At 40.1% G+C, this 480818-nt stretch overlaps 38 protein-coding genes across 57 annotated transcripts; 19 read left to right on the top strand and 19 right to left on the bottom strand.

Moving 5' to 3' along the window:
• Positions 1-36211: 36211 nt before the first annotated feature.
• LOC106656045 (homeobox even-skipped homolog protein 2) lies at positions 36212-40172 on the top strand. The gene is made up of 3 exons (XM_014376676.2): positions 36212-36826; positions 36960-37959; positions 38026-40172. The coding sequence occupies exons 1-3, from the start codon at positions 36595-36597 to the stop codon at positions 38675-38677; spliced, it is 1884 nt and encodes a 627-aa protein (XP_014232162.1). The 5' UTR covers positions 36212-36594; the 3' UTR covers positions 38678-40172.
• Positions 40173-47818: 7646 nt separating this feature from the next.
• LOC106655923 (zinc finger protein 836-like) lies at positions 47819-49292 on the bottom strand. The gene is made up of 4 exons (XM_023459976.1): positions 49157-49292; positions 48962-49076; positions 47967-48891; positions 47819-47877 (listed from the first exon to the last, which is right to left on the bottom strand). Exons 1-4 carry the CDS (start codon positions 49183-49185, stop codon positions 47819-47821), a joined length of 1128 nt encoding a protein of 375 aa, XP_023315744.1. The 5' UTR covers positions 49186-49292.
• Positions 49293-62852: 13560 nt separating this feature from the next.
• On the top strand, positions 62853-65492 carry LOC106655922. 3 transcript variants are annotated; one of them, XM_023459941.1, is made up of 8 exons: positions 62853-63248; positions 63323-63586; positions 63675-63849; positions 63930-64210; positions 64287-64474; positions 64540-64765; positions 64844-64968; positions 65036-65492. In XM_023459941.1, exons 1-8 carry the CDS (start codon positions 63182-63184, stop codon positions 65390-65392), a joined length of 1683 nt encoding a protein of 560 aa, XP_023315709.1. In that variant the 5' UTR covers positions 62853-63181; the 3' UTR covers positions 65393-65492. The 3 variants fall into 3 exon arrangements, with proteins under 3 accessions (XP_023315709.1, XP_014232018.1, XP_023315710.1); XM_014376532.2 differs by having other exon boundaries at positions 64838-64968; XM_023459942.1 differs by lacking the exon at positions 63323-63586 and having other exon boundaries at positions 63761-63849; positions 64838-64968.
• A 16795-nt stretch (positions 65493-82287) lies between these two features.
• On the bottom strand, positions 82288-83569 carry LOC106656113 (coatomer subunit zeta-1). Of its 3 annotated transcripts, XM_014376791.2 has the most exons (6): positions 83484-83535; positions 83288-83405; positions 82968-83213; positions 82760-82893; positions 82535-82625; positions 82288-82464 (listed from the first exon to the last, which is right to left on the bottom strand). In XM_014376791.2, exons 2-6 carry the CDS (start codon positions 83318-83320, stop codon positions 82417-82419), a joined length of 552 nt encoding a protein of 183 aa, XP_014232277.1. In that variant the 5' UTR covers positions 83321-83405; positions 83484-83535; the 3' UTR covers positions 82288-82416. The 3 variants fall into 3 exon arrangements, with proteins under 3 accessions (XP_014232277.1, XP_023315719.1, XP_014232276.1); XM_023459951.1 differs by lacking the exon at positions 83288-83405 and having other exon boundaries at positions 83484-83569; XM_014376790.2 differs by lacking the exon at positions 83484-83535 and having other exon boundaries at positions 83288-83477.
• Positions 83570-83947: 378 nt separating this feature from the next.
• Positions 83948-84958, bottom strand: LOC106656164 (mitochondrial cardiolipin hydrolase-like). Its single transcript, XM_014376862.2, has 4 exons — positions 84931-84958; positions 84650-84864; positions 84397-84581; positions 83948-84306 (listed from the first exon to the last, which is right to left on the bottom strand). The coding sequence occupies exons 2-4, from the start codon at positions 84862-84864 to the stop codon at positions 84068-84070; spliced, it is 639 nt and encodes a 212-aa protein (XP_014232348.1). The 5' UTR covers positions 84931-84958; the 3' UTR covers positions 83948-84067.
• Positions 84959-85762: 804 nt separating this feature from the next.
• LOC106656154 lies at positions 85763-88137 on the bottom strand. The gene is made up of 3 exons (XM_014376847.2): positions 87991-88137; positions 87128-87346; positions 85763-87051 (listed from the first exon to the last, which is right to left on the bottom strand). The coding sequence occupies exons 2-3, from the start codon at positions 87337-87339 to the stop codon at positions 86103-86105; spliced, it is 1161 nt and encodes a 386-aa protein (XP_014232333.1). The 5' UTR covers positions 87340-87346; positions 87991-88137; the 3' UTR covers positions 85763-86102.
• Positions 88138-95790: 7653 nt separating this feature from the next.
• LOC106656429 lies at positions 95791-97791 on the top strand. The gene is made up of 2 exons (XM_014377389.2): positions 95791-97052; positions 97186-97791. The coding sequence occupies exons 1-2, from the start codon at positions 95942-95944 to the stop codon at positions 97692-97694; spliced, it is 1620 nt and encodes a 539-aa protein (XP_014232875.1). The 5' UTR covers positions 95791-95941; the 3' UTR covers positions 97695-97791.
• Positions 97792-98099: 308 nt separating this feature from the next.
• LOC106656458 (nucleoporin GLE1) lies at positions 98100-101561 on the top strand. The gene is made up of 6 exons (XM_014377455.2): positions 98100-98351; positions 98792-99082; positions 99153-99542; positions 99608-99698; positions 99755-100729; positions 100800-101561. Exons 1-6 carry the CDS (start codon positions 98178-98180, stop codon positions 101060-101062), a joined length of 2184 nt encoding a protein of 727 aa, XP_014232941.1. The 5' UTR covers positions 98100-98177; the 3' UTR covers positions 101063-101561.
• On the bottom strand, positions 101553-103975 carry LOC106656459. Its single transcript, XM_014377456.2, has 7 exons — positions 103788-103975; positions 102957-103377; positions 102623-102854; positions 102401-102543; positions 102190-102319; positions 101944-102126; positions 101553-101735 (listed from the first exon to the last, which is right to left on the bottom strand). The coding sequence occupies exons 2-7, from the start codon at positions 103329-103331 to the stop codon at positions 101569-101571; spliced, it is 1230 nt and encodes a 409-aa protein (XP_014232942.1). The 5' UTR covers positions 103332-103377; positions 103788-103975; the 3' UTR covers positions 101553-101568.
• Positions 103976-117231: 13256 nt separating this feature from the next.
• LOC106656408 (uncharacterized protein C713.09-like) lies at positions 117232-118748 on the bottom strand. The gene is made up of 7 exons (XM_014377360.2): positions 118729-118748; positions 118574-118653; positions 118425-118494; positions 117848-118360; positions 117696-117767; positions 117551-117619; positions 117232-117458 (listed from the first exon to the last, which is right to left on the bottom strand). Exons 3-7 carry the CDS (start codon positions 118470-118472, stop codon positions 117342-117344), a joined length of 819 nt encoding a protein of 272 aa, XP_014232846.2. The 5' UTR covers positions 118473-118494; positions 118574-118653; positions 118729-118748; the 3' UTR covers positions 117232-117341.
• Positions 118749-120516: 1768 nt separating this feature from the next.
• On the top strand, positions 120517-123535 carry LOC106656421 (ubiquitin carboxyl-terminal hydrolase 30 homolog). Of its 2 annotated transcripts, none has more exons than XM_014377376.2 (6): positions 120517-121108; positions 121202-121360; positions 121445-121608; positions 121729-122157; positions 122224-122562; positions 122632-123535. In XM_014377376.2, the coding sequence occupies exons 1-6, from the start codon at positions 121009-121011 to the stop codon at positions 122881-122883; spliced, it is 1443 nt and encodes a 480-aa protein (XP_014232862.1). In that variant the 5' UTR covers positions 120517-121008; the 3' UTR covers positions 122884-123535. The 2 variants fall into 2 exon arrangements, with proteins under 2 accessions (XP_014232862.1, XP_014232861.1); XM_014377375.2 differs by having other exon boundaries at positions 121726-122157.
• Positions 123536-125897: 2362 nt separating this feature from the next.
• Positions 125898-129160, top strand: LOC106656445 (cytochrome c oxidase assembly protein COX19). 3 transcript variants are annotated; one of them, XM_014377424.2, is made up of 3 exons: positions 125898-126029; positions 127958-128393; positions 128474-129160. In XM_014377424.2, the coding sequence occupies exon 2, from the start codon at positions 128038-128040 to the stop codon at positions 128302-128304; it is 267 nt and encodes an 88-aa protein (XP_014232910.1). In that variant the 5' UTR covers positions 125898-126029; positions 127958-128037; the 3' UTR covers positions 128305-128393; positions 128474-129160. The 3 variants fall into 3 exon arrangements, with proteins under 3 accessions (XP_014232910.1, XP_014232909.1, XP_014232908.1); XM_014377423.2 differs by lacking the exon at positions 125898-126029 and adding an exon at positions 126203-126636; XM_014377422.2 differs by lacking the exon at positions 125898-126029 and adding an exon at positions 126966-127456.
• A 107-nt stretch (positions 129161-129267) lies between these two features.
• LOC106656444 (phosphopantothenoylcysteine decarboxylase) lies at positions 129268-131145 on the top strand. Its single transcript, XM_014377421.2, has 2 exons — positions 129268-130642; positions 130897-131145. Exons 1-2 carry the CDS (start codon positions 129746-129748, stop codon positions 131071-131073), a joined length of 1074 nt encoding a protein of 357 aa, XP_014232907.1. The 5' UTR covers positions 129268-129745; the 3' UTR covers positions 131074-131145.
• Positions 131146-131250: 105 nt separating this feature from the next.
• Positions 131251-284702, bottom strand: LOC106656442 (matrix metalloproteinase-24). 2 transcript variants are annotated; one of them, XM_023460029.1, is made up of 10 exons: positions 283770-284702; positions 240193-240294; positions 235482-235669; positions 156112-156258; positions 155155-155297; positions 143884-144042; positions 133880-134391; positions 133247-133548; positions 133069-133172; positions 131251-132570 (listed from the first exon to the last, which is right to left on the bottom strand). In XM_023460029.1, exons 1-10 carry the CDS (start codon positions 283941-283943, stop codon positions 132323-132325), a joined length of 2079 nt encoding a protein of 692 aa, XP_023315797.1. In that variant the 5' UTR covers positions 283944-284702; the 3' UTR covers positions 131251-132322. The 2 variants fall into 2 exon arrangements, with proteins under 2 accessions (XP_023315797.1, XP_014232905.1); XM_014377419.2 differs by lacking the exon at positions 283770-284702 and adding an exon at positions 240395-240462.
• Positions 156550-158723, top strand: LOC106656443 (4-coumarate--CoA ligase 1-like). Its single transcript, XM_014377420.2, has 6 exons — positions 156550-156595; positions 156687-156818; positions 156890-157097; positions 157189-158076; positions 158147-158376; positions 158445-158723. Exons 1-6 carry the CDS (start codon positions 156578-156580, stop codon positions 158598-158600), a joined length of 1632 nt encoding a protein of 543 aa, XP_014232906.1. The 5' UTR covers positions 156550-156577; the 3' UTR covers positions 158601-158723.
• Positions 190163-190779, top strand: LOC111693902 (serine protease 41-like). The gene is made up of 3 exons (XM_023460032.1): positions 190163-190173; positions 190242-190397; positions 190476-190779. The coding sequence occupies exons 2-3, from the start codon at positions 190332-190334 to the stop codon at positions 190626-190628; spliced, it is 219 nt and encodes a 72-aa protein (XP_023315800.1). The 5' UTR covers positions 190163-190173; positions 190242-190331; the 3' UTR covers positions 190629-190779.
• LOC111693901 (chymotrypsin-2-like) lies at positions 192879-194342 on the top strand. The gene is made up of 6 exons (XM_023460031.1): positions 192879-192948; positions 193022-193232; positions 193305-193424; positions 193532-193682; positions 193756-193911; positions 194128-194342. The coding sequence occupies exons 1-6, from the start codon at positions 192888-192890 to the stop codon at positions 194278-194280; spliced, it is 852 nt and encodes a 283-aa protein (XP_023315799.1). The 5' UTR covers positions 192879-192887; the 3' UTR covers positions 194281-194342.
• Positions 284703-317167: 32465 nt separating the features above from the next.
• LOC106656422 (40S ribosomal protein S14) lies at positions 317168-318680 on the top strand. Of its 2 annotated transcripts, none has more exons than XM_014377377.1 (4): positions 317168-317234; positions 317714-317869; positions 317951-318038; positions 318151-318680. In XM_014377377.1, the coding sequence occupies exons 2-4, from the start codon at positions 317721-317723 to the stop codon at positions 318367-318369; spliced, it is 456 nt and encodes a 151-aa protein (XP_014232863.1). In that variant the 5' UTR covers positions 317168-317234; positions 317714-317720; the 3' UTR covers positions 318370-318680. The 2 variants fall into 2 exon arrangements, with proteins under 2 accessions (XP_014232863.1, XP_014232865.1); XM_014377379.2 differs by lacking the exon at positions 317168-317234 and adding an exon at positions 317413-317604.
• A 3902-nt stretch (positions 318681-322582) lies between these two features.
• On the bottom strand, positions 322583-325022 carry LOC106656406. Of its 2 annotated transcripts, none has more exons than XM_023460041.1 (4): positions 324293-325022; positions 323644-324225; positions 323415-323579; positions 322583-323349 (listed from the first exon to the last, which is right to left on the bottom strand). In XM_023460041.1, exons 1-4 carry the CDS (start codon positions 324859-324861, stop codon positions 322911-322913), a joined length of 1755 nt encoding a protein of 584 aa, XP_023315809.1. In that variant the 5' UTR covers positions 324862-325022; the 3' UTR covers positions 322583-322910. The 2 variants fall into 2 exon arrangements, with proteins under 2 accessions (XP_023315809.1, XP_023315810.1); XM_023460042.1 differs by having other exon boundaries at positions 323415-323576.
• Positions 325023-325897: 875 nt separating this feature from the next.
• On the top strand, positions 325898-328299 carry LOC111693895 (serine/threonine-protein phosphatase 6 regulatory ankyrin repeat subunit C-like). Its single transcript, XM_023459975.1, has 2 exons — positions 325898-325936; positions 326151-328299. The coding sequence occupies exon 2, from the start codon at positions 326371-326373 to the stop codon at positions 328297-328299; it is 1929 nt and encodes a 642-aa protein (XP_023315743.1). The 5' UTR covers positions 325898-325936; positions 326151-326370.
• Positions 328300-330714: 2415 nt separating this feature from the next.
• On the bottom strand, positions 330715-332929 carry LOC111693907. The gene is made up of 3 exons (XM_023460043.1): positions 332202-332929; positions 331547-332137; positions 330715-331482 (listed from the first exon to the last, which is right to left on the bottom strand). The coding sequence occupies exons 1-3, from the start codon at positions 332768-332770 to the stop codon at positions 331041-331043; spliced, it is 1602 nt and encodes a 533-aa protein (XP_023315811.1). The 5' UTR covers positions 332771-332929; the 3' UTR covers positions 330715-331040.
• Positions 332930-332981: 52 nt separating this feature from the next.
• Positions 332982-335607, top strand: LOC106656428 (ankyrin-3-like). 2 transcript variants are annotated; one of them, XM_023460040.1, is made up of 2 exons: positions 332982-333193; positions 333440-335607. In XM_023460040.1, the coding sequence occupies exon 2, from the start codon at positions 333630-333632 to the stop codon at positions 335559-335561; it is 1932 nt and encodes a 643-aa protein (XP_023315808.1). In that variant the 5' UTR covers positions 332982-333193; positions 333440-333629; the 3' UTR covers positions 335562-335607. The 2 variants fall into 2 exon arrangements, with proteins under 2 accessions (XP_023315808.1, XP_023315807.1); XM_023460039.1 differs by having other exon boundaries at positions 333408-335607.
• Positions 335608-338502: 2895 nt separating this feature from the next.
• Positions 338503-350221, top strand: LOC106656449 (beta-glucuronidase). 3 transcript variants are annotated; one of them, XM_014377435.2, is made up of 8 exons: positions 338503-338585; positions 347214-347554; positions 347624-347722; positions 347794-347970; positions 348051-349106; positions 349180-349368; positions 349441-349579; positions 349682-350221. In XM_014377435.2, exons 1-8 carry the CDS (start codon positions 338549-338551, stop codon positions 349858-349860), a joined length of 2217 nt encoding a protein of 738 aa, XP_014232921.1. In that variant the 5' UTR covers positions 338503-338548; the 3' UTR covers positions 349861-350221. The 3 variants fall into 3 exon arrangements, with proteins under 3 accessions (XP_014232921.1, XP_014232923.1, XP_014232922.1); XM_014377437.2 differs by lacking the exon at positions 338503-338585 and adding an exon at positions 338972-339132; XM_014377436.2 differs by lacking the exon at positions 338503-338585 and adding an exon at positions 343110-343308.
• Positions 350222-350284: 63 nt separating this feature from the next.
• LOC106656451 (beta-glucuronidase-like) lies at positions 350285-353162 on the top strand. Its single transcript, XM_014377438.2, has 10 exons — positions 350285-350552; positions 350680-350778; positions 350852-351028; positions 351106-351341; positions 351411-351696; positions 351767-352041; positions 352110-352371; positions 352465-352653; positions 352722-352860; positions 352927-353162. Exons 1-10 carry the CDS (start codon positions 350463-350465, stop codon positions 353091-353093), a joined length of 1920 nt encoding a protein of 639 aa, XP_014232924.1. The 5' UTR covers positions 350285-350462; the 3' UTR covers positions 353094-353162.
• LOC106656452 (zinc finger HIT domain-containing protein 3) lies at positions 353148-353958 on the bottom strand. The gene is made up of 2 exons (XM_014377440.2): positions 353665-353958; positions 353148-353585 (listed from the first exon to the last, which is right to left on the bottom strand). Exons 1-2 carry the CDS (start codon positions 353760-353762, stop codon positions 353234-353236), a joined length of 450 nt encoding a protein of 149 aa, XP_014232926.1. The 5' UTR covers positions 353763-353958; the 3' UTR covers positions 353148-353233.
• Positions 353959-354390: 432 nt separating this feature from the next.
• On the bottom strand, positions 354391-364559 carry LOC106656405 (protein yellow-like). 2 transcript variants are annotated; one of them, XM_014377357.2, is made up of 6 exons: positions 364390-364559; positions 361534-361884; positions 360882-361306; positions 358983-359160; positions 358685-358896; positions 354391-355662 (listed from the first exon to the last, which is right to left on the bottom strand). In XM_014377357.2, the coding sequence occupies exons 2-6, from the start codon at positions 361808-361810 to the stop codon at positions 355348-355350; spliced, it is 1407 nt and encodes a 468-aa protein (XP_014232843.1). In that variant the 5' UTR covers positions 361811-361884; positions 364390-364559; the 3' UTR covers positions 354391-355347. The 2 variants fall into 2 exon arrangements, with proteins under 2 accessions (XP_014232843.1, XP_023315818.1); XM_023460050.1 differs by having other exon boundaries at positions 364477-364529.
• Positions 356053-358411, top strand: LOC111693906 (zinc finger protein 616-like). The gene is made up of 3 exons (XM_023460037.1): positions 356053-356160; positions 356236-356347; positions 356437-358411. Exons 1-3 carry the CDS (start codon positions 356126-356128, stop codon positions 358264-358266), a joined length of 1977 nt encoding a protein of 658 aa, XP_023315805.1. The 5' UTR covers positions 356053-356125; the 3' UTR covers positions 358267-358411.
• Positions 364560-365962: 1403 nt separating the features above from the next.
• LOC106656404 (zinc finger protein 12-like) lies at positions 365963-367517 on the bottom strand. The gene is made up of 5 exons (XM_014377356.2): positions 367321-367517; positions 367124-367241; positions 366867-367053; positions 366328-366518; positions 365963-366013 (listed from the first exon to the last, which is right to left on the bottom strand). Exons 1-5 carry the CDS (start codon positions 367344-367346, stop codon positions 365963-365965), a joined length of 573 nt encoding a protein of 190 aa, XP_014232842.2. The 5' UTR covers positions 367347-367517.
• Positions 367518-370213: 2696 nt separating this feature from the next.
• LOC106656403 (lipase 3-like) lies at positions 370214-372312 on the bottom strand. Its single transcript, XM_014377354.2, has 8 exons — positions 372127-372312; positions 371865-372060; positions 371675-371792; positions 371372-371618; positions 371143-371307; positions 370716-370800; positions 370489-370631; positions 370214-370410 (listed from the first exon to the last, which is right to left on the bottom strand). Exons 1-8 carry the CDS (start codon positions 372274-372276, stop codon positions 370258-370260), a joined length of 1257 nt encoding a protein of 418 aa, XP_014232840.2. The 5' UTR covers positions 372277-372312; the 3' UTR covers positions 370214-370257.
• A 3017-nt stretch (positions 372313-375329) lies between these two features.
• On the bottom strand, positions 375330-377595 carry LOC106656402. Of its 2 annotated transcripts, XM_023460044.1 has the most exons (5): positions 377481-377595; positions 376758-377020; positions 376011-376683; positions 375660-375950; positions 375330-375588 (listed from the first exon to the last, which is right to left on the bottom strand). In XM_023460044.1, the coding sequence occupies exons 1-5, from the start codon at positions 377481-377483 to the stop codon at positions 375379-375381; spliced, it is 1440 nt and encodes a 479-aa protein (XP_023315812.1). In that variant the 5' UTR covers positions 377484-377595; the 3' UTR covers positions 375330-375378. The 2 variants fall into 2 exon arrangements, with proteins under 2 accessions (XP_023315812.1, XP_023315813.1); XM_023460045.1 differs by lacking the exon at positions 377481-377595 and having other exon boundaries at positions 376758-377046.
• Positions 377596-385769: 8174 nt separating this feature from the next.
• On the bottom strand, positions 385770-394870 carry LOC106656439 (BUB3-interacting and GLEBS motif-containing protein ZNF207). Its single transcript, XM_014377409.2, has 6 exons — positions 394830-394870; positions 393673-393799; positions 393283-393590; positions 392918-393206; positions 391685-392132; positions 385770-387308 (listed from the first exon to the last, which is right to left on the bottom strand). Exons 1-6 carry the CDS (start codon positions 394868-394870, stop codon positions 387184-387186), a joined length of 1338 nt encoding a protein of 445 aa, XP_014232895.1. The 3' UTR covers positions 385770-387183.
• Positions 394871-395915: 1045 nt separating this feature from the next.
• LOC106656436 (protein SERAC1) lies at positions 395916-399603 on the top strand. The gene is made up of 15 exons (XM_014377400.2): positions 395916-396281; positions 396380-396507; positions 396609-396809; positions 396877-397004; positions 397075-397185; positions 397252-397372; positions 397488-397631; positions 397710-397964; positions 398036-398228; positions 398296-398460; positions 398518-398645; positions 398718-398870; positions 398944-399090; positions 399170-399236; positions 399311-399603. The coding sequence occupies exons 1-15, from the start codon at positions 396211-396213 to the stop codon at positions 399426-399428; spliced, it is 2130 nt and encodes a 709-aa protein (XP_014232886.1). The 5' UTR covers positions 395916-396210; the 3' UTR covers positions 399429-399603.
• A 123-nt stretch (positions 399604-399726) lies between these two features.
• On the bottom strand, positions 399727-416760 carry LOC106656401 (flocculation protein FLO11-like). Its single transcript, XM_023459974.1, has 11 exons — positions 416636-416760; positions 405028-405569; positions 404697-404952; positions 403916-404315; positions 402317-403272; positions 402023-402242; positions 401601-401937; positions 401226-401296; positions 400954-401150; positions 400747-400874; positions 399727-400553 (listed from the first exon to the last, which is right to left on the bottom strand). The coding sequence occupies exons 1-11, from the start codon at positions 416721-416723 to the stop codon at positions 400068-400070; spliced, it is 3681 nt and encodes a 1226-aa protein (XP_023315742.1). The 5' UTR covers positions 416724-416760; the 3' UTR covers positions 399727-400067.
• Positions 401088-473804, top strand: LOC106656438 (sedoheptulokinase-like). Of its 5 annotated transcripts, XM_023460048.1 has the most exons (9): positions 401088-401156; positions 410998-411090; positions 466888-467160; positions 467585-467865; positions 469069-469343; positions 469443-469580; positions 472313-472450; positions 472583-472781; positions 473263-473804. In XM_023460048.1, exons 3-9 carry the CDS (start codon positions 466942-466944, stop codon positions 473447-473449), a joined length of 1437 nt encoding a protein of 478 aa, XP_023315816.1. In that variant the 5' UTR covers positions 401088-401156; positions 410998-411090; positions 466888-466941; the 3' UTR covers positions 473450-473804. The 5 variants fall into 5 exon arrangements, with proteins under 5 accessions (XP_023315816.1, XP_023315817.1, XP_014232893.1 ...); XM_023460049.1 differs by lacking the exon at positions 410998-411090 and having other exon boundaries at positions 401094-401156; XM_014377407.2 differs by lacking the exons at positions 401088-401156; positions 410998-411090 and adding an exon at positions 463807-464421.
• LOC106656399 (zinc finger protein 2-like) lies at positions 422613-424766 on the top strand. Its single transcript, XM_014377351.2, has 3 exons — positions 422613-422734; positions 422810-422897; positions 422973-424766. Exons 1-3 carry the CDS (start codon positions 422700-422702, stop codon positions 424764-424766), a joined length of 1917 nt encoding a protein of 638 aa, XP_014232837.2. The 5' UTR covers positions 422613-422699.
• LOC111693894 (zinc finger and BTB domain-containing protein 41-like) lies at positions 440691-444005 on the bottom strand. The gene is made up of 6 exons (XM_023459973.1): positions 444001-444005; positions 442577-442691; positions 441756-442506; positions 441060-441239; positions 440863-440978; positions 440691-440771 (listed from the first exon to the last, which is right to left on the bottom strand). Exons 1-6 carry the CDS (start codon positions 444003-444005, stop codon positions 440691-440693), a joined length of 1248 nt encoding a protein of 415 aa, XP_023315741.1.
• LOC111693893 (zinc finger protein 883-like) lies at positions 454927-456949 on the bottom strand. Its single transcript, XM_023459972.1, has one exon. It carries the CDS (start codon positions 456947-456949, stop codon positions 454967-454969), a length of 1983 nt encoding a protein of 660 aa, XP_023315740.1. The 3' UTR covers positions 454927-454966.
• A 785-nt stretch (positions 473805-474589) lies between the features above and the next one.
• On the bottom strand, positions 474590-476664 carry LOC106656398 (pickpocket protein 19-like). The gene is made up of 7 exons (XM_014377350.1): positions 476561-476664; positions 476298-476492; positions 476083-476233; positions 475783-476016; positions 475413-475682; positions 474778-475126; positions 474590-474681 (listed from the first exon to the last, which is right to left on the bottom strand). The coding sequence occupies exons 1-7, from the start codon at positions 476662-476664 to the stop codon at positions 474590-474592; spliced, it is 1395 nt and encodes a 464-aa protein (XP_014232836.1).
• Positions 476665-480818: the final 4154 nt, after the last annotated feature.

Raw genomic sequence — 480818 nt, 5'->3', positions numbered from 1 at the left:
AGGTTATGTATTTTGATGAAAAAAACAAGAAAAAATTTTTTCCAGATTTTTCGAGGCTCCGTATCGTCCTAAAAAAATTATTTTCGTCAAAAAAAGCGGTTTTTTGCTTCAAAACGTGCGTTAGGTCATCTGAAAAAATCTGAAAAAAATTGAGGTTATGTTTTTCAATGCAATAAAAAACTGAAAAAATTTCCGTTTACTATATCGGCTCACATCGCCGTATCTCGATTTTTAAAATTTTCAATGATTTTTTCTGAAGGCCTGAAGCACTTAAAAATTCTGAAAAAATTCAAGGTGGTTTGGATTATTGAAAAATATTTTTGTGAATTTTTTCAGATTTTTTAATTGCTTCATGTCCTCAGAAAAAATATAGATCGAAAATGGACGTTCATACCGGAAGTGGGGGGTAGGAGGGGGGAGGGGGTCTAAAAATTTTTTTTGGGACCTTTTTACCATGTACTATAACATACCAAAAGCGCGTCAAGATCGGTGACATACGTGCGCACGGTTTTGTAAAAAAGTATTATTTTGACCCATATATTTTTCAACAATTCAATAAAAATTGTGCCGAAATGATTGACGTTTTGGTGTTTTCAGATTTTACGCATCACTAATTATTATTCTGTGTTAATTTTTTGGCTACTTTATTTTTAGCTCTTTATTTAATAATCAGCCGAGATTTTTTGTCCATGAATAGTTTGGAGCTACAAACGGGAAAAGTATTTAAACGACTAATGAAACAGATAATTGTTGTTGTTTTTTAATCGTTGAGTTAACCATATCGCTATCCACAGTGCATAAAGTTGTCGTTTTCAATTTTACGATATAGAGGAGTTAACCCGCACATAGAGGCAAAAACGTACCCGAATCAATTGCAGCTACATGAAAACTTGACTGTACATAGCCGTAAATATTAAAATTCTATTTTAACGTTGAACATTTAACATTCAAATTATTTAGAATATTGTAAGGATAATGTATAAATAGATACATCGGGAACTTTATTGTAAACAATATGACCATAAACAGGTTTCACATCGTTCCTTGACACACTGATCGTGTTTATAACAAAAACAAATTAGTTTGAATGTTGTCTTTCCCAATGAAACAATACATGATACCAAAAGATCAATTTTATTCATTCAATAAATAAAGTAGAAAGATCCATCCTTTATTTTAGGCACCAAAATGGTTACAACTGAGAAGAAACCGGAGAATATCGTTTCAAAAGATAACTCAAGGGAAAACGAGATTATTGTTTCAGACGACAAAAAATACGTTTGTGATATTTGTCAGGAGGCATTTACACTAGAATCAAGTTTGTTAGCACACCGAGACACTAGTCACAATGATCAGAAAGATTATGCATGTGACAAGTGCGATCAGAAATTTGAGTTCCGAGGTCTTTTGAGTAGACACCAAATATCGGTACACAAAGGCCGAAATGAGTTTGATTGCGACAAATGTGTGAAGAAATTTGTGAAAAAATCGGGTTTGCTTAGGCACAAAAAATTAGTGCATAAAGATCGCGACGATTTCACATGTAACAAGTGTGAGAGGAAATTTGAAAATGAATCAACGTTACTCAAACACAAAAAAATATTCCACGAAGTTTTCAAAAATTACTTGTGTGAAGTGTGCGCGAAGAGATTCGATACGAAACATAGTTTGCTTTTGCATATAAAGACAGTACACGATAAGCGTGAGCAGAAAATTGGACAAACATTGATAGTGATTAGACACCAAAAGACAATCAACGATTGCAAAGATTTTGCATGTGACAAGTGCGATAAAAATTTTACCCAAAAATCAAGATTGCTTTTACACCAAAAGGCAGTACACGAAGGTCTCAAAGATTTCACGTGCGATAGTTGCAAGAAAAAATTTGGAAGTGAGTCAGATTTGTTGAAACACCAAAGGTTAGTCCACGAGGGTCGCAAAAATTACCCATGCAACAATTGCGAGCAGAAATTTGGAGAAAAATCAAAATTGTTTCGACACCAAAAGACAGTCCACGATGGTCGGAAAGATTTTACATGCGACGAGTGCGGGCAGAAATTTGGACAAAAAGTTCATTTGCTCAGACATCAAAAAACTGTCCATGAAAATCGCAAAGATTTTGCATGCGACAAGTGCGAGAAGAAATTTGGAGCAAAAAAGACTTTGCTTTCACACCAAAAGACAGTTCACGAAGGTCGCAAAGATTTCGCTTGTGACGTGTGCGAGAAGAAATTTGGACGAAAATCGGATTCGATCCAACACCAAACGACTGTCCACGAAGGTCGGAAAGATTTTACATGTGACGAGTGCGGGAAGAAATTTGGAATAAAATGTAATTTGACTAAGCACCAAAAATTAGTCCACGAAGATCGCAAAGATTTTGCTTGCGACCATTGCGAGCAAAAATTTGGAGAAAAATCAAAATTGTTTCGACACCAGAAGACAGTCCACGATGGTCGGAAAGATTTTACATGTGATGAGTGCTGGAAGAAATTTGGACAAAAATCTAATTTGATCAGACACCAAAAAATAGTCCATGAAGATCGCAAAGATTCCGCAAGCCATAAGTGCGAGAAGAAATTTGGATGAAAATCGACTATCGACTATGCTCATACACCGAAAAACTGTACCCACCAAAAGATAGTTCATGAAAGTCGCAAAGATTTTGTTTGAGATAAATATTAGAAGAAATTATGATTGACAATTGTAAATATTGTTTTCATTAACACCTTTGTACACTGGGGTTGGGGTGTTTTCAGATTTCGCGTACTACTAATTACTGTTCTCTGTTAATTTTTTGACTACATGGATTCTGTATATCTTCGTGCAACGATCAGCCCAGTGTTTTTTCACCTCTTGTTTGGAGGTTTGAATGGGGCGAGGATTTAATTGGCTGCTAAATTTTTGATAAACCTCACGAAATGATACGCGATTTCGAATTGATCAAACAAGTACTAGTGAAAGGTTTGGATGAATTTGCTGACAGATAGGTTATTTTTGCTGCAAGAGCCGTGATTGGTAATAACAATACATTCTATCTGAAAAAACTTTCGTGAAACGGACCACTCAAACGGTTTAATTTAAACCAAAAAATATTTACTAAATTTCTTCATAATTAGTAATAGCTCTCATAATTGTATTATAACTGCGTGAACAGCAAATGGAAGATTTCTGTGGAGTCATCACTTTTCGCGAGCTCCAACACCACTGCTTTAACATCTGCACTTGCAGGAACGTAGAGAAACAATAAGTAGTTTTTCGCGCGCGGGTTTTTGTGTGTGTATGAATAATGTTTGAATGCTGCGACTGTCGCTGTGGTTCATCGTTTTCTCATTACTTTCAAACTGCTCATCGTTCGTTAGCCAATTCGTTTGAATTCGTCTGTTAAAAAAAAATCGTTTTTACAAGTGCAAGTTCACGGAGGGAAAAATGTAGAGATATTCCGAACTGTGACCACGGGATTTTTGCAGCGCTGCGTTCGATGCGAATTCACTGTGGTATTCAAACGAACTTCGCAAAGTCAACACCAGAATTTCCAAGAGCAACACGGGATTTTCCCGTGTCACGATCCGAATTATGCTATTAAACCCACCTAAAATCCCATGCAACGCGTGTCTGTCATTTCCATGACGTATTCACTTGGGAATATCTCTACATTTTTCTCTCCGTGTTGAAATTTATCCATTAGCATGATGAGTCTCCCTGTCACAAGGAAAAATTGTATTTATCCAAGATGAACTCGTTTCTGCTATCTCAATAGAACGAGTCTCTTTGAGCTGGGGGTAAACTTTTTTCTCGTTGTATAATTGAAGTATTACAATAGTTTGATTGTATGTAAAAATATTGTTTGAACTTTCTTTTCTATGAAGATAACGTTGATTTTAATCTTTCTAGAATTAAAAAAAAACTTTTCCCCACTCTAACCTAAAATACGCAACTTTGCCGCTAATTTTAGGCTCTCGTAGGAAAAAATAGTATCTCAAACTGGTGCAGATATGGTTTTTTAACAAAACTCGTTACAGCACTCGCCTTCGGCTCGTGCTATAATCCCTCGTTTTGCTAAAAAACCATATGTGCACCCGTTGAGAAATATACTATTCTCCAACTAAGTGCAAATTTCATTTAAAAAATTCTAGTGTCTAAATCATTGAAATTGAATAAAATTGAAAACATTGAAAAAAACTTGAGTAAAAATATTTCAAATAATCAATTAACAGTGATCTAAGAACATCGGTTAGGAAAAATAAAAAATCAACCAAATCTTATTAAAAATTTATTAATAATAAGAGATTCACACGTATGTTAACTTTGTAACTATACATACAATTGTACTATTTTTACAGCAAAATTTTAGTTTTTTATTTTACAAAGTTACATTCTATATTATACGTAAGTAAGTAACTCTCTATATTGTTTTTTTCCACATTACCTCGAGCTTAAATATACACAGAAGTGTAAAATGTTTTTACAAATTAGTATCTCACAATTTTTCACATCTATTTCAAACTTAATTCTAACTATTAAAGACGGCTACTTGTAGTTTTGCACTAACCCAGCCTTACGTTACAATTGTGACTATCTTTACATTCGTTCGAACGTACCACGCGCATCGTTCACACACACACTCATCTCGCTCCTAATTAACGTACGCAACTATCGCGCGTAGAATTGACGGGTGGCAGCGCGGCCCAGCCTCGGCAAATCCGCGTCGTCCAGATGCTCGATGATTCTCTCGCAGGCGGGCATCGGCAACCACTGTTGCCACAGAAAGAGAAGGAACTCGGCCCATCGACGGCTGAATCGGCTCCTCGCGCGCTCGCACATCAGCTGGATGGCCACCGGGTCGCAGCCCTCGAGCGCGTGACTGCCGCGGAACTCGCGGAACAGTTGGCGCAGCCGCCGGGCCGGCAGCCTCAGACAGTCGTGGATCGTCAGGCCGTGACTGGGTACGCTGCGCAGCTGGCTCCAGCTGGCGTCGAGCGAGTCACGCGTGCTCGAGATCTTTCGGGCCAGGCTCGGCTCGAGCACGAGCATCGGCCGGCCGATGGAGTGCATGAGCGGCGCCGTGATCAGATGCACGACGTTCTCGTAGACGATGTCGCCCGTGCCGGGATCCACGAGCGGCCGCACGTGCTTCGCGAACACCTCCATCACGCAGAGGCTGTCGTTGGGCTCCAAGTCGTACTCCCTCGCGACCAGTCGATCGAGCACTTGCAGCGCGTCGTAGAGCGCCTTCAGGTGCTCGGTGACGTAGGGGCAGGCGCGACTCGACTCGACGTAATTCATCAAGAAGGCCTCGGTGGGAAAGACGAAGTGCGCGAGATCGGCGCCACGATCCACCAGCGCCTCGACCGTATTGGGCATGAAATGCGCCACGGCGTAGTGCAGCGCCGTGAAGCCCAAACTGTCCTCGGCATCGACTTCCACCGTCTTCTTCAGGTCGTCGACGACCTCGAAGAATCTCGCCATCAAGCTGCCGTCGCCCTCGACTTCTCTCTTGCAAATGACGTGCAGAGGCGTCAGTCCTCTCTCGTTGGCCAGATTCGGATCGGCGCCCTCCTCTCTCAGCAGCCGCTCGGCCTCGTCGGCGCGTCCCTCGTAGAGGGCCGAGTGCAGCGCCGGATACTCGGCTCTGTGATTGAAACGGGCCGACGGCGTGCGGCGAACCTTGCGAAACTCGAGAAATCTCGTCACGATCTCGTCGCAGTCGAACTCGTAGGCCACGAGGAAATGCGTGCGACCGAACTCGTCCCGGTAGTCCACGTCGAATCTGTCGTAGATCTTGAACAGGCGCAGGACCAGGTCCCGGGAAACTCGCCGCCTGGCCGCGTGATGAAGCGGTGTGGTGCGACGAGTGACTATAATCCTGCGGGTTTCATCGGCCGCTCTGGGCCGCTGCGCGTCCTTGTAGCCGATCTTGATCGCGAACTCGACGAGTTTGCCCCGCTTGTCCATGTTCCGGTTCTTCACGTCCTGCTGGAGAAACCAATCGATCTCTTTTCTGAGAAATACGTCTTGGAGCCGGGGAAGTTGGCCCCGCCAGTTCTCGATCAAGGAATAAATTCGATCGAGCAATCGGTATCGCTGATGCTTCCACTTCCAATTGACATTTTCTCGCAGGCCTCTCAATATTTCCAATGACATCGCGTAATATTCTTTTATATACTTTTATATACTTGGCGCGAATTATATGTACGGCCTGAACGACTCGATGCGCGACGCGACACTGAGCTCGCGCGCAGAGATCGGAGCTGCTAGCCGTTCGTTCGTTCAGCTGCGTGCCCAGCGCGAATTCTCCCGAGTGCCGAGTCGAGCCGAGCGCGCCAAAACGACGATGTAAACATGTCGATCGAGCAACGCCTAAGGCGAGACGAGTGTGTATAACAAGTCTGGCAACGACTCTTGGATATTGTATTTCGATGTAATATTTGATGCCGAACGCGGCACTGTGACCGACTATAGTACGAGTCCTCGTGGCCCGGTCATTGCCCCTTTTCTTTGTGCATGTTTTAATCGTTATATTATAACAACGCAGATGGATTTCTTATTAGCTTAACGCATACAGGTGTAATTAATCCCTACTGTACATGTGATCCTTCTCACAAATCGTTGCGTACGCAGAGTCTCGATCTAATGTTATATGTCGATCCAACTGACCGTAGAAAATTGAATTATAATACGTGGATATTTCAGTGATTAGATAGTTTTGTCCATGATTTTAGTCGATGTACTTAAGTTCTGTGATTGTTGTACCCGACGTTCAGGGTCGTTTCTTAAATTGGTAACTTTAAAATAATTTACACTCCTTTGTTGTACTATTTTAATGAAATCATCGGTCTTAAAATACCTATACGACGTTGTAATGGATTTAAAAATATTTATATTCTATTTCTATTTGTTTAGCACTACAATTTTTATAAACTCGCTATACAGAAATAAGCTCACTATTGTTCAAAAATCGTTTTGATTCTAAGCATATTCACGGCATTTTTTACAATAATTAAAACATTTCGTAATGTAATTATATACAGGGTGCGGCAAAAGTATGGTTACACCTGGAAATTTCGCGGAATAAGCGTAGGAACAAAATCAAAAACCTTGTATCAGACGTATTTTTTGACGAGGAATCCAATGGTGACCTTGAATTGACCTTTAACACAGCCTTCAAGCTCCAGCGACCCAAAATAGCGGAAAATTTCACGTTGAAACATGTACTATATTTTTTTTCAAGGTCATTTTAAGGGCGTTACAGACGTAAATGAAACTCCACTTGAATCTAAAATTAAGTTCGAGTAAGGGCTCGCTTTCTGACTGTACCGCCTACAAAATAACCTTAAAAAAATTTTTTTTACGCTAAAATATGTATTTTATTATTTTTTGCAAAGTCATTTTAGAGGCGGGACAATTAGAAAAAAGCCCTTACTTGAACTTAATTTTAGGTTGAATTGGGGTTTTATTTGTGCCTGTAACACCCTTAAAATGATCTTGAAAAAAAAAACCAAAGTACATATTTTAAAGTAAAATATTCCGCTCTTTTGGGTCGCTGGAGCTTGAAGGTTGTGTTGAAGCTCAAATTCAAGGTCACCATTGGATTCCTCGTCAAAAAATACGTTTGAAAAGAGGTTTTTCATTTTTTTCCTACACTTATTCCGCGAAATTTCCAGGTATATCCATACTTTTGCCGCACCCTGCAAATATAGTTATATATGAGTATCTATTTACTCAATGTTTTAGGTCTCGTTGACTCGATCTTTTCCGTCGGGAGATTTTTAGAGTACTTGATATTGTAGCGACCAAAAACTCCTCAAAGAAATCGTTATCAAGTTAGAATTTTAAATAATTTTGAATGTTGTGATAACATATTGTATACATAATTCAATAAGAAATTCAATTGTAAGCAAAACATTCTGACCTTGACATCGTTCCTTGGCAAACTGATCATGTTTATAATAAAAGCAAATTAATTGGAAAGTTGTTTTTGGAGATGAAACAAGCCTATCAAAAGATAAATTTTACTACTTTCATTTTCGTGGCTCTGAATAGACGGATCCATTATTTAATTTAGGTATTAAAATGGATCAAAGTGAGAAGAAAACTGAAGAAGTTGACTCGAAAGATAATTTGAGTGAAAAAGACATTGTTGTTTTAGACGAAAAAAAATACGTTTGTGATATTTGTCAGGAGGCATTTACATTAGAATCAAACATGATTACACATCGAGACACATTTCACAATGAACAAAAAGATTTCGCATGTAACGAATGCGATAAGAAATTTGAGTTCCGAAGTCATTTAAGTAGACACCAAATATCAGTACACAAAAGCCGCACAGATTTTTCATGCGACAATTGTGAGAAGAAATTTGTGAAAAAATCGAGTTTGATTACGCACCAAAAATTAGTACACAAGGATCGTGAAAATTTCACATGCAACAAATGTGAAAAGAAATTTGAAAATAAATCAACTTTACTCAAGCACAAAAGAATATTCCACGAAGTTTTTAAAGATTATTTGTGTGAAAGGTGCGCCAAAAGATTCGGAAATAAACAGAGTTTACTTTCGCACATAAAAACAGTCCATGGTGGTCGCAAAGATTTTGCAGATGACAAGTGCGGGAAAAAATTTAAAAAACAACCGCAAACAGTACACGACGTTTTCAAAGATTGCCGATGTGACCATTGCGGCAAGGAATTTGGATATAAAAGTAATTTGCTCTTGCACATAAAAACGATTCATGAGGGTCGGAAAGATTTTGCATGTGACGAGTGTAAGAAAAAATTTAAACAAAAACCACATTTGCTTTTACACCAAAAGACAGTTCATGAGGGTCGGAAAGATTTTGTATGCGATCAATGCGAGAAGAAGTTTGGACAAAAAGGTATTTTGCTTCAGCATCAAAAGACAGTACACGAAGGTCAAAAAGATTACGCATGCGACAAGTGCGAGAAGAAATTTGGATACAAAAGGATTTTGCTTATGCACCAAAAGACAGTTCACGAAGGACGCAAAGATTTCGTTTGTCACAAGTGCGAGAAGAAATTTTCATCGAAGTGGAATTGGCTTTTGCACCAAAATACAGTCCATGAGGGTCGGAAAGATTATGCGTGCGCCAATTGCGAGAAGAAATTTGGAAGGAAATCAGATTTGTGGAAGCACCAAAAATCAGTTCACGAAGGTCGTAAAGAGTACGTATGCGACAAATGCGAGAAGAAGTTTGGACAAAAATCGAGTTTGTTCGTACACCGAAAGACAGTTTATGAATGTCGCACAGATTATGCATGCAAACAGTGCATGAAAAGATTTAGCAAGAAATCGTATTTGCTGTTGCACGTAAGAACAGTCCATGAAGGTCGTAAAGATTTCGTTTGTGACATGTGTGATAAGAAATTTTCACAAAAATCGGGTTTGCTGTACCACCAAAAGACGATTCATGAAGGTCGAAAAGATTACGCATGTAACAAATGTGAGAAAAAATTTGTATTGAAATTGAATTTGCTTATCCACCAAAGGACAGTGCATGAAGGTCGGAAAGATTATGAATGTGACCATTGCGAGAAGAAATTTGGATTAAAATCGAATTTGCTTATCCACCAAAGGACAGTCCATGAAGCTCGCAAAGATTTTGCGTGTAATTATTGCGAGAAGAAATTTGGACAAAAATCGCATTTGCTCAAACATCAAAAGGGAATTCATGAAAGTAGCAAAGATTTTGCTTGAGGTAAATGCGAGAAGAAATATAAATGATTGACAATTTTAAATATGTATCGATTCTCATACATATGTTTTTCAAAAAATTCAATAAAAATTGTGCCGAAATGATTGACGTTTTTGTATTTTCAGATTTTGCGTATTACTAATTATTACTCTCTGTTAATTTTTTGGCTACTTTATCTTTAGCTCTTTATGCAACAATCAGCCGAGATTTTTTGTCCACGTCTAGTTTGGCGATACGAATGAGAATAGTATTTAAACGGCCAATGAATTTTTGATAAACCTTACGATATAAGCGATCCTGGCACTTTCAAACCGCCAAAGCTACCTTAAAAGGTGTAATAATCATCGGTCTTATAACACCTATATGATGTTGAAATTGATTTGAAAATATTTATATTCATTCTATTTTATTTTTATTTTTTCAGCTCTACAATTTTTATAAACTCGCTATAGGGAAATAAGCAGCTATTGTTCAAAAATCCTTTTAATTCTAAGCATATTCACGACATTTTTTACAATAATTACAACATTTATAGTAATGTAATTTTTATAATGAGAGTAGCCAATAAATTCGTTATAATTTCTGTCAACTCCCTATATGCTGAAGCGAGAGAAAAAAATTATATCCTGTGGCCGATTACGGAGTATGCCAATCACGTCATCACGTGGGTGGCAACTTTTAAATTGAACATCATAATTTTTGATTTTATGAGTGTATAAGCATCTATTTACTCGATGTTGTATGTGTTAACTTAATATTGTCAATTGGAAGTTTTTTTAAAGTTCTTGGTTTTGTGAGGCTTAAAAACTCCTCGAAGAAAACGTCACCAAATTAGAATTTAAAATAATTTTGAATGTTGAAACTACATAAAGTATAAATAAATCAACGGAAATTTAATCGTAAACAATATAATTATAAACGATTTTAACTTTGTTCCTCGGCAAACTGATCATGTTTATAGTAAAAACAAATTAGTTTGAATGTTAGCTTTCCCGATGAAACTTGAAGATAAATTTTACTTGTTCAATTTTCGTAGTACTAAATAGAGAAATTCATCGTTTGATTTCGGCTTCAAAATGGATATAATTGAGAAGAAATCCGGAGAAATCGTTTCAAAAGAAAACTCAAGCAGAAAAGAGATTAATGTTTCAGACGAAAAAAAATACGTTTGTGATATTTGTCAGGAGGCATTTACACTAGAATCGAGCATGACAACACACCGAGACACAATTCATAATGATCAGAAAAATTTTGCATGCGACAAGTGCGATCAGAAATTTGAGTTCCGAGGTCTTTTGAGTAGACACCAAATATCGGTACACAAAGGCCGAAATGAGTTTGATTGCGACAGATGTGTGAAGAAATTTGTGAAAAAATCGAGTTTGCTTAGGCACAAAAAATTAGTACACAAAGATCGCGACTATTTCACATGTAACAAATGTAAGAGGAAATTTGAAAATAAATCAACTTTACTCAAACACAAAAAAATATTCCACGAAGTTTTCAAGAATTACTTATGTGAAATGTGCGCGAAGAGATTCGATACGAAACCTAGTTTCCTTTTGCATATAAAGTCAGTACACGATAAGCGTGAGCAGAAAATTGGACAAACATTGAAAGTGATTAGACACCAAAAGACTATCGACGATTGCAAAGATTTTGCATGTGACAGCTGCGAGAAAAAATTTGTAAAAAAATCAAGTTTATTTACGCATCAAAAATTGGTACATAAAGATCGTGAAAATTACTCATGCAATAAATGCGAAAATAAATTTGAGAATATATCAACTTTACTCAAGCACAAAAAAATATTCCACGAAGTATTCAAGAATTATTTATGTGAAATGTGCGCGAAAAGATTTGGGAATAAAAGAAGTTTGCTCATACACATGAGGACAGTACACGATGGTCACAATGATTTCGCATGTGCCAATTGCGAGAAAACATTTCGTAATAAAAGAAATTTACTAGTGCACATAACAACAGTTCATGAGGGTTGCAGAAATTTTGCATGTGACAAGAGTAAAAAGAAATTTAAACAAAAACCACATCTGCTTTTACACCAAAAGACAGTCCACGAAGGTCAAAAAGATTATGCATGCGAAAAGTGCGAGAAAAAATTTGGAACAAAACAAGATTTGTCAAAGCACGAAAGGACAGTTCACGAAGGTCGCAAAGATTTTGCATGCGGCAAATGCGAGAAGATATATGGGTATAAACATCATTTACTCCAACACCAAAGTACAGTCCACGAGGGTCGCAAAGATTTCGCTTGTGACAAGTGTGAGAAGAAGTTTGGACAAAAATGGACTTTGCTTCAGCATCAAAAGACAGTCCACGAAGGTCGTAAGGATTACCCATGCGAAATTTGTCAGACGAAATTTGGACAAAAATCGACTTTACTTTTCCATCAAAAGACGGTCCATGAAGGTTGCAAAAAGTACATATGTGACAAGTGCGAGAAGAAATTTGCAAAAAAATCTAGTTTGCTCTACCATCAAAAGATAGTACACGACGTTCGCAAAGATTACGCATGTAACAAATGCGAGAAAAAATTTATACTAAAATCAGATTTGATAAGGCACCAAAGTACAGCTTATGAGGGTCGAAAAGATTATGCATGCGGCCATTGCGAGAAGAAGTTTGGACAAAAATGGACTTTGCTTATCCACCAAAGGACAGTCCATGAAGGTCGCAAAGATTACGGATGTGACAATTGCGAAAAGAACTTTGGGTATAAACATCATTTGCTTGTTCACCAAAGGACAGTTCACGAAGGTCGCAAAGATTTCGCATGTGACAAGTGCGACAAGAAATTTGGATTGCGATCGACTCTGCTCTTACACCAAAAAACAGTCCATGACGGTCGCAAAGATTTTGCATGCGATTATTGCGAGAAGAAATATGGGCAAAAATCCCATTTGCTCTGCCATCAAAAGATAGTCCATGAAAGTCGCAAAGATTTTGTTCGAGATAAAAGCGAGATGAAATGATCTTTGACAATTGTAAATATGGCCGATTCTCTGTGAAATCGAATGGCCAAAAAAATTTTTTTCCTGCAAATATGAAAAACTTGCTGTTCCCGATGTCAGAAATGTCCCCAAATTTTATTAGAATTTTGGGACCATCTATCACTCTTTTTCAGGGGCCCGAAGTTGGCCATTTTAGGGTTTTTTTGAAATTCATGAAAAATCACAAATATTCAAATAATCCCTGGATCAGGGTAGAATGATTCAAAAGTAAAAGTGCCCAGCAACTTTTTTGTTGGAAATTGTCCAAATTTTCAGAAAAAAAATATGCCAAAGTGATTGGAGCCACCCAAAGAGAGCATAGTGGGAAAACATAAAAAAAAACACAAAACAAGAAATCTACTCGAGTTCGAACCGGACTTTCATTTCCTAAACTATGTGAAAAGCTTCCTAAAGATGTCAACTAATGCCTGATAAAGTTTTGTAATGGGTCTTAAAGTTTAACGCAATGTAGACAACAATGTGTGGCGAAAAACATGCAAAAAAGGCCTGAAAATGGCTGTTTTTGGTGATATTAGGCATTTTGGGCCTATTTTTGACCTTTTTTGCACGTTTTTCACCCCACATTGTTGTCTACATTGAGTTAAACTTTAAGACCCATTACAAAACTTTATCAGGCATTAGTTGACATCTTTGGGAAGCTTTTTACATAGTTTAGGAAATGAAAGTCCGGTTCGAACTCGAGTAGATTTCTTGTTTTGTGTTTTTTTTTTATGTTTTCCCACTATGCTCTCTTTGGGTGGCTCCAATCCCTTTGGCATATTTTTTTTCTGAAAATTTGGACAATTTCCAACAAAAAAGTTGCTGGGCACTTTTACTTTTGAATCATTCTACCCTGATCCAGGAATTATTTGAATATTTGTGATTTTTCATGAATTTCAAAAAAACCCTAAAATGGCCAACTTCGGGCCCCTGAAAAAGAGTGATAGATGGTCCCAAAAATTCTAATAAAATTTGGGGACATTTCTGACATCGGGAACAGCAAGTTTTTCATATTTGCAGAAAAAAAATTTTTTTGGCCATTCGATTCAATAAAAATTGTGCCAATTTAAATTACACGTGCTTTGTGACTTTCCAGTTTTTCACTTCCTAGGTGCAAAATATATATTTATCCATATCATTTTTCGTTAATCGAATTTTGCGATTTTTATTTTGTTGCTAAAAATTAAAATTGTTTGCCAACAAAAAAAAACAATACAAATATTGTATTGTAATAATGCAAACTTCGCACACTGTTGCCGAAGGCTCAAGGCTGACATATGTTAGAAACGTATCCACGTGTAATCATACCTATTTCCACTTCTAACGAATCGTTACATATGCTGCGAATCTAATGTTTGGATTCTTCGACCTCGATTTAACTACTCTCAATTGAGAATTGAATTCTACGTTGATGCAATTCTGCTATCGGCAGCAGCAGTAGATCGACTTAACTCCAATGATCAATTCAATTTTTTTCCTAATTTTGCCTTGCTCGAGATTATAGCGAACTTTGAGTAACAATATTTTTCTCATACTCTTTCGACTTGCGGACAGTCAGAACAACAATTAGACGCAAAATTATAATTTTTGCGGGTCTTTCTTAGTACATTCACGGAACGAATGGTATATGACCGTCCTAGCACCTGGAAAAATTGAAAAGTCTCAGGGCATGTGTAAGTAGCAGTTGAGTCTAGGTAAGCCTAAATCTTAGCTAATTGCAAGATTCAAAAACGAGCTCGGTCAAGCTTTCATTTACTCATACTCTTCACTTAATATTTTGAGCTTCAAGATCGACTGGCAGGTGGCGCATCTCAAGGAAGTTACCCTCGCAAGTGATAAACCATTTTTTATAGCACTAATAGAGCTACTTCTTAGTGCTACTTCTTATGTTTCTTTTGATAAATAATCATCCTCTTGATGGTTATTTTGATGGTTGATCGCATATACGTTCCTATTATTAGTTTCAACTCGTTGTTCCTACTTCAGATTCTTGAACGTCTTACCTACCTGTAAATAAATTCGTAATAATTATTTTGACTCCCTTTACGCCGAGCGTGAGAGAAAAAAATATCTCCAATGGCCGATTACGGAGCACGCCAATCACACCATCGTGTGGGGGCGGAACATTTTTGAATGAACATCAACATTTTTTTATATATGTTTGTACATGCGTCTGTTTACTCGATGTTTTAGGCGTTAACTTGATATTGTCCGTCAGCAGTTTTTTTAGAGTACTTGGTTTTGAAGGCCTAAAAACTCCTCGAATAAATCGTCACTTAGTAAGAATTTTAAATTGTTTTGAATTTTGTAACAACATAGTGTATGAATAAACTAATCAGTAACTTGATTATAAACATTGTGATCACAAACGATTTTGACTTCGTTCCTCGGCAAACTGATCATGTTTATAATAAAAGCAAATTAGTTGAAATGTTGTCATTGGAGATGAAACAAGCCTATCAAAAGATAAATTTTACTACTTTTGTTTTCGTGGCACTAAAATAAAGGTATCCATCGTTTAATTTAGGTATTAAAATGGATCAAAGTGAGAAGAAAACCAAAGAGGTTGGCTCAAAATATAATTTAAGTGAAAACGACATTGTTGTTTAAGACGACAAAAAATATGTTTGTGATATTTTTCAGGAGGCGTTTGCATTAGAATCAAACATGATTATACACCGAGACACAATTCACAGTGAAAAAAAAGATTTCGCATGTAACAAATGTAAAAAGACATTTCAGTTCCGAAGTCATTTAAGTAGACACCAAATATCGGTACACAAAAGCGGCAAAGATCATCCATGCGACCGGTGCGAAAAGAAATTTGTGAAAAAATCAAGTTTGTTCACACATCAAAAATTCATACACAAATATCATGAAGATTTTACATGTAACAAGTGTGAGAAGAAATTTGAAAATAAATCAACTTTACTCAAACACAAAAAAATATTCCACGATGTTTTCAAAGATTATTTATGCGAAAAGTGCGCGAAGAGATTTGGAAATAAACGAAGTTTGCTCTTACACATAAAAACAGTCCATGATGGTCGGAAAGATTTCGCAGATAACAAGTACGGGAAAAAATTTAAAAAACAATCGCAAACAGTACACGACGTTTTCAAAGATTGTCGATGTGACCATTGCGGCAAGAAATTTGGATATAAAAAGAGTTTGCTCTGGCATATAAAAACAATTCATGAGGGTCGCAAAGATTTTGCATGCGATCAATGCGAGAAGAAGTTTGGACAAAAATGTATTTTGCTTCAGCATCAAAAGACAGTACACAAAGGTCAAAAAGATTACGCATGCGACCATTGCGAGAAGAAATTTGGACAAAAATGGATTTTGCTTCAGCATCAAAAGACAGTTCATGAAGGCCGCAGAGATTTCGCATGCGACAAGTGCGAGAAGAAATTTTCATCGAAATGGAATTGGCTTTTGCACCAAAAGACAGCCCATGAGGGTCGGAGAGATTACGCGTGCGCCAATTGCGAGAAGAAATTTGGAAGGAAATCAGATTTGTGCAAGCACCAAAAATCAGTTCACGAAGGTCGTAAAGAGTACGTATGCGACAAATGCGAAAAGAACTTTGGGTATAAACAGCATTTGCTTGTTCACCAAAGGACAGTTCACGAAGGTCGCAAAGATTTCGCATGCGATCAATGCGAGAAGAAGTTTGGACAAAAATGTATTTTGCTTCAGCATCAAAAGACAATCCACGAAGGTCGTAAAGATTTCGTATGTGACATGTGTGATAAGAAATTTTCTCAAAAATCGGGTTTGCTATACCACCAAAAGACGATTCATGAAGGTCCAAAAAATTACGCATGTAACAAATGCGAGAAAAAATTTACACTAAAATCAGATTCGTTGAAGCACCTATACGCAGAACATGAAGGTCAAAAATATTTTGAATGCGACCATTGCGAGAAGAAATTTGGATTGAAATCGAATTTGCGTATCCACCAAAGGACAGTCCATGAAGCTCGCAAAGATTACGAATGTGACAGGTGCAAAAAGAAGTTTGGAATTAAACAGCAAATGTTTGTTCACCAAAGGACAGTTCATGAAGGTCGCAAAGATTTCGCTTGTGACAAGTGCGACAAAAAATTTGGACAAAAATCGCATCTTCTCAAACATCAAAAGGTAGTTCATGAAAGTAGCAAAGATTTTGTTTGAGATAAATGCGAGAAGAATTATTCATAATTGACAATTTTAAATATGTATAGATACTCATATATATTTTTTTTAAATAACTGAATTTTCACATGAAAATCTTTTAAATCCTGTCGTCTTCGGTACAAATAAAGCGTCTATTGCTCCTTCTCTTAATGTTATGATGGTTCCAATTTGTGAAATATGATTTAAGTACAAAAAATGGCGACTGGAAAACGAAAATAAAAAGGAAATTTTTCGATGCTTTAACTCAAAAACGATGAATTCTTAGAATTCATCAAAAAACTCATAAATCAGCAAAAATTTTTCCTCAAATCCGTTTACTGGACCCCAATATTTTAAATAATTTTTAAATTTTGATGAGCCAAAGCCATGAATATTCAAAAAATCTGTTGCATAAATACTAATTCTTATTCTACATCCAAGCTCAAATAAAGTATTATTTCATCTCATTTAGATAGCCGTGCTTTGCAAAAAATGCACGTAGGACAATTGAAGTTAAACGGATTTAAAAGTCTTGTCAAAACCTATAAATTAATGGGCTCAGAATGTTTCTACATGACCTTATACTAAAGTGAGAAGTAAAATAGCAAATACAAGAAAAACTGATTTTTTCGATCCCTTATTTGTTGAAATTAATTAGTAAATTGATGATTAGATATCATAATTTATGTAACTGTAAAGCGCTTGTAGAGACCTTTCGAATGGTATTTTTAAAATTCTGATACGAACTTTATTGACTGAGCTATGAAACTTTGAAATTTACTCATTTTTTATTTATTTATGGCAAAAGTAATTGAACGGCAATGTATGTATATAAGTAGATAGTTATAAATAGATATTTACTCGATGTTTTAGGTGTTGTTAACTTAATATTGTCCGTCGGGAGATTTTTTGGATTAGATTGAAATCGTCACCAAGTTAAAATTTTAAATAGTTTTGAATGTTGTCACAACATAGTGTACGAATAAATCAATCAGAAATTTAAGTGTACACATTGTGACCAAAAACGATTTTGACATCGTACCTTGGCAAATTGATCATGTTTATAATAAAAGTAAATTAATTGGAATGTTGTCTTTGGAGATGAAACAAGCCTATCAAAAGATAAATTTTACTACTTTCATTTTCGTGGCACTAAATAAAAGTATCCATCGTTTAATTTAGATATTAAAATGGATCAAAGTGAGAAGAAAACTAAAGAAGTCAACTCGAAAGATAATTTAAGTGAAAAAGAATTTGTTGTTTCAGACAACAAAAAATACTTTTGTGATATTTGTAAGGAGACATTTACATTAGAATCAAACATGATTACACATCGAGACACATTTCACAATGAACAAAAAGATTTTGCATGTAACAAATGCGAAAAAAAATTCGATTTCCGAAGTCATTTAAGTAGACACCAAATATCGGAACATAAAAGCTGCAAAGATTATCCATGCGACCAGTGCGAGAAGAAATTTGTGAAAAAATCGAGTTTGATTACGCACCAAAAATTAGTACACAAGGATCGTGAAAATATCACATGCGACAAATGTGAAAAGAAATTTGAAAATAAATTAATTTTACTCAAGCACAAAAGAATATTCCACGAAGTTTTCAAAGATTATTTGTGTGAAAGGTGCGCTAAGAGATTCGGAAATAAACAGCGTTTACTTTTGCACATAAAAACAGTCCATGATGGTCGGAAAGATTTCGCAGATAACAAGTGCGGAAAAAAATTTAAAAAACAATCGCAAACAGTACACGATGTTTTCAAAGATTATCAATGTGACCATTGCGGCAAGGAATTTGGATATAAAAAGAGTTTGCTCTTGCACATAAAAACAGTTCATGAAGGTCGCAAAGATTTTGCATGCGATCAATGCGAGAAGAAGTTTGGACAAAAATGTATTTTGCTTCAGCATCAAAAGACAGTCCACGAAGGTCGCAGAGATTTTGCATGCGACCATTGCGAGAAGAAATTTGGATTGAAATCAAATTTGCTTACCCACCAAAGAACAGTCCATGAAGGTGGCAAAAATTTTACATGCGCCAATTGCGAGAAGAAATTTGGAAGTAAATATAATTGGTTCAAGCACCAAAAAACAGTTCACGAAGGTCGTAAAGATTACGCATGTGACAATTGCGAAAAAAAGTTTGGATATAAACATCATTTGCTTTACCATCGAAGGACAGTACACGAAGATCGTAGAGATTTCGCATGTGAAAATTGCGAGAGAAAATTTGGACAAAAATCGCGTTTGCTCAAGCATCAAAAGATAGTTCATGAAAAAAGCAAAGATTTTGCTTGAGATAAATGCGAGAAGATATAATGATTGACCATCATAAATATGGATAGATACTCATACCTATATTTTTCAAAAATTCAATAAAAATTGTTCCGAAATGATTGACGTTTTGGTGTTTTCAGATTTTACGCATCACTAATTATTATTCTCGGTTAATTTTTTGGCTACTCTATTTTTAGCTCTTTATCCAACAATCGGCCGAGATTTTTTGTCCACGTCTAGTTTGGAGCTACGGAAGAGACGACTAATGAATTTTTGATAAACCTTACGAAATAAGTGATCCCGGAATTCTCAAATCGCCGCAGAGCCACCTTAAAATTGCTATTATAATGAGAAAGAAAACTTCGATCAACGCGGTATTTTAGACAATTTGTTCTAAATGATTCGCAAAGCACTTCACGAAACTCAAGCGATATTTTTTTCTATCCGCTATATTACATATCGATCGCATACCCGGACGATAGCATTTTATTTCGTCAAACTTTACCATTATTTAATTGTTTTTGCGTGTACCCCTCGAGTACACCGTGGAAAATTTCATATTACAAGCGGAAGAGAGAAAAAGAACGAAAGAGAGCTCTCACTTATACAAACACGGAGAAAATGCGCAACACTATATACAGCTCCTACTGCTGTTGCTGCTGCTGCTGCTGCTCCGCGGCGATGATAGCGTTAGCTCAAGTACGCGCGCCGACACACCCACGCGCGGGCGTTTATAATACCTACGTATCTTCCTGCCTCTTTCTCTAAATATACTATAAGTTCGGTGCACGGCTGTACGTACGTTGTGCGCTCCGGAATATCTAATAAGCGCCCCCGGAGTTTATAACCGAGTTAGCGAAATCAGGAGCGAAGGAGACTGTCTGTATACGCGCCAGACGAAGCTTATACGATATAGTCTCGCGTATTAAGCTCGCAGCTATAGCCGAGCTTGCGTTGTAGAGGTATATACGGTACATAGCTCGGGCTGATTAAATTACAGAATGATCGGGCGGAATTAGAGATATTAAATTTTGGCCGTGCGAAAATGCGCGAGCATAATATCTCTTCGTTTTATTTTCCTTTCTTTCGATATAAAAAAACGTGCAATTATTGTCCATTCCGTATCAGCTATAATATGGTTCGAAATTGTTTTTCTCCTTCCGTAAGTGCGATCGTTGTAAAAAAAAATAAAAAATCACGAACGAAGTGTTACAGATCGATCTGTGCGCGCCGCGGTGTCGCGAGAGCCCGGCGCATAAGCGTTCCGAATTGGGGATATATATCAACGCCTATGTACGCAAAAGTACACAAGCCCCGACGATCGTCGCTTCCGACTCCGTTAAAGAGACATTATTAAAAATTTTCAAGTGCTCCATATAAACGCGGTATTTATCATACGTACGCGAGAAGTGAGGAAGCTTAAATCTCTCTCTCTCTCTGCCTGTGCATGAGTTTATGTTCGATGATACGCGCACAGCGAAACGAGCACTCGAGAGCTCGGCATGAGAGAGAGAGACACTTATGGCGTGCGCAGCATGCGAACTGCAGAGCGAGCTATACCCGATGTAAGTGCGTTATATCGTGCTTTCGAGCTTCTCTCTTTGATCGGGACGCGCAGAAAATTTCATCTTCGACATAGGAGTGTAATGAGTGAATGCTTTGTTCGTTAGTTTTTTTTATTCTATAGCTAAGAAGGTATATGCCCCTATTTTCGATCGTGTCCTTATTTTCGGTCAATAATTAATATTAACAACTTAATTGTACGTTATACACCGAAGGAAATTTTTCTCATGAGAAAGTTATATAAAGTCTATAAAAGTCTTGAAAGGTCTTAAAAATGTTCGAATTTCATACTTCTGATTAAAAGAGTTTTTAAAAATTCATAAAACCTTGAGGAGACTCAATTTCTTGTCAAAAATGTTAAATTTTTTTTTCATTTTTTTTATATTGTTTACATAGTTGCTCGTACAGTTTTTTCACCATGACTTTTGACGAGCGTGGACACCAATAAAATAAGTCTTTAAAAATATTTATCAACACTTAATAACTCTTAATAATTCACGACAATTATTGTCACTTGTAAACATTTTTTAAAATTAAATAAGCGATTTCTTACCCGTGTAAATAATTCGGAAACAAAATATCAGATTTCATATAAATTTATTTATATCCTTTAAAACTCTTATGAAGTTTTATTAACTCTTAAAAATCATGATACAAAATCCGAACATTTATAAGAATTTTTAAGACTTATTCAGATTTTTAAAGAGTTTTTAAGAATTAAAGGGTCGATGAAGTTTCCGTAGGAGTCAGAAAATTTTTTTTAATAATTGGCTGAATGAATCGAACATCTTCAACAAAAATACATTATTCAGATTCAGATATCAAGTTTCAATCCTATATAAAAAATTGATTCAAAGTTGACCGAAATTAGGGCCTAACTGATCGAAAATAGGGGCGTATATACCTTACATCGATTTTATATCATCGAGGTAATAACTATATCTTCTAATGTAATTAGCGTGCATGCACGTACTCAACTAGTTTTCAATTACGACGTGTGCACAACGTTAACAATTAATTTTATCCGGAAATCATTGCTCGGCTAAATGAGGTAAATAAAAAAAACATAAATCATCGAGAAGGCGATAAATTCAATTCTTAAGATATACGGCAATATTGGTGTCGTGTCCTATAAGATATAATAAATATACTATACAGCTAATTATCTTCAGCATCGGTTGCATCGATCGTCGCAATGTAGCTGCTCTAATCGATGCGGTGTCTGCAACTGCTCCGGAACTTATATACACACATTTCAAATGCCCTCTTGCTTTGCTTTTTTTCAAGCGACGAACGACATTAGTAAGTTTCCCTATCGTTGCGCAGGAAGTAAACTCGCGTGCATACTCACACATATCGACAGACACATCATTCGAAAACATGACACGGTACGATACCCTTGTAATACGGATTTTCCTTGGCGCCAGTCATTAACGAAATACATGTGTGTCAACGATGTAGGGTTCACGCCTACTCGAGTGTTGCTTCCTTTTTTTTCTCATTATGATGATGTATGGTAACGTTGCTAAAAGTGCACCTTATCTATATGTACTGGGCGTCCAAATGTCAATGATGTATAAAACGAAGGGCGCGTGGCGTTCGTATCTATACGCGTTTTTAAATTCTATTCACGATTCCCTGCAGTAGATTATCACTCGAGAGCGATACTTATAGCGCATGATGTATTCGAAACCACTTCCTAATCCACTTTTAATCGAACGAAAAAAAAAGTAGGTTGGATGAATTTTAAAAGACTCCACGATGCTTCCCCGTGAATTTTTTTTTATCTCGTGCGCGTCGAGATCTACGAACGACGGAAAAAAGAAGTACGAAAAAAAATAAATAAATAAAACCCCGAGGGAATCCGAATTCGCTAATGTATATACGTCGAGCGCGGAGAGGAAAAACAAAAAAGTAATGAAAATAAAAGCGTACATTGAATCATCATCGTTATGTGTACAGATCGTGTGTACCTGCTAAGAAGCCATCGGGGCAATAAAAACCGAGCAAATAGCGCGGAGACGAGTGAGTCGAAGAAGACAAAATAAAAAAAAAAAGCGAGATTCAAAAGCCGCGCCGCCGATCGTGCGTCGGCCGACAGCAGCAGCGTGCAAAGTCGTAAAAAGGTGACTCATTAATATATCCCATTAAACGTGCAAATATATACAAAGAAATGATCGGGTCGTGTCGCGCACGCTCGGAAATTGACATTATGCGGCGTATTATATTAATGTATGTTATTTAAAAATCTCATAAGGCTACCGTTCGACACGAGCGACGGATAAGGTGTAGCCCCGCGATTGTGGTCACGTTGACAGCTCCGATACTCGTGTATTTACGCGGGGAATTAACACGCGGTCACTAATATTATGATACACGAGTCTCGCGGCACTTGTCTATCGGCTATTATGGCTGTATTCCAAAACATTATGTCGTGTTATTAGCGCTAAATGTTTATTCGACTCGCGCTACGCTCCGTCTTCTTTTTTTTTTTTTTTTTTTCATTGCTGCGCGTTTGCAGTCGGTCGTCTCATATTATACATCGTACAAGCGTGAAGAAGCGGGACATAAAAAATATCATTTTTATTTGTTTTTCTTTATAATCATCATATTATACGTTGAAAATTAGATTGGAGATAGAAACCATATTGATTGATAACGTATACCACGTTGGTCATTACGATACAAGATACGCTGATCTATAGTTAATCGAAAAAACCACGCGATATAATTTTTTCATTTTCTCTGTTTTATTAAGTCAGAATTACTGGAAATTCTAACAATCAATAAACACCTATTTTTTCGTTTTTCAAATATCTAATTTAAAACTAATTTAAAACAATGAGCGTGACGTTACGGTCATAGTAAAAATAACAGGAGGAACTATAATTGTGACGTCACACTCTTTATGTTTAAGTGATCATATCTTCGTTAATAATTAGTTAATTGAAAAATGAAAAATTAGGTGTATAATAATTATTAGAAATCTATATTGCGGACCTAATAGATTTTTTCATGAGTTATGCGAATTTTACGATCGTCACGAGTCAAACGCGTACTGTCGAGTATCCTGAAAAATTAACGACTAAAAAGTACTATTGAGTAATCGGCTTCTACGTTGTAAATTTGCAGAAAGTCCTTCAACGGATTATGCGGAGAGCTTTTTCCTAATATATATTTTTATCGAGAACTTATTTTCAATCAATTCAACGTAATCTCAACGCTCTTTAACTGATGCATTGTTATTGCCTGCGTTGAAAGAGTTGAGCAAAAAATAATTTAACATTATACAAAACGACAACACAAAATAATAATTTTGAGAAGCTTCCTCGGTAAAAATGCTTATTCAATGTTTAATAATGAGCATTTAATTTAATGAGCATTTATTATGTTTTATCATACAATAATCAAAAGCTTATAAAATTGTAAATGTATAAAATTTATCGTCTCAGTCTTTATTGTCTAAATGTTGGCTACATTTCAGAGCAATCAGTATTATTTAGTTTTACCAATATCGTCAATTCTATAAAAATTGGAATAGCGCTTGTTAATATAAATATCGTAAAATGAAACGCAACATATTGCTTCATGATCAAGTCAATTGTTTTTGAGAAAATGATGCCAACAAAAGATTAACATGCCTAGGATTTCAGAAAAAAATTGAAAAATTTGAATATTGGGCTGTCCTGGCCAGGAAAGCTGTTAACAGAGCATTCATGACAAATGTCGATTTTGAACACATCCCGAAGCTTCCTCAAGACGGAAGTCGATGCCTCATGAGAAACCTTTTAATACACTTCACAGCAAATGCACGAGGCATGTTTAAAACCAAGCTGTACACATTTTTGTTACATATTCATATATGATCGTAGACACTCGAAATTTCGAGCATCTACGATTATAGAGCAAGGTACACCTACTATTAGGTAGATATGAGGAGGGGACGAGATAAAACTAGCCTACTAATCTAGTCCGATATACTTAAATCAAAAGTACGAGCCAGCAGTATAAGTTTTTTCTTCAGTGGGTCATAGTGGTATTTAAAAATCCGAAATTTTGTGACTCTGTTGTTTCAAAAACCAATTCCTCTATTTTATCCTGCACTTTATCCTTCCAAGCTGACTTTATTTCAAACTTAAAAAACAATAGTTTTATGGATGTTTCAATTGTAGACAATCAACTTTTTTGCTTTACTTAATTTAAATAAATACCCAAATATATTCTTAAATTTTTAGAAAATAAGGTAAAAAAAAATTTGTAATTAGTAAGCAATTATATTTTATAATTTGTAAATTTGTTAACAACGAAACGTTTTCACACAAAGTGCATTATATCAATGGAAATTTAGGAAATAGAACTCATATGATAGCATAGAAATTTTCCACATATTAGGTAGATAAACTGTATATTATAAGTATATAAGTATATAATTTTATAAATTAAGCTGAGCCCAGTCAACGAAGCTTCGGATTTATTCAGTTCAGTCATTTGTGCACACCTCGTAGTCATAAGTGTATCTCTATCGACACTTGATTTTTTTTCAAAGGCAAAGCGCAAACGCGCTACGTGTTTTGAGTGTGTCTGCATATTATTGACATGATTTTTTCCTGCTCTTGAAGAGAGTCAACAGTGCCACGTACTTTTTTTTTTTTGGTAAGAAATATTCATGGCTGTTGTTCTCATCTCCCTCGAAAAAAAGTTTATTGCTTCCGCTCAGGATTTTTATGAATCAATTCATGGTAAGCTCAAAACGATAATTACTATATAATGTGGACTGAGCATATAATATGAGTGAGAACTGAATTTTTTGTTATTTTGCAGTGCTCGAATAGTTATGGGGTTTTACTTATGGTACACTAGATTGAATTATCTGATCCTGTTATGCATTGGTGGCGGTGAACATTTTTTAACAAAAAAGGGATGGAGATGGTGAAGCCAACCGAAATTTTCAAAAAGTGTGATTGAGAATTTGATTTTTGGGTTGACTACGACATCTCCTTGACAAAAAGAGACTTAAAATTAACTATAAAGTTTCTGTTAAAACCATTAAGTATTTAATAAACCGTTTTGTGTTTTTCATTATATTGTAATAAAAATCATGAAATAGTATTTCAATGAAACATTAATTGTATAATATCACGTTCATAATTGCTACTTCTATTCTGAAGAGGGTAGGAATAGCTTACCGAAACAATGATATTAATAACATTAACCATTTTGTTCTTATAGAAATCGAAAAATCCCTTATTTTTATAAACTCACTTATATTTAACATAACTGTCATTAACTTCTTTCAATTATTTGGATGCCAAACAAGCGGGGTATTTTGAAATTTAGATGACAAGTTTATTTAGTTACTAATTATTATTTTTGATGCAATAAATTCTACAACTGATGAATTTATTATAGCACTTATCGTGAACTGATAAAAGAGCTTGACAAGCCTCCAAATTATTGATCGAAGGCTATTTAGAATTGTAAGCAACATTGTGATAATTAAACATTTTTATTGTACTTATAATTTCAGAAGAAAAAAAATAATTGTGTATTATGTTTACCCTATGAATGTCTATAATGATCAATTAACCAATACAAAGATTTCATTGTTAATAAATATACATAATGAAAAATAATCTCATATAACTATTTTATGATCAGGTCATGGGATTGAATGTGGGGATTTTTATTTCTAGAGAAAAAGGTTAAATAAATAATCGTATAATTGCCCGATCTTGTTAGTCATGATTTGACGTTGAGCGAAGACTTCAAAATACCTTCGTCGGTGAACTTGAACGTTTTGATAATGGTTAATATTTACTAATATACATATTTTAAGATAAACAATTTTAAAATTGTTTTAATTTATTTTCCACATTTTTTAAATATTGAACTTTCAATCAAATTTTATTGGAATTTTCTATATCATTCTTTAGCGAAAGTCTAAAGTTTACATTTTTCTAAAAGTTCTAGTTTCTGCAAATTTTACAAAAAATTCTTATATCGCCACCAAGTGATTTAAGAATAAAATTGCCACAAAAACTTGTTTATGGGAAATAGCTCAAATTTCCAGAAATACAAAAAGTACTCTTCAAGAATCCAAGCACTTGTGACTCTTATTACAATAAAGAGAAACATCAAAATCAAAGGAGGAGTCCAGTTTTAAAGGTCACAGGTATTAAAATTAAAATTTCGTAATTTTTTTGTCTTATTTGACATTACAAAATCGCAAGTATACTTCGTATCATGCAACCATTAGGGGAATTCCATCATATTTTTAAAACGTTCAAAATAGTATTCGTGCTTTTTATTATTTTAAAAACATCTTCCACATTTTAAATCATTGTTTGCTCGTGCTAATTTAAAAGTTATACATTTATTTAATTTTATTGGCCTCATTTTTACTCAATTAGTAAAATAAAATGGATAGCTACTATTTTCAGTTTCAATTTCTGTCGACGCGTGATTCAATAGGTATTAGTATTTCATTGAAACTCCAGGCTGCACAGGGACAATTTAATTGTCACAGCATCATCGAAGCTCTCATCTGGCCGCTCCAAAAGCCACTATTCGTAATTGAATGCAAATGTACCTATATGGCTTGGCATTATTGTCGCTTGTATTTCGATGCATTTCCCGAGCGTCTCATTTGACCATCTGCATCGGTCAATTGAAAAGATAGTAAATACATGGTAAATTGTAGCCGATGCTACCGCCAGTTGAATTGTTTCAGTTCGACTCTCTGAACGAAAGTTATTTGAATATGACCACGTTACAAAGTAAAATTATGCAACTTCAATTTATTCGATAATTTGGCATTCTTCTCTAAATTTTTCGAGTACTTAAACTACATCGATTATTAGTAGACGATCGACGCAAAAATGTCTTAAATATTTTAGTTTTAAATACTGTTATAAAATAATGAAACTTATTTATTTATTTTTTCAAAAACTTATTTTAGAACTAATTTTTGTCCAACTAAAAAATTTCTTGGGTATAAAAGGGCTATTAGAAGAAAAATATATTTACCAAAAATTTAAGTATTTTTAAAAAATAGTGCATGGTACATGGTTTATACAATGTAGTACAGAAACGTGTTTTTATGTGGTTATTGAATGTTCAGCCGGCGCGATGCGCGCATAAACCACGCTTCTTCTTCTTTCTCTGGCTATATTTCGCTAAAATCAAAAAATTGTCTTCTAGAAAATAGCTAGTTCAATTGAAAATTTCCTTCCGTTTCAATCTAGACTATTTTAAAAAATCTTGAAAATATATTTTTTGATATATTCAACTTTAAAGGTTTCCCGACAATTTGCTCGGGAAAAATGGAAAATTTTCAAAAATCTGACGCCCCCATCGGAAAGCTGAGGTGGTTTTTCATCGAAATAATAGGGTACATTTTTTTCTAGGTGCATTTAGGTACTTTTACAGTGAATTAGAAATTGTGAGATTTCGCCTAATAATGCCACGCGGGCGAGCCATTGGAGACTTGACGTGAAATGGCTTGAATTATTGTTGAATCGCGAGTCCGTCACGAATTAACTTCCTACCATACTGCTTCAGAATCAGTCCAAGGTTTTATTTCAATTCTAGGGGATATCAATAAAAAATTCTAGATACTACTTTGATTAATTTCAAATTTCATTGTCAAGTTCTGGCAAAAATCATCCAATTCTAGTCGCGTGTTTTTTTAATACGATCGAATTTTTTCATCAAAAGTATTTTTCTATATTTTGGAGCTGATCGTGTGAACGAAATTAGTGCTCGATGTTCAAGTCTGTGCATCACGACACCTAGCCTCGTGCGCATCGCTTTCTAATCGACATATAAATATAGAAATAAAAAAAAGATTACTTATTTCAATATAAAATGACTTTATTTAATTTTGACAAGACTGTCACGAGATCAGATCGATAACTAATCGTTGTCTCGTCGTCAAGCGTCGGTTTCGATGCAGCTTGGCTGAAATTGACTAAAAGCCTCGCTTGTTCGACACAATACCCCCCCCCCTTCTTTCCCCCCTCCCCTATATCTCTTATTCGCCACATAAATGTGAGTAATATAATCGCATTAAGGCCTCCACACTTAAAAAATAATAGCGAGCACAGGGGTCCAGTGACGCCACTGTTTCTGGCTGTGACCGCTGTACTCGCTATTTTTTTTTCAATTATAGAGACCTTTAGAGTGACACATTTGGTATTATCGTGAGATGAGTCACACATTGTTTTAACATCTACGTAGACTTCTTTTCTAGAGTCTATACAGTGATAGTCTTAGATGGCATATTTGAATCTGCATCCCGTATCTCCATACACTAACATTATTGTTTAATCACTTCTATGAATTTTCTAATTTTCCGATAGCTTGTGGCATTGCAGTTATATTTGTACATTAGCTGATACAAAATTGTACATGATCTGATACAAAATTGTCTTTTCATGAATGAAGCTCTGATTGTCATTGATAAGAGGTTTAAGAACAAATAAATTTCTAGATTTTTCTAGTCGATGAAATCGAAAAAAAAAAGAATATTAATAATTTTAGATGGCCACAACTTTTCATAATATAAAGTTCAAGTTATTTTAATACTACAGAAAAGAGTGCCATAAGTCGCACATTCTGGCACCGCTACGCTCGCATCACACTCGCATACGCTCGTGTGCTAACCTCACTTCGCGTTACCAGAAAGTGCGACTTATGCATCGGAAAAAGGGGCGTAAATGTGAACTTAGTGCAGTGCTATAATACTCGTGCCATGGGGACACTTTTCGGCCCAGCTATTAGGGCCCAAGCGCAGCGAGACTACGTCGTGCCAAAAAGTGTTACTTATGCCACTAGTATCATAAAGTACTATTTCGTATTATTGCATACCTCATCTTTTCGATTTTCGTGTACTGTACTTGGATGATTCAACAAATCTGATGTTCGTGTAAATTTCTTCTCACAATTGACACGTGTGTCTTTTGGTGTTAGGGCAAATTTTTCATTGTGAATTGTGTCTCGGTGTGTTATCATACTTGATTCTAACGTGAATACCTCCTGACAAATATCACAAACATATTTTTTGTCGTCTGAAACAACAATGTCATGTTCACTTAAATTATCTCTTGAGGCTACTTCGTTGGATTTCTTCTCACTTTTATTCATTTTGATGCCTAAATTAAATGACGGATCCTTCTGTTTAGTGCCACGGAAATTGAATAAGTAAAATTTATCTTTTGGTTTTATGTTTTGTTTCATTGGGAAAGACAACATTCAAACTAATTTTTTGTTATTATACACACGATCAGTGTGTCGGGGAACGATGTAAAAATTGTTTATGGTCATATTGTATACATTATCCTAAGAATGTTTTAAACAATTTAAAATTCTAATTAAGCTACAATTTCTTAAAGGAATTTTTGGGCCTTTTAAAACTTAGTACTTCCAAACGAACTCCCGATATCCCCCGACAACATTGAGTCAACGCAAAAAACAACAAATGTATAATGAATAATTGTTATATTCATTCCAAAATTTGCCACCCTCACGCCTGTCCCATAACAGGCCACTGCGAGTTGATACTTATCAAAATTCATAATTATCAAAACTACTTATTGGCAAGTAGAGACTCTCCCTGTCACAAGGAGAAATTTCACTTGTCCCAAGTGAAGTCATAACTGTCGTAACAGAGCCATTCCTCATTAGCCCGAGATAAAATTTTTTCTCATTGTAGAAATAAATCTATGCGTAACTTTAAATAGAATTTTAATATTTACGGCTATGTACAGTCAAGTTTTCTTGTAGCTGCAATTGATTCGGGTACGTTTTTGTCTCTATGTGCGGATTAACTCCTCTATATCGTAAAATTGAAAACGATACCTTTATGCACTGTGGATAGCGATATGGTTAACTCAACGATGCCCTTTTTCTCTAATAAAAAAAAAACAACAAAAATTATCTGTTTTATTAGTCGTTTAAATACTTTTCCCATTTGTAGCTCCAAACTATACATGGACAAAAAATCTCGGCTGATTGTTACATAAAGAGCTAAAGATAAAGTAGCCAAAAAATTAACAGAGAGTAGTAATTAGTGATACGCAAAATATGAAAACACAAACACATCGATCATTCCGGCACAATTTTTATTGAATTTTTGAAAAATATATGTATAAGTATCTATACATATTTATGATTGTCAATCATTATATCTTCTCGCATTTATCTCAAGCCAAATATTTGCTACTTTCATGAACTACGTTTTGATGTTTGAGAAGATGCGATTTTTGTCCAAATTTTTTTTCGCACTTGTCACATGCGAAATCTTTGCGACCTTCATGAACTGTCCTTTGGTGAACAAGCATTGTCTGTTTAACTCCAAACTTCTTTTTGCACCTGTCACATTCGTAATCTTTGCGACCCTCGTGGACTGTCCTTTGGTGGACAAGCAAAGACGATTTTAATTGAAATAACTTCTCGCAATGGTCGCATGCAAAATATTTTCGACCTTCGTGTTCTGCGTATAGGTGCTTCAACGAATCTGATTTTAGTGTAAATTTTTTCTCGCATTTGTTAAATGCGTAATATTTTCGACCTTCATGTATCGCCTTTTGGTGGTATAGCAAACCCGATTTTTGTGCAAATTTCTTCTCACACTTGCCACAAGCGAAATCTTGGCGACCTTCATGGACTGTCCTTTGATGGACAAGCAAATTCGATTTTACTCCAAATACCTTCTCGCAATTGGCGCATGCGAAATCTTTGCGACCTTCGTGGATAGTTTTTTGGTGCTGGAGCAAATCTGATTTATATGCAAATTTCTTCTCGCAATTGGCGCATGCGAAATCTTTGCGACCTTCATGGATAGTTTTTTGGTGGCGAAACAAATGCGATGTTTGTCCAAATTTCTTCTCACAATTATCGCATGCGAACTCTTTGCGACCCTTATGAATTGTTTTTATGTGCAAGAGCAAACTACTTTTACATCCGAATTTCTTGCCGCAATGGTCACATTGACAATTTTTGAAAACATCGTGTACTGTTTGTCTTTTAAACTTTTTCCCGCACTTGTTATCTCCAGAATCTTTCCGACCATCATGGACTGTTTTTATGTGTAAGAGCAAACTTCGTTTATTTCCAAATCTCTTCGCGCATCTTTCGCATAAATAATCTTTGAAAACTTCGTGGAATATTTTTTTGTGCTTGAGTAAAGTGAATTTATTTTCAAATTTCCTTTCGCAATTGTTGCATGCAAAATCTTTGCAGCTTTTGTGTACCGATATTTGGTGTCTACTTAAATGATTTCGGAACTCAAATTTCTTATGGCACTTGTCGCATGCAAAATCTTTGCGATTTTTGTGAGCTAATATTTGGTGTCTACTCAAATGACTTCGGAACTCAAATTTCTTATGGCACTTGCCGCATGCAAACATTTTTTTTTCATTGTGAATTGAGTCTCGATGTGTTATCATGCTTGGTTCTAGTGTAAATGCCTCCTGACAAATATCACAAACGTATTTTTTTTCGTCTAAAACAACAATGTCTTTTTCACTCAAATTATCTTTCGAGTTAACTTCTTCAGTTTTCTTCTCACTTTGATCCATTTTAATACCTAAATTAAACGATGGATCTTTCTAGTCAGAGCCACGAAAATGAAAGTAGTAAAATTTTTCTTTTGATAGGCTTGTTTCATCTCCAAAGACAACATCCCAACTAATTGGTTGTTATTATAAACATGATCAGTTTGCCGAGGAACGATGTCAAAATCGTTATGTCACAATGTTTTGTTTACAATTAAATTTCTGATTGAATTATTTATACACTATGTTGTCACAACATTTAAAACTATTTATCTGTAAGTAACATGCATAATTTCACGCTATCAAAATTATCGTATACCGAGGATACACTTAATTTTGTATTAATTTTGCTCGATTTTGGAAGTTTATACATTCAATCTGGTAATGGTAAGATTATATGGTTGAAGTTTATCCCAAAGCATAACCTTTCAAGCGTACTCAATTATGAGTACTATGACCTTGATAGGATCATTAGAAACAAACCATTCGACCTTTTTTCGAAATTTAAACAATTATGGAGGTAGTGACGTTGAGTTTTTTCGAATATTTTGATTTTTAACCGCTTGATGTCCATTTAAAATAAAAAATGCAAAAAAAAAAAAGAAAAATATGACATTTTACAACTTCAATAACGTCGATAAAAAGAAAATATTGCAAAAACTAAATATATCTCGGCGTCGCTACCTCGTGAAATGAGGTGAAAACATGTGTGAAGATTTTAGAACGATCAGTCCATTCGTTTTTTGAATTACGATATACACCGACTCGAAAAATGCAATCGTTCAAGAAACGCGTTTAAATATTTTGATGCCAAGAAACGTGAATTTCATCGTCTAAACATTACCTAAAGGGACATCATCTAATGCATCTAAATCGTGTTTTTGCTGTTTTTTTCGTGATGCTGGACCTTTTTCATTAAATCCATGTAGTCTCCCAATAGAGAAGAGATGTTATACGTGCCATAGAAGCCAAAAATACGTAAAAATAAGTACAAGGTACAAAGTAAATTAAAATAGCCACAGCTCCGTCAATTTTTCTCGGATTAACGTAATATTTCAACACAATATTCTCGAAGGTATGGACATTTGAATAAAATTGAGAAAATTGAAAAACTGCAATATATAACTAATTGCTAATGCCATCCAGCAGTACGATCAGCGTTGTAAAACGACTCGTTGAAATCTCACTCCATCGCACTTTCGGTCGTACAATACGATTAAAATCTCGCCTCTTTCATTCATTCGAAATAAAGAAAGAGAATCACCTTCGCGCGCTTAATGCCCGCGCCGTTTTAACAACCCCCCTCGCACGGAGCTGGCGCGTAAAGTCGCTCGACGATGCGCCCGTGTATATACAGCCCGACAACGACGCGATACAACGCGCCGGTCCATTTCCCTTCTTTTTTCCTTTCCACGCCCATAAACGCTCTTATTTTCTTTTAACGCAACGAAAAAAGAAAAGAGAAGGTAAATAAGAGAGAGAGAGGTAGGTTAGAACTTTTATACGGAAAGGGTGCGTGGCGGGTTTCTTATTAGAGTGGAAAGTATGTATATCGGTATATTTCAGTATTTTCCTAGATTATCGACTGATACTTGATATGACACCTGAAAAGAATTTTTTTATATTATATTACCAGCGTACGTGATAAGTCTTATATCGGTAAAAGAAATGACGAGAATCGCCCGAATAAATTATACAAAAATGTCGAATTATACAAACTCGTGTTAAATATTATTTACGACATCTATCGTTACACGTTTGTACGACGGTTATCATGATCCAATATCCGGATGTTGAAAACAATATTAAACCACATAATCACTCGAAATCAAAATGAAAATTGAAGGTGTGGCCGGTGTCATCCGGTCGGATCTAGTTGCACACGGACACACACTAAACCCCCTGCGCTTAATTAGAACCATCGAGTGATTCTGTGTAATGATGAGCGTGTGATTGACGCGTATTGTTCCATACTCATTGCGTGTCCACGCGAGTCGGCTTCGCTGCGGGGGAGAAGAGAGCAGGGAAGAGGAGTGTTAGTTTGTGGTCAAGATCAATTGATGCACGGACACGAGCTCAGTTGTTTTCTCGGGTACTTAGGAAACACAATGAGGGCAGGCGTTACGATACACACGCGGTGCTCGGTGTTTTACATATACGTGACGATTCAAACGTGTGAAACTGTAATTCATGAGAGACTGTGTGTGCGTGGGCACACTATTTAGTCTGCGGTTAGAGAACTGATCGATGCATTATCGAAAGCAATAATTTTTACGTAAAAAATGCTGGGCGGTAAACGTAATTTATATGCCCAATAGTTTATTTTTCTAAACGAGGAATTATAGCCGAAGACGTGTGCCGTGACTAGGTTTGTTAGCAGACCATGCCTGCCACAGTTGATAACAATTTTTTCCCCGCGAAAGCTTAAAATTGGCGGCAAAAGTTGCGTATATTATTTTAGAGCAAGAATAAGTTCATTGCCGTCTACCTTGACAGGTCAATTATACTTAATTAAATCGGATTCATTAGTAACTAAGCATTTTAGCTAACGTAATGATTTTACATTACGTTCATTACATCAATGTAATCGTAGTTGTTGCCTCAATTTTTAAACTCTTAACGCTAATTAGCCGACTTATCTCGATTCATCATATATCAAAGTCGATAACAAAGTATTCTATTCGTGTTTTTGCTGCAACTAACTTATTAATCGCCTTACTTTTATCAATAAAAATTGAATTTCTTTAGATACCATGTTCCAGATTTTTTCCTAATAATTTACAAAAAAATGATAATAATGACCTACCGGACAGTGTGAAGGATTCACGTGTTTCGGACATGCGCTTGATTATTTTTTTAATCGGCTCTAAGAAAGTTTTTTCTTATCATCGTTGACTCAACTTTTCCAAGTGGTCGAATTTTCATTCTGTGCATAGATACACAGTTTTTTCTTATCATCGTTAACTCAACTTTTCCAAGTGATAGAATTTTCACTCTGTGCATAGATATACAGTTATTCGTGCAGGAACTTTTTCTCGTACCTCGAAAATGAAAAATATTAACATTATTAATCCATTTACGAAAATGTTAAATAAACAGCAACGAATGATCTGTATAATTTTACTCAACTGCACTTATGGCTCGACTCTGAGAAATATTATTAATCTTTCAATTAGACGACGATTCCAATCTCGTTTACGCACCCTACGGAGCTCTAAATACGAATCGTTTCACGGCCGAGCAGGTAAGATTCTTACGTTCGTTCACACCTATGATACAATACGTGTAATAAGCCGAGATCAAATCCACACGAAAACGATGACTCATCGCGTATGAATAGCCTCTAATATGACACACGGTTACACATAATATGATTAATGAGGTATATATATATATATATAACGCGCTTGAGTGTTGAACGAGTCTTGACTCTTGTTCTCGAGTGGATATAATATGAAACGGAAGAAAAAGAAAATCAGCGCTGCCGTAAGGGATGAATTCTTATACACACTCCGTAATAATAGCGATGACGAAGCCTCGAGGATCTCGACGACTACGGATGTGTTTTAAATACATCTATACTATAATAATGTATACAGGCCTCGGTTCATTATTGTCGCATCCGCGCGGAAGATGAGTATCTGCGGTTATACCACACACACACACACACGAGCGAAGACGGAGAGACGCAGAGACTCACCATCTCCCCTTCCTATAGGCCATGCATTGGCTTGTGCAGTAAACGATGGGCGTGGTTCCAGAACACGTTTCTTGTGTCTCGAACACGCTTTTGGTCATGGCACGCGCTCGTGTGGAAAGAGGGAGGGATATAAACGGGTAGAAGGGGACCCACGAGATATTTCGTTTATATAGAATCTCGAAGCGAGACCGCGACAGTCTCAATCGAAGCTTCGAACTCGTACGACGACACAACACACACAGTATCATATCGCAACTCAGCTTACACACGTACAGCTTACAGTTATATCTCTCTTTCTCTGTTCTCTATGATTAAAGTGCAGTGCTTGTGACTCTTTGGTACATCTGAGATGCGGTCTATCAGTGCCTATTTACACGGTGATTGATCTCTATCGCGTGTTCAGTTTGTGTCGTAATAAAAACGTGTGTGGTGTCGTACGCGAACGACGATACGCGCCAAACGAAAAAATTGTGCGATTACTACAACTTGTGCTTAGTGCGTGTGTGAGCGCGTCTCGCCACCACCGCAAGCATCGATTCTCGAAGCTCTAAAAAGAAGGAAGAAAAAAAGCTCGAAGATAAAAGAGAGATAAGTAGCGATGCTGAGGAACGGTTTCGATCGGACGATGTCGCCCTACGAGTCCCAGCAAGCCAAGAGCCAGTCGGCCGCGAACGGAGTCGGGGCGACGACGAGCAGCAGCGATCCCGACGCTGCGGTCAACTCGGCCGGCGAGTCGCAGCCGGAGTCGCCGCCCACCAGTCCACCCCAGAGCGAGACCAACAACAACAACAACAATAATAACAATAACAACAACAACAACAACAACAAAAGTGAGTTTCGTCAATTATTTATTGCACTCAATTTTAAAGGAAAAAATCGCGATGAGTTGGAAATTATTCGAGCCGCGATAATCCTACCGTCAATTCGTCTGTTTACATTTCGCTAATCTCTCTCTGCGTATAGGTCCGAGCACCAGCCAACAAAGCTGCGGCAGCCAGAGCCAGAGCCAAAGCAACAACCCCATGGATCCGAATCTGCGCCGGTACCGCACGGCTTTTTCGCGCGAGCAGCTCGCCATGCTCGAGAAGGAGTTTCTGCGCGAGAACTACGTCAGTCGGCCTCGGCGCTGCGAGCTCGCCACCAGCCTCGGCCTGCCCGAGTCCACCATCAAGGTCTGGTTTCAGAATCGCCGCATGAAGGACAAGCGCCAGCGCGTCTCCATGGTCTGGCCCTACCCGATGTATCACGACTTCAACATGCTGCTCAACACGCAGCAGGGCCAGCAGCTGATGAGGGAAGCGGCGGCGGCCTACGGTCAGCATCCGGCCTATACGGGACTGCCCCCGGCGCCCCATCATCATCATCATCCGCATCATCACGGCTCTATGGCTCATCATCACCTGGCGCCGCAGCATCTCTATCCGTCCCACAGGGGTGGCCCCTATCCACCCGCGACCGTAGCGGCACTGGCCCACTCGCAGATACAGCGGGGCATGCAGCACCAGCAGCAGCACCAGCAGCCGCCCTATCCCCTGATCACGCCCCAGGCGGCCATGCAGGCCAACATGAGCTTCGCCTCGGCCTTCGCCCGGACCGGTGGCCTCGACAAGCTCAACATCGGCACGGCCTACGGCCTACCGCTGGCCGGTACGCCGGCGGCCGCTGCAGCGGCTGCTGCCGCAGCCGCCGCCGCCGCAGCTGCCATGCAGCATCATCCGAGCTTCGGACCGATCGTGTCGGCCGCCGCCGCCGCCACCTCCACCGTCGCGACGCCACCCTCGGCTGCGCCGACCCTCGCTTCCACCCAACAGCAGCAGCAGCATCACGACAGCTCGTCCAACGACAGCAGCGATTTCGCGCCCAAGCACGTGAGCAGTCCCGGATTACAAGTGAACAACGCGCCAGTTTCCTCATCGGTGACCCCGCTGAGCAGCAACGGCATCGTGACTCACCACCAGGACCTGTACGTACACGATTTCTATAGTCCCTTAAAGCTCGTGCCGAGTCTCACGGACCTGTCCATGTCCAGGACCAGCAGTCCGGTCGCGTCCACGATCGCGAGCCAACATCAGCAGCAGCAACAACTGGTAGGAAGCGGCTCACCACCACCCCTGCCGCAGGGTGGCCGTCGCCTGGTGCCCTCGCCCAACAGCGCCTTCGCCGGTGTGAGCCCCACTCATCATCATCGGGTATCGCCGGTCACTACCACACCCTCGCCGCCCCTGACCCCGCCGGAGTCCACGCCGTCTCGTAACCATCACAACTCGTCCTTCGGCAGCAGCTGCAGCAGCGGCTCCTCGGGACAGCTGGACACGAGCGGAGGCAGTGCCGGCCTCGGTGGCAGCGTCGTGGCCCCCCCACCGATCAGAAGCTCCGCCAGCAGCAGCAGCAGTAGCAGCAACGGCAGCAGCAACGGTATCGCGCCCGTCACCTCGATGTACCATCCCCATCATCATCATCATCTTCATCATCTGTCGCCGCCCGGCAACGAGTCGCAGCACTACGAAGCCAGTTTCCGATTCCCGACCTATCATCCGTTACTCTTGCAGCCGGTCGAGCATCAGGTCCAGCCTCAGACTGCGACGGCTACTTCGGGAACGCAGCAGCAGACACAGTCCCAGCCGAAGCTTTTCCAGCCCTACAAGACGTCGTCGACGTCGTCGTCCAACGACAAGGCATGAAAGAGCCGACGTCCGGCGTCGTGATCCTTAGTCAATAAGTAGAAACACGTCTCATTATGCAAATTATCATACATTCCAAATTGTACATATAACAGTAAGAGAAATTGTAAATATCATTTTTTTTAGCCGAAATTCAAGCGCGACCGAGACGAAATTCGTCGCGAACGCATCGACGATAAAAAAAAGCGTGAAAAACTGAAAAACTCGCGATCGCGTGGATTAAAATTTCTCGTCGAATCTTACCTTTTTTTTTCTTCGCGCAACAACGAAAGCCATATAGTTTTCAATTAAAAATTATTTGAAATATTTAGCTCTTCGTGTATTGCATGGAATAAGAAGAAACGAAATCGGCAAGGAACCTATTTTTCACGAGACGCGAATCTTCGATTTTCACGCTACGGGAATGCGAGGAATTTCTTTCGGTGCAGCAGCTCATCCCTCGTTCTGTATTATACGTCACGAAAAAAAAATCACGCACGAAGAAAAAGAAACAAACGACGATACGTTAACTGTTAATAAGATATTTATATGTGAATCGTGGTGGGACACATACAATATACTTACACAAGGCACACAGTTTCTTTTTCTCGCTTGTATGCATTTTCCATGTCACCCTCTCATTCGCCAAGTTTGTAAATATACTTTTTTTATGAAATACATAATAATGTAAGTCCACGATTTTCCGCTGATCATCCGTACATGTCCCGGCGCGTCGTCCTTTTGCGTCGAACGCGACCGTCGTCTGTGTTATTTAACGAAGTGCAATATTGCTATAGATAGTGTGAAAAAATTTCGTATGATTTTTTTTTGGATAGAAGCCAAATAATTAGTCTTTAGAGTAATAAAAGTTCGAGCCGCGGAGACACGCGGGGACATGTACGGGCGTAAAAACCAAAAACAAAGTTTATCCCTCCGCGGAGGAGGAAGAAATTTGAACGCTGATATCTTCTGTAAGATAGAGACTTCGTAAGTTGACGGGTTAAATTTGCTTCCACCGCATTAAGGAGAGGAGTTTTTACGGGAGGAAATGAATCGCAAAGATAATTTGTACATATTAATTAATTATTATGTAAGAAAAGAAAATTATATTACTTTAAATTAAAATAGATATACACGAAATCGAGTCGCCCTCTCGTTGACCGCGACGAAATTGTATTGTGATCGAGAACGAAAAAAAAAAAAGAGTCTCGCTGCCTCCCTTGTATATAAAAAAAAAAAAAAACGCGATCCATTGTGCGATGTACGACGAATCGATCGATATTAGTATCTATTGAGGCAGCGAAGCAAAAAAAAATATCGAATAAGTTAACGAGATAAAGTGTAAATGTTTTTAATTTGCGTTGTGTATCAGATGTAAACGAAGCTCACGATTATTTTATTCGTTCATAATTTCAAATTATGATCTCATTGTATTTGTACATATGTAACGCGGCCGAAACGAGCCAACAAACACACACACACACACACACACACACACACACACACACACACACAAGTATAGGCAAAACAATTACAAGAATTATATATAATATGGCTTGCGTTGGAGCTGATTAACAATAAAAAAAACAATTACGTGTACATGTACGTTTTCGCTTATTAATTTATTTCTCCTCTTATTTTCCCACTGTTAAAATTTGATGCTCGACGAGATCATACACATCTATCGAGACGCAATCCAGACACCTCCGATTATCGGTAAAAGATTGAAAAATTTTCTTTTCCATTGGACACACGAATTAAATATTATTTAAAAGCTTAACTCGATGGTTTCACACATGACGCAACATCCTCTGTGCAGCATTAAATTAAAATATAGAAAAGCGAGTAGAAAGGCATTTGGGATTTTTCACACATATGCGTGTATCCCGAAACCGGCAAAGAAAAAGATGACGAATTTACGATCGACAACTCGTTGTCCGCCCACAATTTCATTCAATAGCGTCCGTGATCATCAGCTCTACATTGACCAGTGATACGCGAGTACAGATAGGAATGTCGTGAACGCGTATTGGATCTTTTCGTTTTCCGTACATACTTATTCTCAAAATTTACAGTTCGTAATTACGGAACTAATTGTCCTACTGATGCCTCGAATCAGTAGCGGGGGGTGGAATAATTTTAAATTTTAATAAGCATTCGACGCTCGATGGAAGTCGGCTTGTTAAGGTCTCGTGTCGTATTATTGTATAATATTACGAGTCGATTATTTGGAATTGTTGTCGGAAAACAAAGAGATATACGTATGATTTTAATTGGTCATAAATCGTGCTATGTTGCAGCTTGACCAGCTCGGTGTCTGCGTTCGAGTAAATAGCAACTCCACCCTCTTGATATTTTCCTCAACATTTTCCTCGATACCGAGAAAATCGAAGGCTCGAGTACAACACTTTCGATACTCGAATTCGATAAGTAAAAAAAATTGACTACAGGAATTTGAATTTTGTGTACGCGCAGCGCGTCGATATCAATTCAGACCCGAGCAGCTCGTTTATACAACGCGTGATAAATAGATATTTGTCTCGGTTTACTTTACACCCCCGCTGGCTGCTGCTGCAAACTCGATGATTTTCAAGCGGGACAAGGGGTGGAGAGGGATGAAAAATACTCGACGTCGCGCTCGCGCACATATGGGTCGTATCAACTTTCGCGTGTATATAAACACACGCGCGAGCGATTGTCGGGCTTGAAAAGGGCGGCGTGCACATACGGACGATCCACACACACGCGATGCACATGTCGCTACTAGGTATAATACCCGCCAGCGACGATTAATTCGATCTCTTTTAGAGCAAGCGATACGGTACGATACGGGTGCAATTTTCCTGCGATTACCGAAAATAATGATAATAATACAATGGTATAAGCCTCGCCCCGAGTATAGAGAATATATATAAGGGAGGATTGACTTGTTATCGAGTTATCAATCGGGGCGCTTTTGTACATTAGCCGGGGCAAGCTTGTGGTCGTTTGCCTTGCCATTTTGCCGGTGCGCGAACAAGCTTGCGGCTGAGAACCGTATACAGTTGCGTTATATTTACGCGCGATTAATTCGGCCCAATGCGATCGATTCCGATATATAGCCCTATATCCAGCCGCAAATCCATGTGTGCGTGTGTGTGTGTGATGGGATAATTAGATGGGACTTTCTTTTAGTTTCTTTTTACTAGTTTAGGTACGACTATGAGGTAAACAGAGAGTTCAACGTCTCCAACTTGTCCGACTAAGAAGATAATCATGGGCGAATTAATGTATGCATTTCCGAAGAAAAATTTCTCACGCAAATCAATGTCTAGGGACAAAAAAATAGACTAATGAATCGATAAACTTTCTTTTGATCCATTAAGTTTGAGTTGTATCGAATGTGCCGATTTTGCCTCTGGAATTTAAATCCCTAGACGAATTTTTATCTCATTAGAATTCTTATCTATATGAAACCTTTTAAAGCCATCGAAGATTCGAATTTGTATTATGATGACTTTGGTCAGGTGTGATATTTATGTTTGCCCTCGCAAATGGGTTATAATACGATTGAAGAAAGAGAAATCTAGAGCCAATTATATATAAAGCTTAGAGACAGTCTGACCTTATACTTTTACGGAAATTTATAGAAAATATTAGACTGTCACAAAAATTAATTTGTCTCTCTTATTTTTCTTAACATTAGTTACGGATTTCGTTTCGAAATGTAAAAGTTATAAGGTACTTGACAAATTATCAAAAAAACCCATAAAAATTAAGTTAAAATCAATTTTACCGTGGTATAGTACTATGTTCAAGTAAATTTAGGGATTAAAATTAAAATAGCCGATAGTGAATTTATTAAAGATATCTTGACTTGCGTACAGGGAATCTTCGTTGAAAATGAATGAAATGGATTCAAATATCATACTCAAATTTAAACAATTAGATTAAAAATTAATGCTTTAAAACTGAATTATTTTTGCGTCGAATGCTCAAAACAGACATAACAATTCAGTCATTTTCGAAGCAATTAGCTGTCGCCGCTAGATGGCGAATGCCTTTATTCGCATATCCGCAAGTGATAAAGTACAAATAATGGTATATTGCAAACTTATTCACTTCGTGAGTCAGTCTCATGCAACGGTCAGATTTTTAATATAATTTTCATATGCACGAAATTATATTGTTAAAACCGCCATGGCACATACGAAATTGTAACATCTTGTCCTGGTTTTACCACGAGCTGGCATAAGCACATAGTATTCAAGTTGCTCACACAAATCATTCAATTTACAACCTGAATCGCACACGAGTTGTATATTTATATACTCATCATTACAGCTCATCATTACAAGCTTGTAAATCGGCATCACACCGATAATACGTTCGTAAAAAATACCATCGCGAATCGCGATGAAAACAAATCGTTAAAAAATCCCGAACGTATCCCCGCGGCCATCAATAATAAACAGCCGAATCGTATCGATACAAAAAAAAAGTATTTCGCGCGCATCGATATTTCCGAGTCGGGAAGTTAGCGCACCCGTAATAAATCCAAACTTCTCTCTCTCTTTCTCTTTCGCCGCGTGCGCGCGATGAACATGACAAAATCGTGATGGAACAACGAGCGCGAGAGAGAGAATATAAAGATGCGTATATACTCGATCGTCGAGTTTATGAAATATTAATATCCAATTTAAGCCCCTTGATACAAGAATCATTCACGCAACGTCCCCCCCAAGCTTGTATACGTATACATACACGGATAGACACGCCGCGAGCGTAACAGGGGAAAATTGTTGTTCTCTCTCGCAGCCCCCGAGAGCAGCTCTCCTATACGTACATCACGTCGTAACGGCTCGACGCTCATATTCCGCGCACTTTTAACGCTTCTTCCTATATACGCGTGCCAGCTCTATCGAGCCATTATTCCGCAGTACATTGGCAAATTGCGTCGAGGCTCGATATCCTGGCGTAGAGTAGCTCGCTCGCTCATAGCTGCGAATTATTTATCTTATCGAAAAAAACATTAAACGGCGAGTTTCGCTTATTCTCGCGTGGATATATAGCAGACAGAGAGCACATCGTGAAATTTATATATATTATATAGAGAAAGAGAGATTGTGAGAATAAAGATAAAATCTCGGACCATGGGTATCTCTATAGGCGCGGCTAACGTAAGGAGTAGGGATGTCAGATTGTGATTCAGGTTTTCTCGAATAAACGTCCACCGTACATCGATGATGCAAAAGCAATCATATTAGCCCGTGTATCATTGGTCGGTGAATTTTGCGATAAGAGCGATATTTTTCTAACGTCGACATACTGTTGTTACTTCTGTTTTGCCCGATGCATATCAAGAGTGACGCATTCGCGAGAAAAAATAGCTGAGAGGCGGGTGAACGTGACCCACCCGTACATGTACTCATTGCGTGTATAAGGAGAGTAATTTATGCGCTCATTAAAAATTAGTACGTCTTAGATAAAGCTTATTATATTTCCTTCAAAAATTATAATAAGCAGAATATGGGAAGATGCTTCGTTTATGAACGGCACAGCTGCGAGTTCGAGATGCTTCGAAACTTCATGTGACTTCGATGTTGAAGCATTTTTTCGATCGAGACTTGCTAGCTGCGAAGCATTTTTCGGACGAAAATATAACACTCGCGATTTTCGTGTTGGGGAAACAGTTTATTTTTTTTTCAATGTTTTAAATGAATATTCACACTTTTACAATGAAACGCAAGAGACGGGGTATTTTGAACCTACATAAAGACTAGTCTTTAAAATAATACTTTTTAGAGCCATGCACTTATACAATTATTTTGACTTTGGCGCTTGCAGATTTACAGATTGAGGTAATCGCCATCTAGCGGTGAAAGCTTAAAAAGATGATGTAGCATTGAAAGGGATTGAGAACAGGTCTACATTTGTTTCCGAAAATGAGCCTATTGCCAAACATGTTTTTTTCGTATTTTCATTTAATATTTTTTTAAAAGCAACAAAATGAAGACATTTACCTTAGCCTCGTAGAGAAAGTTTTAAATCTTAAAAAATGTGTTTTAAGATAATCATCTTTATTGCCTCATTATATTTTTATTTACTTATTGAATCTAATTACTTCATAGTACTCCAACAAAAAAAATTACAAATTTGCTGCTACTTTTAGACCCTTGCATTATAAAATGTATTGCATGAAACACAAATAAATATACTTTTTTTTACAAAGCGAGGAATTACAGAATGGGCTAATTGCGACTTTATCCCTATCGTATGTTAATTATATTTTTTAAGAACTGGAAGATGTGTGGCTAATTGTTCTTTTCAATCCTTCATAATCCTTAAACAAATAGCGAGGTAACGTTAAAAACAGATCATGTACTCAACGTCTCTGCGTGCTCCAGCTCACGCAGCACCGTAAATATCTCAAAATTGAACCTACAATGCGCATTAAGCTAAATAATCTATCGTAATTTTTTCGATTAAATCGTCGAGTAAATGCGTTATAGAGTTTGGTTTCTCTAAATTTGAATTTTTACCACCTGTATCACACAAGCTCGTTACAGGTCGCGTGTCTCCATTTACGAGTCTCTCTAATTCGAGCATTCAAAGATCCTAAATACAGTTTTCTTTTCTTGACATACTGAACTATAAGCGCCGATCATTTTGGAATTTTGAGGCCAATCAAGAATGTCAACCAAGCTTTCACACACACACACACAGACGACACCGCGATCGGATCGGATTTCGATTATGATAATAATCATATTCAAAAAAAGAGACGAGCTAGTTCGTGCTCGTGCATAATATTATCGCGTCTGTGCGCTCGAAAAAAAAACAAAACAACATCCAATTATTACGTCTGCGCGACGCCCTACATGCGCATGTAGAGGCATTCACGAATTATAAAACGCTTATTTGCGAACAATCGACCCACGTAATAATCCTTTGTATTGTGCGCGACTTGGACGCAATGAGCTGCACGTCTCCAATTTTTTTTTCTCGCTCATTATCAGCCTACTTAAAGTTCAATCATTTGTGCGCGGAATCATGAATGAAATCGTATACCGAGTCACGGTGTTCGTCAACTCTATCGCATATTTGTGCGTGGGCTATTTTTCTTCCTTCTTCTTCGTCTTCTCTTTGTTATCAATAAATTGGCCTATTTCGATATCGTTCGAAAAGCAACAAAATAAAAAACATTAGAATGTACAATCGTTACCTAATTATTGTGCAATCATCGTTGGTCCCGAGGTCGATAATTATTCTATTTTTTTTCCCCGTGAGATTCACAGGTGTTTCGTATGATTCTTATTCCCATTGTTTTTTTGTTTTCTCCTTGCTCGACAATGTTATCGATAATCAACCGAATTCGAAGATTAAGCCCGATCAAATACATATTAAATAGGAAAAAAAAGTATATAATCATGCAATTACATGATATATTGACCTTGACTCGCGGTGGAAATTACTATTTCTCTCTCACTCTTTTGTCTGGTACCGTGTGCAATCGATAAGCCGCGATGTCTCGCTAATGATTACGATACACATGATTCGATATTACCCGACGATAGTCGAGTTCGTGTACCTATCCGCTTTTTTTTCCTCGTTTCAAACTATCGTGCTTAATAATTATCCGAGCGATCATTGCTCCCTTTAAATTTTTCTCTTTTGTATATTTTTTATCGGGTAAATGACACTAATCTTCGTACACGAAGATTAGATATACAAAAAAAAAAGTCTTTTGCATCATTGCATGGCTATCATTACGGTATTATAGGCAAGACAAAAGCCTGAAAAAAAAGATGCTACATTGACCTTGCGCCTACAGGTGTTAAAATAAACATGCATACAATGGCGGAACATAATTTTCCATAATACGAGATCATTGTTTTCTGCCGCTACTCGATCTTTCTAGTTGCTTTCTCAACGCTTCATCCCAAAACCACACATATCCTCCTTTATTATACGTTGAAATCTCAACGGGTTGACGAAGGATCATCAATTGTGATCTGATACATATTATACGCATCGTAAAGTAGGCGCCTCGTATATTAATGATGCTTTTGACACCTCGAAGACACGAAAATTATGAAGCCTTTATGATGGAAACCGCTAATAGTTCAAGGTGTCGACAGCTCGTACGAGCATACATCATAATACACCATCGAGCCTTTTTTCTTTTTCATCCATCATAATTTAGTGACTCATCAAAAAATTTTGGATTGTATTTTTCCTTTTTTCCTCGCCGGAAGCCAAAAGTCCATAAGCGCCGTAATGGAAGTCGTATTGTTCGAAGATTGCGGAATGCGCGCGAGGAAATTAGCAAAACATCTGTATTATTGCCGATACATAAACAATTACAATTGAAATTTCATCGTTCTGCGCGTAAACACACGACGTATAATTCGGGCGATCCAAATTTCTAAATCGCAGACTGCCTTGGCGCGCAACAATGAGCGCGTTAATTTTGAAGCATGCGCGACGTCTGTCCACCGACTATTCAAAGTACACCTCGTTAATTAACACGTTGTTTGCGTATATAATGTGTTGTGTGTGTGTGGCGCGCGGCACAAAGCGCTAATTAATACACGCACCGCCGAAAGCCCGTAATGATTTTCCTCGTAATATATATGTATAGATTTCTAATTGTGCTTCTTGCTATACACTCACGCACTGGAGCAACGCGTATGTAAGTGTGAAAGTCGAATTCGGATTGTGTAATATGTATTATAGGTGAGTGCGACGACGCTCGAGCCAAGAGCCGTAGTAATATAGAGTTCGTAATCCGTATGCAGCTGTCTCTCTGCTTGCGCAGCCTCCGAAACGCACCGATGAGTTTATACTTTTCAACGTGATTATTAAGTAATCGTGATTACTACAATAATTTGTTCAAACTTACATTTTCGAAATAGCAATAAAGGCAATCAAAATGTTTTATGCTTTATAAACTAAAAATCTTTCTACGTAAGGTACATAATAAATATCATCAATATTGCAGTTAATGTTAGAACGATAAGAGGGAGGGGTATCGCAGTCATAACAAAGTTAATAATAGTAAAAAGTATTTTATTGTACTTCACAAAATCAAAGGATATTTATGAGAAAATTTTTTGAAATGGAGTGATATGAACGTAATTTAATTTCAAACGTCTTCATTGCGATGTCTACGGAAAAATCTCATCCTTTTACAGTTTGCCATGACTGTGTACTGCATTTGTGTGAGTCTTTAGCACATTCTGGTATCCAAATGATTTTTGACAGATCTCACACTCAAAGGGTTTCATACCAAATGATTTATGAAAAATGTCACATTCAAAGGATGTACTACGATGATATATTTTCATTATGTGTGATTTGAGGACAGATTTTTGTCCAAATGATTTGTGACAAATGTCACACTTGAAGGGTTTGCTCCGATTATGTACTGCAGTTATGTGTCTTTCAAGGTGTTTTTTGTATCCAAATGATTTGCGACAAATATCACATTCGAAGGATTTAATGCGTTTATGTACTACATTTATGTGAGAATTGAGATTACCTCGGAGTGAAAATGATTTGTAACAATTATCACATTTGAAGGGTTTGCTACGATCATGTACTGTACTTGTGTGAATTTCAAGATGTTCTTTTCGTCCGAAAGATTTGTGACAAATATGACATTCGAAGGGTTTGCGAAGATCATGTATTGTTTTTAAGTGCTTATTAAGATTACCTTGGTGTGAAAATGATTTCTGACAAGTTTGGCATTGAAAGAGTTTACTGCGATAATGCACTGCGTTGAGATGACGTTTGAGGTAGCTTTTATAATCAAATAATTTGTGGCAAATGCCACATTCGTGAGATCTAATACGCTTAACTGTCGAACTGATACGTGAATTTAACTTTGCTTCTCCTTGACAAAATTTTCCACACTTTATATACTTGCAAGATAAATTGGTGCCAGTCATATTTCTAAATATTTTCATCTTCTTAAATTCGTCAATTTTCAATCGGGAATCCGCTTGGAATTGACAATTATTATCATAATCGAAATCCTTTTTTATCAAAATCATCAGACTTTTTCCATTAGAGTAATTTTTCTGATTCAAGTTTTCTATTTTCAAAACGGATGGGTATCTTTGATACTCAGTTTTGCAGACTCTTGTCGAAAAAGATGTCGGTTCAAGTTTAACATATTGGCACTCATAATCTGCGAATATTTCATTACCTAAACTCTCCCGCGACGCTCCAGTCTCACTCGCCAATTGTGCCTAAAATGACAATTATCGATAAGTTTCTATGATTCAATCAAAGTAACATAATTCGAATCATTGAACTCACTGATGATTTATGAAACGGCAGTGTTTCACATTTAACGGCTTTGCATGAGTCCACCGAATCGAAAATATTATCGCCTGCCACCGGCCAAGTATCATTGATCGGCTCTTCCTTCACCCTGAAGAAAAACGAGTCAGATGAATCGATAATATGTAAAGCAAAAAGATCACGCCACGAATAAAAAAAGTTAATAAATACCTAACTGTATCCTCTGGGCTTTCCATCATTCGCTATTTTAAATGTAATCACTTTGAATTTTAAGGATGTACGCAGAGAAAAAATATTTGAGGTTAATCGACACGAGAAAACACTCATTCAGGAATTTAGCTCCTTGTTAGCGACTGAACGCACCGATCGTATATATTAGCTAGAAATACTCGCGTCTGTGATAATTCCTTGACGATATTTCGCCCCTCTACCGTCCACAAGTCGTACAGAGATATGTATTACCTTGGAGTTTCGCAGATAATATTAAAACTACACCAAAATAGCGTTGAAAATGCCATTCATCCAGGGGCAAAATTTTCTTACACCAACGTGCGATATGTGTGGAGAAACATTCGCACAACAGAGAAAAATATCTCTCAACGCCTGGGCAATGCGTGACAGTATTACCCGTGATATCAGGCATTGAATTCAGTTTAGTCATTGAACCATCAAGTAAGTAGTAAAATATCTAAGACAGTTAAACGAAACATGATTTTCATATATGAATTGCTTAAAAAATTCAAATCAATGAACGAGTTAGCGTTTGATAAATGGAAATAAGTCATACATTCGTTTGGTTTCTGCAAAATTACTTGTGGATAGATAGATAATAGATTTTAAAAATTCCATACTCGGTTCAGAACAACGAAATGTATAAAAGTACCTGAGAGCTTTTTGTGTTTTGTGCGCTCTGGAGCATTCTTTTTTCCCGGCTTACCCGGTGTTTCGAAAATCGCTCTTCGAAATTCCTTGCCCAGTGGCAGGGAAGTAGTCATCTTCGGGCCGCTGGTATATATGAAAATGCTTTTTTTTCATTCAATTTTTCAATTTTTTACGTTGATTGCAATTACTTTTTCTACTTTATAAAAATAATAGCCGAAAAAGGGTATCAAGCGCTCACCGAAAAACTAACAAAATTACGACATACGTATGGCACAAAAAGTTCGTTGTTTTCTGACCATTCTCGATTTCGCAGAAAATCGGTCGCACGTATACGCGCACAATGCCCAGAACTATTATAATACATCGAATTTCACGCCATCGCTGTCGCCAAAATCATAATCGAAGGCTGTGTGCGAGCTCCGTGTAGGATAGCGAGGGGCCTCGCGTTGCGTAACGAGCTATACAGAGAGAGAGACCATATAATAGCTATGTAATTTTTTGTGTGCAGCATTTTTGATACGTCCAAAGCGTTAGAGTGATTTACAAGCCGTCCGAGGCATGTGCATGTATTACATGGCATACAAAATATTAAAATTGAAAAAAAAAAAAATCGTAACCCGACTCCTCTCGTTGAATATAGATATTCTTAATAACTTATTAATATGCAATTATATATATATATTTGTGCCCAGCTGCGCGCGCGTGCCCGGGGGCCTCTAATTTTCCTCGGTTTGATATCACGTTATCTGAATAATTCAGAATTCCTGCTATAAATTGTTACCGTGTGTACTGCGTCTCGTCGTCGCACCGAGACGAATAACAATTATGATTCTTCATAAAATATATCCAATACGAGCGTCGTTATCGCGTTACACCATATAGACACCGATGAAATTCGTTCATTGGGCATTTCTTACTCTCGTTACCACACGCCCATGCAATTATCGCTGCGGGAGACTTACTTACAAGTTCTCGTGTGCGTGCATCGGTACGTATATACAATATGATTGAATTTCTGTGGGCGTCGTTGTCGGGCACGCGTATAAAATGATACGTAAATATTTAAGCTCATCTTCAACGAGCCTTGACCAGGGACATCACGAGCATATGTGCGTGCGCGCGAGAAAAAAAGACGCGACGGAAGCTGTATAAAGACGCGTTCGCACCTGTACCCCCGCGAGCGATCGGTGCTCTTCGTAATTTACAGGGGCGCAGAAACAGAGAGAGATATGGGTATAGGAATATTTTTCTGTACTCGAATGGAAAATTGAAATCGATGACCCCATCCGAGCTATTATATTATAAGTATAATAACGCGCGACGATTCACAAATATTATAATTTGCCGCCACCACCGCTGCCGCGAGCTATCACGAGCGGTGCGCGTGGGCTTATCGTGTACTTGTGCGTGTATTTGAGAATTTATAATTTTTTTTTACTTCTTCGTTTTTTTCTTCATCATCGTCGTAGCTGCGTCTGATCGAGACACGATTTATCTGAAAATTTATGTAGAATTAATCTTTTATTGTTAGCTTATCGATCGCGCGATTCGAGACTTCGAGTTGAATTATTACGAGTCTACGAATTGTAAGTTAAGGGGTCAAAATCGAAAAAAAGTTTTTCTTTCATCTCGAAGATTCATTCGAAATTCATCCGATCAACTGCATACTTTTCACCGATAGAGGTATGTAACTACGAACATTCAATGGGTACGACCGGTTACGAAAAAAGGCTGAATCATCAGAAAAACAACAAAAGGAGGAAAATTTTACAGGCGAATTACACGAAAATAACTCGCGGAAAAAGCTGAATCTAAATTCTTCAAATATGCACGGTTAAAAATGAACCTTGAATTTAATGCGATTTGATGTAAACTTGGGTACTAAAATTAAAGCAATCGATAATGAATTTTGTTCAGTATATTTTGACATGAACTTTTCATTCGAAATTAACTAAATAACTTTATTTTTCACATGAACTGTGTACTATTTAACTATACATTATTTTTTATCCGCTATCTGATTACAAACTGATGCTTTAATACTGATTATTTGCATCGTAATCATTGCAATTATTTGTAAACAGAATTGAAGTCAGCCTCAACCGCTAGATGGCGAGTATCTTCATCTATAAATCTGCAAAAGAAAAAGTAAAGAAAATGATATAAATCAAAGCATGGTTAGGAACAATTTATTAATCTATTTTCCAGTTTTTTATGGGCAAATGTACACATCGAAAAATTTGGCCTCTACCCGGACTCGAACCGAGAGCTCTCACCTAAAACTGGTTCATTGTATTCCGTGTAAATTCTATTTTCTTAGAAGAGAGCACATTTGAGCGAATAAAAATTATTACACAAAATAATTTTCACTCTTAGAGTACACGTACAACTCGAACAAGTAAAATGCATAAAAAATGCCCTCCTTAACTCTTTTTAAAAGTGTTATAAGCGCTGACTAAACTTTTCAAAACAACGTTAGTCTATAGAAAAGGTATTACAAAAATTGTATAATTATCAAAAATTATATCATGTGCAGATTGTACTTTATAACGTAACGCTTCGCCTTTTCGAGTTTAGCGTGTAACTCTACCCTCTCAACTGAAAAATGAATTTCAAACTTTGCTCGTCGCAGCTCAACCCCGAAGCATCTGACTTATTTTTCGTGACACATCGAACGTGCATATGAAGCATCGAAATTTTCACTCGCAGACGAGGTCGTCTCCCGCGACGATCTCGGCCTTCGAACGCGTCGATTAAAGGATGCGCGCGCGACCACCTGCAGAAAAAAATCGAGCCTTGCTCGTGTTTCAATCGCAATTCACAGAATCGAAACAGAGATTTTTTCGCGTCACATTTTTACGACAAAAAAAAAAAGAAAAAAAATGTTGCCCGCGCGCACGATCATTAATTTGTATCGGATCACAGATGCCCAGCGACAGTACACGAACTCTCCAGGGTAAAAAATCTCGAATTCAACCCTTGTATAGAGCGTACGTTAACGCTGATTATGAAAACCTCAAGTTGTCCGCAAGAAACACGTCCGTGTTCGGAAATCGTCCATGCTCGAGTCTCGCCGTTTCCATGATTGATACCAAGAAAATCAATATACGAGACGGTTCCATTTATACGAGTACCACAGGACAGCCGCATTATTGATTATGGTCAACCGTTGACATAATTTCTATAATCGTGTCTTTTAGACATAATCTCTTACGTGTGTTCTCGAGATCCGAGCAGTAAGATGGGAAAGGCGTTTGTTGCTGCCTCATTATTTGTTATTAATTAAAATCTCATTTCCGAATCCTCCCTGTCAGGAGAGCTCAACATTCATGATGGCTTTATAATCTTAAAACGACCATTTAAGATGTTTTAAAATACATTACAATTAATTAGCTCGTCTTTGGCAAATTTTGTTGAAAATATTAAATAAATTTTAAATGACCTCAAACAACATCTGGATTGTTTTCAAAAAAATCAGATCAGTTTTCAACCACTTTATATACGATAATACCACTTTAAACCTTAGCCGCTAGATGGCGAGTACCTTTATTTCTGAAAATCTGCAAGTAGCAAAGTAAATATGACTGCTTATAAGCCAATCATGGTTTCAATAGTTAGTGTCGTTTTAATAGTTGGTTTTTAATGTAGTCCATAGCAATTCCTCTTCTCCGATCATTTCTTACAAATATGTTGTTTAGAGAATAATTGCGACGCAATTAGATTCATTGCTAATTATAAGCATTGACGATCATGTTATCAAATTCAAATTAACAAATTCAATTTAAGTGACCCTTTACGTTTCAATCGTCAAAAAAATTAAAAATAACCATTTAAAGTGTGATTAAATAAGAATTTGCACTAATTTTATTTAATCTAAAAATGGTAATTAAATATTAAAAAAACAACTTTTGTCCAGGTCTAGACCCAGTTTACACCCAAGAAACTTTTTCGATCGCCATAAAAATGTCGTACTTTTGCCCGGGCTCTTGTTATAATAACTTTTATCTCTGAAGCGTCGATAGCGGGGATACATTTCGAGAAAGCTGAAAAAAACGAAGAAGTTGCGTAATCTAGTTCTAAGTGGAATGATCCAAATTTGCTAATCATCGTTCATTAATTTCGATAATTATATATTCACTTAAATATTTGCTCAGATGTTCATTTTTTCTTCTTCTTTGCTTCTTACTTTTGATAGTATAGTATACCTGTGCTCGCAGCCGTGAAACTCTCGCGGTCTCACGCGATAAGCTCGTAAACTTGACTAAACAAAAGATTATAATATATATTTCTAGATGATACGAAAAGAATTATAAACTCAATAATGATGATCAAACATGGAGTTCTTCTTGTCTCTCTCTCTCTCTCCCTTTCCTTCTCTCTACTCTTCCAAAATCTCTTGGGGGTAGTCGATGGCACATTTAATTTTCGAGTGTCTATATGTGTATCGAAGCTTTGATTGATCTTACATGACACTTTTTTGGTAATTATGGTGTTTAAACCACACTAATTAGGATCAAATAAATTCGGGCTACTCGAATCTAGTCCTCGACCATTACTCAACACTTTCGTCCGCTTACAATACATGCTTTTGTAGAAACATCGTCTCCGCTGACGGCGCAGTTTAAAAATATCATCAACGATGATAGCCGCGAGGCGACCAATCTCGAATGATTTACGCGGAATTTTGTGGCATAGATTTATTTCGGCCTTTTTTATTCAAGCAATCGTTCGGATAATCAATTAATTAACCCCCCATGACTTAACTGATTACTTTACGAGCCTATTCTAGACTGATAAATGAACATTATTTATATAATAAAAAAGCTAACATAACATATAATTTATTAAGTAGTATTAAGTAGATGGATAGATTGTGTAACTCAATCGGTGGGTCGTCTCGCGGTTTTGTCATTTACAAACCCATTTTATACAAGCGGTAAGTTCAAAAAAAAAATGAAACACACGATCGTTCGAACTTCCTATATCAAATTTGCGCTTCTAACGATTGCTAGAATCGAAAGATTTTTGTTTTCTTTACAGCTACTGCGCAGCTGCGCATTATTGACCGTCGTAAAGTCGTCTCAGCCATTAAAAATAAAAAAGGGACAATATTCAACCCTTTTCATTCGATAATACAGTCCTATCCCTCCTTTCCTCAACTCTTTTCGTTCGTATAAATGAACATAATGTACTTCATTGTTCCATTTACGACGGCGCATCAATGCCCATCATAAGGCCATCACTCTCTTCTCTCTAATATTCACTCCGGAATAACGAGGATAACGAGAAGCTGTTCGTGGTCTCAGTTCGCGGGCCATTACTCAAATTTTTTTTTACGATATTTCGGTCAGTTTTAATAGTTTTTCGGAATGTTCGCACAGTAATAGACCGCACACACATATAGACATCATATAAAAAAAGCCAATCAGATACCTATATATACGCATGGGAAACCGCGTGTATATTTTAATATTTACATAGCTCATAACTTTCTGACGCATTTTTTTCTTCTTCTTCTTTTGTCCACTCACGTAACGAGAACAAGTGTATTTATTATACGTCGTTTATTGAATTTTTTTTTAATTAAAAATCAATCGATCGGAAATCGTCGACAAAATTTGGAGAAAGCACGTTGACACTCGCGTGAAATAATCTCTCGTCGATGTACGCGCGGTTATAACGTCACGCCGCGCGAGTTGTGTAAATATATTAAATGCGTGATTATCGAACGCGAGCGTTTTATATTTAGCCCCCTTTTTACAGCTCGGATTAACACGCGTGATTAACACCGCGCGATTCATGACAAATGCAAATAATTGCATTGACACCGAACGTTGGCTCTCTTTTGCGACCGATACGATATAATAAACGAGCGTGGGTGTGCGAGCTCGTTTTCGCGCAAGTAATTAACGATAAGATAATTAACGCAATATAAATATTAATTTGGAATTAACGGAAAAAAGACGAAGAAACGGGGGTGATGCGTCGCGAGAGACATCGATTAAGAAGAAAGAAGGAGAAGAAGCTAAATATTGGCCGACTCGTGCGTTAAACGATCGCATGACTCCGAGTACGCGATTTGTAATTCCGACGGTGTACGATATTATGTTGTACGACACAACGCTCGATTTAAGCCGATTACAATTACAACGACGCGCCCCGCGTACTCGCAGGTATGCGCGCCGCGCGAAAGATTCTCTCGAAATAACCGTAGCTTTATAAGTGAATTATGGCCTATTATGTCACCCTGGATGTATATTAAATATATATGTATGGAGCCATAGCTCTATCCCTCATATAAATACATCGATGCGATAAATAATATCGGCGTGTAACGATTCCTGTGCCACGTGCCAATGTACACGACCTTCCCCCCTATTGTCCTGCGTATATATCGCAAATCGACGTATGTATAGGCGATTGGTTATGGGAATTAATTCGTGAATTAGCCCCGTAATCGTGTCCGGGGATCGGCCGATGGATATAGAGTATATGGAGGGGGTTCGCTGCTACTGATGCTGCTGCAGTATAGGCCGTATTATACGGCAGTATCGATGTGCCGTACTATGCATGCCGCGCCGTGGATAATGGTGGGAAAAGAGAGACCATTAATTATCCGAAAATTCGAGCTCGGAAATCAAAACAGTTATACACATCATCGACGCCCCGATGATTATAGCGCCGGATTCATATACACTTCGATGACATTATATCAATTTGAAATTTACGTCGTACGTTTTAGACCTCTCCACGCGCGTAATACACAGGCATATATTTGAGAGCTGCTTTTGTGTTGTACGTATACGCGTGAGTGTACGAGAGATGATTCATAATCAATTTTTTTTTCTTTTTGCTCGAGAGATCGCCATTACATCGATGATACATTGTGAGAACAAAGCCATACTCGCGTGGGTGTGATGGATTTCCTTTTCGGACGTACGCGCGGACACACGCTCCACGCTGTATTATTACGTATACGCATTTTTATAATTTATATGTGGTTTTTCTGCGGAAATTTTGAATTTGACTCATGCCCTGTGCCGATCGAGGCAGGCTAGTAACAGAGAGAGAGAGAGAGAAGAAAAAATATTTGGCGCACATTTCCAGGAAATTATAAGTGTCGTTGCAGTTCTTATACTCGCATTACAATGGGCAAAATATTTTGACTTGCCTTGACACACGAGGTTATGAAAAATGTATCGATTTTTTTTCTTCCTCCCTCTCTCTCAGGAGCCTAACGAAAAGGCGCGAATGGTCATCTTACAGGTACGAGACGTATTGTTGTACGGACGTGTGGCTAATGAGGGCATTGTTGAATCTATAGACACGATATTCTTCTGGAGTCAAGATCGAAGGAATGTCTGAAAGCAGAACAAGTGCGAAATTCCAATGGAGTATGCCCAAAATACGTATAAATATGAGTCACATTAAAAAGTCGTATTATTGTAATGCGGCTTTGAAAGGCCACATTTTTATATAATATTATATTTGTAGGAACTGTTCGCTGCATCCGTTTTTTACTTAAAAAAAGAAAAAAAGAGCGAAGCAGATGGTACTGGGCTGCGTCAATCAACGCGCCGATAACACGAATCCGGCACCCAAGACAATGGCGCGTATGAATGGAGGAATTAATATCGGGTACGATGAAGGAATGTATATGGGAAATTTTCCGAGAATACCTCCCGCGGTCAACAAGTATTTTCAGGACCGTACGTGTGACAAGATGACACTTTTATTGCACCTACGTATCGACCTATACGCTTATTAATAAAGCATGCGGGAATTATTATATAATTTCCTATAAGGGGGGAAGCTGCGCGCGACTGCATATTAAATATTTATTTCGATATAATTGACCTGCCAGTGGGATCCCGCAAGTTAGCCTATATCTTTCTCTTCTTCTTGCGCGCAGCGTTGCGTATACTATGGGAAAAAAGGCGTCGCGTATACGATTCGCGCGTATCGAATTTCATCGATTAGAGAAACGACGTTTTGTGGCTGCGACGAGCCATGGAAATTGTCAAAGCGGCTGCGCAGCACACTTCAGGCGAAGAAGCGTCGAGTGGATATGTTAAAAATAAAAAAGACGATTGCCGGAAGTTCGTGTTATTTATCGAGGAATGCAGCCCTGTAAATTTGAGCGATAGATATAAATTTAGGTCGTGGTAAAATGTGTAATAATTGAAGTGATGCAGCGGTGAAATTCACTGATTTAATAAATTAATGTATCAGTATTGATTTATTTCTCTTTTTTTTTTTACAAAAAATGCATGACAATCCAATCGCACGCTTAATGTTAAATGCATTATCTGATTACAAATGAATATTTCGATTCTGAATAATTTGCGTTTATCCTGTCAGCGGCTCGATCCTAGGCAGTCGTAGCACTCGGTCGGGCCTGCAATTTCAGTCCGGTCACTCGGTCGCATCCCTCGATCGAGTTGACTCGAGTCCGATCGAGCGTTCAAGTCCATACGCATCGCTCGAAAAATTGCAGGAAAATTGAAATAAAGTCGCAGCCTTCGCTACTAGATGGCGAGGTACTTTTATCTGCAAATCTGCAAGTGGCAAAGTCAATATAACTGGATAAGTTGAACATAGTGTTGGACATTCATGTCTGTTAACCTAATAACGTAGTTGTAAAAAGTACTCCAATTTACATCATAGCCACTACCGAGGTTAATACCGACAGACAGTGTTCATTATCATATTACATAGGGCTAGTGGTTACACGAGCGTTTGTAATTTCAGCTACATAATAAAGATACATATATAAAACTAAAACTAAAATATTAACATATTCCTCAATAGTATAAACTTTATTGATTATTGTTAATAATTTAGTACAAATAACATCAATTTTCATGCTCATACATAAAATCTAATTCCCTTGCACGGAGAAAAAAATTCCTCCACCATTACATTGACTTTGATGCGAATATTTTCAAACGGTGTACTACCACATCAAAAACAAAAAACTCGCGCGCGCGTGTCCGAAACAATCGAAAATTTCTCGGTAAAACCAGCACAAATGATATTACGACTCTTTTAATTATGTCTGTTAAAAAATAATTCAATGTACGCGTGAAAATATTTCGTTCGCTCTCTCTCTCTTTTCTCGGACGACACGCGATACGCGTCAACGGGTTAACGAGGCGTCGAAGCCAATGTATATAATTCGAAATCTGGAATGTGCGTCGCTATAGAGGCGACAAAAATTGACTCCGTATTCTCTCTCTTAAAAGTCGAAAACCCGTGTATTATAATGTACGAGACGCCACGGCAATTAAAAGCCAACAACAGCTGCTTTGGTACACACATAATACTATATTACGAGACCGTAAAGATCCTAAAAGCTCATTATACGCGTTAAACCGCGAATGCAATGGACCGCTAATGGCTTCCGACGTGCTCTGCATCGAATCACGTATTATGTCAAAAAATTGTTTGGTTCGATCATAAAGTAAAAATAATAAAACAGAAGGGAAACTCGTTTCCCATATAACGCGCGGCAAAAAAGGGATACACGCGTATGTGTATTTCCGATGTCCGAGAGCGACGAACGAATTCCAGCGAGAAATTTTTGACGTTTATTAATTCGATTTATTAATTATGACACGACAGACGTCGATAGATTGAGTTATGAGTTTACACGAGCGTGTACAACGAGAAAAAAAAAATTGGTTAAATATACGTTGCGCGCAACGTCGCGTAAAAACCACGCGCGACACACACGCGGCGAAACTTTCTTGAAACGAATTTCATTGGCATGAAAGTCGAGAAAAGTACCTTTCCACAGCGACCGTGGGATATAATTAAGTAATTTTTTTGCCATTACTCGTAGTAAACATTAACTCTTTCTAACGCTATGAAATTTTACGGATCAGCAGAAATAAATTAAAATTAAGAATCTAATAATATCGTCGGGATAAAAGGGGACACGACGTCGTTCGCGGCGCATCCGAGTCGTTCATTCTTTGGGGCTCGTGACTCCGCACGTCGATACCCCTACAACAATCAAAGCGCGTGTGTCTTATATAGAGCGGGGTTTATTTATAAAAGGTAAAACGCAGTCGTAAAAGCGTCGTCGTGGCGGTAGGCATTGCACTTATATATAAGCGGCGGAGCAGAAGCTAATAAAGGTGAGAATCTCGCACTGGTCTTAGGTTCTCCGTGTCATAGGTGGGTACCGGCTATATAATAATAGGTATAGTAGTCAGGCAGGGCAGGAGTCGACTGCCGTGTGTGTGTGGCTTTAATTTCATTAAAGCCGCGCGCCGCACACAGCAGCACCTGATTCATTATCCAATATCGCGCGTCGTAAATTCGCCGACTCGGTCAACGATGCGCTACCTGCGTATACGTATATATACGCGCGAGGTATGCTGCAAATAAATTACGCGTTGTCCCGCGCAGGTGCCCAAGAAGAGGAGATGCATCGAAAGGCGATACATAATTTTTATTTTTCTTGAATGTTGCAGAAATTAAACTGATTTGTTGATCTAACGAGATGTGCGTGTAGGCGAACTCGAAAAAACTGGGTAACGGTCTTTTGACGAGTCATCGTTCGTTTGCGACTTTTTTTCCCTCTGTCTTGATATTTCGCAAAGCTCGAAGATTTATAAGCTATAAATGTTTCTGCCACGAGTGATTATACTTTAAATCATCAGATTATACACGTGATGATGAATCTGCGCGATAAAGCTAGATTAGAAAAATAATTTTCTTTGCCATTCCGGGACGCAATGATATTAACAAAAGCGCGAGTCTTCTTTGCAAACCTACATATGTAGACCGAAATCATCGTGGTGAAAGAATTTCGCTGAAACAATAGATACGACTGTATCTATATGTAACTCGTATAGATTTCCCGCGTGTGTACATTAGCAACCGATTTTAAAAATTCCTTTATTCTTTACTCTTCTCTAATCATTGTGCTAATCGATACACATGTTAACCGATTAACATTTTATCGACGCGGCCAGGCTTTATATATACCCGCGCTATTATTAGGTACGAGATATATTGTAATATTTACACGAGATCGTGAGTAATGACGAGAATAAATTTTCCAAGTGTGTCGCGTTTACATGCGCGTGTGAAAAAAAATGATCGTACGAGCGTCGATCGGCATGGATTTTATTATAATTTACGTGCCAAAAATGTCTACGCCCGCAGGACTTTATTTTAATACAGTTACTTCATTTGTTTGTTATTTACTTGCAAAAAAGTGAAGCGAAATTTTCTTCGAAAACGAGTGAGTCGTGGGAAATGTGAGATTGCGATAAACAGTCGTATAAATATGAAAAAGTCAATTTGTCAATGATAATCATGAATTCAAGTAAGAAACTAAATGATCTGAATCGGAATAAACAAAGTCGATGATTTTAGACGCTAGGTGGCTAAGCCGAACTATATTGCAAACTCGTGATCAAAACATAATACATGTTACGATAAATTAGTACGAGTTAGCGTACAATATACATTATTCACCCGAAATTCGAAAGTATAATAAACGTGCGCAGCGCCCCGAAAAATTTCAACCCGACCAAGTTTTATCCCTCAATATTAACTTAACGTCAATTTTAGTCTTAAGACGTGCACCTATTATTTCTTTACAGATTCTTTCGCTTAGTGTAAAATGACAGTATACATTCAAGAGATTCCCTCGTACGAATTAGAATATAACTTCCAATCGATCTTATTTTGCAATAAATATTGGAAATGTGTCCGGAGCACAATGGAATAATATACGTAGACAGCTGTAAGACATAATTTCCTTTGATTCGGTTAAGTGAGAACAGAGCTGACAACATTATGACAAGATCAGTCACATAATTATGTTAATTCGTTAGCCTCGAAGCGTCTTAATGACGGGCGAACATAAACTTGTCGCACATACACAGCTCGTAAACACACACATTTACGTATGATAATTTGACCATTTTTTAAAATTAATTTCAATAATTCAATATAACTCAACGCGTTATCGCACTTTGCTCTCGTTAAGCAATGAGAAAATACCTTTTTTTGATCTGCTTTCTCAAACACCAATAGGGTAAGGCTTTGTATCGTACACAGCGAAATTGCAATAAAATTGAAGATTGAATTTTTCTTTCATCATCGTCGTCGTATAGAGGCGGCACAAGCGAGTTAAGTGGTTTTGCCGTCCATTATTGTGGCCATTTAATTCGTAGATTTCACCTTTGATCCGAATACGTCGTGTGCCTCGCGCCATCGTTATTACGTTAGATCGGACGTTTTTTCTTGGAAATAGAAAAAAAAGAAGTAATTAAGGTGGTCAGCGCGGTGGAGAGATTTTTTCTGTACTTCTTTACAGGTGTTTTCAGCTCATAAATTATATTTTATTGCTGTAACATTTTCAACCTTAGATGACGCAAAACGACATATCGAGTAAATTTATCGAAAATATAAGTACCAAATGTATCCAAGTAATCTCCTAGATACTTAAACAGTTTAAAAAATTGAAGTCTTTTTCAAATGGATTGTAATAAATTCTAGATTAGAAACTGAAAATGTTTTTCTTTATCGAAACAAAATAAATCTCAATTAGCGCATAAAATTAAATCCAGCCTAAATAAACAATAAGAAAATCATATAAGCAAATTTCCAATCTCGGATCGACGCACTGATTGATCCTGATTTCGAGCGCAGTGGCACACGCCTGTCTCACACATACTTAAGCTCACAGCTCACGGCAGAACAATGAATTGTAATTGTAGCATTGATCGTTCATTACAAACTTAATGAACTGCGTAATGGAGCCTTGGGCACAAAAGTATCATTCATTTGTATTTCAAAGTATAATGGTTAACCCCTGAGAAAATTTAGATCCGAAAAAACGCCAGTCACTCCGTTAATCGACATCAAATGTGTGAAGTAAATTCTGTACCTGTGAAACGATGATCTTTGGTATTAGTGGATCATTAAGTATGATCCTTTCATACTCGACAAAGAAGTTGAAAACATTTAGTCTCAAATACCCGTATTAATCCACACTGAGCGAACAGTTCACTATAAACCGCTGTGCGCGCCAACGGCGCCACATCGAAACACCATGCGCAAACTGATTTTCGCCATGCGTGCACTATCTTTGTTTCGGCCGAGTTCCCCTCTACAATTATCGTGCGGCTATCATGGTCATTCCTCGTGTACGCACTTGATTTTGCCGTGCAGAGACCGCGGATTTGGCGGGCATTACACCGTCGTCTCGTGGTATACGCAGCGTGCTTAACCTACGACGCAATTTTACTTGTGTTCTAGTATTATTGTGATTGTGATTGGACTTGTTTTATAGTATTGTTATGATAGTGATTGGATATTTATATTATTATGGATCCATCTATTAACTCATTACTAACAAGTTGGATGCTGGATGACTTGTCATATTATATGCTTCGTAAGTAAACTTTAACATTTTCAAAGTCATTTCATCTAATCATTGATTTTATCATGTTCGATCGTGTTTTACAGTTCATGAAATTACTTACGAGGAATTTATTAATTTAAGTAAAAGCAAAATAGACTTAATAGTACCTGATAGCCACAGTACATCTAGGAATAAACTTAATAATGTATTAGAACTGTATCGAAAAACTTTGAATTCTCAAAAACCGGTTCTCGCAGATGTATCAAATCTCAATCAAAATGCTTCTAGTAACGATTGCTATTACGAAACTTCTAAAGTCCCTACTGAAAGAGATAAATTTAAAGATTATCAAGATTTTTATACACAAAGTAATTTCTACTCAAAATTTCTATCTCTTTCACTTTTGAAATTTGCACATTATTTACTAATGATATTTTCTTATATACTCATTCATAGTACAAAAAAATAAAAGAATGTACAAATTATTACATCATGCTGATTGCTTATGGGGCAGTATTATTCTATATATGTATGCTTATCAGGGCAACATTTCATCATTGAGGGACGAGCTGAGTAAAATATTAGTGGATGCAGAGCTTGATAAAACAAAAGAGAGTACACTACCATTTCAGTAAGAATTTCAAAAATCCTTTTTATTCAAGTTATTTAGTTAAACGTTTATAACACCTGTGTTTATTTTAATTTCAACAGCATTCCCTCTAAGGTGTTCCAAAGTCTCAGTCAAGAAATAGTAGATTTTTTCCCATGTGAAGAAAAAAAAGTATATTATGATTGTAGCTATACTTTATCAAAAGAAAACAGATTAAGTAATAATACTAATACTAAAAATAAAAAAGGAAGAGTAAATGCTACAGGAAAACTACAAAATGCTTATTCAGCAAGGCGAGGTCACATCGAAAAAAAAACAAATTTATTGATAAATCTACACCCTCAAGTGACACAAGTAAAAACTGATACGCCTACTTTTACTGGTATTGAATTGAAAATTTTTAAACATTTTATGTGATCAATGTGGTATTAAATCTATATTTTTTATAATATTTATAGCATCTGAGACATTATTGGACATAAATTGTCTGCTGAATAAGCCGGAGGATTTAAGTGACAGTGAGAAATACCACATAATAGAGAATTGGATGACATCTTACAGCTACAGGAAACAAACATACACTGAAAAAGGACTAGATTTGATTAAAAAATTAAAAGTTTTAGAGACAGATCTTGCATATCAATTGGTGAGTAATTCATTTATTGTAATATTGATAATTTTATCCTAAGTCATGTGAATTATGAATTTCAGATTTCATATGATTTCAAAAAAACTTTTGATGAGGCAGAGAAATTTCATAAAAATCTTTTGACTGAATGGGCTCAAAGCGCTGAATTTCTTGTTCAGTACGCAAAAAGTTTAAGCGAAAACACTGTAAAGTTTGATGTCCCTGAATTAAATGGTAATTACATCAAAGTCGATTACTCAAACTTGGATGATGTTTTTCTCAAAATAAAAATTTCAACAGATGGGAATGGTGAGTTGTATTTTGTATGAGAGAGCACAAGCAAAACCGTTTGAAACATCTCATCAAATGTCATTCTTTTAGGAGTAGCTGATACATTGGCTTTTCTCATTTTACCTGCCCTCATCAAACACACTTTCCGATCCAACCAGAGCAGTGGTACATGGAAAATCACTAAAGAGAAAAGCACCGATTCATTTATGCAACACATAAAAGTAAATAAATATTTCGCTGATATACGTACATCATTTTCAACGGTCTCTAATGTAAATATTATTTCAGGACCACGAATTATTGGATACGATAAAAAATGACTATTCTAAGTTTCTACAATCACATTCAGTGCAGGAACCGCAACCATATGTAGTTTGCTGTGGCCCATTGGATGCTCTAACTTGCGTTCATGCAGTTGTAGGTGATATCGTGTATGATTTTACCACGGCGACCGAAGCAGTCGATTTTTTGTACAAAACGTTGCGCGTCTTGGATATTCAATACCCTGTTGGATGCCCTCATGTTTGGTCGTACTTCCAGCTCATTTTTAATCAAAAAGATCGCAGAGTCATTGCGAAAAACAAGTGCCTTGAATTAGATGCAGATATAAAAGAATTGAAGAATAAAAGGCAAAGAACCAAATAGGTTTTAAAATTAAGAAATTTTTAGTAACTTAATCGTTTTTCGACTTTTATGCACTGTAGTATAACTAAATTTTATTCATTAAGTTAGTAAAATGGATCTAGATTTAGAAGTAGGCCGATTAGTGAGTAAATTATACGAGAATCCTAGGTTCACTTTAAGCGACGTGGATTTCGTTATTAATACATTTCGAGATTATATAAAAAACGATTACAATCCGTCATTAATGAACAAAATAAATTCATCAATACATGAAGCTGTAAGTGACGAAGCACAAACGGAAATAAACCATGTTTTCAACAATCTAGAAGATACTTTTGAAAATGTCAGTTCTGAATATAATCGTGAAAAACTATTCAGAGACTTAGGTTTTAATATAGACGCAGACTTCGTTCCGATTGGAGAGACAGAAAATTTTGTAATAATTGATAATGGTACAGTTGTTAAGAAAAAAAAACCGGTAAAGATGGTTCACATTTCTTTAAGAAAATCATTAACCGACTTGCTGAATATCGACGGATTGTTTCCAGCAATATTAGCTTATATTTCTACTTTAAATGAGTCATCAGTTATGAGTAATTTTTTACAAGGAGAGTTATGGAAAGAGCAATTAAAGAATTTTAGTGAATCTAAAAGTGAATATGATTTGGCTCTTCCTTTATTCGGGTACCACGACGATGTAGAAATCGGCAACGCTCTAGGTCCGCACGCGGGCACTAATAAAATAGGAGTATTTTATGCAGTCCTACCTTTTCTACCACCAGGTCTTGCCTCTAAATTAATCAGTATTCTCATAGTTGATTTATTTTATGCAAATGATAGGAAAAAATATGGCAATGAAAAAATTTTCTGTACTACGATAGATGAATTGAATGATCTCAGGTTAAATCCAGTGACTATAATTGTAGGCAATATTAGCTACCGTGTTTATTTTATTACAAGTCTCATTATTGGAGACAACCTTGGCCTCAATGGCATTTTCGGCTTCACAGAATCTTTTGGAAATACTATTTGTTGTCGATGTTGCTTCGCAGATCCTTGTCGTATGCAAAAAATGATTCGAGAAGACAGACATTTGATTCGAAATCTATTAAATTATGAGGCACAATTGAAAGACAAACAGCTTAGCGTTTCAGGCATAAAAGACGAATGTATTTTCAATAGAATAATTCAGTTTCATGTGACTCAAAATCAATATTTAGACATCCTTCATGATGTTTTTGAGGGCGTAGTCAGTTATGTCATGGCATTTATTCTAACCGTTTTCATCACGGTTGACAAATTTTTTACTATAGATTATCTCAACTTCAAATTAAAAAATTGTCAGTTTGACTTCGAATCAAATAATCTCCCATCAGCGATAAGTTTAGATTATATAAATGCGAATGGAAAGCTAAAAATGTCTGGTGCTGAAGCGTTATTTTTTGTTCGTTATTTTAACATTATGGTTGGATCTAAAATACCTGAAGATAATGAAACTTGGAAGCTTTATTTAAAGCTAAGAGAAATCGTTTACATCATTACAGCCCCAGCGATAACAGAATCACATATACTGCAATTAGAGGATGCTATAGCTGAACATCATTCCTTGTACATTTTTTTAAATGGTAATCTAAAAAAGAAGTTTCATTTTATGGTTCACTATCCACGTCTTATACGTTCCGTCGGACCCTTGATGAATTGTTCAACAATGAGATGTGAATCAAAGCATCGGTTATTGAAAGATTTGTTGTCGGGTAATGCTTGTAAAATAAATACTTTGAAAAGTTTGGCTAATAGATATTTATTAGCCAATATGTCTATAAATTATATCAAATATCAAGACGTTGATATTTCCTTTGGAAAACAAAAAAAGGAAAATTTTTTTCAAAATGGGAGAAGTTGTACAAAATTCACTCTTACTTATGTAAAAGTAAATAATTTTAAATATAGCCCTGATTCTGTAATAATTACAAGCATTTCAGACGATTTTCCAGAATTTGGAAGAATAGAAACTATCTACTTATTACCAAATGACGAAGTAGAATTTTTATACAAGCCATTAAAAGCTATTGGGACAGACAGTCATTATGATGCGCATATAATATATGAATGCGAGGAATTGAAATGTATTTCATATAATAATTTACCGGTTAGAAGCCCTTGTATTACTTTTAAGCCTGACAATTATAAAAATTTACTTGTAGCAACAAGACATATATTTTAAAAATTATAATTTAAAATTGTTCAAATTTATAGAAAAAATAAAAAATAATAAAATAAGAATGTTTTTATTTATAATTAATCATTTCTAAATAACTATAGACTAAGCACATCTTGAGTTTGACTTTGCAACAACATTTGCGGCGTATTTCAACTCCCAGCATTTGGTCGAGCGCTTGCTATACAAGCGCATGCAGAATTGCTGTGCTCTGCACGGGAAAAAGCCGTGCGCCCTACGCACTATGATTCAATGGTTACGACGCGCGGGCGTTTACGAGTTGTGCATAATAAATTGTAGAGGGGGCACGGTGATTTTAAGTTTACACGGACCACTTGAATGAAGGTGGCGCTCTGCACGGTCAATAGTTGTGAACTGTTTTCTCAGTGCATTGTCATCGTTCCTTCATTAATTGTTCGAATAACTCCCCAGAAAAAAAATCAAATCAGAAACTTTTTTGATTTTCTCTCTATTTTCATCGAAAGGCATTCAGGATAGAAATTTTCCGCTCCACCGCGCAATCCTCTCTCTCTCTCTCTCTTTCTCTGCACGCTCCGAGTCGAGAGAAAATATTTATTCCCCGGCAAACGAGGCCAATTTATCCGTGCGATAGCGCGTGTATACGTATTCATGCCATTGCCGCCGCCGCTGCTGCTGTGGGTGTGGGTGGGTACGCGAGCAGGGCACGAGGCGGGGGGGAAGGGGGGGGGGCAGAGTCGGATAAAGGCGATGATATCGTTTGACGAGCGACGCCATACTGTCTTCCGCCCGACGCAATTGGTCGCGATAGCGATAAGATTACAAAAGGAGTAGTATAACAGAAGCAGCAGCGGCGGCGGCGGCGGGGAACAGACGCGGTGCGGGCGATATAGTGGAGGCGGCAGTGGCGGAGGGGGACATAATACACGGCGTACGCGCAAGCGCCACACGGCCAAGCCTTTGGCTATACATGAGAGTCTCGACGAAATATCCGCTCGCTCTTCGTGCCTAGGGAGGTCGCTCGGCTATTCATAGAATTCACGCGCGAAGGAGGAAGGGGAAAGAGGAGGAAGAGGAGAGAGAGAGAGAGAGAGAAAAAGAGAGCTGAAAAGGGGCTTTATCGACTTGGAAGGCAGGAGATAAGCTTCGTGCTTAGATACAGGCGAATAACAAGCGCGATGAACTGGACGCTTTATTTTTCGGCTTGTATTATATTGCATTATCGTGTATTATACATACACTTCTGCTTTTCTTCTTTCATTTTGTGCATCGATATCATTCGTCGAGACTCGAGCTGGATATTATAATCCATTATAGCAGTTTCTTAGTACGTAATAATCATATTAAAAGAGATAGAGAAAATTACGAGTGTCTCTCGAAATACCCTTTTTCATCCTCGAAATCCTAAAATCACGATTATTAGAAATCAGTCCTCGCGATGCAAACGATACCCTCAAACCATTTATCTAAAATTGCTCCGTACTTGATTTATACTTGTATCGCGCTTACACCGACATCATGTGCAGCGTTATAATGCGTGTGTAATAGCCGCGCGCGTCGATCTCGAAGTGGAAGCAGCTGAGTGTCTCGCGTCGACCGAATCATCAATCAATCGCAGCCCGACGAAAGATCGGACTCGTTCGCGTGTTTTTTTATTTTTTATCCATTCGCTTTGAAACGTAATCACGACGCTCGATTATGCGGTTACATAAAAAAACACTCGAGCAATTTATATGCGTGAACCCGTGAAATGTAAAAGATTTTTGGAATCCAGCGAGGACTCTGTAATTGAAAATTATGGTTTCGTGCGCGTATACGATTACTCGGAATTATGAGCGACATAAGAGTTCTCGCGTACGTTTAAAAAGTACAGTAAACCCGAACGAGTTCTCGCCGATTACAAGCACAATAACGCAACGCTCAACTAACTCATCGACGAGCTATACCCGATTTTACGCGTATGAAATCATGTTCCCTCTAATCCGTCGTGCATACAATACATCCGCGTACTTTTCTCCTATTATTTTATATATCCCGACACACATACAGTGTTTCTACATAATATCGCAGTGCATAAACACGAGGCATCCTTATCCCGAAATAAGGATAAAAATAAAAGCTCTCATTCGAGCGAGCTGGCTCTGACTGTGGCGCTTGCCAAAACTTATATACACGGGCGAGCGTGGCGTATATATAAGCACAGCGTATAAAGGATCCTACAGCTTGGGCCAAGCTCGCAGCACAGCACAGCAGCCTGATTTATGGATTCCACATTCATTCCCTTCGCGTAGCGCGATAACGCGAAATTGCCTTCTCGGTAATGGCTCCGGCGTATATATAACCGAGAAGAGAGAGAGAAGTATCTTGACTCGCGTCACGATTCTGCATCGCGATCGCTTTTCTTCCATCCCCGAGCGAGCGTCGAATTGGCCAAGTATATGATCTGAAAATTTTGGACTTATGTTTGGGATGGTGTATACAATTTTATTCTGCTGTTTTTTAAACTGTAATTATTTACAAAATTGAAAGTTGATTTAAATAAGGATAGTGTATTTTAGGATACTCGACTCAAAAAAATGTGCAAGCCTACCAACACTCAGACTCTTATTTATCAAAAATGTACACGGACAGAGGAAGAAGGAAGAAGGGCCAGAGTATCTATACTATGCAGAGAAGCCGAGGGCAAAAGGAGGAGGCTATATACAGCGTGATAATGGTACGTATGATGGGGTTGCTGTCGTGTTTCGCCCGTGCCAGCTATATGTACGCGTTTCCATGACGACCTACAGCGGCAGCAGCAGCAGCACGACCAAGAGAGCGCCAAGAACTTTGTACGAGGGAAGGAAGGAAAGGGAGGCTATACATACTATGCCAGAAGATGCCTCGCGACGCCAAGTCCTCCTCCCTTCTTCGGACTTTCGGCGGAGGGCGCTATACTTTTCGTATATATCTTCGCTGGAAGCTCGTATTTATATAAACGAGGCCGTGTGGCGCTTTTGCAAAGCGCGGGGAGGGGGAGGGAGGGTATGAATAAAGCGGCTACGCTTGCACAAAGATCGCCTGGTTACTGGCCAGCAGCTATCGATAATAGAAAAGATAAGGGCCCAGGCAGCGCCAGTCGCCCACGTATATACAGCTACAGAGAAAATTTGCTCGCTCGAGACTCTATCTCGCACATATGCTATGTAAGTACGAACGCGCGCGAATGTTTTATGGCATTACCAAAATGACACGCAATATAAGATAATGCGATTTCATTTTTTTTTTTCAGTCAAACGCCAAGAGAGAAAGAGAGAGAGAGAAGGAAAAGATAGTAAAGCTTTTTCGCTCTCATTGATTGGTATATATTTTTTTTTTATCTCGAACGCGGTGAGCGATTCTTTGATTGACTCGGAGATTTATATTAATTCATTGGAATACAATTCAGTCGGACGCAATGGAGGTTCTTTAAGCTCCAATACAGCTACATCGCGAATAAGGGATCGCCGCGCGATGGAAAACGATACGAGGGCTGTTTATCGAAGAATAAACACTGCCCGGGAAAGTTTGAATTATTAGCTCGATCAATCCATCTCGCTCGAATTTCGAATGCAAATAAAGATAAAGGCGTTTTAAGCATTTAGCTGCGATTCGCGCGTCTGTGTACACGGGATGCGCGTGTGCGGGGGCAACAATACTCGCGCGCTTTTCATTAAGTGAAATGAACGCGACTTAATTAAAGGGTGGAAGCGCGCAATTACAGGCCAATAAATCCGAGACCCGTTAATCCGTTATAGTGGAGACAAGTTAAACTTCTCGGGCTCTGTATGTGTGTGTATACTCTATTCTGTATGCAGGCTGTGCTGTAGGTGCATGTGTGTCTGTGTGTATTATAGGGAGGGATTTCGAGGCCACAGGGGCGGGGGCGTGAACGAGGCGATGTGTGTGTGTGTGAGTCTGTATACACTGCCCGGGCTAAAGCGCATAATTGGCTTTGAACGTCGCCACCTGAGCTCGGAAATAAAGCCGCAAGCCTTAGCACAATATTATATGCCGCAGATCCGATTTTATCTCTCACTCCTCTCTCTCTGTAGTTTGCGCCACACGCAAGCGGGACTACTGCACGCGCCGCTGGGGCGCCGACACGAAATATTTGTCTGCTGCAGGCTGTGTCCCTGTTGTTATCGCGGATGAATGCGCGCGATAAATATTGCGCTGGAAAGGGTATGAGTGTCGTTATATCGCATTGATCGACGCACGAGCTCTCTTTGATTCGGGTAAATTGAGATTTTAATTAAATATACTTTGCTTTCCGCAATGAGGGAGTTACGTGCGATGTTTTTCTTTTAACCAAACGTCAAAGGATAATTTGGTTCATATTATTTGTAAAATAATTTTCAACGAATGACTGCACTTTGTAAGCGCAAAGCAATATCGAAGTTATGAATAATAAAACCCTGCTTTCATTTATACAATTATATTTACCTTTTCACTTGTGAATTTACAGATAGAGTTACTCGCCATCTAGTGGTGGAGGTTTAAAGTGTTGCAATATCGTATTAGTAAAAGTAAAAGTAAAAGTAGTTGAAAACTGGTCTGCATTTTTTGCACTCTCTTTACGAAGTCCTAAAGTATACTAAAAAAAGCGTCAAATTTGGGCCTCTTGAATTAAGTGATAGACGGTCCCAAAAATTCTGAAAAAATTCAAGCAGATTCTTTGAAAAATTTTAAAACTTTTGATCGTCCCATTTTTTCATTTAAGTACTTCTATTTCGATATAGAAAATAACAAAGATTTTTTTATAATGTGGAAAATCCTCTACAAAATGGGCCCTAAGGCCCATTGGATCAAACTAAGCACAGGGAGCCTCAGTATTGGGTACCAGCAGACCGCAAAAAAATTTTGGAGCAAATCCATGACCCAAACCTGAAAAGCTCTTTTTGTTAAATTGGGAATTATCTGAAAATCCGTCGAAAATTATGTAGCCAACGACGAGGTAAAATTTTAAATACTCTCAAATTGCTTGTACAATGCAGATTTCTTAGTTTTGCGCATTCCTGTGTCGTTAAAGAGTGACGGTGGCACTGGGGCGAACTCGTAATTCAAGTAATTTTTCGTGTCTCCTTCTTTGTTTTTATTTATAGAAATTCTTTAAAAAATTGAAAGTGACTAAGTACACACTACATAATTATCTATGTTTTTTATTTTCGTATTTTGTCCAGCTAACGTGCTTACGACATGTTACCGTTAAAATTTCATTTGCGAAAAATCTTCGTCGATCATAGCTTGCACTAGTTTTCCTCCGATTTCAAATACGTTACAGCATTGACCGATGAGTCCCAAACGATACCAGATGCAATCCTTTTGGGCAATGTATTAGACGTATTGAAAAAATTATTTAATCTTTTTTCATACGAAAATTCATTGAGTAAGTACAATGTTTCATTTTATTAGCATTGATACATTATTATACAAATAATAACATTTTTAGGAGAAAACTTTTTTCACTGTACCGACATTTTTTTCTAAAGCGGGGTTTCTTGCGAGCTCCAATGCAATAATGATTACAAAATATAAATAAATAAAAAACCAATGGTCACTGAACTAGAAAATAGATTCGTTCTAACACTCGATCCTTCTGTTACAACGAGCTTTTGATGAAAATCATATGTATAATACATAACGGAAAAAAATGCAGAGTCAAGATTCACCCACGATGCAGAATAGAAACAAAGAGAAAACACATATACTTGCCGACGAGAGAAGAAAACATTAAAACTAATTAGTACTTCTGCGCGTGTGGTAAAAATTTTGGGTGATGTCTGAAAAACTGGCCCGATTAATGATGATTGACTCGTGGGAGACTTCCACAAGAAACTTCCAAACCACACACGTGTTCACGATTTAAAATGCATACGTGATTTTCGAAACGTATGTACAACGTGTGAGGCTCGACAAAATTCACTACAATAATATCACGATCAATACCCTCATAGATCGACATTTTATTTCAATGATTTTGATATGATAAAACCACACACAAAAGAATTCAGTTATTAATCAAGTGTAGTATCAATTTTGATAGTCCAACTTAAAAACCTAGTTTTAGGCTCTTGTACTAGGAAGTATTGATTGCAACTAGTGCGAATAAGCTTTTCCAGCAATACTTGTTGAAGCACTCGCGTTCGGCTCGAGTGCTGCAACCCCTCGTTTTTCAGAAAAAGCATATCCACACCGGTCGTTGCATGATATACTATTTACTGTCTTTTCTATGAACAAGATGTTTTTCAAGGTAAAAACTGGTAACAAACATTTTTAAAAAGAATAATTTTTTTACAAAAAAAATTTTTCATGCGCAAATTTAGAAACTAGTTGAAAAGAAACAAACCTAATCAAATATAAACATTTAAAACATATACTGAAACAAACGTTAAAATAAATATTTTCAAATACGTTATCTGTGATTCTCACCGGGATTTTTTCAAAAAAACTACATGAGTGTTTTGAAAATAATAAAATAAAGATAGATTTCCAATTTGAGTATCACTGAAATACTATTTAGTGTCAACCGTTTATGATACATACTTTGAGATTTTCTATTCGTCTCAGCTTGTACGTAATAGGGTAATTGGACCAGTGAATGACTATTCTCAAAAATGAACAATAAAAAATCATAAAAAATATATTTATATAGACCTTATAAAATTCAATAGTGAGCCATGCATCTTGTTTTTTATGTTCGATCAACATATAATAAGGAAAATAATTTTCTTCTATCCTAAAACTGGAGTAACAGGTCCATACGTATTCGGAGGAGCTCTTTCAACATACTTGATTTCGAAAGAAATTTACGTATTAGAACACGAATTTTACAGTGGATTATCACTCGCCGCAGTACTGATCGTTTTAGTTAAGAAACTTGGTCCCAGCGTAGCTGCATATTTAGATAAAGGTATTGATGAATACGAGAAGGGATGGGAGTCGTCAAGAACCGACCAAATCAAGAGTTTGGAGACAGCAGTTGAACATGAAAAGAAAGAACAATGGCGAACAGACGGACAGAAAATGATTATGGAAATCAAAAAGGAAAACATCAGTATGCAATTGGAGGCAGCATACAGAGAACGTCTCAGCCATGTGTATCAAGAAGTCAAGAAACGCTTAGACTATCAAGTTCATTTGCAAGACATTGAGAGGAAATTAGCTCAAAAGCACATGGCTACATGGATCGTTGATAATGTTAAGAAATCATTCACATCCTGACCATAACAAATAGGCATAGGCATTAGGGCATATCCAAAAGTGGTCATTTACCGGTCGAAAGTGGTCAATCATTGGTTGAAGTACCCTATACCATCTGGACATTTACACTTAGATACTTATTGAAATTATAAAAAAGGGATTGATTTCATTGAAATAGTATATTTCTCAACGGGTGCAATTGTGGTTTTTCAGCAAAACGAGGGATCATAGCACGAGCCGAAGGCGAGTTTGGTTAAAAAACCATATCTGCATCAGTTGATTATACTATTTTTTCCTACGGAAGCCTAAAGTTAGCGAAATAGTTGCGTATTGTAGGTTAGTGTGGGAAAATTCATAATATTTTTTGATAATTACAAGAAGAAAATTATTCATCGTTTAATAATAAATAAATGTTTAAATAATAATATAAGGTGTGCACTTACCACTTTGGGAGATCCTAAGTATTAGTGCAATTGATCTTCACATTACATTGTTTCTTCCTAGGTAATTTGAGCAATTTATCAATTAATTTACAGGACAATATAAGGGGAATCCTTCAGATAACTTCAACAAACCAACATAACAACATAACAACTAGAACACAGTTTTTTCACGACTCTTGGCATTTTATTAAAAATTGATCTCTCACTTTTTAATAAAAAATTATACCACAATCGACAATTCTTCGGACACGCGCTGACCTCCTCGGGATACAATTAAATATAGTTCAAAAAATAAAATTATTACATGTGGACTGGTTGAGTAGCCAATAGAGTAGTGAAAAGAGTGCAATCGATCTCTTCAGTTCAATCCTACCATTCTGAAACTGCCGTAAGTTTAATCGATTAATTCATTTTCGTTGACCAAATGCATCTACTTGTCAATCATTCGTGTCTAATGGTAATTAGTGGTAATAAATATAATGATAATTTTAACGACGATTTTATAGGTGTTAATTCAATGACCAGTGAAAATACTACTATCGATACGTAGAATTTTCCAGACAATACCATACTTCGCCGAAGCATCGCAGGTTGCTGATCAAATATTCGTAAAATGTTTAATTCTAAACATTAGTTTAACGCCATGCTTAACAATTATATTCACTTTTTCACTTGCAGATTTTGCAAATAAAGATACTCGCCATCTATGGGTAGATGCTTAGACTTCAATTATGATTAAATTTTCATGAATTAGAGTAATTAACTTAAAAATCTGTATAAAATTATTAATTTGTAATCAAAAGACGTACTAAAAATAATTTACGTGATTGTGTTTTCTAGATTTTATGTTAAAAAAATTAATCATTTCTAGAACATTAATTTTCAACGAAGATTCCGCATGTAAAATTTCTTTGAATAAAATCCTGCATAGGTTAATTAAGTATAGTGATTTTTAAGAATGATTTTACAGTAGATCTGCATCGAATTTAAGGTTTTTTTGACAGTGTTTATGTATTAATATTTTTTGTTTTCGCCCGAACCACCGAGACGTTAAAAACATCGTTATTGTTGTGAAAAACATTTTTCGCTAAGATTTTGTAAATATTGTTACAACTGCGATCATTGTCATACGCGACAACGTATTGTAACTGCTCGAACGTGCGTAAAATCGATGCCTCGGTTTCGAGACGAATTTCCAGTTAATAATAATGCGTCGTGGATAAGCGGGTCAACGAGCAATAATAATCATACACATTTATAGCTCGAGAGATCGATTATTCGTAAAAATGTCATTTATATCAAAAATCGGTTATATCGTCGAGATTCATCGACACGCGGAAACAACAAATGAGAAAAAAATCATCACTGCTCTTGATATTGAATTGTCAGAAAAGAGAAAGTGTCGGCTCGAGCTGGCAGCAACGGATACGCATTACATATACTACGTACGCGTGCACTGCATGCCACACACACACACACACACACACACACACACACACACACACACACACACACACACACACACACACACACACACACACACACACACACACACACACACACACACACACACACACACACACACACACACACACACACACACACACACACACACACACACACACACACACACACACACACACACACACACACACACACACACACACACACACACACACACACACACACACACACACACACACACACACACACACACACACACACACACACACACACACACACACACACACACACACACACACACACACAGCGCCACTCAGTGTACGCAGACGCGTCAAGTTGAAATCGTCTTGATTAATTGAGCCGAAGAACACGAGCCTGTCAATGGGTTTCGATTGTTCCAAAAAACCACATCTCATTATCGTGCCTCGAAATCGGGTATACACGAGTATCCTACATCAAATGTCACCAAACTATGTTTTTCTTCTCCTTTACTGCTCTCCCCTGGGGTGCAGTACGTAATAATTTACAGATGTATGTAAGAATATTAATTGCTTAAATTTTCAAAGAATTTTGCTCCCTCAGCATCGAATTCCAAAGTTAAAAGAGTATATATTGTTATTTGTAGATCAGTACAAATTATTTGTATATTTCAAGTATTAATTGACCTCAGTACCAGAACATTCAAGTATAGTCATACTTTAATGATCTTATGTACCATTTCGAATTTGCCTTAAAAATACTAAAGTCACTTTTAAAAATCACTGGTTTTTAAGCGAAAAATAAAGTACCGGTACTAAAAATTATGAAAATTCCTAATATTACAAATAATCGCATTGAAAATAACACAACATTTTTGAAACTTCAACAATGAGAACTATGGCATAGGCGATTTTCGGCTACACAAGAATTCACGAGTTACCGGTAGATGGTGTGTAACCGAATCTGTGAAAACCATAAGAGAAAAGGCAAAGTATTAGCATTAAATTGACGCAGGTACTAAAGAATTCTGATACTTTATCAGAATTTGTACGCAAAAAATCTCTACTTTCAAATTGATCGTAAATTGCGGTTAAACGATATTGAATTCGTATATAATTCTCAACGAAGCTACAATCCAAATCTTATACGCGTGTTTCCTGGTTTTACCGGTAGATTATAGAGTGTCAGGTTACATCCAGTGATAGAACAATTAGTATCCAATCAAGATACCTAAGTCGCGGGTGACTCGGGTCATTTGAGGTTTCATCAATGTAATATACTGATATCAGAAATAAGAAATTTAAGGCGACAACTAAATGCTCGTTATTCTTATTGCCGTGCTCGTATTCTAAATAATACGAGACGTGTCGATGTATAATATTGTCTAATTGTTTTACATCATAGTATTGCATACTAAAAATGTTAAAGTGGAAAAATTTTTATACGGAATTATTTCCGAAAAAAATTCCTTCTCGCAGGTATCGAATTAGATATCAACTTTCCAACGATACAAAGCAAGACACCCACGCTACGCATCGACTACAAATTGGCATTTTCACGGGCCATCGAGCTCCTTATATTCTCGCGTTAACTTGGGATATATTTATCAGGGACCGATCAACACACACACGCAGGCTCTAAAATCCCAGCGTCGATCAGCATAACTGTTTCAATTTAAATCGTGCGTTTTTGCGTACACATAAATCGTTGTCGCTGTACATAATAGGCAGAGCCGTGTCAGCACCCCCCAGCGTTGGCAGCTTCGAACGAGAGAAAAGTATATATAGCCCAGGTGGTGGCGCAGAGATAAACGAGCGAGTGAGAAAAAGGGAAAATTAGCCACAAGAAAAGGTTTACAACTCGAGCGAGTACAAAAGTCAATGCTCCATATGTCCCCGTTGCTGCTGCTGCTGCGTGGGTGTAGGGGGCTACTTCGATAATGTACCTGAAAAATCGAAATGGATCAATTTGTGTGAGATTTTCGCCGTTGTAGCTATTTAACGGGCCCGCGCGTGGGTGTCTCTTTTGTTCCCGCTTCTCTCTCTCTCTCGCTCTTTCGTCGTGTGCGGGTAATTTTTGCGCGTGTGTGGCTCTCTTCACACCACAATATAGGATATATGCTCCTTTAAACGGTGCGGCTATAAGAGCCACCGCTGCTGCTGCCGCAGAGCATACATACAGGATAATTTATGTTTTGACGCGCGCGCGTGCCACACGGCCTTATAGCGCATTGTTTAGAATATATAATAACAATCATAATAATGCCCCGGGACCCATTGAGTTTCCGGCCCGGGGAGTTGTGTCGTTTAACGCGCTCGCGAGTGACGCGCACTCATTTAAAAATTGTATATACGTTATAACGTAATATACTACGTGTATGTATATTTATCGATTATGGGCTATTTATTGTGCGCGGCGCGCTAAACGATTCACGAATTATTGCCGGGGCCTTATTTACAGATTTCGTGGTGGCGGGTTTTTACCTTTGAACGCGGCGTACATCGTGTTTCCGGGAAATTTTTCCGTTATGCGTACCTACTTGAACAAATATATAAGAGAAGAAAACGAAAAATTATACGGATCTAATATCTGCATCGCGCAGTATAGCGCAGAAAAAAAAATAGACGATGAATCGGGGATCGCGAAACGCCCCGAGACTCTTTCCAATCAGTTGAATATTTCACGTGATTTGTCGTTTCGCTCTAGAAGAGAAGAAAAAGGAGCATCGCAAGCAAGCGACAACACCGCACGACGGATCGGCCGTCGCGCGCTGCAAATTGTAAAGGCATGGCCTAGGCAGGCAGGCAGCAGGCTGGCCAATAATTAACGCCTTTTGCCCGTACATCGTGTTGTGTATACACACAGGAGAGGCAAGGCGACGAGTCGTAAATCGCCAAGAGAGAGAGACAAACTTCGACGCAGCTCCGGAGCTCTATGGGTATTGTTTGTATGTGTGTGTAGGTATATACCGTATAACGGCAGCAGTTTACCGTATATAAATTACCAAATAAACGAAACGAAAAAACATTGCGCCTGTATACGCGGGTACTTGAGCTTTTGTGTCGCACGCGTTGTTTTTCCTCTGTACCTTTTTTTTTTTTTGCGCTTCGCCGTTGCTTCATCTATTGCCGCCCGCGCAGCAGAAGCTTTACACACATCTCCTCCTCCTATATCCGCACGAAGTCAATAAATAAGCTCGGTCGACCAATAATTCCCGAACGCCCGAGATAGAGAGAGAGAGAGAGAGGTAATACACCACCGCGTACCTCTCGGAGTTTTCATTCTCTCTTTCTGTGTGCTTGTGTGTTGTGTGTTGTGTCGGTGTGCTCTCTCTCTCTGTGTGCTTGTGTGTTGTGTGTGTCCGTCCGCGCCGATGAAAATATCATGAGCAAATGAAAGAAAACCGAGGGAGAGTTTGATAACATCGGCGATCGACGACGACTCTTTTTCTGCGGAATGAAAAAAACCCCCCGCCGCGCGATTTATTGCTCGAAAACAGGTGCAAAACGACGAATATAAAATAATACACCCGCACCCGATTCCGCGCTCCTTTCTTTCCTTTTTTTTTGTTTGCCTTTTATTGCTGCGCGCTCGTCGTCGCGTTCGTCCTTCGTTCGTACCGAGGTACAAATCGAGGAAAAAATTTTTAATTTCTATATCGCCCGGATGCGCTTACTCAAACGAGAGCTTAGTTATTATTCAAACGCTTTAGGTATATATATTTCGCCGGAGAGGAAAGTTCCCCGGTGCGCGTCGTGCTCTTCGTTTATTTTATATTATTTCATAATATATACGCGAGTCGCTGCTAAAAATGGGGAAATACCGATGGTACAATTGTTTTTAGCCGACTAGATAAGCGCGCCGAGGGAAGAAACGTCAACAAACGAGCCGTGTGTTGCGCGATAACCGGTATTTAAATTTGCCAAATTCTTTCTTCTCTTCGATCGATGTTACGTAAACGACGAGAGAACAATGGCAATGATGTATACCTAACGTATTTAAAGAAAAAGAAGCTGCAGCGTAAGATATAGGAGAATAGGACACAGCTCATCGGCTGTATTTTCGCGTTCACTCGGGCGAACATTTACACACACACATACCGGCGAAGCTGCAGCACAGGAGAGTCAACCCTTGCTCGGGCGACGGATCTACTATATATGTATACTATATACGCTCATCGCGCATATAGGAGTCCAAGATTTCCCTCGGGACTTTTCGGGGCTCTGCGACTGTGCCGTGTATACGGAGCGACCTGGATACACATCCTTTCTGCAGAAACATTGTCCTCGCGACGCTTCTATCTCTCTCTCTCTCTTTTTTTTTTTTATACTCTCTCCCACGGGGGGACACTACGACGACTACCGTGCGCTCGTCCAGGGTGCGAGAGAACAAAAAAAAAAGGAGAAAAAGAAGGATGTCGACTGATTTGATGATGAAGACACTGAGAGCTCGGATTGATCGTTCTAAAGGGTCGAATTATTCTCGACTTTTTTATTGGCGCAGATTTTTTTTTTCTCCGCGTTTCCCAATTTTCACAGAGAGAAAATTATTCAAGGGTCTCGCGAGCCGGAATCAGGGTAGAAATGAAATTGAGTTAAAATTTATGTAAATTGTACGAGATTAATGTTTTATCATTTCTCTCGAGAAAGATTACTGAGTTGGTAATGATTTCGATTGGACGCGCATCAGACCAAAAGGATGTGTCGTGTTTTCAATGGGCCAAGTTTAATAATCTAAGCCACGCTTGACATACGTACAGTGACATCTGTGAAAGCTAAGTGAAACTTTGGAGGTCGATAAAAGCAGTTATCAACTGGATCAAGTTGGTTGGACTAATTATAAAATGAATTGACCGAAAAATGTGTCTGTGAATTTTGATATACTTATTATGGCAAAAATAAATTTCAATTAAAATCCAGATCGTCAAGAATGTTTTGTCAAAATTTACATTCGCTGTGTTTATCACCTCAGATCAATGCTCCACTTATGTACGTACGCTTATGTAAAGTTAAAATCAACAAGTTCATTCTCAAACACTTTAATATAAATATTCACAGCTTGTAACAATAAAAATCATTATTAAATAATAGGAAGGTGTGATTAAATATTTGCTTGCATACAAACTTCTCCCCTTTTGTCATACATCTTCAATAATTCTATTGTTTTACGTGGGAAACCTATTAGCTCGTAAGTTGTTTTTTTATCTTTGTTCTTTTACGTAGATCGAATGCTTTTGAGATTAACATTAAATTATTGGAATCCATTACGATCAAAATTGAATGTACGCGTTGATATTTAATTATATCGTCCCATCATTCAATTATCATTTATGTCACAATTCATTGAATTTTGAAGCTAATAGGTTTTAATTTTAAATAAATAAACATGTTTATTTTGCTCTCGATAAGTAGGACATGCGACTGTGTAATGATTTGGACTTGATGAGACCATCAGACGTAAACAACTATACAAGCACTTACATTACACATTTTTGTGATATCTCAAACTAATTCTATTGATTAAAGTATAATTGCACAGCTTTTAATATTCAATTACAAGGAATGTTCTTTTAGTTTGTATTTCATTATATTTCAGTGAAAAAAAATATGTACTTACTTTTGATAAAAAGATATTAACTCTATATTCTTAATAATTCATTTACAATAAAATACTGTATGCTAAAAATGCACAGAATATAAGGAAATTCATTGATTTTATACTTCATATGACATCAAGATATTTTATTTCAATAAAGACCATTTCAGCTGTTCTTTGGCTGATTGTAGAACCTATAAAAGAAAATTAAAATCATTCCATGTTTTGCTATACTTTTTATAACAAACATTTTACAATTCTTACTTGTGCGACTGTCTGTTCACCCAGAGGAATATCATCATTCCTTAGAGCAACTCTGTGGACTATACGATGAGCATCAGCATCAAGAATAACTCTGCAATATTATAGAAAAAGTTGTAAAAGTTTCATCATGCATAATAATATTAAATTCTATAGTCTTTGTAAGCTTTTAATTAGTTAATTTATTAAGTTATTATTTTGAAGAAAAAAAACAAATATTAAACATACCCTCCATCACAGATTTCATCAACTGCCAACATGACAATATCCAAACTATCAAGCACAGCCTTTTTCTCTACATTCTTCCTAAGAATGTGACTGACAGAATCATACAAACAGTTTAAGACGCTCATCAATAATAACTAAAAAACAATTAAAGAATACTTTAAACTAACATAAAAAATATAATGACTAATATTATGGAGCATAAACAAACCTCATTTTCGTGAGAGCTACCCATCACATAAAAGAACAAATCGACATTGCTCTTGTACACGCAAGTCATACCGTCCAACATAATGATTTCTGCATTTGCCCTGTGTGTTTTATTGAACAGATTCTTTTCGAAAGCTTTCTGTTCCTTTGCTGTAGGGAAAATATTTTTGTCATAGTACTTGGCGAGTATTCTTTCCCCATCATTGTCTAGGATGGCAATGCCTTTGACAGTGTATAAACTGGGCTCCTAAAAAGTAAATTATCATTGAAATTCATTGATTAACAATATAAAGATTAGTTAATTGTGCAAAAACCTCTTACATATGCTTTACTATTTTCACTGATATGATACATATTGGAAGGTTATAGTAAGCTCAAAAAGACTATGTCTTACAACAAGCAAGTGCTAAGTTCTGGCAGCCACTGAGATACACAAAAACTTAACGTGTTTATTGAGTGGGGATGAGGCAATCTAAGACACAGATTCAAAACAGGAGATGCAAAGATGAATACTCACGAATAGCTGACCGTCCATCGTTTGACGTGTCGCTTTGACTTTCCGAGCTGTGTATCTTAACTTAACCTGTCTGACTGACACTAGCAGCCGTACACGAACCGTCTGCTCATTCAATTAATGATTTGCCCCTTTAAAGGCAATTTATACTTTTCTAAAGCATTTTCTAATGTTTCTTCAAATTGAAAAACCATAAAAAATACTGTTATATTGTTTACAATAAAGTACAGTCAATTTTCTTACATTTTGAGAATGTAATATTTATTAAAACTTTTATTTGTAAAATAAGTACAAAAATATATTCAACTTCTTTGAGCTTTCATCATCAATTCCTACTAAATTTTTTGAATTTTTATATGAAAATAAACATCCTTTAGCTACAATATTTTTGAAAACGTGTTAATTTTCAATTAAAAGTTACAAAAATAAAATTTTTCATTTCAAATTCAAGTTGTAAAATTTTAAAAGTGATTCTAAACTTAATAATTAATTGTCACTTTTTATCTTTAAATTCAGATCTTACAAGTCTTGGCACGTTAGTAAATCGATCAAGATAGTTATTAACATTAGATCGCATTAGATATTGATTAAATTTTAATTGGTATTGGGTCGTATTTTACTTCCAACTTTGCCCAGTGATCGTTAAATTGTTTTACGAATGACTTTACAATATTTTTCTTTTCCGTTATAATTATATTCTCATAATTTCCTTCAAATGCCTGTGGTGTCCAGTTAGCGCTACCATTAAGAAGTATCTTTTTGTCAATAACTATAAATTTATGATGCATTAAGTAATGATCCATTGCTTTGGATCGAACTTCAATATCTAAAAAAGATATCAATTGTATAATATACTTGAAAATGAAATAGATTAGTTCGTCTTGAAATTACTAGACATAATTATTTGATTACGTACTGTTTTGAACTAAGTCATATATCGGGCTATATGCATTTTTCATGGTATCCTCATCTGTAATAACTCTAATTTTAAGTCTCCTCTTTCTGGCTCTGATAACAGCATTGACTAGTGGATTGTACGATAAAAAAAATACACAAATGTCCAATGACTTTTTTGCTTCATCTAGGTACTTCAAAATTAATCTGAAAAAATCAATTTAATTTAAATGAGCTCATTGATTACTTTCTGACTTTCATTAGAAACTACTAACTCTAAATTTTCTCCAAGAGCAGTTTTTGAGTATAGATCCGTTCTCTTCTTCAGTGATTTATCAGGAAAAAATAATACCATGGTCTTTTCAGATCCTATAGACGGTTGATAGAAGTACTTCTGTACAATTTTCCATACAATTTCTGATGCAACTGCAGAAACAATAGTATAAAACACTACTTTTGAGCACATGCCAAGTCCAAAAGAGAAGGACATCTGCAAAAGAATTTTCAAGCGGTACAGACATACACAACCATTTCAACACTTAATATTAGGACTTACTTTAAAATGAATTTTTCTTTTTATAAATGAGTATCAATTAAACTAATATTTATTAACACTACAGTCGAAACATGTGAAAATAATTTCATATCAATCTCAAGCCGGTAAAAGCCGGCAACATTTCACAACAGGTACAAACTGTAAATGAGCAGAACCGTTACTAGAACGCGTTGAAAATCGAATGATGATAACACAATATGAACGTCCTTGCGGACACTACACATCTATATTAAAGAACTTGACTTCTGTGTTTACAAAACAATATCAGTTGGCGGCATGACCGCCCGCGTGCTTCATAATTGCACACATAGTCTGCGGTAGCATAGACTATATCTTTTTGAGCGCCAAATAACTGGGCTTCTTCGGAGATAATTCTAAACACGTCGGACACCTACAGTTACAGGTATGCGACGGAACATTGATCTCGAAGTTGATCATAATTGATAAAAATACATTCTGTTTGACCTAATATCATTGTATTAGGTATTTGATTTAAGTTTTATTTAAAATGAATATATCATTTCGAGAGTTTAAAGCAATTTATGATCAATGGAAGGAAAGTGAATGTTTATAATGTTTCTTGTTCTTCAAAGGATTTAAATTATTCTTCACAGTACGAGGAAAATTTTTTTCAGGTAAAATAACACTAAGTTCATTTTTCACAGATATCTTTTATTAAAGCGGTATTAATAAATATTTTTTTTTACAATTCCTAAAAAATAATTTCGTAAAAGTTAAGTTACAAAATAAATTGGTCAAAAACTCGTCAAGATCTTTAAAAGACTCTCGATTGTAATGCATAATTGTCGACAATTATCTCACCCACGAGATAAATGTGAATCACAGACAGTTTTGTACTTCTAAAATGATTTATATCAATTTAAAAAGTAAATTGTTGACATTGTTCGCGAAATAATACGTATCGATCGTGTGCACAAATCAAAATTCGAAATACAAACTTATCGGTTTTCTCATTGATTAAGAAAATTACAGTAAAATACCTCTTATGTACAAATACTTGAGTAAAAGTCAGTTTATAAAATTCGCCGATTAATAAAATGGTAATATTTTAAATATTTCGATTAAAATATTTACACGAATACAATACATCAGACTTATCGCATACCATAAAGCTACCTCACAATCATTGAATGATAATTTTTTGAACTGATTCAATCGTAATTTTTGTCGAAACGATCGTCGTGACCCCAAGCCTTGCTATTGGTATTGGGAGCCGTATCTTTCTTTTCGCGCGGAGACTTTTTGGTATTGTTGCCGCGATTATCTCTCGCGTTGTCGCTGTTAGCGGCACCGGCGCCTCGAATCGCGCGCGGAGTCGGACGCTTGTAGTTGTTGGAGGGGCTGCTCTCTTCGTTTTCGCATTTTTCTTGGATTTTCGTCTCTGGTTTTTGCTGATCGGCTTTGGCTGAAGCGGACTTGACTTGTGGCGATGCCCCCGTTGGACGCTTATAGCTGTTGGGATAACTTCCCGGTTTTTCGACGGCTTTTTTAGGACGTACTTCTGCTTCCGAAGTATTGTTTTTGTTAACTTTTCTGATTTCTTCATAAACACTTCCTAATTCGGAAGCGTAAAACTCTTCTTTTTCGGCATTCAATGGCTCGTAATTGTTATTTTCTAATTCAAGAACCAGCAAAATCAAGGTCCTCGATTTTGCACTCAAATTTCGCTTGATTAAGGTCTCCTTAAATTTGAGAATAAGATTTTTCAATTCAGGCACGGCTTGCAAAGACAGACTCTTGCCGTTTATCGAGATTTCTCTTACGGCGAGCTCGATATCTTCTTCTTCAGCAGACTCCAAGAGCATTTCTATGTAGCTGATAAGCGGAGCAGCCAAATACTCAAAGGGTTTGCCTCCAACGATGTATCTGTAATACACCTCTCCCATAAGCGATATGGCATTTCTTAAGACATGTTCACTTTTTTTCTTTAATTCGCCCCTTTCTTCGTAATCTTTTTGGAGGGTTTGAAGCAGAAGTACCCTCAAACTGTTGGAGTTTTTGTCAGTCATCCCAATAATTTTTGGATCACATATCGTTGACAATTTGATAGTAAACGCCCGATCGTCGAGGGCCCTCTCGTGAAGTTCATTCATGATTTCTCTGTGGAATCAATTCAGTTTCGTTTATAATTTGCCAGGTAATTGTAATTTTCTAAAAAGTATATAAAACTACTTACGGCAGAGAAGATTTTGTCATTGCCTCTTCGATTACTGGTATTATGTCATCGACAGTTTTGGTGGGTAAATCTTTCGTAACCACATCCTTCAATTGCATATTCTCGATGCAAGTTACGAGTTCACTGTACTGTTTCATTCCAGGTCGTCTTAAAGGAGCAACTTGTACTGGAGGAGCAAAACCTCTTCCTCGGCCTTTCGCAATTCCTGCCATTGTAATTCTAAAATGAAATTATCAAATTGAGTTAAGAATTTCTTAGTAGGTATGAGTAACGGAAATTCGAGGCAATAAACGATTAAAGTGCACATTTTCGAAAATTTTACTTGCTTACATACATTAAAAAATGTTTAAAAACTCGCGCTCACGTGCTTTTTTATTATACAGGTCTAAAAGATCTAAATGTGTATGAATTTATTCCAGTTTTTATTAACTTACAATTTTAAATAATTATTATTTTAATATTAAATAAGTATTATTTTAATCTAAAAAACTGTTAATTAAATGAAATGAAATTTGTTTTATCGTCATCAAATATTATAAAAATTTTAAATCAAAAAATTTTTCCCTATTAAAGCTAGAGTTAGTATTCGTTATTATATAAAAAATCGTGTTGTTCTATCGGAATCAAAAAATAGTTCGTTGAACTACAATACAATTAATTGAAATAAAATTAAAGACTAAATATAAACACAACCCTATACTTTTTTACATTTTGAAGCGCATACATGATCTATCTAACCTCAAAATGGAATTGATAACGTTACTTCAAATCAAAGATTTACTAAAAATATTGGTATTGCAAAGATTGAAAACTATTGAATTAATAATTGGACGATTTAAAATTATTATTAAATTGATACTCACATTTATTTGATCAGTTAACTAACGATTTGACAAGTATTGTTTGAGGCTTGTAGCAAGTTTCACGATAGCTGTAAGTGAATATAGATGCTGCTACTGTGGTGAAAGAACTGTTACTACTTGAAATGTCGAGGAGAAAGTACTTGCTAAGCGTCGATGCCTATTCAATACTGGCGAGATACCGTTTTACGCATGGCATGTACACTTTTATACAGCGTTGTATGGACCCGAGCCCCCTTGCTCCGAATTTTTTATATCTAAACGAGCGCGAAATTCAAATTAAAAAAAAATTCAATTGAATAAATAGCAAAAATTTTAAAATATCTTAATCTCGTATTTACTTAACAAAAATTTTAAATATTTTTTTGAAATTTAGAAATTAATGAAATACAATATTGAATTATTTCTATTATTTCTTGAAAAATTGTCTGACAACAACATGTATTCCATTCTTAAGTTTTATTAAATTATAAGATATTTAAGCTTGTTTGCGGAATAAAAAATTAAATTCCCTAATTTTGCCATTCGAGTAAGAACACATTGCTTTTCATTGCTTAAAATAATTTTAGGGTGAATTCTTTGGATCTAGGCGTATGATTGAATATCCACATCCACGAAAATGAGTAAATCTAATGAAATTTGAATATTTTGCTATATTTTGAATACATGTGCTTATTATTGTAATCGTAGATCTTCATTTATATAAACGTTGCAAATACACTACTCAACAAAATTATCGCAACAAAAAATTTCATCGTAATTTTGTCCATTTTCAAATAAATGTTCAATAAAACTACGATAATTCAATTTTTTACGTAAATTCAATGTTAATTTACCTCGATAATTCGAACAATATCATAATTCGAAATTTTGATAATTCGAAATAAAATTTTGCATTTCGAGTCCAGATATCATATAACTTTACTTCGGTAATTCGAGATGATATTGAGTCCAATCAATTATGCGTAGAAAGTGGTAATGTGAACTATGAATCTGCCGAGGCTTGGATGACATCGCTCGATCCAATTTTAAAAAAATACAAGACAAGATATGTTTTTAATGCAAATGAAACAGGATTGTTTTACAAGTGCCTTCCATCAAAAACGTACGATTTCAAAGGTCAACAATGTTTTGATGGTAGACACAGTAAAGAGCGAGTATCAATTCTTATGGGCGCCAATATGAATGGAAGTGAAAAACTTCCGTTGCTAATGATTGGCAAAACAGCCGATCACCTCGAACAAAAAAACTAGAAACTTTATTACTGAAAAGAAATTGTGACGAAGAAGTTTCTGATGATTTATTTTTTGCAATTTCAAAAGTTGAATCCTTTTTTAAAGAAAAAAACAAAAACGAAAGCTGTTAGTTCAATCTAAAATGACTTTTTATTTTAATGAAAATTGTGTTTACATATTAAATAAATAAAAATACCGTTTTTCTGTAATTCAAAAGTTACTTGATTTGGCCTCTCTTTTACTTTGTTAATTCAAACTTCGTTAATTCGATTTGGTCGATTTTGATTGTATCGGGACGGTTCAAGTCAATATCGAGTTAGAAGTAGTGTTTGAGCGCAACTAGAAAAGGTAATGAAACAAATCGATTGTTTAAATTCGTATGCATGGACTAAAGTAATTATTTTATCAAAATCTAAGATACACCAACGCAAATATCTCTTTTCAACGAGTAATTTTCAAAAAAATAGAGCTCTCTACGATCATTCTTGCGTGTAGGTCGTTTTGAAAAAGATGACTAATTCTTTTCAAAGATTGAAAATATGAATGGTTTCTGAACAAATTCGTGCGTAAAAAAATAACTTTGCGATTTTCTAGCTCGGTAAGGAACGCCTAAAACGAAAAAATGCAAAGAACAAAATAGTCTTAGAATTAGTCAAAGAATACGTGTGAATTTTTTCAGATTTTTTTAAACAAATTTTTTTAGTTATAAACAATAAATTTGTTAATAACTTTTAAAATACCAATTTTAACGCTTGGTAACCAAGCTAAATCGATTCAGCACACCAAAAAACCTATAAAAAGCTTTGGTTACCTTATGGACCTGAAAATGTATACTCGACCCATAGCTGGCGCCCGGACTAAAAGATCATTGTACCCGTTCACTTGACTTATCTGTAATTATATACTTAAATAACTAACTTGTCTGCTTTTAATTCATAAACATTAATATCTTTTTCTTTTACATTACTTTAAGATAAATAATAATTTTCAAATGTACATTTTTTTCTTGGTCGAAAGTCTAGTTTGATATATTGTTTTCGAATATGGGGTAAATGAATTTTTATTAGAATCAACAAATAAAAGAAAGAAAAAGGTTATATTGAAAAAAGCCCTTTGGTCAGTAATATTAAAATTAATTCATAAACATTAATTGCTTTTTCGTTTACATTACTTTAAGATAAAGAATAATTTTCAAATGTACATTTTTTTCTTGTTCGAAAGTCTAGTTTGATATATTGTTTTCGAATATGGGAGTAATGAATTTTCTTTTAGAATCAACAAATAAAAGAAAGTTCAAGTTCTTCGCCGTAAACTCATCCGCGAGAACAGAAGAACAAAAAAATTCCCCGAAGAAGTTTCAACAGGGGCCAGAACGGGAACTCGGTGCACCAGGTCGACGCGTTCATGTTCTCCACCACAAACTCATCCGCGAGAACAAGAGAACAAAAAAATACCCCGAAGAAGTTTCAACAGCGGCCAGAACGGGCACTTGGTGCACGCCACAAAAGAAGAATGTGTAAAAAATGTAAAAAAAGGCTTAAAACGTGCGAAATCGTAAAAAACGACCAATTTTTTGTATATATATATATATTATATATATGTACATATATGTACATACATAATATATATGTACATATATATGTACATATATGTATAACATATCTGTACATATATAACATATATGTACATATATGTAAAACATATATGTACATATATATATATGTGTACATATATGTATATATATGCTTTTTTTTTTTTTAGAAATCGAAATCAGAAAAATTGGTGACGCAAAAACGTTTAAAAAGTTTTCAAGGAGTAATATATAGGATGTGACGACCTAGTCACGACGGTCTCAATGTCCTCGCGGCCACAAACAGGCGAAACACCGGGGCGACAAATAAGTCAAATCTAGGGCCGATAAGGGAATTTTCATATCGCTGCTCGGTATAAATTCGCCATTTTAGAAATATAGGGGCTAGATATAAATCGCGTTTTTTTTTATTAATTGCAAAATAAACGATGATAATGTTTATTTATCGCAAAAATAATACCGGATTCTGAAAGAGCATACCCAAAAACCCCTGGGTATGGATTTTCAAGAAAATATTTTAACTTTATTTATAATTTTTTTACAATGGAAAATTCATGCACAAAATTGCACTTTGCTGCACTGCGCGTTAATGGGTTAATAAGTAATAGATGGGCTAAAATCGCGTCATTACACTAACAATCGGTTCTTTTCAGGCCCGTCATTTGGTTAAAACTTGGAAAATCTTACGCACTAAATAGCTTGTAACACTGTTTAAGCTGTAAACAGTCTACTCAGCCACTAATACTTAAAAAGTTCAGGAATGAAAGAAGCTTTTGAAATTTGTTGTTGCAACAAGATTCGTTAGAACAAGACATAAAAGAAGATGGAAGCATTTTAAAATTTCAATGAAAATGTTTGTTGGGATGATTTTGTTGCGAAGCGTATATTGTTGTGAGACGAGCGAGTTTGATTTTGTTAATTCGTCGATTTTGCGCTCAGTCACAGTCTTCGATAATGAATTCGATATTCGGTGTATTAAAGGCTGGTGGGAAAGTAATGACGTAGGTTCAGGAAAGGAAAAAAATAATGATCAATTCAGAATTGGTTAAAATTATAATTTTTTATTGTTAAACAAAATTAATATATACAATAATATATACAATTACAATTATATATACAATTAATTTATACAATATACAATACAATTTTTCATGAAAACTCATAGACTAGTCAATATATGATCAATATAACATTTGAAGTTTCAACTATACGAAAAAAGCGTACAAAAAACGTTTTTGTTGGAATTACAAAAAAACAAGAAGAAGAAAAAACAAACGGAAAAGAATTATTATTTTTTCAATGGTAATTGCACACGTTCCAGTTGAAAATGCATGCAGTTAAAATGGATACGATTTTGAAATAATGCTTTGTGAACGTCATACAAGCAAACACACACACACTTATGTATCGACGTTTGTCAGCATTTGAGATATAATTGAGAAGTTTGTCATTTATCAAATTATTGTACGAAAGTTGTAGCAAAAAATCGCTTTTAAGCCTCACGCAAAGCTTATTTCTCATTGAGAAGTGACCAAATGTAGCTTGCAAAACTAAAAGACAATTCATTCACGCACACATTTAGAGCCAATGTCCCGTTTATAGGGAATAGCCCGTACAAGCAGGGCGTCACTCATTTATAGAGATACAGAGCCCATCATTCGAGGTGAAAACCGTTTATAGATTTTACCTTTCATTCATACATGTCTTTTAGTCGTTGCATAGCCACAATCGATAGTACCTCGTAAGCTTGAAAATACATTTTTCAATACACCAATCGTAAATAATTTGATCAACACACTTCTCAACTGTATCAAATATTCTACAAAATGCCGTATGTAAATGTGTAGTATGTAGCTAATTAAACGTTCAGTTTGTGTCGTATCATTTATTTTGCTATTTATATTGGACATTTTTAATTTCAATTTTTGTGCATTTTCTTCCATTTGTTTTTTTTCTTTTTGTTTTAATCGTATGTTTGAAGTACTTTTCTAGTATATTTGTCAACTAATATTTTTTATAGTACTTTGAATCACCGTCTTCTTGGATGTGTAAATTTGCACTTCATCTTCGTGCATGATGTACCAAATTTACAATTTGGATGATTGTAAGAACACTTGTCTTCAAATTTGCAATTAGGGAAAGACTTGCACAGTACCGATGGATGAACAAATAAACATTTCGAGCCCGATCTGCAATTTGGCCAGAATCTGCATCGTTTACTGGTTTTCGCTGTAGATACAGCTTTCATATTTGAGCCTGTGGAAGATCGTTTACCAAGTCGCAATTTCACAGGCATACGATTAGCAGGTTCGAGTGCAGGAGAAGTACGCGGGCCGCGACTGGAAATTTTCCGGTCTTTCGCTTGAGAGTTACTGAACGTAATAATATTAACATTTTTAATTTTTCTTTTGTAAGATTTCTTGAGGCTAGACTGATGATATTTGTTAGAATCTTGTGATTCAATGAATGGTTCATCTTCTAAAAGATTATCGTCACAAAAATCATTGTTTAAATCATTCAGTGTAACAACAAACTTTTGTTCGTCGTTAGTTCTTTTGAATAAAGATTTAATAAAACTCAAGCTTTCATTAGAACTATTTAGAGATTCATTTCTCATAGCGGATTTGAATATTTTCTTATTTTCGACTTTCACATTAGTTATTGATTTTTTTATGTTTCGATTAAATAAAATAATTTTTTCTCCACAGTTTTTATAATTAGTTATTTTGGATTTTTCTAAGGTTTTTTTTTCCTCAAGACAAAGATCTGTTTGTTCTTGTAATACTACTGGTTTATTAACTTCAGTTACAGCTCTAACAAGCAAGGGTTGAGTAGCCGTTTTTTGAGATGGTTGCAATGATTTTAAGGGATCAGAAATTACTGTGTCTTTACATGGAACTTCATTTTGTTCCTCGTCTTTTATTTTCAAAATAGATTCATCTTTGTCCGATATAATGTGCATTTCACTAAAACTTGATTTTTCTAAGGTTTTTTTTTTCTCAAGACAAAGATCTGTTTGTTCTTGTAATACTACTGGTTTATTAACTTCAGTTACAGCTCTAACAAGCAAGGGTTGAGTAGCCGTTTTTTGAGATGGTTGCAATGATTTTGAGGGATCAGAAATTACTGTGTCTTTACATGGAACTTCATTTTGTTCCTCGTCTTTTATTTTCAAAATAGATTCATCTTTGTCCGATATAATGTGCATTTCTCTTAAACTTGATATTATATTTGCAATGACTGTACTATCAATTGTTATTGTTCTTACTGGTTCATGACTATAATTTTTAGAACGTTTCAAAAGAGGGCCTACTTCATCAATTTCCCCATCGCCAAAAAATGCAGAACTTCTCGTTCTTTTTCTACAGACACTATCCTTTTTTTCAATTGCTAAATTAGTACTGACGTAATCATCAACGGTAGCCGGAGTACCTGATTTTTCTGCCGATTTATTTATAAAAATAGCTTTTGTTCCTGCTAAACTCATCGCTAAATTCTGATTCATGTTAAGGCCGAAAAAATCAATGATCACAAACAAACTTTATTGATATTACTTGTCGAGAGCTCACGTGCTAACGCGCACTTAAAGAACTTCTTTATTTTTCGAAGTGATTAATTAACAGTAGAATTAGTATTTTCGAATATTAATTAGTATATTCAAATTAGTAAATTCAAATTAGACAATTCAAATTAGACACTTCAAAATTAGACAATTCAAATTAGACTTTTCGAAATTAGACTATTCGAAATTAGATTTTTCGAAATTAGATTTTTCGAAATTAGACAATTCAAAATTAGACACTTCAAAATTAGACACTTCAAAATTAGACAATTCGAAATTAGATAATTCGAGATTAGACAATTCGAAATTAGTAAATTCAAGAGACAGAGGCGCACTCAGACACGAGAAGCTTTCTCTTTCGCTGGAAGGAGCCTATATTTAAAGACTTTACCGTAAAACTCATTTAAGGGCACGCATAAAGCACTCAAAAGCCACCTGGCGGTAAAAATTCCAAGTAGACAAAGAAAAGGCAGCGATCGACGGTTGCGGGAGCGTAGAGCTGGGGGGTACACTCTAGTGGCCTGAGCAGCAGCAGCAGCGGCAGCGGCAGTGGTCAAAATTCTTAGTAGATAAAGAAAAGCGGTGCTGCTGCATAACTCGCCAGCAGTCATAGCGATAAAAAGGCAGCGATCGACGGTTGCGGGAGCGTAGAGGCCAGAGGGGGGTACACTCTAGTGGCCTGAGCAGCAGCAGCAGACGCAGCGGCAGTGGTCAAAATTCTGAGTAGGCAAAGAAGACGCGTTTTTCTCAAAACTACTTTTTTTCAGCTCTCGCCAGCGATTGAGAAAAAACTACTAGTCCGATCTCTACCTTTAATATCTCGTTTCAATCGATACAACTTTCTCTAGAAGACAAACCTCTAAAAAGTTGAATAAATTATCTCCAATTTTTTAATAAGGGTGAATTCACCTCGAAAAGAGCATTTTTTTAGAAAAACTCCTGGCAAAATCGTAAAAATTGAAAAAATTAATTTTTGAGAGGTTTGTCTTCTAGAGAAAGTTGTAACGATTAAAGCGAGATTTTAAACGTAAAGAACATATAGAATACAGCGAACAAAATGGGTCTCAAGTCCCATAAAAAAATTGTTTTTGTAATTCAATATGTAAGGAACAATACCGAAAAGGTTTGGAATGAATAAAAATTATAGTTCTCAAAAAAAAAATATTCAAAAAATGATTTTTTTTTACAATTTGCAATGGGAATTTCCCCTTAAAAGAGAATATAATGATATAAAATTCGAAAAATTGATTCTCCGCTTTAAAACACGGCTGATAACGTGTAGAAACACGAAAACCCTAGCCAGCATCCTGACATAGACTTCAATATTGCTGGCTGGCTCTGACCGTCATGTGCTCTCTGCACCATATATGTAATTGTAGAGTCTACAGTTACTTATACTATACCGCCGGGCGCCGGCTGCTAGCGACGTCCGCCGCGCATGAGTTCGCCTGTCACTTCATTCGTTGTATCTTGAATCAGTAGCTAGACCGCCCGCACGTGAACGTGTTTTGAAGGTTATTCGAGTTTTAAAAAATCCTTTTGTTATTTGTTTTAAGAAAAAAAAATATGCGTTTCGCCCGAGCCAAAGGTTCCAAAGCGTCGAACGAGCGCGTGCCCGAAGACGCTACACCATGGCACGAGATGAAGGCCCAATTGGAGGAGGTCAAGGAGAAATCCAAAGAGCCGGCGGCGACCAAAACGAAAACTGCCAGACAATTGTTGAAGGAAAAGGACGATCCTAACTGCCCAGCGAGCAATAGCGGTGGTGATTGGGCCGAATTCGATGTGCCGAAGAAAAATAAAAAACTAATCGAGAATGGAAGTGTTGGTAAAAAAGAAAAGATCGACAAAAAAAAGTTGAAGAAGGCTGCTAAAAAGCACGTGGGAGCTGCAAACGACATGAAGAAGCCTGTGGAAGCTACAAACGATGTAAAGAAGCCTGTCGATGCTGCAAATAATATGAGTAAGCATGTGGAAGCTGCAAAAAATACAAAGAAGCCTGTGGAAGCTACAAAAAGTGCAAAGAAGCATGTGGAAGCTGCTAATGATACAAAGAAGCCTGTTGAAACTACAGAGTGTACAAAGAAGCACGTGGAAAATGTAAACGATACAAAAAAGCATTTGGAAGCTGTAAGTGATGTGAGCAAGTCTGTAGAAGCTAGAAATGAGAACAAAGAAGACGGTCAACAATTGAGTAAAAGACAAAAACGAAATAAAAAGAAGCAGATAGCTAAAAATGCAGTGAATGAAAACAATGAATCAAGCATGTTTGATAATGAATGGGGCTTGAAAGTTACTGATAATAAAGGTCCATCCTTAGAAGATTATGCTAATGCTCCTGATAGTAATACTGCTCCTCAAGTAAGTGAATCTCAAAGTCAAACAACTGAAAATGCAGCAGACCCAAAACCCAAAAAATTCAAGAGGAAATTTGGCTGTTTAGACGATAAAAACTTCTGGCGATTTGGTTCTTTAGATAATGTTCCAAAGAAATTCCAGAAAAAAGTAGCCAAACCTAGAGATGATGGTGAACATAAAAGAAGAAAACCAGATTTTCATTCTACAAAAGTAACAATTAATGGAGTAGATGTGGAAATATGCAAATATGATGGTTTTCCAGTTAAGAAAGAAGATGCAATAAGATTAACTGAACTGAGGAAAGAAATGGTTATGAAAGGTAATGATCAATTTTTAATCATTTTTCAGAATAACTTATACTGAGTTTTTGTCTGATAAATCCTAAAAACTTTAATGTACATATTACACATTCTCTAGAAATAAACAATTCATGAATTAAATTTTTTTTCTAGGTATTCCAAAAAGAGATATTGATGCTGCCATGAAATTAGAAAGAAGAAAAGCTGAAAAAGTACTGGCAAGAATAAGGAGACAAGTTTGTTTCCATTGTCGAAAAGCTGGGCATAATTTATCTGACTGTCCAGAACTTAATCACGAAGAAGGTGCTACAGGAATTTGCTTTAAATGCGGCTCAACTGAACATACACATTTTGAATGCAAAGTTAACAAAAAAGAGGGTGAATATTCATTCGCCAAATGCTTCATTTGTACTGAACGAGGACACATAGCAAAACAGTGCCCACAAAATAGCAGAGGTTTATACCCCGATGGTGGTAGTTGTAACACATGCGGTGACGTTACTCACTTGAAAAAAGATTGTCCAACTTTAATAAAGAAAAAAGAAGAGACTACCTTGACACTTGATAGATTAACTAATGATAACTTGGAGTCATTAGAAGGTGAAGGCATGGTTGTTGAAAAAGTAGAAGAAAAACCAAGTAAAAAAGTTATTAAATTTTAGATTAAATGCTAAAGCAATTGTATAAAAGTTGTGCGACATTGCTAATTACTTGAAAGGTCTATACATATTTTTTTGTAATATAGTAAATTAGACACGTAATAATGTTTGTTATAAATAAAATTCTTTATTTATATAACTTTATATAACTATATCTAAATTTTCATTTATATTCCCTTCTATCATACATGAACCGAAATCTATCATATAATTTCTTTGTATCATATCAAAATTTACCTTCTATACGCAGTCAAACGAATCGGAACGTTAAATTTGTACTTTTGCCGCTCGGAGTTCATAGATATTGCGTCCAATCACAGTATCGCAGTAAAATGCTCCAATCCAACTTGCAAATTCTCAAACCACCGAGCGCGCCACTTTGAGCACGCAACACAACTGTTTGTAGTAAACACACGCAGCTGACGACGCAGCAATGGGGCACATTTTCAATTGATGTATTACTGCATTTTCGGATGAAAAAATTGTATGTTAGTTAAATCTGTGCGTGTCGGTTTGTGCGTGCTCTTTTGTGCGTGCGTTGGTCAGACGTTGGTGGAGGTGACCAAGCACAGAATGTCTTTCTTAAGAAATAATTCTTTCGACTCGCCGAGGAGGGTAGTCTTGAAGAGCAATAACAATAGTTTTCATTCTAATAGTTCCGTAAGTGAAACAAATAGATTTTTTGTTATCTACTCGTGTCAAGTTTCATTGTTGACATAAATATTGAATTTTTTTTCGTCGAGAGACAACACAGATATGTCAAAAATTTGAATGATTTGTGTATTATTTTTTGTAATTTGTTACCTTATCCAATGGTGATCTTCAAATAATATACTGCATTATTAACTTTTACTGAGCTTTAAATAAAACATTATTAATCATCATAAATTATAAACATACTTTGATAAAATACATAACCTTGATAAAACAGCACTCACAGAATCTAAAAATAAACAACTTCTTAAAGTTTCTGAAAAATATAGATATGCTGTGCTTGTATGATTGTTTACAATAAAATATTGCACTTCATCTAATAAATTTACTAAGTAAATTTAATTTTATAAAAAATTGTGTTTCTACTTTTAATTTTTATTTTACAGATATTATCAAATGGAGCAGACATCACCCAAGAATTTGAAAGTCTCAAAATTTCCATTTTTAATAAAGCTGCTCGTGTTTCTGGTGAAATCAATCATGTCACCATAGGACCCAAGGCTGTTACTATCATTAATGAAAGCAATGTTCCAAAAAGTCCTGTGATTGATTCAGAATCAAAGGAAAACAAGAGGACAGTTGATAATACACCGCAAAAAGTGTTGAATAGTAAACTAAAATTTTCTATAAAAAAAATACTCTTGGAAAATGAAGTACAACGTCGGGATAAAGTTAAAGTATGCTGTAAATTTTAGAGGATTGAACTGCTGCTTCTCTACCAAATTTCAATAACATTTTTTATTTCAGAAAGCCATTGATCAAAAGAAAAAAGAAATGGAAAGTTTCCAAAGAAATATGCAAGATGAACTTTCTGTTCTTATGGAACAAATGGTTATTCAAAAAGAAAAAGAATTGGAAGAAAAGTTAGCTCGTTTGGAGGCAGAAGAAGAAGAGTATGCTCTACAAGAAAGATTAGAAAAACAAAAAGAACTTCAAAAGCAGAGATTGAAAGAAAATGAAGAAATATCCAAAAAAATGATTCCTTTCAGAGATCGTTTCAGTGAAAACTGCAGAGATATTGCTCAATTATGTCAAACCTGCAAGGACAGTCAATCAGCTACAGAATTATTTGCACCATATGCTGTACAACTGAAAGAACTTACTCAAGAAATGCAAAATTTAAATGAAAAAGCTAAGGTAGAGGCTCAAAACTATAATTCAATACTTTTCATACTTTTTTACTCAACTTAATTACATTTTAGGCAGGTGATTTAAGTGTATATGATCTTCAATTGGCAGACTCCTTATACCAATGTAGCAATGAAATATACAAAACATTCAAAGCTTCAATGGGTACGTTGTTATTGACTGTAATTATCAATGTGTTATTAATAAAATATCTTTTTCAGAAAAATTTGATGAATTGTATGAACTAGAAATTGCTAAAAGAGAGCAGGAAATGAAACAAGCAGAATTGAATGCACAAGCAGAAGCAGAAAAAATTTTACAAGAAACTCAAGCAGTCGCTGCATCTCAACCACAAGACTTAACTCACGATAATTTAGAGCAATTAGTTGCTCAAATTCATGAAAAAACAGAAGTAGATAATGTTGCTTCGTCTCAAACTTCTTTCTTACCACCACCATCAGAACAAGCAGCAGCTGCCAGTATAACAGCACCACTTCAACAAATTGTTGCAGAAGTTACGACTGGTTATCCTGATCCTGAAAGCTACAAATTATATGAAAACAGTAAACAGCATTTAGAAAAGTATATTGCATCTTTTGATGACTTTGCTACATCTACTGTTATGAAAAAGTTTAAATTTGAGTGCCAGAAATTGCTAAACATTACAGTCAATTCTATCTCGCAAGGAAGCCGAGAACAACTGGTTGAAAAGTATGATAAATTGAAGTCATTTTTATCTGGCAGATCTAGTCCGAATATACTAACGAACCCACAAGCCGAAGCTTTTTCAAAGCATCTGTTGGCGCAAAAAATAGTTGACCAGGGTGATACCACAGTATCAGTAAAACCAGAGCTGGCTTTTCCATTTGCAGCAATTGCAATAGCTCTGTGGAACGATTGGCCAGATTTTGGTGAACTGCTTATTGCGCGTTTTCATGTGAAAAGCCCATTCTTCGTTCCTGTATTTTTATCGCAATCTAGCGATCAATCCGAAACCGATTATTACAAATTACTGGGATGTAAGTTCAATGACAACGGTACCCCAGAAAAGCCTGACCAATTTTGGAAACGACTTGGCGGAGTGATGTACATGTATGCATCAATCATTGTTACGAAGCAGAGAAAAGGAATTGACAAACCTCATCCTCATGGTCTAGGTAATGCTTGGAGATGGCTTGCAGCAACAGTTAATATAGGTATATATTGTTTAATGATCATTTTAATCCATAATAAAGTATTTATTTTTATATTAAAATCATTTTACAGCTCCAAGAAGTGATAATGCTGACATATGCGCGACATTGATATTTGTGCTCTTGGAAGTAACTGGAAATGAGTTATGGAAAACATATCCCAAACAGTTTCCTAAACTTCTAATGGTTCTTAATAACGATTATTATGCTAAATTAAAAAGTTTTGACGCAGTCACAAGTGCTCCGATTGCAAGATTAGGTGATTTTCTGGAAACAGCCATTAAAAGTGGCACTATTCCACCGCCTAAAGGACAGTTACCAGTCAACTTTTGGTAAAATTACAATTTCGTTTACTTATACCATATCGATATTGGTGTATATATTTCCTTACAAATTAAACGCGATATAATAATTCATGTAACGATGGAAAATTTTGTAACGCTACGAAAGAGTAATCGAATTTATCGTTAACTCATATTGAGCTACGTGTGTTGCGTTATGACTATATGTGTGTTTTTTGATTGATATACACCTCGATTGTACATTGAAATGCTAATCACTCTGCAAAGTGATTTTAGAAAAGTTTGTTGCTTAAATGCAAAGTGTTCTTTGTCGATTTATACATATTGAAAAGAAATTTTTTTATATCTTACAATAAAAGATTCACTGCGTTCGTAGACAAACGATATTTACTTGTACAAAAAATTGTTCAGAGTTGCGATGAAAAAACGAAGCATTTCAACTCGACCGAAACTGTAGATTTTAAAATTAGAGATGCATGTGACATTAAATGCAGAGCCAAGGAGAGATAACAATAATGTATTTGTATTTTTTACAACATGTTAATAGTACGGAGCGCTGGTAGGCACAGATTTTATTTCTGGTATTTCACCGAGCTTGTTGCTGTACTCGGCAAAGCCGAGCACGCTGTATGGGGTAAACTTTTCCAACCACTCTGTATCTTGACGTATCTGCAGCAAATATTTTTCTATTTTGTTGACCGTCTCGGCTGTAAATGTAAAATAGAAATCGATTTACAATGCGTCAAAAATAATATGATTGTTCATCATCGGCAGCATTATTATTACTGTATATAAATTATCATTATATTTATCCTCTTTTGAGCGACGACGATAAGCGAATAAAGAAATTTTTTATCCTGCAACATTTATTACTCGCGCGTGTGTGTGCGTGTGTATTTTTTAGTAATCTCTTACGTGGCATTCTTTTATTCGCGAATATCTTGTAAGGCGGCAGCGGCCCCAGACTGCTCAGTATGTGCAGCGAGTAGACGCCCGGCAGAGTCTTGCGATGGAAGCGGATGACCGGCGACTCGAGCACGCACACCTCGACCTGCTTGCCGGCGACCATTTGAAGCGCCGACACGTGAGAACTGGCATCTGTATACGTACACGATATAAATCTTACCTATTTTCAGACTTCTACGTAATAAATATAATCACCCAAAGTATTTCCAAAAAAACTGGGTCCCTCGCCCTTGAGGCGCAGATAATTGAAGAGCAAGGCGCTGACTCCGCGACTGGACCTTCTGTCGGGCAGGGCGCATCTGTGACCCCTCAGATCTAATAATTCCTGCAAAATGCACACAATCCATCGTTACGTAATACTATCTCTCGGAGGAGGAGCACGAATACGACGAGAGATGAGGCGAACCTCGACGTGGGGCGCTCGATCCGTGGCGACGACGACGTCCGCGTAGACGGCCGGCGAAAAGTCTTTGTTGAGCCGATGCTCGAAAACGAAGCCGATCGGCAACAATCGGCCGTCCTCCCACGACGAGTCAGTGGGTAAAATAGCTATATAAGCAATTGCACAGTTACAACGATGCTTACAACGTAATGCTATAATATAATAATATGTATCGATTAAAATTACCGATATCGACGACCTCCTTGGCCACGGGCCGATCTCGTCTGGCCTCGTGCACGATCACGCAGGGCCTGTTGCAGGCGGCCTCGATCGCCTCGGCCACGACCTCGAACAGTCCGACGGGCAGCGACGGCACGAGATGCGTCGCCAGCACCAGCGGCCGCTCGGCGAAGGACGGCGCCGGTCGCGGCGCTCTCGTGCGGGGCACCGCCGGATCGACCATCGGTTTGCTCGGCGTCTGCGAGGAAAAATTTTTCGTCGATCAATCAACGTTATAATGTTTTATTATCGCTGCGCGACGAGAGACGACATCGAGAGAATGCAATATCGCATATAATACCGGTTCGATGACCGGCAATCTCTTCGGTTTTTCCGAGACGTTTTTCTGCTCAGCCGCTGCAGACTTCGTTTCGACGTCTTTAATCGGGGCGTCGTTATCGATGTCCTCCTTGGAGACGACGGATGATGCGACGCTCGCGCGAACGACCGGCGAGACGGCGGCGGCGGCGGCGGTGGTGCTGATTTTTACGTCGGGCTTCTCCGTGAGCGTCGGCAAGGCCGAGGAGCTGGCCGATACGGACTTTTTGGCGGTAGGCACCGACACCGCCTGCGCCATCAACTCCTTGATTTTTCTCGTTGATGGGAACGAAGACGGAAATTGGGTCGGACTTGGTTCTTTCGACTCGGATTTGACGGTTTGCGACTTCTTGTCCATGGCGGCGACGGGGATGGTTTTGAGATCGATAAAATTTTCTGTGCCTCTAGATTAACAGGGATTAAAACGAATGGTAAAAGCTCTCAAAATGTTACTTTAAAAAAAATTGAAGACAACACATTTTTAAAACTCTTTGTGAATTTTTTATTTTTTCAAAGTGTTTGTTAAATCCAAATAATCTATATGAATTACAAACTTATGAACGTTTATTATCTTCGATATTTTTTGTGTATTTTGATCATTAATCATGCTTGTTATAATTTGACAGAAAATTCTTTTAATTGTGCAACAGCATAGCAAACACATTTTCAATAAATGCAAATAAAACAAATTTTTTATCTCAATCTTCGTATTCGTACGCTACTTCGTTTGCCGTTGCATTTTGACGCGCTCGGAAACGATCGAATCATCGATTCCGAAGGTAAAATTAAACCCAGCAAAAATTGATCACTGTACCTGCAAAGAAACAAGCTCGCTCAGTTCCAAAAATGCGCCGCCGAGAGACCCTCGATTTTTCACGCCGAGCAGCAGCAGCAGCGCATCGTCCTCGAAAATCTATATTTACAAAGAAAAATCGGTACACGCGCACAAAGCTCAGCCTCTGTTTGCATTAGCAATATACGACGATGTTTTACTTTGCACGACTGGCGAGCGGCGACTGACACGGCGCATCGATGCAGTTTACTCTCAGGCAGCGGTCGCGTGGATGCGCGATAATGCATAAAAAGGGAGAGGCGCGCGCGCTCGAAAGTGGCGCCTTTTTCGTTATATAAAATGCATTTTTGAGACTCGTCGCCGACCTTTTCGATATAATACGCGTGTAACGCCACACGATCATCTCTGCCTTATCGTCGGCTGAGAGAACGCGTGAACATCGCGTGATCGCCGTCGTCGTGCGAATTATGTGTTTATATGTTATTGCAGAGAGTCCGGCGGCGACCGATACTTTCCCGACTTTGTTGAAGAAATTTTCGTGATTTGTGTGAACACTCATCCGTCGCGTTTCGGTGTCTGTTGGAATATTTATCGGCGCTCTTTTTCGTCGCGAAGCGTTGCTGCGCACATGACGTGTCTCGCACGCGCGCAATTAGATTATGATTTTTTTATTTTTTATTTTTTTATTCATCGCGTGACAAAAATCGTAACGATCCTTAACGTTTTGGAAATTGCGATTGCGTTATAACGCGGCACGTGTGAAAATATTATAACAGCGATAATAATAATGTACGGGATGCAGTTTCTCCATTGCCGTGTACCGATAACGCAGACTTGCGCGTACATTTCAAATGGTACACTTGTATATTATTATATTCGATAAACCACCTGTTGGAGCAAATCTCTGGATTGGAAACAAAAGAAGTATAATCGATTGCAAACGTCCAACATTTTTTTTGGCTCGCACCTAAATGAATAATGACGTTTCCCAACGTAAATACACATCACGATGTCACGTGCGTTCGATTCGGAATCAGCTGTCGCAACACAATCGACTCGTTATTATAAACATCTTAATCATTTTTTTTGTCTCTTCGCTGATACAAACCCGTCTATTTGATCGTTTGATCGAACGATCATACATATCGTTGCAGTAGATTGCTTTGCGTAGAAGGGCGAGTTTTACAAACGGACGAAAGTCCCACCGACCGATTATCAATCGATATTTATTTATTTTATTTTTTTTTTTATTCGACGACAAAATATCATTCACAGGCCGATGAAAACTTCGTCCGTACGCACAAGCTCGCCTCGTTTTATCCTCGGGTCTTGTACAGCTGCAGCAGCATCTATATTATACATTTACTATACGAGACATTCACTTACCTGTACATACACACGTGGTCGACGTAATTCGTCTACGTCTCTCTCTCTCTTTCTATGTATACCGCTGCTATACAGACACACATATATCGCGCGCACAGTCGCACACCGTGAGAGAGAGAGGAGAGAGAGAGAGTGAGAGACAAGTACAGGTATACTACTACACAAGCATCTCTCGCGGCTTTCGGAGTCTCGCGCGCGAGCTGCTCTAGCGCCTATAAGAGCACGACTCGAGCTAGCTCCTCGCGTCTCCTGCTCTCCTGTTACCTTTCTTTTTTTTTCTGCATCCCGCCGGCGTAGAGTCATTTTCGACATCGCGCGCGACTATCTACCACTACGACGACGTAGACGTAGACGACGACGTGCGCGCCACCGCGAGGCAATATTCAGCCGCGCATGCTAGAGAAAGAGAGAGACTTTGTATATACACGTATTACCTAGCGAGTATATCTATCTCTCGCTGTGCAGTTCAAAGTCTCTTTCTCTCAGATTAACTATACTATTGAAGCCCATCCGCGAGGACAATCAGTCAAAATCTCTCGTTTATCGATGTAGAAAGCGCCGCAGCTTTTCTATTATCGACTCGCACGTACACACACGGGATTATGAAAACGATCGTCTCTAATTAATGACGTTATTGTTTGCTTGTATAGAAACGATCAACGTGCGTGAATCGGCGAGAGGTGTGATTGATTCCGGACATTATGTTACAATAACTGAAAAGTAGCGCGCTGTATTTTATACGATATACATGCGGGCGTGATGATGATTTCTCGAAAGGAAAATTTAATGAAAAAAAAAAAAATACGGATACTTTTATATCGCTTGTATTCCATCATAGCCCCATAATGCTTTTATAATAGCTGTTGTGGGTGAGAATAATAATCGATGTACGGCGATGATGTATGACGATACATTTTTCGACTGTCGCGAAGAGCAGATATATAGAGAGGCAGAGACTAAGCGAGGTGTATACACAGCTGAGCTCCGACGTACCGACGACAGTGATACGTAATTACAACAAAAAAAAATCTGCACACAGGTAGATATGCGCGCGCGCACGTTCGTCGATCGTCCGTCGTTATTCGGCAGTTTGTGAATGACTTATCGCGAAACTGCATCGCGTGCGATGATTGTTACTGTATATAGCTTATATTTACAGGCTCGTTGATTCTCGCGCGAAGGAAAAAAAATCAAGGAGCCGTTTGAATCTCGACGGGGGGATCGATCATCGACTCGAGCGGCGAACGACTGAATCGCTGGACGAGCGAACACCTTTAACAATAAAATAGCGATATACTTGTCTAACACAGTTTAACGACTGGTGCAAATAGTATTATGTACACACACACAAACACACCTACACTCTCACACACAATACAAACGAGAAAGATTTAAAATAGCTCACGTGCAGATCTAGTCGAGCGCGTTAAAAACCCTCCTCGTATCGAATTAACGAAATCAGCTGAATCATCTGCCCGAGAGCATATAACAACTATAATAATATGATGCACTAAACCCGCGCGGAGTCGTTCGATTAATATAATCGAGATTTTCAATGCGGTTTATGTGTGCACGGTACAACACAACTACGAGCTTATGTACATCGTTAATATCGTATGCTAACACCGAGCGAAATTTTTTTTCGCTTTTCCACGCTCTCTCTCTCTCGCTCTCCCTCTCCTGGGTTGCTGCGCGAATGTATTATAATAGCTCGTGCGTACGCGGGGAAAACCCAATTTATTTTTTGGAGCCGTGCGCGTGACATCCGTGTGTTGGTGTAAAGTAGAGTCAAACGCACACGTAACGTAATGATTGACGCACGAAATATTATTCCCTGTGCAAATTCCTTCCACGAAAACCGAGAATGCATTTTGGAGTAATTGGCAAAAATATTCAATCATCACCCGTGAGAGAAATTTACAGAACGACTAACGATAACAAATACAATATTTCACACTGACAAAGCGTGATTTTGTAATTTTTATCGGATACATATGAAGCGATATACATGCACAGACGTTTTATTAATACCCCCCGCACATTGCACAATCGTCGCGCACATCTTGCAGCAGTCGCGCGCGCGAGTCATCATCATCGTCGTCGCGCAACTCGGTTCGTTTTTTTTTCTTCTTTTTTCATCCAAATAATCTACGTTATGTAAATATCGTTTGGCCAATAAGAATTCAGAGTTGGTTTTATTTACCTGCAACGATAAACACAAACGCATATTTTTTTTTGCAATATAAAATGTACTTGATACATGCTACACACATAACGAGCGAGAAATACGAATCGATGATAAAGAAAGTTTGCGTAGTCTGACAAAATTCGATCGGGCACGTGTCGCGTTATAATTCGCTTATAATATATATACCTTCGTGGTGATAAAGAGACTTTGTATAATGAAAAAAAGAGAGACAGAGAGGGAGAATAACGACATATATCGCTAGCCGAGACAGAATATATATATACATGTATTACTTTTTTTCGTAGACTTAAATGAACAATATATATCTCCCCGTTTGACTGTTTAAATTCTAAATTTAGAAATGCCGCGCGCGATGGTCGTGGCTGGAAAATGATATATAGTAATGGCATACTCTAACAGTTTTTTTATTTTTTATTTTTCTTTTCGTCGTCTACGATATACACTGAGAAAAAATTTTCATTGATTCAATGAAACGTTTTATTAAAGACATTCTATAAAATAATTTCATTGATATAATCTTTGTTTATTTCATCCAACAAAATATTTAATTGTTTTTATCAACGCTTCGTGAAAACATTTAAATATTTTGTTGGATGAAATAAACAAAGATTATATCAATGAAATTATTTTATAGAATGTCTTTAATAAAACGTTTCATTGAATCAATGAAATTTTTTTCCCGAATACCTTTTTTCCCGAATACTTTTTTTCCCCGAATAATACAATTTGGAGGCATTTTTTTTTTAAAGTTTTATTGAGGCAGGGATAGTGGTGTTATGATAGTTTTATGTTGCTGCTTATATCTGAGAGGTATTATATGATGTTCTTCTCCCGCTTGTATCTCGGGTATTCATTTGTGACGCTTCGCAACCGTTGTTGATGCTGCACCCACTTTGCCTCGGGTGCATTTTTCACCGCTTTACCAGAAGGTCCTTCCTTTTGCCTGCCGGGACCGGAGGTACACGTACCCATCTATGAGTAATTTTGTTGTGCCCGAGAACTTTGCCATTGCACAACACAACGCGCACTTTTAATTTTTACACTCGCACAATACAACGCGCACTTGTGAATTTTACACTAGCACAACGGTAAAATAGGCCGTTCGGGAAAAAAGTTTACCCACTAACGACCAAAACTGCCGCTACTGCTGCTGTTTAGGCTGCTGGCGAGTGTACCCCCCTTACACTCCCGCAACGCTCGATCGCTGCCTTTTTACCGCTGTCACTGCTGGCGAGTTATGCAGCAGAGCCGCTTTTCTTCGTCTACTAAGAATTTTGACCGCTGCCGCTGCCGCTGCGTCTGCTGCTGCTGCTCAGGCCACTAGAGTGTACCCCCTCTACGCTCCCGCAACGCTCGATCGCTGCCTTTTTACAGCTGTCACTACTGGCGAGTTATGAAGCAGCACCTCTCTTCTTTGTCTACTTGGAATTTTTACCGCCAGGTGGCTTTTGAGTGCTTTATGCGTGCCCTTAAATGAGTTTGACGGAAAAGTCTTTAAATATAGGCTCCTTCCAGCGAAAGAGAAAGCTTCTCGTGTCTGAGTGCGCCTCTGTCTCTTGAATTTACTAATTTCGAATTGTCTAATCTCGAATTATCTAATTTCGAATTGTCTAATTTTGAAGTGTCTAATTTTGAAGTGTCTAATTTTGAAGTGTCTAATTTGAATTGTCTAATTTGAATTGACTAATTTGAATTGACTAATTTGAATATACTAATTCCACTGTTAATTAATCACTTCGAAAAATAAAGAAGTTCTTTAAGTGCGCGTTAGCACGTGAGCTCTCGACAAGTAATATCAATAAAGTTTGTTTGTGATCATTGATTTTTTCGGCCTTAACATGAATCAGAATTTAGCGATGAGTTTAGCAGGAACAAAAGCTATTTTTATAAATAAATCGGCAGAAAAATCAGGTACTCCGGCTACCGTTGATGATTATGTCAGTACTAATTTAGCAATTGAAAAAAAGAATAGTGTCTGGAGAAAAAGAACGAGAAGTTCTGAATTATTTGGCGATGGGGAAATTGATGAAGTAGGCCCTCTTTTGAAACGTTCTAAAAATTATAGTCATGAACCAGTAAGAACAATAACAATTGATAGTACAGTCATTGCAAATATAATATCAAGTTTAAGAGAAATGCACATTATATCGGACAAAGATGAATCTATTTTGAAAATAAAAGACGAGGAACAAAATGAAGTTCCATGTAAAGACACAGTAATTTCTGATCCCTTAAAATCATTGCAACCATCTCAAAAAACGGCTACTCAACCCTTGCTTGTTAGAGCTGTAACTGAAGCTAATAAACCAGTAGTATTACAAGAACAAACAGATCTTTGTCTTGAGGAAAAAAAAACCTTAGAAAAATCAAGTTTAAGTGAAATGCACATTATATCGGACAAAGATGAATCTATTTTGAAAATAGAAGACGAGGAACAAAATGAAGTTCCATGTAAAGACACAGTAATTTCTGATACCTTAAAATCATTGCAACCATCTCAAAAAACGGCTACTCAACCCTTGCTTGTTAGAGCTGTAACTGAAGCTAATAAACCAGTAGTATTACAAGAACAAACAGATCTTTGTCTTGAGGAAAAAAAAACCTTAGAAAAATCCAAAATAACTAATTATAAAAACTGTGGAGAAAAAATTATTTTATTTAATGGAAACATAAAAAAATCAATAACTAATGTGAAAGTCGAAAATAAGAAAATATTCAAATCCGCTATAAGAAATGAATCTCTAAATGAATCTCTAAATAGTCCTAATGAAAGCTTGAGTTTTATTAAATCTTTATTCAAAAGAACTAACAACGAACAAAAGTTTGTTGTTACACTGAATGATTTAAACAATGATTTTTGTGACGATAATCTTTTAGAAGATGAACCATTCATTGAATCACAAGATTCTAACAAATATCATCAGTCTAGCCTCAAGAAATCTTACAAAAGAAAAATTAAAAATGTTAATATTATTACGTTCAGTAACTCTCAAGCGAAAGACCGGAAAATTTCCAGTCGCGGCCCGCGTACTTCTCCTGCACTCGAACCTGCTAATCGTATGCCTGTGAAATTGCGACTTGGTAAACGATCTTCCACAGGCTCAAATATGAAAGCTGTATCTACAGCGAAAACCAGTAAACGATGCAGATTCTGGCCAAATTGCAGATCGGGCTCGAAATGTTTATTTGTTCATCCATCGGTACTGTGCAAGTCTTTCCCTAATTGCAAATTTGAAGACAAGTGTTCTTACAAGCATCCAAATTGTAAATTTGGTACATCATGCACGAAGACGAAGTGCAAATTTACACATCCAAGAAGACGGTGATTCAAAGTACTATAAAAAATATTAGTTGACAAATATACTAGAAAAGTACTTCAAACATACGATTAAAACAAAAAGAAAAAAAACAAATGGAAGAAAACGCACAAAAATTGAAATTAAAAATGTCCAATATAGATAGCAAAATAAATGATACGACACAAACTGAACGTTTAATTAGCTACATACTACACATTTACATACGGCATTTTGTAGAATATTTGATACAGTTGAGAAGTGTGTTGATCAAATTATTTACGATTGGTATTGAAAAATGTATTTTCAAGCTTACGAGGTACTATCCATTGTGGCTATGCAACGACTAAAAGACATGTATGAATGAAAGGTAAAATCTATAAACGGTTTTCACCTCGAATGATGGGCTCTGTATCTCTATAAATGAGTGACGCCCTGCTTGTACGGGCTATTCCCTATAAACGGGACATTGGCTCTAAATGTGTGCGTGAATGAATTGTCCTTTAGTTTTGCAAGCTACATTTGGTCACTTCTCAATGAGAAATAAGCTTTGCGTGAGGCTTAAAAACGATTTTTTGCTACAACTTTCGTACAATAATTTGATAAATGACAAACTTCTCAATTATATCTCAAATGCTGACAAACGTCGATACATAAGTGTGTGTGTGTGTTTGCTTGTATGACGTTAACAAAGCATTATTTCAAAATCGTATCCATTTTAACTGCATGCATCGTCAACTGGAACGTGTGCAATTACCATTGAAAAAATAATAATTCTTTTCCGTTTGTTTTTTCTTCTTCTTGTTTTTTTGTAATTCCAACAAAAACGTTTTTTGTACGCTTTTTTCGTATAGTTGAAACTTCAAATGTTATATTGATCATATATTGACTAGTCTATGAGTTTTCATGAAAAATTGTATTGTATATTGTATAAATTAATTGTATATATAATTGTATATGTATATATAATTGTAATTGTATATATAATTGTATATATTAATTTTGTTTAACAATAAAAAATTATAATTTTAACCAATTCTGAATTGATCATTATTTTTTTCCTTTCCTGAACCTACGTCATTACTTTCCCTCCAGCCTTTAATACACCGAATATCGAATTCATTATCGAAGACTGTGACTGAGCGCAAAATCGACGAATTAACAAAATCAAACTCGCTCGTCTTACAACAATATACACTTCGCAACAAAATCATCCCAACAAACATTTTCATTGAAATTTTAAAATGCTTCCATCTTCTTTTATGTCTTGTTCTAACGAATCTTGTTGTAACAACAAATTTCAAAAGTTTCTTTCATTCCTGAACTTTTTAAGTGAAAAAAAAACAGTTAAATTAGGATACGAAAAAAAAAGGCGAGAGATAGACGAAACTGAGGTAGTATACATATGTTTACTCTATAAGAAAGAGAGAGAGATATAGAGAGAGAAAGAGAGAGAGAAGCAGCAGACCATGTGCCGGCTGTCACGCGCTGCACTCCCAGCGGCTACACTCGCGAAACTGCTTTTCTGCCAGATCTTCGCTCAACGCAGCCGCTTGGGTATATAGACTCACTTATTATTATATTGAACTTGCAGCGCACTACACACGCAGCAGCAGCAGCAGTAGCACTAATTCATAAAGGTGCCCGGCAAATACACACACCTATATATATTTTTACACATGTATGACTGGAGCGTGATCGCGTACACGTATGCCCGCATATATGCATGGAAAGTATTTATATACATTATAACGTTGTTATTTAGTCGGAACGGAATGCGAGTCGACACATGCCTGGCTGATGCTGCTGCTGCTGCTATATATGCGCGAGAAAACGGGCTAAAAGTGGGTCACTGTCAAGACGTTCTCCCCATTATAATGCCTATATGATATAAGTGTATGTAGAGAGAGAGAGAGAGAGAGAAAAGTTGGCACGCGCGCGAGCAAAGATCCAGTACGCGTACAGCGCAAGTCCATTCAACCTTGCGCCTCTCTTTTTTCCGCAAAGATTTTTTTCCGCGTACACACCCGCGCGCACAAACTCGCCCGTACACACCCGCGCGCACAAACTCGCCCGTACACACCCGCGCGTACAAACTCGCGCGCACACACTCGTCCTTACACACCCGCGCGCACACACTCGTTCGTACACACTCGTCCGTACGCACTGACGCACTCGCGGGGTATTTTTTGCTGCATCTTCGTCCTCTCCTTTTTATTATTGTTTTTTTTTTTACGCGCGCTCGTTAATACATCGACGCTCGTGCAACTAACGATGATTTTTGCAACTGCGTTTTTTTTTTTTTTTTATTATTTCACGCCGTGTGTCGCGGTGCGGCTGCTGCAGGAAATCTCGAGTATATCCAAATTATACGCGGTTCAATAATAACCTCTGGCCGAACGAGCGAACGAGATATACATGTATATATTTTTTTTTCGGGTGTTAATGTATACTTAACAACGTCCGGGATAAATTTCGCGATCGGAACTGCGTGAGAGAGAGAGAGAGCAGCAAAAACGTTATAGGGGGCATTGGACGCAGCGCGGCGAAGCGATGATCGTAGCAGTACGTATATACGTACGAAGCGCGTGTGCGACAAACTTTCTGGAAATCCCCGTGCTCGGGCCGGGACGGCGGCCTCGTGCTCCGGTCTCGCGCGCGCGCATGTGTGCAAGCATGTGATTGTACACACACACCCGTTTCTATACGTGTATGTATGTGTGTGTCTGCACGCGCATTCGAACACATGATGTCATCGAAATGCTCGGGAATGGAATGACGCGTCGTCGTCGTCGTCTCTTGCAAAAGTTGAAAGAGAGAGAGAGAAAGAGAAAAAGAGAAAGAAATTGAATGTGAAAAAAAAAAGGAAGGAAAAGAAATGACATTCATCTTGTCGAGTGTGAAATTTTCTCGGATCGAGAGAGCTTTGTGTGGATAGGATTTATTGAGATTCGCTCGAATTTCGAATTGTTCATTATACGTACTACTCGACGCGCGAAATGAAAAAGATGATGCAACTCGAGGGCGACTTGACGCATTTTTTTACCCCAACGTGCCGCCGCCGCTGTTCGTCATTCATGCATACGGATCGTCTCTCCGAATTATTAATTTTTTTTTCTGCTTCTCGACTCGCGACTTTATCGTATAGCGCGTATACAATGTAAGTACGACAATTATTTATTAAACAATTATATTATAATCGCACAGTCGCCTGTAATACGGCACTTGGCTGCTTCACTTTTACGTATGTAGCCCCGCAACGACTATTATTACGAAGAAGAGTGGAAAAATTGCATATCTTGCATAATCGACAATGCGGTGTGTGCACAAATATACGGACACTCGGGCGAAAAAAAAACCGTCTACACATCGTTTCATATTTATTGTAATACCCATGCGACGATTATCGACGAAACTTCTTCAATCTCTCTCGGAGGCACTGAACAACTGGCTTTTTTCTTCTTCGTGCGTTATCACACGTTCTCTCTCTCTGGTTGTTGTTTTCTTGTCTTCCTCGACACCAACTTTACATACTTTGTACGATGATTCTTTGTATTATACTTTGTTGCTGTTTTTTTCTATCGCACTCGATTCTTCTTCTTTTTCTTCTTCTTCTTTTTTTTCGGGTATATAAGCTGCCGATTTACGCGCGACCAACGTTGATATCCGCGCGCATATTATATGTATAATGTGCTGTGCAACGTGTGATACCAGCACGGCATTGCGCAACACATCGCGAGACGACGACGACGACGTCGAGTTGTCAACACGTTGCTCCGAAAAAATAGTTGTTGACCGATACACGATATGCAGCACAAAGTATAATATAGGCGAAAATCACTGAATCGAGGGGAGAAATAAAAAATGAGAAGAGGAGGAGGCAGCTTATCCTCGTATACTTATCGTACAGTAAACACTCAAAATACCGTACTGTAATGTAAAAACAGAAACAACAACGTGATCTCGACGCGCACTGTGTTCATATATATATACCTCACGCACGCACACGACGTATGTTATAACTTGGCACTTTAATAGACAAAACGTATGGAATTATATAGCGGCGGTGGTGGTCTCACTGTCAAGTTCATTACTCGACGACTCAACGCGTAAAAATGAAAAGAAAAAAAAAAATTTTTTTTTCTAATAAATCACGTACGCGTCGGCCTCTTATCAGTCGCGCGTGGGCGTTTAACGTATATCATATACGCGTTGCGAACGTTCGGCGCGCGCGCGCCTTTGTATAATTGCACTGTATTGCGATACATTAAAATTACACAAGCACAAACTCGCACAGCTTCCTCCGATAATAGCGATTTATATAAATCGATCGATACACTTTTATACAATGTAATCGCGACAGCGGCACACGCGATGAGGCGCGCGCGAGACACGAGTGACGATCGGCTCGCGACTCAATGAAGACGCGAACTCGCGCGCGGCGGATACGAGACGACGATCTCGCGATTATAACAGGCCGCGACGCGCGCACATACACACACAAGAAGAGCGGAGTGGCAAATATATATAATATCGAATGCCAGTCGGCGGCACTCTCGGCCCGGTATATAGCGCGCGTATATATGTATATAAAATATCGGAAGTGGGGGACCTGATGATCGCTGCCCGTTTTATTTTTTTTTTTGCTGCTACTTCTTCTTTCCTTCCTGTGTGCGTGTGCGTGCGTGTGTAATAAGTGCGTCTAATATAATATGATGTCAGCCTCGTTTTTAATAATTCGCATTACGCGCTGATTTATATATGACGAGATCCTGGGAGACTTCTAAGTTTGACATAACTATTAAAAAAAAAATGCATTCAGTTTTATGAACAAGAATAGCATGAAAAAAATTTAAAACTTAACTTCGGGCGAAGACAGCCCCGTAATAGTGCTTTTCATTATCGTTTTATGAATATTTCAGAAAACGGCTAAGGAAATGTTGAATTTTGAACAAGCTTTCAAAAAATTCCTCTGTCAAATATCAAACAATGTACGAAACTTGATGAGATATTAACTTTTATATAATGTTTTTTTCGCAAAATAAAATATCAGACGTCTGATATGTAAGGTAACTCCTTATTTGAAGGCACACTTCAGAAATATGATTTTTTTTAAACGTAAAAACCGCGTGTTATCACTGGTTTAAGGTATCTTTTACGTCATTCTATAAAAAAACTTCTCTTTAGATAGCCTTATTACAAGACTTAGAATATGTTATATACGTATTTTTTAAGTAATTACCCCAAAAATACATTGAGTAAACATTTCCATGTTAAAAAAAAACAAAATTTCAAACAAATTTGAATTTTCTGGATTTCGCCATATAGCCACACTCCGAAAACACAATGATTAGGTGATAAAATTTTTATTATTATCATGGCCTGCGATAATCCTACGCGGAGGTGGGCTAGCGTCAACATAGAATGTTGATGATAAAAAGAAACGATGTAGATTACTTATACACAAACCTCGGGGATATAGAGCGGCACACGGGCAATGAATCATTGTAATGTGCGTGTTTACACGGATATAATTTCGCAAAACTATATCGTATATATACACGGCTCGCCGTGATTCATACGATTAATTCGGAACGTGATCTTTGACTTCGTCATCATATTTTTTTCTTCTTCTTCTTTCTTTCTCTCTTTACTGGCATGGGCCGCACTTGGTGTATATAAACACGTGCCATTCGGTGTACGTATATCGATTATAAAAAAGGGAAAATATCTCTGCTTTTTTCGTCCGGTGCTTGAATGTTCACAAAAAGAAAATGAGCAGAGGTATTTTAATGTGGCGCGGAGATGAGCCAATTATCCTGGCCCTGTAGCTACTATTAGCACACGTGCAACACAGAATCAAGATCGAAACGAATCACGCGGTGCAGTTCTATTTGCGAAGGCGAATCGTTGCAAGTAATCTCTCTCAACGAGAATGTAAGCTAGAAAAGGGCAAATTTTCTAAAATTTCTCACGCATAGTTGTGTGAGTATATAAAACAAGGTATTCACCGAGGTATTTTTTTTATGTGCACATTGATACCAAAGCAGTATTATAATGGTGTAGAATACTTTTATTAATCGAATTAATCTTTTTCCCTTTTTTTTTCAACAAAAAAAAATTGTATTGACATTGTGGTATTGAGAGAATAAAATCGCTTAGACATTCCTTTTTTCTCTTTCGATTCGACATTTAAACAAAAAAATAAAATAAAACCGAGATATAGAACTTTTATAAGCGTCGGCAAGCGCTCGCGCGCTTTCACATTTTATCGCGCGCGCGAAAGGCTATTTTCTCGTTTCGTTACACGCGCGCATACTTGCACCGCGAGCGTTGTGCGTACATAGCAGCATTTATACGGCGTGTGTACATAAGTACGTATTCATCGCGCCAGAGAAAGAGAAGAGAAATGATAAAGAGAAAAATCGGGGAAAATCAACCGGATGTGCTCTCGCGCGCGCGCGCGTGCTCTCACCTGCGCGGGGAGCTCTTACGTATGCGAGAAAAGTTTAATAGGTGATTCACCCAATATCGAATGTTTGACGAGTCTCTGTTCCTTTTTTTTTCTTTACACTTTTTTTTTATATTGAAATCTCACCGAATCGGTTTGGAACAAAAGCTTCTCTCGTAATGTATGCATACTGCATACTGAAGTTACAAATTAGTGTGAACATTGGTGGAGCTTCAATTATTTTTTTTGCCTCTTCCCCTACCTCTAGGTGTAGCTTCTGGTTTACTTGTCACAGACTTTTGGGACGATTGGGACAAGGAACTGCTTTTGAAGAATTTTCGGCTTTTGTCCTAAAAACCAATTATTTTTATATTTAATTTGAGTAATTGGCATATGAGTTATAAACTAAGGCACAATTTTTAATTAAATTGAAAATTCTTACTGGAGATGAAGATGTAGATGATTGCGTCAACTGTGTTAACTGTTCTTCTATTGGTAATGAGTCAATGTCCTGTAATATCAAAACATAAGTTATTGTTGATCGAAAAAAATACATGTACAACAAAATATTTGCAGTCATAACGTACCAAATCGTCGTCTCCTAACGTTGGAGTGTATAATTTTTTTCTACTTTTTTGTTTATCTTGCTCATTTTCAGTCTAAAAAACGAAATGAATAATTTAATGATAAAAGTGACTTATATCATAATGCATAATATCCATAGTACGCATTCATTTACCCTAGATGGAAAAATATTAGGTAACGCTTGTTGCTTGAACTCTTGAGCTGTTGCAGCCAAACGTTCTTCAGCATCTTTTTTTGCTTTTAATTTTTCATTCAATTCCTCAATTTCTTTCTCTAACATTTTGAACTTGTCTTCTGATGCACTAATTATTTTCTCTACATCACTTATTTTATTTTTTACATTACTTATGTTTGTCTCAGTAATTTTCAATTTTTCATCAAATTCTTTTTTGGTATTCATAAAATTTTGAGAAAGCTTCTCTATTTTATCTTCCTCATCGTGCTTTTCTGCTTCTACTTTTTCTAATTTTTCCTCTATCCCTTCATTCTTCTTTATAGCATTCATAAGTTCAGCAATCTTTTTTTGTAAAACATTAGTAGCCTGACTTTCTTTATTTTTCATAGAAGATAATTTATTTTTAGAATCTTTCAAATTTTCTTGTAGTTTTGTTAGATTAATTGAATTATTTTGATCTTCTTGATAACAGTTATTATCCAAAGTTTCATTCTAAAAATATAAAAATCAGATTTTGTTAAATTTTTAACTTCAATTGAAAAATAAAAAATAATACCTCTTTAATCAGATTATCAATTTCTTTACTGATTTGCTTCAAGTCCATTTCAACTTTTTCTTCTTCTTGACTGTTGATTTTATATTTCAAAATTGTATCATAAATAAAATTAAAAATAAAATTACTTTTATGAAGAAAGTTGGAGTTACCTAATTGTTGTGACTTTACGATTCAATTCATTAATTATTGTACTTTGATTGACTAGTTTTTGTTTTTGAGCATCAAGTTCCTACAAATCAAATATCATCCTTAGTTGAAATTAAAAATAATTGGGTACGAATAAAATATAGAAATACGCATATACCTCCTTGAGCTTTAAATTTTGATTTTGCTTTTCTTTAACTTCTAAATCCACTTTTTCTTCTAATTTCTTTTTTTTGGCTTCAAAATCTGCAATTCTTTAAATAAACAACAAATATAAATATGTGTGAATGTAATGCTTCAATGGATAAATTTGTAATTTTACTTTTTATCAAGATCTTGCAGCTTTTGCTGTTTATCTTCTAATTGCTTTTTTTGTAATTGTAAATCAGACTCCAGTTGATTTATTTCTTTTTGATTTTGAAAAATTTGCTTTTCATTTTCAGTAATTTGAATTTCTAGGTTTTTTAATTGTTCAGAAACTAAAACATAATTTAGGCATTTAGTGAATCATTCAAATCTTTTTTTTTTAACTTTTAAAAATTAAATTATTACGCTTTGAGTCTGGAGAATTTTGCTGAAGATTCTCTTGTAGAATTCTTAAATCATTTTGTTGCACAATCATTGCAGAATCATAGTGATTAGCTAAGTTATCAGCAAGAAACTCATGTTTATTGAGAGTATTAGAAATATCATCAACTGTTTCAAAAATTATTTTCTGGCATTCGTACAGCTCTCGAACTCTGAAACATGATTCAGAATAAAAAAAAAAAAGGAAAATATAATTGTAAAGTGTAGAGTATACCACGCATACTTTTCTCCCAGAATTTTATTTTTCTGTTCTTTCATGTAAATTTGTTCGCTCTGATGACAAAGCAATTGATTTGCTTGCTTCAACTTATCCTGAATAAGAGCAGCTTTGCTTTTTGATGCCTCGACCTTAGACTTCAAAGTTCTGATAGTTTCCTACAGGAAAAAAGTGGCATAAACAACAACGTCGAAGCTACAGTCCTCCGTCATTATCATACCTTCATGGATAATTCAATGTCTTTTATTTCCTCCACCAATTGCTCTCTCAGTTTAGCGACATTGCACATCTTACTGTCGATCGACGACGACGACGTCGACGAACTCGCACCAGCATTGGTAAATCGATTCATGTCTTGGGTAGCCGCCGGTGTAGGAACGGACGACGATGACGAAGCTTGCTGGGTATTTCCCTCCATCGTTTGTTGACCTTTGTTGCGAGGCGTAGGATTGTGTCCCGGTGAAAAATTCAGCTGCACGGCGTTGCGTTTATTCGATTGATCCATGCTTTTTTTTTCCTTTACCTTTACTCGGATAACTTTTACGTAACTAGATTGATAGCGAGTCGCGGGAACCGACCCTTCTTCACTGCGAGCTACGACAACTGACAACGATTCGACAAGAAAATTCGAAAATGCATTCGAAGTGCGCGACGGTTGTTCGCAGAGGAACGTTGTCATTTCAAAATGTTCTGCACTTCACCCTAGAAGTGATGCTAGTGACAATTTTGGCACTAAGGAATCGATTCGCAGATATCAATCATGCATTCACTTCAATAAACCTTTAAAAATTTCGAAATTTTAGTTCGAAAATTAAATTCATTACAAACCGATACTTTGCATTGGATATTTTTGTGTGTTACCAGTGCATGAAAAAAACTGATATGAATGATTTTGGTAAATTTATAATTTATCATTCATATTTTATTCATTATGTATTTTTAACGAAAAAAACTAGATTTTTTGTCGTTGAATCTTTATACTTTTGGAATCTCATTTTCACGCGAATTCGATTCTCAAAAGTCGAAATTTCGTACGTCCAACGAGCAGACACGGAAGTTGAGCATTGCTGCGCTGCGCAGTCTGCTATCCTATCATATATAGATATACTAATAGCCATTATCTTTACCCAAAATCCGAACGAATACAACTTCGCGATAATACGTAACGATGCACGTCGCGTAACCTATGCCGAAGTCTGCGTGTCACTGTCAAAATTGTCAAGTTTTATAAACGTTAATTACTCGTGATAGAAACAACGCAATTGCGCACATTAGATACGTGCAGTTAGTTTTTTGACGCTGCAATCATCTGTGTAGAAGCGATTTTCGTTTATATATACGCTTTACAAACGCAAGAGGTCGACAACACCCTTTGTATTTGTGTGTGTGTGTGTGAGGTGCTGTGTAGTATTCAGTGTTTTGCACATCACCCCGGCCGCTGTAATAAGCTGCAAAACACTGCGTAATAAGTGTTTACAAGAGTGCATTGACAGAATAATCATTTCAATAATGGCCATTGTTATGCAGTGTACAATGTCTGAGGATTCAACAACATAATAATTGTTGACAAAAAAAAGGATAGAACTCATTCGGTTGGATTTGTTCAAAAAACAGATCAAGTTGATTTGAACAACAATGGATTTTGATAAGATTTCAGTAATCTCCGCTGTGGGATTTGCCGTAGCTATTGGAGCTTTTGTGTTTTGGGGTCCTTCACCCAAGCCTCGTCGAAAAGGTTTGTATACCATTTTCTATGTGTGTCTTTAGGTTGCTATGGCATTATGCTGTATGAATTGACTAAAACTATTGAAAATGTTTTACTTCTTAGGTCAAGTGGAAGGAATCAGAAACTTGGGTTATACATGTTTTTTAAACTCTCTGCTACAAAGTTTCGCTGCTTGTCCTAATTTCATAGAGTGGCTTAGGAAAAGACAAGAAGATAGCAAATCAGACTCTTTTACCAAGAATTTGAATTTAGTCATTGAACGTATGTTTTTAACATTAAAACTTTAGGTTTCCAATTGAAATTTTTTTTCAGCATTGCTAATCGAGTTTCAATTTTCTTATGTAGAAATCAATGGTTTTACTGATGATTTATATGGTGCTGTTCAGCCAGTTCAAGTAATAAAATCTTTGGGTCCCCTCTGGAATTTTGCACCAGGACATCAAGATGCTCATGAACTATTTCATGTATTTTTAAGTGCATTGCAAACTGAACTGCAGACTTCTTGCAAGGTAATAAAGTTCAATTATTAATGATCAATTTTATTAATTTTTTTTATTTGTATACAACTCATTATCATACTCAAGAACAACTCAAGAATGTATTTATTACTTTGAACATTTTTGTAGAAGGGATGCCTATCTGATGCTTTACCAGCAGCTCCTTTGGTTATACCAGATATAAAAGGATCTGGTGATCCAATAATTAATAATACTATAAGAAGCGTATCTTGTAATGATATTGCAGCTGCTCATTCAAAATGTAGCGTTCCTCCTGAAACCAACAAAAATATCAGCAACCATGTTGCTTCTTATGCTCAGTCAACAACAAATGTATCAGGATCCACTTTATCTTTGAAACCTGGAGTAATTCTAGCCAGATCCGCTGATATTCTTGCCAGTCTAGTCATGGAAAAAAATGGTGAAGGTGATGCTGCACCAAAACCATGGACATCTATGAATACTCTTCCAATGCAGACCACAGCTCCATTACCAAATCAAGTACATCCATTCTCTGGTCTATTAACCAGCCAGTTAATATGTACAGAGTGTCAATGGAGGGTAAGCAAACACATTACAAATTAATCAAACAGTTTTCAAAAATATAAAATGTTTATTTATTTACAGAGTCCAGTACGTTTTGATAAATTTGAAAGTATTTCATTGCCACTTCCACCAGTTACTGATATGTTAATGTGGAAAAAACTGACTCTTGTTAGTTTACTTTCTCGGCTTGTTACTAAAGAGGTCATTAATGATGTTCAATGTGATGGTTGTAACAAGCGTTGTGCAGCCTTTAAAACATTAACAATTGGTAAGTTACCAAAGTCTCTGTGTCTCCACATACCTAGAACAACTTGGAGTCCATGTGGTCAACCAATTAAAAGAGATGATCCAGTGGTATTCAATGAATTGCTTGTGTTAGATCCATACACCTATAATGAAAATAAACGAAAAGGCTTTCAGGTTTGTTTTATTCTCAATATCTTATTAGATACTATTGAAGAAAATTATATTAATTTTTTTGGTATTTAGGGTGCTCCTACTGCTGCAAGTATATTAAACAAACAGTCTCAATTAAAAGCAAAACACAAATACTATTTGTATGCTGTGATTGAACATAGAGGTCCCGTAGATGCTGGTCATTTTGTTTGCTACAGACGGGGAAATCGTCCAGGACAATGGCTTTACACTTCAGATAATGTTGTTCAGAAGACCACGTTAGAGGACGTTTTAAATGCTAGTCCTTATCTTTTATTTTATGAAAGGGCAACCGTTACTCGATGAAATCGTTAATGAAACGGTAAAAAAAGTAAATCAACCTTATTTTGCGCGTAAAATTATTTATGACTGATAATTTTATAGCTTGAAAGTGATAGCATGTGTTAACTAATTTAGGTTTATCTTCGAATTTCAGTCACGTCTTTTATAAGTTATTTTATACGTTCGCATAAGTTTGTTTGTAAGTTTTTGTACATTACTACGTCTATATTCAATTGAATCGATTTGAATTAATTTACAATAATGAAAGAGACGATAAAAACATAAAAGTAGTACGAATCAAGTAACTAGATGAACATTTCACAGTTACTTTAAAATTCTCCGGTCTCATGATGAAAATAGAACAAAATAGGGTGAACAAAACGAAACTGAATAATCATTGAAACATAGATCTGTGCCAGATATAAGCACTTTGAGAATACTCCATTTTAAAATTTATTACCATGCGAAGTAATTAAATTTCTTAGATAGTAGCATCAGAAACTCTTGACTGAAGTAAACTACAATAACAAAAGCTCCGTGCCAAATTTCATCTCGAACTACAAGCACACACACACATATCAATATCAACTCGAGCAAACGAAAATTCCCAAAATTCATTTTAGCCTGCATAACTTCGAAAATTTCACGTTTTTGACTTCTAACTCGTTGAAAAATTCTTTGAAAAAATCGGACCACCCGTGTGATTTCGTTTGTTTCGTGTTGATCGTGATGAACGAAGACGAAAACAGAATTCATCTAATCATCTAGTCGTAGTGTTAGCTGCGGGCAAGTCGGATAAAATCGATATCTCATCGCGTACATACACCGACCGCGGCGTCGTCGTGTATAGTGCCGCTGCAAGTAAGCAAGCAAGCAAGCACATGAGTTCTCTTCATCAAAGAAATGTGGCGCGCATACACACGTAGTATATATATCATGTACGGAATACATGTAAACACGTAGAAGATGCATTGTCATTATTATACAACACACACACATACTCGCACACACGAGAGACGAACGACTCGAGACTGAAAAGCAATAGGCCAGCACTCTCCTTTACCGAGTTGTGCATCCACCGCGCGAGATAGATACAGAGTGAGAGATGCACTTTTTAACGCAAAGAAAAAAGTCTTACGAACAAAAGACTCGTTTTGGTGCACACGAGCTTTTTGCGTCTAGATAGGCTTGTAAAAGGTACACTGCCGCCGCCGCCGCCGCCACCGATAGTAGCAAAGAAAGCGGCTCTGACTCTTTTTTCTTTTTGAGCCCTTTTTTTTTGATCCGATCTCTATACATACGATGTACCACGAGATACGTCATCGACTCGAATTTATAAATTGCATGTGCATTGTAAATCGATCGATGCTCTACACACACACAGTGATAATTTTGTACTTCTACTTTTAAAGGGACACAGCGTGCATCCTCGAGAGTTTCGCGATCCTCAACACGGCTCGCGCGTCCAAATCTTCGTTTATATACTGAAACTTTTTTCTACGCATTGTAATTCAAAAAAAAGTAAAAATGATAACAAAAAAAAAGGAATAGAAACGATTGTATCGCGACTGGTCATGATAATGGAGGGGAAAAAGAAAGGATCTATATGAATGAGAGATCGTGGCGTTTGTCTGTTGAAAATGAACTAATCGATCGATTATCGAAGTCGAAATGTGATCTATATCGACGTTGTTAACGCAATGATACTATTATTAATGATATATTTATTCGTAAACTAATTATTAACATGTTGTAGGCTGTTATTAAAAATCAGCTTGATAAACAGTCGATGTTTAGGCTGCATCAATACAAACAAACAAAAAAATACGATAATAAATTTGTAGTTGTACTGAGCAACGCGAAAAATGTGTGTACATATAATTAATCAACTATAATCGTTAAGCTTTATTTTTGTTATTTGCTGTTATTAATTTTTATTTTGTACTGAAAGTACCACCGCATCAGCCATATTCAAGTTTAATTTACACGGATTATCGACCTATTTATTTTTATAATTTATATCATAAATATAAACATTCTATATTTATTTTTTTCATATAAAAAACAACCTAAGGAAATCTTCCTATTTATTCATTATTTTTCAATTTCACTTCCGATGCTTCGTTCAAACCCAAGGCAAAATCCCTCTGCAAATCCACGGATATAACGCATATACGAAGAGAAAAAGAAGATAAGAGAAAGAGCGCATATAAGGGCTTCGTATTGCGCCAAAGAAAAATCATAAATTACAGACACGCTGCAGTCGAGGCACACATTAAGATCATTACGGCGACATTCGTACGTACGTATATATAATAAAATGCTCGTTACTTCATAAAGCATACATTATTATTATAAACGTACGTAAAATCGACAAACCAAACGACCGAAAAAGTAACGCAGTGGAGCTCGTGAATCATTTGTCACGCAACGTATATATATTAAAAAGCGAGCGCAATTCCAAGTATAGTGTATAATTTGTGCAGCGTGCACTTCGCGTCGTATAGAAGTAGTAGTTAAAGTACGTATGTGGGTAAATATCGAACGCACTTTACCCTAATGCTCCAATTTTGTAATCGTCGTCGTCGTCGTCGTCGCGCGCGAAAGTACCTCTCTATCTCGGTGTCTTATATATGGATTATATGCCATATCGCGCGCGCGAGGGGCTCTTTTCTGACCAACCAAACCATTAGCCCCGAAAAACGCGGAAAGTTTCCTCGATAGCCCACATGGCGGTCATAGACATCGGACGAGCAGCAGCGTCGTGTAGTGTACATATCCCCCAATACACACATAGCAGCAAAAGGTGCGCGTGCACTTGGAGTGCAGTAACAGCAGCACAGGCAGGGTTATTCGCCCTCTCGGCTAATGGCCGGGGGTGGATGATTCTTGCGCTGCGCGCGCAAGCGCCGGAGAGAGAGAGAGAGAACTTGCGAAACGAACGCAGAGCTTGGGATCGACTCGCGCGCAGCATCACCAGCAGCAGAAGCAGCAGCTCGGAGCGATCCTCCTTAAGGGCCGTCTACCTACCTACTACTACCACTATCTACCATGTACATAGTTCCGTCTTTTTCTATCCCCCTGCGGCACGACGAGAGCGAGAAAGAGAAAGAGGATGCCCCGAGGAGAGTAGGAAGGAAGCCAGCAGCAGCAAGAGGCAAGGACTATAGGTATTGTGTTAGCTTATTAGAGCAGTAGTAGTGGTAGTAGTAGCAGTAGTAGTATAGTCGAGAGAGAGAAGGCTAGAGCGAAGGAAATATCGGCCGAGAGCTGTCCTAGTGGGCAACAGACACACACTCACACATAACGGGCTGCAGGGGGGCGGCTCTGGGACCGACACCGATACAAATATACGCAGCGTACATACATACGTACATACGTGTGCGCAGTATTATAGGGTTGCAAGCACTAACTCCGCTACTGTGCCTGCTGCTGCTATACGTGCAGCTTTTATAAGTGCGAGCGCGCAGTCGAGCTGCTGCGACCGTTACGAAAATAGCGCGTATATATGTTGCATAGTCTAGCGTCGTCCTTTTTTTCTTCTTATTACTTTTTTTCTTTCTCTCCTTTTTTTTACATGTGTATAGGGTAGATACTTGTATAGACGAGAGAGAGAGAGAGAGAAAATTCCGCGCGTCGACAGGATTCCCGCGCGCGCGTTACATTTTACACGTACGTAGGACAAGAATCCGGGAAGTGGCCGAGCTTTTCTACTGCACCAGTGTAGGCACTAGTATATAGGATTGTTATTACAACGCGAGTCGACGAGCTTTTTTGGTAAGTTGTCTTCCTCTCGTTATTAAGAAATTTTTTGGAGCTTTCCTCGAAGGATTCGATCAGCTTCAGAGTGCAGCTTGCAATCGTGCTTTTGCCCATCTTTTAATTCGTAAATTAACTTTTCAGTTTCGCGATCGCGAACTCGGCAGAAAAGTGCGCGATATTTATTCGTATACACACAAAAAATAGTGAATCGCCCATACAAGGCATATATAAGGGCTGGGTTTTTTATTTGTCAGCCTCTCTCTCTCTCTCTGTATACACACACATCGCGGGCATACGTACTGCTTTGGGCGCGCGCTGCGGAGTATCAAGCGCGCGGACGAGAGAGAAGCTTTCCTTTCAATTCCGAGAGAGTTCACTGTGCTATTGCTGCGGGGACAGTCGTGTGTTTATATTACTGCCTTTTCGCGTAAACAGCTGTTTCTTATTTATCGTTATCCGAGCGTACCCGTAAACGTGTGTGTACTCTGAGCTGCTATATATATACTGCTGTTGGTGGTGGTGGTGGTCTCGCTTGCCAAACTGTCAGTGCGTGTGTGCGTGTGTGTGTGTACAACATTGCTATATAGATGTCTCCTTTGCGCGAGGAGACTAGCAGAAGGCTTATTACGTATTTTAATTCATCCGGTAACGTGAGCGCTTGAAGAGCCAAAATTTCGTACTCTTTTTGACTCTGTTCGGCTGTTGTTACATTTTCCAAACGTCAGTTTTTGCGCTGTTGTACAGAGGTTCGACCACTGGTTTACTGTCATCGTCTGCAACGTTTATACTATCGGTTTTTTGCTTGACTTTTTGACACGGTTGTCAAAATGAACTGGTAAGCCTCGAACGTTCACTCGAAAGAGTTACAAAGATATCCGAGAGTTTTATATAGGTTAGACAAAGTTTTGTAACCTTAAACTTTGACTGTTTTTTAAATTTAATTATCGGTGCATAAAGGCTGGAAGCTCCAATAGTGAAATAATTCTTTACGCTCTTGATTCTCGAATATATTGATTTTTATGAACTTCAAACTTAACTGATTGCTCGTGAGAGTCCAATATAATGTTACTTCAGATAGTGAAATAGTTCTCTGTTTTAAGTTTTGAATTTACTTTTTTAAGTTTAATTCATTCATTTACAACTTTTATTGCATATTTTCATGTAAGATTCAGCTTTGAACTTGGTTTTATTGTGTAGATTTCAAAATCTCTTGGAAGAAATTCACTATTCATAATAAAACATGTTTAATTTTCATTTCTCATCATGCATTATTATTTATCAAATTGTATGTATCATAATTTCGCATAACTAATCATTTGTTTCTTTTCTTTTACAGTATCTGAATTTTTCTAATGTCTCTTCATTGCCACCTTCTCAACCAAGCAAGGGCCAACAAAATCAGAATAGTTTCTCATAATGGCATCTTTTACTTTCTCTCAAAAGAAATTCATACCAATACCGCCTGAAAAGGGTAGCTTTCCATTGGACCACGAGGGTCTCTGTCGTGATCTTATGGTCAAGTACATGCGTTGTCTCTATGATAATAAGAACGTCGCAAGCAACTGCAAAGATATAAGTAAAGACTATTTGGGTTGTCGCATGAATAATGGATTGATGGCCAAAGAAGACTGGGCTCAATTGGGATTTAATGAAAACAATACAAGTGAGACAGAGAAGCAATGAGAAAGGTTCACCGTCTTCGTCGTCTAGTGGATTACCTGTTTGTTCTCACTGCCAAGTGATTACCACTGCCCAAATAAATAGTTACCTTGGTAAGCTTATTGAAAAATTACAGTCTCAATGTCTTCTCAAAGTAATTAAGAACCTCATTTTATTTTATGTTTATTTTCAGGGTGTTCACCCATACACACAAATCAACGACGAGACGAGTGCATGCGTTTCGTGCCTAACGAATCCCAAGTAGTTTAATAAAAATAACGTGACATCGTGTTTTATATTGATATATATTATATATTTACAAAACAAAAGTCTATCTATATACATTAGACAAAGATATGATATACAAAGATATCTCTATGTATACACACAGATGTTAATTGGATTGTTGCTGAATGAGAGAGATTGAGAAGTGTATAGCGTTTGAAGCTCAAAGCGCCGCACTAGAAAGTTTCAAGAAGTCGAAATAACGATCTTCGATGTAATTAACATATCAATAAGTCAGAGTTCTCTACAAAGCTTGAATATATCCATCTACACTTGACACAAATCATTTACACATCGCTTCATCCCAGCGCTTACTCCATAAGGACCGAAAAAGAAACACTACGAAAACATAAACAAAAAACATAAAGAAACAAAAAAAAACAGTACACACGGCTTGGAGCGAGGTCAGTCGTCCTATTTATTACTAACGTAAGAGAGAATAAATAATAATTCGCAAAGCTTTTTAGCCCACGCAAAAGATAAAAAATATACATATAAACTCGTTGTTCGTTGCTTTTGCATCCTGCTGTGTAAGTGATCATATTTGTACGAATCAATTATAAGCTTATATATTACATACAAAAAAAAAAAATAAGAAAAAGATAAACATAACGATTAAACATACTATACATTAAGAAAAAAGCATAAAGCCAAACTCAACAAGACTTGATCACTTGTACTATAATTATAAAACGCGTAGTACACGTAGAACTTTTTTTGTAGATTATTATACATCAATGATCAGTTTCTAGTGCCCGCAAAAAAAACGTGAAATGCAATTTTAGTCGCTTTACGTAGATCTCAGAAAAAAACGTGCATTGTAAAGAAAATAATAATAATAATAAAACGAGCAACTCGTTACATAGTACCCATCCCTCGCCTATTATAGAAGCTGCGATGCTCAGTAGCGTCAGTTATCGGAGATAAGAAATAAAATAAAAATAAAAAATTACTTGTTACATTTGCTTTTTGTAAAAGCTCTTAGAGAGCGCCGAAACGAACGAAAGCTTTGAAAATTTTATTACTAGTTGCCATTGATACATACATGATTATATAAAAAATTTACGGTGGTTACGTACATACATACACACACACGCGCACGCATCGTGCGTATATATTATCAATTAATAAATAACGCATAATAAATCGTGTACACGAGCGCGCGCGCCGAAAGAACAAAATGAGTAGCCACTATCGTTACACGTCGCCGCGCCTGGATCGCGAGCGCAACAACGAGCGCGAGAGGGAGCGCGAGCGCGATCGCGCCAACTTCATCGCCAGCAAGTGCATGAGCTACTCGGAGACGAAGCTCCACTCGTCCGCCAGCTCGCGCTCCTGCTCGCCGCGCTATCGCGACAGCAATCGCCTGTACGAGTCCGCCTCGCCGCCGCTCCAGCTGCACTGCACGACGCCCCAGCCGATACTGTGCAGCGAGCGCCTCCTGCTCCAGGACCAGCAGCAGCAGCAGCATCATCATAGTCATCATCAGCCACAGTATCAGTATCAGCATCATCAAACGACGCAGCATCATCATCAGCCTCAGAGTCGATTGACGTCGTCGTCGTTGCAGCATCAGAGCAGCGTCGAGCGCAGCATGTCGCAGTATCCGCTGTCGAGCAGCGTCGCCTCGCAGCAGCACCACTCATCGGCGCCACCGATCTCGAAGACGCGCCGCGTGCTGCTCGGCTGCACGGGCAGCGTGGCCACGATCAAGCTGCCCCAGCTCGTCAAGGAGCTCGTCGGCTGGAACTGCGAGGTGCGCATCGTCGTCACGGAGCGCGCCAAGCACTTCCTCAAGGAGAAGGAGCTGCCGCCGGGCTGCCAGGTGCTCTCCGACACCGTCGAGTGGGCCGCCTGGCAGGATCGCGGCGACCCCGTGCTGCACATCGATCTGGCCAAGTGGGCCGACGTGTTCCTGATAGCGCCCCTCGACGCCAACTCCATGGGCAAGCTCGCCAGCGGCATCTGCGATAACCTGCTGACCTGCGTGGCTCGGGCCTGGGACACCAAGAAGCCGCTGCTCTTCTGCCCGGCCATGAACACGAGGATGTGGGAGCATCCGGTCACGGCGCCACAGGTGAGACAGATTCCCGAAACGTGAATATATTACGGTAGAGGTTTCGCATTAAATAGGTCAACGAGTTTTATTTTCACATAGATTTTATTCAGCTTAGATCTTATAATAATAAAAAATAGTTCAATTACAATCACATCCGTTTTTCAAATTCAAATGTATAAAAAAAAAAAATCATTCCTCATTTGCAACCCAAAGTACTCTACATCAACAACGAGACAATAATGCAAAAACGTTCGCTTTCTAATGTTTCGCAGGTATCGCTGCTGAAATCTTGGGGTTATAAGGAAGTGCCGTGTATATCCAAAACTCTAATGTGCGGCGACACGGGCATAGGCGGCATGGCCGAGATTGACACTATCGTACAGGCGACGCTGCGCCAGCTGAGCCCGTGGGATCCCTACTCGTCGACGGACTCGCATCATCATCGTTAGAGAGAAAAAAATTATAATATAAAACCATTATACATACTATACATATTATATATATAAATATATAAATATATAAATATATATAAATAAAACATAAACGAAGACAAAACGAAAAATGGATTGTGCGCGGCATGTTATTATATATATTACAATGTTATAGGAAAAAAAGAGAATAAAGCAGAGTTTTTTTGAAAGTCTCTGTCTACAATCCTTATTATTATCATCATCGTTATGTTTTTTTCTTCCTCAATTCCACGTGTTTTGTCACAATAAGTATTTTCTTTTTCTTAATAATAAATATACGTTTATAATCTTTCTTTATATACATATTGTATTTCGTTGAAAAGTGTACAAAAAATATATAATTAATTCAGTTTGAAAGTCGACGTAGTATTTATTAGTCTATAGTTAAATCATAAGCCGAGCTTTACTTTCTTTCCGTCGTTTATTTTTCTCTCCCTTAAGTTAAAAGACACTCGTTTATTCATAAAAAGAACACTTGTGTATATCATAACTTTTCAAAGTTTAATCGCAGACTAACAATGAGTTTGAGTATAAATATCACAGTTCAACAAAAAACTGACTGTACGCGCGATCATTCACAACACAATGTTCAAGTTGATACATTAATTGTTTTTTTTTTATTTGTATTCTTCACAAAATATCATTATCGTCATTAATAAATTTGCGATGCACAAGGCCATCACCTGTATTCATTATATAATTCGTTCAACTAAGTAAACGTAACAAAGTAATAATAACTAATTTAAAAGTAAAAAAATTCAAATTATGCCTTCGTTTTTAAGACGCCTCTACGTAAACAAAATTAAATTAAACTAACTTCTTACAGAGTATTGTAAAAATATTTGTCTCGAAGGAATGTAAATCGTTCCTCAAGAATAAGGCAATGAATTATGCTCTATTGTTCGTGTTTTCTTTTGTAAATACACAAAATTCGTTTAAAAAATGCTCTCTTCCGCTCTTTCTTTCTTGCTCTCTCTCTAGTATTGCACATAATTGTAAATCTCTTGATTAAACACGTCATTCCATCATTCAATATAAAAATCATAGAAACGCCGAAATAACAACGTTTCATCGGCATTATCGCAATACACGCACCATTTGAGGCAGTGACGAACAATTACGTTAACAATTAATTTTTCCTACAAACTCCACATAAACTTTGTCTCGATCTTTTCTTTTCTTCGTCGTTTTACAATTAACTTTTTTTCATCAAATTCTAAAAATAAGTTTAACGTCCAAACGCGAGGGCGATGGTGGCGACGATCAGCACCATCGGCAGCGTCGACGAAGAAGACGTCGCCGGAGTAGCAGCACCGTTGGGCTTTATCGGCTGCTCGAGGTCGACGTCGTTGGTGTCGACCCCGCGCGGGCATCCCATCCAGTAATGGGCCGACGATCTCGGCTTCTTGTGCGCCACCCTCATGCGCCTGTCGTCGAACTGCCAGAAATGCTTGCCCTCGAAGAAGTAAGTCGTGCCTAATGATCGAGGGAAAGAAAAAGAAAAACGGATTAAGCGATGAATGCAAAATTGAACTCGATCAAGAGTAAGTCATAATCGATCGTCGATGCAAAATTTCATCATTTTCCGAAAAGCCCCGATGTTCGTTCATTCGCCTATCAGATATGCATTAAGTTGGGAAAAAAAAAGGAGAGGAAGAATTCGATCGGTCGAACAGGTTGAGTAGAGTCGATAATGCGATTACAGAATTTTTTTCTCGAGGGATTTTAGTCGTACACGCGAATGATGAATCAAAGTAGGCTTTACTCTCATTTTTTTCCATATCTAATATCTATATTACGTTTTATATCACGAATAAAGTCGTCGTTAATCTTTCATTGGAATCTGGGCAAGCTTTCCTCTCTCTTTCTCTTTCTCCCTTTGCCTTTGGGGAAATTTTATTTTTCACAAATCCTCGGAATCGATAACGACGATAATTGAGAGCTAAGAATCGTATCGTTATACGCGACGCTTACCATTCTTCCACTGCAGCACGGCGTCCACGCGACGACCGATACCAGCGAACATGCTGATGTCCCTCGGATAGTCCAGTTCCACGTGATTCACGACGTCGTCAAATCTGGAAAAAAAACAAACGTAATTATAGTATCGACATCCAATTCCAAAATCCACGCGTAAAATAATCTCTCTTACCTCCAGTACATATCGCTACTGAAGAAGTACGTCTTCTGATTGTATCCCCAAACCACTGCGGCGTCGATCCTGTCCAGCTCCGCAGGCAATCCCAGATGCGTCAGGGGCTTGGGATAGCCGGGCTCGAGATAGAACGCGTTGAACACGTAGTACCACCTGCCTATGAAGAAGACGATGCGATTGTTGTCGGGTCGCTCGTACACCGCGTCCACGTGCTCCACCTCCATCGGGAACTTGAACAGCTGATTGATCTCCGCCGGGAAGCCGTCCACGAGGCCGTTGTCGTTCAATCGCCATACGTACTATGTAGTAGTAAAGTGAAACAGCATAAAATTAGAGAAGAAGAAATCGGCGCGAATAATTTTGGGTTATCCTAATGTGCTCGAACTGCGCCTCTCGTCCCTTATATGCATATCCTCTCATTAGCGCTCGGCAGCTCGAGTCTCGAGCGTAAAACTTTTCGTATTAATCTTTCGGTGCCCCCGCGCGTTGCCGAAGAAACGCCCTGAGAACTCGATATGAATTCTGATTTCTCTCTCTCTTCGGAGAGAAGTTTCCGTATTAGCGGAGGGACGAGAGTCTCGCGAGAGCTCCAAGTTTCGGTTATACTCTCTACTACTGCTATATACTAACCTTTCCTTTAAATATGAATAATTCCCTCCTAATTAGACTAATCGCGTCGTAGCTCGTGTCGCATTTGTCGGGCAGGTCCCTCCTCGGGGTCGGCGGCCTGTTGTGCCTGTGATGGGGCGTCGACGCAGGATGGTAATTGGGCCTCTGCGGAGTCGGAGGACGATGTCTCGTCGGAGGCGACGCGGTACTCGTACTCGTCGTTATCCAGCTGGGATAGTAGCGAGGCGCGTACTCGGTGGTGCTCGTCGTGCTCGAGCGATGTGGATGCCTGTGACGAGGTCGATCCTCGGGATAGTGATTCGGCCTGTAGGGTCTCTCGTCGCCGTCGTCCTTGGATGGTGGCGGTGGCGTCGGCTCGACCGGTCGAGGTCTCGTTCGCCATGGTCTTCGGGTAGTCGTGGTGGTAGTTGTCGTGGTGGTGGTCGTTGTCGTTGTGCTGGTCGAGGGACGAGGCGGCCTCGGTCGGTAGTTCTTGTAGTCCGGATTATTGCCCCACAAACGATCGGGTGCGCCTGTAAAAAAGAATTTTTTTATCATCTCTATCTCTCTCGTACCTTCGAATGTATATTGTACATATCATTATTATGCTGCAAGCGGCCCAACTTTTATCGTTTCTACCTATCTATTTGCGGCAATCATGCCAAACGTACATTTGTTACGGGGGGGCAAGAAACGTCACGTCGTTAAACTCCAAACGATACTCGTTCGAAGAAATCCGAATATAGTTTTGGAAGACCAAAAAAATATACGTATGCATCAACGTTGTATTATGCAACCGTACATCACGTAGATCTTCGGCTTATGTGTTTTTTCGCGTACTTTATGAAACAGCTACCGCGAAGAGGATATCCACACAGATATAACGTACATTCAAAGTTGTGCAGTGAGAACTAGTCCGACGCTTGTGCTATGCAGATTTTATAGCTTCTCCGCCATACGCCTATAATACAATATGCAGCCGCGGCAGCAGCTAGCCGCAAATACAGCTGTAAAACCTGGAAAGAAAAGTGTATATTGCAGAGACGTCGCGGTGCACGCGAGAAGTACCATTATTACGGCCTTTTAAATTTTTCGCTCCGAGATGTATGTGTGTTATTTACCCTGTATATATAAAGTGGAAAATAAAAACACCAACTTTATATTATTCCGCTTGGCATATAGCCCCGTGCACGCCTCCGAGTTAATAGTTTATCTAATCTCGCGATCGATATCATCGTTATAGTACACGGCCTACGTGTTTTAGATCCCGTACGTAACCATATATACTTATTTTTTTGAATGACGTTGATTTTTCTGGGCTTTCATTAGCATTTCTAAGTGCGTTCCAGTTTTCAAACGTAGACGCACGCGATCGTGAAATAATAATTATTATGATTATATTCGGCTACTTTACAATCGTGCACACGGACACGGAATACAGAAAGATGGCACAACGATTCCTTCAATTTTATGAGTAATTTAGATATCTACCATCGTTGTTTCATTATTATTCATATTTTTAGTAGTACTCGAACCCTCGATTTCTGTCGCAGCGCGATTGTTATCCATGCAATCGCTCTAAGGCGGTAAAAAAAAAATACGAATAAAATGCCAATGATTTTCATCGATCCTCGAGACAGACAGCAGCGACAGAGTCTCGTCGTACATGCTTATCTCTATTCAGAAAATTTTCTCCCTCTTTCTCGGTTGCAGTCCAGACGCAACGGCAACGAGGACGACGCAAATACGATTTTCTTGCAACGAGCAATAAGCACACACATCTCTCCGACGCCCCTGCGAGCTGCATCGCATCGAGAGCAGCGAGTGTCCCCGGTGTGTGTCGGGTGCTCTCTCTCTTTATCTTCCTTTTTTTCTCGCTTTTCTATTGCATTTCCAATGACGCCGGCCTTGCTTTTACAATTCAAATGTCGTTTTCTCGCTCTCACTGGCACGAAGAGTAGCATATTGTACGTACAGCACACCGACAACATTGTTTATACATTCGTTTTTCTATTGTGGACAAAAAAAATCTAACAAGGCAGAGGGAAGATAATAGACACTCTCCGCGTAATATGCAACGAGCACCGGAATATGGCGCATCGCGCGGAGCATACGTCGTAATAGTTATATAGCTGCGTGTGTCGCTAAATCGACTTCGCACGAGAGGCCGGGCGATTTGTCAGTCTGGGCATGACTAAAGCAGAGCAGCAGCATCAGCAGCTACATACAGGCATACGTACGCTGGAACTGTCAGACGTATAACGGGCTTGCGAGCTTGCGACGTACGTACCCACCGCAAGTCGCCTAATCGTTAGTGATGGACAAAACGAGCGGACAGCCCGTCAGTCCTGTAGGCGCGAGCGGAGGACGCCTAATGTTATACCACGTACACGCGGGGGTATCTCACTCTCTCTCTCTCTCTCTCTCGCCTCCTCGTGTATTAAAGCACTACATATAGTAGTAGCTAGTATGCGACATCGCCTGCAGAGTACTATGATATTTTGCACGGCGAGATGCGCGAGAGAAACTGTAATAATGGTCACGAGCTTGCGCGCGAATACGTACATATATTTTTTAACGCGTCGTGATTGACGTTGCGGTCGACTATTAAGCGCAGAGAGAGAGAGAACGAGGTCACACACGGGTTGATAATTGGCTGCGGGCTTTTCATTGCAGAGAGAGAGAGAGAGGAAATATAATTTATACTCGAATAAACTGAAATAAAAAAAAAAAAGCATAGAAAAAATCTCGGACTTTTATTGAGGGCGCGCGTTGTTACCGTGAGCTGCTGCTGCCGCTGTCGGTCAACCATCGCTCGGAACTGCTGCTGTATCATATCTATTAAGGAACACACAACTCCGGGCTAGCTGGGTAGTGGTAGTAAAAAAAAAAAAAAAAAGGGAAGTAACTTTTAAGCCACCACTGGAACGATGCACACGCGGATAAGCCAAACAAAATTTAATTAGAGACTACAGCGTATATACGTATGAAAAAAAAAAGAGAGGAAGAAGAAAAAAGGAGAAGGAAACAGGTAGCCCAGGATCTGGTACGCCAGTGGTAGTAATATAGAAGGGCCAGCTGTGTCTGTATACGCGCGCACCGAATAGCAAATAGCCGAACTTACACAGCAGCGCAGTGGTGAAGCAGTAGAAAAAACTTCTACTCGAAAATGAATTTCATTTGGACGTAGGTAGAATCGTAAGTCGGTTGGGTTTGCGGCCCGCGAGAACGCGAATCTGCTGCTCGCAAGCGAGCGAGTCGACTCTTATTTTTTACCTTCGTTTTTTTTTTTACCTCACTCTCTCTCTACCAACTCCTTAAAAAAAATGAGACTTTTAGTTGGTGCGCGCGAGAGCTTTTTTTTTTCTTATATATATCCGCAGCCAACTGCTATAACCACTACACTACCTACCCCCTGCTGCCGCTGTTACGAAGTTGCCGGCCAACGAACGAAACTCCTAAATCTGTATCGTTTCGTGAGAGAGACCAGTTTTGAAGATTAAAAAAAAAAAAAGGAAGAGTAAAGAACGAGGAAAAAAGTTGAGTACATAGCAACACGCTACGAAACAGTGAGTTAATCCGTTTTATAACGAGCTCTCCCAGCGAGCGAGCGAGCGAGCCCGAGCTTCTATTTTTGTTTTATCTCTTTTATGCGATATACACCACCGCCACCCCGGCGCGCGGTAGAGGCTTACCGAAAAATAGTTTATCTATCCCTTTCTTTCTTTCATCCCTTTTTTTTTGTCCCGTATTATCCGAGAGATTTGAGGAGAGAGAGAAAAAAAAAGGATTACAGTCTTGATATAACTAAAAGAAAAGGCTTTGCGCACGCACACGCCGGCACGCAAAAAGGGAGTAAAGAATATCGTGTTGCACTCGCTCTCGCCCTCTGTGCGTATATAGTAAAGCCGCCTTTGTGTAATATATAAAGGAAAGGCGCAGGAGTGCAACGAACTTTTTTCTGAATATTAATTTATAGTTTCGAGCATGCATGAAATTACGCTGTGAGCAAAGCTCTTTGAGAATCCAATGAAGCTTTCTTCGGCTCTTTATATAATATACGAGATTTCATTATGACTGGAAAACATCGAACACGAAGAGCAAAGTGATTTTATTTCGTACGAAAAATTTCCATCCCTCTTTCGCAGGCTGATATTCAATTTATTATACCGCGAGAGCGAGAGGAGCGAATTAATTTCGTTCGTTTCCGCGCTTTTAAAAACTAAGCATTCAAGAAGTCGCTATTACCCGCCGCCGCCTTCATAGGCGATTCCAAACACGCGCGCTCGAGCGCGCATTTTTCAACTTAGAAAATTAGCTGACCCGAGCCCGTAATGAGTATCCCCTTCAGACCGGTTCGATTTACTCCTCGGAATAATTTATTTTTCATCGCATGGAGCGGCCTCTGCTGCTGTGCACAACTCGTGCGGAAAAAAGACGCGTATAGCCGAGCGAGCGAACGCGTTGATTAGAAATTCATTCATCGGCCGGATCAGGGGGTGGCGGGAGGAGTAGGAGGAGAGCGCGAAACTCGAAAGATCAATTTCAACTTGCCCGAGCGCGGGTTAATCAAGAGACATCGGACTCGTCGCCACGGGCGTTCGCCAACTCGCGAACGAGCGAAAAAAAAAGAGATTTTTTTTTTATTTTCTTCACCCCCCGCATCACCGAGTCAATTTTCCCTTTCTCTCTCTCTATAACCAAATGATTTTAACCGCACTGCGAACAACATTATATGCATTTTGATGTTACACGAAAGAAACCTTCGCGCCGCGTAATTGAATATAAACGCAGCGGCATTAATTCAACGAAAAAAACTGCGACACGAGGCTTTTGCCAGTTGAATAATTAAACTGCCAGGGCGCAACTCGCTCGAGGTTAATGAAAACGAAGCACGTTCAGGGCTCGCGACTTTGCGCGCAACTAATTCTTTGGACGCTTATAGCGATGAGCTTTTCGGCTAAGACTTATAGTCCTGTGGACTCCCTCTTTAGTCTTTGCTCTTTGCCGTTGCAGCTTCAGCAGTGCAGCAGCGGAGTTATTGAGACAACGACCATTTGTTTTTGCGAACTTAACTCGTGTGTGGGTGGGTGTAGGCTAAAAATTAAAGCGGCACACTTGAAATAACATTTGATAACTGTATATACTATATATAGCTTCGAATGCAATAAGAAGTTTCCGCGTCCTAATTATCAATGCGAGTCACGAAAAGGGAGAGAGAGAGAGAAAAGTTCCGTGCAGCCTCGTGAAATAATAATAAAAAAATTACGCTGTGTCCGGTACGCGCGGCAACAATTCGCATAACGGAAAAGCTCAGGTACAGAGAAAAAATAAGCTTCTTATATATATATATACGTACATTTACATGGTCGACGCGAGGCGACGCGCAGCAGCGCCGAGGGAGCAAATGCGCAATAGTACAGTAACAAACACGCGGAGGTAGTAAGAGCCAAAGGTCCTATATATATATTCGTTTTTACACTGCGTATACGGTGCAAAGATCGAACCTCCGGAGACTCTGTCTTTTCCTCTGTCTATATATGTACGAGTTGCTTTGTCTCGCTGCTGTATACAAGCAGAGTTCACTACGTACACATACAAATACACACGCAAAGCGTTTTTCGATACATTTTAAGCGCGCTTCGCGTACGTCGTGCCCGCGTCGATTTCTCCGAGAATAAAAATATATGTAAGGAAAGAGCTAGTTAAATTCACTTTCCCAAGAGATGGTGTGTCTGTGTGTGTGTGCGAAAATGCCGAAGCTCGATAAATCGTGTCTGCATAAAGTTCGCTCTGCTTATGCTCGTTATTTATTCACGTGTCATTTGATTAACTTCGTTTTTCGATCGATTTTTGGCAAAATGACAAAAATTGTTGATACATTTGTGAATTGTTTACTTGATTTTTTTTTTTAATTTTGCAATTATTTGATTATCACCTGCTTCCGTCAGCTTCGACTTTGCAAAACGTGAGAATTAAAATCGCGCAAAAGATTACAGGTGTTTTCAGTGATAATCACGCCGCCCTGCAGTTATACTTCACAGAGAGGACCTTGATGAATTTTTCGTTGCAAGGCCGTAGCGATTTAAATATATTCAAAACAATTAAAGTCAAGTGTATGACGCGATAAGGTGCACTCGCGCATCGCGCGCCACCTGCAGAGTTATTACGTTAAATACGTTGATGATCGTACGCAAGATGTGGCTATAACGAGTGTGATAAGCGGAAATACATTACCTAATTATCGGAGCCGATCGTAATTAATCTACGAGTCCGAATCGATTTATTATCTCGGCGATGAGACTGATACGAAGAAAATTCTGTACGTCATCAAAATAGATGCTGTGTAGTACGTCTCCGCTTTCGAATAACAATGGCTTTTGAACCAATTGAGTGGAAAGGTACGATGTAAAAATAGTATACTGGGAATAGATTTTTGTAAAGTAATTAAAGGTGATATTATTTTTTACCAGTAAATTCACATTTAAGAGCTAATTTTTCAATTTTTTGTAAATTGTTGATACGCTACAATAAACTTTATTTAAATAACTAAATACACTTTGATTCAAGTTAGAAGTCAAAATAGCAATAAATAAGCCAAAAAGTTAAAAAATAAGAGAGATTTTTAATTATTGCCTGTTGGCTGCTCGTATACGCGAATAAAATATTTACATCGTAATAAATAAATAATGTTGATTACGCGAGTGCAGCTCTGCTATAGCACACCTGATAGAATTCTTAACTTTGTCCTTTGTCAAATAAATTCTGTATCGCACCAGCTTAACTTTAGTCAAGATCCCAATTCCACAACGCTCAGAAAAATCAATAATTATTATTAATTATTCATTGTTAATTAAATTGTTTAAAACTCATCTCTTCAAACTCAGTCAAAATTTTCCGTTTAATTATTAATTATATAAAATATGTCAACCTTTTCTCTTTACAATAGTTCAATGTATTTTAAAAAAGTATTATCAAAAAAAGCCAGGTCGAAAAACATTAATTTTGACCATTTGTTAAAAAAAAATTGTTTAAACAATTTTAGGCACATTTTTCGGCTTACAAACATATACATCGGATTCATCGGACAGTTTTAAATACGAATATGAAAAAAATCGAGTAAGAAAGTTTTTTTCGAACGCTGGTAAACTGGGATCTTTTATAAGTAATTAATAAATAATTTTTTTAGTTCACATCTATTTTTGATACGCTATTTCTTATAATCTATCAATTAACGAAAAAAGGCTTGAAGAGTAAATTTTTCGGTAGTCTGCCGATATCCAGAAAAATCTTACAACCTGCCGTCACCAATCTAAGTCATTACGTTTATCAGCTCATTAGATATTCTTCACGATGGTTCACTGGAACGTTTTGTAAGGTGCTTATTGCGTCATTAACAAAATGGGTGATTGATACGGACAATAGAGCGGGGGCTCGACTGAAGTCATAACGTTATCTTAAATGCTATTTTGATAATCTAATTAAATCCTTTAATTACTTTTCAATTAAGAGCACTAACGTGGGAAATTCTCAGGTAAAAGCCTTTTTTTACCTGCTCTTGTACGAGTACTTAAACAGCACTCGTAACTAGAAAAAATCATTCGTGAACACGATTTCGTGGAGTGAACGTTGACTTGGTGCAGTGGCTTTTTGAGTGTATTTAATTTTGTCGAGTATTATTGAATTTATTCCATAAACAATGGCTTTCACGTATTGCATTAAATTATTCCGAGCCTTAAAGGCCAAAATACTTCTTCGTAATCGGCCGAAGGTGTCCCAGCAAGAGCAACGGTTGATTATCAGACGAATAATCCAAGAGAAAAACAAAAGACTGGAAAAGTGCGTTGAAGAAAAAGTGTGTGTTTTGCAGCAACAAATCGACGAACTAAAAGTTCGGGTCGACAAATTCGAAAACATCGAAGAATCATCGTCTGCTTCGACGTCGGTGGTTTTCGACACGAGCGGATACAAGACCGATAGCAAGGCTGAATTTTACGCTAATTTCAAGCCTTTGAAGGGCGTCAAACCCGGAGCCGATGATTATTTCGTGATCGACGGAAACAATTTGCTGTACAAATTCTGCTGGGACAGAGAGATGCCCGTGAAGAAGATAATCCACATATACGTCGAGTACGTCAGACAGCACTTCACGCCGAACTGCCTGATAATATTCGACGATTACATCGACGATCTGGAGCACGAGGCGCAATTCGAGGAGGACAGCATCGTCTACACGAGCGACGCCATATTCTACAGCAGAGCCGCGGACAGGATTCGCATGACGCAACTGATCAGGGAGGAGCTGCACAGGCACAATTTCTGCACGAGATTCGTCGAGGGCGAGGGCGCCGCGGACATCGTCGAGGAGGCCTGCCAGAGAGCGAGCTCGGATCGCAAGACCTGGATAGTCGGCGAGGACGTCGACCTGCTGGTGGTGCTCGCCGCGAGGGCGCGACAGCTCGACAACGTCTACATGTTCAGACTGGGCCATCGCAAGAGCTTCCAGGCCTACGACGCGAGGAGCTTCCTTCATCCCGAGGCGCAGGAATTCTTGCTGTTCTTGCACGCTTTCTCGGGCTGCGACACGACCTTTTTCTTCAACGATCGCGAAAAGAATAGGATTCTGAGGAAATTGATGAAGAGCAACAACTTGACGACTTACGCGGAGAAATTTTACGACGAGGACTCGAGCGAGGAGGAGATCGGCGAGACCGGCATCAAGATCGTTCGGGAGCTGTTTTTCAAAAAGAAACTGTCCTCGTTGGATAAGTGGCGAGCGATGCAGCACGCGCATCGCACCTACGCTCAAGTACAGATCTGGCTTGGAAATTAATAGCAGTTGACTATACGTCGGTATATTGTAAATAGCACTTTTTATAGTTTTAATGGTAAGCTTAATGTTGAAAAATATAGATATAGCAGTAAAATATTGTATTATCTTGAGAAAATTGTAAGAAAAAAAACACATAATTAAGTTATTTTTATGTTAACTTTTAAGCCATTATTTATTACTTACAAGACGAAAATTTATAAATCTATTTTCGAATATTGTTCAAAATAAAAAATATATTCTAAGTATTGAAAAACATTCTTGTCATTTATTTTCGAATAATCAGAGTTTGAAAAAGTTATTACACCATAAATCTGAAAATTGCGAAAGGTCTCACAAAAATCATAATTTGATGTATTCTACTTTCTTATATATACAAAATGAAAGCGAATTTAACCGCTTAAAGGTTAGCGATGCGACATCTGTAGTCGATGAGCTAACTATAAAATGTATTTTCTCAGATATTATCGATCTTGACAAGCGCTACACGCTTAAGGTTCTTCAAGTCGCAATGTTTACATTTATTCCCGCGCGCTAATCTCCCTTTGTAAACTAGATTCAATCTAATTCTGTCCGGTCCACAGAGTTGTGGAACGTGTATAAGCATAGAAATTCCGGCGTTTCAGCGGACAGAATAAGATCGGGTCTAGTGTATAGTAGACCACATGCCAAACCAAAATTGAAACAGTACATCGGAAATTGAACTTCTTATAGTAATTAAATGTACTATATGCGCGCGTCGCATTGAATATTAAATTTTGCATTGCATAAAAAACTGCGATGGAATATACTTTGCTATGTAATATAACAAGTTTTATATACATATAAACATTTTTTGCGCAATAAGAGGATTTATCGCTTTTTTATTTAATATCGTAATTTATCATAGCTGCTTTTAGTCGTATTATTAGATGTCATCCATCTTTGATAGGCGAATCGATGTTGTAATAAAGGCAATTATAATTACAAATGTCTATTCAAAAGTGGTTATAAGTATAAAGCTAAGTTTCTTAAAAAAGGCGTCTATAATTCTTCTCACTCATCATCCCCCAAAGATCAATAATTTTCTTTCGACTCTTTTCGATAGCAGTTAAATCTAAATTTAATACTTGATTGACATAGATGTAAGCTCGGAACGATAAAAGTTGAACAGCAGCGATCTATATGCCATGTAAGGACTAGACTGGATACTCACCGTACATCTGCTGTATGCCGTGCTTATCGTCCTCGGGCAATTCGTAATCCTCGGTTATCCCTTGGTACCAGGGGTACATGAGGGCCCCGCGCACCGAGCTGTGAGCTAAGCCGAGCGAGTGGCCGAACTCGTGCGCCGCCACGGCGAATAAGCTCGTACCTGAAACATCAATTAACAAACTCGTGAGTGCGCAAGAGACGAAATATAATCACGACAGCGCGTGATAATAATTGTAATCGTGCAAATTCGATCGATAATTTTTTGGTAATAATTTAAGATGAAAAGTTCGGATCACGTGCTTTTGTGAACAGATGAAATAAAACTTGATTCACTGGTAACAATCCGATTAAAAAAATGCGCTTGTCGGTAAGCCGATGCTATAAGAAGGAAGAGTAACATGAAAACAACTGCGGATCAACCGGCACTAATGGGTACTAATAATAAATGCGCATTGGAGTATTTTTAAAAATAAATCTCATGTATGCAATCGATGCCAAAATATGCCTTTATTGCGGAACTTTTATAATTTACTTGTGGATATGACTGAAAGTTATCGTCGGCCACCTACCGGCGGAATCAGTAATAAACTACCGTCGATAACCTGCTGCCCTTATTATATAGACACGTAATTCCATTAAATATTTTGAGCACGCATTCCGAAAAGTACTTGAAAAGCAAGTCGTATTTTTTCAAAAAAAAAAAATAATTTTGAAACTAGAATAAATGCTTGATTTTTTTAAACAATTTAATTTTTAATCATTATAACTGCTGAGCTACGTAATATTGCACTTTACAACTACAGTACTACAATTATTTTATCTCAAACGAAAAAAACTCATTAAAAATATTTACAATATTCATTCATTTTAATGAAAAATTTCAAGCCGTAAATATCCGTTATATAATTTTAATAATAAATTTTTCAATTCTAAACAAAACTTTGTTTCCGCTTCATCGTCAGAGTAATACAATTTGAAGAGAATATGCACGATGTGACGAATTACCACGACTGCATACGCATGTATGTAAAAGAGTCACGAGTTAAATGTACAAAAACGAGCTCTCGAGGTAGAATATATTTTTTGCGAAAAAAAAACATCGAATAAGGGAATATTTTTAAATTTTTGCCTTCGGGCTGTTGCTTACTATACGTATATTGCGATGCACTGGTACACCCACGATTGCATCGAATCGAATGAGTTATTTTCCGATGCTACGCGGGGGCATACTCGGCCGAACGTTTCTTATCTCTCTCCCTCCTTCTCGCATGTAAGGAGCATACAAATATAAATATTGTCGCTATTACGAAACGCACTCGGAGCTTATCTGATTTCTCTCTGCCGTTCGCAATCAACAAAATTCCTCGGAATTTCGCTACAGGCCTCATCTCGATTGCGCCGTGTCGCGTCGATGAAGCGGCAAAAACATCTTGCCGATACATCAGTTGTAAATCTCGAGTACCTCGAGTTAATCTCGTACGCGTCGAAGATATACAGCGTAGGCGTTTAAATTTCCGTACACAGTCGATGCGCGAGTTTACGCGCGCGAGAGGAGAATATTAAAAAACCGTATCCAAATCGTCTTTATAATTGACGTTGAGCTGCGGCGTCGTCCACCTGCCACTATGACGCAGAGAGGATAATTTCATTCGAGTACACGTGCCTCTCATCAGAAACGAGCTTTAAGGGGGTATATATAGGACACGCATACGCTCTTTGCGCCGCTGCTGCTGTACACGCTTTTCGTGCGTCTTCGCTTTTTTTTTTCACCGCACACACGAGCTCGAATTAAATTTACTTCATTAATTTTTCAGACCAGCCTCGCCCTTTACATATATCTATACATCCTTTTCCCTCTGTACAACGCTCTCGAGCCTCGACCAGGTCCTTTTGTTCGACTTTTTTCTCGCACGCGCGCGCGCGGCTTATAATTGTTTCCGAGGGCTGCTCGGGCAATTCTCTTTTTCGACTTCTGTCGACGGGATATACTCTTTGAAACGTTTCAGGTTCTTTTTTCTTCCGACTCGGATAGTCAGTCGTGTGTGTCACGCACCCGCGTGACCGCAGTTTACATGCAAATTTTGCGTTTCGCTACGAATTCATTTCTGAAATTTAACTCACATCTAGTTCGGATTATCCCGCGATACGCTGCAGTTGCACATAGAGTAGAAAAACGGGAAAATTCAATTTATTGCTCGGAGAGATGAAAACTTCAAGCGCAATTCGAAGGAAAAAAGCTATTACTTGACAAAACGTAGTAAAGTAAAGTTATAAATTGGTAGTAACAAGCCACGTCCCTTGCACGACAAAATCAATACGAAGGATATAAAGAAAAAACAAAAATAACGAGCACCGAGGTAGATGTAAATATTTTTCTTCGTAGGAAAATCGGATACGATACGATTATATTCGATACACGTACTTTCTGGACAGTCGATATGAATTTGACTATACGATCTTCATTCTCGACTGCGTCGCAAAGCTGCTCGCGCATAATGGAAAAACGCTTCTTTGGCATTGGCTTGGATTTTTAAACTTTTCCGGTATACGAGAGCCGCCGAGTCACGCGCGCAGTCTGCGACGTTTCGCCCAAACTTGGACGAAAAATTGGCCCAGGCTCGCGAGCGTATAAAAATTTTTTTCGATCTTTGCTCGCACACACAGTAGCCAATCGCTGCATCTAGGCTCCCGACAATTGCCTCGGGGAGTTGACCAAGAACGTACTATATATTTACGTTGTTTTTTTTCCTCCCTCGTCCTCTCTATACGCCATTGGCCAGAAAGTATAAGAAGAAAGTGCAGCAGAGAGGTTTTATCGAATAATGACGAAAGCGAAGAGAAAGATGCGGCGCTGCGAGGGGCATTGTTTTTGAGACTTAGATATATAGGAGCGAGGAGAGTCTCTCGGGTTATACAGCAGAGGAAGCTAGCAGATAGTGAAAGAGCCCTGGCACCGACGGTGGCGCGAGGAAATTTCATTGTTTCTCATCGAAGGATGCTGCTACTGCTGCTGCGGGACGCGCTCGGAAAGCCGATGCGAGAGAGAGAGAACTCGAGAGACGAGGCCTTGAGTGGCATTGGCAAGGACAATAGCCGAAGGAAGAATAAAAGATATGGATTGTACGCGATGGGAAAGCGGCCGCACCACCGTCTGCCAGCCAGCCAGCCAATGAAACATCCGATTGGACTACTTTTTATACTCTTATACCGTGCGCGCGCGTGTTAGCACCATCACCACCAGCCTGAAAGAGAGAGAGAGAGAAAAAATATTGCACTTTCAGCATTTATCCCAGCGGAGTCGGGCTTGCTGCTGCTGCTGCGCTTATCATTTCCAAACGATTTATCATCGATAAAAGATGCGCGAAATGATATCGGAAGCTCAAAGCTGTATCATCGCGTGCGCAGCAGCAGTACCACCCTTTGTCCGCCGTTAATACCCCCCGAGATATTGCCTTCTTTTCAAATATCAAAAAAAAAAAAAAAACGACACCTTACCGCGTTGTTGTCGGAGCCAACGATAGATATATCGAGGCAGCCCATGAACTGTTTAATAGAATAAAGTGATACATGCCTTTCGTTACAACAACAACAACAACGAGGAGGCGAAAAAAAAGTACAAATACACACACACAAACATATGCCACGGTGACAAGCGAAATATTTATAGCTCGGGAAAACCTGTGGAAAAAAAACGTACATACACTTCTGTATATATCCGACTGTGTCCGGTGTGTGTATGTGTGTGTATACGGACGCGAGCGAGAAAAATATTCTTCCGAATGTATATTTATACGAGCGAAAAATGTAAACAAGACGCGAGTTTTTCTCCTGCATCTATTTTTTGTTTGTTGCATTCAATTACCCTGCAATAAATTGGGTTGCTTTTTGAACTCGAGAATCGAAAATGTTTCTACGGAAAATAGCGGCCGGAATTTCGACCGAAGGAAGAAGCGCCGCGCGCTTAATATCGACTTTTCGAGAGAACTTTGTCCGCGTTGATATTATACGATGAAAAATGTAAAAAGAAAAGGAAGAAGAAGTGAAAAAAATAAAATCGAGAGAGCGCTCGATCGTACTTGAAAAAGTATATAAAGTTTAAAAAATGGACACTGTAGCGCGCGCAAAGTAGCAAAAAAAAAAAAAAAAAGAGAGAATCACTTTTGTTCCGTCGTGACTTCTATGTCGTTGCCCGTCCTCGTGCATGCCGAGACTGCGCGCGACTGGCTAGAAACGTTCTAAGCTGGAAATTTAGCTAATCCTGTAAAATGTGCCCGAAGTTTCTTCAAAGTCGCAGTGCGGAGACGTGCGGCAGCAGTAGGATCGCAGTAAGAGAGAGAGAGAGAGACCCGCAAGGCGAGAGAGTAGAGACTATTCATTATTCGCTCGAGGTTCTTGCCACCGTGGTGGTTCTTATTCACCCTTGGCGCGCGCGCATATCGCCTAAACCGCTTCATCTTCATTGTTCGCGGGCGAGCTGCCTAGGGAAGGTGGGGCAAGGGAGTATCCGAATTTTACCCCCCCAGTTTAGTTTAAACTTTTGCAGCTATTATTATTATCATTATTATATTATATGTAAGAGCAAAGTGCAATTGTCCGTCGTATTTTCAACGCATGGCCGCGATATCAAACGAAGCTTGCACTGCAACTGCGCGGATAAAAACCCAAACGAATTAAAACAAAATAAAAATAGAAAGGAAATAAAATAATGATAAAAAAAAAAAAAAAAGGAAGAAGCGAAATTGGAAAGGAGGCGAATTGCTATTTCAGACTGCAGCGCGCGGGGCGCGGGTATAATGGCGAATTGAACCGCGCGCGCGTATTCAGAGCGAGCCAATAAGCTCAATAATCGTAACTCTTTCTCCTTGGGAAAATCCCTCGCTATTATATTCGCTTCGATGCAATAAAGCCTCTTCGCCGCCGCTTGCGAATAAGGAAAAGAGAGAGAGAGAGATGGAGATAGAAACGACGAAGACATTTGCATTTGGCCTCTCTCTCTCTCTAAGGCTTCTCTGCGCGCGTAATATATATATGTTCGCGAGAAAAATAAAAGAAAAGTCTTGGAGTATTGCATGGGTTTTGTGTATATATATGGGGGATCCGCGCCAAGAGGTATGTTAGATATATATATTGAGGAAAGACTATGCATGTATATTGAGAATCGAAGGCACGCACTGCACATTTATGGGTAAAGGATATGCCGCGAACGAAGGCAGGAGAGACGATCGAAGCAAGAGAGAAACGTCGAAAATGAGGAAATGAGCTTGCGGATCTGGAATCTTGATGGATGTGCCTCCTTCATACGGAACGCACATATATTCGTACATTATCTATGCACGCCGAGTCGAATTATGCAAAAAGAAATCCGAAAATATCTCATTAACGAGCTTCATAAATGTTACATTTGTATACGAGCAAAACTAAGAACCATTATAAAAGATTGTAAAATAAGTGAGCGAGTTAAAGTTCCATCGATTACCGGAGTTAAACCGAAGAAAAAGCACTCCGAATACGCGCTCGTACGAGCTCTACGCGTGTGCACACGCTGCTAGTGTGTAGCGCCAGGGAAATCGAGTATTAACAACGTTATACGCAAGTTGGCGCGCGGAGCTAATCGGGTTTTCTTCGTCGTGTCGTAGCAGTCTCGCAATCTCGCGCCCTTTTCTTCTTCCTGCTGCAGCGCGTATATGACTGTTCGCGCTACGCTCTGTGCTGTCCGGAGCTTTCTACTACTACTGCTGCTGCTGCTCGTCCCCGTCACGGCAGCACCAGCAACGGTGGCGGTGCAAGCTCTCATCAGCTACAGAAGAGCAGCTTGAATGAGAAAATAACTTTCTCGAGCAAAAACGACCTCGCGTATTCGCGCGCAATTTCGCCTGTCTCTCCGTTACACAGTGAATACAAGTTTTTCTCTCTTGCTTTTCTTTATTTTTTTCCCCTTTTCTTCCGTTCTTTTTTTTGTACCTTGGCGTCTTCGACAATGAGGTGGGTTATCCGCGTTTCTTCTGGCTATAAACACGTGTTTTGATATTTTTTTTGTTAATGCGTAACCTCGATCTTTTCATACTTGCGTGAATCGCGTCATTATTCGTAAAATCAGCGTGCGATTGCACTTATTTTTGACTATGAGAAGATTTGGAAGGAGTTTATAGCAAATCAAACCATTATAAAAGAATATTATAGACAAGCATGATTATTATACAGTTAGATTTTCCAATTATATGAAACAAAACAAACTTCATAAAAATTTTCTAAAATTCCTCCATAATAATGGGAGAGTCAATTTATTCTATGATTTATCATTAGTTTTTACGAATTAGGAACCTCAAATTTTTCTATAAGTTTGAGCTTGATATGGCTCCTCACTCACATTTTTCGGTTATAAAATCGTAATGATCTTCGTGTACAGTTTTTTGGTACTTGAACAGATCTGATTTACATCCAAATTTTTTTTCGCATTTATTGCATACCTAATCTTTGCGATCTTCGTGGACTGTACTTTGGTGGTTGACTAAATGATGTTTGTGTCCAAATTTTTTCTTGCAATTGTCACATGCGTAATCTTTGCGACCTTCGTGGATAGTTTTTTGGTGGCGATACAAATGCGATGTTTGTCCAAATTTCTTCTCGCACTTATCACATGCAAAATCTTTATGTCCTTCGTGAACAGTTTTTTGATGTTTGAGCAAATCGGATTTACATCCAAATTTTTTTTCGCATTGATTGCATGCAGAATCTTTGCGATATTCGTGTATCCTCTTTTTGTGTGTAACTAAACTTGATTTATGTCCAAATTTCTGCTCACACTCGTCACATGCAAAATCTTTGCGACTTTCATGGACTGTCCTTTGGTGGACAAGTAAATTCGATTTCATTCCGAATACCTTCTCGCAATTTGCGCATTCGTAATCTTTGCGACCTTCGTGTACTGTTTTTTGGTGTAAGAGCAGAGTCGATCTCACTCCAAATTTCTTGTCGCACTTATCACATGGGAAATCTTTGCGACCTTCGTGCACTGTTCTTTGGTGTTTGAGTAAATGATGTTTAAGTCCAAATTTTTTCTCACAATAGTCACATGCGTAATCTTTCCGACCTTCGTGTACCGTCTTTTGGTGCTTCAACAGATCGGAACTAATTCCAAATTTCTTCACGCATTTGTCACATGCGAAATCTTTCCGACCTTCGTGGACAGTCTTTTGATGGTAAACCAAAATCCATTTTTGTCCAAACTTCTTTTCGCACTTGTCGCATACGTGATCTTTGCGACTTTCATGTACTGTCTTTTGATGGAAGCGCAAATGCGATTTTTGTCCGAATTTCTTCTCGCACTTGTCGCATGCATAATCTTTGCGACCATCATGAACTGTCTTTTGATGCTGAAGCAAAATCCATTTTTGTCCAAACATCTTCTCGCATTTGTCGCAAGCGAAATGTTTGCGATGCTCATGGACTGTCGTCAATTTCTTTTCAGACTTGTCCCGCACGTTATCTTTGTGATCCCGATGGACTGTTTTTATGTGCAAAAGTAAACTCTGTTTATTTCCAAATCTCTTCGCGCATCTTTCACATAAGTAATCTTTGAAAACATCGTGAAATATTTTTTTGTGTTTGAGTAAAGTTGATTTATTTTCAAATTTCCTCTCACACTTGTTACATGTGAAATCTTCGCGATCTTTGTGTACTAATTTTTGGTGCGTAAATAAACTTGATTTTTTCATAAATTTCTTCTCACAATTGTCGCATGAAAAATCTGTGCGGCTTTTGTGTACTGATATTTGGTGTCTACTTAAATGACTTCGAAACTCAAATTTCTCTTCGCACTTGTCACATACGAAATCTTTTTTTTCTTTGTGAATTGTGTCTCGGTGTGTAATCATGTTTGATTCTAATGTAAACGCCTCCTGACAAATATCATGAACGTATTTTTTGTCGTCTGAAAGAACAATGTCATGTTCACTTAAATTATCCTCTGAGTCAACTTCCTCGAATTTTTCCTCATGTTTATCCATTTTGGTGCTTAAAATGAACGATGGATATTTCTTTTTAGTACCACAGAAATTGAATGAGTTAAATTAATCTTTTGGTGTTATGGATTGTTTCACCGGCAAAGTCAACATTCAAACTAATTTATTTTTACAGTAAACATAATAATTGTGTCGATGGATGATGTCAAAATCGTTTATAATCATATTGTTTACAATTAAGTTACGATTAATCTGTTTATACATTGTACTTTCAAAGTTGAACAATTTCAAAATTCTACGTTGGCGACGATTTCTTCGAGAAATTTTTTCGGCTTTCTAAGTACTTCAAATTACTCTCTGTAATATTTAATCAATAGATCCTTATACAACATATTAGAAATTATAACAAAATTTAATATTTATTTCAAAGTTTTAGACGTAATAGACGTGCTTCATAATACGTCAAGATCTTTGCCATTTGGCTGGCAGCGGTTTTTTTTCAAAGTGTGACTGCAAACGATTTCTGTCTTCGTGTACTAATAATTATGAAAAACTATATTCGACCCGCTTCATAAATGATGAGACTATCATTGGTACGTGTTTGAATGAACAAAATAATACCAGTCATTCCGCTTGAATTATACAACATGTCGTTACGTTTGTAGGAATACAAATCGTGAGAAATTGGAAAAATTGTTATATATCGGATCATATTCACCAATAAAATTGTTAAATGTGTGCGTTAAATTGCATGAATTTCGGAAGTTCCAATCGTAAAAATAAAATCGAATGACCAATCAGTGACAAAAGAAGATTTCCTCCTATCGCGAATATAAGCTTTTGATGTATTGCTTGACCATAAGCTTTTTGATGTATTGATGTACGCGAAATAGTGAGACGTGTCGCCGCTAGGTGGCCCGAAGCAAAAAACGTAACTTACGCAGAAAAGATTGTTAAGTACAATAGTTATCTAGTGAAGTAACTGTGCATAAGTAAATATTTCTCTTGAATCAAGTCCAGTACATCAGTGAAGGTTTGACATTCGAACACGCGGGAGATTTTCGCGCCTACATTTGTCGCGCGTAACTCGATTTTCTCGAATCGTATCCTACAGGAAAGCAGAGCAGAGGGGGCAGAGAGAGCTTTTTTGCATTCGATCGCCCGCTGGTGTGCGTGCCTGTGTCGCGATCGCGTCATCGTCGCGCCACAGCTCTGTCCTCAGCTGTATATGCTGCATATTATACACCCGCGCGACACAATGAAAAAGCAACGGCAGCTCGTGTTATATATACGCGCGTCAGCAGAGGGAGTGTCGAGCACCGAAAACGCGTATTGGATGCAAATTAGCTTTTTAATTAAGTCGGTAGCGGGGGCAGAGAGTCCGAAATTGCGAAGCGCAGTATTTTAATCGCTCGAGCTCGAGCGTATGTTGCATCGCGTTGGAGCTGCCGTCGAAAATCGATTCGAAATCGAAAATAAATAAATGAAGAATCAGCCGAGTACATCGTGCAGCTGCACGCTCCGGGGGTATATAACGAGGTTGATTTAAATGAGCGATTGGAATTCGAGGATCGGGAATTTGCGCTGCGCTGTCGAATTAGGTGTAAAAACGAAATTTTTGAGCTACGTTTGAATTACAACATAATTTTGAAAGGGTTTATAGTAGTACGTCGAGGTATTTTCAATTAGAGCCCGAAGTACATACGAAGAGCAAGGAGCGTGCGGAAGTCGGGGCAAAAAATTCGAGTTATGCGGATTGACTCGACGCGCGTACGCTGGAAAATGCCGCGCAGTTTTATTTATAGCAATGCAGCAGCAGTAGGATCGTGGTGAAATGCGCCGTGCGCGCGCGTATTATCATTTCGTCGTTGCTTCGAGCGAGTGTTTTTATCGTCGCGCGCTGACGAGTTTTCCGCGGGAATCGAGCTTTCGGTGATATTTCGTTTACGAGGCCAAATGACCAACCAAAAAATTTACCGATCGCGCATAGCAAGTGATTGCACAAAGTGAGAGGCTGTATCGATAAATAAATAGAGATTCCCCGCGCGCGAGAATCGTTCTATATATAGGTACTTCGAACCGAGTAAAAGGTTTTATATCATTGGGAATTTACGAGCTTTCGTGCGTTAGTTTTTCCGTACACACATATACACGAGCATCAATCCCACGCCAACCCCTTCAACATTCTGTTTTTTTTGTTTTTTTCTTCGCTCAAAAACTTATAGCAATTCGTTACGAAAGCACAACCCCATAAAGTATATAATATATCCCCACATACAGTATATAGGACGAATTTGCGGGCTGTTTGTTTGCCGCCGCTGAGCGTGAAACGTCCTTTTTTTTCCTTTTTTTTTATTCTCGCACCATTCGTACAGGTATATATAGAGCCGGATCGCTGCCTCCCTCTCTTATATACGGGGAGGCGCGCGCGCGATAAATCCATCTCAATGAAAGCCAAACATTTGTACGCGCGCGCAGAAACGCGGCAGAGCGAAAAAACGGGTTCGCGCGCGTTCGTCGCCTTCTCGTGCGCACACACAGGCGCACACCGTCCGGGCTTATTCGATTCTCGGCTCAAAAGAAATAGCGGGAGGTTTTATACACCCACACGTATAGACTCGTACACAGAGAGAGTCAGACACCGGAGAGAGAGGGAGGGAGGGAGAGAGAGGAAGCGACGTGTGACCAAAGTTGGCAAAGGATATAAAGTGAGATATCGAATTAAAGTTCGAGCTCCAGCGACTACGACTACGACTGCGACGACGACGAGATAAGTGAAATTTAGCTTATTTTCAGGCGCGATGAAGATCCAACTGCGCTCCACGTCGTATACACGCCTAATTTATAATAATGATATAATCGTCGATGGTGGTGTAGCGCCGTGGTGGCGCGTGATCGGAATACGCGAGAGCTCATTGATATGTACGTAGAATATATTAGTATATAGGTACGACGTTATGATAAAATTGCTGCTTCGGTCGAACGCGCGGGGGTCATTTCCCGATATTACACAGAGCTTCCCCCGAATTAAGAGGAATATTATGGATCAAGTTTTAACGATCTTAAGACACTTTACGCCGCGCACGCGATCATCACACGCGTGACTATAATTGAGCGCGCGAAAATCTCCCGCGCAGCTGTCACGCGCGTATAATAGAGACAGTTAAAAACTCGGAATGGGTCCGACGATATGTCGAATCCATAAACTGCTTTTATACGCAACGCTCGAATCAAAAATTAGAAACTGCATTTCATATATATCGTTGGTATATAAACATGGAAAATGTGTGACGTCGATCTCGGGTACTCACCGTCGTCGGTGCTGCTGCTGCCCAGCGTCCACTCCTCCTCCTCGTCGAAGTGAGCGTCGCCGCCGCGATCGTTGCCCGGAAAGAAGGCGTGCGCCAATATCTGTCCCCTGCCGTCGAAAGGATATCCGTCGCCGTGATAACCTCTGCAACATACAGCACACATATAAACGTTCGCACGCATGAGTAGTATAGAGAGTTTTGGTGTTGGGCTGCTTTTGCTGGGCTCTATTCTCGATTTTCTTTTTCTTTCGCCGCAGCAGTAGCAGCAGCCAGCCGCTACTCGCAATATATCAAACGAAAGGGTGCTACGGCGAATTCGTACACAGTAAGGCGCATTGCGAAAATTTGATTTCTTTCAGCTCGACCCCGCCGCCGCGCCAGCGACGTGTAATTTGCCCTGAAAGGCGAGCTCGAAGCCACGGCGCGGAGAAAATGCATCGACGCGCGAGAGGTATTTTTTTCCTTTTTTTTCTTTTTTTTGAAATGCTCCGGAAAAACTGTAGATTCTATTTTTCTAAAAGTATTTGTCGAAGAACTTAAATTCATGGTCTGAACTATACAGTGGCGAACGACAGTCCTTTCCCGCCCGCGCGCGCGTGAAAAGTCGTATAGCTGCGCGGCGTAAATGGAACTGTCAATTTTCATCTGCGCAACGGCTGGGGCTAGAAAAAAAAAAACTTTTTTTTATCTATTTTTTTTTTGCCTCGTTCGCATGAACACCGCGACGCACGCGATCGCAATGGCATATATACACCGAGTAGCAGCAGCAGCGGTAGCACAGCTAATGAACGGATAAATATTCGTTCCGCTGCTCTTTTTTTATTATCTCTCGTTTGCGTAACTCGTGCAAATACCATATATCGTACGATTTATCGACAACAATTATGTATATTCGAGTGTGCGTTGACTTACAAGAATAAAGAAGAAGATTAAAGTAAACGATGAAAAAAAACTCACCGATGAAAGGAGACGAGAATGTCGGCCGAGTCGCTGTTGATCTCTTGGAAGGTGAGCTTCGAATTTTTCGCCCACACGTCGAGGGCGCGGCTGAGCTCGCGCCTCACGCCGCCCGTCTCGAGGCCGCTCGGCCTGTCGGTCCTCAAACTGCAACAGAGTCATCGAAACACATTCGTCGAATTAATATTGTGTCTTTGATAAAAAAAAGTACGCGTTTCGTTGATCGATTGCACTCTCGATGCTATATAGCGCCGAGAGTATGTATCTTATCTCTTTCGCGCGCAGTGAAAATAAGGAACAATGACACGATCTTCTGTTAATTAATTAAACAATCAACAGAGAGAGAGAGAAAGAGTGGAGTGCCTAGATAACGGAACTGCTGCACTCCGGAGAGAAAGCGATAATAATTACGCGATCGCAGTGTTTCTTCGTTAGACGGGCAGAGAGCACGTACACGCACGGTATCATGGCTGAATCGAACAAAGTAATAACATTTTTTTATACAAAAAATCTACGTGTGGATTGTGATGGAAAAGTTTTGAATTAAAATACATAAATATTATGTGTGAACACAGAGCGGCAAGCGGAGGTTCCGGATCGAGAACAACGTCATCATCGGCGAGGACGCCGCGGAACTGCTGGTCGACCGGGGCGTCGGCAGGGTCATCCTCGACGCTTTCGACGCCCATCCCAATACCGTCGGACAGGTAAATAACGCAGCAAAATCGATCGTTCGACGCGTATGGGACATAAATCAATCTCTACTTCGTACATATAGCTCGACGTCGAGACCGGTGAGACGATGACGCACGCGGAAATGAAAGATCTGAGCGTGAGATGCGCCCTGTGGCTGCGGGAGCAGGGCATCGGCAAGGACGACATCGTCGCCTCGTCCACGCCGCTCATGATGCACGACTTCGTGCCGATGCTGAGCACGTTTTACGTCGGGGCCGTGTTCAATCCCTGGTACGATCAGTATTCAGCGGGTAAGTCGGGGAAAAAAAAAAAAAATGAGATGTTTTATACGGACGTGGGGAAAAACGAACGGTACTTTATATATACTCTTTGTATATATAGCCGAGTGCAGGGATCTGTGGGCGCTGATGGAGCCGAAAATCATGATCGCCACCGACAAGACCATCGATCTGCTGGCGAGCACGGCCAAGGAGGCCAAAGTCGACTGTAAATTCGTCGTCATCGGCGAGAGCTCTGAATACCCGACCCTGGCCCAGATCATGGCCGAGCAGAGCCAGCAGGAGGTCGACGGCTTCGCCCCGGTGGAGTATCCCATCGGCTCGCGTCAAACGGCCGTCGTGTTCTTCTCGTCGGGTACCACGGGCAAGCAGAAGGGCACGATGCTCACGTACGAGGCGATGGTCAACGCTCGCTTCAAGCACAAGTACATGCCGCGCGACGCCAACTATCTCTTCTACTCGGGCAAGACCTGGATCACGGGCACCCACTTTCATCTCTATACCATCAGGAACAACGCGACCCGACTGGTCACTCGGGAATTCGAGGCCGAGCGCACCTGCGAGCTCATCGAGAAGTATCGCGTGAGGTGGACCTTCCTCACGCCCACCTACCTCACCAAGATGTACAAGGCCGACGTTCTATCGCGCTACGATCTGTCGTCGCTCGACGCCCTGCTCGTAGGCGGCTCTCGATGCAACGCCGACGTGCTGGTGAAATTTCGCGAGGCTTTGATGCCCAACGGCACCGTCGTCTCCAACAGCTTCGGCATGACCGAGCTCGGTGGAGCAGGGGCCATGCAGACCCGCGACTCCAAGATCGTGCACTCGGTCGGCGACATCGTCGAGAGGGTGAGCATGAAGGTCTTGGACCCGGAGACCGATCGGCAGCTCGGGCCCGACGAGGAGGGCGAGTTGTGCTTCATGACGGAGAACAGAATGACGGCTTACTACAAGAATCCGGCGGCCACCAAGGAGGTCATCGACGACGACGGTACGAGATAGACGAGACGAGCTGAGGATCGGGCGATTTTATTTTTTTTATTTAATCATTGTTTTTTCAGGCTGGTGCCGCAGCGGAGACTTGGGCTACTTCACCGAGGACGGCGAGATAGTGATAACCAGCCGCCGCAAGGAGGTGATCATCTGCCAGAACGATCACGTGGCGCCGGGCATCGTCGAGGAGATACTGCTCAAGCATCCCGGGGTGGCGGACGCCGCAGTGGTCCCGGTGCCGCACAGCGTCGACGTCGAGCGGCCCATGGCCTTCGTCGTCAAGACCCCCGAATCCACGGTAAGATATGCGAGATTTCGAACTTTTACGAGGATATAAATCCGATCTGTCGTGTGTTTTTTACGCAGGTGACGGCCGAGGAGCTGATCGAGCTGTCGGCGAGCTACGCCACGTACTATCGCTTGATCGGCGGTGTCGTCTTCGTCGACAGTTTGCCGTACACGTCGACCGGCAAGATAGCTCTGAGGAAGCTCAAAGAGATGGCGCTCAAATACGCCCAATAATTGTGTCTTACGTTTAATAATTGTAATTTATAATCTGTAAAAATAAAATCTTTTGTAATATAACGATCGTCGTCGATCACAGCTGATTTCAATCCGATTAAAAAATTAGTTAATTTTTGATCAATCAACCGTACGAGAATCGCATCGATCAACGATTAATCGATGAACGCGATAACGACGTCATTTTTTTTTATCGCTAAACTGTATCATGCCGAACAGGTGTGTTTGGTACGTGCCGAGTACAGCTCGTTCGCGTGAGTTGCAAATTTTTACGATAATTTTACATACGAGTCTAGACGCGGCAGTCTAAGTCACGTTTGAGTGTCGTTCACTGCTGATAATTTTCGGAGTGCAAGATGAATTTCGAGGAGAACATGGAGGAGAGAATCAAGCACGATGAAGTATATCTTTATCATAGTCGTAAATAATTTTAAGCATCGATTTGCTATATCTGTCTATCTGCGTTGTGTCAGGAATTCCGTACTTTCACCATCGAGAACAACATCATCGTGGGAAAGACACCCAAACCCTTCGAGGACGGCATTTCCAAGTCTCTGCTCGACGCCATGGCCAAGGATCCTGACTTCGTCGCGCAGGTACGTGTATCTTAAAAACTCGATCACATAAAACTAAACAATCGTTGTCTCAGATCAACGCCGACACGGGCGAGCGCACGACCTTCGGCCAGATGCGCGAGCGCACGATCCGCTGCGCCCTGTGGCTGCGCAAGCGGGGCATCGTCCACGAGAACGACGTGGTGGCCGTGTCGACGCCCAACCAGAGCGACGACTACGTGCCGTTCTTCGCCGCGCTCTATCTCGGCGTCGTCTTCAATCCTTGGTATCACGATTTGACGCGCGACAAGGCCGAGCGTTTCTTCGAGCTGTTGAAGCCCAAGGTGATGTTCGCCTGCGAGAAATCCATCGAGATGCTGTCCCAGGCCGCCCGCGCGGTCGGCTCCGAGTGTCTGTTCGTCTGCTACAGTCGCAAGCCTGGCTATCCGTGTCTTCGCGACGTGCTGGCCGAGCAGAGGCACGAGGAGGTCGACGATTTCCGGCACTACGAGCCCGACGCGCCCAAGGAGCGAGTAGCCGTGATCTTCTTCTCGTCGGGCACCACCGGCGAGCAGAAGGGCATCGCGATCTCGTACGCGGCCGTGCCCAATCATCGCTTCGAGTACGAGTACTTCGAGCCGGGCTCCACCGTCCTCTGGTACTCGTATCTGTCCTGGATAACGGCGACGAGTTATCTTCTGCTCTGCATTAGGATGAGGTCGACGAGGATCATTCACGGGCCGGCCGACGCCGACGAGACCAGTCGCGTCGTCGAGCGGTACAAGGTGAGCTACGCGTTCTTCACGTCGCCGAAACTCACGCAGCTCTGCAAGGCCGACGCCTTCCGACGACACGATTACTCGTCGCTGCGCCGGCTGATGATAGGCGGCTCGAGGAGTCGCGGCAATACTCTGCAGGAGGTGCGCCGGGCCGTGCCCCAGTGCCACGTGTTCGTCGCTTACGGCACGACGGAGATGTCGGGCGTGACGACGACGCAGCTCAGGTGCTCGAGAGTCGCCAACTCCATCGGTCACGTGCTGCCGGGGGTCAGGGCGAAGATCGTCGACGTGGCGACTGGCCGGACCCTCGGGCCCAATAGACACGGCGAGCTATGCTTCGACTCCGAGCACAAGATGCTCGGCTACTGGAAGAATGCCGAGAAGACGAGAGCAGTTGTAGACGAGGAGGGTTGGCTTCACACCGAGGACTTTGGCTACTACGACGAGGACGGGGAGATCAGCGTGCTGGGCCGGATCAAGGAGGTGATGCGGCTGGCCGACGGCCGATACGTGTCGGCGGGACAGATCGAGGATAGGCTGGTGCGGCATCCGGACGTGGCGGAGGTCGCCGTCGTACCGACCGTTAAAGAGAACGACGTCCAGCTGGCATTGGCGTTTATTGTGACCAAGCCCGATGCCAAGGTATGATACGGAACTTTTTTTACCTTATGCGACTCGTTATAAAAGCTCGAAACTTTCGAAATGGTTGCTTCTTTCTTTATTTTTCGTTAATTCTTTGCAGGCGACGAGCGAGGAGTTGCGCCGAGTAGCGAATTCTCACGACGACACGCGCCAATTGTTGTCCGTCGACGTGACGATCGTCGACAGATTACCCTGCACGCCGACGGGAAAGAAAATCATACCGACCCTCATAGAGATGGCCCGAGAGTTGTAGCCCATGTACTTTTAATATAGTACATAAATTCATACACTTTATTAATAGAACTTTAAGACAATAAAACCATGTTTCAATTGAAACGTCCCATCCTCATTCTTATAATTGAATTACCAAGTCGATAATCGAAAAAAAAAATATAGAGTAAGATCCTTACCATTACAATTTCAGAGATAAACTCGGAACGAAAGATTAAATCCCGATTTCTATACGAAGTATGAAGCTCTCGTCTCGCGCAGCAGCCACGAAAGGGGCTCTATCTATATCTCTCGTTGACACGAGGGCACACAATTCGAGAGGCGAATTCGAGAGCGCGCGTGTACCTGACAGGGATGGACCGCGATCGAGCTCGATTCGCATAGCTGCTGCATACGTTATATATAACTGACGCGAACAAGCCGCAAATGTCTACCACTGAGCCGTCGGTGAATTCAAAACGTAAAAAAAAAATCGAAAATAAATACATATATTCGTACACGGAGAGACGTAGATGATGGAGGACTGTTTTGTGTAATTCCTGATTGACGCGCGACAGACAAGGACCTACTGGAATATCGCAGCCAATATGGATGTGTCGCGGGATATATTGTCAAGCTCATACGTGCATTATAAGAGCCTCTTGATCGGTCGATGGCGGGACGAAACGTCCTCGAGTTTCTCGATGCTTATACGTGCGTGGACAAATTTTGGGAAGGAGGAGCACGCGGCACGATGAATAATCCATTGGGATCACGGGTGTTGGCGTCAGCTCAGCGAATTGTTTTCCCGGCCGTCACGTGTCGATATAATTATGACGATGACGAGTCTCGAAAATTATGTCGGATCATTAATCGGCAGATCGTTGGTAGGCGGGTGAAAATGCGTTGGTATATTACCGCGGACTCAAATGTTGTGCGTATAAAATATGCTGTGGTAATTAACGCACGGTTAGTCTTAATACACGTTTAATTTTGTAAGTTTTACTCGTATATGATTTAGAACGCGATGAAATCAGTGTAGACACGCACTCAAGCTGCGATAATCCGCTTATTTCTCGCGATTTTTTCCGAATGATCATATTGTGAACGCGTACTAACGTTAAGGAGCTTTTCTCTCCATTCGTTACTTGTGTATACACACACACAGTCGGAGTTGCGCGGCGTAATCGCGTTTCGTTTTGTACCGTAGCTGCATCGCACACACACAGGCACATAGGGCGTCGAGCTGCGAGATTGAATCTTCGATACACACGATGTATATTCAGAGCTTGCGCGCTCTCGGGCGATGCCGTCCGTTTGACTGTACATTTATATGCACGCAGACACATACACACAGGACGTGAGAAGAGCACATCCGAAACGGCGAATCGAGTCAATAGAGGCCGTGCCGCGTACGTACGATGTACCCCCCATATTGTAAAGAGCGAGATCGGTACAGAGCACGTATGTGTGTACTAAACGTATTTATAAAGGGAGAGAAAACGAATTTCGGGTCCGTGTACACCATGCGCGTACACCAACGAGTATCCCCGGGCTGTATAGCTAGCTGTGTAGCTGGTATACTTATTGCAGCTCGATTCAATTATGCAACAAGCATTCGCAAGCGCGTATTATTATGCCCGCGCGTGCACGGCATGCATCAGGATTGGGAAATTAGGCGAGCTCTGGCGCATAGCACGCGTATATTTAAGAACGTTTCACAACGACTGCGACGATTGAAAGCTCGTGAGCCTCGAAGCTTTCTTTCGCGTGTCTGCTCGCGGCAACGAGAAGCTTATTGTACTTGATAATTCGACGATACGATTAAAAAAAAAAAAAAAAATCCAAAAAAAAGCACGAAAAAAGAAGCTGTCCTGGATTTTTGGCGAGCAAGCGAAATAAGTCGCTGCTGCGAAGCTTTTTATTGTGCCCCTTTTTTTTTTGCCTTCTTTATAAAAACGTGCATCGAATCGACTTGCGCCAGCAGAAAGCTCTCCCTCTCTCTCTCTTCTGGAAACGCGCGTGTAGACACGCCACGGCACACGAGGACGCGAGGATCGCTGTGTGTAGCGTATTATATATACGACGACTCTCGGGTGCAGTGCAGCGCCGCATTCCACACGTATATATACAGGGGTCGGACGACGACGACGACGACGCGCGGCACATCACAGATGAAAGGCATTACGGTATTATATATCTCCGTGCGAGCAGTTCACGGGATATGCTCGTGTGTGTATATACGTATACGTATACGAGACATAGGATATATATGATGCAAGGCTCGAGGTTAGAGAGCTACGCTGCGACTGCATCATCTGGCGTATGTAGCACGAGAGGAAGACGAGTAGTAGCAGTAGTAGTAGATGAGGTCGAGTTTGGTCAGACCATTGCGGATGACAGTGCAGCAGCACTGTAACGTACACACACGTATAACACACACACACACACACACGTACGGAGACGCAGATGCGAGGAGCTGCGACGTTTTCGTCTAATGTGAAATCTCCCTGACTTTTCTGCAAGCTCTGGATTTTCATCCACTCTTGTAATACGTATACTGCGCTGTAATACATCTCGAGAAACGACTTCTTGTTTCTTCTCTCTACTTCTACTTCTTCTTCTTTTTTTTTCATCTTACTTCTTGATATCAATATTTTGAACGGCTTCGTCCTCTGTTATTCCAGACGACTTTTCTAAGAATTTCAATTTACTCATTGTTTGCTCTCGTTGCATACACACACACATTCGTGCTTCATACGTTTCGATCATCTCTCTCGCTTAATTGTTCTCATTCAACGCGGGCAAAATGACTTCCGCCAAGTCCTATATACAATATATATACTATATATATGCACGACGACGCGTGTGCGACGCCTGATCGCGTTCCCGTACGTCACGGTTATTAGACTTCGTCGTCGCCGTCGTCGTCGTGCTTGCGACGTATTGCATTGCCTTTCGCAATATATTATTCGTTCGCTCCTCGCAAATTGAGCTCGTAGAAATTCGTTCGCTTTTTCTTTGCTGCCTTCGGATTGGAAATTGAAAAATAAATTATAAAAATAATAACGATTGGCGGCGTATACACGCGATCGTTAAGACTCTCGATTGATGCCTCCTCTTCGCTTCGTATTCACATCCGCAAAATCTTCAAAACGATCATGCTTAATTGCCTTCATCATTGGCTCCGCTAATAAACTACGTATCAGACGCATAAAGGAGGTCACGTATATTGCAATATACGCGTGGAGGAGTAGAAGGGAGAAAAATAGTCGTCGGCGGTCGCGAGAGCGCATCGCGTCTGATGGATGGCCGGCGTTAAATCTTTTTCAACTTCTGGCCCAGACTGTCTTTATACACACGCGAGCGCGGAAGAGGGATAAAAATGACTCTTTTACGATCGCGAGGCAAAGCCATAAAAGCTGCTGCAGCCCCCGCAAGGCAGTAGTATAGGTTGCAGTGGGTGTATAGGCGCTTGGAACGCGTCGCCTAAATACGCGTTAAATTTTTATACAAGAGCATCTCTCGAGTGGCCCGCGAGTATATATCGCAATAAAGACTATACGCAGTAGTACGGGTGTATATTACAGCGAGAGAGAAATAAAAATTGCATCGCGATCTATATATCTTGCGAGAGGGAGAAACAGGAGTGGAGCGAGCTATTATTTCCCGCGAGTGCGCCAAAGAGAGAGACCGAGAGAGGAATACGAATAGGATACGGTATAACGAAAGGAGCGCGCCGAGGTGCAGGCAGCGGATTTTTTTCGCGTGTATCGTCGCGCGGTAATCGACTGTTGCTCGTGCATCGATGTACATGAATCAGTATTACAAACGTGCGCATATGCCAGCGGACAAGCCCAATCGAGTTGGAATGCGAATCCCAACACCGTTAGAAATATTTTCATTCAACAGATTCCATACATACGTCAATAACATCAATTGATTTTGGGTTATTCTATGTTATACTATTATTTTTACTTTGCCACTTGCAGATTTACAAATGAGCATATTCGCCATCTAGCGGTAGAGGTTGACACTAACTATATTTAAATTTTCATGACTTTTTTGACCAATTAAGTGTGCTGGAGCATGACTACGTTCGATTTTGATAAGACATTTTTTCCTGCTTTGCTTATTAGTTCTAGCGCGCGAGAGAGAAGGAACGTTTATTTTATCGAGAGTTAGACGCAGATCTAATGTATTATAAGACGTCAAAATTGAAACGATTAAAGTACTGATTTATTTTTTTACGATGATTGCCCAAAATACTCATGAAAGGGCAGTTATATGCGTTATTTTCAATGCAAAAATAAACGATGAAGATTTACTTAGATAGTTAAATATGAATACTGATTTAGTTTTTTGCCTTAATTGGTCAAAAAAGTCATGAAAATTTAAGTATAGTTAGTGTCATCAACCTCTACCGCTAGATGGCGAGTTTGCTCATTTGTAAATCTGCAAGTGGCAAAGTAAAAATAATAGTATAACATTGAATAACACAAAATCAATTGGGTCTACAAATTGATGACATCTAAGTGGAGAAACAAAAGTTCCTCCGCATTCACATTGAATTTAATGAAAATATTTCTAACGGTGTAGGGATTGAATTTACTTTCAGTCGACGACAGGTGCTGAGCTGGGTAATTTTTTTCAAAGGCTTTGGGACGTGAACGAAACAACTGCTTCGACGCCACGCTCTCGCTGTAGCTGCATCCCCCCCCCCCCCCCCCNCCCCCCCCCCCCCTCCCTTCTTTTTTTTTCATCGAAAACTCGTGAGAGCAAATTTAATACAAGAACGTCGAGAGCGCGTGGCTTTAATATTCATACGCAATTTAAATTATAATTTGTGTGTACCGAGCGATATTGACGTACAAAAACAGTCGCGCGCGCGCGCTTATGCGCTCCGACGTTTTTCTCGTGCTTTGCTTGCGAATCAGTGGATAATAAAAACTGAATGAAAATCTCACAAAAAGAAAAAAAAAATAAAGAATGAAAGAAACAGCTGTGCGGCGCTCTGGACGCAGGAAAGAGAAAGAGAGAGAGAGAGAAAAGTCAAGAGATAACGCGGCGAGCAAAGAAAATAGACTTTTCTGGCAAATAAGACAATTTGCCGCTCGCGCTTATTATATAGAGAATAGTTCGAAGAAGTTGAAAGAAAAATAAAGAGTAAAAAGCGATGAGCGAAAATATATTTTTAACGAGGAAAAAACTTGTTGATTGCCGAGAGAGAGGGAGAAAAAGAAAGAATGAAAAAAAAGAAAAGAAGTGAAATAGCTCAAATTTCATAAACAGAAATGGGGAAAAAAAGGGTTTCAAGATAAATAATTAATTTTCGGCTCTCCCATATATACGCCAGAAATTATTAATTATAGCTCTGCGAGTGCGCGAGCACTTTGTCACTGCAACCTTCGCTCGCGCTCGCGGTATCAAAAGCCGAAGGGACATATAAAATTAAACGAACAATGGGGCATCTTGTAAAATTTAATAAAAGCCAATTTTCCGGGCGACGATAATAATGAAAATAAAGCCGCTAATTATTATTCATCAACTGTTGTGGCTCTCTCGCGCGTTCGCAGGCCCATAAACAACACCCGAGCAAAGACTGCAGCGCGGCCGAAAATAATAAAGCTCGGAAGAGCGTGAGGGGCTTTATTAAAACGCGACGGGCGCCTGCCATTGTTTCGGGCCAAAAATCATAGCGAAAAAATAATAACCGAGGCACAGCAGCAGCGCGAGGCAGCGAGCGAGAGAGAGAGAGAGAGAGCCAATGAAATACTTCGGAATGATGTATCGCGTGCTTGGCCCGTGAGCCAAATGAGCATTGCCGTGAATGCGCATAACATGCAGCGCGCGGCTTGAAAATTGTGCCAAAAAAAAGGGAGGAAATGTTGGGTATACGCGAGCGAGTACAGAGAGACGTAGAGAAATAAAATAAAAAAAGGGGATAATCGATAAAAAAAATGTGTATGTGTTCTATGGCGGGCCGATGCCGCGTCGTCGTCTTCTTCGCGTGTATGGATAATTGAAGGTCATTTATCGAAACGGCATCTGTGCGCAGCGATATTGCTGTGTGCAGTGCGCCGACTTTATTTCCAAACTTTCGCGCGCGATGCACTTTTTTCGATTCGTATCTATAGGTGTCTCTGCGTTATAACGCGCGTAAGACTTTTTCGAATGAACTTTTTTTATATCCAAGTATAAGCTTGCGAATTCTCGGAGGACGCTATGTTTGCTATTTCGAACTTTTTCAAAAGAGAGAGAGAAAGAGAAAAGCTTATGGCTTTTATACGCGTATACAGACACACATTCAAACATTCGGCACACACGGGGCGGCAAAAGTAAACTGTAAATAGGCGAAGTTTGGAAAGCTATTACACATACGCGTGAAAAATGACGACGAAAAAAAGGGCAACAGAACAAATAGTCCACCGCTCGATGTAATGAGTATATCGTAACGCGCGCGGCGGGATTTGGAAAAAAACAAATCCGAATCGATCGAACGGTGAAAAATTGTTACACCGTTATGCGTTTATATAAGTGTTTTATCGGTAAACATTCGGCCTCGTGAGTCGTGTTTGGATAACAAATTATGGCTTGACATTTTTCAACGACGAAGGATTGGCGCGCATATACAATTGGGCAAACAAGGGGCATGGCACGTCAACAATCGAGAATTTTTCAATGATAGCGATCGAATTTTTGCGATAGAATAATCGAGCGTATAAACCGTGAAAAATTTGATTAAAAAAATCATTTTATCTTCAATTTTTCCTTTCGACGATATACATCGTCGCGCCGATGTAGATGTAAGAGAGCCGGGTAAAAGGGGAAAAGCGCCGAAGTTATTTCGAGCTCGAGTCTCGAACGTCGAAGATCAGCGTGAGTCGCTCGCGACATAAAAGCGCAACTAGCCCAAGTTTTGATCGAGTTATCCTTGGGAAATTATTAAGTTTCATATTTGTCATTTAATTATAGGGATTTTATCCGGCGCGACGGCTGCAGTTTATCAGTTCGAGCGTATCGATAAACTTTCCATTCAGGGGAGAGTTGGAAATGCAACGTCGAGTAACCGAAGAAAGAGAGCTACTTGTGTACGCGTCGTAAGATTCGAACGAACGAAGTTAAGAAATCATCTGGATTATTTAGTAAAAGCTCGAATCTTTACGAGACATCTGCGATTGCAAAAGTATTTCTTTTTTTCCTGAAATTTTCCAGCTAACGTTAAGAATTCGTATAATATAACTCGCCGTTCGAGATATCGAATCAGAAAAAGAAAGGCTCGTTGGAAAAAAGGTAAAAAAGACGTATAATATAACGCGTTCGGGATCGTCCATGTGTGCCACTGCGCTAGTGTCGAGAAAATCGAACGTAAAAGAGCCACCACCGGCGCTATTCTATAACTACGTGTGGCTTATCTGAAACACAAGGAGAGAGAGAGAGAAAAAGGATGGGAAGCCAAAAGGAAAGTAGAGAGAAAATAGTGGAGAGAAAAAGATTACTACGTATGATTGTATATATATCGGAGATGCCGCGTCGAGATTGCGCGACGATTTTGTGTCTTGGGAGTTTCGGAGGGCTCTGAAATTTCATCAGGATCTCGATTCTTTTTTGCCGACCGCCGAAAGATCGAAATTGCATCGAAAAATCCGTAATCCGTAATTTCTCCCTTCCCTCCCGCCCCCTGAGATCAGCCCCCAATATTCGACGATAAAAAGCTCGTACTTTCCTTTATCTCTTTTGTTTTTTCCCCGTGCAAACTGCATAATCATCGAGTTTCCAGCACGCACAGCACAGCGCCGCTAGCTCGCAATATAGTCGAAAAGTAAAGAAAAAAGTTAAACGCGTGACATCGTCATAACCACCAGCAGCCTGCCCAAGTTTATATACGAAGCTTTTTGGTATTTTTTTTCCCTCCCGCCCGCTTACTTTCTCGTGTGTATCGCGAGATGCATGGTTCGCGTCGTCAACGTGCGCCACTACTGTACACACACCCACACACACACACACAGCCGCAAGAGTATATATACACTGCACAAAAGCTAACTATTCATCACGTAGTCGCTTGCACGTGTAAGTTCGATCAAAACTTTGCAACTTTAGCAACCTACCACCCGCGCGCGCGCACCAGCCATAATATAAGCCTGCCTTACGCAGGCTCGGGGGGCTAAGTTTTACGATTAGTTCCAAGTGTACGACGACGACGACGACGACGGGTATAGCAGCAAAACGCGCGCGCTCAACTCCTGTGTATTCACCCACGCGCGCGCGCGTCCTTTGAAAGCTCGCTGGTACAGAGCTTTTCCTTATACACGCGCGTTAGCTTATAAAACGCACGAAGATGCGATGTGCAGCGCGTCGTCGCACACACGACGAATTGGAGAAATATATATATTATATATACGTATATGCGGGTGTACTACTACACGGGGAGCGAAACGACACACGGCGGCAGGATCGTATAAAATATGCAACGTTATAAAATAAAGTGCATTTAGCGTCGTAGCTCTGTGTGTGCGCGCACAGTCTTAAGATGTTATAATCATCGAGCTTTCAGCCTCTGTATGCGTACTACGCGGCTAAGAATTTCTTCGGAAGAAGTATTACGGTTTTATTTTAAAAGCTCTCGAGTCCCTTATCTCTCTCTAGCTTCTTGTCCGTGTGTGCGTGTTTGTGTTGGTATATATAGGTAAGTTGCGTGCGCCGCTGCTGCGCGTGCCTCGCTCTTATAAACCAAAAAACTTTACGGCAACTTTATACCTCGCGCTCGGCGTTTGATTAAAGTACTTCGCATCAACATTTTCTTTTTAAACCTTTTTATACGCTTCCTTGCAGCGCGCAGAGGCCGAGTTCAGCTTATAAGTACTTTTTTTTTTGTATTACAATAAAGAGCCGCAAAAAAACAACAACAACAGTAACAACGACAAAGCTTGCGCGTTCGTTCTGTTCTTTGCTTTTGGAATTAATTATCCGATATAGTTCCAAGAGAAGCAGCAGCAGCAGCAGCTTGTGCTTGCGGCGGTGACAAACGCAGACCGCAGGCAGGCGGGGGAGGCATCATCGCACATATTATCGTATCCAAAGCCGCCGGTCGCAGGTCGAAAACATACACACAATGCTGAATCCTTTTTTCTCTTACTCTGCGATTCGCGTCGCGCATACTCCTCGCAGCTCCGATCCGGCGAAGCGTAAAAAGCGTCCTCTCGACTATCGCGGAGTAGAAGGAGGAGGAGGAGGAGGAGTAAGCTAGGAAGTCGAGAGCCGTAGACTGCAGCCGTGCGGTTGGTATTAAAAAGATGGTAAAAAAGGCTTCATATCTCGCTTATTTGTTCCACCTTCCTTACAAGCTCTGGCTCTCTTGTGCTCTCACTCTCTCGCTCTCTTTTCTTCTCGTCCTGCGAGATTTATTACCCAATTATATCTAGCGCCTCGTGTAAACTCTTAAATCACCTGCCTTTCTCGTAGCACGTATCCACTGCCGAGCTCTGGGCGGCCGAGAGAGAAGGAAAGAAATGATAATTAAACGAGAAAAAACCTCCGTGTCTTCTACTGATCGACCGATGCAGTGCACAAGCGTGTGAGTGTGTGAGTGCCAGCAGCACAGCTTGTATGTAGAATCGAACGTTCGATATAAAGCTCGGAGAAAACTTCAATTGGTTTTAACGCATTCGTTTGTCACGCGCGCCCCAAGACTCTTGAGAGAGAGAGAGAGCTAGCCGAGGCCATTCCGGACGAAGATAACTCGGAGCCGGTAATCCCCGATACAAAGTATACATTCTATACGTCTGTGCATGCGTGTGTGTAAATAAAAGTTAAACCGTGTGTGTACGTATGTGTGTGTGTACTATCGACAAAAGCCCGAGGCGAGCATCAACGACGAAAAAAAAAGCGACGAGGTTGTCTAGTCTAAAAGTTTAATACGGATTCTATGGCTCGAAAAAAGATACAAAAAAAAAAAAAAAATAAACGGATAGCTCGGTAATTGTTGGTCGGAGCTATACCAGAGGGGATGAACGTTTTAGATACTCCTTTTGGACTCTTTAGTCCCCCCGAACCAAGAGAGTGAGTGAAGGGGGGAGAACGAATGTTTTTTTGAACTTTCGAAACGCTTTTAAAAGCTCCGGCTATATAATCAATTTCGTCCCGAATTCATTCGACTTATGTGCGGTCGCGCCGACGCGCCTCGAACGAAACCAAATACAAAACAGAAACAAATCCTCAGCCGGATACGAAGAGAAAGAGGGAAAAGATAAGCTTCGTTGTGTACTCGAATTAATAGCCTCGAGATCACGGGTATATGAGTCGACAAAACAACAAAAAAAAAAGCAGCTCGTCTCTCGATTATCGGTCGCACGTACATCGACATAGCGGCAAGAATCGACTCGTTCGAGTTTCGAATCACTTTTCCGGGGCTCCGAAGTCGATATTAAACGCGCCGCGGCGCTCCATATACCCACGCCTCTCTCTCTCTATACAGTCGAGGCGTGATTCCGCAGTTTCGCAAAGTAACATAATAGAAGGCAGTCTCCTTTATATTATGTACACGTAGTTCCAAGTCCAATCATCCTGTCAAACTTGAGCTCCACAGCTGGTTATACCGTGTGTTGCAGCTTGTGCAGTGCACAGTGCGCAGTGCAGTACAGTAAGTTTCTCGACCACAATGAAAATTTAATACGACGAGAGAGGCGGGCTTTATGGCATTTAATACGAGGGTGGCCGGGGACCAGTAAACTGCGCACGGCAGGTTATTATCAAACGGTCGTGTCGGAGCGCGGTAGTTATGAAAATAAACTCAAACATTTGTCCGGGATTAAACGCGGAATGAAGAGCCAGAAGAGAGAAAGAGAGAGAGCCTCGTTGAAAATTGAGGGATTAAAAATCATTTTCGTGCCCGTAAAATATGTCGAGAATTTCATTGTATAATCTATATGATATATGCATTTGGGAGGATATATCCCTCTTCGCTCGCGATTCAATTAGTCTACTTTTGTACTTTAATATTTGTATTGCTTTCATCAATCAGGGAGTGTTTTTTGTGTTTTAATGAAAAAGCGCAACAGCCAATTCATTACATCCGTAATCTCGGGTTAAATAACATTACTTTTAATTATTCCGGGCTCTTTGCCACATTATCAGGCATGGAATAAATGTCCCGGCCAAGTAGTAGGGTACTAGTAGCTAGTTCTCTCTCTTTCTGCGGGGGCCGGCCGCGCATCTCATTATATATAATACGAGTGTGGCACCAGCAGTAGTAGCGGGGCTTTGGGCACCACCGGGCGAGCGCGCGGTAATTAGCTTCATTATCCCAAAGATCTTCTTTTAAAAGGCCAAGGCGCGCAAGTACGTACGGCGCAGGGGGCCAGGCCACGCGTGTAATTACGAGGTCTTCTTTTCTCTCTGCCTGACTCTTTGTTCTCCTTCTTTTTTTTTTTGCGCAGATTAAAAATGCAAAATTATACGCGCGAGAGGTACAGAGAGAACTAAGTACAATTTCGCGTTACGTTTGTAAGACCATGCGCCGTTTGTATGTGACTTTTTTACTTTGCTCGTATTACTTATACCCGAGTGCAGGCAAGAAGAAGAAGAAAAAATATATGCGCGCAGAAATTATATTGTAGTACACATGCGGCGTATCGTGTGCTATACGACGCCCGATTGGTCGTAAACTCTGGCGATATATGCGACACTGTGAAAGTTCAATTGAGGTCGCGAATATGATACACATGTAATAAAAGTTACGTCGAGAGCGATGATGAGAATAATGAATCGGCGCCACCGATGCGAGAATGACCGTGTCACGAGGCGCACAGAGACGCGCATCCATTTAAAGCTCGGAATTACCCATCGCGGATTATTTGCATATCGCATCGATATTTAAATTTTTTTCGATTTATTTTTTTTTACCCCATTTTCCATGGCAAATAGTAATATTATAAAAAGGATTTTTTGCTAGTATGAAAATAAATTGGCAACAAGAACAAACGGCATCGATCTTGGCCTCTCTCTCTCTCTCTTGCGAGTCGCTCGAGCCGAACGCGGAATAAAAAAAAATAAGGAAAATTCACTTTGCAAATAATTTACCATCGAGTCGATATTATACACGGGGGCCAGACGAATAAGAAAAAAAAAAAAGTGATAATAAAATAAAAAAAAAAAACAGTAATGAAATCGGGTCTTTGCAATCATGGCTCTTTTCACGAAAGCTAACGAATTCATTTTTCTGCTGCAGCCAACGTTCGCTCGCTCGCTCGCTCGTTCACCGATGTGGGCACACGCGGGTCTCGAAGTGAAAAAAAAAAGAGAAGAAGAGGAAGAAAAAAAAAAGAGTAGAAAGAGGGTAGAACGTAGAAGAGAGCGCGGCGTTGCACAAGAGAAGAAGGAGAGGAGGAAGCGGCGACGGTGGTGGTGGTGTATGCGCGCGTGGCGGCGCAAACCGCCCGGCTCCTCTTTTAGACCACTCGAGACAGCCTGAATTCGTGTCTAAGATGGATGAAAGGCAACATCACGAGTTAATTAAGGAATGTCGGATTGAACGAGAGCTGCAAATAAAAAAAGAGGAGAAAGAAGAAGAAGAAGAAGAAGGAAAAAGTAAGAAGAAATTGAAGAAAAAAGTAGAAAAATATCCTATGGCCCGTTTGTTTGCACGTGTACGTACATCTCTATATATGCGATTTAAGAGTCGATGATTTCGACCGAGCATACAGTAGTATAGTATGTATTTGAGAGCTGTAACCTACTTTTATCAGCGAGCCGGTCAGAATTCGTCGCTCGAGCTTATTCGACGTTATAATTGGAATTGTCACCCGAAGCGAAAAATATACTCTGTTAAAACATCAATCTCTCTCTCTCGCTACACATACATACATACGTATACTGCACGTGTGCGCGCGAGTGAATTTTTTCCTCCTCTTCTTCTTCTCGAGTGCAATCGAGCGCTGCAACCCGATCGCTGCCTCCTCGACTCGGTTCGAGCTTCGAGCTTCTGCTTCTCTCTCTCTATATGTGTGTAAGCTCGTGCTGCGCAGCGCACGAGACAACTTGTAATTGCCAACGTCGTCGTCGTACACGCCGACGTTATCGTGTCAAGCTCTCGTATTACACGCGAGCTTACGCAAGCACGTCTGCAGCGCGACTCTTGGCCAGCAGCAGCAGCAGCTCTCTGGGCGAGCTTTTAATTGTACCACGATGATGGTCGATCGTCGTCACGACCAACCAACGGCAAAAAGAGAAAAGAAAAAAATTTTCAAACTATCGTCACTCGATAAGGACGTACGGAATCGATAGTAAGTATATAGCCCATGCATGTATAGACAATGCCGTACTGTCAAAAACATTCGGCCGCGTCGAGTTTTACATCGTGTACATTGACAAACATTCGCGAGCACGCGCGTACGTGCGCACAGAGAGAGACACGATATATTGAACGTGTCACTCGTCGACGTACACAACGGCACATAGAGAGAGAGAGTCGCGAGCGCGTCAAACGCAAACTATGCTACAAAATTGAAAAGGTGAATTTTTCGAAATTCGTGCGCGCGCGAGTACAGCGAGCGAATTTACGTCTGCATAAAAGGGAGGGTATAGAGGATAAAGGATAAACTCAAGGATAAAGAGAGAGAGAGAGAACGCAAATTCATACACGTGGACGCAACGCCGACTATGTAGTGTTTAAAGGGAAAATCAGTTCAGGAGCTGTTAAAATAACGAGTCGTTGTTGCAGTTGTTTCTCTTGTTTCTTCTCTTTTGTTTTTTTTTTGTTTCGTTGCGACCACGACTCGCCCGCACGTAGAGAAGTGCAACAGCCCGTGAAATGACACGAGATATACACACACACGCACGCGCGCGCTTTGTACGAATGGCGGATGCTCCCGAGCACTTGCAGGACCTTAAGAGCTTCTTCCTATTACGCGCGATATCTGCAGCGCAGCTTTAGGGGGGTGGGAGTAGAAGGTCGAGTTAACACAGCTGTGAAGAGCAAGAGAGAGAGCGGAAAGCGTGTAAAAGGGGCAAAAAAGGAATAGAGACGAGTAATTCGAGTTGTTTCGATGGGCTGCGATGTTTTTATTTGCCATGCGTTTTGTATCTACGATACGTGAAGGGAAAAAGAGACGAAAGGTTTGCGCATTCGGTTGTTGCAATTATAAAGATGCAATCAAAGAGTATTTATATGCTCTGCTAAAAATGACTTATATACAATTATTCATACTTTGCCACTTGCAGATTTACGGATAAAGATACGTCGCCATCTAGCGGCAAAGCATTAAAATTATATTTTCGTACTTAAACCGTTTCAAACTGGTCTAAATGTTTCGAAACCGTCAGAATTGTCATTTTACAGTAATTTAAAAAGCGCCTCGTATTGTTCAAATAATTGCAATGAAAAAAATCTGAGATTTGTACAAGTACCAAAACAAATTTTGGAAAATGTCATCTCTCGGATCGTCGTGACCCACATCCAAACACGTCGCTCGCGCAGACACCTATATACACGTGTGTTGCACGCATAAAGTCACGAGCTGCGATGCGACGTCCGGCAAGTGCGATATACACATATATGCGACATACGAGAGATACGTAGTAGTAGTAGTCTCTAGCTGCTGGAGTAGTCGTTGCATGAGTGTATAGCAATTTATGCAACGACGACGTCGTCGTCTGGCGTTCGCTACAGCTCCGCACCGATGCGCACTCGTGCGAGCTCCCGGAGCTGTATACATGCTATATACGTGGTATATTGTGTGACGTGAGCGCGTTGAAACGTGCTCGCAGCTGCTCGTGGTACTACTACTACCTACTATACGTCGTCGTTGTTGGTGTGTGCTGTTGCTGCCAACGCTAGGCTGCATCAAGCTCGACGTCTGAGAGTCTCTCGCGCGCTCTTCTTTTCTCTCGCTTTTTTTTTGCAGCTTTTTCTTTTATATATGCGCGACAGAGCATCGCTTCAACCTACTGTCTAGGCACTAGAGTCTCAAATTGCAGTCGAAGCGTGTGTGTGTGTGTGTGTGTGCGCGCGCCAGTCCACGAGCGCACGTGCGTGAGCTTAAACCTTCTCCTTTTTTTTTTTACTTTATTATTATTTTTACATTTTTCACTCGAGCTTGCGGAGAGAGAGAGCTTGCGAGACGTAGCACGTGCGCCGCAGTGTCACGCGGTTAGAGGAGAGAAAAAAGAAAGAAGAGAGAGAAAAATGTATAATACGACGTTGTAATAATTTTATACGTACGGTCTAATAATTGCACGACCGGCATAATTTTATAACACGTACCCAGAGAGTATATGCCGGGCTTATATCTCGCGCGATGCATAATTCCAATGAAATTTCCATATACGCGATGATAATGAGATAAGAGGCTCTCTCGCGAGCTTTCATCGATTCGCGATTCGAAATACATTATTATAATTATTATTAGCCCTCGCATATAATTTCCATGATTTAACCTGCATTCAATTATACGGTGAATCTTCTTATGTATCATCGTATATCGCTTATATACAATACACGCGCAATCATCGTTAAACACTTTTGAAAAAATTAGTCGTCTCTCGAAGCCCCTTTCTGTGTCTGCTTGTGTAAACTCGACTCCCGAAAGCTCGCGCGCGCGCGTATTATATCCTGTACAGACGGGGTCCTTTTACAACTGCACGTGTGCCGCCGCTACTATTACTATATACAACGGGGTCGAAACGACGCTTTAATTGAAAATTCGCGCTCGGCTCACTCGGCTCGACGATGGCCCGAGGAATTACTCATTTGGTATTACAATATGCGCGCGTGTGTGTGTGTATGTAAACGCGCACACACACGGACCAGGGTCGAAAGTACGCGTGAAAGGTCGTTTTCGTTGAAATTAATTTTCTACAGCTCGAGACTCGGTGCGCGGTGCATCGCGCGTACATATATTGTGGGATAAATTCCAAGCGACCGCGCGCAGGATGGATTAAACGTGGCTTAGGTGTGTGGGTGGGTGTGTGTGCAACATGCATAGCCGCATGTACGCGAGTGGGTATATAATCAGGTCGCATAGTTATGGAGCCCAGAGAACACCGGGGAGGCGAAGAAGAAGACTGATGATGCGCGGAGGCGTTCGCAAATTCTTATTTGATGTTTCGTCCCGTGTTGAGTTCGCCTGCGTGGAATGATAATTTTTCACGGCTAGTGTTAACGCGCGTTTTTGTGGTCCCGATGCGGGCCAAACGATTTAAACGGAAAAATAGAGAAGGTAAAAATGATTGATGATGTCGAGTAACACTGCACGAGTAGATCGGATTCGACGGATTTTGATAAATGTTTATAAACCCGAATACGACGACAGACGGATAAATTAGAATTAATGCGAAATTCGTGTAATGCAATTCTTCGCTCTGACAAAAAAAAAGCTATGGGAAAAAATTACGTCTCTTTGTGCGTGCGCCGCGACAAAAAAGAACTTAGTTTCCGTCAAAACGTAAAAATATAACTAAATGTAACGACTCGGGGAGCTCTACGCGCGTATAAGCCGCGTCGGGGAAAAAATGAGAAATACGAAAGCAGAAAGGAGAGAAAGAGAGAGAATTGAGAGCGAGTCAGAGAGCAAAAAAAAAAAAAAAAATTGCTGCCCGCCCGATTGCGTGTAATTTTCTTTTCTGGACCATTCACTTGTTAAGCTCGTACATATCCGTATACATGGTATTTAAATGAACGCGTATGTATGTATATATACACACACGGAGCAGCAGCAGCTCGTGAACTATGTCAAAAGCGTCGACGCGTACTCGTTAACGCGCCGCGTCGCTATTTTACCCCCGTCTCCTCGTGCCGCTGCTTTTTTTTTTCTTTCAACTTTATTGTTTAGCATTAAGTAATTAGTTTTTTTTTAAATGGGAATTTTTTTTTATAATTTACGATTCATGGCGTAGTCGTCGACAGCGCGGCGATTGTTTATTTTTCGAAATTCTTTTTCCCTTTTTTATCATTTTTTTTTTTTTTTTAATCATCGTCAAAATTGACACGCTCGCTTTCAGCGCGCGGATTCTTTTATGAAATATCCATAGTATTATAGTCCGAGGAATTCGCCAACTTTTAATTGACTGGCGTTCGGAGGGGGGGAGGTAAAGTATAAAATATCGACAAGCGATAAATATCAACAACGCGCTGGCTGTTAGGGGGTAAAAAACCAGATGCAGTTGCCGCTGTGAATTTGCGTGTGCGCTTTTATAGTTTGTATGGAATAAATAAAAAAATTGAGAAAAAAAAAGGAAAGAAAAATGAAAAGAGAAGCTAGCTCGGCGAGATATATAAAGTTAAACAAAGTGCGGCTTGCGGATATATATCCTCGTTATTTATCACGGCGATATCAGCGCGCGCAGCAGCAGCAGCACACATAGACCCGCTCAAGAGTATATACTATATACTCTCTCTGCTGCTGCTGCTGCTGCTGCTGCTGCTGTGCGTTGCTCTTCATCGTTGACAAATAATACGCACGCAGGCGAGGAGAGCCGGCGAAATTGATCGTAAATACCGAAAAATGGGGTACTTTTGTCAGTTTTTTCTTCTTCCTTTTTTTTTCGTACATTATATACTGTACGAATGTGTGTGTTTGTGTCTGTGTGTGCGCTCCGTCGAGAACTCTGTATTATATACTTTATTTCCGCTGCGATACACGCGATATAAAACTGTCCTCACCCTCTGTGAAAAATTTGTCATCGCCTCTCGCGATTCGACGGGTGAACTTTTTAATTTTATTTCGAATTCAAAGTTGTTTGATTCTTCGATTTCCCTCCTATACCAGCAGATAGTAGTAGTGGTACCGTCGTGGTACATACGCGGCAGTGCACTGCGAGCTTCGAGAAAAGCTCATCCTATATCACGACATATCTGTAGACGTAAGCCGAAGCTTCTTTGCTCGATCGTCGCACGCTCCCCGATTCGTTTACGAAGGCGGCTGCTATATATCGAGGAGGAGGAGGAGGAGGAGGAAAGTGTACCGTTGAGTAACAGGAAGCTCGGCGCAGCAGAACTAAATACGATATAGGATGTGTCTATACACAAGACTTGCGGGGGATAGCCTGCCGCCGCCGCCTTTCATCCGACTAAATTCACTTAACTTTTCGCTTTCCAAGTTTCTATCTATATATAAGTCGGTCCCGCGTACAACCGTGTGTACCGGCTGTCTATACGTGTGTCAATAAAACGCATATAACTCCGACGCGTGCGGTAATCTTCGATACAAAGCTTCGTGCTTATGTCGACTCTTCGTCTGAATTCTCGTATTTTCTCGTTCTCGACGACGACGGTAATTCGTGAGTTTCGCACGTCGCGATTCGAATATTTTTAATGCGTAACAATGCGCGTTCGCACGCATCCGTGCACTCGGGTGCAGTAATGGATTAAAGCTCCGCAAGCTCAGCGAGCGCAATGCGCATTATGAGCACTACTACTACTGTGCGGTGCACTGCAGCGAAGGGGCATACGCATAAGCTACTTATCCGGATTTCGCGTAGAAATGTATTATACGCGTGTCTATTGTAGCTCCAGTGCGAGAGTGCGATGAATCGAGTTGAGAAGAGAGTGATGTACTTTTGTAATGCCGAATACAGTAATATATATAATAATATTGCTAGCAAATAATTGATAAAAATCAATCGTCGACGTAGTCTTGGCTGATTCTCGCCCTACATCTCAACGCAGATGGATGCACCATCGACGAAAAGTACGTAAATTATTCACATACGCGTTGCACACATACATACGAAAAGTCACAATATGAATCCACCCACACTCACGCGTGTATTATATACGTGCTGTGCCCGTATATACGTGTCACGCGCGCTCGCTCCGGTATTCATGCATGAATGTACCTCTCGAGAGTGCAGTAATGGCATTATACTCGACGTCTATAGTGCCTGCCTAGGGTACAAAGCTAACAAGCTCGGAATAGAGCGAGAGAGAGAGAGATGCGCTCTCTCTCTCTGCTGCACTAGTCGTGTATATGCATTTCTTTTATTCTTTATTTCCTTTTTTTTTCCTCCTTTTTTTTCATCTCTCTCTGTGCCTCCGTACGTACGGTGTCGGTATATAAGCGTATACGCGATATATATCAAAAGAAAATAATTACATTCGCAGACACACAGGCGGTGAAGTGCGTGCGTGCGTGTATTATATGCTTATTATTACAAAGAGAAACCGACGCCATCCCAAACTTATACGTATATACATCAATTGCAACGCGCGAGTTTACTTTTTTTTTCGAGTGTGTACACACACACACACACACACTGGCCCATACCCGATACAGTCTTGATCCAATTACCTCAGTTCCTTAACCTCATCCCTCCCAAACTCGACTCTCGTCTTTCTAGCGGGGATCTTCTTCTCCTCTCTCTCTCTCTTCCGCGCGCAAGTTTATTGCAGTAAAGTGCTTTTCTCGTCGTGCGGCTGCTGCTGCCAGCCAGCCAGCAGTAGTGCTCTCGCGAAGCGTCCTGCGCGCGCCCTTTGTATACGAGAGAGAAACTAGCTCCGTACCGTACTGTTAACCAAAGCGAAACCCGGTGAAAAGAGAGAGAGAGAGACGAGACGAGAGAAGGAGTCGCGGACGTGCCTCGCTTGGCGAAATCTCGAGTACACCGGTAAAGAGAGAGATAGAGAGAGAGAGAGAGAGAGAGAGTCTATACCGCTGCTACTGTCATCTTTTTCCCTTACTTTTACTCGGTCGGTCTCTCTTATTCTGTATCTTTCAACGGTGGGCTTGGCTGACTTGGCTGGCTTATAAATTGGAAAAGGGAACAAGCCACCGCCGTGCGCAATCGACGAGCGAGCGAGCCAAAGCCTCAAGACGAGAGTCGCGCGCGCGCGAGAAACTTCCGAGCGAGTCGTTTCTTGAGCCGCATGGGCGTGGACGTACGGCACACACACACACACACACACACACTAAATGTCTCTCGCCGAGCTATAACTACTGTTTGATTTTCGGCTTCGAGGTGCTGCGACCCGAAGACAAGGGATATATACGTATAATGAAGATAAAACCGACTCTATGTGCAGACAGACTCGCATCGTAATTTATAATGTGTAATATGTACTTCCTGAGTCATCTAAGCCAGAAATCCAAAAATTATTTAAACGCGTAATTCCGCTGAGAGGAAGTATAAATTCTATAATTTAAGCTCCTGGATCGGTTAAAGAGAGTACACGAAACGTGACGTTAAAGTTATCTCTGTCGGTCCTTTCCATCTCTTCTCGTGTCCCGGGATACGGCAACCGTTGTATATAACGCAGGTTTTTATTTAACTCGAGTAAAACGTGGAGAAAAAAAGGATCGATGAAAAATTAAACCGACCGCAGCGAAAGAGAGTGAGATACACAGAGAGAGAGAAAAAAAAAGGAAAAAGGACGAGGACGATGGGCGGTAGCTCGCTGCACAACTCTTTGAGCAGCAGCAGCAGCCAGCAGTGGTAGTCGAAGTTATCTTACAGAGGAATGCAATCAGGTCGCAAGTTAAGGGTGCTTGGCTCTTTATACGAGTAAAAGTAGTAGCGGTGTATAACGACAAAGTCTGGCGTTGTAAGAATATATATATACAGCTATATGCGCGCGCGTAAACGCAGAGAAAGTCTGCTGCGGCTATAAAGATATACACACGCACGCTGATGCTGCTGCTGCTGCACACGGGTTAGGAAAACGCGAGAGAGAGAGAGAGAGAGAGAGACGACGACCGCAGCAGAGAAAGAGAGAGGAATAGAGGAAGAAGAAGAAGGAAAAAAATAAAAGGAGTATAGCGGCTAGATGAGAGAATTAAAAAAAAAAAAGGGAAAGAAAAAAAGAAGGAAGAAAAAGATAGCTCCTCTTTGAGTAAAAAATGTTAAAACAGCGTGTACGTGTATCTGGGATATATTGTATACGTTGCTTAAAGAACAAAAAAGACAGTGCGTGCGCGCGTACCAAGAGCTTCAACGGTAAGAAAATAAGAGAAAAAAAATAAGACGCTGTAGACAGAGCGAGAGAAAAGAAAGAAAACGACAGGTTTTCGTTGTATCAAAGAAAAATATAAGTATTCGCGCGCTCGAATTTGTACGTGGGTGTGTGTATATGCACGTTATACAAGAAGCAATGAGAGACCGCGCCGAGAAAGAAATAAAGAGCTATAGTATAGAGCTGCTGTACGAGCGGGGGAATAATAAAAGTCGGGGCGCGTACGGTACACGACGAGCGAAAGAGAGAAGAAAATTTTGCACCACTCGTCACCTTGGAGCGAGGATAAAAGCGCGCGACGTCGTCCTTGTATATACACGAGCTTTTAATCGTTTCTCGCAGTCAGTCAGTCAGTCGAACGCACGTGAGTGTAAGTACGTATCATTATGATTATTATTACTATACATAAACGTTGTGTTGCGGTGAATGAATCGCAGCAGCTGTTGTTGTTTGCGTCGATGATTGCCAAAAAGCGTTCGCTCACTCAAAAAGGTTGTGATGACAGCTAAGCCCCTTTCGAACACCCTCGCGCACTGCAAGCAGAGCACGGTATGGTATACACGCACGGGCAAGCATCACACCCAGGTCGAGTGAGTCAATGCAATTCGGCGGCTGGCTCCGATCGTCGATCGTCTTCATTTTTTAGCTCCTTGACTTCTTCTTTTTTTCTTCTTCTTCTTCTTGGGCTGCCTATGATGAGTTCCATCTACACATTACGTATGCATGCTACGATCGAGAGCTCGCGAAAATATACTCACATGTAAATTCGTAACCAGAATATATATAAATCGATATATCGCACTTTGCGTCAAGAGTATCGTCTCTCGCTCGCTCGTTCGTCGTCTCGCGCGTGTACGCGCGGTCACACCGCGTACGTTCGTAAGCAGAGCCACTGTACATACACGTCTACGTGCGCCATGTATCGCGGGGCAAAATATCGATTTTTGTAACCCAAGAGTCGTATACGTAGGAACTATACATGTGTGTATACCATCGGAATATGATCCTTTCTATCATCGCGTATACGCGTGTACATAGGTATACGCCGGAGTCATGTAGAGGGCGAATCCATAAAAATAAAAAAAAAAGTAAAAAAGTCCGTATTACCGAACTACTGCTCTCGAGCGCGTAACACACCTCGCTGTAACTCGATACATTTTGGCACTGCCGCGGCGCTACGTACACATATAGACACACAAACACACACGCGCGAGTTCCACGTGCACCCACCTCCGAAAAGAAACTATGTGTGTGTGTGTTCGCGAATTCTCGATACAGTTTGGGTATACGGAGCGTATAGGTACTTCCATCGCCGTATATATGACGGTATTGCAAAGTGTTTCGCAGGCACTGTATACTACTTTCACCCGCGCGCAACCTATACCCATGACGATGCTCAAAGTGCACACACACACATGCGCGCGCGCGAAACTGATCTGTATATACCCGAGTATATCTTTTTCTGTCGAAAAATTTGCTGTATCTCCTTTCGTAAATACGGCTATTCGTTGTATTTGTGTTATTCGAAATATAGCACAACTGCGCGAGACGAACTCGAAGTTCCAAAAAGCTTACGCGTGAATACGGAATCGTTTGTTTATTTGCACTCATGTAAAAATACTTTTACATTTGATATTTGCTAAAACTTCAGGTATAAATACTGCTTTTTTTACATAAAACTGCAAATTACACTACTAATGATTCAAAAGAGAACCAAAAATATTTAATTCTACATTCCATTGCATACAATTTGATCGAAAATTAAAGTTTTGACACCGATTTATTTTTTCATGTCATTTTGTACAAAAAAGTATGAAAATTCAATGATATCTAATTTCAGTCGTCACCGCTAGATGGCGAATGCCTTCATTTGTAAATCTGCAAGTGGGAAAGGAAAAATAATACTATAAGTAACATCTCTTTTTTTTATTCGAACTCAGGGGTCAAACTTTCACTTTACTTCTAGATACCAATTGACGCTCCATTTGATAAGTTTTATAATGCAAATATCCACCTGCACGCATCGGTCGGAATATTTTTCCATCTTTCCTCTCTCTCTCTCAAGTGTATGAAAATGTTAATAGCCACGGCGTGATGTATCGTAGCACGTGCACACATTAATCGGGCAAAAGGGGTCGTTTCCCGTGCACGCTCTACACGTACAGGTACATAATATGTAATAATGTATACACGCGAGCTGAAACGATACGCGCGCGCGCTGCAAAAGGCTTCTACATATATCGTACACACATACGTGCGCAGCTCCGTTGAAACACTGCTCTACATATATCTATCTCTGTATACGATGATGTGCACTCTGAAAGGCGGCAGATGCACTACTGTACTCGGGCTATATGCGTGTGTGCGCGGAGTCAATAGCGACGAATTAACGTTAAAAGGCAGCGAAGGCTTCGAAGCGTTAATTAACGCGGAAGAGGGCGCATCGGCCGGTATGGATACGATGTATGTATTTTATTGATACGTATCATATATAGCTATATAGCATCTACTATGGGTACTGTATAATGTATAGTAGCTCAGGAATATAAGCGTATAAAGTGGAAATCACATAGTTCGCGTTCATATGGTTCGAAATGACCCATTGGTTCCGGTCAAGTTTCAGTCGAACGAATGTTTAAAAAAATCACAATTATTCGAGGTAAACGTTCCATAAATCGAATTTTCTTTAAAAGTTTTTTGATTTATGAATTATTCGACTATAAATTTAACACTCTTTCGAATTATGCCATCAAAAAATATTGAAATTTTGGATAAAAATAAATTTGAGTCCTAGAAATACTTTTGATTAGATATTGTTGCATTCTTTCCCGATAAGTTGTTAAACCTCGCTTTTATCGAGCATTTACACCGCTAGGCGGCGCGTGCCCGAATTCTTAAAAATCACAAGAGAAAAGGAAAAGTTTTAGGAATATATAAGACCCAATTCCTTATTAAATATAATTTCCCACCTATAATCCCTTATTCTATAAACGTGTATGTTTTGACCTATACTCCCAGAAGCAGCGGCAACAGCAGTAGCAACGGTAGAGCACGCGAGCTGCACGAGCGCAGGTATAAATGCTTTATATGTATACGCACGCACACACGCGTGATTAATAGCTAATTAAGTCAAGCTCGCGAGCAGCTGTTGCTGCTGCTACTTCAGAGCATCGTGGCGTCATAGGTATAGGCCACACGCAGCGGCGTATACAACACTACTACACGATTTATTCGAGAGTGCAGGAGGAGCTATATGTGTATATATAGCCCTCCTCGCTGCTATTTGTAATATAGCCTGTTGTGTTACACGTATAATAGCCCGACGAGGACGAGGACGACGACGCGTGCAAGACCTGGTCCGGGTTATATAATTATTAACGGTTACATTATACGTATTACAGGGTGGAGGCTTAACAGCGCTGGTACACGCGAAGCTGATACGACGCCGGCCGTGGTGGTCACACGCTGAGAGAGATGCATTACGCACACGTGCCTCGTGTAAGTAGAACAGATCGGAATTCGGTCAGGCGGTATAAGACGGTATACGTTTCAAATTATATACGTCCGTATCTTGTCTTCCTCTGTCTCTCTCGTATCGCCCGCGGCCGAGAAAAGTATCTCGATGCTTCGATTGGCTAAAAAGTATCGAGAGAACCGATGAAACAAAAAAAAAAAACAACAGAAAGTAAAAAGTAACAACCCTGCTATGCAGCAGCAGTAGTCGTACTTATGAACTTGAGCTTTTCTTTCTTACTGACTCTTCCCTTTTGGTTTTTCGACAGCAGCAGCAGCAGTTCTGCTGCGCTCGACGGCGCTGCTGCCACGAGCAAAGTTCGAACGCGTGACCTGTAGGCGGAATCTTTCCTTCTTTTTCTTTTTTTTTTCTATTTTTCAAGTCCGTATATAGCGCGCACACGCGACGCCACACGTACGTAACGACCTCATAAATCGACGGCACACGAGTATTGCATGCGCTATATCTATACACAAGTTTATATATCTATAGAAGCACCAATAAGTCTAAAGTACGCGCGCGATGTGGAGAAAAATCGCCCGGGCTCATATCAACGACGTTTACTATACAGTGTCGGTATATCTATGTGTTCGTTTGCGTGTATGTGTGCAAGTAGTGAGAGAGAGACAGGAGCCATGCACCCGAAGAAGTCGAGTATACGAGACTCATCTCGTTTAATATATAAAAGCTTAGGAGTTTGCCTCCGAGCATATACATACTCTTCCTCTCGCGTGCGCGCACTCCAAACCCCCGAAAACTTTTCCTATCGCGAGGAGAGGAGAGAGAGAGAGCAGCGCGTCTACTTTTCTTGGATGCACGCAAAGAGAGAGAGAGGAGCTTTTTACGTAACAGTTATGCTCCTGCGGCTACGTTTCAATCTCGCGAGGAGAAAAAAGGGAGAGATAGAGACCACAGAAGCAGCGCAGTGCTCGGCTTTTACGACGAGGAAACTATTCTCGCCCGCGTTGTTATGCATACACCGGTGCAGCTATGTGCCCCCCCTTTTTTCTTTTATGCGTATACCGCTGTACTGCAACGATGGGTGCCGACAAGAAGAGAGCTTAGAAAAAGAATTTTTTTCAGGCCCAAATCCTTTTTTTTTTGTTAACAAACGATTTTCGAGAAATACGCGAGTTTTCACGAACTATTATAACGCGCAGGAGTTGTAATACGAGAATATAATAGTCGAGCCGAGATTTCGCGTATGTAATCAAGTTTGAAATACCTTGGAACGTGTTTTGACGTCTCTGGTCTACGTTATAATGCGTGCGAGCAAACGTTTATGTAACGTCAAGAGCGAGAGAGAGAGATGAAACGGATCTCTCTCGACTCTTGCTCTCTTGCATGCGCGAGCTATATGGCAATTGAAAGCTGCCAAGAAGGAACTTCGCAGGAAATGGAAGAAGACAGCTCTACGCTGCGCGATGTATTATTTCTCGAGAATTGCGTAAGCACACCTATCTCGCTTGTAAAACTTTTGCGTTTGGGATTGGTGCGGCGCGGCTATACGAGCGAAATTCGATCGACATAATGCGAGGTTCGAGGCCGGGAGGGAAAAACACGACATTTAGTATAGATATATAACGGGACCGATGACGTACGTAAGAATACTCGATATATATTTTCAGTAGCTGGTTCGAGGTGGGTGAGTGGGTGGGCTTAAAACAGCTGATTTAGGAGTTATGTTATATATAGTGCGCAGTGCGCGAGAGCACAAATGAAGAAACTTTTGGCCGTTGAAGTTCAACTTTTACTCTGTGCGTGTCTGTGTGTGTGCGGCCGAGCAAAATTTCTCTAGCTGCAGCTCTATACGAGCGAGTTTTACATAATGTCCCTCTCATGGTGCGCGCCCGTCTTTCGAATTGTTTTTATACGAAAGCGCGGCGAGCCCGCGGAACTTTCAAAATTTAAATCCCTTGAAAATCAAACCGCCGGCCACTTAATGATGCAAAATGTTTTTTTTTCGAGGCAATTTTTTCCCACGAGTATATCGGCGAAAAAGAGATTGGTAAAAAAAGTAAGGGCAAACAGAGAGAGAGAGAGAGAGAGAGAGAAAGGAAAAATTAATTCGAAAGTTTTAGTCGCATTACGAATGAAATACGATTCTCCGGGTACGAAATTCCGGAGCTCGGCCAACGGGCTAACTTTTGCCGCGCACATACACATATCTGCACGCAGAAAGAGAGAGAAAACGAGAGACGCCAGCACATGTGCCACTCTCTCGCCTCTCTGCCTGTGCGAGTATATGTGCGTACGGACCATAGGGTTACTTTTGACGCGAGAGCTTGCGAGCTTGCGAGCGACTGAGAAATTTAACGCAGTAAAATATTTCCACGTGCGCAGCACAAGTTCTACTTCGGTGGTGACGCCTGGTGCGCCTGAGTTAAAAGGCTCACGAACGCATACGCATACATACGTACGAATGTACGCGTATACGTATATGTATACGAGCGAAAGAGAGAGAGAGAGAGAGGGTATAATATAGTGTTGCTTTATAAGCCAGCTCATGTACGCCACCGACGTAATATTCCAAAGTGCTTTAATGTGATTTAATACGCATACATACGTATAAGTGCATAGCACTACACTTTACACGCACTTATACTCACGCACGGATGTATTATATACGTATATATGGCGCGAAAATGAGCTCTCACTCACTCACTCACTCACGGGCGTCGAGAGCACCACGGCGCGTAGTCAGGCGAGCGCGCAACACTGAAAGTGATCAAAGCTCCATTCTATATATTATAATGTTCTCTCGTGGCTCGTGGCCTAGCGCACGGAGCTAATGTGCTCTTTTCTAAGCTCTCTCTCCCTTTGCCTTTTGTCCAATCGAAATTTCTCTTTACTTTTTTTTTTTTATTACTGCGTATACGTACAACTCGGGCGAATTAGGGAAATGAAAATGAATTCGCGTTTAATTAATTGAGAGGGCAAGAGGAAGAGAAAGAGTGAGAAATTTTCGACGGTTTGAAAAAAAACATGGATTTACTCGAAATGAACTTTAAATGACTGCCCGTTTGGCCCGAGAGAGAGAGAGAAAGAGAGAGAAAAACGATCCTCCTCGTACAGTTCGACCATAAGACATTTCTCTCGGTGTCTCGACGCTGGGTATAAAAACTACGAGTCGAGGAAAATTAAAAGAAAAGGCGGGGTACGGTGCGCCTCGACGATCGTTTACGTGCACACTCGCAGTCGTTGTTACGTGTTATTGCGGCAATTTACCGCGCGCAAGAGACGTCGTCGCTGCGCAGTAACGAGAGTTCGGAAAAATTTTCACCGTGACGAGCGCAGCAGCAGCAGAGGTCGTTGGTTGTGTCGCGCGAATCGTATTACGTACTGCGAAATCTCGTTGGAATTCGGTCGATCGATGTGCAAAAATGATGATGCGAATGTAAGCGCGAGGGCAGGTTAAACGATGGATATATATGCTGCTGCTGCTGCTGCACGTATTACGTTATGCATCATCCAAAACTCAATTACGCGACGCCGAAGGGCTTTTTTTCCAATTTCTGCGAAAAAATGTCCATTCCGATCACACGATCAAACGAGTTCGTTCGTCTGCAATTATTATGCAATTTATTCTGCGACTTTGTACATGTAAAAAATGGCGTGTGCGCGGGTCATAGACCGAGCGAAATCTTAAATAATTGAGAAAATGTATTAACGATAAAACGCGAACCTTTTCTGCTGCTGCTGCCGTTGCGAAGCCGTAAGTCCATCAAATGCTTCTGCATTTTAATTCGCACAAGTAAACGTTTACGATTGCCGGGTAAAATATTCATCAACTCGGGTGTGTGCGTGCGTAATTGAAATATTTTACTAATTAAAAATATTTTCAAAATATGCTATTGCACGCTTTATGAATTTTTGATGTACGCAGTAATTTTGTAACGCGCAGAAAGCTCGGTGACGCGAACGCGACATTTTTTTTTATTAAAAACTGTAACGAACGTCGTTGGAAGACATTGCGAAGTTTTATACTTTCGAGCGTAACTATGAAACGTTCAGAACGTGACTTCAATTTTTGCACTTGAAACGTGTGCGATCGTTAAATTATTACACGCGAATGTATTTTGGCGTTCGTTAAATGATCGCGTCAAAGCTTTCAAAGCTCTCAGTTCATTTTTTTTCTCTTTCTAGTAATGTACAATAACGAATATGAATAAGTTTTATACAATTTCGCGTTTTTTAGTTTATCTCTTTATCTCGGCTTATCACAGTAAATTGATTAACGATGCAAAACTCGAAAATCTAAGTAAAATAATACTCATAGTTTTTTTTACAATAATCCAGGTGTAAATGCAGAACCCATCGTCAACGGGGACATCGTACAAATCAAACACTATCCATATCAAGTTTACCTAAGTGCACTTCTACTCCCGACTTGTTTGAAGGATCTTTGGCTTATCAAACTTTTCCCATGCGTGCAGCGAAAGGGATTGTTTTGCGGCGGTTCGATCGTGAACAAGCGTTACGTACTAACGGCAGCTCACTGTCTTGAGAAGTAAGTTTACCCAGTGCATACCAAAATCTTTACCGAAATTCATCCAATATTACAGTAAGAAAGTACACAAGGTCGAAATTTACGCCGGCGCCAATCAGATCGGCGATCCGAACGCACAGAAACACGTGGCGCAGGAGTTCATAGTTCATCCTAGATTCGATAAATATGCAATGAAGTATAGGAAAACAAATCCCCTTACCGTATGTGACTATTAAAAATACTTTGAAAGTAAAAAAACAAATTAATTTAATTTCTGAGTGCAGGCGGATACCATGCTAAATGACATAGCTTTGATAAAACTAAAAGAAGACATTCTGTTCACCGAAGTTATAAGACCGGTAAAAATTCCCAAGTCTAGCTATCGTTTTTACGAGGGACATCCTGCACTTGTTACTGGCTGGGGTTATATGGAATATGATGTAAGTATGTACATGTAACTGAAACGTCGCATCGTCTCATGATTTTATATTTATGATGGATCTGGTTTTCAGACTGGGCCTCTGTCTAAATTTTTACGAGCTACGGAACAGAAAGTTGTTGGTTGGGAGACGTGCTCTCATCAATGGGCAACGAAATTAGGGATGTATCTCGACAGCGGCATGATGTGTGCCGTGACCAATCACGACTGGCCAAGTGGACCTTGCGCGGTAATCATCAACAGAAATTAGTGCGTGTATTGTATTACTGAGGGCATTGGCAAATATTTTTTGCCCTTAATTTTGCAGGCAGATTCTGGTGGTCCTTTCGTAGATGGCAGAGGTTATCAAATAGGCATCACGAGTTTCGGCTGGGAATGCGGAAAGACTCATGTGGTTCCGGACGTGTACATCAACGTCGTGATATACGCCAAGTGGATAAGAGAAAATGCGAAAATATAATTTTATTATTCCACAAATAGAAATATAGCTTCGGTTATGCATGTTCAAAATAAAGTTCTAAATATAAGGATAAGGATGAAAAAATAAATCGTATAACACGTAGGTAGTATTGATGGGTATTTCGCGCTTGCATCGCGCCCTGAAAATAGCACGAAGAATTTCGATATTTCGAACTTTAAATGGGATATACACAGCCCCGCGTTTTACCAACCTAGCAATAAAAAATGTGTATTTTTGTAACAGTTTTAAATAATATTAAAATATGGTTCTGCCTTTCGCTTTGTTGCTGGGAAAAATTTTAAAAAGGAAAATAAGATTAAAAATTGGGTGTTTGATTCCAACTTTACTGTTACACTCTGCATACTATTATTAAAATAAATTATGTTTGTGTAATAATTAAATGCATGTCCTTTATAAAGTAATATAGAAATTTTATCAGTGGTACGACAGCAATGGCAGCGGTAATACTCAGTAATGAAATGTAGCGGAAATAATCAGAAATATTTTCGAAAAGTTTTTGGTTAAAAGTTTTTGTGTCGTGACTTCAGCTTTTGTGCTCCGAACGCATGCAATCGTTAAATTATTACACATGTTATTACATTATTACACATAAAGTATGTATTTTGGCTTTCATGAAATAACAACGTCAAAGATTTACTTATTGCACTTACAGTTAATTTTTTACTTTCAATGAATGTACGCGAGTGACTATAACGAACATGAATAAGTTTTATAAAATATCCTGGTTCTTAGTTTACCTCTTATTCTTGGCTTTTTACAGTAAATTTATCAACAATAGAATGTTTTAATATTCAAGCATAATAATTTTTATCGACTTTTTAAATTCATGCAGATGTAAGTTCAGAACCCATCGTCAACGGAGATATTGTACAAATAAAACACTATCCATATCAAGTTTACTTGAGTGCACTTCTAATCCCAGCATGTTTTAAGGATAGTTGGCTTATTAAACTTTTCCCATGCGTGCAGCGAAAGGGATTGTTTTGCGGTGGCTCGATAGTGAACAAACGTTACATACTGACGGCAGCTCACTGTCTTGAAAAGTAAGATTGAAATCGCCAGAATTTGTCAAAATTCTTACAATAATTGAACTCATATTACAGAATGAAGGTAAACAAGGTCGAAATCTATGCCGGTGCCAATCAGATCGACGATCCAAAGGCACAGGTGCACACAGCGCAGGCATTTATCATTCATCCTGAGTACCATAGTTCTGCTTTAATGTTCAATAAAACAAATCCCAAATATGTATGTAACGAATCATTGTATATTAAAAGTACCAAAGGAGGAGTATACTGATAAAATTGCTTATCGAACGCAGGCAAACCTCATGGTGAACGACATCGCTTTGATTCGCCTAAAAGAAGACATTCAGTTCACCGAAGTCATAAGACCAGTTAAACTTCCAAGATCAAACTATCACTTAAACGAGGTGGCATTTGTTACTGGTTGGGGTAATATGGGCTATAGTGTAAGTACATAACTTGAACGTTCTACAGTCCAACAATTTTTATTTATGACGGATTTTTTTGAAGAAACCTATGTCCAAATTTTTACGAGCTACGCAGCAAAAAATAATCAGTTGGAAATCGTGCGATCGCCAGTGGCAATTAAAATATTTGAAGTATATCGACAAAGGCATGATGTGTGCCATAACTTATAATCATGAGCAGGCTAGTGGACCATGCCCGGTAATTATTAATAGAATTTGATGCGTGTACGAAGTAATTATGTGAATCGGTCCAAAATTTTTATGTTAATTTTGTAGGGGGATTCCGGCGGTCCTTTTGTAGATGGAAAGGGATTCCAAATCGGCATCATAAGTTTCGGTTATGAGTGCGGAACTACTCACCTGCTACCCGACGTGTACGTCAACGTCTGGGAATATGTCAAATGGATACGAAATAATGCGAAAATATAATTTTATCAGTCCAAAAATAAATAGACAGCCGCCGGCATGCATATTCAAAATAAAACTCTAAATATAAGGATAAGGATGAAAATAAACTATATAATTCGAATGCTAATATTTTTTCGTTAAAACATGTAATGAATGTTTAATATTGCGGATAAATTTTTTCGAAACGTGACTTTAATTTTTGCATTCCGAATGTATGTGATCGTTAAATCATTACACATGTAAGTAAATATTATTACTTTCGAGAAATAATCATGTCAAAAATTTACTCATAACACTGACAGTTTATCAAGTCATGTACGTAAGTGATTATTACGAATATGAATAAGTTTTATAAAATTTCGTGCTTTTTAGTTTACTTCTTAGTTTTGGGATATTACAGTAAATTACTGGAAAATATAATACTTGAATAACCAAGCAAAATCATTCTAATCAAGGTTTTACATTTATCCAGGCGTAAATGCAGAGCCTATTGTCAATGGAGAGATCGTACAAATCAAACACTATCCATATCAGGTTTACCTAAGTGCATTTTCAACCCCAACATGTTTTAAGGATAGTTGGCTTGTCAAACTTTTCCCGTGCATACTGAAAAAGGGTTTATTCTGCGGCGGTTCGATAATCAACAAGCGTTACATATTGACGGCAGCTCACTGCCTTGAAAAGTAAGATTAAATTTACCATTGAACGTTTACCAATATACTAAAAGCTATACAGCAATTGATCGATTATTCCAGTAAGAAATTACACAAGGTCGAGATTTACGCCGGTACTAATAAGATCGGCGACCCAAACGCACAAGTTCATACAGCGCAGGCGTTCGTCACTCATCCTCGTTACAATAAATATATGTTGAAGTTTATAAAAAAAGATCTGTTTAGTGTATGTAATAACTCTTAATATTAATAAGGAAAGATAATGAAAGAGTAAACTTAGAATAAATTAAATGTTGTGCGTAGGAAAGATTCATGATGAACGACATAGCTTTGATTCACTTAAACGAGGACATTCAGTTCACCGAACTCATAAGACCGGTAAAACTACCCAAGTCTGACTACGAGTTCAACGAAGGACATGTGGCAGTTGTAACTGGCTGGGGTGGTACCAACCATGATGTAAGTAGATCACTAGAATGCCGTGCATAGACTCTTGATTCATATTTAATAAATAAAATACTCATGCTTTTAGACTGTGACTCTGTCTAAATTCTTACAAGCATCACAGCAGAGAGTTATTAGTTGGGAGACGTGCGTTAAGGAATGGCATACGAAATTATTAACGGCCATTGACGCCGGTATGATGTGTGCCGTAACTAATCACGACTGGCCCAGCGGACCATGCATGGTAATTATTAATAGACACACAGAGATTCCATTAATTCAAGTCTCTACCAAGTATTTTTCCATTAAGGTACCATACAGCCTTTGAGAAAAATATTCACTAGAACGTTTCAGAGAAATATATAACAAATTTGATTTTTGAGATGATCTCATCACTTTCATAATGCATGTTCAAAGTAATTGTGTGAATCAGCACAACATTTTTACATTAATTTTGTAGGGAGATTCCGGCGGTCCTTTTGTAGATGGAAAGGGTTACCAAATCGGCATCACGAGTTTCGGTTACGAGTGCGGAAAGACTCACGAGTTGCCGGAGGTGTACGTCAACGTCATGGCTTACGCAAAGTGGATACGAGAAAATTCGATAATATAACTTTTTGCACACTACCGTACGAAAAACGATGCATAAATGCACGACAATATACTAATTTTGAAATTCAAACGTAAATATACAGTTTCATTCGTACACGTTCAAAAGAAAATTCTAAATGTACGAATAGGGATGCAAAAATGAAAAGTATAGCGTACGACGACACGTAAACGGTACCGGCGCCCGCATCGAGGGTCGCTTCGACGCGCACCCCGATAATAGCGCACGAGCAGTCTCGGCGCAGTGTGCAAAACTTTTAAGCGTAACTTTTGGCCAACAGACACACACACACACACACACACACATACACATACATTATAAACACACTGTTTATCAATGTCGCGCGCGAAAATGTCCCAAGAATGCGCACCGCGCCATTCGCTGTTATGTCGCTACTCCGCTGCTTCGATACGCACGAGCGATTCTCTTTTTACCATGTTTTATACAATACATATATACATTATATCGTATACATATATACTATATAAAACATGTACACGGGCGAGGGGCATGGCATCTTTGTGTTATAAGCTCGAGAGCTACTTCCTTTTGCTACTCTCTCGTGAATGCGCTTTTCTTTCCATTCTCTTCCTCTCTCTCTCTCTCTCTCTCTCTCTCTTTTCTCGATTCTTGCCGCTGCTTTCAGATATTTACGGGTTAAAGAGTATGTTTATATGCGCGCGCGCTCGGCGGGTAAACATGTATTTGCAAGCAGCTGCTTTTTTTCTGCAATGCTGCCACCCACACACACACACGCGCATACATACAAATGCAGTGTACTTATACGCGAGAGAGCTAGTTTTATTACTTTCTTTTTCTTTGTGTATATATCTCAGCACGCGCGCGTTTCCTAGTGATTGCCGATCGGTTATTGTCTTTTGTAAATGCGAATCGCTCTCTCTCTCTCTCTCTCTTTGCCTTTGGTACAGCTCTGTTTGTGTACAGACTTTTTATCCTTCCTCCTCTCCCCCCCTTCCCCTCGCGCCCTCCGTACAATGAATCGTTTCCTTTATGACTCTTTTTGCTCCCTCTCCTCCTTTTTTCTGCGGTTAAATAGCGCGCGATAAAAGTGCCTCAAAGTAATAAGTTTTTTCTCCTTTTCAATTACGTTGTTTTTTCCTTCTATTTTTTTTTTGTTTTGTTTCGGTGTTTGTTCGCTTGTTTACTTACGCTTAAAAAACACAATCGAATCGATTTGTGAACCTTCATAAGTTGGGTCGGGGTGAACGCTTACCTGAAACAAAAATAAAAGGTGGACGATTATTAACGAGATTTACATCGTATACACAAACGTGCGTGCGACAATATTTGCGAGTGTAATAATGTCAATAGTAGCAGAGCGACGGTGGTGGTGGCGGGGGGGCAGCCGACTCTCGAGGTGAAATTTATTTCCACGAGAGCGCGAGTTCGCCTCCATATATAGGTGTGCAGTGCAGGGAGGAGGGCTCTTATCGCATCAATGCGATGACAAGGTGTGCATACGCTCGAATAAATATAACGTCAACACACACAGCAGCGCTGCGCTGCGCCACGCCGCGCGCAAACTGCAAACTTTGCAAAATTATTGTGCGAAGCGTAACGTTCACAAATCATCGGCACGTAGGATGTGGCGTGCGAGGCTAGACCACACACACGCACACATACACACACGCTATCCTTCCTAAAAGACGCTGTTTTTGATCCTCGCAGGGAATCAATCCATGATTCAATTTTATAACTTTCCGCGCACCGCATGTGTTTGTGTATGTGTGTGCATAGAGGATTTGTGTGTGCCCCTCGACCGAAGTAATACTTGAAAATTTCCCCCGAGATCGACAAAAACTGCGTTTTTTTACCTCTATCTCTTTTTTTTTTCATTTCACCTCTCTCGAACGTTTACCGCCTCTCTATCTCTATCTATATAAAATTGGACGAGAACCAAGCCCAACGATGTATAGTAGTAAAAGTCCGAATTCGGTCATACACGAAGGGTTAAATATACAAAAATAATATACACTTGCTCATAGACGCGTATTAAAAAAAATCTGCGCCACGCAGCGAAGCAGAAATTTTTTTTCCCTCCTCCTGTACTCATTCGCACAGCAACGACTGTATAAAATAAAGTTTGCCGATATTGCTGTAACGATATATATACTCGTCCATTGACGCGCGAGCTCGCGCACAGCACCAGTCGAGGCAAGATTATCTTTTATTTTTCGACTGGGATTTTTCGATGTTTTTTCGGTGCTCTTCGTATAGAGGAGCAGAAGTAGAGTATGAGAAGGAGGCAGCAGCACGAAGAGCGCAGCTAGGCGGAAATGAAAAGCTCGCGAGCTCGGCTACATATACTTCTGTTTCGACGTTCGGGGAAAACTAATACACCGGAGCGAAGCGTAGCATAGCGCAGCACAGCTCCTCTCTCACTCTACTTTTACTTTGCTGCACGCTCAGGTATGTATACTCACACGCCATAGTAGCAGTATGATCTTTTTGACTGCCTCTCTCTCTCTCTCTCTCTCTCTCTCTCTCTCTCTGGTTTTTGTATTACATCTGTGTGTACATACAAGGAGGGGTGGATCGGGAGAGGGGAGTGTGTATTGACACGTGAAACGTACGTGAGCAACACTTTTTCCGCTCCTTTTTTTTCTGCGTTGCTTTTCTTTTTCTTTTCCTCGCGCTCGGAAAAGTCGGATTACAAACGGGCAAATATTTGTTTTTATGTATCTCCAGCAGCTTGTGTGCGCTCCATATACTGCTGCTCGCGCGTTGCTTGCGACGACGACGACGCGCGCGAGGCGGTGGACTCTTGATCCAATTTTCATGCTTCGGGTTACGTATAACTAGATATAAATGCCGACACAGGAGGAAGATGAGAGAGAGAGGCAGAGGTAGAAGGAGAGAGAGAAATTTGGCCATTTTAAATTCTCTTTGTGCGCTCTCCGAGTTTTTTTTCTACTCACTTTGACATTGAGATTTCACTTTGACGTGCGGGCGGTATATTATACGTACGGTCCCCGTCTCTCTCTCTCTCTCTCTCAGCGCAAGCTCTTCTACATAGCGTATACACACAGGAGAGCCAGAGAAAGAGTGAGAGAGAGAGCTTAAGCTACTTGTAGAGAAACGAGCTGCAAACTGGTTTAAGATATTCGTTATATACCGTAGGCGCGCGCGCGCGCGCACTTTAAGTATAATAAACACGGAAAGAAACAAAAAATGAATATTTAACGCGGGCGGCAATTATGCGCAAAAGAAAAACGAGCTCGTTTTTTCCATCAAGAGCACAGCTAGTAGCTGGTGCACAGCGAAAATAAGTTAAAACTGTATATCTGACTGTACGCTGCACAGCTCGATAACGGGGGCGCGCTGCGCAGCCGGTGTAACACAGCCCATATCGCTAAAAGCAGGAAATTTTCATTTCGTCGCGAGGCTCGTAACAGCTACTACTACGTTGAATGAATAATCAGAGTAAAAAAAAAAAAGAAAAAGAAAAAAAGCGAGCGAGTACTCGTCGAGTCCGAAGCGAGAGAGCGCATATATAAACGCTGTGTATCGCAAAAAACTTGATGAAAGACATTCGATCGTGCGCGACTGCGAACGCGATACGGATTGTGCTGCCTGTAATGGGGACGTTGTTTTCCACGAGAGAGAAATACGTGTATGGATCAAAAATAACGAAGCGCATTAATTATGCACTATCCATTGCGTGAAAAGGCAGCAGAAGCGATGCTCCAGGATTTGTTTTCCTTCATCGTTGAATTTCGAGAATTTCAGAGAACTTTTTTAGATTTTTTATGCGTTTAAAGTTTTAATTAAATTTACATCGATGTTAATTTTTCTTTCGTTTATATGATTGAGTAAAATGATAATCTTTCTTCTTGCTACCATAAGCCTCGACTTGTTATTTCGAAAAACCTATTTTCTTATTTTATCAAGCTTCTATTTAAGCCGCTAGATGGCCTATATGAGAGAGTCTATCCCACAATATAGTTGTCCCGGCTATACAATTTATACACCTAGATTTATACAAACATCAACTCTTGCGTCATGTTATAATTTCTACAAGTCAGAAATTGCCAATAAGTCGAGTATGTATACGGGGGCCAAAAATCAATAAATCGTAATGGATATATGAAAAGTTTTCCGAGCAAACGGAGAAAATATTTCGCGCGTGTTTACACATTCGGAATGCCGTTGAAAGAGTGGAGCGCGTTTTTCAGTTTTTATTTTTTTTTTGTACCTTCTTTATTTTCCGGGTACATCGTTTTCAATTTTCCCCTCGACTTTTGAGCGTAAAAATTACACGAGACGTATATCGATATCGATTATATACGTTTTTTGGAGTACATATAAGAAAAGAAGCACGTACAAGTGAGCGTATTATATTGACCGAGATTCTTGCTGGCGATGACAATTCGCAGCAAAAGTTCTCGATATGTGTGCGCTGCTGCTGCTGCTACTGCTCTTTTCACGAGCATTAAAGGAGCTATATACACAGCTACTCGAAAAGGGTCAACTGCAGGATATTTATCGGTTCTCGGTCATCATTTCTCATACATACAGCTCGAGTTGGTGGACCAACAGAGAGCGAGCGGATCTGGAAAAAAAATTCCAACCGAAACAGATGCCGATAAAACTTGTAAAGCCGCCGTTCGGCGCTTTTTTTCCGGCTAAATGCACTTTGCTCGACTATCTTTTTTTGCCCCGAATATAATTTAATCTAGATTATACGCGTACGGAGAAAAAAGAAGCTTAAAATTTGCCAAACAAAATTTCCAATTTCCATTCGTTCGCCTGTAGCGACCAAAAGATACAGGGGGAATTTTGGGACGATTTCTAGTTGCACACGCAAATATCCGTATATATACACGTTTTACTCCTCGCGGTTTACGAGATTACGCTAGCTCGATCGCTCGCACGTTTCTACCGATGACGTGGATTTATATATGAGCGCGTCCAGCATAAGTCGGCCACCCCGCGCGATTACGGCATTTTTGGCCGAAAGTGTCGTATGTTTAGCTCGCTCGGAAACGTTTAGCAAGAGTCAGAAAAAAAATCCAAACACATAGATCGATAGATTTTTTCCTCCTATTTCTAGTGGTGTAGCTTAAAAAATTCTTAAAAATTGATTTTGAGGTTAAAACTCGACTTGAATGTTTAAGTCCATTTTCCCAAAAAATGTATCCTCCGATTGCAATTTAAACTGCACCAATCGAAAGAGGAGGCAAAAATCTATCGAAAACGATGTTTTCCAGGATGGAGAAATGATAAGAACTATTAAAGATATCGAGATGAATAGCGCGGGACGGCGCGCGCGGACCTGTTTTCCGTGCGCCAGCGGCGGCACACGCGCGGCGCCGTGTCTTTGTCTTTTCGACTCGCTCGTAATCGCTTAAAAAAGGCTAGAAAAATGATGTGAACACGTAAATCGATAGATTTTTTCCTCCTCTTTCTGATGGCGTTGTTGAAAAAATTCCCAAAAATTTTTTTCATAGTCAAAACTTGACTTGAATTTTTAAGTCAATATTTCTTCTAGTATTTTAGTATTTTGACCTCAAAATTAACATTACCAATCGAAAGAAGAGGAAAAAATCTATCGATTTACGTGTTTAAATTATTTTTTCAGCATTTTTTTAGCGAGTCGAAAAGACATAGGCAGGAAAACAGGCCCGCGCGCGCCGTCCCGCGCTATTCATCTCGATATCTTTAATAGTTCTTATCATTTCTCCATCCTGGAAAACATCGTTTTCGATAGATTTTTGCCTCCTCTTTCGATTGGTGCAGTTTAAATTGCAATCGGAGGATACATTTTTTGGGAAAATGGACTTAAACATTCAAGTCGAGTTTTAACCTCAAAATCAATTTTTAAGAATTTTTTGAGTTACACCACTAGAAAGAGGAGAAAAAAATCTATCGATCCATGGGTTTGGATTTTTTTTCTGACCCTTGGTAAACGTTTCCGAGCGAGCTAAACATACGACACTTTCGGCCAAAAATGCCGTAATCGCGCGGGGTGGCCGACTTATGCTGGACGCGCTCATATATGTGTATAGGTACGTGTTTGCTGCGGTTCGCTCGTTGGGTTATTATCGACTGCCTTTACGCAGAGCGAGCGTGAAATCTGACGCTGGGGATGAAAAATGTGCTTATGCTCTCGTTTTAGATTGCGGACGCGGTCTCGGACGCGCTTTATACTGCTCTAGCCGACGAATGAATTTAATTTTTTGAAGAATACATGTTCGCAATGCTTAATCGTTAAAAAGAAGAACTGACATTTAATGCAGATTTGATTTAAAATCAGACATTCAAATAAAAGAGATTGATGGGGAATTTTATTGAGGTATTTATAATCGAAGTAACCTAAAATATGCATCAACTGTCCAGAAAATTCATGAAAATACAATTCATGCACAGACAATTAACCAAGAAATTTAGATTTCTACTAAATTTTAATTGAAAATTAATAGTACTAGCCCGACTTTCAGTGCGCTGCCCTCTTCTATCTTTTTCAACTTGGCTTTTTTTAAAATAAGTTAAATATAATTTTATTTTATATTAACTTGTCGCGATTTACTGATCCAAGTCTTATTGGCAAGTAATGTTGTGGCTTATAACGACAGTCCAGCTCCGCTGCTGCCGCTTAAGCGCGCCCAAAGAGGTTAGTAATGACACATTGCTCGGCGCCATTAATGCTTTCCGCTGGACGACCAATCACAGCGCGAATAAACTGCTATCGCTAAAACCCTCACCACCTTTCTAAAAGAGGATAAATAATAACGATTTGGTTATTGCGTTAGTTTTACAAAAAAATTTATTACAATTGAATCATAATTAAAAGCAGACTCCGACACCAGATGGCGAGTACTTTTATATGTGAATTAGTGATTTTTGCATCGTAGACGAAAGCGAGAGCGTCGTGGGTTAGTTATTCAAGAGAGATGTCGATTAATAAAAGGATCCACCTCTCGAGGTGCAAAAAAAATAAATAAATAAATCTCGGGATTAATTTATCAAAATTGTTTTTGTTTCCGTATACGTGCACGCTCGAGCTCTATTAAACTCAGGGATTCGCGCAATTAAGGTCCAACGAGCGAGAGAGAGACCCAGAGCACCGAGTCACAATTGTGCAGTTGTGCACCACGAGGTAGAGAGATGGAGAGATAGATACGTGTGTCCCTCGAGAGGGGTAATCCTGCGCGGCGAGCGAATAATAACGCGTATATTTAACGCGGCCCACAAAAGCAACGGTATATTACAACGAAATTGCATTAAAGGATTCATCAAGAGTCGCCGCGGACGCGTCGCAGTGTGCAGTGTGTCCCTGTAACACAGTTTTCGCGAAAGAGACGAGAAAATTAATTGCTTCGTTGCACCAGTGTGGATAATTATGTGTTTGGTGCGGGGGCCAGGGTAGAGGCTAAAGATGTTGGTTGTTGCTTCTGCTGATGTTCCTGCTGCTATCTCCGCTGCTGACTGGCCTCGGCCGATAGGTGGCCAAAGTTCCACACTCCTTTGGCCGATAATGTAATCACGTGTTTCAAACGCAGGGATAGGAAGAGATGAGGAAGATTAATTGTAACTCAACTGGCTAAATTTATTAGTCGGTTTATTGGTTGGATGTGTTCCTTTCGTTATGGCGTTGTAATTACTATTGTGTACGCGAAAATTCAAAATGACAACATCGTAAACGATAAAGTGAAGCCTTGGACACATTTTCATTTGGGTCGAATTATTTTTGTGGAATTCTTTCATCTCCGAATTTTTTATTTTTTTAGTTTTTTTTATTTACAATTGGATTTTTTAATTTTTAATTGAATTTTTAACATTTATTTAAAGAAGTGGTACAACTTGAGATCCTTTACTCAAGATGATGGTGGTGCTTATCAACAGAAAAATCGAAACTTATTATTCAAATTTATTTATTTAAATGACATGGAAAATTTACAAATTTTAATAACGCAAAATAGCGCCTATCGACATCATTGCTTTGAAACGGCGAACGATCTCCGACATCCGTATGTTCATAGAATTACGGCGGCAACCCAGCCTCCTCGCTCGATAAACTCTCTCAATCCGACATATCTCCTCGTACCCGCTTCGGGATCGGCCACCGGATTCGCATCCTCCGCCGTTTCGGTGTGGTCCTCTTCTCTAGCCGCCAAGCAAATATTGTACAAATCTTCGTTCTTCAGATGCTCGAGGACCCCCTCGCAGCACTCAATCGGCAATCGATTCTGTATCAGCTGCATGAAAGGCTCCAGCGCCCAGAACTCGAAAAATTTCCTGGCAAAGTTCTCGCACAGATTCACGGCCAGAATTACTCTCTCGTCGGAGAAGAGCTGCCACCATTTGATGTCGTGCGACGACTTGAAGAAGTCCATGAACGCGACTCGCTTCCTCGCCTCTTTGCGCGTCATTCGAGCCAAGTCGTAGAGCGACACGCTCGGATTTATCTTCAATGCTTTCAAATGCTCGATGTACAAACATTTTTGAAATTGCGCTGACCCCTCGAACAATCCGTTATCAGCGAACAATTTCATAATGGTCTCTACGGCGCTGCGTTCCAGCTCCCAGCCCGCTTTCTCGAGGCTATCGACTACGGCAAGTAGGCCGGCAGCCAGCCACAATTCGTAAATGATGAACCTTTCCCGGCATCGAGTTCTAAATTTCTCGCAGTCGAAATCTTTGACGTCGGGAAAAACGAAGCTCGAGACGTCGGCGCCATGAGCCAAGAGCACATCGACCGCCGCCGGGTAGACGTTGGCTACGGCCAGCTCCAGCGCTGTTCGGCCCTTTTTGTCCCTCTCGTCGACCAGTACCCCCTGCAGCAAGTAGTCGTTGATCTCGAAGAACGTCTCGAGCGAGTCGACGCCATCGTCGTAAACCTCGTCCTGACTGCAAAGGACGTGTAGAGGCGTCGAGCCGTTCTCGTTGACGAGGTTCGGATAAGCGCCGCAACCCAGCAGATAGACGACCAGCTTCGTGCGTCCGTGGCGCACGGCCAAGTGCAGCGGCGTATCGCCGAACCGGTCCCGGGCGTCGACCCACATGGGCCAGTAATCCTTGAAGAAGCTGATCCTGAGCAGCGAGCGCGCCCAGTACTCGTCGTATCGCGCGGCGATAATGTGCAGCGCCGTCCTGCCCTCGGCGTCGGCGTAGCGCGGATCCGCGCCGTTTTTCAGCAGGAACCGGAAGACCGCGCGCCGGCCGCGCGACATGGCCACGAGCAGAGGCGTACGACCCTGGCTGTCCTGATGATTGACGTTGATCGTGCGACGCTTCTTGTAGCAGGCCTCGAAGAACTCCGTCACTCTGGTGTAGGGATCGCTCCGTCTCTCACAAATGATATGCAGCGCCGTCGTGCCATTCTCGTCCGCGGCATTCGGGTCGGCTCCACTCCTCAGCAGGAACTTCGACAAGTCCCACAGTTCGTGGCTCACAGACAGCAGCAGCGGCGTACGGCCCCACCGATCAGCAACATCGACTTTCAACTCGCGATACTTGTCGTAACTCAGTTCCAAGAATATCTTCGTCAGATCGTCGTCGCGCGCTCGCTGGCAGATGATATGCAGCGGCGTCAGTCCCGCCTCGTTGCGCAGATTCGGGTCTGCGCCTCTCCGTAGCAGCAGCTCGGCCACTTCTTGCCCGTTTTCCATCAGAGCGATGTGGAGGGGAGTGTCGCCCGTGTCACGCACCCGGAAATTGAGTCGTTGGCTGGCCCCGAGGAATTTCTCCACCTCCCGACACAGGCCGTACTTGCAGGCCACATGGAAGTGGCTCAAACCGGTCTCGTCGCAGTAATTGGCGTCGTACGGGCTGTAAATCTTAAATAAGTCGCGAAGCGACACGGCCCTTTGAGGAGTCCACACGGACCTCGCTACGTGATGAATCGGGGTGGTGCGATTTAGCTGCGGCTTACCGTTCTCGTCGAATTTCGTGGGCTTGTCTCGGTAGCCGCAGTGCACTAAAAAGGCCGTGATCGTTTTCGTGCAGCCGTTGTCCATGCGCCAATACTTTACGCAATCGACGAGAATTTGTTCGATCTCTTCGCCAGAAAACAAGGCCCGAAGGTTCGGAAGTTCGCCCTCCCAAACTTTGATGAGACGACAAAAGTTACGGATAAAATCATACCGTTCCTCTTCTATGCTCCACTCGACGTTTTGTCGTAAGCCCTTCAAAACAGAAACCTCGTCGCTCTCGGTGGACATCTTTTTCGCGCACTTGTCCATGACACAGAATCGTTGATAATTTAGGATAATTGTTCACACTTTTTTGTGCACTGATATCACTGCAGCGAATGATTCGATATTTGGAATTATTACGGTTAGAAGAAGAACACGTGCTCGAAGTCGGAACTGTACTGTAAGTGTAGTTTGGAGCTACTTTCAGTTTCAGTGTGTACACGACGGAGTATTTCCATCGACTGCATGTAATTCGTTGCAATGACTACTAATTAAAATCTCCATGGTTAGAATAAGAAGGCGTGGTTATTCGGGAGCTATGCGCAGTGATGATTAGAAGAATAAAAGTCAAGTGATGTACACTAGACCTACTTTAATTCTGTCCAATTTTTCGGGTGGAATAGGAATTGGAACGTGTATAAGCATACAAAAATCCACGTTCCTCCGGACAGAATTAAAGTAGGTCTAGTGTAGGGGCCTGTCGCGCGCATAAAAGTCCTTTCACGACAAGTCTCCAAGCGCGGCGGCATTATTAATCGAAATTGTTCAATTTGTAACTCGCCAGAAAAGCACCTAAATGCATCCAGAAAAAATATGTGCCATATGATTTTGATAGGAAATTTTCTCAGCTTTCCGATGATGAGGTCAGATTTTCCAAAATTTTTCATTTTCCCTGGAAAAACTTGACATAAACTTTCAAACTCAAATTTCTCAAAAACGGCATTTTTAAGATTTTTTTAAATAGTGCCAATTGAAAGCTGAGGAAATTTCCTATCGATATGCAAGTTTTCAGAGAGTACTTTTGATAATTACTCAATGAAATACAGCGACGAAGGTGTAAAAACGTGACATTTCGGCCCGTGCGGGGTACTGCGCGCGGGAACAGCTGGAACAATTTCGATTGACGTGAAATGACTCTTATAAGCGTACGCCTGTACAGTGAAAGTATTATACGACTAGACATAGCTCGGTCCCGTTTTACGCTTGATTCAAGTTTCTTACTCTTCGTCCAAAATTTTCGAGAAACATGACACCGCACGATTGAATAGCTGTACATGCTCATGTAGCTCGTGTAGCCGTGCGTGCTCATCGATTTTATAAAATTATCGCGGTATAAACTTTTTAAGAATTTTATAAAAATTTCCTAAAAAGTTTCGAAAATTTTAAAAATTAGCATTTTAACGCATTTATGAGTAAAATATCGCCAAACTAATCTTTTCCATAATTTGATCTTTATACAATTTTTATATAGTTTTTATCGAAAGCAAAATTTTCAATTTTTTTATAAAGAATTTATAAAAATTGTATAAAGGTTTTATAAAGTTCATACCGCGATAATTTTATAAAATCGATTTTACAAGAACTTTATAAAATTTTTTTATTTGGGTTATATTGGGTTGAACACGCACGAAAATGTTAGAAAGTTCCTAAGTTTTAATAGGCGGTGGGCTCGATGACTAGCATTTTTTTTCGACGAAAACAGCTGTACATAAGCGACTTTAAACTTTCTTAGTAACTCTACTCTGAGATGTCTCATAATTTCCTTCTTTTAATGTTTCAAGATCTGAAAGTACTTGCATCAAGAAATATTTTTGAATTTACATCGCACGTGGTGCTGGCTCTATAGTAACGTGTAATTTCTCCAAACTTTTATTAATCGCAAATCTGTCCTCTCCCCCAATCCGCAGTGCAAACATAAATATCATATAAAGGAGGTGTCATCGTCGTGTATATCGCTGTTTGCTATTTTTGTTGTTGTTCTTGTTGTTGTCGTATAGTTATTGTTGCCTCCGCGCTGCTTTTCGGCTGTTGTTAGAGCCTATACCGAGAACTCGTAAATAGTCAGCGCCTCGCGATGCACCACCGCCGCCGCCACCACCACCTCGATTATAATTCAAAACTTACGCTCTCTCGTGCTCGAGCAATAGCAGCGGCAACGGCAGTGGCAACGAGGCACTCTCGAGAGTGAAGCAGTAGCAGCAGAAGCCGCTTTCCCGGTGTATTATGCATATTATATATAATTTCCGAACTATTTACTCGAGTTAGGCAACGCGAGAGAGAAAGTAGATGCTTCTCTCATACTTCTCCTTCTGTCTCTCTTTCTCCACGAGCTCATCCGCCTATGCACTTTTACCACGTGCGGCTGCTGCTGCTCGCACAAATACGTACTTGTACACGCGTGCCTCTATGCCCCTTAATAAATTACCAAAATGCATGCGTATAACGGATGAAGTTTGCTTATCGCAGCGCGTTCGAGCCTACGTACATATATAATATACAATGCGCACCTCTATACGTATACGTATATAATCGGCGGCAACGAATGAGAATTATCTATAAATGCAATTTCTGCTGGGCATTGAAATTTCACGTTGAATTATGCCGACGAGGAGATCTCTGCCCGCTAGGCTCGTGCTAATGTATAAAAAAAAATATATACATAATGCCGAGATGTGCTCTTTTTAGCTGAGAAATACACGAGTGGTACAAGTAGGTGCCAGTTCAATCGGTACGATATAAAAAGATGAGGCGAGAGAAAGAACTTCGAGATATAGACCGTCTATACTCCGACGCGCAGCTGCACATAATCAAATTGTCTTTCTACTCATTTGCATTCGAGATCGACCACCTGCTTTTTTTTCATCTTCTTTTCTTTGATCGTCGCCGTAATAACTCGAGCTGTGTCAGCATAAAATCAGAGAGAGAGAGAGAGAGAGAGAGGAAAAAGAAGATACGTAGGCACTCGTGAGAATCGATTCAATCGCTTGGAGTTTGACTTATATTTCTGTAAGCGATGATAAATACGTGGCATTTCACGTCAACTCTCCCAGTGCTTCGTGGCACGGCAGAATTAGGCCAAATCACTAAATTTGTAAATCGCTGTAAAAGTATTAAAATGCACCTAGGGAAAAAAACGAACCCATAATTTCGATGGGAAATCGCCTCAGCTTTCCGATGGTGAAGTCAGATTTTCCGAAATTTTTCGCTTTACCCGGGAAAATCGTTAAAGTCGATTATCTCGAAAACTTCATTTTTAAGATTTTTTTAAGTAGTCTAGATCGAAAGATCAGGAAATTTTCCATCGATATAGACATTTTCCAGAGAGGTGTTTTTTGATTTTAGCGAGATATAGCGAGAGAAAGAAGAAAGTGACGTCACCAACCAAAAAAAAAACCACGTTTTTTCTTCTTTCTCTCGCTATATCTCGCTAAAATCAAGAAACGCCTCTCTGGAAAATGTCTATATCGATGGAAAATTTCCTGATCTTTCGATCTAAACTATTTAAAAAAATCTTAAAAATGAAGTTTTTGAGATAATCGATTTTAAAGTTTTCCCAGCGATTTTCCCGGGTGAAGCGGAAAATTTCGGAAAATCTGACTTCACCATCGGAAAGCTGAGGCGATTTCCCTTCGAAATTAAGGGTTCGTTTTTTTCCCTAGGTGCATTTTAGTACTTTTACAGCGATTCACAAATTTAGTAATTCGGTTTAATTCTGCCGCGCTACGCGGCACTGGGAGAGTTGTCGTGAAATGTCACATATACGTCTTTCGTGGAGATTTCTCGGCACTGAGATAAGTTGCGTGCCGTTTAAAATTTGTACGCTAAGAAAAATCTTCAAGACGTTTTAAAATAATGTATAATCCAATTTACTGTATTCAATACTATAAGCAAAAAAACTATTTCTTGTGCGGAAAATCATTACATTAGCATTTAGCTCGAAAAACCGTCGATAGATGGCGAACGAGCATTTTTAGCAAAACTCGCAAGATTTTTTTTGAAACTTGCTCTATTTAAGATGCTCGATTTATTCGCAATTTCGTGCGTGTTACGTTCATATTTGATATTTCAGTGCACGAGAGATTAATAATAATTGAAGGTTGATGCTCTCGCACGATGAAGCGATGATTTTAATTGGTGGGCAGCGTACGAGACCCTTATTCAACGATGCCTCGATTGTTATGAAAGTAGGTTTGTTCATGCCGGTCCTTTTTTATCAGCCACATATTGTACGCGCACGAGAGAATATAGATATATGCAAATGAATTCGAGTCACGCGAACGAGATTCTAAGTGATCTGGTGCTCTCTTTATTTCTTTCTTTCTTGCTATTCGCTCGAGTTCGAATCGAGCTCGAGCGATATATATGTACGTATTACGCCATGACACAGTAAAACGAAAAAGTCTTTTTCTCCTCTTTTTTTTGCTGCCTTGGTATATAGCGGTGGCGGCAGCACATTGGCGCGGGAGAAAAAGAGGATATATAGAAGAAGAGAAGTAATTTCGAAGGTAATGACTCGCGTGATCAAGACATTGGATGTCAGATGGCCGAACCCGATCTCTTTCTCTGTGAGAAGTCACTAGAACGTGATGTATTATGCGAAAAGGAGAGAAAGAGGGCGAGCTAGAGAGAGAGAGAGAGAGAGAGAAGCAGAATCGATTGAGGAAACGCCGCAAGCGTAGTAGTGGTCGAGCGAGCGTAAACCGATCGTTTTGGCCAAGCTCAGATGAGAGAAAGAGAGAGAGAGAGAGAGAGAGAGAGAGAGAGAGAACTCGGACGCAGTACTTTGATCAATGACGGTATGTAGCTCACGTACGGCGCAATAGCATGTGTGTGTGTATGCTTTTGCCGTCAGCTGATACGTGTTTATAGAGCTTGACCGTTTTGACCTTCGGTCGAGTTCGAAATCCGGGGAGCTTAATTTTATGCGGGCAAAAAGACGGCGGAGGGTTTGTATACACAGTGTGTCGGGCGCAGTTAAGCTCGTATCAATCACAACAAAGGAGCGAACAAATTTTGATCGGGGTATATGGACGAAATGGTAAATCAACGGTCACGTCGCAAGCTGACGCTGCTGCCACTGCTGCTGCCACACATATATAGAACGCGCGCAATTGCGGAACTGTATTTTAAGATGCAGCTGCGCAGCGGCGAGCACAGTTCGAGCGAGAAAGATGCATACGTTGGTATATATGGTCGATTAATGTTGTATATATATAGAGAGCACACGTATAATATGTAAGCGCCTCATCAGTGCCCAAGAGTGAGAGTAAGGGAGAGAGAGAGCAAATAGTTGATATGTCGGCGGTGAGTATGTAAAAGCTCGAGTGTAGCTTGTGGAAACCGGTCGTGGTGGCTGCCTTCTACCTTCGCTTCAATATACGACCTTCATTAAGTCGACCAGCAGTAGCAGCAGCAGCAGCAGTAGTAGCACCTCCTCTCTACCTCGGCCTCACCGCTGCTGCTTTTACTCCGTGTGTGCCCGAGACTCCTGTGCTGTTTACCTCGTGTGTATATGCGTGCGCGAGTACTCTTGAGGCCAATAAAGACCAAAGAGCGAGGTACACTCGCGTACATATACGTATGCATCGCACGCGTCTCTCTCAATGCAGCTGGAGAAGGAGAAGGAGAGGAGATGGAATTTGCTGCAATGTGTAGTAGTAGCCGTGTCCTATGGAAATGCATTTATACCTTATATATAATACACGGGCACACACAAACACGTATACGTATAATCTTTGGGAGCGCTCGAGGGTATTTTCACGGAACGAATCGAAAAAACAAAATGGAAAGACGAGATATCGTAAGAGAATTAGTTCAATTGTCTCGTGCCCTATACTCTCTTGCAGAGACTCTCCATTGTTTGTTCGTATAAAAGTCCGCGCCCCAATACCGACGACAATCGAAGCAATAACGAAGAAAAACGAAGTGCAATTGATTGCTTCCAAATTACTCGCTGCAAGCTCTCTGCAAGCTCTATGCGCAAATATTGCGCATTAACTAGAATCCTGAAAGCTTCTATATAATAACGATTGAAGAGCTATATATGTAGTATGTATACTACTCTACATTTTGAATGATAAGCGCTCGAGGTTTCGATATATATTCAGAAAGTAAAATTTACCGTATGATTTTGCGTGCAGTATGAGCTTGCACGCCTATATGTATATATACACGAGTTCGCAATTCGGCTGAATAGAAAATCCTTTCGAATAACATCGTCCATTTCTCTGCGTATGATGTATACGTTATTTATTGACTGCCGAGAGCGAGTGTGCTACTGCGCAGAGGAAATCCCCCCTTTTACCAAAAATTATTTCACGAGTTATGAGCGCACCGCCGCCAACCGCCGCTGTTAACAATGATATTTAGCGTTAATCGCACAATGGACGTAAATATACGTGTGCGCACGATGAATTTTCGTATACAGTCGTTCGTCCAAACGATTGAAAAGCAAAAAAGACAGCGAATCGTCTATTGATATATACATGTACGTATAGCAGCGGCTTCGACTATTATAACGACGCGCGCGGAGACAAAAGCTATAAGAATCAGACAATTAAAACGACAAGCGTCACCGTTGCCGCCGCCGTCGCGTCGTTTGAATTCGACAAAACGATTGTAATTGCAGCTCCGACGATGCTGCGACGCCAGCCAGTCAGCCAAGCCAAGTCAGCCAACGCGTGCGCGCGACGGGATTAAAAACCATTAAAGTCTTTTGCGTCGATGAGCGCAGCCAGCAACCCATACGTATACCAGTTGCATATACGTAAAAAAGAAAGCTCCTTTGAAGATGCATCGTATCTCATTTATAGTACGTTTTGCTCTCGATGATTCTGAAAATGAGGCCACGCCGCGCGTGTGCGATATGGAGAGAGAGAGAGAGAGATACGATATGATATATACGAGCCATGAATGCGCTTAATGGCTCTGAAAATCCTTCCGTTTTCCTTATGTTTTTTGCTCGCGCAAAAGAGCTTCGTTTCGATTGCGGGGAAAAATATTATACACCACCATCGCTGCCGCGCGGCCAGGATAAAAAAGCTCAGCACAGCAGCAGCTGCACACGGATGATTCGCCTGCTTAATGGATCGCTTGGAAATTATCCAGCGAACGAGTTTTTTTAGCCACACACATACACACGTGATAAAAGGAAGGAAATGCGTTAATTCAGGGATAATTGCATTTATCATGCCACGGCGTTCGATTCCTTTTTTTTCTTGAGTAAAAAAAGCTCTTCAGCGCATACGCGGGTCCTTTGCCCAAATTGCGATGCGATGCAGCGTCGAGCGATATTTTCGTAGCTTTCGAGCGTGATTATTACGAGAGATCGAACGCTATATTACAAATACAAGAGAACAATGTGCCTGTACCACACCCCCATAGCGCGTCGTGTCTATCAACGGATATACGCGTACTCAGCGAAGCACGCGAATATAACGATCTCCTTTCATTTAATTACTTCTGATCGAGCTTTCGTGCTTTATTCGCCTTCCTTCTCTTTCTTCCTCTTCTTCTTCGTTTTTTTTCAACTTCTTCTCGCTTTTTTTCTCCTTTTTTATTTTCTTTTGCACACCTAGGCGTGTCTCCATCGCCGCGTCTCCCCTGTCGCCTTCTCGCCCTCTCTCCTTCTCTCTCGGGCCGATTCTAACGCTCTGGCGCGCGAGATTTCTAGCTAGCTCGCAGCAGCAGCAGCAGTAGCAGTAGCACCTATTTTCAAAAGGTGACACTCAAGATGCGGGATAGTACTACACCCAGTAGCGCACTAGCAATCAGATTATTCGCTTCGAAAATCGAATTCTCGGCTCGCTCGGCCTGGCCTGGCTGGCTGGTTTGTTGCCGTACAGAGCTGACTCTGTATACGTATATAGCTGCAGCACAAGTAGTAACAGCAGCAGCATCCCTCCCCGCAGTTCCTTCGCCCGGGTACTGCACCTTTATTTTTTTTTTTCCAATTTCTAGACTGCAGTCGGGGCACTGAAGTACCTGCACGAGCCAACGATCGTTTCTTTTTCTCTTCCTTTTTTTTTTTATTCTTTTTTTCATTGTCATTGTTGTTGGAGTTGTTGTTACAGTTGCATCGATTGGATGTCGTTGACGCGCCCGAACAGATGATGGAGGCATAAAGGAAGAACGGAAAAATAAATTCATACACGCGGGGTAGTATGTCTTTAATGACGCAAGAGTCGCGCAGGCATCGACGCATTGCTAATGGACACAAAAAAGTCGTCCTCGTACCAAGCACACGTATAACGCATGTACGAAGAAAGAAAGACAAAAAAGATAGCTCCATTATGCAACCTGGTTTCGGCAAATTTTCGCTATCTATACACGCATGCATGTACGCATGCATGAAAACGTTTTAAATTGAACCCAATAGCCATCTACTAGGATGCGCGGCGACATCAGCACGGAGCGACGATAGAAGCCCCGTATATAAGTGAAATTCGATAAAGTACCGCATCGCGCATACGTGATATACGTGTGCAGCAGACACATTACACGTATATACGTGTATGTACGTATACGTATAGCGAGAGGGACTCGCGCGCGACTAATTGCTAATTAACGACGTACTCAACGGGGGAGAGCTTGCGCACGCTACACCGTGTATCCTCTACATAGATGGAAAATATGCCGGGGCGCGCGGACACGCGCACAAGGGATGCCATTGCGCGCCCAGATCAAACGAGTCAAGGAGCAGCAGCGGCAGCAGGTAGTGCAGCAGCGATGGCATGCGTGTGTGTGCCCATCCCCGCGTTCAGCCACTCTCACTCCCTTTCGCGTACAACTAACTCAATCACGCGACGGCGCGCGAGAGTGGCCTAGTACATAAAATACACGTGTATGATGTACTTCGATGCTGATGCATATATGTGAATCATGCCTTTATGAGCGATGATGGGCTTGCGAGCTTGGAGATCGAAAAGTACTACGTAACTTCGCAGCTTCTATACGTGTAATTCGAGAAAAGAAAATGTTCACTCGAGTCGAAAGTTCGTATCGCGCGGAGAAGGGAGGAAAAATGTACTACCACGGCACGTTGTGCGATAATGAAATGCTCGAGATACCTTACTCAAGAAGAGTAAATGAAACTTTGTGCTTTCGCGCAGAGCGCGTGTGACAAGACACGCCGCGCGGCTAATCTAAAAAGACAATTTCTCCGCGCTTCCCTCCCGAAAGCTCGGATAGGAGTAATTAGAATTCGAAAGTGAATGAAGTTTTCGGATGAGCTATAACAAAGTCTCTCTCTCTCTCTCTCTCTCTCTCTCTGGGTTCTCTCTCCGGGTGATGTGGCCTATTTACACGTACACGTGGCGTACTATATATATATGTGTGTGTATGGATAGAGGCAGAGAGACATTGAAGTATGGGCTTTTCCATTTGGGCGAATTTATGGCGCGTCGATTCATCATTTCGTCGTCTGCTGTTGCTGGCGCTGTGCTGCCGGCCTCTCCAAACGAAGACCCATCGAAACTTCTTGTTATATCGCGCGATCGTCGTCGTTATATAACAATGCCCGCGATGATAAACTTTGAATTTTATTATTAACGCATCGATGGAAAATTTAGCCTCCTCCCCCACCACTCGAACCGTAGTTGAAGGAGTAATGGGGGAAAAAAAATAACGCAAACTAACGCTGCAAAAGTATTCCAAGTCTAACTAATTAGTAGAAGTTGCCTATCTCTATTCTATCTATATGTAATTTAAATACGCGGCGCGCGAAGTCGCCTAATTATTATCAGCGGCGCCGCCGCCGCGAGAGAGTTGAACTCGGCGATTAATTAAATATATTAGAAAATAAAAAAAAAAGTTTATTTTTCGCTGCTTTTCGCAATTAATTAGGCAAGCGATTCTCGCCTTAATTAAACGGAATTGGCCAGAATAAAAAAAAAACAAAAAAACAACAAACAACGAAACGCGTAAAACGAGGCAAATAAATACAAACGTGTCGAATAAACGCGCAAAGAGTATACAGTATATCGTCGAATGAAAAATCCAATTCTCCGGGCCCGCGGCGATGTTAACGCACAATAATAACAACGATACGAATATGAATATGCATACACAATCGCTGAGCAATAACGCAAACTACATAATAATTGCTCGGCTACGCAACTATATACTATATACGCAGATCGGCTAATTGAAAGGTCGGCCTCTCGGCAGCAGCAGCAGCAGTTTACAACCGCGCGAGCGTATATATATACTCGAGTCGTTGAGCCGCTGTAGCTGCTGCTGCTGTTCGGGTTTTGGCGTTGCAGCCGCGTCGCGTATACACGGTAATAGATAACTGTTATAAAGCTCGAAGCATTTACACATCGCGAAACTTTCATAATTGCTGATTATTTCGTAGGCTGCTGCTGCCGCTGTGCAGCTGCGGTACTAACGACTGCAACTACTACTACTACTATTACTACTGCTACGGCGACGAAACAAAATACGACGAATTCAACTCTGTCTCTCACTCTCTCGGAGCCTCGAGTTCGAATAATCCAATTGAACACGAGCGAGAAACTTTTAACGCAAAGTGCTGCGATATAATTTCCACGCGGTTTTACGTAAGACACCGCGCGCGGGCTGGGGGTTATAAACGTTCCTCGCGGCGCCGTCTTCTTTGATGTCGCCCATGCGCCGTATACAACGTGGTGAAAAAAAAAATGTATCGCACACAAAAAAGAAGGTGAAAAAAACCCCCGACCAAAAAATGTCACAGAGCCGCCGTCGTCGCGGCTGCTGCTGTTTTGCTGCAAGCGCTGCAGAGAAGAAGGGTTTAAAAGAGCGAGAGAGAAGACACATTCTAGACTCAACAGTTTTTGAATATTACCACTAAAAGGGGGAAGACGAAGAGGAAGAAGAAGAAGCCGCGCGGTGCGCAAGGGTAGAGCCAAAAACTATACACAGACGGTATACGGGTAGAAAGAGAGAGAAAAGCCTCGGCTAAAGAGGTTCTAGTAGTGACGGTACCTACGAGTAGAAGAGAGCAGCAGCTGCACGAGGAGAAAGAGAGAGAGAGAGAAAAAAATGAAATTTTCCCCGCGGTTCTTTTTTTTTGCAGCCGTAGCAGCGGTAGCAGCAATGTTTGCCCGCGCGTTTTTTTTCATATATATGTATACGTGCGAGGCAGCACAAGGTGTTTTCTTACACAAAGTGTGGCGGCGGCGGCGGTACTTTACAGGTAATTCCAATTCGTATAGTAACAGCATTAGGATCATATTATTGTATATATTTTTCTTCACAAAATTCATTTTCAGTCCTCGAATATAAGAAACCGCACGCGGAAAAATATAATACGGAAATTCAGGTCAACGAGAGGACGCGATTATTTACTCTCGAGCCCCACTTGACGCGTTCAATTGCGCTCTTTAATACACACACACACACACAGGGTAGTATCACATTCGATTCGATTCAGCTTAATTTCGTCGCGACTGCACATTTACACCGATATATTTCAATCAAAGTTAAGATCGCGATTCGAGAAACAATTCACATTGAAAGCGATACACAACGAGACATGTGTACTATACAGAGATAGATGTATATAAATTTGTCGCACCGCACAGCGGCAGCAGCAAAGTGCACAGCACGGCACATTTATATCATATAATCGAGCCTGGCAGATATGCGAAATGCAGTCGCCGTAACGATGCGGCAAAGCTCTGCTCTCTGCTTACTACTACCACTGTACACGTCGCGCCCGCGAGTCTGTGCCGCCGCCGCTGCTATATTTATATACACGAACGTACGTACGTACGTACGGTATACAAGCGCACGCGAGATTCAATTCTCTCGAGGCTGATACATAGTGATTAAGCTCAATCAGTATAGAATTTCGTGTCGCGCGCGTAAGCAAGCGAGCCCGAGCGAGCGAGAGTCGAACGATAAATCACACAAATAAAACTCGTCGTGTGACGTTGTATACCGACGCTGCTGGCTTGGCGTTTAAATATCGCCGTATATGAAGGGAAAAAGGCGTACATTTGTCTGTATATACTAACCAAGTCCGCGCCCAGCTCGAGCCAGCGCGAGAAATAACAATGAGTTTAATTTAGAAAGTTTTCCTTCATTATTGTATGTATATGTGTACAACGCCGACTAAACTTTGTGCTTTTCTAAAGGCGCGCGGCGCGGACTAACAATTCGAATGTTTATACGCACGTATATATATGAAAGCTGCGCGCGGATGCGTATACGCGTATTACAATGGCGAAGCAGCTTTTTTTTTCATAAGAAGATAAGTATATTATGTTATTTGCATCGGAATTTCGTATTTATGTTGAATGTATTTTTCTCGTATTTGCAGTGGGGCTCGCGTGTTTATTTTTTTCTCCGACTTTCAGCTTCTAATTACACTTTTTCTCTCTCTGTCGATGTGTGCGATTTTTTCGTCGGAGCTTTTTCGAGTTGAAAATTTTTAATTAAGCGGAGTACGAGTTGATTAAAATTTGTAAAAAAAAAAAAAAAATAATCGTTCGCGAATTTAATTTTGACATTTTCCTCTGTGCACGGAAAAAAATTGTCACGAAAATCGTAAAACAGAGAAGAACGAAGCAAAAGGACACTGTAATGATAAACAAAAACACTTGCCATTTTCAAAACGATATCCGCACGCTACGTCGGCTCGATCAAGTGAAACCTTCTTCCTCCTCCTCTTCTTCTTCTTCTTCTTTCCACAATTCGTCGTTATTCAAATCACCGCTCGCAACAATATCCAACTCGAGCTTGCAGCGATCCATACTCGCTCGGATATTTCCACGAGGAACGATGGAAAAAAAAATAATAATAATAAAAAGAAAGCGATGAACTGTATCGAGTGTACGATCGAGTTTCGACGTTGTGATATATATATACGGAAGCGTACCGAGCGCAGCGCAGCTGCGTTATTGACTGCTCGCAAGCTCGTGAGCAACTAACCGTTGGATTTTGCTCCGCTGCTTCTGCTACTACTGCTGCTGCTGCTGTTGCCAAGCGCATCCTTCTGTGCGGAAAGAGCGAGGGAGATGTGTGCGCGAATTTGTGTGTGTGTGTGTGCGAGTGCAAGTATATATACGTGTGTGGGTATACTAGTCAAACTCGCCCGCCGTCGCGCATGCGCCTTTTTGTTTATATTGAAATTCGTGTCATCGTGATTTAGGTAGGTTTAGTGTGCATAGAGACACACGGGACTTTGCTCTCTATATATATGTTACTTGCACTACTGCAGAAATAGAGAAAGAGCGAGAGAAAAGGAGGCGTGATCGCATGTTTGTTAAAAAAAAAGCTGCCTTTTGTAAACACGTGACGCTTTGGTGACGTGTAGTCATGAATATGGAAAGGCTCGCTGCAGTCGTCGAGATATAGACAATGGCTTGTAATTTTTTGTAGATAAATATTGTTTTCGTTGGGGGAAAAACCAAACCGATACTGGATTCAAATAAAAAATAACGATGACAAAAAATTGAAAATGTATCGCGTCATTGTTGAGTATTATCAGGGATAAAATAAAAGTACGAAGGGACAGTTCCGAGCGCGCGTATTCTCCGAAAAAATTAAAAACATCGACGTTTTCCAAAAAAAAATACGTGTCACTGCACTCGAAAAACGTTCAACTGGCTCGGGCAGTTGTCCATAATGCGACTCGTTAGTTCACTTCATCGTATACACACGAACTACATTTATCCCAAATTTCAGGTATTATGTAAAAGCACAACATTCGAAAATGCGCGAATACGTTTTCTGTCGATTTACAATCGAAAAGTATACCCAGCAAGTGCATTATAATACTCCTAAAAGGCCAATATTCATTAGGGGTTTACCCGGGGATGCGCGCGAGTATTACTCGAAATTCGATTTGAAAAATAAAAAAATGTTGAAAAAAAAAGAGGCCAGCTGGAATCTCATCAGAATCAGCAGCAGCAGCAGCAGCCACAGCGAGCTCGGACTTTCAAAGCTCTCTCTCTCTCCGATATATAGGGCGTTGCGTTATAATACAAACCAGTCGAATTCTCAAAGGGGCGTATTTATGCCTGCACGCACGTTTGCGCCGTACGTACCGTACGTGTGTTTATTGGCGATAATGCTTATATCAGCTTTCCGGGCGCGCCGTACATGCGTGTGTGTGTGTGTGTGTCTCTGTGTGCGTGTATCGGTATGCGTATATATACCAAATGATTCGTGCGGTTACAGCAGACCACCACTACCAACGGCGGCAGCAGAGTACCATAACTCTTTGCGCAGCGCAACGAGACGGGGAATAGATGGAAGAGAGAGAGAGAGAGAGAGAGAAAAAAGGAACGAAACTCGTATACCAGCACTGACGCGAGAGCAAGAGTAATTATGTTCGTTTTTTCTGTTGCCGCGCGCTACTGGCCTGCCTTTTATTTTGCTAATCGACAGGCAGCTTGGCATCGTTAATTAAAAGTAAATGAAAGCAACGCAAGATTAATTTTATTCGCCGCCGAGTAGAGAATTCCGTTCCGTTTCCAATGCTCCATTTTCTATATATAAGCTGTACGCGAATTCAAGCAGGGAAATTAACGCGGAAAATTCAAACGAAAATATCGAGATGTTTGCAGTTTGGAAAATACGCGCGCGCGCGGCATTGCGGCGACACGCGAATGTTTCGCGGCGCGGCATAACATAACGCGGGCATAGCCCTCCCGAAAGAGAGAAACAGAGAATTGGTCGTCTCGTGCTGTTTGGCGACTAGTTTTCGTTCACATATGTACGTATGTATAATAATACACACACGCACACGTGCGAGGGGGCGCATACGTGCTCGCGCGCGCCAAAAGGGAGGAGGACAGAACGGGGGTAGAGAAATATGCAAAAGCGCGGAAAAGTTGCCGTAATCGAGAAAAGCGACGATAGAGAGAGAGAGGAAGGTTAGTCAGGCTGAATGGGTTGAAATTTCGCGAGCAATTTTCCGTTTTGCGCGCGCGCGCGCCCCGATGCTATCGCTCTTCTACTCGGATAATTTTATCATTTCTATAGACGAAACTTCCTTCACGCGTGGGCGCGTGGGCGGGCGCCGCCTGTAGTCTGCGAGTATATATATGTGTGTGTGTGCTGTGCACGTATGTCTGTGCTATGTATACGTATAGAGGTAGAGAAGCAAACTCGATTTCGCTATTTTCAACTTTTCGTGCGCAGCTTTCCTTTTCGCGCAGCACAAACACGACCCCCCGTATACGTATAGCACGATCGAAAAGAGAGAATGAAAAGAAAGCTAAAAAAACGGAAGGAAAAAAAATGAGCAAAAGTAGAAACGACAGATTGGAGCTTCCACTGCGTATATATATTGGAATGGGCATTTTTCGACAATACGTTGGCTTTTGCGAGTTTATTTCGACTGCCCCGTATTTGTAAGCAGGGGTAAGTATATGTGTGTACTGCGGGGCCCTCGATCCCATCGCGTTATCCTAATGCGTATAATGAATCTAGCCCCGCAATACTACAACTACTACTCCGCTGCTGCTTACTGCGTCTACTCGCGTAAACTACTTGCGCAATCCGATCCCCGTATAAATCGACGAGGCCTGTATACGGTTATCAGACAACTACTGCTGCTACTACTACAACTACTGCCATTAAATGCCAAGCTCTTAATAACGAATTCGCGTGTAGCAGCGTGGCTATTCTCCTCTATATGTGTCTGTCCATATGCTGGACGAAGCAGCTCATGCTCTTTTTCTCTCGTCCAACTCTCTCTCCGTGTGTGTGTGTGTGTGTGTATGTATGTAAATAGACCTCTCTGTATGCTGAAAGACGTTTTACACACGCGGGCTGTGTGTGTGTGTGTAGGAATAACAAACGACTACATATATATAATGTATAGGAAAGCTTGCGCGCAGCACTGCGTATGTACCTACAGCGTAACGCGGAAAATTTCCTAGTGAGAGAGAGCGCGCGAAAGCTGAAATACAGTTTTTAATTACGCAAAAGCACGCGTCCCGAGCCTCTCGCACGAGTAGCTCTCTCTCTCTCTCTTTCTGGCTGGTACGTGTATAGGAATATATGTGTGCGTGTGCAGGGCCACGTACGTATATATAAGCAACCTACTCTCGAGCAAACAGCTGGCTCCACTTTTGTTTACATCCCTTAACGCGCTTATACAGAGCCGGCTGTTCTCTCTCGGCCTATAATATAGCGCGCGCAAGCTCACCTCGTGCATATACATACATATACGCGTAGACGAGCTGCGTACGTGTGCAGCGCGATGTACACCTGGATTAAAGTATTTGTCCTCGCGAGTTAGCTGCTGCTGCTGCTCCGCTTGCTGATGAAGCTACAATTTTACTCTCTCACGCGCGCGCGAACGTGTCTGCGAGCATGAGACGCGCGGAGAGCGGCTTCGTGCTTTAACCCATGATTGCCGGACTCTATTGTGCATTAGTCGTATAATATGAGCACGCGGAGGCGTATGTTCGTTCTATTTGAGTTTTTTTTTTCAAATTTTACATTAAACTATACGCGCTACACATGCAGTGTGCACACGTAATACATATCTGTTTATCTATCCTTTGTATGCGCGCGGAGGCCCCCGTGAGCGCGTGCTATTACACGGCGTTGCGCGGATCACGCGAAAACCAAAGTACAACCGAGTCGAGAGAGTGTGAGAGCAGAGTTTACTCTATGGAAGATGAGCGCGGGCAAAAAAAAACTCGCAAATTGCAGAGGTAGCGGCTCGTGTTATATTACACGTACACGAGATTCGGCTTCGCCCGGTTGTAGCAATTATAAACGCGGTATAAAATTTTCTCCTGCTTAGCTTTTAACGCAGTAGAGACTACTACGCGTGTGTTTTATCGCGATGCCCGTGTTTTATTCCCTCGTGAAAGTCGTGAATTTAGAAAAGGGGGTTACGCGCTGGTGTGCATTTTGAACGATTGAATATTTATGACTTTGTTTCGCGATATATATATATATATGCCAGGAGGGAAAATACAGAGTGTCGCTCGTCGATCCAACGAACGATCTTCGTGCGTGCAGTCGGGCGCACGGCGATCGACATCCAGCCCCAAAAACACACCTACACACACGCGCATTATAAATACTCTCTCGGGGGTGCGCGATTCGCACTTTTAAACTTTATATAAACGACACGGCATAAATACGTCGTTGATTGCGCTCTTTTCATGCTCGCACACACACACAAACACAAACACACACATACGCACGTATAATTCACACTTTTACCTGCACGGGGTCGCGCGGCAGCGGCGCGCGATAATGAGCGTCGCGACGGGTATTATATCGCTGCGCGGTGTTTTTAGTTTCGACGCCGCTGGCTGTGCAGCAGAGCGTCCCCGACCTCGGCCTGTAGTATACCTGTCCCAATTCATCGAAAATTTAACTCTCCTCTCTTTTTAAGCCCCACCCCGCGCGCGATCGAGCTTGTCCGATACGTATATATAGATGTGTAGGCGAGTTATTTTGTCGTCAGAAAGAGAGAGAGAGAGAGCTTTCATGCGGATCGCGCAAAAATAAGCGCAATTAAATCGAAAAGCTTCGGCTCGCGTTGGTTCGGGCGACGCATCCTCCCCGAATACAATGCGGCTATTTTCTTTCGCGAATTATAAGTCTGCATCGATATGCGCCAGCGGCTTTTATTGTCATAAAATACGTGTATGCTGTAGGATTTAATAATCGATGCTCTCGCTCACTTTTTCGTCGACGAATTATTGTATTCGTAAGGATTATATAAAGTGAAGGGTATATAATAATCGCGGAGAGGGAGAGTTTTAGCAATCACGCGTACGGAAATGTGTGCTATGTGCCGATTTTCAGTGGGCTCTCGAGCAGTTGATAAAGGTGACACATCGATTCCGAGTACTGTATTAATTTTATAACGAGACTCACAACGAGGCAGGCGTAATTTTTTATATTATAATCTTTTATATAAGCTCAACTGCAATGAACAAAAATTACAGAGGGCGATTAAGTGGCTATATACTGGTAAAAAAATGCTTGTTTAAAGTGAAATCAGACGTTAATAATAAAGGTACCGAAATTAATTGCTATTCAAGGTAATTCAGCATGAAACCTTCGTTGAAAATTAATGTATCAAAGCTTATTTCTTTTTTAAATAAACTGCTCTCAAAGTATGCGTAAGAATGCAATTACATACATTACTTTTTATATTTTAATATTTAAAAATTCTTATAGAAAGTCAATGTTTTAATATACTGATTTATTTCTTGCATCAAATTCTCGAAAAATTCATGAAAATTGAATAACCCATTATTTAAGTCAGAGTCGACCGCTAGATGGCGAGTACCTCTATCTGTAAATCTGCAAGCGTTACAGTAAGAATAATTGTATAAGTAGAAGAAGACGAAATTAAAAGGGGGTACAGTAGGGTAGAAGATCAATGCTTTTCGGTATGGCTATTGATTCACGCGAATGAATTGCTTCTGAAAGTACTCAACGTTTCGAATGACAAGTATAACCAGCCCTCACCGCTAGATGGCGAGTATCGTCGCGTGTAAATCTGCAAGTGGCGAATCGTAGATGACGATTTATAAGATTCATAACGCATTTTCTGTTCCCGAAGAATGTCGCCAATTATTCATCTACGTATAGCTAGATTACATCACATTCACTTATACCCCAAAAAAATGGTAAGGGGGCACCAGCGGGTTTTACGCAAAAAAAGTATGACACGCGTCGCTCGCAGCACGCGACACACGCGCGATAGGACGTGTATCGCCACTCGATCAAAGCTGCTGGCGGCGTATCGTGTGTAAGCTCACACGACTCTCGAACGGCTCGTGCATCGAAGTACCTATTAGACGTGTGCGATGGTGGGTGCAGTTTATACAACGGTCAGAAACAAGGCATATATACATATATGTATATACGTGTAATACGCGCGAGTTCTAGTGTATACGCTGACCACCACCAACACCACCTCATCCTCCTCGTCCCTCGCATGCATAAGTCATCCGCAATACAGCCACTACATATACACACAGAGCAGCAGCAGCAGCAGAGGCCACCGGAGCACCACCGTGAAGCTCGCGCGAGCGCGCGAGGCTTTCCTCATTGTTTCGGCAATTAAAGCTGACTCTCTCTCTCGCTCTATCTCTCGGCTGTATAATACGTGATCGAATACCCGGGCTGTGCCTGACCAAGAGAGGCACAGAGAGAGAGAGATTGACATACGAAAGCACAAGTAGCTGCGGCTCGTGAGAGAGAGATCTGGTTGCATCGGTGACGACGAGTTCGATCCGATTGGCAGGTTGCTCTCTCTCTCTCTCTCTGTCGTTGTATTGTTCGCTGGCTTTGTGCGTGTACGCGCGCGTGTAAGCCTTTGAAAGGGTCCGACGACGAGTACGCGTGCTACTGCTGCCGCTTCGTGCACATACCTATATATATACGTATATGTGAACGTGTGGTATACATACGCGCAGCATCGGTGTAACCGCACAAAAGAATTAGACAGCAGCCCAACGTATCTCGCTCTCTCGTATACGTACATGTAAATGTGGACGCGTCGACGACGACGATGCCACTTGGACTGTACCGGGTATGTTGTAACCCTTTTCTTTGTCTCGTCTCTCTCTGCCTCTCTTTCGACTGCACGACGAGCCCGGCCGTCACGTACAAACGCACACCTACATACCCTATCCCATTGCCAATGTACATACGAGTTTGCAAGCTCTTCCGAGCGCGCCGTACAGTAGCTCCTATTATATCCCGTCTCTTGCGGCTAATGATTCGGTTTTTTTTATTTTTTTTTTTATTTCGCCAGGCATTTGAGACACACACCACGCACAAACACATGACGCGTCAAAGTGCAACGCGCCAAAGTGGCTCGCTCGCGCGCGCCCACCCTCGTCGTTGTCTGCGACGTGCCACGACGCGTCATACACGCGCTGCTGCGACTGCACATATATGAGCAATTCCGGAATTTAGTTTCGAATTTTTCGACTAAAAACGGAAAAATTTTTTTTCGTTGGACGCATACTTTGAACATTGGGTATTGTTCTTGAAGGTCCAAGGAAGCTAAAAAAATGCGTGAACAATCGAAATTTTAATAGGTAATTTTTTTATAAGCATTTGTGTTCCGAGAAAAAATAATTAGTGCAGGCAAAACGCGCGCTCCATTATCCACCGATCGAAATTTTTCTAATTCGCTGGTAAAATTACTAGTGACCTTGAAAAAATAATCGACACATGAATTTTGACAGATTTTTACATGCCCTTTCCGATGGTGACCTTAGATTTTTCGAAAAACGCATTTTATGGCCAAAAAACGTCTTTAAAGTCAAACGTATTTATATACAAAAAAACACTTCTTCGAGTTAAAATAGTAAATAGTAAATATTCGATTTTTGTGAGCTTTCTCTGAAACTATTTGAAATTTATCTCTCACTTTTTCCGCTTTTTTTTTAACTTTTTGGCACAAAAAGCCCACCGAAAAAACGGGTACTATCACCATCGTTGACATTGAAATGTATGTAAAAATTAATTATGTTATGTAATTAATAAATAAAAAATATAAACGACATTTCTTTTCATTATGTGTACTAATTAACTTTTTATTTACATATAATGTGATGAAATTAAACTATATTTACAAGTGATTTTATTTAAACAATCTATACATGAGGCGCAACAAAAATGTAACTCTTTGGGATCAGTCTGTAGCCAAATTACTTGAAGAACGTCATTAGTATAACGAATAGGTCTCAAATCATCATTTCGATGTAAAATTTTCTCAGCTGTTCGATGGTGAGGTCAGATTTCCTGAAAAATTTCATTTGCCCCGGAAAATTTGATGGAAACGTTTGAAACCAATTTACTCAAAAGCCTAAATTTCAAGATTTTATAAAATAGTCTAAATCGAAAGAACGGGAAATCTCCTATCAGAATTGATACTTTGCGAAGTGTGCAAAAAAAAACTTCTCTCGAGTTATAGTGAGAGACAAAAGAAAATTCTTGGTTTTTTGTGGTTTTTGCCAGCCCTGCTGATGCATATTTCGAGCTTATAGCTCAAAAAAGTGTTTTTTTCTGTATAAATACACTTGACTTTTGAGCCGTTTTTGGTAAGAAAATGTGTTTCCTGACAAAAACTAAGGTCACCATAGGAAAGAGCATGCAAAAATATGTCGATATACATGTGTCGATTATTTTTTCAATGTCACTGGTAGTTATACAAGCGAGTTAGAAAATTTTCGATCGGTGTAAAATAGAGCGCGCGTAGTACCTGCATCATTTATCTTTCCTCGGATCATGAATACTTATAAAAAAATTACTTGATAAAATTTCGATTGATCACGCATTTTTTCAGCTTCCCAAAGCCTTCAAGCGTAATTACCAATATTCGCTTTTCGTAAAATGTCAACTTTTCGTATTTTTTTTATTAGGATTGATTTATTTTGAGCCGAGAACATTTTGGGACGATTGGCTGGAAAATATGCTCAACTTTAAAGACGTTTTTTGGCCATAAAATGCGTTTTTCGAAAAATCTAAGGTCGCCATCGGAAAGGGCATGTAAAAATTTGTCAAAATACATGTGTCGATTATTTTTTCAAGGTCACTAGTAGTTTTACCAGCGAATTAGAAAAGTTTCGATCGGTGGATAATGGAGCGCGCGTTTTGCCTGCACTAATTATTTTTTCTCGGAACACAAATGCTTATAAAAAAATTACCTATTAAAATTTCGATTGTTCACGCATTTTTTTAGCTTCCTTGGACCTTCAAGAACAATACCCAATGTTCAAAGTATGCGTCCAACGAAAAAAAATTTTTCCGTTTTTAGTCGAAAAATTCGAAACTAAATTCCGGAATTGCTCATATACATATATACCCGTCCCTCGTCGTAGTCGTAGTCGTAGTCGTCTTCAATGAGCGCAGCGCGACGCTAAAACGAACTTTCACAGCCGTATATATACTGATTTTCATGGTAGTGCTGCGGCGTTGGGTCGAGATATAAAGTACGTACAGACGTCACGAAGTATGAGCTTTTGGGTGCCGCTTTGCGCACACACACGCACACACACACATACATATAATACGTGCCTAGGGGATGCAGCACACGAGAACAGCTCACAGTGCATCGCACGTCGCATTTCTACGATTTAGCTCGACTGCTACTACTGCTGTATAGCTGCGACTACGACTGCAACTACTGCTACCACTGCTGCTACTATAAGCACCACCTCCATCACTATTACTGCTACTAGCTGGCATTGCTACTTGCAACTATCTGGTGTAATCATCATCGTCGTCGTCGTTTTCGTCGTTGCGAAACGACGAGCTTGAGCGTGAGCAGCAGCGGTAGCACGAAATTTCCTTGGCTATACATAATTTCCAGACACCTGCAGGCTACACGTACCCTTGCTCTTACTACTCCATCACACTCTCGTCGCTCGATCGTTATTCACGCGGTTATCCCGAAGCCGAGCGGCGATGCGCTGGCGAAGCTTTAACCCAGCTCTAATGACAGAGCAGCAGCAGCAGTCGGCGGCGTCGCAGCGGTCGAAAGATAATATCGGGCGCGTCCTTTAAAGCTTCGGCGGCATAATCAAGTTCCCGATTACAAGTTGGTTTTGCTGCTGTTGCTGCGAGATCGCCTTTACGACCAAGCCGGGCGGGTATATTATAACATCGCGTTGAGGTTGGAAGAACGTTTAAAGACGACGATGCGCTAGAGGTGACGAGGAAGGAGATGAATTTTGAGACATCCAAAAGTTATCATACGAAATAATAAAGGATAATTCGATTTAAGCTAGTTCAGAGCCAACTTGATTGCGGGAGCGACTCTCAGGCTGTACGCCCCCTGGCGGTCAGTTAATTCTTCACTATACTCCTCGAGAATATTTGCTTGGTTTTATTTACATTTATTTGTGTACAAACACGTATTCGATACTCCAGTGTCGAATTGTTTATTATTCGTGACACGCTTATCCTCATATATTACCCGCGTACATTAAATGTATCCTTTTGCTACGAGGATCGATTTAAGAATACAAAATTAGTCAACGATTTTTTTCTACATTTTTCACACCCTCGTAGGGGCATCGAGCAAAAAAAGGAAGATACACTCAGCCAGCTATTTAACACCTAATGTACTCGCGATTCGCGGGCGAAACACCGAGAGAGGGAGAGAGAGAAAAGCAACGAAAATTACTGCTTTTGCCGCGGCGGTACATAAATGCGCTATTTATACGCGAGCTACGGAGCCGGTAAAACGAAATATCGTACGCGTATGCTGCATGCATGTACGCGCGCACGAGCTGCTGCTGCTGCTATTATATATACACGTACGTATATATGAATGTTTGCAACGTTATAATTAAAAGAGCTTTCGGTTGATACGAGTTTGCACGCGAGAGATTGAAGGAGGAAAGGAGCCGAGTTTATAATAACTCTCGGCGCGGCGCATATAATAATATACGCGAGTTAATGTAAGCGCATTGTATATTTTCAATTCGAGGACCCGCTTCGAGCAATTAAATATTTAATAATGTACACTCGAACGAGAGTTTCGGATTCTCGCGTATACGACAGGGGGAAATTTTTTTTATTTTTATCAACGAAATGAAAATATCCATACGTACGATATACGCGTCGTTTTGAATATCAATGCGTTACGATCGTGTCGGCAAGAAAGATCGGTTGCATTAATACACACACGGACACGGACACGCGTACATCGCGCTGTAACGACGCAACGATATGGGAGTATGAAACTGTACCCCCGTCGCCCCGTTTCCTTCTCATCTTCACGGTGTGTGTGCGTGATGCCTTTTTGAAAAATGGATCGTACGCGCGCCAAACGACACATTTCAACGAGGAAAAATCTTTGTCATTTCATGCGTGCGCACACATATATATTTCACTGTATGCATACAGAAGAGCCATACAAACGCAATGGGAATGTATATGTACGCGCGTATAGCAAAGTATATTTCGCTTGACAAAAGTTCGCGTCTGACACTTTCGTCCGTCGTGCCAGCGGAAGAAGATGGAAAATCCGTATAGGTTCTTATATTATTCATACGTATTCTTCATATTCTTCAATTTCCATTGCCTTTAATGGACATTTTTACCTCTCGAAGACCAATGATTTTTCACGAGAAAAATAAAGTAGGCAATGCTATAATTAATGAAATAGCAATAATAATAAAACTAAAGTAAATACAGTGACTAATTTTTTCAGGCACATCGTAGGCAGTATAGTTCATTACATACCGTCAGATGGGGTGTGCCAGAATACTTGTAAACCACAAGAGATCAGACAAAGTTTTAGCATTAAAGTAAAATCGAATCAATAATCAACTCATATGTTGTTGGTGATTATTCATGTCGCTCTAATGAATGTCTTCGGCAGTAATTCGACAGGTGCATATTAGATACGAATAATTGAAAAAAAAACCCCAACGTTTATGTAAATTTTCCATCGTCGACAAGCGATTCTCTCTCTCTCTCTCTCTCGTTTCGCTCGACTGACTTTTCTTCTCCTCTCATCCACACTTTTCCTCGTGCACTTTCTTATATATCCCTTTGGTCTTATACGTTTTCTCGCAATTAAACTCTCTCTCTCTCTCTCGTCTATCGGGTCGCTTAATGAATCTTCGGTATATAGTTTCCACGGCGCTCCGGCTCCCTCTTATACACTCGGCTCTCTGCACACCTACATATATACATACAGCTATAGCGCAGCAGCACGTATACTCTTTCGTGGTATAATCGCTTTTAAGCGCCTCGCGCGTATACCGTTCGGTCGAAGCTATATCTACCTGCTATAAGCTACGTTGCCTATAGCTGATATACTCCTCTCTCTCTCTTGCTCTCTTACTCGATCTCTCCTCGTCGCGGTAATAGCAGGTATAGCGTAAAAAAGACCGCTGGGTTGAAAAAATGCGCCATCGAAGCCTTGTACTATTATACCGCCCTATAACCTAGGACCTCGTCGTCGTCGTCGTTGGGGCCGATAACGTAATAACGCGCGATTACTGCAGCGGCGCTTAAATGCAATTCAGCCGGCCGAAGAGAGCTGCTGCTACCTGCGATCTATTATACCTATAGACCGCGTGTGCGATCAGTGTTCCAGTCATTTTTTTCCCCATTCGCTCTCTCACTCTTCACTATTTCTCTCTCTTCTAGCTCGGTTCTCTCTCTATGGCACTTTATTTTCAGCACGTCGCGTCCGCCCGCTCGGTAGACTTGCAAATCGCTGGCGAACCTCGCCATAAATCGAGGGATCCCAAAGCACTATGTACGGTATAGTACGAGAGAAGAGCGAGAAGGCGAGGAGGTGCCGCACGCAAATGCATGTGCGCGTGTGAGAGAGAGCGTGCACCCAAGAGCTTGCAATTTGAATAATGCATGTACGTGTATACGCCCTCTCTCTGTGTCTCCTTATATATTATAATGTTGCGTGCCGCTTACATTAGCTTTGATAACTTTATTAAATTATCGTGGCGCGGCTACGAAGCTGTACGGGGTGTAGGTGTACATGTACGGCATGCCTCGTCGGTTAATGTAATACTCTCGCGGAGAAACTGCGAAACTCTAAATTCCGATACCCAAGGAGCACCGATAAAATTTGTCAACGAATTAGACTCTCGATCCAAATGTTAAAGTATACACGTATATAAATCGTGGTATTTCATGACCGACTCCACGCAGCAGCTAACCACGGGCAATGCGAGCTTGCGAGCTGCTCTTCTACGGGTCTCCACGAGGCGATGGATGTTGAAAAAAAATATACACACACAGCACCGTTCCAAGGCAAATACAGAGACGGGAAAGAGAAGAGGGAAATTGCGCGCGTGGTAAGTATACGAGCGAAGAAAAAGGAGCTCGGCACTTCTTCGCGGTGAGGAGAGAAAGCGAAAAAAAGAAAAAAAAATTGCCGCACGAAAAGCAAAGTGTCACATCTCTACACTGTAGCTGCCGAGGCTGTTGCTACTGCTGCCACGGAAAGCGGGCAAGAAAAAGCTCGAGAGTCGTTTAAAAGAGAAAGAGGTTTTATCTCGTGTCCTATTGTATGTCTCGTAATGATATATCTAATACCTATCCCGACGTAGGAGCGCGTCAAGGTTTCCGTAAAGATGGAATTTAATTATAATCGTTCGCCCGCAAAGAGCTTTGACCACTTTATCGCCGTACTTATTCTCTTTTTCTATTTTTTCTCCACTATTTTCTTAGAAAAGAAGAAGTTTGATAAATAACGCTCGCGGTATACGAGAATTAAAATTCAATCGGACGTCATCGGAATTTTTTAATTTCAGCGCGCGGCCGCCTCTCCAACTTTCGAGCTCGATACCGCGCCTCACGGAGATTTTGTTTTTTATCCTAATAGCTTTATTAACTTTGCAGGTTAAGCACCCTCGGGGTAGTAGACGCGCCACGGCACCCAAGCGAGACCGACGGGGGTAATTTTATTTGTCTCTTGTTTAATTATTCGAAGCCTATATAACAAGGTAAAACGAGGGCGGGAGCCGACGAACGGAGACGACGAACTTGAAAGTAGCATCTTCAGAAATGCGTTATTTAAAAGTTTTTACCAGCGTAAGGGGGGGGGGGCCTCTAAACGAACGCGAGACCGGTGTAGTAGAGCTCGCAGAAAGTTTTTCACTCGAGCTTCGGTCGCGCGTCATAATTAACACGCGGCGCGCTCGTTGAAAATATTTTTCCTTTATCAAACCCGACCGGTGGGCGAAAAAAGGAAGAAGTACTCTATTCTCCGGATACGATCGTGTTTTTATTTTTCATTTACTTTTTTTTTTGTTCAATTTCCTAGATACTTTTCTCAGGAGTACAATATCGATTCGCCGCGGCGTCTCTTTGAGCATTTTCTTAAGCTCCATATAGTCCGTATCGCGCAAATTAACCCGGCGCGCTTTTCTCGATCGTATCGAAAGAGGGCCGCCGTGGGGGGAGGAGGTGGACTATTTCGTTTTACGATGCTTCACCTACAGGCGCTCGAAGCTCGCTTCTTCCCAGCCCCCGGTATATAGAGTACACCTTGTCGAGAGTAATAAAATATAAAAATTACTCGCAGACGCTTAGAGCGCGCGCAGCAGGATTATACGGTGTATCGGGAAAGAGGGAGAGAGAGCACGGCGCAAGCACACAGGATAGGAGCTTTACACGCGATATCTTATAAACGTTATATACGGGAGAGGATATCGCCTTTGAGATGGCGCAAAAATAGCGAGATTTACTTAAGCTGTAAGCACTACTCTCGGGGCTGTGTGTACGGGCCCGCGCGGCTTGTTATATAGAGCGGAGGAACGATCGTTTGCGAGCAGTGGAAGAGAGAGAGAGAGGAATTTATCGCGCGAATTACTCGCAATCGGTGTAAGGTTATAATATATTACTTTGATTAATTCAAATGATCCAAGTCTAATTTCCGATTTAAGCTGGCCAGAAGTTTCTCTCTCTCTTACTCTCTTTGGGATAATACACGCGATTCGTGAAAAAGAGAAAGAGAGGAGAAAAAAAACTTTTCTGATAACTCGCTCTCGAAAAGCCAATAGCTATATACGTACCAGAGAGAGCTATATAGCAACGACGGGCCGAGAGATAAAAGTTCGGAAACTAAAGTGAAAATGTGCATTTTTGTGGCAAAACAAAAAAAAAAGGCGGGGAAGATAGAGAGAAGTGCAACTACAGAGAGCGAGAGTGAACGATATACAGAAAATTCGTGCAAGCGTTACTTTTGATTCAAGGAGTGGAAAGAATCGCAGCTCTATCCATCCATCTATCCATCTCTCTCCATCTCTATCCCTTTTTTTTCATACGTAACGATCTCGAAAACGGACATGACTCGTACCGTACAGAAAAAAAAGAGAGCAAAAAGAAGAGAGAGAGAGGAAAAAAAACAATAAGTTGATGGAAAATTTGCAGTTTTTCGCCGTACGCTCGTGTAATCATTCTCTGGCTCTCGTCCGTATAGTTCCTGAATTTTTTACCCGAGATTATGTATACCCACACACGCATTGTCTGTCTGCTTGTGCAAAAACGAGGTCGTCCGTTGGAACGCATGGCGTTCGAGCTTTTAACGGATGACGCTTGGGGTAATGAAATCAAGCTCTTCAATTGTTTTATATAGGATTCGATAAGTGCGTGTGTGCCTGTGTGAGGGCACGTACAAAAGTAGCGAGAATTACGTACGTAAATGCCGATTGAAATGGGTATTTTTTATTTTTTAAAACGAATTGGGACATTATAACGCCGTTGGCGAAATTATTGATGGTTACTGGTTTTGATTAGCTGACTCTGGCCAACCACTGTATACTTGATTAACTGCTGTCCTATCTGTAAATTGATCTTCATCGCATCTTGAGACAGTTTTCAAACTTTTGGCTCATCCTTGCCTGTATCATATTTAAGTGAGTTAAAACATTTTACACATTGAGTTGCAAGATAAATTATTCCTTTTTACGAAGACATTATTATATTTGCCACTGTTCTGTGTTTAAAAATATCCAATTTTGTTAATTAATTTCAGTAAAAACTCAGCAGTCCTAAATTACGAAAAATGTAGTATTTGACTTGACTTTGTGTAATGTAACTTTGTTGACTTATACAATTATTTTGACTTTGCCACTTGCTGATTTACAGATAAAAAGTACTCGCCATCTAGTGGTGGATGCTGAAAGTGGTATCTATTATCGTATTTTAAAGTGATTTAAAACTGGTTTGAATTTTTTGATACAATCAAATTATCATGTAAAGTGCGCTTGATATTTTTAACATAATTGTAATAAAAACATCCGAAAACACAAATCAGTCAATGACGATATATTTAAAAACATTCTAAATGGTCGTTATTAGATCATTGAACCATTATATTATAGTTGAGGATTTCTACCAGTATTCAAAGTCATTTGAAATGGGACTATTTGCATCGACCGAGAGTAATGCAAAATTTCGCGCTATTCGCGCATTTATTTCGTCTTCAGAAACTTTTACGCGCGCGCGTAATATACGCGACAGAGTATTTCTAACTAACCGACCGACTTGAAAACAGCTGCTTTTTCTCTCTCGCGCGTGTGCCCGCTATACCGCGGAGCATATAGCTCGCTGCGTTCCCTCTCAATAAAGAAGCTTTACACGAGAGCACGTCCAACGAATGCCGCTGTTATCGACTCGTTGCTGCAGTCGTCGTCTCGCGATACGCATTCATTGCGTTACTGATGACGGATATTCAAACGATAATATGAATTTTCATCGGTCAAAAAAATTAAATTTTTTCATTTATCTAGAGAAAAACAACCGATAATGCGACGAAAAAGTGTATCTCATTTTTTGTCCGTTTTCCTCGGGCACGTCGTATCGCCGGATATATGCCGATCGCGCGAGCAATTACTCAGCGAGAGAAGAAAAATACAAAAAAATTACAAGAACCGTTGAAAGAAAAATATATATCCGTAAAACAGCATAAGTTTCCACGAGGCTCCGACTGCTTCTTAGCGCGTGCTGTATATTTCACGCCATGCCAGATGCAAATGAAGAGAGAGAGAGAGAGAGAGAGAATTGCATTATATACGCTCCCGTGTGATGTACACAACGCGGGCCCATAAATCACTCTCCCGGTGTGTGTATATGTGTATACACGAGAGATTAAACGAGGATAGATTAGCTCGTATAATGTCGAAAAAATAGAGCTAGACGCGAGAAATTTGGATGTTAAACTCTCCTCTTTCCGGGCTTCTGCTGCCGGCACGAAAGATATCGGCTATGTTTACGCTGTAATATTATTATTATTATCATTACACTCGAGCTGCGTAACGTCCAATGACATCTAGGCGCGTAACGCTCGAACCCGCAGCTTAGCTCCTTCAACTCGCACATATACGATATATATACCGGGTGTACACAAAGCATCACGATCTTACAGACAACTCAATTACAGCTCGAGATTCTCTCGGATAAATTACGGTATAAGCGTCGTCGTGGCGCGTTGGCGCACGAAATTCCATCAAACGGAAGCCTACACGTAAAGCTCCACCCGATACTCGAGCGTACACTCGTATACTACCAAGGAAGTGCACCCGATATATATCTCGCTCGTGAGCTTTCCTACGAGCGAGATCCGTCCATTTCCATGTAATATACAACAAAGCACATCGGCAGCAGAGTAATCCGAGAGTTCGAGAGGCAATAATCAGGTTAAAAGGATTCGCTATATGTGTACGCGCGACGATGATAGGCTCTCAGTCGTGCCTCTCTGAGTGTATGGGATATATACTACTAGGCAGAGAGAGAGAGAGAGACGTGTCTAGGTCAAACAAAATGGAAAGGATGAAAGAAAGAGAGATAATGGTAGGAACGCAGAGGAAGGGGGAAAAAATAGACGAGCGACGCGATGTCGGGGCTAGGGGTGGCTGAGAAGAAAAAAAGTACGCACATATAGCATACGCTGCTGCTGCCGCCGCCATGTGTGTACGTGCAATGAACGAAAAGAGGTTTATATCGGCCGTGTGCGGAATATATTTTCTTATACACACACACACGAGCACGAGCACATGAGGGCAGTACTACTGTACAGCGGGTGAAACGCTTGATACAGTCCATACCTGCGCGTACGTGAGGAGATTTCGGGCTGCGCGTCCGACTAATATACGTAGCGCGTCTTTTTTTTTTTTTACTCTTTTTTTTTATATCGACGATTTACGAATTATTAACTTTGTCCGTGCGTCTCGTGTACGCCGAGGGGATGCATGATAACGATTTCTTTCTTTCTTTTTTTTTTTTTGGTGCTATAAAAGCGCGCGTGGCTGGACTCGAGCAATCGTTGAATTTGTGCGAGAGAGGCAGGCCGGTAAGAGCTTGTGGAGAAGACAAAAGGTCGTGGGCTCTTAAAGATCGTGATTCGGATCTTGATTGCAGCAAGATATATTCGGGATTTATGCACCGACGATAAAGTTTTTCCACCGGAACACTGGACTCTCTCCAGCTCTCGAAGCTTTTATTCCTCAGCAGCAGTCCGCGCAACCTCTCTCTCTGGGAACTTGGCGCGCGCGCAAGAGAGAGAAGTAGTTTAAAATCTTATATACAAAGTTTTGATCGAGTAAAACGCGTTTTTTCTCGCTCTTCTTTTACTCGTTCAACTTCATCTCCGTGTAATATTCGCGCTCTATGGAGAGGCTTATAAAGTAAAGCCGCTCTATCTCGAGAGTATAAGGATATCCCGGCCCAGCAGCTTATAAACTATCATTGAAAAATAAAAAAAAAATCACGCGCGGCATGCAGAAAGGATTAAAAATTGTTTTTGTTTTTCATTTCGACATTATAAGAGAGGAACAAACTTGCACTTACCTCCAGGTGAGATTGAGATGCTTCCAGGGCGTGCCGTGCAGGGTGTAGCGCTTGTAGCGCCTCAGCTGGCTGGGGTCGTGGTGCTGCTCCCTCGGATCCGGCTTGTCGGCGAGGCCGCAGCGACGACTTCGCATGAGCCTCTGCGTGGCTTCGTCGAGCTGGCCCGTCTCCGGTACGCCGCCGAATCGCTGTTGTCGTTGTTTTATCGAACGCCAATAAACCGGAAACACAGTAAGCAGGGATTTTCGGTTTGAGAAAAATATTTCTGTCGTCGCGCAAAATATATTCGTGCGCCATGCATAGGCCAGAGCAAGCACGTATACGTTTTACGCTAGAGAGATATTTACCACTTTTTTTTTTTTTTTTTTTTCGAATTCGTCGGAATGCGACAAAGCGGAAAAAAGTAAAAGTCATCGAAGTGAATATTTTTTCCCCGTGCCACGCGCGCTCTCTTTTGAACACGATTTATATGATATTTTGTTCGTAGGAAGACGAGCCGGGGGAAAGGGGAGGAAAAAAAAATCTCAATGCATAAAAATGAAAATGTCAGGAGTCGAAAAGAAGAAAAATCATCGTACGCATACTCTATGCACGGACGTCAGTATACAGCAGCAGCAGCGGCAGTAGCCCGCAGGACTACGAGAAAGGAAATTTATTCATGTATTAAATATTTTAATACACGGCGCGTTCGACAAACAATGTCTACATGCTCGCTACTCCGGCTCGCTTAAAACTCCCTCTCGCTCGCCGTTCAGTTTTTTACGATTATTATGCAGACGCGAGAGCGGGCGAGCGAGTGAAAAAGTTTCATAAATCTCTCTCTTTTTCTCGCGGAGATGTATAGCAAATTCCATTTGCGTGGGGGCGGCCTGGGTCTTGTGTCTTTATAAGTCTCTCTGTGTGTGTATAGTACTCGATGTTCAACGGAAGCTAATACACACATTCGAGCGCGAAAGATCAAACGCCAAAGGATATGAGAAGGAGAGAGAGAGAGAGAAGGGGTGAAAAAAAAGGAGTACGAAATAGCGCGCGCGCGCGGAAATCGAAAAAGCACCGGGCGTATAAAAGCAGCAGCTGCTGCAGCAGCAGCAGCCACGAAGCTCAAAGGCTAAAGATATGCGCTCGAACGCATACCAAAGCTCTCTCTCCTTTCTCCTTGACCTGTAATTCATTTTTCAAAAGCGAAGCTCTTTGTTTCTTCATTGATACGGCGATGCCGTTTGTGGCCCAACGCAAACTTGTTTGTTTATTTATATTTACTCTTGTTTTTTTTCTTTTCTGATTCGATGGAGGAGAATCAATATTAGCGACCTACAAAAACGTTAATTAATCCAATTGAAGCTTTAAAACGAGGAGACAGCCAATACAATTAAGATTTGGATTTGCTCAGGTCTCGAGCGGAATTGCTTTGCCCAGAGAGTGGGTACACACGGAGCAAGGCATTCCGTGTTTGAGCACCCGGTACACACACAGTGACTATTCTGCTGCTGCTGCTGCTGCTGCTGCTGCTGCTGCTGTTGCTGCCAAAGACAGATACAGAGGGTTTGCTCAATTGACTTTTTGTTTAGCTTTAGTATACCCAAAATCTGAGATAAATGGCATCGAGACAGATTTTCTAGGAATTGAAAATTTTCCACCCCCAAAATTATGACATACAATAGACTAGTTCGAAGAACAACATCGGTTACGGTGCATTACCGCGCGACTCGAGTATGATGAATTATTCGTGGATGAGTCGATGTAATACTCGTTCGAGCCGAAACATCTAAACTCTCGATACGTATATATTCGCGCAGCCATATTTTTCACGTTCCACGGCTACACATATTGTTTCATTTGTTTGCTCGCCTGCGCGCGGCTGGGTGGGGAGGCGCAGGATGAAAAAAAGCTGAGAGTGCTATTGCGATGAGTTGTAAGCAACGATTTTCTATTGAAACGGGGGGATGTGTCTGTGCGCCAGCATCGAGGATGAATATTTTTCAATAGTTCGCGTCTATATCTCTCGCTCTGCGGTTGGAATTTTTCGACGCCGATTAACTCTCGACGCCCCGCGTACATATCGCGCGGATATATCGCAAAGTTAAATATTTGCTCGATTGTGATTCATTCGATTTATACTTTTTTCGGTTCGCAGCGTATAGTGTATTTCGCCTCGATCGCATATGTAGGAAAGAGAGAGAAGGAGAGGGAGAGAAAAATCAAATATTATTCCGTGCACATCGAGCGAAATGATCGACATTTGACAATTCGCTATAAGGCCGCCGTCGGCACGTACGCGCGTATATTTTATAAATATATGAAACGTTTCGAAATAGATAATGCAACTTCTCATCAATCAATGCTTCGACTTTGGCTGCACGAGGAAAGCGTATAGTAGTTAGATATTAATTCAAGACCCATACGAAAAATCGAAAAAAGCATGATCTATCAAGTAGGCTCCTGTCATAGCAGTGGAAACGGATGCTATTTTTTTAGTTTTCATAGCAAATGATGTATGCTCTATGTGAAATGTCTCGATTGAAAAGTTCGTCGCAAGTAGTAGTACAAATAATATTTATTCTTTGATGCAATTTCTACTTCATATTATTATATTGTTTGACCGCTTCTAATTGAATGTAGCCCGAACAAAATATCATCGCTGAATTTCGACACCAGATGGCAATACAAAAACCTATTTCAAATTTTGGTGAGTTTTTGTTATAGTATACCCAGGAAAGGCTCCAATTTAAATAGAAATCATTGATATTAATTTGATTTATAAATTGATATTAAAATTTTAATTTTTCTTTCGAGATTAAATACTCACGGCTAATCTTTCTGTAATAATTCTACATAACTAGTATAATAATGCGCTCCTAATCCTTTTCGTAATGCCAAAATTCGTTTGACCACATTCAGGGCAAGTCAATCTTACTTGATTCGGGTGGTCAATTATATTGGTTAAAAATATCCTCGTGGGAGATTCACTTACAAGGAGACCACATGAGATGCGGGTCACCAAATGTCCTGAAAATTTTTTTCTGGTCTGCTGGTACCTAGTAATGAAGCACCCTATGCTTAATTTGATCCAATGGGCCTCAGGGCCTATTTTAAAAATCATTTTCTAATTTTTTGAAAAATATTTGTGATTTTCTAACTCGTAACAGGACATCTTTAAAAAAAAATTGCATAATGCACAAGTATTAGAATTAGTCAAAGAATACATTTGAATTTTTTCAGAATTTTTGAGACCTGCCATCACCTACTTTCGAAGGTCTCTGAAATTCTTAAGAAAATCGTAAAAGCGCGTCAAATTTGGGCCTTTGAAAATAAGTGATAGCAGGTCTCAAAAATTCTGAAAAAATTCAAATTCATTCTTTGACTAATTCTAAGACTTGTGCATTATGGAATTTTTCGTGTAAGATGTCCTTAGAAGTTTCCTTAGAGTTAGAAAATCACAAAGATTTTTCAATACATAAGAGAATGATTTTTAAAATGGGCCCTAAGGCCCATTGGATCAAACTAAGCATAGGGGGCTTCATTATTAGGTACCAGCAGACCAGAAAAAAATTTTTCAGGACATTTGGTGACCCGCATCTCATGTGGTCTCCTTGTTAGATGACATGGATAAGTAAAGCGGGATATTCCTCCGAAATAGTACCTTCTACTCTGTGTGATAATTTATACTGTGAAATTGTTTATTATATAGATAAGCCTTAGCTACAAGGCCTGCTTTCATTATTTTAACAGCTATAATAATCCACATCAAAAATCTATCTTATTGAATTACGATTGTGCATGAATATTCTTATTAATAGTAATTTTAAAAAACATCACTGCTTGCGAGTTTCGCGAAAAAATCATCTTCCGCCATCTATTGGCGAATTATCAACTTGAACGATATTATGAGTTTATCTATCCAACATTTTAACTTTCTGTAGAGAACACAGCTTTTTTGTAATGCGTACAGGATATTGTAAACTTGTACGGTAACGTTTATGAAATTATAGTACAAAGTTTTATAACTAGAGGCGACATTTAGACCGGTTTAAGCACGTCGGATCAGTGATTATCGCTTCAAAAACTAATAATTTATTCTCGTTTTAAAAAGAAACATGGTACATAATTAAATATATAATAAATGCTACAAAATACATGCGCATGATACGTAAGGCAATCCTCTGAGAGAGAAAATAAATATGGGCCAAACAAAAAGTAGAAAAGATAGCAATACGAAATAATATTGAAAACATAATAGCAGCTACGTAGTTTATACCATGTACATGAAACTTTTCGAAACAGATAATGCAAATCTCCAATCAATCACGCGCGCTCGAGACCGACGCTCGTTATCGTTGATCAAGCGTGCTTTTTTTATTATTAAAAAATATCGAATTCAGAACTCATCGCTTCGGTCGCTTTTTTTCCTCGCCCCCTTTTTTTTTTTTGTTACATCTCTCGCGCGTAACATAAAATTGATGCACTCGTGGCGCGTCAGCGCGATTTCGACGCCGCCGCATCTCCGCTGCATTATTATACAACAGATGCAGTTGCATAAATGCATGCACGGGGCACTGTCGATCGGAAGTCACGATCGGAGAGCTGTATCGCACATTCGATATGAATCATAGATCATCGAGCGAGTGGCACAAAAAAAAACGAAAGAGAGAGAGAGAGAGAGAGAGACAGACAGAGTAAAAATGTATATAGGATATTATGTATCTGGACTGACCTGTAAACTTCTGATGGCGTCTCGCAGCTGATCGTCCGTACGAAGATTTCCGGTCTCGAGGCCGCTTTGCGGCAGATAGCCGAATTTCATTAAGTAATTTTGCTGCAACAGAAAACAAGAGATCAATCATTATTATTCATCGTGAGCTGTATGATTCATTAATATAAAGTTCATTATTCATCGTAACGGATTACTACTATACTTTTAATGCAGTACGACTGTGACCCAAGCGTAATTAATAATGCCCGGGGTAAATTCGCAAAAACGCAATACCACACACCGTATATATATAATAAGCACGACCGACTCGAGCGAGTAGAGGTAATAATCGCGAGTACAGAACTTGCTGCCTGCGGAGAGTAGGGAAAATGAGATGCTTCGTTATCGTCGAGCTCTTATTTTGCGCCGCGATACGAACGGCGTCGCCGCTGCGTTTCCTCGCATCTCGCTCGCCGTACGTAGTTTTGTTTACACGCGGAAACGTTTCATTGTTTCGAGTTGAAAACTTTAGCCTTTAGCCGGCCTGTGCCTGTATTATATATATATGGCTAAATGCGCGTACGCGTTAGTATGCACGAACGATAAATCGATATATTCCGCGCGTATAAAAGTTACGCGCGTGTATATATGCGTGGCAGCGATATCAACGCGAATATATAGGTCGTATAGTCCTGGCGGTGCAGATATAAACAATCGCTCGACGCTGTTTGCGAGGTAAACACTCGTTTATATGAGAAATAGAGAGAGAGAGAGAACCAGAGCGAGAGGGCAAGTATTGACAATCTCGAAATACCAATGAAACTATGCGTCGAAGCTGCATATAGGTTTAATCGATCGTTAAGCCTCTCTCTCTCTCTCTCTCTCTCTCTCTGCAAGCTCTCGGTGTAAAATGGTAAAGAGCGAAGCTACTTTTCATCGCTGTAGCCCCGCATACGAAGGGAAATGAAAAGCTGTCTTATTTTACGATATCAACTCGAACACACACATTCGTTCAAAAAATACGCTGCCTAAAGAAAGCCTTAAGCGTTACTATAGAGAAGAAAATTCGAAAGAGGAGCTGCGAAGACACGCACAACGACGACGACGACGACGACGTGAGAACGTATTATATACGCAAACAAGATCCTTAAAAGCCAGATAACTCTTATCCAAGCTCCTATGCTCTATAGCTTCGTCTCTCGGTTGAAAAGTTTCGATGAGTAGGTTACAGTGGCTAGTGGCTATATACGCTTCGGACTCGCCACGCGTATCTATATACGTACACATGGGCAGAGAAAGAGGAGAGAGAGAGAGAGAGAACCTAGTCAATCTTCCCTCCCTTCTCTCTCTCTCACTCTATCTTTCTCTTTAAGGCAACTAGTCTTCCGTTTAATTATTCATTAGTCTCTCGCTACTACTACTACTACTACTACTACTACTACTACTACTACTACTACTACTACTACTACGGTGTACTACGGGTCAACGAGCAGACGAGCTATTTTCGTTCGGTTCTGCAACGAAAATACCTCACATTCACGCACACACATCACACACACACGCGCTGCACACGTAAACGCGTGGGTGCAGAAAGTTAGCTCTCACTGCTATACTACTGGAGCTGCGCGCCGAGCCCTCTGTACTCTGTCCTGCTACGCGCGTTGTAAAAGGAGCTTTCATTAGCACATAGTTTAGCTCGGCTCTTGGGTGCNATATATATATATATATATATATATATACATCCATAGAGTCGCGCGTATACGGTACTATAAGGCAGCAGCAGCAGCTCGACTCGTGCGAGCTCTACTATTGTACAAAGGTGAGAGATGTATCGGTATATACGGTCGTGTGTGTGTGTTGCACGCAGCGCGTGACACGGCAACTGCTGATACACGTTATATAGCAACTGCAGCAGCGCACACGACGGCACCGGAAACTCGTCGCGCGGAATAACAACGACTCGTGACTGTATTACGATATGCGGTAGGGGCTTCGGAACACGCGTCATTTTTTTTTTCATTCCTTATAGCGTTATAGAAATATGTCCCTCGGCCCGCGAACCCTTTTACCAGCTCGTGAGAGAGGGTACGATTTTTTTTATTAAATTTTTAATCGTTCGTTTTCTTCACTTTTTAATCATTACTTTCGTGTTTTCTTCGTTTCTTTTTCGCGCGCACGCACGGGTACGAACGCGTGCACTTTGAAAAATAATAATCTCGACTCCGGTGTCAAATTCGAGGAATCGAATAACGCGTGGCGACACAGCAGCAGTACGAGCAAATCTATAGATTCGAATACGATTTTTACGTATATATGAAAAGAAACTTTTTATAATTCGCAGTGCGCGATCGGAGCCTAACAATATATCGAGCATATACAGGGTATACCGATACGTTCGCGGCACGAGTATTAAATTCTTCAGCGCGTCTCGCGACGTACAGTTTTAATCTTTCTTTTGTTCCGATTCACGCGCGCCTGTTCGGCTTTCTTACGCGTTTGCGATTTCATAAGTGTAAATTGAAAAACGTTACGTTCGATGTTTCGAATCGACGAAGATTAAAAATGTTATCAAAGTGCAGAGCGATATCGATTGTTACGTTACCTGCGCTTCTTCGTCCGTTCGTTCGTTCGGATCAACGCGACGTTCGAATTTCGGGTACCATCGGTATTGAATTATTCATAGCGCATACCGATCCATACGTAATTTACACGTTTAAACGATATGTGCGCGGTGTGTGTGTGTGCACAACCGATGCGGCATTTTATGCTATTGTTTCTCGTCCGACTCCACAAATTCGGATTGTCCGCGTTGATGTTTGATGTTGCTGCTGCTGCGTATACATGTAATATATATTCGTTTCAGCTCGCTCGCCGAGTGCAAATTACCATCGTATATTTCACACTTATCAGCGGCGATACATAAATAGATTACACTATTTACCTCGTAACTTTGCTTCTTTCCCCGCCGTTCTTTCTCTTTTTCGCTCGTGGCCGCACACACACTCGCACACACTCGCACATACATGGATACATATATACGCACACGAATAAAAAGACATCGGAAAAAAGTAATGGCTCAAGTGCTGAAAAACTACCCTGCCGGCTAGCAGCGGAGGAGCTTTCGCCCGAGCTTTTACGATGTTTGTCCGGAAAACATTATTTTCCAGCCTTTTTCCTTTCTCTCGGCTCGCTCACTCACTCTATCTCTCTCTCGGGCGCACACACACACACGTACAGATAATACGTATTTAGCGCAAAATGCGTCATGTTTGTTTTTCAGGCTAATGCGCGATATATATAGCGAAGTGAGCCGTTCGCCACCCATATATATACACTCGCGAGCCTGCGTTTGTATACAAACATCCATATAGATATACGGTGCACGACGCAACAACCGCGTAATCTGCTTATCGACTCGAATAAACGTGAAATGTTATATGCGTAAATTATGCATAGATGTATTATGCAGAATAATAGCATAATTACATTTTGCACGCAAATATTATGAATATTTTGCTAATTATCCCGGTGCTAATGTCATTTGCCCCACGTGCATATATATTCGCGTCTCGAACTTTGGGATCGTCGATGAAGAAATAAATTTTGACTCTCCTCCCCGCCTCAATGGCAACCGTTAATCTTTGGAATTATACATAAATGATGTGGAAAAATGGAGCTACGTTATTCTCCATTCGATGATACAATGAATACAATACAAATGTACATATTATTACCGGTGTGAAATAATTTACACTCGTGGTTACAATAAAATCGAGATAGTCTAAATTTATCGACTTTAACATTGGTCGGTAAATTATAAATGAGTACAGTGGCTTTACTCAAGGTCAAACGAACTCTCGCAAAGTTTTACAAAAACGTCAAATTAACGATGATATTACGAAAAAAAAAGAAGAATAATGAAAAAACCATCAAGTGGCTTTGCGGGTCGATTGTTCCGACGTGCAATTTTAATCTCTCGGTCGAGAGACGCGTTGAAAGATTCTTAAAAAGACAGAAAAAGAGACCAGCGAGCAAAGCTTTTTCTCGCTCGGACGGTTCGAGGATGAAAGCCTACTCCCCCGGTCCGAACTACGAGGTATTTTACAGGACACGTAGCGAGAGAGATAAGTGTCACAACTGTCGCTGGCGTCAACGGGCTACTCTTCGCTTTTTTCCCGCTATTCGCTCTCGTTTTTTTTCTTTCTTTCTTTTATTATCGTTTTTGCTTTTTTCTGTACATTTATGGCTCGGACGTTAAACCGTACAGATTTTTATCGAAAAAAGAAGAGACAAATTAATTTCGAGCAGTTGTAGAACGAAAAACAAAAAAGCAGAAGCAAGTGGCAATTCCCCGGAGAACAATATCCACTAATAATGTATCGATGAATTAGCCACGATTGCGATTTATGCATGCATCGATATCGTCCTGTAGTAGAATATATATTGGGTCGCACTGCTGCTGCTGCTGCAGCTGCTCTTGTTGGCTTCCCAACTATCGGTCGAAAACGTAATTTCGCTTTCGAAGCTCTGGTCGCCGCCGCCGCCGCCTCTCGATCGTAATAATATCCTCGGAGCTCTACAACGGCGGCAGCAGCAGCTTTCACAGAAGCTGAGTGCCGTATATACCGCACGGTGATCGATTGAATTTTCCGATGCAACTGTGAGCGCGCACCGGGGCGGGAGAGGCGAGTGTCGGTGTACTTCGGAAAATTTGTACCCACTCTCTCTCTACCCCTTGTGCGCAGTTGTAGGGCTTAATCCAAGGCGACGTTGCCTGTTGTGTATACGCACGACGAGCTCGAGCTTCTGCTGCTGCTATTGTGTGGTTATACGAGACACGGCGTTGGCTTACGGGTATTTATAGGGAAACATTATATCGTGATTACGTAGACGTAAGTGTCGATGAATTTTTAATTCAAAAGCTTGACGATCAAATGTATTTTCAATTAATTTTAGTAAAAGATTATTTCTTCGATAGCAGTTCGCACTAGATTTAGTTTTTTAATTTATTCAAAGTTTTGAATTCAATTGATTGCTATTCTTATCAAGTATCATTTAATTCATTTTACGTACACCATGTGCGTGAATGATTCAAGCGCTGTCATGACAAAAGGACATATTTTTTGTACTTCCAACTTCGTCAAGAAATACCTAGATGGCGAGTATGTGAAAAGCTCGCAATCCGAATAAGAAGTATCGCTAAAAACGTATAAGAGTTGTAAAAAGCTAATTGTTTACTATCTAATTGATTTAGTAATCTCTAGAATTTGGCATTTGAAATTGCCACTACACAGACGGTACACGGCAAACGACTTCTTAGATGCCCTTTCTCGAACGGTGTACGGCACCATTCAGGCATGCTGCGACTATTGTGTGCAGTGGTGTTCCATCGTTCTTCACTTTTTTTGCTTTTCACTAAATAAGTCACTTATTTTGAATTTTATTCAAGGTGAATTAATATTTTAGCAAGCTTTTTTTTGGATCATTTCACGCAAATCTTTGCGCTCTTGTATTTTATATTAAGTCGGATAAAATTGTAACCACTTGCGAGTTTGCAAAGCGCCACCTGGATCTAAGTCTTGAGACTAAAATTCTAATTTAATATCGTCGTCTAATTTCGCTACTCAATCTTTATGGTTGATCTCTTTATTGAACTCAAATACCTATAGAACCAACTTGCATTGATTTCAATGATGTAAAACTTTGAACAAATCATTGTAAAAATAACGAAACGATGCCAGCTAGCACATAATTGAAGAAATCTCTTTTCTAATTATCGGTAAACATCACCAATGAAAAATTAATTAATACGTAGGCAAATTCTATAAACTATTTGTCACTTTTTGATAACGTAACAGTCTAATTTTCACTCGAGCTGTTTCATAAATCCCATAACTCACTTTACGTCTACGCTCGCACAATCAATTCACGCGCACTGCGGACCGAGAAAAGTCTCAGCCAGTTTGGTCTCGGCTCGGTACGTCGTCTCCTTGCCGAGGCAAATCGAGATCGCATCGGAACCGAGTAGGCGTTCGCCGACTTTGTATACTTATATAGCGCCAGTGACGCGCGGGTTCAACGCGTACGTACGGAAGCAGCAGCAGCGACGGCAAGTCAACGACGAGGGAGAAAAGAGCGGATGTCGCGAAACGACGACTAATGGAGTGTCAGGCCGCGCGCGGCGCTACGTATATATACACGAGTATACGAGGAATTTCTAAACGCACTGCACACACACAGCACAGAGAAACGCGTCGAACGCGCGGAGGAGGAACACATTTCGCGCGAGACGCCGCGCGTCGTGGAAGTGAGTGATTCCCTTTTATTTTATTTCCTCTCCTATTCGGCGAAACGTCACCTCTTCTCCGCCGCCACCGTCATCGTCGTCGGGATTTCAAAAGGACGCGAGTCTAGGATCCTATAAAAGCTTTAACGTCGAAGTGATTTCGCTTTTGCGGGTCACGAAGGCTATAAACGCGACTCGAATGTGTTTTTTTTTCCTCTTCTTCTCTCTTTCTTCTAGATGAGCGAGCTCGCTTATATAGAATGTGTAGAATTATAAGGACTTTCTAAGAACGCGCAACCGGTTAACTAACAGATTTTATTGTACGGATAAAAATCTATACGAGAGCTAGATGTCCCGTAAAAAAAAAAAAAAAAAAAGAGCGAACTACACTTGGAAAAGTGACGTTTTATCTGCTGCTGTTATTATATGCGTTACTAAGAGAGCGAGGCAGTAAACGGCGCGGTATTAGAGAGCTTCGCGTGCACCACCACCGCTGCAGTACAGACAGAGAGAAGTGCCGCAGTTTCCGTGCAGATATAACGGTGTCCCGTAAACGTACGTAGGTACCTAAGCCGCCTCCGCGATATCGTCAACGCGCGAGCGAGCACACGAGTGCCGCTGCGGACATTTGCTAAGAGACGTAAAAACGATCTCTCCTCTACGCTCGCGTAGTCGTCTCGTAAACGCGCTCGCTGCTCGCTGCTACGCTGCACACCTACCTGCAGATTTATCAAAAAAGAGAGAGAGGAAAGGTACTTGGAGAGATGCGTAAGTGAAAAAAAAAAGGAGAAACAACTCGAGGGCAACGCGTACGTGGATAATATGCACGTGGCATATTATTATATAAATTCGGCGCAAATAATGCAGCGACGAAAATTGAAAAATTCCGCACGCGTGTATGCTGCCGGAGAAAAGAACAAATCCACAATTGTCAAGGCAATAGACGTTGGCAAAATGAACAGCGCGGAAGGGAGTTATTTTTTGTCGGAAGACAGATAGACCCCCCCCCCCTGCGTTGCATTCGCGCACAAGCGCGGGACAGAAGCATACACGGCAACCTCCGTGACAGATATAAGCTCAAAGGACGACGTATACACGACGCGAGACAAGACAATAGCACGTGCTCGCGCGCGAGTACGCATGTAACTCGTGCCGCGCGTTGTGTTCTTGTAATCTTCCCGCTATGCATCTCGCGCTGCGCTACAATTCCAAGTGAAACTGGAGCGACGAAGATAAGACGGCTGAACGATGCGTCGACGCGCGTGTGTTGCGCGCGCGCAGAGGTACACACGACAGTCGCACGCGTCTTGGCCAGAGGTTGATGCTGAATTTTCAATATATCGACGAAAATGTTTGCATAAAATCGGTACGATCTTTTTTCTCTTTTTTTGAAAAACGCTCGACATTTATTTCGAATCAATTTGAAAGAATTTTACGAGCTTGTAACAATTTTTAAAAAATTGCGATTAATATCTCGAGATGCTTTAACGAGACAAGACGCGCGTGGGTATCAAGTGTCCTCTTGCTCTCCGGGTTTATGTAGATAAAAAAAAAAACAACTAGGCAAGAGATGCTCTCGTCTAATTGGCGCGCCTCTGAAAATTGTTCCACATTCGGATGATATAAACTTTCGCTCGCGCGTTATTATACACCATCTTCTTTCTCGCGCGTGTGTGTGCAATGCATATTACAACGTGCGCAATAAGCGCAAAAGTTTATTAAAACTGACGGGTCTCTCTCGAGCAACGACGACGCCGAGATGACGATGACCTAAGCTCACGAACTTCGAGTATATAACGGTGGCCGTGTGTTCGCGAGCGACACTGAAATCGACCCACACAAGGTCCGCGTCCGTCGAGTTGTTGTATATAGAATAGAATTACGCACAGCGGCGCTCGATACAATACACGCGCGGTTACGTGTCGAGTCGTTTCGTTTCATTTATATTTCGCGCGCTCGATAATCGACGCGTTATATTATTCGCGGAACGAGCGACGCGAAATATTCTATACAAAATAGCTCTCACCCGACGATGTATGTGTGTGTGTGTTTATGCGACAAAACAAATCGACCGAGCGAGCGCCTCTCCGTCTCTTTCGTACTACTGCCAATATAATGCATAATGCACGCACGACTTTGTACAACAGCGCGACAAGCGACCGTACACTTTTCGATCTGTCACTCGCGGGATTCGATGCGAAGGAAAAACTGCGAAGACCAGCATTTGTCCCATCATCATCATCGTCATCAAGGGACACGCATGGATAGATAAGATGAATGCGGGTCGCATCAATTGTGTCCGGGCTCCACGCTATACGCGTTCACTCGCGACATTAGCTTCGACAATCGTTCGTCATACAAATCGCGCGTACGTCTCTGAAAATTCGACGACACGGAAATATACGACGCGTCGATTGGACGCGTCGACGGTCGTTGGCGAAACAAAACGACGTTCGTACCCCCTCCCGAGCGGGCGTCAAATTTTAATAACAATATCCAAGTGCGTACGAATAATAGTAGAAGAGCAGACGTCAACACGGTTGCAGTGCCGAGCACGAGTAGCGCAATTTACGTTCGAGCTTAAACGTACTAATGCTATATATGTAACGTCGCTAAAGCGTCAGGCGGCGCCGCGGAAGTAGGACGACGAGCTTGCACGAGCTTTCATCCTCCGCGCGCGCGAGCTAAGTAAGTTCGGGGGAGCAGTCTTTGCGGGCGGCGAATCGACGCGATTTGCTCCGCGTCGCACAGCTAGACACGAATTAACGTGAGAAGTACGTTTAATTAAACGTCTGTATGTGTGTGTGTGTGTGTGTGTGTGTGGGAGAAGGAGTATGTGTGTGTGTGTGTGTGCGGCTTGTCTCTTCTGCCGCGCCAACATATAAGCCGAGTCGACGAAACTACTACCGCTGCTACAAGCTTCTCGTAAGTTCATATCCTCGCGTATAAATACTTATATAGTCATTTGCGTCGCTTAAAAGGACTAATGTACTATACGGTATTTTGCGAGTTCGAGATGTTGCGTACTCACGTTTTTTTTTTTTTTTATAAAAATATCAGAATAATGAAAAGTGGGTAGTAGACAAGCTCGAGAAAAAGTAGCTGCTTCCGAGAAGAGTGAAATTTGCTAGTGAGAAAAATTGAAATGAAAGAACGAGGAACAGCAACAGCAGCCGAGAGAGATAAAGTCTACGTCTGCACAGAGAGCACACCGCGCGCGAGTCTCGCAAAAGTGAATTAGACGCCTAGGCGGCAAAATGCGATTACGGGGCGCGCGCTGCAGAGACAGGGATTTCCTTTCGTGGCAAGAGCGCGCGCGAGACGTACAGATGAGACAGTCATTTCCGTGCGAGGCGTTGCTTCTCCTCCTTCTCCAAGAGTAAGAGAGAGGAAAAAATCTTTGTTTAAATATTAATTTTGTACTCAGGAAGCTTTGAGGAGAGGGAGAGAGTGAAAAAAAAATAAATAAAACGAGTAACCCAGAGTCGAAGTTCTATTTTTTGCCGCTTGACTTGAGAAAAACACTTAAAATACCCAGGCTCCATGGTCGATAATGAATCTTCGCAAAGATACTCTCGCTCACTTTATTTCCGGGGTTTCATCGCAATATCAACGACAACGGCAACAACAAAAAAGGAGAGAGAGATAGGAAGAAAAATTATGACGTTGCAGCAGCAGCAGAAGAAGAAAAAAAGCACAACCTTTTACTATCTCGATGAGGTAATTTTTTTACCTTCTTCATAGCATCATCATCTTGGCGCGTTGGTGGTGGCCGAGCTTTCTTTTAAGAAAATATAATAAGTACCGCACGCGAGTGCGTTTATAAGCAAAAAAAAACAGAAAATATAAATTATTCATCGCTTTGAGGGTATTAAAAAAAAAATGGCATTACAAGGAGAGGAGCGTAAAACTTTATGTTTTTGCTATTAGCCTGTTTTTCCACTTAACTCGATTCGTCAATTACAGGGTTTGGATTTCATGGCTCCACGAGTCTCGAGTGTTAATCTTCAGCGAGATACGAAACAAAAAGCTATTATCGCGCGTATTAGTATAGATAAAGGAAAGCCATCGTCGCAAGGATTAGCGATATACATCCACTTCACCTCGGCGTTTTCCTTTGGAACCGCGTCGTTTTTTCTTCTTCTGCTTCTTATAAGACAATGAAGATAACACGAGTATATAATCCTCTCGACTTTTCTTATTAAATATAATAATAATATCCTTGGAAAATACTGGACGACGAATCTTCTACGAGAGAGAGAGAGAGAAAAGAAAAAACGCGCGTACGTGCGCGCGCAAAGCTCGAGAGCAGAAATTGCGGAAGAATAAGAAAAAACAGGAGAAGAAGAAGAGGTACGCCGCTTATACTTGATATAAAAATGAGGAGGATAAGGAGAGAAAAAAAAATCAAGCATAGCGATAAGGATAATTATATAAATATAAGGAAGGAGCCAAGTGATGGAGTATAATAGGACAAGAGAAGTAGGTGCGCTCTCGGAGGAGGGCAAAGCAGCGAGAAAAAAAAAGCTCTCTATGCCGCACGCGAGTATTATGTACACGAGAGAAGACAGAAAGGGAGAAAGATAAAGATGGGAGAAAAAGGATGAAAGCAGGAAGAGAAAGAAAAGAAGCGAATGAGCAAGAGAGAGAGGAAGAGAAAAGCAGTCTAGAGGGTTTATAAAGAGCATTACTTAATGCGAGTAACGCAAGCGAGAAAGAGAGAGAGAGAGAGAGGGAGAAAGAAAGCTCCACTCGGCGGAATCCTGGCGGAAGGATAAGAAAGCGGGCCAGAAGCATATTTTTCCCTCGCTCTCTGGGGAAAAGATACGCATATATATGCGGCGCGGTAGCGAAGCAGCGAGGGGGAACTGCTGCTACTGGCCTGGAAAAAATGTAGGTGGATATATTTGTGGACTACTTCCGCTGGTAACAACCTACAGCGCGACGTCGACTTTATTACTTTTCATGCAAACTATATGTAGCCTCTCCTCTCGACGACGACGACGACGACGACGACGACACAAAGCGAGGAGGTAACTTTGCCGATTTCAAAGCCAAGAAGAGGGATATACGTACGTGAACTTTTAAGCTTGATTTTCGACGGGGAAAAAAAAATAAAATTAAATTACCGAAAGGGCTGAATTATGCGAGACGTGTGCGCGCACGTGTGTTCTCATCTCTCTCTCTCTCTCTCTTGTCGAACATTGAAGAGCTTCTGCCTCTCGTTTTTGACGCTGTCAGCGTCTTTCGCGCGCGATTGCGATTTTCAACGATTTTTTGCCTTCTTTCTTTTTTTTTTTTTTGCTCGTCGAGTGCACAACCGGGGACTTTGGCCTCGATCTTGACTGAGAGGGGCACATTTCCGGACGATTGATCGTAAAAAGCAACTATATACGCGGCGCGCACGGCTTTTTTATTATTTTTTCTCGTTCTCTTGCTTTAGAGAGAAAGGAAGAGGAAAAAAAAATATATATATATAGGAGAGCGGAGTCTCTGCGAAAAAAACGCGCGTGACTGAGCTCTCGTGGAAAGCACATATTTATCGAGTGGATTTACGCGAGCTGAAAGAAAAGTTGATACGAGTTTGACGCGGGGCCAACTTCGATATCGCTTGTATGCAAAGCGAGCGCGCCTATACATAGAGAGAGAGAGAAACGAAGAAACAATTTTTCCGCGTGCGCGCTTACACATAGTATTGAATCTTGTTTAACGATATTCTTTTTCTCTTGCTGGAGAGATATGCGACGACGACGACGAAAGCTCGAGTTCGTAAAAAGAAAAGCATGGAAAATATTTCGTTTGAAATACTAAAGCTCGCAAAAATTGTATAATCAAATTATAAAGGGGTATCCGTAGGAATTCATGGATGTTCGATATTAAAGGCCGATTTCAAAGGAACCGATGAATAATTCACGCTACCGGCTGTTGGGAGATTTTTCGAAACTTCGGGTAAACAATTTATTCCAACTTTGTCGTGCAATCTTTATTGTTATAAAAAAGTTTCCCGAATAAAAAAAAGAGAAAAAGAAGAACATCTCTACGATACGCTTCAAAAAAAAAAAAAAAGGTGCAACACGTGTGTATCCCTTGTGTCGCACGCGCGTTCGAATCCTGCATAATCAAATTTTGACGATTCACAGCAGCAGCAGCAGCAGCAGACGAGGCACACGTATACATACGTAACGCCGGTGACATTTTTTTTTTTTTTTTTACTTTTTCTACCACACTCTCGGTTCATTCGCGACGAGCTCTCTCAATGACGGCAGCTCGGCGAGAAGAATCTTAATGGCCAATTCAAATATCGCATAGTACGCGAAGTTGAAAAAAAAATAAATAAATATCGAACGAGACGAGACCTCGATGTAATCAGCACAGCCGGGAAGTGTTCGTTTTAAAATTCACACGCGAGATAATTGCGGAACGACGAAAAAAAAAAGATATCCATTGCCAGCTTATACCTATAGAATTTATAAATGACACGTATCGATATAACAATCCTGATCCACACAGAAACAGAGAGAAAGACGAAGCGTGAGAGATCACGTCATAATAATAGTAAATATCAATAATAATATATGAAATCGATGAGCTTGTATATATATGCAGAATTAATCCAAGTGTATATACGTGGGGTGTCGCAGTCGTGCGCACTCATTGGCATAATGGGCGCATACATATACATAAATACGTGCGCAGTATCAACCAACGCCTGCCCGCGAGCGAATGCCGCGAGCTATATAAGTACGACGTGTATATGCGTGCACGATTTATGCATATACGCGAGATCCAGCTCGGCATAGCAGCAGCAGCAGCAGCTTTGGCGCCGAGTTAGCACACACGCGCACATATATATCCATGCGCGGCGCGGCATAACTGAGCTGAGCTTGCGCGATTATACATTACAGCATTGAAAGCTCTCGACGAATGATAACTACTGCAGCTATAACTACTATAGTGTTGTTTGTGCCCCCCTCGCTCGTATGTGTTCGCATACGGATATATATTCTATTATAACGAGTTCGCGTAGCGGAGCGCGCAATAAGGTTCATCACCCCCTTTCCCTCCGCCCCCGCAGCCAACGACGTATATCTATATTATCGCAGCGTGCTTATGTATGCCCGTTATAAACAAGTGGACCATGTGTATGTCCGCAGCTTAAACCGTTACAAAGAATTAGTGCAGTTACGATAGAGTCCGCGATCGTTCGTATCGCTTAGTAATATTTTGTCAATTGTCACCAATGATAATAAATAATAAGTGCGGCGGCGCGTAGTTGTATTTAAGCTGCATAGCTGTAGTAAATAAGCCGCCCTCGCGAGCCAATCCGTATATCTACGCGCACACTTTTGTTCTTTTAATACGTAACGATACATTGTTTGCAATATGCTTAATACGTATTCTTCGCGCGTGTTGTACATTATGCCGATAAGTTATTTTCATTGACTCGATGTGGACGACGACGACGACGACAACGGCCTCGCGGTCATTATACACCGCCGGTGTCGTTGCACTGCGCCGCGTTATACGAGTGCGAAACGATATCGCGTATAGTGTACGACTCGATTTGGCTCTTTTCGTATATATCTCTACAACACAAAAGAATGGGGAGGGAAAAAGTGCAAGTAGACAAAAAACTTGCGTATAGAGATGTACGTAAAGCGCAATGGCCGTGTGTACAGTATACGAAAGCTACTGGAGCATCGGAGAGAGAGAAAGAAAAAACGGGGGCAAACGTAGATTGTGTATATGGTACAGAAGAAAATAAGCCGACGTTCACATCGAGGCAGAAAGAGCGAATGCAAGAAAAAAAGAGAGAGAACGCACACGCGCATAGACACACAATGTAAAAGATAAGAAAAGGGAATGAAGCGAGGCGACTTTATACGTATGCGTGCAATTTTTGTTCGCGCGCCACTTCCTCGGTGCGCAGCATCTGCGGGAGAAGCTGAGGTGTGTGTGTGTGCAGCAACACATACGTGAGACACGCATAGAGAACAGGCTCGCGATTCGAAAAAATGCCAAAGAGAACTGCGACTATACACATGCGTGTTAGTAGTGGCGAGAGATCCCGAAAGACGTCGCCGCCTCTCGTGATTGTTCTCTGACTCGTTCGCCTTTTTTATATATAGCTGTACATATATACGCTGCAGCCGTGAAAGCGAACATCGTACTATACACACTACGGGTGTGGAAGAGCAGTCGTTTCTCGCAACCCGTAAAAAGCCAAAAACTCGATTGCTTTTTCCCTCCTTTCTCGATTCATCTCTCTCTCTCTCTCTCTTCTACTGCTCCGGAGCTTTTTTCGTCGAACGTATAAAAGCTATTCCAATTTTTAACGTTTCTCAACGCAACAACTACTACTACTACTACTACAGCCGCTACCGCTGTTAAAGATTTCGAAGTTTCAAAAGAGGATACGCGTTACGCGCGTGCGAATCGCATGCAAGAGCCAACGAAAATTTTGACAAATTACATAGGAGCTATAATTCGCGCAATTTGCTCCTGTTTCTCCGAACGCTCGAGCCACGCATCGATCTATATATATTTATGTGCCTGCATAAAAATAGCCCGCAGACAGTCGTCGATTATGTACTACACACGTATGTAATATAATGTTTCTATGTGCATGCAGGCAGATCTTCTTCTTGGCGCTATAATTCCCACGGCGTAGTGACAACGTCTGTGTATGTGGATGTGTGCAGTGCAAGGACCGATTTATAGATTTTCTTTCTCCACGCCTCGCGTATAGCTGTCAAAGCGCAGCGCGCGTATTACACGCGCGATTCAACGCGCATGTACGGAGCTATTCGGAGACATATAGGTGAAATTGTATTTACCGCAAGAGTTCAATTAAGAGCCGAGACAATGTGGTTACTCAATAACGAGTCAAGAGCAGTATACATAACGGCTTGAATTAGCGCGAGGAAAACATAATTATATAGTCCTGTGTGTCGCGTTTAAATTGCAGGTAAATGTATGCGAGAGTGCAACGCTAGTACGAGATGTTTTGTATATTAAAAGAGGATAACTTCATTGGTATCTAGATACAATATATGATGCTAGACGTTTTAAACGCGCTTCGCGCGCGTCAATTTTTTCATTCGTGTTTTGAGTTAACAGCGCAGGCGCTCGTATCAAATCGGCTCCCGTCGAGTATCAGTGTCAGTGTCAGCCAATCAGAAGTCGTTTTACGCAGCTTCACTTTTCGACCGTTCTCTTTTTTATAAATAATAATAGAAATAGATGAAAATGAAGATATATTTAAATTTATATAACTGCTATCCTATTTTCGATATATATACTGATTGAAAATCGTTTTGCCACTTACAAGTATATAATACTCCATCTGTTGGTGGAATCAAAAAGCTCATGATTAAATGTCACACCTTTTTATTGCGTCGAATCTTGTTACAATAAAAAAGGAATTCCAGTGTATCATTCCTTCAATTTTCCAATACAAATATAAATAATTTTTTCAATGAACGAGTAGATGCGCAGGAACATCTGGCAAATGCGAAACTTCGATAAAATTTCACGAAAAAAATCGCATCATCGGTCGACTAATCAGCACAAACTCAGTTTCTAAGCAGTTGGTATATAACCAAGACTATCGTGAGCGATTTTCACGGGTTAACTAACCATATTCAGCGTGCCGAAAGAATTTTCACTTGAAAAAAAGGGAATAGTTCCTTACTTTCACGCATTTCTCTCGACTGAAAAGCTGCGAGAATTCAAACATCTCCAGAAGTCGTGAACGAGGCCAGTAGTACTGTCAGGATAGCTAGTGTCTCTCAAGCGAAATCGTGTGAATTTCGATCTCGACGATAACAAAGACATCCGTGCCGTATGTGTATATATCTAAATATACAAATTCAGTCCGTATACGCAGCGATCGGTCGCTTTCGATTTGCTTGATTAACCAAGCCAAACAATCGCTTTTGCTTGTGTGCATGGCCTATCGAAGCTCGCACACGTGCACACAAACACACATATAGACAGACAACACGCGTAGCGCCGAGCTTTCGGTCGACTCGGAGAGGCGCGCGTGCAGCGCGTGGATCCGCCAAATCGGAGAGGTACTACTGCTGCTGCTGGGGTTGACACGGTCCCGCGCGACGTGCAGCGCTGCACGGAGGCACACTGCCACCGCTGCCAATTCCCTCTGGGAATTTATGCGAGTAAGCGGACGAGAAATCACATACAACCGAGGTGGAAGCCGACGGGAGGGTTGCAGCAATAACAGCGGCAGATGCAGTGGAGCTTTCCTTGTTCTCGAAATTTTCCGCAATGACGGGAGAGTACGTTTGTGTCTGTGTGTTGTGTGTGCATTATACCATGTTCCAGTCGCTGCGCGCGTCGATATGCACACAAACACACACACACACAGGGCACAAACCTCGGGTGAAATGTGAATATATTCATGAAATCGTCGAATGACGCATGTATATTTAAGAGAGCGATGTAACGATGATTGTTCGTTTGTCGATTGTATTTTGATTAAAGCTGCTCCATCGTACGCATGTGTAATACGTGACATTTTTCCATCGAACTCGTCGAATTCGCCTCCCGCACTCGACCCGCGTAATAATATTTACATTCGATTTTACGAATGTATACTTCGATCCACGCGATAATGTAAGCGAAAAGAGAGAAAAACATTACATCGAATTGCAAGCTGCACTTCAGGCTCTGCGGTAAGCGGGGAGGGGGCTATGTAATCACTCGCATGCGCGCACCCTATACAGTAATATACATGCGGCCCAGTCGCGTCAGCTGCTGCTGCTGTTTTATATAGAAGCATTTTTTTTCTTTTCTTTTTTTTTATAACAAAGTGTATTTCGCGATAGTATAGTGAGAGACCCTTCAGTTGCAACTACGCGCACACACACACACTCACCGCAGCGGTAATACTTCTATTCTGGCGCCGCAGCACAGGAGAGCTATATTATAGCTATGTGGTGGTGCTCTCGGCGTTATTATCGCGGCAGCTCGTATTATAATAATGCTGTGTATATACCCATATATACTGAGTCGCCGCATGCATTCTTCAAAATATCGTAATGCTGTCACTCATTTTTACGACGCGCGGTCTCTTCCTTCCTTTTTCCTTCTTTCTTCTTCGTTTTTTTTTTTTTCGTTTGCCCTATATTACACGGGAAAATTTTTTACGATACACACACGTACGCGTCATGTTTATATAGCCCAGTGAGAGAGAGAGAGAGAGTTTTTTGCGTTAAATTTTTATCTTTTTCTCCAACTTTGTGCTGCGGGATGTTGTATTTTTTAAACTCTTCCTCCTTCCTCCCTCCTTCCCCTCTAGACTTTTTTTTCGAAAATCCGGATTGTAAAAGTTTCGTATGCTGCTGCCGCTGCTGTTGTACACGTGAGCCAACGTGTGCATGTGTGTATCATTCCTGGCCTCTGCTGCAGCAGTACTGTTTTTCGCGAAACCATACTCGGAGCATAAAGTATACCATAATACGTATATTCTCAATGATTTCGTTTTGTTGCTGCTGCTGCACATGGAGTATAACGCTGTGCTTTTCCATTACCAAAAAACAAAGAGCGCACACCTCGCCGTGTGCATTCGAGCCATAGAGAAAGGGAGGGTAGACGAGAAAAAAAAAATAGAAGAAAAAAGAACAAAAGAGAAAAGAAAGGAAAATTCAACGACTTGGCGTGCGCGGCGATAAAAACCAATGATATAAAGCACTAATAAAGATATCGTTTTCAACTTTGGCCCGCGCGCGCGCGTTACGTGCACGAGAGCTCTCTTCTCCCCGCCGTACCACCCACAGCCCCCAATATCCATCTGAAAAGTTTTTTTTTTCTCAACTCTATACTTCTGGTCTCTTGCTCTGCTGCTGTATATAACTCGTGGCCGCTTTCGCACCAGCAGCAGTATGTTACGCACTAGTAGCAGGATGATCCAATAAAAGAAAATTATTCGGCTGTATCAAGGCACGGCGAAACACAAAAAAAAAAAAATTGCGCGCACTAGCTCTATGGCGAACAAAAGCTCTAGCTCTCTCTCTGTATTTTTTCGCGCTCGAGAAAAGGAACGAATCGCCACGCTATGTACGCGCGCGATTGTCGAGGCTATATACGTAAAATTGAGAATTTCGCGCTCGCCCAGACAACGACCTTTATGCAGCCCGCCGCGCGCTTATGTGTGCATGTACTTTTTAATATTTTTTTTTTTTGTTTCTTTTTTTTTTACACGCTTTCGTGTGTGTATACGTAGAGATACGTTATAAACTCACACAAAACCGGAGGGCAGCAGCATATACGTACAAGGGGGTTTCGTACAAGGCACTTCTTTGTTTCCGAGGACGGATAAATACGGTACGGTACAGCAGCGGCGCACATAGTATATGTATAATACCGAGGCGGTGTGGCGGCGGTGCTGCGGCGCGGTGACTGATGCGCGCGTGTTGGAGCGAAAGGCCGACGTTGCGATACATGGTACACGCGCGCTACCATACACGAATGTACCAACGTACACACACACACATATACACATTCACGAGCTCCAAGACACACGAATATATTTCGAAATTACTCATCAGCTGTGGGGCATGGGTCGTGGCGTTGTGTATATATGTGTGCCGTATTAAATACAACATCGGGCCATGAACCAGATGTTGTTCCTAGCGCGGATTCGTGAATGCGCCTTGTATACACAGTACACACGCCGATATTACAGTCTGGCGTTGGCAAAATTTACTTTGCTGCACGAAAAAAAAGAACGCATACCGGTATATACCAAGAGCAGCTGTATTAGGGCTCTGGGATAATTTAGATGCATCTTGTAAATTACTCTCGAAACTCGTCCGTTGTATTTTATTTATATACTCCGTAAAATATATAATATAATAAAAGCTAAATAAAGTGTCGAATAAAAACGGAAATGATTCATGTCTCCGGGTGGCCCCCGGGGCGGGCATCGCGCGCGCGTTATCTGCGCGAAAGCAGCAGAAGCAGCAGCAGCAGCAAGCAGCAGCGGAGAAAGAATCGAGGCGCGCGAGTATATCATTCGTCTCGTTATCCCCGCGAGCGTATGTACGCCACGAAAAATATCGCGAAACCATACGTACATTGCGGTACATATAGCCACGTATACATATAATACGGCAATCGACCGTGACGCGATACGAGATACAGCAGAGAGAAAACGAGGCAGAAAAAAAAAGTAATACAATGAATTTCTTGATTAGTTATTATTGCACAAGGGGGAGTTTATATATTGCGACTTATCGATCGAAAAATCGCTAATTGAAGCTCGACGATACAGACTCTGTAATATGTATGCCGTGTGGGATCATTACGTCTCATGTGTGTGTGTCTGTTCGTTATTTCATATTATCGATCGAGCCGCATCGATAACTGACACACACGCGCAGTGAGTACAGTGTGCAGCGGAATTGCGATTAAGAAACAAAAACCAATAATCCGCGCGTGGATAAGAGAGATGAGATATATATCTGCTGTACTGGGGAGAGCGAGAACTATATTTTCTTATCCCATTGTACTTATACGTATGATGAGCCGCGCGCGTCCTTGCCAGCTTTTAATTGCGCGTAAAAAGCAAACGCGTATATAATGATCGATAAACCATTACAGTCCTTCGGCTGCCGCTGCTGCCTGCTTTTTGTCCTCTCTTTTCTTTCACTCTCTGTAAATGTGTGTTGCGGCCTTCGATTCTCAGCGCGTATAAATATATTAATATCTTCTCTTATGATTATTTTTTTCTTTACGATTCCCATGATTACCGCGAGAGAGAGAGAGAGAGAGAAAAAGCGTAATAAGCAATTTTTCACCTTTATTTTTCACTCGCTTTTAATCGACTCGCTGAAAGATCGTTTGAAAAGAAAAATCGTGCGCGTAAATACGAATAATCGAGATCGTATCTCGGCGAGCGAACAGATTACATACACGAAGCTTTACGCACCGATCGGATATTAAAATCAAATACAATCCAATAAAGCAACTACGCGCAAATAATATCGACCGATCGTAGAGAGCGTATACGTACGATGATTCACGCGATCGATCTCGTTTTTTTTTTTGTTGTTGTCGTTCGTGTGTCACATGAATTTCAAATTTGTGATGTATCGTATATACCTGCCGTGGAGCGTGTCGATGACGCTGACGAGCGAAATCTCTATGTCTATCTCATGGATGTGTGTACGCGCGCGCACAAAGGCGGAAATGACAGAACGTCGAGTTGAGCTTTGGCGCGCGTCACGGAATTGTGTATATCGAGTATCGTTATGACTAGAAAAATAAAGAGCGCGTAAGATGATTTGCGGAGAGCGCCGCGATGAGTCACAAAAGAGCTCGAAAACTTCGGTTATCGACTTCGAGGCTTTTAAGTGAGTTTTATGCGTTATTCTTTTAAAACACAGCATACGGTATGGTGACGAATACGGTGCACCCGTTGACCCTCGAGAGCCGCCGCCGTCGACGACGACGACGTATATATTCACCGAAATTTCGACGAGCCTTTTTAAATCTTTTCTTTTTTTTTCTGGAACTGTACAAGATATATATTGAGAAACTCATCGGCTTTATTTTTTGTTTTTGCGAAGCTGCGAGCGAGAGAGAGATATCATGCATGAGAGGAGGGCATGAGTCAACCCATGCGACCGAACTAATTTTGCCGGGCTTCTATGCGCGTTCTCGGAAGCCTTTTGGGCGAAGAGCGGGCATCAGCATTTCACCGTTCCTTTCTTCTCTCTCTCGTCTTTTTTTTTCTTTTTTTACGATCTCATTTCTCTCTCTCTCTCTCTCTCTCTCTCGGGCGCGCGAACGATGACATCAACCGGCAGTTCGCAAAAAAAAAGTATAAATTGGCTGCGAATATCGTAACGCACAGGCACTCGAATCGTTTGGGTACTTCGAGTGGAAATAATATATCTCAATAATAAAAGTTTGTACTTCGAAGTGCGTGACATAGTTTTTGCTTATAACGGCGCAGCTCATTAGACAAGCCATAAATTATATTCGTAGTTGTAATTACGACTGATTTTTAATTGCCCGCGTGCGTGTAAAATTACAAACTTGCGAAACGAAATTGGTTGTGCGGCGGGCAATAACGATCTCTGCTTGTAGCAGCTTGCAATAATCCTTTAGCGCAAATTTACAATCCGGATAATAATAGCTCGAACGTTATAGCAGAGGGAAAAAGTGGCGCGAGTCCTTGAATCGTATTCGCGCGCACTGATTTTTCGACGATCGAGATTTACACTGGAGGTAAAAAAAAAATTACCGTCTCGCCGATGCGTACCGCTGCTGTATACGAGATAGATACACGAGCATTATAATGTGCAGTCACGATGCAAATTGCAGCAGCAGCAGTGGCGTAGCTCTGGAAAGAAGCGCACGGCATGGGCCAACGAGAGGTTCATTATGTATATAACTCTCTCCGCTCTCTAGACTAGAAACGTGATTTTGCTGATGAGGCGGGCTCTTGGCGAGGTAGTCGCGCGCGCGGCGCAGTCGTAGCCCACGGTTGAGATGCTGCCTCATCTCTCGTGCGGCCTGTACACCACCACCGGTACCATCGCCTGCTGCTGCAGTTGAGAAATCTCGTCGGTGGCACGTTCTTCTCTTTGGTTATAGCGGCGGTGCTGCGGCTATATACGTATACGCGAATAGAAAACTCCTTTTAGTACGTCTATGTTCGTTGCTACCGCTAGCGCTGCTTCTTTTTTTTCCTCTCTCTCTACTTCTCTCTTTTCTCTCCTCAACGTGTTTCTTTGAGGCACGAGACAGAAATGAGAAGTGGATTCTCTCTGGTTCTTTGTGGTCTCTCTCTCTGTCTGTCTATCTCTTTCTCTCTTTACAGACAGCAGCAGCAGCAGCAGCAGCAGCTCTGTACTTTAAATATAGGTTGCCACATACCGGCACGTATAAGGCATATATAGTTATCCGCAAAGAGACGAAACTTAGAAGGCGCATTAGTGCTATGCGCGTAAAGAAGAGTGAAAAAAAAAAGGTAGAAGCGTTCGTCATTTGTAGAAATACACGGAAAATTACATCCCATCTTTAATCGTCTTTCCTCTCTGTCTCTTTTTCTCTATCTATCTATGCGCTTTACGAGTCTGAAATATATGACTCGCCCACATGCGCGCGTGTGTACGCGTGTCATTGTTGGCACTTTAGCGTACGTACGTGCAGCAGTCCCCCACAAAATTCATCAAGTACGTAATGATATGTAAAAATCCACGAGCGAATAACTTATGCACTCGCGTTTTTTTTTTATATTTTATTTTATTTTCTCTCTCTCGTTGTTGCGTCGCGCACGTCTCGCGCGCGCACAGCTGTTTGTTCGCGCAAGCTCTCTTACATACCACCATTCACAGCGGCGGCGGCAGTGGCATTCAAGGCACGCACGTGATTCTCTCTCTACCTCCCTCGCTTCGTTATTTCTCTCTCTCTTTCTCGTAATAATACAGCGTAATATTGTAAGTAAATCGAGTCTCGTGCCAGGCATCGACCGTTGTTGCCGGGAGAGTTCACGAAAAAATATATGTAATATAATTTATTGTAAGTAAGTGCCTCTTACACGTGCGTGGCACCTGCGCATGCCTCTATAAAGAGGGCTTGTTAAGAGCTGCAGCAGTAAGCAGCAACAGTCGTTGAACAATCTGGATGATTCCCATGATCTATAATAATATAGCCATATACATTTTGTAAAGGTATCTCTATCGCTAAACAATCCATTAATTTCTTTTCAAAGGACCTTTTCTAACATCCACGAGGATATTCATCGTTCGTTTTCCTTGCGGTCATAGAAAACAAAAACATTCACTCCCAGTCTGCTACGAATTTAGTCGAAAAACAAACCGTTCTGATACCGCTCTGATACTGTCGAAACTTTATATTTAAAACTATTGGAATCTATTTGGATCTATTTAATTTAGATGGTTATTGCAAATATTTTATTTTGAATAAATTGATTAGTAATACAATCTGATGTGTGAGACGTTCGAGAATAATCACGGTTTTGTCAGTACTAACAGTCATACAAATTTAAACTTTGCTCCAGATCAATATTGTGTTTCCTCGCTCACATAGAATATAAATCGGTAGAAGAATAAATATATCAAAACGTAATTTAACGTTCTTTTGTCAGATTAATAATTTTGATATATTTAGCAATTTTTACACGAATATGGTGGGGTTGACACAAATATTAAAATTTCACGCGATTCACTCATTTGGGGAATATTTCCTAAAGTGTCCTAGCGCTGTGCCCCGCGACATCTTTTGGCCAAATCACTCAATTTCTACCTCGCACCTTAAAAAAATAATCAACTAATTGTCTCGATGGGAAATTTTCTCAGCTTTCCTATGGTGACATTCGATTTCCACAAAATTTTCAGAGCTCAATATCTCGTTCCTCCGCGCACGAACTACGTCTTTACAGCCAGAGGCTGCAGTGCGTAACATACATAAGTTCATTTCGCGAGTATAAATATCTGTCGCGCGCTCGAGCTTCGAACTCTCGACTCGATTACATAAGGTATAAACAATATGAAGTGCACCAGTGTATGGGGCTTTGATCGGTTCGCGCGTTGTACGTAACGCACACGGAGGTGCAGCTATACAACGTCGACGACGATAGACTGATGGATGAGTTGGAAAACTGTTCGAGAAGCGCAGCCGAGATTCATGAATTTACCGCGTTACAATGTATATATATAACGTGTGTGCGTGTGTTTATAGCTACCGCCGGCATCAGCAGTGGCAGTCCTTTGTTACGAGCGCGCGAGAGAGATATAAAGTATACGAAGGTATTATTTTGGCAGGCGGCGGAGATGCGCGTCGATGTTGTGTTGCGTGTACAGACACTTGAATCATTAATCAATGTAATGAAGAATCATTCCTTTATTTTTTACCATTTTTCTATGTTATTTATCGCATCGCTCCATCGAGTGCTACGTACTCGTTGAAAATTATTTTTTAATATTTATCATGTTTTATGTTACATTTCATAGTCCGGAAATTTCGGAAAAATATTTCATACGACGTACGTGCTTTTCGTTATCGACGCCTGCGAGCGAGTACGTAAAAAAGTATAAAAAATATTAATTTTTATAATGTCGGCTCGTGCGCGTGCGGCACTTCCCAGAGAGAGAGAGAGAAAGAGAGAAAGATTGTTTGATTAATTTTTTCGAAAGCAGCGTGTCCGTATTATAAGGGAGCATAAAATTGATGTGGATTTTACCGAGCGATTATTATATACACAGGCGCGTTTCGATATAGTAGCTTGTATTATGCGACACGTATTATACGCGAGAGTTTCATTTTATCATCTCGAACGAAGAGCGGGAGATAGTATACAGAGAGATGCGTGCCGCAGATTAAATTCGCCGCCTCGATCTCGTTCGTGTGCGCGCCACACGTTTATATGTACACACACACGTATATCATATCGTGTGCAGCGCAGGATCGAGAATGAAGAATGATGGAATGACCTCAACCTCGACCGTGTTCGAACGCACAGCTAGCGTGAAAACGATTCATCTATATTTTTCTGCTTTAATGTGTCGATCGTTTCGAGATATATATTGTCCGTCGTAGCAAATCTGCAAGTACCTTCTTGATATGAAATAACGACTGTAACACCGACGCGCCTTAAACAGCGTATCTATTCTCAAGCGACAGATGCAGTTTGGTTGGATAAGCGCGTAAATTTCCTTTCTTACGAGCTCTCGGATATTATTAACAATGAAGTCGAATGGGCGCACCACCATCCATTTGGCTCCTTTGCATATGCGCGCGACAGAAAGATCGTGAGATAGACTCATTGTTGTGTCGAGGAAAAGACTGCGCGTAAATCGTGCACTCGACAAAATGTGTGCGGCGCGCGTTATGTTTATACGTGAAGTGTCTTGGGGAGGCAACGGTCAATTGCTTCTCGCATGTTTTTCAATTCGCACATGCCCATAATACGCGTTACTCAAGCACGAGAGTATGTGTAAGCGAGAATTAAAATACGTGTTATATATTGGCGTTTTTCGCGAGTACGATTTTACGCTCTCGCTCTCGGGGCCCTTTTTCTCAAGTACACGATATATTACATCGCGTACTTGAGATTGGACGCGAGGAATAGGAAAAAAAAGGAAGAAGTTTATTTTGAACTTTACACGCATCGCCCGAAGGGTTGAAAGGTCAACGAGCGCCCACGTATACACGAGTGCACGCGCGTATATATATCTACCATGTGTATATGGAGCAGCGTACGCTGCAGCAGCAGAAGAAACAATTGTGGCGCCGGAAGGATGACGAAGTCACGTTTTATATATATACACACGGCATTCATACATATACAAAACAACCAACAGAACAACGATGATGATAAGAGACTTCAAGTTGGAAGGCTCTTATATAAATTGCTGCTGCTGCTACTGCCTCGCAAAAGCTCGAGTGGTATTTTCGGACTCGTAGCTGCGCGACTCGCGCGCGGCGCGCCGGTCGATCGTTGCGAGGGCAGCCCTCTTTTTTTATTATTTATTTCTTTTTCTTCCTTTTTCTTTTCGATTTATTCACTTTTCAACGACACGATTTCTTTCGCTGTGTATGTTTTTTTTTTCTTTTTGGTATACGAATGAAAAAAAAAGGGCAGGCGCCGATGACTCGGAGTAAATTTCTCCTTTGAGCGACCATTTCGAAAAATATATGTTTACAAAAATCGCTTTATATCGGTACAACGCGAGCAATAACTCGGTACAAAAGTGGGAATTTTTTTTTTTAAATTACTTCTCGTTTCGATTCTCTCCGTCTGCCCCGGTCGCGGTTCGAATTTTGCAAAGTAATTTTAACGAAAGCATTTTATCGAAAAGTAAGAGAGAAAAAAAAACACTGCACTCGATGAAACGCTCGGCGAGCTGCTCAAGTTCCTCTGCACTCGCTCTGGGTTATATCCGCAGATACTTGAGTTGTCACTGCGCTTGCGTTGCATATATATATACACCTCATTTGACTGGGAAGCTCTTTTTCTTCCTCTCTTATGAGCTCGCGCGCGTCCTTCAAGTTAATGAGTATATACTCGTGAGCGTATAGAGATGCATATACGCGCAGCAGCAAATCCTTTGGAGATATTTACGCCTCGCAGCACATTATAGATGTATTCACTCAGTCGCTGAACTCCGTCGGTCATTTTTTGGCCGTTGACCCCTCGTCGTCGCGAGCGCATGTATATGTACGAATGTGTAAACGGTTCGGAAACCGCGTGCGGTGACATGTGTAGGCTAGCCTATATAAACACGTGAGAAAGGCCGGAATCTATTTTCACATGCGTCGAACGGAAGCCTTGAACTTCGGTAGCTGCTGTGTAAGCATCGATTTGTTTTTACCTTATTTTTACGCAGATATTATAAAATGAAAATTATATATTTTAGAATGTTTAGCTTGTGTTTATTTATTATATCACGAACTTGCAGGAAAATGTAAGGATTGTGTGTCACGTGTGATCATGAGCTTTGCGATTGCATCAACAGATGGAGTATTGTAAATTCGCAAGTGGATTTAACTTCCTTCGTGTTCAAATGATGGAGAAAATAATTCTTTTTCTTCATGTGTATAATTTAAAGATTATATTCAAGTAGATTAATAACTTGATTTCCAATAAACGCTTTGTTAATATTATATCACGTAGCCTAGACTAATGATTTTATTTTCAAATTGGCTACAAGATTCAATTTTACTCTTTAAATTCGTTGTATATTTTAATTGTAAATTAAATTTTTATTATTTGAATCTAGTCATGAAGTTTGTATTTAAATTAGGATAGGCTCAAAAAAAAATTTTTTTTTCCAATAAATTAGGTATAAAAATCAATCGTTGTCGTACTTTTGTTCACTGCTAGAACTGAAAAATGTTCAATTATTAATAATTAACTGAAAAATTATATCGATAGTACAACGCTACGAAAAACTTCCGCTTATTTCTCGACAGTTGCCACTTTTCATCCTCGTCTCATCTTTCATTATCGCCAACTTTTTCTCTCGTCGTTCCGTTCCTTTTTTCTTTTTCTCTTCGTTACATGCCCGGATGAAACCGGCAATAGCTGCGCAGATAAACCAGTCTAAATATCCTTTTATTACATAAAAATATATAAAGTAACTCGTTTATTGCTCTTGATCGCTCGATGAAATTACATCTCTTACCTACAGAGTATAAAATCTCATTCGAGATACTTTGATAATAACTCAACAATCCAGCTATTTCAATTTAATGGGTTTATTAAACTTTCAAGCTCGTATGATTTGAGAAAGTTACCACACACGCACTGGCGGAAGCGTAGAAAAAACAATATATGAATCAGTCGTAAAGTACGTTAAACTTATTATATATCGCGACATTGTTTATCAATGATGACTAATTGCTTCCGAAGTCACATATACATAAGAATGTTATTTTTTTTCCTGCCAAATATCTCTCTCTCGCGATAGTAAAAAAAAATTATGAAATTCTTTTATCTACAGCGCAGTGCGTATAAGTTCAAAACTTCCTCGTATATACGAAAATGCATTTCCTCATAATATCCGTTTTATATTTTATTATTTAAAACCAGCTGCAGCCGAATCACTGAAACGTTATATACTGCACGACTCCGCATACGCTATTTCGAAAATTACAACATTTCCAAGCGAAAGATCGTCTTGGTATACATCTTCCGAAACTCTCGAAAGGGCAGCAGCAGCGGTAGCAGCAGCTTTTAGCTTTTGGCTCACGATCGTTCGTACTCCGCGTCTTCGTACGCGCGCGCGGGGGTATTAAACTGTGCGCGAGCGAGCTTTTACATACAAACAAACGTGCGCTGCTGCTGCTGCTGCTGCTGTGAGCGCGGGAGACTTTTGCCTTAAAATACACAAACACGCGCAATTTCGAGAGCCGAGAGTTACACACGTTATATAGACTTTAATGTCTCTCTCGCGCGCGGAGGAGGGATGGTACCGTGTGCGTGCGTGTTAAGTACGTGCGGAGAAACTTTATACGACTGCCGCGCAGCTTCTCGAATCTCGATGCGTTTCAATTAAGATATTACGCGCGCGCACTCGAGTCTACGTGAAATACCGAAATTATATCCATTATTTTTCATGATACCTGCAGCGTATATTATACGCGTTACGTACACAACGCAATGAAGAATTTCAGTCCGTCGCCTCGAAACCGCGATACACGAGGGCTTATACGTACGTCGTACAGGGGCAAAAGCTGCTTACAAGATAGGGCGAATCGCGTCGTTTATTTATACAATATACGAAATGACCGAGGGGTGGCCGCGGGGCAATTAAGACTCGTCGAGCGTGTGGCACAGTGGCATCGATTGTATAAAGCTTTTGTTGTACAGGCCGGCGCTCGATGCCCCCAGCGAGCTCAAAGCTCGTCGAGCTAGCAACTTCTATTGTGGTTCGCGCGCGCGGCCGAGCCGCAAGCTCGACGAGCTTTGAATAGTTGCTAAGCTCTGGCCGCCGCCGCCGCGAGCCGGAAGGCCGCGTTTACGTTTGTTTCGATATATCCCTAATTTGTGTAATGCAATGCATATATATAGCTAAATGTATTCCTCTGTACAAATTCTGTGCTTGATAATAGGCAACAAAGAGTGCATATAGAGAGTTAGATGCTAGCGCGAGATTGGCTGCAAGCTTTGCATGATTAATCCATACAGATTCGGAAAACGATATCAGCTATACACGGAGCAAGGTATACACGGGGGGCGCGCGGGCAATTTTGACTCGTATACGCGCGCGAAAAACGTGATCTCGCGATTATTAATTCGCATCGTACCGAATTCGCGACGTGTATATCGCGCGGCCAAAATGATCGATATAAATGCTAGGTATATGTATGTGTGCGAAGGCAGCAGCTGCTACCGCCGGATGAATTTCAACAGCCGCCGCGCGGAACGAAGCTCGCTATATGCAACAGCCGAGGATTTATACGCGGAGCATAACGGAGCGGATTATATAAGCCATATCGAGAGAGGGAGAGGCAATGACTCGAAACAATAAGACTAGTTTGGGGATCGAGTTTGCATTTCATATGGATGCTGCTGTTTTGTGTGTGTATCGTGTATGCGGGGATAGATCGATCACCGGAAAAGCGTATCGCTCGCGAGAGACTTTTGCCGATTGAATAGCTTCCGCGCGCGTGCCATGTGCTGCTGTAGCTGCTGTATCGTGTATACAATTGTGGCAATAATTCGATATATGTATGCGCGCGGCGATCCCGACTCCGAAGCTCGTAACTCGCTCAACGCGATCGGCAGCTATTTTCGATATTTTTTTTATCATAATTGCAGAAATTAGAAATTAACTCTCGCGCGCGAATGATTCGATAGCAGCAAAAAACAGTCGGGCAATGGAATTTCACAGCTCGTTAATTTGAATTATTATTTCGCTCATTGGGAGAGCTGCAGCTTTCTGCTCTACGCGCGTATATATATACGTCGCAACAACGACGAAGAAAGCTCTCGCTCAGCGCGTGACGGATCGTTGGCTGCACAGCGGCCTGGACGAGACACTATATATTTTCTCTCTCGCTCGCTCCGTTGAGACACTGCTTTTCAATTTGCATTCATTATGCATATAAAATTCATCGCTAGTCTCAGTCGTCTAGGCTCTTCGATGCCCGCTTCATCCATCGATCCGCTGCTGCCGATGCACGACGCACTTTTATATAAGCTATTAATCAAGTCCAAGCGCGATGACTTCCTATCCGAGGTATTATAGAGTCGCGCGCGCTCGTTTCTCATCGTGCCCATATCGAGGCAATAGCAGCAGCAGCAGCATCAACATCAGCAGCAATATAGCTTATATATACCAGCGATCGACTGCGTGCTTCTCTTTGATCTATTCCTATGTGCATAATGTGTAGGAGAATCGAACGAGGAGTAATAAAATAATGCAATAAATTCGCCGCGAGGATCGATCATTATGGTCATATGTGGCGTCGATATATTGTTGGCATTAATTAAACTTGATCGACGTTCGTCTTTGTCGTCGTCGTTGTAATTGTCTTGCAGACATATATAACTCGACAATATCGATATATTTTCTTCTTTTTCGGATAATACGTAATTTACAACTTTAAACGATACCTTTTTTTTTCCTAAAATTTCTAACGCGCATAAGACGGGGTAAGCGCAACGCGGCCCGGCCTGGCGTACGCAGGCATGCAACGCTCGCGAGGCTGTTTGCGCAAGTTCGAGCGTGTGCGGTGCAGTAGACGCGAGCGAGCAGTGACCCGTAACGTACATCCTGCTTTAATTTCGTTACCTCGTCTCCTGGCCTGGCTCTACCTCTCTTCCTTACTTCGACGTCTGCGTCTTCTCTGTGTATATACACTCCGTGTGTCTGTGTATATATCTATGCGAATCGCCGAGGTGTTATCTCGAGACGCGAAGGAGGTAAATTAAATCAAAATAAGCCGCATCGAGCGCGTATATTATACCGCTGGTTGATTCAATTTCTTGCAAAATTCATTAAAAATCAGCGCTACGATGTGGCATTTTCGCGATTATTAATCATCGACGCCATAAGATATGATACACGGTCACATCCCCCAGAGTATGCAAGTACAACGTTTTAGCCGACTCACGAATCAACTCGCATTGGCATCGTTGTAGAAAAAAAAATCGGGGGACATAGAGATATTGAGACAAATAGCCATGGCAATTAGCATCGATTAATCTGGTTTCGTCGATTCGATCTCGTTCGATGTGCCGTCGAGATCGGCTGCACGACGACCGCATACACATACGAGCGCGCGAGTGTGAGAGCGAGAGAGAAACGCGATGATTCACAAATAATATACATCTCTCCTCTGATAAATCGCTTTACTCTAATTGCTCGTACGTACTCGCAAATAACTCGACTCCGATATATATATAGTCCCTCTCTCGGTCTCTGCGATTAGCGATTGTGTCTAATTCGACTCGAGTGAACGAGCGAGTGCAGAGGAGAGATCAGTACTTTGAAAGCCTAGACCTTGCCTCGAGTCGCGGCGGGTCGTTTAAATATATAGGGAGGGAGAGAGTCACGCCTTTTTCCTTCGATCTCGTCTCATCGCGTCGAGCTGCTAAAGAGAGAAGCGAACGAGATACATTCGCTTTAAAGAGTATATACTACGCGAGAGAGGCTATTGTTACGAATCCTGGAGCTTACGCGTTAAACTTGTAATAACGACGGCCACTTTGAAAAGTCGAGGCTTACGTTAGTCTGCGTTACATTATAATACGCGAGCGCGCACACACCCATTCGTCATTTCCAAAACACACAAGCGTGTGTATACGGAGAGAGAGAGAGAGACCAACCCACCCACGCATACACGTGCACGAAGGAGAGCCGGGACGAGTCGCTGCTGCTGCGGCTACGACGAACGACGACGTCGGCAGGAAATAGTCGACACGGTTGCTCGAAACAACGAGTCGAGAGCTATAGCTGCGCACGTCTCTCTCTCTCTCTCTAGGATGCTACATTGTCTCTTTTGTATATTGTTTTGCATTTTATAACCGGTGCGGCGAGTTTAGAGTTACAATGTACTCATTATCTGTCTTTAAAACGTGCCCAGCAATTAAACGTACTGATCCTCTCTGCGTAGATGCAAAAAAAGTTCACCTTGTTACGACCTTCGTGGATACATCTTCAAAAAAATCACTAAAACTCCGAAATATCCAATTTATAAATATATCAGAGTGCGCGATGGTCGCGTGACTCTTCTCTCTCTCTCGGTGCACCGGAATCGCCTCTACACAGCACGGTGCATGGAGCAACAGCAGCAGCAGCCACAATCTTAACGCCGTGCGGTATCGCTATACAGACCGGCCGTTTCCTGCAGTTAACGACCCGCTTGCCTGCGCGACGAATCGCGATCGTCTTCGTAATAACGCACTTCTGTTTGAACTTTATAACAGGCCGTTTTTTTTTTTGCTTATACGTATATATACGTGCATACGTTTAAACGAGCATCGGAAATCGCACGTTCGCAATATATATAGCGTGTCGTGTATTTAATATCATCGTCCGTATGTGAGACCGTACGCGACGTTGACCTCCCTATGGCATAAAGTCAAAGCTCTTTATGGCTCGCTCTCTCTCTCTCTCTCTCTCTGCCTCCCTCGCGAATCGCACGCAGCTTTCTTGTAAACGACGACGATATGCTTTATTGCGCGTCGCGCGCTGCGTACAGTGGCCGTGTCCTTGAAACAAACGCTCGGCTGCTTCGGCAGCAGCATAAGAGTGAGACCTACGAGTCGAAGAAATTGCAGTATATAGGAGGATTTAAAAATGATCGCAGCAGTAGGACAGAAGGAGAAACGAAGGAGGCGAGAGAGAGAGCTAGCCGAGAATATCGAGGCGAGAATGCGTGTACGCGATTTGTGCCGCGGCTGATTTATTAGTGTCGTCCGCGCGTGCGTGGGATAGCTCCGGCAACGTATGCTGCTTATAACGCTGACGGACGTCGGCGTGACACGATTGGCTTTCCACGTGCGGACATTGAGAAAAATGTGTGAGGAATTTTTCAATATGAAGTAGGAATTGAAATAGAAAGTTATAAAAACTAAAAGTTATAAAAAGTAAAAGCAAGTGGTAAAGACTCATCAAAGATCATATTATATAGTAATTATGAAAAATTTTATCACTCGCAAGCTTTACTAAAAATCCTCGTTCGCCATCTGTTGGCGATTCATTGACTCAAATACCACAAGTTTCGCTTGTGCATCACAGTCGTTTTTTTCACAATGTTCAAAATAATATTTGTTTTTTATATATCATGTTGCCTTAATTTATAGTAACAAGTTTCATAATTAGTGATTGTAAATCAATTACTACAAAGAATAGTATTTATTTTGTACTATTGTACAATTTCCCATAAATTGTGTACGCAGGTATTCTCATTACTATGAATTATTTTCTTTTCTCTCTTTTTTTCACGTTTTTCAAAGCTCAATCGAGTTTGAAAGTTTACGCTGCGCGCAGAGCAGAATAGCAACAAAAGTTCACGTGCAAAAACACACGGCTTCGTAGGTACGATAAGCAATCGAGCCTGTCTCCTGTTCTCAACGCCTACGACGTATTATATATATAGAAGCTATCCCATTCGTTCTTAATTTCGCACTCGTCCTTAAGGCTGCAGCAGCAGCCAAGCCCCTCCGTTGGCGTCGCGAGAGCCTGAAATTACTTCTCGGTAATCAAGCCAATGTAAAGAGACTTCGATCCACGCAAATGAGAAAGAGCGAGAGCGACGTCCTCTCGTAGTCGTCGTCGAGAGGGCCGAATTCGTTAACGTCTGCCGCGCGAAGCTGTTTCTCTCAAGAGAGAGAGAGAGAGAGGATATAGAGAATGGAATTGGTCCATTTTCTATAAGGACACAGACACACGGAGCTTTACTTTCAGCGAGAGATAGATAGAGAGAGATTATTATGCAGTCGTTTTCGAGCTCTCCAAGACGATGAGGTGTATTTAGTTCACCCACTCGCTTTCTCTCTGCGTCTTCTTTCTTTCTATGCTTCTTCTTCATCATCTTTAAAGGGCTGAGAATTGTTTGATGAAGCGAAGACACTGCCAAGTTGAGGCTGAGAATATACGCGATTTCGATGAACTAAGATTTTACCCGTCGGAAGCACATTTCTTTGACGCATTGTTTTCAGACTTATATACTTATACAGAGAGCTCTGACCCTTTTTAGTAGATATGGCTAGTTACAGTCGAGGCCATTTGTAATAATTGTAAAAAAGTCTCACGAACCCAGAGAGCTCCCATATAGACGTATTAACGTTATATAGCTATATAACTGCTACTCGGTGTAGTATGAAAATGAGCCGCTTACGTACTTATTTTACCCACGCACACGGACGATGGAGATTTCAATTTTGTCGCGAGATTACTCTTACAAATAATATATAAATCCCGAACGAGAGAGAGAGAGAGAGAGAATTTACATTTTTTTCGTCGGTAATTGGAAAACGTCGCTTGCTCGCTCTATATATAACAGAGGAGCTCGCCTCTACTCTTCCACCTCCATCGCTCTCGCTAGCTCGCTTGTTATTGAAAAAAGCTCAACGATTACTTGGTTTTTTCTCTCTCTTCTTCCTCTTCTTCCTCTTTTTTTTTTTTTTTTTGCTGTTTCTCGTGTGCCCCGCGTAACGAGCGCGTTACACGTTACCAGCGCCGCGCGCGGAAAAATATATAACGAAACCACCCATAGCGCGCGTGCAACAGTAACAAAAAAAAGGATAAGAAGAAGTGGAAGAAGAAGAAACGAAAAACGAGGAGCAGAAGAAGACGCGCGGAAAGAAAAGAAGAATAAACGAGCTTATCTTTTGCGTATATTATTCCTGTATTATAAGCTGTACCGCGTGCGCCAACGCCACGGCGTTGAGAGGTTTTCTAAAAACAAGGCATCAACTATGCGCGCCGGGCGCTCTGCTGCTCGTGTATACACTCAGCAGCAGTAGCTCTATACGTAGAGCTCGGGCGCGAGGGAAAAGAGATACGGGCCGCCGCGCGCGCGGGCGTTAACAGGAACACTCGAGCGAGAGGCGAGAGAATAGGAAGTTATACGCGCGAAGCAGCAGCAGCAGTAGCACAGCAAAGTCAAAAGTTTTCGATTTATATCATTATGCATTCTGGAAAGAAGCAGCGAGCAAAGGATTATTATAATAACGTTATAAGCACGCGCGCTCCTCTGCTCTCGAAGTATCCGTAATTGTAACGGGTGCTGATCGCAAGCTCGAGACTTTACGCCGCAAGCTCGCGCGCGTATATCACTGTGTTATACGTTTATATAATACAATATATATATAGTGGAGTACATGACGCAGGATCGATCTGCACCCGAGAAACGGCGGCGCGGCCATAGATATACGTGTCATACAACTGTGTGCGAACGTTTCAACGAATTTCGCTTGTGCTGCACCGCCGCCACTGCTGGTACTGTATTTATACATATAACTGCCGTGGCCTCGTAAATTTCAGCCCCCGAACCTGACGCAGCAGCAACAGCAGCAGCGGCGGCAACGAGTTCATATACATGTATTATATACACACGACTGCTGCTGCTGCCGTGTACTGGGCCACATAAAGCATTATACTTGCTTGGCTTCGTCTGTGTGTGTGTGCGTATACGTGTCCATACGCCTGAGACTATTCATTTTCGTGATGCGCGCCAGTCTCCCTCTCCCATGTTATATATATGCGTACCTCCCACGGGATGGACCGATGGTTTGTTTGTCTTCTTTTAGTTTTTTTTTTCGTTGTTGTACGTTTGTCCCTCCCGTGTATACGATACGGACGCTGCGCTGCGCACGCGGGGAGAAAAATTAATAAACTGCAGCTTTTATATTCAGGAAGCAGCGTCTTTAGAAGCTATAAATAATTTTAGCGCTTAATAGAGCGTCCTTCGGGAGCGATTTTTGCCCTTTCCCCCTCGAAAAAAAAAAATGAGCGAGCGAACAGGAAAGGAGAGAAGGATGTATAAAGTATTCCGTACTCTTGGTATTACAATCGTGAAATATGTAGATAAAAAGAGAGAAAGAAGGGATTTGTTCAAGAATGTGCAAAAAAAAAAAAGAGGAGAAACTAAGCCAAAGTTTGCGAGCCACGCGCGTGTGTGTGTGCACGGGGAGCTCCTCCTTTTCCGAATTATCTCTCGCAAGGATATGTATATCAAACGCGTTTACGTACGAGATGCGTACACACATTCGATAAATCACCTTTTCAGATGTTAACGCGCTTCTTCCTTCTACTTCTCTTTTTGCGCAGTGCAAAAAAATGTATACATGGGAGCAACTGTATAAAAAATCTTTGAGACTCGAGGCTATAATATCACGATTGAACATTTTTAAATGCATTAAGTATTGAAAATTTATAGGAGTTTTGACTATAACTATTTTATTAATCCAAAGAACGAAAAAATTGTGTTTTTCCTGAACATCGCTACTAATTCCGTGTATTGTTTTATTACTCGACAAGCCTCAGCTGGAAGGGAAAATTTTTGAAATAAAAAAGGGCTTTGAAATAGTTCAAAATATCCGGACCACTTAAGGAATTTGGCATTTAAACTGGATTTAAAAAAGAATCCAAAATGTTTGAAAAACAATTTATTCAAGATATTTTATTTATTATATAAAACTAATATTTATCAACAGTTTTCAACCATTACAATACTTATGTGAATGACCATTTATTGCGTCCAATGTTTCGAAAATATTTTCGTTCTTTTGAAGATTCAATACGGTCTTGTACTGAATTTATGTGAACTTTTAGAGTAGTCTGGCGGCTTACATTCGACGGGTTTTATATGAATATGTAATACATTTATGTGAACTTTGAGGCAATTTTTTCGTCCAAACGATTTGTGGCAAATATCACATTCGAAGGGTTTCTTATTATCGTGTATTGAATTCAAATGTATTTTGAGATAATCTTTTCGTCCAAATGATTTATGACAAATTTCACACTCGAAGGGTTTGCTTCGATCATGTAATGCATTTATGTGAGATTTGAGGTGATTTTTTTGTCCAAATAATTTATGACAAATCTTACATTCGAAAGGCTTGCTCTGATTATGTACTGTACTTATGTGGCGATCAAGGTTACTTTTTTTCTCTAAATAACTTATGACAAATGTGACACTCAAAGAGTTTGCTTCAATTATGTACTGTCAGTATGTGCCTTTTAAGTACATTCTGGTATGCAAATGATTTGCGACAAACCTCGCATTCGAAGGGCTTGCTCCGATTATGTACTGTATTTATGTGCAATTTGAGGTTACCTTTTTGTCCAAATGATTTGTAGCAAATATCACATTCGAAGGGTTCGATACGATCATGTAATGAATTTATATGAGATTTGAGGCTAGATTTTTTTCGAAATAATTTATGACAAATCTTACATTCGAAAGGTTTGCTCTGATTATGTACTGATTTTATGTGTAAATTAAGGGTACCTTTTTGTCCAAATGATTTGTGACAAATCTCACATTCGAAGGGTTTGCTCCGATTATGTACTGTATTTATGTGAGTATTGAGGTCAAATTTTCGTCCAAACAATTGGTGGCAAATATCACATTCGAAGGGTTTAATACGATCATGCAATGAATTTATATGAGATTTGAGGCTAGATTTTTGTCCAAATGATTTGTGACAAATATCACATTCAAATGGTTTGCTACGAATATGTACTGCATTTAAGTGACGTTTGAGATCACTCTTCAGTCCAAATGATTTGTGACAAATGTTACACTCGAAGGGTTTGATACGATCGTGTACTGTATTTATATGTTTTTTTAGGATACCATTATCTCCAAATGATTTGTGACAAATGTGACACTCAAAGAGTTTGCTTCGATTATGTACTGTCAGTATGTGCCTTTTAAGTACATTATGGTATGCAAATGATTTGCGACAAGCCTCACATTCAAAGGATTTGCTCCGATTATGTACTCCATTTATGTGAGTATTGAGGTCACTTTTTCGTCCAAATGATTTGTGGCAAATCTCGCATTCAAAGATTTTACTACGATTTTGTATTTCTTTCCCGTGATTTTTCAAGGCTTGCTTGTATTCAAAAGATTTGTGACGAAATTCAAGTTGATAGATTGGATTTTCATTTTCTTCTTTCACCAGAGTTTGACAACTTTGTTTCTCAGATTTGAAGATCACCGACAATATAGACTTCTGTTCGGTTTCAGGTTTAACATCCCTGCACTCAAAATCAATCGATATATTTTCATTTATATCATCTGGCTGATTTGCGTTTTCGATTTTTACTACAGGTTGAAAATTTTGATCCTCAGACTTGCAGTTAATGGACGACGGAGTCGATAGAGTTGTCGATTTCAGTTCAGTTTTTACATTTTTGCATTCGAATTCTATGGATATTTTTTCACCTAACCTCTCATGAAACGCCACAGCTTCATTTGCGTGTTTCGTCTAAAATAAAAATTGCAAGGTAGCTTCTAATGTTGGATAAACAAAACATAATTCAATTAATTGAACTCACTGGTAATTCATGAAACGGCATTACTTCCGAGTTTTCGACTTTACAAGGATCCATCGAATCAAAAACCAAATCGTCGCCAATAGTCCAAGTATCGCCTGGCTCTTTCTTCACCCTAAACCATAAGAGAATTTACTCAGGAATCGTTCAAAAAATGATCATTCCACCGTAACGTACAAAAATATTATACCTAACTAAGTTAACGTTGTCTTCCATAACTTCCTCGGCTATGTGTATTCACCGTAATTTACAGCGATACACACTGAAAAAATATTTGAGGTTATACGCCTCGAATACCCAAGACCGTGCTTCAATTTAACCTAAAAACACTTTTACGGAAATAATCTGTAAACACTCGCTAGTCGTGGAATTCTGCTTCGCACTAGCGTAACGAGTCGAGTGAACATATCAGTCGCATCTATACTGACGAGATTATCCCACATTTGTGATATCTCTGCGGTGGAACTTTCCCCCCTCTACATTCACTTAAATACGCAGTTATTAGGCACGTGTATCGGTTCGGTTGTCCGTGGGTACATTTTGCCTGTAGATTTCGAGAAAAGTACTCGAATAGATGCTTATGTTATATGATTCAATCAAAGTGTATATGATCGATTCAACAAATCATCGAGACTCAAAATTCGCAGTGAACAATGATAAATATTAATTAACATTCACTAACGCGCGTCGAGCGAAACAAAAATCTCGATAGCAATTTCAGCCTCGAATTTCGATGATTTTTCAAAGACTCGCTCGTATATACACGCGCGAGAAAGAGCAAAGGAATAGTACGAAGAAAAAGCGACAAACCGTAAGTACCGTGTGCCCTTGGGTTATAGCCATTTATATGCTTAATAGCTTTACCTAAATATAATACCACGTCGTCTCTCTCTTTTATATATATGAACTCTCCTATTTCACGCATGGGCGTTGGCGGTGGTGGCGGCAACGGCTAAGTGAGGTGCACACGTGCTCGAGTAGAAGTGTGCGTGCGGCGGCGGCGTTACTATATACTATTATACACATACATACACGCATGGCATTTTGCGAGAGCTGTGCCGCGCGGCCAGACGAGGTCGTTATCTTTAAACTCTCGAGCGGAGAAAGAGGTACTATATAGAGCCCCAACGATATACCCAGAAGATAAGGGAAGAATCAATGGAGCCAGACGGCGTTGACTTATTGTTCGTTCCGTCAGAGGATAAGACGCGCTCGTAGTAGTAGGTATATACGTAAGAAAAAGGGGAGAGGAAAGTAAAGAAGAAAACGCGCAGAGCCAGAGCCACTGAAAACAATGGCTAATAATATATACGTAGCAAATAATAGTAATTGGATTCGGACGGGGGGGGGNGGGGGGGGGGGGGGGGGGGCTCGGCGAATATCTTGTGTATATCTAAATGAATCGTTTGTGACAAGGCGCTTTCTTGAAAATTACGCAAGAGGTCCTGCCCGTGGCCCCCGAGTCTCTGTGTGGGTGTATAAAATGCTCTACGGTACGTATGTGTGTGTAAGGACGAGAGAGAGAGACATGAGTCATTACCTCGGGGAAAAAGAAATAATGTTCAACCATTAATCAAAACTTTAAAACCGCAAGAGGAACTCGAACATTTCCTCGGCATTTTTCTCTCTATATACGCGCGCAACTACTGTGCAGCCATTGAAACTCTCTTCTGCCTCTCTCGAGGGGGTCTTGTGGCTGGCGAATATAGGACAGTCGGTGTGTTTTTTGGCCGCCGCGCGCAGCGTATTCGACACAAAAGAAAGAGAGAGGGAGATATATAGAAGCTTCGCGCGCGTCGCGACGAAAGAAATTTCTATTTACGTCTTGCGCTCGCAAAGAATCGCAATTAACACCGGGGGGGTAGATGCGGACACTTGCGTTGCCCTGCAAGATTCGCCACTTTGAAGCTTGATTTATAAGCCTTGTTGTATTATATACACCGTGTATATAATCGACAGCGTTTATATATATATATCGAAGGAAAATAAATTCCGAGGAGAATAAAGAGAGAAGCCGACGGCGCGCGGTACACAACAATGAGATAGTCGAGAAAATGTCTCGGGCGCCGCGACGACGTGGAAAAATCAGCGAACAACAAAACGCGCTTGTGTATCTCTGTGTGTGTGACTAAGCGCTCAGTCACACTGCCGCGCGAACGCACACGTGTGCGCGCGGCGGCGTGTATATCTATATACGCATTATACCGGGAGGAAAATTTATTTGAGCCATTTCGGCGCCACGAGCTACGTACGTAATGCGGTTAGACGAAATGAAAAGTGTCGCGCGCGTTGTCTACTCTATAGCTACTTATATGTATATGTGGATATGTGTGTGCAGCAGCAGCACCAATTTTCCTTACATTTTATCAGCTACTCTTCCGCTGTCGTGACTTTGCTAGGTGAATTTATACCGTGATAATGTGCACGGGCCTTTTTTTTCTCTCTCTCTCTCTCTTGCGTCTATCGCACTGGATTCAGAGAGATGGCACGCCGAGCGCGCAAGCTCGAGCTCGTTGATGCGGGCTTCGAATGCCTGTCGCTCGACTTGTCTCGAGAGAAAGGAGAGAGAGAGAGAGAGAGAGAGAGAGAGAGAGAGAGAGAGAAAAACAAAAGTAGAAAGAATCCCCAGGAGCGATTCCTAGCTTGTATTTATACTCGTGTTTTTCGTCCCCAAAAGCGCATAATAAATTCACGCGAGCGGGTGAGCTTTTCGGGGAGCTTGGCTGTGCAACGACGAGAAAGTAATGCCCATCTCGAAAGAGAGAGAGAGAGCTTCAACTCAACCGGCTGCACCTGCATTAGACACACTCGCGTGTGCGCCAGAGAGCAGTAGCAGGTAACAAGTCTTTGAATTTAATCCCAACGAAAAATATTCGGATAGACGCACTCGAAAACGTTAGAATCATTAGGCTAGTGTCGGAGGGAGCAGTAGCAGTCGTCGCGTATTTTTTTTTTTCTTTCTGCGCTTAGACTCTGCGCCGCAATTGGTATATTATTCGTATTTGTGAACGCGAGTGTGTGCACCTAGTTATGATCTAGGTCATCGCACGCGGCTGTCGCAGGCGTGTGGGTCATGCGTCGGATATAATGTCGCATCTAATTTACGATTTGAATAAGAGACAGAGAGAGAGAGAGAGTCGGCAAAGTAACGACCGAAAATTTGAAATTAAAATCAGCGACCTTAATTACACCCGAGTGAGCAACAAAAACAACGATAACAACGTGGTGGTGGTGGTGTCACACTACTCACTGGGTGCACGGAGCAGCCGTAGGTATAAGGTAGCAACAACAGTAGCAGCAAAGCAACTCTCGAGAGCTAGAGCTGCGCTAGAAGCTCCAGAGTACATAAGCTAAACAACGAGAGAGAAGGCGCGACAACGAAAGTTTCATTATAAAAAGCTCGAGCAGCAGCATAAGGCACGTGATTCAACTCTTAACTCTTGACCTCGTGCGCGCACGCAAGTACAATCCCTTTCGCAAAGTAGTATGCCTGACTAGTTAGAAGGAATAGGAAAAACTCATTTCTCTCTCTCTCTTTCTTGAGTTACAAGAGTTACCTTTCAGAGACTGTCCCTTGCTTGCCTCTCTTTGCTCTAAAGCACGACAATTTTTTTTTCTCGCTCCTACCTTCGCTCGCAGGCAGTGCAGTTACAGTTTCGTAAGCTGCAGCGTAGATACTTTGAATATCGCGAATAATTTTTTTCTTTCTCTCTCTTGCTACGAGCTCCTGTCCGTGCGTTAACATATATACGCTTACAGATGTATATGCGAGGAGAACGGCGGCAGTTAGCCGCGAGCACACGCAGTACAGAAGCGAGTACTCTTCTCTCGGCGCAATATACGTAGTTTATCTAATGGTAATGGATAAAGTTCGACTTTGCGGTCGAGGGACATAACGATTTTTTCTCGTTTCCACTCTCTCTGCGAGTTGACAATATCAATTCATCATGTTTATGTCAAAGTCCAAGCACGCGCGTCTCTGTATGGGCTGCTGCTGCTGCTGCTGCTGCTGCAGTGCGCAGTATTGAAAAATGACCATTGTTCGCCGCAGCGTTAGCGGCGCGGCGCGTGCACTTGACAATATACAATTTCTGGCTGTTGGATTTTTATTACCAATTGTTATACGAGAGTGGATAAGCCATATAACTGAAAGTAAAGAGAGAGAGAGAGAGAGCGCCGCTGTGCCTGCCTGCCTCTAAAAGCTGCTGTAGCTCAGAGACTGTCATTTTTCTCGCACAAAAAAAAAGAGCCAGCGAGCGGAGGAGGAAAAAAAAATCGAGCTCCAGCAAAAATATCTACGAGAGAGCTAAAAGCTCTCGGGGTATTATTTCCAGTTGGAAAAGTTTCTAAAGTTACCTTACACCTTGGCCCGCTCGCTCGCTCGCGACGTAATAGTTTATGACTATTAGGACCCCGAAGCCATGCAGCAGCGCAGAGTTAGAGCGCATAGGTATATATAGAGAAGCGATTACCTATAACGTTTGTTTTCTTTCTTTATTTTCTCTTTCTTTTCATTATTTTTTTTTCTCGTTGCGCTCGTTCAATTGGCATTATAACATAGTCATCGTTGACCGAAGATAAATACAATCGGAAATCACGTATTCTCTCTCTTTCTCGTGCGCCGCCGATGATTAACGAGGTTATTAACACATTCGTAATAACGCACGGGATATATAATAATAACAGATACACACGCGTACTTTGTGCGAATGATAAAATACGGAGTTTAGTCACTCTCTGCAGCTCGTAATATACACTCAACTCAATAGCTCGAGCGCGAGCGCGAGAGTGTAAATACGGGACACACGTATATGTCATCGATGCACAAAGAGAAGAAAAAAAAATGACAATTAAATCGTAAAAGGTCGCGATGACTCGAGATTACGGTGGCCGAGCGCGCGGATTATTAATCCAATACCAATACACTGGTGGCGCGCTGCAAAAGTGCGCGCACACCATGCGTTATATATAGCATAATAATATATCGTTCATTAGCATACACGCATGTCCGCGAGCGAATAACGATTCGCCGAAATAACTGCCTGCGTCGTCGCCGCAGCCGCTGGCGTGCACACAATATATCGTATATATCGTATTTATATCCGGTTTTATATATTTACTATATATATATCCGCATATATACACACGCATGCGTCAGAGAGAGAGCGTTTACCCATATAGCGTGCAAAAACCTGCACGGAATTTACGCTTATAAAAATCCGTCTTACGTTTTATTTATACAAAAACAGGTAGGTATTTATATGTATACACATATATATAGTGCTACTACTCACCGCTCGGTCATCGACGTAGACCGGCGTGTACTTGGCGCTGCCGAGTCTCGCCAGCTGTAGCAGCGTCAGCAGCGCGAGCGCAAAAATCGTCTGCAGACGCATCATCGAGGAGCGCACGTGCCCCCTCGTCGTCGTCGTCGTCGCCGCCGCCGCTGATTCTGTCACTTTTCTCATTGTGTCGTTGTCGTCGTTGGCTTTGTGTGCAGCGTTTGGTCACTAGATATTTTATTTTTTATTTATTAAAAAATTATCTTCGAACTATTTCACTCGACTCTTATTCACTTCACAAGTATTATATTCACTGCAAAATTTTGATCCCCTACAAAGACACACACTTACTGGGGGCTGGTATTATAGAGGGGTTAATCAATCACGGTCACCAGTCACACGCGTTTGTTCTCTCGATACGTAGCAACTGCAGCTCTCGATGACGAGACAGATATACGTATTAAGCGGTGGCGAGTGGTGTCCGTCAGGAGCATTGTCTCGCGGCTCCTTGACTTGCGATTATCCTCGCGATTATTCTCGTTTTCATCCTTCGGCTTCGCGATCGATTATTCAAGATCATCCGCGCACCCGCGTTTGATTTTATAATTGATATATAAACTATAACTTATCTCTATTTGTTGACACCACGATAAACGCGCACTCACTTAAAAAAAACACAGACACCAAACACAGAGGAGACACTGAAACCGAATAATTTTTTTCTCTTGCCTTTTCGCGCACTAAAACACCACTACTCTACTGCTGGCAAGCAGTATATATAAAACAACAAAACAACAATAGCCTAAGTAGACGAGGAAGAAGAGCCAAACGACGGCGGCGGCATGATGATGATGACGATGAGAAATCGTCGCAGCGCAGCACGCGGGCAGCAGCAACAGTCGGTCGGCGCTTCGCGAGACGTTTTTTCGCGTTAATATATCCCGCTCGACAGTCAAACAGTCAATGCGTGCCGCTGTGTTGCTGCGGAACTCGTTGACCGCCCCGCGCGCACACACACACACAAACGAGCGTCGTGCAGCTTATGGCAGAGCGAGCGAGCGAGTGAGTGAGAGAGCTCCTCAGTGTGTGTCGTGCATAGAGAGGCGCAGCAGTGGCCACCACTCCAGGAGTAGTATATAAGAGTGTACACGAAGATACACATACACGAGAGCCCCCGACGCACAGACACACATTTATAGTCTTCTGTGTCTCATTCTCTCTCTCTCTTTCTTTGGCTTATGCTCCGCGTACGGAGAATCGGGCGCGCGCCGCGCTGCGCTATATAAAGTCCGACGAGTATGTGTATATAGCAGTGTCGTTGTTATCGTCGCCTACTCTCTCATACTTGTCTCTTTCTTCTTTCTTCTTCATCCGCTTCGGTTTTTCTCTGCCGCTGCCGCTGCTGCTTCTTCTTCGTCTCTGCGCGCGTTCGATATATAAATGCGCGTCGAGTCGAGAGAGCTGCGAATATCGCGATGTACAGCTATACACACATACAGACGTGCGTTTATACCGTGTATGCGGACTCGTTATACGAGGCGCCTTTTGCTCTTCGAGCCTGTCGTTGTCGTCGTTGTCGTCTCGTCCTGCGCGTCGTGCTTATCCTCGACCATATTTGTCCTTGCTAATGTGCCGTACGTGAGCTGCTCGTAGACGGTAGTCGGAGTAGTTGGAGAGCGGAGCTGCGAACATAACAAAAAATCGATTAACATTTCTGTGCGCGTGGAATAAATCGATATTTTCCTATATATTGATCATTGAGTAAGTACGGGGCGCTGGTACGAATGATATCGAAATCCTGCTGCGCCGCGAGCAGAAACTCATCGACGCGTACCTCGACTCTCCATATATGCGTATTATAGATTATACGTTGTGACGAAGGACAGCCATAGGAGTTACCAGGATGATGCGCTACACGACGCACGTAGAATATAATACGGTGCTACAATTGTTACGTGTCAGGGTGAGAGCTTGCAGCGAGCTTCAATTCAACTTTGCCATATGTGCCTCGCGTATGCGGTTATTATATATTTCTCTCTCTCTATGTGCTATTGCCATAAGGTAGCGATTCCAAAGCTGCGGTAATATAACTCTCTCTCTCTCTCGCTCCATCCATCCGAGGCGCTATCCATTATATAATACATACATTCACAACGAGTACAAAGAGATAGATCCCTGGTACAGCCTCGAGCTTTCGCCAGCGCGTACATCATAGCTTGTCCGTTATAAAGCTCGCGCAAGCTCGTCAGCTTGGCGGCGGCGACGACGACAAAGCGCCGAGAGAGAAGCGCATCTTCTCGCTCTATCGCGCGCGGATACATCTCTCAGCCTGCGGCTTCTTCTCTACTTCTATACTTCGACTCGGCAAGTAAGCAAGATAGAGAACTAGCGAATGTATATCTGTATATATGTGTGCTGTGGGGCGAGGAAATACTAGCGTGTCATTAGCCTAATGGGGGCTACGCCGCGAAACGGATATACATAATATCGTGTATTGCACACTCGTCTTTCTGATCCCCCGCATTTGCCCGCGATAAATACGTATGGGTGATATCGGATACAATGAAGTTTGGCAATGGTCGCTGTCACCTACACGATAGTGGAGGAATATTTTGATACATTAATTAATGTCGATAATTTTTTTTCTTGTCAACTTTAAAAGAGGATACGTACTGAATGGATCAAGTGACTTTCGATGCTTTTTCGCGGCAAAATAGGTCTGTTTTGTCTTTACCGTGTTCATCAGTGGTGGGTTAGAAAAAGTGCTGCCTCCATGCATACTTTCGTTTGCCACTCACGAAATTCGAAAAGCTTCAGTATAAGACTTTGGATTGATGAAAGTACTAATAAGGGATACAAGAATTATGAGAGCTTTTACTAACTCTGAAAAGATGTAAAAAAAATGTTTTGGTTTGAATTAAATTAATAAATGTTTTCCACGTTAGTTTTTACTGAACACGTCTCTATTTAAACAAAAACAATCAGTTTGTCAGCAAATTTATTGAAATTTAAAAAAAATCATGTGTACAAATATCTTTACATGATTGCAATTTTCAAATATGATTTCTGTCCTTTGATGGCTGAGCGAATCTGATTTTCGTCCAAATTTCTTCTCGCTATTGTCAAATGCGTAATCTTACTGACCTTGGTGTAACGTCTTTTGGTGCTTGATCAAAGATAATTGATTTCTGAATATCTTCTCGCAGTTGTTGCATCCAAAATCTTGACGACCTTCATGGACTGTTCTTTGGTGTTTCAACAAATGTGATTTTTGTCCAAATTTTTTCTCGCATTGATCGCATGCATAATCTTTGCGACCATCATGAACTGTCTTTTGGTGGACGCGCAAGTTGTGTTTATGTCCAAATTTTTTCTCGCAATTGTCACATGCATAATCTTGACTACCTTCGTGTACTGTCTTTTGATGCTGAACCAAAATCCATTTTTGTCCAAACTTCTTCCTGCACTTGTCGCATACATAATCTTTGCGACTTTCGTGTACTGCCTTAAGGTGAATTAGAAAATTTACTTTTTGTCCAAATCTTTTCTCGCATTGATCGCATGCAAAATCTTTGCAACCATCATGAACTGTCTTTTGGTGGACGCGCAAATACGATTTTACCCCGAATTTCTTCTCGCACTTGTCGCATTCGTAATTTTTCCGACCCTCGTGGACTGTTCTTTGATGTTTCAACAAATCTGATTTGTATCCAAATTTCTTCTCGCACTTGTCGCATGTGAAATCTTTGCGGCCCTCGTGGACTATTCTTTTGTGGTAAAAAAAATGCAGTTTTTGTCCAAATTTCTTCTCACACTTGTCACATGTGTACTTTTTGTGACCTTCATGGACTGTCTTTTGGTGTAAGAGCAGACTCGATCTCAATCGAAATTTCTTCTCGCAATTTTCACATGCGTAATCTTTCCGACCATCATGGACCCATTTTTGGTGTTTGAGCAAATTAAATTTTTGTCCATATTTCTTCTCGCACTTGTCGCATGCAAAATCTTTACGACCTTCGTGTACTACCCTTTGGTGTATAAGCAAAGACTGGCTTTGTCCAAATTTCTTCTCGCAATTCTCACATGCGTAATCTTTCCGACCATCATGGACCCATTTTTGGTGTTTGAGCAAATTAAATTTTTGTCCAAATTTCTTCTCGCACTTGTCGCATGCAAAATCTTTACGACCTTCGTGTACTATCCTTTGGTGTAAAAGCAAATGCGAATTTCGTGTAAATTTCTTCTCGCAATTTTCACATGCGTAATCTTTCCGACCATCATGGACCCATTTTTGGTGTTTGAGCAAATTAAATTTTTGTCCAAATTTCTTCTCGCACTTGTCGCATGCAAAATCTTTGCGACCTTCGTGTACAATTTTTCGGTGACTCAACAAATCTGATTTACTTACAAATTTCTTCTCGCAGTTTTCACACGCGTAATCTTTCCGACCATCATGGACCGATTTTTGGTGTTTAAGCAAATTCGTTTTTCGTTCAAATTTCTTTTCGCACCTGTCGCATTCAAGATCTTTGCGATGCTCATGGACTGCCGTCAATTTCTTTTCAGATTTATCCCGTACGTAATCTTTGCAACCCTCATGAACTGCTTTTATGTGTAAGAGCAAAGTATGTTTACTTCCGAATCTCTTCGCGCATCTTTCACACAAGTAGTCTTTGAACACTTCGTGGAATATTTTTTTGTGTTTAAGTAAAGTTGATTTATTTTCAAATTTCTTCTCACACTTGTTACATGTAAAATCTTCATGATATTTGTGTATGAATTTTTGATGTGTGAACAAACTTGATTTTTTCAAAAATTTCTTTTCGCACCGGTCGCATGAAAAATCTTTGCGGACTTTGTGTACTGATATTTGGTGTCTACTCAAATGACTTCGGAACTCAAATTTCTCTTCGCACTTTTCACATGAGTAGTCTTTTCGTTTATTGTGGATTGTATCTCGATGTGTCATCATACTTGATTCTAGTGTAAATGCCTCTTGACAAATATCACAAACATATTTTTCGTCATTTGAAACACCAATGTCGGGTTCACTTGAGTTATTTTTTGAAACTATTTCCTCCGATTTCTTATCACATTTATCCATTTTGATGCCTAAATTAAACGATGAATTTGTCTATTTAGTGCCTCGGAAATCGAATGAGAAAAATTGATATTTTAGTATTATGGACTGTTTCATCGGGAAAGAAAACATGGAAACTAATTTGCTTTTGCTATAAACATGATCAGGGTGATGAGTGATTATGTCAAAATCGTTTATGATCATATCGTTTACCACTGAGTTATCGAATTATCTGTTTACACATTGTTCTTACAACATTTGAAACAATTTAAAATTTTAACTTGGCGACGATTCTGCCGAGGAATTTTTCGTACTTTTAAAACTAAATACTTAAAAAAAAGCCAATTTTTTCTCATTTAAACAATACCCCAAAAATGCGCATTTTCAAGCGAGGTAAAATTTCTTCATTTTGGACGTTAATGGGTTAATTGTAACGGTTGCAGATTTGAGGCTGAGAGAATCGCGAGAGCTTGGAGGGGCAGAAAAATGGAAAAATATCGTGACTTTTCTCCGTATATTAGTTAAATGTAAGTTTGTTACTGAATATCAATCAGCGTAGACACAATTCTCGGCAGAGCCTTTGCTTTGTCCTGCCAAGCTCTCTTCTCACTTTTCGCGTCAACGCTTTTGTGTCCAACCACGTTAATCTAGTTTAGTCCAGTAAGACTTGGATTAACAAACTACTACTGTTCTTTCGTTTTTTAGTTAAACGAAAAGCACGAATTACTTTTTTTACCCAATTCGACTCCGTTTCTTGGCACTGTTGAATTCGCCTGAGTAACCGACTGTTAGCTCTCTTTCTCTCTCTCTCTTTCTGAACGCTAGTAAAGATGCCTAATCATCTCTTTACCTTGTATTGCAATCTATTAGACATTCGCCAGAATTACATTTGATTGTCTACCGCGGATTTAATTGGCGGTATCATACGAAAACCAAAAATTCTAGACAAAAGCTCGATCTTTCGCCCACGCGCATTAAAAACGAAAAAAACAAAAGATCTCGTAACGCGTGCACGCGAGACGTATATATTCTACTAACACGACTCGCGAGCGCGCGAATAATTTCGATAGTTATCTGTCAGCAAAATGTGCGCGTTCTGCAAAGTTTCAGCTGACGCGTGTTCTCTCTCTCATCCTCACGGCTTTTTACAATGTATGAAATACACGACACTGCTATGTGTTAGCTGTGCACACGACCAAGTGCGCAAAAGAAAGAGAGATCTTTGTTATAAACTCGCGTTGACGATAATGACGATGATGATGTCGACAACGGCAACAACGAGGACGACCATCACCGAATAACTGGTTTTTCTTTCTCGACTCTTCCTCGAAAAATTACGTGCCCGAATACAGGCACTCGATCGTCGACACATCGATATCGATCCGCCGGTACTGCAAGGCATCGGTTTAAAGCTCACTCGGTGTGTGTGTGTGTGTGTGTAATCGTCGCGTATCCGGGCCGTTACACCGCGCGGACTACGCGCACTCGAGAGTCGTCGCGCGCGTCGGGAAAACATTACACGCGATATTTGGTTCAAGAGCGCGCGCGGTGTGTGTGTGTAACGTTCGCGGGTCATTTGCACTCGAGCAAGTCCCCGAGAGCTCGTGACACATCGCGATTCGAACACATCGATTACGCGCGCTTGCGCGATATCGCTGAGCTTTGGGATTTTTCGAAGACGCGTACATTATTATCAGAGCGAAAAATCCAACGACAAAAGAAAAAGACGAAGCACGTCTTATCCTTCAACCCGTGTATATACCTGCAGCTCTCACGCGATATACAATTTGCATCGATGACTCGAAGACCGAAAACCCCGTTTATAAATACATATAGTTCATATCTGTGTACATAACGAAGTTGAGCGCGTGCTATAATTCGCGCGTACCTTATCGCCGTAAACTTTATATATACTTTGCCGCGTTTAAGAATAAAGTATCAGTCAGTGAACTTAATACTACTTCTTCTACTGTACTTGGTTCGTAATATCTCGGCGCTCGATCTCTCACACTCTTTCTCTTTAGCGCACTATATACGACTGCAGCTGTGCCGTGCGAGGCGCACACTGCACGCCACGGCGCAAATGTGTCACTCATTTACTCGTACGACTATATACGTTAGTATACGAGAAACTACTTTTGATTATCGCGCGTATATATAGTCAAATCTCCTTCTATTAGTACGCTATATTTGCGTGCGCAATTTGCTCGAATACACTCGCGACCCGCGCGCGCGCGCGCGCACCTTTCAAAAGTCCATTTGCGCGCCAAGAAAGATGAAAGAGATTTGTCGCTCGAATCTTGATGAATATATATATTTCAAAAGCTTCGTTTTAATAAATTACGCGCGACATCATCGTATTAATTAAACGGTTAAATAATATACAACGAAAAAGTTTTAAAAGCATGCGAAGAGCGCGAGAGAATATCGGGCAATTAACCTCGCGATAATTTGACTCGCGCGCAAGCTCTCAAAGAGCCATCGAGGGCGCGTACACCACGGGAGCGAAAACTGTATACGAGCGTGCATATTGCATACATTTTCCAGCATAACGAGCTGCGGCTTATCGTATACGTAATGAGCTCCTGTGCGCTTGTATTACAAAAGTTTCGCGAGTAATTTTCTATATTATTAATTCACATGATAAACGTAAGCAGATCGCGACGTTGATTATTTTCGACGAGTTCTATTGATAGTGAAAAAATGTATGCATGTACCTTTGCCGCGATGAGCGTTGTATGAACTTACGAACGTCTCTCGATTGATATTCACGCGCGTCGAAAACACTTCGATATAATGTTGTATTGAAAAATGCTGGACAATATGCTCACGATATAGACGGTAAAAAAAATTAAAAAAAAAAAAGAAAAAAGAAGCTCCCGACCACTGCTTCGCTACGAGCTCTCTCGCGCGCGCTCGTATGTGTGTGTGTGTGCGTTAACCGCACGTACTGCGCACGATAATAATGAAACGCGCCGCACACACGAAGCGCAGCAGCGCAAAGCCACGTTAATCTACAGATAGGCAGCTTTTCCGGGCTCTCGTCTCGTCTCGTTATAATAACCCAGACATCGAGTTGTCGGCTTCACTACACATGTTCGCCGCAGCAAAATACAAGATATCTATATAGACATACACAGCCCCGGTGGTACGCGTGTTTAAGCCCACTACAAAACTTGTTTCATACGTTCATACACCCATGTATATAGTACCCCTGTAGTATTTTATAATGTGAATGTATATATACCTGCGCGCGCGCCTCAACCATCATAAATTCAAAGCTCTCGAGTGTGCAGTAGCAGCTATTTTTTTGTATATATATGCGTTATAATACTCGTGCTGCGTGGCGGATATTTCAAAAATACATAAAGTATTCCACCGCGTCTACGCGCGAGAGCATGAAAAATAAAATTAGCCCCCTCGAGCGATGCTGCTGGATCGTCGCCGCGGCTCGCTAGCTCAAAAGTCGCGCATGAAATTTTCATAAAGCACGTGAGGGAAGGGTGAAATGCCGATGATTTTTTTTTTAATATTGTATGTGGTAATGGATTATGGAACACGACGATCAAGCCACGGAGCAAGGACGACAAGTTTTGAAATGAATATTAAAAAATGTTATTATAATTCCTGAATATAATAATTATCGTAAAATCTAACAAAACGTTTCATAAGAATCTATTGACTTCGAAAATTTCTAGAAAAATTGTCGTCAAGTTAAAATTGTTAACTGGTTCAAATGTTGTAACGACAATGTATACACAAATAAATCAGTTATTCAATTGTAAACAATATATAATTGAAACCGATTTTGACATCATCCCTCGACCCAATGATCATGTTTATAGTAAAAGCAAATTAGTTTGAATGTTGTCTTTCCCGATGAAACAAGCAATAATATCAAAAAATAAAATTTACTCATTCAATTTTCGTGGCACAAGGATCCATCGTTTATTTTAAGCACCAAAATGGGTAAATGTGATAAAAAATTTGAGCAAGTTGTCTCTAACAACAATTTAAGTGAACAATATATTGTTTTTTCTGACGACAAACAACACGTTTGTGATATTTGTCCGGAGGCATTTACACTAGAATCAAGCATGATAACACACCGAGACACAATTCACAATGAACAAAAAGATTTCGCATGTGACAAATGCGAAAAGAAATTTCAGTTCCGAAGTCATTTGAGTAGACACCAAATATCGGAACATAAAAGCTGCAAAGATCATCCATGCGACAGGTGCGAAAAGAAATTTGTGAAAAAATCAAGTTTGTTCACACATCAAAAATTGATACACAAATATCATGAAGATTTTACATGTAACAAGTGTGACAGAAAATTTGAAAACAAATCAACTTTACTTAAACACAAAAAAATATTCCACGAAGTGTTCAAAGACTACTTGTGTGAAAGATGCGCGAAGAGATTCGGAAGTAAACATACTTTGCTCTTACATATAAAAGCAGTTCATGAGAAATGCAAAGATCTCGAATGCGACAAGTGCGAAAGGAAATTTGAACGAAAAACGAATTTGCTCAAACACCAAAAATCGGTTCATGATGGTCGGAAAGATTACGCATGTGAACATTGCGAGAAGAAATTTGTAAGTAAATCAGATTTGTTGAGTCACCGAAAAATTGTACACGAAGGTCGCAAAGATTTCGCATGCGACAATTGCGAGAAGAAATTTGGACAAAGCCAGTCTTTGCTTTTACATCGAAAGACGGTCCATGAAGGTCGCAAAGATTTTGCTTGCGACGAATGCGACAAGAAATTTGGACAATTATCGAATTTCCTCAAACACCAAAAAACAGTCCACGAAGGTCGGAAAGATTTTGCATGTAACAAGTGTGAAAAGAAATTTACGCAAAAAGGAAATTTTCTAATTCACCTAAAGGCAGTACACGAAGGTCGCAAAGATTTTGCATGTGACAAGTGCGAGAAGAAATTCGGGGTAAAATCGTATTTGCGCGTCCACCAAAAGACAGTTCATGATGGTTGCAAAGATTTTGCATGCGATCAATGCGAGAAAAGATTTGGACAAAAAGCAAATTTTCTAATTCACCTTAAGGCAGTACACGAAAGTCGCAAAGATTATGTATGCGACAAGTGCAGGAAAAAGTTTAACCAAAGATGGATTTTGGTTCAGCATCAAAAGACAGTACACGAAGGTAGTCAAGATTACGCATGTGACAATTGCGAGAAAAAATTTGGACAAAAACAAAACTTGCGCGTCCACCAAAAGACAATTCATGATGGTTGCAAAGATTTTGCATGCGATCAATGCGAGAAAAAATTTGGACAAAAAGCACATTTGATCAAACACCAAAAGACGTTACACCAAGGTCAGTAATATTACGCATTTGACAATTGCGAAAAGAAATTTGGACAAAAATCAGATTCGCTCGGCCATCAAAGGACAGAAATCATAATTGAAAATTGCAATCATGTAAAAATATTTGTACACATGATTTTTTTTAAATTTCAATAAATTTGCTGACAAACTGATTGTTTTTGCTTAAATAGAGACGTGTTCAGTAACAACTAACGTGGAAAACATTTATTAATTTAATTCAAACCAAAACATTTTTTTTACATCTTTTCAGAGTTAGTAAAAAAGCTCTCATAATTCTTTTATCCCTTATTAGTACTTTCATCAATCCAAAGTCTTATACTGAAGCTTTTCGAATTTCGTGAGTGGCAAACGAAAGTTTGCATGGAGGCAGCACTTTTTCTAACGCACCACAGATGAGTACGGTAAAGACAAAACAGACCTATTTTGTCGCGAAAAAGCATCGAAAGTCATTTGATCCATTCAGTACGTATCCTCTTTTAAAGTTGACAAGAAAAAAAATTATCTACATTAATTATTGTATCAAAATATTCCACCACTGTCGTTTAGGCGAAACCTAAACTTTAGGCGACAGCGACCATTGCAAAACAAATGCAACAGAAAATTTGAAAATAAATCGACTTTACTTAAACACAAAAAAATATTCCACGATGTTTTCATAGATTATTTATGTGAAAGGTGTGCAAAGAGATTTGGAAATAAATCGAGTTTATTCAGACACGTAAAAGAAGTCCACGAGGGTTGCCAAGATTACGCATGCAACAAGTGCGGGGAGAAATTTAGAAAAAAATCGCATTTGCTTTTCCATCAAAAGATGGTACACAAAGTTTTCGAAGTTTGTTTATGTGACATTTGCGGAAAGAAATTTAGAGGAAAATCGAATTTAATTACATAATAGTAATAATTAATTGACCTAACTGTATAATAATTATTTTTATCATAATAATAAAATTTTATCGTAATGGTTCGCTTTACTATTAAATTTCAAATCTCATAATCTAAATTTTACGTTCGATGATAATCCATTTTTTATGAATAATTATTTGTTAATACGAATGTCTCGAATGAAAAGTATTAATTGTTTTTCTTGATAACTATATTATTTACAACATCATTACCCCTTGTTTCACTATCATGTTCAATTTTTTACTTTTTGATCAGACGACGATTTTGATAAATTTGCAGACGGACGCTGATTATTTTTGACAAGAGAGCCATGATCAATATTAACAATATGTTATTACTTGAAAAACTAAAAGTTTAAATCAATAAGTTTTCTACATTCTTGAAAATTATTAGGAGCTCTTGTAATTAATGATTCATCCTCCATAGTACTTTAATTCAATCTACAATCTTCTTCAACGCTTCGATTTTAACTTTTCGAGTTTTCAAAAATTACTGCGCAAAATCTGCAGAGTTACATCATCGTATAGGTTTTGGATAGATGTTGAGGCTATTGGCAATACAGATTGGACGTTAAATGATGCAGGATATGTGAAAATTTTAGAAAATATTCTCTTTCCAGATATTACAGAACGCTATAAGAATGAAGAACTTATTTATATTGTAAAAGATAATAATTCGATCTCACTTTGTGAGAGAGTGGCATGAAGCTCATACTTGAATCAAAAGGTTATGGTTGAAGGTGTTGTTTAAAATATTATGGAGTAAATTTAAGTAAAAAAGTATTCATTAGTTGGTCTTGAGAAAAATCTTTATACCATTTATTTTCATTCTTCTATTTTAAAAATACGTTATCGTTTAACAATTTTATTGGTTTGCAAATATCGTTGTTGCTTTTATTATTTTGATTGTACCATTTTGAGTTTAACAATTATTTTTATTATATTATAATCACAATACTATTCTATTAGAACATCATATGTTATAAATACGGTTAGTCAATATTGCACAATTAATGAGATCTCTTTACTCCACTAGATGACTCATTTCACCCCATTACCAATATAAAAACAGCATTTTTTCATTTTTTTTTTTTTTTAATTCGACCATCAAACAAAAAAACTTGAATAATTCTTATTAACTGCTGATGAAAAATCATCAGATGAACAACCTTTGTTCTTCGTACGTAATACGACGTTTTACAGAATAGGGACACAAACGTTTGCCTGCGTAAACATGTACCTTATAAGGCAAATAATTTTGGTCGACAAAGGACAGCAGTTCTTGCTCCTCGCGGGATTTCGTTCATCATTACATCTTCTTTTACATCTTCTTCACTGTTCTCATGACGCTAGGGCTCCATCGGCTGAGGTATACGTAAATCCAATATGTGATTTACATCTTCTACGTTTCCACTACTGTCCTTGAGACTCGGGCCTTCAGTGTGATTTACATCATACAATGTAATAATATTACATAAATCTTGGTTCATCAAAGGCTCGACGATCATATCACAGATCTCGATCGGCATCCTGTTGTGAAATAACGAAAAGACAGCAGTTGGTGCCCATGTGTAGCAAAATACTCTCAATAGTTTCTCGGACAGGTACATAAAATTTATCTGTTTTACATAATGTCCATAAGTTTTATCCTTTTCCCACAGTTTCTCCAAACGCCCCGATTTAACAAAATTGAAGAATTCCACGCTTTTAACTTTTTCGGCTGCCCTTTTCGGACATAACTGCAAAAATGCGTAGTAAGATAAAGCACCCTTCACCTTTATCTTTCCGGCCATTCTCTTGAATTTTTTGTTAAACTGCAGACCCTCGACGATATCCGTTTGATACTCGAACACTTTGTGCTTGTTGAAAAATTTCATGATCGCCACGGCGTCGGTTAGCTCCATCTCGAAACCTTTATCCTCCAACATCTCGATGACGGCCAGAGCGCTCGACACTAAAATTAATTTATGCTCCGCCGGATGATCCTTGCGAGGCCAGCTCGTAAACAGCTGGAAGTCTTTCTCGCTCGGAAAAACGAAGCTGGACAGATCCGCGGCTGCGCAACGATCGAGGAGCGCACCGACCACGTCCGGTAAGAGACTCGCCACGGCCCATGCCAGAGGTGTCCGACCCCACCTGTCCACCGCGTTCACCCGCACCGGCTCCTGCGGCCAGTACCTATCGCTGGCCTCGAGAAACCGCAGCAGCAATTCGTGTCCGCTGGCTCTTCGGCAAATGACGTGAAGAGGCGTCGTTCCGTCCTCGTCGGCCAGGTTCGGATCGGCACCACGGCTCAGCAGATAGGCGGCCACTCGCTCGGCCTGACGGCGCATCTTCTTCAAGGCCAAGAGCAGCGGCGTGTTGCCCCGCGCGTCCTGGGCATTGACTCGCACCGACCGACCTCCGGCGTCGTTGATCTCGAAGAACCTTTCCACGCGCCCCAAGTCGTCGTCGAACGTGCAAATAACGTGCAGAGGAGTCGTTCCTGCCCTGTTGGCCCAGTTCGGATCTGCGCCTCGCTTCAGCAGTATCGCGCAAGTCGTCTCGTACTTCATGGCCATGTGAAGCGGCGAATCACCGGTCGCCTGCCAGACGAGATTCGGATACCCGTCGCGTTCTCGGGCATTACCGTACGCGAGAAATTTCTCGACGACATCGTCGAGGCCGCACATGCAGGCCGCGTGAAAGTGCGTGAGCCCCCCGAGCCCGTGCTGCTCGCTGCTACTGTAATTCGGATCGACTTCGTAATTGTATATCTCGAAGAGATCTTTGATCACGGGGAGCCTGTCGCACTCGCAGCTGATTAGGGACGCGAGAAGCAGCGGCGTCAGGCGACAAGTAACGTCGAAGGGCTGGAACTTGAAACCGGATTTAGCCACGGACGCGACAATCCCCACTTCGTAAGCCAGTTCAACCGGCGCTTTACCTCCGAGGGATACGAGCAGGTTGTGCTCCTTTTGAATCAAGTTTCGTACGGAAGTCGCGAGGAGCAACTCAATATTTTGATCAGAGAGAGGACTTCGAAGGTCGGATTTTTTATATTTTCCTTCACTATCGAAGTTTTCGCTTAGAATTGCATCTGAAAATGCGCCACACTGATTTAGGTCATCATTCCAGGCTGTTGTCCCAACTTTCATCCATTCTTCCACTATCTTGTCGTTGGACATTTTCTTATGCGTTCGTACACAAATACACTCACTTTTCACGAGAATCGCTTGCTTTGATTTTTTCCGATTCGTAAAATGTGCTGCAACAATGGCTCGTTGATCAAGACGCTTTGAGCATCCCTCGTTGAGTTAACGCACTTTGATATTAATTAATTAAAAACAAAAAAAAAAAGGAAAAAAAATGACTTGCTTCGGTCGACGTAGACTCTCTTTGATAGCCTCGTTGCTCTGTAGCAACCTACGCTGACGACAACGTGTTTACCGATACGAGTAGCGCGAGCTATGCTGTATCGAGCGGGAATAATAAATCCAGACCGTTGGGTGCCACGATCGTGTAAACAATAGCGAAGCATGTGAGCATTGGCGCTACTTCGATGGACCTTTAACTTTTAATCGTTACCAAATTAAACGGCTCCAACTGTACGGGTCCACTTCAATCAGGCGAGATGGAAGAACTTGAAAGAAAAAGCGCAAAGATTTCTTGAATATAAAAAAAATTGAATAGAAAATAAGGTACTAGTAGACTCCACAAATTTTTTAAGGCAAATCCATGGCTTAAAATTCAAGTATGGTCTCCTCGTAAATTGATAAGTCATTTTATTGACATATTCAATGCTTCTCGAATTGATCTCTCGCGTGGAGCTTTTGTGCTCAATTAAAGGTATTTAGAACCCAGTCAAAAAATCAAAATGGCAATCCAGTTTTCTGAAACGTCTATTGGGTATTTCTTCAAAAAAATCTTTGGTGACCTTAAAAACAACAAAATGAAGATCGCTATTGGGCTTTTTGGAGAAATAATCAGTAAAAATTTCAGAAAACTGAATTGAACTTTAGATTTTTTTGGCTGGGTTCTATATCTTCTTGAATCGACGTAATTCGAGCCACTCGCGATGTACATTTCGAATTCTGCATCTCTAATACGAAAGCTGCATTCTCCGCGAAATACGATCGCGACGACGCGATAGGAAATACGTGTGCGCGCCCGCGAGTGCGACACCGCGAAAAATTATTACAGATATATATCGCACGGGTTTGATCCTCACCGGCGGGGCCATGCGCGCGGTAATATCTCGCGCGAACGTCGATCTCTCGCTCTCTCTCCGCGCGCGTGGAGGAAGCATGTGCCGTATGCGCGGCACGGCGTACATGTGCTCTAATCTCGCGATGCGGCCTGATCTCTTTACCAGTCCGTCAGTCTGTCTCTGCAGGGTTGGCCGACATTTACGTACAATAGAGCTTGCGAGAGCAGACGCGTGCACAGAGAGAACGTTTCGCGCAACGAATTTAAATGTGCGACACGAGCTCACGCGCACACACGAGCTGTGTGCGATATACATTATATTAAGAGCAGAGAGAGCTCGGGTACTCTCTGACTCGCGTGCAGGGCTGCAGGAAGAGAGAGAGAGACGACTATAGTAGGTGTAGTAGCTCACCTACTGACTATAAATTTGATTTATCTCGCAGCTCGCTCGGACAGTAGATTGTTTTGGAATTTATTCTTTCGTCCATTACATTCTCGTATGTAATGTAAGCGGATTTTTTTTTTGGCTACAGTCGATTTACATCGAGTAGCCGATGATTTATCGATAGATAAGAGCGAAGACGATGATACACAATACGTATCCAAGAGAAAGAGGATTGCGGATGGACGACGGGACATTTTATATACTTTATGTTAAGTATCGCTCCTACCGTCACTGCACGATCACCCACGATAAATCTGTATTACGTATACAGTAGCTCGACATTTCCAAGCATGTTTGATTAAGCTTTCTCGCGCGTCACGTATACAGAGCTCGATTCGCGGCGCCGAGAAAAGCTCCTGCAAGCCTGTGGCGCGCGATGCATTCGCTGCTGCCGCTGGTGGCTTCGATGCGCGCATCGAGCTCTTTTTTTACTCTCTTATACTTAACTCTTTTCTCGAGAAAGCTCGTATGCGTCATGCACGCACGTTTTTGACAAAAAGCAGAAGATAAAAAGGAACCCCCCTGCGAGTATCTGCATACGTAATGCGCGCCACCGTCTTTGTTGACTTCGGCCTGTACGCGCCTGCACTTTTGTTACGTTATTTATAAGCATACGCGCGAGCGCGACGATGCGTGGGCTGCGCGCGGCGATTCATCCAGATACCGATCGGACCTCCTCTCTCTTTCTCTCTCTTTCGTACGCATAACAGCGCATAAAAGTGCAGTGCGCTCGAGGAATGAATTTCTCGGTAGCAGCAGCTCGTGTATAGAGAGTCGTCTTGGTCGTCGGCAGCGGCGCAACGAGGCTCGTTTATTTGATTTATATATACGAGTGATTCGCGACGAATGTCAGATCGCTGCTGCCTCTACGTGCATACATAATTCGCCTGTATGTATATCGTACGTTTGCACTCGTAAGCAGGGAAGCTAAATTAATTTCGTGAAGCTCTCGAGAGCTTCAATACTCGATTAAGCCGTGTGTGTGTGCGATGGGCGCCGTTGTAGCCCAGAAAAAAAGGGAGTGGATTTTTCTTGGGTGTATCACAATCAAGCGGCAAATGTATTTACCAGAGGTCAGATATGGCGCAATATTTAACGTTTATGTATAGTAAGCCGGGGTACGAGCACGAGCGCCTTCGTCAATCGGCGACATTCACGATCGCGATCGTACACACGCGTATTCCGCAAACGAAACGTCGCGTAAATGTTTCATTCGATCGCCGTATATAATAAATACATACATATAATCTCTCGCGCGGCGTTTATTGATTAACGAAGCGCACAACGGATACGTTATGAGCCATATTATATACGATGTACACGACGAGGATGTCGATCGAACAGAGAAATAGAGAGAATCAAGAGCTTTTTGTCCATGTCAATGTACACGTTATAGTATACGATATTTATTTTGCAAGCGTATTACGCGCGTAATTCAACACTCGATGCATCACAAAACGAATGCGAAATATTTTATTAACGATTTTATGTATACCGTCGCGATGAATGCACGCGTACGTTGTACTCGTAACAATATATAATAAACTTTGTATACGGACGGGCGCGCGTGAATATTAATGCGCCCATTGTTGCTCATTACACATTTATATGCGAATGAAAAGAAAATTACGAGAAAAAAAAAACGTAATTGAAATGAAAGGTAAAGTGGTAAGAGCAAACAATCGCGAATTCGAACGATGCGAATTAATATTCGTACCGGTTGGTATATGTATATAGGAGCCAACTGACAGCCATTTTATCTATTTCTTTTTTCAAGAGATTTCGCTGTATGTTTTTTTGAATAGTTGCTAAAAATATTCAAAGAGGCTCAAGTTGTAGGCAGTTGAGAAAGTAAAAGTAACACGAAAAAAGTATCGATTGATTTGATTGCTTTGGATTGAGTATATTCTCTTCAGCAGTATTTATTTTATTAGAAAAAATTACTCTTAAATAACTTTTCATTAAAAATGTTTACATTTATTATATTTAGCTGACGCTTCAATCGTACAAGCTTTTATAATTAAACATGATATTTCGTAGATATGTACAGTCTTTTCATTATAAATAAGTGATTATTTAACAGTATTTAATTCACACCATTCAATCATTGATTAGTTGAGAAGATTATTCAGGAATTCGAGTGCGTCGGTTTGATTTTATCTTTGCCAGGGACCAGCAAACACTGTTCATTTTGTTTTTTTACTTTAAAATGTCACTTTATGGAAGATCCACACTTGCAAAATACAGATCACTTCACTTTTTCTGTATTCTACCCTTTATGAGAACTACTGTGTGAGCCGCCGCTTGAATGATGACTAAAACTCGAATGATGACTGGAACTTGAACTGTGACTGGAACTTGAACCGTGACTAGAGCTGTAGTTGGGATGATTGACTTTATTGATGTTCCAAGCGATGGACGATACCAATTTGTGGCCAATATGAGCGCCGTACGAAATACTACTGTGAGAAGTACTCCAAGTCCAGGGTCGATTTTCCAAACATTTGATAACGATTGTAAGGACTACAATTGGTACGAGTATGCCAAGGCATATCAAAACTAATGGAAGCTTATTCATCTACGTGTTACTCAAAGATTCGCACAGTAACTGCTGGACTTAAAAAAAAGATGTTCAATTGTTTTATACAGATATTCGGCTTTGCTATGACGTAAATTCAATATCCAGTCAATCTAATTTGATAAGTAGGGGTAAAGGCTAGTCTACTTTTCATTACTTTAGACGTCATACGGTCTATCGATTATGAAAAGATTTTCAGGTTCTCAAAAAAGATAATTTTTTTGTTGCGCACGAGGAATGAATCGACGCACTGAACTCCGTATGATAAAACACACGAGTGTTATATCGTTTCGTTATCTTACTTTTATGATATGATTGATATTGGGTTTGTTTTTACGTCGTGGGTTTGTTTTATTGCAGTGAAGTGCGACCGGTTATTCGCAGTGTGATATACTAATTTTGCGTATGAATAAATCCTATTTGTAAAAACCCTTTGCTTCGATTATTATTAGTGTTTTTTCCACAAAAAGTACATGGTGTATAGGAGCTGTCGACCATTTTTTGTCTCTCTCTATCACTCCTTCTTGCGAAGGCCTGCAGAAGGCTATAGCTCGCAGGAGAGATTTTACTACCCCCCCCCTCCCTTCTGCCTCGCATTCCTCGGGCCCGAAGACCTGTGGTTTGATATATATATCGATCAGACGTGAGAAAAAACGGCCGTAAGAATGTTCGGTGACAGTCAATCCAATATGTTAAAAGATATATTCTGACTGCAACTTACCAAGGCTACTTCACACCGCTTTTATCGACTGAATTGAACAACAGGTGTTTCTCGTTTAACGGTGCTACTCTTTACATATTGATAGTTTTTTCTATAATTTTGTTTCTATTGAATAAATTTCAACAAAAATATTTGTTTCTGATTTTTCTTTATTATTTTTATCGGGTATAAAAGTACAAAATACCAAATCATTTACAGAATATATTTGTAAAACATACATCTTAAAAAATATCACTGACACAAAGAAAGTTACATTTTATAATTGGATATCTTTTTTTTTTAAAGAGATGAAATTACATCGATATTGAACTTATCACTCATTTTACATTTAATCTTAGAAGATCTTTTTCAACACTCATTTTAACATACTATAAAATTTGTACATTACATTGTCACCGCGCAATTGTCAGTGCGTATATGCGCTGAATTTTGACGAGCCAAAACGACTCGGCACTCGAAATTAACTGCAGCAATTATAGAGCGCGTATCGGAACTATTTCATGTTTACATGCGAGCTCGAGAAAATCCATTTGATTTTTTGACGAAATTATGCGCGCGAATATCTTTGTTTTTTCACTACTTTCCAAGTCCAAATTTAAAGATCTTTTTCTACACTCATTTAAACATACTATAAAACTCAACTTGTTCATCCAAGACGTTTAGTTGGGTTTACATGCACTTTAGCTGGTTTACTTGATTGTACACGCACTGCATATAATTTAGTTGGTCTTACTACACGGCGTGCCGAAGATGAAGTATATCTTGGCGGAGAGTATCTTGAAGGCGGCATGTCGTATATTGACGAGTAAGTTGGCCTGACGAATATCGAAGTTGTCTGTTGGTCTAAAAATCCTAGGATTGGACTAGGTTTATATATCGAAGATGTCGGTCGGTCTAAAAATCCTAGGTCTAGGTCTAGGATTGGTTTATGTTTCTTGCCTAGTACATTGTACACGCCTTGAGGAAGTTGGAGACCATAGCGGGCATGTTCACTTCCTTCCAAAAATATTTCCGACCGTCCGTCATGATACGTAATACTCGATTCAGCATAATATGCATACCATACATAGGTTCCGATCATAACACCTGTCGAAATTACGACAAACAAAACCATAACTACTATCTTCCAACGTGTAAGTGGCGAGTGAACGTAACCGCCATCATGACAATGGTCGTGATAATGGTGACAATAGTCGTCGTACATGACTGCGTTGCACGAAGCTCGAAATGGCACTGACTGAAATTCGAACGATACTCGTGGATTTATTTATGTATTAATCTTCTCCTATATACAATCGAACGGACTCTGGGTAAATTTTTGGGAGAACACGATGATCTTTATTTGCACACACGCCGAACACAGATAACCCGTCGACTGACCAGAGGGAGATAATGCTAATTTTTCGGGTCTGCGAAAGCCTTGAAATTCCGGTTTTTTTTATGAAATATGTAATTATGTAGTCGTCGCACGATATCGAAGAAGTTGTTTCTGGTAACTTTACTACGAGCTAGAAAGCAAAAGGATTTGCTTTTTTCCTCTACTGTTTGCCTTATGTATCAAGATATTATACGATTATTGAAGAATGGATTTGAAAATAATAATTCTTTAATAAGGTTAAACTTCAATTCGACATATTCCCTGCCACACTTACTTTCGATTCTAGTGTGTGTATGTGTGTGTGTGTATGCGCGCGCACGCGCGTGTGAATGTGCGTGCGTGTGTGTGTGGGTGTGTGTGCAGTCTTGGGAAGGATCGGATATTCGGATTAACTCCGATCGTGCCAACTGAAGTTGGCTTCGGGCTCAAAAGTGTGCCATAAGAAGTTGGCTGCGCTTGGCTCGCGGCTCGGCCAGATTATTTTGAATTGATCATTCGAAATCAGCTGGACATTAATTATTTCGTTACGATCAGCCAACGTAAAAATAAAAATTATTAGTTTTAGGTAGCGGGGCAAGCCAAAACATTTTTGTGTATGAAATCAAGAGTAACCCAGCTCGAGTAATTTTTTTTTTGATTATTTCAGTCTGCAAAGTTAAGTAGCCAAAGTGCCTTAGCTCTTATAATTTGTTAAATCTTAAGATATGCAATTGGAAGTAACCCAAGCAGCCCAGCTCGAGCGAATCTTTTGATTATTTGAGACTGCAAACTTAAGTAGCCGAAGTGACTCAGCTACAGCAATTTTTTTAACTCCATACAAATGCCATCGGAAGGAACCGAAGCTTGCTTGCTAGATTATTTTTTTAAAATCTGAGTCTGAAACGTACGTAGCCAAATCAACCTAGTTAAATAATTCTAATTACTAAATGTACGATCTTTAGTAACCTAAGATAGTGAATACATAGTATGGCTATAGATAAGCAGCAGTATGTTCATAGAATATGTTAAGAGTGACAATAGAGTATTACTGTTTTAAGCCGGCTCGGCCGTTAATTACACGTACTCTGGGACTTCTGTTTTACGTGGCGTAGGCCTGTATACTATTTTTCATTTCCAGTGGCCCAAAAATCGATTTTTCCGCTTTGCACAGCAGCAGAGAAGTAGTCACTTTCGGACCGCTGGTGTGAAAATTTATTACGAAATTTATCTTTACATATATCAAGAAAATCGAATCTTGTCGCTAACTTAGACGTACTCTGGGACTTTTATGTTTTTAGTTAAATATATCAAAAAATTTACTCAAGCTGGATCACTTCGGGTTACTTTCAAATGCACATCCCAGGATTTAAAAAATTATAAGAGCTATATTGCTTCAGCTACCGTGCTGAACGTCGACGACTTAAATAATCAAAAAATCGGTTCGTACTGGATCGGTTGGGTTACTTCTGATTACATGTCCTGAGATTTAAAAAATTATTATAACTGGGCCGCTTCGGCTACCTGTGTTTTGCAGAATCAAGTAATTAAAAAATTAGCTAGAGCTGAGTCGCTCGGGTTACTCCTGATTGCATATTTAAAAATCAAAACAACGTTTTGAGTTGCAACGTTACTCTCTTTATTTTCATGTTGGCTGAGTGCGTGTGTGTGTGTGAGTATGCATAGCGAGTGCAATGTAAACGATGTATTTGCGTATAAAGAAAATGAGAGAGAGAAACAATGAAAGTCACTTTTAGTATTTTAATGTGTGTAATAGTCGTATATGGGTGAGAGAGAGACTTTCTATATATCTGCATGCCAGACAGAGAGACACGAAAGAAGAACGGCAAACAAAGCGTTGGCGGTGCGCGTCGTTAAACGAATAATGTACAAGCGGCGCTTAATATACGTTCGAATAAATATATCTATAGATATAATTCTGCAGGCGTGTGTGTGGTTTGCGCTTGATGTAATAGCGCAGCAGCGATTATCATTACGCATATTATTATTTTATAATATATCGTCGAGTCGCGAATGCACCGTACGCAGCAGCGGCAACGATTGGCTACGCTCGCGCGACCGGAAAACAATTCGAATAAACATTCGAAATTATTGTCGGTTGAGTCGAGGGCTGCGCTACTGCCGGCTGGTGTGACAACGTTCGATTGTTTATATATACGCACTGTGCGCATTATAACCGCGTAAAGTGTCGAATAATATGCGAATTTAGCCGATAGCGGAGTTTTATTTATGGATTGGCTAGTCTCGAGCGCCCTTGAGTTATCGTATAAACATATAATAAGGGATCGGAGGATATGCGAGTGTACGTATGTGTGCACGGTGTACTCGAACGATGGTATGGAGGGAATATAGGCGAGGCGCATGGCTCGAATCGCTCGCGTGGGTGGTGGAAGCGAGAGGGGTAAGATTATGACTAACCTTCGAATGTCAACGCGCGCCGTGCGTCTACCGCACGTACAACGCTCTGCGTTTATACAATAAAAAATGTATAAGCTTGCCTGTATAAACCGTCGAGTTTTGCGAAGATCTTAACGAAGAGAGAATCGAGCTTACTTTTTCGAATGCCGTCGTCGCAGTCTCTCGAACGATGCAGTTTTTCCTTTGTTCGTTGCAACGATCACTGGCTATTCAACACCATCACTTGTATTATATTATAAATGCTCTCGCTCACTGCGCACCGTTACGTATATTTTTCAAACTTTATGCGAACACTTGACACTCGCGCACAGAACGTAGCATCCAGAAAACTGAAAAAAAACAAACGAACGATCGATCGGCATCCACACAACGCGATGTTTTACTACGTGGTATAAAAATAACTATACGCGCGGTGTATTTATACAGACGCGACTGGCGGTTCGATCGCTGCTGCACAAGACGACGACGACGACGACGACGACGGTTGACGACGAAGCCGGGCGGCAATCGTATAATTCTCGCGCTCGGAAGCCGGCTACACGCAGTGCACATGCGATCGAGGCAGTTCGCTGCTCCCTCGCGCCGTCTTCTGTTTTTGTCTATCTATATATACACAACGCAGTCGTATATATAACAGCGCACGTTGCGCCGCACGCCGCGCGACTGTCGCGCCTCGTGCGAATCTAACGCTGCAAAGGCACCAACCATGACTATGTGTGTGTATGTAATGTGCGTGTGCGAGGCGCGACTCCCGTTTCTAAGCGGTACATAGGGCTATTTTTCGATGTTCTTTCCCTTTCTCTTCGCTGCTGTTCTTTTTTTTTATGTTTTATTTTATGCACGCACGTGTAACGCATATGTGTGTGTGACTGCCGCAGTTTGAGTGTGTATATAATGAAATCGTTGCATTGTGCTCGTTGATTGACGCATGTCCATGCGTGCGTTGACTCTTTTTTGTTTTAAAAGTTTAAATAGTTTCAGCGAGTGATGTGTGTGACGTAAAAAACATCTGAAATCAAGAGTCTTTAGGATTCTCTGCATACAATTACAGACATTAGGTATGTACATTTGTGTGCTAGAATGGACCGTGGTGCACCACATTAAATGTGTTCAAAACTTTGAAAATTTAAGGAAATCACTATTAGTATTGAGTCGGCTTGTAATCAGTTCGAAAAGGAAATTTATACACTTCATGTCTCGCTTTATGAAGTTTTTTTTATGAAATACAGCATCCAGAAATTCGGATCACACGATATCTTGCAATGTTGCGCCGTGCAAATTCCAACGTCTAATTTTCTCTTGGAAGTACATCGTAATACGTACATACCAATGACCCCTGCAAGCAGAAGCGACGCAGCATTGCAGGCTAATTGAAATTCGAGCTTTAATTACTTTTTCGCGGAGTAGACCGTCGTGGCACGCATATACACCTTTGCGACCGAGGACGAGAATTTCGCTACTTTAGTCAAGGTCCGATAAGAAACTTACCTCCCTCGAGACTGTTTGAAGGGGCTGCGGTTCAAGGGGCACATCTTCCTATTTCTATACATTGTATGAGAGCTAAACTCGGGCAAGAGAAAAGGAGAGTTTGAGTTGGTCGACAGGAAATTGGGATTCGCAGAGGAAATGCGAATCTCGTGCTGTGTATGTGTGTGAGTGTGCACAGACCCGTACTACCGATTGTGGTCTTATTCCATGGCAAAGATAGCTAGAGCAAAGATGTAGTTTCACGATACGAGATTAATTGTCCGACCCTTCGATCGATATAATACGTTTTTGCCAATTATACCATGTGATACCATCGTTGCAGCTATATAATGTCTAAATCCATTTGGTTTTCGATTGCATTAATTTTTTTCTTATTGGAGCAGTTCCTAAGAAATCTGTCAGTCGAATATCATAAACTTTTAAAGACAAAAGATGCTTTACACTTACATCTTACAAGGGTTGCTTATTTTGTTTCACCTCGTTAAAAGTGCATTTTGCGGAATGAAAAGAAAAGAAAACGAGACGCCTGCTCAAGTTTTCAACTCATCTCGCAAAATATTAGTCATGGATTTATCATAACAACGAACGCGACAAAAGCCGAAACTGGCTTCGATCCAAAATATCTCGGCTTACCGAGATTCGCTCTTGTCTACTCACGATTGCTGCGCTCGCGCGACTCGTGCAATTAGGCGATCGTCGTTGTTGTTCGCTCAAATTATATGCATTGTTGAACATTGTTGAGATACGAGACTTGGCTATTTTAATATCATTGTCGGAGAAGAGAAAGAGAGATAGAGAGCAACAGATGGGCTTTATAGCAGCTTGCTATTATTTTAGTGTCGAGTCACCGTTTTTTTTTTTTTTTTAAGAATATCGGCAAAAAGTCGCTCTACAGAGGGCCGCCCCCCGTGCAAATTATTATTTGACGCTCAGTTAAGGCAGTTATTTTTTGAAAACTTGAAAAATTAAAATCTAAGTATTTCAATACGATTGTGTATTAAATAAAGGTACTGAAGAAAAGGATCAATCGATCGTGAGAGCATCCAATAGTATTAATTAGAATATCTGCAAGACGGAAATGCTAGTGACTTTGATTATTAAAAATATCAATCGACCAGGTTGTATTGGAAAAATTAAAAAAGTATTTAATTTAATTTTATATAAATCAACGTTTCTTTATGACATAGAATGTTTTTGTAATTAATAAAGACAGAAAATGTTCTTTTGTAAATTAAATTATAAATATTGAATATATCATTTTAAACAGAAAATGTATGATTCCAAATATATAAAATAATCAATTTCATTCGATTTTCATTGAACACTAAATATTATTACATAAGTATAATAAATATGTAACTGTTTATTATTTTTATTGGACCCGTGTCAGAAACAATTGTTATGATTATAATAGAAGCTAGAAAAATGCGTGATCAATTAAAATTTAATACGTATTGATTTAAGTTATAGTTAATAAAATATTTTTTATTTAATTTCGTTTATTGACGATTACATATATATGTAGAATTGGTACATAAATTAAATGTGTGCAAAAAATGTATCAGCTTGGTCATATTGATTCGTGCAACTTCATGAAGTCGTTCTAAGTACGAGACTCACTCGATGAGTTCGTTATATTTACAATCTTTGTGCACTTTTTCTTGGTGTCTGGTCAAACTAAATCGAAGCCCGAATTTCATCTCGCATTTGTCGCATGCGAAATCTTTGAGACTTTTGTGGGCTATTTGTCGGCCCAAATACAAATGCTGTTTTGGTTCAAATTTCTTCTGGTCCTTGTCGTACGAGTAATCCTTACCACCTTCGTGTACTGTCCTTTGATGAGTAAACCAATCCGTTTTTTGTACAAATTTTTTTCCGCACTTGTTACATGAGAAATTTTTACGACTCTCGTGAATTGTTTTCTGGTGGCTGATCAATTTCGATTTGTACCCGAATTTCTTCTCGCACTTGTCGCATGCAAAATCTTTCCGACCTTCGTGTATTATCTTTTTGTGCTTGAATAAATTTGATTTTTGTCCAAATTTCTTCCCGCATTCGTCACATACGTAATCTTTCCGACCTTCATGGACTGTTCTTTGGTGTTTCAACAAATCTGCTTTGTATCCAAATTTTTTCTTGCATTGATCGCATGCAAAATCTTTGCGACGTTCGTGAACTGTTTTTTGGTGCAAGCACAAATCTGATTTCCTTCCAAATTTCTTCTCGCACTTGTTACATTCGAAATCTTTTCGACCTTCGTGAACTGTTTTTTTGTGGAGAAGTAAATACGAATTTACCCCGAATTTCTTCTCGCACTTGTCGCATTCGTAATTTTTCCGACCCTCGTGGACTATTCTTTGATGTTTCAACAAATCTCCTGTGTATCCAAATTTCTTCTCGCACTTGTCGCATGCAAAATCTTTACGGCCTTCGTGTACTGTTTTTTGGTGTAGGAGCAAATGATATTTATGTGCAAATTTCTTCTTGCATTTGTCGCACCCGTAATCTCTGCGACCTCTGTGGACTACATTTTGGTGTCTTATCAAATTGCTATGAATCCCAAATTTCCTCTCGCATTGATCACATGCGAAATCTTTCCGACCTTCATGTACTGCCTTTTGGTGCAAAAGCAAATGCTGTTTTCGTTCAAATTTCTTCTCGCATATATCGCACGCGTAATCTTTACGACCTTCGTGGACATACTTTTGGTGCTTTATTAAATAGCTTCGATTTCCAAATTTTTTCTCACAATAGGCGCACGCGTAACATTTTCGATTGTCGTCTGAAACACCAATTTCGTGTTCACTTAAATTATTTTGTGAGATGGCTGGCGTGGATTTCTTCTGACTTTTATCCATTTCAAAGCCTGAATTGAACGGTTGATTGTTCTATGTACTGCTACGAAAATTAAGTGAATGAAATTTTATTTTGGTATCATGTCTTGTTTCATCGGAAAATACAACACGGGAACCATGTCAAGATTGTTTATTCTCGTATTGTTTACAATTAAGACACGAATTTATCCGTTGATATTTTGTGCTTTCATAGCCTTGTATAGCTCATAAAAAAATGTGTGTACCGACAGCTATTTATTACATGACTAAAAATTGTCATACTAATTAGAACTTTTTCTTGTTATAAAATAATGAACAAATGCTAGAAGTTTCTCAAAGAAAAATCAATACGATGAATTGGTCTTTGAAATATTCAAGACTTGTTGGTACAATAAAATTGAAAAAATAATTGTTCTCTCATTTTTTCTAATTTCTCACGACTTCTGAGAACAATAAGTAATGTTTTATAGTGCCGATATTTTTGGTCCTTACAGAGGGTCCTCGTATAGCTCTTATTAGTATGTACATATAGTGTATCGGCGCGCTGGCCAAGATCAAAAAACACTATGCCGATGTGTTAGAAATAAATCGACGATTTTAGAAATTCCATTAAAAAAATGTACTACTGTCACGATGATAAGGAGTAGTTGGCGAAATAATATTCCTAGTAAAAATAGATAAGTAAAACTTTTAAAAAATATTAGCAGTTTAATTACTTCTAAGTTTTTTTTTCAAAAAATTAAAAAACAAATGTCAGCAATTTGCGAATTTGGCAAATTTTTGCTTCAGTATGTACTCTTCGATGTATGTACTAAATGTATGTGATCTCTTAGAATATGCACGGTCGATATGATTTATTACAAATCTCACATTCGAAGAGTTTCCTACTATTATGCATCGGGTTTACGAGAGGTCACCCTAGTATTCGAATGATTTCTGACAAATATCATATTCAAAAGTTTGCTACGATCATGTACTTCAGGACACCTTTTTCTCCGAATGATTTATAACAAATCTCACTCTTGATGGATTTAATACGATCTTGTACTAAATTTTTGTAATATTCGAAGTTCTATTCAAGCCCAAATACTTTGTGACAAATGTCGCACTCGAGATGACTCCTTGAACTCCGACTACAATATATAAATAAATGGTTTTGGCTCTGTCAAGTCCATCAACCTTTTTTTCATATCAGCATAACAACTTAAACACTTTCCGTGAGTATTTTTTCTCTGCTGTTAAAAGGATAGGACTATGGTACCTTTTTGCCTTTCCAGTTTAAAGAGATACCTTCCTGCGCTGGGGCGACGATTTATAGATTTTTTAAAGATCTGTTTTATTTGTTATATTTAAAAAAATTCCATTAATTGTTAATGCGGAGCTGCCATTTTTTTCTGAATTAATTTTCACGCTACGCGCGCATCGATAACAAGATAGAGTTATGTCATGACTGACAGTATCAAATTGGCGATTGGAGCACTGCTATTGGTGAATTGCTTACGCTAACGCTTGTAGCATAAGAGTTAATTATCTTTCTTAAATGGTCATTCACTGATCCAATTAAGCTATACAATATTACATAGCATAACGTGACATGAATATTAATTAGAACATTTGTAAGATTTAGATCCAGATTTTCACATGTACAATGGATAAAGAAATATTCCAAGAACTTATGGGACTTCTTTCTGCTTACAATTAATTCAGGGGGGTTTCAAGAGTTTTATATACTTATTTTACTATTGAAAATTATTATGTTTATAGTTTATATTTTATAATTTAGGTTTGAAACAATAACAGAAATATTCATTGTATTTTTAATTAGTTTATTTGTAATTTGTTGCCATTAGAATTATTTCAATTATTTTTAATTCATTGTATGTTTAATTGTTTAAGTTCGCAACATTCATAATAAAAGATCGCTGTTCAGGGCCGCACAAATCCTCTCGCTAATTTCTCAAACAGATTCAAAGTCCAAGCCTGAATATAAGACTTTTCTGGAAATTCCATCGACAACTTGTACGATTGAGTTTATATTTATTTTCAGTTTATATTTATTTTAACAACATAAAAAATCTGTCACATTGAAATAGCATCAGAAATTACAAACTAGCATAAACAATTCATATCGCCATCACGAGTTTTGTCCCGCAGCAGCCACGTAAATATTACATAAATTCTCGTTCGTCAAATGCATTATGATCATCTCACAGATCTCAAGCGGTAGACGTTTGTGAATAAGATCCCAGAAAGGGTACAACGCGATTGCACGGAAAAATCCTCTCGACAGTTTCTCGCACAGATGCACAGCACAAGTATCCAGATGATTTCCACCGGGCTTCCGATGTTCCCATCGGAGTAACCTAAATTCTCTCGAGCGCGCCAAAACCAAGTAGTCGGAGTACGTGAGTCGTCTCGACGCCTCCTCGGGTCGCAGCTGGATCAGGTCGTGGAGCGACAGGTCCGATTTTACCCTTATCTCCTTCGCTCTGCTCGCAAACTTCTCGTCATCGTACCAACTTTTTTCAAGATCCACCGACTTCTCGAACAATTTTCGCTTGGCGAACAATTTCGAGATCTGCAGGACGTCGTCTCGGACCAATTTGTATCCTCTTTTCTCCAGGCGCTCGAAAACCGCCAGAGTGCCAGATGCTAGTCTCAATTTGAAATTGCAGTCAGGACAATAGCTCTCTGTAAAGTCCCCGGTGGTCCTCTCGGTTGGAAAAACGAAGCTCGACAAATCAGCACCACGATCCAAAAGTACGTCGATGGCGTGAGGTAAAAAATTCGACGCAGCCAATTGAAGCGGTGTACGATTATCGTTGTCGAGGGCATCGATTTGCACTGTTTGCTGTGTGTCATCGATGGCCTTGAAGAATATGTCTATCATGTCATCGTCGACTGTTCTCTCGCAAATAACATGCAGAGCTGACGATCCGTTAAATGACCGCGACAGATTCGGATCCGCACCTCGACTCAGCAGCAATGGGATCATTTCCTTTCTATCGTAGCTCAGAGACCAGAAAAGCGGCGGGGGAACTTTGGTCTGCGCAAGGCAATTGGGGTCCTGACCCAGTTCCAAGAACTTCTCGACCACGTCGACGCAGCCGACCTCGCAGGCCACATGGAAATGCGTGATTTCACAATCGTCGATATAGTTGACATCAAATCTGTTATAAATTTTGAACAGATTTTCGACGATTTCCTTATCGCCTCCATCAACCTGATAATGCAACGGTGTGGTGCGACGCAACACAAGCTTGCCCTCTTCGTCTACCTGTGGCTGGTCCTCGTAGCAGCCGCTGCGAGCCACAAACTCGACGAATTGGAATAATACTTCATAGAAATCAGAATCATTAATTGTAAGTGCCATTAGAATTTTTTCAATTTCTTCGGGACGAAATGTATCTCGGAGATCCGGTAGTTGATCCCTCGTAAGCCACTGCCAATCTTCGATTAAAGGGTCAAGTTTGTCGTAAATAAAATTCTTTCGCTCTCTATAGATATCCCAATTGACTTTTTCATACGCACTCTTCAAATTTTTTAATGTTTCTGGGTTAGGAATATTCACTCTTCGTTCTTGGTCAAGAAGATCCAATTCTTCGAACTCGTCGTTCATATTAATCGTATTGCGCGCACTCACAACAAACACACTCAAGCGATCTCGTATAATTTGAGATAATTTTTATTTTTTTCACCAAAATCACTCTGCTACCATGTGATCTTTTTTGTAGTATACGCGGTGATGTACTGAATGTACTGACTACTTACTACTGACTCTTATTGCTGCGACATAGTGGCGGCCCCCAAAAGTTTGACCTCGTTTTAAGATCACGTAGCAAGTAATTTATAACACAATTTTTAGTATTATGATGAAAATATCAATCAGGTGTAGTATGAACAAATTTTACTATCATAAAATAAAAAAAAAATTTCAACTATTTCGATTTATTTAAATTTTAGGAATGCTGGGTTGGTTATTGGTACTTTTACCTTAAATCTCAGTTTTTCTAATGGAAGAGTGATCTCAAAAACATCACTCATAATGAGCGCGAAATTCAAGTTCGTGTAAAAATTTAAATTAAAATATTAATTGTAAAAATTGTTTTTTTGTATTTATTATAATAAGATTATGAGTGCTATTTTAAAATTGTGTATGTGAATCCAAAGAAAATTATTTAAACTTTTTAATAATGTCATGAATTGTGCCTTATATAGAAAATAAATGAGCAGATTGCATGTGTACTCATATCAGTCGGAATAAAGGTAACATAAAAAGTAAAACAGATAATTTTATAATAATTAACATACCCACATAGAAAAAATGTTCAAGTTTCATGTATAAAATATATACATCATCATATATACATTTTTATACAATAATCTGGTTTAACTTTATAATTAATCTTTTATATTAATCAAATCTTAAATATGCTTTTTATTAAAATAATAAAAACTTTGTCACAATTGCAAATAGGCCATATGTTTTAGAAATAATAAATATTTTTAAAATTTATATGTACGTACCATGAATTATATTGTACCTGACATAATTATTACATCCAATACAAATTTTTTCTTATATTTATTACTTCTATTTATTATGTTATTTAATATCTATGTTTTCTATCAGTACATAAAGTAGATTATTATCATTTTATTGAAAATACTTTTATTACCTTTGTCTTCATCATTAAAGAATCTTTAAAATATATATGGGCTATTCCACAAGAGTTGTTGCAGGCAAAAAATGAATCTATACCCTGATATTGTATGCTCATAGAACACACAAAAAAGTAAAATGTCACAAAGCCAGAGACCTCTACTACTACTTATATACATGTAAATATGGTACTTGATGTTTTACCATGAGTAAACAGTTTATGTGTACTTATTAAGGTATAAGAAAGTACAAAATTTCACCAAAGTCAAGTTTCAGATATGGTTTGACTGTATTATTAAGAGGAATAAGGTTTTATTCATCTCATTTCTCGCTTTAGTGAAAATCTATGTGTTATAATGAAGATTCAGTCGTTAAATTCATGTGAAAGCTGTGTTTTATTATTTACTTATTTTTTCAGAGTAACGAGTAGCTTATGGAAGAATATATCAATTTCTAAAGTTCATCGTTGAGCCTGTGAGGAGGCTAATCAAAGAGACCGAAAGGTCTCTGGCTTAGTGAAATTTCACCTTTTTGTGAGCTCTATGAGCATAAAATATCAGGGCAAAGATTAATGCCCAATTAATTGCTAAAAGGTTAAAAACAATTTTTTCAAATTAATTTTATAACAAAAGGATTTATAAATTTTTTACATTTATGCTTTGTAATGTACATTGGATTCTGTTTGTCTTGAACTTTTGTGGTGCTTTGGTTTAATGCACACTCAATACTATTATTGACTTTGATTTTTAACAAGGGAATGAGAGGTGGATCAAAACAATTTCGATTAAAACACTGAAGGTAATAATCGTATAGAAGAGAATGCTTTTGTTCTATGTGACAAAAGTAGTGCTATAAATGCCTGAATTAAATAAAATAATAAGATTACTACAATAAGTCAATTCAATGAAAACATCTCCTTATTGTACACTAAATTAATTCCATAATTAAATCATAAACTATAAAACAATAACAGGCTCAAGCAGTACTCAGTACAGACTCTTTAAGCTGGAATAAAATGTGGCTTTAGAAGTATTTTACTGCAAAAATAATGTTATTTTCCACTCAAGTCACAAAAATCAAATCAAATAATTTTTAATTCACTGAACTGAGGAACAACAGGGAATATAACTTTTGTACTTTCAACTTATTAATTTAATAATTGCCTCGAGCCATAAGCATTATTTTTTTTGTTTTTACTCTCTGGATTCTAATAATCAGAGTTGCATAGAACAAACTCAGATCAAAATTTATGGTAGCAGTCCTTCAAATTCTCGTTCAGCATCAGTCATTATGTTCGTCACGCGACGAACGGTGTTTCTGTGCAACGTCAAACGTGCATTAGTAACTCACCGGCCTCACCGCGCAGCAGCACATTGCTTCAGTAGTCGGTTTAGTTTCTCCGTCCGGTACAACTGTTGCTGCAAGAAGGTAAGAATAATAGTGTCTTTTAGCCATTATTATTATTTCTTATAATTTCCATTCACCAATATAGACGTCCTTTGTGTTTGATAACAATGTTCACGTCCAAATTCTTTTTAATTTTGCTCTTGCAAAGACAAGGTACTTTTGACTGTATGTACAACTCGTAGTCCATGCTGTGTATCTAACCAAATAAAACGAATTTTTTCTTTTTTCTTGTTGAACAATGATTTCGTTATAGTGATTGATAAAACTTGTACAATTTTCTTTATTCTATGCTTATTAGTTGAAATTGAAAACATTTTTTACAGTTTTCACCATAGATACACATGGTTTTTTGACAGCACTGGCATATAACCTTACATTTCTAGTATCTACTGTACGGTATATTTCAGACACTCTTTGCATTTCCCTTTACTGTTTTTAAACAACTAGGAGCATTTAACATTGCAGGAACATTAAGTAAATATTGTCACATTATTTTTCAGTCATAAAATGGCTCCAAGGAGAGACAAGAAAGTCAAAGAGGAGGTTCAGGTTTCCTTGGGACCTCAAGTACGTGAAGGAGAAGATGTGTTTGGTGTTGCACACATCTTTGCTTCCTTCAATGACACATTTGTTCATGTCACTGATGTTTCAGGAAGGTATGTATAAATCATTGTCATTGTACTTTCATTGATCATCATTGTATCATCAAAACTAATGATTATTTTTCTCATTTGCAGTGAAACGATAGTGCGTGTCACTGGTGGCATGAAGGTCAAAGCTGATCGTGATGAGGCCAGTCCTTACGCCGCTATGTTGGCAGCTCAAGTGAGTTTCATTTTTTGTAATACCTATACTTCAATTAAATTAATTGATCAATGCAGGAGAATCAAATGCGATACCAATATCTTCAATATCTAATATATTCAAATATTATTAGGATGTTGCTGAAAAATGCAAATCTTTGGGCTTCACTGCTTTACACATCAAATTGAGGGCAACTGGCGGAAACCGCACCAAGACCCCAGGTCCTGGAGCTCAGTCAGCCCTGAGAGCTCTTGCTCGTTCAGGAATGAAAATTGGAAGAATTGAAGATGTAACACCTATCCCATCAGACTCGACGCGCAGGAAAGGAGGTCGTCGTGGTCGTCGTCTGTAGATGTTATGCTATCATATAAGTTCAATAATTTTACGTATATTTTTATCATAATAAAAAAGGTTGAAAAAATGTATGTCGTTGTAGATTTTTTCAACTGCAATTAGCGCGAATCATTTTTACTTTTATGTTCCATCCGTAATAATTTGGTTTCGTAAACAAACAAAACTTGATTGGAATTAAAATTGATCAGCTTAACTAATCGGTCACACAAATAACAGTTATGAGTATACTTGGAATTATAACTATCAAATCTTATTTTAAAAAGTAGCATCAACTTTAAACAAATTGAATAAAGACGATTGTATTGGAAATAATGATTGATTTTTTTTTCAACTTCAATCAAAGGTTTTTATATAGAAAGATAATCATGAGAAAATTGTTAATGTCAGTGGCTCAGTCAGTGTAAATAACTTCAGAAATAATACATGTATACTAGTGAAATAAGAATTCTTCTGGATTCAGATAGTCTGCATATAATTAAAAAGACTGTAGTATGTTTGTGTGCTAGAATGAGCTGAAGTGCATAAAATAAAATATATTTAAAATCTTGAAAAATTAAGGATATCACAGTTAGTATTCAGCGTCAAAAAACAATTTATACACTCAATTTCTCGCTTTATGTTATTTTATTTTTTATGAAATACAGCATCCAGAAATTCGGATCACACGATATCTTGCATTGTTACGCCGTGCAAATTCCAACGTCTAATTTTCTTTTGGAAGCACATCGTAATACGTACATACCAATGACCCCTGCAAACAGAAGCGACGCAGCATTGCAGGCTAATTGAAATTCGAGCTTTAATTACTTTTTCGCGGAGTAGACCGTCGTTGCACGCATATACACCTTCGCGACCGAGGACGAGAATTTCGCTACTTTAGTCAAGGTCCGATAAGAAACTTACCTCCCTCGAGACAGCTTTAAGGGGCTGCGGTAGGAGGGGCACTTCTTCCTATTTCTATACATTGCATGAGAGCTAAACTCGGGCAAGAGAAAAGGAGAGTTTGAGTTGGTCGACAGGAAATTGGGATTCGCAGAGGAAATGCGAATCTCGTGCTGTGTATGTGTGTGAGTGTGCACAGACCCGTACTACCGATTGTGGTCTTATTCCATGGCAAAGATAGCTAGAGCAAAGATGTAGTTTCACGATACGAGATTAATTGTCCGACCCTTCGATCGATATAATGCGTTTTTGCCAATTATACCATCTGATACCATCGTTGCAGCTATATACTGTATAAATCCATTTGGTTTTCGATTGCATTAATTTTTTTCTTATTCGAGCAGTTCCTAAGAAATCTGTCAGCCGAATACCATAAATTTTTAAAGACAAAAGATGCTTTATACTTCTTACACCTTACAAGGGTTGCTTATTTTGATTCACCTCGTTAAAAGTGCATTTCGTGGAATGAAAAGAAAAGAAAACGAGACGCTCGCAAAATATTAGTCATGGATTTATCATAACAACGAACGCGACAAACGAAGCCGAAACTAGCTTCGATCCAAAATCCAATTGTTGTCATCGAATATTGCAAGCACCGCTGAAAATGAATCTGAAAACCGATTACAGCTCTTCTCTAAGAAATTTTAGACGATCCCGTCTAGCGCGCGGGACAACGGGGTTTTTCGCGTCATCAGATCTCGAAGCAACTACGTCGATCTTTATAATTGCTTGCGTAATTCTTAGCATAGCGCCACCGAGATCAAAGATGAATATTTTTTAAATTAATAAATATAGGTATCTTCGTAGGAATTAGAACTTTGCTATTATTTTTTTTTTGTAAATAAAACAGAAATAAATTTAAGCAGAAAAATGAACAATTTATTATTATTTGCTTCAATTTTTTCAAAAAATTTATTTCTTTCGAATGGTAGGTAAAATATTTAACATTAAACAACACCAAACGTAACAAAATCGTTCAAATATGTTTATCAGCCGCCATTACGAATTTTTCATTGCAGCCGCCAAGCAAATATTGAATAAATCCTCGTTCCTCAAATGCTGAATGATCATGGCGCAGCACTCGATCGACAGCCTCCGGTGTATCAATTCCCGGAGAGGCGCCACGGCCCAACGCCGGAAAAATCCTCTCGACATCGTCTCGCACAGACGGGCGACACAAGCCTCCTGATACCTGTCAATGAGGTAGCACGAGCGCGAGCGCGCGAACTCAAAGACGTCCTTGGGCGTGACTCGTTTTTCCGCCTCTTCGCGCGGACCCTGGATCAAGTCATACAGCGACGCTCGCGGACTTATCATTATTTTTTTCGCTCTGTTCTCGGCCCACTCGGAGTCGTGGCGATATCTTGCGAAATCCGTCGACTTCTCGAACGATCGGAGCTTGCGAAACAACGCCATGATCGCCGTGACGTCGCTTCGCTTCAATTCGTATCCTCGATTTTGCAAAAGCTCGACGACGATCAGAGCCCCGGACGCCAGTCTCGTGCGCAGATCGACATTACCGTCCGTCAATGTGAATCGCTCGTCGAAGAACCTCAGCCCGGTCGGGAACTGAAATCTCGCTAAATCTGCGCCGCGGCTCAGCAGCAGATCGACCGCTTGCGGCGCGCAACTCGCCACGGCCCAGTGCAGCGCCGTCCGACCCCTACCGTCTACCGCGTCTAGCCGCACGTCGTTCGTCGCCTCGAGGAACCACTTGGCCCAGTCGCTCTCGATTCTGTTGGCGCAGATCACGTGCAGAGTAGTCTCACCGGCGGCGTTGGTCAAATTTGGATCGGCGCGCCTCTTGAGCAGCAGCTCGGCCAGTCGCCTGTGGCCGCCCAGCACGGCCAGATGCAGCGGCGGATCGATGATCGCGCACGAGCTGCGCAGATCCGGATCCTGGCCGAGCTCGAGGAATTTCCAGGCTACGACGACGCAGCCGTACTTGCAGGCTATGTGAAAGTGCGTCAAGCCCGATGCAGGGTCCACGTAGTTCGCGTCGAATCTGTCGTAGATCCGGAAGAGCTCGCGCACCACTACGTCTCGGTTGGGCAAGTGATCGCTTTGGGCCGCGCGGTGCACCGCCGTCGTGCGACTCAGCAGCGGCTTGCCGTCCTCGTCGACTCGGGGCTCGTCGTCCCTGTAGCCGGTGCGAGCCACGAACTTGACGAATCGTTCGCCCGGACTGTCGCCGATGCTGCTGCTGCAGTCGTCCATGGCGCTGTCCACGGTTCTGTTGTCCGCCACGCACCTCCACAGTAGCCAGTCGATCTGCTCGGGCCGAAAGATGTCACGCAGCTTCGGTAATTGGCCGACCCAGTGGCCGAACACGGCCTCGAGCTCGCGGAAAAATCGGTCGCGCTGCTCGGCGTCGTCCCAGCCGTCGTCGGCGAGCAGCTCGTCGCGCAGCCGGTGCAGCTTCGCCAGGTCGGGCTGGCCGTGACGAAGCGTGCGCAGGTAATGGAAGGGCTGGTCGCGACCCACGCCCAGGAAACTCAACGGCTCGAATTGGCCGTTGAAAAACATCGCGCGATTATCTAATCGCGGCCACGATATCACTTAACTGTATAATACTTCGGAGACACGAGAATCACTTGTGCACGGCTGGCTTCGTTATGTGGTATCTCGCGTAACGACGTGTACACTTTATACTACGCGGCGATACAATGGCCAACGGTACGCAAAGCCAAGAGTACGCGGATTGCTCGCGGACTCGTATACGCTTTCTAATCGTTATGTACCCGAAATCGGAGCGACTCCGATATATTTTTTTTTTTTTTACATGTCATTCGGCCCGCGTCGACTCGCACATGCGCGACGACAGATAAATAGAGAGAGACAGAGACTGTGTATTACGGCTACGTTTCAATTAGGCTGCTTTCACCTAATTTCGATTCGTTCCATAGAGCCACGGAGGGACCGATGCGAGGCGCGGGCCTTTGCGCATCGACCGTAACGACTCCGAATCGACATCTGCTTATAGTTTAGCTTATGTAAGGTATGTGCCTTAAATTTGATGAGTTTTCAGAGTTGGTACTTACGCTAGTAACATCATATAGATCTCAGAACATAGAAAAGACTCTGCAAGAGTGTAATGAGCGAACGAGGCAACGGCGCAGGCTGGGGCCTATATCGTGGGTGCAGTTGCCATGTCTACGCGTGTACCCTCTGTAAATGATGTAGCCATAATCGTAAATGAAACTTTATGATATTTTATTATATTTTTAATAATGATTCAGTACAAATAATTGAAATAAATGGCGCACAAATGTGGAATTTTAAACGGTACGTGATACAACAAGACGTATTAATTGTTTTTATTGTACAAATTTACATTTTTTTTCAATTTTCACAGAGTATTTGCAAATTGACGCATTTATTTAGAATATACATTTGAATGATTCTTTCGATAATCGATTCTCCACTAAGGCCTCCAATTGAATGTAAAAAAAAAATATTTACCTTGAAGTGGTCGGAGTATCAACTTTTGGGGTCGCTATAAGTTTATTACTAATATTTTGAAATGAAAACCCCGACCTCCTGGAGTATTATTATAATAAAATGATTTATTACATGCATAAATTAACGAGAATGTATTCAATTCAATTCTGCTGAAGCAAATTTCACTGCATTTTTAAAGGCTTCTTGTGATAAACCTGTACATAAAGAGGCACAAGCGGCTTCGATTTCTTCGTCCGTAAAAGCTCTTACATCTTCTTCCGATGAGACTTCCTCTTTCTCCGTTTCTTCTGGTACAGGAAAAAATGTAACATGCATCTTATCACTATAGACTTCAATAATTTTTGCTGGCCAGAAATACGATTTGAACCTTTTCGCCAACACCACCTCATTGGGAGAGTAACGGGAAAGAAATCCCTGGTCTACTGGTATTGGTACTACTGAAGTAGGGTCCACATGTTCCAATAGCATATCTAGCATAGGTTGAAGGGTTTCCTCGTCATCAATGGTCACATTTATTGGATGATCTTCGATTAGATTTATCATGTTGGTTGATAATTCATCTTTATTGCTTATTCTGAAAATTAAATTGAATTTCTTCAGTATAAAATTGGATCAGACATTTTTTAAGTAATTACTCACATTAATCCCTGGTCTACTACCAATGACATATCTTGTACTAATGGCATAACTGTCATAGGTGGAAGGGTCTCCTCGTCGTTGGTGATCACATTTATTGGATGATCTTCGATTGGACTTATCGTATTTGTCCCTGGTTTATCAGCAAAGAGAGCTTCATTACTTCTACTAAAAATTAAATAAAATTCTCGAGAATAAAATTGGATCAATCATCTTTAACATATTTACTTACATCAATTGAATCGACGCATTTTTTATATATTCGATCTCCTCAGAATCAATATCGATATTTTGTAAATATAAACGAATCGTTTCCAGATTTCTACTTCGACACCAAAAAAAAGATCTAGCCGATTTAGCTAAGGCTTCATTGACTTTATTTTCTTTAGGAATACCACAGAGTTCTTTATATAATGCGGTGGCCTTAGAGATATTGCCGTCATAAATCTTTTTGTACTCTTCATAATCTTGTCCAGGAAAAAGAGCATATTCAACGCATACGACAGTTAATATCCCACGATTTATTCGATAAAGATTAGTTACTGTCAAGTACTCAATTGTAAGATTAATAATCGTTTTTTTAAACTCTTCTAATTGTAATTTTGAAGGTGGTCTGTTGGGGAATTTTTTCATTCCCTCGCGTAGTATATCTATTAAAATTTTTTCGTTCTCTATATCTTCTTCTTTTACTTCTTTGTTCTCTAAATAATTCACCAAATTAATAAGAGCATCTGCGTTTCCTTTTTTTTGAAAATATTCTCGATTCACAATATATCTTTCCCATGGAACAGTTTCAGCAGTTTTCTTATTATTACTGGAAATTAAATTAAATTTTTTTAGACTATATAATTGTAGCAGGCATTTCCAATATATTGACTTACATAAATTCAATCGACGCTTTCATTATATAGATCATTTCTTCTATATTAATATTAACTGTTTTCAAATAAGATCGAACCGTTTCCAAGAATGTCTTATTATTAGTAAACAACCTGCTCCTAAAAAAAGAAGTAGTTGATTTAACTATAACAGGGTCGAGTTCATCTTCTGTTGTGAAACCACAATGTTCACGCAGTTTTTTATACAGATTGGGTGCCTGATCATCGCAGCATCTATATATTGTTCTATGTTTTCTATGGTCTTCTCCGGGGTATAAGACATGTTCAACACAAGCGACGGCCAATATACCACGATTTATTCGATATAGATTAGTTTTCTTCAATTCATCAATTTTAAAAAAACAAAGAGCTTCTTTCAAGGCATTAATATCTTTTGTCGTAAGGGATATTTTCTTTCCCATTCCTTTGAGTATTATATCCTTCAAAATATCTTTATTATCTAAATTTTCTTCCGTAATTTCATTTTTATTTAAATAATCTACTAAATGTATAATATAAACTGCAGTACTTTTTTGACGGAAATACTCTTCTGTCATTAATCTTCCCCGCATTTTTTTTCTTTTGTCAAATGCTCTGATACTGATGAAACTTTATATTTAAAACTATTGAACGTTGGATGGTTATTATAGATATTTAATTTTGAATAGATTAATTAATGTTACAATCTGATGTGTAAGACATTCGAGAACAATCGCTTTACTGTCAATACTAACAGACCCATAAATTTATGCTTTGCTCCAGATCAATGTTGTGTTTCTTCGCTCACACACATTAATAAATAAACATCGCCAGAAGAATAAATATACCAAAACATAATTTTTACGTTCTTCTTGTCATATTAGTAAATTTTATATATTAAGCAATTCAATTTATAACAACATTTTTTATTAACTATAACGCACCTGTGTAATTCACGGTCAAAAAACAGCGGATTACCGATGCAAAAACCACACCAGTCTTAGACTTCTAACAGCGTCCAGGTGATCCGCGTAGTCAGCATCTGAATAACTTTATTATTTGCACTCATGCCGTTTCTCATGCTTAAAAATGATCATTGTATATTACCGCGAAGACTGCTCAGAGCTTTTTAATACCTTCGAGGGTTATCTGCTATATGTTTGTGAAGAAAACAACTCGAAAAATTTACAGTAAATATTAAGTTGAGTCTAGATACCTAGTTATACTGAATATATAATATTGCTATATTGTATACTACTAAGTATACACTCAAAAAATTGACAATATTTCAAAATTATTGAAGACCAACTTTTGATTTTTTTGTACTTTTGGAAACCATGTTGAGGGACAGCAGCTCAACTAAATTTAGCTAACTGCGTTGAGTTGTGTGAGCCCAAAAATATAGTTCTCACAACTAAATGTTGTATCGTTGATAAAATATTAAAAACTTTGAACTGTCAGATGTTGCTATGTTCATTTTAATGAACATTCCGGTTACGCTCACTTACAAACGCATTATATTGACGTGACGCGACGCAGTTCACGTTTGTTGTCATAGAAAAATATGAATCGAGCTGTATCAGCTCAAAAAATTGCTTGGTCAGAACTACACTTCGGATCGAACTTTAAAAAAAAGAACTTTTTTGTAAAACGACTTTCTTTTAAAAGGTATTGTCCTAAATAATAGCATGTTTAGATGTCAGAGTACGGATATCTTCGGGGTGGCTCATTCGATTGTTTTTCGTTGTTTTTCGTGCACAAGATCCGCATCTTATAATTCAATTTATTTATTTCACATTAAATTTTGAAAAACATAACAGATAATCATCTCTTTTAGTTATTATGCCAAAGAAACTGTATTTGTTTCAATTATTTACCGCAGTCCGCTCGCGACTTTGTAACGTCTCTCTCCAGTTGATCGAAGCGTCACTCCGCGCTGTTCAAGTTCGCACGAGTCGGCGGTCGCTCGCTCAAACGGCAACGGTCATATTGCCAGTTGCCGCTACGCCGCAGTCCAAGCAACAAAGGAAGATCGCATCGACCGCAGCGAGTGATTGAAAGTGAAAAATACTTCATATTCCATACAAGTGCGAAAAAAAACAATGGCTAACAACGAATTCGACGTATATTGCGTCAAGGGCGGCGGTGGCGGTGCCGGAGGCCGATACGACTACAATTCCGAGATCGCGAATTATTACGAGATAATCTCGAATCTACGAAAAATGAAGTGTATGCAGGAGATGGTCGTTCACGAGATGAACGATGGAAATCAAGAGGACTTTCACGATAGACTGATTTCCTTGATAAGCGATTGGCGGGGCCGGTATCCGGATCTGCGCAAGATGTTCCGTCCCAAGGAGGTGGACTGGCTCCTCACCGAGTGCATGGACTACGACAACTACGAAAAGTTGCTGAACTTCGTGATCGAGTCGGGCTACAGAGACCAGGCCGAGACCGGAGCGGACGGCGAGCCGCTGTTCCATCGCGTCACGCCGATTCATCGCGCGATCGAGTGCGACTACGACGACTTTGTGAGCCAGCTCTTCGAGATATACGAGGTTTGCGAGGTTAATTACGTGGACGAGCGAGGCTTAACTCACTTTCACGCGGCCTGCGCGTACGACTGCGACAACGTCGTCGAGAGATTCCTCGAGCGAGGCAGGGTCGATGTCAATCTAATATGGCGAGTTACGGGCGAGTCTCCGCTGCACATGGCTCTGTCCTGGTCGTCGGGTAGCGAAAAAGTGGCCGAGCTGTTGCTGAGACACGGCGCCGATCCCAATTTGGCGGACGACGCGGGATCGACGCCTCTGCACGTCATCAGCGAGAGATGGCACGACGAGCACGAATTGTTGAAACTGTTTTTCCGGATCAACGACGATCGAAATCAAAGCGTACACGTGGACGCTCGAGGCGCGTCGGGTAACACGCCGTTGCACGTGGCCCTGAAGGAAAGCAACGCGAAGGTGGCCGAGCTGCTGCTGCGACGAGGCGCCGATCCGAGCTTGGCCAACGACGAAGGATCGACTGCTCTGCACTTCATCTGCTCGCGCAATTCCGATTGCCGCGTATTGGCGGAGACATTTTTCAAGATCAACGCGGAACTCGATCGGCCCGCGGTGTGCATCGATGCCCGAGACAAGCTGGGCAACACTCCGTTGCACCGGGCTGTGTTTCGGGGCCACGAGCGATTGACCGAGTTGCTTCTGAGAAGAGACGCCGACCCAACACTGACCAACGACGAAGGACTGACGCCCCTGCATATCGTTTGCAAGAGAGAAGGCAAGGACGACGGTTTGGCGGAGAGATTCTTCGAAGTCATCGGTGACCTGGGGAAGCAGGTGCGAGTCGATGCCAAGGACAATTCGGGCTACACGCCGCTGCAATGGGCCGTGGCGAATTTCCTACCGGACACCGTCGACGCGCTCGTGGATCGTGGCGCCGATCTCCAGAGCTTCGTCTTTCCCGCTGCGAGTCGATTCGACGCCGATTCGAAAGAGAGCTGCCTTTCGATCTCGGATAAGTTGAAATTGGCGCACGACACTCGAGCCATGGTCGAGCGCTTGGAAAGAAGGGGATACGCGCTGGACCGAAGCGACGTCGCGACGATCCTGAACGCCTTCGATAAGCACGAATTTTTCAAAATTTCAGAGGATCTCGACGAACGTTGGTACGAAGACGAGAAATTCGTGAAAACGGGAAAATATTTCGAGATAAAGCCGAACTTGACTCTGTACGACCTCGTTCGTTTAAGACCCGAAGCGGCGGAAAAACTCATCAGCTACGAGGAGATTTCCAAGTTTCTGCGCTCGAACAATTTTTACGGGTGCGTCGCGTGGAAAAATCGCGATGCCTGCGACGCGCGCCTGTGCGCGATAATAACGAGACGATTGTACCGCGGATGGGCGCTGGATCCGATGATGGATTTGACGCGCCGCAAGTTGCCGATTCTCTGCTGCGACATGATTATCGAGGGCCTGAGTAACGAGGATTTACGAAGCATCTGCTTGGCGGCTACGGGACGAGACTAGTGATGCGTCGATTAAAGGATATTTATTGTGTGTTTCATGTCTATTTTTATGCAAGTTTCATCGATTACATCGTTAATAAACAAATTTTCTGGAAATCGATAGTCGTTCATATTCTTTCTGATTAAAAAACTGTCCTCTCGATTTTTTTGTGATCCAATTTAGTAATAGTCCAGGCCCCAGCTTCTTTGAAGACAATTTTTCTTACTCAACGTTCTTGCACATTTCCATGTGGAAAATTACTCACTGAACTGATTCGAATGTTGCAAGACCCTAAAAACTTCGACGATGGCAATTTGCTGGTCGTCGTCGCCGAGGTGCACCAAATCGTTACAGCCGAACACTTGGAATTATTCATTGTTTAAGACGCTTTGCAGCACCGGGTATCAGCATCAATTGGTGCAATGGATGTTTCATTATATTTCAAATATCGGTAAATTGGATCGATGAGCAAATTGTACGAAATGTCAGCCGAAAACTCTCCGGGGAACTGAATTTCTTTGTTCGGTGTGAAACGCTCCGGAGAGCCTTTAAGTTCAGAAGTTCTCTTCGATAGTCCAGTAGTCACTTTCATTTCTATTATTGATTGATTTTTTTTTTCTTGAATTATACTCAACTTTTTTTAAAACTTTTCCATGCAAAAAAGATGAAAATTTTACATTTTCATCTACCTTGCGCGTTCGTGTTCTTCCCATCGGCTCTATATATGTAGCATACGTAATCGGCAAGGGCATTGTCACACATTTATAGAGCTCGACACTCGCGCTACGCGTAGTCCGGAGCAATTCGTTTGTTTCTGTGCGAAGGGAAAAAAATTCGCGCTTCCTCTCTCGCTCGAGAGGAATTAAAACTTCGGTTTGAATCTTTTCTATTTTTCCGGGTTTTCGTTGCGAGTCGCGAGCTTGCAACATTTTACAGGTGGGAGAGAAAGACTGGAAAAAAAAATAAAGAAATTCGTACTCGGCGTGTGTATTTCGTGAAAAAATGTATGAGTACGCAAGGCGTGTGTTGTGAGGGAATGTAAACGTCGATGAGCTCGTATTATATGCAGCCGCATAGATGCGAAGCTCGCATATATACGCACATACCCACGACCTTTCCAGGAGGTCGGATAAATTTCAATTTTCACTCGACTTTGTACAAACATACACACACACGCATATAACGCACCATATGCTATATAGTAGCACATCACGGTCTAGCTCCGAATTTACACGCGCAATAGCGTGCGCGCCTGCGAGCTCGAGTTAAAATTTTAATCTGCGCCTCGAATCTCGTGTGCACTGGTCATATATGGTTGATTCTCCTGAAATCTGCTTTTTGCATGTCTTTATGCCATATTCTTAAACTAGTGAAGATGAGCCAAAACTGGCTCGGTCATTCATTCAATATTGTTGTATTCTTCATGATAGGACATAAATATTTCAATTTTTTAGGGTCAGTTAAATTTGCCGTGAAGATATACATGCCAAATGTCACCTCCGTGGCATGTCTACATCTCAAAATCAACTCTATTTGCATGTACCATGCATTCTCATTAGCACCTGACCCTATAATAACTATGAGACCAGCTTCTATACATCCAGAGTAAAGTTTAAGTCTATTATAGGGCTTTGAAAAATGTTTTAAAAAAATTTCCCACGCAATTGAAAAATGTCTCGGATTTTAATCATGCTTCTGAATAATTTCAAACATACCGCCTGCTTTGGGTCGCTAACTCATTTTTGATGTCGCTAGATACGTAAATGTCAAGTATTATAGCCCAGCTTTCGATTGGTGTAGGTTGCGGGTTCAAATTTTACATTTTATCGATGCTGCGATAATTATTCTATTGAAAAATTCACGTGTGTCAAAAAAACGGTCACCTCCGTGGACATGAATATCTCGAGCTATGATCATTCTTTTTAACCGCTCGCCCCGTCAAAAGACTCGTTTTTCATGACCAAATTTCGGGTTGTGCGGAAAATTTTGTGCGTTTCTTATTTTTCTTACATAGTTGATCAAAGCAGCGATTTGTCACCTCCGTGTGTGTCACCTCCGTAACCGAAAATAGTCGATTTTAAGCATAAAATCGGACATAGTTTTCGTAAAACGAAATCTCAAAGCCCCAGATTCAATAATTATTCATATTTTATGGTTTAAAAAAGGGTAAACTAGTTCGCGCCGTTCAATATGACAAAAAAATTTTCACCATTTTTTCGTTTTCCATACCCGAAAAAGCAGATTTCGGGAGAATCAACCATGTAAGGTATGTGCCTTAAATTTGATGAGTTTTCGGAGTTGGTAGTTACGCTAGTAACATCATATAGATCTCAGAACATAGAAAAGACTCTGCAAGAGTGTAATGAGCGAACGAGGCAACGGCGCATTTTTAATAATGATTCAGTACAAATAATTGAAATAAATGGCGCACAAATGTGGAATTTTAAACGGTACGTGATACAACAAGACGTATTAATTTTTTTTATTGTACAAATTTACATTTTTTTTTCAATTTTCACAGAGTATTTGCAAATTGACGCATTTATTTAGAATATACATTTGAATGATTCTTTCGATAATCGATTCTCCACTAAGGCCTCCAATTGAATGTAAAAAAAAATATTTTCCTTGAAGTGGTCGGAGTATCAACTTTTGGGGTCGCTATAAGTTTATCACTAATATTTTGAAATGAAAACCCCGACCTCCTGGAGTATTATTATAATAAAATGATTTATTACATGCATAAATTAACGAGAATGTATTCAATTCAATTCTGCTGAAGCAAATTTCACTGCATTTTTAAAGGCTTCTTGTGATAAACCTGTACATAAAGAGGCACAAGCGGCTTCGATTTCTTCGTCCGTAAAAGCTCTTACATCTTCTTCCGATGAGACTTCCTCTTTCTCCGTTTCTTCTGGTACAGGAAAAAATGTAACATGCATCTTATCACTATAGACTTCAATAATTTTTGCTGGCCAGAAATACGATTTGAACCTTTTCGCCAACACCACCTCATTGGGAGAGTAACGGGAAAGAAATCCCTGGTCTACTGGTATTGGTACAACTGAAGAAGGGTCCACATGTTCCAATGGCATATCTGGGATAGGTGGAAGGGTCTCCTCGTCGTTGGTGGTCACATTTATTGCATGATCTTCGATTGGACTTATCGTATTTGTCCCTGGTTTATCAGCTTCATTACCTCTACTAAAAATTAAATAAAATTCTCGAGAATAAAATTGGATCAATCATCTTTAACATATTTACTCACATTAATTCAATCGAAGCATTTTTTATATATTCGATCTCCTCAGAATCAATATCGATATTTTGTAAATATAAACGAATCATTTCTAGATTTCTATTTGTACAGTAAAAAAAAGATCTCGCCGACTTAGCTAAGGCTTCATTGACTTTATTTTCTTTAGGAATACCACAGAGTTCTTTATATAATGCGGTGGCCTTAGAGATATTGCCGTCATAAATCTTTTTGTACTCTTCATAATCTTGTCCAGGAAAAAGAGCATATTCAACGCATACGACAGTTAATATCCCACGATTTATTCGATAAAGATTAGTTACTGTCAAGTACTCAATTGTAAGATTAATAATCGTTTTTTTAAACTCTTCTAATTGTCTTTTTGAAGGTGGTCTGTTGGGGAATTTTTTCATTCCCTCGCGTAGTATATCTATTAAAATTTTTTCGTTCTCTATATCTTCTTCTTTTACTTCTTTGTTCTCTAAATAATTCACCAAATTAATAAGAGCATCTGCGTTTCCTTTTTTTTGAAAATATTCTCGATTCACAACATATCTTTCCCATGGAACAATGTTAACAGTTTCAGCAGTTTTCTTATTATTACTAGAAATTAAATTAAATTTTAGAATATATAATTGTAGCAAGCATTTCCAATATATTGACTTACATAAATTCAATCGACGCTTTCATTATATAGATCATTTCTTCTATATTAATATTAACTGTTTTCAAATAAGATCGAACCGTTTCCAAGAATGTCTTATTATTAGCAAACAAGTTGCTCCTAAAAAAAGAAGTAGTTGATTTAACTATAACAGGGTCGAGTTCATCTTCTGTTGTGAAACCACAATGTTCACGCAGTTTTTTATATAGATTGGGTGCCTGATCATCGCCGCATCTATATATTGTTCTATGTTTTCTATGGTCTTCTCCGGGGTATAAGACATGTTCAACACAAGCGACGGCCAATATACCACGATTTATTCGATATAGATTAGTTTTCTTCAATTCATCAATTTTAAAAAAACAAAGAGCTTCTTTCAAGGCATTAATATCTTTTGTCCCAAAGCCTGATTTCTTTCCGATTCCTTTGCGTATTATATCCTTCAAAATATCTTTATTATCTAAATCTTCTTGCGTAATTTTATTTTTATTCAAATAATCTACTAAACGTATAATATAAACTGCAGCATATCTTTGACGGAAACACTCTTCTGTCATTAATCTTCCCGGCATTTTTTTCTTTTGTCAAATGCTCTGATACTGATGAAACTTTATATTTAAAACTATTGGACGTTGGATGGTTATTATAGATATTTAATTTTGAATAGATTAATTAATGTTACAATCTGATGTGTAAGACATTCGAGAACAATCGGTTTACTGTCAATACTAACAGACCCATAAATTTATGCTTTGCTCCAGATCAATGTTGTGTTTCTTCGCTCACACACATTAATAAATAAACATCGCCAGAAGAATAAATATACCAAAACATAATTTTTACGTTCTTCTTGTCATATTAGTAAATTTTATATATTAAGCAATTCTATTTATAACAACATTTTTTATTAACTAAAAAAATTGCGTTGTCAGAACTACACTTCGGATCGAGCTTTAAAAAAAGAACTTTTTTGTAAAACGACTTTCTTTTAAAAGGTATTGTCCTAAATAATAACATGTTTAGATGTCGGAGTACGGATATCTTCGGGGTGGCTCATTCGATTGTTTTTCGTTGTTTTTCGTGCACAAGATCCGCATCTTATAATTCAATTTATTCATTTCACATTAAATTTTGAAATACACAACAGATAATCATCTCTTTTAGTTATTATGCCAAAGAAACTGTATTTGTTTCAATTATTTACCGCAGTCCGCTCGCGACTTTGTAACGTCTCTCTCCAGTTGATCGAAGCGTCACTCCGCGCTGTTCAAGTTCGCACGAGTCGGCGGTCGCTCGCTCAAACGGCAACGGTCATATTGCCAGTTGCCGCTACGCCGCAGTCCAAGCAACAAAGGAAGATCGCATCGACCGCAGCGAGTGATTGAAAGTGAAAAATACTTCATATTCCATACAAGTGCGAAAAAAAAAACAATGGCTAACAACGAATTCGACGTATATTGCGTCAAGGGCGGCGGCGGCGGCGCCGGACGCCGGTACGACTACAATTCCGAGATCGCGAATTATTACGAGGTAATCTCGAATCTACGAAAAATGAAGTGTATGCAGGAGATGGTCGTTCACGAGATGAACGATGGAAATCAAGAGGACTTTCACGAGAGACTGATTTCCTTGATAAGCGATTGGCGGGGCCGGTATCCGGATCTGCGCAAGATGTTCCGTCCCAAGGAGGTGGACTGGCTCCTCACCGAGTGCATGGACTACGACAACTACGAAAAGTTGCTGAACTTCGTGATCGAGTCGGGCTACAGAGACCAGGCCGAGACCGGAGCGGACGGCGAGCCGCTGTTCCATCGCGTCACGCCGATTCATCACGCGGTCGAGTGCGACTACGACGACTTTGTGAGCCAGCTCTTCGAGATATACGAGGTTTGCGAGGTTAATTACGTGGACGAGCGAGGCTTAACTCACTTTCACGCGGCCTGCGCGTACGACTGCGACAACGTCGTCGAGAGATTCCTCGAGCGAGGCAGGGTCGATGTCAATCTAATATGGCGAGTTACGGGCGAGTCTCCGCTGCACATGGCTCTGTCCCGGTCGTCGGGACGCGAAAGAGTGGCCGAGCTGTTGCTGAGACACGGCGCCGATCCCAATTTGGCGGACGACGCGGGATCGACGCCTCTGCACGTCGTCAGCGGGAGGTGGCACGACGAGCACGAATTGTTGAAACTGTTTTTCCGGATCAACGACGATCGAAATCAAACCGTACACGTGGACGCTCGAAGCAAGGCAGGTAACACGCCGTTGCACGTGGCCCTGAAGGAAAGCAACGCGAAGGTGGCCGAGCTGCTGCTGCGACGAGGCGCCGATCCGAGCTTGGCCAACGACGAAGGATCGACTGCTCTGCACTTCATCTGCTCGCGCAATTCCGATTGCCGCGTATTGGCGGAGACATTTTTCAAGATCAACGCGGAACTCGATCGGCCCGCGGTGTGCATCGATGCCCGAGACAAGCTGGGCAACACTCCGTTGCACCGGGCTGTGTTTCGGGGCCACGAGCGATTGACCGAGTTGCTTCTGAGGAGAGACGCCGACCCAACACTGACCAACGACGAAGGACTGACGCCTCTGCATATCGTTTGCAAGAGAGAAGGCAAGGACGACGGTTTGGCGGTGAGATTCTTCGAAGTCATCGGTGACCTGGGAAAGCAGGTGCGAATCGATGCCAAGGACAATTCGGGCTACACGCCGCTGCAATGGGCCGTGGCGAATTTCCTACCGGACACTGTCGACGCGCTCGTGGATCGTGGCGCCGATCTCGCGAGCTTCGTCTTTCCCGCTGCGAGTCGATTCGACGTTGATTCGAAAAAGAGCTGCCTTTCGATCTCGGATAAATTGAAATTGGCGCACGACACTCGAGGCATGGTCGAGCGCTTGGAAAGAAGGGGATACGTGCTGGACCGAAGCGACGTCGTGACGATCGCCAACGCCTTCGATAAGCACGAATTTTTTAAGATCCCCGCGGATCTCGAGGAGCGTTGGTACAAAGACAAGAAATTCGTGGAAACAGGAAAATATCTCGAGATAAAGCCCAACGTGACTCTGTACGATCTGGTTCGTTTAAGACCCGAAGCGGCGGAAAAACTCATCAGCTACGAGGAGATTTCTAAGTTTCTGCGCAAGAACAATTTCTACAGGTGCATCGCGCGGAAAGATCTCGAGGCGTGCGATGCGCACTTGTGCGCGATAATAACGAGACGATTGTACCGCGGATGGGCACTGGATCCGCTGGTGGATTTGACGCGACACAAGTTGCCGATTCTCTGCTGCGATATGATTATCGAGGGTCTGAGTAACGAGGATTTACGAAGCATCTGCTTGGCGGCTGCTGGACAAGACTCGTGATGTGTCGATTAAAGGATATTTGTTGTGTGTTTCGTGTCTATATTTATGCAAGTTTCATCGATTAAATCGTTAATAAACAAATTTTCTGGAAATTGATAGTCGTTCCTATTCTTTCTGATTAAAAAACTGTCCTCTCGATTTTTTTGTGATCCAATTTAGTAATAGTTTAGGCTCCAGCTTCTCTGAGGACAATTTTTCTTATTCAATGTTCTTGCACATATCCATGTGGAATTGTTGGAAGACCCTGAAAACTTCGACGAGGTCAATTGCGTGCTCTTGAGCTTGTTTGCCAGGGACTACTTCGGCTGTCGTGGTTCCATCGCTTGACTTGCTGGTCGTCGCCGAGGTTTCACCAAATCGTTACAGCCGAATATCTATAGAACCACTCATTGTTTAAGATGCTTTGCAGCAAGAGTATCAGCACCAATTGTTGCAACAGATGTTTCATTATATGTCAAACATCGGTCCATTGGATCGATGAGCCAATTCAACGGAATGTCAGCCGTAAACTCTCCGGGGAACTGAATTTCTTCGTTCGTTGTGAAACACTCCAGAGAGCCTATAAGTTCAGAAGTTCTCGTCGATAGTCCAGTAGTCACTTTCATTTCTATCGTTGATTGATTTTTTCTTGAATTATACGCAACTTTTTTTAAAACTTTTCCATGCAAAAAAGATGAACATTTTACATATTTATCTACCTTGCAGTCGGCTTTACGTAGTACGTAATCGGCAAGGGCACGTCGTAGCCACAGTGTATCTCTCGTGTCTGGCGTTGCATTGAAATTGTCACACATTTATAGAGCTCGACACTCGCGCTACGCGTAGTCCAAAGTAATTTGTTTATTTCTGTGCGAAGGTAAAAAAATTCGTGCTTCCTCTCTCGCTCGAGAGGAATTAAAAATTCAGCTTGAATCTTTTCTATTTTTCCGGGTTTTCGTTGCGAGTCGCGAGCTTGCAACATTTTACAGGTGGGAGAGAAAGACTGGAAAAAAAAGGAATTTGTGCTCGGCATGTGTATTTCGTGTAAAATGTAGGAGTACGCGATGCGTGTGTTGTAAGGGACGTAACGCAGTGCGTGGTATGTAAAAAACGTCGATGAGCTCGTATTATACGCAGCCGCATAGATGCGAAGCTCGCATATATACGCACATACCCACGACCTTTCCAGGAGGTCGGATAAATTTCAATTTTCACTCGACTTTGTACAAACATACACACACACGCATATAACGCACCATATGCTATATAGCAGCACATCACGGTCTAGCTCCGAATTTACACGCGCAATAGCGTGCGCGCCTGCGAGCTCGAGTTAAAATTTTAATCTGCGCCTCGAATCTCGTGTGCACTGGTCATATACGTACTATATAGGTATTAATGTGTGTGCGGGGGTGTGTGTGCGCGCGCGTACGAAACGATAAGCTCGAATTACTTTATTCATCGTAGTTCGGTGCGGTGGTACATTTGGTACGTTTATATATATACGCCAGCGGGTCCGCGTAACTGTACATAATACGCAGTACTCTATCCCATTTTACTTTTTTTTTTTTTTCGCGCGAACGTTGAAAAAAAATACCCGCGCGAAACGAGGCGGCGAGTCGTACGCGCTAAACTTTAAAAACCAGCTCGTACAACTCGGAGAGAGTCACGGTGCGAGAAAAAAAAAAAGATATTTCAACATTTTTATTCGAGTTCGGTCCGTGTGTGCTACACGATGACACGATATGCGTAAAAATGATATTGTATTCGGATTAGTATGCATTCAAAGTCTATTATGGACGTTGAAATTACGAGCGCATATGTTTGCGACGTCCGTGCAGGCGATCGGATGCCGAGTGTATATTTACCGCATAACGAGCGATAACGTAGGTAGTCGTTGCATCGACGCGATTTTTGCTATGCTTTCAGAGCTTGACGTAGGCGCCACTCGTCGGGGGAAACATTTTTCCTTTGAAATATCGATGCAGCGAGATGAATTTTCATTCTTGTCAGCGGAAGATGAGTTAATGACATTGAAACGATTCTCAAAACGAGCTGTGAAACTTATTGTCGGAAAGACAAGTCGCATTAATTTTGTGAATATGCATGTATTTATTAGTCGAAAAAAACATATTCGAACGACTTTTGAAGCGGTTCGTATAGGAAAGTTTACCGAACGCGTCGAATTTGTCAAAAAGATGACGTCGTTGTTGAGTCGAGTGGTTATACACACCCACTTTTTTACATCGGTAATGTTTTTATTATTATTTTGCCACTTTTTTTTTATCTAAGAACACGTCATTTCTCGTCCTCGAACTCCAAATCCTGCGAAAAATCAACGCGACTCGTTAGATCTCGTATTATGACGTACGGAATGATTTTGCAGAATGTTCCTTTTCGTTTTATCTTCTTCTGTTTGCGTTACATATATGCTTACCAAATTTTGCGGATCTCTACTCAGCTGAGATCTGGGATTGATTTGAATGATTTATTTCGATCAAACGAATCGCGAGAGTCCAAAGAGCAACCCGAATTCATCGTGTAAATATTCGTACTCGCGTATCAGGGTACAAGATACGTATACAAACGACAGCATTCGATCACTTCTCTTCCGCGCATATGCGACGCGTATTATATGTACACGCGGGGGACACGACACGCAGTTCGCCCAAAAAGCATCTTGCCCAAAAATTTCAGTCTACTTTCTTGCGTACGCGCACACACATAGGCTCGTAATCGTTTCGCAGCAGCTCTTCTTATATATGTAGGTCGCGCGCATTTGAAAAATAAACATCTGCCGCTGTGTACGCGTAGCATCATCGCGGCGTAATTGTTATACGGTATGTACAGTGCGCGGAGATAGAAGAAAGATCGTATATGTGGAAATTATTCATACGCGACTTTCCTTTCGTATGAATGACGAGATCGATCAATTGCATTTATACATAGAAAGGCGAGAGATTTTCATTTACTGTGATCGCGCAGATCAGAGCTTTTAATTGGCAGTCATGCTCGTTAACTCGACATCGCTTCAGAGCTCAATGGGTAAGCTCTCGTTTTTTATTCGCTTTATCATTATTATTATTAATATTATTGCTGCTGCTGCTGTGTAGAGAAAAAAATTGGCACTGGAACCATATTTCGATTACTCGTATATATCTCCGTATCGCCGTGGCCGTGAGAGCGAGAGCAAATAACATGCACTATATACGAGCGTATTATTGACTCTTGTCGAAACTAGCATCCACCGGCGAGCGAGCGGACGGACGAGTCAGACAGACAGAGAGGCTCAATAAAGACGGGCCGATTATGTGTGCCCCAAGATGCGTGGCCGTCTTCGCAAATGGCACATGTATACACGCTTTATTGTATCGTGATAAGTCTCGTGAGTGCAGATGCGCGCGGGTGTATTATACGTATATATAGCAGTCGAGGCGCGGCGTACCTCGGATACAACATCGTGATCGACGCATTCGGTTTGGTTTGTGTACAGTTTTGAATTTTTTGGCTGCGCCCGACGAGACTGAAATAATTGGGATCGATGCGTGGAATCGGAAGGATTGATACGAAACGCAAAATACGAGTGTAACAAGTGAGTGATCTCTTGCAATGCACGTTTACTCGGACTCTTTCTCTTCTATTTTCCCCCCGTAGCTCGTAATTTATTTTACAGTGAATCTGTCGGCGACTCCGTAATTGCATTAGAAAAACGTGACGATAAATAATAAGAAAATTAACCCGACTTGAGCAGTCGCACGCGTACATTAACGTAAAAATAATAATATAAGAACGCGAAAACTCGGCATCTGTGTGCTGTATCGACCTCGAACGAGCGAAAGAACGTATATACACATAATTGTAGTAAACAAAGTAGCGCACGGCGCATCTTGAGTTCATGTGTTTTTTTTTCTCTCCGTCTCTGTATCATTTACTCACTTCAGAGAAAGAGAGATAGGACAAAGATGTCAAATTGTCAATTTTGCAGGCTGATGTTTTCCTGCTCGTTACCCAACCAGCGGTATAAGCAGCTGGTGTGTGTGTGTATCATCATCGTATCGTTGCATTCTCAAACGAGCGAGAGAAGAAGAAGCAAAAAAAAAATTCATACGATCGCGCCGAATAATTCATTCATATACGCGATACATCGCGCAGCGCGCCGGGGTCTATACACAACAATATCGTATCCGCATTATATACAACGAGCGTCATCGCGTATACATAGTGTGTACTGTGTATATATAATGTGATAGATCTCAAGTCTCGAGTCGTCGCTCATTCAGCATCGTATACATCCACAATATCGCATACGTATCAAAGCTGCATAATAAGGCACACATGATACGCCGCATAAGTTACGCGCGGATCGTATACGTGTAATGAAATTACGACCCGATCGCGCAATTACAATTGTGCGCGTATATAATTTGAATTAGCTATTTATGCGAGAGAAGCGTGTGCGAGCGCTGAAAAAATAAAGACGAAATATAAGAACGTATATATTATCGCGTCGATCCGGGTGCGAGTGTATGAATGGAGGGTGATTCCCGCACGGTACGTATAATATCCTTATCTTGGCTCGGCCAAATATTTGACTGTACGTTTCAAGGTCTGCTCCTCCCCGTTCTCTCACGCTCTGAGTTTCCTCTTTCAGCACCTTCCAAAAATGAAATTGCTCTGGCTTTTGTCAAACGATAATACCTTTGGTTCAGGCTCTCTCTCTCTTTTTACGCGCGAACGAATCTTTTTCGCAGTCGGTTAGCTTTAATTTCTACGGACCGATATTGATCCTCCTGAGTAACAAGTGAGCGTGCACGTTTATAAGAAAAATATATTAGGAAAGATATTGAAAATATGTAAGAAAAAAAAATTGAGAATAATTATTGCTACTTCAAAATGTCCAAATAATACGAATATTTGACGAATTTAATTGTTTTTATGGTCACAACAGCGTTGCATACTTATTTTTATTATAATTTTTGCTTGAAATTATATGATTGACATAAAGGTTTCATCGATTCGTCTCGGTGATTGGTCATTGGAATTGGTAGTGCAGTCATTTTTACAAGATTCGATAAACGGAGTTCTTCGCAAATGCATGGATTAACATTGATTGAAAAAATTAATTCCAAAGAATTTTACATAATACCGTCTATAGATAAATCAACCCTGAGTGAAGGTGCATGATACGTCCTTTAATTATGAAATAGTTTTATTATGATGAAAAATGAGAAATTCTTTGAGGTTTTCGCATAAGATACTCCGTTGCAAATCATTCCTCGAACTTATGAATGATGAGTCGTTCTCGTAACCGTTGTGGACTGACGTTTGATGGGTGAGCAACTTTGATTTTTCTCGAAATTTCATCTCGCAATGGTCACATTCGTAATCTTTGCGACCTTCGTAATCTGTTTCTTCATGGCTATTCAATTTCGATGGATCACTATTTTCAGAAATATCATCCTGGCGACCTTCATGGACTGTATTTTGATGTTTTTTCAAATTACTTTGATTTCCAAATTTTGTTTCACACTTGTCACACGAGTAATCTTTCCGACCTTCATGAACCGTTTTTTGGTGTTTGAGCAAATGCGGTTTTTGGGCAAATTTCTTCTCGCATATGTCACAAACGTAATGTTTGCGACCATCGTGTACTGTCTGTTGGTGTCTGATCAAATCTGACTTTTTCCCAAATTTCTTCTCGCACTTGTCGCATGCAAAATCTTTACGACCTTCGTGGACCATCCTCTGGTGTTTTAATAAATCTGATTTAGTTCCAAATTTCTTCTCGCAATGGTGGCATGCGAAATCTTTACGACCTTCGTGAACTGTTTTTTTGTGGAGAAGTAAATACGAATTTACCCCGAATTTCTTCTCGCACTTGTCGCATGCATAATCTTTGCGACCTTCATGTACTGTTCTTTGGTGCTTTGACAAATCTGATTTAGTACCAAATTTCTTCTCGCACTTTTCGCATACGTGATCTTTCCGACCTTCGTGGACAGTCTTTTGATGCCGAACCAAAATCCATTTTCGTCCAAATTTCTTCTCGCACTTGTTGCATACAAAATCTTTCCGACCTTCGTGTACTGTCTTTTGATGGTGGAGGAAATTAGGTGTTTCAGTCAATTTCTTCTCGCTATTGTCGCATGTGTAATTTTTTCCAGCTTCGAGTAATGTCTTTTGGTGATAAGGCAAATTTGATTTTTGTCCATACTTCCCCATGCCCTTGTCGCTTGTGGTATCTTCAGGCCCCTCCTCGTGCTCACAATCTTTTTGCATATCGTGAATTATGTCACTGTTGCGACTCATGATTGATTTCTTTTCACGATTATCTTTTAAAAAAATTCCTCAAACTTATTTTCCGCCGACGGAACGACAATGTTACTTTCGCTCGATCTATTTGTTTTCCTTTGGATCTCTTTTCACATGTACCTCAATTTGCCTCAGTTAATCTAGCGATCGTTCAGTTCAAGATGAAATTTGAACGAATAAAATATACGTAGAATATTACGTAGGGTATCATCGACGAAAGCAACACTTGAACTAATTTAATCGTCAATTAAAATGTCCAGTAATTAGAAAGCTACGTCTCAATTGCTCGTTACTATTGTTTACATTTTGACACAGATTACTCTATTTACATATTGCTCGATCATCTTTCAATGGCCCTACATTGCTCATAAACAAATTTTCTGCGTAATGATAGTCTCTGATTCATTCTGATTAAAAATTCGTTCTCTCGATTTTGTTGTTTCAATCTAACAATATAGTCTAGCAACAAAATTGCGTCGTCGGCTCTTGCTCTCGTATTTGGCCCCTCGGCCTCTCTCTCTTCTCTTGCTTTCCGTTCGTATACCTCGGAAAATCTCGACATCCCCAAAACGTGCGACCGCGAAATGACTTTCCTGCGTATTAAACAGCTATTATCGTAAGTGCACATTGTAATCGATCGATCGATCGGATCCATCGAGATCTCTTCGTTCACAGGCGGCACAATAATATCGTTATCGAGTATCGGCGCGAATGTGCACGCGTTAAAATATTCACCGATCGAAACGCATTCGTATATAAATGTACAATGTTTAAAGCCGATAAATCGGCGCTGAGAGCTATCGGACGCGCTACATTGATGATAATAATAATAATAATCATCATCGAAGTATGCGTATGTGCAACAGATACATTCTCGCTTCCAGCTGCGTGTATACATGTTTACAATTATAATATTGTGTATGCATCTTATCTTACGGACAGCTAATTGTCTATCGACGCGGCCAATCCGACTCCGTGTGTATATAAGTATACATAATCGTATCGAGCTTCCAAGGCACGCTCGTGTCATGTTTTCCTTTTTTTTTATTTTTTTTTTTTATGCATAAAGATTCCTCTCTCTAGCTCTCTCTCTCTCTCTCTCTTGATTCGTATCGACTGATCGATAAGGAAAAAAAAAGCACACGTACAATAGGAAAACGAAACACACAAAACAATAACGCATAGAAACCCGATTATGCGAGAGATCGGCGCGTATACAATCATACAGCCGTGCGCGCGAAACACACACGCACAATACGCGCGTGCATTTCGAAGCGCATTTCGCGAAACTCGCGCGCGCCGCTCGGAGACTCGCAGCCCTGCCTCCGACGACGAGTCGGTGCAGTTTTACGCCGACAACCGCTCGACGAGCAGTTGGTATAGCACAACACCAGTATTAGTCGTCGTCTTCGTTGACACTCGGTGCTCGCAACTTTTTTTTTTATCATCCAATAGTGTGAGTATACTTCTCGAATCAATCAGTATTAACAGTGGAGTTTTTCAGTGATCGATGACTTTCTTCGCGCCGATCGGTTACCGTGTTTCTTCGTACATCGTAGATACAGACGTAAACTTTCATCTCTGGTCGTTATCGAGATTTGACCCTGAATAGTTTTTTTTCTTCTTTCGTTTCACGCGAAATTTCAAATCCTATCGCTCGGCATTTTAAAAGTGTTCAAATCGTCGGCTGCACGTGCGTTATCGAAGCGTGTCAAGTTCTTGCATACGAGTGTTTACGCGCGCGTGTACACGCATAACGATTGTACTTATACTATCAAAATGAGTCAAGTTTTTTGTTTTTTTTTTTTTTTTCTACCAAACGACCAAAGTTCAGGGAGAAAAATCGGCGCGATATCCGCGCGAATGCCATACAAGTATAATAAACGTGTTATAAGCGTAGGTGTGATACGAGCGCTCGACGTGTTTACACCCTCGTTTATATCGATTGTATAAACTGTGTGTATGTGCGGACATTGACCCATACGCGCGTGTCGCGCCTCGGTGTACATCTTTTTTATGTATTTTTCTTGGGTATATAATGTATATTTTTGCGCCGCATTGCACACGGCTGTCGACCGATAAAAATGCGCGAGAAAGAGAGAGAGAGAGAGAGAAAAAAAAACGATATACGTAAGTCGTGAAAGTAATCAGCGCGACGAGAGACGAAAATAGTCGACTTTCTACAAATTAAACTACTGCAGCACATTGTTGTTGTTGTTTTTGTTGGTTGGCAATAATTGTGACGACTTTCATTGACGAGGATTTTTATAACGAGCATTAGACTAATGAGTTTTCCCGCGGCTCGAATGCGGATACCATCGAGATCTCGATTTAAATGCCTTCGCGTATATAAGAGCGTCGTAAATTTTGTCAGCGACGAATTTCGGGTCGCCGTAAGCGAAGAACTAGACTAGAGCAAAAGATTACGAAGGAAATGAACAAGCTGGGAGGCTGTCAATAAAAAATGAGCCTTGTTATATGTATTACATTATTTTTTATCGACTTATAAAAAAACGAGGTATTTGAACCCAGATAAAAAAATGTTCAACTCCCTATTAATTATTAATTAAGGATATTATTTATTTTCATTCAAAAGTTTATTGATTTCTTTTCAACATAAGTATTGTTTTTACATGGTGATATAACGCTGGAGTATTTTATGATATTATTATAATTTGATAATTTTTAATTAGTCTTTCGAACGTGTACATTAAATTTTTTTACGTTCATATTAATTAGTAATATGTGAATGATGTACTCTTCGTCATGTAACTGCATCAAAAAGAATTGTAAGAATATGCGTAAATGATTTTTTGCATTTATCTCGACCATGTGTGACACCGATATGATTCACATTCATGTGGAATCTGAGATTGTGTTGATGATAAGACTTTTTAGCAAATGACTTTTTTTACATATCACATGTATGTTTAGTACCATGATGCATTGAATCGATGTGGGTTCTGAGATTACCCTTCATTTTATAATCTTTTCCACAAATTTAGCATGTACGTTTAGTTATACCTTTACGCACCGCATCTAAGTAAACTTTAAGATTGGATTTTTTTGGAAATGACTATCCACGTGTTTTGCGTACATGTTTGGTACGATTATTGTGCACAGAATCGATGTGAACTTCAAGATTGTGTTTACTTGAAAATTGTCTTCCACAAATATCACATGTATTTTTGGTACCATTATGTATTCTATCGATGTGGGTTTTAAGATTGCATCTTTGGGAAAATGTCTTGCCGCATAGGTCACATTTATGTTTGTTACCATTGTGCACCGTATCGACGTGAACTTCAAGATAATGCTTACTTGAAAATTGTTTTTCACAAATATCACATGTATGTTTGGTACCATTATGTATTCCATCGATGTGGATTTTCAGATTGGATCTTTGTGAAAATGTCTTGCCACATATGTCACATGTATGTTTGGTACCATTATGTATTCCATCGATGTGGATTTTCAGATTGGATCTTTGTGAAAATGTCTTGCCGCATATGTCACATGTATGTTTGTTACCATTGTGCACCGTATCGATGTGACATTCGAGATAATTCTTACTTGAAAATCGTTTCCCACAAATATCACATGTATTTTTGGTACCATTATGTATTCTATCGATGTGGGTTTTAAGATTGCATCTTTGGGAAAATGTCTTGCCGCATATGTCACATTTATGTTTGTTACCATTGTGCACCGTATCGATGTGAACTTCAAGATAATGCTTACTTGAAAATTGTTTTCCACAAATATCACATGTATGTTTGGTACCATTATGTATTCCATCGATGTGGATTTTCAGATTGGATCTTTGTGAAAATGTCTTGCCACATATGTCACATGTATGTTTGGTACCATTATGCACCGAATCGATGTGATGCTTCAGATTAAAACTATGAGAAAATGTCTTGCCGCATATGTCACATGTATGTTTGTTACCATTGTGCACCGTATCGATGTGACATTCGAGATAATTCTTACTTGAAAATCGTTTCCCACAAATATCACATGTATTTTTGGTACCATTATGTATTCTATCGATGTGGGTTTTGAGATTGCATCTTTGGGAAAATGTCTTGCCGCATATGTCACATTTATGTTTGTTACCATTGTGCACCGTATCGATGTGAACTTCAAGATACTGCTTACTTGAAAATTGTTTTCCACAAATATCACATGTATGTTTGGTACCATTATGCACCGAATCGACGTGAGTTTTGAGACTAAATTTTTGTGAATATTTCTTGCCGCAAATGTCACATGTATATCTGGTACCTGTATGCATCGACTTGATGTGGGTTTTGAGATTACCTTTTACTGAATAAGTCTTGCCGCAAATATCGCACGAGTGGGTATTACTTTGACGAGATGATTTAATGTTCTTATTCACATTAGTCCTATGTGAACATTTTTTTTCACATTTCTGAGCTGTATTACTATGTAATGTATTAGTTTGTAATTTAAGGTTATATTTGCTGTTAAACTTTGTTGTGATTCTTCTTTTTTTATTTCCTTGGATAATTTCACTGTCGACATTTAACTTCAATTGTTCTACATCATGTTGGAAAAGTTCCTCTTTCACTTTCGCCGTGGTCTCTACTTTTATTTCTTTTTGATTTTTATAACCATCGTCAATTTCTTTATTTACTGGCAAATTAATATTGGGCTTGACATCTTCACATTCAAAAACTATATCCATATCGTCATTGAGTTCGCTTTCGCGATTTTCGTCCCATTTTCGAATACTATGAGTCTATGGAAAAATAATAGCTACATGAGAATTTTTATTATACTATACATAATCACATATTCGATTATGAACTCTTACCGAATTTTCTCGCGGAAACGGTATAAGTGGAAAGTTCTTCAGATCGGGTTTCTCGTCAATCATTTCATCGCGAGGCTCCTCCTTCACCCTGAAACTACCCAAATTAGGTTAAGTATTTCGTTGCGATACTCTTACAATTTTTTCTCGCGTTAAAATGAAAATTACCTGAAGTCACGATTACTCGTTCCACTGGATTCCATATTTGTCACTTGAAATTCCGTTGACTTTGATAAACTCTCTTGGTGACGATCGAGCTAACTATACGCGGGTCGACTGGCGAAGAGCACTGTTCCGTGGCTACTGCCATTGGCGGGCTCGTTCCGTTGTTTACGTCGTGCGCGCGGTATGTGTGACCTGTCCGATACCTGTTATGTCCGGCACATGATATTTTGCCATATGAACTGCAGGCAAGACTACGAACAAAGCAAAATCATTGGGAGAAATGACATTACTTATCGATATCAAACAATTTTCTACGAATGAATTATTTCCTTAAACCTTAATATTACACCGTTACACAGGCGCGGATCCTGCAGCGGCGGCGACGGCGTCGGCGGCGCAATCATCAGCGATCAGCGGCACGATCATGATGGGCTCGGGCACGTTCTACCTGCTGCAGCTGCTGCTGAACGGGCTGCTGGCCACCGGCTGGGCACTCGGCACGTCCGGCATGGACCAGCTCAAGGTGGCGGGTATACCCGCGCCCGAACTCGTCGACTTGGCCGACGACGGGATCGACATCGATGTGGACGATCGGGACAACAATTACGCCACGGCCGAGGACAGGTCGCAGTCGCGACCGACGACGACGATACAGCCGCTCCCGGGTCTGCTGTATCCGCGCGAGAGCGAGACCCGCGAGGTGCGTATAATGAATAAAAATGTTAATTTTTAGGGATGAATGCTTAGATTCAAGTGAGACTTCTTGTAGATAAAATCTCTGGACGGACTGTGGGATTTCGCCGTGCCGCCGAGCAACGACGTGCTGCTCGGCCACAGGGAGTCATGGCACGCCCGGACCTTGTCCAATGTGAGCTAATTTCCATAAATAATTTTTTTTTTTATCGCGCAAACGTATAAATATTCATTTTTGGGGCGCAGAGCACCAAAGTGATGCAGATGCCGGTGCCGTCGTCCTACAACGACATCACGACGAGTCGAGCGCTGCGCGACCACGTCGGGCCCGTCTGGTACGAGAGGAGGTTCTTCGCCCCGCAGTCCTGGTACCAGAAGCGCGTCTACATCAGATTCGGCTCGGTCAATTATCTCGCTCAAGTCGTAAGTAGATACTAATATCTACAACTTCTTAATATCGAAATAAACTCGTATACGATCTCCTTTTTATTTGTGCGCTGCAGTGGTTCAACGGCGAGCTCGTGGCCAATCACGAGATGGGCCACCTACCCTTCGAGGCCGACATCACCGACAAGATCCTCTACGGCCTGGAGAATCGCGTCACCGTCGCCGTGGACAACAGCCTCCTCCAGACCAGCGTACCCCAGGGCCGTATCCTCGACACCCCCGCGGACAACGGCACCGTCAAGGTCCAGTCCTACACCTTCGACTTCTTCAATTACGCCGGGATACACAGGCCCGTGCTGGTGCACACCAAGCCCCGTGTCCACGTCGAAGACATCAGCGTCGACACGGCCCTCGTGCGCGATCAGGGCGTCGTCAAGTATCGGGTGCAGGTGGCCGGCGCCGGTGCCGGGGATACGACCCCCCACGTCGAGGTGGCGCTGCTCGATCACGCCCAGAGGCTGCAGGTCAGGTCGACAGCGAGAAACAATCAGCCGGGCACGTTGAGGGTGAGCGAGCCGAGGTTGTGGTGGCCCAGGTCGATGAGCCCAAGCCCGGGCTACCTGTACACGCTCGAGGTCACGGTGCTCGTGCCCAATACGTCGCTGATCGACGTCTACCGGCTGCCCGTGGGCATACGCACGCTGCGCTGGACCAACACGAGTCTGCTGCTGAACGAGCGGCCCGTCTACTTTCGGGGCTTCGGCAGGCACGAGGATGCCGCCCTCAGGGGTCGAGGGCTCGACCTCGTCACGGTGGCGCGAGACTACGAGCTGCTCAAGTGGGTCGGCTCGAATTCCTATCGCACCAGTCACTATCCGTACAGCGACGAGGTGCTGGACATGGCCGACCGGCTCGGCTTCATGATCGTCGACGAGTGCCCGTCGGTCGACACGGAGAATTTTTCAGCCGAGCTGCTGGCCAAGCACAAGCGCTCGCTGTCGGAGCTGGTGCGCCGCGACAAGAATCGGCCCTCGGTCGTCATGTGGTCGATCGCCAACGAGCCGAGGACGCAGCTGCCCACCGCCGATCTGTACTTCAAGGAGGTGGCGGAGCACGTCAAGTCGCTGGATCCGACGAGGCCGATTACCATCGCCTTGGCCAGGAGCGTCTTGGTGAGTTGAATTTTTTAACCCTTTTTTTTTTTTTTAACGTACGCGTAATTGACTCTCGATTCGTAAAATATAGGAAGACAAAGCGGGCCAGTATCTGGACGTGGTGAGCTTCAATCGCTACAACGCCTGGTACTCGAACACGGGCAGGCTCGACATGATCACGAGCCGCGTCGTTGCGGAGGCCAAGGCCTGGCATCTCAAGTACAACAAGCCGGTGATGATGCTCGAGTACGGCGCCGACACCATGCCCGGACTGCACGAGGTACGGATAACGTATAATATGAAAAAAAATAATACCGATCTGATACCGATTTATTTATTTATAATGACGCAGCTACCCGAGTACGTGTGGAGCGAGGAGTACCAGCTCGAGACCATGTCCCGGCACTTTGACGCGTTCGACCAGCTGAGGCGCGAGGGCTTCTTCGTCGGCGAGTTCATCTGGAATTTCGCCGATTTCCGTACGGCACAGAGTACGTCTAAGAAATCTAAGGATCGTCCTCGTAAACAAGGCGGCCATAAGAGGCGCAATAACAGAAACGAGACAATAACGAAACGACGCTCTTCTTTTTCAGCTTACACGAGGGTGGGCGGCAACAAGAAGGGCATATTCACGCGCGATCGCCAGCCCAAGATGGTGGCGCACCACGTGCGTAGGCGCTATCACGCGCTCAGCGCCAAGCTCGACAGGGCTCCGGAAGTGCCCGACGATCTCGACCACTACGTCTACTGCGGAGCCAAGGACTGCGTGTAAACCGTTGTGTGACGAATAGTATAACGACGAAGCAGTACAAATCGATGTTACATTAAAGGATTGACTATTTTTTTTTTTATAAACGAAAGAAGAGGAAGAGAAATCGAGATTAATTGAAGCATTTGTGCGACATAAATTTTTACATGTAAATAATTTTATATTATACCGAGCTTGTATACAACGATATACAATGTAAGATTGTAACGTTAAGAATTGTACCGTGTTCATAATACTATGTATTTACACGATTCGATACACACACGGAAAATAATCCACGTTAATATACACACACACATAAACACGTAAACACGTTTTCGTATTTAAAATAAATACCTATATCAATTGCGCAACCAATGCGAAACTCGTTGTTTTGATTTCATTCGCGTCTATAATACGAGCCCAAGTTTATAACACGCACGTGTGAATTTTCCGGCTGGACGTTTAAATAGCAGGTAGTGTAAGCTATAGAGTGGACCTGTCAACGCGACGCAGTGCTGCATACAACATTACTGCGAATAATCGATATCGTCGTAAGCTGCATATTCGTGCTGTTGTACTACTGCGCGCGCTAAAGAACAGCAGCAGCAGCAGCAGCAGCAGGCATGTTCAGTCGGTTCTCGGGTAGTACGGACGATGTACTGGGCAACAAACTCACCGGTTTGCTTTACCCGAGGGAGAGCGAGTCTCGCGAGGTGAGCTTTTATTTGTGATAAGTAAATGTATATTATTTGCATTTAAATTACACCGGAGACGAGCCGAGGTGTAATTACGCGACGATGTGCAGTGCCCTTACATATAAAGTACCACTTCGCGTTGCAGGTTAAATCGCTGGATGGTTTTTGGGACTTTGCTGTACCCCCTGCGGACGATTTGCAAAAGGGTCACAAGGATGCTTGGTACAGCACGAATCTGTCGAAGGTATGTAAAAAAGAGAGCAACGCACGAGTCGATCGATATTCTTGTCTTATTCCCCCTGGCTATGTATATATAGGTGACGAAAGTCATGTCTATGCCGGTGCCTTCTTCGTACAACGACGTGACGACTTCGAGCAGTCTTCGCGACCACGTCGGCCCGGTCTGGTACGAGAAGACTTTTTACGGTCCTGTGGCCTGGAAGAGCGATCGAATCTTCCTGAGATTCGGCTCTGTCAACTACCTGGCAGAAGTCGTGAGTGTCTTTGTTTTGTTTTGTTTTTTTTTTTTCAAGTGTATATAGCATCAATTGTTTTTTTTTTATTTACACAGTGGATGAATGGCACCCTCATAACGAGCCATGAAGTGGGCCACTTGCCCTTCGAGGTGGAAGTAACAACATTCGTGTTACTAGGTGGAAACAATCGTTTGACAGTGGCTGTCGACAACACCTTGAGCAAACTTACCATACCCCAGGGTAAAATTGTCGAAGCAGAGACCGAAAGCGATGGCCCTGTCAAGATGCAAACTTACACCTTTGATTTTTTCAATTATGCCGGAATTCATAGGTAATTGAACGTTATTCAAATTGACGACTGTTACCTTGAAGATGATTATTTATACAATTTTATTCGTAGGCCTGTGCTGCTACACACAAAACCAAAAAATTACATCCAAGACATCTCAGTAGTAACAGAAGTATTTGATCAAGTTGCTATTATCAAATATCAAGTTGATGTATTTTCATTGAATGCCAAAGAAGTCATTAGACCTGGAGTCAAAGTAGATCTGTACGATGCCGACCGTAATAATGTATTAGAAAAGACTGAAATTGGATCGGAAGGAGTTCTAGAAATAAAAAATCCAAAATTATGGTGGCCTATTTTCATGGATAGAAATCCAGGATATCTTTATACATTAGAAGTATGTTACGTTCAATTATTTATTATGTGCTTAGAAATAACCTTTTATTTATGTAATATTCATTTTGCAGGTTTGTGTGACATCGGTTGACTGCTCCAAGGCAGATGTTTATAGATTACCCATAGGCATACGACAAATAGAATGGAATAATTCATCTGTCCTTATTAATAAAAAACCAATTTATTTTCGAGGTTTTGGAAAGCACGAGGATGCTGCATTAAGAGGTCGTGGATTAGATTTAGTAACAGTTGCCAGAGATCATGAATTACTTACTTGGGTTGGAGCAAATACTTATCGTACTAGTCATTATCCTTATAGCGAAGAAGCACTAAATTTAGCTGATAAGTATGCATTGTTTATTAAGATCATTTGACTGCAAAAGCTAAATTAATGAACACAGATTTTTATTGAAGAATGGGCTTTCTCATAATCAATGAGTGTCCTTCTGTAGATACAGATAAATTTTCATCACAACTTCTTAAAAAGCATAAGATGTCATTATCTGAATTAATAAGAAGAGATAAGAACAGACCTTCTGTTATAATGTGGTCAGTGGCTAATGAACCAAGAACTTTAAACAGAGATTCTCCTAATTATTTCAAACAAATAGTCAATCATGTTAAGACACTTGATCCTAATAGACCAGTCACAGCAGCTATTGCTGTATCGCCAGCTGTAAGATTCTCATAATCTTATTGGATATTAAATAAACTATGTAATGTTTTTAATCCAAATATTATTTATAATATTAATTTTTTTGAAATTTAGGAAGATAGAGCTGGTCAATATCTTGATGTAATTAGTTTTAATCGCTATCAAGGCTGGTATTTAAGTACAGGTAGACTAGATTTGATTACACATCGTGTTATGGAAGAAATTCAAGCTTGGCATGACAAATACAGTAAACCAGTGATAATGGCAGAATATGGTGCTGATACTATGCCAGGGTTACACGAGGTAGAATTATTTTGAATATTTTTACGGATTCACTTTCAGAAATTTAATAAATATGAAAATAATTGTAGTTACCAGAGTACGTTTGGAGTGAAGAATATCAATCAAAATTGTTGTCTTGTCACTTCAAAGCTTTTGACAAAATGAGATCAAAAGGATACTTTATTGGAGAATTCATATGGAATTTTGCAGATTTTAGAACAGCTCAAAGTAAGAACACAAATTTTACTTGTATAACGATAATCTTATAAATTATTTTATTTTGTATCATTTCAGCTTACACAAGAGTAGGAGGCAATAAAAAAGGCATTTTCACAAGAGACAGACAACCAAAAATGGCAGCCTTCCATGTACGTAAAAGGTACCATGCCTTGGCAGCTGAAGAGGGAAACACCGATCCTCCCAATGATCTTGAAAACTATACATCATCGCACTATTTTTGATTTTTAAAGTCAAATTATAATACTGTTATTTTACAATGATAAAAATTATGAATTAACTATTGTTAATGAAAAAAAAAAATAATTTTTCTATGCAAAATATAAAAATTGGACTAGTCTATTAATAATTCAACACACTCGAGTCACTTCTCCTCCTCTGGGAGGTCCTGCACAACTTTTAAGCAGTGGTCGGCCAGCTCGACGAACAAAGGCTCCTTCATCGCCCTCGAAATGGCACCGGTCGGATCGGAGTCTTCCAAGATTTCCCGAACGTAATCCTTGAGATGGGGATTTTTCAAACAGTTCTTTAACTCCTCGTTCTGACGAAGTCGCTCCAATTTCTCCATCGGGACGGTCGACTCGGTCGGGTATTTGTAACTCTTGGGCGTCGAGACGACTTTTTGAGCCTCCTTCTCGGCCTCCAGTGCTCGTACGAATTCCGTGTCGTGCAGCAGATCGTCCTGTTTGTGTATGTGATGGCACGATATCGAGCAGCTACGAGGGAAGAACATAAAAAAAAATCGATAACATTTTTAAATCACCACCGATGGATTGGAGCACACGTGCTACTCACTATGGCCTGCGGCACTTCGGGCACCTGTAGCTGGAATTGTCTCGGCTGCAAACGCAGCATGTCTTATCGACTGGCTGTTTCTTTTTCGCCAGCTCCATTTTTTCCCCTATCCGAAGTACTTATATTAAAATATAACCGTTATTGTCGATTTCTCGACGTAACATACAAACGAAAACAAAACACGCGACACGAAGTACGCACAAAATTTAGCTCGCCGGTCGCTGAACTATACACGTTCGAATACACACTGTAGCCTGGCAGACGGCATTCGACACGTGCTGCGATGTTTAGGCTTCTCGCTTGACACTGCGAAAAATTTCGCAAACTGTCGGTACGATTGGTTGACGCGTGCTGCCAATGGGACGCGGCGGTAAGGTAGAGCGCGCTGTAATTAAAATTTAAAATTCGTTGTTTTTAAAAAATAATTTATTCATATAATTAATTCTTTGAAATTTTGATAATTGACAATAGTCGGCAGTATAAAGATGTGCGATGTACGGGAGACATCGATAATAATGATTCCTACAACTAAAACTTAAACAATATTACGACAAAAGCGTTTATAAATAATAACAGAACTATCAATCTATTATACGTTCAAGCAGTTCTTAATTTACATAATTCAAGTTCACAAAAGATTTTATCGAAAAGTGGAAAATGCGTGTAAAATTTCAACTTGCAATCGTACGATTAAAGATGAAAAATACAATTTTGTAAATCAGAAAAAGAAATAAATTCTTTTATTATCATAAAATGGCCGCGATGGGTTATTATTATGAACAATAATTCTATTGATAAAAATTCTTTTTTAACAAATAAATATTTTCGCTCGATCGGTTATGTACGAGCGATAATAAACTTTATTTTATATACAAAAATTGTAAGCCCTACAGCTGGTTATCCAGATCCAATGTAATTCATATGATTTCAGGATTTAAAAACCATAATGATACTAGTTGAATATTTTTATAAAAATTTTCATTTAGATACTTGACGACAGAACCTACTAAGTCCTCGTACGAATCCAAAATTATTTACATAAAATTCCCCACCTACTCGAGGATAAATATTTTTTCTTTTCATTCCTATACGCTTTTCCCATCTGGGGCTTTGAAAACTATTTCCTTTTTTCGATGAAATAAAGTTCATTGCACACGTACTACACATACAGTCACTCGCATGGATGAATTTCCTCGGCTTTGTGCGGCTATACACGTACAACATCGCGCAGGAAATCATCGATCTCGCATAACAGTCGCGTACGCGACACACATAACATCGTTGAAGAATGAAAAAAAAAACGAAGCAAAAGAGAATCTAAACAATTACGCGTCGCGTAAACAATCGCAATTTTCACCGATACGCACATAACATCGCGTGGAAAACTAACGCACACGCCGCGCATTATCGGCTGCAGCGTAGCAGTAGGTGTATACAATATAATACTCGCCTATCACAATGGTATAAAAAGCATAAAAACGTAATAGAGTATGTAGAGAGAGAGATAGAGAAAGGAAACGCTCCGCGAGTACATAATACGAATCAAACGCACGAGCAGAACTGCGCGTGTTTGATCTCTTTGTTTTTACTTTTTCTTCGCGCCGAGCACCGGACACATCGCGCACACAACAACAACAACAACAAAAAATAATCCAGAGTTCATTCGCTCGTCGTCGTAGTCGTTCACCAGTCGAACTGAGTCAGAGCCGCCAGGGCCAAGGCAGCCGTCATCAGCAGAATCGTCGTCGAACGTCCGCAACTCGTTATCGCCGCCGTCGCGGAGTTGCGCCGCGACGAGGGCAAACGATTTATCCTCGTGTCCAGGGCGCCGTTGCTGTCTTTGCTGCTGGTTCGCGGCGGCTCGCACACGGTTCCGTTCACGGCCTCGGCGAGGTTACCCGTGAGAATGCGATAATTGTAGTCCTCCGGATCGAGACGATTGTACATGAAGGCGGGCAGACGATCAGACAGCACGTAGATGGTGCCGCGACGATCGATCTGTAAAGAGGCATTGGTTGATTTATAATTTTTTTTGTAATGATATGTAATTTTTATAGAAAAAAAGGTTTGGTTATATTCAGACGTGAGATACGTGCGATGCTAATTCGACAATGATGTAATTATAGTGATATATTTTTCATTCGTTGGCATTGATAACTTGGAAATTTCACGACGTGATTTCCTAATTCTTAATAGTTTAACGTCCTATCGTTGCCAACATGAACATGGTTTTTCCTCGATCATTTTGTCGAGCTTCACATACACATACACGCACACGCGTACGGCCGTATGCGAAGCGGTCGCGCATATGAGTTGGTTAGGTGCTCTTTGCATAGGCACAGTTTTTCACAATACATGGGGAGCACACCACACCGCTGTTTGTTGGTCTTTCGATGCTGTAAGATTGATGTGTAATCGTCGCGGCGAGGTTAATCGTTAGCGAAATTCCCAGTGATAGAAGATGGCATGTAGTGGTTCGTTCAACAGCGATGTCAGGTAACTTTCATTTTATGAGAATTAAATTGTAAAAATATTATAACCTAAAACTTGAGTTGACTGGAATTATTTCAGGGTGAAGGAGGAGCCTGGCGAAGAGTTGCTCAGAGGAAATAATTATGAAATCATTGATGAAACATACGATCTTGAAAACTTGAAAGATTTACCACTTCTTCCAGAAAATTCAGTAAGTTTTGATAACTTTTACGTATGATAATACGTAATTTGTAGTTGTTATTGTACGGAAATTCTTATGTAGTTGTAATTTATCTACAGACCCTCGTGCTTCGAAAATGTGACGCAAATCATGAAAATGAATTTGAAGACAAAGTGGAAGTAGTCGCTGAATACGAAGAATTTAAGCCCAACATTAAATCATTAACAGTAAACAAAATTGACGATGATTCTCTAAATCACTTGCGGAATGTAAAAGATAGCAATGATGATAAAACTCAAAACACGATTAAAATAGAACCAGCGGAAGAAGTGAAACAGGAATATTTTTGTGACGCTGCAGAACAATTGAATTCAAATCTTGATTGTAAGCTAAATGACGATATGGATATAGTTTTCGAATGTGAAGATGTCAAGCCTAATATGGATTATCCAGTAATTAAACAAATTGGCAATGGTTATAAAAACCAAAACGAAATTAAAATAGAGACCTCGGGAAAAGTGAAACATGAGTTTGTTGGTTACCCTGTAGAAGATTCGAATTTGAATATGGATTGTGAAATTGCCCAAGAAAATAAAAAAAGAAGAATCACAAAAAAGTTTAACAACGCACAAACGTCTCTCGCATGTGAAATATGCGGAAAGAAATATTCAAATAAGGCTAATGTGAATTTGCACATTAAATCATCCCATCGAGGTATTATTCACCCGTGTGATCTATGTGGTAAGACGTATTCGCGAAAAGGTAATCTCAAATCTCACATTAGCGCCGTACACAATGGTACCAAGCACACATGTGATATTTGCGGCAACACATTTTCACAAAAATGTAGTCTCAAAACCCACATCGATAGAATACGTAATTGCACCAAACATACATGTGATGTATGCGGAAAGTCGTTTAAACAGAAGAAAAATCTTGAAATTCACGTCGATTCATTGCATACTGGTATCACATATGCATGTACTATTTGTGGAAGGAAACACTCAAGGAAGAGTATGTGTAAAATCGCTTACACATGCGATACATGCGGTAAATCATTTACTCAAAAAAATAGTCTCAAAACCCACATCGTTGGAATACATAATTGTACCAAACATACATGTGATGTATGCGGAAAGTCATTTAAAAATAAGAGAAGTCTTAAAATTCACGTCGATTCGGTGCATATTGGTGTCACATATGGATGTGCTATTTGTGGAAGACACTTTTCAAGTAAGCATTATCTCGCAGCTCACATCCGTACGGTGCACAATGGCATCAAATACACATGTGATATTTGTGGCAAGACACTTTCACAAAAATCCAATCTCAAAGCCCACATTGATTCTGTGCACAGTGGCACCAAACATGCATGTGTTATTTGTGGGAGACAATTTTCAAGAAAGCATTATCTTGAATCTCATATCGGTACAGTGCACAATGGTAATAAACACACATGTGATATTTGTGGTAAGACATTTTCATGCAAAAGTACTCTTAAAGTCCACATTGATGCAGTACATAATGGTACCAGACATACATGTGATATTTGTGGAAGACACTTTTCAACTAAGCATTATCTCAAAACTCATATCGGTACGGTGCACAATGGCACCATGCATGCATGTGACATATGCGGCAAGACATTTTCAATGAAAGGTAACCTTAAAGTCCACATTGATGCAGTGCATAATGATACCAAACACACATGTGATATTTGTGGTAAGACATTTTCATGCAAAAGTACTCTTAAAGTCCACATTGATGCAGTACATAATGGTACCAGACATACATGTGTTATTTGTGGAAGACAATTTTCAAGTAAGCAGTATCTCGAATGTCACATCGATACGGTGCACAATGGTAACAAACATACATGTGATGTATGCGGAAAGACATATTCACTGAAAGGTAATCTTAACAAACACGTCAAATCAGTGCACAATTAAATCACCCATTCATGTGATATGTGCGGAAAAAAATTCACAAGTAGGTGGTATCTCAAAGTCCACATTCATTCGTTGCATCACGCACGAATTGCAACTTAATCGAAGTATACATTTTAATTTACATTCAGAATAACTATAATTTAAATTTTTTCATTTGTCACAATATTAAAAATTTTTCCAATGTTACAAAGCTTTAAGTTTTGAAAAAATCAAACAAATTTTTTGTTAGAAAATCAAGTACAATGTTCATTTTAAAGCTAATAAAATTTTCGAATCTCTCGAATTAACTGCAATTCTTATGATTTCTCTACACGTCCACGCTATCGAGCACATCATTTTTTTTTTTTTTTTTTATAAATAAGAGCTAGTTCTAAATAAGCAACGATATTTTCATTTATTTCGTGCAATGCAGACGTACCTTGATGTCGTTGGGAAAGACCATTGTGACGTTGTCCATGTAGACGCGTCCCTGGCGCTGCAGGGTGTAGCGCGAGCCGGCGCGCCAGCAGGCGATCGCGTTGAGATTGGTCAGCGCGTAGACGAGCACGCCGCTGGCCGGATCGAGGAAGCTGACGCTGCTCTGGCCGTTGGGTCCGCGCGAGCCCAGCAGTCGGAACTCGTGGAAGCCCTCTGCGAGAAACGATCGAACACGATCAATGAGTTGATTCGTGAACAAAGCGAGAGGAAAACGGAAAAGCGAATCGCGCGAAACTCACCGGACGTGTCGGCTCGCTTGGGATCGCGCAGCAGTCGAGTGCCCACGGAGAACTCGGCCGTGCTGGTGAGCGGATGGAAGTACAGGGTGCTGTAGCCGTCCTCGTGGGGCTGCAGGGCCATGCCCAGGACGCCGTCCGACCAGTGGAACACCACGCCGCCGACGTTGAACTCGCCGGCCTGTCGAACGATAACGAAAAATAAATAAGTCTACGTCGAGATGATTGCAGATATACACACAAGCCGTGTATACAACGGTTAATAACGATTCAAGGCTCGTTCGTTCGATAAGGAGCGCGGCTTGCAGAAATCATAATTTTCCGTGTCATTGTAATTATACCGTTGGTCTAGCAACTATTATACCGCGAAGATGTTGATATTCAGTCCCCATTGTATGGAGATTTGTGTGTGCGCGCGCGATGTGTATTCTGTAGAAATCTCGATATATTATTAAAGCGTGTCAATGATCAACCGTGGCGTATTATACAAGCGTTTGCGCACATAATTAAAAAGAAAAAATGAAAAGGCTTTAACTGCCGACTCACGGCGAAAAAAAAAAATAGTCGCTAAAAAACTGCGTTATTATCAATTTGAATCGAACGATAAAAATTAGCGGTAAAAAAATTTCCAAATCGAGCTGCAAAATTAGGTGTATTACGACACAGCAGTAACAACAACAACGCAGTGTGCATCTCTTTCTATACCCGGCGGTAGAAGCCATGTATTTATATACACATGCGTGCATAAAAGCAGTGCACGTATATATACGAGTCGATAATAATTACCCGCACTGAAAGTACACCTGAGTATACATTTCAAACGAGCGGCTCGTAGTAGTAGTAGCAGTGCATTAGAGGAAAAAAATAATCAACTAATACGACTCGTTGAACGCATAATATACTTTATTATTTTTTTTTTTTTATTCTTCTCTATCCCCTCGGCATCGCACGTGGAAAACTTTCTAAATATATTCGCGCGCGTGCAGCTACAGCTCGAGTTCCGCGGCGGCGATCGTTTTTCCTTAACTAATATTAACGAATTCGCTCGAGCGGCGGCGGCGGCGGGGCCCCATTAAACTTTCACGTTAAATGCGATACACATGCGTCTACTGTCTGTGTGCGTACATAGATATCTGCTATATAGGCAACATGTGTAATATATTTGTCCGACTGTCGAGTCTGCGTATGCGTGTGCGTGTGTGTGTATACGATGTATGACAAACGACAATTATTGTTCCCATGAACTTTCTCGGACTCGAGACTGATATATCTCGCTCGGCTAAGCGGAATGAAAATCGCGCTGAGCGGATAAAAAAATTTTCTTCTTCTTCGGCTGTCACGTGCGGCTCGCATCGTGAAAAAAACAATACATACGACGCGAACGCGATATAAATATTCTAATTGCTCGAGAGAAAAATATATCACGTCTCCCGTGTCCCTATCTGTCTCTCTCTCGAGAGCTCGACGCAACTCGTGCGTGGCACGTGTGTACGACGTAATTGCATACCTGCATGCAGCGCAGCTCCGGAATGCAATGCGGAATTTCGCTCGGAGAACGTGTGTGTCTGTGTGTTGTATTATAAGCGCCGCTGAAGAATGTCATTGATCGCGCCAAGGTCTCGCCGCGCGAATAATAATAACGAGCAAGAGAGAAAATCCCTTCGTTATACTTGTAAATTGCGAGAAACGTAATAACGTTGTATATATATACTGTATATCCTTCGAATTGGCGTGTCTCGATCACTCGGTGAATATATATAATATTACGTAAATGAGGTATATATACAGCGATGTACCGAAGTCAGACAGCTGTCGCTTTTGCGAATCGATCGATCGCCGCGTCTCCGATCCGACGATCGAGATATCTCGAATTTTGCAATGCATTTTTCCTTTTTCACTCACCATCGGATCGGGATGAAAGTAGTGATGCTTGATGAGCCACGAGCTGTCCTGGCGCCACGAGTAGACCACCAATCCGGGCCCGCCGAGATCGGCCAGGTAAGCGTGCGCATCAGCGCAATCCTCCTGATGATCCTCGACCACGAGATTGGCGAACAGCGAGTCGGGCGTCCTCTGATCCTCGGGTATCGCGTAACGTCTCAGAAGTTTATCCTGCCTGAGATCGTAGACGAGGAGACTCGGGGGGGACTGCTGCTCCGGCGAGCCGAGGATGTCGCTGAGGCCCGTGTCCAGGACCCAGAGACGATCGCAGCGATCGGCCCTGATCCGGAAGGGCGAGACGATTTCCGGCGGCGATCGGCCGTCGTCCCGATACTCGTGCGCCTCCCAGGATGGATAGGGAATCAGCGGCGGTGACTCTCGGGTATCTGTGGATCGATCGATCGATTTTCCATGAAAAATATTCAATCGTAATCGAGAACGACGATTGCGAAACGCTTTTATAACATCGTGCCACGGATCGGCGCGCAATCATCATCATCATCGACAACAACAACAAGCGCGATTACGAGAGAAAAAATCACTCTCGCTCTCTTAATCTTCTTCTCGCGCGCGCGGCGGCGGCTTCTGTATATACAACAATAATAACACGTACCATTGAGCCTGATGTAATTCAAGCTCGCGGCTACACCCCGCCTCCATCTCGGCACGGTCACGAAGAGCCGATCGCCGCCGACCTCCAGGCCCAGCGGCAAATTGTCCGCGGCGTCGTACGAGGGAAAGGCGCGCCGAACGTCGTCGTCCTTGCTGTCGGGCCAGTCAAAGTCCAGCTGCTTCCATTGATAAGCCACGCGCAGACGATCGATGCCCTGCACGGAGGCGCCGATCGCGAGCAGCAGCAGCAGCGGAATAATGAGTGCCGCGGGCCTCATCGTTTTTTTTTTTTAATTTTAATTTTTCTGCCTACTATACTAGGCACACGTGCTACTCTGGAGCTCGATTACGCCTGCAACGGAGAATAATACGGCGTGAATAAGAAAAAAAAATTTGAAATCGAGCGAATGAAAAAAAAAAAATCTCGTCATGCACTCGATTTATGCTCGATATGTATATAATATAGCTAACTTTGGTTTTATACGTATATATATATTGTGCATGCATAATAGAAAGTTCTTTCGACTGGTCATGGTCGAGTTACCGCAGGATAGAAAGGTGGCTGGCGATCGTAATACGACGTGTATGTATGTCTATGTGTGCGCGCGCTATGTGTCGGTCTCCGTATAGCGGCCGTCGCGCCGATCGCATTTTTTGGGCTTCAATGTCTGCGTATACATATATGCACCTTTATATAGATCAATTTGACCGATAGCTCGACTCGAGCGCGCATATATACGATCACTCGCGGCACAATTATAAATCGAGCATATATATAGCATATACGTAGACGCGATCTTTTGCAAAAGTTATAACGTACTATATGATAAATGACTTTTACGTGTTATACATGATGCGTCGCCGGCTGTGCACGATCTATAATATATGCGCCGAGGTTCAATTTGCTAATTTTTTTTTTCTCTCTTCTTTTATTACTCTCTCGCTCTTTCGCTAGAAATATATGTGTGCACGATACGCGATTGCAGCTGCGAGCTGGCTTTACGGTAAAAACGGCATTCTGCGCCGTGCGAAGCGGCGTGAAAATTGTGCATATATATCAGGATTTTGCCCATTCGAACGGAAAACCAGTCGATCGATTTTTCGCGAGTCGCGCGATCGTAATACTACACCGCGGCGAGCAAGAGAGATGGAGATAAGGGACGGTGGAAAAAAAGGAGAGACAAAAATCGGTTGGCGGAACGAGAGAGAGAGAAGGAAGAAGAAAAAATCGAATATCTTAATTGAGTAATAATAACGGTACATTCGAGAGAATCCTAGATCTCGAGGTTTTTAGCGCGACTCGAAAGTAGCAGCGATATTAGAAAGATTTTCCTCTTTTTCAATTATTAGTAAATATGCAATTATCGTAATGATCCGTATTCACGGGATTTGACTCGTGCACCTATATATTAAAGGATCGAGAAATCGAGCGTTTAAAAATAAAAGTGCGACACTCTATCTACCGTGTATACGGATACCGATCGCCGATTGTTTATCCTGGCTATTGCCGGTCTGTCGTCGTCGTCGTCGTCGTCGTCGCGTTGTTTATTCGAGAGCGAAGTGGAGCATCCGATTTCGAGAATCGGACTTTATAGCGCGGATCGCATTACGTATATGTATAACACGCCGTGCACACACATATGACTTACGAGCTTATTTTTGCTACTATATATACTACCGGCCCCGTAGTGAGAGGAGAAAGATCATTGCAATAATTGATTCCAGGAAACTCGGCCGCTCGTGGACCTCGAATTATATTCGCGAGTCCGACCTTGAACCGGTCGCACCTTTACGCGCAGCTCGTGTCGCGCGCGCCAATACGTAAGTCATCTTCTTCTCTCTGTTCTCCGCGCGGAAAACGACGCGACAATTGGAAATTGTAAATCTAGGCAAAAATCGTGTCGTTATCGTATCTCGTTATAGTGTGTGTGTGTGTGTGTGCTGCGCCAAATCGGCATGCATGTGCACGCGCTGCGTTGTATTATACTCGCCGAGTATAAATACAAAATGCGATCGTAAAAGAGAAAGCGGCGCGCGCGTAAACTTATCGTCGCGACAGGAGCCTTTTTTAAAAATTCGTTAGTCGCGCTGGCGATTTATCCTTTTTTTTCGTTTCTCGAGCTTTTATTATTTTCTGAATACGTATATGCGACCTCGCGCGCACGAGGCCGAAATGCCAATGCCGGGTGCGGTGGATTTTCTGTTCTCTCTCTCTCCTTTTTTTTTTCTTTTTTTTTGACACTGCGCACGCGGTGCACTCGGCGCGCACTCATTTACTTATGCAATGCGCGTATCGTACAAACGTACGTACACGCGTGTGTACGCGAGCTCATTTTACTGCAGGTAATGATATAACGCGAGAAAAAAAGCAAAGTTTGATAAAAAAAAAGCAGGATTCAAAAGCTACGCGAGCGAGCGTAAAAACTTTTTATTCGCTGCATTATAAAAGCACGCGGCGTCTTTCGAAATTATTATTATTTATCATTCGCGGCTACGCGTGACAGGAGTTGGATATTTTTTACGCACACATTTGACTTCTCTCGAGTTATTTAACGCCTCGATGTCGCGCGCAAGGCTGTATAGAGACAAAAAAACTCGACTTTCGAGTTGCGATTTTTTTTATTTATTTCTATAAGATAAATGGTAATTAGGATGCATTCGTGAAGGATTATTGCGTTGGAATTACTCCGATCGACCGATATAGGTGACAAAAAAAGTATCGCTCCCGACCGGTATCGTTTTTATTTTATGCAAAAATAACGGTTTGCACGAGGGTAATATACACAGGATCAGTATGATTTCACAATTAGAATGCTGTTATCTCTACAGGATAAACTATTTGAAATAACTGTAGCACCTTGATAAAAACTTGCACACTCGTCGGAAAAAAAAAACCAGAATTCACTCGTATTTTCGAAACACGACACTGTCACTACACACGTACGTGTATATGCGTGCGCACTTGGATGCACGCGACGACTTAAAATAATAACATGCAATAAAATGAATGTGTGCAGCGCCGGCGAATCGACGATCGGTGCTCGCTCTGGCAGTGCGCGCGAAACACTGAGTGCGGCGCGACGGAAAATATCCTATACGAGCGGCGCGTCAACCAGCGGTGGCGGCGACGGCCCGATATGTACGTAATGTGTACAATGTTATCCCGCACAATAATGCCGCGTATCGAAAGGAGGGGTTGCCATCCGAGCCCATTCGATTCTCATATGTAGTGCTTTTACATTATAGGTATGGTGCTGACGCGCGACTATACGCGATCGGGTTTTCAGGCGAGCAGAGATGACACATGGAAATGTATAAAAAAGGATCGTCGCGGTTGCGCTTCTCGCTCTCGCGATCGTGACGTACGAGCACGTGAGAAATTGTATGCGAACAAATTCGTAAATTCACATTTAGCCGATGCTTTATCTGAAATAGGATAATGGACGTCTTGTTGGTTTTGGTATATACAATATTTTTTGAAGTAAAATCAGGTAGGGTTTGAATAAAATAATTTAGACGAGTTACAAATTGTCTGCAGATTACAAGTGAATTTATTAAAAAATATGAAATGAATTAGATATAAAAAAAATCCAAAATATTTTAACAAAAATGACATTCAAGACATGTTATTTTTAATGTAATATAAATTTATGTAAAGTAGGTGAACCTCTCGTGACAACACTAATAATAGTTGAAAAAAGTTTTCAGTTTTCAAACAAAATTAGTGTATATTCATGTAAACATTTTTCAAAAATTACGATACATGGAAATTGCAACTTTATTGCGTTCAAATATCTCGGAAACTATTTCATTTTTTTAAAAATTTAATAGGATCATGCACTGCTGTAATGTGATTTTTTAGTACATTCTGGTATCCAAATGATTTGCGACAAATATCACACTCGAAGGTCCTTCTCCGATTATGAACTGCATTTATATGGTTTTTGAGGATACTCGGGTATTCAAATGATCTGTGACAAATATCACACTCATAGATCCTTCTCCGATTATGAACTGCATTTATGTGCTTATTGAAGTTACTTCTATCTCCAAATGATTTGTGACATGTCACACTCGAAAGCTTTTCTATGATCATGAATTAAACTTATATGAGTTTTTAAGGTTTGCCGATATCCAAATAATTTGAGACAAATCTCACATTGTTGCGTTAATGCACTGCACTTATGTGTCTATTGAGGTCACTCTTCTGCAAAAATAATTTGTTACAAATTTCACACTCGAAGGGTTTACAAAGATTATGTACTGCATTAACGTGATTTTTTAGAGTACTTTTATATCCAAATGATTTGTGACAAATCTCACATTCGAAGGGTTTAATACGATCATGTAATGAATTTATATGAGATTTGAGGCTAGATTTTTGTCCAAATGATTTGTGACAAATTTCACATTCAAAAGGTTTGCTCCGATTATGGACTGTTATTATGTGTTTTTTGAGAGTACCCTTTTCTGCAAATGCTCTGTGACAAATATCACATTCAAATGGTTTGCTACGAATATGTACTGCATTTAAGTGACGTTTGAGATCACTCTTCAGTCCAAATGATTTGTGACAAATGTTACACTCGAAGGGTTTGATACGATCGTGTACTGTATTTATATGTTTTTTTAGGATACTATTATCTCCAAATGATTTGTAACAAATCTCACATTCAAAGGGTTTGCTTCGATCATGTACTAAATTCAAATGAGTTTTGAGGGTACCTTTTTCTCCAAATGATTTTCGACAAATGTTACACTCGAATGGTTTGCTCCGATCATGTACTGCATTTACATGTTTATTGAGGTTACCTTTCTGTCCAAATGATTTATGACAAATATCACATTCAAATAGTTTGCTACGAACATGTACTACATTTATGTGAGATTTGAGGGTATCCTTGCGGCAGTATGACTTATGACAAATTTCACATTCGTAGGGTTTGCTACGAATATGAACCGAAGTCATGTGAGATTTGAGTTCTCCTTTTCGGGCAAATGATTTGTGACAAATGTCACATTTAAAGGGTTTGATTCGATCATGTACCGCATCTACATGAGTTTTGAGGTTACTTTTGAGTCCAAATGATTTTTTACAAATATCACATTCAAATGGCCCAATTTTTTTATGGATCGTATTCGTAGGCTTTTTTTGACTTTTCGTATCAGCTTCTTGGCACATTTCTAAGCAATGTGATGGTTTTTTTTTAGCATTATTTGTAAAACTTTTTTGTTCCTCGTACTCAGCGAGTTTTAAACGCGAGTTCACATTCAATGAGCAATTATTATCATAATTGAATCCTTTTTTTATCAAAACTATTGGACTTTTTTCACTTATGCCCTTGGTCTGATGTTCTTTTTCTATTTTCACGTTAGGTAGGCCACTTTCATACTCAATTTTGCAGCCGGTAGCTGCAGATGTAGACGGCAGTTCATGTTTAACGTACTTGCACTCGAAATCAATGAATATTTTTTTATCGAAACTTTTCTGTAGCGCCATAGTCTGATTCGATTGATTTGCCTAAAATTAATATTGTGAATTAGTTTTTGGTACGATAAAAACAGAACAGAACTCACATAATGGAACTCACTTCAGGTAATTCAGGAAACGGGAAAGTTTCAATTTTGACGGTCTTGCAAGAGTCCATCGAATCGAGAACATAATCGCCACCTGCATTTGTCCATGTATCTCTCGGCTCTTCTTTTACCCTGAAGAATATAAATGAGTTTAATAAGGGATTGCTCAACAAATAATCATGGCTGTATATAAAACATGAAAAATGTTTACCTAACTACGTCACTGTTGATATCCATCACTTCTGTGACTAATACGCGTATTCACTGCGATTATTTTTCAATGTACTGCACTGAGAAAATATTCGAGGTTATAAACGGCTCGAATAGCCAACGCTACACTTTGATTTCACTCACACACTTTTTCGAATACAGTTTGTTAACACTCGTTTGTTTTAGAACTCAGTTTCAGAACGAGTGCACAGATCAATTGTCGTAATGCACCAAACTAGGTGATGCAAAATAGGTGAAGATCGTGCGGGTCCAAATGTTTTGTTTACGTTTGACTGCGGCATTAATCTCCGCGCTCGGCGTTAACTCATGCAGACACCTGCGTTGTTTTGTAGTGCGACACGCGATTAAATTCTCCGTATTTTATTGGCACGCAGAACGAAGGCACTTAGTCCACATCTTGACTTCGAGTCTCATCCCAACGAGAGATCATGAAAAGTAAATATGAAGATTTGCCGCAGTTATTCGAGTGAAAAGCGGCGTCCCCGTGTCAAAATTTTAGCCTCCAATTATAAGGATTTTTTATTGAATCGCTCATACATCTCCGCCGCGTTGTAAAATCCTCGTCGTTTCGTGCGCGAAATAATCGTCCGAGCACCCGAATCAATTATCGCGCTAATTTTACAATCCGTCTCTCTGCCTGTCATGCTCTCGAATTACACGTGTCACGCAGCAGCGCGCGAGAAACGAGATATATAAAATTACATTTTAACGCGAGCGGCTTAGTTGATAAATCGCGCTAATGCCGCCAGTAGTCGGAACGGTGAAAGTTCAATTTTTTTCGTAATGTACTTATTTTGTTATTATCATTATAATTATTAATAAATCGCAAATGACGTATGGCCATGGTTCGCAGTATCTCTCCGCAGCTATACAGCAATGCAAATCGATCGACGCGCATAACTAAGGCGAATTGACAAACGATCGAGGAAAAATCGGCAATCGAAATTTCATCGCTCACTACATATGCAGCGCAGTATACGCGTAGATATTAATATTTAACGCGCACTGACCGACATCCTGCTAAGTATATCGGGCATGTGCAGTTAAGTATATTGCGATGAACTCGGGTATATATTCTAAGCATGCAGATAGGCCATCGCTAGGCCTGCTCCGCACTCGTAATTTCTCAACGCGACTGCAACGCACGCACGCATTAAATTCTCCGTGTACCTGCGTACAACGCACTCCATTGAGCAATTCGCCAATAGCGCACGCGTACAGAAAGAGAGTGCATCGAACCGCACTTACACACATCGGCGAGAAAACCGAATTATATTTCTGCCTGTAACCCGATGGAGCGAGAACTCGATGGCCGATTTATCTCTCTCGGTCGCGTTGTCTATGTGTGTATGTATAGAACTTTCGCTGCGTATTATAATGAGTTGCGTGCGTTATCCTGTCCGTATACAATTTTTTTTTGATCGCGCGTATAGCTAATGAGAGAGAAAAAAAAGGCACGAGAGGCAAAAAGGATTCGATTCATTCGTCGGGGTAATCGAGAACGGCATCGAAAATCTCGATAAAAGTTTTTTGGTTCGTAATTCATCGAGCGTAAAGGCCATTCGCGCTGTATATTATAAGCGCGAGTATATAATGGTGTGAAAAGCCATTACGAGCGTGTAGCGCATCTTTCTCTCGATCGGTGTAATTACGGTTGAATAATTAACGCGATGAGCGACGTGAGTACGAGCCCGTATTTTTTTCCTTTTATTATGTATGTGTACAGTACTTACTCACGAACCGAGTTAAAGCCAACACTGACACGGCTCGTGTAAAAACCCGTGTAGGTATAAGGATGATGGAGTTTACGCACATCGTTTGCCGCGAGCTCGTTATGAATACACGTGTGCGCACGACCCCGATGCGTCATGGAACGTGTGTGTAAGTTACGCAGAGGAGAGAAGAGAGACAGGAGCAAGAGTGCAAAAATGTTACAGCGTGCGAATAGCATAAATAAATAATAGAGATCCCGAAAAGGACTTTATAGAGAGAAAGAGAGAGAAAAAAGAATCATCGTTCGAATTTAATTATACACATTACAGCGGCTGCTGACGGCATTGGCTTCGTTTGATTCTTCGATCCGGATTACATACGATGCGACGATTGTTCTCCTTCTGTCGGTTCGACATTATGTCGTTTGTACCTTTTTTATCCTTTTACAGTATCGAATCGATATATGGCGAATGAAAAAATCGCACGCGCATGTTGTGTAAATAATTCCTTCTTACTTTTAAAATCTGACGATCTCGCGCATATAACTCGGATTATTTATGTCGGAGACCTTTGAAAATGTACCCAAATCTTTATTAGACATTTTTAGGCATGCAACTATTTGATCGAAAAATTTCAAACTGAGTTTTACGAGTATGGTGCGGTTGAAATTTGAGTTAACTCTGGAGACCAAAATGGTACTTGGAGAAAAAAAATGTTTGATTAGCTGCTCGGAACAAGTTCTTCCTTACTTTATGTACTTTTGGATAATTCAATTTAGAAAAGTGTATACTTATTTTTGCAAAAAAGAGATTCTCGCACATTTTACGTATATCTTGTGAAAGACGATTGATTTTTTAGAAAATAATCAACACGAGGAGAAAATACTTGTGATAGCAAAAAAAATAAAATAAAAAAAATTGACAATCCTGTAATTTACTATATGTAAGTGCTGCCTCGCTAAGTAAGTTTCAATGCAAAATTTGCTTTTTTTACATGTTAAAAGTAAGAAAAATTCATTCTTAACAGTATGTGTCCAAATTTTTGGGTCAATTTTCTGATAACTCTATATAAAAAGTATAGAGGAATTACTCGTACATGTCACTTTGCTGTTTGTGTTCTCATAAATTCATTTTAACAGTTCTTCATTACTAAACCTATTATTATGGAAGCTTGGAATTCTCAATAATTTGATGACGTTCAAATTTTAGTAATATCTTGCCATGACTTCCATAACTCGATCGTAAAGCAACGTCTTCACGTCTCTCGCAAGCACAAAGTCCAAATGATTGAATTTTTCATGGGGTACAGCTTCAACCACCTCGACGTTGGGCAAAACTTTTGATAGATAAATAATGTTCTAAAAATTAATTATGAAAATTGTTAATACGAGTAGGATCACTAAACAGAATTTCACTTAAATGAAAAAAATTTTTACATGCGGAGCCAGCAACATGTCACCGAGTCCGTAAAACAACGCAAATGGCGTAGAAATATTCTTCAAATTATAGGGAAGAACATATGGTGTGCCATATTTTATCGTATTTTTTTCAGGTCCAAAATCGAGCGGTCTAAAATCCCCTGAAGTGTATTCACAAACAGAAAAGCATTTCCTTGAATTTCAGTTAACGAAAACGTGAGTAAGCGAATAGCTTTGAAAAATACCTTCGACAATATTTTGAACAAAATGTTTTAACGTCTGACGCGAAGTTCCGCCGGGCATATATCTAACAATTTTCGCAAGGACCGACTGAAAATCAATTGGATATTCATTGCAAAAAAAGTTTTTCATGAAATAGTCTGAGAGCCCACTGACAAATAAGATCATTTATTAATAACAATCTATAAATTTTGGTATGTATTTATTGAGCCCGGTCTGACAGAAATTCCCTAAAAATTGTTTTGTCAACCGCGGCATTTGTTAATGATTAATATCAAAATAATGACCCCAAAAAATTTTAGCGAATATCTGTCAGACTAGTAGATTTAATAAATACATACCGAAATTTACAGCTTGCTATTAATAAATGATCACATATGTCGGTGGTCACTTAAAACAAAAGTAATAATCTCTTTTGAATTTAGAAAATACCAAATCGGGGACTTGGTCACTATCCTTGCCGAAATTTACGTCGACCAAGAATTGACACAAATTCTGGACAGTTGAATCTCGATTATTACATAAAATAGAAACGAGGTTTTTCAATAATGGCGACGACGGAAACACCTCGTATATTTTTGAACCTTCAAAAACTTTCTGGAATTGTTATAAAATTTCAAAGATTATTAATCTTTTTCGGGAAGAGGATATTTTCTCATACCACTAGTCCAGGTAGAGCAGCTTTTACACTGCCTATTAAACTTGTCTGGGGGTCATACCAATAAGCTACGGGTGTAAAACTAACGGAAAGTTTCACTTTTTGTTGGTACTCGGGCCTGGTTGACAAAAAAATATAACTTATGGCGGTACCCATGGAATGACCTATATACATGACTTGTTGTTCATTTGTTATATTCAAAACGTAGTCAACGATGTTGGGCATATCTATCACAGCCATTTCATGGTAACTGTAAAAAGTTAACATTGTCAATATTCGTTGCGTAGATAAAAATGCACTTAATACCTGTACTCCCAAAACTCAGGATCGTGATCGGGCGATAAGGTGAGGTGCGAGCGACCGAAGTTGGTCCCTCTGCTGTTGGTGATCCAAATTTCGTGGCCCAAGTCAGCGAGCATGAAAACTTAACATGAAAGTTCTTATTAATTCAAAATCGAGTTTGACAACAAAATGCGTTGGACCATTTCGACCATACCAAGATCGTGTTTTGGTCCAAATAAAATCCATTCGGCACACGTAGCGAGCAGACCATGTTGCACAACAACCGGAAGTCTTTTCTCTGTAGGATTTTTTGGGCTGCCTGGAATTCGATAAATGGCTATTCTGTATCCATCGTCCGAGGTGATTATGTGCTTTTCCACGGGGTAGTTTCGTTTTTCAATCAAGTAATACTGCATATACAAAAAATTATTTTATCAATAGTTAATGGAATTGTTTATACAGTAATTTTTACGCACGCAATCAACATCTTTGTCGATATTTTCCAGTGGGTCGTAATCCATGTACCCTTTTGCCATCTCTGATTTCGGTTTTATTCTCACAAAGGTATGAACTTGTAAGAAATACGACATCATAATTAAAATTATTTCATTTTCAAACTTACGCATAATTAATATTTTATCGAATCTCTGATTTTGCCTGACTAGAATGCCTCTCCGTAGCTAACGCGATATTAAGCAATCGATGAGCAAAGAGTCCTTCACGGCGCTGCATCATTAAAATGAAATACGCAGTCTTTGGCAGTTCGCGGAAAAGTTTTCGGATTTTCTAAACGTCAATATCGAGGAAATTTTTTTCCGGGGGAAAATAAACACTAGTTGAACAATCGATGACATTTCAATTTTAAGGCTACGTAGAAAAATATCGAAGCTGGCGATATAACTCACTACGTTTCGTATATGACACGTTCGGTTGAATATTAATTTTTGCAGGTTTGTCAAGAATGCAAAAAATTTAATAAAATTAGAAAAATATTTTATAAATTTAATTCCATATACTGCAATATGTTTAAGTATGTGACAAATCAGAATTCAGATATAAATGTTGAATTCAAAAGCAAACAGTCAAAAAGGATTTACTTATTGCTTTAATAAATATTTAAAAAAGTCAGCTTCACGAAAAAAGCTCAATGGTATTTATAAAAAAACCTTAAGAATTAATACTAAGGTAAAGTTAGTTGACTAAACATTGTGAATAATTTGAAAATTCGGTTCTCGATCTTTGTACTTTAGTTAAATGTGATGTATATGCGTCGTCGGTTGCACGTTTGTGCATCGAAATTTATTTCAATGTTTAATTCGTTGAATTAATTTTTTCGAATCAATTCGGTAGTGTCACCCTGTATGCAATTTGTTTGGTACTTACCACGCAAAGCCTACTGCAAGGCTATTTTGTATAAATTTGCGATGAAATTTACATTATTTTTTTAAAACTTTTTTGTCATTGCGATACCGATTTTTTGTCATTTTCTTGTTTAACGCATTTTTAACTAAATAAAAATAATTAGAAAACTAGAAAATAGCACATTTTGCTACTCAATAATGGCCATTTTTTGTTATTGTGAGTTGAATGAACACATTTTCAATTTAAGATCTCTTTGTTTTTTTAAGGAGAATAGAGCGCTGAGAAATTATTTTAATTTGACTTCAATAGTTTACAAGATAAGTCTGTATAAATAATTTAAATGTTCATAACTTTGAGACGAACTTTTTTTTCAGAAAATAAACCTAGAAAAATCGATTCGTCTAAAAACGCACAAAAACGCCATAGAGTCCGAAATTTTTACGAAAACCTGGCCAGCAGTTCGAGAGAACTCAACAGTTAATATATATGGATGAACTCAATTCATTAAAATGAAAGAAACTTTTGAAATTTTTTGTTACCATAAGCTTTATGTGCTAAAAAAAAAATCGTTTCGATATGATCAAAATTGAGAAAAAATTTTGATGGAAATGTTTTTTGCGATAATTTTGTTGCGTAAGACGAGCGAGTTGGAATTGCTCGATGCTCTGATCGCAGATCTTGTTGATTATGGATTTGTTATTCGGCTAGAGGAGGTGTGTTACATTCTGGAGGGGAAAAAATGACGTAGGTTCAGGAGAGGGAAAAAAGAATGATCAATTCAGAATTGGTTAAAATTATAATTTTTTATTGTTAAACATAATTAATATATACAGAAAAGACGTTCATCACGTCTTTAGCTGAGAAAATTATTTTTCATGAAAACTCATAGACTATAGTCATTATATCATCACAAAATTTGAAGTTTCAACTATACGAAAAAAGCGAACAAAAAATGTTTTTGTTGGAATTACAAAAAAAAAGGAAAAAAACAAACGGAAAAGAATTATTATTTTTTCAATCGACGATGAATGCACTTAAAATGGATACGATTTAGAAATTTTAAGTTGTTTTTTTCAATGGTAATTGCACACATTCCAGTTGATAATGAATGCAAATTAATACAGATGAACAATTCGTAGTGTTGAAGTTACTAATCTAAATGATTAATATGATTCATGTTCAAAATGAATTTATAAGCAAGAAAATATTCACAAATTATATTCAAAAATTATGATTCTTTTACAAAATTGAGATTTGATCCGCATCTTACACAATAGTACTTCATATGCAACGGGTGAGGATATGATTTTTCTGCAAAACGAGGGGTAGTATCACGAGCCAAAGTCGAGTGCTGTAACGAGTTTAGCTGCAAATGCTTATTTACACAATTTTTATACAATATTTTACAGCACAAGAGCCTAAAACTATAGCGACAAATTGCGATTTTTATGTTACAGTGCCATAAAACTTATTTAATTAAATTAAGTGAAATGTATTCAAATATCAAGTTTTTTATATTTTTTGGGTTTCATTCATTTGGGAATAATTGGTTTTTTGATATCAAAATATGCCACATTATAACACACCAATTCAAATTATAATCTCAACGTTCATTATGGACTTGTACCGATCATGTGGCAGCTATGGCCTGGGGTTCCGGCCCGCGCGTGGTACCTGCTGGATTTATATTACGGCCTGAGGTGCGTCAGTGCATCTCTTTGATTAGAAACTAATTGTTTCGTTTTGTTCAACTCATTGTTAAGTTGCAGTTCAATTGATTTTAATTATTATTTGTTAATCATATTAATCATGCTATTAATGAATTAACACTACAAAAGAGTTTTATTTCTGTGACCATTCTAACCAAATTCGATTTTGATTCATCGTTTTGAACTCAGAATGAATGAATTTGAATTTTTATTTCTCAAAATGAATGAAATTAATTTTTAAATGAGCATTTCTATTATTTAAAATGAAAAATTACAGTAATGACTGAGTGGCTTAAATCAATGATGCTAAACTGCAGAGAAATAAGAATGATAGTTGATATCATATGCTGCAATAATATCTAAGCTGTAATCGATTCATCTATCGTTTCGGATCCAAGCAAAGAAAAACTCTTAGTAAAGCACAATTATGCATGTAAAACATTTTTACTTGTAATGAGTGGTTGTTTTTTAGACTATTTTATGATACATGTTAACATTGTGATTCTTACATCACACTCTGCCAACTTGCTAACAGATTGTTGACAATTGAATTAAGATTCTTGAAAAAGCTTCTTATAAGCTGATTTACATAAGAAAAAACAAAATGGTATAATTATTAATCAGTTTTAAGTGTTGATTTTCACCCTAATAATTTTGTTATTTTTCAAGTAACAGTACTTCAGTAAACTTAGTTTTTAATAAATTTGCATCATTGCTCCTTTCTATTCTTTTATTGTATCCAATACAATAATTTTTCAACTTTTTAAAGGTATTTTCATTATTATTTTGATTAACAGCTGTCAGGATATTACTAATTAAATCAAAAATATTATGTTTTTCCTTATCTTTGAAAGACATCCTGAAATTCTAAATTGAGAAGATTTTTATAAATGAGGAAATACACTTAATCAATGAAATGAAATGCTATTGATTCTTACCTCAAAGTGTTTTATCTCTATTGCCTCTATCTCTAATGCCTTCAAAAAATTCTCTGCTGCTAGCATTAGATTTTTGTTTTTAAACAAATACATTATAGCTAAATTTAATAATATAAATAATCTACGACTTTTGTCGTCTTCATATCTTTCCAACATTTTTTCAAGGTGATTGATAACTTTATCATCATCATCTTTTGATTTTGAAGTCTTTCTAATAAGATAAAGGTAATCTGAATCAGCATGGAAATTGCCCATTTCACCAGTAGCTGCCAAATAGTTTTCTTTAGCTTTCTAAGAAAAAAAACACCATATCACAAGTTGTTATTAAAAGACAACATTTGAAATACTTACCGGGTAATCATGAAAAGTTTCATAATATTTGCCCAGATAATGGTGGTAAGCCTTATAGGTTTTGTCTGAATGTATACACTTTTTAACATTATCTAAACAACTTTTAGCTTTGATACGATCTCTTTGGCCGATGAAGTGCAAGGCAAGAATTGATGTAACTTTTGAGTTTTTTGGATTTTTTAACATATCTTTGTACATATCATTGTACATATCTTTGGATTTTCTCTTTAGATCTTTATTTTTACATTCCTTATACATTCTGGCAATGCAAATTTTGTAATGATCAGATGGTGATAATTCATAACATTTTAAGAATTCTTGTTTTTCTTCTTCAGAAACAATTGAGCAAGAATTTTTTTGACGTCTTTCTGTTCTAAGGCAATAGGCTCTTATATAGTGCCACAATGCACAGTTGGGAGAGTTTGTAATAGCCAAATTAGCTGATTGCAAGGCTGTATCATTATTTTTGTCCACAAATACACATAAAGCTATCGCCTTAGATCCAAATATTGTTCCTTTCTCTATATTAGAATTGAAATTCTTGGCATCTTTTATTTGGATTTCTAATGCTTTTGCTTGGTCTTTTTTCCCATTCATTTTGTAAATGCATAAAGCTGTTGCATCTTTTATGTGTATTAATACATCAACCGAATAATTATTTTGTTCTGAAACACTGTAACAACAGTATATAAATTGTTAGTCATCTTGATATAATCTTTAGTCTTAAAAATTATTTTATGTTGTAACCTTTCACAAATTTTTATCCAGACATCATAAATTTCACTAATTAATTCTTCAGCAGAATCAAATTTATTTTGCTTACAACGAATGTATGCAAGTGTGTTCATCTGAATGAAGTAAGTGATAGGTGATTCTTCACAATCAGTCAACAGAAATTCTTTTTCACAGAAGTCCTTAACATATTTTTGGTATTTTTGGTCCGATATCCAGGTGAATGGGCATTCCATATTATGCTCTGACAGTTTATGAATATCCATTCCACTTTTTTTCTGAAAGTTTAGATAAAAACTTTAGCAAAGTACAAAACTTGTAGCAACTAATAAATAACACGTGGTTTAACTTTTTAAACTAATATATTTTCAGGTCTCAACTTTTTAAACTAAAATTTCGTTATTTTTTTACAAATAATGTTTTTTAAATGTAAGGAGCAGAAAAAGTAACAAGATCATTTCTGAAACTTGATTTAATAACAATCTACTGATTTTGTAATTTTGGCTAGAACATTTCATTTTAAACCCATGTAATAATCTTATTTACTTTAAATCTTATGCAAATCAACTGAATTTCTCGTGCATACGTGATAGTACACGAAAGTTCAGTTGCACAAATATAATTAGAGTATCACAATTCACTATTAGATGAATACGATTGAGTCTCGCTGTTTTTACCCTCAGTTTGATTACATTTTGTAGTCAGTGCTCAGTCAGCTCAAATATTAGCAAAACTCACCATTTAATTATAAATACCTATGATTATAGGATAAATGTACTAAGCACAAAGTTCTGTAAAAATTTTGATCAAATCTCGTAGAGAACGAAGCTAATGGCGATAAACTAAGTGGGAGTCCCGCAGGAGGATTCCCCAACCCACAATTTTGGCACGAGTGAGCCTAAGCCAGAAGATGTCGAGAGTGTCGTCAATAAAAAACACGCAGTCCGCGTGGTGCCAGCAGACAGTTGTAACTGTTGTTGCACCATGATAACACGGTGTGAAGGACTACTTGGCGCAGTTTGTTGTCATTTTAAGTATCAAATTTATAACTAATTTTTTAACATTAGCTCCATCAGCTGTATAACCTAGCATGAGTATTTCATTTATAAATGATCAAATTTTCATTTTTTTTTATAAATAATCGTGGCTGAAGTTGATTACCTACTATTCAAAATGTAAATAAATCAAGTTCATAATGCTATACTGCAGAGAATAGTAATCATTACAAATATTGATTAGAAAATTTGTATGATTTTCACGTGTAATAGATAATTGAACTAGATTCTATGAACTAGATATTATGTTTATAGTTTATATTTTATACCCAGGTGAAAACAGTATGTAAGATCTGACTCCAGATCTGGCATCAGATCTGGTATAAGATCTGAGAAATGTGCACCAGATCTGATAACAGATCTTGTATTCGATAATCAACATCAGGACTTATATCAGATCTGACATCAGATCTAAAGCCAGATCTGAAGTGACTGTATTGCATTTAATTAATTAAACAATAAGTTTATTAACAATTAAAATCGTAGAACAAATTTAGTTATATCTTAATAATCACATCGATAATATCTTTAAGAAAAATTCCTACAATATTTAGGTTTCTGATAATGAAAATTTAAATTGATTCAACAACTTTTATTATTAAGATTTATTACAAAATTTTAATTATTAATAAACTTATTGTTTAATTAATTAGAGGCAATGCAGTCATTTCAAATCTGACATTAGATCTGATGTCAGATCTGATATAAGTTCTGATGTCGATTATCGAATACAAGATTTGGTATCAGATCTGATGCCAGATCTGGAGTCAGATCTTACATACTATTTTCACCTGGGTAGTTTAGATTTGGAGCAATAACAAAAATATTCATTGTATTTTTAATTTGTTTTTTATTTTATATAATCATTTTCAAGTTATATCACACAATACTGTCCTCGTTTTGACCTGTAGCCGCCAAACATAAGCGCCACAAATCTGCATTAGTAAAATCTTCGAGAACAAGTTCGCAACATTCAATAGGAAGACGATATTGTATCATCTCATAATAAAAGATCGTTGCCCAAGGCCGCAGAAATCCTCTCGCTAATTTCTCGAACAGATTCAAAGTACAAGCCTGATTATAAGACTCTTCTGGAAATTCCATCGACAACTTGTACGATTCAGCAAGCTCGAGGTAATCTTGATACGTGAATGATTTTGCGGCCTCTTCGGGTCGCAACTCCATCAGATCATAGAGTGTGGGTCCCTCCTCATCTTTGATCTTTATCTCTTTTGCTCTGCTCGTGAACTCTTCGTCGTCATCCCAACACTCGGCCAGATCCGTCGACTTCTCGAACAATTTGAGCTTGGCGAAATATGTCATGATGGTCAGGGCGTCGCTTCGATTAAGCTCGTAGCCTCGGTCTTCCAAGCGGTCGATCACGATCAGGGCGTTGGAGGCCAATTCGAGCAACGTAGTATCGCAATATTTTAACCTCTGATCCGCGTCGCTCAAGTGAATGTAGTCAGGAAAGACAAAACGAGCCAGATCGGCTCCATGATCAAAGAGTAAATCCACCACATCGGACTGGAGGGTTTGCACGGCTAATTGAAGCGGCGTTCGACCTAATTTGTCCTTGGAGTCGACGTGGAGCACTTGCTGGAGGTCGTCGTTGATTTCGAAAAAGAATTCGGCCATTCCGCTATCGTAGGCTTTGATGCACATCTCGTGCAGAGGCGTCAATCCTTCGCCGTTGGCCAAGTTCGGATCTGAACCGTTCCTCAGCAGCACTTCCAGAACTTCATCTTGATCGAAGCGCAGAGCCAAGTGTAGCGATGAGTCACCGGTCTTGGATACAAGGCAATTGAGATCTAGCCCGAAATCGATATACCTTTTCACTGCCTCTACCCATCCAGCCTTGCAGGCCACGTGAAAGTGGTTATATCCGAACTCGTCGACGTAGTCCACGAAGCTCTCGTAAATCGAGAAGAGGTCCTCGACTGATTTCCAATCAGTGATGTTCACCGCAAGATGTATCGGGGTAGTGCGACGTGACCATGGCTTGCCGTCTTTACCGACTTCGGGTTTGACTTTGTAGCCGCTGCGAGCCACAAATTTGACGAATTTTACGGCATTTTGTTTTTCTTCGCGGCTGGACCGGTAGTTGCTCAAGAGTCTTATGCAATCCGAGAGAAGGCACTCCATCTGCTCGGGACGAAAAATTTCCTGGATATTTGGAAGCTGGCACGTTTCATCCTCGAATAAAGGATGAAACTGACTCATCAGTTGCCGTCGCTCTTTCTCGATCATCCAATCAATCCGTTGTCCCATAATTTCTACTTTTTTCAAGCAATTTTGATTATTGTGAGCCATCGTTCGGATAAATCACACACACACACACACACACACAAACACAGTCGCTAATACTTCAAGATTTTTTTTTGTCAAATAAAACCACGTGGTGCTGTTAGAGCGGTTAGCTGGTTAGAGCGGTATATATTCGTTCTTTACGCTGCCACGTTCACGGTCAAACTGATTTTAGAATGTATATAGAACACGTATTACGTGGGCGGGAGTAAAAAATTAGACCGTAGCACCAACTGCGCATGTCTCGTTAGATCAAACGCGTACCTACTAAATACGGTTTTGTTACCGTTCCAACGCCGTTTACCGATTTAAAAAATTCGCAAGATTCGCTGAGATACAGCTGTTTTTGCACGGTGCATTTTTGAGCTTAAATTCGGCTTCGCTGGTTTTTTAATGAATAGAGCTAGCTCAGAATTATTGAATTTTAAGCTTAAAAAATGCATCGTACAAAAACAGCTGTACCTCAGCGAATCTTGCGAATTTTTTAAATCGGTAAACGGCGTTGGAAAGGTAACAAAAAAACCTATCAGATATTTTCATGCAATTTTTTTCATGAGTGATTATACTCAGCCATTTTCTTGAAGAAACGAATATAATTTTTCATTTTTCCATTTATTTAATATCGTTTTTTGGGATAAAGTTGTATTTTTCTGTATTAAAATAATTTCAAAGTGTATACTAATTTATACCATTGGATTCGTCATAAAAAATCCTAAATTTTGGTAGTGTCAAAAAATTTTCGAGCCATGTTCACATTTCGGAATGATAAATATTCGGAATTATGAATATTCGGAATGTGTAAAATTCGGATTGTTTGAAAATTGGAATATTGAAAACGGAACATGAAAAATTCGGAAAAACAAAATTTCGGAATAAAAAAATTTCGGAAAAATTAAAATTCGGAATCCACAAAATTGTTAGTGGGAAATTTTATGATCTATATTTTCCACTAATAATTTTGTGCATTCCGAATTTTAATTTTTCCGAAATTTTTTTATTCCGAAATTTTGTTTTTCCGAATTTTTCATGTTCCGTTTTCAATTTTCCAATTTTCAAACATTCCGAATTTTACACATTCCGAATATTCATAATTCCGAATTTTACACATTCCGAATATTCATAATTCCGAATATTTATCATTCCGAAATGTGAACATGGCTCAAATTTTCTAGATTTTTTTTTATTCATTTGCCGCTCGCTCGAAAATGAACTTTGCAGAATTTGCAAAAAAAAAACAATCGAAAAAGTGTATTTTTTTGAATGAAATTGTGCTCCTAGGTCAAAATTGACTACGGCATTCGATTCTGGAGACAAAAACACATAAGAAAATGTATTGTCAAGATTATTTTTACACTCTAAACAGAGTTTGAAATAAATCGAATGATACCCCGATTTTGCTTCTTTTCTGGAGCACGTTTTTAAATTTCAAAAATCCATCGACACCATCTAAAATCATTTTTTTGAGTTTTAGTTTACGGGAAAATTCATTTTAAACCTCAAACTTTCTGATTCCGATGGATCCCCCGAGATACAAAAAATTTTTGAAAAAGTGGACCACCCTAATGAAAGGCCGTACATGGACCACGCGGAACTTCGGGTCGGAGAGTGGGATAATATAACTATACTAATTTCTTCGTCTCACGCTGCCTAGCGGCAAACTTAGAAACTGCTTATAACTACTCATGTTGAGTGTTCGGAAGAAGTATACGTGACCCCCCTGTGCTATAGTTTCAAAGGTTCGTTCTGAATGTTACGAGAAGTGGGGTGCATTTTGCAAAGACGTAAAACGCCAGAAAATGCGAAAAAAGAAAAAATATAACTCGCAAAGCATACGAAGAAGACTCGCACAAATGGCTGTATCTCAGTAAAAATCTAAAAATTTTGAAAAATACTATGACAAAGAGCGAAAAAATCATACCCAAAAATACAATAAAAATCCTATTTTTTAAGCCTTCTTCGAGCCCTTAAATTATCAAAAAATCAGTCTCGATAATTTATCTATATACCAATGAAAGTGCACTGTATTATCTATCTCGTTTCATCAAATAATCGTGTTTCCTCGAGCATTACACTTGTTGGCTTTCACTTTTCGTTTGTATTGTATAAAAAAGCAGATTGCAGCGTATTATATAGTTGGCGCGCTCTCGGATCGGCATGCACCCGACATTTGTGCACCAAGAGGTGTATATTATTTTATGTATAAAGCTATTATGTATATTTCGGCGGATCTCGTATATACTTACCCGAACGAAAGAAATCGGCGAGCCTCGCGTCGCCGCGTGTGCCGCAATGGAAAACATCGACCCTCTCTCTCTCTTTCTGCTCTCTGCTGTGCGACGTTCACTTTGTCTTTCTCCTCTCGCGCACGTGGTCTCTCGAGTGCCACACATTGTCATGTAATAACTGTATATAAGGATGAACGAGTAAGAAATACATACTGCACCTTCGTTTACCGATCGGAGCGCGAGGGTTCACCGCGGCATGGGTCTCCTTTGAAATTTTTTCGCCTTCTCTCTTGAAATTTTTGCAGCGCGCGCGCATATCTTCGAGAGGCGAACTACTATACGTGTTTCGGATGAACCTGATGTGCAGCACGTTCGAATTAGATGACGCAAATAAAAGTGACTTCGCGTGTATCGTGTGCTCAGTGCAGCGTGCACTCGCTTCGATCGGAGGACTTTTACTTCAAATACGTGTTATTGCGAGGCGCGCATTGTATTTGTACAACGAAGGAGGCGACGAGGGCACGGCAGATGATCATCTTTGTCCTTTTGACTCGAATCGACGAGAGAGAGAGAGAGTGAGAGCAGCGTATAGAGGTCCAAGTATAATTCCGACGATAACTTTGAATTCAATCGATACGCGTGGCGGCTATGTAATTTAAAAGTCGCGTAATGAATTTATCGCGTGTGCACGACCTTGTACTAGTCAGGTCATTTATTTTTACATAAGAAAATCAGAAATCGAGATTAATCGTTGTTACTCGAGTCGAGAGAAAATCGTTTTGAGATTAACATTAAAAAGTATAGACGTTATCCTTTTCTTTACGATCGATTTATACGTTGTTGTTGCTTTTTTTTTCAATCGACGAGCGAATCGTATAACATTTTTTTCTTCAATGTCAACAGTGAAAATGGTGTCCAATTAGTACGTTTACGTACAAAATTTATGGGAAAAATATGGAAAATGATGGGTTTCATTCAAGCACGTAAACCATTGCAGTGTTATTTTTTTTTTGTTCAATTCTTTATTTATTTTAACCTCTTAAAGTCTATAAATTTTAAGTTATATAATATATGTATCAAACAGCATAGGTGTCATCAAATTAAATAGCTCTATACACTTATATTCATACATGTTGTATACATATACACATGTATACATATAAATATACTCATTAAGTTTCAACTAAAAAAAAAAATAAATAAAAAAATAAAAATAAATGTATAAACAATAGAATAAATAAATCATACCTCAAGGTAATCATGCGACGTGTTACAAAAGATGTTGAGACAGCGTGAATAATTTTCATAATATAGTAATCATTGAATTGATTTAGCGCTAGTTTTATTGGTTTTCCAATTATAAATTGTTCTCTTTGACAATAAAAATTGTTGAAATTTTTTTTTAATGTACTCGCGTAATACACATATGTCATAATTATAATTATTATATTGTTTCTCGGTCCAGCCACGCGTCTCTCGACGGATCGCGAGGCTACCGAATGTAAAAAGTGTCCATTGGCCGACACGAATGAGTATAGAAATGAAAAAAAAAAAAATTTGGTTGGAAAATTTCAATAATATATTCCGTAGCTTCGCGATCCTATAGACGGTAGGACCAATACAATCGCCTGCCACGTTTGGGCAAGGGACCAGCAATTGCGGTCCAACAGCGATAATAAAGCTGTGATTGGCTGAAACAATATGTATAGAATGACACGCGTTGATCAAAGTACCTTTATTTTTATTTTTAATTTAATTTTTTTTTCATAAAACGATCTGATCAAAATGTTTAAAAAATGTCACCAAAAAGCTGGATGGATGTGATTACGCGATCTTAAAAGTTCATAAATGAACGAATAATCAAAGCGTGCCATAATTTTTATTATATTGTATTATTTTATCATAAATTCGATTCAAGAGCCTTATACCACAGTTTATATTGCAGTAATATTGCCATCTCATTCTATGAGACAACAGCTGAATAAGGTAGTTATTCTTTTTTTTTGTTCTCTATATCATCATGTGCCTTTGAATAAATAACTATTCAAAGAAAATCTTTTGATTATATTACTTCTTGTCAAATGGCAAACTGTATGCTTGCGCACCGATATATCATGGTGATTGTAGTAGCAAAACTATTAATAGTAAAAATCAAAAACAGTCGATCACAGAGAAAACTATGAGTTTTGTTCTTCAAGCGTATGGAATTTAATTTAGATCATTAATTTTACTTCGATTCGAAATTTTCATTAAAAACGTACGAGTGAACGAGCATAGTCTGCATCATTTTAGCAATATTTCCGTTGTATTTTTTGGTTGCAGTTTTTCCTTCAGCCTATTTAATATATGTAAACAATGTAGGGTATAATACGTACAGTTTCAAAACAGCGCGTACCGACGTTTTCTTTATTTGCTTTCGACGTTGTCGACTTAGTGAGAGCCCAGAACACATTGCTTGTGCCTTTTTATTTTCGTCGCCATTCATTCTAACACTGACATTATTATTATTATGTATTTTCAAGCCAATTTCATAATTTCAATATATATTTTATAAAGTAGCATCAACCATAAAAGAAGTGAAACTCGTCTCGATCGAGCCATAGGAAGAAGAGCATAAAGTGTATGAATTGTACTCGACTAAAGTTGAAAGCCAATTATCGTTGAAACAACGTCAATCATTGGAAAAGGAGTCACTTTCGCGATTTTCTCATTTGCAAACGTATATATCCTGGTGTCTCTAGGGTTATAAGCGCGAGAATCGAAAAGGAGGGAAGACAACGAATGCACGCGCACGAGTAAAAAGTCACGTGTGTGGTGACTATGTCAATAGTCACTTTTCTTTGTATTATACGTTTTTTTAACTTATAATTTATTATGCCCGTCTCGCTTTCAAGTGAGTATGAAAAGAGTCTAGTTAAACACTCTCGTGCTTATGTCGATTAATACATTCGATTCGTATGAGTTGCGACTATAGTTTTTTTCTTGCACCGAGAATATCTATCGAGATTCATTTTAAATTTTTTTTTATCAAATACGATGCATATATTTGGATTACGTTTTGAATAGTTAGAATTATAAGGTTAATATTCTAATGCACATAAATATTATGTGACATCGGTCTATAAACAATTTCGAATTCTTTACTCATTGTACATATCGACAATTGTACTATAACTACTGAAGTTATCTAATTCATGAATTTTTATAAATACAACACATATAAAGCAAAACTATGCGAGAACAAATATGTGCTTGTAACAATATCTCAACTAGACACAAGCTAGTTTTAAAAATTGAGTTCATTTGTTGTGTTACGATGAACGCAGAGTAATTATTATTTATATTTCAACAACTGAATAAAACAACAAGTGCTTGGTTTTCGGCACTTCGAAATTCGATAAAAAATGTTAACGGAAATAAAAAGAAAAAAAATCATTCAGTTAATATTGATTCCTTTACACTGTACAGATACAATTTAATGAGGGTAACAATATATTTATACATATTTGTTATAGATATATAATTCATTCATAATTACGTATAATTACAACAAAAACGTTCGCTTATCATCGAACGTATACGTGAGTTGATTCGCTAAAAAGTCACCCATTGGATTATTATTTTTAAGTATGTACAGAACACACTCGCGGTGAACGATGCACCACAATTCACCCGATAAAATAAAAATAATACAAAGAGAAAAGTTAAAAAAAAAGAAAAAGAAAAAATTACAAGAGTGAACGTGTAAAAAGAAAAGGTATACAACTCGATGAACGAACTCGGTGCAAGCATTAAATGTAACCAATCCAATATTTACTACGCTTTAATGATTAAATATATATATATTGACAAAAAAGTGAAATAGTTAATTGGAAAAAAAATCGATCAACGAACTAACCTGCAAGTTGTTTATCTATATATGTACATTAGTGGAGCAACGTGAGAAGTTAAAACAATTTACACGTCACTTGTTCAATACACGCACTAAGGACGATGCACTCTATCGACCCCACAGTTATTTTATAAATCGTCAAGTCGAACACTCGAGAGCCGAGTAAATATATTCGTATATAATCATTTACATACTGATCATTATTATTAATTATTTATAGTATTACTCAACAGTCACGATCGCGATTCGAAAAACAGTAATCACACACGTAATGCTCTTCTATCGTCAAAGTTAATTCAAGTAATATTATTATTTATATAGTACGTTATATATATAAGCGATTAATAATCATTAATTCATGATATATTATATTTAAAAGTAAAACAATGAGTATTTGCTAACTTCTGTGTTTCTTGGCTGGCAATCGCTGCTCTGCTTAGTGGTTCTGTACCAAGGTCGATAGACAAGGGGGTATTTGAGCACACGTTGATGAATTCCATGTTTTCGATGACCTCACAACAATAGTAGTTCATTTACATTAAAATATATTTATTGCAGGTCTCGTTTCTTTCTTGTTTCTTTTCTCTCTCTCTCGCTCGCTCTATATTCACTCTCATTCCGTCGTCTCGTGGATGTGAATCGTGCGAACAGCCCCCGGGTAAAAAAATGAGAAACAAACTCATTTCACTTTTTTTTCTTCACACTTTGTTATCGTCGTCGTTGTCATCGTTATCATCCTCGTCGTCGTCGTCACGCAAATTGACTAAAAAGCTTCGAGAGGCGCATGTTCAATGTTTCGTTTTTTCTCGCTGAATATTTTTTCCCTTTCTTTTTTTGTTTGTTGCTTCGTCTCTTTAGGGTCTAGCCCAGAGCACCAAATGCACGGGGGCTGGCGGAGCCACGACAGGCGGCCCAGGATCGGCGGCAAGCACTCTCATGGCTGCGGCTGCCGCGGGTGGCGATCATCTGAAACGTGGATGCATCATGGGCGCCAGCATCGGCCCGCCGGGGAAGCCCATCGGATTGGCCGCGGCTGCAGCTGCGAATGCCGGATGCATCGCGCCCGGTGGCAGGCCTCCTATCATACCTGAAAACACACGCAAACTCGGATCAGTTTTCGCTCGGAGCAATGCGAATCTTTCGACTTTCTTTTCCTTATTCTTTTCGATTTAAAACAAATTACTCGTTTTTTTTTTTTTCATCGCGAAACTGTTAAATATTTCATGTCAAAATAATTGATCATTTTTTCTTTCCTGCTTTAAATTACTCATTATTTTGATAATAATCAATTGCAGCCATTCGACTGAATATTGTGTGCATCGATATATGAATTATGCACGCACTCGTTCATCAGTCGAGGAGGCAAATCTCGCTGAAAACGCACATCTCGCTGCTCACACAGACAAATATAATAATAATATAGATTTTTCAAAGAGGCGTGAAAAAAATTCTGCTTGTGATGGAATATATATAAAAAAAGGTTCATTGATCCAAAAAAACTACTGATTGGCACCTATTCGTGCGCTAAACAGCAAAGTGTCGAGGTACAAAAAAAACTGTTTACTTACAGAATCTTTTACAGCCTCAGAGATATCACTCTCGTAGCAAAAGTATAATTAAAATACTTCAGAGGTGCACTCTGCTTTTTTTTTTCTCTCAATTTCGTGTAATTATGTATGTATTGACAGTGTGAGTGTACTAATTGAATCAATTTTTTTTTAATATACTTACGTAACGTGATAACACCGACGAAACTATTTTTATGGTTTCGCAAGTGTTTACCAACGTTTGGATTTATTAAGAAAAAAAGTTCGCGTGACAGCCGATTTTAGGCATTCATTTTCACTTTATTCAAAATTCTATGCTGAATTTTTTAAGACAAAAATCATGAACTCAATGATAAAATATAAAAAGATTGCTAACAGTACCTTTCTACCATAATCATTATGATGGTTGTAAAGAAAACCAAAAGAACAACTAATTATAGAAAATCTATTATACCAATAACCATTGAAAAAAGCATAGAACCCGGCAAAAACTTCACTCGTTCGTGATTTTTTTTCAAAAATCAAAGTGTCTGACATGCATGACGAAATTATCTGTGCTTGTATTCGAAAAAAGATCAGAAAAACACCACCATAACAAAGTACACAGATTACAACAACAAAAAAGTAACACGGAAAATATAATTGGAAATTCAAATAAGAGCTACTGTACACACGCAAAAATCACACAAAAATGTTCCCAACACCCGACGCATATATAACAGAGAGAAAAGTCAATCCATCGGCTGTCACGCGTACATTTTTTTTTCATCCCTTTCTCATCGTACCTCGAACTTGTTTTTTGTTTACTTTGATTCGCACAAAGTACGTATAGCTATTGATAATAGAATAAAATTCTAAAGGCATTACACAGTATAGAGACCGAGCACAATAGTATAGTGGGTCGTGTTTCGACGAGACAAAGTTTTGTCGGCTAAAAATTTACAGAGCAGAAGCAAGAGCGCAAAACTTGGCCTCGATTCAAACTCGGCTTCATCAATATTTCATGATATATATATTTTTCTGTGCAAAAATTCGACGCGATCAACAGAAAAAAGGTAGTAATAGTAGTATTAGGAGTAGTATTTGTAGAGGTAGTAATATTAATATAGTAGTAGTATTTAAGTAGTAAGAGAAGAGATAAAGTTATGGAAAAAATTTGTTGTTAAATATTTTTTCCATCCGGTTAGTATAAATGGCAAGTATATAACAGTATATTCAAATTAAATTAAAAAAAAAAAGAGCAATATGAGTAAAAAATAAATCTAAGTAGGATAATAGTACTTGGTATAACGTGAATTCATTTACTTACTGTCGTTCGGCTCGACTTATCTAAAAAATCTTTGATATTTGTGAGAGACACAGAAGCTATTATCAAATCAATATTAGACCTTATGGTAATTAACTGTAAAACCTTTTTTTGTTCAAATCATAAAAATAAATAACGTGCGTGAAAAAAAAAGTCAATAATGATGTTTTTTTTACTTAAATAATACGTCACAAGTAGATTGTTATTTTATTCACATTGAGTGTGCGTCATTTGATGTTGCAAATTTTTTTTCACGAAAAGTACCGTGTGAGTTAGAAAATTCGCTGGTTTTTTTTTTCATTCAAATACATAAGGCATAAGCATTTGATGTATTAATAAAATTAAGTGAGCCAACATTTGCAATATAATATTTTGTGTGTAATTGTTTTAGTGTAGCTACTTCAGTCAACTTATGTTTAATATTAGTATTAGTCATGACATAAATAAGCTTTCTACATTCATTGCTTTTTCTATTAAAAAAACTCATCCCCTTTCAAAGATATTTATGAATATCACCTAATACCTAGAGTAGGCTATTATAATTGATAACCTAACTCTTAAAAGAAATCATACAAAGATGAATATGAAATACTTAAAGCAAAATAAAAAATCTCTACTTACAAAAATTTTGTTTTTATCGTATTTGTATTTATGACCTACTCGAGTGATTTTCAACAAAACATGATCTTGTGTGAGAGTGCAATTTATTAAAATAATTGCCACCCTCTGTCAAAATCCATTGCCATTGGTCCAAGACCACGATGCAAATTTCCAGACGTTAAGTGGCCATGAGATGACCAAGAAGAAAAAAAATTAGTTACAACATAAAAAGCTTGAACGCAATATATATCTCTACTAGTTTTTAACAGTTAGATAAAAGTGATTTTTGTTCAGTAAATAATTAATGTACTTGCCAAATGCCTGTTCTAACAGTCAATTATGTCTTCGGATAAAGAAAGGTTATCGCTGTATCTAAATATATATAGATTTATAAATTTTTATATATACAAAAAGAAAAGTTTCAAGTGCCATGTATATATTAATTATAATGGAAAACGCAAGACTTGGTAACAAAAACAAATATGCAGCACAAAGACGGTCAATTTCATGAAAAAATGTGCATCGATTCTCCGAAAGAAAATCAACAGCATGAACAATAGACTAACAGAAACCTCATGAAAGAAAATCATACAAAAACAATAACAATTTATCATTAATATAGTAATGGAGCTTTACCGTGCCCAAAGAAAGCGCTCACCACTACTACTTTATATATATAGATCACAACACCAGGAATTTCAAGCTACCAGTTAAATTTTCAGACAAAAATGAATACAAAGATTACAGGTTATACATACCAAAAATAAATTCATTGAAAATAAAAATGATCAAACAATGTATGTTAAATGAGTGATACAAAACAATATAAAAAATTAAAAAGTAATTAAAAAGAGCAAAAAAAAAAAAACCAAATGGGTGATCGAGCATCTGTTGCACTTGAATTTATCATCAAAATTACGTACAGTAGCAAATTTTAGTAATAATAAAACTATATAGTAAGCAACCTGGTAGATAGATGATTGGAGCAGAAAAGTATTGATTAATAATCAGCTGCTCGACACAATTAAAACAAAGTAAGAACTGAGCTTTTAATAAACATGGCAAACAAGAAATTATGTTTGTGAACTCTCACGATGTATATAAATAGCAATAATCAACAATGGTGTAATGAGACAGGTGATTTAGAAGTATAATGGAATTAAATATAATAGTTGAATAATAAAAAAAAGATATACATAGGCCATTTCACCGCATGCTAAGTTGCTAAGGACCAACCTTGTTGAACTTGTCTAAAACACGAGTTTTAGTAACCAGAGACCGGATTTGCGGTTTGAGACACTCATCGATGAGTGACAGGGTATCCTGCAAACGCACCGTTATATATCGTCAAAACGTTTGTTTGTTTGTTTTTTTAAGTGACTCAAAAAACCACGTACGCGTTTGTGTTATTCAATTAATTCTGTCACTTATTCAATTCTTCAAACGCGCTGGGAAAATGTTCATGTCAAAGGCATTGACATTTTACCGTCTAAGAGATGCGTCATCGAACCCTTCTCCATCTTTCGACTGAAGAAGGGTTGGACTTGAGATCGTAAAGGTAGAAATAAAAATGTGCAGCTTGTTTTGAAGCTATCAAGACCGACTCGAAAGTAATGTATAAAATACTGTGTATATATAGTGAAAGTCGTTCTTTGAACGATGTAGACACAATCGCGTAAAGAAAAAGAGTAATATAGCAATATAAACAATCATATAATATGCACAGTAGTATATAATAAAAAAATACGAGCTTATTATATCAAAAGTATATAAGTGAGAGTATATAAGGGTAATCGAGAGGACGACGAACATGGATTATATATCATATTATACAATGAAAATCGTGTGATAATCGTTGTCATATTTTCCATCATTTTTTTTTGTTTTAAAATTTTTCAAAAATTGAAGAATCAAATTGTAATGATCGAAAGAGTTAGGGCGACGGTAATAAACGTTTTTTTTTTTTTTTCGTTTTTGTCTTTTAATCGTAGCAGAATCGAGGAGACTTACCTGGTGGCAGGCCCATGGGGGGCGGACGCATCATGTTACCTCCATGAATGAGGGCAGGTGCGGCCAGGGTCATCGTGGGCCTCATGAGCGGCGCCATGAGCGCGACCGAGCTCACGGGCATCGTCATCTGGGTGGATACTTGTGGCATCGCCATGACCTGTGGCCTGGGGAAGCGCTGCTGCTGTTGCTGCTGCTGCTGCTGCTGCAGCGCACTGAGTGCAGCCTGCTGGCGATGCTGCTGATCTTGGAAAGCCGCCACCGCCGCCGCCGCCTGCTGCTGCTGTTGCTGCTGGTGGGCGTGTTGCTGCGCCTGCTGCTGGGCCTGGTGAATGGCCGCGCTCGTCATTGCCGCGGCCGTCGACGTTGTTATCGTCTGAGGCCCGCTCGAGCAATTGTTCTGATCGTCCTTTCGGCGCTGATATTTCGGCAATCTCGCTCGTATTTCCTCCTGTAATATCAAAATCACTGTTAGCGAATCCAATTCAATATGATTATGGCAAAAATTGAACAATTATTCGTAACGTTTCCGACTGCAGGCTTAATTATACCAAAATGTTGTGTAGATAATTGGTTCTAATTTTTTTGTGGCCCAGTAACAACAATTTCAGTACAATACATTTTATCATGAAATTCTTACCTATGTGACAATAGCAAGAAAACTTATGAAAAAGAAAAGAGTGGAGAGCTAGAATTTATGTTGAAATCCACATCATTCATATCAAGTTGTAAACAAGCTTCATGAACAAAGATGAATGGAACATTCGATGAAAGCGATATCAAATCAATGGTATACTTTTACACCTAATTCAAGCCTTCATACGTTCTATTTTGCACATGATTTACTTTTCTACTTTTATCTGATTAAGCATATGACAATTTAAGCTTACAAAAGTATCCTGCAGTAGATGCAATGCGTTCAAGAGAAAATTTCCATGTTAATCATCAATATTACACAAGTTCAATTATAAGTGTTATCCCTTGTTAATCATGAGATAACATTTTCTAGCTTACTACAATCAAGTTTATTCTTCTGATTTTAATATTCTAACTATAAAATAATTTTATCAATTTTTAAACACATGGTATTTCATCGATATTATTTATAGCACTAAGATATACTCTCCGAATTTTTCAATAGTTGTCTTTTACTTGGAATGTTTAACAAAAGTTTAGAATTACTGCATCAAGAAAATATTTTACATTATATATCATGAGAAAAAACTGCATATTTACCAAACTAAGATCTTCAGCAGGATGAATTATTTTACTTGTAGCACTCGTGGTGGCTATCATTGCAACTTTATCACCAACAGAAGCATTCTGATCAATATTGCTATACGCAGGGAAAGTTGGTTTCACAGGACCAATTGAACTTCCCGCCATAGATGTAATAGGCTTGAAATCAGCTCCTAGTGGAGCAGAAGCTGTAGATGCTGCAGATGAAACAGCTGTAGCACTTGGGAATAGTGGCCTTGTAGGACCGCTTGGTGGCATACCTGGGGGAGGCATTCCAGGTACCATCCTAAAATATTTTAAAATAATTGTTTAATTCTCAAGAACTTTATTTTTACTAATAATGATAAGTCAAACCAACTTACCCGTGGCCCATAAAGCCTCCCATGTGTTGCATCATACCGGGCATTCCTGGAAACTGCATTCCAGGATGTCCAGACATCATATTAGGAGGCATAGAGCCAGGAGCTGTCCCTAAAAGACCTTCAGGTTTAATCTTCTTAGGAGCAGGCTCATCTTCACCAGAACTGGGAGAACCGGCTCTACCATTTCTTTGTTTTTCATGATCTTTCAAATCATTTGCTGGAATACCCTCCATACCATAAATCTCTACCTCAATATTACTTCGATTGGGTAGAGCATTGGGGACTTTGTCAATTGTTTCTTTGTGAACCTTGAATGACATTGGAAAATCAATTTTTATCCTTTGAATTTTTAAATGCTCAACAAATCGCCATAGTTTTGAGTATATTTACCTGCATGCAATGTATACTCAAGCCAGGTCCTGTATAGAGCTTTTTGTGACAAATATGACACTTAAAGTGTTTAGCTTTTTGGTGCTGAATAAGAATTTTTTCGTCATCAAATTCTCTGTTGCAATACCTGTATTAAATTTTTAATTAAGGAAAAATAGATTCATCAAGTAGACTTGATAGTCGTGACTCCAACCCTTGAATCGAACCTCGAGAGACCCATTTAATCTCCCAGATGCATAGCATTAACGTAACGAGGCATGCCTACATAACTCATTGGCTTTTAAAATTCTATACGTCAATGAAAGAGAAGCACGAGCTGTAAAGGCTTTCATTAAAACGTTCACCGACTCTGTACTCTCTCATATCCCCTCCATGTACTTAATTTTTCACTCGCTTAATCTCCAATCTTTTTATCTACCCCGTTCGCTCGCTCGCTCGCGCGCGTGCGAGCGAGAGCGAAAGCAGATCTCCACGTACCTATATATTCATTACAATATGTTTACAAATTCTTTCGGAGTCGCGCGTGAAAGTTACAACTAGTCGACATTCTTGCACGAGCGGAGAGATACATGCCCCCAAAGATATATATACTAAAGCCTCGCGTCATACAAAATTTGCAGCGTCCAAGTTCCCTTTTTTCTATCGTATAAGCGACGATATATATATACACGTTATATATATAATGTAATCCGCGATACTCTATATGCATATATATACACCTCTACTATCTCCGTCTCCCTCCGTCTCGCGCCGTGCTAAATCTAGGAAAAATCGATTGTGTCTGCCTTTGCCGAGACTCGTCGGGGGCAAACGAGTGTACGCGCCCTCGCGTGTAATAATGCACATACATAGCGTGCATTCGATGCACCAACACTTACACATACAAACACACAAGCGTATACAATAGCTCGGCGTATGTATGCGTACGATTCTCACAGAGAGAGACGCACACGCGCGCGAGCGTGCCAAAATGAAACTTATAGCCTCTAATAATGGATTAGCCACACCACCACGTAGATACACAATACATATCGAGTCGTCGTCGTCGTCGTCGTTTCGTTATGTAAATTAAAAACGATGCGCTGCCGAGGGTTTTGTCACTCGATGTTATTATTATTCGTTGTTTTTTTTTCGTTGTTCGATCAGAAAAAGGATACCAGCACCATGGCCTCGACTGCTTCTTCTTCTTGCGACCCATCTTGTCTCTGTGTGTCGTGTGTTATTTAACGTTCAGTAGCTCCGCGGAGATAGAGGAGCCTCTCGAGCACCAAAAACTCTCTGTCTGTCTGTATACTCGATGACACGACGACGAGCCAAAAAAAAAAAATGACAAGGCCCTGTGTGCGCGATACGTGTGCTGCTGCTGGCTGCACCGTTGACTCGCGCGATGTGCCACACAACAATTATATTATATAGGTGCTACACACTCGGGAGGCTCGAAGAACCGCGATGCAAAGCACACACCACCGTCTGCGGAATGAGAGGCACAGCAGGCACCACCAGCACAGGCACACAGTCACAGTGCAATGTTGTAATGTATATATGTCGTAGTTGCGCCCAGCAAAATGTCCGCTACTTTGATACACGCACACTCATGCACACAAGCACTTACACACTTATTCGCGACTCGGAGTCGCGCTTGTGTATTAATATCCTATGCGCAGCGTAGCCAACTTATAAACTGAGACACGCCGGCGCGCCTGCGGCAAGTTGGCATTTCTGGATGAGTTTTTGTTGAGAATTTTACTTTTTCTTCGCAAATAATCGTAACGTTTTCCAATATTTTACATCTTTATTCGATGTCTTTAACAAATGCACTTCAAAATTTATTATTCATCGCATAAAAATTGTCAAAGTTTTTGTTTTGGTTGACCGTCCTGCAGCGCAGCTCACGGCGCAGCAACGAACGAGTCACAGACAACGCAGCAGCGGCGCCGTCACGGTCGATAATTTTGTCCTCGTCGTACGGAACGCGCGAAATTTTCAAAATCACCGTTACGATATCATTTCTTCCGATATAAGTCCCTCCGACTAAGCATGATCAAGCGCGAAAAAATACATACTAAATCAATACAAACTCGACGATAAAGTTTCGAAATCTTTCGCTGCGGTTTATCTCTTTGTCAACGTTCGAACCTACGTTTGTTTACTATTTGAAAATATATATGCACTAAGCTAAGAGATCAGTCGTAGTACACACCCGTTGCAGCCGAGTGCGTGCGTGTGTGCTGCCGAGAGCGCATTAGAATTGCAAAAATCGTCCGATACGGATTTAGCAATCGTCATTAAGTTGGCCTTCGAGCGGCTATTATAATAACATGTGCGGACGCGCTGCACACATGTGCTCGGGGGGCATATAAATCGAGAATCGATCGCGCGATATGCCACAAGTGTAATGTAACAAACACACAACAGGCCACGCACGACACATAACACAAATAAAATTCGCAGTGCTGAGATGGACGAGTCAGAGAGTAAACGTCAGCTCGCCGTTATTGCGTCAGTTTCGAGACGAATTTTACGACGAAAGCCAGAAAAATGTTGCTGAGCAATTACAAGAGGACCGTGTACTATCTGAAATCGTCGGGTGCCTGTGTCATAGTGCTGAGGTGATTATATGCAGGCGGATTGTCCGATGGTGTTTGTTTGGTTATGACGACGGTTTTTTTCGTAAAGCCTTAGTTTGTTTGTTTTCGTTTTTGCGCAGTGGATGCTGGCTGCTGTACCAGATCAAAAAGTCCACCTCGCTCTTTCGATCGATTTTGCCCACGAAAATTTTAAATTTGGAGAATACCCAGGCCCACTACATCTACATCGATGATCCGCGATTTCAAGGTATTGGAGAGCCCGAAAATAAACAACATCGGGTGACGTTTGCAGTCGACCGAAATTATGAATGAAAAGTGTCACTTACACGCGTTTTCATTGTTTTACAGATATCTCCATGTTCAATCATTTCGATGATTTGCAAAAATACGTTCAAGAAAAGCCAAAAAACATATCCTACATAGTGACCAAATGGTGGAAGTACTTGAACAGACAATTCGCTCATCGATTGTTTCATTTGGCCAAGACTGGCGATAAGTTTGAAAAATTAAAAGCCTTGAATTCTCTTGTTTCTATGAAGCATTTGAAAGGTGAGTTTCCAAAGTCAGAACATTGTAATTCATACGGATGGAAAATACATAAATATTTTAATTCCAGATTGGCATTATAATACTTTTGCTCAACAGCTGGACGCTCAAACTGCAGTTGCATTGGCAAGAACTCCTCAAGCAGATTTAAGGTTTTTTCTGAGGCCTCCATATTCTTTTGAAAAAAACAGCGTATATGTAAAGTCCATATGTTTCTGAGAATATATTTTTTCATGATACTAGATGTTAAATTATTTTAACGTTCCAGGACATTGTTGAGAGTTTACATGATCTTCTAAAAAAATTGAATGCGCTGTGTGCTGGTTGTCACCCATGTCTTTTACAATTTCTTCACAAAAAGTTTCAAAATTTAAACAGAGTGAGTAATACATTTAATAAATTCTTTGATTTCTTCAAATACACTTAAATGAAAAACTGTTTGTAGGATTCCAGTTTTGAATTTGACTTATCCAGTTCAGATACTCCAATTGTTTGGGACAAAAATTTTATTTTTAACTGCATACAGGCCTTGCACCATCATTCGTCTTTAGAAGATCACAGTAAAGGTGCTTTATAAATTAAATTGAATTTTTTTTAAACATAACAGCTTTGAAAGATAATTATCATATCAGATACTACGATTTTTATTCAAATTCATTAAATGATATATAACTATTTCAGATGTTGCGGACGCTGGAGGATTAAAAATATTGATGAATATATATAAATTAGTTGGAAATGATATTGAGATATGTGCATTCATAGCTAAAATACTTTCAAATTTATCTTTATTCCCAGAATATTTAGAAGATATTTTTAAATCAGGTAAATATTTGAAAATGCAACTTGAATGCTATTATTTTTCATTCTCATAATTGATATATAAATGATGATACTGTTTAGGTTGGATTGGAGTATTAGCAGCTTGGTCCAGAAATGAAGACATAAGACTTGCATCACCAGCTAGTCGAGCATTAATAAATTTAGATTTCAATGATATCGAAGATGTGAGATTTCCTCAAAGAATTTATCCTCTATACCCACTGCACAGAACACCATATAAAAAGAATTTAGATGTTATATTTATACATGGTTTGCTGGGGGGTGTATTTGTTACATGGCGGCAACGCGATTTGAGTGCCTTAGTTCCAGTACCAAGTAAGTTACTACCTACTTCATTCTATGCAAGTTAAAAAGAATTTTTAAAAGAAATATTAATTTTCTTCTAGAATCGAAAATTAAGACAGATGTTTTGAGCGTTCGAAATATCGTTCAAGATTATCCTTCAGAATTCCTTAAAGATTTAGCTCGAGATATGGAAAAACGTGATTGGCAGCGTGTTGGTCATGATTTTGAAGTAATTCTTTCCGATTGTCCTGTCAACGTAAGGAACGCAGCATCTGGACCCTTCTTTTGTAAAGGGTAATCTATCGCATTTTCAAAATAAAAAAAAATTATATGAAGCATAATTAACATAATTATTATACAGAGATGATCGCTGCATGCAACAGAGCGAAAAAGATGCTTCCCGGCACACGCCGTGTTGGCCAAAAGATTGGATACCCGATGACGTTCCAAATGTGCGAGTACTTGGTTTGAACTATACCTCTAATTTGTCGATGTGGACTCCGTTGTGTCCTATCGAAGGCGTCAGGTAATTTTCACCATTTAACGTTATTAAGCACGACAATTGATGTTAAAATTTCGATAGGAGTACGATTAAAGATCGTAGCAGTGAATTCACGCGAAAACTATTGGTGGCTGGTGTTGGCCAACGTTCCATCATTTGGGCCTGCCATTCAATGGGTGGACTTTTAGTAAAAAAAATGCTCGTAGAAGGTAATAACACTATTTTCTTTAATAATATTTGTAAAAAATAAAAACAATTTTTAATTAACAATCTATTTTCAGAATGGAAAAATGGTGATAAAAGTAATTTAGTCCGAAATACCAAAGGAATTGTATTTTATAGTACTCCTCATCAAGGATCTCACGTAGCATCTCTTAATCAAACAACGCAAATGTTGGTTTGGCCGTCAGTTGAAGTTCAAGAGCTGCGTGAACGTAAATATTACGCAATCGTATAATAAGCTTAAAATTGTATGAATTCATTAATTCATCGTTGGAATATTTTTAGAATCTCCGCAATTATTGGAACTGCAAAAAGACTTTTTAAATATGCTGAAGGAGCATGAAATAGAAATCATTAGTTTCGGAGAAACAAAACCAACAAGGGTGACGGCTTTAAAAGTTCCTTTTATATTTGTTAATCCTGCTTCAGCTGGTTCGTTTAAATTCTTATGTTTTTATGTTTATTTTTTAATGTGAAGAAGTTTTTCACTTAATAATCAATAAAATTACAGATCCTGGAGTTGGCGAGTTCTTTGAAATACCGCAAGATCATCTGTCTATCTGCAAACCAGCAAATAGGTGAGTAATTCCCTTATGCACGTACGCAACGAAACAAACTCAGAGCTTGATGAATCAGTGTAATTTCCTTGCAGGCAATCATTTCTGTACCAAAAGGTTCTGTCGATGATCAAGCGTCACGTGACGCAGGATACGAATCAGAAGGATCAATGCTGGAAAAATTTATTCTCTTTCGCCGGACGTGTTCTGTAAATATAAGCCCAAGAAATGTGATCGACTTTCTCTCAACTGTCTGTAAATATCCTCTATCTTTATTTTCTTCGTTTGTTATCTAATATAAGTTTGGGTTGACGCTTCGATTGTGCCAAAAACAAAAAAAAAAAAGAAGTAGAAGAACTGACGAGACTGTTATTTTTTTAATAAAATATATTTAATGACATAATGAGCGTAACTATTATTATTACATTAGCCAAGATAAAAACTAAAACATTCGTAAACTTAGGATAAAAATAAATAATAATAAAAAAAATATGAGTATTTATTCAAGTTAAATCAATCGATATTATTATATACATTCAGAGAGAACTAGAGTTTGCCGATCGTTCATATTATCTTCATTCGTTCGATCGGTCAAACGCGCGTTTTTGATTGATTTTCTCGATCGAGTAAGTCATATACCGCGATCGTACAATTATAAAATAATAATAAAAAATAAAACACTTAACAGGACGGAGGAGTACAAGATAAAACGTAGTCTTTTTACACGAGTTAAAGGACGAGCAAACCTTATCCTACTGAATTACATAATTTTACTCGATAATCGAAATGTACTATCATTTTTTTCTACCGTTCTTACAATTCTTTCCGCAGCTTTTTACCAATCTCTCTCTCTCAAAAATGATTGTCGTAATCCGGATGATGGCGTGAAAAATTCGAGCCGCTTGCGTGGGTCGCGGGCGGCGGATAATAGTAGCCGTTCCACTCGGACTTCCAGCTGTCGTACGGATTGTACTTGCGCTCGTACGGATAGGCGGCGTCCACGAGGATCTTGTGCGACGACGACTCGAAGGTCTTGTCGTGGCCCCACGGGTCGCTCCACATCTCGTGCTGCAGCTGCGGCTGATGATGATACTGCTGCTGCTGTTGGTGATGATGTTGATGATGTTGATCGTGCTGACTACTGTGGTGGCCGGAGTGACCACCGCCGCCGTGATGTTTCTGCTGATAATCGTGATGGGCCAGCATGGCGGCGGGCGGCCTCGACGAGGGCGTGGGCGCCGGCGTGTTGTGATGGCTGCTCATCACGTTCTTCGTCATGCTGTCGTCGTAGATCGAGCTCAGGGCCGGCTTCAGCTTCGAGCCGTTCTGACGATTCACCTGTGTTTGTTTGCAATGAACAAAAGCCTATATAGAGAGGGGCGAAACTCCGATTTTCAATAAAAAGTTCTCTGCGTATCGGGATAACGAGTGCACACACAATGTAAAGCTTGCGAAACTTTATATTGTACTCGTATATCGCGACGGAAGAGAGAAAAAGGGATGATGTATCGAGAGAAATTTCGAAACTCACAACAATGATACCGAAGACAATGATGAACAGCAGACCGGTGACACCGACGACGATCACCGCTATGGCCCATTGTGGTATCAGTCTATTCTCGTCCTCGCTGACTTTGGGCGATGCTATCCTTGGTATAACTATATCGTGAAAACGCAATATAATAATCATTATACTGCGCGTTCGTAACGTATGTTTTTTATCATTTTCATTACTCACCGACGAAATCCGTGGATTTGGGATCGATGACGAACTTGCCGAGTTTGACGGGCGCCTTGACGGGCGTCACCTCCATCGGATTGTCGAAGTTGAAGGTCCTCAACGAGTCGTGGAATATGACCTTCAGCTGCTGAGTATTGATGCGCTCCTTCAAGTCCTCGAGCTCGACGAAGTAGTCGACGAGTACGCTGCCCGGACTATAGGTAAAACGAAAGGTTTCAATTTCATTTCTCTTCATCGCTCTTTATTTTTTTTGTATTTGATCGTTATACCTGAACGAGTCGATGCGTATCTTACGGAACCACTTCCTCAGTACCGGCGATTTCGCGAACACCAGGTTCATCTATACGAAAAAAGAAAACTCCAAGCAGTTTTAAAAATCGTCCTAATCAATACAAACTATCACTGAGAAAAAAAAATTCATTGATTCAATGAAAATTAAATTAAATACAATCTATGAAATAATTTCATTGAAATAATCTTTTTTTTCTTTAGTTTCATGAAATTTTGCGGTAAAAACAACTAAATATTTTGTTGGATGAAATAAAAAAAGATTATTTCAATGAAATTATTTCATAGATTATATTTAATTAAATTTTCATTGAATCAATGAATTTTTTTTCTCAGTATACCCAACGACGCTTTACCTCACGCTCGATCTCCTCGGCGAGCTCCTGCCACTCGATCGTGTTGCGATCCAGCAGCTCGGGCGCCCAGTTGGCGTTCTCGACGATCCTTATCGTGCCCGCGACCTCGCACTCGCCGTCGCACAGACCGGGCGTGGTCGGCCTCATCGTCGTCGTCGTCGTCGTCGTCGTGGTAGTCGTGCTGGTTGTGGTGCTGTCGATCTCACTCGTGATCGGCACGAGACCACCCGGCGCGGAGAGATCGCCGGCGGTGGCCGTGCGCGCCACCTCGAGCAGCTTGGCGATCGATATGGGAGTGGTCGAGGTCGTCGGCCAGCCGGTGAATTCCGTCGTTGCCCTGTTTTCATATAAAATAGTGTCGTAAATAGCAATATAAACTCGATGGGGGGTACCAAAGTTCTCGCTCTCGTTCTTGTACTCACCTCGTCGGCCAGCCCTTCTTTATGCTCGGCGTGCTTTGAACCGCGACCGGGGGCGTCGTCAGCTTGGCGGCCGGCGATTTGCGATGATTGCCACCAGGTCTGCGTGGATAGACTATCTTGGAATTGTTGCTGTTGCTGGGCTTGTCGCTCTCCGCGTCCACTTGTCCAGCCGCCGCCGCGTCGTTGCTCTCCTCGCTCTTCTTCAACGGCTTGACGGCGTCTGCGCGAGCACAAATATACGATATAAATATTTTCATTAAAATAATTAACGCGCGATATTCGATGGAGACTTACCGGGTTTGTAACCGGGCGGCAGAAGGGCCGAAACGTCGACGGCCGACTTGGCCAATATCTCGGCGAGCGGAATCTTTTCCACTATCAAGTCGTTGGTCCTGTTGGGGGACTTGGGCTCGGGCTTGTAACCGGGCGGCAGTAGGGCCGCGTCGATCGCCGCCGTCTTCACGAACAGATCTTCCAGAGGTGGCTTGGCTTTGGACGTGTCCTGACTGTTGCTGCCATTGCTGACTCTGCTGCTCTGCGAGACCGAGCTCGTCTGCGAGATCTTGGTGTTGTCGGGCCCGATGACCTTGCTCTTGAGCAGAATCTCCGTGAGTATCGAGGCCTTCTCCGTGGTGGCCTCCTCGGGCTTGAGCTTGTAGCCCGGCGGCAGGAAGGCGCTTATGTCGTCCTTGGTCGTCTGGACTTTTTTGCTCGTACTGGCGGTGCTCTTCTCCGTCGTACTCGTCGTCGTACTCGTCGTCGAAGTCGAACTGGTCGTTCTCGTGTTACTCGAAGCGGCGGCGGTGGTCTTGTACGAGCCGGGTCGTTTATAAGATCCTCGATAGCCACCCTTGGGATAGTCCTTGGGCAGGAAGGCCTCGACGTCCTCCAGCGTCGTCTGGAATTTCGGCCTCTTGGTACTCGTCGTCGTCGACGTCGTCGTCGTGGACGCCTGCCCGTAACGCGGGAAATCCTTGGGCAGGAAGGCCGAGACGTCCTCGATGGTGGTCTGGACCTTGGGGCGCTTCGTCGCCGTGGTGAAGCGTCCTCCGTTATTGTTGCCTTTCGGATAGTCCTTGGGCAGGAAGGCCGAGACGTCCTCGATGGTGGTCTGGACGCGCGGCCGCTTCGTGATCGCGGTGATGGTGATGGGCGGTATGGGCGAGGAGGTGGGCGCGATCGTGGACGTAGGCGGCAGGATCAGCGACGTAGTCGAGAACGGCTTCTTCTGGTATCTGCGCGGAACGAATCTAGAAAAAAACAATGATAAAGTCATTGACGACGCGTTGCTGCAGCTTTCGACGTATACAACTGGTAGTTATTTACAAGGATAATCAAGTGTCGTTTTCACCCGTGATTTTTGTTTTTCGCGCCTGCACGTATAGAATATAATGACAGCCTATAATCGTACATAGAAAATTGAACGGCTTTCACTCGGCCGTCAAAACGCGTATATGTATCACGCCATTTCCCACTAGGCATATAATAATATCGCAAAATAATAATGAAATATAAGGACCTTTTATACAGAACGATATCGACGTTAAACGTATTATAGCTGGCGCATCGCGTACTGCTTTTGTCGAGCAAATAGATCGGATCATAATTTAAATTGCCGAGGCGAGAATTGAGTCAACACGCTGCCGAGCCTCGCGTAAATATAATGCGCGAAGAGTTGCGTTGGATGCAGCAGGCGCCGCTGCGCTTCGGGCGCGCACCGTATTTATTGTGTATATTTAACAAAACCGTGAATTATCCGTCGTAATTCATTGTGCGCGCGCTCGAAATTATATATCGTATATGGCACCTCGAAGATACACGAATAAAAAATTCACGATTTATTGCCAGAGTATATATGGTACAGCATGGCAATTATAATATAATGGCGCATACCTTCCGTGGGCGAGAAAACCGCTGGACAGTTCCGACTGGACGCGATCGAGCTTATCGATGATGCTCTCGGTCGAGTCCGACGTCGGCTGCTGCGGCTGCTGCTCGGGCTGGTCTTTCTGCTCGTCCAGCTGCTTCTCCACTTGCGTCTCCTTCTTCTCGTCCTCCTCCTCGTCCTTGTCGGCCGTCGATTTTTCATCTTCGTCCACCTCCTCCTCCTCACTCTTCGCTTCATTGTTTTTATTGTTACTGTCCTGCTTGTCCTTGTCCTTCTGCTGCTGCTTGGTCAGCGGCTTGTCGAACTCGAAGATGGACGGGTAGGGCAGGAAGCGGGCGCCCGACACGCTGCGGCTGGTCTGCACCGAGGCCTGGATCGTCGACGACGGCGAGAACTCCGTGGTCGAGGTCAGACGGGCCGTCGTCGTCGTCGTGCTCGGCGGCGGCGTCGACGTCGTTGATTTCGTCGTCGTTGTCGTCGTCGTCGTCGTCGTCGTGGCTGGAAAATTTTAATCAAGTGAGTGATTGATCGATGGGTATAGAAAAAGAAAAAGAGGAATCGACGGAAAGAAAGTATAAGAGAGGAAGCTACGACCTAATTTCCCCTATCTCGTTATTCGCCTATACGTATTCTATATAGCTCCGATCTGTGCCACTGTACGCAGCGGACGAAAGACAATAAAGGGCGATGCGATATATTACTTCATCATCGATCGAATAGCCCAGATATCGGAGCGTATTGGAAAAAGATATCTAAATTGTATACCTTCTCTGGTGGTCGTCGTGCTCTTGCTCGTGGTATTCGGACTAGTCGGTGCCGCCGTCGTCGTCGTCGTTGTCGTGGTAGTAGACGTCGTAGCTGGCGTCGTTGCTTTCTTCGTCGTCGACGTCATGGTGCTCGTCGGCTGGGGCGACTCCGTGACCTCGGGCACCGAGTAGGTGCCGTTGACGACGCTCTTGGTCGTCACGACCGACACCACCTCGCCGATGAACTCTGACGACTCGTCGCTCGTTTGGACCGATCCGGTTTCGTTGCTTTCCTTCTGCGAGAGAGAGAAAGAGTATATGAAATCGTCGTCGTTACATGGGTTTTCCCCCAAAGTATAACGAAGCTTTACCTGAACTTTGTAAGAAAGCAGCGATCCATCGGCCGTCTTGTTATTATTATTATTGACAGTCGGCGATTTTTTATCATCGTCGACCTGCTGCTGGGGCTCGTCCTCGTACTCGTCGTCGTAGTAATAATCGTCGTCGTCGTAGAGCACCGGCGCCGATTGAGCCTTGGCCGCTCTCACCTCGGGTTTCAACGTCGTCGTCGTCGTCGTCGTCGTCGTCGTCGTACTCGTAGTCGTACTCGTCGTACTCGTACTCGTACTCGACGCAGCAGCAGGGGCTCCAGCTCCAGGAATCTCCTCGTCATCGTCGTAGTATTCGTACTCGACGTACTCGATCGACGAGTCTTGATCCTGCGTCACGACTTTCGGACTTTCATTTCTTTGCTGCTGCTGTTGTTGTTGCTGCTGCTGCTGCGGTTTGTTAACTAGATTATTGCTCGTTTGGTAGAGCAGGTTGCTCGGGTTTTGACGCAGAGCTGCGGCCGACGGCTGCGGTGACCAGCGTACATTGTTGCTGTTGCCATTGCCGTTGTAGTTGTTTATGCCTGGCGTGCAAAAAGATAAGAGATTGGAAAATATGAAATTGACATTCTTCGTACGTATATAATAGTTATAATGTAAAACTCGTTGTATAATTGCAGTTTACAGCGAACACGCGCACATACACGCAGACGCACACAAGGATATATGTAAAAGCGGATGTCCCAAGTGAAATTACGATATCAGAGCTCGAGTCGTGTTTACCGGAGCCCCGCTTTTCTCATGCACACTTTAATATACAGTACGTATAATCGGTTAATAAATCGGTCATCGTGCTGCGCGCAAGAAAGGCGGGTACGTATAGTAGTACGCCCTAATTGCCTCGCAAAGTGCACAGCAGCAGCAGCGTCAGCAGCACGAGAAAATATATTCAGCCGCGTGATATATACAACGGCGCACGTATATGTATACTGCAATGCATCCGTCGCGAGAAATCGAGTCGAGCGCGACGACGATCCGGACAAGTGTAAATTTCCATATATATACGTACGAACGATTTGCGTGTATGATATGACATATACGACGACGGTGACGTACGCGCTAAAATCGTACGGAGTGCGCCGCGGGAAACGGATCGAAATGAGGATCCGCGAACGATCTCTATACGATCGATTTCCCCCGAACGTTCGAAAGTTTATGTACTATATACGATATGCCTATTGTTTATCGCATCGAATTGCACGGGCTGAATTAGCCGCGGCTTTCGAAATTCCTCGAACGTAGCGTATATACATTTAAAAAAAATCGGATCGTAGCGCAGCGCCAAAAAATTGCGAGTGCATCGCATATATATCGGCACGTGCGTAACATACATACACGCATCGGTATGAAACTGCAATCATCGTCGTTCGGTAATTCATGTATATATCGAAGCATAAGAGTTTGTGTGCGCTCGATGCGCGTAATCGAGCGCGATGCGTTGCGTTGCGTATCGTGCCCTTGAGGCCGTCGAATTATTAAGGAGAAAAATAAGTCGGTCAGAGATAGCAGCAACGTAAAAAGCTCCTCTTCTTCTTCTTTTTCTTCATCTTCTTCTCTCTTCTGCGCTGCTCCTCCTCCCCGATGAATCCCAACGGGCAACGGTGCATCATAACAATTCTCTCTCTCTCTCTCTCTCTCTCTCTCTCGCGAGCACGTGTATGGCGTAATATGGTTCTCGATACACACACTCGCACACAGACACAATATCGCATTAAACCGCGCTTTATATCACGGGCTATATATATACGTAATAATCACGAAACAAAAAAATGCAGCTCGTGCGTGTCAGCGCACGCACACGCGGATGATTTTTACAGTTACGGTTGTGCGAGGGGGGCATAAGACAGCATCGATATACGTTTATTACATTACGTTTTTATACGAGCTGCATTCATCATCGTTCATTGCTATAAATGCGCAGAGTGCAATGCAGCCACAATATGTGCATTGAGACGCCTCGATCGGAATGATTCATCCGAGCACATGTGTGGTGATATAACTATAACGCGTGGGTGCAACGATCGATGCATCTGTATATAATAATATAAGTTAATGAATAATAGGAGGAAGCTTAAACTATGAGTATCTGTCTGTAATATATTCGATTTCTTAAGGAGAAATGGGCAACGCGGAGCGTGAATCGAATTCGAACTTGCGTACGATGATGATAATAATAATAATATTTCATCGCTCGACGACTGTCGCATGTCCCAGGAATGCCGGATATGTGCTGTAAAGAGAGAGAGAGAGAGAGTGAGATGCAAAGGCTGAGTCGTGGCTTGCGTAATAGTATAATGTATACGCGGGGCCGATCTGCGGACGGTACATAATGAGTGTACAGGAGAAAAATCGAATGAAAATTCAAGCGCTAAACGTCGAATCTTAATAACAATTTCCTTCCCCCGTTTTTTTTTTCAATTTACCGATCGACGACGTTAGTACAGTGGCTTATATAGACCACGCGATATGCTCGCGATCGACTCGCGACCTTCCCACAGTATACGATACAGAGACCCGAGAGTGAGGCCCTTTCACTGCTAATATTTCTTCCTTCGCTGCTGCTGCCGTTGTTGTTGCTGCTGCTGTCCATTACATTACCCACATAATATCACGAGGTCTATGCCTTTTTTTTTTTTTAATGGACGTAGGATAACAATACGTGCAGCAGCGGCGGCTCGAGCAATAATTCTGCACCCGCGCTCTAATCCCGTATACACGTATATAATAACAGCGATTATATTGTAGCCGAGCTCGTGTATGGTTTGCACAAAAATCGGCCGCATGATATCACGCGCTGCCCCGATGACTAATTTCCGAACGCCGAGAGTTCGTTAAAGCAGCTCTCGATGCAATAATGTCCAAGGGTGAACACGATAATACGGCGCGCCGCGGCTAATGTACTTTTTTTCCAATTTGCTATTTCTGAGTCAGGTCTAGTACTTGTGTTTTTGATTAGAATATATGCATATCGCTACCGGACGATACCGGTATAAGTCAATGCGTAATATCGCAGTGAATTGTACGATTGTGCAAAGATATTATAATACGAACGTGTGTCTGCGTCCGTCGATCGTTGCGCAATATTTATCCTGTGTATGTCGTTACTAAAAAAAATAATATTAAAAAAAAAAAAGTAAAGAAAGAAAGAGAAATAAAGTATGTATAATGTACGCGTACCGGCGAAAAATCTGCTTCTATCCGCTATATATACATACACTACGAGCGGTGTCGAAACTCGAGCTACCGCCGCTTCTACTGCTGCTGCTGCTGACTTTTTTTTTCGTTATCCTGCACCTAGATCGATATACATATTCGCGCGCGGTTCTCACAGTTTTATATTATTTATAATAGAGGTACGTACATATGAGAGTATTCGTTGTACGATTCGCGCGTATCGTTGGCTTTATGAAAATATTTTCACGGCCTCGCGCGAGCGGCTATACCTCGTAGTAGTGTTTGTATACTGATATATAAGCTTACAGCAAAGTACCTTCGGCCACTCCGAGCGATACAAGTACCTATATACGTAGTCTCTCTACACACGGATTTCCTTCGTATCTTTTCGGCATTTATTAATATCATTATTATACATTACGCATCGTGACCATGCATATACCCAAGCATTACACACACACACACACACACAGAGATGTAAAGAAGACGAGAGGTGGACGCGACAACGCGTCGTTCAAACGGTATAATACCCTTTTACACGGGGCCGCATCCTCGGACTCTCAAAGTTTAACGTTCGTCGTCGGTCGTCGTCGCCAATTTACCGTTATGTGCTTACATATACGTGTGTGTACTTGCAGACAGACGCCATCGGTCTCTCGCGAAAAACCACACGTTGCGGATCCGCACGACTGGTAAACTGTTATATATACATTGTGCGTTAGCTATGTCGGCTAGAAAACATTTAATAAATGGAAAAAGTTGGAGGAAATCCCGAGCGAGGAAGTTTCTCTCTCTTTATTTCCTCGGCCAAACGATACACGATATATATTTGAGGAGAAGATGAATTCCTCTAATGTGCGTTATTATGTGTATCTATGGTACGTAAGCACACACGCGTGTATATGCAAGGCACAAGGTGAAACGGACGCGATACGCCACACGATACGTGTAGTATAGTATGTATAATAATATAAGAAAGTATATCCATGGCCCCCGCGAGTTCCAGAAAGCAACTTGGCCGTGAACGGAAAAAAAGGGAGCTCGAGACGCGATACTATGAACTATATTGTGTTTTATAGTGTCCGAGAATTGAACGAAAAAAAAAACATTGTTGCGCCGATCGATCTTATCGAAACAATTTCTCCTTTTTTTTAATCTGGTGATTGTTATTGTGATCGCTGTTTGTAATTTGACGATCGTCAATGATGCAATTAGAGGCAGTTGGTGCTTTTATACATTATATATATTGTACCGAATCACGTAATTATAATAAAAGAATACGCGTCATGCAAGTTTATTACATAGCCGTACTACTGTTAATTCTTTCTCTCCTTCTTTCTTTTTTTTCATTTTCTCGAGGATCGACTCGCCATATCCACACCGAGTAATTCCTTTTAAATATGATTCATCGCGTTCGCAATTTCGCCTATATATCGTATATAGCCTAGTAGCAGGAGAAGATCGCGGTATTCGTTATCGCTCAAGAATTCGCTTTTCTCCGCACGATATAATAATTAATATTATAACATCGATCTCTCGCTCCGATGACGTCAACGACGACGACAACGCAACCGTAAAACCGCGATTGTTATTAAACTTATATCTATTTGTAAGCGATTGTTTGTACAATGGGAGGAAATTATCACCCGGTGGATTACGCGTATATATAATACAAATAACCATTGGTAATGCAGGGGGGATAATCCTTGTGTATACCGGATAATTATACGTATTTAGCCCTGTACCGCACGGACGACTATTATTGCCTATACATATTGCTTAACTCGTGCGCATTTTTCCGCTCCGCTCCGATCGATCGGTCACTATAACGCGCCGTATTGCGTTCGCTGCACGATAATATGCATACAATGCGCGGAGTTTGTGTGTATACACGCAATTTATGAGAGCTCTTGTGGCCGGCCAATTAGGCCGGTAGCGCGCCAGAACATACACACACGCACTCGCAGGAATTATGAATCAATGCGGGACACGGGCGAATTTCCAGTTTATACAAAGAGACGCAACTGCATTCGTAGCCTTTGTCTTTTCTCTCTCTTTATATCCATGTGTGTATCCCTAAGAAAAGGCCAAACATTGCCTGTATGACTGCATACACACATATACACATGAAACACCCTCGCACCGCGGAGTACAGTGTGTGCCGCGATTTTTCTCTCGTGACGCGCGTTTGCCTATTATAGTGCAGCGGCAGCAACAGCTGAGAAACGTTGCGCAAGCCGATCCTATTGTCGTTTTGTGCAACGATCGGTGGTGCGCGCCTGTGGCATTATATACCACGGTATATATGTATTCGACCTATGCAGCGTTGTGCACAATATCGCGTGTACACACACAAATATGCTTTTCGTACTTTAATAAACAAACTTCGACTTTTGGGACTTTTTCGTGCATTACGTTCGGTTTTATAATACGATATAACGCGTGTACGAGTAATAATAATAATAATACGTAATCGCACGAGCGGCGCGTGCTAGGCTGCCGTGCAAAAAAGAGAGCCGCGCTGTCGGAATTTCGGTTACAAGTATCGACGCGATAATCCGTATACCGTACTCTAAATATATATATTTTATGTATTATAAGTCGGCGTTAATTTCGCGGAGTTTCATTTCCGCGTCTCGCTGCGGCTTTTTTCGGAGTTTATTCGATCGGTATTATAGACGTAATCGAGAACGTGACGATCGCGCACCGGCGACGTATTCTATATTTTATATATGCAATCGAATGGAAAAATAAATAAAATATAAAAAAAAATTGCAGGGTGAAAAATCTCGGACGACGTTATGAAGCAGTATAAATAAATAAGACAGCATCTGTGTATATATCGAACGCAGACGCCCGGCGCTCGAAGCGGTAAGTAAAAGCTCGGAGACAGGATATATCTACACACCGATAATATGTAACGCGTGTAATATTTTTACAAGCTGCGCGCGGTGGCACACGCGAGCGAAAAAACAAGAGCTATCTACAGCGAGCGCAACTTTCGCATATTATACGCGGCAGCAGCCCGGCCCCACGAGAGAGAGATTACACGTATTCGCGAAACTGGACGGGAAATGCGCGCGCGCGCGCGAGACTGTGTAGCGCGAGAAGGAGGAAGAAAAAATTGACGAGATTTTCGAGAGGACTCGTTCCTTGTGTGTATAGCGCGCGAATGCACGGCTCCGAGAGGATCTCTCAAAGAATATATATATCTACGCACACACATAGCGGCACACTCGCTGTTTGACACTTCAATTATCGATCGATATTTCGTTTACGTTATGTTACGTACCGTCGACGAGCTCTTGCAGCCAGCCCGGTATATATATTATATCTTAACTTCCTTTTCGGAAAAATCGAATATATCCGGTACACGTCCTCTCACTCAGCTAGTCTGAGAAATTTCTTTCAGGTGCAGACTGCTGCACACCTTTCACGCGTCGTGTGTGACGACGGTGGACGACGAGAAGATAAAAAAAACATGGAGGTAAAAAAAAACGAACGAAGAAGCGAGCGCACGTGACGCGCTGTGTGTGTATGTGTGTATAACGTACGGAAACTCGGACAATATTTACAGTACAGTATGAAGTACCATATGAAGCTATTTATCGGGTGGAACTGGATACAAATAAGCCTCATTTGCACAAGAAAAAGCTCCGCGTTCGCTCGCGTTGATCGTGTAGAATACACTATATGTATGCATAGAGAGGTACAATTGCGAGAGAGAGAGAGAGAAAAATAGAGAGGAGGTAAGAGAGGGAGGACAAACAAACGCATATATACATAAGCAAACGCAGCGGAACAAAAAAAACAATAAATCGTGAAGCGAAATGAGCAAATTCTCGACTCGAGTGTTTGTTTCCACGTATATATACCTGTGCGACTGTATGGCTCGTGTTTGTGTGTATTTGTGTGTGTGCGAGTGGGCACACGCTCCATGTAGATGAGATTATTACCGGCCTCGTGTTTTTTCATTGTGAGATCGAGAGCAATTTAGAAGATAATTGCGAAAAGATCCGCAGCTATTCTTGTACTGTATAGTGCACATGTACGCGGGGGGCAAACGCGAGACTCGGTATATACATCACGCATTTTCGTATGCATTATACCGCAACAACAACAACAACATACGTGTATAATAAGTATACACGTACAAGGAGGATTTACATTACAAGCTCATTAGCTCGACGATTTCGGCGTTAAATCGACTCAATTGCCGAGACTTAAAAAGTCTTTCGTTAACTTTAAAGACTGACATGGTAACCTCTCGTTTGTGTGTGTGTCTGATACATCTTACATGCGCGAAATCTACTGAAAAAGAGGGTGTCGTATTTCCCATGCGAAGGCCCTCATACACACATTCGCGACTATACTATCCACTGCCATCGACGGTAGTGGTGAACGTACGAATTTTTCGTACGTTGTATATGTGTATACCACCGCGGTATTACGCCAGGACTCTCTCGCGGGCTCGGGTTCGAATTAAAATTACACGAATTCGCGCCGAGCCGTTTAAATTACGCAATTTTTTCTCTCTCTCTCTCGAGCTGCTACTCGGAGTCTTCCGCGTGTTTATAAATAAGAATTCCTTTTCGTTAACTATATAGAAGGAGAGAACTGCTGTCTGTTGCGCGCATGCAAATGCCATCGTGCAATTGGCCTACGTCGTTTATCATTACGTGTTATTTAAGCGAGCGATAATAAATACCGGGTGCTCCGAGCGTTGACAGGCACCGATATTAAAAAAAAGGAGGAGGAGGAGGAGGTGGGAGAGAAAGGAAAGAAATTGTTATCTGCTAATTCTACATCCGCGGCGGCGCGCAGTGATTATGTCCTTAAAAAAACGGCGGCAGCAGCAGCAGCTCGGAGCTGCACAGACACACAGAGGTGAAAGTTTTTTTCTTTTTTTTTTTTCTTGTGCTGTGTTTCCTAATTTTTTTCAACTCGGCCTGTGTTATTCTTCTTCCCGATGGTGACGACGACGACTGTAATATGAAATACTTCCTGGATCGCAGGACGCGAGCGATTATTAATTAGATTTTCTTCGGAAATCGTTATCACCGCTCGCGCGCCCATGTATGCTTTTGTTGAAGGGGTTGGTGACTTATCGAGCACTTAAATGTAACAATAACATATCCAATAGCTCTTGAGTTTCGTCGATCGGTACAAGATTGGTACGAAACTTTCTAAATAGCGATGCGCGATGATGTATCATTATTTTATTATAAAAACACAGATATTCGCGCCCGATACAGCGTACAAGAAAATACGTACGGTGGAGAGTTTGAAACAAAAAAAAAAATCGGCATCGCATTGTGCGCGGAGATAACGATCTTTATAAGCGCGAATAAAAATCGCGTACACCTCACCGCGCGTAGGACCTTCTAGACACACGCGCATGTTAATTAACAGCTCGTATATATACAAGTACACACGTGTGTACGATACAATAAATAGTGCAGAATTGTGCAAGCTCGAATTCCTGCGATTTTCGGCGTGTATTCAAGCAGCGGTCTTAAAACTTGCGAAACAATTTCTCCTTCGCTACTCTGTCTCGTTCTTTATTTTCACTTTTCTTTCTTGCTGATACACAGACAGACAGACAGACGGACACGAGCACACACGTGTATATCAGCAATTATTCGATGTGTATTATATATATATAGCTGCCGATACACATACCGATTCGTTCGCGTGCTCCTATATATATAAGTAGCCCACAGCTATGCGTATTGCGGTGAGTGTTTTGTAGCGGTAGTAGTAGGTATATGCCGCAATTCGCTTGCAATGTGCCTCGCATAGTATAGGTATTATAAAATTTTTCGTTCGGATTCGAGCTTATACACAAATACAGACGCACATACATATACGTATACTTTCACTTATACGGCATGCCGCTCGCGGGTATATCGACGCCGCCGCCGCATAGAGCATATAAATATACTTATCGCTGAGGCATGCTCAGCGCAGAGCAGCCTCGACATCCATTTGTGCGCTTTTATAAATGCATATGATATTAATAATATAATAATACACACCGGTTGATTTGAGAAAAATCGGTAAGCTATTACGCCTAGGTGTTACGTTAAGCTGAAGCTGCTGCGGATGAGACGATCGCGAGAAAAGATGCTATACATGTAATTATATCGCCCCGCACAAGCTCACCTCACCTCACCACCGCAGCAGCAGCGAAAGCACGCGGCGCTACTCCGCTCTTATCGATTCTCTCTCCTCTCTCCCCCAGCGCGAAAAAGGCTAAATAGGTGTCTGTATTTTCCTTTGGCGTGCAAATATATATACACACACACACACACACACACTGCACAGCCGGATTATGTACCATTACGTGCGGTAGTGTGGTTTATAGTGTATACGAAGCGCAAAGCCGACGATTTATATTTATATATAGCGCCTAGCATTTAACCGAATCTTGATTGTATTACGTGTTTTAAAACACGCCGCCGCCGTCGCGCTGACTTATATACTGCAGTATCATCGTGGTGTTGTTGTTGTGCTGCGCTTCGCTCGCCGAGCTCTCTTCGCGCGGGGCCTTTTGTTATTATGTAAAACCCCCCTGAACCGATGTATATATACACGAATATAAATACACGTTGCCACTGCTTCTGTTGTATATTATATAGCTGCTCGATTTTTCGGTAGTGTCAAAATCCGGTGTGCTTTCGCACGTATACCTATACATCTATGGGATATAAAATGCCGTTGCCCAATATCGATCGGATCGGAGCGTCGAAAGAATATCGTTATTACTAAAAGGCCGAGCGAGACGCATAAATGTGGCACAATTATAAGGCTTATATACCGCGTGTATATTATAACTTTCAAAATAACGCGAGTACGCATACACATTTGTATTATTGTAAGCTCGTTATTCTTTACACACCGAAGGGTATCTCGAACGTAATATGCCTTGTATTGCGCGATAGGCATTGGCATTTGAATTCGATTCACATAGACACATCGGCGCAGGTAGCCGATGTGTGTAATATCGTAATTATATGTGAAATTCGCCTCACGCGCGCGTGATCAATTGAAATAATATAATATACGTATTGCCCGTACGTCGAAAGTATATATATATATCGTATCGATCGCGCGCGTAGATGGGAAATTTCAGCGATCGATCGCGTGGAATTAATTTTATTTTATTTTTTTTTTTTTTTGGGCTTTTTTAAAGATCTACGTCTACGATCGCAGCGAAAAAAGCCAAAAAATTGATTTTTTTTCTCCTCTTTCGTTCACGAATCGCTAATTATTCATGCGTGAATTTTTCGAGTCGTACAGTCGGTGCGTAGTACGTATAAATTCGAAATATATATCGCCCAAAAAAAAAAACGAAGAAGATCCTCAAGAAGCAGAAGAAGGAAAAATAAACCCGTTATGGTAATTCACGCGTATATTTCGTACACATACCTGCTGCTGTACGCATTTAATGTCCAAAACACGCATTGACAGTGCGACGTCGATAATATACGATATTATATATATACGCGCGTATTATTTTCGTCGATGAACGTCGCGTATCCGCGCAGTCGAACTCAGGGCAGCAATGATAATTATACATGTAGGGTCAACGACAATCAAATCGAATCGGTTATAATATTAACGTACTGCAATTGTATATATCGAGTCAACGCGGCGACTGACGCCTCCTTCGACCGATTATTTAATAATCCCTCCGCTTTTTGAATGCGTATATAATATACAATTGTTCGGGAACGCGTATACGCGTTTCGAAATATATATAGCACCCGAGTTGCGGTGCGCGCGGCGGCTCGCGAGCGCAATTTGAATAAAATGTATATATACATAACTTTATGCATGCGCGTCCTTGCTTCACGCTCTGTATAATACAACAATAATCTCGTCTTCGTTATAATACGTATGTGTGTGTGTAAGTGTCTTTCGAATATTCTCATGACTCGCAACATCCTCCTCGCAGCGAGCTCACGACGACGCTCGACGCTCGACAACGAAATAATCGTGCGGCTCGAGGCGCGTATACAGTATATATATATTGTATGCCTCGAAGCCAATTGCGCGCCCATGATGCCTGTTACCTGCGCGATGTGTCTCTCTCTCTCTCTCACTTGGCTCGAGAGAGTCAACGCAGCAGTGGCAGCAGCGGCAGAAACAAACAAAAAAAAAACAAGTAAAAAAAATGCAGTCCACGCTCTCTCTGTATACATACACCTTGGAAAAAGGATCGAGTCCGTGCGCGAAATATAACATCCGGTTTCGGCTTCTCTCGCTCGCTTTGACGTCGTATGCACACCATGCGCACTGCAGGCGCGCTGACATTACACACACACACACACACACACACACACACACACACACACACACACTCACTTATAAAGAGATAAGCGTGTAATGTATAAAATATAATATTATGCACCTTGTCGTTGGGCGAGTACTGGTCGATCGGTAAGGCTGGCGCAGGCGACGACGAGGAGCGCCAGGAGGCCACGTGCAGCCAGGCTCATCGTATTTTCAGCATTCGCCACTTTTGCGCCGCTCTGTGTCGAGATTTTTTTTTTTTGACTACTCTATATTCTATTCGTTCCCTTTTTTGTTGTTCCTTTCTTTTGGTTCTGGCAAAATTTATCGCAAGATATCATAAGCTGGATTGATGTGCACCAGCAGCTCGTGGTCGTCCTCGTCGCTGCTGTTGCCGATGACGATGATTAACGATCTCGATTGCCGATCTCAGCCGACGATCGGGCATGATTATCGGCCACGACCACGTTGAATTTTCACCACCGAGTGACGACTCATTTGTCACGAACGAAATTATTTACAACACTTTCACACACGCACGCACGCACACGCACGCACACAAACACACACACCTGCGCGTCTTACACACACACTACTCCGTCACTGCACACGCGCGATTATAAAATGCCGAAATTACAATCGTTTAAAAATTTGTATATTATTTAAGAAAAATATGTGCGTGCGTTTTATACGGAGAGAGAGAGACGCTCTCGAGCGAGCGAGCGAGCGAGCACCGTCCTAACGAGTGGCCACGAGTCGACTGTCCTCGCGCACGGGGGGGACTCAGTGCCAAAGCCCCCGCAGATATATAGAAAGCAAGAGCGAGCTGCAGAGAGGCTCCGACTTCTGAAGACTTCGCCTCCTTGCTTATACGCTGGCTTTTGCAAAGGTGTGCGTCCGTGTGCCTGTGTGTAAATGTGTGTGTGCGAGCGCAAAGTCTCGAGACTTTCACCTTCCTCGCTCGATCGTGGGCCCAACAGCAGTCAGCGCACACACATATATACACAGGCACAAAGACACACACAGACACTCCGCGTATACATACATGTGTATATAATATAAGTTGGTAAGCGCGAGTATTATGAGCAAGGCCCCTTCTCGGCACGCCGAGGCCGCCACGGCTCGGGTCTCTCTCTGCATTGGCATATACACACACACACACACACACATAAAATGAGTACGTATATGTATGTACGGGTTTAAGTTTGCAAAGTTGGTGAACGGTTTATAGGTACTACTACTACTACTACAATACACCTATCCTTAGTACATAGTAATACCGGGCGGCGGGGAGTGTTTCGCGGCTGTATATATGCCTCTCTCGCCGAACGAATTGCTGCGCGGGAGGAGGAGGACTCGGCCGCGTGCAGTTTATATATACAATATATAATGAATAAGTGAGTTTTGAAGGATGGGCGCCGTGCAGCGATCGTCGTCGTGCGCCGCGGCGCAGGTACAATACTACATGTAAAATGAAGAAAATCGCGATCGATCCTCTCTCTCTCTGATGATGTTGGTGGCGGTGGAGGTGCATCATTTTTTTTCATAGCGCGCAATTGGGGATCGGCCTGCATTACTATCCTACATTCATGCATTATTTTCCTTTTGCTTCTTCTCTCTCTTGTTTTTTTTCTTTTCTTTATTATGTATATGGGCCTAGCGCCGATCTCCTCTCCGCGCGCCACGCCGCTATCGCTATGGTACATCGCTCGCGCGTGTGTATTTATAAACGAGCGCGTCCTTGCCTCGTCGCACGCCTCGACGATTTCGTATTTGTATCCCATATAGATACTTTCGATTCCAAGTGCATATATGTGGGTCTCTCCGCGATGCATATCCTGGTTCGCTGCCTCGCGCGCGCGAGAAACGTGTCCAGAAAACCTGGCCGATCTATACCGGCTATTATGCATTCCTCAAATTGATAAGTGTGTGTCTGCGTGTGCTGCAGCACAATATTCAAGTGCAGCTGCATGAGCGGCAAAATTATTTTCCCCCCTATTGTCTCTCTGTGTCTTTCACATACCGTGCCTATAATATGAACTTTCGCTCGATACGGTGCAACACAATATAAGCTGGATAACACGTAAAACGTCCGTATATACCCACGCGGTTTTTATTACCGATCGAAATTTATGACTGCATCGCTATATATATTATTGTTATTGTTATAATTCGAAATGCGCGGCGCGAGCGAGCTTAATTTTTTTTCTTCGTTATTATATTGCTCCTGGTGCTGCTGCGCGATCGACTTGTCTACGAAGTGCTATACTATACGTACATAATCGGTATATATATGTGTGTGTGTATGTAACTGCGGCGCTCGAAAGGAATTTTCACTTCGATCGGTATGCATCGTATTTTTGCGAGTGTAAGCATGCAATGCTCCGCACACTCGAGTGCATGTATACCATCTACCACTACTATAATATAGGTGGAAAGTTGTGCTCTCTTCTTCGTTCACCTGCTGACAGCAGCAGCAGCAGCAGACTCCGATTCATTCGGTGCGACGTCGTACACATATATACATTGACTTTTTGACAAGAGTGTATAGAATTGGAAAATGTATGGATTTATTTATTTTTATCGATTTCGTCGCACCCATGCCGCGGACGGCTTTACGACGTGTCACGCGTTTAAACTTCCATCGACTCGATCTAAAAATCTGCGATCGGCGTTAAATTCTTTATTTATACTTATTTTACACCGCGAGTAATTCGATAATCGCTGCACAGCATGCAAATGATCGGTATACATACACATACAAGGTGCACTTTTTGTGCCCGCACTCATCGAAGGAGGCAGTGAAAGCATCATTAGACACACGATAATGAATCGAGTAGCTGCGTTGCGATATTCCTTGTGCACACATATACTATATAGACGAAAACACACGGCAGTCACGCTCTCGGGGATATAATCTGTTTTTCTGCGCGCCGCGAGAATATCGCTCTCGTATATATATGGTCCATTTATGTATAACTAGAAAGTTATGTGCCTTGTAAATGTAACATTAACGTGTGTATATATGCTACGATACGTACGTATACGTGTGTGCCCGATGTATTTTCGCATTTTATAAACCGTATCGTTTTTTTTCTTTCTTTCTTTCAACCTCGTAGTACGTCTGACACACATTTTCTTCCGCTCGCCGCGGTATACATAGTGTACGTACGAATTATGGTCTATGTATGCATTATGCATACACACACACATGCATGCACGAAAATGTCTAATAACTTTTTTGCCTCGTACCGTATATTTTCGGTTTATTTGGCATCGACGTCTCGAGTCTATGTGTACGCGACGAGAGATATCGATCGAAATTTTCCAGTTTAATACGTACTACAGGCTGCGGCGTATAGAAAATTTTTCGCGCGAAATTACAAAATCAAACGATAATAATAATATAATAACAAGCTGGCGTGTACACGCTGCATTTATAAATACCGTATAGCGTGTCTCCCAGGCGAAGGGAGGCACATCCAATTTGGAGGCATTCGCGAAATTTTTTGCGCAATCTCGCTTCGCTCGATTTTTCGGTTACTTGCATACATATGGCAGAGATTCGACGTCTCTCCTTCATTTTTCTTATTTATAATGCCAACAGCCCTCTTGATGATGATAAAATCTATTTTACCACATTTTCGCTAAAAGTACCTGTTCCAGCGTGAGATTCGCTCTTTACATATTTCAGACATTTTAGAAAAAAAATATTTGCTAACTTTTATTTGTCTAAAAAAATACGATAGAGTAAATACGCAAGTACACGAGGCGCGTGCAGCCAATTTCTCCATCGTCGTCGTCGTCGACTATAGAGTCAAAGAGGAGAAGCGATGAGCAAAAAAAAAAAAAAAATAAAGTCACTTCAGTAACGCACTTGCACTCTCTATATTTATAATATGCATCCGCGCGACGATTTCACCGCGCGCAATAGAAAAGCGCGGTAAACTCTCGCGCGCGTCGCCTGGGTATATATCTAACTAATCGTCGCGATAATTAGCCAATTGCGCGCGCGCGCGCGTCGGTCTCTTATTATTTTGCATCTATCGGGCCGCGCGCACGTGAATATTTAAATTTTTTTCACGAAAGTGACTCTCTGTCTGCGTTATTACGTTTCGCCGCAATCGAATACATTATAAAGTTTCAAATTGTTTCGACGTTATTCACGCAGTCGTATCGCGGGTACGTATAGATTATAATCTCTCTCTCTCTCTCGAAACGCACATATGTATGAATGTGTGTAGCCCATATCGACCGCAATTTTCATCATACTCGATAAATATAAATTCACGTAATAATAATGGTCGCGCGCGCGAGATGAAAGGAGCAAAAAGAAAAAAAAAATAGCGCGCGGTATGCACGTTTCGCGAGTTCATATAAACACGTGCCGATTAAATCACGCGCGCGCACGAGTTTTTCTAGTTTTCCATGTAGGCATCTGTGTATAGCTGCTTTTTAAGCTCGCGTCGAACCGGCTCTCGTTTTCCCTCTCGACGTATTTATTTGGAAAATATATATCTCGTGCACCGGTGTGTTTCTCGCGAGAAGTCGACTTCGTACACTTGTATTAATAACACAGATAGACGAGTTTTACGCGCGCCTATGGACTACTAGCTCGCAGAAAATTGAATGGCGAATTAAAGCTTAGAGCGGCAACAGGTCTCGTGAAATGCGTGCGTGCGTATTTTTTGCCACTCGCGTCATCTCTATATAATACGCTGCACTGCAGAGCTCTTATAAGCCCCTCGATGGAATGTTTCCTTCGACTCTCATAGCCGAGGCATTTTAAAAAGGCGTGATCGCAGTGCGCGAAGTAAGCATTCCGTTGTCTTGTCGCACTTTCTATAAGCTGCCGCTGCTGCTGCTTGAGAGACAGAACCTCCCCCACGTGTGTCGTTGCTGTTGCTGCAGTTTGTATGCAACGTATATAATATATGGGAAAGATGGCGTGCTAACTCGAATGACAATTCAATATGTAATTTTGCCAAGTTGTATATAAAGTCTCTGTTGTACGTGTGTCTGTATTTATATCTCGCTCGCGCGCGCGCCTTTTGTATTATGTATAAACACGCGCTACTCTCAAAGCCCTCCCCGACATGAGAATGTAACACTTTATATTTATCCAAGCGCGAGCAGCGGCAAAGCCAACAAACATTCGAAAGGTGGATAGGTTAAATGGCAATTGGACGCGCGCGTTTCAAAGTCGAGAAGTACACAGCTACGAGAAAAAACCATTTTAATTGCTCGCGATGCGGGTGGGGTGAAAGAAAATGCGCGCGAGAGAGAGAGAGCCTTGAGAAGTAACAATTCAACCGTATAATAAAGCTCGACTGTACCCGTTAGCTATGTATGATAGTTGAATAGTTCTTCCTTTCGAAAGAAAAAAAAAACAAGAATGTGAGAGAGAAAGAGAGAGAAAATTATCGAGCATTTTGACATCGAGCAGCTTCTGATTGCGTGCATAAAGATACAAAAATCTTCAATATTCTAGGCTAAGGTCGCGATTGAAATTTTCGACGCTTAGACGCGTACAGTGGACGTTGATGATTGTTCATTGAAGTTCTAGCAATGTAGACAAATTCGTTAATAACAAAAATTTTAGTAAGTACTTTGTACCTACTAAATTTTTCTAATCAATTTAATTCGCATTTCTTATGAAAAAATCTATTAAGTCCGCAATGTAGATTTCTGAATAGCATTTAAAACAACAAGCGTGACGTCACAATCCTAGTAAATTTAACGGAAAGCGTCCTATGATTGTGACGTCACGCTCATTTTTAACTGATCATACCTCTGTTAGTGATTGATTAATTGAAAAACAAAAAATATACGTGTCTAATGATTTTCAGAAATCTACATTGCATAAGAAATGCGAATTCAAACTACACTCAAAGATTCACGAAGAGGATCGAAGGTCACAGAATTCTGTACACATATTTTCTGTTGTTTACTTCGTGAGTCGCGCGCGTGACCTCTCGAACGTACTACTGCCTGGCCCAATAGATTGCGCCTCGTGCAGTAGCGCTGCGGCCTAAATGTACACCATATCGTGGAGGGCTGTGCGCGAAACTGGTCGAACTGTGAATGTGTGGCACTCTTCGCCGGTCTTTCGTGTTTAGTTAGTTTGGTGTGCGAAATCATCATAAAAATATCAATTGCAAACGACATTACAAGTGATAAGGATGGAATCGAGTGATATAAGTGATTGTGCTCCGAGGTAAGTTTCGTTTGATGAGAATGAAATTATAAAAACATCTCAACGAAATACTTAACCTAATTGGGGTTATTTCAGGGTGAAGGAGGAGCCTCGCGATGAAATGATGGACGAGAAACCCGATTTGAAGAACTTTCCACTTTTACCCTTTCCGCGAGAAAATTCGGTAAGAGTTAATTATCGTATGTAATTCGTAATATTCTATAATAAAAATTCTCACGTAGCCTTTATTTTTCGACAGACTCACAGCTTCCAAAAATGTGACGAAAATCATCAACATAGACTTCTAGACGGAGTGGAAGTAGTTATTGAATGTGAATATGCGAAGCCCAACATTAAATCATTAGCAGTTGACAAAATTGAGGAAGATTCCCTAAATAACTTAAGGAATGCACAAGGTAGCAATGATTATCAAAATCAAAACACAATTAAAATAGAATCAGCGGAAGAAGTGAAACACGAATATATTTGTGATACTAAAGAACACTTTAATTTAAATCTTGACTGTAAGCTAAATTACGATATGGATATAGTTTTTGAATGTGAAGATGTCAAGCCCAATATGGATTATCCAGTAATTAAACAAATTGGAGATGGTTATAAAAACCAAAACGAAATTAAAATAGGGACCTCGGGGAAAGTGAAACATGAATTTGTTGGCGACGCTGCAGAAGATTCGAATTTGAATATCGACTGTGAAATTGCCCAAGAAAATAAAAAAAGAAGAATCACAAAAAAGTTTAACAACGCACAAACGTCTCACGCATGCGAAATATGCGGAAAGAAATATTCAAATAAGGCTAACGTGAATTTGCACATTAAATCATCCCATCGAGGTATTATTCACCCGTGTGATCTATGTGGTAAGACGTATTCGCGAAAAGGTAATCTCAAATCTCACATTAGCGCCGTACACAATGGTACCAAGCACAAATGTGATATTTGCGGCAAGACATTTTCACAAAGATACAATCTCAAAGCCCACATCGATACTATACATAATGGCACCAAACATACATGTGATGTATGCGGAAAGTCATTTAAACAGAAGAAAAATCTTAAAATTCACGTCGATACGGTGCACAATGGCACCAAACATATATGTGACATATGCGGCAAGACATTTTCACAAAGATCCAATCTCAAAACCCACATCGATAGAATACATAATGGTATCAAACATACATGTGATATTTGTGGAAAACAATTTACAAGTAAGCAGTATGTTGAAGTTCACATCGATTCTGTGCACAATAATGGCACCAAACACACATGTGCTATTTGTGGCAAGACATTTTCACAAAGATGCAATCTCAAAACACACATCGATACAATACATAATGGCACGAAACATACATGTGATGTATGCGGAAAGTCATTTAAACAGAAGAAAAATCTTAAAATTCACGTCGATTCATTGCATACTGGTATCAAGCATAAATGTGATATTTGCGGAAGACAATTTTCAAGTAAGAATTATCTTGAAGTTCACATCGATACTGTGCACAATGGTATCAAACATACATGTGCTGTTTGTGGGAAACAATTTTCAAGTAAGAATTATCTCGAATGTCACATCGATACGGTGCATAATGGCACCAAACATACATGTGACATATGCGGCAAGACATTTTCACAAAGATCCAATCTCAAAACACACATCGGTACAATACATATTGGCACCAAACATACATGTGATGTATGCGGAAAGTCATTTAAACAGAAGAAAAATCTTAAAATTCACGTCGATTCATTGCATACTGGTATCAAGCATAAATGTGATATTTGTGGAAGACAATTTTCAAGTAAGAATTATCTTGAAGTTCACATCGATACTGTGCACAATGGTATCAAACATACATGTGACGTATGCGGAAAGAAATTCTCAGGGAAAAGTTATCTCAAAACCCATATCGAGACGGTGCATTGTAAAATCACGCACACATGCGATACATGCGGAAGAACATTTTCAAAAAAGTTTAATCTGAAAGCCCACATCGATAAGATACATAACTCACTCATTAAAACTAAATGAAGGTATAAAATTTAATGTATATGTTCGGAAGTTCCACCAATTTTATGTCACGTTAAAGTTCTAAATAAATCAATAAAGTTTTGGAAAAAAAAATGAAACAAATTCTTAATTTTAAGCTAATGAAATGTCTAATTTTATAATGCTGAGTACTTATTGTTTTTTGACTCATTATCATTTATGGAAACTGAATCGTTTTAAAATTGCTCTCATACTCGGAATATGCATTTTTCATAACAGGATTTCTGAGTACATCTCATGGCTACGATAGAAATACAGTAATTTTTTTCTCAGGTATATTTGTGACATTCTTCGTGTAACATTCTCCAAAAATTTCAAAATAAATTCAAAAAAACATTTAAAGTAATTTTTTTGAACTCTAAGTTCGAATAGTTATCCAATGTCCCAAAGCCAAAGAGTCGGAGAGCAGTTTCGAATGATTTCGTCTAGGTTAAACACAGAATAGGTCGTCAAATATAGCTGTAGAAAATGTATCTGTAATCCAATATGCCATTGTTCGCGCATTTTTCGATACTTCAGGGACCACGATGAACAAATTATCAACGTGTACGCGACGAACGTTTTAATAGGGATTTTCGCCTCTAATTCCAGGCATATTTTTCTGTATAGAATTGATCAAATAATTATCGATAAAGAAGCGTAACCACAGCGATGATCGGAACTTTTTACAACGCACTCGTTACCCGATTGATTGCGCACGCCTTACAGTTTTGAGCTTTTTTTTTAGAGATCCGTCGTTTTATTACTCGATGAAAGTATCGAATAAAGCTCAGAATGGCTACGATCAATCTCGATAGTTTTTTTTTTACTGCTTATTCAGAGCTATTATATCGAGATAATAATGTTAATGGTCTGGACGAGATCGTGATAGGGTTGAGCGAGCGACGCGAGGATTCTTTGTCCGACTCTTCAAAACTTTATGTCGTTGCGTTCAAACTTCAATACTGTATAATTCATTTATATGCTGTTTATTTTCAGTCCACTTATTGACATAATAAAAAATACTTCATTAATCTGCAAACCTGATTATACTCTTTAACAGAGACATTTTTTTTTCCTCTAATACTCACTCGAGAAAAAGATTCACCGACCCTCTAAAAAATCGCTTACTCCGCGAAATTTAAAGTCAATGGCTACAGCCGATATTGCACGTACTCGACCGTAATCTAGCGCCCGAGCTATTATTATACATTATCACAGTATCCCACGGCATGGTATATAGGGTCATTATTATAATAGAAAAAAGGAGAGAGAATCGTTGATCGGTTTTGGAAAATGAAGCACTTACGTATATAATACAGCTCCTACATATCATGCAGACTCTCGCCGCTCGATCTCTTCATTATTATATAAGTTAACCGTATATATAATAAATTTTCCGGGCCATTATCGATCTCTCGGATTTTACGAGGGCCCCGCGAGCTCTCTTTTTCATTCGTGATCACCGGCAGACACGTATACATGTACATTAGGGTGGTTCGCTTTTGCAAAAATATTCAAAATCGCGTATACGTCATGGCGATTCCGAAAGTTCAAGTCTTTACGAAAAGAAAGCCGGGTTCAGAACCTAAAAAAAGTGTCGGGAACCGGTGTCGATCGATTTTTGAAGTTTAAAAACGTGGTCCAAAATAGGAGCAAAATCGGTCAACCATTCAATTTATTTCAAACTGTGTTTCGAGAGTAAAAATAATATCGACAATACATTTTCTTACGTATTTTTGTCTGTAGAATCGAATGCCGTAGTCAGTTTTGCTCTACGACTTCGTTTTCATCGATAAAAATGTACTTTTTTGATTTTTTTTTCGCTTAAAAATCCAAAAATCGACTTTGCAACGTTTAAAAATGAACAGAAAAAATCTTCGAAAATTTTTGACACTACCAAAATTTAGGATTTTTTGTGACGAATCCAACCGTATAAATTAGTATATGCTTTAAAATTATTTTCATTCATAAAAATGCAAATTTTCGATTTTTTTTGGCTGAATTTGACGAAAAATCTCGAAAACGCGCCCTTTTTGAGAGAAAGTGCTCTTAAAAAATCCCGCTGCAACATTTTTTTTGTATTTTTTGCTGTAAAATTGAATGACGTTGTGATTTTGGTCCTAAAACATCGTTTTAGAAAAAAACGATTTTTTTTCGAAAACATCTCGTTTTCGAGATTTTTCGTCAAATTCAGCCAAAAAAAATCGAAAATTTGCATTTTTATGAATGAAAATAATTTTAAAGCATATACTAATTTATACGGTTGGATTCGTCACAAAAAATCCTAAATTTTGGTAGTGTCAAAAATTTTCGAAGATTTTTTCTGTTCATTTTTAAACGTTGCAAAGTCGATTTTTGGATTTTTAAGCGAAAAAAAAATCAAAAAAGTACATTTTTATCGATGAAAACGAAGTCGTAGAGCAAAACTGACTACGGCATTCGATTCTACAGACAAAAATACGTAAGAAAATGTATTGTCGATATTATTTTTACTCTCGAAACAGAGTTTGAAATAAATTGAATGGTTGACCGATTTTGCTCCTTTTTTGGACCACGTTTTTAAACTTCAAAAATCGATCGACACCGGTTCCCGACACTTTTTTTAGGTTCTGAACCCGGCTTTCTTTTCGTAAAGACTTGAACTTTCAGAATCGCCATGACGTATACGCGATTTCGAACATTTTTGCAAAAGCGAACCACCCTAATGTACATGCGCGACTTTCGGGTGTACGATCGCGTATTATTATGCGCGCGTGAGATTTTCGACACGTTTATAACAAAGTATTATAATACTCGTTATACTGACGCAGCCGGGCATATCATTCACAATAACGACGACGATGACGACGCGATGTGTCGAATGTCATTATATTAAAACTTGCGAAAATGAAAAATTCGCAGCTCGCGGAGTTGACGATATAATTAGCACATCGGACATTGTAAAGTATAATACGTACATCGATCATGCGCGTAAATATATTTTCGTGCGCGGAATCGTTAATGAGCCGCGAGGTAATCGTCGTATAGTCGTCAAGGCCACCCGAGGCTTAAGATTAATTAAGCCGTACAATATATAAAATAGCTCCTCGACTCGCACACACACACACGCGCTTGAGATAGACATATGATCGATCGGATCTGCAAGTGGTACCGCTGCACTGCGTACGGAATCGTATCAAGGGCGCGGCGGCGGCGGCCGCGGCGACCGGCGCTACGTATTATGAGAGAAAAAAAACAATCGGGAATCGGTACGCGTTTGGAATGCGAAGAAAAGAAGAAAAAAAAATGAAGTAATGCACTGGTTATATCGAATACCTTCGATATATAAAATACAGCAGGGCAAGGACGAATACGTATTGCGAACGCCGATCGCCAATCTCGCGCATTCTTTTCCAAAGAGTTTTGGAAAATATTCGCTCACTCACCGTCTAGAGACCAAGATGGCAAGCTTCAAACGGAGAAATGGAATAGCTGATTATGGAATTTTTCAATTTTTCACGAGCCAAGTTCGAAATTTTAATATTGCAGTAGTGTACTTAATTTTAGATAGGTATTTCAAAGACTTTGATTTGATTAACAGATGAAAATTTCGGGTAAGATTGAGATATAATTCGTGGGTTTCTATAGAGGGTCCATGTAAGCTTCAAATGGGGTGAGACTTCGGTGGTATTTTTAAAGTTTCGTTCACGTCGTCACGAATAATTTTTGAAAGATCTTTTATTGATACATTTGAGCGTTTTAGCAACTTGTATTTATTAAATGATTTTTAGTGGGAGTTTTTATCTCTTAGCTTTTAAATATTTCATTGGATAGATGCATTTTTGACGAGTTTTATCGGAGAAGTAGAAAACGAAATTTTCTCCTGCAAAGCATGAAAGCTTCTCATAAAAGCTTACAAGAGAGCGACTCAGGAAAGCTCTCAAGCCATAAACTAATGATCCAAAAATATGGAGCAAAAAATTTCGCAATTAGAAAAATAGTTATCATTCTAAATTTTCGTGTCAATTTTTTAAGAACTCATATAGAATAAAAAGCAAATACTATACTATTTCTTTTACACATCCGAAATATGTTTTTTTTTCTATCTATTTGTTTCTAAGCGTACATTATCAACGACCAGCCCGTGTCGTATCTTGTACATTGTAATCGAATCTTCTGCATTTCATGGCTTTTACTCGTCGCTCAAAATTCGCACTCGGTTGTAGTTCGTACCGGTTGAAAAGCAACCGTAAAATCGATTTGATCCTCCGATTGGCTTTTAACAATACAAGAAAATGATGCAATGACCTATTGCCACTTCAAGATTATCGAAATTCTCATTAAATATCAATAATTAGGAATCTTGAAAAATATCCTCTGTTAATAAACACACTTGACAAATACAAATCATGATAATTTTGGGATATTCGAGTAGCGAAAATCACTTTGCGATATAAATAGACAAATTATCAGATCTCACGTGACAATTTGAGTTGTATTGTCAAATATAAATAGCTCGTTTCAAACGCAGCGGATCTGGGCATCAAAGTAGAGTGTCAGTTTGACAGTGTTTTACAGTAGCGCTCGCGAAATGAGTAATTTCAAAGTTCACTCGCTCTTCTAGCTGCCGTTGATTATTCAATTGGGGTCGACCGAAGTTCGAGGGAGAACAGCATCTACTTTAGCGAATAAAATTGTGAAAAAGCGATGATGCTATGTCCAACATCAACGAAGTTCGAAAAAGCTGTCTCTCTTTCGTCGTCGTGCAGTGCGTCGCGCGTGAAAGATAAATGCAATCGTCCCATATATATATCGTGCGTGCGGTTGTACAGTCGCGTGCGCGCCACACGATATATATACGTTCATTAATCGCCGAGCGAAGATCGCGATCCTTCATTAACAACGCACAATTGTACATCTCTCGCGCGCGAGATATTGTCAAGCCGATCTAATTACATATACGGATATCTTTGTTCGATATTATCTCGAGCTGGGAGGGGAGATAAAATGAAAGGGGGTGAAATTCTTCGGCGCAATCGGAATCGAGACATTGATTTATTCTTAATTATATATATCATGAGAAGATTGTCCGAAGGAGATCGATAAATTCTGTGACGTATACGCTTTCCCCGGCGGCGGGCCGATGAAAATATTTCCACGCGCGCAGGGACAACGACGATAGACCACGTATCGCTGATTTTTCAGAATTTAATTTCGCTCCTTCCTGTATATTATATCAAGCTGCGCTCCAGTTGTGAGATTATGGAAATTCCGGTGAACAATGCACGAGCGCGTGCATCGGTATACCGATTAATATATCCATCGATGATTTGGAAAAGTTGCTTTTTGCTATATACTCTCTGCGAGCGTGTGTATTTTTTTTTTGTTCGTTCGTTGCTTATATGCGTGTGGAGTAAAAAAAGGCACGCAAATCGACATTCCAGACTCGAGTCATAAACAACGCGTTTAAAAGCGCGCGCGCGCGTGCACGGAGAGCGACAGGAGCAGCAGCAAAAAAAAAGGCACAAAAGAGGGAGTTAATTATCATAGGCTATTGTCAGAGTCTCGAGAGATCAGTCGTTCCTTTTTTTTTCTTCTTTTTTCGTTTGGATAGAGGTATAGAGAGGCGCGGCGCGCGCATGGCACGCTAAGCTACAAAAACTACAACAACAACAATATAACGACAGCAGCAGCAACAAAAAAGACGATCATATTTTTCAATGTATTATAAAAAGCACGTGACGCGTGACGGGTGCGATGCTTTATTCGAGGAAAAACAAAATCCCGATCCTCGCGTCAATAATAAATCGAGACTTTTAACGTATATCGCCTATAATATGCACGTATGTATGCGTCAAATTGGCGCCCGACGCGTCTATCTCTCGAGGCGCGCGCATACTATACACGCACACGTGAAGGCAGCAGCAGCAGCTACTTTCGAAACAATGTATAATGACTTTGAATATTTAATGCATAATATTGTGCAGCGTCAGGTAGATATATCGAAGCTCCCGCTGCTACTGCCGCCGCGCGTCTTAGAAAGTAAAAGGGGCTGCTGCTGCCGATGCATAAGTGGCGCGAGAAAATTGAAAGGCGCAGACACGCACACGCCGCCGCATACGAAAGAGTGATATATAACGCGCGCGCACCTTTTAATACATACGCCAACAATGTCCAATGCCTCGACTCGAGAGCGGTTAATATTTATCGTTGATTATTAAAAAGCGTGAAATAACGTATACGTCTCTATTATCGCACGTATAGTACCTCGACCAAGACGTTTTTGTTGCATTATCGCGGGGGGGTTTATTAACCGATTTACGTAGTCGCGAAAAATTGAATCGAAATTCGCCGAGTAAATGAATTAATTTTGGATTATAATTCGCGCGTACAAATGTATCATTATAATATTATCACGTGGGACTCTGAATATAACGTAGCGCGAGAGAGCGTGAAAGTGTGCGCGAGAAAAAAAGCACAGACACAGTGTGCGTCGGATTCAATTCCGCACACGTCGATCATTTCAATTACGAACGACGCGCGATATGTATATATATTTTACCGTGGCTAATGTAAAACGAATTAATTGTCGCGTTTTCACCAAAAAGTTCTTTGGCCGCTGCGATTTTATCATACGAGAAATCGTCGCTTTCGTATAATAAACTGCATCATTATTATAATCTCTCTCTTCGCCGCTACATCGACGTGTGTCATTTCGTTTTGCGTATATGTATTTGTTTGTGCTGGATGCATCAAGTGCGTGTCACGCAGTGCATACATTATTATTATTATATTGAAAAAAATTTCAATTCATCATCGCCGCGGTAATTGCAAGCGCACACGCTTACGTGCACCAACAACAACAACAACAAAATTTATCGACGCGCCGATTTGAAATGCCACCTACAGCGTCCTTAAGTGCGTTTTGCATTATAAGTATACGTACATGCATGTAACAAAAAAAATCGGCCCGGTGAGAAAGACTCGCGAGCAGCAAAGCTGCAGCTGCAAGAGGAGGAGGAGAGATGCGCGCAACTTTTGTATATATATATATATGTAACGCGTACTACGGCTGATCGCTCGCGCATTCCAGTCAATTAAGCGCGGAGAGAGAGAAAGACTCGAAAATCCCTTCTCTGCTGCCTGCCGCGCGTCTCGAGACTGCAGCAAACGCGCGGCGAGTCACCGCGCGAGGAGACACATCGCTCCCGCATCCAATTAACCCATAGCTCCGCCGTAGCATAGCAGCAGCGAAAAACGCGTGCGTTAAATATATTCCTCCCTTTTACTTTCGTAGACTCTCTCGTGTACGTACGTATATGTATGGGTCAAAATAATACTTTTTTACAAAACCGTGCGCACGTATGTCACCGATCTTGACGCGCTTTTGGTATGTTATAGTACATGGTAAAAAGGTCCCAAAAAAAAATTTTTAGACCCCCTCCCCCCTCCTACCCCCCACTTCCGGTATAAACGTCCATTTTCGATCTATATTTTTTCTGAGGACATGAAGCAAGTAAAAAATCTGAAAAAATTCATAAAAATACTTTTCCACAATCCAAACAACCTTGAATTTTTTCAGATTTTTTGAGTGCTTCAGGCCTTCAGATAAAATCATTGAAAATTTCAAAAATCGAGATACGGCGGTATGAGCCGATGTAGTACTCGGAAATTTTTTCAGTTATTTTTCGCATTAAAAAACATAACCTCAATTTTTTTCAGATTTTTTCAGATTACCTAACGCACCTTTTGAAGCCAAAAACCGATTTTTTTGACGAAAATAATTTTTTTAGGACAGTACGGAGCCTCGAAAAATCTGAAAAAAATTTTTTCTTGTTTTTTTCATCAAAATACGTAATCTCAAATTTTTTCAGATTTTTTAATTGAAGGCGATAGCTTCTAGGGCCGAAAAATGCTATTTTTAACAAAAAATGGTTCCTAGAACCCGATGGTTCCGGTGAAAAAATTTGAAAATATTTTTTTTGAATTCCTTGTCAAATTTTAATAAATTTTGACCGTTTCAAAAGTTCGATTGAAGCTTCCTAGCTCATTTTAGAGCAGGACAAAGATTAGTGCAAAATATCTGAAGACGTTTCTGAAGACATTAAGGAATGATAAAACTCGTTTGATGCTCTAAAATGAGCTAGGAAGCTTCAATCGAACTTTTGAAACGGTCAAAATTTATTAAAATTTGACAAGGAATTCAAAAAAAATATTTTCAAATTTTTTCACCGGAACCATCGGGTTCTAGGAACCATTTTTTGTTAAAAATAGCATTTTTCGGCCCTAGAAGCTATCGCCTTCAATTAAAAAATCTGAAAAAATTTGAGATTACGTATTTTGATGAAAAAAACAAGAAAAAATTTTTTTCAGATTTTTCGAGGCTCCGTACTGTCCTAAAAAAATTATTTTCGTCAAAAAAATCGGTTTTTGGCTTCAAAAGGTGCGTTAGGTAATCTGAAAAAATCTGAAAAAAATTGAGGTTATGTTTTTTAATGCGAAAAATAACTGAAAAAATTTCCGAGTACTACATCGGCTCATACCGCCGTATCTCGATTTTTGAAATTTTCAATAATTTTTTCTGAAGGCCTGAAGCACTCAAAAAATCTGAAAAAATTCAAGGTTGTTTGGATTGTGGAAAAGTATTTTTATGAATTTTTTCAGATTTTTTACTTGCTTCATGTCCTCAGAAAAAATATAGATCGAAAATGGACGTTTATACCGGAAGTGGGGGGTAGGAGGGGGGAGGGGGTCTAAAAAATTTTTTTTGGGACCTTTTTACCATGTACTATAACATACCAAAAGCGCGTCAAGATCGGTGACATACGTGCGCACGGTTTTGTAAAAAAGTATTATTTTGACCCGTATGTATCTTTTCTTCTTCTTCTTCTTCTTTCTTGCTTTTTTTGCGATGCAAGAATCGAACGCTTATACGAACACGCGCGCGCAGATGTACTACTCTATACATACACGTGTACACGAGACGGTTCGACGACATGACAGTTCGCCGATGGGCAGGGGCAAACGGGGGGGAAAAAAATAAAAACCGACCCTTAGCGCGAACATTAGCATAGAATGGAGGAGTATATCGCGAGCCTATAAATATATTATATATTCCGCGACGCACTACTGTGGCTGCGACGACTCTGTGTTCGCGAGGCCAAAAATAAAATGGAAAATCGGTACGGCATCCATCGAGCGTCGAGCGGATCGAATGAAAAAGGAACGGGAGACCGAGTGCATCGAGGGCGAGATATTAATAATATTATGTGGTCCCTTTTTCGTAACACGTAACTCGGCTACTGCGTGGCAGCACACAAGCACACAGACGACTCGCATCTCTCGTATTTCCTTCTTTTTTTTTTCGATTGGAAAAAAGACGATATTACATTTCAAGGATATTTACTATCGCGCGCGCTATCTTCGTCTCTCTTTCTCTCTCACGTTGTCGATCAATATTGCTCACGCACGGATAAATTAGCCTCTCTCTGCCTCGCTCGCCCATACATACATACACCGTCCAGATATCGGTCGACGTCTTTTCTCGATGCGAATCCTGTTTGTAATTTTCATCGTATACATCGCGTTATATACACGACTTTTCTTTTGTCTTTTCGCGCCTCTGCAGTATAAAGGATATATACCTGATTTCACGTACATATATCATTCACACATATATATTTATACTCCTTTTTTTTCTCGGCAACGCGCTCGAGCGAGTAAAACCAAGATCGCGCGCGGATTCGCTCGCAAACTCAAAGGCATGGCCTTTAATAACGAGCGTGCGCTGCATCGCGCCGCGGAGGATATCATCCGGTTGCGCGAATCGCGTCCTTGAAGAGGATTTCTATCTGTTTTTTTTTTTGCAGTTGCTGTTGTCGAAGCTTGGAAGACCCTCGCGGGCGCGCGTGATAGACGTTTACCGAGACACAGACGGACTGAGAGATCTGTATACGGGATACGCCGAATGTTGCGAGAGTTTGGCGAGTTTTGATAAAAATATCGTATGTACACGCTTATTATATACCGTGCGATCGTCGTCGATTAAAAGTGGCGCAATCGCCCGCCCCCCCAAGGCGAATCGACGTTTACGAAATTTTTCCTAGCCAATTGTCGTCGTGGGTTGAGTGGTTAAGCATTTTTAAGCCCTGTTTTACGTTGAAAATTTAGGCATTGTTTATAATTGTATTCGACTAAACGTAGAAAGAGAGAGAGAGATCGCAAAGAGAGCAAAATAAGCGCGCGTCCCGAAGCTCGGTATACTTTTATTATTTATACAAATTCGAGCATATAAAAACTTCGTGCTATTTGTTTTCCACCAGGTATTTATCTGCATTCTTCCCAAATTCCTCCGAATTATTGTTATTCAACGCTCGGACCAAAGAAGCAAAAAAAAAAAAAAATCCAGCAACGACCATATAAAATTCGTAGACCGCACTCGAGTGCTATATTCGTATCACGATCGCTACAGCTCGTTTATCTCGATCATCGTCGCTCGAAATCCGCAACTCGCTGCTCTAAACGACGAACGGGGCGCTTCTTTATTAAGCGTCGAATCCGAGGAACAATTAGGCTTTTCATTGAGCCACGGCGTATATGTAATAAAGCACGCGCGCACCGCGTGACACGGCAGTTATATATATATACAGATCGGCGCGTTAATGAAGTTTTGGACGAGGTCCAAAGTGCAGCAGCTCGAGATTTTATCGTCGCGGATGTGTCCAGCTCCTTTTTCTCTCGCTTTAGATCCTCTTTCTGTATCTGTTCATCCTTTGGCACACACATACACACAGAGACTCGAGCAGCAGCAGCAGCATGATCTTTATGCGCCCGCGCGAAAACCCGCTCGCCGACCTTCGTCCAAAAAGTCATCGACCTGTGCTCACCGTCTCTCTCTCTCTCTCTCTATCTCTCTTTTCTCGCGTTGCTGTTGCTTCGCTTTGCTCCTTTATGCGCCTCGCGGACCCGAGTGCATTGCCCACTGCCCCCCGAGCTCTCTTATTATTATACGTGTGTATGTGTATATGTACCCGGCGCTCGAGTGTACGTACACTATCATATATATACAGTCACACACTCTCCTTTTTCTTACGTATACGTACGCACGTACACTATGTGCAACGCGGTGCAGTAAACTCGCGATTCTCTCTTTCTCTCTCTCTCTCTCTCTTGCTTTTTGTTACTCATACCCTGCGGAATTTTCGGCTGCGGCGATGTATCGCGTGTGTCTCTCCGGTGCGCTTCTGCTCGGCGCACATCATGGGCACACTTTTACCTCTTTTCTCTGTGTACTGCAGAGATCCATGCGCAGTACGTGTATGTGTACGTATTATTATGTATCAGCGGGAGGTCTCTCGTGCTCGTAACGCATAAACTCGTCGTTTAATTTTGCAGCGATCGTACCGCGTGCGATTCTTAAAATAAACTCGCTAAGATTCCTTAATTTTTGCCCTCGAGTTTATTTTTATACATAAATACAAATGAATGAAATGATATTCAGGGCGCGAAAGAGAATCGAAGCGTATAACGAACGAATACGGATCGGTATTTCGATATCGCTAAAATGTTTCGATCAGACTCGGGCTCGCGAGAGCTTGCACAATGAGTCAGACACAATATGCGCGTATAAAAATGTATATACACAGCGAACGCGATTGTGCGTGCCTTTTTCATACTTATACATACACTGGGTGCGCGCGTGGGTTGGCGATCGCAAATATTTCTCTATACTAAATATGAATGCGCGCGAGCTTTGATATATATATATAAAAGGTGCGCTACACGTGTCTGTGTATATAAATTCGCGCCTTTGAATCATTCGGCGTTATTATACCGACGGATTTCATTGTTTTGAATATACACGCAGCATTACGAGGTATCATTAATCCACGCGATTCGTTACTTTTCACGAGTCGTTATTATTATTATTTATTATATCGTCGTACAAAATTCGATGAATGCATCCTTATGTATGAATTTTCTGGCCTACATTCGATTCTGACTGTAATCCGCATAGAAGCCGGCGAGTATCGAGTGAATATACCATATTTTTATTATGATATATGAGCAATTCTTTAAATAAAACGCATTTTTTGAGGTAGAAATGTAGAATCGCGGCAAATTTTTTTTTCAACCTACGCGGATACGGACCCCCGGGAAATGTTTTTGGGGGTCCTAGGAACATGTAACCACGTAGGAACCATTGAAATTTCAATAGTGCTTATTTTCAGAGCTACTTTTGTGATTTAGGGCCGAAAAATCATGTTTTCTCGTAAATACGGCTAATTACTCAATTTCTAAGTCGCTGAAAAAGTATCAAAACTCATCTAAAAAAAAATAACTGACTGCTGTGTTCAATAGGAAATTTTCTCAGCTTTCCAATGGTGGTGTCAGATTTTCCGATAAGTCGCACATTCACCGAGAAAATCGCCATCAAACATGCCAAGCTAAATATCTCGAAAAACTCGGTACGGAAAAAGTGATCTTTGATGCCTATTTTTGATTTTTTCTGTAGGAAATGAGATTTTTCGGAAAATCTGACTGCACCATGAGAAAGCTGAGGAAATTTTCTATCGAAAGAATATCTTCATTTATTTTTTGAGTCGAATTACAATGTTATACATGGGAATTTCTTTTACTTTGTTCGCTGTTTTCTGTTTCCGAGCTGATTCAGCGCGATCGCGAGGTTTTCGGCTCGCTACAGTCAAAACTAGCTCGTAATTCCACTGAAAAAATAAATGAAGATATGTTTTCGATTGGAAATTTCCTCAGCTTTCTCATAGCGTGGTCAGATTTTTCGATAAATTTCATTTTCACGAGGAAAAATCGAAATTAAACCTCAAATATCACTTTTTCCGTACCGAGTTTTTCGAGATATTTAGCTTGGAATGTTTGATGGCGATTTTCTCGGTGAATGTGCGACTTATCGGAAAATCTGACACCACCATTGGAAAGCTGAGAAAATTTCCTATTGAACACAGCAGTCAGTTATTTTTTTTAGATGAGTTTTGATACTTTTTCAGCAACTTAGAAATTGAGTAATTAGCCGTATTTACGAGAAAACATGATTTTTCGGCCCTAAATCACAAAAGTAGCTCTGAAAATAAGCACTATTGAAATTTCAATGGTTCCTACGTGGTTACATGTTCCTAGGACCCCCAAAAACATTTCCCGGGGGTCCGTATCCGCGTAGGTGGAAAAAAAAATTTGCCGCGATTCTACCTCAAAAAATGCGTTTTATTTAAAGAACTGCTCATATATGCGCAACATTGTTCGTATCTGTATGTGTACGGTAGGATTACGTCAGATAGCGATGATGATGCAGCTGCAGCTGTAGCTGCGCTTCGTGCGCCGACGAAAATCTCCCGGCGCACGGCAGGCATATTTGTATGTGTATACTTACGTACACGTTTTGTCGTTTTCACGAGTGTACATTTTACATGTGTGTGTGTGTGTGTGTGTGTAGCCGCGATATAGAAGGGAAATCTGTTACAGAGCGAGGGAGAGAGAGAGAGAGAGAATTGCGACAGAAAACGGAGCTTATATATATGCACAGAAGGACGAGAGCCAAGTGAAAAAGACACGAACGAATCTGTCCCTGCGAGCGCAACGAGTTTCGGGGGGGCGGGTAAAGTGATTAATTACGCGACGTGAATTTTTTATTACGCATACGCGCAAAACGTTACAATGTTTCGACGGGTATTCGAATTTTTGCAGTCGCTCTCTCGCGGGTGTGTGTGTGAGGATAATATGTAATATGCGATACAAAAATACGCGTACGTAAGATACGATATAAAAATCCATTAATCATCCACGACAATCCCGCGCATAATGTGGCGAGGGTGTATGTAATTTATTGCTCGAATCGTCATAATTTTTATTGCGGATAATCGAATGTACGTCTCAATACGTACCAATTGATAAAAATCAATTGGGGTTCGTTTACCGCGGGCAATTTCCATAATAAACTTTAATATACGTTATTGTTCCCACTCAGCTTTTAGTCTCTTAGGACATCGTAAAGATTTCGATGACCTTGCGTTTTATCAAGACGTTCATTCTTTTTTTTTTTTTTTTTTTTATACCGACCCGAGAGTATAATATAAGCGAAAATCCTCGAGACAGTGCGCGCGCCCGTATATATATTCATAAGAGGAATTTTTCGAGTTTTCCTTTATCTTTTTTTATTTGGCGCAGCGGTTCTCCGCGCGCACAGATTTATCTTAACGGCTAAACTGGTCGTCGCAGAGATCCGAGAGAGAGAGAGAGAGATAAATAAAAGAGAAAAATGTGTAGTCGGGTTTTTCGTCTTTTACTTCCTGATGCGGATTTTTCGGACTAAAAGAACTTGAAAGCATATTAAAGTACGAATCAATTTTTACATTTTTAAGAGAGATACGGAGGGACAGAAGAGAGGAATTCTCTCGGGGAACGTCGAGATATCGTCAACCTTTGCAATGTAAATTGAGTGTATATATAAAAGCATCGGAGGCATCGATTCACCTTCAGGTACAATATAAATGAATCAAGAGCTCTAAAAATAAACACAATGTATGCGACCGTTTCGGATTCGTATCTCTTACTTCTCTTCTTTCCTTCCACCGAGGGCAGCCGCGGAAAATCTAATTTCTATCGAGGAAGAGTAAAAAAAGCTGGAAAGAAAGGCATCGATCGACCTCGAGCGATTAAAGGTCTGAACTATATATACGAGCCGTTCTATAAATTATAGGAAAAATTCGAGATTAAAATTGAGATTATAATTTTAATCGTTAAACGCGGCCAATTTTAGTGTGGACAACTGTTTTTTGTGCGATCCCGGAAAAGTCAGAAAATTCGTGAATTTTGATCATTTTTTATTTCTTCGAAAAATCACGTTTCCACGTAAATATGAGTATTCGATCCGTGGCATTATCCTAAGCAAAAGGTAAACATAAATGAAACACAAAGGGATAATCAAATAAACAAATTTAAATCAAAGCTCATTTATTTATTAAATTAGTTTATGTACCACAATAAAAAAAATTGATTACATCCAATACCAAATCGTTTAAATTATATTTTAAAACTTCATAAATTTTATTCACAAAATTGAAAAATGTTTAAGTTAAAAGTTTTTTTCCATCATATTATTATATTACACTTATTATAAAATTTCATAACTGGGCATACTTGCTGCTACACTATTCGTGACAAATATAACATTGGAATAATTTGCTACGATAATGTACTACATTTATATGAACTTTGAAGGCACCTCTGCGTGAAAATGATTTGTAAAAAATCTCACAAGTGCAAATTTATTGCGTTCACTGCAGGGTTTGTTCCGATTACGTTATATCATATTATGCCTTTTGAATTTATTCAGGCATGTAAATGACTTTTTAAAAATATCACACTAGCAGTGTTTGATACGCATATGAACTGAATTTATATGCCTTTTGAGAGTAGTACTTTGCCCATATGCTTTATGACAAATCTCACATTTAAAGGGTTTGATACGTTCGTGCATTGTAATAATATGTGTTTTGAGTACATTCTGGTATCCGAAAGTTCTGTGACAAATATCGCATTCAAAGGGTTTGATTTGTTTATGAACTAGGTTTATGTGAGTTATAAGTTTATTTTTTTGGCTAACTCTAAAGTGGCAAATATTACATTCGAAGGGGTTGCTGGAATTATGCGCTGCTTTTAGGTGACTTTTGAGCAAACTTTTTTTTTTAAAGTTTTTATGACAAATCTTACATTCGAAGGGTTTGCCAATATGTTCTTTTATAATGTGACTTCTTAATATGTACTTGTATTCAAATGTTTTTTGACAAATGTCACATTCAAAGGAGTGGTTACGAACATGAATTAAATTTTTATGAGAAACGAGGTGATCCTTGCGACCATATGACTTGTGACAAATGTCACATTCAAAGGGTCTGCTTCGTTTATGTACTGTCATTATATGCCTTTGGAGATGATCCTTGCATCCAAATGATTTTTTACAAATCTCACATTCGAACGATTTGATACGATTATGAACTGTAGTTATGTGAAAGTTAAGGTTAGGTTTTTGCCCAAATAATTTATGACAGATCTCACATTCGAAGGGTTTACTCTGATTATGTATTACATTCAGATGTTTTTTAAGGTAACCCTTGCCGGAAAACGATTTGTGACAAATTTCACACTCAGAACGTTTGATCCGCATGTGTACTGCATTTATGTGATTCTTGAGTTGACTCCTGACTGGAAATGATTTTTGACAAATCTCACATTCAAAGGGTTTAATACGATCATGAACTGTACGTATATGAGATGTAAGGTTACCTTTTTGTGCGAATGATTTATGACAAGTGTCACATTCAAAGGGTTTGCTCCGGTCGTGTACTACACTAATGTGAGAATTGAGATTATGCTTCCATCTAAATGATATGTGACAAATGTCACATTTGAAGGGTTTGCTCTGATTATGTAATGCATTCAGGTGTGTTTCAAGGCATCTCTTGTCTGAAAACGATTTGGGACAAATTTCACACTTAAAACGTTTGATCCGCATGTGTATTACAGTTATGTGCTTCTTGAGAAACCTCTGGTATCCAAATGATTTGTGACAAATCTCACATTCAAAGGGTTTAATACGATCATGAACTGCATGTATATGAGATGTAAGGATACCTTTTTGTCTAAACGATTTGTCACAAATGTCACACTTAAAGGGTTTGCTCTGATTATGTACTGTATTAATGTGTTTTTTTTCAACACTTTTGCGAGAAAATGATTTATTGTAAATCTTACATTCATCCAGTCTAGTTCTTCTCCTGCTCGGTATGATATTGGTATGCTTCTTTGGACTTTCTATTAATTCATTCGTTTGGCCCACTTTCGACTGTAATGGTGATTTTTTTTCAACGATATTATGAAAATTTTTTAACTTTTTATTTTCCGCCGGTTTCAAATAGGAGTTCTCATTAAATTGACAATCATTGTCATAATTAAAACCCCTCTTTATTAAAATTATTGGACTTATTTCATTGATCGGATTTCTTTCGTTTTCTTTTTTCACATCAGATTGAAAATATTGATACTCGGATTTGCAGGTAGCTGCTGATTGAGATTCGAGTTCAAATTTAACATCTTTGCACTCAAAGTCAATTAATATACTTTCCTCTTTATCATTGGTTGTATTTTCTTCTTCTACTTTTACTATAGCTTGAACGTTTTGATACGCAGGCTTGTGAATGGTTGTTGATAAAGCCGTCGGTTGAATTTTAACATCTTTGCACTCAAAGTCAATTAATATATTTTCCTCTATATCATTGGTTGGATTTTCTTCTTCTACTTTTACTATAGCTTGTACATTTTGATACTCAGACTTGCAAATGGTGTCCGTTGAAGACGCCGGTTGAAGTTTTACATCTTTGCACTCAAAGTCAATTAATATATTTTCCTCTATATCATTGATTGGATTTTCTTTTTCTATTTTTACAATAGAATGACCATTTTTATGTTCGGACTTGAGAATGGTTTCTGATAAAGAAGTCGGTTGAACTTTTACATCTTTGCACTCAAAGTCTATTAATATATTTTCCTCTACATCATTGATTGGATTTTCTTTTTCTATTTTTACAACAGATTGAACATTTTGATACTCGGACTTGCAAATGGTTGCTGATAAAGACGTCGGTTGAACTTTTACATCTTTGCACTCGAAATCTATAAATACATTTTCATCTGAACTTTTGTGTGACGCCATAGCTTTATTTACGTGTTTTGCCTGCAATTAAAATTATGGGCTAATTTTTGGCCGTAGATCATAAAAACATAATTTAAATCATTCAACTCACTGATAATTCATAAAATGGTAATATTTCAGAGTTTTCTGGTTCGCAGGGGTCTACCGAATCGAGATCATAATCGTCACCTGCGGTCGTCAAGGTATCGCTCGCCTCTTCCTTCACCCTGTTGAAAAATCGTGTTTTATAAATAATCGCTCTAAAACTTATCATTAAAGTATTATAACATCACTGAGAAAAAAGTTTAATTGAATCGATGAATTTTTAATTTATTCAATGAAATAATTTAATTGCGGGTCGCTCATTAAATATTTATTTGATTAAAAGAAAAATATGTAATTGTTTCAGTTAGATGATTTAGTTGATTCAAATAAATATCTAAGTAAATTAAATAATTATCTAATTCAAGTAACTAAATATTTCATTGAATTGCAGAATAAATTAATTGTTTCAATTGAATCTATGGTTATATTAAGAATATAATTTCATTACTTCAAACAAATATTTACTTGATCGAATATAATATTTTTTTGAATGCAAAAATATATTTCATTAATTCAAATAAATATGTATTATATATGATTAATTAATTTGGTGTCGCGAAAAAATATTTGGTCGTGTTGATTAAAATATACTAGTGAATCTAATAAATTATTAAAAAATAATTTGAAGTGATGTCTTTAACATAGTGTGGTACATTTGAAAGCGAATCGTTTTTCGTTCCGGCTGTAGAGGGGAGAGAAATTAATTGAATATTTAGTTGAAGTTATCATATGATCACATCGTATGTATGTTATATGTTAATTAGTTTATTACATAATTAATGAACAATCTTAATAACTATGGTATATATCTGTGGTGGAAAGGCATAACGACTTAAGTCCATTTTTTTGAAAATCGATTTTATGATGAAAAACGTCTATATTTAGTGTCTATTTTAATGTACAAGGGTCAGAATAGACGAATATAGCGTCTAGCTTTAGTTGCAGCATCGTGCATAACGACTTAAGTCCATTTCGCGAAGACTGGGGAAAGGCAAAACGACTTAAGTCCACCCTTGCGAGTTTCAAAATGCTATAGAGAGTCTAATTTTATTTGAAAATGAAAGAAAATGATATTAGAATGTTAAACATAGCTCCACACTCTTCGAATGTTGTGAATTACACTATATGATTGTTACATTTGATACGCGAGGGGCAATTTTCTCGATTTTCAGTTTGGCCTTTTTTCATTGCAAGATTTGAGATCTGACGGCAGTATAACGTTAAATGAGCTATCTTATCAATGTAAAATCATTAAATGAGGTTGTGCGAACAAACTGCGCGAAATTATCGATATTGAAAAAAGTGTGACCGCCAAAAGTGGACTTAAGTGCAAACCGTGGAAAGGCAAAACGACTTAAGTCCATATTTTTTGCTCCCTATCATCGCTATGATGCGCCTTTCAATTTCATAAGTACATAGTTCAAAAGCTACCTCATAGTAGCTTAAAACATCATAGGTTCATACCTCAACTCGTCCGCGTCTAGTTAGGCTGGCACAATCAACTTAAAACGCGTTTTTCTCGAAATTACGAAAAATGGACTTAAGTCGTTATGCCTTTCCACCACAGATATAAATTAATTTCTACCTATTCTAACGCATGAGACTACCGCTTAATTCTAACGCTCGGATGACAGTTCGCTCGCAGTAGTCAATCGCATACTATCGCTACGGATATTTCACTTATTATATTAAGATTTTATAGGTATTTCAATTGTAAAATTAGCACATAACATTATTTCTGTCTTGAAGCGGAATTGGATTTCTGCTCGTGCAATGTAAATAACACTTGTAAAAATAAAAAAAATTAATTTTTTTCTATAAAATCTTAATATAAAAGTTAAAAAAATATTATTAATTTAAATATTAATTTCGCGGTAATATAAGCGGGTAGATCACGTTACTTGAGCTTGTGTCCTAACTTTTAACGCCCGCTCGTTTCTATGCCCAAGTTCAAAAGGTTGTAACTTGGCGTCTACTTGATCGATTACCTTTTGGAACGTCTTCAAAATTTTCGTTTTTTGACGTACTTTCATTTGTACTAAGTGGCTACGTTATTATAATAATTTATCCCATCGAAAAACGCGTATAAACAAATGAAAAGTACGCGACAGTCATAAAATTACGTTTCAAAACGGCTAATAATTGCCCTATAAACAATTATACTGGGATGAAAACTATACCGAATTGTTGTGTAGGTTATTACCTTTAAAATGAGACGTCGATGAGCTCGATCGCACTAATACGAACCAAGTTACGGGGGTTGAAAGATATAAAAGGACGTATTTCTAGTAATTTTGCACTAAATATCGTATAACTTTTTTTCTAGTGGACGGATTTTCAATTAATTTAATTGAAATTCTTCGTTTTTTAAAGACAAATAAAATAAAAACAAATTGCTTCAATCTATCTTCAATATTTTACAAGATATGGCCGTTTAAACAATTAATTTGTTTATAACTTTTAAACGCACCTGATTCGAGAAAATCAACCTCGAAAAATCGATTCAGCGCATCAAAATACATCTAGAAACGTATAGAAATGTACGTACGTATAGAAACGTAAGAAAACGAAAACCCAGCCAGCGTCCGGACTAGAAATTTTTCGGTTACTATTAAGAATATTTTTAAACTTGCCTCAAATTATTACATACATATATCCTAAACGCTTTGACGGTTGAACGAAAAAATAATTATGATAATTACGATGAATATTGAATAATATTCATTAAATGAAAATTAGTTTATTTTGATGAATATTTAATTGATTAAACTAAATATTTTTTTCATTATATTTAATTTATTTTATCATACTCAACAAAATATTTTTTTGCGAATATATTATCATAACATAAAACTGATAATAATTTAATTTCCTCAATCAAATAAGTAATTACAATAAAAAATAAATATTTAGTAATATCTATTAAATAAAAATTACTTGATTTCAATAAAATATTTATTTCGAACAAAAAAATTCAACCTCTACTATTGTGTAATATTCAATTTGCAATGTGGCTTTGATAAAATAGTCATCTTTAGATGTTTTCAGCTCCACAGATTTGAAATTTGCGCGAAAAATTTCACACATTTTGAATTATCACTAAAGTCTTGAAAAACATAGCATATCTGAGCTATCGTGGAGAATAAATATTCATAGAAATTATGAGTTTGAAATTACTACCTAAACCGACCGTTTAGAGAATTCTAAAAAATCAATTATTTCGTTGAAGAAAAAATGGCAGAATCGTGAATTTGATTAAAAATTATTTACAATAGAATATTTATGTTTGAATTTGACTTACATTTTGAGATTGCCGAAGTACTGCTGTACGTGAACGAGTCTTTTAAACACAGTTAATCACTACAGAGAAAGAACACTTGGACACTTTTTTAGGACAACTCGACAACTGGACTGCTGGAGCAAGAGTAAGTCTAGATGTACGAGTCAATAGAGCAGACGCACAAATTTGAGCTTGGATCGGCGCTTAATTTTTATGGCTATTTGAGAGCTTGTATTGGCCCGTTTTTCGTTCAGCGGTTTTTAACCGTCAAGACATTTCTCTCTCATTTTTCTTCTAGCAGATGATCAAATATTATCGAACACAATACTTGCACATTATTAACGTATATGAATTTAAAATGTTTACATTTGTTAATCATTTACTCTCAATAATTTTAATATACAAAGTATATGCTCGACTTTTTGTGGTCAGTAGGACGACTCACACACATCGACCGATTGTTGCATTCATTTTAGATTTTATAACATTTATTATTGATTTGTTATTAAGTTATAAATGAGAAATGAGAAATTCGAAAAGATGAAAGAGAAATAATAGATCGTTCTTTCACTCGCATTCTCACTCATTGAGAAATGCTTGGAGTGTACTAATTGTTGATTTTATTTGAAATTATTCTGCGTTGTTAACAATTATCACTCAAATTATTGTTCCCATACACATTTTCAAATATTTCAGAAGCAGCTGAATAGGTCGAGAAGTCCTTTGAAGACAAAAGTAACCGTCGGCTTATCTTTGTGTAGCAGTCATAAAGAAGTCATCGAATTTCTTTCGGATCATATGACGCGAACTGTTTGACGATCTCGAATTCGAGCGATTGACTGTGCTTGTCGTTGAGGGGGAATGGTGATTAAAATTTTCGTCCTCGTGTAACATTACATACAACTATGAAATAAAATAATTTGTACGAGATTGATTGTCAAGAAAGCCTACACTACACTGAGAAAAAAAATTCATTGATTCAATGAAATCTAATTTAATATTTTATTTACTATTAATTTAATCAAATGATTGATTGAAGCAATGAAACTTTGGTAAAACAATTAATTGGATGAAAATAAAAAAAGATTATTTCAATGAAATTATTTCATAGATTGTATTTAATTAAATATTTTATTGAATGTATGAATTTTTTTCTCAGTGTAGTGAGTGAACGCATCGGGGCTACCCGTCATACTTATTGAAAAAAACAATTGCTCACAGAAATTAAGAAGAATCAAAATTTTTAATGTTCGCACATTTTTTCATGTTTTGGCCGATAATTCGTGGAATTGCTCACATAAGGTCGAATCTAAAAATTAAATGCAGTTCCGTCAACAAAAAGTGACTTTTTTGCTTGCCCATGTGTCCAGACCCCGGGAAATTAGAAGACGAAAAATCATGTTTTTACGCGAATGGGTAATTATCAAAAAAGGGCATATCGTGCGTTGCGAATTAAGCGGTTATTCGATTTGCTTTTAAGCCCCACCGAGTTACTTGTAATAATTTAAGCCATTGCCATTACTACATCAACAAATATTAGTATAGGTTTGAAACAAGTTGACTGTGATATGAGTTCAAATATATTAGAATACATCGAAATTAGGTCAACAATGATTTTTCGTTCTATCCCTACCCCCAATTAAATGAAACTCGAATTTCCCTACTCGTAATTATCCTGCTTAATACAGCTAGTTTCATACTCTCGATCGTTCTCACTTGCCTGTATACACACAACGAGCTATGGTGTATCTTAGCTCACCAAAACACACAAACGAATTTTCAAAGTTTTCGTTACAATTTTCCATTCAAAAAATAATAGTACAGTACGAAGTCGAGCAGTGAAAATCGTCGTCGTCGTCGTCATCATGGAGGTCACAGAATCGGATCCATCGCGCCTCGACCCCGAGGCTAATCCACAGCAGCAACAAGAAGAACAAGAACAAGAGCAAGAGCAGCCCCAGGAGCAGCAGCAGCAACAACAAGAACAAGAACAAGAACAAGAGCAGCCCCAGGAGCAGCAGCAGCAGCAGCAACAAGAACAAGAACAAGAACAAGAACAAGAACAAGAACAACAGCAGCTCCAGGAGCAGCAACCACAAGAACAAGAACAAGAGCTGCCCGAGGAGCAGAAGCAAAAAAAAGAGAAAAAAGAGCCGGTGAAAATACGACCTGCGCCCAGGGCCCAACCGCAGCGAGATCAGTCGTTCTACCCCTTCAGCCGCAGCGACATCAAGGAAATCATGGAGAAGGTGTTGACGCTCGAGGGCAAACAGCTCGAAATAATATCTTACTTGTCCAGGCCGATACCGAGGCCGATCGAGGGCGGCGTCGTCAATCGCCTCTACCGACTGATAGTCGGCTACCGCCTGGACCCGGACGAGAAGACGAGGCCCGAAGTGATGCGCTTCCTCGTCTGGCCGATGATCAGCACCCAAGATCGCTACGACTTTCTGCGGGGAGAGGACGGCAGCCTCGTGCCGTGGGACAACGAGGCCCACTTCTGGTCCAGCTTGATGCCCGTCCTCGAGGCCAACTGTCGCCTCTCGGAGCCGTTCACCCCCCGTCGCCTGCTGGTCAACGATCGCGTCGTCGTGTTCGAGGAGCTGCGCGAGCAGGGCTGGTACATGTGGCTCAAGCGGCCGCCCCGGATGCCCGCCGATCATCTGTACGCCGGCCTGAGGACCCTGGCGCGATATCACGCCGCCGTCGAGATCACCGAGCGCGAGACCGACTTGACCCTGGGACAGATGTTGGTCCGCGGCGCCGACGACGAAGACGAGAACAACAGCGATGAGGCTGCAGCGGACGACGACCCCAGCACGGGACCACCTACGTTGGACTGGGTCAACATCGACCTCACCCTGCAGCTCATCGAGGCGGTCTGCCGTCAGGTGGGCTTCGACTCGAGCCGCGTCAGGCCGGGCTTCGTGCAGGCCTTCGGCTCCATCATGAGCTTCGAGCAGACCAACCAGCTGGTGAGGCGCACCCTCAATCAGGCCGACCTCTGGCCCTGCCACCTCTTCTTCAAGCAGCAGCAGCAGCAGCAGCTGGGCGAGGCCCCGGGCAAGTTCTTGCCCTCGTGCCGCTTCGTCCCGGGTGGCTTCAATCTCGTGCCGCACGTGTCGCGTCTGCTCGACGTCGCCGAGCTCGTCCAGCTGAGCACGTCGCGCAATCAGCGCCGCTGCTACGAGTCCGCCATGCTCGAGGACTACCACCGGACTCTGTGTCGGGCCCTCGAGGAGAATCAACGGGAGGACTCGACGCAGCTGCCCACCCTCGAGGACGTCCTGGCCGAGTACGAGGCGGTGCGCGTCGCGGGCCTCTACCTGGCTGCGATGCACATGTCGCTGCCGCGTCGCTGGAGCAGTTGGAGCCGTAAGGAGCCCATCGGCGGCCACCAGAGGGTCGAGCATCCCAACGTCTATCTGCGCCTTAGCATGTTCCGGCGCAGCAACGATCACGTCTGGGCCTGCTACAGGAACGACCCCCAGTATCGGGTGCAGCTCGGGGATCTGTGCGGCGAGCTCGTGGCGCGACTGGCCAAGATGACGCCGATGCTCGAGGTGCTGCCGGCGGTGCTGCTCGATGCCCAGAACAATCAGATCGCTACTGATGCTGCTGATGCCGATCTTGGTGCCGATGCCGATGTTGCCGAGGCTGTGGACGACCAACGACAACAGCAAGAAGAATAATACGACGATGACGAGTCGTAACAACCTTTCATTCGTGTTTTCTCGATGCATACAATTTTTCTTTTTTATTATTTTGTGATACGAGGGGAGCGCGACGTTTCCTCGTTTTTTTGCCACCCTTCGCTCGACTATTTTTCCTTTTTTCGAAAGTAAAATACATCATCGCGCGCGCGACTCTTAGACACTTGTCGCGCGATATTATCCGTAGCTACTTTTTTTTACACATTTACATTGAACAATGTACGATGTTTAAGAATAGGCCAGCTACGTGCGAATCGAATCTTGATAAAACATAGAGAGGAAGAACGAGTCGCAGGAGGGTGGGAAAATTCGAGAAACCTGCCCGTAATTGTTTATAAATTTAACTTTATACATCTGTGTTGTGTAATATTTGTATATCTATGTATTGTACGTAGTCAACTGGATTCGATATAACTAGAATTTTGTTAAAATTAATTGTAAAAACAAAGAGACAGAGAACGAAAACACGAGAGAATAAGAATTCCACTATAAATCTGAATGACTTTATTATGCGAGTAATTAGACGAAACCCCAAAAAACAATAAAAAAAAACAAAATAATCCAACTCGTCACGATGACTTATAATATACTTACTCGCGCTGATGCAACGTATACTCGCATGGGTATCGAGGCTCTTCCATACAATTATCGACTCGCGAGTAACAAAGTGTATTACATTAACGCGCCACACCTGAATCGAGACTCGCATTTATAGATGATCTTTGCGAACCACACCAAAAAAAAATCAGCAGCAAAGTCGGGAATACTATGTTTCGGATGCGACCAAAAAAAAGAAAGAAAAACATATCTCGCGGTAGGTGAAATGTAATGCAATAATATGCAGAGTTCTAAAAAACAAGACATTCGCATTGAAAACACGAATACACCCGTTGAATTGAATCAATGTGCATCTAATCCGTGTGTATGTGTGCGTGCAGCATCTCTCGTCATTTCTTTCGAGCTCATATGTTATAATCGCTCTTTCCGCTTTGCGCTAGCGGCAGGGAAATATAAGTTACTTTAGGGCCGCTGGTGTAAAAACTCATAACAAATTTCATCTTCAAATATGAAGAAAATCGAATCTTGGTGCTTTTATGTTTTTAGTTAGTTACATAAAAAAATTTGTTCGAGCTGAGTCACTTGAAGTTACTTCCAATTACATATCCTAAGATTTCAAAAATTATAAAAGCTGAGTCTCTTCAACTACCTACGTTTGCAGGCTCAAATAATCAAAAAATTGGCTCATGCTGGATCACTTAGGTTATTTCTGATTGCATACACAAAAATCAAAGCAATGTTTTGAGTTGCACCGTTACTCAAAACTAATAATTTTTATTTTTATATTGATTGATTGTAATGAAATCATCAAGTCCAGTTGATTCCGAATGATCAATTCAAAATAATCTGGCCGAGACACGAGCCAAGCGCAGCCAACATATAATAGGCACCCTTTGAAGACCGAACTCAATTTCAGTTGGCACGTTCGGAGGTTATCCGATCCTTTCTAAGACTTCTATGTACGAAAGAAAATTTACACTATGCCTAAGCACCAAAAACAAAGTCCTTTTTTGTTCGACGATCTCCCAAAAATCATATTATTAATCAAAGAACAATTTTGTGAAATCACTGTGATATATTGATTTTACATTGTTATTTTATTCGATGACTATAAAGGTTTTTGTAAATATCGACAGCGGCGTGCAATACATCAAGCATGGATTAATTATAGCTTCAATCTATTTAATATATATCTTGAATTTTGAAAGTGACAACTATAAAAACTTTTGTTCATTACTTATTACATGAGTACAAGTACCATAATTGAAAAAGCATTTCACAATCAAGACAAAATTATTACAGTTTTTCCATGAAGTTTTTTTTACACAATTGAAAAGTATTTACTTTAAGAGTTTTCAACCATTATATTATTACTACTTGATTAAAGATTATAATTACTTATTACGATAATATATTATTACGATACTCATATAAGTCCAAATTTATTTCGTTTACCTGTTATGAGACAAATCTAATTTAACAAATTTTTTGCTACTATCATGAATTATATCCATGGGGAAATTTAAGAGTTTGCTAAATTATGTTCTTTATTTATGTGAGTATTCAAGCGATATTTACGACTAAAGGACATGCGACAAATTTCACACTCAAAGGGTTTGATACCATAGTGTACAACATGAATATGAGATTTCATGGCACTTTTGCGTCCAAATGTTCTGTGACAAATATCACATTCGAATGCATTTCTGCGTTCATGAACCGAATCTATGTGCATTTGAAGGTATTGCTTGTATCCAAATGACTTATGACAAATCTCACATTCAAAGGGTCTGCTACGAACATGTACTGCAATCGTATGAGTTTCGAGAGACTTTTTTATTCCAAAAGCCTTGTGACAAATCTCACATTTGAAGGGTTTGCTCCCATTATGAACTGTATTTATGTGCCTATTGAGTTCACCCTTGCCTGCAAATGAACTGGGACAAATATTACACTTGAAACGTTTGTTGTGATCATGAACTACATTTACGTGAATTTTAAGGTAACTTTTTCTTACAAATGATTTACAACAGATTTTACATTCGAAAAATTCACTCCGATTATGAATCTCACTTATGTGTTTATTGAGGCTGTAATTACGCGTAAATGATTTGTGGCAAATCTCACATTCATACTGTTTAAGGCTTTTAAATTTTGCATTGATATGCCTTTTTGAACTTGCTGTCACTGCATTAGTTTTTCGACCCACTTTTGACATTGATGATGATTTATTTTCAACTATTTTATGAACATTTTTTAGCTTTTTGAATTCTGCCGGTTTTAAACGGAGGTTTTCATTCGATTGACAATTTTTGTCATAATTAAAACCCTTTATTATTGAAATTATTAACTTTTTTCCATTCACGTAATTTGTCGGATTTCTCTCGTTTTCTTTTTTCACGTCAGATTGAAAATGTTGATGCTCGGATTTGCAGGAGGCTGTCGATTGAGTATTGAGTTCCAATTTTACATCATTGCACTCAAAATCAATTAATATATTTTCCTCTATATCATTGATTGGATTGTCTTTTTCTAGTTTTACAACATTTTGATACTCAGACTTGCAAATGGTGTCTGTTAAAGACGTCGGTTGAACTTTTACATCTTTGCACTCAAAATCTATGAATACATTTCCATTTAAACTTTCCTCTGACGCTATTGAATCTTTTATGGGGTTTTCCTAAAATTAAAATTGCGCACTAGTTTTGGATACTAAATAAATAAAATATAAATCAAATTATTTAACTCACCGACAATTCATAAAACATGGATGTTTCAAAGTTTCCAGCTTTGCAATAATCCACCGAATCAGGAACATAATCGTCATCTCCGGTCGTCAAAGTATCGATCGACTCTTCCTTCACCCTGCAGCATAATAGAGTTTCATATATAATCACTCAAAAAAGTATCACGGCAATATTATACCATATGAAAAATACATAGCACAATTGTCTAACTATTATGCAATTGATTTTTAATACTTCTTTGATTATATATATATTCACTGTAAGTTATTGAGATATACACTGAGTTAATATTCGAGGTTTATAAATGCCTTAAATAGCTAAAAATTTAGCTCTGGATTTTAAGTATACAGGGCTGTGTGACGTCGGAAAATTACGTCGAAAGGGAAATACTTGAATGAAACGGCTAACCGTTCACTCCCGAGTTGGCAGTCGTTACATTAGAATTAAATTAGAATTACATTAGAAAATGTGTGATATAATTAATAATATTAATTGCGTAGAATAAGCTGTGCAAAGAAAAGAGAGTATACTTATGTTCGAATTTGACTTACATTTTGAGATTGCCGGTGTACTGCCGCACGCAACGACTCTTGGCCGCAGTGAATCGCAACAGAGAAAAAACACTTGGACACTTTTTTAGTACAACTCGACATGTGGACTGCTGGAGCACGAGTAAGTCTAGATGTTCGAGTCAATAGAGCAGACGCACAAATTTCAACTTGGATCGGCGCTTAATTTTTATGGCTATTTGAGGGCCTGTATTGGCCCGTTTTTCATTCAGCGGTTTTAATCATTTACTCGTAATAATTTTAATAAACAAATGTATATGCTCAATTTTTCGTGGTTGTTTGGACGACTCACACACATCAACCGATTGAAGAATTTATTTTAGATTTCATATTGTTTATTATTAATTTGTTATTAATTTAGAAATGGATGATTTAAAAAAGGACAGATAAATATTAGATTTTGATTTTTACTCATTAAAATGGGCTTGGAGTGCAAATATTGTTGATTTTTTTAGAAGTTATTTCGCATTGTTAATAATTATCACTCGAATTATTGTCCCAACACACTTTTTCGAATATTTCAGAAGCACCTGAATAGGTTGAGAAGTTCTTTGAAGGCAAAAGTAAAGGTTCAATTGATTTTGTATAGCGATCATAAAAAAGGCATCAAATTACTTTCGGGTCATATGGCGTGAACTGTTTGATGAGCTCGAATTCGATCGATTGACTGTGCTCGTTGGCGGTTTGAATTTCCGAAAATGTTTAGTATTGTATAACTGGTGGCAATACTTACAAAGTATGTAATATAATATTAATAAATACAGGGTATGTCATAAAATTTGTAAACACTTAGAGTAGAAGAATCAAACCCTAGGTATCAAACGCATCAATATTAAGTAGTAATTATATTTACTAGGAAAAGTGATTTTTGTCGTCGAAATCCCAAGCTATAAAAATAAAAAAGTATCGTATTTTCTATTTGTACGCATTTTTTCATATTTTGAGAACTTCAGTGTACAAACATTAATGTTCAAATAGTTAATCCAAAATATTAGGAAAAATCCTGGAAAATTCACGTTTATTTCTTGAAGACTCCCTTCAAAAAAATCAAAAATTTTTATGTATTTTCATTTACCAAAAATAATACCATTTAAATAGTTTTAATCGATCTTAGTAGCTTTTTTAAGGGATTTCGTAGCCAACAGGAGAAGTGGTACTCAGGAAAAGGTAAACAGATAAATGGAACATATGAATGCTAATAAAACAAATAAATTAAAGTCAAAGTCTATTTATTTAATAAATTAGTCTATGTACCATAATAGAAACAGTATTACAGTCAATACCAAATCGATTACAGCTTAAAACTTGATGAAGTATATTTATTCAAAAAATTGAAGAATATTTATGTTAAAAGTTTTCAAACATTATATATAATTATATTATGTTAAATTAAAAAAATTATTTCTTTTATTCTAATCAAGGTCTAGAAGTAAGCTTTTAAATAATGTTATGAAAATTTTTATGTAATATCATAATATTATGCCTTTTGAGTTTAATCTGGCGCGTAAATGACTTTTTAAAAATATCATACTAGCAGTGTTTGATACGCATATGAACTGAATTTATATGCCTTTTGAGAGTAGTACTATTCCCATATGCTTTATGACAAATCTCACATTTAAAGGGTTTGATACGATCGTGCATTGTAATAATATGTGTTTTGAGTACATGCTGGTATCCGAAAGTTCTGTGACAAATATCACATTCAAAGGGTTTGATTTGATTATGAACTGCGTTCATGTGAGTTATAAGATTATTTCTTTGTTTAACTCTAAAGTGGCAAATATTGCATTCGAAGGGGTTGCTGGAATTATGCGCTGCTTTTAGGTGACTTTTGAGCAAACTTTTTTTTTTAAAGTTTTTATGACAAATCTTACATTCGAAGGGTTTGCCAATATGTTCTTTTATAATGTGACTTCTTAATATGTACTTGTATTCAAATTTTTTTTGACAAATGTCACATTCAAAGGAGTGGTTACGAACATGAATTAAATTTTTATGAGAAACGAGGTGATCCTTGCGACCATATGACTTGTGACAAATGTCACATTCAAAGGGTTTGCTTCGTTTATGTACTGCCGTTATATGCCTTTGAAGGTGATCCTTAGATCCAAATGGTTTGTTACAAATCTCACATTCGAACGATTTGATACGATTATGAACTGTAGTTATGTGAAAGTTAAGGTTAGGTTTTTGCCCAAACGATTTATGACAGATCTCACATTCGAAGGGTTTGCTCTGATTATGTATTATACTCAAGTGTGTTTTAAAGTAACCCTTGTCTGAAAACGATTTGTGACAAATTTCACACTCAGAACGTTTAATCCGCTTATGAACTCCCATTATGTGTCTTTTGAGATGACTCCTGGCTGGAAATGATTTGTGACAAATCTCACATTCAAAGGGTTTAATACGATCATGAACTGCATGTATATGAGATGTAAGGTTACCTTTTTGTGCGAATGATTTATTACAAGTGTCACATTCAAAGGGTTTGCTCCGGTCGTGTACTACACTGATGTGAGAATTGAGATTATGCTTCCATCTAAATGATATGTGACAAATGTCACATTTGAAGGGTTTGCTCTGAATATGTAATGCATTCAGGTGTGTTTCAAGACATGTCTTGTATGAAAACGATTTGTGACAAATTTCACACTCAAAACGTTTGATCCGCTTATGTACTCCATTTATGTGTTTTTGGAGATAATTTCTGACTGAAAATGATTTGTGACAGATTTCACACTCAAAGGGTTTGTTCTGACCATGTTCTAAATTTATGTGCCTTTTAAGGCGACCCTTGAATGAAAACGATTTGCAACAAACTGCACATTCATACTGTGTAAGGCTTTTAAGTTTTGGATTGATATGCTTTTTTGTACTTGCTAACACTGTATTAGTTTTTCGACCAACTTTTGACTTTGATGATGAATTTTTTTCAACAATTTTATTAACATTTTCTAGCTTCTTATTTTCCGATTGTTGCAAATGGGAGTCTGTATTCAATTGATAATTATTGTCATAATTAAAACCTTTTTTAATTAAAATTATTAGACGTTTTTCATTCGCGTAATTGAACGGATTTTTTTCGTTTTGTTTTTTTAAATCAGTTTGGAAATTTTGGTGTTCAGATTTGCAGGTGACTGCGGATTGAGACTTGGAATCAAATTTAACATCTTTGCACTCAAAATCAATTAAAACATTTTCCTCTATATCATTGGTTGGATTTTCTTCTTCTACTTTTACTATAGCTTGAACATTTTGATGCGCAGGCTTGTGAATGGTTGTTATTAAAGCCGTCGGTTGAATTTTAACATCTTTGCACTCAAAGTCAATTAATATATTTTCCTCTATATCTTTAATTGGATTTTCTTTTTCTACTTTTACAATAGATTGACCATTTTGATACTTAGACTTGCGAGTGGTTGCTGATGGAGGCGTTGGTTGAACTTTAACATCTTTGCACTCAAAATCTATGAATACATTTTCATTTAACTTTTCCTTTGACGCCATTGATTCGATGATATGTTTTCTCTAAAATTAAAATTTCGGGCTAATTTCTGGTAGCGAATAAACAAATATAATTTAAATTATTCAACTCACTGATAATTCATGAAATGGTAATATTTCAGAGTTTTCTGTTTTGCAAGAATCCACCGAATCGAGATGATAATCGTCACCTGCGGTCGTCAAAGTATCGTTTAGCTCTTCCTTCACCCTGTAGAAAAATCGCGTTTTATAAATAATCGCTCAAAAAATTGTCATTGCAGTACTATAATACATGAAAAATGTCTAATGATTACGCAGTATATTATTACTACTTCTTTGCTTAAAAGTAACTATTCAATGTAAATTTTTAATACGTAAGCTGGCAAGAGTACTACATGAGATGCGGGCTATTCATTTTTAAGAACAATATTGATTTTAATTAAAGTTCAATTGTTAAAATATAATATTTCAGCCCATATAGTTTTTTAACACGTATAAAGCGAAAGGGTACTTATTTACCTTACATATAACTTTTAAGTTTTTGTCAAGTTCGCTTATGCTGTGAATCGGCTAATCAAGTTTCTTAAATGTTTCTATTTTTTTTTCATAAATTTGTTACAGTACAATGTTTACAGTAAAGATAGTATAGATGCAGCTGGTAGGGTTTCAAAATTATGCTTTTTACTCTTGAAAGTAGGGAACTATAATTCAAATACATATTTGAAAGTTTATTCATCAATATTTGAGTGCCACATGTTGAAACAGAAGAAATAATTGCGAAAATCGTTAATAATTAATGGTAAGTAGATTGATTTTGAATTCGTATTTCAACTTTTTTGTCATAATTTGAAATTGATTTATGTGCGATTAGTCCCATATAGTGTCCCAAGTTAGTAGGAAATAAGCATTATTAGGTCTAAAAATACAGGCCAAAAAACCATGTTTTTTCGTTTTCAATTAAAAACAATATTATTTTTGAAAATTAATTACAGGGTCCATCGGATTTATTTCATCTTAATGTACCTCGTTTTCAAGTGTAGAACTTGGTTTGCTCGACCTTGGATAATTAATTTTAAGCCACTTCGTGCATCATCCTTTTGATCGGACAATGCACGAGAGGTCCGCTAAGCTCGGCTCGTGCAAAGGATTAAATGTGTAGAGAAAGAGGGTCACTTTCGACTTGGAAACATCACATAAATTGCGGTGAACGAAAGATAGTCAAGTAGTATTAGCCGTGAAAAGAAAAGAGAGTATACTCATGTTCGAATTTGACTTACATTTTGAGATTATCGAAGTACTGCTGTACGTAACGAGTCTCTTAAACGCAGTGAATCGCTGCAGAGAAAAAACACTCGGACACTTTTTTAGTATACAACTCGACATCTGGACTGCTGGAGCACGAGTAAGTCTATAGATGTTCGAGTCAATGGAGCAGACGCAAAAGTCTGAGCTTGCAGAAGTTTTCTGAAAACAAAAGAGCTTATCTTTGTATAGCGGTCGTAAAGAAGTCAACGAATTCCTTTCGGATCGTATGTCGCGAACTGTTTCATAGGCTCGAATTCGAGCGACTGGTCTGCGCTGGTCGGCGGTTCGAGATTTAAATATTTTCGATCTTGTAGAATTGTCGACATTGCTTGCAAGTTACATGTAATAAAATAATTGGTTAATATTTGATCGTAAAGAAATCTTACTCTAATGTAATTGAACGCATCGGGCACGAGTAGTCATATTTACTAGATAAACGACCTCACCAAAATAGCTATAGAGATAAAAAAAAGTATCGATATTTCCATTGTTCACGAATTTTTTAATTTTTCGAGGACTCCAGTCAACAATTATTAAAGTCGATTACACGCGTATAACTACAATAATTTTAATTCGATTACGATCAAAGGCTCGATTTTCTCCAATGCTTTGTAGATTTTCTCGTGTATGTAAGATAAGAATAGGTCAGTCCACTCGTTGAAAATAATATACGAACTTCTCGTCCCTCGATCTTTCTCCGCGCTCGCCTCCGTATTTCTCATCCGCATATCATTGGCTCTCTTCGTATACCTACATCATACACACGCCTCATCGGCGAAAAAAACTCTTACGTCTGCATTCGAGTTACGTAAAAAAAAAAAAAAAAATAACAGTCCCAAACGTTTCTCGCTCTTTCTCTCTCTCTCTCTCTTCTTTTTTCTTTTCGCTCGCATCCTCTCGTCGTCGCACCACTACTCCTATATACTCACGCGATACGATATTTTATAGACTCGCGGGGTCGGCAATTGTGTAACCCCGCGTCGGGCGCTCTATATATGTATATGACAATCCTGCGAGCGTTGGTGCACACGTGCGCCGCGATGCCCACGTAACCGTCATATTTTCTTCTCGTACGTATGCTACATAAGAGCCGTAGCTCGTCTCGTCGGGATGGACGTGTCGTTCCTCCTTTATTGTTATTATTTTTTTTTTTTGCGAGTAAACACTCCGAATGTGTGCGTAATCTGTATCGCACTTAATGGACTATATATATATCAGGCGATGATCGCTGCGACTCAACGCGGGGTATCTATGTATATAATACAGCACTACGCGCGCGTCTATATAATGGAAAGTTGCAGTGTGCAGTTCGATTCGTATTCTAGAAAGTGGCTATGTCCAAAAAAGCAAGAGAGAGAAATTACAGCCGCAGCAGCGGCTCTTTTAATGAGCAAAGTGTTCAAGACCCTATATAACGAGTACAGTGGTGTTTATCTGTATACAGCGAGCGTCAATGGCCTTTACGGATTATTAGCCGTCTATCGGCACGTGTGTGTGTGTGTGTTTATATACGTGCGAGTCTTAATGCGAGCCTCACGATCGAATCGCCTGCCCATGTTGCATTTCCACGCGCGGCACATCCACGAACGAGGCTTAAATTGTATCGAGCGAGCTCGAGTCGTAAAAGCTCGGGGCTTTTTAGACTCATTATACTCCCGACGATTGGTTTTTGATTGAAAAATTGCGCGTTTACGTGCATGCCCCGACGAGCTCTCCTATATTTATGCTGCAGTTCGCGATGGATTAAACTGTGGCTTTTAATATTCGTCGTGCGTGAATATTTTCACGAGGGTGTGGGCCGGTGTATTATCCTTTTTATCGATACAGAGTACGATGTATCGATTTGCACAAATGTATCGGCCAGTCGCTCGAGGATGTGTATACACTCGATACCTGAAAATTCGACGTGAAATACGTATCGACAAACTAATTATATATACTTAGAAAGAAGCAAATGTTATCTTTTCTCTTTGGTATAACGTAGCGGTATATAATATTGTGTACACACGTTCGCGCGCCTTCACGCTCATTAGAAGCTGAGATGTGTATATATGTATCGTCTTAATGGATTTGTCAAGTCGCGGACAACGCCTCGTGTGTATTTCAGGGTATACCTCGAGTCTCCAGTGGGACATCGATCGGCGAATAACAATTATACCCTAATTCTGGAAACGCGAGCGAATCGTTTTTCCGACGAACGAGTATAGCACTCGTTGCTGTATATTCAACAAAGCCGAAAATTTCCCCGAGATCGATCTGTATATCCGTTTCTCTTAGCTCCGACACGCGTGTGTGTGTGTGTGACGCACACAACAAATGCGCGAAAAATCCAACGACTTTTTGCGTCGACGTTGTACACGTACCGTGTAGCATGCATGGATACAGGTATGCACTTATTTTCCAGGCAGAGCCTTTCTCCACGCCCATTAAACAAATGCATATACGTATATATACAGAGTGTACCGACCAGTAACGATACACACACACACACACGTACGTGCATAGATCGATATGTGTACACCCGTAGATCGTGTCTTTCTTTCGCGCACGAGGGGAAAAGAAGAAAAAAAAAACGATCCAGGCACACACACACACACGCGTACTTATAAACGCGAAATTTTCCTTTCTGGCCGCGCGACTTTCGTTCACCTTATAGCCCATTACTCCATAAAGGCAGTCGCTCTCGAGAGTCGAGAGTCAATGCTAATCTGTCTAGCATCTCGATGGAGTATATATACTCGGTGTATGGCCGTTGCGCTGATTCTCTCGCGGCTTTTTCCTTCGTATATAGACAGTGGTGTCTGACTGTTTTCAATCTGGTCAAAAGATATATATGGGTATATACAATTGCGGCGCGCTACGGGCGTTGTGTATCTTATCGATTATGCATATAGTATATAACTTGTACGGCGAGAAAAATGGATCAAACTCGCTGGCGCGTGAGAAAATAAACTTGCCAATTTTTCTCTCTCTCTTTTTTTCTCGCACCGGGGAATGCATCGGTGCATAAATGAGCAAAAAACGAAACAACGAAAAGATTGTCCCACCTCGATCGATCGCACACGTAATACAGAAATACCAAACTTTTAAAATATTTTTATCGTACTACCGAGCGACGTCGATCTAATTTTCCTATCCCCCGGCAGCGTATACAGTTCGAACTTTCGCGGCAGGGATCCGCACAGCTGGCAGGGCGAACAGGTGGGATTAGTTGGATTATCGCCTAGCTCTATAGTAAAGCTCGACGAAATAACATTAATGCAAAGTTTTGCGCGGAGTTTGCGCGAGCTGTAGGCTGCAAGCTCGAGCTCGATCGTGTTTGTATATATTATACATACATACGCTCGTGTGATTTTCCAAACGGCTCAAGAGCCTAACAACACTCGCGGGTTATATGCGTGCTGTATACGGTGAGGGTGGATATAATTGAATTATTTACGAGGATGTCGTCCTCGAGCGATACGATATTCGACGAAACGTGATTTAATACGGCATCTTTTGCCCGCGCGTGGAAAGATGTCCTGTCGACTTTTATCATAATGATATTTTCCCACGTACATAAAATAAGAGAAAATTCACCCGATATCGCGTGTTTTGTATCAATTCATCGACATTCGCGAGACCAAACGTACGCGCGTCGAGAATTACAAATTCGCAAATATTATTGTATCGGAATGGACGCGAATGAATTTTCATCGACACGATTGATACGCGTGTGTGTATGGCTGCGATTCGATTGAATGATATTAATGTATACGCACGCACGACTCGTATCGGTATACACAAGGGCTACGTGATCTTTCGCACTCGCGAATCGAGATTCGATTCAAAAATTAAAATCCCGCGCGTGATATGTATATGTATCGATCGCTCGCGAGCTATTATATTTGCATCTCGCGGGTTGCTGGCGCGGTGGTGACGCGGCGCGCCCGTAATCGAATCAATTATTTCTCGATTGAATGACGTATAGGCGGCCGAGCTCTTTTGAAAATTTGTTGCGAAAATCAATCCTATTCGTGTGCGTGAGAATTCTTCGTCGTCGTCGTTGCGCGCGAATTTTTCGCGCATTTTTTTTTCATACGTATAACTACGGTATCGCCACTCCGAGCCATCTTTTGTCATGGTAAAATTTCTGTACGCGCGACGGACTCGATCGGAATTACAATGAGATCTTACGAGAAAAACTATATACACCGTGCGAAGTATATATACCTTCGAGAACGAATTCGATCGCGGGTATAAACGCATTTAGCTCGAATCCAAAGTAAACTTTACGCACTTACCCGCGCGCGCTCGCGGATAATTTATAACGCGTAATAATAAATTTCCTCGACATATAGCCGTTCTGCGCGCGTATTACAAATCTGCCGGGCGAGAAAATTTATGCGTTATTCAGTTATTAGAGGATGGAGTATTAAAAAATTGAAAAGAGAGAGAGAGAGAGAGAAAAATTGCGCTCGACCCATTTCCATATTATATATTGTCTTTATGGCACCACGGCTCGCGTTACGTTATACGTATCGTTAATAATCGCGCCTCGGCACTATAAAGGTTTTATTGCGAATCGCCATAAGAAATCTTGGAATTCAATGAAATCGGTGTGTAAACGTATATATATAGCGCACTGGACTGTTCATAGAGGCCGTTACAATTGCCTCGCGGATTCTCCGTATAATATATATCGTTGCAATGCGATTTTTAGCTGCTGAATTTTATGTCGTATCCGTGTATCGGCGATTGGATGTTATTGCGATATTTTTTTTTTTCCAGTAATTTTCACCGACACAATAATTGCACGACGGAAAAGAGAGAGGAAAAAATCGTAAAAATATCCGTGTATCTGTTCGAATAGATATTACGCCGCGCTAATGTTTTTTCAGCTTTGTATAATAAAGCATTATAATTTACAACTCGAAGCGGCGGCGGCGCGTATACATTATTAAGCGCGCGCCCAGATTTGCCCAACGTGAATATTTAACCGCGTATATATAGGTAAAACATAATTCAGTACACGCGTGTGTTTGCGCGTATTAAATATGTTCATAATCTAATTCAGCGAGAGACTCGGGTTGTATAGCTCTATTAAAGCTCCTAATGGAGTTACGATGGAAAATTAAGTAGCCTATCTGTCCGTCGGAGGCAGCGCGCGGGATTCGTAAATTAATTATAAAATATACGCGTTGAAGCAACGACAACGGAAAAAGTCCTCGATTTTCTTTTCTCGCGTACGAGATACGTGTACACGGTGTCACCTTCGTTGACATCCGTACTCGGGGTCAAAAGAAAATAGAGAGAGAGAGAGAGAGAGAGATGGGTCGAACGCAAAGAAAAAAAAACTTATTTACCCAAGAATATAAAAAAAAAACAAGAAACGAAGTCAAAAGAAGAAGAATAAAGAAGGCGCGATACGTATATATATAAAAGCGCGTCGCAAGTCGAGCACGCAGCCCCCTCGAGCTGTGCGCAAGCTCGTGCCGGCGATGCTCTAGTCGCGAAAGCTCTCTCTCTCTCGCTCTTACTCGCTCTCTTTTTCGCCACGCTCTATAAGTCGGCTGCTGCCGTCGTCGTCGCTGCTGCTGCACCGCCGCTGGCACCGAGACTACATACACACGGTATACAGACGGAGGGGCCTGCAGTACAGCCGCGAGAGAGAATCGCGAGCACACGCGCGCCGGTTTTGTCTCCGTGTACACTCGTAGAAACGCGAAATATTATGTCACGCGAGAGCCGCAGTTTTCTAGTAGCGGGCAATAATAGTAATAGTAATAATAATACCGTCGCGCGGGAGGACGCATATACTTGTACGAGTGCATGAGTCGAATCGCCTCGTAGAAAAAGTGCCGTGTGTATAACGCGTGTGCGAGAGAGTGAGAGTGAGCTGTCGCAGGCGCGGCTCGAGGGCCCGATAGACAATTTGTCCAATTTGATCGAGCGATTGTTGTCTTTTGCCGAAAAAAAAAAAATTTAAGAAACAATAGGAAGGACGATCGCGTGTGTTGCGTTACTCGCGATCGATTGTATACACGTACGTACGAACGGAGTGACCTTATACATCGCGAGATAGTATTTCCGTATATTGTGAGAGATCGTCGTCGTCGTCTGAGTGACATTTATTGTACATCCACGATACAGGCCAGTCGCTGCCTCGAAGCTATATAGCACACGTTTCACGGGTTCGGAGCGCGGGGTAAGTAAGTATATATAATGCAACGTTTTACGATATTACGACGAGCTTTTCGGGATGATTATTACCGAACGTTCGTAAGATGATTTTTGGACGCGAGCCAGTTTACTGCGTGATTCGCGCGGCGCGTTAATATATAGGTACGCGAAAGCGCACACGTGCCGTGCCGCACGACGCACACACACACGCGTTATATATCTACGAGTCTATTTTTTTTTTTTTGTTGTTTCGATCTTTCTTCAATTCGTTAATCCGATTCGAGATTATTATAAATATATAGTCCGTCTTATCGGCGCTCGGTTGTGTACCTATACTATATACGCGCAATCAGTCCTCGCTCGCTCGCTCGAGTGTCATAGTTTATCGGCGCGTCGACGCTGCGGTATTTGTACATAAACGCGCGTATTACAAAAATGCGAAGAATTTTTCAGCGGCGGCTGAATTGAATCGTACCGGACTCGTGGCACATATTATATATGTGTGTGCGTGTGTGCGTCGTACTATAAACGCGATAAATTGAAACTCGCCGCACTTGGCGAAATTGCAGCTTATTTCGCGCGTCGTAATAATATGTAACGCGGCGTATATATACCGTGTATATATCTGCACGGAACGCAGATGTATGAGAGAGGCGGAGATAAAAACTATTTAATGCGTAATAAATAAATAATAATATTACGAACGATCCCATTTAGAGACCGCGAGTGCACGCACATTAAATAATGTCTATATACACTGTCCAACGTTCATATTCGTATAACCTTTTGTGACTCTAATTACAATTTAGAGGGATCTAGCTCTCGCTCATACACACACATGTACATGATGTAAGGGGCACGCCTCGTCGCGTATATGCGCCTCGCGTATACGCACATTCGAGTCTCGTTGATGAAAAAAAAAAAAAACCGCATTGAATTGGATAATGGGATAATTAAATTATCCTACAAAGCAGCAGCGGCGGTGGCCGATCTCCAACGAGCGAGCGAGCGAGCGCAATAGATCATATTTTATGTAGTCTATATTCTGCAACTGCGGTGCATTATATAGATCCACGTGCTTGTGTGTGTGTGTGTGTGTGTGTGTGTGTGTGTGTGTGTGTGTGTGTGTGCGGTCGGTACATAAACGTGCGGTTGCTTCCATCTCATTAATTGCCCACACGCACACGTACATTCGTACATATTGCACATTATATACCGATATAGTTCTTTTTTTTTTTATTGCCGTGCGCGCTAAATACGCGTATTGAGTATAGCCGAGAGATCGTATACATATATATACCTACCGCACCGAAGGCGTTTTATTTTCTACTCGCGCGGAAATTCATAAATTTTATCGTATATACCACACCGCACTGCCCAACCCTCTTTTCCCCGAAAATTTTCCTGCTCGCGACGTTTTATAATATTTATCGAATTTATAAATCGTTCGCGCACTGCTCTCTCGATAGCTATAGAATAATTTCGGGAAAATTATTCTCTCCTTTTTTCGCCTCGTGTATTGGTGCTCGTGTGTGTATGTGCGCTCTCGCGGTTGTATTAATTATACACCGCGTGCACCGATGAGACTCACTAGTCAAGCACACGCGATCGTCGCGATAAAATACACAGCAGACAGGAGTTACGTTACGATCGTCGCCGTATACAATATACTTCGTACGTATCGATCGTTATTAATTTCATGCAACTTTTTTTTTCATATCGTGCGTGTGTTAGAGTGAGTAAAAACTCGTATACCATCGTGAAAAAAAAGTGATCTCGTTCGGTGTATCGTCGTATATGCGCCACTGCTATACCGCTGCAAAAATATGCAATTATTACGCGAGATAACGATCCGAGTTTGCAATAGTTAAGATTAAAAACCGATTTTCGCGCTCGAGTGTCGTCGTTGTCTCTATAAATGCGTTAATGCACACCCACGCCACTGAATACATCCATTATTATTATGTACGACGCGACCGATATCAGTCGCCGCGAGACGATCGAGTTTATACATCATAAAAACGACCGATACTACATTTTTTTTTGTTTCATTCCTGTCGCACTATATACATAACGCGATCGCGTGCGTAATGTACAATATTATACACCGCGAATAATCGCATCGAGTTCCAGTCATCTGTCCGCAGGTAAATCGTCCGCGATTAAAAGAGGCGAAAGTGTAGTGGTATATAAGCGGAGCAGTTCATTAGTCGACGAGGACGATTATCATTGCGATATTTTAGCTCGCGACGATCGCGATTCAACCGCGTGCGCGGCTAAGCTCGAGCTTACGTAGATAAATTATGGCGATCGATCTCTCCATTATTTAGTGACCACGCTTGTAAATAATAAAATCGTCTCCGCGCGCGAAGGTAAATTGCATATAATAGTAAAGAAAAATTGCGCGAAATGGCTTCTTTCCTGCGCGATGGATCATTACTCCGTTTACTCGAACGACACCGATGTTTAATTGACCATTTCATACCGATTTACAGGCACGTTCGAGTCCTCCCGAATAAAAAAAAAGAACCACCACCACAACCATAGTCATGTCGCGGCTCGTGCTGGGCATCGACGTGGGCACGACCAGCGTCAAGGTCGTCCTGGTCCAGCCCGACGGCCAGACGATACTCGCCAATCAGTCCAAGGACACCCAGGCCAACGTGCCGAGCGATCTCGGCGTCGAGGGCAACAAGCAGGACGTGCCCAAGATACTCTCGGCCATACACAGTTGCGTCTCGAGATTGCCCAAAGATCTGTTGAAGCAGGTAAGGCGTATATACATATAATATTCACGACGAATCGATCCAAGTCTGCTGTTACACATGTGTGTCGATGTAAACAATGAGCCGCGTGGAATTGCCGTATGCTGCTGCTGCCCCCACGGCCCCCCATTGTTATGCGTGACTGGCGCGAGCCGATTTTTGCGAGCTAGCTCGGAAAACCGGCATTGTTTCAGCTAATTCGTTGCAACGACGGGGGAAATGTTATAAAAATGTCTTATGTAATGGCAAGCGTATTATTATTAAGCCTCTGTATGAGTCATTCTAAATTTTGCACAATCTCAGCTCTCTCTCCCTCGCGATCATTAATAAAGATATTATAATATTAGATTGGCTCGGCTCTCGAGCTACTACACATACTGCCTCGATCCATGACTCAATTATAATTGATTCGCCCGGCGTGCTGCAGGTCGAGAGCATCGGCATATGCGGCCAGATGCACGGCGTGACGCTCTGGAAGTCCGACGCCGTGGCGGCCACGACGAGCAGCGGCGGCGGCGGCGCTACGAACAACGGCCATCAGAATCAGTTCAAGCTCGACATCGACAAGGACGGCGTGTCGCATCTGTACACCTGGCAGGACGGCCGCTGCGACATCGGCTTCCTGGACTCGCTGCCCAGGTCGTCGAGCCACTTGGCCCTGCACACGGGCTACGGCTGCGCGACCCTCTTCTGGTTCGCCAAAAATAAGTCAGTGCAGCGCAGATATATTGTATAAAAATTAATTATTTATTGCTATGATTAATTGCGATTCTTATTACGGCGCGTTTGAGATATATATATATTTGAGGTTTATAATTGCGTTTATTTTCGTTAGAGTCGCAGAAAAACGTGAAGATCTTTTGAATAAAGTAGAGAAAGATTTAAATACTTAATGGTCACCAAGACCTAATCAAATTCCTAATCAAAGTTTCGTTATTATGTACCCGCGGAGACCCCACAAAAAATGTTTGAAAAAGATTTCTGATCCGCAATTGAAAAGGTCATCTTGTAAGTACGAAAAATTCAATAATCCACCGTGATCGAGGTCGGCTTTCAATTTATTCTCCGGTTCGACGAAGTTACAGTTTAAAAAATTAAGTTTTTACGCGCCAAACGAGTACTCGAGATATTATTTGTCTACTTCTTCGTTCAGTCGACTCTATACAGTTTAACGAAACTTCAAATTTAATGCAGATTGGATTTAAAATCAATAAGAATTAGACTAACTGATACTGGATTTTATTCGAGGTACTTTTTCATGAAATCATTGGTTGAAAATTTCATTCATAAGTACTGATTTATTTTTATGCTCAAACTGCACGAAAAATGTATGAAAATGCAATAATGTATGCTGTTTTTGATGCAGTAATAATGAACAAATAAATTTCATTCTATACTCATATTCAAACATGTGGCTCTTAATTAATGTTTTAATACTAACATGTGTTTGGCTAGCATTTCTCGAAAAAATTCATAAAAACTCAATCACAATAAAATCCAGTGTCCACCGCTAGAGGGCGAGTGCCTTCATTTGTAAATCTGCAAGTGGCAAAGTCAACAGAATCGTATAAGTCAAAGCACGAATTTGTCCAAACGTATATCCATACTTTTTCAATATTTTACCGAAAAATTTTGGAAAATTTCAAGTCTTTAATCAGAGTTATAGAAATCAATACCGTACTTGGTAATAAATGCGACGTAATTCGATCTATTTATTACAAGCATCAATCATTGACCCCATTAAATTTTAATTCATGCAATGTATAATCCGTGATCGAACCTGCAACAACATCGGTGGCGTTATTTTTATATTAGTATTACTGTTATTTATTTATTTTATGCACTCGTACATTTAACGCGAATACAATTTTGGCTCATTTTGGCTCGCATCGACACCCTACTGCTATACAGACCGGAGAAGCTGAAGAAGTACGACAGATGCGGCACCGTGCAGGACCTCGTGGTGAGCCTGCTGTGCGGCTCGGCCGAGGGCCCGGTGCGCATGAGCAATCAGAACGCCGCGAGCTGGGGCTACTTCTGCACCGAGGCCTGCGACTGGGACCGCGAGGCCCTGGCCCGGGGCGACTTCCCCGAGCGACTGCTGCCCCAGGAGGTGCTCGGGCCCGGCGAGAGCGCCGGCCGACTGTGCCGCAGCTGGTTCGGCATACCCAAGGGCGTCAACATAGGTATGATAATGTTATTGTTACATAAATCGGCACGCATTTGAAATTAAAAATGACAAATACACACTTGTACTCACGACGTTTTTGAATTGAAAAACGCAGGAGTCGCGCTGGGCGATCTTCAATGCTCGGTGTACGCGCTGCTGAAGCAGCCGAGCGACGCCGTCCTAAATATCTCCACGTCGGCTCAGCTCGCCTACGTACATCCGACCCTCAAGCCGGACGCAATCAATGAATCAAGTGAGAGGATTATATATTGCTTTTATTATTGCGCCTACTTCTCCGATAAATACCTCTCGTTTTATCGTCTTACCTATACACATGCGGGCTATATCGAGTCAACCGTGATAGTCAAAAAAATGAAATTGAAACAAAATGAAAATCCTGAAATTTTTAGCCCCCTAGGCCCATCGCCCATCCCTCATGGATCTACAGGATCTCAAAGTTGGAATTTGATTTTTCAAATTTTTTCCGATTTCTTAGGGTGAATATAGAAATATTATTTAATGAGAATAAAAAGAGGGTAGGGCACTAACCTTATTTGATGAGATATTCTAAATTCGTATACTTTTTGATAGCACAGTTAATTTTAAAGAAAAACAATTCCAAGAATACGCAAGAACTATAATCAATGAATACAGTGTTACAACTTACCTACATCCAACGCTGATATAACAGCAGCGCACACTTTTTGTTTACTTATATAATATGTAAACAAGCCACTAGGTGGCGAACTTGCAAAAACTTGTAACCCAAAAAAGAACCGTGGCTGAAAATGCTTATTAGGCTCTGACTTCATTTTCAATCGTTGAACGCTCAAGCATATTCTCCGCCAATTCTACGTCAGCGTCTAATTCCATTTCAATCGTTTGACGATATTCACAAACGCTCATTATTTATTTATATGAACTGAACGAGACAAAGTTTAATTTTACCTGTTTATTATTGCGCCTCCTATTCGAAAAAAGTCGCCAATATTCGGAAGAACGTGTATTTGTTGAGTTTGATTCAACAACTTGAATATGCTCTTTAAATGACCATTACGTGCATCGACGATCCATCTCGTTTTGGTAACTAACCGGGCTTCATTCGCATCTTCAGTTATTAGTTGTCGCTGTCCGGGTGCAGGCGTCGGAGGAATTTCACAAACTAGCCCTAATCCTTCAAGCGTATCGATGACATCTCTGTACCCGCGATTCACAACAACGATGTCACCCGGTCTGAACCAATTATTCAAGTTTTCGTCGTTTTCGAGCTCATGACGAAGCGTGGCGGCATCGTTATTACGTCCGTCCGAGAAGTATGGACCTTGGATGTCTAAAATATATCCACCCGGCGCAACGACAAGGGTAGGCTTCACCAGGTGGTCACTTTTATGGCGACAATACGTTTGTCGCATACTCCTACAATTTTTGCTTTTAAAACAATAGGAATATGTGCCGTCGATATAGTAAATCGCCACGGGATTTTCTGGATTTCGATTATACAACGTATTGGCAAAGCCCGTAACGTACCTCTGGATATACTCCTCTCTCGTGATGGCTCGAAGCTTAATATTGTTTGGCACAAATTCTTCCATCAGCCTCTCTCTCACTTCTTTAATAATAATAGACGCATGTTGCCGACTCGAAAGTTCGAAAAGGGTGGCGAGAAATTGATCGGACAGACCTTGGCGCATTTTTACTAAAAAGATAAGCAAATCTCGCCTAGTAATTGCGCGCCTGCCTCGGATGCGGGGACATTGAGTAAACATGTCGTTTAATAGTTCTATCGTTAAACCTGTTAACGTGCATGTTTCCTCGTCAGTGAGATCGCTAACGTCTCCGATCCGACGGCTTTTCAAAATACTATAATACGCTTTGCTTCCATGAAATTTTGAATGTACTGGCCCGGTGGTTTGTAGGCGCGCCTTATACATCTCAGGCCACCTACCATTGGTGGCAAAATGTATCCGCGGTCGTCGAGATGTTGAGGACATGAGCGTACGATTTCGGGAAAAACCATTCCACACTGCACATAGACCTCAACTTTGCAGGCGATCGATAATCTTGTCGCGTTTCCGCGGTTGCATATAAAGCAGGTATTGTTGCGCGATTGAAATAATACCTTGGGCTTCATACACCTTGGATCATCTTGCAATAGGGCGATTTCGTCTCGAATGCTTTGGCGGCAACTTAAACACACCCTTGTATTCTCTCCAATGACTCGAGGAACTCCTCCGAGGTCTCTCCTTCTCGATGTCGCTATTTATCGCAGCTCTGCATTGCCATCGCCGATGATTCGAGACATTTGTCGCGCAGCGAATCGCCCCTCACACACATAACAAGTTACTCTGTTTGCCATAGTATAGAAAAAATCATTATCTAAAAGATTTTTTGATGAGGAATTCAGATTTGATGTCTAAAATCATATTCATCAGCTTCTGCTCCATTTAAAGATGAAAATGTCGTAAAAGTCAAACAATAAATATGTTCGTATCCATTGATTAGGCTAATATTGTAAAACATGTTTTATAGCACTGTATGGCATAAGTCGCACATTCTGGCACCGCTGCGTTCGCATCACACTCGCATGCGCTCGTGCGCTAACCTCACTTCGCGCTACCAGAAGTGCGACTCATGACTCGGAAAAGGGGGCACAAATGTGAACTTTGCACAGTACTATAAAATGTTGTTCGATACTCGGGCCGTAGGGGACACTTTTTGGCACGGCGTAGTTTAGGGCCCGAGCGCAGCGAGCGACTTCTGATAAAGTTTGGCGATGGTTGAAGCAATAGAAATCATTTCAGAGAACGATAAGAGTTGAAAACTATTGAAAATGAGGGAAACCCCTTGTGTTTTGATTTTTCATCACTTTACTTTGTTTCAATTTCATTTTTTATGACGGTTGACGTGATATAGTCCATATGCCCAATATATCGCGTTATGTACTTACGTTGTTATAACAGTTACGTTTTTTTTTTTCATGCATAGAAAAAATCGAATACTTCCCGTACTTCGATGACAAGTACCTGGCGGTGGCTGCTTCGTTGAACGGCGGCAATACCCTGGCCACCTTCGTCAAGTCGCTGCAGCAGTGGATCCTGGATCTGGGCTTCTCCGTGCCTCAATGTAAACTCTATCATCATCATCATCATCATCTTAACAAAATAATCTTAATTGCAATTCGTTTCGATCGTCGTTTTCTTTTCTTTTTCTTTTTTTTTTTTTCACGCCTCTTTCTCTCGACGACGACGCCAACAGCCAAAGTCTGGGAGAAGCTGATCAAGCTGGCGGCGGACGAGGCGACGAGCCGCAGCGACATGCAGATCGTGCCGACGCTGCTCGGCGAGCGCTACGCGCCCCAGCAGACGGCCAGCGTGAGCGGCATCAGCCTCGACACCCTCGATCTCGGCAGCATCTTTCGCGCGCTCTGCTCCGGCATCATCAAGAATCTGCACGAGTGAGTTTTCGCTTTTTTCGTGACCTAAAAATAAACGATAAAATTGAACGAATTTTGGAATTACTTGTTACACGACTGGGGCAGTAAATTAAAAAAAAAAAAAATTAATTCGATACGAGTGATATAAAATTATGAGTAAAGTACGACCTTATTTCGAGTTATTTCATCGGCTGCCGCCAAAGTAAAACAGCGAGACAAAAGAGAGGCGACTCGGTGACGCAGCTTGCGCCCGAGCTTTTACGGGCATCGATTTATATTTCCATCAAAATTACGTTAACTCAATTCTCTCTCGCTCTTTCTGCGCGAAACACGTCGTATATCATAATAGGCGTGAAATAGACAGCGAAACTAGTGCGCTGCAGCTGTCGTCATTGTTTCCTCGTCCGACTCTTATAATTAATAATAATAATAATACAAGTGTGACCAACCGTCGCACATATTTGACCATAAATACAGCTCGTCGATGTGTTTGCAATTGCAGCATGATGCCGCGGGACGAGCTGGCGGCCTTCGGCATCGAGCGCATCGTCGGCAACGGCTCGGGTCTGGTGCGCAATCCCGTCCTCCAGCAGGAGGTCTCGCACTGGTACCGACTGCCGCTCGAGCTGGGCCACAGCGGCGACGCGGCCCTGGGCGCCGCCCTCGCCCTGCTGCAGACCAACGGCTAGATCGGAGAGAGATTTTTTTTCTTTTTTTTTTCTCAACAGGTATCGTCTACGTGAGATTATTTGACGAAAGAAAAAAATTATATGCGTGTTAATTTTTTTACGTAGAAAAGCGGCTGTGCATCGATTTTATTTCAAGTATACGTGTTATTATTACGTACATTCAAAAATGTCGAGATTTATGCGTAGGGAAAGAGAGATGTCAACGTTCGCGTACAGCGAATGATAATGGTAATTATTTTTCACGTAGATGTGAGAAGAGGAGAGCTCGTGAAAATTCATTTCCAGCTGTGTAGGTAGACTGTACAATCGATTCGTAAATGACGAGTACATTAAACACAGCGCCTGTACTTCTTATTTGTAAATACAAACGAAAATATTCATATGAAAATTGTGTATTCTTTATTTACCCGACATTATTGGTTGATGGATCATTAATCATTATGAAATTCAAGAGTACAAAAAAAATTATTAAGAAAAGAAGAATTTAGAATTTTTACGCTTGATATAAAATATACAATTGAATACACTGTTTCTTTTTAACTCGGGTTTTAACACATTTGCTAACCACCTCATCATATCTCTCTAAATTGAATTTCACGGGACATCGACAATTTTACGGCTTACGGAGCTTTTTAAATTAACCCATTAGGCCCGGCCCGAACGTTTTTTAAATTGGTATTTTATTGAAAATAGAATTAATTTTTAAACTCAAAAACACAGTTCTTAACGAGATAGAGTTATACTCATAAATGTTCTTGGAATTTCTCAAATAATATCTCTGAATATTTTCAAATATCTTTCAGTCTGTTGGTTTAATTGAGGTAGGGTAGGGAAGAAATATCGTTGGTGACCTAATTTCGGTGTATTATGATATATTTGAACGAAGCAACCTTGAAACGATGTCGATGGGGTGATTTTTAAATCTAACGATCATTGAAAAGGTAAAAAAAAAATTAATTAAGTTTTTCTTTTTATTCTTCTTTTTTTTCATTTACGGACATTGAGACATTGAACTTTAGTTCCAGTCGCAGATTTCAATCAAAACAAAGCCACATACATATCGTATACTGCTACTATTACTACATCAAACTGAACCTACATATAAATAGACAATAAGAATCATCTTGTGTACGAGGTGGCCTAGCACAAGGCGGCGACGATTCGATAGACGATCTCGACGAAGCTCAAAATACTGGCCCCGGTGAAGAGGCCGATCGAGCTGCCGCTCAAAACTGCGAATGAATCAATGTACAATTTTCCTTCTTTCCTTTTTCTTTCGTCGACTTTCATCATTTATTTATTTAGTCATAACAATGTTATTTGCGTACCGAAAATATCGAAGGAGCTGCGCGCGACGTAGCGCTGGTAACGCATCCTCGGCCACGACAAGAGTCGCAACCTCAAGCCGACGAAGGAGATGCTGCCGTTAATCGGTTGCTTCTTGCTGCTGTTGTTGTCGTCGTCGACGATCGGATAGGCGCGCCACTGGTACGTGGCTGCACGGCAATCGGCCGGACACGAGCCGATCGCCTCGTCGATCATCCTCCACGACGACGACGACTTCCGGCGCAATTCGGCGCAGCAGCGCATGCCGGTCATGTTGCAGGCCGCGATTTTGCTACGCGGATAGACGTAGCTGGCGCAGCCGCACGCCGCCGACATCGCTTCGATTTCCATCTGGTGACGGGATTAGAGAATGAGAAAGAAGAGATACATTTCGAATTTGAGATGATATGATATGGTTCGTGTAACGATTTAAAAACAGTTGTTTCGGTGCAGAAACTTTTCATATTATCCAACACTTGAAACTTTTTGGTCATACTGTAAGTTTTAATTATTTAATTTATTGAACGCTCAATCAATCAAACTGTGTCTACAGCTACTATGTAATAATATTTGAGTAATTTAATAATTGAATTTTTCTACTTCGAATTAGCGAAAATCTACTGCATTATGTACGTACGTCGACGGTGCAGCCGTCGTAACTGTATAGCTCGTAAACGGGCTGTCGTCGCCGCTCATCGTCTAATGCGTCATTTTCGTGAGTAAATCGGCACTTGCGTTTCTCGGGCGAGACGCGATCGACCCCCGCCAGATTGACCAGGTCGACGACGTTGAAATCGATCTGGACGGCAGACGTGGCCCCCGCCGAGCGGCCGACGTTGCGCAGGACTCGATCCTCGGCTGTTCTCAGCGTCGGGATCTCGACGCTGTTCAGAAGATACACTCGAAACTGCGCACAAGCACACGAACAGATTATCGTGTAAAAAACGTCGATCGATCATTTTTTCCTTCGTCCTATAATCAACCGAGAGAAAGAGAAAGAGACGTACATCCTGATTGGACTTGGCGTACTGGTGCGTGATACCGATCTCGAGGCCGATCGAGCCGATCCCGGACGACGATCTCGAGTCGACCCGGAAGTCCAGAGTCGATCTGGCGTGCACCGAGTTGAGCAGTAGGCAGTGGCCGACGCTCGTCTGCAGATGGGAAAACTCCGCGCAACAATCGAACTCGACGCCCAGCCATTTGCAACTCGTCAACGATTCGTCGCACTTTGGCTTTACCTGCGTATTATTTTTTACGATCGATGAGTTATGTACTGCCACGTGTACGTTGAATCTTATCCGTACTTTGTCGTTGATGGCCAGGTAAAGTTCGGCCGGTAAGTCGAGGCGCTCGAGCTGCTTCACGTAGCCCATCCTCGACGGCAAGAACAGCTGCTCCGACAAGCCCCGGGCGTTACCGGCCGCGAGCGTCCCGTTGGCCGACCGCTCGATTATCCTGACAAATGACAAAATGAATGATGCGACTGCGACGATCGCGAAAAAAGCAATGGTATATTTACGAGGCCGCGCGATCCTTGGCCGATTGACTGGAGGCGCTGCAGATGCCGATCGCCGGATACGGCGTGATCCAGTCGCGATCGGCCGTGTCGACGGTGATGGCGACCGGCGTCGAGTCGGCGTAGAAACCGATCGTGCTGGCGAGCGCCACCAGAGCCGCCGACCAGCTCGCCGTGCAGAGCAGCCACCACAACGATCTGTTTTCGATACATAATTGTAGATCGTTGTAGGGTTGGGAAAATTTTTGAACGACTTGTGTATATACCGTTCGGACCAGTGATGATGTTTGGCGACGACGTACTTCAAGCCGTGAACGTTCGATTTCTCGCAGTAGGCCAGCAGTGACGCTCCGATCCTGCCAAAAGCCATCGCGTCACTGATCCTACTGCTAGACGAGCGAAAACGTTTGTAGGCACACATGTAGGGCTTTTGATTGATGTATAAGAAATGGCCTCTTTTTACGATTCATCGATTTGTGCGGGAAGCGTCCGAGGGTAATTATACACCAGCATTATTTATGTATCAACGCATTAATAGTGTAATTGCAGTTTTACGAGCCAATGATAAGATCTACTAGCTATACTATTTTCGTTAAGGGCTTCATTCACAAATTAGAAGATTAATTATGTTCTCATTATAATATTTAATTTCATTTTTTAACTTGAAAATAAAATAAAAGCCGTAAGAGCTGAAAGGGGGCTTAAAATAAAAAAAAATTTATCTTGTTTTCTAATAAGATTTTTTTCCCCTTTTTAATGCATTTTTCAACACTGACCCTGGCGATCTTAAAATCGACTTTCCGCACGTTGTAATGAAAATTAGTGTACGCAACTGGGGTGGTTGTCTATCCCGCCCCCGTTGCGTAATCTACTATTTCAAAACTCCAAAATTTTAATTATTCACTAATATACAGCTGTTTCTGTGAGCCATTTTCGTATACCATGCGTGTTAAATTTTTTCTTCTTTTGCGTTTTGTGGCGTTTTACTCTTTCACAAAGTGCACCTCAGTTGTCGTAACATTCAGAGCGTACCGGTTGAGTTACGGGTTACTTGGGTTGCGTCAATGGTTACGATCGTAACCTCGGGCGAACCGATCCGACCCTTCAGTCATCCTGCACAAGCACTGAAGTACAAATTTTTTTTTATTTCACGTTTTTTTTGTGACCTCTTTCATGAATCTACTGATGTACTGATAAGTTCGATCGCCTCGGCCGAGATTGCCTCTGTGACCATTGCTGTTCTGAAGAAGTGTACGTGATCCTGGGGCCGTAACTCAGGCGAATACGCTCTGAATATAGGCTCAAGGAAACAGTTGTATCGCAGTAAATGATCCAAAGTTTGGAAATTTTAAAAAATCATGAAAATGGGATAAAAAATCGAAAATAAAATCTTTTTTTTCGATTTTAAGCCCCTTTTCTCATTTTTTGAGCATATTGAGTGGGCACCATCAAAATTCTGTTCGGAAGGTTCCCATAATTGTTGGTTTCTCATATATATTACGAATGTGCGTACAGTCAAAGCTAAATACTCATGCCTTTGCTACGCCCACGCAATATATCGCCGGTGCTTATGAAAAAAAACACGATGAAACGTGCTATGAAAAAAAACCTGTTTGTTAAACACCATGAGGAAAAACACTCTTCATCTATACGCAGTGAAGAAAAAATGTCCAATTAAAATACTGTGAAAAATAAACGATAATCAATAAGTGTTGTTTTTTTCAATAGAAAAAAATACGTGTTTTTTATCTGTCTCGCGGAGATCTGGCACTTTTCTGACCATTGAAACGCCTCGATAAAAATTCTCAAAGTTAGTAAGTAAATCAAGTACAGTTTTTTTATTTATAATCAAATCAATCAATCACATTTTTTTTCTTAGCAAATTATCAATTAATTATTTGAACTAAAATAACCAAATCTTTGTCAAGAAACGTCGAATATTTTTACAAAAAATAAAAGAAAAAAAATTAATACTGAAAAAACCATACTGAATTATTGTTCAGATGCAAGTTCAAATTTACAATGAGTCCAAGTATGCTAATAGTTTTATATATTAGAGGAATTTCACGTCAACTCTTCCAGTGCCGTGCCACACGGTATTTAATAGTCGAATCCTCAGCTTCTGAGAGAGATATTTTTCTCTACGGCGTTTCGATGAGACGTGTTTTTCTTCACCGCGTTCCATTGTCATATGTTTTTCTTTGTGGTGATTGATTGATACAAATTTTTTTCATGAGCACCGGCGATGTAGTATTTGTCTCACTGTAGTACAGCTGCGCATGTGTTGGACGTTGGTATGAGTTGCTCGGGTGACTCAGGTCAATTTCTACTTTCTCTTCGTCCACGTGTTCAGTGTTCAGTGTGTTTTATAAAGTCAGTACGAGTTACAACGTGGCAGCGTAAAGAAGGAAGAAAAATTTCATAGACAAGTGATTTTTGTGGAAAAATCTTAATTTAAAAGTGATTGTGTGTTGTGAGTTTGTGAGTAGAAAAATGGCCACATCCAATGACAAATCCATTGAAAGTTTGGATAACCAACAAAAATTAGAAACTTTGAAAAGACTACGAAAAAATGCCAATTGGGAAATCGAAGACGAGCGACGTGAACTGCTCAATCAACTTTATCCCTTGTTCAAAGATTGGACGGACCAACTTCCGAATCTCCGGGACATTTTTCGGGCCGAAGAAATCGATTGGCTACTCACAGAGTCTTTCAATTCCGCAACGTACAATAATTACATAAAAAAGCTTTTGCCATTCGTAACTTTTGTACGACGAACCGGCTACAAGGACGAGCCTGACGTCGATGAGAACGGAAATATATCACCGCGTCGCACCACGCTAGTTCATAGAGCGGCGAGAAACAAATATCTATATGAGCTCGTGCTTGAACTTTTTCGAATATACAATAGATTCGATGTGAATTACGTCGACGAGTTAGGCCTAACACATTTTCATATAGCCTGCACGTATATATGCTTCGAAGTGAAGAAATTTCTCGAATTTGGGCAGGATCCTAATTGCCATCCTCCGCCTCTACACTTGGCTATAGCCAGAGAACATGATACTGCGATGCGTGATCTACTGAAAGGCGGTGCCGATCCGAATTTCGCCGATCCTGACGGACTCACTCCTTTACATATGGTATGTAAACATTTCACCTACGATATTGTCCCGGTAAGTATGTTATTCATGATCAGCGACGAGAAACATCAGTTGGTGAAAGTTGATCCTCTGGACAAGTTCGGCCGGACACCTCTACACTACGCTCTGATGATCGAATGCCATAAAAAAAAAATTGTCAAAGTGCTGATAAAAATTAAGAATGCCACTCCGAATTTGGCCGACGTGGATGGATTGACACCTTTGCATTTAATATGTCAAAGATATTGCGAGGAAGAGGACTTGGTGGAGCTATTTTTCGAGATGTGTGACGAAAAACATCATCTGGTGCCGGTCGACCCGCTAGATAATCGAGGTCGAACACCACTTCATTATGCTGTGACGAGTCTTTTGCCTAATACCGTAGCTTTTCTTTTGAATCGAGGGGCTGATTTATCGAAATTCGTTTTCCCTACTGAGAGTGACTTCGACGAGAGATTTAAAATATGGTTTGGTTATTATTACGATTGCAAACTGAAATTAGCGTCTGGTGCTATGGGTGTCGTGGAAAATCTCGAGGAAAGAGGATACGAGCTAGATCAAGGCGACGTTCTCATGATCATGAAATGGTACGCCAAGTATAGATTGTTCGAAAAGTCGGAGGAACTTGAAAAATGTCTCGAAGACGAGGAGTTTGTGAGCAAAGCGAAAAATCAGATGATTCGCACGGGTGTGCCGCCTTACCTCAGATGTTGCGATTATCATCGCGTTGATGATGATGATGATTACTATGATGACGATGATGATGATGATGAGATGGACGACGAGGATCGAGCGAAAAAAGCAGTGAAAAAAGCTGAAGAATCATTGGAAGGTCCAAGTCTGTCGCTCTACGATCTGATCCAGTTACGAGCCGAAGAAATCGAAAAACTATTCACTTACTGGGACTACGACCATTTTGAGCACACATGCCCTAAGTGGGGACTCACTGATAGGGCCAGGCTGGCTTGTGTCGTGCATCTGTGTGAGATGAGGTCCAGAAGATTTTTCCGACGATGGACAGTCTATCCTTTCTGGGATCTTATTCACAAACGTCTTCCACTTGAGGTCTGTGAGATGATCGTAGTGCATCTGACGAACGAGGATTTATATCACATTTGCTTGGCGGCTCAGGGCCAAAACTCATGATGCCCCATTCATTTTTGAAAATATATCATAACTTCGAATAACAAAAAATGTGTAAAACAGTTTAAGAAGTAAATATAAAAACTCGAGTTTTGATGCCTTTATATTACTATCAGAAAACAATAATAACATTTAATTTACAACCGAAATAAATATAAAATAAAAATTTAATTCGTTTATTTTTTTTTCATTTCAACTTTTCTGAGTTCCAATTGTTTTACATTTCATATGAAGCAA

The sequence above is a fragment of the Trichogramma pretiosum genome, unplaced genomic scaffold (assembly GCF_000599845.2).
Source record: "Trichogramma pretiosum strain Unisexual culture from Peru unplaced genomic scaffold, Tpre_2.0 scaffold10, whole genome shotgun sequence".
NCBI classification, from domain to species: Eukaryota; Metazoa; Arthropoda; class Insecta; order Hymenoptera; family Trichogrammatidae; genus Trichogramma; species Trichogramma pretiosum.
This window is presented reverse-complemented; position numbering and strand designations above follow the sequence as displayed.

Coding starts and splice junctions, on each gene's coding strand:
- LOC106656045 (XM_014376676.2), top strand. CDS start 36,595: ATGCTGAGGAACGGTTTCGATCGGACGATGTCGCCCTACGAGTCCCAG. Junction 36,827..36,959: donor CAACAACAACAACAACAAAA/GTGAGTTTCGTC, acceptor CTCTGCGTATAG/GTCCGAGCACCAGCCAACAA. Junction 37,960..38,025: donor GTGACTCACCACCAGGACCT/GTACGTACACGA, acceptor GTCCATGTCCAG/GACCAGCAGTCCGGTCGCGT.
- LOC106655923 (XM_023459976.1), bottom strand. CDS start 49,185: ATGATGGAAAGCCCAGAGGATACAGTTAG. Junction 48,892..48,961: donor TGCCGTTTCATAAATCATCA/GTGAGTTCAATG, acceptor TTGTCATTTTAG/GCACAATTGGCGAGTGAGAC. Junction 47,878..47,966: donor AATGAAAATATATCATCGTA/GTACATCCTTTG, acceptor TTTGGATACCAG/AATGTGCTAAAGACTCACAC.
- LOC106655922 (XM_014376532.2), top strand. CDS start 63,182: ATGGATCCATCTATTAACTCATTACTAACAAGTTGGATGCTGGATGAC. Junction 64,211..64,286: donor TGATACGCCTACTTTTACTG/GTATTGAATTGA, acceptor TAATATTTATAG/CATCTGAGACATTATTGGAC. Junction 64,969..65,035: donor CATTTATGCAACACATAAAA/GTAAATAAATAT, acceptor ATATTATTTCAG/GACCACGAATTATTGGATAC.
- LOC106656113 (XM_014376791.2), bottom strand. CDS start 83,320: ATGTATCATATCAGTGAAAATAGTAAAGCATAT. Junction 83,214..83,287: donor GTGAAAATAGTAAAGCATAT/GTAAGAGGTTTT, acceptor TTTACTTTTTAG/GAGCCCAGTTTATACACTGT. Junction 82,465..82,534: donor GTGAACAGACAGTCGCACAA/GTAAGAATTGTA, acceptor TTTCTTTTATAG/GTTCTACAATCAGCCAAAGA.
- LOC106656164 (XM_014376862.2), bottom strand. CDS start 84,864: ATGTCCTTCTCTTTTGGACTTGGCATGTGCTCAAAAGTAGTGTTTTAT. Junction 84,582..84,649: donor GCTCTTGGAGAAAATTTAGA/GTTAGTAGTTTC, acceptor TGATTTTTTCAG/ATTAATTTTGAAGTACCTAG. Junction 84,307..84,396: donor ATATGACTTAGTTCAAAACA/GTACGTAATCAA, acceptor TATCTTTTTTAG/ATATTGAAGTTCGATCCAAA.
- LOC106656154 (XM_014376847.2), bottom strand. CDS start 87,339: ATGGCAGGAATTGCGAAAGGCCGAGGAAGAGGTTTTGCTCCTCCAGTA. Junction 87,052..87,127: donor ATGACAAAATCTTCTCTGCC/GTAAGTAGTTTT, acceptor TTGATTCCACAG/AGAAATCATGAATGAACTTC.
- LOC106656429 (XM_014377389.2), top strand. CDS start 95,942: ATGCGTTTCGCCCGAGCCAAAGGTTCCAAAGCGTCGAACGAGCGCGTG. Junction 97,053..97,185: donor GAAAGAAATGGTTATGAAAG/GTAATGATCAAT, acceptor TTTTTTTTCTAG/GTATTCCAAAAAGAGATATT.
- LOC106656458 (XM_014377455.2), top strand. CDS start 98,178: ATGTTAGTTAAATCTGTGCGTGTCGGTTTGTGCGTGCTCTTTTGTGCG. Junction 99,699..99,754: donor AACATTCAAAGCTTCAATGG/GTACGTTGTTAT, acceptor TATCTTTTTCAG/AAAAATTTGATGAATTGTAT. Junction 100,730..100,799: donor TGCAGCAACAGTTAATATAG/GTATATATTGTT, acceptor ATCATTTTACAG/CTCCAAGAAGTGATAATGCT.
- LOC106656459 (XM_014377456.2), bottom strand. CDS start 103,331: ATGGACAAGAAGTCGCAAACCGTCAAATCCGAGTCGAAAGAACCAAGT. Junction 102,127..102,189: donor TTTTTTTGGAAATACTTTGG/GTGATTATATTT, acceptor GTACGTATACAG/ATGCCAGTTCTCACGTGTCG. Junction 101,736..101,943: donor CGCGAATAAAAGAATGCCAC/GTAAGAGATTAC, acceptor TTACATTTACAG/CCGAGACGGTCAACAAAATA.
- LOC106656408 (XM_014377360.2), bottom strand. CDS start 118,472: ATGGACTTGAAGCAAATCAGTAAAGAAATTGATAATCTGATTAAAGAG. Junction 117,620..117,695: donor CGTTAGGAGACGACGATTTG/GTACGTTATGAC, acceptor TTGATATTACAG/GACATTGACTCATTACCAAT. Junction 117,459..117,550: donor CATCTACATCTTCATCTCCA/GTAAGAATTTTC, acceptor ATTGGTTTTTAG/GACAAAAGCCGAAAATTCTT.
- LOC106656421 (XM_014377375.2), top strand. CDS start 121,009: ATGGATTTTGATAAGATTTCAGTAATCTCCGCTGTGGGATTTGCCGTA. Junction 121,109..121,201: donor ACCCAAGCCTCGTCGAAAAG/GTTTGTATACCA, acceptor TTTACTTCTTAG/GTCAAGTGGAAGGAATCAGA. Junction 122,158..122,223: donor GTACAGAGTGTCAATGGAGG/GTAAGCAAACAC, acceptor ATTTATTTACAG/AGTCCAGTACGTTTTGATAA.
- LOC106656445 (XM_014377424.2), top strand. CDS start 128,038: ATGGCATCTTTTACTTTCTCTCAAAAGAAATTCATACCAATACCGCCT.
- LOC106656444 (XM_014377421.2), top strand. CDS start 129,746: ATGAGTAGCCACTATCGTTACACGTCGCCGCGCCTGGATCGCGAGCGC. Junction 130,643..130,896: donor ATCCGGTCACGGCGCCACAG/GTGAGACAGATT, acceptor AATGTTTCGCAG/GTATCGCTGCTGAAATCTTG.
- LOC106656443 (XM_014377420.2), top strand. Junction 156,819..156,889: donor ATCCCAATACCGTCGGACAG/GTAAATAACGCA, acceptor TCGTACATATAG/CTCGACGTCGAGACCGGTGA. Junction 158,077..158,146: donor GGAGGTCATCGACGACGACG/GTACGAGATAGA, acceptor TTGTTTTTTCAG/GCTGGTGCCGCAGCGGAGAC.
- LOC111693902 (XM_023460032.1), top strand. CDS start 190,332: ATGTATCTCGACAGCGGCATGATGTGTGCCGTGACCAATCACGACTGG. Junction 190,398..190,475: donor GGCCAAGTGGACCTTGCGCG/GTAATCATCAAC, acceptor TTAATTTTGCAG/GCAGATTCTGGTGGTCCTTT.
- LOC111693901 (XM_023460031.1), top strand. CDS start 192,888: ATGAATAAGTTTTATAAAATTTCGTGCTTTTTAGTTTACTTCTTAGTT. Junction 192,949..193,021: donor CTTAGTTTTGGGATATTACA/GTAAATTACTGG, acceptor ACATTTATCCAG/GCGTAAATGCAGAGCCTATT. Junction 193,912..194,127: donor GGCCCAGCGGACCATGCATG/GTAATTATTAAT, acceptor TTAATTTTGTAG/GGAGATTCCGGCGGTCCTTT.
- LOC106656442 (XM_023460029.1), bottom strand. CDS start 283,943: ATGAGAAAAGTGACAGAATCAGCGGCGGCGGCGACGACGACGACGACG. Junction 156,259..235,481: donor CATCTCAATCTCACCTGGAG/GTAAGTGCAAGT, acceptor ACTCTGTTGCAG/TTTGAGGACCGACAGGCCGA. Junction 144,043..155,154: donor CAGCAGCAGCACCGACGACG/GTGAGTACCCGA, acceptor TTGATGTTTCAG/GTACGAGCTTATTCGCCGTG.
- LOC106656422 (XM_014377377.1), top strand. CDS start 317,721: ATGGCTCCAAGGAGAGACAAGAAAGTCAAAGAGGAGGTTCAGGTTTCC. Junction 317,870..317,950: donor GTCACTGATGTTTCAGGAAG/GTATGTATAAAT, acceptor TCTCATTTGCAG/TGAAACGATAGTGCGTGTCA. Junction 318,039..318,150: donor CCGCTATGTTGGCAGCTCAA/GTGAGTTTCATT, acceptor AAATATTATTAG/GATGTTGCTGAAAAATGCAA.
- LOC106656406 (XM_023460041.1), bottom strand. CDS start 324,861: ATGCGGGGAAGATTAATGACAGAAGAGTATTTCCGTCAAAAAAGTACT. Junction 324,226..324,292: donor AAAGCGTCGATTGAATTTAT/GTAAGTCAATAT, acceptor TTTAATTTCCAG/TAATAATAAGAAAACTGCTG. Junction 323,580..323,643: donor AATGCGTCGATTCAATTGAT/GTAAGTAAATAT, acceptor TTTAATTTTTAG/TAGAAGTAATGAAGCTCTCT.
- LOC111693895 (XM_023459975.1), top strand. CDS start 326,371: ATGGCTAACAACGAATTCGACGTATATTGCGTCAAGGGCGGCGGTGGC.
- LOC111693907 (XM_023460043.1), bottom strand. CDS start 332,770: ATGCCGGGAAGATTAATGACAGAAGAGTGTTTCCGTCAAAGATATGCT. Junction 332,138..332,201: donor AAAGCGTCGATTGAATTTAT/GTAAGTCAATAT, acceptor TTTAATTTCTAG/TAATAATAAGAAAACTGCTG. Junction 331,483..331,546: donor AATGCTTCGATTGAATTAAT/GTGAGTAAATAT, acceptor TTTAATTTTTAG/TAGAGGTAATGAAGCTGATA.
- LOC106656428 (XM_023460040.1), top strand. CDS start 333,630: ATGGCTAACAACGAATTCGACGTATATTGCGTCAAGGGCGGCGGCGGC.
- LOC106656449 (XM_014377435.2), top strand. CDS start 338,549: ATGCTCGTTAACTCGACATCGCTTCAGAGCTCAATGG. Junction 338,586..347,213: donor ATCGCTTCAGAGCTCAATGG/GTAAGCTCTCGT, acceptor ACCGTTACACAG/GCGCGGATCCTGCAGCGGCG. Junction 347,555..347,623: donor GCGAGAGCGAGACCCGCGAG/GTGCGTATAATG, acceptor GACTTCTTGTAG/ATAAAATCTCTGGACGGACT.
- LOC106656451 (XM_014377438.2), top strand. CDS start 350,463: ATGTTCAGTCGGTTCTCGGGTAGTACGGACGATGTACTGGGCAACAAA. Junction 351,029..351,105: donor TCAACTACCTGGCAGAAGTC/GTGAGTGTCTTT, acceptor TTATTTACACAG/TGGATGAATGGCACCCTCAT. Junction 351,342..351,410: donor AATTATGCCGGAATTCATAG/GTAATTGAACGT, acceptor TTTTATTCGTAG/GCCTGTGCTGCTACACACAA.
- LOC106656452 (XM_014377440.2), bottom strand. CDS start 353,762: ATGGAGCTGGCGAAAAAGAAACAGCCAGTCGATAAGACATGCTGCGTT. Junction 353,586..353,664: donor CCGAAGTGCCGCAGGCCATA/GTGAGTAGCACG, acceptor CTTCCCTCGTAG/CTGCTCGATATCGTGCCATC.
- LOC111693906 (XM_023460037.1), top strand. CDS start 356,126: ATGGCATGTAGTGGTTCGTTCAACAGCGATGTCAG. Junction 356,161..356,235: donor TCGTTCAACAGCGATGTCAG/GTAACTTTCATT, acceptor GAATTATTTCAG/GGTGAAGGAGGAGCCTGGCG. Junction 356,348..356,436: donor CACTTCTTCCAGAAAATTCA/GTAAGTTTTGAT, acceptor ATTTATCTACAG/ACCCTCGTGCTTCGAAAATG.
- LOC106656405 (XM_014377357.2), bottom strand. CDS start 361,810: ATGAGGCCCGCGGCACTCATTATTCCGCTGCTGCTGCTGCTCGCGATC. Junction 361,307..361,533: donor GAATTACATCAGGCTCAATG/GTACGTGTTATT, acceptor ATCGATCCACAG/ATACCCGAGAGTCACCGCCG. Junction 358,897..358,982: donor CAAGCGAGCCGACACGTCCG/GTGAGTTTCGCG, acceptor CGTTTCTCGCAG/AGGGCTTCCACGAGTTCCGA.
- LOC106656404 (XM_014377356.2), bottom strand. CDS start 367,346: ATGGATATCAACAGTGACGTAGTTAG. Junction 367,054..367,123: donor CGTTTCCTGAATTACCTGAA/GTGAGTTCCATT, acceptor TATTAATTTTAG/GCAAATCAATCGAATCAGAC. Junction 366,014..366,327: donor AAGGTAACCTCAATAAACAT/GTAAATGCAGTA, acceptor TATTTGTCACAG/AGCATTTGCAGAAAAGGGTA.
- LOC106656403 (XM_014377354.2), bottom strand. CDS start 372,276: ATGCGTAAGTTTGAAAATGAAATAATTTTAATTATGATGTCGTATTTC. Junction 371,793..371,864: donor TGGACCAAAACACGATCTTG/GTATGGTCGAAA, acceptor TTTCATGTTAAG/TTTTCATGCTCGCTGACTTG. Junction 370,411..370,488: donor ACATGTTGCTGGCTCCGCAT/GTAAAAATTTTT, acceptor ATTAATTTTTAG/AACATTATTTATCTATCAAA.
- LOC106656402 (XM_023460044.1), bottom strand. Junction 375,951..376,010: donor AAACTTTTCATGATTACCCG/GTAAGTATTTCA, acceptor TTTTTTTCTTAG/AAAGCTAAAGAAAACTATTT. Junction 375,589..375,659: donor TAGAGATAAAACACTTTGAG/GTAAGAATCAAT, acceptor TTCTCAATTTAG/AATTTCAGGATGTCTTTCAA.
- LOC106656439 (XM_014377409.2), bottom strand. CDS start 394,870: ATGGGTCGCAAGAAGAAGAAGCAGTCGAGGCCATGGTGCTG. Junction 393,800..394,829: donor CAGTCGAGGCCATGGTGCTG/GTATCCTTTTTC, acceptor AATTTAATACAG/GTATTGCAACAGAGAATTTG. Junction 387,309..391,684: donor CCCCATGGGCCTGCCACCAG/GTAAGTCTCCTC, acceptor GTGTGTTTTCAG/GTATGATAGGAGGCCTGCCA.
- LOC106656436 (XM_014377400.2), top strand. CDS start 396,211: ATGTTGCTGAGCAATTACAAGAGGACCGTGTACTATCTGAAATCGTCG. Junction 396,810..396,876: donor TTCTATGAAGCATTTGAAAG/GTGAGTTTCCAA, acceptor TTTTAATTCCAG/ATTGGCATTATAATACTTTT. Junction 397,632..397,709: donor AGAAGATATTTTTAAATCAG/GTAAATATTTGA, acceptor GATACTGTTTAG/GTTGGATTGGAGTATTAGCA.
- LOC106656401 (XM_023459974.1), bottom strand. CDS start 416,723: ATGAGCCTGGCTGCACGTGGCCTCCTGGCGCTCCTCGTCGTCGCCTGC. Junction 405,570..416,635: donor AGTACTCGCCCAACGACAAG/GTGCATAATATT, acceptor TTTGCACGCCAG/GCATAAACAACTACAACGGC. Junction 400,875..400,953: donor CAAATCCACGGATTTCGTCG/GTGAGTAATGAA, acceptor TTCACGATATAG/TTATACCAAGGATAGCATCG.
- LOC106656399 (XM_014377351.2), top strand. CDS start 422,700: ATGGAATCGAGTGATATAAGTGATTGTGCTCCGAG. Junction 422,735..422,809: donor ATAAGTGATTGTGCTCCGAG/GTAAGTTTCGTT, acceptor GGGTTATTTCAG/GGTGAAGGAGGAGCCTCGCG. Junction 422,898..422,972: donor CCTTTCCGCGAGAAAATTCG/GTAAGAGTTAAT, acceptor ATTTTTCGACAG/ACTCACAGCTTCCAAAAATG.
- LOC111693894 (XM_023459973.1), bottom strand. Junction 441,240..441,755: donor AAATCCGATCAATGAAATAA/GTCCAATAATTT, acceptor AATCGTTTTCAG/ACAAGAGATGCCTTGAAACA. Junction 440,772..440,862: donor ACCTTAAAAAACATCTGAAT/GTAATACATAAT, acceptor ACATAACTACAG/TTCATAATCGTATCAAATCG.
- LOC111693893 (XM_023459972.1), bottom strand. CDS start 456,949: ATGGCGTCAAAGGAAAAGTTAAATGAAAATGTATTCATAGATTTTGAG.
- LOC106656438 (XM_023460048.1), top strand. CDS start 466,942: ATGTCGCGGCTCGTGCTGGGCATCGACGTGGGCACGACCAGCGTCAAG. Junction 469,581..472,312: donor GGACGCAATCAATGAATCAA/GTGAGAGGATTA, acceptor TTTCATGCATAG/AAAAAATCGAATACTTCCCG. Junction 472,782..473,262: donor ATCATCAAGAATCTGCACGA/GTGAGTTTTCGC, acceptor TTGCAATTGCAG/CATGATGCCGCGGGACGAGC.
- LOC106656398 (XM_014377350.1), bottom strand. CDS start 476,664: ATGGCTTTTGGCAGGATCGGAGCGTCACTGCTGGCCTACTGCGAGAAA. Junction 476,017..476,082: donor ACCTGGCCATCAACGACAAA/GTACGGATAAGA, acceptor AATAATACGCAG/GTAAAGCCAAAGTGCGACGA. Junction 474,682..474,777: donor CAGCTCCTTCGATATTTTCG/GTACGCAAATAA, acceptor ATTCATTCGCAG/TTTTGAGCGGCAGCTCGATC.